This window comes from Panthera leo, chromosome C2 (assembly GCF_018350215.1).
Source record: "Panthera leo isolate Ple1 chromosome C2, P.leo_Ple1_pat1.1, whole genome shotgun sequence".
Classification (NCBI taxonomy): Eukaryota; Metazoa; Chordata; class Mammalia; order Carnivora; family Felidae; genus Panthera; species Panthera leo.
In genome coordinates, this window is record NC_056687.1 from 72,276,423 (window position 1) to 72,853,138 (window position 576,716).

Genomic DNA, 576,716 nt, shown 5'->3' on the forward strand with positions numbered 1-576,716 from the left:
GAGCTACACAATATTTTCTGCGTGTAAGCTTTTCAAAGGCAGATTCTGTGCTTGTTCTTCTTTGTGTTCATCACAGGGCCTTGAGCATGGGGAATGATTTCTATTGTGTTAGGATATTATTCATTGCTGTTCAAGTATCTTGTGCTGCTGAGGGGGAAGGACTGAGAAGAGCCACGGAATTTGGGGAGTAGGAGGTCCACAGACAGCTTTGTCCGAGCAGTTTCAGTGGCAGGGCAAGGGCCAAGGTTTGGCCAGGAGGCTGAGCAGCATGAGGGCAGGGTGTCCTGTCTACTGTCATTCCCAATGGCCAACATCCTGTCTAAAATACTGTAGGCATTCAACAAATCATTAGTATTTATTATAAATGGACGGAAAAATGGACAGTGTCCTTTTCAAGATATTTGACTAAGAAAGGAAGAGGAGTGAGGTTGTTTCAAGGGGATTAGGAGTCCATGGAAAGTTTTTATAGGTTAGGAGAGATTTGATTATATAGTCAGAACACAAGTAGCCCATGCAGGAAGGAGACTAAACACACAGGAAAAGAGGGCTAATTGAAGAAGACGTAAGGAATAAGAACAGGAGGACAAACAGAGAGGGAAAGGGACAGTGTTTCTTCCTTGGAGATGGGAAAGAAGAGGGGTGGGAAAAACTCTGCATCAAACCTCCATTCAAATGTAAGCCCAGCATCCCCGAGCTTGGTTTATTATTTTAGTTATCAAGCCACGAAATGTTTTTCCCCTGAAAACTTTCTTTGCAACCCAGAATTTAAAATGTAGAGAGGGGGGTGCCTGGATGGCTCAGTCAGTTAAGCATCACTCTTGATCTCAGCTTAGGGCTTGATCTTAGGGTTGTGAGTTCAAGCCCTGTGTTGGGCTCTTCCCTGGGAGTGGAGCCAACTAAAAATTAAATAGATAGATGATAGATAGATAGATAGATAGAAAAATAAAATTGTAGAAGAGGATTAAAAGACTGAGATTGGGGCACTTGGCTGGCTCAACCAATTAAGCGTCTGACTCTTGGTTTCAGCTCAGGTCATGACCTCACAGTTCATGAGTTCAAGCCCTGCATCAGGCTCTGTGGTGGCAGTGCAGAGCCCGCTTGGGATTCTCTCTCTCTCTCTGCCCCTCCCCCACTCACACCGTATCTTCCTCTCTCAGACAAATAAATAAACTTAAAAAAAAATAAAGCTCTGAGATTAACTGTGCAGATAGAGTTTTAAAGCTATTAATAAATCTCCATCTACACCAAAAACCATAAAATACCTAGGAATACACCTAAATAAAGAGGTGAAAATCTATACACTAAAAACTATAGAAAGCTTATGAAAGAAATTGAAGAAGACACAAAAAAATGGAAAAAATATTCCATGGTCCTGGATTGGAAGAACAAATGTTGTTAAAATGTTGATACTACCCAAAGCAATCTACATAATCAATGCAATCCCTATCAAAATAACACCAGTATTCTTCACAGAGCTAGAACAAACAATCCTAAAATTTGTGTGGAACCAGAAAAGACTCCAAATAGCTAAAGCAATCCTGAAAAAAACAAAGCTGGAGGCATCACAATCCGGACTTCAAGATGCATTACAAAGCTGTAATCATCAAGACAGTATGGTTCTGGAACAAAAACAGACACTTAGATCAATGGAACAGAATACAGAACCCAGAAATCGACCCACAAACGTATGGCCAACTAATCTTTGACAAAGCAGGAAAGAATGTCCAATGGAATAAAAACAGTCTCTTCAGCAAGTGGTGCTGGGAAAACTGGACAGCGACATGCTAAACAATGAACCTGGACCGCTTTCTTACACCATACACAAAAACAAACTCAAAATGGATGAAAGACTAAAACATATGACAGGAAGCCATCAAAATCTTAGAGGATAAAGCAGGCAAAAACCTCTTTGTGGCCACAGAAACTTCTTACTCGACATGTCTCTGGAGGCAAGGGAAACAAAAGCAAAAATGAACTATTGGTACCTCAAGATAAAAACTTCTGCGCGTTGAAGGAAGCAGTCAGTAAACTAAAAGGCAACCAACAGAATTGGAGAAGATATTTGCAAGTGACATATCAGATAAAGGGTTAGTATCCAAAATCTATAAAGAACTTAGACTCAACACCCAAAACACAAAAACTCCAGTGAATAAATGGGCAAAAGACATGAATAGACACTTCTCCAAAGAAAACATCCAGATGGCCAACCAACACATGAAAAGATGCTCAACATCACTCATCATCAGGGAAATACAAATCAAAACCACAGTGAGATATCACCTCACACCAGTCAGAATGACTAACATTAACAACTCAGGCAACAACAGATGTTGGCGAGGATGCAGAGAAAGAGGATCTCTTTTGTGCTGCTGGTGGGAATGCAAACCGGTGCAGCCACTCTGGAAAACAGTATGGAGGTTCCTCAAAAAGGTAAAAATAGAACTACCCTATGACCTAGCAATTGTACTACTAGGTATCTATCCAAGGGATACAGATGTGCTGTTTTGAAGGGGCACATGCACCCCCATGTTTATAGCAGCGCTATCAACAATAGCCAAATTATAGAAAGAGCCCAAATGTCCATCTACAGGTAAATGGATAAAGAAGATGTGGTACACACACACACACACACACACACACCATGGAATATTACTTGGGAATCAAAAAGAATGAAACCTTGCCATTTGCAACAACGCGGATGGAACTGGAGGGTATTTATGCTAAGTGAAATTAGTCACAGAAAGACAAATATCATATGACTTCACTCATATGTGGAATTTAAGATATAAAACAGATGAACATAAGGGAAGGGAAGTAAAAATAATATAAAAACAAGGAGGGGGACAAAACATAAGAGACTCTTAAATACAGAGAACAAACTGAGGGTTGCTGGAGGGGTTGTGGGTGTGGGAGTGGGCTAAATGGGTAAGGGGCATTGAGGAAGACACTTGTTGGGATGAGCACCGGGTGTTATACATAGGCAATGAATCACTGGAATCTACTCCTGAAATCATTATTGCACTATATGCTAACTAACTTGGGTGAAAAATTAAAAATAAATTTTAAAAAATAAATCTCCATCTGTTTCATTTAATATAAGATTTAATGAGTGGAGGTATGCCTGGGTGGCTTAGTCACTTAAGCGTCCAACTTGGGCTCAGGTCATGATCTCACAGTTCCTGAGTTCGAGCCCTGCATCAGGCTCTCTGTTGTCAGCATGGAGCCTGCTTGGGATCCCCCCCACCCTTCTCTGCCCTTCCCCTGCTTTCTCTCTCTCTCTCTCTCTCTCAAAAATAAATAAACATTAAAAAAAAATTTAATGAATGGAAACCAGTATAAAAGGAGGTAAAGAGTAAAGAAGTAAAATCAAGGCTGCCTGGGTGGCTCAGTTGATCAAACATCTGACTTTGGCTCAGGTCATGATCTCGCGGTTTGTGAGTTGAAGCCCCACTGACAGCTCAGAACCTGGAGCCTGCTTCAGTTTCTGTGTCTCCCTCTCTCTCTGCCCCTCCCCTGTTCACTCTTTCAAAAAATAAACATTAAAAAATTTTTTTAAAAAAGAAGCAAAATCAAGAGTACTATATTTGGCTCTGTCACTAAGACTTTCAGAGAAAGTATTCCTACCTCAGCTACTTCCAAGCAGGGTTTCAGATGATGAGTAGGGAAGGGGTTAGCAATAGGCAGGGGTAGATAAGGGACCCTGCGGAGGCTGGTTACAGCCATGATGGCTCCCCCTGGGTCAGCCTCTGCCTTGGCTTCAAGGCTCACCAAAGTGGCTCTCAGACCCTCCTGGCCCTCCTAATCCTTGAGGTGTCCACCGTGCCCCTAGCCCCAGCTGCATATGTGGGTGGGAGGCTATAGCTGCGGGACAGGTTTTGGAAAAAAAAAAAAAAAAAAGGATAAATGCATCCCAGACCTGTGCATGCTACATGCCACAAATAGAGTTATCCAGTTCCTGATTAGGTCCCAATAAAAAGTCAGAGATAAAAATTCTTGGTGGCAACCCAGTCAGGACCCCTCTCACTCTCTCTTTATTTTTTTTTAATTATTATTTTTTTTAGTTTTAATTTTTATTTTTGAGACAGAGAGAGACAGAGCATGAACGGGGGAGGGGCAGAGAGAGAGGGAGACACAGAATCGGAAGCAGGCTCCAGGCTCTGAGCCATTAGCCCAGAGCCTGACGCGGGGCTCGAACTCACGGACCTGAGATCGTGACCTGAGCTGAAGTCGGCCACTTAACCGACTGAGCCACCCAGGCACCCCCCTCTCTCTCTTTTTAAATTCAAGTTAGTTAACATAGAGTGTAGTCTTGGCCTTAGGAGTAGAACCCAGTGATTCATCTCTTACATATGATACCCAGTGCTCATTCCAAGTGCCCTCCTTAATGTCCGTCACCCATTTAGCCCATCTCCCCACCCATCTCCCATCCAGCAGCCCTCAGTTTGTTCTCTGTATTTAAGAGTCTTTTACAGTTTGCCTCCCTCTCTGTTTTTATCTTATTTTCCCTTCCCTTCCCCTATGTTATCTGTTGTGTTTCTCAAATTCCACATTGATATCTTTCTCTGACTGACTTATTTTGCTTAGCCTAATACACTCTAGTTCCATCCATGTTGTTGTTGCAAATGGCAAGATTTCATTCTCTTTCATTGCCGAGTAGTACTCCATTGTATATATATAAACCACATCTTCTTTATCCACTCACCAGTCGATGGGCATTTGGGCTCTTTCCATAGTTTGGCTATTGCCGATAGTATTGCTATAAACATTGGGGTGCATGTGCCCCTTCGAATCAGCATTTTTGTATCCTTTGGATAAATACCTAGTAGTGTAATTGCTGGGTCATAGGGTAGCTCTGGTTTCAACTTTTTGAGGAACCTCCATATGTTTTCCAGAGTGGCTGTGCCCGTTTGCATTCCCACCAGCAGTGCAAAAGAGTTCGCCTTTCTCCACAACCTCGCCAACATCTGTTGTTGCCTGAGTTGTTAACGTTAGCCATTCTGACAGGTGGTATCTCATTGTGGTTTTGATTTGTATTTCTCTGATGTTGAGTGTTTTCCAAAGAAGACATCCACGTGGCTGACAGACGCATGAAAAGGGACCCCTCTCACTCTTGAGAGCTTTGTACTTTCTTGCTCAATAAACTCTATCGCTTTGCTCACTCTCTGCTGCCTGTGAGATTCATTCTCTGACTCTGTGAGACAAGGACCAGCGTCTCTCCCACCCACCTGTGACGTGACTTATAATGAAAACATATGCGCAAGGAAAATAAAATTGATACAAAGAGAAAAATCACAAAGCATGTTCAGGAAGGAAGATGATTATACCACGGGCCAGAAAGGAAAGGACTATAATTAAATGAAAATTTTGGCTGATTTAGAGACTTGTAGTCAGACTGTTTTATCCACTCCTGTCCACTCCTCCATCCCAACTCAACCACTGTGCAGATGAAGCGGCTGCTAACACTTACACAGTGCTCTTTTCAGGTCATGATCATGAAAAGTCAAGCCATTGAAGGCAGTCATGCTGTATGAGGCTTGCAGGCTCCGGAGAGGTGGCAGAGCTGTGCCCTCTGATCAGCTGCCATGGGTATTTTACTGGGACAGAGGTACACAAGGAGAAGGCCTCCTAATCTGAGACAAACCATGTACCTAAAGAGGTGAAAACAGCACAGGTTGAACATGCTGTTAGGTGGACTCAAAATATATACTGTAGGAATTCAGGCTTCATGGGCTAGAACAACTGGGGAGTCTTCTGCAGGAGGAGGGATTTAGGGTGGGCCTTGAAGAAAGGTAGGGCTTTGATAAGGGCACTTGGGTGGGGAGGGCACAACAGTTAGCAAGGCAGCAATTTGCATGACCAACAGTGGCAGGACAAGACCTGCCCAGGTATGGCTTGGGAGGTAGGGGGCAGTAGATGACTGATCGACCACATACTATATTCCAGAACCGTACTATACGGGAAAGTTAGTTTGGATTTAGGACCCATGAAGGTCACTGAGGAGGGGAGAAACACAATCCAAGCTGCATTTTAGGAAAAGTCATCGGGTGATGGCTGGATCAGCAAGGGGAGAAATTAGAGGAGGCTAGAAGATGAATTAAGAGGCCACTGAAGTAACCCAGGCCTGGGGATGAGGGTGGGTTAAGGATTAGAGTGATGACAGTAGAAGTAATAGCAAGAAAAATATGACATTAAGGAAGAATCAGTAGTAGGTGGTGACCAAATATTTGGGGGAAGAGAAATGTCAAGGAGCATTAAGGTTAAAACGTGGGCGATGTAGAGAATATTCCATTAAGTACATTACTAGCCATCAGGAGAAAAGTTGTTAAAAGGTTCGTAGAGCTTTTTCTTAGTAAGAGTGAGGAATGTCAGATAAACTAGATCCAGACCGAACACTGAACTTTCATAGAGAAAGGGATCTATTATCAAGACATAGTTTTTCTCGTCTTAAATACCACTAGGGAAGTGGATATTTTTGATCAAATGACTGTCACAAGATTTAGAAAACCTTTTTGTAGAGATTCATAGTGTGAAACATATGGGACTTTCGTCTTGTCTTTAGCCCTCCCATCTGTGAGGTGAATGAACCTAATTTTAGACATCCTAAAGAAAGATTACATCACTTGTTCTAATCTTTTCTTCCATCAGAAAATTTGCTATATCTTATTTTACATGCTAATTGTTTTGAGCACTGGCTTCTATATAGTTAAAAAAAAAAAATCATTCTAGGGGCATCTGGGTGGTTCAATCTGTTGAGCATCTGACTCTTGATTTCGGCTCAGGTCATGATCCCAGGGTCATTGCATTGAGCCCTGTGTTGGGCTCCACATGGAGCATGGAGCCTGCTTAAGATTCTTTCTCTCTCTCAGGTTGCCTGGGTGGCTCAGTTGGTTGAGCGTCCGGCTTCAGCTCAGGTCATGATCTCACAGTTTGTGAGTTCAAGCCCCACATCGGACTCTATGCTGACAGCTCAGAGCCTGGAGATTGCTTCGGATTCTGTGTCTCTGGCTCTCTCTGCCCCTCCCCCACTTGTCCTCTTTCTCGAAAATAAATAAACATGAAAAAAAAAGATTTTCTCTCTCTCTCTGAAAAAAAAAATCATTCTACTATTTATTCAGTAGTTAAAATCATTCAGTGGTTAAAAACGGTCCAAATGACATTGGTCATTAACAGTTGACTAGCAGGAATAGGGATGAATATATACTCAATTTGAATAGTTTCTTCCTATTTTGGGTAACACCAGATGGTTCCTAAGGTTTAGTTTAGTGCCAATTTAGAAGAAGGACCTACTGTTGTTGTTGTTGTTGTTCGAAAACACACAAGAGAAATCAAGTCGTATCAGATATGAATGGAAAAGACTGACAAGGCCATTCATACTATCTGCATGCAATCAATGGAGGGGAAGGCAGCTCAGGGTCAAGGATTCCTGAGGTATGCTGCACTAGAATTGCCCTACCTAGTAATGAACAATTTCTGTTAATCACACAATATTAGTAATTTTTAAGATACAGAGAAGTTACCACCTAAAGGAAATTGGTAGTTATTAATTTAAAAAAACAAACTACAATCCTTTGGTGTTCAACAAACTAGATTTTCTTGAAAGAGGAGGACTGTCTCCATGGGCTGTTTTCTAAATTGTAAGGCTATTAGTCTCATGTTTAACACATGGCTATTTTCATTTGTTGCTCTATTTTCTTCTCAGACTATTTTCTTTCATTTACTACTGTCCTAAACAGACTACACTTATCTCCCTTAGGACACCAGCAATGAGAATCTGGCACTGGTCATTGGCACATCCCGTGTTTGGACCATCTGAGTGTTATTCTTGGGAGTTTGAAATTCTAAAAATTCAAAATTGCTTCTACTTGTAGTCTCCTACTCTAGGTATCATTTTATTCTGTAAACAGACTCTTGGGACATATCATTCTGCATTTAAAGTTTGTTTTATGATAAGCTCCTGTGCAACGGGCAAAATGTGTGGATGCTCACAGGAGAGAGGGAGGTGGGTGGGCGAGGGCCTGTCATGGCTGTCAGATCAGAAACCCATTCCTGGTTTGCTTCTTGATCCTGCAGACCCGAAGTTGCAAAGAAGCACAAAAATACGGTGGCAAAAACTGAAAACAATCCAAAAGTCCTTCAGTGAAGGGATACACGAATTATACCTCTGTAAAATGAACTACTACTTAGCAATAACAAACTATTGATTCCTACAGCAACACGGATAAACCTGATGCATTTTGCGAAGTCAAAGAAGCCACACCCAAAATGCTACATGGGATATAGTCCCATTTATATGACATTCTGGGAAAGGCAAAACTATAGGCACTGAGAAATCCCAGTGGTTGCAAGTTGGGGGTAGAAGTTTTGGGGGTAATGGGGTGGTCACATGGTATGCATGGGTCAAAACTCACAGAATTGAACACCATAGAGAATTTTACTGTACATAAATGAAAAAAAAATATTTGTTAGGGTAGTGGCTTCCTTTGGAGTAGGAGCAGTGACTGGGAGGGAGATTGAGGGGGGTACCTGGAGTGGTCACGTTCTGTTTTTTGAGCTTCATGCAGATTGTTACGTGGGTAATGTTGGTTTGTAAACATTCAGTGAGGTTATGTGCTTATGATATTCATACATTCTACATATGTATACTTCAATAACAAGTAAACAAAAAAAGACACTGGGAGAGAATTCCAGCCTTCACTGCCTTCTAGTCTCCTTCCCCTCATCTTCCCCCACCAGTGTACTACTCTTGTATGTTGATAGAAACTGCTAGAAAAATTGTAGTGTTAAACTCTCCCTGGTCAGGTGTGCTACCTATTCCTAAAAGTTTCAAACTTCGGTTTACCTGACCACCAATTCTGTTCACAACGCTGTTTGGCAGACTAGAACTTTCTTTTTCTTTCTTTCTTTTTTTTTTTTTTTGCCATCTCTCAGGTAATCATATTTGGAGGAGAATGAAGAAAGAGCTGGTAGTGGAAAGTCACTGAGAAAGTAATCACTGAGTAAGCAGTGACTATTCTAAGTCAAATTAAATAAGAGAAAAATGTATCTTACCCATGTGATTTAAATAATTGTTTTTCAGGCCTGTTTCTAGACTCTCAATAATGAATGTTCTGTAAAACTGCTAGGGACTGTTGTGTCTAGTACCATGCAGGTGTGAGAATGGCTTAGAAGATCTTGATGCCTTCCATGTTTAAGGTTGAGGTAGGGCAGGCCAATCTCTGACCTCTCTGGAGTAGGGACGCTTAGAAGAGATGAGTAAGCAGGATCATAGGGTACTGAAAAGTAAATAATCTCCTAACTGAAAGTCCATCGAAGAAAATTTCTCTATAGTTGATGAGGAATGGTGGACCATGTTATTCTCTCAGTTTTCTGCTACCAATCATAAACACACTCCAGAGCAAGGGAAGAATAGGTAGTGAGAGTCAAGCATCAGATGTTGTGATCAGTTTTTGTACATACTGCTTTACTTAACCTTTATAACAATCCTGCAAGGTAGTCATTCAAATCCCATTTAAAATACGGCAAAATGAAGGCTCAAGGTGATCTGTACAAGGTGAGTTGCAACAATTCCAGGCTTCTGATTCTAGAGGAAAAGGGAATTAACTTTTAGAATGTACTATGTGCTAGCCTCCCTTATTTATAATCTTATTCTCAAAATGTTTCCACTTTACAGAGAAGTAAACAGAAAGAGGGATGGCATGATTTGCCCATGGTTAGTTACATAACCAGTGAGTGGCCAAGCTGGTATTCAAATCAAGCTCTGATTCCACAGCCTACATTCTTCACATTGTAGTATTCCACAGCCAAAGCCAACGAGAGCTGTACTGTGCAATTCTGGAGGCAGATAAATGGAGTCTTTAACATTGGACTAAAACACCAGATAATCTAAACTGAGGTCAGAAAAGTGACATTCATGTTTTTCCCTGATGGCTTTCAAATTCAAACCTCTCAATAAAATCTCTTAAGTTTATTGATATTTACTTTCTTTTAATCAGTAATTCAAACCTTGAGGGACTGAATAACCCACTGAATTCAGCTTAGAGCACAGAAGACAAGGAACTGGATGGTAGAAAAACCAACTGTTCAAGGAACCAGGAATCAAACGTTCTAATGTTCCTGAACTGTAGTGTAACTTTGGTTAAAACATGAGGATCTCTGGGCTTGTCTTACCATATGTAAATTAAGAGTATTCAAGATAGAATTTTGGAAGGTAAGTTGTTGACTCTGATACTTTAGAAAACAAATTTTTCTTATGAGTAAAGTCCCCAAATTGCCATCTTTGGAATTTAAATAGTAAATAGTGGGTTATCAGGTATTTGTAAGAATCTGTTCTGCAAGCTTGCTTCCATCATTTTTTGAAGACCCTTGGGAAGATGTGGAACAAAAAAGCAACAGAAATGTGTAGTCACATTTAAGAGGCACTTTTATTTTTGCCAACTTAAAAATATTAAGAAGCATATTAAAAAATATGAATATCTCATAAAACATTTGAAATACTATTATTCCCTGTGTATTGTGGACTTTTTTTTTTCTTCTAATGAATACCGTTCCATTTTTAGTTCTAAAGAAGTTTTTTGTAGGTCACTGTGACAGTGCTAGGCTGACTTCTTTCCCAGAAACAGTCATTTCAGCTGTGATAGGAATGACTTGTTCCATGGGTCTGTCCTTACTTATTGTGTGACTCTGGGCAAGGGCCTTCATCTAAGTCTGTCTCTGTAAAGGGGCACTAAAATAACACAATTTGAGTCACAGTGCCTTACACAGTAGGGGCTGAAAAACAAGGTAGATTAGAAAGAACTTGGGGCAGAAAGACTTGGATACAACCACCAAGCACTGCTGCTTACTAGCTTGTCACTTGGGCAAGTGATTTCACAGAGGGGCTAGTACTCTTAAATTCTTATCTTTTAAAATTAAATGATAATATACTAAAGTGGCTATTACACAGTAGTACTAAGCAATTAGTACTTTTATTAATAATTCTATACAATCTAGAAAGTTGCACAAAAGTTAGTATTTTCTTACAAAAACATCACTTAACAAGGACATCCGAAAGCAATGTAATACACATTTTAAGAGTTAAATGGCACTGTTTTCATAATCTCTTGGTATTTTATAACATGTAACCAATAAATACTTCAAAATGGCTTATGCTGGCTGGGGTCTTGCTGCAGAGTGATTCTGGGGCTCTTGGGCTCATTTTACAATAATTTTCTTCTAGTTGTTTTATGTTTGGTAACAACTTACTATAATTAGCATTATAGCCATAGTATATATTTCAATGTGTTAACATACTCAATTCCAAAACCTATAGAAGAAATTTGATTAGGTTTCCTAATGGCCCATGAAGTCTGTTTGTAAATTACATGATGCTCCAAGTTCGAAGAAAATGTCAGCTTGTAAAAATATTATTTTCTTTCAGAATTCAAGACACATTTAACATACGGATTTTACAATAAAGTTTATTAGCTGTTCTCCTCTTTCTCATAAATGGAATGGATAATGTTGATAATCCTTTACAAACCAGTACTCATTTGTTTAAGAAACTGTAATGAGGAGGTTGTCAAAAACACATATTTAATAAACTCCAAAAAGCAAAAGGAAGGCAAACAATATTATTAATATAAAAGACCAGAGAAGTTGATTTCTGAAATCCTATCTACCTTTCACTAAAATTTCTTAAAATTGCCCACCATGAAGATCTGTGCAACTCTAATGCAGAGCAGCTACAAGAGGTGAAAGGTGTGCAGTCTGAAGGGAAAACACACACACAAGGCTTTTCCTTCTTTGTCTACCAGTGAAAGGAGAAGTGGAAGGAGAGGCAGAGGGCCAAATCCAAACCCAATGACAAGAACAACAGTAACAAAGAAACCCAAAACAAAACCAGGAACCATCTGAAAACTTCTGTAGAAAAGAGGAGAACATGCCTATACTTTTGTATGTAATCTAATTTCCCTAAAGGTTCTTTCCACAACCACCATATCCCTGTTTTCAGTTCACGTGATTAAGGAAGATAAAGTCTAATCAATTAATATTTAATTTAAAAACCAAACAAAAAGTTAAGAGTAGGTGGCAAAAGAAAAAATATATTTTAAATATATATATGTTTGTGTGTGTGTGTGCAACTATGTAAAGAAAATAATTCCCATAGTTACAGAGTTTAGTTAAAGAAAGTTTTATATATATTTATATATATATATATATATTTTATTATAACAAAATAGGCAGTTACTGTGGGTAAAATATTCATTAAAATCTGATCCCTAAGAATACATTTAAAGTTTTAGACTAGGAATTGGACTCCTTTTCCATTGCCATGGGTACTACATCATCACTAGAATGTCTGTTCTGCCTGTATTTACGTCTATGAAATTTTCTCAACCTTCTGTGTAAAAGGTGAGCTCCCCTAGCACCTAAACACGGCCTCAATTCAGAAACTGTGATGATCATTATGTTTGAACAACTTTTGTAAGACACTATAAATAGTGTTGCACAAGTAGATTAAAAACATTTAAACACTGCTATTCCTAGCAAATGTACTAAGAACCCTCAAACAATAAAAGACTTGAAGAACTCTTATGAAAAATGAATATCCCTTGTGAAATAATGCAAGTTAACGTAGACATTAATTTTGAAATTAAAAACCATATATTTTCCTTATTTGTCTATAATGAAATATTGGCTTTGATAACACAAGTCAACTGAGAAAAGGACTTGAGAGTTAATATATTGGCCAAACCATGCTATTAAAGTTAAGCGTGCACTGTTGCTCAAAGTTTACTAAATCACTGTTTAACACCACTTTTCTTTCATTTATACTGAAATTTGAAAAGAATGTATATAAAGCTTTTCTGAAAATCTCTTAAAGTTACTTTCCCTTAAACATTAAGGAATTTTACCACAATTTCCCAGTCTCCCCAAATCCTTAATAGCTGGTCAGGCCATTCCACCTTTAGTTCTGAAAAATGGCCACAAACCAATAGCGACATAAAGTAATACAGATGCTACAACTTGAAGGAGACACCAGATGTCAAAACTAAGCACAACCATAGACCATGATGAGTGGGATATGATTTAACATGGAAGGAGTATTGCAGACAGACTCCAAAAGGAAAGGGCAAAGAAATGTCAAAGAAAATGAAATCGTGGAAAAGAGAAACCGAGAAACATCAGTCTTCATAACTTTTCTTTTGCTGGAACCCATATGTAAGGACCAGACTGTTCTTCTATGATCTGCTTCACTTGGTTGTAAATGTCTTCCAGCGTATCTCCCTGTACAATAGCTGTAACAGAAACAAAATCAGAAACCTCCATTAACTGTCTATCTTTACCATCACAATCATTGGTGAAATAGAAGCTAGGTCTTAGAACTAGTTATTCATCCAGCAAGAGACCATTTATGTATTGTTTGCTTAGTAGTAAGTGCTCATTTCATTAATTTTCATATTTGAAAAATGTAAGAATTTTTATTTTAAATGCTGATTGAAAATGAGACTTGGCAATTTTTGCTTAGTTTTGTGTATTTGGAAAATACACACTGAAGTATCTAGAGGCAAAGGGGCATCTGCTTGCAAGTTACTCTTAAATGTTTCAGAAAAAAATTAAATGTGGTAAAATGTTAACATTTAGAAAATATAGGTGAGAAGTGTATGAGAATTGCTGATACTATTCTTGTGATTGTTCTAGAAGTCTGAAATTATTTTAAAAAAAGAAGGAAAAAAGCACTTGAGTTACAACACCAAGGCATGTGATGTACTTATGAACACCTGAGGAATACTTTAAAGGACAAAATGAATGGGAGATTTGGGAATTGCTACCCACTCATTTCTTTTTAATAGTATCTTAAAATGGATCAAAATTTATGAAGTGTAAGGGAAAAGTCAGTTTCACAGAAGAAATCAAGTCTGAATCTATTTTTCTCCAGTCTAGTATGTCCTAATCAGCAACTTAAGAAACACTAAATTTCAAGATTCCTCATCAGCACTGCCTAAGTTAGATGAATTATTCTGAAAACCACAGTATTAATTACATAGTATTAACACCTAGTATTAGCCACAGTAAATAATTACTGATAGATGTGGGCATAGTTCAAAATCCGTTTCAATAGGTCAGTTCATATGGCTCCAAATCAAAATTCTATTAGGGCACTGACACATGATGCCAACCTGTGAAATGTTCAGTAAATTCTTGTTCCAGTTTCATGGCTCTCTCAAATGTCTTTCTGGCTTGTTCTTCTGTTAGACGCTTATTCATTTCCCTATGCAAATAAATTTAGGAATTGCTAATTAATACATTATAATACTTTTTGAAAAAAGATGACGAATTAGAAGAGACACATAAAACATAAAATCATGAAAAGTTGAGGTTTGTTGAGAATATATATATGTCATTAAAAATTAGATTTAGGGGCGCCTGGGTGGCTCAGTCAGTTGAGTGTCCAATTCTAGATTTCAGCTCAGGTCATTATCTCAGGGTCACAGAATCGAGGCCTGCATCAGACTTTGTGCTGAGCGTGGAGCCTGCTTAGGATACTCTCTCCCTCTGCCCCTACCCCACTCTCTCTCTAAAAAAAAAAAATTGGATTCAGTCACTAAGTATATAGCTTTATGCTTGGAATGACACAGGGTTTCAACACACTTTTGCATTGGCTCAAGGCAGCCAAAAAAACTAAGCCTTAATGTCATAGTTTTCACTCTGATCAAAATTTCATATTAAGATCTACCTACCAATTTACAGGTAACAAAGGAGACACATGAACATATCGAAGAACACCATGAGAAGGCAATCAGCAAAATATAGTCTAGGGAGAACTTTGCAGAAGAAATGATTTAACGAATAAATTGAAAAAAAAAAAGAGAGATGGAGGGAGAGTCTATAGATTAAAATACTTAACAACCAACTGTCACAAGTAGATCTCACCTGGAACTTGATTCAAACCAATTGAAAAAACATAAGCAAAACTTATGAAACAATCAGGAAAATTTGAAATATGTGATGATATAAAAAGTTGTTTTAGGTGTGACATCATAGAGATGTTTTCTTTTTAAGCTTTTAATTTTCTTTAATGTTTATTTTTGAGAGAGAGGGACAGAGAAAGGGGGAGGGGTAGAGAGATAAGGAGACACAAAATGAAGCAGGATCCAGGCTCCCAGCTGTCAGCACACAGCCCGACGTGGGGTTTGAACTCACAAACCATGAGATCCTGACCTGAGCTGAAGTTGGATGCCTAACCGACTGAGCCACCCAGGTGCCCCTATTTTTATTTTTTAAATATTTATTTATTTTGGGAGAGAGAGAGAGAAAGCACAGGCCGGGGGAAGGGCAGAGAACGAGGGACAGAGACAATCCCAAGTCCAACACAGGGCTTGGAGATCATGACCTGAACTGAAATCAAGAGTCAGAAGCTGAACCATCACCATAGAGAGGTTTTCCAATAACAGAATTCTTATCTTTCAAACATATAAAGAAATATATAGATAAAACCATATAATGTCTGGGATTTGTTTCAAAATAATCTGGTGCGGAGGGGTAGGGAGGTGGGGGGATAGATGAAACAAGATTGGTCATAGCTGGTAATTATTGCTGCAGCTGGATGATGGGTATATGAGAATTTGTTCCCAACTTAAAGGGAAAGCATTCAATATTTCATCATTAAATATGATGTTTGCATATATGTATATGTATATGTATGTATATTAGAAACAGTGTGAGCAGGGAAGAATGGCAAAGGGAGAGAGAAAGACTTTTTTTAATGTTTATTTTTGAGAGAGAGAGAGAGAAAGAAAATGAGCAGGGGAGGGGGGGCGGAGACAGAGGATCCAAAGTGGGTGTTGTGTTGACAGCAGACAGCCTGATGTGGGGCTCGAACTCACGAACTATGAGATCATGACCTGAGCCAAAGTTGGACACTTGACTGATTGAGCCACCTACATGCCCCTAGAGAGAATTTTTAAAGCAATTTTTTAGCTTTTTCAAGTTATGTGTGGAGCCCAATGTGGGGCTCGATCCAACAACCCTGGGATCATGACCTGAGCCGAAATCAAGAGTTGGATGCTCAAGTGACTGAACCACCCAGATGCACCAATGCTTGCTTTGATATTTTGTAAATGACCTTCGTCAGATTAAGGAAATTACCTTCTGTTCACAGTTTGCAGAATGTTTGTCATGAATGGATGTTAATTTTATTAAATGCTTTTTCCGCATTTGTTAAAATGCTCATATGTTTTGGATCCTAAAATCTGTTAATGTGGCACATTTACATGGATTTTAGAAAATTAATTAAAATTGTGAAAAAATATACATAACATAGAAGTTATTATTTTAAACATTTTTAAACATACAGTTCACTGGCATTTGTATCTTCACATTGTTGTGCAACCATTACCACCATCTACTCCTGCAATTGTTTTCATCTTGTGAAATCAAAACTATATTAAAAATAACTACCCATTCTCATCTCCTCAGCCACTGGCAACCACTATTATACTTTCTGTCTCTGTAATTTTGACCACTCTGAGTACCTCATGTAAATGGAATCATACAGAATTTGTCTTTTTGTGACTGGTTTATTTCACTTAGTATAATGCCTGCAAGGATCATCCATGTTGTAATATACTGGAGAATTTCCTTCCTTTATATTAAATTTATTTTGTGTTTATTATTTTTTTTGAGAGAGAGAGAGAGAGAGAGAGAGAGAGAGGCAGGCAGGCAGAGAGAGAGGAAGACACAGAATCCAAAGCAGCTCCAGGCTCTGAGCAGTCAGCACAGAGCCCGATGTGGGGGCTCAAACTCACGAACCGTGAGATGGTAACCTGAGTTGAAGTTGGACGCTTAGCCAACTGGGCCACCCAGTTGCCCCTCCTTTATATTTATAGACCATATTTTGCTTATCCATTCATCCACTGATGGGTGCTTAGGTTTCTTCCACATTTTAGTTATTGTGAATAGTGCTACTATAAACATGAGTGTACAAGTACTTCATCAAGGAAGCGGTATATACCCAAAAGTGAAATTGCTGGATCATACGGTAACTCTATTTTTAATGTTGGAGAAATCACCATACTATTTTCCACAGCAGCTGTGCCCTTTTACATTAATTCCCACCAACAGTTTGAGAGTTCCAATTTTTCCATGTCCATGTCAGCAACTTGTTTTTTTGACAATAGCCATCCTAATGCATGTGAGATAGGATCTCATTGTAGTTTTCATCTGCATTTCCTTAATGATTAGTGATGGTAGCATCTTTTCATGTGCTTATCAGCTGTATCTTATTTGGAGAAATGTCTATTCAAGTCCTTTGCTCATTTTTGAATTGAGTTGTCTTCTTTGTTGTTTTAGTTCTCTCTATATAATGGATATTAATCCTTTATTAGATAATATGATTTGCAAATACTTTCTCCCATTCTGTGGATTGCCTTTGTACTCTGTAGATAGTGTCTTTTGATATACAAAACTGTATTATTATATTTTTTAATGTTTATTTTTGAGAGAGAGAGACAGAGTGCAAGCAGGGGAGGGCAGAGAGAGAGGGAGACACAGAATCTGAAGCAAGCTCCAGGCTCCGAGCTGCCAGCCAAGAGCCTAACACGGAGCTCGAGCCCACAAACTAGGAGACCACGACCTGAGCTGAAGTCGGATGCTTAACTGACTGAGCCACCCAGGCACCCCTTATTATTATTTTAGAGAGAGCATGAGTCTGTGAGTTGGGGGAGAGCAGAGGGAGAGAGATCTTAAGGACTCATGCCTAGCGTGGAGCCTGACATGGGATGGGGCTCTATCCCACAACCCTGGGATCACAACCTGAGCCAAAATCAAGAGTCAGATGCTCAACTGACTGAGCCACCCAGATGCCCCCAAAATAAAATCTTTTAAAAATAATAAGAGGCGCCTGGGTGGCTCAGTCAGTTGAGCGTCTGACTCTTGATCTTGGCTCAGGTCATGATCTCACAGTTCGTAAGTTTGAGCCAGGTGTCAGGCTCTGTGCTGGCAACACGGAGGCTGCCTCGGATTCTGCCTCTCCCTCTCTCTGCCCCTCCCTTTCTTGTTTTCTCTCTCTCAAAATAAATAAGCTTAGACAAAAAATATTTTATTTTTAAGTAATCTCTACACCAAACATGGGGTTCAAACTCACAACCCTGAGTCACACGTTCCATAGACTGAGCCAGCCAGGTGCCCCGATATACAAAACTTTAAAATATTCATGGAATCGAATCTGCTTTTGTTGTTACCTGTGCCTTTGGTATCAGATCCAATAAATCAATGCCAAATCCAATGTTGTTTTCTTCTAAGAGTTTTACTCTGTTACATTGTTACATTTTACTTTTGTTACATTGGTCATTGATCCATTCTGAGTTAGTTTTTGTATATGGCGTTAGGTAAGGGTCCAACTTCATTCTTTTACATATAGATATCCAGTTTTCCCAGCACCATTTGTTGCAAAGACTGCCCTTTCCCCCACTCAGTGGTTTTGCATCCTTGTCAAAAGTCATATATAGGGCAGTTTACTTCTGACCTCTTTATTCTACTCCATTGGTCTTTCTAATTTCATTTTTTTCCCATCATGATAAGTATACTCTTTAATCCCCATCCCCTATTTTCTCCATCCCTCTACTCACCTTCCCTCTGGTAACCATTAGTTTGTCCTCTATAGGACAGTTTGTTTCTTGTCTCTTTTTTCCTTTACTCATTTGTTTTGTTTCTTAAATTCCACATATGAGTGAGATCATATGGTATTTCTCTTTCTCTGACTTACTTACTTTCTCTGACATTATACTTTCCAGCTCTATTCATGTTGTTGCAAATGACAAGATTTTCTTTTTTTTATGGCTGAATAACATTCCACTTTATATACATACCACCTTTTTTTAATCCATTCATCTATTGATGGACACTAGGGCTGCTTATATAGTTTGGCTACTGTAAATAATGCTGCAATAAACATAGGGGTGCGCTGGTGCACATATCCCTTTGAATTAGTGTTTTCGTATATTTTGGATAAATACCCAGTAGTGTGATTCTTGGATAATAGGGCAGTTCTGCTTTTAATGTTTTGAGAAACCTCCATACTGTTTCCCACAATGGTTGTACCAATTTGCATTCCCACCAACAGGGCATGAGGGTTCCTTTTTCCTGCACATGATTATCAACACTTGTTTCTTGTTTTTGATTTTAGCCATTCTGACAGGTGTGAGATGATATCTCACTGTAGTTTTGTATTCCATTGGTCTTACATATGTGTTTATACCAACAGCACAAGTTTTGGTTACTGTAGCTTTGCAGAGAATTGTGAAATCAGGAAGTCTGAATCTTCAAGTTTGTTGTTGTTCTTTTAAGACTGTTTTGGCTATCTGGGGTGGGGGGGGGAGGGTCTCTTGAGATTTCATATGTATTTTAGTATGGGTTTTTCAATTTCTATTTTTAAAAAATTTTTAATGTTTATTTATTTTTGAGATTGAGAGAGACAGCACAAGTAGGGGAGGGACAGAGACAGAGGGAGACACAGAATCTAAAGCGGGCTCCAGGCTCTGAGCTGTCAGCACAGAGCCCGACGCGGGGCTTGAACCCACGAACTATGAGATTGTGACCTGAGCTAAAGTGGGACACTTAACTGACTGAGCCACCCAGGCACCCTGGGTTTTTCTATTTCTGCCAAAAATGTCATTAAGATTTTGACAGACATTGCACTGAATCTGTAGATCACTTTGGGTAGCACTGACATTTTAACGACATTAAATCTTCTAATCCATGAACATGAGAAGTGTCTCCATTTATTTATATCTTCTTTATTTTCTTTCAGCTATGTTTTGTAGTTTTCACTGTACGTGTTTTTCTTTCATTTCCTTGGTTAATTCTTAAGTATTTTGTTCTTTTTGATGTTATTGTAAATGGAATTGTTTTTGTAATTTCCTTTTCAGATTGTTCATTGTCCACATATAGAAATGTAACTGGTTTTTGTGTTGATTCTGTATGCTGCTACTTTGCTGAATTTATTTATTAGTTCTAATAGTTTTTATGTGCAGTCCTTAGGGTTTTCTACAGATAAGATCGTATCATCTGCAAACGGATAATAATTTTATTTCTTCCCTTTCAATTTGGATGCCTTTTATTTTTCTTGCTTAATTCCTCTGGCTAGTATTTCCAGTACCTATGTTGAACAGAAGTGGTAAAAGTAGGCATCCTTGCTTTGTTCCTGCTCTTAGAGAAACAGCTTCCAGTCTTTCACTGTTCAGTATGATGTTTGCTGTGGGTTTTTCACACATGGCTTTTATTATGTAGAGGTAGTTTCCTTCTATTATTTTGTTAAGTGTTCTTAATCATGAAAGGGTATTAAATGCTGCCAAATGTCTTTTTTCCCTTTTTTAAGGTAATCTCTACACCCAAGGTGGGGCTTGAACTCACGACCCTGAGATCAAGAGTCACATGCTGTACCAAATAAGCCAGCCAGATGTCCCTGTCAGATGCCTTTTCTGCACCAACTGAAATGATCATGTGTTTTTTCCTTCATTTTTGTTTCCTTCATTGTGTTGTTATATTATGTTGATTAATTTTCATGTCAAACCACCCTTGTATTCCAGGAATAAAACCACTTGGAAATGGTGTATAATCTTCTTAATATTTTGGTGAGTTCTATTTGCTAGTATTTTGGTGAAGATTTTTGCATCAGTGTTCATAAGAGATACTGGTCTGTAGTTTTCTTGTACTATGTTTCCTTCTCTTGTATTATGTATCTCTTTCTCTTCATTTTTTTGAAACGTTTGAGGAGGATTATTGGCATTAGTTCTCTAAACGTTTGTAAAATTTACCAGGGAAACCACTAGCTCCAGGGGGCTTTTCTTTGTTGGGAGGTTTGATCACTGATTCAATCTCTTTAGCAGTTATAGGTCTATTCACATTTTGTATTTCTTTTTGATTTAGTCTTGGCAGGTTTGTGTTTCTAGGAATTTGTTCATCTAATTTATATAATTTTTTGGTGTACAATTGTTTATAGTACTCTTATAATCCTTTTTATTTCTGTAGAATCCTGTCTTTTTAGATTTTAGGAATTTAAATATTTTTTTCTCCCTTTAGTCCACCTAGCTAACAGGTTGTCCTTTTGTTCTAATAATCAACTTTTGGTTTCACTGATTTTCGCTACTGTTTTTTATTCTTTTGTTAATCTCTGCTCTAATCTTTATTATTTCCTTCCTTTTGTTAGTTTTGAGTATAGATTGTTCTTTTTCTAGGGGTAGGGGCTTGCAACAATGGCTATCTGCCTCCATGTCTGCACTTCCACAACCAGAAGAAGCAATCAGCTATTTGAGCACAATTCTCTAAAATTGGGAGAACCGAATCCTTATTGCCCACCACCTTGGCCCCCACAAACTGCTCAAGAAAGGCATGTGTGGCCCTGCTATGGGGTGAAGGTGGGGATATGGGTAGCTGCTACCAGGTTAAAAGCTGAGATTAACAAAAATGAACCATTCAAAACTTCCCCTAGAAGCTGCAAGCCTTCAAGACTGCTGCATTTCAGAGTAGTTACTTCTGACAGATTCTGTTAAGTCCAATTGCTCTCTAGGTGGGGAAGTGTATTCCTGGTGGTTCCTACTCCACCTTCTCTCTAGCTCCACCACTGGTTAATTTTTAAATGTTTACCTAACCTTGCATTCTTGAATAAATCCAACTTGGTGGTTATATTTTATCTTATTAAAAAAAATTAACTGTTGAACTCAATTTGTTTATATTTTGGTAAGGATTTTTCCATCTATATTCATGTTAAGATTGGCTTATCAGAATTCATTTCCTTATCATATTCATTTATTTTACATAAAATTAATTGAAGAATCTGGGTAAGATCTGTATTACTAAGCTTTTGGCAGAATTTAGTAAGTCCTGTTGGCCTAGTGTTTTATTTCTGGGAAGGTTTTTCATAAAAAAGTTAAGTTCTTTAGTAAGTTTAGGACTAGCTTTTCTATTTTTTTTTCCTTTTCTATTTCTTAAGACTTTTTTGAAGTTTTTTTAAAGTATAACCTTCAAACATAGAAGACAATCGTAAATATATAGCTTGATGAATTTTTACCAACTTACACTTACCTGTGTATCATCTAGTACCTAGATCAAGATACAGAATATTATACCAGCAATCCAAAATTTGGATGTGCTCTTTCCAGTCACCTACCTACCCTCAGAGTAACCTCCATTTGACTTATAAAGCAATGATTAAGTTTGGAATCATAGAATATGTATAAATACACACATATATGTGTATACACACACACACACACATATACACACATATGTATACACACACATACATATATATATATATACACACATATGTATATATATGTGTGTGTGTGTGTGTGTGTGTGTGTGTGTGTGTGTATGTCTGGATTTTTTTACTCAAAATATGTTTATGAGATTCTTCTATACTTTTGTGTGCAGTTGGGAGATTGCTCATTCTCATTACTGTAGAATATTTCATTGTGTGAATTTATGTATTCACTGAGACATTTGGATAATGTTTTTGGTTATTTTCAACAGTTCTTCTGTCAGCAATATAGTACATGTCTTTGGTGAACACATGTAAACATTTCTGTTGAGTATATACAGTTTTAGGAGATACTGTAAACAGTTTACCAATGTGGATATGCCAATTGATAACTCCTTATCAGTGCAATGAGTTTCATTTGTTCCATATCCTTGCTAATGATTGATGTTTTCTGTCTTTTTTTTTTTTTTTAAGCTATTTTGGTGTGGGGGCTAGTATATGACATTATGGTTTTTTTTTTTTTTAAGTAGGCTCCATGCCCAATGTGGGGCTTGAACTCAGGACCCTGAGAACAAGACCGCATGCTCTACCAATGGAGCCAGCCAGGTACCCCAAGGTTATTTATTTATTTATTTATTTATTTATTTATTTATTTATTTAGTTCTATTTATTTATTTTGAGAGAGAGCAAGAGAAAACAGAGTGCATGTGTGCGTGCATAAACCAGAGGGGGTTGCAAAGAGGAGAGACAGGATCCCAACCCAAGCAGGCTCTGCACCATCAGCGCAGAGCCTGATGTGGGGCTCAAATTCAGGAACCATGAAATCATGATTCCTGAGCCAAGGTCAAGTTGGACACTTAATCAACTGTGCTGCCCAGGCACCCCACAACATTATGGTTTTAATTTGCATTTCCATGTTTAATTGAGCACCATTTCTTATGTTTATTTATTATTTGGATATACCCTTTTGTGAAGTGTCCAAGTTCTTTGATCATTTTATTTGATGCGTAGTAATATTTCCATTTTCATTCCTGGTATTATTTATGCCTTCTTTATTTTCTTTTTTTAACCTCTGTTATTAATGGCTTATAATATTTTTAAAGAAAACATTTTTCATTTTGGTGACCCTGTTTACCATGTTTGTTTTCTATTTCATTACATTTCTACCTTCTTTGGGTTTCACTTTTTTTTTTCTAATTTCTCAAAACTTTAGATTTTTAATATCTATTTGATTTCCTATATTCTTTCCTAATATTTAAGGCTGTGGATTTTCCATTATTAAGGCTATTGCATTTTCCAAGTTCATTCACTTGACAATTTCATTACCATTTAGTTCAAAATATTTATTAACTTATGCTGTGATTTCTTCTTTGGCCCATCCAGAAGTACAATGCTTAATTTCCAAATACATGGGAATTTTCTAGTGATATTTTAATTATTGATTTCTATTTTAATTTCACCATGGTCAGACAATGTTTGTTTCCAATCACTGAAATTTGTGGCTTAGCATATGATTAGGCTTGGTAACTGTTCTATGTGTACTGGAAATTAATGTGTAAATTCTTCAGATACTGAATGCAATGTTTTTTACATATGTCAGTTAGGTAAGGTTTTTACTTTGTGCTGTTCTATATCCATACTGATTTTTGGTTTTATTATTCTATTACTTCCTGACTGACATGTTAAGTTCTCCCACTATGATTCTGTATTTTTTTCTTTTATAGTTATCAATTTATGCTTTACATATTTTGAGACTATATTATTAAGTACAAATGTATGTATGAATATACCTTCCTGATTGGGTCAACCTTTCATTTTTACAAAATGTCCATCTTTATCTCTAGTAATGATTTCTTGCCTTTAGGTATATGCTGATAGCAATATAAACCAGCTTACTTTTGGTTAATGTTTGCATGGTATATCTTTTTTCTAGTCTCTCACTTTCAGCTTTTCCATAGCCTAATATCTAAGGTGTGTCTTATGAAAGCAACATGTAGTTGATGGGTATCAATAATACACGATTTTAAAATATGGCACCTTGGCCTGCTGAATATTTTAAGCTTAAAGGAATTTGAAAGATGGCAGGTATATGAAGGACTCTGATCTTCCCCAAGGCGGGTCAAAATCCTCATGTGAGAGGTGGTATTCTTACACTTGGAGGAAATAGGCACCCTTATCTCCAAAGATGGAGGGATACTGAGAGGAATTTGAACAAAAAGGCCTTGATAAATTTCCCTAGTTTGCTATTCTTAGCTCATATTCTTTGGTACTGTGACATTTTCCCATGACTGTCCATTTGTCATCAAACCTAGTATAAAAATGCTCAGGTTTAACTGTTTCTTTGGGTCTTCCTTTACTTATGAATGCTCCCATGTCACATAAAAGTTGAATTTAATAAATTTTGTATGTTACTCTTTCGTTACAGAGGTCCAAGTGAAAACCTAGTAGAGGGAAAAGAAATTTTTTCCTCTCCTACAAATCAGCATATAGTTATTTATTTTTACTTCCACCATTCTGACAATCTTTGTATTTAAAAAATTTTAAAAAAATGTTTATTTATTTTTGATGGGGAGAGAGACAGAGTGTGAGAGGGGTAAGGGCAGAAGAGAGGGAGACACAGAATCTGAAGCAGGATCCAGGCTCTGAGCTGTCAGCATGGAACCGGATACAGGGTTTGAACTCACAAGCTGTGAGATCATGACCTAAGCTGAAGTAAGAAGCTTAACCGACTGAGCCACCCAGGTGCCCCACAATCTTTGTATTTTAATCAGACCACTTAGTCTAGCATTAAGTTAATGAAAAATGTACTTGGGTTCATTTAAAGCATCTTACTGTCTGGGGTGCGTGGGCAGTTCAGTTGGTTAAGTGTCTGACTCTTAATTTTGGCTCAGGTCATAATCTTGAGGTTGTGGGACTGAGCCCTGCATTGGGCTCTGCACTGACCATGGAGCCTGCTTGGGAATTCTCTCTCTCTCCCTCTCTCTCTCTGCCCCTCCCCCTGCTTGTGCTTGCTCACTTTCTCTCTCAAAATAAATAAATAAACTTAAAAAAAAAATAAAGGTGGTGCCTGAGTGGCTCAGTTGGTTAAGCGTCCGACTTTGGCTCAGGTCATGATCTCCTGGTTCGTGAGTTCAAGCCCTGCATTGGGCTCTGGGCTGACCGCTTGGAGTCTGGAGCCTGCTTTGGATTCTGTGTCTCCCTTTCTCTCTGCCCCTCCCCCGCTCGCTCTCTCTATCTCAAAAATAAACAAACATTAAAAAAAAAAAAGGCATCTCAGTGTCTGTATCCTTGTCCCATCTGTTCTGTTTCTATTTGCTCTTTCCTATCTTCTTTTAGTTTTATTTACATTTGATTTCTGCCCTCTATTATAAATAGGTATACATTATTTTATCTTTTTAGTGGTTACCCAGAACTACACTGCCCCATTCAGTACTTATTAGCCACATGTGACCATTCAGACTTAAAATTCTAATACATATTACCTTATACTTTAGTATATTAATGTTGATGATGATGATAGGTATGTTACAGAACGCTTATTTAATCCTCACAATAACCATATGAGGAGGGTATATACTACTATTTCCATCTTACAGATAAGGGAACGGAGACACAGGGAAGATAAGTAAATTACCCAATATAATAAGTAACAGACTGGATTTGTACTTAGAGACTCGTGCCTGAGGCATTTACACTTACATGATATTTTCCATGGATTTGGGTTTAATAAAAATGGAGATTGGGTAAAGTTGTGCAATCTGTAATCTCTTTATGGCATTTCCAGAGACATCGAGGATACAATGTTTGCCCTAAAATAGAGGAAATAAAGAAGAAAAACAAGTGAACTAAGTATTTTCAATCATTTCAAAGGTACATTTCCTACAGGTACAAAAAATGGATTATGGTATGTTTGGATCCTGTTCACTTTAAGCAAACTTGTCATTTCTGTTAGCAAATTTCAGAGGGGAAATGAAGACAATGAATGATGACTATGAATAATTAATTTTCCATTTTCAAACATTACATTTAAAAAGGAATGAAAATACAGTTCCCTTACTCCTAGCTTTCATAGATTGGTCTCCAAATGGCAACCAATATGGGGTTCCTAACTTACTTTACCAAGAAAAATAAAACACCCTAAACACCTAATAAACCACCTTACTACAACCACCATTTCATAAAACAATACATAATCAACAAGAGGGAAAATACCTAAAATGAAGAAGAATCTTTAAAACTGAATAAATTGAAATTTATAAAACCTTATATACCACTAATTTATTTCTCATTTTATTGGGGACTTTAACACAAACTGGCAATTGGGGACCCCACTTCTGGATTTAAGACACTTTTCTGAAAATGCTTAAATTCACTTACAAAGGCCATTTGGATTTTTAATAAAGATGAGTGTGTTCATGTTAAATAGGGTAGTAATCATAACTTATCAAATAGATTTTATTGTATTTTAAATTACATCCTGCCTTATCATGCATTTTATAATCTAAGGGCTTAAGTGTACTTCAATAAACAATTTCAATTTAGTAGGAATATTTAAAATAAAAATTTTAATACTGTATAAGACTTCAAACATATAGAAAATAATAGACACAGGGAACCTGGGTGGCTTAGTTGATTAAGCGTCTGACTTTTGACTTCAGCTCAAGTTATGATTTCACGGTTTGTGAGTTTGAGCCGCACGTTGGACTGTGCTGATAGTGTGGAGCCTGCTTGGGATTCTGTCTCTCTCCCCTTCTCTCTGCCCCTCTACTGCCTGCATGCGTGCTCTCTCTTAAAAAATACTCAAAAAAAAAAAAAATTAAAAAAAAAAGAAAATAATACACACATATGTACCCACTATCTATTTTTATTAGACATTAATATTTTATGTGATTGCTCAGGAATTAAAAAAATGCTATGCTGAAACATTAACATTCTATCATGTTTGCTTTATTTTATTCCTCTCTATATACATACAAAACAATTTGAGAGTAAATTGCAGACATAATACTTCACCCCCTATTTCCTAAAAACAATGACATCTCTTATATAATCACAGTACAATTTCAGTTGGCCATCTAATGTCCTTTAGTACAAAAGAAAAAAAAGTTCCTGGTTCAGGATCCAATCCAAGATCATACATTGCATTTGGTTGTAATGTCTCTTTAGTCTGTCAATCTGGCATAGTTCTTCAGTCTTTGTCTTCCACGATCTTGATATTTTTGAAGAGTACAGATTATTTTCTTTTTTCAAAGAATATGCCTCAACCCTGGTGTACCTGATATTTCCCATGCTACACATTTTGGCAGGAATACCACAGAAGTGATGCTGTATCCTTCTCAATTCATCATATCAAGAGGCATATAATATCTATTTGTCCCATTACTATGCTAGTGATGTTAATTTTGATCACTTGTTTAAGGTTTTATCTGCCACGTTCGTTATAAAATTACAATTTTTTTCCTTTGTAACTGTTAAGTATTTTGGGGGAGGATTTGTTGAGATGTAAATACCCTGTTTCTCATAAGATATTAATTCACTCACTAATTTTAGCAAACACTGATAGTTCTTGTTTGAACTATTATTATGAACAATTATTACCATGGTGGTTGTCCAGGGAGATCTCCCAATATCATCATTCTTCCTATCTTAATTAGATATTCTAATGTTAAGGCAAAGCTTTCCCTTCTATCAGTTTATTTATTTATTCATGTACTTATTGGTACCATTATGGATTCTTGGATCCTTATTCTTTTTTATTTTAACTTGTTTTATTTTTTATTTTTTTAAATTTACATCCAAATTAGCATATAGTGCAACAATGATTTCAGGAGTAGATTCCTTAGTGCCCGTTACCCATTTAGCCCACGCCCCCCCCCACAACCCCTCCCATAACCCTCAGTTTGTTCTCCATATTTATTAGTCTCCTCCGTCTTGTTCCCCTCCCTGTTTTTATATTATTTTTGTTTCCCTTCCCTTATGTTCATCTGTTTTGTCTCTTAAAGTCCTCATATGAGTGAAGTCATATGATTTTTGTCTCTGACTAATTTGACTTAGCATAATACCCTCCAGTTCCATCCACGTAGCTGCAAATGGCAAGATTTCATTCTTTTTGATTGCCAAGTAATACTCCATTGCGTGCACGCGCGCGCGCGTGCACACACACACACACACACATATAGTACATCTTCTTTATCCATTCATTCATTGATGGACATTTGGGCTCTTTCCATACTTTGGCTATTGTTGATAGTGCTGCTATAAACATGGGGGTGCATGTGTCCCTTCGAAACAGCACATCTGTATCTCTTGGATAAATGCCTAGTAGTGCAATTGCTGGGTCGCAGGGTAGCTCTCTTTTTAGTTTTTTGAGGAACCTCCATACTGTTTTCCAGAGTGGTTGCACCAGCTTGGATTCCCACTTATTTTATTCTTTATGTTATAATTAGTTATAACCATTTAAACATTTTGGCCACTTGGGGGCTCCACAGGCTGGCTTCTGTGTCTTTTTGACATATCCATATTATTCTTTGTGTGATATCCTTGAGCAGGAGCCATGCTAATCTTCTCTGTATACTTCTAATTTTAGTATATGTGCAGCCGAAGTGAGCACCACATCTTAATTTTATATACGGATAACCTTACTCTAGTTTTTTTTAAGTGACTTTCATTTTATAATTGTCTTTAATTTTATAATACTTTATAATTTATTTTACAAAATAAATTTTATGATAGATTTTGTATGGTTTCCCAGGTATACTACTATCTGAAAATCTAGCTAGTTTTACTTTCCCCCCAGTTCTATGCCTCTAATTGATTTCTCTGGTCTAACAGCATTGACTAATGCCTCAAGTACAATGAATACCTTGGGTACAACGTTGAATAGTAGTGGAGATAATAGACATCCTTGCTTTGTTCTTCAACATAATGGAATTTCCTCGTATTTTGCCTTGTATTTTTCCCATTAAATATTTAAAAGTAAGAATATGTATCCATCCATTCATCCATCTAAATCTCTCTTTTTTTACAGCTTTTAAAAATTTATTTATCTCTACACCCCACGTGGAAGTTGAACTCATGACCTGGAAATCAAGAGTCACATGCTCTTTTGACTGAGTCAGCCAAGTGTCCCATCTCCTTTTCCTTTTTAAAAGTAACACCAATCTCTGTATTTTTAAGTTTTTCTTCCCCCTGGTAAGGTACTGAATTCTACCAAAAGATTTTTAGGCATCTGGAAATTTTTGATTTTTCTCTTTAGATCTGTGGTAGATTATATTGATGAATTTCCTAACTTTGAGCTGACCTTAAATTTCTTTAATCCCATTTGGTTATGGTGTATTAGTTTTGCAACGTGCTATGGGATTCTGTTTCCTAAAATATTTAATGTTTTTGCATTAGTATTTGTGATATTGGTCTATGATTTTTTTCTGTCTCTAGCTGGCTTAGATATCAATATTATACTTGCTTCATAAAAAGAATGCTCTTGAACAGTTTGTAGAGCTCTAGAACAGTCTAACCTTTGGGATTAGATAGAATTCTCCTGTGAAGCCATCTGTGCCTGGTGCTCTTTGTGGGTGGGGTAGTTCCTTGATAATGTGCTCTATTTCTTCTAAAGAAAGCTTTCCATTTCTGACAGGTCAATTTTGGTATACCATAGTTTTCTAAAAAAATTTCCATTGCAACCAAGTTTTTTCCCCCTCATGTTTCTTTATTTTGACAGAGAGAGAAATAGAGACTGATCAGGGGAGGGGCAGAGAAAGAGGGAGACAGACTCTCAAGCAGGTTCTTCACTGTCAGCACAGAGCCTGATGCGGGGCTTGAACTCACGAACTATGAGATCATGACCTGAGCTGAAATCAAGAGTCGGACGCTTAACCAACTGAGCCACCGAGGCGCCCTGCAACCAAGTTTGAAATTTATTTATATACAGACACCTGCATGGCTCAGTTGGTCCAACTCTTGGTTTTGGCTCAGGTCATTATCTCATGGTTTCATGAGTTTGATCCCCACATCAGGCTCTGTGCTGGCAGTGCAGAACCTACTGGGGATTTTCTCTCTCTCCCTCTCTGTCTCTGCCCCTCCACCACTTGTGCTTTCTCTGTCTCTCAAAATAAACAAACTTAAAAAATATTATTTATATACAGATATAGAAAGTAGTCTTGTGATTTCCTCTTATTTCAATGGTATATTCCCTTGTCATTTCCTGTTTCTATTACTTGTTATTTTTCTTCTTAAAAAATTCAGGTCAACTCATGGTTTGTCTATTGTGTTAACTTTTTCTAGATTTTCTACTTTTCTATTTTCTACCTTAAATTCTTAAAAAAATTTTTCATTAATTACTTTTATTGTAAAAAAGAATATATGTGAGTTGACAATTCAGAAAGGATATAGTAGGGGTGCATGGGTGAGCATGGGCTCAGTCAGTTAAGTGTCCCATTCTTTTTTTAAATTTTTTTTTTCAACGTTTTTTATTTATTTTTGGGACAGAGAGAGACAGAGCATGAACGGGGGAGGGGCAGAGAGAGAGGGAGACACAGAATCGGAAACAGGCTCCAGGCTCCGAGCCGTCAGCCCAGAGCCTGACGCGGGGCTCGAACTCACGGACCGCGAGATCGTGACCTGGCTGAAGTCGGACGCCTAACCGACTGCGCCACCCAGGCGCCCCAAGTGTCCCATTCTTGATCTCAGCTCAGGTCATGATCTCAATTCGTGAGAACCACTGGTCTGCTGTTATTAGAGATTATCGTTGTATGGACGTATGTTCTCTTTTCTCCAGAAGTGGATCATACGGTAGGTGTATGTTTAAACTCTTTTTCAAAGTGGTTGTATCATTTTATTTTCTCACCCAGCAAAGTCTATGAGAGTTCCGATTGCTCTATAGCTCTGTCAAAGCTTGGTAATTCTGATGGGTGTGTAGTGGCACCTAATTATGGTTTCAATTTGCATTTCCCTAATGACTGATTATGATGGATGTCTTTTCATGTTTTTATTGGCCATTTGTATATCTTCTTTAGAGAAATGTCTTTTTAAATACTTTGCCCATTAGAAAATTTTTTTATATACTAGATTGAACAAAGAGTAGTAATTATGAAAAAGTAACTAAAATGTATGAGGAGACTAAAGGAAGATAGGGGTTACTTTGGTTAAATTTGTTTGTAAAAATTCAACTTGGCCTTGACTCCCTGTCTGTGGTGATGAGGATGTTCTTTTCCTCCAGATGCAGGGGAGGGTCTGTTACATATGGGAGTTTTATCTCCTGTTTTCAGGAGGAAAAGGGGAAATCATTGTGCCTTTCTTACACCTGTTGTTTTTCAAGTGCCTTTAGCTCAAAATAGTCAATATATCAAACTGGCGTATTTTGGGGTGGAATATTCTGAGCCCACTCTAAGCCCTGTGTTACCCTCGGTCTCACTCTGGGGAACTCAGGTGGGCTTCAGAATTGGTGTACAAGGTGATGGTAACAGCCTGTGGTGGGGTGTGTGGGGTGTGGTGGGGTCAAAATGTGCACAAGAGTAAAACCAACTCAAAACTCTACCTTTGTATCAATGGTTACCAGAGGGGAGGTGGGTATGTGGGTGGGTGAAATAGGTGAGGGGATTAAAGAGCACACTTACCACGATGAGCATGGAGTAATGTATGGAATTGTTGAATTACCATATTGTACCCCTGAAGCTAATATAACACTGTATGTTATCAATACTGGAATTAAAATAAAAAACTTAATAAAAATAAATAAATAACATAAAAAAAACTTTTTTAAAATTCGAGGGGGGGAAGGGGAAAGAGGGAACAGGGGAAAGGGGGAGAGGGGGGGAGAGGGAGAGGGTGGGGAGACAGAAAGGGGGAGAGAGAGAGAGAGAGAGAGAGAGAGAGAGAGAGAGAGAGACAGACAGACAACAGTGAAGGGGCAGGGAGAAGAAGAGACAGAATCCCAAGGAGGCTCGGGCCTTATCAGCACAGAGCCTGACATGAAGCTTGACCCTACCAACTGTGAGATCATGACCTGAGCTGAAACTGAGAATCTGATTCTCAACTGACTGAGCCACCAAGGTGCCCCAATAGTTTGCCCATTTTTAAATTGGGTTGTCTTTATTATTGTAAGAGTTCTTTACATGTTCTGGATAAAAGTCTTTCATGAGATGAAAATATATGTATGATTTGAAAGTATTTTCTCCTACTATATGACTTGTCTTTTTATTCCTTTAACAGTGTTTTTTAGGAGCAGAAGTTTTAATTTCGATGAAATCCAATTTGTCATTATTTTCTTTTATGGATTGTGTTTTTGCTATACTATCTTAGAAACCTTTGCCAAAACCAGTCATTAAGATTCTTCTCCAATGTTTTCTTCAACAAGGTTTATATTTTTAGGGTTTACATTTATAATCTATTTTTAGTTAATTTTTGTATATGATATGAGGCATGGCTAGTCAATTGCTCCAGCACCATTTGTTGAAAAGACAATCCCTTTCTCCACTGATCTGCTGTTGTACTTTTGTCCACAGTTGCCCATATATATATGGGTCCATTTAAGAATTCTCTACTATGTCCTGATCTACTTGTATGTCTTCATGCCACTACCACAGTATCTTGATTACTGTATTTTTATAAGTCTCAAAACACGCAGTGTGAGTCCTTCATCTCGGATTTTTTTCGAAGTTGTTTTGGCTATTCTAGATTTTTGCATTTCCTATAAGCTTTACAATTAGCATGTTATTTTCTACAAAAAGGTCTGCTTAGAATTTTTTTATTAAAATGTTTTTAATGTTTATTTATTTTTGACAGAGAGAGAGAGAGAGAGAGAGAGAGAGAGAGAGAGAGAGAGAATGAATATGAATATGAATCTGAAGCAGGCTCCAGGCTCTTAGCTGTCAGCACAGAGCCTGATGTGGGGCCTTGAACCAACCACCCACAAATCATGATCGGAGCTGAAGTCGGAGGCTTAACCAACTGAGCCATCCAGATGCCCCTACTCAGATTTTGATTGGAGTTGTACTGAGTCTACAAGCTCAATTTAGAGGTAACTGACATCTACATAATATGAAGTCTTAGAAACCATGAACATAGTGTATTTCTCCACTTATTTAGGTCTTTAATTCTCTCAGCAATGCTTTGTGGTTCTTAGTGTACTGATCTATAAATCTTGTGTCAGATTTATTTCTAAGTATTTAATATTTTTCGAGACTACTATAAGTAATGTTTTTCACAATTTCAACTTACGTGTGGTTTAAGTACATAGGATTTGTATAATGAATGATACTGTACCCTTCATTCTTGCTCAACTTATTTTTTAAAAATGTTTATTTTTGAGAGAGAGAGTGTGCATGCATGTGTGAGCAGGGGAGGGGCAGAGAGAGAGAGAGAGAGAGAGAGAGAGAGAGAGAGAATCTTAAGCAGGCTCCTAGCAGTCAGGGTAGCACATGACGTGGGGCTTGAACCCACAAACTGTGAGATCATGACCTGAGCTTAAATCAAGGGTTGCACACTTAACTGACTGAGCCACCCAGGCATCCCTGTTGCTAAATTTACTAATTCTAGTAGTTTTTTGGGGGTAAATTCTATCAGACTTTTTACATAGACAATCATGTCATCTGCAAATGAACACAATTTTACTTCTTCCTCTCCAAACTGAACAACTTTTATTTCTTCTTTTGACTTATTGCACAGGCTAGGACTTCTAGCATAATGCTGAAAACAAGTGGTAAAAATAGATATCCTTGACATGTTTCTGATGGGTGTTGGATTTTGTCAAATGCTTTTCTTTAACTCTGGAGATAATTTTATGATTTTCCTTTTTTAGGAAAAAAAGGAACCATAAGTTCCTTTTTAATATGGTGAGTTACACTAACTGATTTTCTAGTATTTACCTTCTATTCACTGCATAAATCCTACTTGGCAGTGGCATATTATCCTTTTTATATATTAAGATTCAACTTGCTAAAATTTTGCTTAGCATTTCTGTAGATATGTTCCTAAGAAATATTGGTCTGTAGTTTTTTTGTAATGTGTTTTCAGATTTAGAAATTTAGGTAATGATGGACTCACAGAACGAATTGGACAGTACTCCCTCTTTTTAAATTTTATGGTAAAAATGGGTATGAATTCTTCCTTAAATGTTTGGTAGAATTTATTAGTGAAGCCACATGGAACTGGAGATTTTTGTGTGTGTGACTTTCAAATGTAAATCAATCTCTTTAGAGCATATATGACTATTCAAATGATATATTTCTTAAGTAAGCTTAAGTAGTTTATTTCTTTCAAGGAATTTATCCATTTCTTTTTTTTTTTTTTTTAATTTTTTAATGTTTATTTATTTCTGAGACAGAGAGAGACACAGCATCAGTGGGGGAGGGGCAGAGAGAGAGGGAGACACAGAATCAGAAGCAGCCTCCAGGCTCTGAGTTGTCAGCACACAGCCTGATACGGGGCTCCAACTCACAAACTGTGAGATCATGACCTGAGCTGAAGTTCGTCGCTCAACCGACTGAGCCACCCAGGCATCCCTGAATTTATCCATTTCAACTAAATTGTTGAACTGAGTGGTATAAAGTTGTTCCTAATATTCTTTGATTTTCCTTTTAATATTTATAAATTGTCATCTCTCCCATTTCTGTTTTTTTCTTTTATACACCAGTGTTTATTATTATTATTCTTTAAGCAAGATAGTATAATATAGTGTTTTTAGTTTAGTTTTAATTTTGTGAGATGGTTTTATTTTTAAAATTTTTTTAATATATGAAATTTATTGTCAAACTGGTTTCCATACAACACCCAGTGCTCATCCCAAAAGATGCCCTCTTCAATACCCATCACCTACCCTCCCCTCCCTCCCACGCCGCATCAACCCTCAGTTTGTTCTCAGTCTTTAAGAGTCTCTTATGCTTTGGCTCTCTCTCACTTTAACCTCTCTCTTTTTTTGTTTCCTTCCCCTCCCCCATGGGTTTCTGTTAAGTTTCTCAGGATCCACATAAGAGTGAAACCATATGGCATCTGTCTTTCTCTGTATGGCTTATTTCACTTAGCATCACACTCTCCGGTTCCATCCACATTGCTACAAAGGGCCATATTTCATTCTTTCTCATTGCCATGTAGTACTCCATTGTGTATATAAACCACAATTTCTTTATCCATTCATCAGTTGATGGACATTTAGGCTCTTTCCATATCTTGGCTATTGCTGAGAGTGCTGCTATAAACATTGGGGTACAAGTGCCCCTATGCATCAGTACTCCTGTATCCCTTGATCTCTCACATTTCTGATATTGATAATTTGTCTTTTCTCTTTTTCTGATCAGATTAAACATTTATTAATGACTCTGATCTTCTCAAAGAACCAATTTTGGGTTTCATCGATTGGGTTTCATCGATTATTGCTTTTTGTTTTCTTTTTCTGTTTTCCTCTATGATTTTTATTATTTCCTTCCTTCTGCCTATCATATAATTTTTGTTTTTATTTTTACTATGCCCTCCCTTTCTCTCTTTCTAGTCTTTTACTTATTCTTATTTATTTACTTATTCTTATTTATTTTTGTTTGGAAAAGTTTTTAAGGCTGTGAATTTTCTTGTGATCACTTTTAAATGTATCCCATGGATTCTGATATGTACTGTTTTCGTTATTAAGAAAACTTATAATTTCATTTTGTATTTTCTCTTTCATGTAATAGTTAACAGGTAGTTTTAAAATTTCTAGTTGGGTGGGCCTTACTGTTTTTGATTTTCTCATCATTTATAGCTTTACTGCATTGTGATCAGAGCATAACTTGTAATAGTCTTACTTTACGGAACTTTCTAATATTTTCTTCTCTACATGGCTTGCACAAGAAATAGCTTGCTGTGACTTGGTGCTTACTTTTCCATTTGTCAGTAATTTGAAGTTTGGACATTATCTTTCAGTTAGGGTGAGGATGTGGTTTTTTACATTTTTAAAGAATTTAGAAGAAATATAACATCATGAATAAAGCTAAAGCTATAATTTTCTTCCCTTTCCTCCCAAAGGAAAACCAGTGAATAGTGGCTTATGTATATTCCTGAAATACGTGTGTATGATTCCCATCCATGTTTTTATGTTTACTAAGTATGTATCCAAAAACCATACAGGCTGTTTCATGTTATTTTAAAATTTATGTAGATAGTATCATACTGTATGTCTTCTTTGCAACTTCACAGTCATCATTATATTTTGAGATTTATTAATGTAGTTACACCTCACTAGTGAATATTCTAGTTTATTCACTCTAGCTGTTGTATCCCACTGCATAAATAAGTTAACTATCCATTTTCCTTTTTTTTTAATTATTAAAAAATTTTTTTATGCTTATTTATTTTTGAGAGAGAGAGCGAGAGCAAGCAGGGAGGGGCAGAGAGAGGGGGAGACACAGAATCTGAAGTAGGCTTCAGGCTCTGAGCTGTCAGCACAAAGCCCAACACGGAGCTTAAACTCACAGACTGTGAGATCATGACCTGAGTCAAAGTCAGACGCTTAACCTAGTGAGCCACCCAGGCACCTCACCATTTCCCTTTGTTGATTCCAATTTTTCACTATTATAAAGAGCTATGAACATTCTTATACATAATCATCATAAGTAAATTTCTACTTAGATACCAAGAAGTATATTTTTGAGTCACAGGGTACAAGCATTTATTTAGGTATTGCCAAACTCTTCTCAAAAGAAGTTCTATTAATTTATAACCCACTAAAAATATCTAAGATTTCTATTTTCCCAAATTCTTGGCATCACTGGACATTTCCATTTAAAAAATTTTAAAAACTAATCAGAGTTAACCAAGCCTCTTATAAAAAAAGAGTAGTATTTACAGATGGAAAACTGAGATGCTGAATTACTGCTTTATGTTTTACAGGTATTCCATTACCAAGTCTTAAACCACTAATTTTAAAGGTATAAAATAATTTATTGATGTTTACTTTCTAGGTCCAAATAGTAATTTGAGCATAGCAGTTTGTCTGGAATACACTGTTTTGGCTTTACCATAAAACTGCTTTAACTCAATGTTAATATATCATCAGACTACATCATCATCTGAAGGATGCTTTCAGAAAATCTGTTGCTGTTACAGAGCTGCTGAGCATTTTTTACACTGTTGTTAATTAAATATGACTATTCGGGAGAAATTTTTATTTTGTCTTAGTACAAGAACAACTATACTTAAACATCTGGTTCATTGTTATTAATGAACATTGCTAGTCTTAGTTCTTTAATTATGCTAGACATTTGGAAAGCTATTGCCAAATACAAGGTCTATGTATAGCAAATGTATAGGACCTTATAAGAACAACCTCCCTTCTTAGATTCATGTTACCATTTCTGTCCTCATTTTCTTTGTTGATCTTCCTTACCTACTTTATGTATTTTTCTAAGTCATCTAAAATTAAGTATTTAGTTGAATTCATAATATTAAAATGATCAATGCTACAATATTTAGCCTATACTTTTTCAAAAATATGAATTAGAAGTTTCTATCCCATCATTCTTTTATACTGTCAAAGGCACATCTGATTAGAAACTATATTCTCGAATTGCTCTGGTACGTTTTTTTTTTAAGTTTTTATTTTTAAGTAATCTCTACATCTAACATAGGGCTTGAACTTATAACCCTGAGATCAAGAGTCACCTGCTTTACCGACTGAGCCAGCCAGGTGCCCATGGTGCTTACCTTTTCTGCTACTTCCCGCACAGACTGGACACTTGTTCCATACAGATGGTTATTATACTGGCCAGCTTCAATAAATTTATGCTCCTGGATATCTTTTTCCATCTGCTCTCTTGAAGTCACAAAATGATAATCTCTTCCATCTACCTCATAGTCTCGTTTTGGTCTAGTTGTATCTTTAAAAGAAAATAACTTGAAGTGTTTAGTATTAACAAACATAACAAATCCATTTTCTCTTAAATAATGTTTTGTTAAGTTTAACACAACAGCGATTAATTGAAACTTAAAAAGGGACAATATGGAGGAATAACTGATAACTTAGTATAAACCATTAAAAACGGTAATGTTTGCTTTTACGACACATGGTGACAAAATGTTAAGAACAATAATTAAGAATATTTATGTGGCTTACTTACGAGGAACACATGATCCAAATTTGTCAGGAAATTCAGAGATCAAGTCATCATTTATCCTGTCTTTCATAGGTCCCAATATGATCACTGGTCGAGTATAATTAACTGTAAAGATAAACTGCATGTTAAAAGGAATAAACACTCAACAAACATCAATGTATTTCACCAGAGAATAAAAATATCTTTAAATGTTATAAAGAATATTTTTTTCTTTCTCCATCAATGATGCTTAACTTGCTAGTTTATACACTTTTCAGATCTTAAACTTAAGTTAATCTCCCATTAGAAGTCATAAACTTGGCAATTCAACCAAGTTAAATTCAGAATTTAGCAGATAGTGTTTCTCTACAATGCTAGTATCATCTCATTACAAATGAGAAAACACCAGTTTAGTGTTTACTGATCCTTTCTGAAGTAGGAATTGTTAGGAAGCAGATCAAAGAAGGGCAAAAAAGAAACTCGGTGTAAGAAGTGATATAATTACAGGAGTGATCTAGAAAGATGATTTAATAGAAGTGGATTATACCTTACACTGGATTGTAAAGGATTATGCTAAAAGCAGGGAGATTGATAGGATCAGAATTATGGTAGGAGGGATGAAAAGAAGGTTATAAATAAGGAAGATAATGAGAGAAGGATAAATAGGACCTAGAAACTGACTGGACAAGGGAGATGAAAACAGAGAAAGATCAAAGATGTTTACAAAATTTTGAACAAGGGTCACTGAAGGACAGTGACCCTATCATAAACACTGGAAAGAAGCTGCTTAGAAAATAAAATAGCGGGGCGCCTGGGTGGCTCAGTCGGTTAAGCATCCGACTTCAACTTAGGTCACGATCTCACGGTCCGTGAGTTCGAGCCCCACATCGGGCTCTGGGCTGATGGCCCAGAGCCTGGAGCCTGCTTCCGATTCTGTGTCTCCCTCTCTCTCTGCTCCTCCCCCGTTCATGCTCTGTCTCTCTCTGTCTCAAAAATAAATAAACGTTAAAAAAAAAAAATTAAAAAAAAAAAAAAATAAATAAATAAATAAAAAGAAAATAAAATAGCAATATAAAACAGCTAATACAAAATGACTAAATTCTAACACTGTAAACTAAACCACACTTCACAAGATACATATAGCAAATTTCTATATTTATAGAAAAAATATAGCAAAATTCTAATAAACATTATTTTGAGGTGTAAGTTAGCCTATTTTCCAAAGTAAGAAGTATATTTTTCTATTAGATTATAAATCAACAGACTTCACAAACCTTCTTGTTGATTCACTGGCTCATAAGATAAAACATATTCTTCTTGACCACCTATTAGAAAGTTGAAATACAGATGAGAAAATCTATTAAGATAACTAATGCTAATTTAATTCGTCATACATAACATATAAATTACTGGCACTTTCCTGAGAAAACAGCAAAGATGTACTTTGTGAATTATTTCCGGCAAGATTTAGTAAAAAAAAAAAAAAAAAAAAAAAAAAAAAAAAAAAAAAGTGGCAAATTATAAAGTCATAAGTTTGATAAATGTAAAAACAAAATATAAATGTGCTATTTAACAACTACTTTTCTGTTATTCTGTGTTTTAAACTATCATTAGATCTATTTAAAATCTTATTTGTGATGTCAAGCATGTGATATTAATTTTTATTCAGAAGCTGAGAACTATTAAGTCTCTTAAAGATTAACTTTTTAAAGAACAGTTCTACATATATGCATATTTATGCAATTTACTGCTATTAAGAATATGTTGTTCTTTTGGTCCCACCAGATACAATATTTAACAGGATATATTTATTTTTTTATAATTATGATTATAATAAAAAATTTAATATAAAGGTAAAACTATAGTCAGTATTTTACTGGTAAAAAAAATTCACTAATTGTTCTAATAATTCATTTATTCAATTAAAAATATAACATTTATGGGGCACCTGGGTGGCTCAGTCAGTTAAGCATCTGACTTGGGCTCAGGTCATAATCTTGCGGTTTTTGGGTTCGAGCCCTGCGTCAGGCTCTGTGCTGAAAGCTCGAAGCCTGGAGCCTGCTTCTGATTCTGTGCCTCCTTCTTTCTGCCCCTCCCCCACTCATGCTTGTCTCTCTCTCTCTCTCTCTCTCTCTCTCTCTCAGAAATAAACATTAAAAAAGTGAAAAAATAATATATATATAACATTTAAAGTGAGTTTAGCGGTGCCTGTGTGGCTCAGCTGGTTGAGTGTCCCAACTCTTGATTTTGGATCAGGTCATAATCCTGGGGTGTGGGATCAAGCTCCATGTCTGGCTCCACGCTCTGTGTGGAGATGCTTAAGATGCCCTCCCTTTGTCTCCCTGCCCCTCTCCCATGCTATAATTAAAAAAAAAAAAAAAAAGGAAAAACAATATTAAAACAAAAAAATGAGTTTAAAAAAGCTTTAGATAAGGGTACTCCCTTCTACTACTAGATGGGATGCTGCTCAATTCATGAATTGCTTAATAAAGCCAATTAAAAAAAAAAAGCTTTAACTAAAACTAAATCCTTCCCTTCTAACTATGAATCACATAGACAGAAAATATATTTTGCTTTGATTTGAATTCAGAAGTTAAATCCTTTAAGATTAAAGGCTTAGAGCTTAAGAATATCCTCAATAAAAAAAAGTCTACAAATTATATCTTCACTCAGCAAAATGAACTAAAGAGAGAGTTAAAAATTCCTGGGATTCTTAACATACACACACACACACACACACACACGTATAGAAAACAAACTAGGAAGGACTGTTACTTCAAGCAGTTCAATAAAAACAATCAATGTTGTATAATATATTTGAGGATATTCCCCTTGATTATCAAGATTCTATAGCAACCTTTTCATTAAATTTGTCACTGGTTTATATTACATGTATGCAGCTGTAGAGCTTTTAAATTCATATACTGGCTTTAAAAGTATATTTCACTGCTTTAAAAGTGTATTTCACTGTTTTATTTATTATCATAATGTATAAAATACATACTTACAAGCTGCTTTTTAAAGTACTGTAAAACATGGTTTATATATTAGCAAAAACATGCAATTTGAATATTCCACACCTAACAATTCATGCAAATGGTGAGACAGACAGTATATACTTTCATTACCTCTTTTTAGACTAGAAAGCTACTCAACTGCTCTATGGTGAGTTCTGATTACACATTAATAAAACACTAATAAGAAATCACATTCCCATACCAAAAAAAAAGAAAATTGTTATGTAACTATTATGCAAAAAATAACAACCAATGAAATGAATGAGGGTTAAAAGTATATATTGTCAACATGAAAAAATATCAGAGACTGATATTAACAGGATGGACCTTTTGAGCAGCCATACTCATCTGTAATCAAGATTACTTTCACATTAGACAGCAGTAAAAAAAAAGAAGTTAGAAAAGCAATTTTAATTTTTACGGTACCACAACTGATAAATTCATGCACTCCCCCTGTTACTCCCATGCCCAAATCTGTTAAAAAAAACTTCACATGCTTGCATAGTTCACTTAGCAATATGATACCAAGAATGTAACACAGTACACCAGAAAGAAATCAGTATTATTGTCTGAGCAACTGTTGAAAAATTTTCCTTCATCGTGTATGTTCACCAGATGCTGGTAATAAATAATAACTTAACCCAGAACAGTTAACCCAGAACTGGTGACAAAGAATAAAAAAGGACATAAAGCTAACAAAAATTTAGCATTACTTAAAAACATTTTAATGCTCATATTAAAAACAAAATTACTAAAGAAAATGGCAAAATACAAGTTTATCCCTCATTTAACCAGATTTTTTTCTTGTAAAAGATACATACATAGAAGTGTACTGTGCATACAAATAGTACTGTTTGTAAAAAGGATTTTAGAATTTTATAAATTTTTGGAAATTATCTGTTGTACATATAGGACTTTATTTCTGAAGTACAGACTTCTACTTGGCTCTCCCTGATTTTAAAGTATTACGCATCTGATTTTGTTTTTAGAACACATCACTAAGGCAAAAACTCCCAAAGGGTATGTATTACTTGTGATTACAAAAGAACAAGTAACTTAAAACACTTACGGTAACTACTTTCACTATCGCTGGCATTAGAAGTTATATGCTCTGAAATTGCAGGACAATGGAAAAAATAAAGAAAAGTGTCATGAGTTTAAAAAAAGCAAATTATCAAGATAAACACAAGATGACATTACAAAATATTGCGATATAAATCACATACTCCATTTTTAAAAGTCATTTTTGATTTTCCTTGAAAATTTTGTTTTTTTCAAATAAGTATGAATTAGGAAGGAAAAAAAACCCTGTAATTAAGGAAAATGCTCCATTTTTGTACAACACAGATTACAAACAAAATCTATGACAAATATCAAGTAGAATATGACAAAGAGGGCAAAGTGATCCTAGTCCAAATGTAGACACAGAACCCAAAAAGAGAAAAGTTGTATTTGACCAAACAGATGGCCATTTTAATGAAGGAATGTCTTAAAAAAGAAATGATCTTGCTTTTAGTTCAGCTTCTTTCTTGTTCCTGTAGAGAAATGAAAATCCATGTTTTTGAGATCATATAAAGCATTTTAGATGTCATAGATTCAGATGCCTCAAAAAAAAGTCAAATGGAAGGGAATTCTAGAAAGTAGGCTTGTATTTTAAAATAGACTAGTGTTTCTGAGAAATGCGGTTTTGATAAAACTGACAATGGCTGCTTTGCAATCAAAAGATAAAGCAAATACACCTACTCGCAAATTGCCTGGCCTCTCCTTGAGAGTGACCTCATTTCATAACTTGATTGTTCAGTAAACACCAGGCACTCTTCCCATGCAAATGTAATTTTGAATGTTCTCTCAGTAAGTATCTCCCATGAATTAAAAAAAAGTAATTTTATTTATAAAATTAAAAAACAAAATTTTCCACAGGAGAGAGGGAAATCTAAATTTCTTATGTGAAGCACGGGAAAACATTTTTAAAGGATAAGAAAAGAGCTGGAAGAGAAATATCTGCTGTATCATACCACGTAAAATCAAGAGGCACTACTGAAAAGTTCAGAGAATGGTAGAATTTAAGACTTAAAATAAGATAACAGTTCTTGAACTACTGTCACATTGAAAATTACGTCTGTTATTCTAACCTGCAAAGACAAGGTATAATTTTCTTTCTTCCTTTTATAATTGCAGTACAGTTGACATACAATGTTGTGTTAGTTTCAGGTACAAGGACATAACTTCCTTCTTATTATATATATTTTAAATACAGCAGGACATTAAAAATTATAAGTAAAATCAAATAATATATGACAAGCATATGTAAAATGTTTTTTAAAAGTTTATATTTAAAAATTCCTTCTCTTGTAATACAAGTCAAAACCACACTGAGATACCACCTCACACCAGTCAGAGTGGCTAAAATTAACAACTCAGGAAACGATAGATGCTGGCAAGTATGTGGAGAAATGGGAACCCTCTTGCACTGTTGGTGGGAACGCAAACTGGTGCAGCTGCTCTGGAAAGCAGTGTGGAGGTTCCTCAAAAAATTAAACATAGAACTACCCTATGACCCAGCAAGAGCACTACTAGAAATTTATTCAAAGGATACAGGACTGCTGATTCACAGGGGCACATGTACCCCAATGTCTACAGCAGCGCTTTCAACAATAACCAAATTATGGAAAGACCCTAAATGACCATCAACTGATGAATGGATAAAGATGATGTGGTTTATATATACAGTGGACTACTACTTGGCAATGAGAAAGAATGAAATCATGCCATCTGCAGCAAAGTGGATCAAACTGGAAGGTGTTATGCTGAGTGAAATGAGTCAGCCAGAGAAAGAGATATCATATGTTTTCACTCATATGTGGATCTTGAGAAACTTAACAGAAGACCATGGGAGAAAGGAAGGGGAAAAAATAGTTACAAACAGTGAGGGAGGGAGGCAAACTGTAAGAGACTCTTAAATACAGAGAACAAACTGAGGGTTGACCAGAGAGTGGGGGGAGGGGAGAGGGGAAAATGGGTGATGGGCACTGAGTAGGGCACTTGTTGGAATGAGCATTGGGTGTCGTATGTAAGCGATGAACCATGGGAATCTACCCCCAAAACCAAGAGCACACTTTACACGCTGTATGTTAGCCAATTTGACAATAAATTATATTAAAAAAATTTTCTTTTCTTGTTACCACATGTACTTCAAAACAATCATTTTAAATTGTATAACATTCTATTGAACTGATAAATCCTAATTTACCTTACTACTTATTACTTAGACATTTTAGTTTGCTTTAAGCTGTTTTCCATCAACATCAATAATTATTTTTACCTCTTGTCCTATTTCCTTAAATTCATTCCCAGAGTAGGAATGACACATTAAAAAAATCTTAAATTTATATTAGAATTGGTATTACACTCTACAATCTCTAATACGTAAAAGAAAGAAACATTAGTTACTGCAATGGAGTGAGTGAAAGATAGTAAGTAGGAGTAAAGAAGAAACAAAATTAAACATGAGTCTGACAATTATAGAAGTTGGGTAAATGAATACTTACAGGGTTAATTTTACTATTCTTCTATTATTGAATATATTTGACATGTTATATAGCAAAAAGTTAAAGTTACTACGTATCTATTTTCTGTCTTTTCTGGGGAATTCTCCTACTCATCTCAAATTCTCTAAGATTACCAATAGTCGTTAGGCAATGAAATTCTTCAAGTTCTTTCAAGTATCCTTTTATGTAACTCTACAATAAAATCTTGCTGTTCAAAGCATGGCTCGTGGAATAGCACCATCATCACTGCTTGAGAATTTATTAGAAAGGTAAAATGCTTTCTTCCTGATAACTAAAACTAGCATATATATATATATATATATATATATATATATATATATATATATATTTTTTTTTTTTTTTTTAGTCTTTATTTATTTTTGAGAGAGAGAGAGACAGAGAGACAGAGAGAGACAGAGTGCAAGTAGGGGAGGAACAGAAAGAGAGGTAGACAAAGAATCTGAAGCAGGCTCTGGGCTCTGAGTTGTCAGCACAGAGCCCGACGCACAAGCCGCAAGTTTATGACCTGAGCTGAATCAGATGCTTAACTGACTGAGCCACCCAGGTGCCCCTAAAAATTGTATTTTTAAAGGAACTTCATCACAAAAAGGTACTCAAATATCCAATAAACATATGAAAAGGTGTCCAAGTTTATTACTTATCAAGGAAATGCAAAATAAGCCACAATGGATATCCCTACCATACATCAGAATGGCTAAAATGAAAAAAAAAAGATATGCCAAACACACAGAAGATATGTAGCAACTAGAACTCATACACTACTGGGGGTGGCAAAATTGGTACAGCCACTATGGAAAACTACTTGCAGTACCTACCAAAGCTGAACAGATGTATGTATCTATGACCTACCAATTCCTTTCCCAGGTATTTCCCCATCAGAAAGATATATATGTGTTGACCAACAGACATCTACAATATTGTTCAAAGCAACACTATTCCAAATAGCCCTAAATATATGTTTATTTACAAATTTGAGACAATAGGGGTGCCCCAGTGGCTCAGTTGGTTAAGTGTATGACTTCAGTTCAGGTTATGATCTCATGGTTAGTGAGTCTGAGCCCTGCATTGGGATCTCTGCTGTCAGCACGAAGCTTACTTTGGATCCTCTGTCCGCCCCGCCCCCCCCATCCCTTCCTTGCTTGCGATCTCTTTCTCTCAAAAATACATAAACATTAAAAAAAACCTGAGATGATATATGTAGTTTCACATTTTACTTTTTTCATTCACATTATGAACATTTCCCCATGTCATATGTTTTAATATGATTTTCAATGGCTATACAATATTACAAAGTATAGACAATCATACTTCATTAACCACTTCCCAAATGTAAGACATTTTAGGATGGTTTCAAAAATTTTTTGACTGTAGTTTCTGAATAAAATTAAAATAAAGATCCTGATGTATAAACCTTTATTACCATCTCTGATTACATCTTTAGGATAAATTCCTTGAAGAGGAATTAGTAGGTCAAAAGATATGCTTTTTCAAATACACATAATTATAACATATTGAATGTACTCATTCCCCGGAACTCTACCACTGGGTTTTTCTTTAAAAGAAATGTCTGTCAAGAAGATGGGTAAAAACTGTCATTTTGGATGCTTATTTCACTTGTTATTGTTTTAGCATTCTTCTCACATCCCTTGTTTAGTTACCTAATGAAGAGAGAATCTATTTCTTAGTGATCTGTCAGAAATGTGTAGTGCAAAGATATCCCTTTGCCATACATGGTATAAATATATTCTTCTTCAAGTTTTAATTTTGATTTTGATGTTTGATGACCACAGCCATTTCAAATCTCTCTAAATCCAGTCTCACCTTTCTAATCAGACATCTCTTCCCGAGAATGTATCATATATGTCTTTTCTCTTTGCTCTAACTACTACACATCATCCATCTCAAGCAATACTCCCATTCTTACACTTATTCTTTACACAAATAAAAGTAATTCTGGTTTTGGCATCTAAGAGCTCTGCACAACTTTGCTGAAATGAGTCTTTGAGATGAGAAGAAAGGCTTCCCATTACGTATCTCTTTCCTATGTGCCTGAGTTTTTGAGGCGTTCTACAAAATGGAAAGCTATAAAAATTGACCTTCATTTAAAAGGTACAAACCTTGTCTGAAACTGCATCATGATTTCACTTCTGAGCACCTTATACAGCCCCTGCTGAACTTATTTCCTTTTAGTATCTGTTAAAGGAATCTTACTTTTTTCTTTCTGACCTTTTCCAAAGTTGCCTTCTTAAAGCATACAAGCTGCACACATTTCTATTTCTAGCTTTTCACAAGCTATGATGATTTACTTGCATTCTCTCAGACTTCCATCATATTCTACTTAGTTCTGTTAGTCAAAATTAGGATTAGAAAGGTAAATTCTCTCAATGTTTCCTGTACTCTCAACAGGGCAAATCAATAATTTGATTGTCTTCTTTGTAAAATCATTTGAAGTTCATGTCTATGAAAAGTATTCTAGGTTATCACTTTTTTCTTTTTCTTCTTCAATTAAATACATTATTTTTCACAGGTTATGTAAAATTACATGTAGATGTACATCTTTCTTGATATTCAGTGTTATTCCACATTTCTTCAATGGGTTTGTTTCTCTGAAATAATTTATGCTTTTTGTTCTCAGTCCCTTCATGAGTCCTATTCCAACAAGTCCTGAATACCTATAGAGGTCACATTTATTTCTTCATACTAAAACCTCACAGGATTTTGCTTAAGTTTATTTCCTGTATTTGGAACTTTAGAATACAGATTACTGAGGCTACAAATAACGTCCCTAACCACGCTTTTCCCAGAATTTTCTGTTGTGTAATAATGGGGACCTTGTTAACTGCTAGTCATCTATTTCATGTGGTAACTGCCATCATATTGAGGTTTAGAATTTTACTCGTATTTTCCTGTCTCCCTCAGTTTTTTCCAAATAAAATCTTCTAGATTTGCTCATCAAGTTACCAGATGAATAAATTATTTTAGTTTCTGTGAAATGAAGCACAAAACCTATTATTCAAGGGAATCTTAAGTTGCCATCCGGAAAATTAAACCCTTTTAGAAATGACATTGTCTCATAATCAGTTACTGTTTTTCATTTATTTCTCTTCTCAAGTCCCAAACATCAAAATGAGAGATGGAAATAAGATGTGGTGAAGGTGTAATTATCATCCATCATAACAGTTTCAATATGGGAAACAAATTCTTCATTTAGTTCCTTTTCAAGGAGTTTTCCATAGGTCTCTGATGATTCAACAGATATTAAAAAATCTGTGGATCCTTATGCTGATTCATACCATCTCTAAAATATATCATTCTCAAATTCTATAGCATTAACAATCTATGGAAATACTTTCCAGTTTTAAAGATTTTTACTGATTATATTCTCCAAAGGTAAAAGATTTAAAAAGGGTGCCACTAGCGATAGTAAATTTGTGGCTCTTGACAAATCCTACAAAGGCACATGCAAAAATAACATACTGTGTCTGTATAGAAATAATTACACATAAAGCATACTGCCTTCAATCTAATACAAACCTTTAATCGTTAAGGTTGAAATAAAAGTTGAGTACTTTCACTTCAGATTAAGATTGCAGTATAAAGTTAGCATAAATCAGGGAAAAAACCTTCTACGAAATATAATGTTTATTAATGTAGATCTTAGAAAGTTAAAAGATGTTGGTTATATCCTTAATGAACAATGAGTTACAAAGAAATAAGTCTTCAAAATGCTTAATAATCCAAATTGAAAGAACTATCTAGGAAACTTTAGCTCAAAATATTACCTCTATGAGTCACTGTCACCTAAAATAACTTAGTAATATTTGGTAAACGTTCATATTTAATCAATTTGAGAACACCTAAATTTAAAATTTTGTTTGCTAAAAAATGCCTTGTTTCATCCATTGGCTCCGATATTTACTGAATGACTCCTATATATCAGACTCTCTACTAAGTTTTATATGAAAATTAAATACTAGTTAGAAAATTAAATAAGAACAACACAACAAAAACCAAAAACACCGACGTCTTGGTTAAAGGAAAAATAAAGGATAATATTTCTTGTAATTCTTTTCATAATTTACAATCTCCTTTAAAAACAGATGTGGGGCACCTGGGTGGCTCAGTCAGTTAAGCATCTGACTTCAGCTTGGGTCATGATCTCACGGTTCGTGAGTTCGAGCCCCACATCAGGCTCTGTGCTGACAGCTCAGAGCCTGGAGCCTGCTTCAGATTCTGTGTCTCCCTCTCTCCCTCTGCTCCTCCCCTGCTCATGCTCTATCTCTCTCTCTCTCTCAAAAGTAAATAAACATTAAAAAAAAAAAACCAAAAACACAGTTGTAAGCTCCTGCCCCCCCCCCCCCCATAGACTGCTACTTCAACTTGAGGTCCACATTCTTCTCTATAAAGATCCATTGTATTTTATAGTCTCACATTATAGCAATGCTCTTCTAACACAGAAACAAAGTGATTTTAACTTGTTTTATCAGAAAAACCAGGGGGATATAAAACTGCAAGGAAGATTATTTTCTACATTCTAATGAGGGCAGGTAGTATTCTTTTCAAAAGCTTAAAAGTCTTTTATTAAAAAAAAAGAACCTAGCAGAAGTAATCACTGTGAAAATTACAAAAGGAAAATGTAGTTATGAGCAGTTTTTCAAATGACATATGAAAAATGGAGCATTAGAAAAACAAAAAGTATGTATTATAGAAGTAAAAATCCCAAGCACATTAACATGAAAAGTCTAAAAGCAATCTAAATCATATACCTCCTCATACCAGAAAGGCACTACCATGAATCTCAAAATGTATCTGAAAAAGGTAGATCTGTAGATGGAGGTTAAAAATTAACTTGGGAGTATTTTGATCACTTACTCAGGCCTTTTGATCCCATGTCGTCAGGGATCTCCTGTAGAGAGTAGTTCCCAGAGAGCAAGCAATAAAAAGATAATCAAAGAAAATAGTTGTCAGTAATGCATAAAATTGGTGCTACAATAAGAGACAGTTCCAAGACCATTACAGGTGCACATATTTTAGAGCATTTTTGTAGATTTCTGAAAGTTTGAAATAAGCTAGCAGCTGAATGTAACCTACTAAAGGAATGGAAGTTGTAGCTTAGAGGCTGATTAGGGTAGAGAAGCAAAATTTGAAATCATTTCTTGATATTTTAAAAGTAAAATTCAGATTGTCTACATATAATGAAGATGTAGGATAAAATGGAACGATTCCAGAAGATCTATTACCAAAGACTGTCAATGTTATACCTAGAAATCAGTAAGTAGATTCTCGGGTATCCATAGTTTTTCTCTAAAATATTCTTTAAAGTATACTGTTTCTTCCAAGAACCCTTACATCAAATGATTCTATTGTAAACATGTAACTTAAAAAAAATATTTACTTTAAATTATGAATTCCTAAGGTACCAGAAAAAGTTAAGATTGGTATAGAAGTTAATTTATGTCTGTTAAGATTGCCCCTGGTTAAGACAATTAGTAACCTGTTGCAGCTCTTGAAACTGTCTCCATGGTAACAACCAACTGCAGGGCAGTAGGTCCCTCTACATTTATTTTCAGTTGACCACTGGATCCACATACTTACGGTCAGCATCACTTGTTTCCTGCTCACTCTGGTCCTTGTTCTTGTAGAAGGGGAATTTTCGGGAAAAGAGGTTCTTTTTACGCTTGTCATTGAATGACTGCTGAAGAAGAGAAGGAGGGGCAAAACAAAGGGATGTCTACTATCTGTGTGTACAAAGGCCCAGCCTAGCAGCTCTGTGGAAGCTGACTCTTGTGACCACAGTGTGCAGTTTGTATATGAATTTTACTTTAATCACAAATAAAGTGAATTTTTAATTTTGTATTAACTCCTCTAATTCTAATGTTTCACAACTGAAAATACTGAAAAATTTACAGTGTAATTCAATACCTAAAAATACTGAATAAGTGCTACTTGATAAAAAAAGGAAGAGTAATTCAGATTAGTTACTACTACAGTATGACCCAAATTAACATATGTTCTTATCAATCCATATTTTTCTAGATTTCCAGGCATGAGGTGCTCTATAGCAAAAGTAATTTTAGATTGTTACTCTAGCTATTCAAATATTTTTTATGCAGTAGTAATCTTCCTTTCCCTTTGGTTTGAGCATATTTTCCCCCTCCCCCTTTTTGTGGCTCCAATGAACTAACAAAAAGTCACTATTAAAAAAAGAACCAAAACTAGTGATAAGGTTGCTAGTGCTGAATACTTAAAAACAATTAATCTTTTTTTTTGGAAGAGAAAAGGAGATAACTGAGTGTTTATGGTATGATTCAGAAATGAGAAGAAAACTAAGAGGGGTCCGTCAACCACACAGAATGCAGCAAAAGATTTACTGATGCTATCTAACCAAAAAAGAAGAGTCAGAACTCTCCTGGTCAACTTGAATGCCATCATAACTGATTTATTTGTCTTTAAGCTCTACTATATTTATCTATTTTTAAAAGTATATATAAATAAACTAGAACCATATTTAATTAATTGGCACCATATCCTGAATAGAGGATAAAAAGCTTGGTGCCTATATAAAAGCCAAAAAGGCAATTAAGATTCTAATAGTTTTGGGGAACCTGGGTGGCTCAATTCATTAAGCATCCAATTTTGGCTCAGGTCATGATCTCACAGTTAGAGCCCCGCATCAGGTTCTCTGCTTTCAGTGCAGAGCCTGCTTTAGATCCTCTGTGCCGCCGCCCCCCCACCAACCGTCTGTCTGTCCCTCCCCAACTCATGCTCCCTCTTTCTTTCAAAAATAAACATTAAAAAAAGAAGATTCTAATAGTTAAAAAAAAAAGATTCTAATAGTTTATACAGAACTACAATGGAAGAGTTGCACAGTTGATTTGATGTCCCTTATTGCACAGATGTTGGAAATAGGTTTTTTTCCCTTCTTCAGTGTCCCCATTTGTGCCTTCAGATTTAAAGCCATGTAGCATAAAGATGATGCTATTAAAGAGGAATAATTCTTTTGTAATTTCTGTCACAGACATCCACGTCTTGAAGGACATGGCCTCACCTACCAATGACACTAGGAACCATTGCTACTTTTTTGAAGCAGGAATGATATAAAGGATGGAAATCTTGTTCTGACTTTTCTTGATTCAATCCATGTCTTAAAAATGCTATCATTATTTTGAAGTATATCCACACCAGGCAGTATGTTTTAGCATGCCTGTATTTTTTAAGCATGTGATGCTAGGTGATTAAGATGCTGAGGTAGATTAAAGTAATTATTGCGCAAATTCTGTTGCTTGAAAGAATTTATTTTGTTAGAAATCTTAATGGAAATATTAAACTTTCATTTTTACCTTTTCATATCAATAATTCAAGATTAATAAACTCATAGTTCATTAGTTCAACAGACTGTCTTAATTTCAATCCTAAAAATCGAAGGCTCTGATAACTCTAAGCAGAATTTAAAAATTAAGTTGATGAGAGCAATTCTGTCAAGAAATAAGGACTTTTATTTTATAAACTGTCAAGTAGCATTATTTAAATAAAAATATTTTCTTGAATCCAAATTTTAAGAAAAGAAAAATAGAAGAAAAATTATGTTTCAATAGAGAAAAATTCATGGTAATCTAATTTAGGGAAGGACTAAATCTTTTTGTTCATGACAATCATTGAATCTAGTAATAATTTTTATGGTATCTCATAAAACTGATATGTTTTTAATAAAAGGTATTCATTTGTCCCTCTTCCTGCATATATAGTGGTCAGAGTCAGTTTCACAGCAAACAACCAAAAGAAACATGAAGTTTAAAATGTTTTGATTTTTGGTATCTTTGCAGTTAGCCAAAATGAGATATCATAAAGATATCATAATAGAGAACAGAAAGAAATGCTGTTAGTTAAGAAAAGAATTAATTGTATTACACTTAACATCCTCCAGGTGAAGAATTTATTAAAAGTGAAAATAGCACAAAGCAAAGAAGACAAATATGTGTAGGGAAAACATAAAACTGAAGAAACATACTACCTCCAGTTTGTCTACATTTTCAATACAAAATACTGTTTAATTACTTATTGTTATTTATGCTACACTGCAGGAAAGACAGAGTGTAATAAATATAAGAACTGATAAAATATCACAAATTCATGATATATATATTAAATACATAATTTCTATATGTGGTATTGCCAAAATAGCTAAATGAATGTTAAAAATGTTAATGAGAAACTGAAATGTTATAAGTCTGTAGTGGAAATAAGTCCATAAACCACCATTTAAGGAAAGGAAAAGAACTTAGAATGGGAAATGGTATTACGGAAAGGAATGCAGTTCTGTATCAATGGCAAGCGTATTTTTACCCCACTCAGTATCATGCATACTTTTGGTGCTGTGTTAGAACACAGTGACTGTGTATAAAGTTGGTTACAGTCAACAAACAAGACTAAGATTTAAATATGTCGTTAATTCAGTTAACTTCTTACAGTATGAAAGAAAAGTTACAACATGCAACCTCTTTTTCAATACATTGACAGTGTATTTTACTAAGTTATTTTTAAAGACACATATAAAATAAGCACAAAAAGCAAATCCTGAGCATTTACTTGGGATTTTTTTCTTCTCCCAAATTTCTATTTTACATATTGCTTCAGATCACACTATGTAATTTTTTATTTTCTGAAAGCTACAATTTTAAACTAATTTATCATTTCTAAAATAACTGAATAAATTATATAATTTACTTAGATTTAACTTCTTTGATCAAGGATATTTATCTTAAAGGCTTTAAGTTTATGTGCTTAGTTTTATCAGAGAAGCACAAATGACAGGGTTAATTAAAATTTGTTGAGTTAACTTCCCACATTCATTTGAGATATGATCAAAAGATGATAAAACTTGTGTTAGATCAAAAAAGAAAAAAACCCAAACATAAAACATTCCTATGAATAGTATTTCAAGACAACATATATGTTCAGCTTATTTCTTTAGGCTTATTGCTACAATATTCTGTTGTAGTAATTACATACATAGTACAGGACAAAGCCTATAATAGCTCCTTCATCTATGGGCATCCATTATATTTAAGCAGAATTTAACAATGAAAACAAAAACACATTTAAAATTATATATGAAAGAGTTTACAAGTATTTCTTGACCATCTATAATTCCCTCTCTTGACTGTCTCTTTATTTCCTCAAAATAAAAATTCATATTGATTCAAATATTTAAAGCATGGGTTTTCCTTAATAAATTATATTAGGCACAAAGAAGGGCAATAAAAAATTTCCACAAATTAACTTACAAAAACCTGTAAACTTACATTATGACCTAGTTAATATTTTGGGCCATATTATCTCAGAACATGTATTATTAAATTAGCTGCATGATTAATACTGATGATACAAGTTTCTAACTGGACATCTGAATGAAGGCTGAATTTATTTCACTTGTATAAATAACCTCACCAAAGTATATTAAGAATATATGAAATGAGGGGTCCCTGGATGACTTAGTCCCACTCTTAATTTTGGCTCAGGTCATGATCTCACAGTTCGTGAGTTTGAGGCCCGCACTGGCCTCTGTGCTGATGGTGCAGAGCCTGCCTGGGATTCTTTCTCTCTCTCTGTCCCTCTCTGCCCCTCCCCCTTCTCACGCGTGCTCTCTCTCTCTCAAAATAAATAACTTAATTGAAAAACGTCTGTAAAATGACTGCTTTAATTTAATAAATTAAATTACTTCAGTAATACTTAAATTACTTCAGTATCTACTATGCGAAAGCACCATAACAACACCTGTTGATGGCTAACTCTTACAGCAAAATCCTTCTAATTTTAATCATGTATTTCCAGCAAGAATTAAGAAAAAACCTACTATCCTCAATTACTAATATCTAGAAATATGAAATTTCATATACTCACCCCTTTATCTCCTCTTGTTTTAGAATTAAATTTCACTGTTTTTAACCGGGCTCGTTCTTTCTTCTCAACTCTGTCAAAGTATAGAATGCTATTTTTAAAGTATACTGAAATATCTAAGGGCCTAACTAGAAATCATTAAAACTGATACTTTAATATAGGGCACTTTTATATTCTAAAGTCTTCAGAAGTCATCTAGGTTTGCATCCCAAAATTAATTATAATTTCTAAAATGAAATATAGGGCTCATTTTATTATGAAACAAAACCACTTGTGAAGTGTCAAAATACAGTACATGTGTACTTATAAATGTACTCAATTCCATAATTATATTAAAATTATTATGAGGAACCACTTCTGAATTAAGCAATTTGCCAGATTTTGGTTTTTTTTTGTTATTGTTTAAATATTAGCTTAGCATGGGGCATACACATATGCCAAAAATTAAGCATAAGAGAGTGAACAAATAAGGCAAAATGTTAACAACTGGTAAAAGTAGGTGAAGGATATGTGGATTTCTTGTACTATTGTTTCTTGTACTATTCTTCCTCTTGTTACTTACTTTTCTGTAGCTCTGACATTTTTATAAAAAAATGGGAAATACAAAAATTAAATTTAGCTCCAGTGATATACTTGTGTAAATACAGAAAGAAACCAATTACAGTATACAAAAACTTTAAAGTATCTTTGGAAGGAGATACAAAGACTTGGTAATCTTAGTTATCCTTAGTTATCCCTCTACAGGTGAAATTGGTGCCAAGGGAACAAGCTTAAGATAAGGAAGCCTGTACAGCTTTTCTATCTTATGAATTTTGAAACTTGTTAAAGTGCCAAGTATTCAAAATAAGCAAGCCAACAAAACTACATCAAAACAAATGTTTCATGTAGATTGTAATACCAATATGAACCTCGCAAAATTTCCTGTAAATTAAGCTTTTATAAATCCTCAATTTCAACATAGATATTACGTTAGTATATAGCAGAAAAACTTACCACAACAGGTTGAGAATAACTGTATTTCCTTCATTATCTAGCTATATAGTTTTATCGTGGATACAGAAGAACCTTAGTAGTCAAGGATTTGAAACTTGTTTTTATTGTGCTAGAACAGTCCGTGACATGATTAGAGAGTCCATGAGATGATTAACTAATTTATAATTCTGCCTAGGTACTTACTGAGGGCACTGCAAAACTAACATTTGGTGAGTAAACGTTTACAACTCAAAATGGCTTTGTTTTCGCATCATTATCTTGTTCACTAAATAGTTGATTGATTTAAATTGTACTTAACTGTAAATACTATTCCTGAAAGAAAACTAAGAACTGTAGTAACTACAATTCCTTGTGCTATTATTAGAAGTAGAGGTCTAAGAAAGGGATAGTTCTGTTTTAAGAAAACAGAAGTTTTGAATACATTCAAGAACAAAACGGCATAATTAGTTGTGGTTTCATACTATAGCTTATGGAAGAAAAATTATATAAATAAATGAATAAACATAAAAAAACAAAAAAATCCCACAAAATTCAACTTCATAGAATTTTTGTACAAAATAAAAAGAATCTCTTTCCATCAAAGCCAGTGTTTTCTTATTAGTTGCAGGCACACATAAAGCCTATGAGAGATATGAGGTACCAAAGGATAAGACAATTTTTAGGAACTCTGACTTTGATATTTAAGATGTGAGATTTTTACTGACTCAACAAGGCACAGAGGAAGCATTTCTGAATTTAAAGCAGACTATGTTCTATTCTAGGAGAAAAGTTATGCTGAGGGCTGCATTGCTAAAAGAGGAGTTGCCTCTTTATAAGATCTAGCCAAATAGCTGGAGCTTGCTAAATATATGGATCTAGCATAGAACAGTCATAAATCCCCAAACCACAAATACAAATCTAGGTAATATTTTAATATTCCTACTCTTCAACTTCTACAAGCAGTTATACAAATATATACAGGTAGAGGTTTATAAATAGGTACATGATTTGGCATACTTATCAATTACAGAGGCTCTTAACAAAATAAGTATAAATCCAACTCATTAGAACAGAACAAGTGTATTCCATCATAAGCTTGACCTGAAGTGAATTAACTAGCTACACTAAACACTAATGTCTCTTTACCAATTTTGGCTGGCTATCTTAAAACTTAAAGAGGCTTTTAGGCAATGATTTGTACAAATCAGATCTCACAAAAAAGCTATTTCGGGGGAATTACGAACTGACATTTTAATACCATTTCTCACAAAAGTAGGGGCATTCAGCAGCATTTCGTAGACCTTAGAGAGGATTCTCTATACTGGGATCATCCTATCTATGTCTATACTTGACTACTTTTCCAGTAGACAGTAAGTATCAATCACGATAATAAGTGGTTAAAAGCAAAGAGGAAAGACCAGTGAATGTACCAATACTTCTAAATTAATCAAGAAAAAAGACGTGAAGCAAGTAACAAGATAGTTCTAAACATTTCACATTTATTTACACTTCCATTTTTTAAGTCTAAAGGAGGCAATTCATATAATCAAAAATGTAAAGTTTAAGATTCCATCACCACCTACATGAGAAAACTACAAAGGCTTTTAAATCTCTCTCCCTCCAATGGTATAGATACATGGCAAAGTTATTTAAAAACCTTTGGGGGCATCATATTCTTTAATTACGTCACTGGTTACAACATAAGGTGAACAAAATCAAATGATTGTGAAACACAATATGGAAAACCAAGCATCACCATCTTGGTAAAAGGATTTTAAAAATCAACAATTATTTATGTTGCCCTACTTTCAAGTGGTAAGACTGTACCAGACTTATATTTACCTGCGTTTACTGGGAATTACTCCAACTTCATCACTCTCTCCATCTGGTGTAACCTGCCTGGCTTGCCACCACTCATCATCAGAAGCATTAATAACATGGAGGATATCTCCAAATTTGAAGTTCAAGCCCTGACTGGGAAGGCCACTGTCTTTAGTCTTGTCATAATCAAAAAGCGCTCTAGATTAAGAAGGAAAAAAAGTCTATGATTATTTGTCATGATGCTCATTCCAATATTAAATGAACACAGGATTCTGAAAGTGTATATAATCCAGGTAAATAATTAAACAAGATACCATGGTGGGCAAAATAATGCCAAGCTCAAATTTGCACTACATACGGAAGGACAGACAAAAAAAGAAACAGTAAAAGTGACTTATGCTAACAGTTTTCTAAAATTAGGCACCACCTTATTTCTTTCAATATTGGATGAGAAATTAAAAAAAAAAATGCTTTTAGTGTAATCCACTGGCAACCCATATTGAATTCTAAAATGAAGACAAACCTAGAGAGTTGCTCTAAATTAATAAGCAAAAAGTAAATATTAAGAGATAACTCTTCTCTTTATTTTGGCTACACATACTTGGGAAAACAAACTCCCTGAAAGATTTGATTCATTAGTTGCAGAGTGTAAGACTAGATTAACAGAGTGACTATTGTGTCAGTTAATTATTCCTTCTATTTGTTCACAGAACTAGAGTAACAGGATTTTCTGAGTCAATAACAATGATGAAAACTAACTATACAGGACTTTAACAGCTGCTAAATATTTTGGAAAAAATACTGTATTAATATAGTAATTGCAAAATGTTAAGAATCTTTTAAAATTTGATAAAAATACTGTGTTCTATTAATATACAATACTTAAATTCTCATCCAAAGTAGTTCTCTCAAAAGTAAAGGAAAGAATCCCAGCAATTACATTTATAATACAATTTATTTATTCTTTAGTTCTAATTTGGCAACTGGAAATTAGGATACAAATCATATTCCTTTCTGTGTTACCCAATTTTTTAAACCTATCTCTCTTTTTTAAAAAAAATTTTATTTAAATTCCAGTTAGTTAATAAACAATGTAATATTAATTTTGGGTGTATAATATACTCATTCAATACTTCCACACATCACCTGGTGCTCATCACAAGTGCACTCTTTAATCCTCATCACCTATTTAACCCATCTTCTCACACCCTTCCCTTCTGGTAACCATTAGTTTGTTCTATATAGTTAAGAGTTTGTTTCTTTGTTTGTCTCTCTCCCTCTTTTCTCCCCACTATGTTCATTTGTTTTATTTTGTGAATTCCACATATGAGTGAAATCATATGGCATTTGTCTTTTTCTGACTTATTTCACTTAGAATAATACTTTCTAGCTCCATCCATGCTGTTGCAAAAGGCAAGATTTCATTCATTTTTTATGGCTGAGTAATAGTCCATTGTGTGTGTGTGTGTGTGTGTGTGTGTGTGTGTGTGTGTGTACACCACAACTTCATTATCTATTCTTCAGTCAATGGACACTTGGGCTGTTTCCCTAATTTGGCTATTGCAGATAAGGCTGCTATAAAGATGGGTGGGGGGACATTTATCCCTCTGAATTAATATTTTTGTATTCTTGAGGCAAATACCTAGTAGTGCTACTGCTGGATCTTAGGTAGACCTATTCATTATTGCAGATTGGAGGAAGCTTAAATGGGGTGTCTGAACAGAGGGCTACTGAAATAAGGTTTACTCCACCAGATCCTAGAAATGCTCAGGAAGTAGAAGTGTACAGAATTCAGGTAGGCAGAGGTAAGTTACAGCAGTGAAAACAAAAGAACTGGTGAAAACACTTCATATAGCACTTAGAACCTCTAGATCCCTTCTCTTGTTCCCAGACCCAGAAGACAAGAGGTTTAGTTTCTAAAGAAATTGAATTTGGTAAGTTCTGTACTCTGGAACTTGATGGGGAACGTGGTGCTGGGCTAAAGACAGATAAAAAGTAATCTGCACACTGAAAATGGGAATTCTAGCAGCCTTGTTTATACTGCAGGCAAGAGATTAAGGATTCTTTTCTAGAGATATTTAATGACCCCAACAATGACCTCGGGTGGGAAAGGGCAATGAACAAAGCCAAGTATTTTATAGTTAAATCCAGCTAGCTTCATTCTCCATTCATAAGAATAGAAAATAAGGATCACTAAATATTTAAAGATCATCTCACATATGAAAAGCAAGAAAAGAGGCAAACTAGAAAAAAAGAAATACAGAGAATGCACAGAATTCAAGAAGAACATTAGAGAAAATGAGAAGATATTAGGTCTATGAAATAAAAAGACGACAAAAAAAGGACCAAATAAGAAGAGGCTTTTAGAAAATAAAATAGGATATCATACCTTCCTCCATACCCCAAATACTCTATGAAGGAGAAGGCAAAGTAAAGTCATTTTCAGACATGCTAACACTCAAAAAATGTCCCCCATATACTCTTTTTTCAAGAATTTATTGGAGAATGTGCTTTATTAAAGGAAAGTAAATTGAGAAAGAAAATGTGGCACTGAAAAAAACAGACTCTGACATAGCAGAGTGCTAAAAGGCATAGGACAGGGGCACCTGGTGGCTCAGCTGGTTAAGCATCTGACTCCTGATCTGGCTCAGGCCATGATCTCATGGTTTCCTGAGATCAAGCCCTGTACTGGGCTCTGTGCTGTCAGCAGAGAGCCTACTTGAGATTCATATTCATATTCTCTCTCTCTCTCCCCCCCCCCCGCCCCTTCCTCCCTCCCTCCTCCACTCATGCTTTCTCTCTTTCAAAATAAATAAATAAACTTAAAAAAATAAAAGGAATAGGACAGTGGCAAAGGCAAGTCTCATATGAGATCTACACAGCAAGTCTATAAAGTAACTAGTCCAGACTGGAACAGAAAGATAGAAAAAATCTGAAGTGTAAGATCATATGTACAACCACATGTTTCTTTAAGTGAAAAACTCTAGAGTCTATTGTAAGATAAAGAAAGATACTTAGTAATAAGTACATGAACAATTAAGCAAATAAAAATGAGATGATTATTATGCCTAGGAAAAATGAAGGGCTGCAGAAGAAAGGAAGGATGGTGTTATAATATACTACTTGAGTAATGACAGATACTATAATAGTCACATGATTAAATGCTATTAATTTTATTAACAGTGATGACACTATGTTTGAGTGATAAAGGATGAAGAATAGTTTGGTATGAAAGAGAAAGTTATCTACAATGGTAAACTGGAAAACAGCAGTATATGCACATTATTTAGAAATTTGGGGGTAAAGACAAGGGACTTTGCTAAGAAAATGGAGGATGACTGTTTTCAGAGAATGAAATTAGGGATTTTTCGGAGGTGACAGATATTTTTTATTATTATTTTTTACAACGTTTATTTATTTTTCACAGGAGAGAGACAGAGCACGAGTCGGGTAGGGGCAGAGAGAGAACGCAAGACACAGAATCTGAACCAGGCTCCAGGCTCTGAGCTGTCAGTACAGAGCCCAACCTGGGGCTCAAACGTGTGAGCTGCGAGATCATGACCTGAGCCAAAGGTGGACATTTAACTGATGGAGCCACCTGGAAGCCCCCATTACATCTTTTGATAGTATATAACTTGCAAAAATAAGGTACTTCTTTAAAAAATAACAAAAAGTAAAGATGACTCATTAAAGGTGCCTGAAACAAATGTAATGTCTTGATTTTTATGCCTTTGTAAGTTTTTAATAAATCACTATTAAAGGCAACACCTTATTATATTAAAATTAGAAAATATGGGCAAGAAGAAGAAAATGAAAAAAGGAGAGTATAAACAAATCTGTTTTTCCTTTTTCTGTAGATATCAGTATCACATAAAACACTTTGGGACAGAATAATTTAATAAATAAAATTTAATAAATAATGTATAGAAATAATAAATTAAATAATAAATCTAAATAAAATTTAATAAATATTACAATAATTAGTGGAAGAAGAGAAAAATCTGAAAAAGAACAAGTGAAGAAAGTGAGAACAGTTTCCTTTTCTTACGTATCACAGAATAACATTTGAGACAGTAAGTCATATCATATGTAAACAAGTATAGAATACATGCTTGTTTGCATAGATTTTTTTATACATATGCACAAACACATATGGGATACATGTCTATTTTATGTAAGATACATCATCTCTCATCAGAAGAATAAATAAAACATACTAGGAAATGTTCCTCAGTAAGATCAGAAGAAATGAACAAAATTAATGAAGAATGGTACAGATTACCCGTAGTCATCAACTAAAGTTAAACTAATAGTTCAATAAAATGCTGAGTAAAGGCTCTGCTAAAAAGAGTATACAGAATACAAATAGGTCATCTGTGTAAGTCTTATTAGCCAATGAAATAAAAAAGAACAGTTTAAATTCAAAAAATACATGTAGAAATTTCCTGAATCTGTGTTCTCTACTGAGGCTACTCACATTTTAAGCTATTATTTACATATGCTCCCTTTGCTATTATGGACATTACTGTAGTAATTAAATGTTAGAGAACAGTTTATTATAAAGAATATAAGTAAGTGTTGGATGATATGACATACCAAGCTACAATACAGTCACTCAGGAAAATAACTTAAAAATTTTTTTCTCCCACATTTATTTTGTCTTTATCATGCCATTATTATTCAAGGGGTTGTACAACTTTAATACAATTATAGTAACATTCCAATTCTTGAAAGACAGACTGTCAAGAAATCAATCCTAAAATAACATTTCTTTGGTTTACAATAGATTTTTTCTTTTTTTTTATATTTTATTTTTAAGTAATTTCTATACCCAGCATGGGGATTGAACTCACAATCTTGAGATCAGGAGTCATATGCTCCACCAACTGAGCCAGACAGATGGCAATATATTCTTTGCAATATATTCTTCTACAGTAAAACTAAGTCATAGTAAAAAATGTGAAGGACTCTGCATGCATGCATAAATAAGGACTGCCATAATTAGAAGTAAAAAAATTTACCTGACATAGAGGGATCGCTTCTGGCTAGTTCGAAGAGAACCTGATCCTGAACTAATGCTACTATTCATCATCTGCTCCCGTAAGTCATGTATTTTGGCTTCAAAACGACTGTATTCTGATGGGGAAAAAAATAAATTTATACTTTACACTCTAAAAAAATAAGTTACTTGAATATAAAGTATTAAATACATTAGCTGGCTTATAATAATTATATGAGGTTAGAACCTTGAAAGAGTAATCTGTGTAAGATTTTTGGACAAAATGCAAATTTCAAAAAACCAACAATTTTCCAAATGTACCATAAATTAGAACTGGCTGAATTAGAATTTTCTCATATGCTATTTTAAAGTTCATATTACATTTAATCAATTAAAAGACAACTTTCATGCATCAAATAGTGGTATCAACCTCACATTACTGTCTAACTGTAAATTTTAAAGATTAAAATTCAGAATTTATTCTGATTTTTGTACTTAAAAAAAGAATCCTATAATGATTTATACTAGACACTTTGTTTACTGATTTTTCCCCTTGAGGAAATCAGTTACTTTTATGTGCTGAAACACAGAACTTGTGTACAGTCAATAATATGGCAAAAGTCAATAATACAGGAAAAATATGCCTTAACAACTGTACATTAAATTTACTTCAACTCATTTTATGATTTGTAAATTCTCAAAATACCAAAATAAGATACAAAACAATTTGAATAAACATTTTAAGATCATTTTTATATAAAGCAAGTGTGATTTTGACGATGAATTATTTTAAACTATATCATATAGTAAAAACTACTAAATCTATTAATAAAACCATAAGCACTTTTCAAATATACTGCATTACACATTTACACACCTTTATACCTTTTTCTCTATAACAAACTATTTTATAGAAATTAGGGTAGATCTCCTCAGATTTTCTAACAAATACAAATGGTCTTAAAGCAAGAGCAAATATCTTGCTTGGGAGTTTGTATAGTTTAAGAAGACAGAGGAAGAGCAAACATGATTATTGTGGAGTTATTCTTCTTTTTACCATAGACACCATGTTTGTTTTATGGATACTAAGATTAATTGAAGCAACAGTTCATCAAAAAACTCAAAAACATTTAATAGTTCAAACTAGTAATAAAGTGTTCTTTTTTTAAATATTTATTTTTGAGAGAGAGAGAAAGAGAGAGCACAAGTGGGGGAGGGGCAGAGAGCTAGGAGGACAGAGGATATGAAGTGGGCTCCACACTGACAGCACAGAGCCCAATGTGGGGCTTGAACTCACGAACCGTGAGACCATGACCTGAGCCGAGGTCGGATGCTCAACCGACTGAGCCACCCAGGCGCCCCTTTCACTATCCTTTAAAAATATAACAGAGGGGGGCCTGGGTGGCTCAGTCGGTTAAGCGGCCGGCTTCGGCTCAGGTCATGATCTCCCAGTCCGTGGGTTCGAGCCCCACGTCGGGCTCTGTGCTGACAGCTCAGAGCCTGGAGCCTGTTTCAGATTCTGTGTCTCCCTCTCTCTGACCCTCCCCCGTTCATGCTCTGTCTCTCTCTGTCTCAAAAATAAATAAACGTTAAAAAAAAAATTAAAAAAAAAATAAAAATATAACAGAAAATTTAAAATACAAATGTTAGTAGACAGTAATAATGTGTCCAGTACAATTCAACAATTAACAGTTCATGGCATTGAGGTGCCTGGGTGACTCAGTTGGTTAAGTGTCCAACTCTTAATTTTGGCTCAGGTCATGACCCCAGAGCCCTGTGGGACTGAGTCCTGTGTGGGATCCATGCTGGGCATGGAGCCTGCTTAAGATTCTCTCTCTCTCTCCCTGTCCCTCTCCCTTTCTCACTCTAAAGAAAAGAAAAACAAAAACAAAAACAACTCATGGCAAACTTTTATTTGCAAAGGCACAGTGAAAACAGAGATAGACTGATGGATGGAGGTACAAATACTGGTTCCTCTTATTGTTAAAAGTTTTATTTATTTAAGTAATTTATACATTCAATGTGAGGCTCAAACTCATGATGCCAAGATCAAGAATCACATGCTCCTTTGAGCCCATCAGGCAGCCCTATACTGGTTCTTCTAATTAAAAATTAAAACCATTAAGTTTGTAATTAATGCCTTCTATCTTCTATCTGTATGTGCTTTCTTGCATAAGACGAATCCTAGTTCTCGCGACACTGCGAATAACAGAATTAGAGTATTACACGGGGACTTTTTAATTTTTTCCAGTATTACATTTACAACAGCCTTGAAATAATGACACCAACAACTAAGACCACGACATCGTTTTTGAAAACAGTTAACTACTTTCCCTACTTCCTTTTAACCTTAAAGCATGGTCCCTCATATATATATATGTTATATATGTTCATATATATATGTTCATATATATATATAATTAAACTATATATATATGAACATATATATATGAAAATATATATATATATATACACACACATATATAGTTTAATTGCTGTTTTAAAATTACTTGGAGTAGTTCCTCCTTAGGTGTTAATGTTGCCAACTATCCAGTTGGCTCATTTCTTATACACTTAAGTTCATTTGTTCTTTTTTATTGTCAATCTTGACATTTAGGGGTGGCTTTTAAGAGTTTCATTTTTTTAAATAGGTAGGTAAAATAGTTTCAAGGTCATATTTGTAAAACAAGGATATTAAAAAAGAAGTCTAGGTTGTCCTCTCTCCTACCCTAAATTATATTAAACATTTATATATATGGTCATTATATATAAATGACCGATATAAATATAATAAACATTTATATATAAACATTATATATAAACATTATATATAAACATTTACAGAAAGGCTTATTCCTCCATTTTTAATAAATAGAAGCAGATACACATATATATGTAAATACGTTTACATATACTTATTCTAGAGTATTTTAATATATATAATACATAATTATGTACACATTATGTATATATATTCACACACATATATGTATTGCCCACTTTTATAAATTAATTTTATTTATTTATTTTTGAGAGAGAGAGAGAGAAAAGCAGGGCTCGAGCTCACCTGAGCTGAAGTCAGACACTTAATGACTGATCACCCAGGCGCCCAATTTATTTTATTTATCTTTTAAAAAGATACAGCAACAACACTGTATAGTAGCATGGACAGATGTCCCTCATTCTTTTTTAATAGCTATATAGTTCTTTTGCTTTTAACCTTCATCTCTTTGTTACAACAAAATACTGGAAAGAGTTACATTCTGCCTTATCAGCAAATCTGAAAATTGTTTTCTTTGAACTAAGGTAATGTTTGATATGACTGAATTTGTTTGATCTCCGTTCTATTCATACTATACCTTATTTATATGTAGGCAAGCCTTCTGTGCGAATAGTTGTGTCAGGGTATATTTTCCAAGGATACATGCCTGTATCCCACATGTTCTTGTACTGTGACCTTGCCATTCCCCCATTAAGTGGGCAGACTCTAATCACTCTCTCCTTGAATTTGGGCTGGTCTTATTACTCACAAGCAAGCAAATATGGTAGAAATGATTCTATGTGACTTTCAAAGTTAAATTAGAAGAGGCCACAAAACTTTTCCCTGTTTCTTTAGGGATGCTTGTCTGGGGGAAGTCAGATACCATGTAAGAAGTCTGACAACCCTCAAAGAACCATGCTGCAGAGGTCACGTGATGGTGTTCTGAGCCCTAACTTCCAGCCACTATCACCAAGGCACAAGACAAGGGGAGTAAAGCTATTGTGGACCTTCACCGACCAGCTGAATCCCATTAAGTGACCTTAGGCTATGCTACAAAGACCATCCAGACAAAATCCTGCCTGAATTCCTAATCTACAGAATCCATAAAATGGTTATTGTTTCAATCCACTAAGCTTTGGAGTAGTTATGAAGCAACAGTAACAGGAACACACTTCTTCTGTGCAGTCTATTTTATTTGGTCATACACACCCACACACCAAGGACAAGCCTTCCTAAATTTAAAAATACATATGAAATTCCTAAAACAAAGAATAAGTTTTATATACTTTCAAAAATAAATATATAAATATAAAATTAGTACGGTTTATTCTTTTGTTCTAATGATAACCTTTTGTTTAGCTTTTGCCCCCTCCACCATGAGCAATCACTTCAGAGCCAAAGTGAAATATTACCCTTTTATGTCCAGTTAAAAACTTTAAAGTGATCACAAAGCTTATTCTATTTTCATAGCATCTTCAAACTCCCCATTTTCTAATAATTATACTTTATCCAAATTGTCAGAGCATACAGTCTTTTCATATTATACACTCTCCCCTTACAACTATCTTAACTAATTGCAATTAATTGCTACCATCAGTCTTTATGTCAGTATCTCTCCCATCATTTTGGGTGTCTGAACTTTGTTCTCTCTTCTCAGAGTGTTTATATGAACAGTATCATCAGAATACCAATCTGTTGTTGATACATTTGACTGCAGCCTTTATATGTGAAAGTCTATTTGATTCAGTTTCTTTCATTGATTCTTTGAAAATGTTGACTCCACTGTCTCCTTTAAACCATTGCTAATGAAGTTCTAATGACTACCTCATTTTCTTTCATTTAAAGAGCAATGTTTTTCCTTTGGCCTGGAATTCAAGTGAATTTTTCTTTTTCTTTTCTAATTTTTTTTAATCAAAAAAAGTTTTTTTAATCTTTATTTATTTTTGAGAGAGAGAGGAAGAGAGTACAAGTAGGGGAGGAACACAGACAGAAGGAGACACAGAATCCAAAGCAGGCTCCAGGCTCTGAGCTGTCAGCACAGAGCCCGATGCGGGGCTTGAATTCATGAACCTTGAGATCATGACCTGAGCCAAAGTCGGATGCTTAACTGACTGAGCCACCCAGGCACCCCTAAGTTAATTTATTTTGAGAGAGAAAGAGGGAGTGTGTGTGCAGGAGCAGGGAAGGGGCAGAGAGGGAGAGAATCCCATGCAGGTTTCTCTGTCAGCAGGGAGTCCAAAGCAGGGTTCAAATCCACAAACCATGGGATCATGACCTGAGCCAAAATCAAGAGTCAGGCATTTAACTGACTGAGCCACCCAGGTGCCCCTTTTTCTTTTATTTTTTGAGGTTTTTGTTATCATTTATTTATGAAGTTAAAAATGAGTGATAGAGGGGCACCTGGGTGGCTCAGTTGGTTAAGCATCCAACTTCAGCTCAGGTCATGATCTCACAACTCACTCACAAACTCACTCAATCCCCATAACGGGCTTACTTTTATCAGTGCAGAGGTGGCTTTGGATCCTCTGTCCCCCTGTCATGCTCTCTCAAAAATAAACAAACATTAAAAAAAAATGAGTGATAGTTAAAACTGCCATACAACTTTTTGGTTTGTTCTCAATTTGTTTTCAGTTTCAATGTCTTTCTGAATAGATGGAACAGGTCAGACCAGTCCTAGGAGTGGGGGGTGGGAGGGGTCACAGGGGAACGGAGCCAGGCAAGGGAGAGCAGAGAGGCTGAGGGGCTTGCTGGGGGTGGGGAGGGTGTGTCTGTGTGTATTTTTCTTTTGATCTTAATAATTTTAAGTCCAGTAATTTTGTGAGAATATTTCTCAGTGCTAGTTATAATCTTAGGTAAACAGAATGTCTTTTTGATATATATTTTGAGTTTTTTAATTTTAGAAAAGTTTTGTTTATGTATTTTTAATATGTTCTATACGCATTGTTTTGTTTTTTTCCTATGAGACTCCCACATGTATGCTGAATATTCTTTGTCTACTTTATCTGTCATTCTCAAATCCTTTTTTATTCTTTGTTTCTTTTTTTATTAACATATTTTCCAAAGATTGAAGCAATCCCCAACTGTTTTTCCTGAACCATTTGAGAGTAACTTGCTACCTTGATGTCGCACCACCGTTGAATATTTTCTATAAATAAATAGTAAGTAAATAAACTACAAATATATAAATACACATATACACACACACACATATATATATTTATTCTAGAGAAAGTGTGAGGGAGGAGAGGGGCAGAGAGAGAGCAGAATCTTAAGCAGGCTCCATGCTCAACGTGGGGCATTGTGTGTCCTATGTGGGGCTCAATCCCATGACCCTGGGATCATGACCTGAGTTGAAATCAAGAGTCAGACACTTAACTGACTGAGCCACCCAGGTACCCCTAAATATATTTTCCTATACAACAACAAAACCATCAAAATCAAAGTAAAATTAATACATTACTACCATCGAATGCTCACACCCTACTTGAGTTTCCCCAGTAATGCCCTTTATAGCAAAGGGATCAAAGATCTAGACTGAAATCATGAGTTGTCATATCTTTTTAGTATCCTTCAGTCACAACAGTCTCTCAGTTTTCTTCCCTCGACTTTGTAGTCTTGATACTATTGAACATTACAGGTCAATTATTTTATAGAACGTCTCTCAATTTAGGTTTGTCTGATGTTTCCACATGATTAGGTTCCAGTTATGTAAATCTGGCAGGAATATCACGGGAAAGATGTTATGTTCTTTTTTTTTTTTTTTTTTAATATTTATTGTGAGAGAAAGAGCGTGCATGACAGAGTGCCCGGTGGGGGGAGGGGCAGAGAGAGATTCCCAAGTAGGTTTTTCATGCTTTCAGTGCAGAGCCTGACTCGTGATTTCCTAATTTATTCAGCGCAGTATAAGCTGGTATTATCATCATCAATTTGATGCTCAAATTGTTCTCAATTTAGCCAGTGGGAACCCTTTCAAACTGGATTTTCTGTCCTTTTGACACGTTTCCTTCATCTAGCACAGAATATTACAGAAAAATCTAGTACTTTCCCTTCCCCACACCTGGAAACAGCCATTAATCCAAACAGCCTTGGTAATTGTGGTGGGGAAGAGTATTTAGAGGCCAAGATCTAAGTGTTAGGTGTGCTCACTGCTATTGGGCCCAGGCTCTCTCAGGGGATACAGCTAGAGAATTGTATATAAATTTAATATCCATATGTAAAACAGATACATATTTATAACTATGTTTATATAAATTAAAAACCTTATGTTTAGACCAATTTCTCCAATTCTAACCTAATCTTATAGGGTTTACATTTTAGTTTTCTCCCTTTCCATATTTATTACATTCTACTCTAAAAATGAAAATTATAGGTAACATTAACCTTAGCATGTATGTATCCATTTGGTCAATCTCTCTGTATGTAAGGAGTCCTCTGTCTCTACTACCACCTACTTCCTTGACTCACCAGTACCGTGTGTTACCCTCCTTAATCTGCTCAGACTCTGATTCCTCACACCAGGACACTCCCTTATGTGGAAGCCCCCTCTTCATAATTAAGTCGTAATGGGTCACCATAACTGTCTCCAACCTCCCTAGCCCTGCAATACAGATAACCACCTTAGAACTAAGTTGATCAGGATATGGAAGGTAAAGAGCTCTTATTTTTGGTTTTTGAAAAAGTCCTCTTTTTTACATACTTGCTTTAAGGAAATACCGTGCTCCTTTGTTAAACTTAACTTTTGAAAAAATTTTTTTCTTTATTTATAATTTTCTAAGTTCTATCAATTCATTTATGTTATTTCTTATATTCCATATTTTTTCTTTAACTTGTTTTGAAATATGAAGGTACACTTTTCATTTATTTCATAGGCATGTTTTTCTGGCATACTTTCATTGTGGAGATGTTATTCTTATCCTTATTTTCATTTTCCAAATAGATTTCTATTGGATTCCACAGTGATCCTTTTCTGTTGTTCATTAAAAAATTTTTTAATGCTTATGTTTTGAGAGAGATAGAGAGAGAAAATGAGCGGGAGAGGGGCAGACAGAGAGGGAGACAAAGAATCTGAAGCAGGCTCCAGGCTCCAAGCTGTCAGCACAGAGCCTGACACAGGGCTTGAATTCACAGACTGTGAGATCATGACCTGAACCAAAGATGGATGCTTAACTGACTGAGCCACCCAGGTGCCCCTGTTCACTTTTATGTGAAATTAGTTTCCCTGAACTTCAGATAAGACTATTGGGTCAGGATAGCTTTTCTATCTTCACAGCTCTGGAGCTCCCTCTTTTGTTGTTTCTGTCAAGTGTTCAAAGACATGATCTCCTACACTGTGAGATCTCCTGGTGGTTTACTTTCCCCCTACTTGTCTGGACCTTCTATTTCCTTTGGCCCTATTATCCTATCCTACTCAATTTGGATTTTATTCTCAGTAGTTTTCCTTTGCTCTGTGGCTTTGAACTGAAATGGAGGTAACACTGGTTAGTTGTGTCAGAGGGCACAGACTGTTCCATCTCCTTCATACCTTACTCTAGATCCCCTGCGCTTAACATGCAGATTGTGCAAAAACCCCTTACAGTTGCAGGTGCTGTTCTTATATTGGCCACTGCATTTTCTAGTTAGTATTCATTAGCTCTTGGGCTTCTTGTGCGGCTTCCCCTTGTACAGATGTTGGTATTACAGGGTCTCATAGTTCTTGAGAAGTTGTTTATACTTGCTTGTATTTTGGGGTTCATGGGATACCTTTTCATCTAGTTTTGTTAAAGGTCTAGTTTTGTTAGATTTTGGTTTTGCTATCATAATTTTTTTTTTCTGGTAAGGGGGGATTGTTCTGGGCAATTTCACTTTAAATCTGCTATCTTATTTTTAATTTTCTATTTGTCCCACTACTCTATCAATATATTATTTTAGCGGTTGTCCTAGAAAATTATTAGGAAGTTTTGAGTTTTTGATATTTATTACTCTTGTTTTTAATATTTTAATCTTTTAAATATATCTTATCTGTACATTTATTCTTTTATTTATTTTAAACATTTTATTTTTTAAAATCTCTACACCTAACATGGGGCTCAAACTTACAGCCCTGAGATCAAGAGTCCCATGTTCCACTGACTGAGCCAGCCAGGAGTCCCATAATTTTATGTTTAATAATGGCTGTGCTTAACAACTACTTTGCAAAATTCCTGAAAATTCAACAATTGGCTCTTGTAGGTCATTACATCACAGCTCTTATACAAAAGTAATGTCTGTGCTTCTTCAGCTGAGTTCCTAGTTTTCATTCACTTTTTGATAATTCTTTACTGCCTTAACAGCTCTATGATGTCTCTAATAAAATATTCATTATATTTCATGTAGCATTATTAGTTGTCTTCAGTGATTTTGCCAGCCAAATCAATGGAAGTCCTAGTGATTTAAAACGTTATACATTTAGAAATTTAAAAAAATTCGGTAAAAAGAACACATTATTTTTTATAGTAAAGAAGAATACTCTTTCCCAAGAGGTAACTAAGTTACTATAAAGCAGTTAAAGTCTCAGATAGTCAACATTTAAGATACTGGAGAACTAAGTCAATTATTGTTAGTTTCTTAAATTTGTGCCTCATTTACTATGTTTACTCTATTCAGATTTTCATATTTATGGTCTTTACTTACTATTAACAAACAATTCCTCCTAACCATCTGTCAGTTCAGAACATACTTCAATACTTTGTTTACTTTTCCTTTAAACCTCCCATTTCTTTACCTAGCTAAGATTCCTCTTTTTCCTGTCTGTTCCAATCAACTCATATTTTTAGATCTATCAATTTTCACTATATACCCATCCTATATATATTTTCTTAGACTTTATTTTGAGGGGAGAGTTTAATTTCTTTTTCAGTTAAGTCATTTACATCCCTCTCCTAGAAATCACATCACAACTCATTCCAGGAAAGGTACCACTGGGAGAGAGCTGAAATGTTATACAGAAAGTTTTCTCCATTCAGCATTTCAGAAATTCCAAACTTGTCATGAAATATATTTAGGGAGTCTCTGAACTGCTGGTCATAAGTTAAATAATATGTGTGTTCTTGTAAGAGGAGAGAACATGTTTAATAGCTGATTTTCTGCATTTTATTCCCTTTTTCAACTTCTAATCCTTGTTTTGGCCTCACTAGAATTGAAAAGATGGAAGGAGGGAGGGGAAGAGACTGGGGATAAACTGTACCTCCCCCAATCTCTCTGAAACCTACAATCCTAACTATAAAGAATAAAATTCATTTATACTCTAATGAAATATGTTAATTAAATGTAGAACTTAACATCTGAGAGCAATAAATCTTAGAGAACAGATATGACTGGTTTAGAGAAGAAAAAGGAAAATGTTCTGAGTAAGAAGGCAGGTTGGTTAAGTAGTAAGAAAGGGGAGAAAGATGTAGGAAGGAAAGAGACTAAAACAAATCTTAATTAGTAACCTACTACAGAAAGTCACTATGAGAGATGACAAATGCTTGTCTGCAAAGAAATGCCACTAGTCCAATACAATCTCTCCATTTAGTCTCTACCTCTCTTCTCCTTGGTTGTTACAAGAAATAAAAGAAATAAAATGAGGAGACTGGGGTTAAACTCCACCTCTGCAACTGGGATTTAAATTAAAGCTCTGGAACTCAGACAAGTTCGGTGGCTCTGACCAAATGTTTCAACTTTTCTAGATTTCAGTTTAGTCACTTAAAACTTCGGAATAAGAGGGGCGCCTGGGTGGCTCAGTCGTTGAGCGTCCGGCTTCAGCTCAGGTTGTGATCTCCTGGTCTGTGAGTTCGAGCCTCACATTGGGCTCTGTGCTGACAGCTCAGAGCCTGGAGCCTGCTTTGGATTCTGTGTCTCCCTCTCTCTCTCTGCTCCTCCCTAGCTTGCACTCTGTCTCTCCCTCTCTCAAAAATAAGTAATAAACATTAAAAAAAAAAAACAAACTTCGGAATAAGAATACAAACTTCAAGGAATTTTTTTTCTTGTGTAAAGAAAAAAATCACAAATTTAAGACAAACAATGGGAAAGAGAAAGTAAGTTTAATCTAGGTTTAATTCTTTTTCTTTTATCTCCATTCCTTTATAGTACAGCAGTTTGCAATATAATCAATATTTTTTGAACCAAAAATATAAATTTAAGGTCTGAAAGTTGATAAAGTGTGCTTGAGGAACAATGAGATAAAATTATTGAGATCAGGGCTTTTCAGGATGTGGAGACCCACTTGGAACCTCAGATTATTTTAAACTGAAGACACTGCAGATTCAACATTCAACAAATGCGGGGGCGGGGGGGGGGTGGTGGGAACCTTCTCAGAGCTTCCCTTATCTGACCAAAAGCAGCAACTTTCAGGAAATAAGGCTTTCATAAATCCCCTCTCCTGGGGAGTATTATGGCTTTGAGATGGAAAGACTATTCATATGTATATAGCAAACATGATCACAAACTTTTTCCTAAAAGCCCATTGGCCTTTCCTGAAGAACCCTATTTATTTTTTCCATAGAAAGTTTTTCTCTCCACCCTTTTTCCCATAGGAAGTTAGGTATATAAGTTATTAATGAGTCCTACTTCTTTTGTTGGCTCCTCATATGCATATAATATAAACCCTTTTCTCGTGTGAGTCTATCTTTTACTAGTTTAAGTTACAGGCCCCAGCCACTGAAAGGTTAGCAAGTTTTTCCTCTTCTAAAAAGAGAGCTAGAAGAAATCTTAACCACTTAATAGCTGTATAATTGGCAAACTACTGAAATTTTTTGTGCCTTTCTTTACTCACCTGTAATGTCAAATGGAGATAACAGTGCCTACTTTATAGGGTTTTATGGGAATAAAAGAAGTTAATGTAACATGGTTAGTACCATAACCAGCACACAATTTTTTCTATTATATTCTATTACCCAACCTATAGGAAGTTCTTGAACTATATGGATAAGGAACTATTAAAATTTTGTAATTTCTGAATACAAAGTCAAAAACTAGCATCCAGTGCCCAAGTTTGATTAGAGCTATAGATCCTGAAAGATAAAAACTTACTCCTACCAAAAGCTTACCTCTTTGCTCTTTGTCTGTTTGTATGTATATATGTACGTCTGATTATCAATGAAGCAGAGAACCCCGTAAGATTCATCATTAATAAAGGAAGATACTAACTGCAGAAAGATGACTGATTATCAGTGTCAGGTGATTCCTTCTATACTTCTTAAAATGGCCAGTTCATTGAGAAACAAAATCTGAGCTTTCAACTTATGTCCTTGGCCCTCAAAGCAGTTACACACTGATGATGTGGAATATGTTTTTTTTTTTTTTTTAAAGTGCTGTATAACAAAAATACATTTGTTAAAAAAATAATTAAAGCAAAACATATTGCCTTATAAACAAGGTAAGTAGCAATACAACAAGGAGGTCAGGTGTTTTCAAAATACCCAAAACATGATTTTAAATTTTAACTCTCCTATTTTTGGTCTTCTGGTTTGTTTGTTTTTTTTTTTTTTTTTCCCTCTTCTTTCTTTCTTTCCTTCTTTTTTTTAACCTACCAAGTCATTTCTTCTCTCTGCCCATCTACATCCTATCCATTCTTTCGGTTGCCAGTTAAGCCCCAATCCTACTCAATGGTATCTTTTCTCATGCCAGGCAACGTACTTCCTTTTGAATTCCTGAGGCAAAGTCTGTCTTCTGTGTTTTTTGGTACTTACCTTGTTTTTATTAGGCAACGGTAACATAGCCATGGTAAAAGACATCAACATTGCCAGACTGGGCACTCATTAAAATATTCCCAGTGAAAAGTATCTAGATTTTGAAGGTAATAGGATCTGGGACTGAATTCTAGCTATTAGTAGCTTTGTTATCTGAGCCTATTTCATCATCTGTATGTAGGAATATAGCTACATATTTCATAAGGCTCTAGAGGAAGGTTTAAATAAATAATAAACACACAGGCACCTAAATAAACATATAAACTGTGTTCAGTGTTATAAAGAAAAAAAACTATCACAGTGCTAGGAGATATGCAATCATGAGAAAGAGCTAGCCACACAAAGAGTAAAGAAAAAGAATAAGCAAGAACAGAATGAGCAGAGAATTAGGATAGTATATGATGCAACAAAGGGTCTGAAAGAAGGCTGGTATGGTTAGAGTCTAAGGAGCAAAGGAGGGAGTAGAGGGCATACGGTGATCACATATGTTGTGCTGTGCTCAATCACACAGGGCCTTCCTTACAGGTCCTATCAAAGGGTTTAGATTTTATTCAGAGTTTAATGAAAAATGTTTTAAATGGGAAAGGACACAATGCAATCTTTGTATTTAAAAAGATAATTTTGCTTGATGAACAGAGAACAGATTGGAGAAAATCAAGCAAGAAGTATTCTTGTTAGAGGCTATTAGAATAGTTTAGGTAAGAGATGATGGTGGCTTTGGTTAGGGAAGTGACTGTGATACAGAGATTGAGAAAGGGGAGGGTGGTCAAGAATGACTCAGGCTTCTGGCTTAAGAATCAATGGAGGTGTCATTTACTTCAACAGTAAAATAATTGTTTCAGACATGCTCAGATGCAAACACTATGGAGAAATACAGCTTGTGATATCAAATAGGATCTATAATATGTTTGGTGCTCAGGAACATTTGGAAAAAAAATACATATATAAGAGTAATCTGGAAACAGAGAAGATAGCTACTAAATAATAGCTATTTGAACAATCAAAGTAGAATGCAAATTCTCCTTGATAAAAAAAATGGTTCCATCAAGAGAACAGTTTAAAATTTGAATACAACTAAAGAAAAAGTATTAATCAGAAAGGTTCATATAGAAGTACAGAAATCACAAAAAAGAACAAGAAAGAAGAGAAACACAGTATAAGCCCAGAAAAGATAATCTCAAAGGGCAATTTGAGACCCATTCAATAACTATTCTAGGAAAATGGCAGCCCACCTTTCCCACCTTGCCATCAGTGGCAAGTGTATCTAGTGCACAGAGATGTACATTACACAGAGATGTACATTACACTTGTTAAAAGCAGCTAAATACAAAAATGGTAGAGTTAACTATCTTTGTTCTGGTCTATGCTTACCAAGTATCACAGCAGTTCTTCCTTCTATCAATTTTTAACTCCTCATTAAATATAACTCAATATTTTTACCTGGGTCTCAGAAGATTCTTTCTTGATAAACATTAACTAGAATATGTCTGAATTTTTAAGCATTCAATTTTCTATCTTGTTGTATCCTTTTAATAGAAATATTCACTTCTTTTTAATTCAGTAAAGTTTTCTTGAATGTATAATTTCAAACATTTATTCTCTTCTTTAAAAAACTTTTTTTTTAATTAAAAAAATTTTTTAATGTTTTATTATTTGTTTTTGAGAGAGAGAGAAAGACAGAGTGTGAGCAGGGTAGGGGCAAAGAGAGAGGGAGACACAGAATCCAAAGCAGCTCCCAGGCTCTGAGCTGTCAGCACAGACCCTGACACGGGGCCCGAACTCACAAGCTGCGAGATCATGACCTGAGCTGAAGTCGGACACCCAACCGACTGAGCCACCCAGGTGCCCCTAAAAAAATTTTTAAAGAAAGTCTAATTTGTATATGTTAGGTATATATACTTGCCTGTCTTCCATTGCTAATATTTTCTCTCTAATCTCTTAAAATTCTGTTTCATTTTATTTTTCCTATTATATTTTCTATGTCTTCTATTGAATTTTCTGCACTGTCTGTGTCTTTGGGTTCAATTTAAAAACTGTTTGCTTTCTTCTTCTTTCCTGGGTTCTGCTATCTCAAAATCAATCTCTTTGGGTTGTGAAGCCATTTTCCCTTACAGTTCTTACACCTGTATTTAGTGGTCTTTCAAAGAAATGGATGCATGGATTGTTAAAAACATTAATATCAAGTTTTCAGCTGATTTATGCCAATATTGTGTGTGTGTGTGTGTGAGAGAGAGAGAGAGAGAGAGAGAGAGAGAGAGAGAGTAACTTTTATCTGTTGCTAAGTTTGCTGTTTGTTTCCATCTCTTCTTATCAATATCTTTGTATGAATGCCAGGCCATACTTTTTTCCTACTTATTACAGAATGAATTGGAATTTGCTGGACAAGCTATTTGGCTGAACCAGAAAGCTTGGGAGTGCAGGGGGGATGGAAGCACAGGTTATCTTCATGGCCTTTAAAACCAAAAGACTGTCACATTATCTGAGGCTATCAAGACAGATTCCTTTATCCAAATACTAATTCCCTAAACTAAACCACATCAAGGATGACTTCTATTTTTTAGCATGTTCCCTGAATTCCCATGAGGCTTGTCAAAAATAAAAGATGATGTTTTTATACCACAAAAAGAAGCCCTCACCAACTTTCGGTCATATTCTAAGTTCTGCCACCACTGAGAATTCTCAACATTCCATGTTTTTACTCTTCTCCTCTTCTGTGCAGATCTGAAGCTGAGTAAGCAAGGCTTTGACTATGTTATGTTGTCTAGGTCTTGTATCAGTCATCTTAGTTTTGCTTAATGTGAGTTGGAGTTGTGTGGGTGTAAGTGTGTGTATGTTTTATTTTCCTTGTTGGCTTTTGTGCGTTTTCTTGGGAGGTCAGATATTGACTTATCTTTAATCATACCTAAATAGTCTATATTCCTTAGGAACATATAAGTGAGAGACTTTCTATAATACTAAGAAACCAGTACCTTAGTAAATACTGATAACTTGGCCTACATAGGTATATATAGTATACCTACAGGGCAAGAATGTGCTGGTCAGAAGATAAAAGCATGCGTAATCCCACTGGTGGTTTTGTTTCTCACTGAATTAATAAATTGGCATTCGGGGCACCTGAGTGGCTAAGTTAGTTGAGCATCAGACTGTTGATATCAGCTCAGGTCATGATCTCACAGTTTGTGAAATCAGGCCCTGAATTGGGCTCTGCACTGACAGTGTGGAGGCTGCTTAGGATTCCCTCTCTCCTTCTCTTGTGATCCTTCCCCCATTTGCAAGCATTCTCTCTCTCTCAATAAATAAATAAACATTAAAACACTGGCATTCTGACTTCATATATTAGTCTGTTTGGTTAATGTGAATTTATTTGGAGTTTATCCCTTATGTAAATGAATTTACCTCTGTTCATTTACTGGACCTAAAATGCCAAGATTTACAACTGGACGTACTATGAAATAGCAAGGAAAGCTCTACATGCTACTTTGACCAAGTAAAAAAATAAAATAAAATAAATAAATTAGGTTTTGTTACAAAAATAAATTCCATCATTGTTTCCTTCTTTACCTTGTTGTTTATGAACATTAACCAGTATGCTATATATCCTTCAGGGTATTTAAGCTTTTTAAATTCCACTGAGGTTTTACTGGAGAAGTGGTTATGCTGATGTACACTAGAGTCTTACACGTTTAAATATGGCATGACCTCAAATTTTCCATTACCACCTTCTTCCCCTAGGAACTCAGTCAGGTCACGTCCATGATACTTCACTATCTAGAAACACATTACATTTCAAACTTGTATTTTTTCCATTTATTTTAAACACCAATAAAGACTATTAAAAATGTATCTTAAATCTTGATATTAACAAATATAATTTCAAAAGTCAGAAAAAATTGGGATGACCAATTTTTTTTGGCAATGCTACTATCATTGCATATAGTTTTTACGATCCTTTGGGATCCCTGAGTTAGTAAAGGTATGTATTTGGTTTGAGGACAGATTAAAAAAAATAATAAACACATGGCAATTAATCCAAATAATGATGAAATACTCAAAGGAATTGGAAGATAAAACTACTATATCCTATTGAAAACACTTTGACCTGGATAGTAAATTTGGTTCAGACTAAACAAACAATAGATTAATAAAAGAGACCAAAACATAAAAAAGTTAAGCTTGGAAAGTTAAACAGTAAGAGGAAGAATTCTAAAAACTGAAATAAACAATAAACACAGCAAGAATTTTACTACCTTCAGGCCGATATTGTGCAACAATCGTGACAGCTTGGCCAGCATTTTTCAAAGCGGCTGCTGCCTGCTCATGGCTGGCAGTTCTGAGGTCAACACTGTTTACCTGTAAATCAAATTGAATTTTAAATTTGAAAGAAATTATGCATACTGATTAGAAACCACAATAGCCTGTTCTTTGAGTAGGCACAGTTAAAAAAAATAATTTGCAATTACTTTATCATTAAAGTATTTTCTTGTTCCGAGTTACTAAAATACATCATATATTTCAACAGAATGTTACTATCAATGAAAACAATTTTACTCACTAAAAATACTCTGCTTAACGTCAAGTGAGCAAAACCAAAATTTTCCCCAAGTTTTCTGGGAAGTTGTTCACCAATCCTTTGGGAAACATACCTTAATTTGATAACCTGAAATATCAACAAGTGTCATTATTTTGTATAGTTCATTTCACTAGTAACTCAAGCGATGAGAGGGACGTTCATTTCAACTCCTGCCATATTTTTACTCCTATTACTCATTTCAGTTTCAATTTTCTTCCCTCCTTCCCCAAACTAAGCCTCTGTTCTTTTGGAGTAACAGAAAGGCAATTGTTTAAAAGTGTTAAAATTGCTCAGATTTCAAGGGCTGACGTTTAAAGAGAGAAAACGTTATCAAATGAACAAGGCATTTGTTTGAACAATGTTTTGTACGCAGGGCCCTTCCCTGGCCAAAATAATTACTGAGGTGATCAATTCCACTCCAGAATAAGCAACTTAATTCTTATTTCTGAAAGGCTGCTGATACCTAGTATATGCTGCAAGCACACTATCTTAAGAGCCTATACCTTTCCCACTATAAGCAAAAATTAAATGGACATTCAGGGAAGCATTATATTTAAATGACAATAGCTTTAAATACTTAAGTTGTCTCCCCACCCCACCAAGAACCAGCAATAAATAGACTATAGTAATGCTTGAAACCTTGATCAAATATTTCTGGAAAGGAAGAAGAACTGTCATGCAATTTTTATATGAAAGCCTGTTTTGTTGACATCAAATCTCAAACCTGTTAAAGCTCACATACCAATTTTGGAAAAAATGACTATAAGCCCAGAAATTCTTAGGATTATAAAATTTATATAAAAAAACATTTTAACCATGTAAAGACCTGATATTTGATATTATGTATAAAGGATGTCATTATGCAGCTAAGTTAAAACAAACACATATATTTTTATTTTTTATTTTGAGAGAGAGAGAGGGAGTGAGTGAGCATTTGAGTGGGGGAGAGGGGCAGAGGGAGAATTTTAATCAGGTTCCCTGCTCAGTGCAGAGCCTGACACAGGGTTCGATCCCACGACCCAGGGATCATGACCCAAGCTGAAATCAAGAGTTGGACAGACAACCAACTGAGCTACCCACTTTTTTTTTTAAGTTGTAATTTAAATTCCACTTAGCATACAGTGTAATATTAGTTTTAGTTGTACAATTTAGTGATTCAACACTTACATACAACACCTGGTGCTCATTACAAGGGCACTCCTTAATCCCCATCACCTATTTAACCCATTCCCCCAGCCACCTCCCCTCTTGGTAACCAGAGAGTTCTCCATAGTTACTGTTTCATGGTTTGCCTCTCTCTTTCCCTTAGCTCATTTGTTTTGTTTCTTAACTTCCACAAATGAGACAAATGATATTTTTCTTTCTCAGACTTATTTCATTTAGCATAATACTCTCCAGCTCCATATAGAGCTATGTTGTTGCAATGGCAAGATTTCATTCTTTTTTTATGGCTGAGTAATATTCTCGTGTGTGTGTGTGTGTGTGTGTGTGTGTGTGTGTGTGTGTATACACACACTACATCTTCTTTATCCATTCATCAGTTGATGGACATTTGGACTGTTTCCATATTTGGCTACTGTAGATAATGCTGCTATAAACACTGGGATGCATATATTCCTTTGAATTAGTATTTTTGTATTCTTTGGGAAAATACCTAGTAGTTCTTGAATGAAAATGAAGATCCAAAAAAATCTGAATCTAAAAAAATGTAACATAATGTAGTTTTATTAGAGATTATCTCTAGCTAAAGACTATTAAAAAGTCTACAATATATAAGTAGTTCTGCTTTTTTTTAAAAAAATGTTTTTTGAGAGAGAGAGAGCACGAACAGGGGAGTGGCAGAGAGAGAGGGACCAAGCAGTCTCCACACTGTCAGCCCAGAGCCTGATGTGGGGCTTGATCTCATGAACAGTGAGATCAAGACATGAGCCGAAATCAAGAGTCTGGCACTTAATAAACTGAGCCAATCAGGCACCCCTAAATAGACCTAGTCTGAGCATAAAGTATAACTAACTCCTAATTCCCTAAAAAATAAACTAGGGAAGAAATTTAAAGGAAGAGAAATTTTCATAGATAGTTGTAGAAAAGGTAATTCTTAATGAATTATTCCTGAGCAGCAAATCTTTCTGTTACAGAAGAGATCTGAAGACAACTTATACAGATTCAAAAGAGAATAATTTGTTAACAAGACTACAAATTAAAAACTTTCCAAAATCTACTGAACATTTTAACAGAAAATACAGTATCAAGGATATTTTAAAAGAAATCCTTGCACTGAGAGACATATTTATGTAAATAGCCTTAAGTCACTTTTTTATACATATAATTTACATAAAATTCACTTTCAACATGTACAATTGAGTGGTTCTCAGAACATTCAAAAGGATGTGCAATTATCACCATGATCTAATTCCACACATTGTCATTACCTCAAAAAGAAACCCACTACCCATTATAAGCCATTCTCCTCTTCCCTCAGCTCCTGGCAACTACTAACCTACTTTCTGACTCCATGGATATGTCTGTTTTCTACATTTTAAATAAATGGGATACTGATACTATGATATGTAGCCATTGTGTCAGCTTCTTTCACTTAGCATGTTTTCATGGTTCATCCTTGTAGCATGTATCAGTGCTCCATTACTTATTATGGCTGAACAATACTCTATTGTATTATTCTACATTCTACATTTTATCTACATTGTTAATTTTATTCCTCAGTATTTTACTCTTTTAAATATTGTCATGTGTGAAATTGTTTTCTTAGTTCCACTTTCAGGTTGTTTAATGCTGGTATACAGAAACATTGCTGTCTCTTGTACGGTGATTTGCTCTCCTGCAAAATTGCTGAACTTGTTTATTAGTTCTAGTAGCTTTTTTGTTGTGGCTGGATTTTCTGAGACTGTCTATATATAAGAGATCATGGCATCTGCAAATAGAGATAGTTTTCCTTTAAATCTGGATGCCTCTTTTTTTTTTTTTTTTCCTTGTAACTGCCCTGTCTAGAAACTCCAGTACAGCACTGAAAATGAGCAGAAGCGGACACACTTGTCTTGTGATCTTAGAGGGAAAGCTTTCATTTTTTAGCATTTAGTATGATGTAAGCTATTGGTTCTTCATAGAGACCCTTTAGCAGGTTGAGAAAGTTCTATTCCTAATTTGTTTAGTGTTTTTATGATGTAAAGGTGTTGGTTTTTGAAAAGTGTTTTCTGTGACTATTGAGATGACTGTATCATTTATGTCCTTTATTAATATAGTGTCTTAGTTTGATTGGTTTTCTTATGTTGAACCAACTATTCATTCCTTAATCCCATAAATTACACTTGATTATGGTGTAAAGTTCCCTTTTTATGCTGGTGTATAATCTTGTTTTATCCTGCTGGATCCAGTTTGCAATTCTGTTAAGGATTTTTTCATCTATATACATAAGGAATATTGGTTTCTTGTTTTTTCTTCCTATGATGTCTTTGTTGGTTTGATAAAAGAACAATCCATGGCTTCATAGAATGAGTTGGGAAGTGCTCTTCATGCCTATTCCTTTTTTGGGAAGTTTGTGAATGACTGGTGTTAATTCTTCTTTAAATGTTTGGTAGACCATACCAGTGAAAACCATCTGGTCCTGGGCTTTTACCTTTGTGAAACATTTTGATTATCAATTCAGTCTTCTTAATTGTTACAGGTCTATACAGATTTTCTATTTCTTTTTGAGTCAGTTTCAATAGTTTATGTCTTTCTAGAAATTTATCAACACTTACATACATTATAAAATAAACTTTGTCTTCACTAACAATTTTTATCTTTTCTTTGTCTGATATTAGTATAGCCACTCTTCAGTGTTTCTTGGTTACTGCTTGCATAGTGTATCTTTTCCAACTTTTTAGTTTTAATGTTTGTTAAAAATAAACCACTGTCTTTGAATCTAAAGTGTGTCTGTTACAGACAGCATATAGTTGGATCCCGTTGTTTAATCTACCCTGTCAATATCTTTTAACTGGAGTGTTTAATTCATTTACATTTAATGTAGTTGAAAAAGATTTGTCGTCTATTTTGCTGTATTCTTCATGCCTGATATATTTTTTGTTCCTCTATTCCTCCATTTCCACCTTCTTTTGTTAAACAGATACTTTCTATTGTACCATTTTAATTCCCTTGTTTATTATATATATTTTCAGTTATTAGCCTAGTGGTTTCTCTGGATTATAATTAACCTAATGATCTACTTTAGATTAAATACCAACTTAATTTCAATGGCATATAAAAGCTCTGCTCCTATACAGCTCTGTGGTCTCTACCTGCCTTGTGATAAATTACATCTTTATAAAGTGTGCACCCATCAACACAGATTAAAGTTATTGCTTTATTCAGCTGTCTTTTAAATCAGATAGTAAAAAAAAGAGAGTTACAAATAAAAAAATACACTTATATGTTTCTGTTTTGTATTTACCTATGTAGTTCCGTTTAATAACACTCTTTATTTCTTCATATGGATTTAGGTTACTCTCCAGTGTCCTTTCATTTTAGTCTGAAGGATTCCCTTTAGTATTTCTTATAGAACAGATCTACTAGAGATGAACTTCCTCAGCTTTTGCTTACTTGGAAATGTCTTGATTTGTTCTTTGCTTCTGAAGGACAATTTTGCTCCTGGATATAGAATCCTTGGTTAATACCATTTTCCTTTCAGAACTTTGAATAGGTCATCCTATTGCTTTCTGGCTTACACTGTGTTTGATAACATATTAGATGCTAATCTTATTGAAGATCTCCTGTATGTAATGAATCATTTTTCTCTAATTTCAAGGTTCAATCTTTGTCTTTTGATAGTTTATGATATGTGCATGGTTTGGATCTCTTCAAGTTTATTCTACTTGTAGTTCATTAAGCTTCTCAGATGTGTACAATATTTCTCACCACATTTTAAGGTTTTCAGTCATTATTTACTCAATATTCTTTCTGCCCCTTCCTATCTTTCTTGTCATTCTGTGACTACATATAAATATACATTATGTATATGTTGTACATTTGATGATATCCCACAGAGGCTCTGTTAATTTTTCTTCATTCTTTTTTCTTTCTGTTCTTCAGTGTGGATAATATCACTAGACATATCTTCAAGTTTGCTATTTTTTTCTTCTGCTAGCTCATATCTGTTGAGTTTGTCTAGAGTATTTTTGAATTTTAGTTACTGTATTTTTTACCTGCAGAATTTCTATTTGGTTCTTTTTTCTTTTATCTATTTATTAAAGTTTTTTTGATGTTTATTTTTGAGAGAGACAGAGCATGAGTGGGGGAGGGGCAGAGAGACAGAGACACAGAATCCAAAGCAGACTCCAGGCTTTGAGTTTGTCAGCATAGAGCCTGATGTGGTGCTCCAACTCACGCAACTGTGAGATCATGACTTGAGCCAAAGTCGGAGGCTTAACCAGTTGAGCCACCCAGGCGACTCGGTTCTTTTTTCTAATAGAAATCTCTTTATTGAATTCTCTTCTTGTTGAGATATTGTTCGTTTATTTTTCCCTTTCATTCTTTAGTTCTTTGAACATATTTAAAATATCTGATTTGAAGTCTTGGTTTAGTAAGTCCAATGTTGGGCTCCCTTAGGGGCAGTTTCTATTGACTGCTTTTTTCCTGTGTACAGGCCTTATTTTCTTGTTTTTCTGCATGTCTCATGGTTTTTTGTGGAAAACTAGACATTTAAAATAATACAATGTGCAACTGTGGAAATCAGATATGTCTTTCTGCCCAGGGCTTGTTATTGTTGCTGATTATAGTCATTTTTGGTGACTTCTGAATTCTATGAAGTTTGTATTTTGTGATGTGTGTGCCAATGAAGTCTCTGCCTTGTTAGCTTAGTGGTCAGTTAATGACTGGAAAGAGATTTCGTTAAATGCCTGGCCTCTTTGCTGAAGGGCTCTGTGTGTATGCTGTGTGATGTTTTCAACATGCAGCTAGGCAACTGATAACTCTGACTTAACTATCACTTCCTGTCTGCCTAGAGCATCACAGTCGGCCAGAGGTGTGAGTTTAGACCTTTCCTGAGTATGTACACAGTCCAGGACCTACATGTGTCTTCCTAGGTTCCAAGGAATATGTCATAGTTTTTCAAAGGCCCTAATGGAGAGCTCATTCCCCACTTTTTCCTTTTAAACTTTTGATTAACTTACTGATTGCCTCAACTATTATCCAATGTCTCAGGCAGCCATAATGTGCCTATAATTGTTTTGACAATTAGCCCAGAGAAAAAGGCTTTTGAATCAGGTTAATACAGAGAGCCTTGCAAATGGGGTTTTAAAGAACCACCAAACAGGTCAAATTATGACAATTCTCTGGGAAAGAGGCTCTGAAAGTTCTACCTCCATTCTGCTCTCTAGTGGCTGTGACGCACTGGTTTTCACTGTAAATGTGGACTATTTTTCAAGGTTACTGTGATGCTGGAGAACAGGGGATGGGACTTAGGTAAGTTAAAACCCCCTAAGCTCACTCTTATGAAGGTTCAGTCCTCTGCTTCTTTTATTTTGAATAAACACTTCCTGAATTGCTGCAAGCCTTTGGTTAATTTCCAGAGTTCTGAACAACTTTATTCTGACAATTGTGTCCACTTTTCTCACTGCCTTTATAGAAGAGGGAATTTTTGTTGGAGTCTTTTGGGTCACTTGTGATTCTAAGATTCTAGGAGTCTAGATTTTCAGCAAATATAAATTATATTCTTCACCATACTTGTCATCATTGGAAATAACAGTAATACCTCATTTATACCATATTGAAAAATGGTAAAAACTCACACTTCTATATATGTAATGAATTTTTAAAATATTTTTTAATGTTTATTTATTTTTGAGAGAGAGAGAGAGACAGAGAGAGAGAGACGGAGCATGAGCAAGGGAGGGCAGAGACGGAGACACAGAATCTGAAGCAGGCTCCAGGCTCCAGGCTCCAGCTGTCAGCACAGAGCTTTGACACGGGGCTTGAACCCACGAACCATGAGATCATAACTTGAGTCGAAGTTGGTGCTTAACCGATTGAGCCACCCAGGTGTTCCTATATGTAATGAATCTTGATTTCAAAGCTTCTTTCTTCAACAAAATTAAATATATCAAAAAGAATATTTTATAAAACCTATGATTTATTTCCATGCCTTCCCAACTAATTTATTTATATTTTTCTCAATGATGTGGGTTATCATTAAGAACATCAAGGGGTGCCTGGGTGGCTCAGTTGGTTAAGTATCCAACTTTAGCTCAGGCCATGATCTCATGGTTTGTGAGTTTGAGCCCTGCGTTGGGATCTGTGCTGATAGTTCAGAGCCTGGAGTCTGCTTCAGATTCTGTCTCTCCCTCTCTCTTCCCCACCCATGCTTGCACTGTCTGTCTCTCTCGAAAATAAATTAAGCAAAACAAAAAAAAAAAAAAGAAAAAGAAAAGGAACATCAAGAGATGCCTGGGTGGCTCAGTAGGTTGAGCATCTGACTTCAGCACAGGTCATGATCTCACACTACTTGTGGGTTTGAGCCCCGCGTTAGGCTCTGTACTGACAGCTCGGAGCCTGGAGCCAGCTTCAGAATTCTGCCTTTGTCTCTCTGCCCCTCCCCTGCTCATGCTCTGTCTCTCTTTCTCTCTTTGAAATATAAAATAAAAAACAAAAAAACAAAACAACATCAGTAAGAGGGATGGTCTTTAGAACAGTAATTCACAAAGTTTGGTCCCAGGAGCAGCAACATCAGTATCTCATGGAAACTTGTTAGGAATACAAAATTTTAGAATCTACCCAAGTCAGGGGCACCTGGGTGGCTCAGTCGGTTGGGCATCTGACTTCGGCTCAAGTCATGATCTCACAGTTTGTGAGTTTGAAGCCTGTATCGGGCTCTGTGCTGATAGCTCAGAGCCTGGAACCTGTTTCAGATTCTGTGTTTCCCTCTCTCTTTAACCCTCTCCAGCTCTCACTCTCTCAAAAATAAATAAATAATAAACATTAAAAAAAAAAAAAAGATAAAAAAAGATTTTAAAAATCTGTTAAAAAAAAAAAAAAAGAAGCTACCCAAGTCATACTGAGTTGGAAGCTTTGGGGATGGGGTCTAAGAGTGTTTTGTTTTTGTTTTTTAATATGTTTTTTTAAATGTTTATTTTTGAGAGACAGAGTGAGAGAGAGCACATGCCCCTAAAAATGTTTTTTAACAAGGCTTTAAGGTGATTGTGATTCAAGGTGAAAATTGAAAACAGCTAAACTTTGTCTAATGAGGTATTTAGTTTGTTCCTAACAGGGTTTTTAGTTTTTTTCTCTTGCTCCTGAGGTTTTTCTTATTGCTCTCAGGGTATTTGCCTAGAGAAGCTTAGTAAGCATTAAAATTTTAAGGCTACTGATGCATACAGCCTCAAAAGGCTGTATGTAACTTACACTCACATTAGGGTAACCAAGTGGCCTGCCTAGACTGTCCGGGATTTTCAGTTTTAAAATTGAGACTAAAGGGATTTCCAGACATGGGGCTTTAAGTGCTAGAACTGGAAAAGTTCTAGGTCAACCAGGTTATGTTGGTCAGTCTAACATACTCCAACATAGTCTAGTCTAACATACTCTAGCAGTGTGTCAGTGACCCATATAAAGTTGTTCCATATGGACAATTCAAAAACATCTATTTTTGCTTTGAATTTTTTACACCTAACTCTAAGCCAACTGAAAATTTATTTTGACACAAGGTGTGAAGTGAGGCTCTAAGCTAATTTTACTCCCCTAAACAACTAGCTAATTTGTCCAATATTTATTTTTAACAAATTCGTTCTTTACCACCAATTTGTCCTTATCATACTATAACTTATTTTAAAAAATTTAAGTTCCAGTATAAAAGTAAAAGCAATTGGGGCGCCTGGGTGGCTCAGTTGGTTAAGCATCCGACTTCGGCTCAGGTCACGATCTCACGGTCCGTGAGTTCGAGCCCCGCGTCAGGCTCTAGGCTGATGGCTCAGAGCCTGGAGCCTGCTTCCAATTCTGTGTCTCCCTCTCTCTCTGCCCCTCCCCCGTTCATGCTCTGTCTCTCTCTGTCCCAAAAATAAATAAACGTTAAAAAAAAAAAAAATTAAAAAAAAAAAAGTAAAAGCAATAAAATATACAAATTAGAACACTTCAGTTGGAAGAATTTTCAACAACTGTATACACCCATGAAACAATTCCAAACAAGATATATACCCTCCCTTTCCATCATTCAACTCAGAAATTTCCATTGTGCCACTTTAAAATCAGTACAATCACAACTACTTTCTGACTTCTATCAGTAGAAATTATTGTTTGCTCATGATTATCATTTAACTGGATTCATACTGTCTGTGTTTTTGTGGTATGTTTTATTTTACTCAATGTGATGTTTTTTAGTGTTATGTATGTTGTTGTGGGTGTCAGTTTGTTACTTTGTTTAAATGCACTCCAATTTATTTAGCTATTTTGCTATTGATGGACACTTGAGTCATTTCCAGATCTGAATGATTATCAATAAGGCCGTTATGAACATTTCTGTTTAAGTGTTTCTGTAGACATGATTTCTTGGGTAAAATCTGGGTGATCTTGTAGTGGTTGTATAATATGCCCACCAGTAATGAGAGCTATCGGTCCTCCATATCCTCACCAATGTTTGTCCTTTTTTTTTTTTTTTTCATCTTTAGCCATTCAACTGGGTGGGATATGGGATATGTTACAACTCCCACTCCTAAAGTTAAAAATCCCACATAACTCTTGACTCTCCAAAATCTTAATAGCCTATTGTTGACTAGAAGCCTTACCATTTGTATGCTATACGTATTATATACTGTATTTTTATAATAAACTATAGAAAATGTTATTAAGAAAATCACAAGGAAAATACATTTACCATACTATACTGTATTTATCAAAAAAAATCTATATATAAGTGGACATGTGCAGTTTAACCCCCATGTTGTTCAAGGATAACCCCTATCTCATTTTAGTTAGGCATAATTTATATTCAATAATCTTTTTAGTTTACAGTTAAAAGAGTTTTGACAACTGCCTATGTTGAGTAGATACTGTCACAATCAGATACAGAAAATTGACATCACTCCCACCCAGATTCTTCCAAATGCCTTTATTCATTGTGGGTTTTGGGGTTTTTTTGTTGTTGCACTGGCCTGATGCCTAACGTTAAGTACCTTTTCATGTGTTTATAGGCCATTCACATATCTTGTGAAATATATGTTTAACTCTTTTGCTCATTTTTAAAACTGGGTTACTCATCTTTCTATTGTTAATTTGTGAGAGATGTTTATGTATTCTGGATACAAGTCCTTTATCAGATATATGTACTAAGAATGGTTTTTCCTTCTCTGTGGCTTGCCAATTTGGCTCTTAATGCACATTTTTTATGGTTAGTATTTTATGTACCGTTGCAAAGATATCCTCCTATAAGTTTTCTCTAGGAGGATTATGGTTTGGGCTGTACATTTAGATTTATAATCCATGTAGAATTAATTTTTAGGGCACCTGGAGGGCTCAGTTGGTTAAGTGTTCAACTCTTGATTCTGGCTCAGGTCAAGATCCCACAGCCATAAGATCGAGCCCCATGTTGGGTTCCCTGTTGTTTTGGCTGGGGCGCCTGGGTGGCTTAGTTGGTTAAGTGTCCAACTTCAGCTCAGGTCATGATCTCATGGCTTGTGGGTTTGAGCCCCGCGTTGGGCTCTGTGCTGACAGCTCAAAGCCTGGAGCCTACTTCAGATTGTGTGTCTCCATCTCTCTGCCTCTCCTCCACTCACGCTCTGTCTCTCTCTTTGTATCTCACTCTCTCTCAAAAATAAATAAACATTAAAAAATTAGTTTTGGCTTAAAGAGCAGATTAGACATAGATGAAGAAAATTTATGAACTAGAAAACAGATCTGACTGAAATTAAGTACAAGAAGACAGAGTTAATAAATATGACACTGGGATTAAAAGACATGCAGGACAGGATGATATCCTCCTCTTACAGGAACTGAAGAAGGAGAGAATCTATATGATGTAGGAAAGGCAAAATTTGAAAAAATACTGGCTAAGATTCCAGAATTGATTAAAGACGGAACTTCTCTGATCCAGGAAGCTCAACAAATCTTAAACAGAAAAAATAATAAGCTAGACATAATCATATTTTAATTAAACTGTAGTACACCAAAAAGTAAGAGACTTTAAAAAAAAACAATAAGTGAGGGGCACCTGGGCGGCTCAGTCGGTTAAGTGTCCGACTTTGGCTTAGGTCATGATTTCATGGCTTGTGGGTTTGAGCCCTGCATCGGGCTCTGTGCTGACAGCTCAGAGCCTGGAGCCTGCTTCAGATTCTGTGTTTCCTCCTTTCTCTGCCCCTCTCATGCTCATGCTCTCTCTCTGTCTCTCAATAATAAATACATGTTAAAAAAAAATTTTTTTTTAAATAAGTGAAAAAAGAAAAACCAAATCACTTACAAATAAATAAGACATAGTGCAGATCTTTTTTGTTAAATACAAAAAAAGAAGCTTGATAGCATACAACAGTATCTTCAAAGTATTGAGAGACAACAGCTGTCACTCTAGTACATTAGACTGAATTATATACACAAGTGAGGATGAAGTAAAGATATTTTCAGACAAACTCTATGATTATTTATCATTAAGAAATTATTGCTGAATGAACAATCTAAAGACTCCCAATAAGGTACATTTGGGTATTTGAAAAATATTTTAGCTTTTAAAAATGACCAGGAGAGCGCCTGGGTGGCTCAGTCAGTTAAGCGTCCGACTTCAGCTCAGGTCATGATCTCATAGTCCGTGAGTTTGAGCCCCGTGTCAGACTCTGTGCTGACAGCTCAGAGCCTGGAGCCTGCTTCAGATTCTGTGTCTCCCTCTCTCTCTGCCTCTCCACTGCTCATGCTCTGTCTCTCTCTGTCTCAAAAATAAATAAAAACATTAAAAAAAATTTTTTTTAAATGACCAGGAAATTTTATTAGCATGTAAAGGATGGGGGCTAGAAAAGCTAAATTTTCTGCAATGAACCAAACAGTCCTACACAACAAATTCAATCCCAATGCTGTTAGAGGTCCACTGAAAAATACAGAAGAAGCAAGATAAACACAAGAGATGATGAACAACAGCAACAAAAATTATAGAACATATGGATTGTTAAAACACAAAAATCAAAATGACTAAGTTTGGGGTATATAAAAATAAAACAGGGGCACCTGGGTGGCTTAGTTGGCTAAGCATCTGATTTCAGCTCAGGTCATAATCTCACGGTTCGTGAGTTTGAGCCATGCGTTGGGCTCTGTGTTGACAGCTCAGAGCCTGGATCCTGCTCTTCCCCCGCTCATGTTCTGTCTCTCTCTCTCAAAAATAAATATTAAGAAAAAATAAATAAATAAATAAATAAAACAGAAGTCAAATACTAGAAACAGCACAAAGGTTTAAGGTTCCCAAAGTCAGTATGTCATTAGGGAGAAGAGTTGAATTTGATCAGTTTTAGCCTAAAATTCTATAGGTAATAACCACATACACACAAAAACTGAAAGTAAAAAGTGGAGAAAAGAGGAGGCAAATATCAAGCAAAAAAGAGCCACATTAATATCAGACAATGTAGCTTCTAGGTTAAACACTATTATCTTTTTAAAAAAAAAATTTTTTAGTCTCTATTTTTGAGAGAGAGAGAGAGAGCAAGCGAGCACGCGCGCACAGGGGAGGGGCAGAGAGAGGAAGGCACAGAATCCGAAGCAGGCTCCAGGCTCTGAGCTGTCAGCACAGAGCCCAATACAGGGCTTGAACCCACGAACCGCGAGATCATGACCTGAGCTGAAGTCAGAGGCTTAATCGATTGAGCCACCCAGGCGTCCCAAATCTTTTAATGTTTATTTTGGAGAGAGAGAGCATGCACACACACGCTAGTTGCAGAGAGGCAGAGAGAGACACAGAATCTGAAGCAGGCTACAGGCTCTGAGCTATCAGCACAGAGCTTGATGTGGGGCTTGAACTCATGAACTGTGAGATCGTGACCTGAGCGAAGTTGAATGAATGTTTGACTGAGCCACCCAGGCACCCCAGGTAAAAACTATTATTATAAATAAAGAGGATTATTACATAATAAAAAAAAAATTATTATGAATTGAATAATAACCACCAGGAAGGAATAATGATTCTAAATTTAGATGCATCTAATAACATGGTTTCGGAGATATAAAAATAAAAATCACTGCAAGGACAAACTAACTTAATTGCTGAACCCACCATCGCATTCAGACAGCTTAAAACATTTCTTTTAATAATAGATCAAGTAGACAACAGATTAAAGTATAAAGATCTGCACAACATAAGCAACAAAGTTAATAAACATACAGATAACATTGTCAGATGTTATAACATTGTCAGATGTATAATAAACTGTACAGATAACAGTCAATAAATAGAGAATACATACTTTCTTCAAGCATATTTATACAGACTGATCCCTTATAGGTAAGTCAAATAACGAAAGAAAATCTATTGTACACAACATGTTCTCTGACATCCCTGCAATCTTACAATTAAGTTGTAAAATGTAAGAAAATAACTGAAATATCTCCCACAACTTTAGGATATGAAAAACAAAACTTTTAATAATTAATAGGTCATAGTTAAAATAATAAAAATATTATTTTGATTAACATCTCCTACCGATATAATACGATCTCCTTTTCTGAGCTCTCCACTAAGATCAGCAGGTCCTCCAGCCAAGATAAAGGAAATAAATATGCCTTCTCCATCTTCACCTCCTACAATGTTGAAACCAAGGCCTGTTGAGCCACGATGAAGAACAACTTTTCTAGGTTCCCTAAAAATTAGAAAAATATTGAACACCTTAGAAATTTTATATAGAACTTGACATTCTATCAGTGAGATTTCCCTATTGATAAATCTTATATTATCAAACTATAAAGAAAGCTAGATGAAAGTTAAAAGTGTTTTCAAAACAATGGGGTAGAGATTCTAAGACTAGAAATTAAGGTTAGAAAGTGAAAGGAAAAATCCAAATTGTTTTTTTTTTAATTTTTTTTTTACATTTATTTATTTTTGAGAGACAGAGACAGAGTATGAACAGGGGAGGGGCAGAGAGAGAGGGAGACACAGAATCTGAAGCAGGCTCCAGGCTCTGAGCTGTCAGCACAGAGCCCGACATAGGGCTCAAACCCACAAGCTGCGAGATCATGACCTGAGCCAAAGTCAGACGCTTAACCACTGAGCCACCCAGGTGCCCCGGAAAAATCCAAATTGTATATAAAAGCTGAAAACCCATGTTAAAAACCCATAATTTTTGTTAAAAAACAAACATGAAACTAAAACAAAAAGAGAAAACAATGTGGTAATATAAATGACTTAAAGAGCCCTACTCAAGAAATAAACACTTTAGAAATATACTCAAGAAATATACACTTTAGAAAAGTTGACGTTGCACACATTTTATTGCCTATGAACCAGTCACTGCCCCTACTTCCTAGATGTTATAAAAGGCAGATAAGCCTTCGTCTTAGAAAAGGCAGGCCCTTTTCACAGTCTTAAAAGAATAAATCCTGACTAACTTAAGCCAGTCATAGCAATCCCATTCCTCTTTGTTAAGTTGAGGCTATGACCCTATTCTGGCCTCTGAGAAATAAATAAAGCTAAATTTTATTGACATTTCCCAAAGAAAGACAGACCCTAACAAAAACAAAGCACATTTTGTCCCCTTAGAAAGCACATTTGTTTCCTTCCCTACCAAAATAACACCCATACAAAAAATGAACAATAAAATCACATTACTGGTTTGGATATATTATAGTCATGAAGGTAAGACCAGAAGAACCCTAGAGATACTATGCACCTAAGGATTGCTACACAAATGCTAGAACTGTCGATCTCCAAACTTTTTATATAAAATAATTAAATACCTTTACTTCTTAAGTCATATCCCTCTACCTTTCTCTGCTATTCATTCATTCTAAGATGAGCCTTTTCCTCCACCTTCATTTAAAATCTTTGAAATCAGAATACATCTTACCACTACTAATGTTTCACATTTGCTGCCAGTTATATACATAGTTGTGTGAATACCATTTATACCTTCTGGTAAGACCATGAAAATTCTAGGAGATTATTTTAGACATGATGAAATGCAGAATATCATTTGGAATTAGAATGTATCATTTGGTAAGTATTTTAAAAATGTAAGCAGATTTTTCTAGAACATTGCAAAAAAGCTACTGGTAACAAAAGGCTTAACAGAAGTAAGTATTCTTTAAGAATGAATTTTAGGGATCCTTCCATATAATGTGGAATTAATCTTAAGTATTCATTAAAAACTTGAAACAGGCATTTTCTAGTCATTCATTTCATCATTAATCAGCTCTGCCAGTTCACTTGAGTTAACAAAATTATTATTGTAAAACCAAACAATATATTGTTTAGGAAATATTAAACAGATATATACATATGTGAAAGAAAAAATGGAATAATAAAACCAAATCCAGGAAAAGAATTTAAGTTGGTAAGGCAGTGTAAGAAAAGCAAGGGAGAATTAGGGCACAAAATAGGTTTCACTAGATTGGTGATGTTTTATTTCGTTGTTAGGTGACAGACTCATAGTTTAAGGTTTCTGCTATGCTTTAAATCATATATATGGGGTGGGGGGTGGAGGGATGGGGTTAAATGACTGATGGGTATTAAAGAGGGCACTTGTGATGAGCACTGGGTGTTGTTATGTAAGTGATGAATCACTAAATTCTACACCTGAAACTAATATTACACTGTGTGTTAACTGGAATTTAAATTAAAACTTGAATATATATATATATATATATATATATATATATATATATATATATATATATATATGAAGCAAAAAATAACAAACCATATATGAATTATAGTTTTACGTTAGCAAACAATACATTAAAAATACCCTGCTAAAATCCAACAGTATTTCAGAGGAAAATAAATTCAGATTTTTCAAATATTGTAAGATGTTCAGCATCATTAGTTATTAGAGAAATGCATGAAAATCACGAGATATGTCCCACTTACTACAATGGCTATGAAATAGAACAGAAAAAACAAGTATTGGTGAGGATGTAGAGAAACTGGAACCCTCATAAATTGATGGTGGGAATGTAAAATGGTGTGGCTGCTACAGAAAACAAATGGTTCCTCATAAACAGAAACAAACATACATTTACCATATTACTTAGCAATTCCACTCCTCAGTATATATCTAAAGGAAGTGAAAGTAAGGATGCGAGCAGATACTTGCATGCCAATGTTTGTCACAGCATTATTCTTAATACCCAAAAGGTGGGAACCACCCAAGTGTCCATCAAGAGATGAATGGATAAATAAATGTGGTATATACAAATAATGGGATATTATTCGGCCATAAGGAATTAAGTTCTGATATATGCTACAACATGGATGAATCTTAAAAACATTAGCTAAATGAAAGAAGTCAGACACAAAAGAATTGTAAGATTACACTTATACAAACAATCTAGAATAAGCAAATTTCATGGCACACAGAAAGGAGACTAGACAATAGGTTACCATGGACTGGGAGGACAAGGAAATGGAATTACTGCTTAATGGTTAGAGTTTATCTGAGGTGATAAAAAGGTTCTGGAAATAGTGACAATGACTGCATAACTCTGTGAATGCAATTAATGCTACTGAATCACACATAAAAAAATTAATAATGTAATATACTAAACATTGCTGAGTTGTACATTTTTTTTTTAATTTTTTTTTTTCAACGTTTTTTATTTATTTTTGGGACAGAGAGAGACAGAGCATGAACGGGGGAGGGGCAGAGAGAGAGGGAGACACAGAATCGGAAACAGGCTCCAGGCTCCGAGCCATCAGCCCAGAGCCTGACGCGGGGCTCGAACTCACTGACCGTGAGATCGTGACCTGGCTGAAGTCGGACGCTTAACCGACTACGCCACCCAGGCGCCCCTGAGTTGTACATTTTAAATGGGTGACATGTATGATATGTGGATCATATCTCAATGAACCTGTTAAAAAAAGAACTTTAGAATCATCAATTTTCTGTATGTTGGGATTTTTCTTTTCCTTTTTTAAATTGGTAATGTGAGATAACCTCTGAAAGATTACTTAGGGTCAAATTGGGGAGAACTTCTAATGTGAGTGCAAAGATTGTTGTACCTCATTATCTGGACAAAATAGTGTAATTATCAAGAGTGATAAAACACACATTTTAGTTACTGCAGTCATCAACCACCAGATTTTCAAAGAAAAGTAAAGAAAACAGGTAGACCTGTTGTGTAATACTACAAAGTCCAATACAATATTCTAGACAAAAGATATATAATGAAAAACGATGGGGAACAGCAATCAAGATGCTAATATATTTTTTAGTTTGAAAAATATGCAGAAAAAAAGACAAATATGCAGAGATTAAAGATTAGACAAGCCATTAACTATTTTCCTCTTTACTTTTTATTAAACCCTATATATTTTGTTTACTAAAATAAAACAAATCCAAATAATTTTCATTTATAATCTTTCAAGATACTTATCCTCCTCAATATTAAGATTCTCGAGAGTCTGTTGCTTTGTTATAGATAATGTAAATGCAAGTATGCATAGGAAGAGTCTTTTAACCTCCATACCTAACCCTCATGAATTCAGTTCTGATTTTGTGGTTTGGAATTTTTTTTTTTTTTTAATTTCATCCAAATTAGTTAGCATATAGTGCCACAATGATTTCAGGAGTAGATTCCTTAGTGCCCCTTGCCCATTTAGCCCATCACCCCTCCCACAACCCCTCCAGTAACCCTCAGTTTGTTCTCCATATTTATGAGTCTCTTCTGTTTTGTCCCCCTCCCTGTGTTTATATTATTTTGTTTGCCTTCCCTTATGTTCATCTGTTTTGTCTCTTAAGGTCCTTAAATGAGTGAAGTCATATGATTTTTGTCTTTCTCTAATTTCACTTAGCATAATACCCTCCAGTTCCATCCACATTGGTTGTAAATGGCCAGATTTCATTCTTTTTGATTGCTGAGTAATACTCCATTGTATGTATGTATGTATATGTATGTGTGTGTGTATATATACATATACACACACACACACACACACACCACATCTTCTTTATCCATTCATCCATCAATGGACATTTGGGCTCTTTCCACACTTTGGCTATCGTTGATAGTGCTGCTGTAAACATGGAGGTGCATGTGTCCCTTCGAAACAGCACACCTGTATCCCGTGGATAAATGCCTAGTAGTGCAATTGCTGGCTCATAGAGTTGTTCTATTTTTAGTTTTTTGAGGAACCTCCATACTGTTTTCCAGAATGGCTGCACCAGCTTGCATTCCCTCCAACAATGCAAAAGAGATCCTCTTTCTCTGCATCCTTACCAACATCTGTTGTTGCCTGAGTTGTTAATGTTAGCCATTCTGACAGGTGTAAGGTGGTATCTCATCGTGGTTTTGATTTGTATTTCCCTGATGATGAGTGATGCTGAGCATTTTTTCATGTGTCGGTTGGCCATCTGGATGTCTTCTTTGGAGAAGTGTCTATTCATGTCTTTTGCCCATTTCTTCACTGGATTATTTGTTTTTTGGGTGTTGTGTTTGATAAGTTCTTTATAGATTTTGGATACTAACCCTTTCCTCTTTACTTCTATAAAAAGGCACTATTAGAAAACAACTACAAAGCCACGACAGATCAATATAGGAGCACAGCCTAAAGACTTACAGCCTTGAAAATTCTTATCACAAAGAAATAACCACAGGGGTGCCTGGGTGACTCAGTCAGTTAACCTTTGGACTTCAACTCAGGTCATGGTCTTGCGATTCTTAGTTCAAGCCCCATCGTGGAGCCTGCTTTGTATTCTGTGTCTCCTTCTCTCTCTGCCCCTCCCATCTCACGCTCTCTCTCTCAAAAATAAAGAAACATTCAAAAAATAATTTAAAAAAAATTAAAAAAACAAAAAACAAAGAAATAACCACAAACACTGTTCTTTTTGCTAATTTTCACTCCAAACACAATTACTGTGTACTTATTATTAATTAACTTTTCAGTACTGCTAACTATTGAAAAAGAGGACACAGATGAAAATTCCTTCCTATGGGACCCTAAAGAGATCACTGCCTAGAGCCAGGAGTCTGACAGGAATAATTACAAGTATGAAAGCTCAAAAATACTAATGCCAACAACAATGCAATTAATAAAAACATAAAAAGACATCAATTTACAGATATTTAATCTTAAGTGAAATACTTGTGCAAATTATAAAGCAATATGTCTGACATGATGTCTTAATACTATATTGCACAATATGAACAAGATCTAAAATACTTTTTGCTTATTATTTCTCACCTAGTTAAGAGTTCTTTGGGAATAAAAAGCAGTTAAAATTAGATCAAAGTAAATTTTAAGAGTAAGGATATCAAGGATATATACCAAGCAAAGAAAATATCACTTGAATTCTAAACATGATTCACATAACTGCCATAATGAAATTTTATGATGTACACTAGATAGGAATATGTGAAAAGTTAGTTTTAAATATAAATATATTCCTAACTTAGTTTTACCTATGCTAATTTCTAAGCACAACTTACCATTCCTGAAAAAAAGTATTTATTTTAAAAGGGCAGTAACTTATTTGGAATATAAAATATTTTTATATTTCAGCCTCTTCATGAGCCCTCCAATGACAAAAATTAAGGTTTAAGTTCATTATCTATTGACAAAATTTTTTAGTCCTGAAAATTGTGGCTGTCTTATTTGGTTGATTGTAATTCCATCTAACAGTCAACTTTATTTAAGAAAGATGAATGTTCACTTCCTTACCTTGTAATTTCATCATCTCCAAGCACTGCTTTTGAAACAGGTGAGTATCTGGCTGGTGATGCTGGTGTGTGGCCCAAGTAGGAAGATGGGCTAACATGGTTATCAACAGGTTGAGAAGAAGCTTAAAAATGAAGACAGTAAAAAACACTTCAAGTGAAACAAACCATTCAGCACTTATTTGTGAATTACCAATTTCAAGCTTAGTTAATATGTAATTCATATCCACTTATTTATGTAAGTTGGTAGAAAAGACTTATTTATCAGGTAAAAAAATTAGACAAGCTCAAGTTTCCAGATAAAAACTAGTTTGGATATTCAGATCAGTAAGCAAACTTATTCCATCTGGTTTTCTCTTGAGAAAATAGAACTAAAAAGGAGTTTTACATTAACGGATTTGCACAGTGAAATCCAGGAAAGGTCATTCAAAAGACTATCATTTATGAACAGCATATATAGTATGAACATGGACTGGAAGTATATAATAAAATTCATAATTGCAATCACCTACTGAATGAGGGGAATGGAAATAGAGTCTTAGCAAAGAGCTGAACTAGCAAGAGCAAACTTCAGCTTTTTCACAATGTTCTATTAGTTCAATAGATGTAAAAAATAGATTCTACCTCTATCTACAGGAAAATCAAGCAATCATTATTTAGTCATTACTCTTTAGGACTAGGTCTCCCAGTTTTTGGTCACATTAGCATACATAAAAAGGGATAATTCAGTTTAAAGTAACATTTTTTTTTCCAGTGTAATGTATTTGTAAGAAGCAGCCTGACTATTCGTATATTTGGCTGTAATCAGAACACCAATTCTCAGTTTGTAGAGCAACTGTTACAAATGTGCATTGCTATCTTGAACAGATAAGGCAGCATAATAAATAAATAAGACTGATACTTACATTGGTGCATAAAATACCTTATTAGTGAATTTGCATCTCTAATTACAAATAAAAATACATAAAGCCTTTATATAAAGTTTGTGTGTGATAGGAACTGTAAGAATTTTTAATAAGTAACAAAGTTCTGTTCTGACACAAATGAAGTATTGAAAAAAACAACAACAACAACAACAACAGACATCATTCCTGTCCATGAAAGAGACTGAATACTATTTTAAAAAGTTCAGTTATATTTGGGGATCCTGGATGGCTCAGTTGGTTAAGCGTCTGACTTTGGCTCAGGTCATGATCTCACGGTTCGTGAGTTCTAGCCCCATTTTGGGCTCTGTGCTGACAGCTCAGAGCCTGGAGCCTGCTTCGGATTCTGTGTCTTCCTTTCTCTCTACCCCTCCCCTACTTGCCCTCTGCCTCTGTCTCTCAAAAATAAACATTGAAAAAAATTTTTTCAAGAAATTCAGTTATACCTGAGTAATTAATAAATCAATGGGCAGATAATGAAGATGTATCATTGGAAGACAGTACATTCATTTCAAAGTATAATTTACATTAAATTTATAATGATTAGTGACAGTAATGGCCTTTGAGAGTTCTAAAACTGAAGACATTGCCACTTATAAAACCACAAATATCTCTAAAATTCTACAATTTAAATGAGGAAAATTTGGAAAAGCAGACTGCAGAGAGTACATTTAAGATCTTTACTACATGAGTGCTTTGGATATCAACTAATGCACCAAAGAAATAAAACTGTCATTTTTCAAGAAACACAAACACATTATTTAAGTCTTACCTTAGCTTTTACATTAAAAAAACTGAAAATCAAACAGGAAACTTAAAATTTTATTAGTACTATCATAACAATTCATTTCTAGGCAACATAACTGTACTATATACAAATATAGTTAGGTAATATATGAGGAACTTGTACAAAAAGAGTATCTGTGCTCATATAATTGAGAATATAGAAAAGCCCAAGTTTTAAAATTTATTTATTTTGAGAGATAAAGAGAGAGAGACAGTACAAGCAGGGAGGGGCAAAGAGAGAGGGAGAGAGAGAATCCTAAGCAATCTCCTCGATGTCAATGCACAGCCTGTCACAGGGCTTGATCTCATAAACCATGAGCTCACGACCTGAGCCAAAATCAAGAGTCAGACACTTAACTGACTGAGCGACCCAGGTGCCCTGAATAGCCCAAGTTTAGAAATATTTAAAATTAATATTTCTCAAAGTGTAGTCCATGAGTTAGTCCACCAGAAGCATCAGAATTACCCTGGTTGTTAAAAGAACTGCTTGTTAAAGTATGTTTCTCTGCTATATCCCACAACTATTAGAAAAAAAGAATGTGCAATACCTTTGTTGACTATTATTTACATATAACTTTGAAAAAGGCTGCCTCCCTTCTTACTATCAAGATTCTGATTTAAAAATGATTTTTTAAAATGTTTATTTTTATTTTGAGAGAGAGAGAATGCATCCATAAGCGAGGGAAGGGCAGAGAGAGAGAGAGAGAGAGAGGGAGGGAGAGAGAGAATTTCAAGTGGGCTCTATGCTCAGAGTGCAGAGCCCAACACTAGGCTTAATCTCATGAACTGTCAGATCACGACCTGAGTGGAAATCAAGCGTCAGATGCTTAAGCAACTGAGCCACCCAGGCACCCCTAAAATTGATTTTTTACAGACTGTTAGGTTAAATGCTTAATATAGTTCCTTTAAAATATTTAAACATAGGGAAATAAGATAGATTTAAGCAGACTTACAGTTGGTGATATCAGGTGGTGCATAGCCATCATTCATATACATACTTGTGGGTTTTGCCACTTTCAAATAGACAAAATCAGATGTGTTCTTTAAGGCGGTTACTGCTTCTTCATGAGTAACTTCTTCTAAACACACGCTATTCACCTAAAAGAAAATCCCAAAAGATATTTGTTTTAGGACATTTTCACTTGCTTTCTGCATTTTGGTTATAAACAATTATACCAAAATACAAAGCAAGAGTGATTTAAGGAATATAAAGGTCTGTGAAAAGAAAACCTATATATTTTTGTCTATCATATCAGGAAATTGTTTACGTATGTTAATGGAATAGCCAATCTTAATTCCAGCCCCTATTCTTCCCAATCCCCGAACCTAATCTACTTTTTACTGTTAGGTATTTGTGAACATATGGGGGTACATTTTAGATTTTTTTTTTTTTTTAAAGAAAATGAGACTATATTAAAGTTTTTATTCTGCAACTGGATTTTTAATATAAGGTATCTTAGAGATCTTTCCATGTTAGGACACACAGAATTGCCTCATTCAAAAAAAATGCTGCACATTATACCATGGTTGGTTGTATCATAATTTATTAAGCCATCCCAGTATTAACAGATATTTTAAACTGTTCTAAATAAATGGATTTAGTAAATTTATACCACTACCACAGAATATGAAAATGTCATGCCCATCTACTCAGGCCTTTGCCAACATTAAACAGTATCAATTCATAAAAAAGCATGTTTTGGCATGCCTGGGTGGCTCAGCTGGTTGAGTGTCCAACTTCAGCCCAGGTCATGATCTCACGGTTCGTGCGTTTGAGTCCCATGTCAGGCTCTGTACTGACAGCTCGGAGCCTGGAGCCTGCTTTGGATTCTGTCTCTCTCTCTCTCTCTCTCAAAACTAAATAAAAACATCAATTTTTACATCATTATTTAAATTTTCACTTCCACTGTTTAATAGTCAAGTTGATTTTTTTATTTATTAAGCATTCATCTATCTTCTGTTATAGAAACAGAACTGATTTAATTTTTTTTAATGTTTGTTTACTTTTGAGAGAGAGACAGCGTGCAAGTGGAGGAAGGGCAGAGACAGACAGACAGACAGACAGACAGAATCTGCAGCTGGGTCCAGGCTCTGAGCTGTCAGCACAGAGCCCAACAGGGGCTTGAACCCATAAACTGAGAGATCATGACTTGAGCCAAAGTCAGACGCTTAACGAACTGAGCCACCCAGGCATTCCAAAACAACTGATTTTTAGGAAACAGAATTGATTTTTAAGTAGTGAGGTATATCCTGCAACCTTGCTAAACTTATTAGTTCTATCAGTAGGTTCCTTACAATTTTTTTTAATGTTTATTTATTTTTGAGAGACACAGAGTACGCATGAGTGGTGGAGGGGCAGAGAGCCCATGTGGCGCTCAAACTCACAAATCGTGAGATCATGACCCGAGCCTAAGTTGGACCCTTAACCAACTGAGCCATGCAGGTGCCCCAGGATTTTCTACATAGGTAATCTACAAATATAGTTTTACTTTCTCCTTCCCAATATGAATGTCTTTTTATTTCCCTGGTTAGACTCTTCAGTACAGTCTGACTAAAAGTGGTAATTGTGTCTTTCTATACATTTGTCCATTTCATCTAAGGTATTTAATATGTTGGCATACAAATGTTTATAAATAAAAGTATTTCCTCAAGTCCCCTCTTTTATTCCTACTCTTGGAAATTTGAGTCTTCTTTTTTTTCTTGATCAGTCTAAGGTTTGTCAATTTTGTTCACCTTTCCAAACAACTGAGTTTTGGTTTTGTTTATCTTCTCTCTGGTTTTCCTATTCCCTATTTCATTAACTCCGGCTCTGATCTTTGTTTTTTCCTTCCTTCTGCTAGCTTTAGGTTTAGACTGCTCTTCTTTTTGGTAATTTTGTGTTTTTTTTGTTTTTGTTTTTGTTTTTTTTTTTTTGCAAAGAAAAACACTGTTTCCAATGTTTTAAAATTATAATGTACTAAACACTCATTTTCATATATTTTTCATTTCCCTAATTTGTACCTATATAATTGATAGGACAGTTCTTAATGTTTTAAGAAAAATTTTTAAAGATCACATATCATTAACTTTTGCCACAGGTTATTAATATGGCTTTGCAGGGTTTCAGCCACATGGTCATTTTTATAGTCCCACACTACCACGTACAGTGAAGAAAGATTGCCTGCATTTTGAAATATACAGCTATGGTATACTGTTCTTTTGGTGGCCTGCAATGAGCCACATATCTTGGTATTCACAGCCTTGTAAAATCCCTTCCTACAGTGAACCTTGCTTGGCCATGTAACTAGCTTTAGTCAATGAGACATTAATAGTTGAGATGCCAAGAGAGGATTGATGAATGCCATAGAACGGAGTTTGTCTTTTTGGTACATCCGTCTTGGAACCTGATCCCTATCCTGTGAGAAGCCCAATTTAGCCATGTGGAGAGGCCACTGGCTAATAGTCCCAGATGAGCTCCCAGATGACAGCCAACACCAACTTGTCTGCCATATGTGAGTGAACTTGGAAGTGCATTCCTGGCCCTAGTTGACAGGAGACATTATGTGGAACAGAGACAGACTGTCCTGGCTAAACCCTTCTCAAATTATAGAAGTGTAGGCAAATAAATAATTATTGTTGTTATTTTAACCACTAATTTTTGTGTTTCCTAAGCAACATTAGATAACTGATAAAAGAGCTGACAAGATTTGCTAAGGGATTCAAGATGGAGTATGAAAGGAGAATGATCCTGAAGTTTTAGACCTGGGCAAATAGAAGGATAAAGTTCCTATTTCAAGAGATGTGAAGAATGTGCAAGAACAGGATTTAGGGGTGGAGGGTGGTGTATAGGATGAAACTCAGAAGTTCATTCTTAGATACATTAAATTTGAGATGACTCTTGAGACATACAAAGAGACTAGATGACATCTCTTAGAGCTTTTGAACTGTTTAGCCAAGAACCACTGGTAAAAAAATTTTTTTTATTTCAGCCAAGCACAAAATTTAAGTGCATGTGTGTAAAAAGAAAACTGAAGCTCAGAAAACAATACTTATCCCTACCATGTGCAATGAGACTCAGTAAGTTATTTGACCACCTATCAATAGGAAGAAAAAATGTACAAGGACACTTCGATGTTTAGGGAGAAGATGCACCAAAAGGGAGAATGAGAAGGAATGACCAGTGAGATAAGAGGAATACTATGAAAGAGGGTAACTGTTAAGCACAATGGAAAAAGTGTCTGAAGAAGGAGGAAGGTGTGTCTAATGTCAATTAAAATGAGAACTAAGAATTTGATAATTTAGTGGAATTATGACAACCAAAACCTGACTAAATGCTAAGTCCACATAAATTGCTGCCTTCTCAATCACCAAAACTGATTCTGGAAAAACCATAAAGGAAAACACTATACTTAAGAAATTAAAAAGCATAAATGAGAAACTCAGTGGAGAAAGCAGGCTGTTTTGAACTGGTGTGTGTGTGTGCAGAAGAGTAGTTCAAAGTGAGCTCTTTCCTCTTCCCCATTATAAACTTCAAAAACAACAACAAAAAAAACAACAACAAAAAAAAACAACAAAAAATAAACTTGAAAACAATCAGTCTATCTCTTTGCTGCAGCAATAAGCAGTACAGAACAGCATATACAGCAAAAGAATCATTTATATATTGCTTAGGAATGTTAAATTTTTTCAAAAAGATTCATTTATTTAAGTAATCTCTATACCCAACATGGGGCTTGAACTCACAACGCCACGATCAAGAGGTGCATACTCTACCAACTGAGCCAGCTAGGTGTCCCAGAAGTGTATATTTTTATAACCACTTTGGAAAACAATATGTTTTTGCTATAGTGTTACTAAGATGATATCCCATGACCATTAAATTCCATGCTTAGGTAAACAGTTAAGTGAAAACTCTTATATGTACATGTTCACCAGAACACACAGCAGCTTTCCCTAGGAGAATTATCCATAATACAAAAAAAAAAAAAAAAAAAAAAAAAAGGAAATAACCTAACTCACCACTATACCAGACCTAGTTTATGTGTCTTTTTCAGATTCGCCTGAGCCTACCTGCCCACTAGGCCTTGGCCATGTGCTTACGAGAGTCTTGGTTACTGCTATTCTCACCTCATCTCCTGCCATTACCAGCTCTTTCAATCTCTTTTAGAGTAAGGGCTGCACTTGGACTTGGGTATGGGCATGGCTGATGTGTTCATAGAGAGCTGTAACATGTCAAAAGCCTGTGTGTGATCTGTCTAGATCACTGAGGCTCTGGTTTTTTCCACCCCTTCTGGGTTCAGAGGAAGTACTACGCTATGGAGAGTATGGGAGCTGGCTTCCCAAGCACTTGCCCACAGAAGGTGAGTAACAGTCCAGAAATTTGGGATAGTTACCACCCATGGGGTAGACTGTACCTAACAAGAGACAGGAGATAAATCCTTTCTTTTCCCTGGATGGCTGGATCTAAGGTTTAATAGTCCCACAACACCTGCCTGAAAGACTGTCCTGCATGATAAGCAATTAGCTACATTTTCTTATGAATTTATGGACAGCTCAGAAACATAGTGTCTTGTATTGACTTTCCCTCATTCCCTGCCTCACCTTTCATTTTGATTCACTCTAGCTTTGATTACGCCTCTCCCAAAAACCTAAGCATGCAGCTTTTCTTCAGGTTTTGTTTTTCTAGGGAACATGGGACATTTATTGAAGAAGATCAGAGAAATAAACTGTAGCATAGTCCCAGAAAAGAGTATTATATAGAGGTGAAATTAACAAATTTTATCTCCAGGCAATAATATGGATAAGTCTCAGTAAACCAATAGTGAGTAAAAAAAGTATTAAAAGACTACATACAGCACAATAGCCTTAAAATTTTTTTTCAGAACAAATTAGTATTAAAATATTTAGGCATATGTATATGATTAAACAATTTTTAAAAAGCAAAGGAATGAGACACACAAATTGTTGGTATTGTAGTTTTGGGCTGGGTAATGACTTTAGCAGTTTTCATTATACTATAAATAAAATAAGTTAAAATAAAAGGGAAAAAGGAAAGTCACACATGAGGGATGACACTGTGTTTAAGAAATTCTGTGCATTCAAGTCCCTAACCCTTTAACAAAAAAAAGAGACAGAAATGAGAAAAAAAAATAATAAAAGAAAAAGAGAAGGAAGCTGGTAGAGAAAAATGAAATGGTAAATAAGGATAATACCAAGAATCATTTTTCAGGTTTTGATTAAAGCAAGATCAGTATTCACTCATTTAAATATGAGTGAAAAAATGAGAGCAAAAATTTGTTTAAACATTTTGGCAAGTAGAAATTCTGATCTTCCCCCACCCCCTCCCAAAAAAAGACATCAAAATGATTATTATTTTTAAAAATTTAAATCCAAGCTAGTTAACATATAATGTAATAATGATTTCAGACACAGAGTTTAGTGATTCATCACTTAACATATGATACCCAGTGCTCATCCCAGCAAGTGTCCTCCTTAATTAATGCCCATCACACATTTAGCCCATCCCTCCCACCCAATACCCCACAAGCAACCCTCAGTTTGTTCTCTGTATTTAAGAGTCTCTTATGGGGCGTCTCCCTCTGTTTTTATCTTATTGACATCAAAATTATTTTTAAAATAACAGATTTCTTATACTCACTGCTAAAAGTTTATCTCCAATCTGAAGTTTACCATCTTTATGTGCTGCACCTCCTTCAATGATTTTGGTTACATAGATGCTATTATCCCCAGGAATATGTTGATTTCCGACACCTCCAGCAATGCTGAACCCAAGACCTGTTTGAAAAAAATACTAGTTTTGAAATTTCATCATTTAATGTGAATTTAAGTCCAGAAAGAAATGGCTGAAAACTAGATGAGGATAATCTCATCACACTAATTTTTCTTTCTTTTTTTTTTTTTTTAAACACAAAAGAATCTATTTGTGTACTTTTAAAATCCTACGTATTTGCTTTGTAGTCAGGGGACAATTATATATATAGGTGTTCCTATAGTTATAAATAAGTTTTTTAGTCCACCCACTCCTGTTACTTCTTAAAATCTTTTTGTAAATGCATTTGTTTGTTAGTTCAAAAAGGCACTACAAAATTATTTCCTTTTGTTCCCATGATGATTGTGCTTCTAACATTTTTAATACCTTCACGAGATTAAAACAATTGAGAAAAATAATAAAATTGTGGTGGGCAGAACGAATAAGCTTCAGAAATGTGGATAATTTTGTTCTTTTTCCAATATTCTATGAATTAATTTTAGATAAAGGATTTCTGTAATTCATAAATCCCATCCATAGCTTTAATACCAGACAAATTTGTAGCTTTCTATTCCTTTTTTCATTTTTTGGAATACCACTTCTCCCACAAAGCTACAAATTAGAATCTATTTCATTTTTCCTCAATCCCATCAATGTTTTCAAAACTCAGAAATCACATATAACCGTCCTCATTGCAGATAAAACTGCTAATGATATATAGTTTCTTCTTTTAATTTAGCCTGTGTATCTGCATTTAATATACTTTGTAGATTGAAGATTACAAGTTAATACCAACACTATACAGGACTTCCAAGTGTTTAAGTAGAATTCTACTTAAGACAAAAATCAGCAGAAATAATACAGAAATTCTACAAATTCACACACATTCTGTAGATTACCAGTTCTGTTAATCTTAGAATGGGTGTCACAAATAACTTCTTAGTTACATTTATCTCAGAGATTTCTTAATAATCTACGTTTGGTTATTTCATACCTTTAGGACCTTTAATGAGCTTTATTTCCATTATTTTTTCTGATACTGGTTTCCGTCGTTTCACGTACAAGCGTACAATAGACCCTGCTTCTTTCAATGCTTCAACTGCTTTGCTATGTGTCACGTCACGAACATCTACTTCATTCACTCGCAATATACAGTCATTGACCCTGAGAAGAAACCCAAAATATTAAAGATAAATAATATTAAAATATCAAATTTTAACTTCAATAATTTTTGTTATTTTAATTTTTAAGGTAAAGAGAATTATTTACTAGAGAAAAAAATATACGAATAAACTGCATGTTAGATTCCACTGTATCAAACACTCACATAAATACTTTCCAAGGGCCAACAAAAGAAACAGTGCAAATAAGAGATTATCACACAAAAATATTATAATGACAGCTGCAATCTGTGTGGTTCTTGTATGCTTATTAAGTGTAAAAATTAAGATACTTTAGAAAAACAGCAAATATTTATTTAGAACTAAGCCGGTGCCAGGTACTTGTAGTGTTTTAACCCTTACTACAACCTGTAAGGTAGATACATATTTGTATCTCCACTTCACAGACGGAGAAACTGAGGCACAAAGAGTTTAAATAATTTTTCCAAGGTCACCTAGAAAATGACTGAGACAGCTGTGACTCAAAAGAAAACTGAGGTTCAGACTGAATACTTTAAGATCAAAAAGACAGTGGTGGCAAAACTGAGATCTATTCACTGATTTATCAAAAAATAATTTTTGATTGCTTTGTCAACCTAGACACTGCATTTAAAAAAAGTTATTTCTTGAAATTTATTGTGAAGCTAAAGACTATACCATTTAATTAAAAGGCTTCTCATATAAATAATTTATTTTAATTTGACACAGTAATATATTTCTTTAAAGTTTGATTTGTTCCTAATTCTAACTTTTCCCCCCAGCTCTGGTCTCAGTTTAAATTGTATAGCATTCCATTAGGGGAAAAGAATCATCTGAAATTGGGCAGAGAAGGAGAACAAAATACAACTGAAATACTAAAATTGATCCTGATAATCTTCTATGTAATTAGCTTTCTTCAGAGTAAAGAAATTTTGTATGCAAAGACAGCGACAGGTTAGAGTTAGTATTAAAGGGATGTTCTTTAGTGAAACAAATGGGACATAGTAACTTTCATAAAAACACAAACAAAAGGCCAATAACAGAATTGGGAAATAAATGTTTATGTTTACATGAATGGTCAAATTATTAATTTTATATCTAACTAATTTCATTAATACATCACCTGTTGTATCCAGTGAGAAGTTAAGAAACAAGAGGTGCATAAGGTGCCAACAGCCTTAAATGAATTTTTTTGTTTGTTTTTTGTTTTTTTTCTTGAGAGAAAGAAAGAGACAGAAAGAGTGCGTATGTGCACATACACACACAGGAACGAATTTTAAGCAAGCTCCATGTATCGAGCCTGGGGCTCCATCTCACAACCCTGGGATTATGACTTGAGCCTAAATCAAAAGTCACACACTCAACTGAGTCACCAAAGCACCCCCAAAAACAGATGTTTTTAACAGATCATATAAAATCCTTAGTCCTAAAACTTCAGACTGTCACCATATAAATAAAAACCAACAAACAAGGGAATACGAAAAGTGCCATAATCTATGGCCTAAGGAAATAACAAAATATGCTAAAGATATCTTCTACAATGGAACACTAAATTTAAACAAATTCAAACAAGCACCCTATATTACCCAATATTACTTTCATTCATTCAATTAAGAAAACATATTAAGATACTTAAAACTTGCATAATTTTTACTTTTTGTGGTATGGGATACAAACTCAGGTATATATCATCACTTGTATCCTAACTAAGTTTATATACATATTTCCCACCAGAAAATAATGGAAAACAGTTTGTGAATGTATTTAAAAATACGAAGGGAATGGGGTGCCTCGATGGCTCAGTTGGTTAAGTGTCTAACTTCAGCTGAGGTCATGATCTCACAGTGTGTGGGTTCGAGCCCTGCGTTGGGCAATGTGCTGACAGCTCGGAGGCTGGAGCCTGCTTCAGATTCTGTCTCCCTCTTTCTCTGCCCTCCCCCACTTACACTCTGTCTCCCTCCCTCTCAAAAATAAACAAACATTAAAAAAGTAATAAAAAATAAAAATACGATTTCTATGAATTTGTTCACATTTAAAACCATCAAATTTATTATTCAAAGTGTTATAATATCAGAGAAACTAAATTCCTGAATGAAAAGAGGGAAACAATGGTTAGAGCACAATTATCTCATTCATTTGTAATTTGAGCATCTACCTTATATTGGTTATTATGATAGTGTTTATTTGTATTGATGCCTTGTTCAATTTGCCTTAAGAAAAATATACAAAGTATGTTCAGCATCACAACATAAAATGCAAAACATACCGTAATCTTCCATCTTGGGCAGCTGCTCCCCCTGCAATAATTTTGGTAATGAAAATACTTGAGTCATCTCCAATGTGTGGGTTGTCCGTACCTCCTGCAATGCTGAAACCAAGCCCTGAATTTCCCTGGGGATAAAGGAAAAAAAAAATTTGAGCCTGAATAAGAATTACCTTTATTGGTAGGTTCCTGTCATTATAGGACCTAGAAACTGTACCGACACAAGGAACACACATAAAAGTATATAGGCAGGGAATATGAAGATTCTAAATTAAGAAATATAAGTAAAACTCCTTTGTCTCTACGAAGAATTCAAAGGTAGGGGCACCTACGTGGCTCAGTCGGTTAAACATCCAACTTCAGCTCAGGTCATGATCTCACGGTTCGTGGGTTTGAGCCCCGTGTCGGGCTCTGTGCTGACAGCTCAGAGCCTGGAGCCTGCTTCGGATTCTGTCTCTCCCTCTCTCTGCCCCTCCCCTGCTCATGCTCTGTTTCTGTCTCTCAAAAAATAAACATGAAAAAAAAAAAAAAGAATTCAAAGGTATTACTTCTAAGTAGGTACTGAGTACTTTTGGAGTCTAGTCTATGGTTCTTTCTTTAAAAGTGCAGGCAATTTGTACTAGGACAAGTCACCCTTCTGCAGAGGTATTGCTATTAGGCCTCTTTCTTTTAGAATGTATCCACTCATGCTTGGTAAGGCAAATTTCTCTAAGAGTAAAAAACTGATGTGATCTTGCTGCTGCAATTATTTCTGGATAGGTAAAACTAACATTATTTCAGCTTTAAAAAAATGGGGCAGGGAATGGTGTTTTTCTTCTGCTAACCTTGCCATCAGCTTATTTTAAAATGACCAAACTGCATCTGCTAAGTCATCATCCTTGACATGTCCCACTCCCCCATCCCTGACATGTTTAGCCAAGACACACAAATAGCAAAAGATATTTTTTAATACTGAAAGCCCAACATGAGAAATCAAATGGTGAGCTTTCCTGACAACAAAGTCAATTTTGCCAAAGCAGGGCTTTTTACTTGTTTTACATACTATATTTCTGAATAATTTCTTTGAAGAAAAGTTTCTACTGCTACCAAAAAGTCTTAAAGGACAATTGTTCTAAGCAGTGGTATTTAAAAAATGTTTTTTTGTTTTTGCTTTTTAATGTTCTAACTCTGGCTTTCAGGCAACTCAAACACGCAGATATATCTGAACTGATTACTTAACCGTTAATATTGAACAGCTTAAACATACCTTCTATTATGTGCCCTACAATTCTGTTTTAATATTTTTTTCAGTGTAAACTCTTTAAGAGTTGCTAGAATATCAATAATAGTATCAATAGGTTGTATGAGGTTACCAAGTCACCAAGGTAATCAAGTTCTTTTTTTTAATTTGCTTTTTCAAAAACAGGTATAATTTACACATAACATTGTGTAAATTTAAGGTGTAAAATGTGTTGATCTGACATATTTATATACCGCAATATGATTATAACCATTGCTTTAACTAACATCTCTGTCATGCCACTTAACGGTCATTTCTTTCTGTAATAAGAACATTTACGGTCTAGTCTCTTAGCAATTTTTAAGTATGCAATACAGTCTTATTGACTATAATCACTATGCTGTGCATGAGATCTCCAGAACTTAATTCATCTTCTAGTTGCAAGTTTGTATCTTTTAATAACACCTCTCCAATTCCTGGTACTCAAGTGTTTTAGTGAGTGAAAAAACAAAGTACAGTCCTAACTAAATTTAAAAGGCACGGGAAAGGATGGAAAATGAGTGAGATAAAAAAGTTAGAATTATATGTCAATTATATCTCAAGTAAGGTGGAAAAACACCAAATAAATACCATATTAAAATATGTATAATACATTAATACTATGCTTACTTGAGAGTTACTCATCCATCTTACTTGAACAGGTAATCCAAATTCAGGTAGTGGTACCTGTAATCTAGTACACATGTAAAAAGACCCTTTTAGGTCTATTTGCACTTAGAGTGTTTTCACTCTGGCTTGAAATAAGCAAATCTAATTATCTAGGATTTTAGTTTGAAATATACAGACACTCAGCTACTTAGGAAATTTACTTTTGTAAAACAATTTCCCCAAAATGCTGGTCAGACAAGGTGGTATTACTAAAATATAGCCATCAATTGACTGAAGATCTTCTTTTTTTTAATGTTTATCTTTGTGAGAGAGAGTGAGAGAGAGAGAGAGAGAGAGAGAGAGAGAAGAGAGAAGAGAGAAGAGAGGAAGTGTGCGCGTGAGAGAGACAATGCAAAACAGGGAAGGGGCAGAGAGAGAGGGAGACACAGAATCCGAAGCAGGTTCCAGGATCTGAGCTGTCAGCACAGAACCCGATGCAAGGCTCAAACTTACAAACTGCAAGATCACCTCGCATCCACTAAGTTGGACGCTTAACCGACTGAGCCACCCAGGCACCCCTTGACTGCAGATACTGTTAAGGAGTAAATGATTCAAGAAAATTTACACATCTAACTCATAACCTTAAGTTATATGACTGGGAGAGTTCATAAACTTTCGATAGGATCTTGTCCATTAGAACTATGGCTATTTTTTCTTTTTGCTAAAAAAGAAAACTGATAACAATAACCACATTACTAGGATGCTAAATACTTAGAATCAACAATGTTTTATATGAAAAATAAATAAATGTAAAATTTAGAAACAGAAACATCTGAGAAACTGTTAGACTAGATGAGCCTAAAGGAGACATGATAACTAAATGTAATGTGGTATTCTGGAAGGGATGCTGAATGAGAAAAACATAAAAACTAAGGAAATCCAAATACAGACTTTAGTTAATAATAATGTATCAATATGACTCATTACTTGAAGCAAATGTATTTTAGTAATGTAAGACATTAACAATAGGCAAAACTGAGGCCTGGATAAATGGAAACTCTTGGTATAACTTTTCTGTAAATCTAAAACTATTTTAAATAAAAAGCTTATTTTTTTAAAAAAAGGTTATTAAAAAAAGGCAACATGTTCTAAAAACACCATGGCTAATTTAATAATACGTGAATTTATAAAAGAAACTAATATTACACAGTTCTGTTTTTAAAAGATCTTTTCCTTTTAATTCTATATGAAAGAGCAGTATATTTAAAGAATTCCTTAAAGCAACAGATTTATGCATAAGAAACTTAAGATAATTAAGTTTTTACCCTTTCAAGTGTGATTTCTTCATATTCATAATCTGCATCAGTGCCATTAACCTAATGAGGAAAAAAGAAGTAGCATAGAAATTTAGAGTATAAAATTGGAAATGTCGAGACATAATTTTTGCATGATTTATTAATGCAAACCTGTTAAGTATGATAGTAATCAAATAATTTGGCTTTACTGTAATGATTTTAGGTAAAAATTTCAAAGACTGGAAGAGTACAAATGTGATTAATGAGTTGACATTTATGATATTATAACTTCAAATACTGAAAGGGTATATACAGCTTTTAGTATTATGGAACTCCAACTCTTTTCACTGCCTTGATCCACACATCTAACCAGCTACTAATTCTTACTCATTCACTTTAATTTTTCTGAAAACTATCACCTCTTCATTGTCATCTCTACTACCTTGGTACAAGCCTTTGTTAATTTCTTCTGGATTACTGCCAGTGTAATCTACCCAATCTCTTGGATTAGTATTCTCCACTCCCCAAATCATTCTAATGTGTTTTACACAGATGGATCTTTTCGGAGCCCACGTCTACTAACATACTCCCTCTAAAACTTTCAGAAACTCAAATATAAGGCTCTGTATGAAGTGACCCCAATCTATCATTTAACTTCATTCCTAATATACATAACTCACCTCTTCATGAGCATTACATACCATCAAATTTGAAAAACTTATTACTCTTTCCTTTATATATCTTGCAAGTTCCCACCTCTGCATCTGTTACTTTAGTGTTGTCACAAATTTCACTTATGTATTTCATGTCTAAATTTGATGTCCCATTCAAGTCCTTGTTTATATCTTTTTTAAATATTATTATTATTATTATTTTTGAGAGAGAGAGAGAGAGAGAGAGGGAGAGAGGAGGAGGAGGAGGAGGAGGAGGAGGAGGAGGAGGAGGAGAAGGAGAAGAAAGAACAAACAAGCATGGGAGGGGCAGAGAGAGACAGAGGTAGACACAGAATCTGAAGCACGCTCCAGGCTCTGAGCCGTCAGCACAGAGCCTGACACAGGGCTCGAACCCATGAAATGTGAGATCATGACCTGAGCCGAAGTTGGATGCTCAACTGACTGAGCCACCCAAGCATTCTTGTTTACATCTTATAGACCAAGCACTATCTTATTCCTTCCAATTTATTCCCTACTCCCTCCAGGAAGAATTTCCACAGAGAGAGGGTCACTGGTGAAGGGTGAATGGTCCTTATAATCAGATTAATTTTGGTTCAAGTCTTGCTCTAACATTTCTGATGGGATGAGGCTGCGCAAAATACCCGAGCGAGTCAAATAGGGATTGTGATAAACTGCATTTCTCTAGATGCCTCCCATCCTCCATCCTCCATGCTCTTTTGCAACATGACTAAACCATCCTACCATCAAGAGATGTCATCTAGTTCTCCTTCCATTCAACCTAGGCAGTTCCTAGATGAGCTTTGTTATAAAGAATATGGCACAAATGATGCTGTGTAATATTTACCTTTGTCTTAGAATGCACTTGCTTAGAACTCAGGAGCTATTATGTGAGGAAGCTCAAATAGCATATGAAAAGATTCAAATGAAGGAGAATTGAGGCCCTTGGCCAAAAGCCCCAGCTGCACTCCTAACTAGTAACAAGCATCAACTGCCAGTCATGTGAATGAGACTATTTTGGATCTTCCAGCCTTTTCCAGTACCCCAACGAATATAAAGTGGAAGAACTTTCCAGTTAACCCAGAAATTCATAAGAAATAATGAATTATTTTTTAGCCACTAAGTTTCAGGGTGGTTTGTTAAACAGCAATAGAATAATGGTTTCATTATTATTATTATTAACAGAATAATGAAGTCTTTTGTAAACTACTTTGTTTTCTTCACCATACTGTAAGAAAGTAACACTTAATTCAGGTCCAGTTTAGGTCCTAGGAGTTTTTTTCTTGAGGGCTTTTAAAACTCATCTCTTCTACATTTTTGGGTTCTCATGGCTATAATGGATTCAAGCCCAATTGCTACTGTTTCCTCTTTTTCTCACCTAAAGAGTTTTTCTTCTTGTTTTTGAGATTATGTTTATGAGATTATGTTATATGTTACACATATAATTTTTTTTTTAATCTCAGATTTTGTCGGAGTGCTGACAATACTGCCTCCACCTTTGGCCCACCATCTTGTTCATGTTCACTTGATGACCTCTCAGTGTCATGAGTTCTGGACCCTTTGGAAATTAAGATACATACCTCAGGAATGCCTGCCAAGGCCAGGATGAGGCTTGCTTTGGCCTCCCACGAATCTATTGAGATAATATAGTCTTTCCCCTCCCTGATGCACAGGTGGCACCACAAAATCTAATTAAAGTTCGTAGTCAATTAAGTGCATGTGAACCCTCCTCTGATCTCATTACAATGCCCTTCTTTCTTTAAGCCATTTTTTGAAAAGTTTATTGATTTAAATAATCTCTATACCCAATGTGAGGCTTGAACTCACAACCTCGAGATCAAGAGTTGTATCCTCTTCCAACTGAGCCAGCCAGGTGCCCCACTACAATGCCCTTCTGCAAGTCCCATTGCTCTATAAAATCTGTGAACTAAGGTCCAGACGTTGCAGAGGATAGCCATGCAGCTGCCATAGACTGTTGACCACCCGACAGCCATGCAAATAAAAAACTGTGTCAAGTCTAAGGAGTGGTCTGCTTCATTTTTTGGTCTCAAAGTGCCTTCTCAGTTTAGGGGATAGTTTACTGGCCTCCCACCCCCACCTCCTAACAGATTTCTAGGCATCTAGAATGCAAGAGGTTTATACATATACGTATACATATACATATACATATACATATACATATACATATACATATACATATACATATCCTACCAACTTGACTAGAAGTTCATTCTATCTATCTATCTTAGAGAGAGAGAAAGCATGAGGGAGGGGGCAGAGAGAGAGGGAGACAGAAAATCTTAAGCAGGCACCATGCTCAGTGTGCAGCCTAATGCTCAACCAACAGAGCCACCCAGGTGCTCCGGAAGTCCTTTTTTATGAGTAAAAAACAAACAAACAAACAAACAAAACTCGTATTTGCAGCTACACCATTTTTCTTACTCTAAAGGTTATCTGTATAGTCTTTATTTTCTTGCTAAAAGTCTCAGTCTTTATCAAAGAGGCTTTAATATTACTGATTAATCTATCACATTCTATGCTATTACTTTTTTTTTTTTTATCAATTCTTTATTCTTTCTTTAAAGCTTCTTGAGCTGAACGCCTATTTCATTTATGCTGATTACTCTTCTATTTTTAATATTTATTTTAGAGAGAGAGAGAGTGCAAGCAGGGGAGGAACAGAGAGAGGGAGACACAGAATCCAAAGCAGGCACCAGGCTCTGAGCTGTCAGCACAGAGCCCGACACGGGGCTCAAAACCACCAACCATGAGATCATGACCTGAGCCGAAGTCAGCTGCTCAACTGACTGAGCCATCCAGGTGCCCCAACTCATCCATTAAAGGTAATACATTTTCCTCAGCATATGGCTTTGGCCAAATCCCAGCACTGCTACACTGAACTCTATTTTTGTTCATTTATTTCTAAATACTCTGAAATTTTATTCTGGAAAACATTTCAACATAAGTGCTTATATGGCCCTTTTGATGTCAGTAAGTAAAATTCCTATATTGTGACCTTATGATTTCTGCTTTAAGAAATTTGATATTTTTACCATTAAGCCTTCTCAAAAGGTAAACATATGGTAAATGTACTTCGTGCTTAATTTAATGCTAAGTCATTGATATCTAGTGAGGATTCTAGCTAGATAAGAGTGATCATAAAAAGGTGAAAAGTGATTAGACAATATGGACCCCAAATGACTTTATTTCTAAAGCCTCAATAACTTAAAACTGCTATTTCATATATAGAGACAATTCGATACAACATTACACATACCCAAACTGGGCTTCAAAATGCCGAGTACATTACCAAAGCCAAAAATTACTTTGTAAGTATCACCTCATTGACAATAAAAGTAAAAAAAGCAATGGTGGTCTAATATTTTCAACAGCAATATGTTTTCCAGCAAAACTACAAAATGGTTTGCTTAGCCTTCTTTTTTGTAATTTTATAAAAGGTAAAATTTCCTCTTTTCCAATAGGAAAGAAATGCTTGCCTAATATTTATATTATCATATAAGGTTTATTACTCTCAATTAACAGGATAGGGTGAGAGGTAACATGGGAACAAAATGAGAGAGATCAATCTTCAGGCAAAGTAAATATATTATTAACAAAATAGTTTTTTTTTCTTCTTTAAAAATATAAGAGTAGACTTAGAATAGTTCCTGAGAACTGTCATTGCTAATATTTTCTAGGTTTTGAATTTATTCTTATCAACAAAATGGGCTTCTGTAGGTGGTCAAAGCTGGAGCAGAAACTAGAAGTCGACTGGGGTCTGACTGTGAAAGGTCTTGAATGCTGTACTAAGCAATGAGAAATATTCTTTCAAGTTTCTGAGCATCAAGTAGGTTTAACAGATTTTCCAGAAAAGGAAATATGGTAGTATAAAATAAAAATGGAGAGCAAATGGAGAAAAGTAAACTGGTGAACAAATTATGGCAGCAGTCTGGTTGGAAGGCACAAATAGCAAAGACATTTAAGAACAGCTGGTAAATTCCTAAATATTAAAAAAAAAAAAAATTCTAACATATATGGGAAAAAAAACCAACCCTACAGAGCTGTAATCAAGAGCAACTAATCTAAAAAAAACCTGGCCACAAAAGAAAAATAAGATTATACAACATATATCAAAGGCAAATTGTATTCCATTGATCTATCTGGTTTTGGACCAGAACAACGCTGCTTTAATTAATGGTGTCTTATAATATGTTTTATTATTTGGTAGGGAAATCTCTCAGTTACTTTTATTTTAAATTTTACTTGGCTATTTTTGAGTTTTTACTTTTCTATACATCAGCACTGTCCAGTTTCTGTGACAAAATATTTTATAATCTGCCTTGTCCAATACAGTAGTTACTACCCACATATAGTTACTAAGAACTTAAAATGTGGTTAGTGCAACAGAGAAACTAAATTTTAAAGTTCTTCCTTTCTTTTTCTCTCACCCCTTCTCCCTTCCTTTCCCACCTCCTTCCCTGCACCTGAACACACTCTCATTTTGGGAACTATTACTGGTATTATATCAAATTTACAGATTCATCTGGGGAAAATGAGGATCTCTGTGTTATCTTCCTGCTCAGCAATAAGAGCTATTCTCTGTTTACCTAGGTATTCTTTTATGCCATCCGCAAAGTTTTATAGTTTTCTTACTACAAGCTCTATAATTTCCTGTTAAGCTGATTGTTAGGTATTTCATATTTTATTGACAGAGTTAATGGACTCATTTCCAACTAGTTACTGCTAGTATATTGGAATAGCACTTATTAATTATTAAGTTGTAAACTTTTTTTCTTTTTAATATAATTTGCTTTAATTATGGGTACATATATGCCATAAAGAGGCAGAGGAAAAATTGTAACATAGATATCCTCAGTCCCTTACAGACCCAAAGATTTTAATTTTCTCATCAGCCTACACCGATATATCCAAACAGGACAGACAAATCCTGTTACACAGTCAGTATAAGAGTTCTCCAAAGGAAGATTTAAAAGGAGGCTTAATTTACTAATTCCTTGTTGTGTAGGTTCAACTCAGTAATTCCTTTCTAACTATAAGATACTGAAAGTCAAGATTTTATCTATCAGTATTCATGTGACTCATAGTTCCTATTAATATGTAATTTCAATTAAAAACTTCAAAGTCTAAACTATTACAAGGTAAGAATCTAAAAATAAGAATGTATTGGGAAGAAGAAAATGTTCTTCCTAATGAAGAATTAACATAACTAAATACAAAGTATTAACCCCAAAAGAATTTACATTAAGATTTTACTGAATAATGAAGAGCAGCATTTAGGCTGATTTAAAAATATTACAGTTATCAATTACACGATATAGATCGAAAAAGTGAAGCTTTTAGTATGTAAGAAAACTACCAAAGTCCAATCAAATGAATTTTTGTAACCTTCACTATTTGTGGTATGTCTTAAGGAAAAAAAAGACAAACAGATGAAATTATTTCAACAAATTACTTCATTTCCATCTTATTACTGAAATCAGTAAGAACTGAGAATTTTTGTCCTTAACTTTGCCTTCCCCTAACATTTTTTTACTATTTAAAAAAGAATAGGAATGCACAGAGACAGAATCAACCCCAATGCCAATAAAATTATATCAATTAATACTGAAAATCGAGTATAATACAGCATACTTAATGGTAAAAGACTGAAAGCTTTCTCCCAAGGATCAGGAATAAGACAAGGATATTTGCTCTTGCCACTTCTATTAAACACTGAAATAATGGAGGTTCTAGCCAGGGCAATTAGGCTAAATAAATAAATAAATACGTACATACATTCTGATTGTAAAGGATGAAGTAAAACTATCTCAATTTGCAGATGACATGATCTTATATAAAAAATCCAAATGAATCTACACACTAAAAAACTAATGAATGAGTTCAATAAGGTTGCAGGATATAAGATCAAAATCTATTATGTTTCTAAATGAATTCCTAAAATTCCATTATAGTCTAATACAGTAGCAATGAGAAATCCATAAATGAAATTAAGAAAAACAATTCCATTTATAATAGCATTAAAAGAGAAAAATACTCAGGAATAAATATTAAACAAAAGAAGTGTAGGACTCGTACAGTGAAAATTAAAACATTTCGAGAACAATTAAAGTTGTAAACAAATGGAAAGCCATTCTGTGTTCACAGATTAGAAGATATAATATTGATAAGATGGCAATACTGCCCCCATTTACCTACAGTCAAATCAATCCCTACCAAAATCCTAGTTGCCCTTTTGTTGCGTGCAGAAATTGACAAGCTGGTCCTAAAATTTATACAGAAATGGAAAGAACCCAGAGTAGCCAAAACAAGCTTAAAAAGTTGAAGGACTTATACCTTCTGATTTCCAATCTTATTACAAAGCTACAGTAATCAGGACTATGTGGTATTGGCATAAGGATACACATAAAGATCAATAGTAGAGAATTAAGAATCCAGAATAAACCCATATATTAATAACTGATTTCCTACAAGGGTGCCAAGACCATTCAATGTAGAAAGAATAGGCTTTTCAACAAATGGTGATGGTACAATTGGACACCCACATGTAAAAGAATGAGGCTGTACTCTTACCTCCACAATATATAAAAGTAATTCAAAATGGATCAAAGATCTAGATGCAAGAGCTAAAACTATGAAACTCTTAGAGGAAAACCTAAGTGTCCTCATGATTTTGGATTAGGCAGTGTTTTAAAATACAGACTGCAATCAACTATAGTCCAAAAACAGGGAAAAAAGGACTTACAGTCTATAAAATTATGTACCATTTGATTAAAAAAAAAAAGCACAGGAACTACTTCTACTTAAACATCTCTGAAGACATTTTCCTTTGGAGTAAAAAAATGTTAGATTAGATTCTGCTGTTCTGGTTATTTATCTTTAAGGGCTTTTTAACAAAGTAAGTTTACAGAGAAGCACTAATCAATTTAATACAAAGATAACTATTTTAACATGTGAACATATACATATATGCCTGGGTACTAAAAATCAAGTCATTCAAATAGATTTCTAAAATGACTCTGAATATATGGCATTGTTTAAGTGACTACTAGTCAGAGATAGCCTCTAGTGAAAATTAATCATTAAAAAAATAAACCCTAAATTTCTATTTCAACATTTCTGCTTTGCATAAGTATGGGGAAAAAACCAAAGAAGGACAGTATTGCTTCACTGACTTTAACAACTACAGCTTAGTGACAGAACATCACAAGTCCAATGTATTAAAGAAAATGAAGATGTTACCTTTGTATATGTATCAAAAACTGAACAGGTAAAGCAGAATTATTTAAATGTGTGGAGGAAATTGAACTTACATAACTCGATGTTTCCAAGCTATCTGTGTTGACCAGTACTGGAGGAGGGTTTGCCTTAAAGAAAGAATTGTAAACGTGTTAGCTTAACAGGAAAATTGACACATTAATTATTAATGTCCATAAATGTTAGAAGCATATGAAAGATTTGCTATTTCTTAAATTTTAATTTTATATGAGCTTTTCATATGTTAATCAATGAGCCAGTTTCCAGCACCAGAAGATGAAAAGAATTAAGTATAAACAGTTAAATTTGATTTGCTTTTGAGAAATAAATTATTTCTGCTAAAACAGACATAATTTTCTTAAGATCTGTGAGAAAGTTAACCAGCCTTCTAAAAAAATTCACAAACATTCTTTGTATAAGAACTCTTCCTTGGTAATGCAAGCTGGTGTAGCCACTCTGGAAAACAGTATGGAGGTTCCTCAAAAAACTAAAAATAGAACTACCCTACAACCCAGCAATTGCACTACTAGGCATTTATCCATGGGATACAGGTGTGCTGTTTCGAAGGGACACATGCACCCCCATGTTTATAGCAGCACTATCAACAATAGCCAAAGTATGGAAAGAGCCCAAATGTCTACTGATGGATGAATGGATAAAGAAGATGTGGTATGTATATATATATATATATATATATATATATATATATATATATATATATATATACACACACACACACACACACATATATATACACACACACACATATATATATCATATATATATATATCATATATATATAATAATCTTATACCTAATACACACACACACACACACACACACACACACACACACACACACACACACTGGAGTATTACTTGGCAATCAAAAAGAATGAAATCTTGCCATTTGCAACTACTTGGATGGAACTGGAGGGTATTATGCTAAGTGAAATAAGTCAGAGAGAGACAAAAATCTTATGACTTCACTCATATGAGGACCTTAAGAGACAAAACAGATGAACATAAGAGAAGGGAAACAAAAATAATATAAAAACAGGAAGGGGGATAAAACAGAAGAGACTCATAAATACGGAGAACAAACAGAGGGATACAGGAGGAGATGTGGGAGGGGGGGATGGGCTAAATGGGTAAGGGGCACTAAGGAATCTACTGAAATCACTGTTGCACTATAGGCTAATTTGGATGTAAATTTAAAAATAAATAAATAAATTAATTAATTAAATAAAATTTAAAAATAAAATATCCACCATATGCTAACTTGGATATAAATTAAAAATTTTTTTAATTAAAAAATATTTTAAAAATGTAATAAGCATTTAGTTACATTTTACTTGTTCTTTACACTTAAATTTAAGGGTTCTACTATTATATCACAGTTCCCAGAAAATATGACATATAACATTGCTGCTTTAATGAAGTTAATAATTTCTTAGGCCTAAAACTTTGCTATTTGAAATAATCTTCTCTGTCATTTGAAAAGTGTACACCCTCTCTTTATTTCTCAAAAATGCTGCCAGTTTGTCCCTTCCTATTGAAACTTTCTAATAAACTTTCTAATAAAATTATTTTAATAAAGTTATTTATTGCCATAGAAAGAGAAAAAAAAAAAAGAACTCTTCCTGAGTTGTCAGAAATCATAGTTTTTCTATTCCCAAGAAGAAGTTTTTCTATTACCACGAAGATTCCAATCTTTTATCACCCAGAAAAAAAAAATCTCTATTTTCAGTTGTAATTATCGCTTTCCACCCGTTATTCTAGACAACTCACCAAATAACAATGGTCAAAAATTCAAGAGCAAAACAAACAAAAAAACAAGTAGAATAACATATCTCTAATTATGTATGGATTGAAAAAGGCATGGTTTTCTGGGTAAGCTGGAAAGTAATTATTATGTAGATGAAATAAAATTTAAAGAATAAAATGCAATAAACACCAAATGAAAAACATATCCAGACATACATACCAGAAACGTATGTGATCCCCCCTCAAAATTATCTTTCTTCTATATGAGTATAAATGTACCGTATCAAATGACATTTACATACATTCAAAAAGACAACTATCCTTTAAACAAATTTTAGGATATGTTTATAAACATTAATAGTTCTGCTATCCCAATTAACTAAAGAATTATACATGAAACCTACATGAAAGAAACATTATACACAAAATAACCATCTTCTTCCAAGTATACGGGCATTTCTAAGAGGTAAGTGTTCAGAGTTCAAATGTTTTAGGCCATTTTCAGCAAAGTACTACATCTGGATGATAATGCGATAAAATGCTTAAAGACAACACAGTTGCATGGTTAAACAACCATATAATATGCAACTGGGCTACATGAAGCAGATTAAAAATGAGAATATTTTATTATATATAAAATTATATATTATAAAAATATTATATATAAAAATTAAATATACTTTCCATGCAGTTCTACCTTTGAATGTAATAATCTATTTTCAGATGATTTAGTGAAAACCAAATCTATGAAGTACAAATACTAGTTATATAAGATTATTAGGTAAAACTAGTCAACTTACAGACATTTGAGATTTTATGAGTATCTGAAATTATTCATCTCCCAGTGACCCATTGAGATTCCTCAAATTCATAATATTTCACTTCATTAAAAAAATTAAGGGCACAACTTTACCTTATTTTGCTCAAGCAATTACAGAGGATAGCAAGAAAGAAAAGGGTACACAAAAAAAAGTCACAAAAGAAGTTACATTCTTCAAAAATTAAGGCAACAAAGCCTTTTGGTTCCCTCTGCCCATTTATTAACAAACATACAATGAAAAAAGTCTGTTATCATCATCATTGCACAGAAGTTATCTTTTGATTCTAGTCATATAAAAAGTCTATCTGATATTGAATGATACAGTGCATTAAATATACTTCAAATAAAATAATGACAATGAGAGGTCAGGAATGAGAGGGATTATGGATCATATGAGTGCACGTGAGTTGATGATTGCTGGAGTTTAGTGATGAGTATACATGGGAATTCACCTTATTACTACTGCCTCTACATGTAAGGACTTTTGAAATTTCTTTACATTTCATTACATTTCTTTACATTTCATTTACATTTTCTACATGCTGAAATTTTTCATAGTAAAAAGTAAAGCAAAAAAATTATATTGAGACAACTATTCAGTTTGTGGGATGTGAATAACTAAGACAGTTGTGAAATACTATAGGTTAGAGTTGCTATTAAGATATTAGCATTCACATCATAAAGCTGATTTCAACTTTAAAGTTCAGTTCAAAATAAAAAATATAGATGAGTGGAATAATCTGTAATTTTGACTTAAAGAACACAGTAATATATAATAAAGTTATGTTTATATGTATCTTATAATTAACGTGGGAATGATCATATTTGAAGGGAAATGATGCTAATAACATGAAATTGGACAAAAACCAGGAATGTTCACATTGAGAATTAGGCAAGAATTTCAACCAAAAGTACTATCAGGATAAGAAAACCTAGCCATTTAAAAAGATCATAAAAGATGGTCTCAAATAGAGCCTATAATAAATGAAGCACAAGAGGCATGATCTGACTGCCTCAAGTTTAACTGCCTAAAATAAAGAAAAAATATTTAAGACTGTGTTAGAAGGTAGAGAATTAAAACATTTAATTTGGAATACACTATACTCTTACTTAATCACTTGAGATTTTCTAAATTCTTGTATCACAAAATACAGAAATAGTATCTGACAAAGTAATCCTCCAAAGCTCTCAAGGAGGTAGGAATGAAAATTAAACGGGTAGCACAATCTTAATGTGTTTGAAGGGTATGATAAACAATGCAGAAAGACACAATACCCTAGCAACAAAAAGCTAAAGAACAGGTTACTTCTGAAGGGAGAGATGCAGAAAAACTTGGCCACAGAAAGTACATACTTTCAAACAGCTGAGGTAGGAAGAACACTAAAATCAGAAATGGTAGCAAATCTGGTTAGCTTAAGACCTTGGGATCTGTAAATGGGATAGTGGGTAGCAGAACAGGTGACATGAAATTATCAGCTCTGCTTAGGAGTCAAACAAAAAAACTTAAGAAGAATCTATTTGAAAATTATTTCAAATGAAGAAAAACTCTTCCCTGCACCTCACTTCAAATGACATCAAAAGACTTGGTTCTAATGATGTTTCTATCTCACTCTACTATTCAGTAACTCTGACTGTATAGGTAAGTCATAAGTGTTCTTGAAACTCATTTTCTCCATCTATAAAGGGACAGCAACACATGCCTTTACCCAAGAGGACTGTGTGAGGATTCAGCAAATAGTAAAGGAAAATTTGTTGTCAACCATAGAAACCAACATATACCGTTGTATATAGTATATATAACAACATATACCATTGTGTATGTTTCAACTAGGACAATAATAAAGTCCTACAATTCACTTAGAGATTTACTAAAGGGAGAAGGGATATTCCAAAAAGAGGAACTAACAAACCCCTGAGAATTTGACCCAAGTATCAATAACAAGACTCAAACATAATTTTGCTCATCCAAATTTTTACTATTCCATCTCATTAATAACGGGCCTCATAGGGATTGCTGCTGTAACACAATGCAGCATTCTTACACAATTTCAGAAAGCAGTATTACATTAAAAAAAACAAACTGTTAAAATAATTCTAAAATCTCGTTATTTAAAACAGGCCAAAATTAGGAGTTTAGAAAATGTGTTTATGCTGTGCATTGTATTTCTCCTTCTTACTATTTATCAAAGTTTCATTATGTTATTTGCTTAATGACAGTCTCCTTCTCTCCTACTAAATTATAAAAAAAGTGTTTTTTCATATGAAGAACTTACAAATCCCAGAACACATCTTGGATTCTAATTTGAGACATTGCATTAAAAAAGTTAAATGCTATCACTTAGGTGATCAATTTAAGTTAGAGTGAATGTAAAAATAAATAGGATGGATTCTGAGAAGATGGCAAAATAGGAAGCAACACAAATTTGTCATCTAGACAACAACTGCACTGGCAGAATCTATCTGATATATCTATTTTGAAATTCTACTGAATCCCAGAATAGGCTATAGGAGGCTTGCAACTTCAGGGGAAGTACTGGATGGTAAATTGTAGTTAATTCAATCATCTCAGCTCTTAGCACAGTAGCAGCTGTCCAACTCCCACCCCTCTGCCCTGTAACAGTTAGCTGTGCAAGTGTTCTTGGAGTTGCTGGCACAAAACTTGCACAAACTAGGAGGGACAAAAAACCTACTCTCCAAATATAGGGGATCTGTGCTCTGATTGCTAACTGCTGCTTCTGATCACAGAGGTGCAGACAAAGAAGCAGTGGCCATTACTGTCATCTTCCCATTGATACAAGTCCCTCCCCCTCTGGTTCAAGTGACATCCAGAGGATTTAAAGGGCAAACATCTCCTCCCACCATTTCATTTTTCTATTTTTCCCCTTTTGAGAGTCAGACACAGACACCTAGGATATTCAAAAGTAGTCACATATATAAGGGAAATTAGAAAGCCACTGTACCCGTCCAGGGAAGGTTTAGGCAAAGAAAAGACCTAAGGAAGACCTTAAGTTTGTACTGCAGACTGATTTCTTGGCACAGAGCTAGCCTACAACAATTAAAACAGTAACAACAATAACAAAAATAAAAACAAAAAACAGCAAACCTTAGGAAACAGGAGAACTTGATTTCCAGAGTTAAAGCATCATAGGAGTCAAATGTCCAGTTTTCAGCAAAGAAACGAAAGGCATGCCAAGAAACAGTAAAGAGTGGCCCATTCAAAGGAGAAAAAGAAAGAACGAAAGAAAGAAAAGATAAACTGCCTTTAAAAAAACCTGGTGGCAGACCTACTAGACAAAGACTTTGAAACAACCATATTAAATATGTTTAAGGAACTAAAAGGGAAAGTAGACAAAATGAAATATGGGGAAATTTATAATAGGTAAAATGGAAAAATCTATAAAAAATAAAAAAGTTAAAAGGCAATTCTGGGGTTGAAAAGTTCAATAATAGAAATGAAAAATTCAATAGAGTAATTCAAAGGCAGATGCAAGCAGGCAGAAGAATTAACAAACTTGAAGATAGGACAGTGGAAATTAAGTCTGAGAACAGAAAAAAAACAAAAACAAAAACAAAAACAAAACTAAAGAAAAATGACCAGATTCTAAGGGACCTAGGGCCACCATGAAGAGGACCAACACACACCTCATGGACGTCTGTCTCAGAAGAGGAGAGATCAAGGAACAGAAAAAATATCTGAAGAAATAATGGCCAAAACATTCGCAAATATGATAAAAACAACACTATCACCACAAGAGTACAAACATCCAAGAAGCTCCACAAACTCATGGTAGGATGATTCACATCGAGACATATTATAATCAAATTGTTGAAAGACGGGGGTGCCTGGGTGGTTCATTTGGTTAAGCATCCAACTCTTGGTTTCAGCTCATGATCTCTCAGCTTTGTGGATTCGAGCCCTGCGTTGGGCTCTGTGCTGGCATGGTAGAACCTGCTTGGGATTCTCTCTCTTCCTCTCTCTCTGCCCTTCCCCCAACTTGTGCCATCTCTGTCTCTCTCAAAATAAACTTTAAAAAAAAATTGTTGAAAGACAAAAAGAATTTTGAGAGCAGCAAGAAAAAAGTGACTTATTACATACAAGGGATCTTCAATAAGATTATCAACAAATTTCTCATCAGAAACTCGAGGTGAGAAGGCAGTGGGCTGATATATATATTTAAAGTACTAAAAGAAACCCCTTGTCAACCAAGAACCCTATCTCTGGTAAAACTGTCCTTCAAATGTGAGGGAGGAATTAAAATATTCCCAGATAAACAAAAGCTGAAGGAGATCATTACCAGTAGAGCTGTCCTGAAAAAAATAGAAAACCAAAAACAAATGCTAATGAGAGTCTTGCAGGTGGAAATGATAGGACACCAGAGTGTAACTCAAGGTGTTTGAAGCAATAAAGATCTCAGTAAAGATAACTATAAGGGCAATTATAAAAGCAAATATTATTGTCACAGTGCTTTTTATTTTCTACATATTCTTAGAGGAAATACTTTCAGTCTTTCACCACTGAGTACAATGTCTGCAGTGGGTTTTTCACAAGGGAAAGATGAAAAGAGTTCTGTAGATGAATGACAGTGATGGTTGCACAAAAATGAATGTACTTACTACCAATGATATATAAACTTAAAAATGGTTTTAAGATGGTAAATTTTTACATTATGTGTATCTTACCACAACTAAAAATTTGGAAAAATATATGACCTCAAACTAATTATGAAAATGTATCAAACACAAATTGAAATATATTCTACAAAATAACTAGCTAGTTTTCTTCTAAAATGCCACATTCATGGAAGACATACAGTGGGGGCTACTCCAGGTTAAAGGAGACTACAGTGTCATGAAGGCAATGTGTAATCTTAGACTGGCCAAAGATCTATTTTTGTTTCTCCTATAAAGAATATTATTGGGGCAACTGGCAAAATATAATTAAGGTCTACAGATTAATCTGATACTAGTTTTATGTTAATGTTCATTTTCTAATATAGCTCACTGTACTATGGTAATACTTTTGTTCTTATGAAAAAATATTTAGTGTTATAAAATATTTGTATTTAGAGGCAAAAGGGGCATGAGAGAAACTTCCTTTGAAATGATTCATAAAAAATATTTTAATTATATAGGAAGAGAAATGATAAAGCAAATATGGTAGGTAAAAATATTAAGAATTAGGGGAGCTAGGTAAAGGTATGTGGGATTTCACTGCACTATTTAAAAAAAATTTTTTTTTTAACATTTATTCATTTTTGAGAGAGAGACAGAGACAGAGCATGAGCAGGGAAGGGGCAGAGAGAGGGAGACAGAATCTGAAGCAGGCTCCAGGCTCTGAGCTGTCAGCACAGAACCCGACACGGGGCTTGAACTCACAAACTGCGAGATCATGACCTGAGCCAAAGTCGGATGCTCAACCGACTGAGCCAACCAGGTGCCCTGGAAAAAAAAAATGTTTTTTAATGTTTATTTCTGACAGAGAGGAACAGAGTGTGAGCAGGGGAGGGCAGAGAGAGGGAGACACAGAATCTGAAGCAGGCTCCAGGCTCTGATCTGTCAGCACAGAGCCTGACGTGAGGATGAACTCACAAACCATGAGACAGATGATGACCTCAGCCAAACTTTACTGACTTAACTAACTGAGCCACCTAGGTGCCCCTCATTGCACTATGAATGCAATTTTCTTAAGTCTGAAGTGATATGAAAATAATATAAAACAAATTTAATAAAAAACCCAAAATATAAGCAGAATAAGGGCACTGCAGTCAGTTATTAGTGTGTAGTTAAAAAGGCTCATCAAGGTAACTTGAAGCATGCTTTCCTATTTAGGATTACCAATAAAATGAAAATGTATTAGGTCATACTTTAGATTATACTAAAGATCAAATTAGCTACGACTCAATACTCAAATGTCTTGTGAAAGCTGTATGGTCCAAAAGTGATAAAAAATGGTCTGCACTGGATATATCTGTAATGTAACTACTCTCATGTCATGTTAGAGTTGTAAACTTGTCCCCTGCACAGACAGTAGGCTCCTAGAGAACAAGGCCAATGTTCTATTTATATCTTAGTAGCTACAGGACTGGAACAATAAACAAAAAAATTGAATGAACATCAATCCCTCCAAAACACATATTTGAGTGTGTACAAAAAATTTTACACACACAAATTAGCCATAAAGCATTTTCAACTATACCTTAGTTACACGACAGATCCCCACAACAGGTTCAAATAAAGGTCTAAAGCATCTGGTTTTATTTTATTTATTTTTTTTAACGTTTATTTACTTTTGAGACATAGAGAGACAGAGCATGAACAGGGGAGGGGCAGAGAGAGAGGGAGACACAGAATCTGAAACGGGCTCCAGGCTCTGAGCTGTCAGCACAGAGCCCGACGCGGGGCTCGAACTCACGGACCGTGAGATCATGACCTGAGCCAAAGTTGGATGCTTAACCGACTGAACCACCCAGGCGCCCCATAAAGCATCTGGTTTTAAATCAGAGTATTTCCTCTGGGGTAGAAAAAGACATTTAATAGGTCAGTATCTATGTGGAGTACTGGAGCTACAAGAAACTGAGTAGTTTCCCCACTATCACACAGCCAGAAAGGGGTGACGCCAGGAAGTGGTAGTCAAGTCTCACTATGAAGTCCATGCTCTTCATGCATCTTCAGCAGCAATTCATTATGCCTTTCTCCATACCACTATGTGGAGGGCTTTCATAAAATGTAAATGATGTGATCAATATAAAGATAATCTGAAAAGTATAAAAATTCTACAAATGATTAGACTATATCTATCTATCTATCTATCTATCTATCTACCGATAGATAGATACAGAGTCTGTAATAAGGCTATCTATATATATATCTATATATAGCTATCTAACTTGCTTAATCCTCAAATTCATTAAAAAAATTTTTTTAAAAATTTTTTTTGAGAGACAGAGAGAGTGAGCAGGGGAGGGGTAGAGAGAGAGGGAGAGGTAAAGAGAATCCCAAGCAGGCTCCACACTGTCAGCCTTGAGACCAATGCGGGGCTTGAACTCATGAACCATGAGATCATGACCTGAGCTGAAATCAAGAGTCAGATGCTTATTAACCAACTGAGCCACCCAGGTGCCCCTCCTCAAACTCATTTTAAATTACTCAGGGAGGCATTATTCCCCATTTTAACAGATGAAGGGAGTATAAAATGTAGAGGTTAAGTAACTTGTTTGAATTGCACAGGTAGGACTAGACTCCAAATCTTGCGTCTTCTTCTATTTCTATGACATCCTGATGCATCTAAAATGTAAAGCAGTAGATCTTTAGAAGAAAAACGATTTCCATTTAAAATGGTAAAATAAGGGGGGTGCCTGGGTGGGTCAACCAGTTAATAAGCATCTGACTTCAGCTCAGGTCATGATCTCATGGTTCTTGAGTTTGTGAATTTGAGCTTCTGTGTTGAGCTCTCTGCTGTTGGCACAGAGCCTGCTTTGGATCCTCTGATAGCCCCTCTCTCTGTCCCTCCTCTGCTCACTTTCTCTCAAAAATAAATAAACATTAAAAAATGTTAAAATTAGGTTATCTATTAAGTAAGGCTTTCAAATTTATTTGAGGACATTTTAACCAGTTATACTAATTTTAAAATGTACATGTTATACTTGATTAATCAGGAAAAGGCTTACTGATTGTGGAAAGTGAGGCACACCCTATAGGCTTCTCACATTATACAACATAAATTATTAATCTACTCCACATGCACTTTCGTAGTGTATTTAAAACCTAAAATGAGGCTAAGGAGAACAAATAAGCCTTTCTCTTGTGCACATACCCTCATTTGTTTTTCTAACTTGTTCCCTGGTTTACTGTCTCAAAGAAATATGAAATAACACTAATAATATGAATAGCCAAGATCATGTGCTAGTTGCACATACATTACTATTCTTCCAATCACTGTAAAACATCTCAAGTTAGTATTACAATCATCTTCAGTGTTACAGATGAGTAAACAGTGTGGTTAAGCAAACTGCTCAGAGTTATACAGCTGGTAAAGTGGTAGGACTGGAATTCCAAACTAGATCAATCTGACTGTAAGACCTCTCATTTATAACCACAAGGCTATGCAACATCTCCACAATTTCCAAATGTAGTGTGATGCTGTCAGGGACACTTGGAGTAAATAAATCAGAGGTCTCTGAGCAGGAAAGGACAAGTTCCTCATGGAATGTAAGAACAAAAACTACTATAAAATTTCAAAGGATTCTAGGAAACTCAACATCAAAAGATGAAGTGACAAGAGTAAAATAAACTTTCAAATCCCCTACTTAAAAAAATATATTATACTACTAAATCTTAGATGCTTGAAGAGATGTTACACTATTACAATAACACATAGGCTGCTTACTTAGAATTGTATTTTACTTATAAATTCAATTCCTCTCGTCAACAGAGAGGAAAAAATCCATTTGGACTTATCTGTTAAATTCTTGGTGGATTTACAATGATTTAATTTTTAATGATTTTCATAAAGGCTGAAAGATTAGGTAGAAGAAGTAACATAATACAAACATAATACAAAGACTACAGTCTTAGTGTAGTATCTGTAATTTCCCCTAGAATCCCATTTTGTTCCTTTTTCATTTTTTAGGAGGGGAAGGGCACTGAAATAAGTAATCACAATTGAGATCCCATTTTTACTCCCAACGGGGAATTTACTTCAAAACTGTTTACACAATAGGGGAACCTCAGCCGTCTGACTTCGGCTCAGGTCATGATCTCGTGGTTCCTGAGTTCGAGCCCCAAATTGGGCTCACAGCTGTCAGCCTGTCAGCGCAGACTGCTTCAGGTCCTGTGTCCCCCTCTCTCTGCCCTTCCCCCACCTGCACTCTCCCCCTCCAAAATCCTAAAAAATGGTGTTTACACAATAAACATACTATTTTTATCTCGATTTTATGCTACAGATCAGTAATAGTAAAAATAGCTAAAGATGCATTTATTTGTACTTTGTATGAGATTGAGATTGGTCACAACAGAATAATACTATCATTATTTTGACTTTGAATGATGTTGTTAATGTTCTAAAACTACTAAAGCTCCTAAGCTAAAAAAGTTCAGATTCTCTGACATTTGGCTATTATTTCATTTTATTTTTTGACTGTCATATGTTACCTTTTTAAAAAGAAAATTTTATTTTAGAATAATTTTAAATTCACAGAAAAGTTGCAAAGATAGAAGAGTTCCCACATACTTTACATATATGAGTTCTTATTTTTAACTAATAAATGTGAATGTTACCTAACCAAATGATAGGAAAATATTTCCAAAGAAGATAAATATATATCGGGAAAAAAAAGCTATATAAAATGACACATCCACTATAATATGAGGATGACGACTTTTATTATCTATAGAAACTAAAATTCCTAAAGCAAATAAAAACCGGTTTAAACAATTTACAAGTACAAAAGGCATGATAACGAATCTAAGGAAGTTTAATATTATGAAGTTCAGAATGTGTCCTATTTCATAGTTAACCTAAAAATATGGCAAGTATTGAACCCATTTTATATTAAATCCCAAATATTTAATTCTCTAAAAACACCAACTGAACCCCAAAGTGAATTACTAAGTCTAACAAAGAAACAGTTAAAACAATTTGAAAAGAATATAAATGAAACATTAAAAGCAAATGAAATTTTTATAAAGAAAAAAGAAACTAATAAAAACCTGTGGTATGGTGGGTAGGATGACAGTATTCTCAGCAGGGACTGGCAGGACAGGGATCACAGGGACAGTGGGAGAAGAGGGAGGTACAGCTTCTGTTGGCTAAAAATCATCAACGACAAAAAATCAGGAAAATACCAAAATAAAAGAAAAACACATAACAAAGTTTGTCATAAAGTATAGTTTTCAGAAATAACTGAGAAATAAGTAAAATATTAATATGTAACTTTAATTGAGAAAATGCTCTCCAGAAATTACTTTAGAAATCATTATATGACTACTAAAAATTTTAGTAACTATAATTAAAATGGGTGACTACTTTCTAGATGTTTAAATGAAAATAATAAAAGATAGTGACCTAGACTATATTCCTCTTCTAGGAGACAAAACACTCACTTTATAGACTACAAAACATTTTTCCAGCATTCAGAAGCTATCTGACTGCTTTCCTCCTTGTATTCAAGGTGTGAAATGTAATTTTATTAGCCCATCAGACAGGCAGGCAGTTGGGGCTTAGAAATTCACAAAACAGTCAAAGGACTTAAAAACTGAATCTGTATCATTTTTTTATATCTATGCTATTGACCTCTACAAGAGAACTGTAATAACCTGCCTTAAAATTGCCTTTAAAGTCATTAATTCAACTACCATTCACTGAGTAACTATTATATGCCAGACATTTTCTGGAAAAAATTTAAAAAGTAAGAACTTTAGTGACATAATTTAAACGGAATTTTTCTTTACACTCAATTACTTTATCTGGATTGATTCAATTAATTTTACAAAGATATAAATGGAACACAGAAGAGGTGTTTTGTATCAAGTCCTAATCCCTATAAACTGAATTCATAAACATTTGCTATACCAATAACATATACAGATATGTTATTTTCTTACATATATAAGAAAAACATTAAAACCAAATTGATAACAGGACACTGTGCATTAAAAGAAACTTAAAACAAGAAGAACAAATTTGCTGAAGAACTATGCTTTTTCTAACAAAGAAATACAAAATAAAATTACAATGCTGACTTTCTCGTTTCTCAAATCAATCAGTTAAAATTTATCAAAAATGTATGAATTCTCCAACATTAGTGCTGGGACAACTGGATATCCACATGCAAAAAAATTGAAATCAAAGCACTCTTGCACCATATACAAAAACTAATGAGAAATTAATCAATGACCAAAATAGAAACACTAAAACCATACTCATAAAATCAGAAAACATAGGGGTAAAATCTTCATGACCTCGGATTTCACAGTGGATTCTTAAGTATCATATCAAAAGCGTAAGTGACAAGAATAAATGAATTAGACTTCATCAGAATTATAACCTTTTGTGCATTAAAGGACATTATCAAGAAAGTGAAAAGACAACTTACAAAATAGGAGAAAATGTTTCTAAGTCATACATTTGATGCAGGTTATAAAAATCCAACAACAAAAAGATAAAAACACAATTAAAAAATGGGCAAGGACTTGAACAGACATTTCTCCAAAGGAGATAAACAATTGGCCAATAAGCACATGAAAAGATACTCAACAAATTATTAATTAGAGAAATGCACATCAAAATTAGAATATATCACTTCACACTTACTAGGAGGCTGTAATAAAAAAAGGAAAACAAAAATAGAAAGAAACAAGTGTTGGTGAGGATGTGCCGAAACTGAAATCCTCAGAAACTGCTGGTAGGAATGGAAAATGGTATAAGCTCCTGTGGAAAACAGTTTGGTGGTTCCTCAAAAAAAGCTAACCATACATAGTATTACCACATGACCCAGCAATTCTACTCCTAGGTGTATATACTCAAAAGAACTAAAAACAGGGACTTGGATACTTTTTTTTTTTTTGAAGTTTATTTATTTATTGAGAAAGAGAGGGAAAGAATACCAAGCAGGCTCCATGCCCAGAGTGGAGCCTGATGATATGACCGTGAGATCATGACCTGAGCCGAAACAGAGTTGGACGCTCAACTGACTGAGCCAACTAGGCGCCCCTTGGATACTTTACATCATTGTTCACGGTAGAAATAACCCAAGTATCCATCAACAGATGAATGGATAAACAAAATGTGGTATATACATATAATGAATATTATTCAGTCATAAAGAGGAATGAAATTCTGACCCATGCTACAACATGGATGTATTTTGAAAACATTGTGTTTTCAGGTGAAATTAACCAGACACAAAAGACAATATTGTAGGATTCCACTTACATGAAATGTTTAGAGTAGGTATATTCATAGAGATAGAAAGAAGTTACCAGAGGTTAGGAGAGAGAAGCATGGAAGTTATTGCTTAAATGGTACAGAGTCTGTGAGAGGTGATAAAAAGGTTTTGGAGATAGATAATGGTGATGGATACAACAACGTGAATGCAATTAATGCCAAAGAATTATACAGTTAAAAAGGTTAAAATGAAAAATTTTGTTATATATCTTTTACCACAATAAAAAAACCTCAAAATAAATTAAAAATTTTTTAATGTTTATTTATTTTTGAGAGAGAGAGAGAAAGAGTGCGAGTGGGGAAGGACAGAGAGAGAGGGAGACACAGAATCCGAAGTAGGCTCCAGGCTCTGAGCCATCCATATAGAGCCTGACATGGGCTCGAATACATGAACCATGAGATCATGACCTGAGCGGAAGTCAGATGCTTAACCGACTGAGCGACCCAGGCACCCCTCGAAATAAAATTTTTAATGCATGGAAACAGGTCCCTTCTCACTGCTGTTGGAAATATAAATTCATACAAACTTTAAGGAAAGCAATTTAGCAGCAATTATCTATAGCCTTAAAAACATCTAAACTCTTAGACTTAATTCTGGCAATCTATCCTAAATGAATAATTTAAAAAAACAAATGTTCTAATAGTCTTATTACATTCTACTGACCATTGTTTATACTTGGGGAAATATGGAATACCCTAAATATCCAAAGGTGCTGGAATGGAATGGTTACATTTACAAATAATGATAATTATGTAAGATTAAATATTATACAACAATTAAAAATCATCTGTAAGAACAGTCTGTATGTCAATAAAGCCCCTGTAGGTCTGGCTTGGGACTCCAGTCACCAATTATATATTGTTTCCATACAAAAAAAATCTTCAAATTCTATATTATAAGTTTAAAATGAATAACTTAAATGCTAATCAATTTTCAGTGGAATACTTATACGACTTTTTAAAAATGTTTGAAAACCCAGAGGTTCTGACTCCAAATTTATAACGAAGTATAAGAAAAAGATACTTTTAAAAGAGCTGCCACTTGATCACCTAGGTATAAACACAGAAAATGAAATGAATCCCATCTCTACTTAAACAATACTTAGAATTAATTGCAGATTGTTTGCTGACATAATTGGGAAGTATGAAAATTAGATTTCTAGAAGATAATAATGATAGAATATCATCATGCAAAGCCAACCAAAGTGTTGGTGTAGGCAAAGACTTCTTTAACAGGAAGGTACAGATTGTTGAAACCAAGCAGGTGAAGACAGCATCTGAATGCAGGGAGTAGAGGGGTGGCAGCAGTCTAGCACAGGGTGCTTGGAGCTTGAGCAGGATATGGGCAGAGTGGTGCCAGGAGCCTGATGTTTTTCTGGAAACCAAATGTGACAAAGACATTATCTATGTGGCAGTAGCAGTAGTCTGGTATGAAGTGTAGGAGCCTCAATGGAGTAAAAAGGGGGTTTGTTGGAGCTTGAGCAGAGTAAGGAGGTTGTCAATGGGTGATTGCTTACATACAGGAGATTTTGATCCAATAAATAAGATAATGGGAGCAAGATTCCTCATGTCAGAGAAGGGAGTTAAAATATGGAAAGGGAAAAAATTAGCATGATACCTATGGTTTTAGAATAGAACTGAAGTTAGAATAGAACTGGAGGTTAGCATGAATGCATGGTTTTCAATATATATAGACGAACACAGGAATACAGACATAAATGTGTGTGTTTATATGTACATATATTCCCTTGTTCTGTCCACAGAGAATATCTAGGGGCAGTAATATTCCAATAGCCTGAACACACCTATCACTCAGATTATGGTTTCTAAATATATATTCTGAAATAAAAAAAAAAAAAAACAATATAGGAGTCTTTGGAGAAATGGCTGAGTCCAGTGCTAAAACTTAGCCAAGTATAATATGAATCTAAAACATCCTGTTGTGCCAGAAAATATAGAACTGCTCAAGGAATAATGAAGGCATGACAAAAGACACAGAAGTTAGCTTGAAGGGTTTTCATCAGTCAGACCAGGAACAATTTGAGAATCAAAATAAAGATAACAATAGCATACAATCCACTATATAAAACAGGATTCCAAGAGTCCATACTGATTTAATAATTACAAGAACACATGAACAGAAGAGAGAGCATTTCCTTAGAGTAGAATGCCAACTAAAAAATGTATAAGGAATTATGGAATTACAAAATCATTTGGCAACCATCACAGTAATAATATATTACTATGTATTACACAGTAATAATACATACATCAATAGATGCAAAAATTCCACTGCTGCTGAAGGAACCTTCTATTTCATTCCAGCAGATGAAAATTTAAAAAGGACACATGGATGCACACAAGTTATCTCTCTTAAAAGCTTTTATTAATTACAGTAAAGAAATCTACTAGGTACTACCTTTTTTTTTTTAAAGTTTATTTCTTTATTTTGAGAGAGGCAGACACAGCACAAGTGGGCGAGAGGCAGAGACAGAGAATTCCAAGCAATCCCGATGCGGGGCTTGAATCCACGAAGCCTTGAAATCATGACCTGAGCCGAAACCAAGAGTTGGACCCTTAACCGACTGAGCCACCCAGGTGCTTCTCTAACAGATACTATCTTAATCAGAGTTAACATCACCAGGGATGGCACAAATCAAAATCATGCTGATAGGCTATAATAAGAGCATATCACTTCTGAGAAATTCCAATCGAAGATGCATAACCTGAATCTAATCACTGAACATCTGATACATTACAAAATAACTGGCTTTAGTCATCCAAAGTATCAAAGAAAAAAAGTCTAAAGTTTATCATTATTTTTTTGTAATTTCAGTTTTATTTTTTTTAACAGCTTTGTTGAGGTATAATTGATATACAAAAAACTGCACATATTTAATGTATACAACTTGTAGAGTGTGAACATATGCATTATCTGTGAAACCATCACCACAATTAAGGTAGCAGACATATCTATCACCTCTCAAAGTTTCCTTATGCCTCTTTAATAGGGTCAGATATTAGCTGATTAATGATCTATTTTAATATTAAAATAAGGCAAAGCTAAATGCTTATGTCAACTTTCAAGGTCAAGCATGAAAATTTCCTCCACTGGGCAGTAGACCTCTAAAACCCTTTATGATAAACTATAAATCCTTTAATATTACATTCAAACTGGCTCTAAGTGTCTTTAAAAAATCTATCTCCTTTAAATAAGGATCTAAATACCATTTTTTAAAAAATCTTAAGACAACTTATACTATCTGAATCCACCCTCCCCCCCCTTCTGTGTAGGGCAAGTACTTTGAAAAGAACATATGCCTCTGCCAGTTTCTTAAGAGAAGCAAACCCTTCTGAGAAAAGCCTTCAAAAACAAATGACATATCAATATATAAAATTTCCTAGCCTTAGCTCATAACAACTTCAGGTAACAAAGAATTACAGAACAACAAAATAATTCATTTAGTTCATCTGAAACAAAAATACAGCCCTAAACAAATAATAGATAATCAAATGAAGGTTCAGTAATGAGGAAGAGCATAGATGTTATATCCAGTAACACTGTGAAATGAAGAGGTAAGAGGATATTTTAAGGGCACAAATGAGAACAGGGTAGAATTCTGGGGAGTTGTAGAAGATTCTAAATTGGAAATGTCATGCTTAAGATTCTCATATAAATAATGAGACAGCAAAATACACTAACCATTATATTTGGGTTATTAGAGAAAAGGAGGAATTCAACATAAGCATTTTAAACTTGAAAGCTCTTATATACATGTTTCATTAGACAATGGTGACTATTATATACTATCATCCTTTTCCTGCTCCATTTGTATCACTCAATAAGATCAGCTCCAAAGAGTTTTGTTTTGTTTGTTTGTTTTAATCATGACCATGTGACTAACAACAGTCTCAGTTGTTTCTATCCATAGCAACACCATAGAATCATTAGTCTCTGAGGCTGCCTTCACAGACTTGTTTCCATGACAACAGAGGCTATAATATTAACAGTATCTCAAAGAACACTGCAGAAAATTATAAATTCCTGTAAAATAATTGGATTGCACATATTTTAAAAGTGCTTTTTCTATGCCAGTATCAAACTGACAGCTTATGGAAAAGTGTTTCACAATCATTTTTAGAGAAATTTCTTCATAGTTTTACATTTTAATGTAAGATCTTAAAATGATGAAAACAGCTTTTGAAATGTAACTGATTTTCATAAAAGTAGTCTGAAGCCTAATTTAGGTATAGCCACGTGCATAAAGTATACTGCACATCAACAGTTATGACCATGCACTGCCCTCTTTCACTGCCATTCATTAACAAATGTCCCTGCCTCTTCTTTAAGGTAAATCTTGCTGAGAAAGTCTTCAAAAACAAATGACATATCAATACACAATTTCCTAGCCACAGCTGATAACCAATAGAGTTGTAATAACCAATTCAGTATACATTCAGGAATCAATTCAGGAATGAATGAGTGAGCCTACCTTTACTAAATTGCATTATGCTTAAAATAGTTAAAACAGTTCTTATATGTGCATATGAATCCTGACTGATACAAGAAGAGACAGAAAGGATAATTAGGAGGCTGCTGTGATAATCCACCTGAGAGGTCATCAGTGGCTTAAACCAAATGGTAGTGATAGTGAAAATGGGGATGAGTAGTCAAATCAAGATAGATTTTGAATGTACAACTGGTATTATCTGGTAACTAATGGGAAGTAAGGAGTGAGGAAGGACTATTAAGAATAACACCCACAATGGCCACTAAAAATGATCTTTTCCATTATAGTTAGACCCAAGTGTAAAAGACTTGCAAGGCTCTCTGAATACATTTTCAAATGTTTTCTCACTAGATTATTTATTAAAATGACTTTCATAGCATAAGATGAAACTCTGAAGAAAGTTAACTGAAGCCACACTACAGGATAATTTACAATTGTTTATATCTTACACTAACATGTTACATGAATGAGGTAAACTGAGCTTAGAATACTAAGATTTACACCACACTTAGGGAAAATGAAATACATGAATTAGCAAATCTTTTGTTATCGATATCTTACACAACAAGGAAAAGTAATTACTCTTGTGCCAGTTGTGTTAGTAAGTACCTTATATTTTGTTTTTATATGGCATAGATAATATTCTTAATCCAAATTCCTTTGTTTAGAGATCCACTATGCCACAATGAGATATGTTTCTCTGATGTAATGTCAAAGAAGCTATCTTAGAAGGGGGGGCAGAAAACAAAACAAAACACAAAAAACCTGGCAAGTTTTTTTTGCATGTTAATGTAAAGATAAAATACAGTACGGTATATTTATCAAAACTCTGCTTGGGAATCACTGTACTCAACAGGAGTCCAGTATCTTCAGAATAAAGGTGTTTTTCATTATTTAAATCTGATTTTTTGATTCAAATGACTTTTTTGCCACAGTTACTGTGGATACCTTCAATATAAATTGGTGCAGTGGAAAAAAAATGTTATTTGAACAAGCTGTATGGGACATCCATGTCATAATTATCTCAGAAGCAAATGTCAATAAACTAGATACATTTTAAAACAAATCACTAAGGTGTTAAATTACAAAGTTTTGATTTTAAAATAGCAAAGGGGAGATAGGAAAATAGACCTAATGATTAATAATCCTATTACAGAAACATGGGTAAAAATCTGTTACTTTACACAGACAGATCACCTGATTCATGAATCTATTTCTGCTTACAAGATTCAGGATACTGAGTTAAAGTTTATCATCCTTTTATTATGAGAAAATGGCATTCTATCAGCATTCAGCTGGTCACTCTGTACTGGTAGAAGGATGAGTTAACAACCACTAAAAATTTAAAGTAAACAGAGACTTTAAAGTTGGATTTAAAGATATGATTACTTAATTTAATACGTAGGTATGAAACTACCAACTGCAATATACTTTTTTTAACCCGATTTTTTATCAGAATATGGTTAGAGAAACCCGCACAACCATGGACTTTCATGATTGAAACAAAAAATGGGCTCTCAATCCTTAATAATAATCATGCATTTACCCTATTCTATTCATTCTTCTATAAGTCCCTAACGATTCCAGCCCCTGCTGCCTTTCTTCCATTCTCCTACCACTTAGTGTTTCAGCCATACTGACCTCCCTCCTGTTCCCCAAATATCCTAAACATGTTCTGGTCTCAAGACTTTCATTTACTATTCCACTGCCTACAATGCTCTTGCCCCAGATATTCACATGGCTCAATTCTATTACTTCTTTCATGACTTAATTCAAATATCAAATATATATAGCAGTTACTGCTAAAAGACTTTTGTGTGCTTGGGTAGCCACTACAATCAGAAGGTGTTCAACAAGATGTTCTATCATTGATGAACTTAGAAGTTTCAAGATATAAAAAAGTCAAAATATTGCCAATTTAATGTTGTCCTTTATCTAGCAATAGCTAATTGCCTAATAATGTCCTATTTGAAAATAAACATGTCTTGCTCAAGTACATTTGTTCAGTAGATTTGCATCTCTCTCTCTCTTTTTCTAATATTTTATTTTTAAGTAATCTCTACACCCAATGTAGGGTTGGAACTCACAACTATAACATCAAGAGTTACATGCTCTTCTGACTGAGCCAGCCAGGAGTCCTTCATCTCTTTCTTTCTTTTTAAAACTGTATTAGGAAGTATTTCTCATTGACAGCTCACATTTAAAACCTGTGGTGCTCATCTTCCAAACTTCTAGGTTCTAGTAATATCAACTTGCCCCTAGGCCCCTACCACATGTGGTAGTTGCTTCCTGTGGTTACTATCTCTGTTTTACTTTGGTGTTTTCATTTTTCCTTTTCAGTTCTCCAATTCTTTTTTAACTACCCCCCTATATTACATTCTGTTAAAATACTTGCTATAGGGGCGCCTGGGTGGCGCAGTCGGTTAAGCATCCGACTTCAGCCAGGTCACGATCTCGCGGTCTGTGAGTTCGAGCCCCGCGTCAGGCTCTGGGCTGATGGCTCGGAGCCTGGAGCCTGTTTCCGATTCTGTGTCTCCCTCTCTCTCTGCCCCTCCCCCGTTCATGCTCTGTCTCTCTCTGTCCCAAAAATAAATTAAAAAAAAAAAGAAAAACTTGCTATAGTTCCTGTTTTCCTGGCTGGACCCTTGTCAAGGTTACTAATACTCTGGCTAAAACATACATAATTCTTTATCACTCTATATTAGGTTGTTTCTCCTATCTCTAGATTCCTCACTTAAAAAAACAGAATATTTTGTGGAACTAATGATAATGGTGGTGATAAAGATGGTAATGATGATGAGATCAGGTATTATAAGGGTTTTGCTTATACTGTCTCATTTAATTCTCACTAAATCTTGATGCAGGAAACATTTTCATCCCTATTTTCTACAGGTGGAGGAAACAGACTCTGAGAATTCAGGTGTATTTGTTCAAGGTGCCATGGGTAGTAAATGGCAGAACAGAGATTTAAAACTCAGGCTACCATCTTCTAGAGACAGTTTGCTCAACCAGTATACTACACTGTGTCTTTAAAATACTTCAGAAGGAGTTATGTTACTATCATATTTTACTGCAAAGACAATATATAATATCATAGAAAAGAAACAAAATACTTCATCAATCCTTAGCTCAAGGACTGGCAAACATTTTCTAAAAAGGGCCAGGTAATACATATTTTAGACCTTATGGACCATGCAATTTCTGTTACAACTACTCAACTGTGCTGTAGTAGCTTGAAAGTAGCCATTGGCAATACACAAATAGGCACAGCGGTGTTCCAATGAAACTTTATTTACAATAACAGGTGGCAGGCGGGATTTGTGCTGACTCCCATTTTCGTGATTTAAAAACAGAAAAAAAGGCTGATTAGATTGATGGAAAAAAAAACAGAAAAAGACTTCAAGATACCTAGGCAAGTTTTTACTAACTACAGTTGTTTTAATTCTGCTGCAATGTTTACTCTATGATAAATAAGCAACTCCTCCCCTAAAAATATGGAAGTAGAAAATTAAAAAAAATAATACATATGGAAATTTCAAATTTCATCTATAGTTCTTTAAAATATACTTTTTTAAAAGGCCTATATAATAAAGCAGTGTTCTTAGCATTGAAAGAATTATCAAAAAAGAATCTTTACTGTATGCAGCCTTTCAGTTTAGGAAGAGTGATTAAATGACATTTTTGGTCTGCTTCCCACTCCCACACTCCTCCAAAATCTTGCTATGGTATTTAGTATAGCTGAAGCAATTAACTCCTAAGATTGGTATGCATTTTGGATTTTTTTCCTTCTCGCTTTCCAAATACTTTCAAATGGATTTCTTATTCAAATTTATAATGCTTTGAGGCATTAGATGGTTCCACCAAGATTAGTCAGAGTTAAATAAAGAAAAACCAGGCTGGGATCTGTTTTGATCCAAATCTCAGAGAGTATCTCTTAATATTCCTTCAGGACCAATAAAAAATCTGTAAGACAACCAATTTGTCTCATTCTGTCGTAACAATAACTGCTTCCCATTCCAGAGCTGGCTCAGTCAATAGCCACTGTTTAGATTTCACAAATACTAAAAATATTGTTCAGAAATGGGACTAAGTTGGGGTTTACTGAAGGATAAAGAACTAATAGACAGGGCTCCTTTTAAGACATAAGGGAAAAAAATCTTCTAAATACATATATCTAGAGGAAGAAGAAATTGTGTTTAGGCTTTCCTAAAATTCCACTGCTTCCAGATGTCGTTGCCAGTTGGTTTATACTTGCACAAAAAAGGTCCAGTCTTTTTTGATTGACTTGCATATGCCTGTAAAATTATTACATCAGTTGGCTTATTTAAAGTTTGTTAAATAAGGTGATAATTGTAGGCTACTGTTCCCACATGGTCTGAACAACTATTTTTACCTTTATAAAAATTCTAAATTTTGATATAAAATGGAGGACTGAAATGTTATCTAAATAATAGGGCCAGGAAGTACAAAGAATAACATGGAAAAAAATCTTTAAAGAAAATGAATCTAAGTCAAATTTTAACAGTAAGAATTTAAATTCTTCATATGTATAAGAATATATATGTCTCAAATTTTTTACAGACAGCTTTGAATTACTTTTGAAATACACATGATGTTTACAAAATCTTGTAGACTTTTTTAAATTAAAAAAAATTGAAAAAAATTTAAGTCATAGTTCTACATAAAAATGGCTTGAGAAATTTACAGTGGTCAAACCATATTTAGAAGGTCCAAATTTCCTTGTAGCCAGCATCAGATTAAGTGAAAATAAACAAGTATATAACATTTGTTTATTCATTCAACAAACATTTATCAAGTGCATTCATTGTGCTAACTTTGGGGATACAAGAAAACATACATCTTGTATTACCAGCTCTTGTGAAGCTTCTGGTTCAGCAGCTAATATTTAATTTAATTTTATTTTTTGAGAGAGAGAGAGAGAGCACAAGGAGAGGAGGGGCAGAAGGAGAGAGAGAGGGAGAGAATCTTAAGCATGCTCCATGGTCATTGTGTGGGGCTCGATCTTACAACCATGAGATCATGACCTGAGCTAAAATCAAGAGTCGGGCACAACTGATCGAGCTACCCAGGCGCCCCTAGATGAGTCAGATATTTTAGGGCACAAAAATCAGATAAACACAAGATTCTACCGTACTATAAGAAAGGAAAAAAGTTTACAATGTAAGGAGAGAATAATTTTAATTATGGAATCAAGAAACATTTATAGAGATGCTTTATCTTAAAAGAATAGAAAGGAGGAGAAAAGGCCTCACTGGTGAAAAGAAACAGTGTGAAGATGGCAGAAATATCTCCTAATCTAAGGCCAAAAAACAAAATAAAACATCAAATGAAGCAGCCTCTTTCTACACCCTTTAACTTCGCATTAAAATAAATATCCCAATCCCTGTATCTATTTGTACCTGCAGCCCATTAACCAATTCTTTTTCCTCTCTCTCTCCTATGATTCTATCTTTTGTTTCAAAATATTCTTTTTTTTAAAAAAATAATTTACTGTCAAATTAGCTAACGTAGTGTATACAGTGTGCTCTTGGCTTCAGGAGTAGATTCCCATGATTCATCACTTACAGACAACACCCAGTGCTCATCCCAACAAATGCCCTCTTCAATCCTCATCACCCATTTTCCCCCCTCTCACCCCCCCACCAAAACCTCAGTTTGTTTTCTGTATTTAAGAGTTTCTTATGGTTTGCCTTCCTCTCTGTTTGAAACTATTTTTTTAAAATATGGAAGCTTCACGAACTTGCGTGTCATCCTTGTACAGGGGCCGTGGTACTCTGCATCGTTCCAATTTTAGTATGTGTGCTGCCAAAAGCAAGCACTCAGCAGCTAATATTAAATGAATCATTACCCAACTGATTACTGAAATAAACAGTTGTGATAAGTTGTGATAAGAGGTATGAAGTACAAATCTCATGAAAACAAACACTGCTTGAAAATAGGGCAAAAATGTTAGAAAGGCTGACTCTCTTATCCTGAGCATGTGCGTAATTTTTTAGCACTGTTAGTAAAACATAATTTTAAAGGTTAACTTTAAAAATTGTCTGAATATATTAAAAACATGTAAGTTGCAGCTTGTGAAATTTCTCTACCTATTTGTCCTTGACAAAAGGGCTATCTAATAATCAATCGTGACACTATACAGAAGCTACAAAGATGAATGCAACACACCTATTTATAAAAAGCTTATATAAACAAGTTTCATTTATTTAGTTCTTTAAGCTATAGCCAATCTAATATTCATTAAGATATTAATTTTTAATAGGCTTTATTTTTTATTAAGGTTTTTTTTTTTTTTTTATGCTTAGTTTTGAGAGAGACAAAGACAGAGTGTGAGCAGGGGAAAGGCAGAGAGAGGGGGGTAGACACAGACTCTGCAGCAGGCTCCAGGCTCAGAGTTCAGCCGGGCTTGAACAAGATCCTGACCTGAGCCGAAGTCAGATGCTTAACCAATTGAGCCACCCAGGAGCCCCAACAGGCTTTAATTTTTAAAGCAGTTTCTAGGTTCAAAGTAAAATCGAGCATAAAGTACAGAATTCCCATATAACCTATGCCCACACACATGCATAATTCCCCATTATCAACATTTTCCACCAGAGTGGTACATTTGTACAAATGATGAACCTACATTGATACATCACAATTACCCTAAGTTCACAGTTCACTCTTAGTGGACACTTCTTAGTGGACATTCTATGGGTTTTAGCAAATTCATGACATCTATCTACCAATATACAGAACAGTATCACTGTTCCAAAAATTCTCTTTGTTCTACCTTTTCATCCTTACCTCTTCCCTAACCCTAGGCAACCACCAATCTTTGTACTGTCTCCATAGTTTTGCCTTTTCCAGAAAGTCAAATAGTTGAAGGACAGGGTATATAGCCTTTTCAGATTGGCTTCATTCACTTGGTAAAATGCATTTAAGGTCCCTCCATGTCTTTTCATTTCTTTTTAGTGCTAAATAAATTCCTCTATCTGGATGTACCACAGTTTATTTATCCATTCACCCACTGAAGGACATTTTGGTTGCTTCCAAATTCTAGCAATTATAAATAAAGGTGCTATAAACATGTGTATGCAGGTTTTCACGTGGACATAAGTCTTCAACTCATTTAGATAAATACCAAGGAGTGCAAATGCTGGACTGTTTAGTCAAATTTGGTATCTTTTAAAGGCTTCTATAACCATTGTAAACTATTTTTTGTTTAATCTTCATCTCTATACTTTTCTCAAGTTTTCTATTGTACAAATGACTGGGTATTAAACATCACTTGAACAAATTTTTAGTGGGTACATATAGGTTCCCTGTAAGAAATTCCGTAACGTTCTTCAGTTGAAAAGGGGAACAATTAACTTCTAAATCTGAGTCATGGTATCAATCTTACCATTTGGACTTAATGACCTTTTGGTTTTTTTTTTTTTCCTTAATGACCTTTTGAATGGGCAATTAAACTTTGCCAAGAGGCAGCATCTCACAACCAGTATAATAGTTTTTATTTTAACCTATTAAAATTTTTTTCTTAATGTTTATTATTTTTGAGAAAGAGACAGAGCGTGGGCAGGGGAGGGGCAGAGAGAGAGGGAGACACAGAATCTGAAGCAGGCTCCAGGCTCTCAGCTGTCAGCACAGGGCCTAACACGGAGCTCAAACCCATGAACTGTGAGATCATGACCTGAGCTGAAGTCCAACGCTTAACAGACTGAGCCATCCAGGTACCCCTATCCTAACCCATTCTTAACTATTCTCCTAGAAACTATCCTATCAGAGTTCGCATTTCCAAAGTATTTTAAGAGGACTGTCTACTCTCTACATGTTCTAGTTTAATATAAAGGCAGTATATTACTGAATGTAACCAAGTTTATTCCTTAGAGATGAAGAAAAATATATAAATTTGATCACCTCAAAATACAACTATCATTAGGCACGAGTCTAAATGTGTGAAACATGTATTTCGAAAGATTAGGCCAATCCAGAATGGTCCAAGGTGGAGATGTCTTGGTGTGACTATTTAAACTTGCTGCCTGGTGCGAAAAACCAGCAGATAAATGGCTATAAATGATGTACCATATGCCTCTGTTTGCCTGGTAAGTCTGTTTTTATGCCTGTTGTCCCACTTTAATTATTAACAGTTCTTTCTTTCCATCAAAAGTACTCCCGTTTGATCGATGAGTTACACAGTCTTCCTAATTATAAGGAAATTGAATGGTTTCCCTCTTCTCTCCCTGCCTCACCTCCTCTTGTGTATTTCTTCCCAAACGGGTAACTAAGAAGAGAATCATCAGCTAGAGGATCAGGATAACACTAGATAAAGTGTAATATGTTTCCTAGAAGGTCTAAGGGAGAATTCAGACAAATGAAAAATTTACAGTAAAAAAGAAACAGGTAGTATTAAACGCTACAAAGAAAAAAAAATTTTAAAGGTAAGAAGAGAGAATAATGTCTGGAGTGAATGAGTACCTGCAACCTTGGATAAGAATCTTGGAAGGCCCTGTGAGAAGGCAATAGATAAGCAGATATCTGAAGGTTGTGAGGGAATAAACCATGAGAATATCTAGGAGAAAGAACGTTACAGGCAGAGAGAAGAGAACATCAAGATAAAGGCTCTGAGATGGCCTCATTTGATATATTTGAGGAACAGGAACAAGGCCAGTATACCCAGTAGAATAAGTGAGGGAGCAGTATGAAGTAGGATTGGAGGTACTGTCATGGACTTTTGGTCCATGGTAAATAAGGATTTAGGCTTTTATTATAAATTGGATTGAAAGCCATGGAAGGGTTAAAAACAAGGTATTGACACTCTGAAACGAGGATGCTGGTTGATGAGTGAACAGACTGTTGCTCTTAACAGTTTATTCTCCAAAGAATGAAGATGGGGAACCAGTTAGAGGACTACTGCTGTAGTTCAGGAAAAAAATAATTTGAATTTAGTAGTTTTAGAAATGGCAAAAAGGGGTCAGATCATAAATATAACCTGGACATAGAGCCAATAGGATTTGTTGTTAGACCGAACATGGACCAAAGGAAAAAAATAATAGAAAATGATTAGAGTTTCTGTCTCCAGCATCTCAGTGGGTGATGATGAAAGAAGATGGGGAGAACAATAAAACTAGAGATTGTTTTTGACTTGTTAGCCTTCAGAAACTTAATTCAAGTAGAGATACTGAGTAAGAAGATGTACAAGTCTAATGTACAAGGATTCGCTGTGGGCTAAAACAAATACTGATGTTATTTAAAGGCACAAGACTGGATGAGATCACCTGAAATGTGAATATAAAAAGAGAGAAGTTCAAGGACTGAGTCCCCAGGCACTTGGTTAGCAGTAGGAAGAGGAGGAAGATACTGCCAAAGAAAATGAGGTTGGGAGAGTATCAGAAGGGTGGTGTTCAAAAGTCAAATGAGAAAAGAATTTAAAGGAGGGAATAGTCAATTGTGTAAAAGCTGTTATGGTTTCAAGTAAAACAAAAACTGTGAACTGATCACTGGATTTGAAAACCTTCTCCAAAAGAGAGTTTCTGGTTGGTTGTTTTCAAAAAAAAATTTTTTTTTAACGTTTGTTTATTTTTGAGAAACAGAGAGAGAGCACGAGCAGGAGAGGGGCAGAGACAGAGGGAGACACAGAATCTGAAGCAAGCTCCAGGCTCCAAGCTGTCAGCACAGAGCCTGACGCGGGGCTCAAACCCACAAACCATGAGATCGTGACCTGAGCTGAAGTCGGATGCATACCCAACTGAGCCACCTGGGCGCCCCTGGTTGGTTGTTTTAATGAGAGGTATTATAAGAGGCACATATGCTGATGAGAAAATTCAGTATAGGGGGAAAGACAGATAATGTAGTGAAGAACAGAGAATTTCAGAAGTCCCTAAATAATAGTTAAAGGGACTAAGATACAGAGCAGAAGTAAAGGATGAGCTTTAAGAACACAGATAGATCATTTATTTTAACAGGCCCAGCATACAGAGTAAGACCATCAACTAAAAATGAGGGCCAGGAAATGGGTATTGGAAATTTAATGTGCAGCTTTGGAGCCAGTGTGAAGGAGGCAGAGTTGCAATGAACAAAGGTTGAATCTTATCAATGAAGTGACAGAGGGGCAAGAAAGTTGAGATAATGAAAGGCAGTATTTATAGTCATGGACCAAGGAAAATGAACAAGACAAGGAGAGAAGTTAGAGCATGAAAGGAGTGATAGATAATAAAAAGTTGAGCCGAAGGTCTTCAGAAGATAAAAAAAGAAAATCATTGTAGTAGGGGAAGTGAGCTAAAAAGAAAGTGCTAGTCAGATAGTCTGAAATGCTTGCAACTGAGATTTTGTAAGTGCTACAGTCGATGGTACTGAGGTCCTAAATATAACTATTTCAGTGTGTCACTCAAGTGAAAGAAAAAACAAGATTCTTGGAGGTAAGGAGATCAAAGAATTGAGAAGTCAAGATTTTGGATAAATTACACAAGGATACTGAAACTCACTTAGAAAAATTACAGGATTAGTGGGCAAGAAAAGACAGTAAACCAGTTGTTCAAATCATTAATGAGTGGGAGTGACTGAGAGAAATGTAGATGACTAGAAAAGGAGGGGAAGCAGAAAATACTGTCTGATGGCACCTACATTTTTTTTTCAAAGAGAGAGGAGGTACAACCATCCATAAATATCAATGGAAGCACATTGGAAGCACAATGGAAGCAAGGAAGACATCAACTCCACTTGCTGGTCCCATGGTGCATGAGATGTGACAGATAAAAGCTCCACTTTTCCAGAGAACTATAGAAAAAAAACAACCCAGTATCCTCAGAGGAATGCCAGGCGTCTATGAGTGAAAAAAGGGTGAGATGAACCAACAGAGAAGAGCTGTAGGGTAAAGGAAATTTTGCTGATGACAAATTGGGAGTTCTAAAGGGCAGACTAAAAGGGCTTGGGAGGGTAGAGAGAAATGGGGAGTTTAAAACAGATTAGAGATATACCTGAATCACTCAGAGATAAGAAAATGAATGAGAATGATCAGGAATATTTGTATTTTTTGTGGTGAGTAAGTTCAAAAGGGATATAGGGTAGAAAATTAGTTCTGAAGGTATGCTTAGGAAAGCTTGGGAAAGGTGAATGAATAATCAATTAAATTTAGTTGTTTATTTGTGACTGGTTTGGCAATCTAAGGGAATGCTGGGAAAGGCAAAGTAAAGGAGTTGGTGGTCTCACCCAAGAGCTGAGGTGCTCTTTGGGGCCCCTTCCTTACATCCTACAGTTAAAGATGTTGAGGTCTGGGGTTCTTAAAAAAGTGCATGGCTTGTACTTACAGCTAACTTATTCCATCAACACTATTTACTGAATGAATAAAAAATGCACTACTCTAGGTGCTGTAACTCCTAATTACCTACATGTGAATTTGTCCATGGATTATCAAAGTTAAGCAATATAATAATATAATAAAATAATAGCTACTAGGCACTAAGTATGATACATATATTAAATCACTTAATAACAATTAACTTAATGAGGCTGATAATATTATCTTCATTTTTTGGACAATATATCCAATGCACAACTCTACAAATTAAGCCTTTTATAATCTAGAATGCATCTGCTTAGGACAAATAATACTCTTTTAATACAAATTAGTCTATATATTTTCCCACATGGGTATCTGAAAAGTGTTTTCCTGTATGTTAATGTAGGACAGGATTTTTCCTCTTAAAAAGTAGACTATTCAACTCTTATTAAAATTTTATTGTTCTTCTTCAGTTATGACAAGTCATCATGTCTGTTCCATTCACTCCCAAGAAAAGAACTGTGTTGTTTTCTGCTTCATTAGGCATGTCATTTGTCTGGGGGAGGGTGGAATCCTGTTTGATTATTTACACTGATCCATGTTAGGGATTTTCAAGTAGTCCAAAATATAGGAACAGTTGCTAAACACACATTCAAAGTGACCTACGACTTCACAGCTGTTCAAAGTTTATATAACTATTATACTCATTAATAAGCACTAGTATCACCCAGTAGGCAAAACTTTTTACCTAGGAGCTAATCAAGTATAGCAAAGACTAGAAATACTGTGCTGGAGTTCTTTAAAACCCTCATAAATATATAAATTGGTCCTAGACTGGAAGTGAGCTGAGTGCACTATATAAGTCGGGGAAGGTTGGCATTAAGTGATCCTAACAGGAAGAATAGAGGGAATTCTGAGGTAAGGAAATGAACGCTCGAAGCACTGTTTTTCTGTATTATTCAAAATTAAGAACTTAAGTAGAATGAAGCACAAAATAGAAAAAACTTAAACCAGAGTAAAATAATTAGAAACTCATCTTAATTTAACATTAAAACAAAACAAATCCAATGTAAACTTCCGGGATATAATCAAATGACAAAAATGAGAAATAGTTTGTAAGCTGTATAGTTATCATCATTGGGTAGAGATTCAAAGGGGTGAGGAAATCAGGCACATGGGGGATTTGTGTGGCTTCAAGGAAATACTAAGAATGGAAGGGAAGAAAAGGGAAGTACAGAAAGAAATAGGCTACTGTGAAGAACTAAAGGCACTTGTGAGGGAAGGAAAATAAAAATAGGTACCCAGGAGGTTTTGGATTAGGTGCTGTATTCTGGAAGGCCACAAACTAAAAAGGTTCTCGGTAACTGAAATGGAAAATAATTCCATAAACATTCATGGAGCACCAAATATATGCCATGCCCTATCCTAGAAGCTGGGGGTCTTGCCAAAGTTTATAACCACTTAGCTTCCTTATCATTTAAAAAGACATTAATGACTTCATACTAAGTTCCAGATATTACAGTAGAACCTGGCATATAATCTGAGTTATTAACGTGAGTATTTCCATCACACAAGCAATTTAAATGAATTTTTAAAGTAAATAAATTTTCTTTTTATTTATAGAGGATATTTGGGGGGATATTAAATCAGAGTAATGACTTTCAAATTAATAAAACTTCATTTAATAGCAACTCTCCAAACTGCTAAAAGTATCATGCTGCATAGTTATAAGGAATTAGATTCAAAGTTAATCTTGCTATCAAATCTTAGAAAAAATATTTCTAACAACAGTGAAACAGGAGACCTGGTAATCAGTGCTATTATTTATCAGTTGCAGAACAAAACACTATCATGTACTATCTTCAAAGATGTAGCATATGCTCAATATATTATGAAATTTCATTAATCTACTTTGCTTATAACAATATGTAAATCCTTCTGGTGCTACAAAATAAAACTGCAAGCCATGGGTCAGTAGATGAAACAGAAAAATGTATTCTAGCATCAACCAAGACCAAAATATGTCTAACGTTCTATCTCAGTCCTATTGTATTTTATCCAGTAAAATGAATTCCAGTGAGTTATAAGAAAAGACTTGGATACACAAAACACCTAACTCATCAGTTAGAAAAACCCATAGAATGAAAAATGATATGATGGCATGCTAGAGCAGGAGAAATAAAAGCTAAAACCTCTGACCTCATGTCTACATTTCTAGAGATGAAATACAAAGATAACGAAAAAGTAACAAAAAGAGATGTGAAAGACATAAAAACTAAGTCATGTATCAGTATACACAAATGACCTGAAACAAATGGGAGAAAAATAAAATTTTAAATGGCTTTGTAGGATTAATTGCAAATAGTGTTTTTATTGAAAACTATTGTACTTATTTCTATTTTAGTGCAATAGCAACTTTTTCTCCAACTCCTAAGTAACTGTAATATAATTCTGTGGTTTCAATAGTTTTATATGTGAACTATTTTGCTTGTCTTTTCATTTGTATGCCCCTAATAAGATGAATTATGTATCCGTAGTAGCATGTATGTGTATGTATACATATACAGTACTGTTTATTTATATAAACTACATGTAAGTTTTAAGTCTATCTTTTTTTACTGACAATGGAAAAAATATTCATTTAAGATTAATCTATAATGAATAACAACACCAAGCCTTAGTCTTTGCATCTCTTTTTGGTATGTGCAACTGTAGTAAAAATCAAGTTAGTTAAATTCTTTGGGCAGTAGTCAACCTAAGAGTTAAATCATATTGTTGCCTCTGAAGAAGTTTTGATTATAACTAATATCAGTACCTACATAAAAACAATTATGACTCCCTAATCCAGTAATTCCATTTCTTTCACACATGTAAGCAAAATAAGTACAATTTATCATGTAAGAATATGAAATTATTTTAAAATTAAAACTACTGAAAGACAATTCAAGTAATCAAAAGCAACAAAGAAGCTGTTGACAGTTTATATTTATTGTGCTGCTTCTAATAAAAAAAGAGATGGCTTTAAAGAAATGTATTTTAAAAAAGCACTGGGATATGTGTATGAATTTTATTAAGTATTACTGATGTCAAATGACAAAAGCATTCTCCTTATTTTTATATGACTATTTCTTATCTTTTCATTTTTACTAAAGTTGAATGAGTATCTATTAAAATATTTTAAAATATGAATAGCTCTCAACCTCCTTTAATGCCAAATAAATATTTCACCTAAATTATTATTAATTTTCTATTTTCCCACTATTTTCAAAACTCATTTCCTCAAAAAGATTTGGTTTTATGTGTTGTTTTTTTTTTTTTTTTAATTTGGAAGATTTTTAGTGCTTGGTCATCTCTTTAAAAATTGTCAATTGACTATTTGAAAAAATATTCCTACAATTGTGTAATTTCACAAGTTTAATGCTTTTAAATTAACCCTAGATAATGTATATTTATATAATGTATATTATAGAATGTATATTTATACAAATACATATTTAATTCATTAAGTTATTTGAATAAACCATAATTTAATATAACTTTTTAAGATATAAGTATATATAGCAATAGCCAACTACTCCATTTATTCTCAAAACACTAGAAAATAAAAATATTTCAAATTATCTTCTGTTTCTGTACCATAACAATCTCCCCAGCTTATCTTATGACATACAAAAGCTAAACAAACGGGTATTTTCTTTGGTTAGACATCATAGTTTACAGGATTTAAGTCTAAAAATAAGGAGACAAGCATTATTAATTTACATTTTAATTTATGTATCAATGGTTTGTATTTTTAGAGAAGTCCCTCAACAGAATCAGAGACTGTTTTGTTTGGTATTACATAAGAGCAAAAGAGAACATATTTTTTGTTTCCTCTTTCATGCTAAAGACCTACATAGATGGACTGAAAACATACATTTCTGCGTATCCAAGGTTTCAGTGCAGAAGACTATATTTTTAATAACAAGAAATTTATACTAACACATTTGCAAAGTAAACGTAAATCGAAATATACTGAAAATAATTTCAACAAGTGGTATGTTACCTGGGTGGAGCTGGTGGCTACCGAGATGCAGTCAATAAAGCTGTGTCTTCGAGTGAAAAATGCAACTATCTGCTGCCAGCGTGAAGGTTCTGGCTCTGCTTGCAGTTCATCTGATGAACCCTTTTTTGCCCAGTGTTTCTGCTTTGGGCCTACTGAGCCATGGCTAGAGCTAGTATTGCCTCCTCGACTGGCGCGAGAGTATAGAAGTGTGTTGTTCCCGAAAATGTAATTCATCTCTGCAGCCCTGCAGGTGGTTGCCAAGCAGTCTTACTTCTCTACCAGCTGCTGAGTGGTGAATGATCGGTAAAAACTGCAGCTAGAATTACAGCAGCATCACTTGGAGATCAGGGAAAATAAAAACCTTGAGAAATGATGCTCATTTTCTCTGTAATTTCTTCCCATGAAAGAGCTTGTATCTTTCCTCTGTACCTGTTAGTTGTATGATGGCTGAGTTTATATTTGCAGACAAAAAAGACGGCATAAGGTTGATGTCTTTCTCATGATTATTTTTTCACCAGCGTCTGCAGGAACCAAAAGCTGTTCTTTTGTTAGCTGATAACTAGACGGAATGAAATCCAGGAAGTGAGGTCAATTAGCAGGTAAAGAAGGATGTTATAAACACTGGACTACCAAGACCCTTTGGGGCTGCCTGATTTAATGCACAGGGTGGAGAAACCCTGGATTAGCAAGTTTCAATCTCAGTCTGTAGTAAAATCCAATGGCATCTTCACTGCTCAAATTGTAAGTATGAACTGAATTTAAAATACAAAAGGATTCTCTTGCCAACAGTTCTGATTGTTTAAATAATTTTACTAAAGGAGACTCTGTCATTCACATAAATTTCCACATCAGGAAGGAGCTCACCTTAATTAGATTCTAAGTTTTTTAAAGGTACTGTCTACATTCAACTCTAAGCATCTAATAATGATAGAGAAAACTCCATTTGTAATGTGGCATGATTATTTTATGTAATGTATTGGCTCTTAATGCTTTGATAATTGAGTCTGGAGATAGAACCAAATTAATTAGCAAAATAAATATGTGGCTTCTGGAATTTTTGTGTTAAAAAATAAACTGTTAAATGATTAGCCTAACCTCGCTTATGTATCATAAACACTGATTAAAAAGTTATGAATTTTTAAAAATGCAAAAAAACTAAAAGTAAATTTTTTGTTTTATAACCAGTGAAGCATGTTTTATCCAACACTACATAAATAATACTCTGGTTCACTAAATAACATTGTCTGATTCCTAAGTAGTCATTTTCCTTTTTTCTAAAAAATTTTTAGGGTGGAATGGGGGGGGGGGGAAGAGACAGACAGACAGACAGACAGGGAGGGAGGAAGGGAGAATATCTTAAGCAGGCTCCATGCTAAGCATGGAGACTAACGCTAAGGTTAGATCCCACGAGCCTGGGATCACAGCCTGAACTGAAAATCAAGAGTGGCTTAACTGACTGAGCTACCCAGGTGCCCCTAAATAGTCATTTTCTAACATCTAATACTAGGTCTCTTTCTTTCTTTTTTTAATTTCTTTTAATGCTTATTTATCTTTGACAGAGACAGACAGAGCATGAGCAGGGGAGGGGCAGAGAGAGAGGGAGACACAGAATCTGAAGCAGGCTCTGAGCTGTCAGCACGGAGCCCGACGCGGGGCTTGAACTCACACACAGTGAGATCATGACCTGAGCCAAAGTCGGACACTCAACAGACTGAGCCACCCAGGCGCCGCCCCACCAGGTCTCTTTCTCAACAGAGTAGTCCACCTCAGAATCAACTAGGATGCTGGTTAAAAATGCCGACTGGTATCCCCTCCCCACCAGAATTTTTTGGGGTAAGAGGGATATGGAAATTTTCATTTTAAAAAAGCCCCCTAAGTGACTTTTTTTTTTAAATCAATCCTGTGTCTTTTTTTTTTTTTTAAACGTTTATTTATTTTTGAGACAGAGAGAGACAGAGCATGAACAGGGGAGGGGCAGAGAGAGAGGGAGACACAGAATCTGAAACAGGCTCCAGGCTCTGAGCGGTCAGCACAGAGCCCGACGCGGGGCTCAAACTCACAGACCGTGAGATCATGACCTGAGCCGAAGTCGGATGCTTAACCGACCGAGCCACCCAGGCGCCCCCCTGTGTCTTTATTAATGGGAGTTAGAAAGAGACTATACTCAGCAACCAAGGGGTGAAGTAATGGGCAGAAAGGTGGGGTGGGCTCAGGCTCTGGAGATTCAAGGGCAAAGTGATGGCCTAGGAGGGGCCAAGGAGACCAACCAGTTCTTGGCAGCAGCTGAAGAGATACCCAAGGGTGAGCTTTCAGGCACTGGGGCAATCAGCTGGTTCTGCAGGGGGTGCAGGGTAAATTGGCATGGCCTGGAATTTCCCTGAGGCCACCCTGCCTGGTCTACCTAGATCATCCACTGGTCCTGATCCTGTTCATTGCCTTCTATGTCCACCTCACTGACCTCTCCATCATCATGGTGACTCATCTCATCCATGTCCTGCATGTCCTCATCAACCTCTGAGTCCTCTTCACTACCCTCCTCATCTTCATCCTCCTCTTCCTCGTCGTCATAGTGCTCTGAGGCCGGCTTGCTGATAGGTACCAGATTGTCTTTCTCTGCAATGCTCTGGAGCCAGGCCTGATGCTGTTGTTCTTGCTGCTGCAGCTCTGTCTCCTCCAGGCAGGGTCAACCCAGATTAAACCACAGTGTCTCAGTCACACAGGGGAAGAGTGAGGGAGTGAGGAAAACAAGGTGGATATAGCTCCTAGACTGAGGTAAAGGGCCAGGTGAATCCAGCTTTCAGATGTATTTGGTTTTAGTTATTCGGTTAGTTTGATTAGGTGATGGGATGGAGTAGAAGGTAGCAGGGAAATAGCTCTTCCTTGTGGGAATCAGACAGACCTGGGTTTGAATCTTGGCTCCACCACTTACTAGCTGTTTGACCTCGGCCAAGTGACTTAACCTCTCTGAGCTTCAGTTTCCTCATGTCTAGTTTTAATTTTGCCCTAATTCATTTGACCAATCCTGGGCCAGCCGCTGTACTTCTGTGAACCTCAGCTTCCCGGCCTGTGTCACTGACACAACACCCATTCTTACAACCAGTAAATATGAGGCAAGAGACCGAGGCTCCAAAAGCCCCCTAAGTGACTTTTAAGCAACCTGAAGTTTGAGAACCACAGGTTCCTAAGTCTGTCCTTCTAACACTGCTATATTAGTATGTAATATGTGGTCATTTAAAAACAATAGATGAATAAAAGTACTGCTTGATAATATACTAATGATAGAGTAATTTAATTTTTAGGTTGCTATAAACTCATCACAAGTCCTAACCTCAGCCATACACTTTTTCAGATGTGGACTGACAAAATCTTGCTTACTGTGTGCTTACCAGCACCAACTAAATGAAGCCTAATGGAAAGTAGTATTGGCAAACTATAACCTCCAGATCCATTGCAAACCCTAATTCAGCAAGCAAAGATACTAATACTCTACAATTCCATCTCCAAAAATACAGATACATGCCCAATAAGGGTTGAGACTCATGTGGGACTTTTGAGACTTAAGATGCTTTGTGATAGAGATTATAGCACAAAGTCTGGTCTTCTTCCCAAGGACTCTGCAGATAGTAGCTGGCAATTTTGTGGCCCTAGACAGAATGGTTCTAACCATTTGGGGGTAGGGGAAGAGAGGAAAACACTAAGAGTAAACAGAGAACTAAGTGTAGGAAAAAAGTAAAACTTCCTTAAGAAAAAAACCAGAAAAATAACAAAAAAATAGTAGTAATATTGACCAGGTACTTAATAAACAACTAGTTAGTATGATTTCAACGAATGCTCCAGTAATTGGTTTGGCCCTAAATTATGTGCCATGATGATCCAGGTCTGATAAAAACCTGAGATGGGGAGGGAAGCACTAGAATTGATGTAGATTCTGTTATTCTGGATTGGCATGGATAAGGATTTTAAGTTTATTTATTTATTTTGAGAGAGAGAGAAAACACGTGCACTCACGCAAGAACAGGGGAGAGGTGGTAAGAGAGGGAGAGAGAGAGAGAGAGAGGGAGAGAGAGAGAGAGAGAGAGAGAGAGAGAGAGAGAGAGAGAATCCCAAGCAGGCTCTGCACTGTCAGCACAAAGCCCGATGAGTGGCTTGAACTCATGAAACATGAAATCATGACCTGAGGCGAAATCAAGAGTTGGACGCTTAACTGACTGAGCCACCCAGGCACCGCTGGATAGGATTTTGTACACAAATGCTTAATGCAAATTTCCTACTTACAGTGCAAACAATTATAATACAAACAATGAACAGTAAGCCATTTATGTACATAGAATTCCTATCCTAGGGAGCCAAACAGCTCAAAAATAATCTAAAGGTGATAGGTCACACATTCCATCTCATATATCCTTTAAGTACTGGGAAAAGTACTTTTCAATGCATGGATTTTCAAATCCATTGATATTAACAAAGCAACTATGAGATTTGGAAGGGCTTCTTTATGAAACTGACCTGTTATCTAAGCTACAAAAATCTAGGATCATCTCATCCATTGCCCAGTAGTCAATACATGCATACAAAACCTATGTGTACCTAAATCACAACTGATTTCATAGGATTTGATTGGGAGATCAAAGGTGACCAATTCCTCACTGATTTCTGCTTTAGAATAGCCCTACTCATATAGCAGAGTTGAAAATAAACTCTATTCCATTAAAACAAAATTTAAGCAATCATTAGGGAACCTGGAAAGTCTATTTAAAATAATGAATTAAAAAAATACACAATGTCAAAATCACTGAATAACTATTAACATTTAAATATGATTTTAACATTCTTTTTTCTGTAGTTTACTTTTAGTCAAAAAATGATGATAATATTAACTATAATAGAACTCTAAACAATAAATCTTAAGTAAACTGAATATATCCACTTAGCGGATTATTACATAACCTAAAATATGATTTTGAAAAACTTATGACTGTGAGAAATTTATTTCATAACATGAAATGAAAGTAAGGACCATTCAGAAATATATACTGAATAAGTAGGCCCTCAATTTGCTCACCATTCCAAGTTCAAAAAATAAACTCACAAGTCTTCAGGTATAGTAACAAAAGCAAGGATTAAATAATCTCAGTAAAAAATGTAAGAGGTTGAGAGGAAAAACAATATTAAAACTCTAAAATACTAAATAAATAAATAAATTACTAAGTAACTGCAAAGCTAATATACTGTAAATGCTACGTAATAGGTATTTTCCTTACACTTTTATCTTTATGATCTGGCCTATTAAATTTCAAAATGTACAACTGTACTAAGAGAAGACTTTAAATAATTTTTTAAACAGAACAAAAAACACACAGTTCACCTACTTCTCCCATTTCCCTGTGTCTTATAACCACCAATCTTTTGTCCATATTATAACAGAGATCACTGGTTTTTGTCTTTCTCTGACTTATTAGCATAGTGCCCTCAAAGTCAAACCATGTTGTCACAAAAGGCAAAATTTCATTCTCTTTGACCACATGTACCATGTTTTCTTCAACCACTCTTCCACTGATGGATACTTAGGTTGTTTCCATATCTTGGCTACTATAAATAATGCTGCAATGAACATGGGGGTGCATGTATCTTTTTGAATTAGTGTTTTCATTTTCTTCAAATAAATACACAGAAGCAGATCTGCTGAATCATATGGTAGTTTTATTTTTAATTTTCTGATGAACTTCCATACTATTTTCTATAATGGTTTTACCAATTTGCATTCCCACCAACAGTACATGAGGGTTTCTTGCCAACACTTATTATTTCTTGTCCTTTTGTTAACAGTCATTCTAAAAGGTGTGAGGTAATATCTCACTCTGGTTTTGACTTGCATTTCCCTGATGATTAATGATGTTGGGTATCTATGTTTTCATGTACCTGTGGGTTATCCAAGGTCTTCTTCGGAAAAAATGAATATTCAGATCTTCTGGCATTTTTTAATCAGTTTTTTTTTTTGTTTTTTTTTTTTTTTTTTTGCTATTGAGTTGTAGGAGTTCCTTACGTATTTTGGATATGGCTCCTTATCCATTAATTATCCATGATTTGCCATTATTTTCTCCCATTCAGTAGTATGCCTTTTCATCTTGGTGGCATGGCTTCCTTTGCTGAGCAGAAAGCTTTTTAGCTTGATATAATCCCATTTAGTTTATTTTTGCTTTTGTTTCTTTTGCTTATGGTGTCATTTTCAAAAAATCATCACTGAGACCTATGTCAAGGAGATTACTGCCTATGTTTTCTTCTAGGACAAGACTAAGCTGAGAAGACTGATGACACAGATGGATTATTTGCTTAGAAAAACTCTGATCATATACCAATACCTTCTGTCTGAGCACCATCTTGTGGTCAAACTGTATGCAAACCATAAGCTTACCTTAATACATCAGGGCCATCCAAAAAAGAGAAGATAAAATTCAACAACATTTTAATATATTCCAGAGATGTGAAAACAAAACTCATTTCAAAAGGTATGCATAATATACTCAAAATGGGAAAGATTCTATTCCTGTACTAGTTTAATAGGCATATATTTGCTTATGACTATCTTTTCTGTTACCCTCACTTCTCACATTGGAAAAACTACCAACTACTGCTAGTGATTTCATTTGATACTGTTCTCAGTACTACTGGATGAAATGTATCCAGGCTAGGAGATATACTTATTTAAAATAATTACCTGCTAACACACTGTTCTATCTTCAATTTCAAGTCCTGCTTAACTATGTTTACTTTTGCACATATTGATTTGAACATAAGTTTCCTCGTCATTGACAACAAAGCCAAATATAATTCCCTCAGTGATCAGTGCAACATCCCATACCAAGCTGCCTCCATGTACCTACTGCCCTCCTTGTCACTTCATCCTGACTTAAATATATTTTGAAACAGGCTGGACTTTTATTTATTCAATTTACTGTTTACCATTTTTCCTAATTCTCAGCTCATTTTCTGTTTTAGGAATCTTGACACTGTTCTTATTATGATATACTATTATATTTATAACTGTTTAAAATGTAAGCTTTTTAAAAAGATTCTTATACACCACAAAAATTTATCCACTATGTCTTTTTCTTCCATTTTCACCATTATACTGACAATTTCTTCCTTCAAACTGCCCAGGACTGGCAAGAAAGTTTCCCTTTCAGAGTCTTAAATCATAATTACCTTCAGGTTAAATAAGGCCTGAATAAAGTAACTTTCAATCACTATCTTATTTCATTCATTATTTCAGTAATAAGAATCAGCACCAGCACTGCAAGAACCTAATAGATTATTTCATAGCACATGTTATGGTGGCAAACCCCTCATAAGGCCACTCATCAGCTCTGGATTGAGGCCCTTCACACCTTACACTCATTTCCGAATAAGTTCCCTAAGCTACAGTATCATGAACCTTCCTGTATTTTTACCCTGATTATCACCCTGCTACTGTACTTATTTTCCCCAGTAACTGCCTTCTCCTCTGAATTGGCATCTTGTGCACACCCTTCAACACTTTATCCAAAGTCAACTTTCTTTTTTCAGACACCTCCAAACATTTAATTTTTCTCTTTATTTTCTCATGTTATATATTGTTATATCTCTCCATAAAAAATACTAATCACTGAAATCTAACAGTTACTAACATAGATGTTTAATAAATGTTAAATGTGTATTATTTAATAATCAAAACTAATATTCTAGCAGGTGATATTTTTCCAAAATCATATAATCAACTTTATTTAAAAGTTTTCAAAAATTTACACAACAATGAGAAAGTTCACTTCTGCTAGTCCTCTACTAGCTATAGGTGCACTCAATCTTACATTTAGTTTAGCAATGCCCAGGGTCAACTGTGAGGGCTTTCCACGTATTCTTTAATGTTCATCAGTTTGTTTATATTTAACTTTTAAAAAGGGGGTGGGACGCTCACTGCCCATGCCTCTATCAGAATCTGCATATATACAGAAGTAACTACCAAAACACTTACCAAGACTGAGGAGTTGAGTGTGTGCAAACTGGCTTTGCATAGTTTATAACAATCAGAATGACCAGATATTCAAAATATCAGAAACAAAGAATTATACCTACCTGGGAGAATTTTTTGACTAAAGTAATAGGTTATATTAATTCAGGCAACAGAAACTAGGCATAGACTGACAAGAACAGCATATAAAGCAGGACACAGTGCTTCCAATTCAAGTGTTCTAAAGTTATGTTATTCAGAATGAGGATAGAAGAGATTTCTTGACTTGAGATTTTTGTAAGTTAAAAATGTGTATTAAGGGGCGCCTGGGTGGCTCAGTCGGTTGGGCGTCCGACTTTGGCTCAGGTCACGATCTCGCGGTATGTGAGTTCGAGCCCCGCGTCCGGCTCTGTGCTGACTGCTCAGAGCCTGGAGCCTGTTTCAGATTCTGTGTCTCTCTCTCTCTCTGACCCTCCCCCGTTCATGCTCTGTCTCTCCCTGTCTCAAAAATAAATAAACGTTAAAAAAAAAAATTTTTAAAAAATGTGTATTAAAATTTCTAGGATAACCATTAAAGGAAGAGAAACAGATGGAAATTGGACATGAGAAAATATAACCTAATGTAAGATATGAAAGGAATAAATGTCTCCTATTGAGATAGAGAAGCTGAAGGAACTACATTTTAGAAAGGTTCCATTTCTGCTGTTTTTCTACTGGAGCCCCCATTTACTCGTGTTCGATATTTTGCACCTGAGTAAAAACCAGAGACACTAAGTTCCCACTCCAAGGAGGAAACAAGAAAGTTCACCATTCTCTGGGTTTTGTCCTAGGCCCCCCCAAACACCTGATAACACCTAAGAAGAGTCAGATCCCAAACACGTTCCGGGATGTTAGCTTTTAAAAAGCCTTGGCTGACACTAGCTAGCATAAATACCCTCTACCTTTCATGATTTATAAAACAAAACCTATTACTCACCTGACATTTGCCTCTGATTAGACCCTCCGCTGGATTCCTGAAGGAACACATATCCTGGACCCCTTTACAATATAAACCCCAGGCCCCAAGCAACAAAGACACTCATTCTCCTTTCCTTTCGGAGTCTCACAGACATTCCATCTACTATTCTTTACCTGTCACTTATGCTACTCAGTAAACTCTGCTTTCACTTTCTCCAGCTCCTGTTTGATTTTTATCCTGCACAAAGCCAAGTACCCTTTTGGCTGGTCCTGCAGGAACCCCCTTCTGGATTTTTGGACCACCCTGACTGTATCAGTATGTTTAAAAATTAAGCAACATACCTCTAAATAATTCATGGGGCAAAAATAAGTAAGTAAATAAATAAATAAATAAAGGAAATGTTAGAATAATAAAAAAAATTTACATGTTAAAACTTGTGGGATACAGCTAAAGTGATATTTAAGGGAAATTTTACAAACTCAAATACTGATACTATTAACAATAAGCAACCAACTTAAGAAACTAGGGAGAAAAAAACCCAAAGAAAGTAGAAGAGAAAAAAATAATCATGGTAAGAGGAGAAAGGGGAAAAGATAAAAGGAGAATTGTCTATGTCACTAATAGCCAACCGATTTTTTCTTCTTTGTATCTCTCATTTAGTCTCCCAAGGGAAGATCAGACTGCTCCTTACCAAACAAAATCTGTAATTTATATGCAGGCTATCCACACATTTATATTTATAGATGTACATGAACGTGTGTATTATGTAGGTATATGTGTGTATGAAAACAAGGAGGGTGGGGATAGCAGCACATGGGGGAAGAATACAAGATTTAAAAAGATTTTTTTTAATGTTTATTTTTTTTTTAAGAGGTGGGGGAGGGGCAGAGAGAGAGAGAGAAGGAGACACAGAATCTGAAGCAGCTCTCAGCACAGGAGCCCAATGTGGGGCTAGAATGCACAAACTGTGAGACCATGACCTGAGCTGAAGTCAGAGGCTTAACCGACTGAGCCACCCAGGTGCCCCAAGAACACAAGAGTTTTTAAAAAGAGACGAATCTTTGACAAGACCATCTTTTGGCAAGAATGATCAAGGGGGAAAAAAACAAAACAAGGCACAAGTAATTACTAGGAATGAAAAAGGAGCCACACTTAAATATGCTATAGACAAAAAAAAACAAAACAAACAAAAAAAAAAAACCTCACAGGATATTAATAATATTTTGAAATAAATATGAAATGGACAAATTCCTAGAAAAAAAATAACCTAGCAAAACTATCAATAGAAAATCTAAATGATACTACAACGATTAAAATTTTTAACCAGTAATACAAAATCATCCCTCAAAGAAAATTATAAAACAGAAGATTTTTACTAGAAAAAAAATTATCCTTATTCACAATACATAAAATCAACATATGATTAGTATCCAGAATATATAAAGAACTTATACAAATCATTAGAAAGGACAACCCAAGACCATATAAATAGGCAAAAATCTTGAGAGTTTATGTATCACAGAAGAGAAAACCTAAATGACCGATATTTTCAACCTTATTATCAAACAGAGAAATGAACATTAAAGTCACAATGAGATACTATTCCAAGCCCAAAATATGGCAAAAATAATAACACCACGCATTGATGAGAATATGGATCATTTAAAACTCAAATATTGCTGCTGAAAAGGTAAAATATACAACCACTTAGAAAATAATCTGGTGTTACCCACGAAGATATTTATACATAACCTATGTTTTTTATAGCATGTTAATAAAAGAAAACTCTAGAGCAGTAAAAATAATCTTAGGAATATAATATTGAGCAAAAGAAGTCAAGTTGAGATTATATACAGTATACGCTACTTATATAAAATTTAAGATTGGCAAAATAAACAATATATTGATTAGAAATCTAAATATGTGGTAGAGCTTTATAAGAAACTAGGATTGTGGTTATTTCTGAGGGGAGTTAATGCCAGTATTAATGCTCTTTGTCTATAACATTTAAAATATATACTAACATTTAAAACAAATTTTTAAAATATTCCAATGAGTAATATTTGAAACATAAGTTATTTCCTTTGTGGGAATTTTTAGGCTTAGAATCACTGAATAAATTCTTTTAATAAAATATATCTTTAAAAGTGTTTTTAGAATGCTAATAAATATTATAAAATTCTTATAACTAAGAAACCAGAAATAAGAGGTAAAAATTCTACATAAAAGAATAGTTCTTTCTGAGCATTAGCTATACAAGTAACAAAAGTAATATATAATTCATAGCAACAAAATAAAGTCATCATCTTACCTTTATTGGTGAAATATGAGAATGGGAAACAAATCCATGGACATTCTCAATTTCTGACAGGTTCTTCTCTGAGACATGAACTAATTCCGGACCTATCACCTCATTAGTGATTTGTGGGGATATGTGCTCTTGAGGAGGTGTATCTTCATCCTGATACCGGTATTTCTGTAAAAAAAATTATTAAATATGAAAAAGCCCTGAAAGGCAAAGTGAGTTCAATTTGAATCATGGTTTCATAACTAACCAAATACTCAATAATATTTAACTGTATGAAAAGTGTACTGTATGGTTTAATGCAGAAAGTCTGAGAGAAATAGGCCTCCATTTTAAAGTCATTCCAAATTTTAATAAAATTATTTGATTAAAAATAATTCAGATTCTGGGGCGCCTGGGTGGCTCAGTTGGTTAAGTGTCCGACTTCAGCTCAGGTCACGATCTCACAGACCGTGAGTTCGAGCCCCGCGTCGGGCTCTGGGCTGATGGCTCAGAGTCTGGAGCCTGCTTCCGATTCTGTGTCTCCCTCTCTGTCTGCCCCTCCCCCGTTCATGCTCTGTCTCTCTCTCTCTCTGTCTCAAAAATAAACGTAAAAAAAAAAAAAAAAAAAAAAAAAAATTCAGATTCTGGGAAGATGGGTGAATAGGAAGCACAAAGAATTTGTCTTTCCACTTAGACAACAATTACACATGCAGAAACTGTCTGATGTAACTATTCTGGAACTCTGGAATCTGTTGAAGTCTTGCAACTACCAGGGGAAAACATGGGATGGTAAACTGTGATTAATTTAGGTTAAATCTACCACCTCAATTCATCACAGTACTGGAAGTTGCACCCAGAGCAATTAGGCAAGAAAAAAAAATAAAAGGCACCCAAATTGGAAAGAAGAAGTAAAATGATCTCTGTCTGCAGATGATATAATGTTATATGTAGAAAACCCTAAAGACTCAGCAAAAAAGCTGTTAGAGCTAATGAATTCAGCAAAGTAGCTGGATACAAAGTCAACACAAAATTCAGTTGCGTTTCTATATATAATCTAAAAAGAAAATTACAAAAACAGTTCCATTTACAATAGCATCAAAAAGAATAAAATACTTGGGAATAAACTTTACTTGTACAATGAAAACTATAAAATACTGCTGAAAGAAATTAAAGATGACAGAAAAAAAATGGAAACACATCCTGTGTTTATAGATTGGAAGACTTAGTATTATTAAGATGTCAATATTACCCAAAGCAATTTACAATCTCTGTCAAAATCCCAATGACATTTTTTTGCAGAAAGAGAAAAACCCATTCTAAAATTCATGTGGAATCTCAAGGAACCTGAACTGCCAAAATAATCATGAAAAAGAATAAAGCTGGAGGACTCACACTTCCTCATTTCAAAACTTACTATGAAGCTACAGTATTCAAAACAGTTTGGTACTGGCATAAATACAAATGTACAGACCAATGGAACAGAATAAAAGTCCAGAAGTAAACCTTCACATAAATGATCAAATTATTTTCAACAAGGGTGCCAAGACTATTCAATAGGGAAAAGATCATCTTTTCAACAAGCGGTACAAGCGGTAATTCCACTTCTAGAAACTAATCTTAGATATAACATCAGTGAATCACAAACATGTGCATTGTAAAATATATAAAAAATCCTTTTAACTATGAATTTGACTGCTGAAAGTTATTGCACAACCTCCAACATCACCACTTTAAATAACATCCTTCTATGAAATGGTAATTACATGGAAAACAATCAGATTCACATCAATATTTGCCAGTTCATTTAGCATGATAGAAGAAATGTTTTTACATGTAAACCTCAAATTATTTTCAAAACCAGTGAAAAGAACTCTCTAACTTTATCCTGAGTAAGGCTGAAGTTATAAATATACTTTAACAAAGTTTAACATATTTTAACAGTGTTTAAATTTTTTTAACATTTATTTATTTATGACAGACAGAGAGAGAATGGGGGGGGGGGGGTAGGGCAGAGAGAAAAGGAGACATAGAATCTGAAGCAGGTCCAGGCTCTCAGCTGTCAGTCAGCACAGAGCCCAATGCAGGGCTCAAACTCACAGCCTGCAAGATCATGACCTGAGCCGAAGTCAGACGCTTAACTGACTGAGCCACCCAGGCACCCCAACACAGTTTAAATGCTCAATTGGGCAGAAATAAAATCTAAGTACTTCTATATCTTAATAGGAGATACAATTATACGGAAGGAAACTTGATTATCATCTTCTCTTTTTTTTCCTTCTCCCCAGGCTCTCCCTCATAATCATCTTTTCATACTTAACGGGTACTCCAAAACTTAATATGTACTTGGGAGAGAGTACATGCAGAAAGATGTTCACTACAGTATAGTTTGGAATGAAGAAAAATTGGAAACAAGCTTCTTATCAATAAAACAACAAAAGGTAAATAAATATTGGTACAGTCATTCTACAAAAATTATGTAGATATTAAAATGGGTAAAAATCTACTTATTTTAATAGGAAAAGCTGAAGACATGGATTAATGAATGAGAAAAGCATGTTTTGAAGCTAACAAACACAGTTTGAACATTTTAAAGCAAAGCAATTCTACACTTATGTATGTGTATGTATGTATAATCATATGTATATGCATATGCAATGTGTATATGTGTGTGTATATATATATATACATATATATATATCTTCATGTGTATATGTCTCTGTGTGTATGTCTGTGAATGTGTGTATATATTGAGATGATACCATGCACATTTTCAGATCACAATGCTATGAAACTTGAAATCAACCACAGGAAAAAGTTTGGGAGACCTCCAAATACATGGAGGTTAAAGAACATCTTACTAAAGAATGAATGAGTCAACAGGCAATTAAAGAAGAAATTGAATAAAAATAATAAAAAAAAAACAAACACCAAAAAACCCCATAGAGATCAATGAAACAAAGAGCTGGTTTTTCAAAAAAAATAAACAAAATTGATAACCCCCTAGCCAGACTTCTCAAAAAGAAAAGAGAGAGGACCCAAATAGATAAAATCATGAATGAAAATGGAATTATTACAACCAGTCCCTCAGAAATACAAGCAATTATCAGAGAATACTATGAAAAATTACATGCCAACAAACTGGACAACCTGGAAGAAATGGACACTTTCCTAGACACGTACACACTATCAAAACTCAAAAGGGAAGAAACAGAAAATTTAACAGACCTATCACTAGTGAAGAAATTGAATCAGTTACCAAAAATCTCCCAACAAACAAGAGTCCTGGACTGGATGGCTTCCCAGGGGAATTCTACCAGACATTTAAAGCAGAGTTAATACCTACCCTTCTCAAGCTGTTCCAAAAAATAGAAACGGAAGGAAAACTTCCTGACTTATTCTATGAAGCCAGCATTACCTTGATTCCCAAACCACACAGAGACCCCACAAAAAAAGGAGAATTACAGGTCAATATCCCTGATGAACATGGATGCAAAAATTCTCAACAAGATACTAGCAAATTGAATTCAACAACATATTAAAATAATTATTCACCATGATCAAGTGGGATTCATTCCTGGGCTGTAGGGCTGGGTCGATATTTGCAAACCAATCAATGTGATACATCAATGTGAGGCTGAAGTTATAAATATACTTTAACAAAGTTAAAAGATCATATGATCATATGATCAAAAGATCATATGACGGGATCATATGATCCCGTCAATAGATGTAGAAAAAGCATTTGACAAAATACAGCATCCCTTCTTAATAAAAACCCTCAAGAAAGTTGGGATAGAAGGAGCATACCTAAACATCATAAAAGTCATATATGAAGAGCCCATAGCTAATATCATCCTCAATGGGGAAAAACTGAGAAGTTTCCCCCTGAGATCAGGAACACAACAGGGATTTCCACTCTCACCGCTGTTGTTTAACATAATGTTGGAAGTCCTAGCATCAGCAATCAGACAACAAAATGAAATAAAGGCATCAAAATTGGCCAAGAAGAAGTTAAACTTTCACTTTTTGCAGAAGACGTGATACTCTACACAGAAAACCCGAAAGATTCCACCAAAAGTCTGCTAGAACTGATACAAGAATTCAGCAAAGTCGCAGAGTACAAAATCAAGGTACAGAAATCGGTTGCATTTCTATACATCAATAATGAAGCAAAAGAAAGAGAAATCAAGAAATTGATCCCATTTATAATTGCACCAAGAACCATAAAATACCTAGGAATAAGCCTAACCAAAGATATAAAAGATCTGTATGCTGAAAACTATAGAAAACTTAGGAAGGAAATTGAAGAAGACACAAAGAAACAGAAAAACATTCCATGCTCACGGATTGGAAGAATAAATATTGTTAAAATGTCAATACTACCCAAAGCAATCTACACATTCAATGCAATCCCAATCAAAATTGCACCAGCATTCTTCTCCAAGCTAGAACAAACAATCCTAAAATTTGTATGGAACCACAAAAGACCCCAAATAGCCAAAGTAATATTGAAAAAGAAAACCACAGCGGGAGGCATCACAATCCTAGACTTCAGCTTCTACTACAAAGCTGTAATAATCAAGAAAGCATGGTATTGGCACAAAAACAGACACATAGACCAATGGAATAGAGAACTCAGAATTGGACCCACAAATGTATGGCCAACTAATCTCTGACAAAGCAGGAAAGAGTATCCAATGGAAAAAAGACCATCTCTTTAGCAAATGATGCTGGGAGAACTGGACAGCAACATGCAGAAGAATGAAACTAGACCACTTTCTTATATCACACACAAAAATAAAATGGATGAAAGACCTAAACATGAGACAGGAAACCATCAAAACCCTAGAGGAGAAATCAGGCAACAACCTCTTTGACCCCAGCCACAGCAATTTCTTGCTCGACACATCTCCAAAGGCAAGGGAATTAAAAGCAAAAATGAACTACTGGGACCTCATCCAAATAAAAAGCTTCTGCACTGCAAAGGAAACAATCAACAAAACTAAAAGGCAACCGACAGAATGGGAGATATTTGCAAATGACATATTGGATAAAGGGTTAGTATCCAAAAATCTATAAAGAACTTACCAAACTCAACACCCAAAAAATAAATAATCCAGTGAAGAAATGGGCAGAGACATGAATAGACACTTTTCCAAAGAAGACATCCAGATGGCCAACAGACATGTGAAAAGATGCTCAACATCACTCACTATCAGGGAAGTACAAACCAAAACCACACTGAGATACCACCTCACACCAGTCAGAGTGGCTAAAGTTAACAACTTAGGAAACAACAGATGCTGGCGAGGATGTGGAGAAACAGGAACCCTCTTGCACTGTTGGTGGGAATGCAAGCTGGTTACAGCTGCTCTGGAAAACATTGTGGAGGTTCCTCAAAAAATTAAAAATAGAACTACCCTATGACCCAGCAACAGCACTACTAGGAATTTATCCAAGCATACAGGAGTGCTGATTCATAGGGCATATGTACACCAATGTTTATAGCAGCGCTTTCAATAATAGCCAAATTATGGAAAGAGTCTAAATGTCCATCAACTGACGAACGGATAAAGAAGATGTGGTTGATATATACAATGGAATACTACTTGGCAATGAGAAAGAATGACATCATGTCATTTGCAGCAATGTGTATAGAACTGGAAGGTATTATGCTAAGTAAAATAAGTCAGTCAGAGAAAGACAGGTATCATATGTTTTCACTCATATGTGATCTTGAGAAACTTAACAGAAGACCATGGGGGAAGGGAAGGGTTTGAAAAAAACACAGTTACAAACAGAGAAGGAGGGAGGCAAACCATAGGAGACTCTTAAATACAGAGAACAAACTGAGGGTGGATGGGGAGGTGGGGGAGAGAGGAAAACAGGTAATGGGCATTGAGGAGGGCACTTGTTGGGATGAGCACTAGGGGTTGTATATAAGCGATGAACCACAAGAATCTACCCGCAAAAGCAAGAGCACACTTTACACACTGTATGTTAGCCAATTTGACAAATTATATTAAAAATAAAAAATACATTAAAAAATAATAAACTGGGGTTTCCCAGTAAAAATCACTCTATACTCATGGAACCATTCAATGTGGTCCTCTGGCTTCTGTATTTCCTGCAAAGTGGCAGCTAAATGCAATAACCTGATCAGTCTCATGTTTAATCCTTTTGGCAAGACTACAGTTGGTACTGTGTCCTCTTATTAAGAAGCACATAATGTCTGGTTATGTCTTTTTGTGATGTTAGCAGGCCTTGATATTCAATGCCTAAATCAATTCATTCACTGGGGGCTGCAAAATGGTAACAATCTAATTCTACTATTTCATTTTCATGTATTAAATGGTATACATATATAAAAAATATTTCCCTTCACCTACTACTTAGTTACCTATTGGTATGGTTCACACATGAACTTACCAGTTTTAAAGACAGATTAAAAAAAATAAAACTGCTTCCCTATCACCCTCTTAAAGCAATGAAGAGGTTTTTAGATATTATTGAATGCACTACTGGTCAAAATCGCATTTGGCTTTTTTTCAGCAAATGACAGGCTGATCCTAATATTCAGATGGGGTTGCATAAGACCCAGAATAGTTAAAACAATCTTTACACAGAGATAGAGTATGTACACATACTTTATACAAAGTAGAGGACCCACGCATCCCCATTTCAAGACAATCTACAAAGCTATATTAGTCAAGATGGTGATAATGGTGTAAGGATAGACATGTATCAAGGGAGCAGAATTAAAAGTGGAGAAACATACCACTATGTTTATAGTCAACATGGGTGCCAAGAGAATTTAATGGGGGAAAGAACAGTCGTTTCAACAAATGATGCTGAAACAACTGGAAGGAAAGTAATTAAATAAGACCTCTAACACTATGTACAAAAACTAATTCAAAATGGATCAAGACCTAAATATAAGAGCTAAAACATAAAACTCCTAGAAGAAAACATAAGTATACATCTTTATAACCTTGGATTCGGCAATGTTTCCTACTTACAATATCTAAATCACAAGAAACCAAAGGAAAAAAAACAGGTAAATTTGATTCAATATAAATGAAAAACTTTTGTTCACCAAAGAGCACTATCAAAAAAGTGAAAACCCACAGTATGGGTGAAAATATTTGCACATCATTTTTTGGTAACACTATCTAGAATACATAGTGTATCTGATAAGTCTCCTGAATACATAATGAATCCTTACAGCTCAACAATAAAAAGACAACTCAATTTTAAAATGGGCAAAGGATTTAAACAGACACTTCTCCAAAGATATATAAATAGCCAGTAAGTACACACAAAAAAAGCTCAACCATCATTTGTTATTACAAAAATGCAAACCAAAACCACAATGAGTTATCACTTCATATCTACTAGGATGGTCATAATAAAAAAGACTGAAAATATAATACATTTTGGTGAGGATATGGAGAAATGAGAATCCTCAGTGCTGGGCAGGGAGAGGGAGGAGGAATAAAACAGTATAGCCATTCCAGAAAACAGTTTGGCAGTTCCTCAAAAGGTAAAAAGAGTTACCATGTGACTGAGTAATTTCACTCTTACTATACTATCCAAGAGAACTGCAAAGGTGCACCCACACAAAAACTTGTACACCAATATTCATAGTATTATTATTCATAACAGCCCCAAAGTGGAAACAACCCAAATGTCTATCAATTTATAAATGGATAAACAAAATGTGGTATATTCATACAATGGAATATTATTCATATTTACATATCCTACAACATGAAACTTTGAAAGTACACTAAGTGAAAAAAGCTGGAAACAAAAACCATAGGCTGTATAACTCCGTTTATATGAGACGTTCAGAATAGGCAAGTTCATAGAACTTGATAAGTGATTTTCAAAGACTGGGAGAGGATGAAATAGGAACAAACTGCTGGTAGGTACAGAGTTTTTTTTTCGGCGATGAAAATGTTCTGAAGTTAGTAATGATGGCTATACAACCTTGTGCACAAAACTATACACTTTAAAGGGGTGAATGTTATGGTATGTGAATAGATTAATTTTAAAACTATTATTAAAATGTCATCAGGGGCACCTGGGTGGCTCAGTCATTTAAGCATCTGACGTCGGCTCTGGTCAGGATCTTGTGGTTTGTGATTTTGAGCCCCACAATCAGGCTCCACGCTGACAGTGCGGAGCCTGCTTGGAATTCTTTCTCCTTCTCTCTCCACCCCTCTATCACTTGCTCTCTGTCTCTCAAAATATATAAACTTTAAAATAAAATGTTATTATAAATGGATGGATTACACCTACTTGACTGGCTTTAATCCACTGCAAATATCTTTTCTTACCTCTAGCCAGTAAAAATCTCTTCTTCATCTCAGAGTTGCCTTTTAAAGAAGCTTAATACAACAAAATATAGCTACCAAAAGGAGAATTCTATTTTTTACTAATGATTGAAAACAGGGACCCTAGAGTTACAATTATTACTTGAGAAAGTATTTCCAAGTAGCTTTCCAGCCCACCATTACATTGTGTAATATTCGTCTGTATTTCTTATTATCTAAAGATTGATCTCAACCAATTACCGAAAAATGTTTAACATTAAAATTTCATATAAAACCAGTTTGCTAATACAGAAGAATGCATAAAACTGAGCCAAGTGGTCCAAGTCTAACTTACTTAACACTTGTACTAGAAAAGAATTACAAAATGGGGATGAGAAGAGCATAAAGGAGGAAGAAGATTTAAAAATGACTGTAGTAAGAACATTTCTAAGTACCCATTTAGAAATTTCCTCATTTGTTTTTATGTTTTTAAAGCTGGTATCTTTAGTATCAAACCTTCCATTGCTCTTAATCTTGATTAACAATACTGGCAACATTATTTTAATTACTGACAACTGTCACTTAAAAGCTATTTTAATTTGCAATGTAACTATGTTACTACTTCACTGCAGTTATGTATTTTCCAGAACTGTTTCTTAATAAAGTTTTCTGATAATGGAAACCATGCAGATATTCAAATCTATTAGAAAATTGACAATCGTTGAAATGAAGAAATGAAGTAAATAGTGAATAGTGAAGTAAAACACTATTTTACTAGTATAAAGTTCTTAAATTAATGTTGACCAGAATTAAACATAATTGTCAGTTTGTAAATATCTCCTTACCTACCTCTCAACCTATAAATACTTGGTCTTCCAGTAATAAACTAAAAAGAAATATTTTACACCACATACATTTTACTAGCATTGTTCCACGTACTCCCAACATACTTGTTGTAAGAAAGCAATAAATAAAACATCAACTTAAGAGCAGTGGTACAGTTTAATGTGAATTTCTAAAACAGGTGAATATTGTATGTTGAGGAATGCACAGACAGAATCACCGACAGTTTGGAACCTAATTTCCAAATTTCAATAAAAACAGAGGTGCTGGGTATGGTACTGTGGGTGTCTATAAATATGGGGATAAATAAAACTTAGACGTTGATATATATATTTTAAATGTTTCTTAAAATTCAATGGTAAAGACTTGTATAGAAAGAGAACTCAAAAAACCATTAGGAAAGAGAAGAAATTTAAAAAAGAAAGAAAAAGTTTTTTAACTAATAGAAATTAGGAAATGGCAGGAAAGAGTTAAAATACATGCAGGAAAACTATGATAAATACAAAATAAGATGAAAGAAATTAAAAATGAATGATCACAATAAATGTAAACATATTATAAGTACATTGAAATTCTATCAAGAAAATAGCTCATTCTTGCATTCCTGAGGACGATGAAAAGCTTCCAAATTCATTAGACAATCAGATTATAGAACCTTAAAAAACAAGAAACTAATCTTACTTCAAATATGAAGACAAAAATGTTCTGGAAGGAAAAACATGGTTCATGTATTCATGGCTTTTTTAACCATATGAACAGATCAAAGAAAAACCAAGTTCATGAGATCATCTCAGTGGATGCTTAAAGAACATCTAAGTATCTGCCACAATGTTAAACTCATTCCTAATAGAGTGGGGGCGATAGCTCTTATTAATATAGACATAAAAAAATCAAGAGTCAGATGCCTAGCCAACTGAGCCACCCAGGTGCCCAGCAATCATCATATTTAGTGATGCAACATTAAAAGCATTTCTATAAAGTGAAAATCAAGGCAGTATCATTTCTTCACATTTTTCTTCCTAGCATTTCTAAATAATAAGCTAAAAGCAAAAAACAAAAAAAAAACAAAAAACAAAAAACAGATATAACTGCCTAAAACCACCCCTTAAAATTGTAAAAACAATTTCAAAGGAGTGTGAGCATTTTTTTCAGAGGAGATGTTCAGAGTTTTAATTAGTTTCTCAAAGAATTTGGGATAATTAGTTTAAGTAAGTTTGGGAGGGGCAGGGGAGTAAGGGCCAAGAACTGCTGTACTGGTTTCAAAATGACCTAGAATAATCACTTTTAGATATGTTATAGAAATGACAGAAGACTTTAAGGTGGGATAGAGAAAGTATGTGTATGTAATACTGTGTATAAGAAATTCAGTAATTCTTATGTAATGATACAAGGTATTACAAATGGCAAAAAGGTAAAATCCAATAGTCATAGTTCTAGTCCTAACTTCCACTTTGCTCTATTAAATTAGGACTATAAAGAACAGAAACCTGAATTTTTAAATGATTGGTTCTATAACAAAATAATAGAAAAAAGGCATATTTTTCTTATTTAAATTTTTTGTTTAAAATATTTTGATGTTTACTTATTTTTAAGAGAGAGAAAGAGACAGAGTGTGAAACAGAGGTGGGGCAGAGAGAGAGGAAGACACAGAATCTGAAACAGGCTCCAGGCTCTGAGCTGTCAGTACAGAGCCTGACACAGGGCTTGAACTCGTGAATCATGAGATCATGACCTGACCTGAAGTCAGATGCTCAACTGACTGAGCCACCCAGATGCTCCTAAAATTTTTTGTTTTAAAGGAAACTATTTTGTAGTTTCACAGCTTATTATTCATAACAAGATCTAAACCTCCATTTCAAAAAATATTTAGAAGACTTTGCCAAAATCTGTATTATGAACTTTTGGAAACCACAGTTCTAAACTCCATAGAGATGATAGTATGACCTTTCAAAAACAGGGTTTCCAGAAAATCAAAACCAGGATATTTTAACTTCTAAAACTGATCTACAAGCTAATACCATATTTTATCCAATCCAATGCATCATCAATCATAAGGCACCCCACTTATTTGTACCCCTTTAAAAGAAAAAACCCAACAAAATTGTGAAGTGCATCAACTACAAATGCTCCGAAATTCAAAAAGGTTAAAATTAGAAAAAAGTGTATCTTATAATCAATAAAATACATTAATTTAAAACTGCAGAAATGTTTTATACTTCTTCTCAAAAAGAATTATTTTCACTTTTTGGATCTTTAACAGCTAAAAATAATTATTTTCAAGAGTTAAAAGAAACTTTTAAGTTTCAAGGTCAAAATAAATGGCCTCAGAGACAAAGAAATAGGCATTTAATTTTGTCACTCAGCCTACAACCACAGCACAAAGGACTGAAAATACTGGCAACACTATACAGTTGACCCTTGAACAACACAGGTTTGAAATGCATGGGTCCACTTATATACAGTTTTGTTTTATTCTGTTTTTACAAATACAGGACAATACTGTATTTTCTCTTAAGATTTCTTTAACAGTTTTCTCTAGCTTACTTGATTATAAGAATACAACATATAATACATATACAAAACGTGTTAATAAACTGTTTATGTTATCATTAAGGTCAAAAGTAAGCTATTAGTAGTTAAGTATTGGGGGGGGGGGGTCAAAAGTTACACAATTTTCAACTGTGCAGAGTAATAGCACTTCTAACCACCCCCAAGTTGTTCAAGGGTCAACTGCAATTAAAATAGGGTCAGTGGGTGTCAGACCAGTATAGGTCAAAGCCCCAAATACAGCTGGGCTACTTTTAAGATGGGCATAAAAGGCAGTGGAATGTATCACCTGTAAATAATCATGCTGGGTTGGGAGTAAATCGCTAGGTTAAAAGGCCCAGCTGCAGGTTATTTGTCTTTAATTTTCTTAAATACAGTTCAAAGAACTCCTTGCTTTCAGGGTAGCAAAAGAGCCAAGGGCTTTCTTTTCTACTCTCCAGATAAAATTATAATCCTATACCTATGGCACAGGATTTCCTAGTTTAGGAAAAATTAAGTATGGACCAAAGTGATTTCCAGATTACATTAACATCATTCTCCTATTTATCAATCTTCAATGAGATAAAAGCAATACAAAACTGCATCCAAAACACTTACTGGTTTTTTTCTTAACAATGGTTTAATATGAAACTGCAGAAATAGAAACAGAAGAATCATCTAAATATAAACATATTAGACTGGCTTAGAGCTTATTTTTCTTGCCCATGACAAAAGCTGTTTTGAGACCATCTTACTGCCAGCTCCAGACAAACTGTTTTAAAGTGGGGCTATGTTGTTAGTAAAAAAACTGCTGGTTTGGGATAGCATCTACAATATGGTTTTTCCTATTTCATCGGTTCATTAATAAAATTAACTATTACATGCATTAACTGAGAACTGGGATGAAAAAGTTAGATACAATTAAACTATTGCCTATCGTTAAACAATTCTTAGCTTTCAACCCATATGAATAGAAACCAATCTATATAACCAAGGGAAACAATTTAGCCAAAAATTGATTACTTGTAGCAGAATTGATAAATATCTCTAAGTAAACAATTCTTCCAACTATTCACCTAGTTAAAACAAATAAATTTAAAATCCCCCGGGGCGCCTGGGTGGCTCAGTCGGTTGAGCGTCCGACTTCGGCTCAGGTCACGATCTTGCAGTCCGTGGGTTCGAGCCCCGCGTCAGGCTCTGGGCCCAGAGCCTGGAGCCTGCTTCTGATTCTGTGTCTCCCTCTCTCTCTGCCCCTCCCCCGTTCATGCTCTGTCTCTCTCTGTCTCAAGAATAAATAAGTGTAAAAAAATAAATAAATAAAATAAAAATAAATAAAATAAATAAATAAAATCCCTGAAACCACTGACAGCAACTGCTGAAAGGCTAAGGCCCAAGAATAGAATTACTAACTCAAAGCATTTTAAGAAAAGAATTGTGACAAGCCAAGATAAAAGATTTTCCCACACTCATCCATTTTTTATAAAAACACTTAACAAAGCAGGCATAGAAGGAACATACCTCAACATCATGAAGACCCATATATGAAAGACCCACAGCTAATATCATCCTCAATGGGGAAAAAGTGCAAGCCTTTCCCCTACAGTAAGGAATAAGGCAAAGATGTCCACTCTCACCATTACTATTTAACATAGTACCGGAAGTCTTAGCCTCAGCAGACAACAAAAAGAAATAAAAGGCATCCACATCAGCAAGGAAGAAGTCAAACTTTCACTATTTGCAGACAACATGACACCCTATGTAGAAAACCCAAAAGATTCCACCAAAAAACTCCTAGAACTAATACATTAATTCAGCAAAGTTGTAGGATATAAAATCAATGTGCAGAAATCTGTTGCATTTCTATATACCAAAAACAAAGGAGCAGAAAAAGAAATCAAGGAATCGATCCCATTTGCAAGTGCACCAAAAACAACAAGATACCTAGGAATAAACCTAACAAAGAGGTCAAAGATCTGTACTCTGAAAACTATGCCACACTTATGAAAGAAACTGGAGAGGAGATCAAAAAATGGAAAAGCATTCAATGCTCATGAATTGGAAGGACAAACATTAAAATGTCTATACTACCCAAGCAATCTACACATTTAATGCAATCCCTATCAAAATACCACCAGCATTTTTCACACCGCTAGAATAAACAACCCTAAGATTTGTAAGAAACCACAAAAGACTCCAAATAGCCAAAGTCATCCCGAAAAAGAAAAACAAAACTAGAGGCATCACAATTCTGGATTTCAAGCTACATTACAAAGCTAAAATCATCAAGACAGTATGGCACTGGAACAAAAACAGACACACAGATCAATGGAAGAGAACAGAGAACCCAGAAATGGACCTACAATGTATGGTCAACTAATCTTCGATAAAGCAAAAAAGAGTATCCATGCTGTTGGGAAAATTGGACAGCGACATGCAGAAGAATGAAACTGGAACACTTTCTTACACCACACCAAAAATAAACTCAAAATGGATGAAAGACTTAAATGTGAGACAGGAAACCATCAAAATCCTAGAGAAAAACACAGGCAGCAAACTCTCTGACCTCAGCCCAAGCCACTTCCTTTAGACACATCATCAAAGGCAATGGAAACAAAAGCAAACAAACATGAACTACTGGGAATTCATCAAGATAAAAAGCTTCTGCACAGCAAAGGAAACAATCAACAAAACTAAAAGGCAGCCAACAAAATGGGAGAAGATATTTGCAAGAGACATATCTGATAAAGGGTTAGTATCCAAAAATCTGTGACTCTAAACCCAAAAACAAATAACCTAGTTAAGAAATGGGCTGAAGACAAGAACAGACACTTTTCCAAAGAAGATAGCCAGATGGCTAACAGACACATGAAAAGATGCTCAACACCGCTCATCAGGGAAATACAAGTCAAATCTCAATGAGATACCACCTTACACTTGTCAGAATGGCTAAAATTAACAACACAAGGAACAACAGGTGTTGGCGAGGATAAGGAGAAAGGGGAACCCTCTTGCACTACTAGTGGGAATGCTCGGAGAGTGGGAAGGCTGCAGGACAACGGGAGGGAGAGTTGTTGAGCCCTGGACAACAGAGCACAGCTTGGCGGGGAACAAAGGCGCTCGCCAGTGCCATCTCCCTCGCCCATCCCCTAGCCAAAATCCCAAAGGGAACCAGTTCCTATCAGGAAGTTGCTTGCACCGCACAAACACCCAACACTGCTTCTGTGGATCCATCCCTCCGGTGGGTCTGACTCCCTCCCGGTACTGCAGCCCCTCCCGAAGCAGAGCTTCGGTTTAGCGAGCTAAACCTGCCCCTCCCGCCCCTGTACACCTTGCCGATCCACTCCAGCTAATACGCCAGATCCCCAGCACCACAAGCCTGGCAGTGTGCAAGTAGCCCAGATGGGCCACACCACTCCACAGTGAATCCCACCCCTAGGAGAGGGGAAGAGAAGGTACACACCAGTCTGACTGTGGCCCCAGCGGTAGGCCGGGGGCAGACATCAGGTCTGACTGTGGCCCCACCCACCAACACACGTTATTCAAGACAGCATAGGGGAAGTGCCCGGCAGTTCCGCACCACTCCAGGGACTACCCAAAATGACAAAATGGAAGAATTCCCCTCAAAAAAAATGTCCAGGAAATAACAACAGCTAACGAACTGATCAAAAACGATTTAAACAATATAACAGAAAGTGAATTTAGAATAATAGTCATAAAATTAATCGCTGGGCTTGAAAACAGTATAAAGGATAGCAGAGAATCTATTGCTACAGAGATCAAGGGACTCAGGAACAGCCAGGAAGAGCTAAAAGTGCTATTAATGAGCTGCAAAATAAAATGGAGATGACCACAGCTCGGACTGAAGAAGCAGAGGAGAGAACAGATGAACTAGAAGATAAAATTATGGAAAAAGAAGAAGCTGAGAAAATGATAAAAAAATCCAGGAGTATGAGGGGAAAATTAGAGAACGAAGTAATGCGCTAAAGAGAAATAATCTACGCATAATTGGTATTCCAGAGGAGGAAGAGAGAGGGAAAGGTGCTGAAGGTGTACTTGAAGAAATAATAGCTGAGAACTTCCCTGATCTGGGGAAGGAAAAAGGCACTGAAATCCAAGAGGCACAAAGAACTCCCTTCAGACGTAACTTGAATCGATCTTCTGCACGACATATCATAGTGAAACTGGCAAAATACAAGGATAAAGAGAAAATTCTGAAAGCAGCCAGGGATAAACGTGCTCTAACATATAAAGGGAGACCGATAAGACTAGTGATGGATCTCTCTACTGAAACTTGGCAGGCCAGAAAGGAATGGCAGGAAATCTTCAATGTGATGAACAGAAAAAAAAATATGCAGCCGAGAATCCTCTATCCAGCAAATCTGTCATTTAGAATAGAAGAAGAGATAAAGGTCTTCCCAAACAAACAAAAACTGAAGGAATTCATCACCACTAAACCAGCCCTACAAGAGATCCTAAGGGGGATCCTGTGAGACAAAGTACCAGAGATATTTCTACAAGCATGAAACCTACAGACATCACAATGACTCTAAACCCATATCTTTCTATAATAACGCTGAATGTAAATGGACTAAATGCGCCAACCAAAAGACATAGGGTATCAGAATGGATAAAAAAACAAGACCCATCTACTTGCTGTCTGCAAGAGACTCATTTTAGACCTGAGGCACCTTCAGATTGAAAGTGAGGGGATGGAGAACTATCTATCATGCTACTGGAAGTCAAAAGAAAGCTGGAGTAGCCATACTTATATCAGACAAACTAGACTTTAAATTAAAGGCTGTAATAAGAGATGAAGAAGGGCATTATATAATAATTACAGGGTCTACCCATCAAGAAGAACTAGCAATTATAAATGTCTATGCGCTGAATACAGGAGCCTCCAAATATGTAAAATAATTACTCACAAACATAAGCAACCTTATTGACAAGAATGTAGTAACTGCAGGGGACTTTAACACCCCACTTACAACAACGGACAGATCATCTAGACACATGGTCAATAAAGAAACAAGGGCCCTGAACGATACATTGGATCAGATGGACTTGACAGGTATATTTAGAACTCTGCATCCCAAAGCAACAGAATATACTTTCTTCTCGAGTGCACATGGAACATTCTCCAAGATAGATCACATACTGGGTCACAAAACAGCCCTTCATAAGTATACAAGAATTGAGATCACACCATGTATACTTTTGGGCCACAATGCTATGAAGCTTGAAATCAACCACAGGAAAAAGTCTGGAAAACCTCCAAAAGCATGGAGGTTAAAGAACACCCTACTAAAGAATGAATGAGTCAACCAGGCAACTAGAGAAGAAATTAAAAAATATATGGAGACAAACGAAAATGAAAATACAACAATCCAAATGCTTTGGGATGCAGCAAAGGCAGTCCTGAGAGGAAAATACATTGCAATCCAGGCCTATCTCAAGAAACAAGAAAAATCCCAAATACAAAATCTAAAGGAAATAGAAGCAGAGCAGCAAAGATACCCCAAACCCAGCAGAAGAGAAATAATAAAGATCAGAGCAGAAATAAACAATATAGAATCTAAAAAAACTGTAGAGCAGATCAATGAAACCAAGAGTTGGTTTTTTGAAAAAATAAACGAAACTGATAAACCTCTAGCCAGGCTTCTCAAAAAGAAAAGGGAGATAACCCAAATAGATAAAATCATGAATGAAAATGGAATTATTACAACCAATCCCTCAGAAATACAAGCAATTATCAGGGAATACTATAAAAAATTATATGCCAACAAACTGGACAACCTGGAAGAAATGGATAAATTCCTAAACACCCACACACTTCCAAAACTCAAACAGGAGGAAATAGAAAGCTTGAAAAGACCCATAACCAGCAAAGAAATTGAATCAGTTATCAAAAATCTCCCAATAAATAAGAGTCCAGGACCAGATGGCTTCCCTGGGGAATTCTACCAGACATTTAAAGCAGAGATAATACCTATCCTTCTCAAGCTATTCCAAAAAATAGAAAGGGAATGAAAACTTCCAGACTCATTCTATGAAGCCAGCATTACTTTGATTCCTAAACCAGAGACCCAGTAAAAAAAGAGAACTACAGGCCAATATCCCTGATGAATATGGATGCAAAAATTCTCAATAAGATACTAACAAATCAAATTCAACAGCTTATAAAAAGAATTATTCACCATGATCAAGTGGGATTCATTCCTGGGATGCAGGGCTGGTTCAACATTCTCAAATCAATCAACATGATACATCATATTAATAAAAGAAAATATAAGAACCATATGATCCTGTCAATCGATGCAGAAAAAGCATTTGACAAAATTCAGCATCCTTTCTTAATAAAAACCCTGGAGAAAGTCGGGATAGAAGGAACATACTTAAACATCATAAAAGCCATTTATGAAAAGCCCACAGCTAATATCATCCTCAATGGGGAAAAACTGAGAACTTTCCCCCTGAGATCAGGAACAGGACAGGGATGTCCACTCTCATGGCTGTTGTTTAACATAGTGTTGGAAGTGCTAGCATCAGCAATCAGACAACAAAAGGAAATCAAAGGCATCAAAATTGGCAAAGATGAAGTCAAGTTTTCACTTTTTGCAGATGACATGATATTATACATGGAAAATCTGATAGACTCCACCAAAAGTCTGCTAGAACTGATACATGAATTCAGCAAAGTCGCAGGATACAAAAACCAATGTACAGAAATCAGTTGCATTCTTATACACTAATAATGAAGCAAGAGAAAGACAAAGAAACTGATCCCATTCACAATTGCATGAAGAAGCATAAAATACCTAGGAATAAATCTAACCAAAGATGTAAAAGATCTGTATGCTGAAAACTATAGAAAGCTTATGAAGGAAATTGAAGAAGATATAAAGAAATGGAAATACATTCTGTGCTCATGGATTGGAAGAATAAATATTGTCAAAATGTCAATACTGCCCAAAGCTATCTACACATTCAATGCAATCCCAATCAAATTGCACCAGCATTCTTCTCGAAACTAGAACTAGCAATCCTAAAATTCATATGGAACCACAAAAGGCCCCGAATAGCCAAAGTAATTTTGAAGAAGAAGACCAAAGCAGGAGGCATCACAATCCCAGACTTTAGCCTCTACTACAAAGCTGTAATCATCAAGACAGCATGGTACTGGCACAAAAACAGACACATAGACCAACGGAATAGAATAGAAACCCCAGAACTAGACCCACAAACGTATGGCCAACTAATCTTTGACAAAGCAGGAAAGAACATCCAATGGAAAAGAGACAGTCTCTTTAACAAATGGTGCTGGGAGAACTGGACAGCAACATGCAGAAGATTGAAACTAGACCACTTTCTCACACCATTCACAAAAATAAACTCAAAATGGATAAAGGACCTGAATGTGAGACAGGAAACCATCAAAACCCTAGAGGAGAAAGCAGGAGAAAACCTCTCTGACCTCAGCTGCAACAATTTCTTACTTGACACATCCCCAAAGGCAAGGGAATTAAAAGCAAAAATGAACTACTGGGACCTTATGAAGATAAAAAGCTTCTGCACAGCAAAGGAAACAACCAACAAAACTAAAAGGCAACCAACGGAACGGGAAAAGATATTTGCAAATGACATATCAGACAAAGGGCTAGTATCCAAAATCTATAAAGAGCTCACCAAACTCCACACCTGAAAAACAAATAACCCAGTGAAGAAATGGGCAGAGAACATGAATAGACACTTTTCTAAAGAAGACATCCGGATGGCCAACAGGCACATGAAAAGATGCTCAACATCACTCCTCATCAGGGAAATACAAATCAAAACCACACTCAGATATCACCTCGCGCCAGTCAGAGTGGCCAAAATGAACAAATCAGGAGACTATAGATGCTGGAGAGGATGTGGAGAAACAGGAACCCTCTTGCACTGTTGGTGGGAATGCAAATTGGTGTAGCCACTCTGGAAAACAGTGTGGAGGTTCCTCAAAAAATTAAAAATAGACCTACCCTATGACCCAGCAGTAGCACTGCTAGGAATTTAGCCAGGGATACAGGATTACTGATGCATAGGGGCACTTGTACCCCAATGTTTATAGCAGCACTCTCAACAATAGCCAAATTGTGGAAAGAGCCTAAATGTCCATCAACTGATGAATGGATAAAGAAATTGTGGTTTATATACACAATGGAGTACTACGTGGCAATGAGAGAGAATGAAATATGGCCCTTTGTAGCAACATGGATGGAACTGGAGAGTGTGATGCTAAGTGAAATAAGCCATTCAGAGAAAGACAGATACCATATGTTTTCACTCTTATGTGGATCCTGAGAAACTTAACAGAAACCCATGGGGGAGGGGAAGGGAAAAAAAAAAAAAAAAGAGGTTAGACTGGGAGAGAGCCAAAGCATAAGGAGACTCTTAAAAACTGAGAACAAACTGAGGGTTGATGGGGGGTGGGAGGTAGGGGAGGGTAGGTAATGGGTACTGAAGAGGGCATCTTTTGGGATGAGCACTGGGTGTTGTATGGAAACCAATTTGACAATAAATTTCATATATCACATAAATAAATAAATAAATAAAAATATTAAATAGCTGTAAGGTTAAGGATATATATTATAATCTTTACAGTAACTAATAAAAAAATGCAAAGAGGCATATAGCTAAGAAGCCAATAGTTAAAAGGAAATATTTAAAAATATTCAAATAATCCAAAAGAAGGCAAGGAAGGGACAAGAAAGGAACTCAAGAGGGAACAAAGAAAAACCAAATAAATTCCTTTTAAAAAAAGAGACACTATAATTAAAAGGTAGAGATTTTCAGAAATGAATTAAAAAGCAAGAGATGAACTAAAGTTGTACAAAAGAGATAAAGTATATAATGAAAAAAAAAAGATATATCCTGTAGCTTGTAAGTGCAAGAGAGCTGGAGTGGCTATATTAATATCTAACAAAACAGACATCAAAGAGTATTACCTAAAGAAAAAAAAATTTCAAAATAATAAAAATCTAATTCACCACGAAGATATAACCACAAATGTGTACACCTAAGTGACAGAGGCTTAAAATACACAAAAGTACAAATAATTAAATGGAGAAATATACAATTCCATAATCTTAGAAAGAGATTTAAACTCCTTGGTTGAGAGAACTGTACAACTATCAGTAAAAACAGACAATCTTGCCAAACTGTCAACCACTGTAACTTAACTGACATTGTACACTGCACTCAACAAATGAAAATACATTGTTTGGTGCACATTATACATTTGCCAAGATAAACCATATGCTAGGCCATAAAGCAAGTCACAAATTTAAAGGGACTGAAATCATACGGTGTATTCTCTCTCTCTCTCTCTCTCTCTCTCTCTCTCTCTCTCTCAAAATAAATAAATAAATAAATAAACTTTAAAAAAGGGCAGTATTTTTTCACAAATTCTTTCAGAAAATAAAGGACCTTTCCCAGCTATGAGACCAGCATAACTTTAGTATTAAACCCTAAGACATTACAAAAGTAAGAAAATCATAAACCAATATTATTCATGAACACATGCAAGAATGCTTTTTAAAAATTAGCAAATTGAGGGGCACCTGGGAGGCTCAGTTGGTTAAGCATCTGACTTCGGCTCAGGTCATGATCTTGAGGTTCGTGCGTTCCAGCCTTATGTCAGTCTCTGTGCTGCCAGCTCAGAGCCTGGAGCCTGCTTTGGATTCTGTGTCTTCCCCTCTCTCTGACCCTCCCCTACTCATGTCTCTCTCTCTCTCTCTTTCTCTCAAAAATAAACATTAAAAAAAATTTAAAAATTAACAAATTGAATGTGAACAGAACGACACATCATGACTAAGTAAGGTTTACTGTAGAAAGGCAGGGTTAGTTAACATCTGGGTGAAAATCAGCACAATTCTCCATATTAAAAGAATACAGAAAAATAACCATATGATCCGTTTGAGAGGCATATATAAAACATGTGATCCTGTTTAACACGGATTCATGATAAAATTCTCAGCAAACTAAAAATCCAGAACAATCTCAATCTGATAAAGGGCATCCACAAAACCCTACAGATAACACACCAAATGGTGAAATGTTGAACATTCTCCCCATTAAGATACGGGAATAAAGCAAAGATGCTTATTCTTCTCATTTCTTTCTTTTTAAAAAATGTTTATTTTGAGAGAGAGTGCACGCGTGAACAGGCGAGGGGCAGAGAGAGAGAGAGAGGGAGAAAGAGAATTCCAAGCAGGCTCTACTCTGTCAGCACAGAGGCCAATGTGGGGCTTGATCTCACAAAACATGAGATCATGATCTAAGCCAAAATCAAGAGTCAAACACTCAACTGACTGAGCAACCCAGGTGTCCCTCATCCTTCTCATTTCCCTCCATGACTACAAGTAAAAGAAATAAAAAGCATAAAAATCAGTAAAAAAGTAAAATTATCTCTACTAACAAATGACACAATTGTTTACACTGAAAGTTCCAAGGAATTTATACAACTACCCAAACTAATAATAAGTAACTTGACTTCAGTAAGGTGACAGGACACAAGGTTAGTCAAATTATATTTTCTAATACCAATAGCAAATAACTAAAAACAAAAACTTTCCAAAAATTCCATTTACACAAATTCCAAAACATAAAAACTTTAGGGATAAATTTTTACAAAAGATGTTCATGATGTTTTCACTGAAAATTACAGAATACTACTAAAAGAAATAAGATCTAAAGAAAGACATAATGTGATTGTGGATTGGAAGACTCAATATTCTTAAGATGTCCATTTTCTTCAAGTGGTTTATAAATTTGATGCAATCCTAACAATAATTTGACCTAGAACAGCCAAACCAAATATTAAAAAGAACAAAGTTGGAAGACTTATATTACCTGATGTCAAGACAGTGTGATACTGGCCCAAAAGATGGACTACATCAATGGGAAAGAATAAAGCATTCAGAAAAAAATTCACACACATACTGCCAAATGATTTTTGATGAAGTGCAATAGTAATTCAATGATGTCCAAAGGAAAAGGCTTTTCAACCAATGGTGCTGGAACCACTGAACATTCATAAGGAAAAACATTAATGTTGACCCTTACCTCACATATACAGAATTAATCTGAAACAGACTACAGACCTAAGTTTAACATCCAAAGCTATAAGCTTCTAGAAGAAAATCTAAGAAAAAAAGATTGTGGTAGGAAAAGATGATATAGAACGCAAAAAGCACAATGATGAAAAATTTTGCCAAAGTAGGCTTTGTTAAAACTTCTGCTCTTTAAAATTACCACTAAGGAAAGTAAAAGGCAAAGTACAAAATGAGAGAAAATATTTGCAATAAGTAAATCTGACAAAGAACTCATATCTGAATATATAAAGATCATTTTTTTTTAATTTTTTTTTCTTGAGAGAGAGAAACACAGACTGGGAGTGGGGGAGGGGCAGAAAGAGAGGGAGACAAGGAATCTGGAGCAGGCTCCAGGCTCTAGGCTCTGAGCTGTCAGCACAAAGCCCCATGCAGTGCTGGAACTCACAAATGCGGGAGATTGTGACCTGAGCTGAAGTCGGATGCTTAAGGGACTGAGCCACCCAGGTGCCCCTATAAAGATCTTTTTTTAACTTAGTAACAGGAAGACAAACAATCCACTTTTTTAAAAAATTGGGAATAAATTTATATTTCACATATCAATTTGCTAAAGCTATTGTAACTAAGTACGACAAATTGGGTGGCTTAAACAACATAAATTTAATATCTCACAGTTATGGAGGCTAGAAGTCTGAGATCAAGATTATCAGCAGAGTAGAATCCTTCTGAGGGCTGTGAGGAAGAATCTATCCCATGTCTTTGTCCTGCTTCTGGTGGCTTGTTGGCACTCTCTTGGCATTCCTTGGCTGGTCTCTGCCTTCATCTTTATGTCTCTGCCTTCATCTTCACACGGTGTTCTTGCTGTGCGGTGTGTGTGTGCTCTTTGTCCAAATTTCCCTTATTATAAGCACATCAGTCATGTGGATTAGCACCCACCCTAATGACTTCATTTCAGCTTGATTACCTTTGCAGAGACCCTATCTCTAAATAAGGTCACAGTCTAAAGTACTAGGGGTTAGGACTCCAACATATTTTTATTTGGGGGAAGGGGTGGAGGGGGGGGAACACAGGTAAACCCATAATACTTCTCAAAGGAAGAGATACTAATGTTAAACATGTAAAGATAATCAATATCACAAGCCATCAAGGAAATGCAAAATAAAAACCACAATAAAAGGGGGCACCTGGGTGGCTCAGTCGGTTAAGCATCCACATCCAACTTCAGCTTAGGTCATGATCTCACAGTTTGTGAGTTAGAGACCCCCATCGGGCTCTGTGCTGACAGCTCAGAGCCTAGAGCCTGGAGCCTGCTTTGGACACAGAGACAGAGTGTCTCCCTCTCTCTCTGGCCCTTTCCCTCTCGAGCTCTGTCTCTCTCTCTCTCTCTCAAAAATAAATAAACATTAAAAAAAATAACCCACAATAAAATACTACTGCATGCCTACTAAGATAACTGTTTTTGTTTTTAAGATAAGTTTTGGTGACAATGTGGAGCTGGGACTGGGACTCACACACTGCTGGGATATTAAAACAACCATTCTTACATCTATGGTATGAAAACCACTGGATACTTATCTAAAAGAAATTAAAACATACATCCACACACAAATGTGTACATTTAAATTCATAGCATCTTTAGTCACAACAGCCAAAAACTGTCAACAATCCAAATGTCTATCAACATGTATGAATAAACAAAAGGTAATATACCCATATAGTGGAATATAACTCTGCAGTTTAAAAAAAAAGCAAACTGCTGACATAACAACTTCAGTGACTTTCAAAAGCATTATGCTAAGTTAAAGAAGACACACACAAAAGAGTATTTACTGTATTAATCCATTTATATAAAATTTCTGAAAATGTAAAAACAATTTATAATGACAAAAACCGATTAGTGGTAGGTATCTGGTAGGGAGTGAAAGGTTGACTGGAACTCAAAGGAGCACAAAGAACCCTTTTGAGGGAGGCAAATATTATGTAACTTGATTGTAGCAGTGGTTTCACAAGGGTTTAGAGCTGTCAAAACTAATTAAATTGCACATTTTACATGGATGCAGTTTATTGAACAAAAATTATACCTCAGTGAAAATGAATAAAAGTAGTAAATTTCTGTGTGTCTGTCGGAAAAGACCATATTCCCAGTAGCAACAATGAACAGAAAACTTGAGTTAAAGGACTCAATCTCTAATGAAGAAAACTTCACAATTTTCTGAAGGCGATAAAGGAATACTGAATAAATGAAGAACACAGTTGTTCTTGGATAAGCATCCAATATTTTAATAGCTTGAATTTTCTAAGAAAGTAATCTATAAACTCAATGTGTTTGCAGATAAAATATTAATATATTAATATTAATATTTTTATATAATTTATTTATATATATTTATATATATAAAAATTTTATATATTTTATATATTATTATATAAATATTAAATATATATTAAATATATTTTAAAAATTTTAAATATTTTAATATTTTTAATTTTTAAATATTTAATTTAAATTAAATATTAATATTAATTTAATTTAAATATTTTTAATTTTAAAAATATTAAATATATAAAATTTTATATATAAATATATATATATAATATTTATAATATTTTATATATAATTTTATATATTAATATATAATATTAATATATTAAATTAATATATTTTAACTGGGTGGGCCAGAGGGCTTGACAGGATACTAGTAATCATCATTTAAAAAAGCAGCATGTAGGGGCACCTGGGTGGCTCAGCCAGTTGAGCTTCTGACTCTTGCTTTCGGCTCATGATCTCCCAGTTCTTGGGTTTAAGCCCCACATCAGGCTGTGTGCTGACAGCACAGGGCCTGCTTGGGATTTCTCTCTAGCTCTCTCTCTCTCCCCCTCCCTGGCTTGTTCTCTCTCTCTTAAAAAATAAATAAATAAATAGCCATAAAAATAATTTAAAAAAACACCCAGCATGTAAAAGGCCAAGAAAATTCTGAATTAAAACTCATGAGAACAACTGATTCTATCAAGTATAAAGAGTGTTTAAAAGCTTGATAGCAGCACAAACATAAATAAATCTATTGAACAGGACAGAATCCAACAACAGAACCAAATACATATGGGAATTTAATAATATAAAATAGTATTTTAAATTAGTGGGACAATGATGGATTACTGAATCAATAGTGTTTGGTAACAGACATCTGGAAAAACAATTCATGAGTCCTAGAGCATAATTTAAACTAAAAAAAAAAAAAAAAAAAGATCACAGATCTAAATATGAAGAATTGAGCCAAACACTTACAAAACATGGGTCACTTTATTCATATTCTTGGAATGGTGAAATCTAAGAAAGAAAGAATATCTACAAAATAAAAGGGACTAATAAATTTGAATAAAACTTAAAACTTCTACTCACGAACTTGAAAACTCTAGCCAGTTGGTGGAAGGGGTGAGAACATTACTATATTATAAAAGGGCCAATATCTAATGTTGATGAGGGTATGGAAAAACAGAAACTCTAACATCCAAGTGGGAATGTAAATGAGAATAGCTTTTTCTTGTCAGCAATTTAACACTACTTTCATCAAAATGTAAAACACACATAACCCATTTCTTTTCTTATGATAGCAGCAAAACCGTCATCATTCACAAAGGATATTACTGTTTGTATAGAAGATCTAAAATGATATAAATCAACAGTTACAACTGGTATTACTTTAAAGCTGTAGTGGCTAAAATGTGTATCGGCATAGGGTTAAGCAAACTGATGTGTGGAACAAAAGAAAGAATCTAAAAACAGACTCATGTATGAGAATTTACGACACAGTACAGATCACGGGGTAAATGGAAAGGATTCGTCAATAAATGGCACTGGGACAATTGGGTAACCATGAGAAAAAAATGAACCAGGACTCCTACATACAAAAACAAAAATTAAGTTCTAGCAGTTGTGAAAATTCAAACTATAAAACTTGAAGAACACTATATAGGAAATCCCTTTATGACTTCTGGCTCTGAAAGAATATTCAAAACAATACACAAAATGCATAAGCCTTAACAAAAAAGACTGGTAGTCTGACATTAAAATTATGTGTTTCTAATCATCAAAAGATATCAAAAACAGCTGAACCATTGAATGGGAGAAGGTATTTCTAACCCTTGTAACCAACAAAATATTTATACCAAGAATATATTTTAAGAACCTCCAAAAAACAGAAAAAGAGAAATGAAAAAACAGAAAGGCAAGAAAAAGAAATTAACAGGCATATCATCACCCACTGGTTCAAAAGTGTACAAAACCATACAATTTATCATTTAGAAATTATAAAGAAAAGACTTACTAATATAGAATTCAAAATTATGATTACTGAATAGAAAAAGAAAAGATGGAATCTGAGGGGAGTAAATAGGGGACTTCTGAAGGACAAGATACAAGTATACCTTGGAGATAGATAGATATACACACATATACATATATATATATATATATATAGATATATATATATATATCTATATATATATACACACACACACACACACACACACACACACACACACATATATACACACTGTGGGTTCAGTTCCAGACCACCACAATTAAGTATCTCAATAAAGCGAGTCAAATGAATTTTTTGGTTTCTCAGTGCATATAAAAGTTATGTTTATACCATATTGTAGTCCATTAAGTGTGCAACATTATGTCTTAAAAACAATGTACATACCTTAATTTAAAAATACTTTATTGCTAAAAAATGCTAACCATGATCTGAGCTTTCAGAGTCATAATCACTGATCACAGATCATTGTAACAAATGTAAGAAAAAAGTTTGAAGTATTGTGAGAATTACCAAAATGTGATGCAGTGACACAAAGTGAGCAAATGTTGTTGGAAAAAATGGTGCCAAGACTTGCTAGATGCAGGGTTGCCACAAAGCTTCAATTTGTTTAAAAAAGAAAAAATGCAACAAAGCAAAGCACAATAAAACAAAGGATGCCTGCAATATCCTTTGGTTATTTTTAATGTTATGTAGAGATTCTTTACATCTAAAATATGCTTCTTACATATTATTTTGTATTTACTCAATATTTAATAAATGCAAATTTTATATAGCACACAAATGGCTAAGAAAATACACTTTACTAAACCATTGGTAGACAATCAGAGTTCAATGACAACACAGTCTAGGTTTGTGTGTGTGTGGATTAAGCAATTCTTTTTTTTTTTTTTTTTTTAATTTTTTTTTTTCAACGTTTTTTATTTATTTTTGGGACAGAGAGAGACAGAGCATGAACGGGGGACGGGCAGAGAGAGAGGGAGACACAGAATCGGAAATAGGCTCCAGGCTCCGAGCCATCGGCCCAGAGCCTGACGCGGGGCTCGAACTCACGGACCGCGAGATCGGGACCTGGCTGAAGTCGGAGGCTTAACCGACTGCGCCACCCAGGCGCCCCTGGATTAAGCAATTCTATTGGTAAGGATTGGCTTTTTATAATTTTTGTTTTTAAGATCTTCCATATAACAAAGAAGAAATTTACTTTTTTATATATAGAATAAAATTCATTCTATCTTGAAATAAGTCACTATGATGGATTGCATCATCCTTCAGATATCATCTTTTCTAAGGTATCATTGTTTATAATATAGTTGGGAATTCATAATTTTTAACTTTCTGCCTGTATATGTTGAAAGAGATCCAAAATCACCCCCCAGGTCCAATGAATGATTTTTAAGGAGGATTCATGATATCGATTATACATTATATGCACAGCTATGATTACAGGGAAATGATACAAGGTAAAAATCAGTAAGGGGAAACTGCCCATGAGGCAAAGTTGAGGGAAACCAGGAGGAAACTTCTAGAATCCTGTCCCAGTGGAATAACACAGGATGCCCTTAATTTTCCTAGCTATTCGCTGTGATAACACATGCTGCCAACCAGGAAAAACTGTGAGAGACTCGGAGCCCAGGGTATTCATCGAGGGCTGGCCACATGGGTAAGGCCTCTGTCTAGTGTGAGCCCAAATTCCAGACTCCCAGAAGGAAGCGTTCAGCATAAACCATTTTGTTTGCACAAACAGTAGGCACAGTGAACCACTCTTATTGGTTAGGGGTCAGCATCTCTTGAAATCTAAGTTCAAAGGAAAAAAAAAAAAAAGAAATGGAAGTTCCTAGATATCAGCCAAGGGCCAACTTTGCAAGGAGACCTTTTCACGAAGAGCAATTTAGGTTATGTTAACTCTTTTCTGCACACCATGAATACTTAAAAGAAAACTGACAGATACATTTTACAATCCCTAGCCGATCAGAAGATGAATGTAACACAGTAGATTAATCATCATAGTGAATTTGGTTGTATAAATGAAACCTGAGACTGTACGTCTTCAGAAAACAATATTCTAAATGTATTTTCTCAAATTCAAGAAGAGATGAGGGAAAACCTGAGGATGATAAGAAAATATGGCATTTTCATCCACTTAGTCAAGGACTTTAACATGCAACATTTTGTGACAAGAACTTGGACCATCCCAACAGTCTAAAAGGAAGTGTGATAGTACTCTCACATTTTTTAGATTTATATACTATGATTTGCTTCATGCAGTTTGTAAGAAGACAACCGTTGAAAGTAGCTATATATATATATATATGTATATATGTATATACATACATATACACACACACACAAAGGGGAATAGAAGGAAACAGATGATGCAAAAATAAAATAATTCATTCTAGACTGATCATTCTAATTGGTACTTATAATTCTAAAAATGAAATGCTTTGCAATTATGGACCAAAGACACATGAATGTCCTCTTTATTACAAAATTATGAGCCATCAAAGTCTACAAAAGTATGCTGTTTTAATATCAGGTGAAAAACCAGACCTATTTGATATCTGGAATCCATATGCACCAAATGGATATATATTACATGTTCATGTATGTTAGTTGATAAGTGGTTAGTTATAGTAAACATTTTGAATAGAAGTATGTTCAAAACCAAATGTTTTATATACACATAATGGAATACTACTCAGCAACTACAATCAATGAGCTACTGATACAGGCTATAATATTTCAGATGAATCTCAAAATAATTAATTTGAAAGAATCCAAAAAATAAATCTATAAAATAGAACACACTTTTAATTTTATTTATATAAAACTCAAGAAAATCCCAACTAATCTACTGTATAATATGAGAAATCAAACCACTAGTTGCCTGGGAGAAGAGCAGGTGGAGGACAACGAGAAGGAAGCATTAAAAAGAAGTTTGAAGAAACATATGGGAATGATGATTATATTCACTATCTTGATTGCAGTGATGGTTTCACAAATGTATACATACATCAAAACTTGTAAAACTGTACCTTCTTAATATGTATAGTTTATTATACGACAATTTTATCTCCATAAAGCTGATTTTAAAACTTGAGTTTACTATGCTTAAAATCTAATTAAAATTTCTAATGAAGGTTTTTTCATTATTCCTTTATTACTCTGCAAATTATTTATAAAAATGACTTTGATGAAAAAAATATAACGGAATTTATGACCATCATAATTTAACATTTCAAATTTGTAAAATCTGTCAAACTTGCATTACTATTTTTTTCTAAAACCAACCAAGCATCCCCTTTAAAAATTCTGCTAGGAGCTCCTAGTGGTCTGTGTATTGTACCTCTTAATGGTTATGAAATACAAAGGAAGACTTATTTTACTCCAGCAAATGCCAAGGATAGTTTAAAATAGATCTTAAAAACATACAAAATACACAGCTGTACTGTCAAACAAACCAGCTCCTGGACCTAAAGTCCAGAAAAACACAGCCAATTTGCTTCGCTCCTCAAGACATACTATGAAACAAAAGTTTGATATTTTCTACTTCTGCAAGATTAATAAGTAATCAGGAACTACAACTTCTGTTGCAGCCTAATATTTTTTATAGAGTGAGTTCCCAATTGATGAATAGGTTGTATTCCCCAGATCAGTACTTTTTTTTTTTTTTTTTAAACGTTTATTTATTTTTGAGACAGAGACAGAGCATGAACGGGGGAGGGTCAGAGAGAGAGAGGGAGACACAGAATCGGAAACAGGCTCCAGGCTCTGAGCTGTCAGCACAGAGCCCGATGCGGGGCTTGGAACTCACGAACTGCGAGATCATGACCTGAGCCGAAGTCAGACGCTTAACCGACTGAGCCACCCAGGCGCCCCAGATCAGTACTTTTTGATTGTTTGAAACAACTTGAAATAACAAAATAAATTATGATTAGATTCCCAAAGCCAAGCCATAAAAAGTTCACTTAACACAATGTACCAGAGGCATATATTAATTCAAACATAGGTGACCACCAAACACATATATACACATACATACACATGTTCAGATAATACAGTTTTGAAAGTAAGATTCAAATAACCAAAATATTCTGTCTTCTTCCCTACCTTCTATCCTCAAATACATGCTCAAGATATTTGTTCTTCTTTGGTAGCAGCAAATAAGCACAGGGTGGCCAAATTAAGCAGCAGAGGCTACACTGACTTTCTTAATCTGAAAATTCAAGTAATTTGTAAATCGTATATTCTTAAATCAGAGCAACCTTATTTATTCATTTGTCAATTCCCACTGATAGAATATGTTCAAATCAAGTTTATGATTGCTCAGTAAACTTTATAATAAAATGTTTCCTAAGAATGTGATATGTCATAAAAATTTTACATTCTAAACTTCCCTCACATACTTGTGGAACTTTGAAGTCCTAAATTCTTCCTTAATAAAAACATTGTTTTTGGCAGAACTGTCTCCCCAAATTTGTATGTGGAAGCCCTAAGTCTCAGTACGTCAGAATGTGACTGCATTAGGAAACAGGGCCTTTAGAGATGTGATTAAGTTAAAATGAGTCCATTAAGGGTATGATAATCCAATTTGACTGGTGTCCTTATAAGAGGAAATATGACTGAGAGATAGAGGGAGCACCTGTTCACAGAGAAAGCAGCAGAAAAAGTGGCAAGAGGATGCCATCTGCAAGCTAAGAGAGACTGGGGAGAAATCAACTCTGCCAGCTCCTTGATTATGGACTTCCAGCCTCTCAGAATAAAGAGAAAAATAAATTTTTGTTGTTTAAACCACTCAAGTCTGTGGCATTTTGTTATGGCAGGCCTAGCAAACTAATACAGAGCTTAAAAAGCAATCCGTAGGATACACCTGGGTGACTCAGTTGGTTGACTGTCTGACTTTGGCTCAGGTCATGATCTCACAGTTCATGGGTTTGGGCACCACGGGGGCTCTGCCCTAACAGGGTGGATGGAGTCTGCTTCAGATTCCCTGTCTCCCTCTCTCTGCCCCTCCCTGGCTTGTGCTCTCTCTCGCTCAAAAGCAAACATTAAAAAAATTTTTTAAAAAGCAATCACTAGTTATGCACATGGTAGAGTTTTTCCTGAGCTTTAAAAAATTTATTTATTGTGACTGTGTAAGAGAGAAAGAGCAGGGGAGGGGCAGAAAGAGAGGGAAAGAGAGAATCCCAAGCAGGTTCCGATCTCAGGAGCTGTGAGATCATGACCTGATTGGAAATCAAAAGTCGATGCTTAACCAACCAAGCCACCCAGGTGCCCCAAGTTTTTCCTGAGTTTTTATTCCAACATTCTCACTGACAGAATCTCTAAATTACGAGTTAGGAAGAAGAAAAGTTACGACAGGAAATATGGTTAGTATATAAACTCCACGAGGATTTCTTTTGTTCACTGGTATATCCCCAGCACACAGATGCTCAATAATTACTGAATGTGTGATGAGAGACTGCCTGAATGAGTTAATCAATTAATGACTATGATTTTCTTTGTAACAATAAGGAATACGTATACCTTGTTTTAATTTCCTGAAATGATTTCCTGTTTCAATGTTATATATTCAAATGAGTGGTATTTGTTTGAAAGTGAAATATTCTTTTCAAAACTTATTGTCAAGTTTTCCATTTGTAACTCAGTTGTGAAAAACAAAATTTCATAAACACATTCTTAAAGGAACATGAGAAAAACTACATTCCAAAGCAACAGATTTTTAAATAAAGAAACTAAAAAATTAATCATTAATATCTCACAGTATATAGTCCTAAATGGATACCAGAGAGCAACAAACAAGTAACTATTTCTGGTTGCAGACATTATGGGCCCATTACTACCAGCAAAGTACTACTAGAAACTATTTACCAATACATGGAAGAATGATTTGATCCATTCACTTTAAGGAAGAAGCTTAACACAGCATCCCAAAAGACTGAGGAGTTAGTTGGAGCCCCAGAGTCACTGAAGAGTAATTTTTCTCCTTTGAAGAAACCGTGGAATCAATGAAAAAGTTTTCCAAAATAGAACAGTACACTAAAGATATCAGTTTGATGTCAAAGTTTGGCAACACAGCCAAGAGAAAGTACATTTAATCTTAGAACAAGGAGGAAGATATTAAAGGAAACATGTGCTTTAGCATAAGAAGACATTTAACTTTAATTACTGTTAAAATTATTCTAATCCAATTAGAATGAGCAGCGTGCTACCAGTCATTATTCATTATAGAATAATTTGAAAACTATTTTGAAAAACATTCTTGTTTAAGCATATAGTTAAGTCACCCATTAATGCTTAGTAAAACTGGTTTGAAGGAAGCCTTAAAGATACTACATACCATAACCTAAGGCTAATGGGACATGCTCCTCACACTTCAGTGTGTGTGGAACTAATCCAATGGTAGCTTTTTGCAGTGTTTAGTTTTGCTTCTGAAGGTTGGAGCAAAGTGAAATTGGAAAGAGAGCCTCAATTCAACTTTACTGCTTTACTTCAGCTAAACAGATATACCACTTGATCAGCACTATCAATTTGCATCTCTGAAATTAATCAGATTTCAGTAAAAAAATACTGCACTTATGCACTACTGTAGGTTGCTTCACCTGACACTAAACCTAACACTACAATCTGTTTTCCTTGTTTTTCTCTATTAAAGAAGCTAAAAAAGCTAAATACTAGGTTTCCTACTCTCTCGTACTATCGTGGGAGTCCATGTGACACAGTTCTAATCAGTGAAACCAAAGCAGATGCCTTCTAGTTTTATAAGCCACACCCCTCTCCCCTTCACCACCTCCTCCTCTTTTAGGGCTAGAGCTCCAATGAGGCAAAAGCCAAGAGAAAGGCAGAGATGTCAGCAGCTGTAGCAGCTGCATACTTCCAAGCTGATTATAATTAGGAAAAAATAAAGGCCCACTTGTTCAAAGCCATTGTTAATTTAGTATTTAATTATTTGCAAATACAATCTTAAGCATGAGTGAACTAAGTATATGCACTGCCGAAGCAAGGACGAGTGAACTAACTGAAGTAAATGGGCCATACTGTTCAAATCTATGCTGTAAGACTTTTTGCCCCAAGGGAGGAGTGAGAAGGGGAGAGCAATTATATAACTATAAAACAGTGCTTCTCAAACTTTTCCACCAAATGTCTTCTGACAGCAAAAAAACAAATCATTACTTTAATGATATGAGGAGACAGCAAGGAGACATAGCTACATGCACAATATTTCTTGATAACAGAAGCTTTTCTATGAATCCCACATATATAATTACACTTATATAAACTGTCCCTACAAATCACATATTACCCTATTCAAATGATATACCACAAGTTTCACAGGAAAATAAGATTTTAAAGATTCTTTTTATTTAAAAATACATTCAAGAAAAATCTGTTATAGGATAACTTTTTGGTATCCACTGATATGCCATATTTGTACCTAAAACCTAGTTGTATCCCAGGCTAAGAATTGGGGCTGTATGGGAATTGTACCTCTTCTAACAAAATACAATCACCAAGGTTTATAGCACCTTACATTGTCACCCTGTGAGGAGAAGACACAAAAATATCCCTGACTTTTTACTAGGTGTGTTGCCTTCTCTTTGGGATTCTCTCACTTTCATAATTGCTGCCACCAAATACATTTTAATGCTCTATTACAAAGAGCTTTATGATGGCTTCCCTCAGGGACAGTTAAAGTAAGAGCTTATACTCTTAAAAGTATATTACAGAAGAACAAAATAAACATAACTTCTTTTATAAAATACAGGTTTCTGATCCTAACACCGCTAATTTCCTCCCAAAGAATCTCAGGCTATGGTCTCATTGCACCTACTATTTTGAAATCATTAATTCTAACCTAAAGAGTTGGCATACCGTAGAAGCACTTCAAATTTGCTCATTTCTATTAATACCTACCCCTCAAAGAACTGCATCCTAGACAGCTTTGTAATTGCTAGATTAGGAATGTGAGTACCCTCGGCATTCTTCCTACATTTCCAAGGGTCTTTTCTCTCAGTTCTAATAGTACAGCTGAGAGATAAGTCTCTTTCTTAAGACTGACCCTAGAAATTCATTCATTCTTTAGTGACACTGCTCTACCTACCTATCTACCTCTACACACACACACACACGCACGCACGCAGAGGCTTTAAGATTACAGTTGGCCCTTGAACAGCACAAATTTAAGCTACGTGAGCCACTTACGAGTTTTCTTCATTAAATACAAGACAGTATTCTAAGTATGTCTTCCTCACAATTTCCTTAACATTTTCTTTTCTCTAGCTTACTTTATTCTAAGAATATAGTATATAACACATGTAGTGTACAAATATGTGTTTACTGACCGTTTATGTTATCTGTAAAGTTACCGGTCAACCGGAGGTTATAAGTAGTTAGGTTCTGGAGGAGTCAAAAGTTATTATGTGGATTTTCATCTGTGTGGGGAGAGGGGTTGGTGCCCCTAAGTCCCATGCTATTCAAAGGTTGACTGTATAAACAGATGATTGCTTCCTCATGACATCCTATTAATGTAACTGTCTTGGATGAATGTCTAGTAAGCAATAGTACAGTTAAAGGTAAGCTCCACTCACAGAGAAATCTGAGTTTTCAAAAAGATACTTCATGTACAACAAAAAAAAGGTGGTGCTTTTATTACTTCTCAAAAGTTCACAGACATATATGAAAACACTAAATTTATTTTAAAATATGATTTGGACTTTACATAGGTAGATTACTTGCAGTTTACCTATAAATTAAGGAAACAAACAATCCGTAATTGGTACCAAAAGTACCAGTGGTATTAGAAAATAAATCTCTTGCAGGGCACCTGGGTGGCTCAGTTCGTTAAGGGTCCAACTCTTGATTTCAGCTCAGGTCATGATCTCACAGTTTGTGAGGTCGAGCCCTGTGTCAGCCTCTGTGCTGACAGCTTGGAGCCTGTTTGGGAGTCTCTGCCCCTCTCCCATTTGGGAGTCTCCGCCCCTCTCCCGCGCACACACACACACACACATACACAAGCTTACTCTCTCTCAAAATAAACAAACATAAAAAAAAAAAAAAAAAACCTCCGGCATATACAGTACTGGTATTATGTTTATGCACTAGGAAAAAAACATTTGTTTACCCTTAATATTTCAAGCTATTTCTAAAATGGTATCAACCAAAAGTTGCAATTTCCCCTTTTTGTTAATAACTGCCCTTGCCCCCCCAAAATGTCCTGCTTTGACTGCATATTAATATTTTTTAAGTTTATTTATTTTGAGAGAGAGCATGTGCACGAGCAGGGGAAAGCAGACAGAGAAGAAAGAGAGAATCACAAGCAGGCTCCATGCTCTCAGTGTTGAAGCCTGATGTGGGATTTGATCCCACGAACCAATCCCACAAACCATGAGATCATGACCTGAACTGAAACCAAGAGTCAGATGCTTAACCAACTGAGCCACCCAGGTGCCCCTGCATATTAACATTTTTAACTTAAATTTGGTTTAATTTAAATACAAAGTTTTAATGATGAATTCTGATTATACAAAAATACATTAATGAAAACTATAACTAGGACACCTGTAGTCCTATTCTGCAAATAGTCTTTTGTCAATGCTACTTCCTGTAAAATTTAAACATTCTGGAAAAAGTCTTTAAAAATTCTATCCACAAAAGCTGAAGCAAAGAAAAAACATTCTTTTTACTACCCAAATTATCTAATGAATTCCTAAGGAGATAAGTAGATGACCTTTTAAATACCTTTGATTGCTTGCCAGGGAGGGCCACAGCTTTCAATAAAATATTTTCTCAATTTTCCCACCAGGGGGCAACCAAGAACCTTAAACAGTACTTTGTGATGAATACAAACTCTAAAGTGGTTTAAGGGGTGGGGGTGGAAAAGATTCTAAGTTCATAAAAATTATTACATTAATTACATGCAATGGTAATGTATTTTCTTAAAACTGATTTTATGATAAAGACAGCATTCTTAACATCTTATAATACTTCGCAAGGTGTTTAATGTTCCTAAATACGAAAAGAGGGAAAATTTTAGTGTGGTTAACTTTTTAAAAATATTATTTAAAAAAATTTACACCCTTTTCCAAAAACATCCTGTTGTACGTATCACATGAAAAATAAGCTTAATGTTCAGGGGGAAGCAAAAATGTAGCTTGAGTTAATTTCAATTGTACATGAGAATTTTATACCATCTGACAGTTAAATGACCAATACAAATGTTGAAACAAATTAGTAAAAATCTACTTCTATAAGCAGCATATTTTTCTTGTGCAACCATTTCCAGGTACAGAAATTTTCTGAAATACCACTAGGAAAATAAGAATTTGCTGACACTGCAAAGAGTTCATAGCGGGGTAGGAGGGGAGGGAACTTAGGTTACCAGAAAGAAATATATTCCTTTTTTTAATGTTTATTTATTGTAAGAGAGAGAGAGAAGCACAAGCAGGGGAGGAGAAAGAGAAAAGGTGAGAGAGAATCCCAAGCAGGCTCCTCACTGTCAGCACAGAACCCGACTTGGGGCTTGAACTCATGAACCATAATACATGACCTGAGCCAAAATCAAGAGCTGGATGCTTAACCAACTGAGCCAACCAGGAACCCCGGAAAAGGAAGATATTCTTTAATAAAGGAGTAAAACATTGTTTCAGTATAATTTATTTAATTAACTAGCAATTTGGAGACCTCTTCATATATATTACCAATTGCAAAGTTTCAGTCCTACAAAAATTAAGAAAACAACACTTTAGGATAAGTAATTATTCTCCAAATACTAAACTCATTAGAAAGTTCTTCCTGCTTAGAACTTGGTTTTAAATCATATGGTTTTTGTTTTTGTTTTTTTGCAGAAATCAGGTAAAAAAAATACATCACTTCTTTATGACATTAATAATTTAAAGAAACCATTTATCTGTAAGGCAAACTTTACATTTATTTCCTTCACTTAGGTCACATCACTAATTAACAACCACTGTTTCACTTATAGAGGATGGGTAGGTCATATTTCTCTTATTTTGTTTGTTTTGTTTAAAAGCTTTTTCCCCCCCGCAGGGCTCCCGGGTGAGTCAGGTGGTTAAGCATCCGACTCTTGGTTTCAGCTCAGGTCATGATCCCACAATCCATGAGTTCGAGCCCCACATCGGGCTCTATACTGATGGTGAGAAGTGCGGAGCCTGCTTGGGACTCTCTATCCCTCCTGCTCTCTCTCTATTTAAATAAATAAACTTACACACATACACACACACACACGCGCGCGCGCTTTTTTTCCCTCTAGTTTCCAAACACCAACTCTTGAGTTAGTACCAATTCACAAAGCCAATGGCCTAGTTTATAAACATAAAACCTGCCACCAACATTTTTTTCCATCAAAGTGGTATTTGAAGGCATTTCCAGTCCTGCCTATCAATGTTGTTTCCTGTATATTTAATCTCCACAGTAGCAAACAAAAACCAAGTCAGTAATTAATCTTCATTAATGGAGAATGATGACATTTTACATGCAGACTTCATAAAAACCAGGCCTTTTTCCATTACTTTCACTGTACAAAAACCAATTCTTTACTTGTGTCAGACACACAAATGACAGGGAATTATATGCCATGAAAGAAAGTCAATCAAGCCACCTAATTTGAATCATAATTATTTCTCTGCTGAAATACTACTGGATTTTAAAACTAAGCCTTTTTAGAAGTATTATTTAAACCCACCTTACATCCAAACATTAAGGATATTGTGCTGTTGGCACATGCTACTTTACGGTGGCATGACGTCAGAGAAAAACAAGCCAAGTTTTTGATGCTGGAGACATTTTCTTCAGACCATGAACACTTCAATCAATCCAAGATAGAAATTTCAGAAAATATGCCTTGGTAAGTGTTGCTTGCTGACTGTCTTGAACGTTTAATCTAGATCCAAAGCACTCTTTTAAAGGGATTTATATTAAATGTTGCATTCTTGGGGCGCCAGGTTGGCTCAGTCGGTTAAGCATCCGACTTTGGCTCAGGTCATGATCTCGCGGTCTGTGGGTTCGAGCCCCGCGTCGGGCTCTGTGCTGACAGCTCAGAGCCTGGAGCCTGTTTTGGATTCTGTGTCTCCCTCTTTCTCTGACCCTCCCCTGTTCATGTTCTCTCTCTGTCTCAAAAATAAATAAATGTTAAAAAAATTTTTAAAACATAAATAAATAAATAAATAAATAAATAAATGTTGCATTCTTTAGCTGTTTCCACCCCCACAGCAGAGATCCAGTCGGCATATTATGAATGGAATTAAGATGCTGTTTCTTTTTCTTATATAATTATGCTCTTTCAATAAAATTATAATCAAATTCCCAAAATGAAAGTACTCATTCAGCACCACTTTGTAAGGGCCCAAAGCCTCGCTAATATCCTTAAAATTTAATCCAGGATTGGATTCGGCATGGGAGCTCCACCTGCTACAGTGTAAGCATTGCCATCTCCTCCATGCGAATAAGACACAACATGAGCAGAACCACTATGCTCAAATACATGCTAGCTGCTTTGGAGGAGGGGCAAGATGTTGCAGCAAGGGACTCACTACTACATAGTTCCGTAAGGGAGGAGCCCAGAGCTTATTGTACATGATCCTTTCTTACTTAAACACTAAACACTGTAGGCTAATTTAAAATATAATTTAATGGTAAAAAGAGCATCTGACCACTTGTATTTTGTAGTTTGATTCCTCTCTCTAAACCATTCCAGCAACAACCAAAAAAATCAATTACCTGGCAAAATTAAACAGAATTCAACTCACAGCGTAAGAATGTTTAGTGAGATAAAAATATTGTTTAACATATCAAAATAACAATATTTGGGGAAATGTGACTGAACCAATTTGATGTACAGTCACAACATGTAGAAAGGTTAAGGGCAATGGGGTGCCTGGGCAGTTCAGTCAATTAAGCATCCAACTTTGGATCAGGTCATGATCTTGCAGTTTGTGAGTTCAGGACCAGCATCGGGCTCTGTGCTGACAGCTCGGAGCCTGCAGCCTGCTTCAAATTCTGTGTCTCCCTCTCTCTCGGCCTCTCCCCTGCTCATACTCTGTCTCTCTCTGTCTCAAAAATAAATAAATGTTAAAAAAAAATTAAAACAAAAAAGAAAGGTTAAAGGCAAAAGATCACGAAATTTAATTCACTTATACATCATGGATTTATTTGGTCTTCCAAAGACTATTTTCTTATTTTGGCTTTTTAATCAACCCATTAGCAGAAAAGAATAATTACCAATTTACACCCAAAGCAACAAATAAAACACTGTGAAAATGTCATTCTTACAGTATTTCATATTTAAAACCTTACACGGAGGGGCCCCAGGGTGGCTCAGTCAGTTGAGCGTCTGACTTCAGCTCAGGTCATGATCTCATGGTTCGTGGGTTCCAGCCCCATGTCGGGCTCTGTGCTGACAGCTCAGAGCCTGGAGCTTGCTTCGGATTGTGTCTCCCTCTCTCTCTGCCCCTCCCCTGCTCATGCCATGTCTCTCTCTGCCTCTCAAAAATGAATAAACATTTAAAAAATAATAATAATAAAAATAAAATAAACTCTTACACGTGTTACATTTTATGCCAGAGCTTTAAAATTATAACGGGCAATTTGTATTTAAATGTAGAAGTTGTATTAATGAATGACAGCAAAAAGCTGGATTAACAGTGAAGGGAATACTACTGCTTCATCTATGTTATAATTATTTTTTTCCATTATATTTAGGGCTTTCTAAGCACTATATGTATACTGCAGTTAGGAAGTGACCAGGGTAACTGCTAATGAAGACTGTTGAATTTTATAAAACTAAATTTATCAATTCATATATTTGACCTCAAAGACCTTACTTCTCTAAGTTAATAAAATATGCTTTTTGTGGAAAGGTAAATTTTGCTATGTCCCAGAGATAGTAGGCCAAATACAAAACAAACTCCCTTATCACTGATAACCTAGCAAAGATATTTTTAATTCTAACTTTGTAAAGAAGTCCCTATTCTGTCCCATTCCTACTTAAACCATTTTATAAGGACATGAAAAAGAGGGAGATTAAACTAGGTTAAATTTCTAAAACAATATAGAAAATGGATAGTTCTCCTTTCTAAGGACCCCAATAGGTAAACAGTTGCAAATTACGTGAATTTTGTGAAATTTAAATGAAATGTCAAGCTTCAAATATAACTAGGGCAAGAAAAAGTAAACTGTGCTCTTTAGAAGACTACAGTTGACTCCTGAACAACACAGGTTTCAACTGTCCAAGTCTACTTACACAAGGGTTTTCTTTACAGTATGCTACTGTAAACATATTTCCTCAAGAACATTTTTTTCTCTAGCTTACTTTATTGAAATAATACAGTATATATTTCATATAGCATACAAAATATGTGTTAACTGATTGCTCACACAATCGATAAGGCTTCCAGTCAAAGTAGCTATTAAGTCTTTGGGAAATCAAAAGTTATATGCAGATTTTTGGGGCACTGGGTGGCTCAATCAGTTAAGTGTCCGACTTCGGCTCAGATCATGATCTCATGGTTCGTGAGTTTGATACCCATGTCAGGCACTGTGCTGACAGCTCAGAGCCTGAAGCCTGCTTTGGATTCTGTGTCTCCCTCTCTCTGGCCCTCCCCTGCTCACACTTGGTCTCTCTTTCTCTCTCTTTCTCTTTCAAAAATAAATAAACATTAAAAAAAAAGTTATATGCAGACTTTTGACTACGTGGCAGTGCCTACAACCCCCCCTAAACCCCACAATGTTCAAGAGTCAACTGTCAATATTTAAAGACACATTTATTAACCAGAACTATAATTGTCAAGTTGTAATTCTCAGGATATTTTACTACAGTGTTTCAGGGGCCCCTCACTGATATTCTTTCATTTTATAATTTTCATTCTGTTTAAAAAAAAAAAACCTACAAGCACAAATGTACAAGTTTTAGTATTGGTATTTATCCGTAACAATTTTTTCCTTATACTACCAACCTAAACTTGGTAGATGTCAAAATACAACTTCTTTAATTTTGTGCACATGTGAGAATTGGCTCATTGGATCATGTATTTATAGTTCTGCACTGGGCATCCATAAAAATTCAGTCCTGTGCACATTTGGTCACCTAAAATTATATAAGCAGTACATTGTTTTAGCATGTCTCATTACATAAAATGCCTGGCTAAGTTTAAACACATCTATCTATTTATGCTCTTTTTTTTTTTTTTTAAACGTTTATTTATTCTTGAGACAGAGACAGAGCGTGAACAGGGGAGGGGCAGAGAGAGAGGGAGACACAGAATCTGAAACAGGCTCCAGGCTCTGAGCTGTCAGCACAGAGCCTGACACGAACCCACGAACTGTGAGATCATGACCTGAGCCCAAGTCCAACGCTTAACCGACTGAGCCACCCAGGCACCCCCATCTATGCTCTTAATATGGTTTGGCTTAAAGAGTTGGCTGCACATAAATGTGAACATGTAATATACTTAGCCATAATAATGTTATAACTGTTTCAATAATTACTAAGAATTTATGAGTGGTTCTTACTTGATTTTCAAATAAAATGAATGAGTTCAATTTACATATTCTAGGTCAAATTTTACCATACTTAAAACTGCAAAGAGAACGTGAGATGTGAATTTGGGTCTTAACATGCAAAATATGATTTTGACCATTTTGAAACACTGTGTAAACCTGACAGATAACGGTCCAAGGAAATTGCTATTATTAGTAATAATAAATAGTGTCATCCTTGTTATTAATAGCAGTTATCATTTAATAATTAACTACTACTTGTCAAAAATTGTGTAAAGTGCTTTACATGTGTAAGAAAATTTATCAAAAACATGTAAAAGAGGGAAAAGATATGTGTATATTCTTTCAGTGTTACATGGGAGCAAAGACCACTTAAAATTATCCAGGACAATGATTCTCAATCCGAGACAGTTTTGCGGCCCACGGGCATCTGACAATTCTGGAGACATATTTTGTTGCCACAACTGAAGGAAGGTGGATCTACTGGTATCTAGTGGGTAGAAGCCAGGTTACTGAAAGTTCTACAATGCATAGGATAGCACCCCACAGCAAAGAATTACATAGCTCAAAGTTTCAATGGTGCTGAAGTTAACAAATCCTGACTTAGGGGAATGTACTTCAATTCACTATTTGCTATTGATTAAAAATCTAAGATTTAGTGAAGTTATATGTTTACTTGTAGATTTTTATCCAGCAGAGAAGTAAATAATTTTTGCCCAGTAAAAGGTAACCACGAAGATTGAAGTCCATGGTCTTATTGGACTTTAACCAGTGACTTAATCTAACTTAGCAATTTTATGTCAACATTGTCTATAAATACCTAGATTCACAAATGCACTCAGGGCTGGTTTAACATCTTACTGGTTTCCTCATTAATAAATGAGTGAAATATAATTTGTGACATGTTTATTTTATATTTGCCTAAGAGCAATGACTTTGTTTTTGAAAATGAGACTTTTAACACATGCATTTAACTTATTTACTCCAAATACCTTATGAAGTAAAAACTATCATAATGTGCATTAGGAAAATAAGGAGTCCAAAGCTTAAAGAGGTTAAATAATTTATCCAAGGTATCAGAGCTAGCAGAAAAGAAAATCATGTCTGACTCCAAACCCCATTTTCAACAATTACTACATGAAAGTAATGGTTATTTAGTAAGTCAACTTTAAAAGTCAAAATCCTTACTACTCTTTCTAGCTGCTAACATGACAATGTAAGTCTATAAGGCAAGTTCTAAAACAGCTATCAATTACTTATCAGTTTAAGATGGGGTTTTCTCAAAAAAAAATAAATAAATAAGACGGGGTTTTCTCAATACTGTGTAACAAAATTAGAAAAACAATAGATGCTGAGTCTAATAATACTGAAATGTATGCATTATTCAGAACTGCCATGCTGTTTACATTTAATAATAAATGCTATAAATCTGAACTTACATGGTAATAAAATGCTACTTAAACATATTACGGTTCCATGCTTAAGATTTCATTTTCATTTAAAATCTTATAAAAAGGGGTGTGGCGGGGGGTGGGGGGGGTGGCTCCTGGGTGGCTCAGTTGGTTAAGCGTCCGACTTCGGCTCAGGTCATGATTTCATGGTTCATAGGTTCGAAGCCCCGCATCAGGCTCTGTGCTGACAGCTCAGATCCTGGAGCCTGCTATGGATTCTGTGTCTCCCTCTCTCTCTCTCTCCCTCCCCTGCTTGTGCTCGCTCGCTTTCTCTCTCTCTCAAAGGTAAATAAAGATTAAAAAAAAAGGGGGGGGTGAGGGGTTAAAAAACTCAAGAATATTTTTAGTTTTTTTTTTTTCTTTTTAAGTAATCTCTATACCCAACGTGGGGCTTCAACTTACGTTGAAGAGTTGCGTGCTCTTCTGACTGAGCCAGCCAGGCACCCCCAAACAAACTCTTTTACCTAGCATATTAACAAAATATCAGAGTTCAGTATTGTGAAAAATGAGATTATTTATTTAGTCACCAAAATCTCCAATTATATATAAACTCCAGTTATTAAAAAATATTGAGTTATTAAGTTAATATCATACAGTTGGGTTGGGCTAAATATTTTTTCTTATTAAGTCCATAAAGAAGCTAAATTTGTAGACCAGCAATCCTTAAATGATCAGAGATGTGCATTTTTTTCAGACCCCCAGATGGTTTTGACATGTCACAGTCCCCCATTCCTCTTACTTTGAAAGCATTAAGACAGATCAATCTACCGCTAAGGACAGTACTAGCCTCTTTTTTGTTGTTGTTGTTAATGAACAATTACAATTCCTACAAAGAGATGCTACATCTGAAATCTAAAACTTTAAATCTTAGGGCGCCTGGGTGGCTCAGTCGGTTAAGCGTCCGACTTCAACTCAGGTCACGATCTCGCGGTCCGTGAATTCGAGCCCCGCATCGGGCTCTGGGCTGACGGCTCAGAGCCTGGAGCCTGCTTCAGATTCTGTGTCTCCCTCTCTCTCTGCCCCTCCTCCGTTCATGCTCTGTCTCTCTCTGTCTCAAAAATAAATAAATGTTAAAAAAAATTAAAAAAAAAAAAACTTTAAATCTTAAAGAGTACTTGAGTTTAATTTTCATGCTTGCCAAAAAACGACAATAAAACAACAGCAATATCTGCTAAGATATGGCACTATTTGCCAGGACTCTTTCAACTGCTTTACATGTATTAATTTGTTGCATCATCTTAATCCTATGTAAATAGTTATAGATTATAACTAGTTGATGTAACATCTGAGTTTCCATGGTAATGACTCATACGTGAAGAATCACTGAACATTCACTGATAATTTCAACATTAGAAACTCCTATTTTGTACATTAAAGAGAAGCTCCTATTTTGTACATTAAAGAAAATGCAGTTAGATCACAATGCTATAAGTGGGTTATATGGGATTCAAATGGTTACTGGAGTCAGAGAAACATTATTTTTCTTAAATCACATAAAGAATTAATGCTGGGGTTTTGCTTATTTGCTTTCTTATTTATTTATTTATTTATTTATTTATTTATTTATTTATAATATATGAAATTTATTGTCAAATTGGTTTCCTGCTTTCTTTTTTAAATAGTAGGAAAGCAAGAACATCATAACCTATGAATTTGCCATCAATTTTTTCTGGCAAACAGTAGCCCAAGATAATGCGGACATTTCTAAGTTAACTTAGCAAAAGTACTATAAACCTGACTAAATACATTTTGCTGTTATTAAGGATACTAAAACGCAACTCTGTCAAAATGTTGAATAATGAAAAAACTAATGTCAAATCAAATACTGTATTTGCTCTTGAGCAAATTGTACTACTCTGATTTCAACTAACCATAGAATTTCAACTGCTTTCACAGTGGAGGACAGCCAATTAGCAGAAATGAACAAATTAAACTGTGACTACATACAATTTCAAGTAATGGGGCAAATCTGTACGCTGCAAATTGTACCGTGAAACCTCAGTGTCCATGGCCAAAACAGAGACTAACATAGTGGAATTGTAGGAGCACCTCCAAACTAGTGCAAACAATTTGCTTTGTGCATATGGCTATTACTTATAATGGAGTTCTAAAAGGAAACCTAGCACCATCTCAAATACCCCAGTCTGAATTCAAGAAGAGTATGTGTAGGAGCTCTGCTAAGGATACTGCTCAAGGCAACAACAACAAAAAAAAAACAGCTATTATTTTAGAAAAAGTTAAACTGGGCTCTTTCTTAGTTAGCTTTATAGCTATATACTTAAATTAAAAAAAAAAAAAAAATTAGAATCATGGAGGGGCACCTGGGTGGCTCGGTTAAGCATCTGACTCTTGGTGTCAGCTCAAGTCATGATCTTATGGTTTGCAGGTTCCAGCCCTGCGTCAACCTCAGCGTGCTGGTGCAGAGCCTGCTTGGGATTCTATCTCTCTGCCCCAATCCTGCTCTCTCTCTAATATAAATAAACTTAAAAAAATTACAATCATGGAAAGAACAAAACTTCATTTTCATGAGCCTGAAACGAACCTGGTAAATCTAAATCTTTACTGTTCACAGAATCTTAGTGCACTTATTAGAAACATATTGCAGGTACTTCATAAATATCTGCTGAATGAACGACAGCAAATCAACTTCTCTGGTTCTCATTTAAGGCTACAGAATTTACAATGCTCAGTTAATCCTAAAAATCACTACCCCTATGTTAAAAAACAAAACACGAAAACATTCTTTGTGCCAAATGAAATATCTACTTAAAAACTTCCAGGTATGCCAACAGACATAAAAAAAAAAAGCAGGTGACAAAATCCAACATCCATTCATGATAAAAATTCTCAAAAAACTTGGAAAATAAAGAAAATTCCTCAACTGACAAAAGGCACTTACAAAAGACCTATAATATAGGTCACCAGACTCCATGGTGAAAGATTGAGTGCTTTCTCCTTAAGATCAAAAACAAGGAAAGAACATACAATTTAGGCACTCGTGTTCAAAACTGTACTGTAGTTCCAGCCAGTGCAATCAGACAAGAAAAATTAAAGGCATCCATATTTGAAAGGAAGAAATAAAACTGCCTTTATTTGCAAATGGTATGATCCTACATGTAGAAAATTCTAAGGCATCCACAAACAGCAAAAACCTCTTAGAACTCATAAACAAGTTTAGTAAGGATACAGGATTCGAGAGCAACCTACAAAAATAAATTGTAACTCTATGTACAAACAATGAACAATTTGAAATTAAGAATAGTAATTTCATTCATATTACCATCAAAAAGCATAAAATACTTAGGAAAAAACATAGTAAAACTGCAAGACTCATACACTGAAAATTATAAAACATTAATGTAAACTAAAAATTTAAATAAATACACTCTATGTCCATGGATTGAAAGAACTACTATGTAAAGGTAGCAACTATCATTCTTCAATTTCTTCTATTCAAAGATTTTTAAAAATCAGATTTAAAAACTTATTAAAAATTTGTTGAGTATACTCATAAAACAAAAACTATACCTTAGAGTATATCATTTGAGAAACATCAAATTCACATAAACCATTTTAAAAGTTTTATATAAGCTTTAACAATCCATAACTCCTATCTTAAGCAGTGCAGAGGCTTCTCTGTATTTAAAGAGATAAGTCTATCACATATCAGAAACACCACTCTGATAAGCTATATCTGCGGCAAGCATATTTGCTTTTTAGCATAAAACTTCTTTGAAACTGTAGCTTAGGTGGATGTCCCAAAAAAACAAAACAGATAAAAGCAGTGAGACTCTGGCTCAGGGCCGATGAGTCCCAGCATATGTCCTCTGTATGTGCTCCTGAACCAATCAACACAGGTCTTTAAGAATCCTAGAATGCCAGAGATCAGGTTTTGAACAGTGATTCCCAAATGATGAGCTATTTGAATAAAATTTCCAGGTATTCAGTCTAATTCAAAGCCAACAATCTTTACTTTTAACAAGCTCCCTATGTGATTCGATAGGCTTACAAACCTAGATTATCCAACTAAGAAAAGAAATGCACACTTCTCAAACCAAAATGAGTCCAAAATGTCTACACAGAATACTTTTCTCAGGAGGGAGGGAATAGATGAAACAAGGACAAAATATCACAAGTAATAGATGAAGACAAGATGACTTTAGTATAAGATGAAATTTAGGAGTACAGTCTTTAGTGACTAAAGTTCTTACTTTTAGAAACAATAGATGTTTAATCATAATCAGTCCCACACTACCTGAATAAATGACTGCACATTCCTGTGATGAAATCCTTAATTGCCATTATAATACACACAAACAGACACAAGAGACAAATATACTTTTTTTAAAAATGTAAAAAATGGAAAGCACTTCTAACCTTAACTTTCTAAAAGGAAAAATAATTACAAATTGGAGGAACAAAGAGGATCATATGTTTGCATGTGCCCAGCCCTGGATTATGTGTATAAGAGGTTAAATATGCACATAAAAAAAGACTAGAATATACCAAAATATTAAAAGTGGTAAGATACAGAATATTATTTTTTCTTAAAGGAAACTATAAAAATAGTAGTTCATATTCCAGAGCAATCCATCTTAAATCTATTGTGACAAGAAATAGCTCCTGAAAAAGAAAAGATGTGTCAGGCCACAAAGGAGTAACTGGTACAGAAAGAACTTGCCCTCCTGCCTTAAACAACTATAAAACTAGGAAGAAAAAAAAATACGTGCGATGACAGTTTCTAGACATTGGGACAAGCAGAGTGCAGGATTGTGATATCTGAGAGGAAAAAAAAAAAAAAAAAATGAGGTTGAGCTCTATTTTCTTTCTGGCTTTCTGCCAGGAGGCAAATCTGGGAAACTGGCACACAATGAGGAAACCCAAACATACATAGCCATCTCACTGAATAAAAGAGATTAAGACTGGTTTTCAGGTATTGTGAAGCAGTTGGAACTTTCAAGACAGAATATTAAAAAAAGGCTACTGGAGACCCAACTTTAAAAAGCCTTAAAAAAAATGGGTCTCCTGGGTAGCTCAGTTGGTTAAGTGTCTGCCTTCAGCTCAGGTCATAATTTCATGGTTTGAGGATTTGACTCCTGCATCAGGCCCTGCGCTGACAGCATGAAGCCAGCTTCAGATCCTCTGTCTCCCTCTCTCTCTGCCCCTCCCCCAACACACTCTATTAAAAAAAAAAAAAAAAAAAAAAAAAAAAAGCCTAAAAAGAACTATTAAAAAAAATCAACCTTATCTGCAAGAGATTTAACTGCCTGACAAAAAAAACCTGGTACTTTACAGAAAACAACATTCAGCAACAGTCAACAACATTCACAATGTCTGGCACCCAATGAAAGATAAAAAGACTCTACACATGCAAAGCAACATAAAACTGTGACCCATCACAGGAAGAAAATCAGTCCATAGGAACATATCTAGAAATGCCAAATGATGGAATTAGCAGACAAAAACTTGAAACACTTTTATAAAATTATATACATGTTAAAGGATTTTTAAAAAAATCAACACAATGGGGGCGCCTGGGGTGGCTCAATTGGTTGAGAGTCTGACTCTTGATTTCAGCTGGCTCAGGTAATGATCCTGGGGTCATGAAATCAAGCATGGAGCCTGCTTGGAATTCTCTCTCTCCCTCCCTCTGCTCCTCTCCCTGGCTTATGCTCACGCTCTCTCTCTCTCAGCTCTATCTCCCAAATTAAAAAAAAAAAAAAAAAAAAAATCAACATGACACAAACACAAGCAATAAAAAAATGTAGCAAATGGAAATTCTAGTGATGAAAAACACAATGTAAGAAATGAAAAATCCAGGGGCGTCTGGGAAGCTCAATCAGTTCAGCATCGGACTTCAGCTCAGGTCATGATCACCCCAGTCTCCTTTAATTTGTGAAATTTTCTGTCTTTCCTAGTCTTCTATGACTTTGACAGTCTTTAAAAGCATTGGCCAACGGGTGCCTGAGTGGCTCAGTCGGTTAAGTGTTTGACTTCAGCTCAGGTCATGATCTCATGGTCTGTGGGCTTGAGCCCTGTGTTGTGCTGACAACTCAGAGCCTGGAGCCTGCTTTGGATTCTGTGTCTCTGTCTCTCTCTGCCCCTCCTCCACTCACACTCTGTCTCTCTTTCTCTCTCAAAAATAAATAAACAACAAAAAAAAATCCATCAGATGAGATTAACAACAAATGCCAAGAATGAGTGAACGTGAAGTCACAACAATAGAAATGACCTATGCTGGAGGACAGAGAGAAAAATTAAAACAAATAAAAATAAATATGGCCACAGTGAACTGTAAAACATATCAAGAAATTTAACAAACATGTAATTGAAATCCCAGGAGAGAAAGGAGATGAAAGCAGGGGGAAAAAAGTTGTTTTTTAAAATAGGCAAAAATTTTCCAAATTTTATAAAACTATAAAACGCACTGCTCCAAAGGGTTTAGCAAATCCCAAATAGAGAGCACACGCACAAACAAAACCCTACATACCCATACCAAGACACATGATAATCAAATTACTAAAAACCTGTCAAAAAGAGTTAAAGCAACCAGATCAGAACCACAGCAGAATTCTTATCAGAAACACTGCAAGTAAAGTCTTTAAGGTATTTGGGGGGAAAAAATTGTCAACCTAGAATTTTATATTCATCAAAAATATCAATTTTTTAAAATGTTTATTTTATTTTTGAGAGAGAGAGAGCGCGTGAGCGAGCAGGAGTGGGGGAGGGGCAGAGAGAGAGGGAGACAGAGGATCTGAAGCAGGCTCTGAGCTGTCAGCACAGAGCCCAATGTGGGGCTCGAACTCATGGACCATGAGATCATAACCTGAGCCGAAGTCAGCACTTAACTGACTGAGCCACCCAGGCACCCCAAAAATATCATACAAAAATAAACGCAAAGTACTTTTCCAGGTAAACAAAAGCTAAGAGAATTCATCAATAAAGAAGTGCATTGCAAGAAACGTTAAAGTTCTTCATGATGAAAAAGAACCAGATGATCTACAGAATACAATAAAGATCATAAAAAATGGTAAATATATGAGTGAATATTAAACACTTTATTCTTCATTTTTAAATTTCTTTAGAAGGTAATATTGTAAAACTCAACTTCTAGAAAAAACATAAGAGAAAATCTATGCGTCCTTGCCTCTACAATGACTCTTCAGATATACCAAAAGCATGATTTATGAAAGAAAAAATTGCTAAGTTGGACTTCAGTAATATTAAAAACTTCTGCTCTTGCAAAAAACACTGTTCATATAATGAAAAGACAAGACACAGACTGGGAGAAAATATGTGCAAAACACTTACTGATAAAGGACTAATAACCAAAATACACAAATTCTTAAAATTCAATAGAATGAAACAAAAACAATGAAAAATAGGTAAAAGATCTGAATAAACACTTACCAAAGAATACATACAGATGGCAAAATGGCATATGAAAAGATTCTCAACAACATACATCATTAGGGAATTGTAAAATACAAGATAACTACAGCACACTAAATGAACTAAAAACCAGAACATCAAATGCTGACGAGGAATGTGGAGTAACAGGAACTCTCGTTCATTGCTGGTGGGAATGGAAAAATGGTACAACCAGTTTCAAAGACAGTTTGGCAGTTTCTTACAAAGTTAAACATACTCAGCATACAATCCAGCAATCACACACCTTAGTATGTACCCAAACAATTTAAAAACTTATATACACACAAAAGCTACATATGGATGTAGCAGCTTTATTCTTTACTGTCAAAACTTAGAAGCAACCAAGATGTCTTTGCAGGGATGAATTGATAAATAAACTATGATACATCCATACAATGGAATCTTATTCACCAATAAAAAGAAATGTGCCATCATCGAGACATGAAAAGACATAGAGAAAGCTTAAATCCATATTACTAAGTGAAAGAAAACAAATTGAAAATGCTGTATTTTGTATAATTCCAACTGTAAGATATTTGGAAAAGAAAAAAGTATGAAGGCAGAAAAAAAGATCAATAGTTGCCAGACGTGCAGGGGACAGGGAGAGATCAATAGACAGAGCACTGGTGATTTTTTGGGTAACAAAACTATTCTGTGTGGTAATATAACGGTAGACACATGTCATTATACATTTTCAAAACCCACAGAATACACAGCATAAAGAGTGAACCCCAATATAAACTATGGGCTTTAATACTCAATACTGGCTCATTAACTATAACTCTCTTAACTTCTCAATTTTTCTGTAAAGCCAAAACTACTCTATAATATTGTGTCTATTAATTTAAAAAGAAAAAGATAATGTTATGCTTAAAGAAAAAAATAATAAACAATGGTTTACAGGGCTTATAATGTATGCAGAAGTAAAATGTATAATAGCACAAAGGAAGGGAGAGGGAACTGGAAGTGTACTGTTGTAAGATCTTAACAAGTGGTATAATATTTGAAAGTAAACTGTGATAACTTAAAGATGAATTTTGTGAATCTTAGACTCTAGGGCCTGTAACAACTAAAACAATAAAGCAAAAAAGTACAGCTAATAAGCCAATAGTTGGAGATAAAATGGAATCACAAAAAATACTCAGTTACTGCAAAAGAAGTCAGTAAAAGCAAAAAGAACAAACAGGTGGGGCAAATGTTAAATAGCAAGATGTTAGATTTAAACCAACAATATTGATAACTATATTAAATAAAAGTTGTCTAAATGTGCCATTCAATTGGGACATTCAAACCATGTCTGATCCCAACTATATTTTTAAAATATCAGACTGCCAAAAATTATAATTATTAGGTTTTTATTTACACATTACAAAATTTCTAATTTAGTAAATAATTTCATTTTCCACATGGATTTGTAAACTAAAGACAGCAAACAATTACAGTGTGATAATACGCACTTTTTAAAAAGGAAACAGTGTGTGGTCAAAAAGAACAGTGGTTTTACTTGGAGAAGTCTTCTTTCAAAAAGGTCTCCCTTAGGCTGAAACCTACAGGATTAGAAGGTTGATATGTAAAACTCAAGAAGAGGAGCTTTCAGGCAGTTAAGTGTATCTGATCCAAAAGTACTAGAATTTCAGGATCTAAAAGAAGGCTAGTGTAACTAGAACAATATTAATCAGGAGCAGAGAAGCTTAAGAAAGGTGGCCAGGGGATGCCTGGGTGGCTCAGTTGGTTAAGTGGTGGACTTCGGCTAGGGTTCTGATCTCATGGTTTGTGATTTTGAGCCCTGCGTCAGGCTCTGTGTTGGCAGCTCAGAGCCTGGAGCCTGCTTTGGATTCTGTGTCTGTCTGTCTCTGCCTCACTCCCACTCACACTCTCTCTCTCTCTCTCAAAAACAAATAAAAAAAAAAATTTAAAAAGAAAAGTGGCCAGGGTCTAGCTCATGTAGGATATAGTGTTCCAGAATAATTATATTCTAACTGGATTTTATTAGAACTAAAATTGGTACAATACTATCCAACTGCTGAAATAAAAGAACTGTCAACCCAGAATCTTATATCTAGCAAAAATCCTTCAGGAATGACAGGAAAACCTAAACATTCTCAGATGAAAAACAAAACAAACAAACAAAAAAGCTAGAGAATTTGCCAACAGATCTACAGGCTAAACAGGCTAACAAAAGTTCTCTAAATAGAAAGCAAACACGAAAAGAGGGAATCTTGGAATATTAGAAATAAACAGCAAGTTACACAAATACATGGGTAAATACAATCAACCTTCTGTTGAGCTTTCTGAATCATGTTTGGCAGCTCAATAAAAAATTGTAACACTGTCTGATGTGGTTTGGCAGGCGTGTAGAAAGAAATGCTTAAAACAGTTATATTACATGTGGGGTAGGATAAAGGGATGTAAAGAGAGTTAGGTTTCAATATTTCACCTGAACTGGTAAAATGGTAACCCAGTAGCATGATAATATATATGTCTATGTGTCTATACAGATAGACACACACACACACACACACACACACACACACGGACATACCTACAGTATTATCATACCTACAGTAACTATTAAATAAGCTATACAATGAGATACACTCAACACCACTAGAGAGAGAGACGGTTCAAGACAGCTGTGTAGGGAGATCCTTAACTCCTCCGATGGACAAACCTAATATACAACTACATATGGAACAATTCCTTCTGAAAAAGACCTAAAACTAGCTAAACAGTTCCTCCACAAAAAAAGGATAAAAAGGCCACATCGAGATGGGTAGGAGAGGCAGAGATGCAAACTTGCCCCAAACCCCACCCCTGGTGCAGTGACTAACAACTGGGAGGGATCTCACAAATACAGTGTCTCTTCAAGCAATGAGTTCATGATCCACATCAAACACTACAACCCTTGTACCTGCATAGAAATGATGAGCCCCCAAAACATTGCGCTTTGAAAACGCACAGGGCTGGGGCGCCTGGGTGGCTCAGTCGGTTGAGCATCCAACTTCGGCTCAGGTCATGATCTCACGGTCTGTGGGTTCAAGCCCCGCGTCGGGCTCTGGGCTGATGGCTCAGAGCCTGGAGCCTGCTTCCGATTCTGTGTCTCCCTCTCTCTGCCCCTCCCCCGTTCATGCTCTGTCTCTCTCTGTCTCAAAAATAAATAAACGTTAAAAAAAAAAAATTAAAAAAAAATTAAAAAATAAAAATAAAAAAATAAAGAAAAAAAACGCACAGGGCTGAAAGAAATAGAGATTCCACTCTTAAAGGGCCCACACACAGACTCATTCACCTCAGGACCCGATGCAAAAGCAGAAGTTTGAAAAGCACCTAGATCATATATATGAAGGAGACTCATTTGCTAATCTTAAAATGTCTGCCAGAGGGGCAAGAAGCTTGTTGAAGCTCTCCAGGTAAAAAGGTACTGCTGGGTGCATTTTCACAATATCCCTCTATGGTAGTTACCCCTTATCCACAGGGGATACGTTCCAAAACTCCCAGTAGATGTGCAAAACTGCAGACAGCAATGGGGCACCTGGGTGGCTCAGTTGGTTAAGCGACCTACTTTGGCTCAGGTCATGATCTCACAGTTTGTGAGTTCAAGCCCTGTGTTGGGCTCTGTGCTGACAGCTCAGAGCCTGGAGCCTACTTCAGATTCTATGTCTCCCCCTGTCTCTACCCCTCCCCTGCTCACGCTCTGTGTCTCTCTGTATCTCAATAATAAACATTAAAAAAAAAAACAAAACTGCAGACAGCAAACACTATACACAAACACACACACACACACACACACACACACACACACACACACACACACACAATGTTTTTCCCTGTAATACATACCATTGATAAAGGTTAATTTTATAAACTAGGCATAGTAAGTGACTAACAATTGCTAATAATAAAGCAGAACAATTACAGCAATATGTTGTAATAAAGGTATGTATGTGAATGTGGTCTCTCTCAAAATATCTTCTACTGTCTCATCCTTCCTCTTATGATGGTGTGAAATGACAAAATGCCTATGAGCTGAAGTGAGATGAATACATAGGCATTTGTGATGCAGTGTCAGACTACTGACATTCTGACAACACATCAGAAGGAACATCTGCTTTCAACCACAGCTGACCATGTGTACTGAAACCATGAAAAGCAACCATGGATGAGGAAGAACTACTATACCTTGCTAACACCAGTGGGCGTGCCTTGCCCCACACTCACCAGTGGCCCCCAAAAGCAGTAGGTGCACCTCATCCCCAAGTTCACCCTCAGCCCTGCTAAAGTCAGCAGGCACAGGGAGTCCACAGAGGGGATACCGCATGAGCACATGGCTCTGGTGGCTGCGGGTGCTTGTGTTTCTGGACCCCATGGGTCTGAAACAACTGAAAACAGTTCTTGGGAGGCTATCACACCCAAGAACAAAGCTCTACACAGGCAGCAGAATGAAACATCCCACCAGTCTTCCTATGAAAAAGGCCTATTTACTTGTCCTACAGCTTCAGCCTGAGAGGCAGTCATCAAGTGTATCACACATCCAGAAGCTACTGAAATGCTCTCAGGCAATGTGGGTTAGAGACACCATCCTTGCACTCTCCTTTGGCCTTGCTCTAAGCTCACCAGTACCTCTTGGAAAGGTGCTCATAACTTTTCTGGAGCCCTAATTTTTTTCCAGCTGTAAGGGGACACCTCTAGGTTACCTGGTCTGGAAGCCAGTAGGGTTTACTATTGTTGTGCCACCAAATGTATATACTTGCATACTTTAAAAGCTGCTGACTGAGGGTCTGGCTTCCAATCAACCTGAAACTAGCTGCTGACTGAGATGCCTCCCTCTGGAACACTGATAGGTATTGGCATACTCTCAACATCTGGGACCTAACAAGAATAAATCAGGATGATCAGACAATCATAAATATTCGAGAGAACCAAGAGCTAGGGCAAAATTAAATGCTAAGATTCAGTGATAAGGTTCATCTCCTATATGAGGCCATTCCTTCAAGACTAGGAGAGACAGCTGTTTGGCCTATTACATAGACACAGAGAGTCAAGCAAAAGGAAGAAACTGAGAAATGTGTTCAAGATAAAAAAGAAGCTAAAATCTGAGGAAAAAACTTAGTGAAATGAAGATAATTTACCTGATAAAGAGTTCAAAATAATGGTTATAAAAGTGCTCACTGAACTTAGAAGAATGTAGGAACACAGTGAGAACTTCAACAGTGATAGAAAATATAAAAAAGTAGCAAACAGAAGTCACAGAGCTGAAGAATATAGTAAAAAAAATGAAAAATATACTAGAGGGGCTCAACAGCAGACTAGAGATGAAGCAGAAGAAAGGATCAATGATCTAGAAGACAGAGTAGAACTCACTCAGAGGAGCTAAAAGAAAAAAGAATGAAAAAGTAAAGACGACAGCTAAAGGACCCATGGAACAACATCAAGCAGAATAACATTCACATTGCAAGAGTCCCAGAAGAAGAAAGGGGCAGAAATTTATTTGGAGAAATAATGGCCAAAAACTTCTCTAACTTGAGGAAGGAAACAGACATGGAGATCCAGGAAGTCCAGAGAGTTCTGAAACAGAAGAACCCAAAAAGATCCACAACAAGGCACATTATAATTAAAGTGTGAAAAGTAAAAGATAAAACAAGAATCTTAAGAGCAGCAAGAGAAAAACAACTTGTTACATACAAGAGAATCCCCAGAAGATTATTAGTACATTCTTTGGCGGGCACTTTGCAGGCCAGAAGGGAGTACCATGATATATTCAAAGTGTTAAAAGGATAAAACTTCTAACCAAGAATACTCCACCTGGCAAGATTATCATTCAGAACTGAAGGATGGATGAAGAGAGTTTTCCAGACAAGCAAAAGCTAAAGGAATTCACCACTAATCCAGCTTTACAAGGCCTTCTTTAAACTGAAAAGAAAGGGCACTAATTAGCAACAAGAAAACATATAAAAGTAAAAATCTCACTGGTAAAGATAAATATATAGTAAAGACAGTGGATTAATCACTTATAAAGCTAAACTGAAGGTTAAAAGACAAAACTAGTAAAAATAACTACAATAGTTAAGGAGAACACAAAATGAAGAGATGTAACAAAATCATAAATGGGGTTGAGTAAAAGCAAAGAGATAGAATGCATTCAAACTTAACTTGCTATCAACTTAAAATAGATTGTTATATACATAGACCGTTAAATGTGAGCTTCATGGTAACCAGAAAGCAAAAAACCTATAGTAGATACACAAAAGATAATGAGAAAGAATCTAAGCATAACACTAAAGAAAGTCATCAAATCACAAGGGAAGAAAGCAGAAGAAAGGAACAGAGAGGAAGTACAAAATAGTCAGAAAACAATGAACAAAATGGCACTAAGTACATACCTATTGATAATTACCTTAAATGTAAATGAATGAAATTCTTAAATCAAAAGACATTCAGTGGCTGAATGGATAAAAATACAAAACCCATCTCTATGTAGCCTACAAGAGACTTCAGATTTAAGTTCACACAGAGACAAAGTAAAAAGATGCTTCAGGCAAATGGAAACCAACAGAAAGCTGGGGTAGCTATACTTACATCAGACAAATATACTTTAAAACAAACACTGTAACAACAACAACAACAACAACAACAAACAAAGACAGGCATTACAGAATAATGGGGTCAATCCAACAAGAAAACATAAGATTTGTAAATATTTATGCACATAATATAGGAACACCTACATATATAAGGCAAATATTGACAGACATAATGGGAGAATTTGAAAGCAATACAATAACAGTAGGGGAATTTAATACTATACTTACACTGATGGCTAGACCAGAAAGAAAATCAATATGGAAACATTGCCCTTAAATGAAATATTAAACCAGATGGGCTTACTAGATATATAGACATTCCATCCCAAAGCAGCAGAATACACATTCTTCTCAAGTGCACATGGAACATTCTCTAGGATAAATCATGTTAGGCCACAAAACAAGTCTCAATAAATTTAAAAGAATGAAATCATATCAAGTATCTTTTCTGACCATAAATGGTATGAAACCAGAAATCAATTACAAGAAGAAAACTGGGAGAATTACAAATATGTGGAGATTAAACAACATACTACTGAATAACCAATAGATCAACAAAGAAATCAAAGGAGAAATTAAAAAAAATACCTTGAAAACAGATAAAAATGAAAATACAACATATCAAAATCTATGTGGAAAAAAATAATCCACCTTGCTTAGAATGGAAGGCAAGGAGCTCTCATGTCCAATCACTCAATGTCAACTGCAGACCCATAAGGAAGAGACAGACGTTGTATGAGTATTATTTTACTATTCCAGCATAAGGAATAAAGTTTTTCCACCTTCCTCAGCAACACAGCCCAGCCAATGAGAGGCTGTCACAACTCAGCCAATGAAAAGCCACTACATTTTACACCCACAATTTACTCTAATGAATTTTTTGTTCACAAGAGCCTTCCCAACTTTCCCCCTTCGTTTATAAAAGAGCATCCCTCTCCCTTGTTCTGCAGATTTGTCCGTGGTTTTTGCGATAGCTTGCCTGTCCTGAATCGCAATTCTCACTATTCCTGAATAAACCCATTTCTTGCTAAAATAATTGGCAATTTTATTTTTAAGTTTAACATAATAGATTCAGCAAAAGCAGTTCTAAGAGGGAAGTTTATAGCAATACAGGCCTAACTTAAGAAACAAAAAAACTCAAATAACTAATCTAACTTTACACCTAAAGGAACTAGAAAAAGAGGAACAAAGCCCAAACTAGTAGAAGAAAGGAAATAAAGATTTGAAATAAATGAAGGAGACTAAAAAGGCAATAAAAAAAAAAAAGAGTAATAAAACTGAGAGCTGATTCTTGGAAAAGATTAACAGAATCGACAAACCTTTTAGCTAGACTAAGAAAAAAAGAGAGGGCACAAATGAATAAAATCAGAAATGAAAGAGACATTACAAATGACACCAAATAAATGCAAAGGACCTTAAAAGGCTACTATGAACAATTATACACCAACAAACTGGACAACCTAGAAGAAATGGGTAAGTTGCTAGAAACATACAATCTTCCAAGACTGAATTAGGAAGAAATAGAAAATGTGAATAGACCAATTACTATTAACGGTATTAAATCAGTAATCAAAAACCTCCCAACAAACAAAAGTCCAAGACCTGATGGTTTAAGTGGTAAATTCCACCAAACATTCAAAGAAGATTTAATACTACCCTTCTTAACCTCTTCCACTCTTCCAAAAATCTGAATAGGAATGACTGCTTCCAAATTCATTTTATGAAGGCAGTATTACCCTAATACCTAAATCATACAAGGAAGGAAGGAAGGAAGGAAGGAAGGGAATTAAAGGCAAATATCTGAGGTGAACACAGATGCAAAGATATCCAGCAAAATATTAGCAAACAGAATTTAAGAATACATTAAAAGAATAAAAAAAAAGAATACATTAAAAGAACCATACACCATGATCAAGAGTAGTTTATTCAGGAATGCAAGGATGGTTCAGTATCCACAAATCAACATGATACACCACATTAACAAAAAGAAGTCTAAAATTCCAATGATCATCTCAATAGATGCAGAAAAATCATTTCACAAAATTCAACATCCATTTATAAAAACTTTCAATAAAGTAGGTACAAAGGGAATGTACTTCAACATAATAAAGACCATATACGACAAGCCCACAGATAACATACTTGGTGGTGAAAATCTGAATGCTTTTCCCCTAAGATTGGTAATAAGACCACCCTCACCACTGTTATTCAACATAGTAATGAAAATCCTTGCCAGGGGTTCCTGGGTGGCCCAGTTGTTAAGCTTCTGATTTCAGCTCATGCTCTCACAGTCTGTGAGTTTGAGCCCTGTGTCAGGCTCTGTGCTGACAGCTCGGAGCCTGGAGCCTGCTTCAGATTCTGTGTCTCCCTCTCTCTCTGCCCTCCTCCACTCTCACTCTGTCTCTCTTGCTCTCAAAAATAAACAAACATTAAAAAAACAATAATAAAATCCTTGCCAGGAAAATTAAGAAGGAAATAAATAAATAAATAAAAGGCATCTAAACTGGAAAGGAAGTAAAACTCTATTTGCAGATAACATGCTTTAATAAATAGAAAATCTTAAACACGCCACCAAAAAAACTTAGAATAGACAAATTCCATAAAGTTGCAGTGTATATGTTTTATTTTTGTACACTTACAATGAACTATCAGAAAGAGAATTTAAGAAAACAAACACATTTAGGGGTGCCTGAGTGGTTCAGTCAGTTAAGCATCCCAACTCTTGGTTTCAGCTCAGGTCATGATCTCACAGTTCGTGAGTTCGAGCCCCACATGCAATTCTCTGTCTCCCTCGTCGTCTGCCCCTCCCCCGTACTTTCTCTTAAAAATAAAAATTAAAAAGAAAGAAAAAACACATCTACAATTGCATCAAAATGAATACCTAAGAGTAAATTTAACCCAGGTGAAAGACCTGTACACTAAAACTATACGACATTGATGAAAGAAACTGAAGAAGACACAGATAAATGGGAAAATATTCAGTGCTCATGGATTAGAAGAATTAATACTGTCAAAATGTCCATATTACCCAAAGCAATCTACAAATACAGTAAAATCTCCATCAAAATTCCAAAGGCATTCTCACAGAAACAGAACAAGCAATCCTACAATTTGTACGGAACCACAAAAGATCCTGAATAGCCAAAGCAATCTTGAGAAAGAACAAGGCTGAAGGGATCATGCACCTTGGTTTCAAACTCTATTACAAAACTATAGTCATCATAACAACACAGTATTGGCATAAAAACAGACACAAAGATCAGAGATGAACATTACATGAATGATAAAAAGGTCATTACACCAAGACAACATAGCAATCCTAAATCTAAATGTGTGTGTACCCAACAACAAAGATGCAATGTGTGTGAAACAAAAACTGACAAATGTAGGGAGATGCTGACAAATCCAAACTATACTTGGAGACTTCAACAAACCTCTTTCTATAAATGATAAAAACTACAAAGAAAATCAGGAAAGATAAAGCCTCAACAACACCATCAGCAATCAGGATCTAATAGACATTTACAGAACTCCAGCAGAATACACATCCTTTCAAGGACCCACAGAACATATACAAAGATAGACTATATCTTGGTCATAAGACAAATCTCAACAAATTTAAAAGAAATGTAATCATATATAGTGTGTTCTCTGACCACAATGGAATTAAACTAGAAATTAATAATAAGATAACAGGAAAAATCTCCAAACACCTGGAAACTAAACAACACAATTCTAAATAATCCAAGAGTGAAAGCAGCAATTGTGAAAAAATCCACCCTAATTAATGAAAATAAAAATACAACCTATCAAAATATGTTAGAAACAGTTAAAATAATGCTGACAGGGAAATTTATAGCACTAATGCATATCTAAGAAGAGGGGAAAAAAATCTCAAATTAATAATCTAAGCTCCTACCTCAAGAATACAGGGGAAAAAAGAACAAAATAAGACAAACCAAGCAGAAGGAAAGAAAACATAAAGATAAAAGCAGAAAGCAATGACACTGAAACCAGAAAAACAGAAAAAAAAATCAATGAAACAAAGAGCTAGTTCTGTGAAAAACTCGGTAAAACTGACAAACATCTAGTAACACTAACAAAAAAAGAGAACTTCCAATTAATTTTATGAAGCTAGTGTTACCCTCATAACAAAACCAGTTTATATGGATAATAAAAACAAGACAGTACCAAAAATCCCCTACAGACCAATAACCCTCATGAATACAGATGCAGAGATCTTTAAGAAAATATTAGCAAACAAAATTCAGCAACATACAAGTATTATGCACCATGACTAAGTGACAATATTTCAGGAATTCAAGCCTGATTCAACATTTAAAAATCAATTAGGGGCGCCTGGGTGGCTCAGTCGGTTGGGCGGCCGACTTTGGCTCAGGTCATGATCTCGCGGTCCGTGGGTTTGAGCCCAGCATCGGGCTCTGTGCTGACAGCTCCGAGCCTGGAGCCTGTTTCAGATTCTGTGTCTCCTTCTTTCTCTGACCCTCCCCTGTTCATGCTCTTTCTCTGTCTCAAAAATAAATAAATGTTAAAAAAAAAATTAAAAATCAATTAGAGTAATTCTCCATATTAATGGGTTGAAGGAGAAAAACATGATCATACCAATCAATGCAGAAAAAACATCTGACAAAGCCAACACCCATTCATGATAAAAATTCAGAAAAAAGGGAATAGAGGCAAACGTGCTCAACTTGAAAAAGAGCACCTACAAAAAAAACCCTACAGTAAGTATTACACTTAATTATTAAAGATTGAATGTTTTCTCCTAACATTGGGAACAAGGGAAGGAGGTCTGCTTTTACTACTCATACTTAACATAGTGCTAGAAGTTCTAGCCAGTGCAGTAAGGCAATAAAAGGAAATAAAGGCATAGACAATAGAAAGAAATAAAATTTTCCCAATTTTCAGTGTTGTCTCAAATCATCTACAAAGAAACTCTCAGAACTAGTGAGTTCAGTGAGATCACAGGATACAAGATAAAAAATACAACAGTCAACTGCAATTTTATATACTAGCAATGAATATGTTAATACTGAAATTAAAAATACAGTATAATTTACAATCATCAAAACAAAAATAACACACTACTTTGCAAATCTAATAAAAGTGTACCAGACTTGTACACTGAAAGCTACAAAACACTGATGAAAGAAATCAACAATAAGTTAAATAGCCATATCATGTCCACAGATTGGAAGACTCCATCAACATAGTGAAGATGTCAATATTCACCAAATTGATATACAGATTTAACACTATTAAAATCCTATCAAAATCTCAAGATATTTTGTAAACTATTATAAAGCTTATTTGGAAGGCAAAGAAACTAGAACAGCCAAAACAATTTTGGAAAAAATAAAATGAGTGTTTTGAAACGTATATGTAGCTACGATAATCAAGAGTGTGTGGTATTTGTGGTGAGATAAACACATAAATCAATGGAACTGAACAGATCTATATACATATGCCCAACCAATTTATGACAAATCTGTGAAAACAACTCAATGCAGGAAAGAGTGCCTTCCCAATAAACAGTGGTAGAACAAGTGGGCATATATAGGGAAAAAAGAAGAAAAAGAAAGAAAAGAAAAGAAAAGAAAAAAGAAAAAGGAAAAGAAAGAACCTCAACCTACGTTCCACATCTTATACAAAAACTAACTCAAAATAAATCATGGACTTATTTTAAAAAAGAAAATCCTCAGGGGCGCCTGGGTGGCTCAGTCGGTTGAGAGTCCGACTTCGGCTCAGGTCACGATCTCGCGGTCCGTGAGTTCGAGCCCCGCGTCAGGCTCTGGGCTGATGGCTCAGAGCCTGGAGCCTGCTTTGGATTCCGTGTCTCCCTCTCTCTCTCTGCCCCTCCCCCGTTCATGCTCTGTCTCTCTCTGTCTCAAAAATAAATAAATGTTAAAAAAAAATTTAAAAAAAAAAAAAAAGAAAAAAAAGAAAAAAGAAAAAAGAAAATCTTCAGAACCTGGGGCCAGGCAAAGATTTCTTAGATTTGCTACCAAAAGTATGACCCATGAAGAAAAAAGCATCAGTTAACAAACTGGACTTCATCAAAATTAAAGACTTTTGCTCCATAAAAAACCCTGATTAGACCCTGATTAGAAGACGAAAAGTGGAAAAAGACAAGCAAAGACTGGGAGAAAATGTTTGCAAAAGACATACTGACAAATGTCTAGCATACTAGATATGTAAAGAACTCTCAAATGCAAGAGAAAAAAAAATCCAATTAGAATATGGGCAAAAGACATGAAAAGAGTTTTCACCAAGAAAAATATACGAAGCAAATAAGCACATGAAAAAAATGTTCAATATCATTAGCCATTAGGAAAATGTGAATCAAAAATGCAATAACATATCACTATGAAAATGGCTATTTTCATCATGCTATTTTAGGCATTTTCACACCTATGAAAATGGCTAAAATAAAAAAATAGTGACAACACAAAATGCTGACAAGGATGCAGAGAAACTGGATCATTCACACATTGTTGATGGGAATGTAAAATGGTACAGCTACCCTGGAGAACAGTTTAGTAGTTTATTAAAAAAAATAAATATACAAACTGCAAAATGACTAAGCAATTTGCACTCCTGGGTATCTATCCCAGAGAAATGCATACTTATGTTCACACAAAAACCTATGCATGAATGTTTAACAGAAGGTTTATATGTAATAGCCAAAAACTGGAAAAACTTGAATATCCTTCAACAGGTGAATGGTTAAACAGTGCTTCATCCCTATCATGGAGTAGCACTCAGCAACAAAAAGGAACAAACTATTGATATATGCAACAACCATTTTCTGGATGAATCTCCAAAAAATTATGCTGAGTCTTAAAAAAGCCAATTCCAAAAGGTTCTATACCTATAATTCCACTTACATAAAATTCTTGCAATGACAAAATTTTTAAATGGAGTACAGATAAGTAGTTGCTGTGAATTAAGAAGGGGATGCGGGCAGGAGGGTAGTGGGTACAGCTAGAAAAAAAAGCAACTGAGGGATCACTGTGGTGATGGAAATGTTCTGTATTTTGACTGTATTAATATGTAATACCCTGGTTAGTGATACTATACTATGGTTACCATTGTAGGAAATTGGATAAAGGGCACATGAGATCTCTGTATTATTTCTTACAACCACATGAATCAATAATCATCACAAAATAAAAAGTTTAAGAAAAAATGGAAATAATAATGGGGAGTCTCGCTAGAAAAGCAGTGAAATATCTCTATAGTCTCAAAGGTTTTATATCCTAAAGTCCTGCTGGTGGCAAGGACCTATTAAAGACACAGAACTGTTCTCACTCTTACAGAAGTGAGCTAAAAGTAACTAATGTAGCAACCTAGCCCTAAATAAACTCAACTCCTAATTGATTAGTTTCATTCTAGCTTCTTGAAAGGTAAAGAACAAGGGTTTAGTCTTAATCTTAATGCTTTTTTTTTTACACACTATGTAAAGCACACAATGAAAACTTCAAGATATGAGAAGAATCAGAAAATTTTTATTGTTCATAAAGAAAAGAACAATGAAAAGCAGACCCACAGTAGAGCCAAAGATAAGACAGACATTAAACTAGCATAAGAGGACAAAAACGGCAATTTTAAATATATAAAATAACAACACAGAGGAAAGGATATACAAAGGGGAGCAATAATGAATTTAAAAAGAAAAATGAAATCTCCAAAAAAGCAAACAGACATTCTAAAAGTGAAAAGTATATTAAATGAAATTAAGGAAGTCATGACATAATCAAAACAACAAAGTAATTTTTTTTAAACAAAAAGTAATTTTAAATCCTGTAGAACTGTATTCAATGACATAAAAGAATTTTCAAAATATATTAAATACAAATGATTTCATTGTTCTATCAAATCCTCCACCCTTCTCCAATCCCTCATCCATGACAAAGACTACTAAATTGATGTCAGTACTCTTTCCTTCAACCTGTTATCAGAATTCTCAGCAAAGACCTTTAAACACCCAGTATCAACCAAAGTCGACATCATAAATAAATCCTGTTTGATTTAGACAAAAGATATGTTATCTTAGTCACAGGGTTTATGAAGAAATGTCATGTTACCACTTTGTAATGGAGCACAGGACTAGTCAAACTTATAATGCAGGTGTAAATGTCTTTGATTCCTCCCCCTCTACCTCCTAGGTATATATATACACACCCAAAAGAATTAAGTGCATATATCCACAAAAAGACTTGTACAAAAGTGTTCAAAGCAGTTTTATTCATAGCAGCTCCTAAATGGAAACAACCCAAATTCTCATAATAAAAGATACACAAATTGTAGTATATTCACACAACGGAATACTATACAGCAATAAAAAGGAACAAATTACTGACAAGCACAGTGACATAGATGCTAAGGAAAATAAGCCATAAACAATATACAATGCATGATTACATTTATAATATGTGCAAAACTAATCTACAGTGATACAGGCCAGAAAAAGGATTACCTCCAGGGAGGGTGTACTGTTTTGTAGAGAGCAAAAGGGAGTCTTCTGGGATACTGGAAATGTCTTATATCTTTATGTGGGAAGTAATCACAGTTCTAAAAGGGCATGGAGATGCATACTTAGATTTGTGTATTTTACAAAAAAAGTCATAATGATGATGGTGATAGTGATGGCGATGATGATAACAAGGCTATGAAACAGGATACCTAATAATGGCTGATAAACGAGAATCTCTAGGAATTACTAGAAGGTATTAATACACTACTGAACTGGGGGAATGGTGCTAATGATGAAAGCATTTATTTTTTATTGCATGCTAACTTTATTTAAACTACCCCTGACACTTTTTCTACGTGTCCTTTATAAACACCAACTCAAAATCATCTTTTTAGATATTTATCTTCCCCATTAGAACAGAAGCTCCTGTGGGGCAGGAGTCAGCAAATATTTTCTGTAAAGGGCCAGACAGTAAATATTTTCAGCTTTGCAAGTCATATGGTCTCAGTTGCAACTGCTCAACTCTGCTGCTATAGCACAAAAGCAACCGTGACAATAATTAAATAAATGTGCATGATTTGGCCCACTGGCTGGCCCTCGACCTAAAGCAAGAGCAATACTAATCATCTTTGTTTTTCCATGTCTATGTCTATTTTATATATAGTACAGTACTACATATATAGTAACTATTCAGCAAAACAAAGCTAAATGGAACCTTAAAGATCATCTCTTCTCACTCATCATCAGGGAAATACAAATCAAAACCACAGTGAGATACCACCTCACACCTGTCAGAATGGCTAACATTAACAACTCAGGCAACAACAGATATTGGCGAGGATGCAGAGAAAGAGGATCTCTTTTGCACTGTTGGTGGGAATGCAAGCTGGTGCAGCCACTCTGGAAAACAGTATGGAGGTTCCTCCAAAAACTAAAAATAGAACTACCCTACGACCCAGCAATTGCACTACTAGGCATTTACCCACGGGATACAGGTGTGCTGTTTCGAAGGGACACATGCACCCCCATGTTTATAGCAGCACTATCAACAACAGCCAAAGTATGGAAAGAACCCAAATGTCCATCAATGGATGAATGGATAAAGAAGATGTGCTATATATACACAATGGAGGTATATATATATATATACTCGGCAATCCAAAAGAATGAAATCTTGCCATTTGCAACTATGCGGATGGAACTGGAGGGTATTATGCTAAGTGAAATTAGTCAGAGAAAGACACAAATCATATGACTTCACTCATATGACGACTTTAAGAGACAAAACAGATGAACATGAGGGAAGGGAAACAAAAATAATACAAAAACAGGGAGGGGGACAAAACAGAAGAGACTCATAAATATGGAGAACTGAGGGTTACTAGGGATTGGAGGGGGGGGGATGGGCTAAATGGGTAAGGGGCATTAAGGAATCTACTCCTGAAATCATTGTTGCACTATGTGCTAACTAATTTGGATGTAAATTTAAAAAAATAAAAAATAAAACAAGTTAAAAAAACCATCTCTTCTAATCCCTTCAATTTTATAGTAAAAAAAAAACCAAACCCATGAAATCCAAGTTAAAATTTGTATCACCATTGTTTAAGCAGTGCCTTTTAGTAAACACACACAGATCTTACATCCCTATTCAATACTGATTAAAATTTCAAATACGGGGCACCTGGGTGGCTCAGTTGGTTGAGCATCCAAACTTCGGCTCAGGTCATGATCTTGTAGTTCTTAAGTTCAAACCCCACATTGGATTTGCTGCTGTCAGCACAGAGTCTGCTTTGGATCCTCTGTCCCCCTCTATCTACCCCTTCCCTGCTTGTGCTCTCAAAAATAAATAAAACATTAAAAAAAAAACTCTTTAAAAAAACAAAATTTCAAGCACGTTAAATAACATAAGATAAATTAAAACAATGATTATTTTAGAAAAATTATCTTTACCTATAGAATTTTTTTATGTTTATTTATTTTTGAGGGAGGGAGAGTGCACACACACACAAGTGGGCAAGGGGCGGGGGGGGGGGGGGGGGAGAGAGGGAGGGAGGGAGGGAAAGAGAGAGGGGGGGAAGACAAAGAATCTGAAGCAGGTTCCAGGCTCCAAGTTGTCAGCACAGAGCCTATGAAATGTGAGATCAACACCTGAGCCAAAGTCGGACGCTCAACCGACTGAGCCATCCAGGCACCCCTTTACCTACAGAATTTATTTTTAGTTTGCTTATAAGCTATCAACACAAACTTTGAATCACACAACCATAAAGAATCAATCTAGCAACTTCTTAAAGCTCACCACAAAAAGTGAGAAGCTAAGACTAAGCTAAACTTTGTTCCAGGATCCAAGTTTTTCTAAAGGCCAAATGACAACGAACATATTTAATGTTACTGAACATTTTTACCTGGCAGTAAAACAATTAGCAAACAGCAGAGGGCAGTATTTCTATTCACTATTAAAATTTAGCTTTAAAAATCTAAAAAATCTGAAATTATGTACGAGGACTTTCTTTTAAAAGGTCTCACAACACCCCTTTCAAAGCTGCTGGCTAACATACAATTTTAATACAACCTAGCACAACTAAAAGTGCCCTGACATAGAAATATGAGCATTTAAATAAAAGACTGTTGTTTCACCCAAAGAAGCTAAATTTTCTATTCGTAATTCCTAAACAAAGATAAGCCAACAATTCAACATTTCTCTGGTGATTTATCTCCTACCACTCTATCAGTTATCTAGTTAAAACAAATAGTTGCTGAATAGACATTGGAATCACAAATAAGTATCTATTTCCACATATGAACAATTCCTTTTCCTCTATCCATATATAAGATGGCTGGCTACATACTAATCACCAAAAGAAGTACCAGTTATTACAATCATGAACTTTTGGCAACCCCAAAATTTAGCAAGCTGTCTCCAAAGACCAAGCATTAACATAACTCTAATATTCAAGCAGCAAAAGAAGAGGGAGATAAAGGAGAAACACGCATGAGTAGAAATGTCTTCAAATCTCACCCTTTTTCATTTTCCTTTTACTCCTATTTCCAGAATGCTGTAATGATAGAGCTGTATCTAACCATCTACTACGTAATAAGAAGAACCAGAACACTACCCATAAAAAGGCAAGGAACAGAAATTATAAAAGAGGGAAAACCAACAGTATCAAAGACAAAGAGAATGATTCAGAAAAGACCATTCTGTCCAACCAGGTTATATATTTTATTACTATTTAATAAAACTTATTAAAAAGGTCTAACAAAAAATAAATAAATAAATAAATAAATAAATAAATAAATAAATAAATAAAAAAGGTCTAACAACTAGTAAAGTCTTACTATGTGGTAGTTGTCATTTCACACATTTGACAAGTATTAGCTCAACTAATCTTTAACAGTCCTATAAAGTAGGTACCATCATTTTCCCCATTTTAGAGATGAGGATATTGAAACACAGAAGGATTAAGTAACTTGTCCAGGAAACAAGTGTTAGGCCTAGAACCTCAAAGGTCTCCAGAGCCTTAGCTCTTAAATATCATCCTTTACTCTCTGCTCAGAGAGTAAGTGACACAATTTCAGTTGAGTGACTGGTACAGAATGCAGACTCCAAGAAATTCTGAGTGACAAAATAAGAAAAACATAAGTCTTAGTTATCCTCATTCATTTGAAAGTCCAATTGTAAAAGGGTACTACTTGAAAGCAATTTCTATTATTCCAATTCAGAAGGTCTCAAATAAGGTGAATCCCAGGTGAACACTGACTGGATACTAAAAATTAAAGAAAAGGTGAAATAGTTCAAAGAAATTCAATAATTTGATTGAATTTAATCAATATGATCAATATGAATATGAATATGATCAATCATAAGATTGGGAGCTGTAATGAGGCTTTCTAGATGTTAAATGGGGAAACAATTAGTGAAAATACATTTAATGTAAAATAGGGCATTTTAACTGGGAAAAGTATGAAGGTAATAAAGTAGAAATTGTGGCAATATTTATGAAAACACTGAAAATGCCCACCTTTTAAACTAGAAATTCCTCACATAAGAATCATGGTTATGCTCAGAGATTAAGCATCAAGTACACCATTTTAAGTGGAAAAAAATAGAAATAATTCAAATGTTTACTGATTAAATAACTTATAAAACATCCAAATAATGGAGTTATTTTAAATGCTATCAGGTGATCATTCAATAATGTGTAAGGATTTTCAAAATATTTTAAATACAAATGATACTCTTATTCTGCCACGTGCCTCATACTTCTCCAATTCCTCAGCCATAGAAAAGACAGCACTCTTTCCTTTAGCCTGTTAGAATTCTCAATACAGACAGATTTCTGGGCATCCAACACCAACCAGAGTTGGCACTAGAAATAAATCTATTTCATTCAGTCAGAAGGCAGGTAACTTTAGTCAACTGGTAAAGTCATGGAGCAAAGGGCTAAGAAAATTTATGAAACAAGTAAAATGTGCATTTGATTAAACAAAATTAGAATTCTAAGAGATGAATTTGAAATTCTACTCCCCAGGCTCAGTAATCAAGACTACTGCCTAGTCTCTTACTAGGAATTTATAAATAGTTGGGAAAGTATGTCAGAGATAAACTTGACCAGCTTTCCTGCCTCCCTCTTCTGGTCTGGAAACATTTCTTAAGGTGCAATACTTATTTAGAGGGTAAACACCTTTTCTTAGCAAGGTAAGTTGATTCTAAGATTTATGCAGAAAAACAAACAGGAAAGAATCCTCCTTACCTCCTTTTTAAGATAAGCTACAAAAACAGAGATCAATGAGAGGAATATATTAGATGTTAAGGTAAACTAAAAAGCTTCAATAAGTAAAACATTGTCAAGTTGGTTCATGAATGGACAGACCAATGAAACAGAACTGTCCCACAAATAGACAAATTTATTTGCCAAAAAATGGCATCTCAATTCAGTGGGGGTAAATATGGATTTTTTTTAATAAGCAACACTGGAACAAATGGGTAAGCAATGGAAAAATGGTACATCAGGATAATCTTCAAATGGTGCAAAACTTTTTAAGTGAAATTCTACAGAAGGCGGGGGGTGGGGGGGGTAAGGAGGAGGGAGGGAAAGGAAAGGGAGGGGAGACAACCCTGCAACTCATATCACAGACCGCCCACAGATTAAGACTAATCTCCTTATTATGTAAAGAGCTCCTAAAAATTAAGAGAAAGACCAACAGCCCAACAGAAAAACTATAAAATATAATAAATCTTGCTTGAATATATGAGAAATGCAAATTAAAACCACACTTATATACCATCTCTCACCCAACAAATGGGCAAAAATGCAAAAATTTGAAAATACATTCCATCAACAAAGTTGCAAGGATACAATCACTCTGATTCATTGCTGGTGGGAATGCAAAATGGCACAATTTCAATGGAGCAACGTCTGGCAATAGTTACTAAAATTACAAATGCATTTACTCTCTAAAGCAGCAATCCTGTGTCATACAGATGCACCTGCACAAACATGACATACATACAAAGGTGTTTACTGAAGCACAGTTTATAACAGTAAAATAAAGAACTTCGGTGCCCAGCAAAAATACATTTATATCTTGTGAATATTTGGAATCTCTCATGATATACAGTATTAGGTGTGGATCCATCTTTTATCTTTCTCCAATCAGAACCAGTTGTTATACGACATTTAATTAAAAGTTCACATTCGGTTAAAGAAACCATGATATATCCGCACAATAAAATAACGTAGTTCTGTAAAAATGAATGAGGATAAGTTTTGTGTACTAAAATGGAGAACTTCAGGGTATTATAAGTAAAACCAGCAAGGGGTATAAGATTGTAAAAACATGAAAATCATACAACCTGTTGCATAAGGGAGAAATAAAAACATTCAAGATAAATAGAAACAAATAAAAAGTTTCTTATGGGGACTAGGGGAGAAAGGACAGAAGTGAGACATAGCTAAATAAACTCTTTAGTGATAGTTTTGATTCCTGAGTTTATTTTGAGTAATATGTGAGTTTATTACCCACTCAATAAAATTGTTTAAAAAATTCAGGGGGAGTAAATAAGTGAAGGGTTGGCCATTATATGAGAAAAGTTGTTACAGATCAATAATCTAAGTCTGTTTAAATCATTTAAAATTAAAATTAAGTTCCTCTGTCAAATTGGCCACATTTCATGTGCTAGTGGATTGGACAATATACAACATTTCTATCATTGCATAAAGTTCTATTGGACAGTGCTAAAGTTGTTAGTTAACATTTTCAGCCTAAAGACAGAAGTCAAGTCCTATAAAATGGAAAAGGATCTGTCTCTCCCAAATTAGGTATAAAGCACAAAGAAAATGCACTTTACATATAAAATCAGTCAAATATTTATAAGTGACTAGTAGTCAAGTAAGTATCAAGACATAATGATACATTATATCCCCATGATAAACTAAGAAAAAGAAGGTGGAAAACACTGGGAAGATAGGCCACTTTCTAGATGCTTTTGAATCCATTATAAATATAGAAAGATAAATTTTAGTAACAATTTTCCAGGTTGTCAACATATAACCATATTCAAAATAGGACTTAAAATCTATTATAAAGTAAAAAAATATATATGTACTTTTTAAATCCACAAGTTTGGAACATCTGTGCCAAAGCTTCATTCATTCAACAATTATTTACTGAGTATCCACTGTCAGCAGATATTCAGACAATTGGTTGGGCATCCAAGATACCCTGCAGGAAAAAAATCTTAACTTGTAAAGATTATCATCCAGTGAGAGAAACATACATTAATAATCACACAAATATATGATACTGCATGTGTTACAAAGACTTACAGAAGTAGAGGAAACTTATTTAATCTTGGGCATTAAGGAAGGCTTTCTTGAGGAAGTCGTGTGTTAAGGTGGAATCTGAAGGGACGGTAAGATTTGGTGGTAAGAACTTGCAAACAGAGGACATTATTATGCATTAAGATCTCAAAGAAGGAGGAAATGCCTCAAAAGAATTGAAAAAAAAATCTGTTAACAAAAATAATGAAAACGTGATTTGTAGTTCCTAAAACATATGTATTGGCAATCCTTAATTGAAGAAATCTCTAAAACTGCACAAATTGACTCAAATATCGCCTTAATAGCAATTAATATGGACATCAAGTTTTGCATAAGTGAAATAATAAAATAACAACTGGTACTGAGTATAAGAGAATCTCCTGAAATATGAAAGTTCCTTGTCTCCTTTCTAAGGCTAATCAAGAACATACAGGATATTTTTTTTTTCTTTTCAGGCCTTTCTCCTGCCACCTAAACTTCTGCTAAATGGTCCTAAAGGAATAGAGATAGAGAAAATCCCTTTATATTTCATAAAGAAGCAGTATAACAAAAGATGGAAAAGACATGACTCCACTGCAAGAAATTCTGGTACTAAAGTTATGCAACTCCCTTCTCTCCAAAGTGAATAGACAGCTGGGAAACCTCTAAACTAAAGAATATGAATGCCTTTAGCTGTAGTTTATACATAGTGCTTTACTGCTAACAAAAGAAAACATACCATATATGACAATACTAACAAATCACTCTTTGTTGGACCTTGTATGTTCCAAATTAATTTTCCTTTAGGTGATAAGAAGTCTGATAAAACCACACTAGTCTGTTGGCTCCCTGACAATATTAACTCCACCCCAAATGACATAGATTTACAAAGCTAGAACACAACAATTTACAAACACAAAAATAGTATCTCTTACAAAGACATTACATACATAGATTTTTATGTAATTTAGTCAGCTTGGATATAATATTTTGTGCTTTTCACATGTAACAATAATCATAAATACTGCTATGATGGAAATGCTCACTAGAATCTTGTCCCCTGCAAAATATCTAAATTCAGAACAATATTTTTAAAAATTCAAAGACGAAGTACATTTTTTTCACTTAGAGGCAAAACAAACATTTGTGTTTAAAATGTATTAATCAGAAAAAGAATGTAGAGCTATTTATGATCATCTTAAATTAGTAAACGACATTAATACTACTGTATACAGAGGCCAAGATTTGGCAGTTCAGTAGCAGTGATGATTTAGTCATCACATCTCACAACCTAGTCATTTGCAAACGTTTTAAAATAAGAGTTTTCATTGTGAAGAACATATAGTTACGGGGGGGAAAAAACCCAGAAAGCTAATCATCATTGCTTTAGCACAACCCACATGCCTGCTCTTAAGGGTATCCATGGTAGCAATGATGCAACAAGCCTACCTAGCTCACCGTGCCTACACAAGTGGGAGAGAGGAGAGGCGGATGATGAAAAAAAATCTCACTTGGAAAGGTGTTTTAGTATTAACATGATAGAATTACATCAACGATATGTCAGACTTTATAACCACATATAAAACCGTATAAAGATCAGAAAAAAGATCCAAGAGAGAAAACACTGTAGCAATTTAGTTGAAAAGAAAATTAAGAATTTTCCTCTTCCTGCTATAGTCACTAGTTCAAAGGGTTTTATTTCTAATAACAGAAGAAATTATTTTAATTTAGCTCTTTCAAAAGTAACTACAAATAATATTTTAGGCTTCCTAATTTCCAACCTACATCTTTTTCTATTTTTGCTTTAACAGTTACATAATGAAAAATTATAAAAACTTTATGATATTAATTCTACACAACTTTTTTTTGACAATAGCAGCTCTCTTTTGCTTAAAAAGGGTCAAATGCAAAAACTTTTTAAGAAGGATAGGACTGAAAGAAGAGAGAGATCATTTCAAATAACCTGGCTAAAATAACAGAAATAAAAACCAAATGAATGAGGTGATAAAGGTAAATCACAAGGAGAACGAACCACAGACAACCATGAAAAGAACTCATGGAGGGAAAAAAACCCAAAGCCTGTTTTTCAGGCTTACTGCTCTCTACATATTCTTCAAGAATATTTAATAAGACATTTTACTTAGGGGTACACAGAAGACATCCCCTTATGAAGAGGACAGGACCAGATAATGGACATGTTTGTATCTGATTAAAGCTCCTACTGTTCAAACTTTAACTCTGTGAGCAACAAGCAAACAAAACTAATTTTCATAAATTTCTCACTTATCCTTTTGTGAGAAATAGTTCACTATACAGGAATAGCATACTTTAAGAATCTACAAATTCACTTACTCTTATTACTGAACATAATTTTAAAATTGAATAATTTTGTCTAACAATCACTGTCAAGTGCACAGAAATAACAAAGTAAATTATTCCATAAAAACCAATGTATAAATTGAAAATGTAAGCATCCTGAATCTTACACAATCACACAATGTCCACAAATTGGTGCTCAGAAATAAACCAAACTTAGAGATTAAATAGAGTATGCTGTACTTTGAGGACAATGAGCAAAACAGACTTTAAAACACATACTTCCTTAAGGAGGACTTGTACAAGTTTAATCACTTTAAATCCAAATCAACATCTTCCCAAAGGCAACACAATTAAAACTGGACTATTTTCTAATTCTTGGAAAAAATATTTGCAATTGATGGAAGAGTCCAGAAAATGTTCTCAAAATGAGTTATACTTTAAACCAGTATGACATGTTAGGGCAGAAAATAAAGTAGAGGGGGAGAACTTTCAGAATATATTTACAAGATTTAAATATAATCAAGGCCTTTTAAATCTGTGCTGCTAGGGAAAAAAGCTTCCTAGAGATCTCAGAGAAAAAAAATATCCATTCAATATACCATTTTTAGGTACCTAAAACACATTTCAGAATATTACTTTTCTAAAAGGATATAACTTAAGCATCACATGGTTTCAAATATCTATTTTCAAATATAGAACAATGTTACACTTTGTTTTCAAAATACATTATGAACAAAAAGGTCTCTCACATTCTGTCACTAACAACGAAATGGAGAAAGCATACTATATCTTACCTTTGTGGTTACAATGCACAGGCAATCCATTACTTTACCATTACAATATTTTATACATAAAGCAGTTTATTGCAAACTATTTTAAATTCCTCTATGAATAAAAAAATTAAAAATAAAATTAAAAATAAAGTTGTGAGATAAAACCATAGATAAAAAGTTATAACTGTAACAAGATCTCTCCAGGATCCATTCTTAGAGGTATCAATTTTTCTATATCTGAAATACAAGAAACCAGAATGTGTCACGTGTCCTACAATCTTCTTTATGTAATCTGAATCTGAAGAACTTGAAATTATCCCACAAAACACCGTGGAAGATGTCAGAGTTTATTCCACAAGAGTTCACTGCTGCTTCAGATGCTATTTCATTAATCCCTCTTTCCAAGATATGAGGTTGACAAGGAGTCATCTGATGAAATGTTCCACAAAGAGGTTTCCCTGATATAAATTTAAATCTGCTTCTTGCTTGCTACAGTTTGGATATTCAAAAAAACAACTACCAAAAAAAAAAAAAAAAAAAAAATCACTAAAAAAAAATGCAAGCAAACATTTCTTCCACTAAACCATTTCAGCAACTGCAGCTTGCAAAGTAATGACTTTCTCAGGCAGTAATGAATGGAATATTCCATGTGGTTTATTTGAGAAGGGGAGAAGGAAGAACAAAATGGTCTATCTAAAATATTATTTCTAAAACTTACCTCTTCGCGCTTTACTAAAAAAAAAAAAAAAAATTACCAATGAAGCCAGATTTTAACTTTAGTGCCCTACTAATAAATTCACTTCACTAATCCCTTACAAAAATAAAAATTAAAAAATTACCACCACAAAAAGATAATTATAACTATGTAGCATTTCAAACTCCTCAAGAAGACTTAGTTTTAAATTTAGAAGTAGCCTAACTTTGTGAATTCATGTCTTGTCCTCAAGATCACTGAAAACAGAGCTTGACAGGCTGACAGGGGACAAGACAGTGGGATGCAACCTGCTTTCAGTCTCATAAGCTTGCTGCCTCCCTTTAAAAATGTACAGTAAAGGGGCGCCTGGGTGGCTCAGTTGGTTGAGCGTCTGACTTCAGCTCAGGTCATGATCTCACGGTCCGTGAGTTCGAGCCCCGTGTCAGACTCTGTGCTGACAGCTCAGAGCCTGGAGCCTGTTTCAGATTCTGTGTCTCCCTCTCTCTCTCTCTGCCCCTTCCCTGTTCATGCTCTGTCTCTCTGTCTCAAAAATAAATTAAAAAAAAAAAATTAAAATTTTTAAAATAAATAAAGAAATAAATAAATAAAATAAAATAAAAATGTACAGCAAAGAAGAGAACGACCTGGAATTTCTGTCCACAAGGTTTCCTCATGGTCTACAGGTATTATAAATAACCTCAAATTCAAATTACTAAACTGTTCCCATTTGCCTCTTATACCCCAACTCCTATTCCTAATGTTTCAAGTATTGCGGGCTGCATCAAGCAGCTTTCACTATGAGGGTTATGAGAAAGAGTTAATACATGTATATCACTTACATCTATCACCTAATAAGCATCATTATTATTACTGATTGGCTATCAGGTGATAGCCTTTTGTTTCGAGTCTAACAGGATATACCTGAGACAGATCTAGTGAAAGTTGACCTTAAGCAGTCGAACAGGACTATTGCAAGGATTAAATTAAATAATACGTGCACAGCACTAAAAAATACTGCCAACTTTGTTAAGTGCTCAATAAATGTCACTTATAGCTATAAATCTATATGCATATATACATGTAGCTGTAAGGCCTGGGGTGGGTAGAAGTAAATTTCATTATGGGCCACCATATCCTCTCCCCTGTGCAGAATAAATAGTCTAGAAATTACATGTTTGGTTGGAAACTGAGAGTAGTCCCTTCTTCCAATCCTACTACCCCAACAATCTTTGCTCTCAATATGAAAGAGTAAAACCCACTCAAGGCTAACGACTCCTCAAATAAAGTTTATCATTTTTAGGAAAAATACTGTAAACAATGTAGATAATATCTAAGTACTGACTAGGAACTGCATTCTATGAAAGAAAATAAAGAGGTGTATAAAACTCTTGAGCTGGTTTCTCTCTGTGTTCTGAAATTTATTTGAAATTTTTATTATATCTAATAGCCCAGAGAGAACACACTCCTAAGTTTGGCAGACGTCATTCATAACCGTGGACGTTGAAATCACTATACTAAGAGTCATAAACAGGATATGTAAGTTTAAATAGTCATTTTCTTTTTTTTTTTTTTTTTTTTTTATTTATTTTTGGGACAGAGAGAGACAGAGCATGAACGGGGGAGGGTCAGAGAGAGGGAGACACAGAATCGGAAACAGGCTCCAGGCTCCGAGCCATCAGCCCAGAGCCTGACGCGGGGCTCGAACTCACGGACCGCGAGATCGTGACCTGGCTGAAGTCGGACGCTTAACCGACTGCGCCACCCAGGCGCCCCAAATAGTCATTTTCTTTTTGAAGGGAGTGGGGGGGGGGGGTCTCAATTTCCCCTTTTATAAAACAAAAAATTTCAGTGGTTTCTAAATCCTTCTACTTATAAAATTCCTATGCTTCAATTTCTGAATTCATTGGATTCTAAGCTCCACTGAGGCACGACTCAAGAATTTCTCATGTATTTACCACTTTATCCCTAGCACCTGGTGACCAGAATGTAAAAGGGGCTCAATACATATTTGCTGAATTAATGAACAGCCTTTCTGATATCTAAATTATAGATTACAAAATTAAAGAGTTCTGAAATGACCCTGAAAATACCCCATTTTCCCAGTAAAAACTATTTAAAACAGTTTTGCCGGATCGAATATAAGCTTATAAGAATATAAATTTTTTTTAATGTTTATTTATTTTTGATACAGAGAGAGACAGAGCATGAATGGGGAGGGCCAGAGAGAGAGGGAGACACAGAATCCGAAGCAGGCTTCAGGCTCTGAGCTGTCAGCACAGAGCCCAACACAGGGCTCGAACTCACAGACCATAATTATCATGACCTGAGCCGAAGTCAGACACTTAACTGACTGAGCCACCCGGGCGCCCCAAGAATATAAATTTTTTTAACATTTTATTTATTATTATGAGACAGAGAGAGACAGAGCACGAGCAGGGGAGGAGCAGAGAGAGAGAGGGAGGAGGACACAGAATCTGAAGCAGGCTCCACACTCTGAGCTATGAGCACAGAACCTAATATGGGGCTTAAACTCACGAACCGTGAGATCATGACCTAAGCCAAAGTTGGGCACTTAACTGACTAAGCCACCCAGGTGCCCCTAAGCTTATAAGAATATAAATAACCAAATACCCATTTTAAATTGACTCAATTAATACATACATTTAACAACACATATTATTAAAATAATATGTTGAAAATATTTTATTCCACTCACACACTAAGAAAACAATTACAGTCAAAGTCTTCATATTCACCTTAAATGTTAGGGTCATCATTATAATATTTGTTGAATCACCTAATTATTCTGACCTCAAATATCAATTTCACTTCTAAGTTGTTTAGATGCTGCACTTTTTTGGTTGGTTGTTTTATTTTAGAGAGAGAGAGAGAGAAGAGGGGAGAGGGGCAGAGGGAGAGAGAGAGTCTTAAGCAGGCTCCACGCTTAGTGTGGAGCCCAATGCAGGGCTCAATCCCCTGACCCTGGAATCCCCTGACCAGAGCTGAAATCAAGACTCAGCTTGGGGTGCCTGGGTGGCTCAGCAGGTTAAGCCTACCCAGTTTTGGCTCAGGTCATGATCTCACAGTTAGTGAGTTCAAGCCCCACACTGGTTTCTGTGCTGACGGTGTGGAGCCTGCTTGGGATTCTCTCTCTCTCTCTCTCTCTCTCTCTCTCTCTCTCTCTCTCTCTCCTTCTCTCTGCCCCTCCTGCGTGCTCTCTCGCTCTCAAAATAAATAAATAAACAAACTTAAAAAAAAAAAAAGAGATGCTCAATTGACTGAGCTACCCAGGTGCCCCTAGATGCTGCATTTTTTCAGTTCGTGTATTAAATGTCACCTGATATTTTATCTCAAATCACTATTAGTACTAATTCACATAATAGACAATTTCTTCCATTTGTTCTGTAAGTACCCATTATAATCTTTATTATATAACCACTTACTAATACTCATCAGTGTACCTTTTATTTTTTTATGTCATTCTTTAGAAAGAGAGCATGAGCAGGGGAGAGGCACAGGGAGAGAGAAAAAGAGGGAGAGGGAGAGGGAGAGGGAGAGGGAGAGGGAGAGGGAGAGGGAGAGGGAGAGGGAGAGGGAGAGGGAGAGGGAGAGGGAGAGGGAGAGGGAGAGGGAGAGGGAGAGAATGAATCTCAAGCAGTCTCCACACTCAGCATGAAATCTGATATGGGGCTTGATCCCACGATCCTGGGGTCATGACCTGAGCCGAAATCAAGAGTTGGATGCCTAACCAACTGAGCCACCCAGGTGTCCCAAGTATACTTTTTAATCTTTCAAAAAGAACTGGTATATAATATCCAACACTTGACAATTTTTAAGGTCATATTCAACCATGATTATTTAATCTGTGTTTAATTCTACACTCGCTGCATCTTCTATAAACACCCAAACTTGCACTAAAGGCATTTCAAGCCAATGTGTTCTTAAACAGTCATTTGTGTGAAAAATAATTTAGAAATTACCCTGTAATAGGAGTAACTTTAGAAGGTCTCAAATATGAGCCTTTTGGGATGGACACACCTCAATATTCAGGCACACAAGATAATTAATAATATTTTAGAATACCAACAGCTTTCTATATATATGCAATGGTTTCCAACCAGGACAGAACTCTCCTGCCTTAAAACTAGAGAACTAGACAAACAAGAAAAAAATGATTTTTAGATATTGAACAAAGACTGAGCAAAAACAGTGATCCTTGTGAGAAGAAAAACAAATGAAGTGAGTCCCATAAATGACCCAGCTACTGCCTGGAAAAGGTTTCCAGGCTGCAGCAGAGGGAGTTGGATAAATAAAGAAAGCCCAACAATCTAAGGTAAGGAGAAAGATGAGAACTCAGGAAATCCAGGGTGTCTAAAATTCACAGGTAAGAGTACCAGGGAGAAGAGAGCTCCATAGAGAGAGCTTCACAGATCTGGATAATCCTCCTCTTCAGATTATTTCTGATCAGTCATACATACAAGGAAACGTGGGGAAAGAACCCTGGAAAGAAGCAAGTAGAACAATTCCCAGAACTCTCACAGGGCCAAGAACAATGGAAAAACTCCTAATATATAGGGCTGGGTCAAGTAGTCAGAAAAGTATTGGCACACCTCATTTTATTGCACTTTGTTTTATTGTGCTCCACAGAGACTGTGTGTGTGTTTTGTTTTTCCAAACTGAAGGTTTGTAGCAACTCTGCATCAAGTAAGTCTATTGGTGCCATTTTCCCACTAGCATTTGCTCACTTCATATCTCTGTGTCACATTTTGGTAATTCTAGCAATATTTTAAACTTTATTATTATATTTGTTACGGTGAACTGTGATCAGTGATCTTTGGTGCTACTTTGGTACTACTGTAATTGTTTAGGGGCACCACAAACTGTACCCATATAAGACAGCAAAGTGAATCAATGTTGTGTGTGTTCTGACTGTTCCACTGACCAGCTGTTCCCCTCCTCCACCTTTCTCCCTCCTCTTGGGCCTCCCTATTCCCTGAGACACAACAATACTGAAATTAAGCTCATTGATAACCCAATAATGACCTCTAAGTGTTCAAGTGAAAGGAAGAATCATACATCTCTCCTTTAAATCAAAGCTAGAAATGACTAAGCTTAGTGAGGAAGGCATACTGAAAGCGAGACAGGCTGAAAGCTAGACCTCCTGTGCCAAACAGCCAAGTTGTGAATGCAAAGGAAAAGTTCTTGAAGGAAATGAAAAGTGCTACTCTAATGAATGCATGAATGAGAAGAGAGCAAAACAGCCTTATTGCTGATATGGAGAAAGTTTTAGTGGTCTGGACAGAAAAGCAAATTAGATACAACATTCCCTTAATCCAAAACCTAATCCAGATTAAAGCCCTAACTCTCTTCAATTCTGTGAAGGCTGAGAGAGGTGAGTAAGCTGCAGAAGAGAAGTTTAAAGCTAGCAGAGGTTGGTTCATGAGGTTTAAGGAAAAAAACTGTCTGCATAATATAAGTGCAAGGTGAAGCAGCAAGTATGGATATGCAGCAAGTATGCTGCAGAAGCTGCAGCAAGTTATCCAGATCTAGGTAACATAATTCATGAAGGTGGCTATACAAAACAACAGATGTTCAATGTAAATGACACAGCCTTCTACTGCAAGAAGATGCCATCTAAGACTTTTCATAGCTAGAGAGGAGAAGTCAATGCCTGGATTCAAAGCTTCAAAGGACAGGGTGATTCTCTTGTTCAGGGCTAACGCATCTGATAACTTGAAGTTGAAGCTAATGTTCATTTGCCATAATTCTGAAAGGCCCTGAAAATCTAGGACCTTTCAGAATTATGCTAAATCTACTCTGTGCTCTGTAAGTGAAATAATAAAACCTGGATGACAGCATATCTTTTAACATCATGGTTTACTGCATATTTTAAGACCACTGTTGAGACCTACTGCTCAGAAAAAAAGACTCCTTACTGCTCACTGACAAAGCACCTGGTCACCCAACAGCTCTCTCTGATGGAAATGCACAATGATACTAATGGCGTTTTCATACCTGCTAACACAACATCCATTCTGTAGTCTATGAATCAAATAGTAATTTCGGTTTTCATGTCTTATTAAGAAATGTATTTTGTAAGGCTATGGCTGCCATTGATAGTGCTCCTCTGATGGATCTGAGCAAAGTAAACTGAAAACTTTCTGGAAAGGATTCACCATTTTAGATGCCATTAAGAACATTTGTGGCACGAGAAAAACATTCTTCATGGGAAGAGTTCAAAATATGAACATTAAGAGGAGTTTAGAGGAAGTTTATTCCAACCTTCATGGATGATTTTGAGGGTTCAAGACTTCAATAGAGAAAGTAATGTGATAGAAACAGCAAGAGAACTAGAATTACAACTGAAGCCTGAAGATAGGACTGAATTGTTACAATTCAGTAACAAAATTCATGACAAAATTTTAATGGATGAAAAGTTGCGGTCCAAAATGTAACACACACAGATAGGACTTGAAAAAAAAAAAAAAAAAAAAGGTTCTTTATCCTTTGCTACATTGATAAATTACTAATGAGCATGTAACATTTTAATATAAAAATTCTTTATTTTTAAAACCTACCATTTACTAAACACTTAACATGTGTATCAGACTCTGATCTAAGTTTTATGTACATTATCCCATTTCATACTTACAAGTACCATATGAGGTTAAGTAATTTGCTCTCCATTATACAATGCAGTGTAACAGATCTCAACATACAGAATCAGAAAGTGAAATTACAGAATATATATATATATTTCTCATTTTCAATATATATGTATGAGCTAAGTAATAGATTAACATATAGGATTAGCTGAACAAATATATATCAAATGGTTAAAAGAGATTATCTCAGAGAAAGAATGTTAAAAAAAAAAAGACTGAATTTAAATAACGTGCATTTTTCTGTATATGTATGTTTTAAGATATGCCTGAATTATTTTGGTAATCAGAGATTTTTCTTTAAGGTAAATAACTGAAAATGAAAGAGAGCAGTTACTGTGGAAAAAGGAGTGTCAGAAGTCAGGTTACAGTGGATTAAGAATGAGAAGTGAAGGGGGCACCTGGGTGGCTCAGTCAGTTAAGCGTCTAACTTAGCCCGTGTCAAGCTCTGTGATGACAGCTCAGAGCCTGAAGCCTACATCGGATTCTGTGTCTCCCTCTCTCTGCCCCTCCCCCACTTTCTCTCCCTGTCTCTCCCTCTCTCTCTCTCTCTCTCTCACACACACACACACACACACACACACACACAAATAAACATTTTTAAAAAAGAATGAGAAGTGAAGAAAGAAAAAAGGTAAACTACTTTTTCAAGAAGCTTAGCTATGAAGAGAAGGTATACTATCAGATCCTACGAAGAATCACTTTTTTCTGCTTTTCTTTTAGTGGAATCTTTGAATATATTTATAGGATAAAGAAAGGTACCAAGGTTCAAGGAAGAGAAAGAGGTTATAGATATCAAATGAGGAGAAAGAGAATGAGATTCCAAAGAAAAAAGATCAAGAGCACAACAGAAGCAGTCATTAAAGGATCAAGGGCATAATAGAAACTGTTAGTATTAATTCTCTGAGGTGACTTTCACATAATTGAAAACATACTTTTATAAAGTTAGGAATTTTTACAAGCATGTATCACTCTGACAATCCAAAGGGCGTGGGGGGGGCTAAGAGCACATGAAGGGATATCATTGTTCTAATACTGAAGATAGTAATGGATGCCAACACAGATACAGAACAATCAAAATTACCTAAATTAGCTACTGAAAACATTATATAATCAAAACTCGTAAATCTAAGACATACTGGGAGGCCTTCCTGCAGCATATAAATCTATAACCACTGTGGCATACCTAAGCTTTAATAAGTTTTCTTCTAGATTAACATCTTGGCATAATATGACAGCTGTTTCACTTCTTACATGGTTTCTTTACATTTCACTTCCATTACAAAGTTACTGATTTGGGAGTACGTCCTTCAGTTTTAGTACTAACAACTATCGTTTAAATGCTGGAATAGGACTGCCCTAAGCTATAAACATAAAAATATAAAAGATTATGTAATAGTGAATGTAAAATAACAGCAGAGCGGTCATCAAAATCACCTGCAGACATCTCATGTATAATTCACTCAGTATACCTATGAATTTTGGACTTGATGACATTTTTTAATTACAGGAGTTTTGCATAGGGGTTGTGCATTATTTCAAAAGTTGTATATTTGTTATTTTTATAACATACCCCTTAAAAATTGGAATGAGACAACACTGTAAATTTGGTGATGGGAAGAGTGAATTAGAGTTCAGAGTAGCAACTCTGTGATGTATTGTCTCTGAGATAGAGCTGTCTGCTAGAAAAATAGAGCATCAAGAAGGATAAGAACCTTGAGTTCAATGATAAAGGAAACAGGAAAAGACACTGACCATCAATACATCTGATTATTACTTCACAGGCAGGGATTCAAAATTTTAATAGTTCATAAAGTTATAAAATTTTGTCAGCTGTCTTCCAAAGTCCATAGTATGAATTGAAGCAGAGGTCTGCTTCAGGGATACAGAATTATAGGCTAGGTGGCACCAAAGATCAAAAATGTACTGAGTTTGGGGGTGCCTGGGTGGCTCAGTCGGTTAATCCGGCTGACTTCGGCTCAGGTCATGACCTCAGGGTTTGTGTTCAGCGCAGGGCCTACTTTAGATCTACTGTCCCTATCAAAAAAGACATATCTATACAGGAATACCAGGCAGCAATCAATAAGACCGCGGCAAATATGGCTAATACGGAAAGATAGCGAAAACATTAAGACATGCTGAAACACAAAGCTGTAAAAACACAAGCTAAAAACAGTATATTAGTATAATATGACTATTTTACAAATCAGTACCAGAAATATGCAAAGAAAAACATGGTAGATTATACCAAACCATTTTCAGAAGCTCCTGTGCAGGGAGGGATTTCATTTTCTTATGTCAAATAGTTCTGCAAATTTTTTGTAACAAACTTCCTTGTTATGTTTCTATCTCTAATTAGTTCCTTCTTTCCTTATTTTATTTCCTTCACTGTGATACTTTCACTTATCTAGGCAACAAGTCCAAGTACCAAGAAAGTTATTAAATACAGAAACATGTGCCTTGAAGCTGAACTACTGAGTTCTAATCTGGTTTTCTACATGGTAATAATGTAAGTTTGGGCAGTCAAAACATCCCTGAACTATATATAGTTTGCTGAATTCTCAAGTGAGTATTAGCTCCAAATACAAAAGACCAAACCCTAGCTTATCTCATATACATCAGGAGACTATAACAAGAATCCATGCTCTTATGGCATCTCAAAACATTATCTATCATGTATGTGAGTGTGTCCTTTAAAACTGTGCAGTTTGAAAATAATGTTGTAAGTATTATCCATTCTTATGGAGTATGTGTGAGTTTTTTAAGACAGGAAGAAAGAATACATCATATAGTTTTAAAATATTAATACCATAATGTGTCGTTAAACCAGTGATGTTTCTCAAATTTTATTTTACCAGTTCTGGGACAAAAGGCTAAAGTTGGTAGACTGTCACCTGCCTCTATATTCTCTTACCTCTCAAAGATAATGCCTCAAAGAAAAGGCAATCACATGGAACAGAGAAAGAGAAGCCATTATTGCTGGCTGATTCTAGTTCTAAGGCAGTGAAAGTTCAAAATGAACTTGGAAAAACTGTGCTAGAGAACAAGGACGTGCTCAAAAACCAATGCAGCATGTCAAAAGGACACAGAGGGATCCAGATCTCTTCAAGGGATCATCATCCCAATCCCTGGCACAATGTGAGTATCCAAAGAATAACTGAAATGGCCTGTAAACACTGCATAAGTAAACTCTCAGTCACTAAATTAGTGATAATTTTTTTTAAAAAAATAGAGTAACAAAAAAGGGAAAAACTTACTACCCAATTTTGAAAGGAAATACTGCACAAACTTTAACTACTAGCATTAAAACAAAATACAAGCTTTACCCTGCCCATCTTTTTCTTTCCTCTTTAAATGACATTAACTTTTTGAAGCGATCATGCCAGTTGCCTTACAGAATACCACATATTCTATACTTGTTTAATTTGTTTCCTGATGTTGCTTAAGTCCTCCCATGAAGTCCTGTATTTCTGTAACAGGAAGTTAGATGTAAACATTGATTATACTCATTTTTGATAAACAGACTTCATAATGATATATTGAAATTCATACTGCATCGCACCAGGAAGCACATAGTATCATATCAGGTTGTTGCACTTGTGATGATAACTTAAAGGTGGCAACCTCCAGATCTTCCAGATCAACCTCCAGATCTTAAGTATCTGTAGGTGGGTACTTCAGCAACTTGAGTGAATTTTTACCTGACTGACCCATTAATGATCCTTCCCTGAATCACTCATTTCATCAGAGGTTTCAAAATATTGATTCACCACACCCCCATTTTATCATTCCATTTGTATTTATTAGCTGGTATTCTTCTGTAAAAGATACTTTTCCCTTTCAACTAGAAATGAAACTTTGTTCCTCTTACAAAGGCAGGGCAGAGCTAATATATTTGGAGACGGCTGTAAAAGTGAATTCGAGAGAAAATAAAATTATTATTATTAATTTTGTTAGGTGTGATAACAGTACTAGGGTTGTTTACACAGGAGGATGTTTGGCTATTCTTGGTCATAGGAGATGTGTGCCAAAGTTTTCATAGTTTAAGAGCTGGATGTCTGCAACTGATTTTCAGATAATTTCCCAAAAATATACATACATAGAAAAAGCAAATATGACAAAATGTTAGTAATTGTTGACCCTATGGATATTTGGATATTTGCTGTATTATAATGGGTGTTGTACTATTCCCTTGATTTTACTAGACATGGAAGATTTCTATGATAAACAGTCAGAAAAATATATAATCACCTTTAGCCTACTACTTAATTACAATATGGAAAGAACCACAATTCTCACTTCATTTGAAAAATATTTACTGAACAGCTACCACATGCAAGTACTACATTTAGTAAATAAGACAGTACCTAACCTCAAGGACTCCAAATAACACAAAATAATATATATTTCAGCATTTAATTATAACAGTGATGAGTATAATCAAGCAGAGGCAGAAAGTGTTATAATAGAGGCTTGATAAATTGAGAGGTAAAGAAAGCCTTCTATTCAGGAAGTGACCTCTTAGTCATCCTTAATTCTTTTATTGTGATCTCCATCTTACTCTCCCAACCCATTTCCAATCTGTCCCAAATCCCTGTGCTCTACATTTTAAAATATCCGTAATTCATCCACTTAGCACCTCCATTATCACCACTTTGGTTAACGCCTACATGCATCCTTAACTGGATCACCAAAACAGACTCTTAACAGGTCTCCTGCTTCTACTCTTACCAAAGACTATTTTCAACAAAACAGCAGAAGTGATACTTTTAAAGGTTACGTTAAATAACATCACTCCTTCGCTCCAGACCCAGCAAAAGCTTTACATGATCTGCCTTTGCCTTATCTTTGACCTCATCTCTCACCACTCTTTCCTGCACTCTGCTCCAGCCATACTGGTCCTCTTGCTATTTCTCGTAAATTCCAGCCTTATGCCTTGGAGTCTTTGCACTCTACTTAGAGGAACTGGTTGTTCCTCTAAATAGCTGCATCAACTTCCAACTTGTACAAATATCACATTTTCAATAAAATACCCTACTAAAAATAAAAAGTGCAAAGTACCCTGCAATGTACTTTGTGAAACTGCAAAGGAATCGGACATTCCTGACACCCTCACTCTATTCTCTTTTTTTCTTCTCATATCACTTATCACCTTCTAACATACTAGATAATTGATTAATTTATTGCTTATTACCTGCATTGCCACTAGAATGTAAGTAAGCTCCATGAGGACAGGGAACTTTGCTTCTATTCAAGCTCCTTGTTCAAGGCATGATATATAATAGGTGATCAATATTTGCTAAAAAACTGACATTTAAGATAAAAGGCTAAAAGTGAGCTGGAGATGGCAAGAGACAACTTCCTACGCAGAGGAATTATTATATGGGGGCCCTGAGCTACAAGGAACCAGTAGCCAAAGAATGAAAGACTTCTAAAAAATGAGTGGAAAACAGGCAGTGGTCAAGTAATTTACAACTTCTGAGTCTCATTAGGGATCTCCCACTTTATTATGAAAGAAATGAAAAGCCAATGAAGGATAATGACATGATATGCATTTTATAAAAATAATCTTCAAAAGGGACAAGTTTGAATGCAGATAGGTTGATTAAGGGGACCATTAGAATAATCTAGGCAAAAAATGAGGGTGGTTTAGACTGGAGTGCCAAGCATGGAGACACAGTAAAATGCTGATTCATGTGAAATTTTGCAAACTGCAGTATGGATTACACATGTAAATGTGAAAAGCAAAATTAAAAGTTTTTAACAAATAATAAAGTAGGACGACTTTATGACTTTGGAGCTGAAAACCATTTTAATAGGCACAAAGAGCATTAACCATAAGATATACTGAAAAGATATCATTTGGAAAAGCATGCCCCAGAGTGGGAAAAAATGTATGTTATTCATATATCCAACAAAGGAACCATATCTAGATAGAGAGACCTCCTAAAATCAGTAAGATGAAAGACAATCCAAAAAAAAAAAAAAAAAAAAAAGGACAAGAAACTTAAGTAGACCATTCACAAAAGATAGCAAAATGAACAATAAACATATGAAAAGGTGTTTGTTAATCTTAATGATAGGGAAAATGCAAATACCCATATGAAGTATGACTACACACCTACCAAAATGGTTAAAATTATTAATAAAAAGACTGACAATAACAAGTGTTGGCAAATAATGTGAAGCGACTGAAACTTGCACATACTGGCGGTAATTACAAAACACAGGCATAATCACTTTGCAAAAGTGTTGTCATCATGTCCAAAACTAAACATATGCACATCATTTTCACGACTGGGTATATAAACAACAGAAATGCATACACAGGTACACCAAAAAATATACACACAGTTCTGCTATAACATTTTGAAAATGCAAATTTGTTCCAATGCAATGATGTGTTAGGGAACAATATTAGCATAACACAAATTTCATGTTTGTTTGTGCTCAATCTTGTCCATGAGAAACACTAGGTGAGAACAGAAAATTGCACCCAGATCAAATGAACCACACAGAAATACACAAAATACACACATTTCAGCCTTCAGCTTTTCCTAAATGTTATGATTCATACCCATCCATACCTGTTGTGTTAACAACTGTTCATCCAATTTCAGGTAAATCCCTGGGTCAGCACTGCACAATAACTCACAGGTTGCAACCCTGACACACACTCCCACAGCAAATAAGATTTATTTTCAAGATAAAAGGCCATCTTTATTATAGTACTACTTATGTACTCCTTAACCATGTGTGAAACTGTGCTACCATTTTTATTAGGATCTTGTCTTTTTTTTTTTTATATATGTCACCCACCAAATTTTAAGCTTGGAGTCCCCAACTCCATTTTCTACATAAGCCTTGTGGTTTTTATTGCACAACTTTGCACAGTGTAGTGATTGTTAAGAATGTATATGTTGTGCTATAACAGAACTGACTGTAAAAGAATGTTCAAAGCAGCACTGACCCAAAACTGGAAACAATACAAATACCCATCAATAGAATGGATAAATATACTGTAGTGTATCATACAATGGAATATTACACAGCACAGAGAATGAAAAAACTTCCAATTATGGATGAAATTATCAAATATAAGAAAAAAGAAGCTAGACACAAGAAAATATATACCATACACAATCTGTTAATAAATAGTTTTAGAAATGCAAAACTCATCTATGGTGATAGAAATCAGGATGGTCCTTTGAAGAAGAGGATATAGGTAGGGACTAGGAAAGGTACAAGGGAGATTTCTGGGGTACAGGTATATTTTTAACAAGAGATGTAATGTACATACCAGAAAATTCACCAAATTTTAAAATGTACAATTTACTGGTTTTTAGTATATTCAGAGTTGTACAACCATCATCGCTATGTAATTCTGGAACCCCATTAGCAGTCATTCCATTTTCTTTTTCTTGACCTAGTGTACTGACAATGCAGTAATTCATCAAGCTACACATTTGTGATTTGTGCACTTTTATGTACAAATACTACCCACTACTTCAGTAATTTAAGTCAATGCTTAGAGGACTTCAGATTAAACCTAGCAGACTGATTTTATAACTCTACAATCTCCTAAAATTCTACTTAAAGCAGATGGATTATTTTAAAGCATTAAATCAAAAGATCAAAGAGAAGGTAAAAAAAAGTTATCTTCCCTACTCCACTCAGTTAATTTCTTTCTGAAATGAACTCAGAAGGGCTGAAACAGGGCTTGGAGATAGCAGGGATAACTGAAAACAAATACATTACTGAAAACAGACTAAGTGTGTATTCTTCCAGATATACCTAACTTCTACGTTTTTTCTTTTTACAGTCATACTATACCTCCTGATATGCATACTATATACCTGATATGCAATCATTTAATAACATATAGATATATAAGCTATATTTTCATGCCTGCTATTTTATATTGCAGTAAGTGGCTGTAACATTACATGTTTATTCAATTTTCTTTTTTTAAATTACTTTTTAAAGTAATCTCTACACCCAATGTGGGGCTCAAATCACGACCCTGAGATTAAGAGTTGGATGCTCTACTGACTGAGCCAGCCAGGCACCCCTATCCAGTTTCTTACTGATAATCATTTAGATTGTTTCCCTGTTGATTTTTATTAATATTACAAATAGTACTGCAATGAACATATATATTATATATTGTTATTATATATATATTAATAATTTATTATATATTAATGAATATATATTAATATATATATTAATAATTTGTGTGAGTACATCTATAACATATGCTAAACCAAAGAATATGAATACTGTTGTCTTTCAGAAAGGTTGCACAACTGTACCTCCTACCCACAGTATAAGAGTTTCTGTTTCCTCACATTTAATTAATCTTTGACAATCAAACTAGTTAAAAAACACTTTATTAATTTGATATGCATGTTTTCAAAGTGAGGTTGAGCATCTCTTTATAGGCTTATTGGGGCACTTGTATTTCTTTTTCTCTATCTAAACAATCCATTCACATCCTTTGGTCACTTTTCTATTGAATGTTGACGTTTTTCTTACTGATCTTTAAGAGGTTTTTTGAGTTGAGAAGGTTGGAAATTAGTCCTTTTTCATAAGTGTGGCAAGTTTTCCCCCAGCATATCCTTTCAGCATCTCAATTGTTTAATGCATCTTTCAAGATATAGAAGTTCTAGAACCAAAGTTCAAACAATCAAACTTTGTGAGGTCCACAAAGAAATTCTACAAAGTCAGCATTCTTAACTTTTTCTTTTTTCTGGATTTTGTTTGTTGCCATGCTTAGGAAAGTTCTTCATAACCAAAAATCATTAAAATGTTATGGTTTCATTCTTTTTTTAAACCTTTGAATCTTTGATCTGCTTCCAATGTATTGTCAAAAACAGAACTACCATAGACTGAATGTTTGTGTCCCAACCACCCCCACCCCCACACACACAAAATTCATACACTGAAATCCTCAACTCCAATGTGACGGTATTAGGAGGTGGAGCCTTTGGGATGTGATTAGGCCATGAGCAAGGAACCTTTATGAATGGAATTAGTGTCCTTATAAAAGAGATTCCAGTGAGCTCCCTCACCCCTTCCTCAATGTGAGGACACAGTGAGAAGATGGTAAACTATGAACCAGGAAGTAAGCTTTCACTAGACACTGAATCTACTGGTGACTTGATCTTGAACTTCCCAGCTTCCATAACTGTGAGAAATAAATTTGTGTTGTTTATAAGCCACCCAATCTGTGGTATTCTGTTACAGCAACTCAAAAGGACTAAAACAGGATACTGCATCCTTTTCTGTTGGAACTTCTCATTAAATCAGGCAATTGCTCCTACTCTTGCATCCTGCTTCCTTTCAAATATTCTTCCTTACCATCTCTAAAATTCACTCTTATTTTAAAACAGATTTGTTTTCATAAAAATGACACATGCTCACTATTTTTAAAAAGTAATGGAGAAAAGTACTAAAAATAAAAAAATCCCCATCACCCAGAAACTATCATTAATATTAAGCAAACATTATTCCAAACAACTCACTAGGTATACGTTCAAAGTAGGGGACATACATACCAAATAGAAAAAAGTTCTAAGACAATAGGATACTATCATGTCACTTTAAAAATAAACAGTATTATCATTTTACTACATCAGAAGAAACAAAGTTACAAGGGCACAAATTAACTGACAAATGAGGATTTGTCAAGTTAGAGCAGTTACCAACTGTAACAACAACAAAAAGGACAAGAAAGAAAAATGAAAGAAAATGTCTTTACAAGACAAAGATTTTCACCTTAAGAGAGTAAGAGAAGCATGCCCTGGAAACTGCTCAATCTCAAATACTTTTTGCAAAAAAGCAAAAAACAAACAAACCCTCTTTATGATAATCCTACAAAAGCGAACATAAAGTAAAAGAGACAAGATTGTGTTGCATGCAATTTTGTCACAAAAGCACAATCTTACTTTTTAATCCAAGAATTAGTGAACAAGTGCAATAATAACCAAAATTTTGTACAAGACAAAGTATTTTCATAATTTTCATATTATGTTTCAAGTTATAGTCAAATAAAAACTTTCTCTACATTTGTTTTAATTTGGATCAGTGGATTCTCTTCAACTACAAAACAAGTAAGGTGAATTAAATGATCTAAGTCTCTTTTCAGTCCTAAACATGCCTCAAAAAGTCTCAAGAGATCATGTCAAAGGTCACTTAGCCAAGTTTTCTGTCCAAATTAAGCATAAATAGATGCGGAACAGGGGAATATACTTTCCTTCTCTTATAGCACTCTCAAAAAAAGTAGAAATTAAATTTGTAAATATCCCAGGCATTTAAAAAAAAAAAATCCTTATGACTGCCATCCATCAGTGTGTTTCAAAACTATTTACATTTTCAGACTAACATCCATCAGGGTATTCTGTCTTCTGCAAAAAGAGTACTTCCCTTTAACCAAACTTAGCTCACTCAAATTTGACACAGATTTTCCCCTTTTTAAAACAATCTAGGAGTGATGAACACACCTCCATATTCCCGTTAGTAAGTCTATTCATGAATGGATATAAATTTCAAGCACAGTAGAGCATTTTCCATGTGCCAAGCCCTAAGCAACATTTTTAATCATATTCACTTCTCATCCATCTTCCTAATCAATAAGATCTGTCATATATAGTCAGAAAGTTCTTATTCTTCTCTTCTATTCTCCTGTTAACATGTCCATAATATACTTGTCAAGAGATGCAGAAACACCAGCACCGCACACAGCATTTCTAGGTAGCAGTGCCTCATTTCATAAAAGTTGAAATTTTCCAGTACTATTTTTTTTTTTTTTTTTTTAAGATTTTTAAGTAATCTCGGGGCGCCTGGATGGCTCAGTCGGTTAAGTGTCTGACTTCGGCTCAAGTCATGATCTCATAGTTCTTGAGATCAACCCCAGAGTCTGGCTCTGTGCTGACAGCTCAGAGCCTGGAGCCTCCTTCAGATTCTCTGTCTCCCTCTCTATCTGCCCCTCCCCCTCTCGTGCTTGGTTTCTCTCTCTGTCTCCGTCTCTCTCTCAAAAAATAAACGAACCTTAAAAAAATATTCAAAAAATCTATTTGGGATGGATCATAAGTACAAATGACACATCAACAAAAAGGAATGGAAACTGAAATGATCTGAGAGAAAGTGACAAAAAAAAAAAAAAAGTATGCACAGATAACACTAGAATCTCTCCCTAATCAGAGAGAAACACATTAAGTTCAGGCCAGGATTAGTAAAAAGAACTCTGAATTGGATGTTAAGAGGTCTGAAATCCAAGGGTAGACTTGCCCAAACTAGCTGAATAGGCTGGGTCAAGTCATTCATTTTCTTCTGGATCTCAGTTTCCTAATCTTTAAAATAAAAAAGAGGGATCAGATGTGCTCCCTCTTCTAAAATTTTACAATTCTATGTGACTTAATATAAAAAGGAAAACTTGGAAACTGTCTACTTCATTACCAAAGGGCTGTCTTGTTGCTGCCCACCACTACTTTTCCCTGATATATTACTAACCAAAGAGAGGCTGATTCAATTTTCCAGATACTTCTCTAATACAAACTAGAAGGGACTAGAATCAAATTCAGTCAGACAACCACTTTCAAATGACCGTTTCTCAGATAGAAGGCTCATTACAAAATGCTTCATATCTCTGTTCTAACTCCACCAGCAATAGTGTATCATAACAAAAAAAAGAATATTACTAAACTAGTTTTTAAAACTTTAATAGACAGTTTTAACTACAGAAAAATGCAGAAACCAATGCTGACCTTAAGATTTACTGATTAGTCTTTTTTTTTTTTTAACATTTATTTTTGAGAGAGAGGAGAGAGCACACACAAGCAGGACAGGGCTAGAAAGAGGGAGACAGATCTGAAGCAGGTTCCCACTCAGTTAACACAGAGCCTGACAGTGGCTTGAACTCATGAACCATAAGATCGTGACCTGAGCCAAAATCAAGAGTTGGCTGCTCAACTGACTGAGCCACCCAGGTGTCCCTACTGATTAGTCTTTAATCTTTACTTAGTCTTTAGTAAGTTTTAATAATCTTTAAGCCAAATAAAACAGAATATTTGGAGTAAATGTAGCAACTAAACTCCCCAGGACTACAAAACTATATTCTATGTCTCAAAAAGAAAAAAAAAAAAAAAATATCAGAGCAAAACCATCTTTCCAAAGTATGATTTTACTGAGGTCTCTCATACAAAGTATTCTTTTAATAGTCTAAAGCAAGTATTTCAGACCTCAAACCATTCACAGCATTTTAAGAAAAGGCACCAGAGATTCTGAGCTTTTCTCTTCAAAAATATTTGTAATCCTATGATACTTCCACATAATATCCATTTTAATTAAATGAAAAAACAAAATAAATAAAGTGAAAAACTTAGCAGCCCCAATAAATTGATTACTGAAAAACAGCTTCAAGAAATTTTTCTTTATCTTACCTCTACACTAGGGCTAAGGCTGCTTGGCAGTGTTTCTGAAGTCACAGTAGTGCTTGGAAGGCTGGAAATTTCCCAAGTATTCACAGGCTGTATTGGTTCAGACTGCTTTGAACGATCTATACATTTTGGATTATCCAGTAAGGTCACTTCATAAAATTCTTGAATATCTAGGGGTAAAGAAAGGAAAAAAAAATTCAGAAGTATTTTGATTGTCTAATTAAACTATGCATTGCTAAAACAATATAACTCAAAACCAAAACTTTTACTCCAGATAAGTAAAATAAGTCCAATCTTCCAATGCACTTAAACAGGGAGCAGCGCCTGGATGGCTCAGTCAGTTAAGCAGTTAAGCATCTGACTTCAGCTCACATCATTATCTCTTGGCTTTTGAGACCAAGCCCTGCATCAGGCTCTCTTCTGTCAGCACAGAGCCTACTTTGGATCCTCTGTCCCCCTCTCTCTCTCTGCCCTTCTCTGCTTGCACTGTCTCTCTCAAAATAGATAAACTTACAACAAAAAAAGTGCATATTTTCTCATTTTATTATGTCACGGTCACATCAGAACTTGCAGGACATAGTGTAAAAGTTGCAGGCTCTTTACAATTCAAAGTCAATGCTGAGTTCAAATCTCTATTCCACCACAAATCAGCTACCTGTTTAGGCAAGTTACTTAACCTCTGATAACTTAATTATGAATTGTTATAAGGACTGAGTGTCATATATAGCGCACAATGGCACATAATAGGCTCCTAACCAACAGTAGCTAATATCATTACTGTGAATTTTGTCTTTTTTTTCTTAAAAGTTTATTTGAGAGGAAGAAAGAGTCCATACACACGAGCGTGTGCACACGAGTAGGGAAGGGACAGAAAGAATACTAAGCAGGCTCCACACTCCAACCTGAGCTCGATGTGGGGCTCAATCTCACAACTGTGAGCTCACAACCTGAGCCGAAATCAAGAGTTGGATGCTTAACCAACTGAGCCATTCAGGTTCCCCTGTTACGGTAAATTTTGGAAGACATGAGTCATTACTGATATTTTATCTTTGTACCATCAATATCTCCTCAATATAAACCCCTCACATGGTTTTTCACACCAAAGTAAACAAAAAAAAGTAAATAGTAAATTAAATACTGTACATTTTAGAATCAATCAGACATATGACAAACTCTTTAATTTCTTTTAATGTTTATTTATTTTTGAGAGACAGGGTGTGAGTAGGGGAGGAGCAGAGAGAGACACAGAATCTGAAGCAGGCTCCAGTCTCTGAAATGTCAGCACAGAGCCCAACATGGGGCTTTAACTCAGGAACTGCAAGATCATGACCTGAGCTGAATGAAGTTGGACACCCAACAAACTGAGCCACCCAGGTGCCCCAGACATATGACAAAACTCTTTAAAAAACCCATACATTTACTTAAAGTAGCACAGGATAATTTAAAAGATCAAGCTACTTTGCTATCAGCTGGAATTACTATAAACTTAGTATATTAACAGTGATTGATTATTCATGCCATTCAGAAGCTCTGAGTGTTAGTCATATGTTTAAGTTCACCACTATTATATTCTTTATTCACCTAATGGCATACTTTGAGTTGATTCTTTTTTTTAATGTTTATTTTTGAGAGAGAGAGAGAGAGAGAGAGAGAGAGCGAGCACGGGAGGGGCAGAGAGAAAGGGAGACATAGAAACCGAAGCAGGTTCCAGGCTCTGAGACATCAGCACAGAGCCCTATGTGGGGCTTGAACTCACAAACAGTGAGATCATGACCTGAGCCGAAGTCAGATACTTAACCAACTGAGCTACTCAGGCAGCCCTGAGTTGATTTCTTAATGGGGAGAAAGTATCATTTAACAGCAAAGGTGGGGCATTATCCTGTACAGAATCATGTACAATTACTATAAATAACATTTAGACAGAATAACTTTTACTTATTTCTATGATGAAAAGATTAGTATCTCTTTTTAAAAACCAATTTCTGGGGGCGCCTGGGTGGCTTGGTTGGTTAAGCGTCCAACTTCGGCTCAGGTCATGATCTCACGGTCCGTGAGTTCGAGCCCCGCGTTGGGCTCTGTGCTGACAGCTCAGAGCCTGGAGCCTGTTTCAGATTCTGTGTCTCCCTCTCTCTCTGCCCCTCCCCTGTTCATGCTCTGTCTCTCTCTGTCTCAAAAATAAATAAATGTTAAAAAAAAAAGTTAAAAAAAAAAAAAACAATTTCTGAAGACAGTAGAGACAAAGTAATTCCCTTTTAATAAGGAGTAGCACTGTAGAACTTTCTAAGTAAAGAGCTAATAAAAACTAAGCTCAGCACAGTGAGGTAGTATCAACCTACTTCACAGGGTGTTAAGAATATTACTAGAGAAAATTCTATGTAAAAGCATTTTACAAACGAGTTACTATATAAAATTGCTCATATAGCCATCATGAAAAAAATGAACTCAAATTCAGAACATCAGCTACAAAGTGTTCTTACCAAAAATTGTTTAACCTGAACCTAAATCAAGCCTTCAGAACCAACTTTAGTTCACAGGACATACAGTGGCTGGTGAAACAAGTTAAATGATACCAGAAAAGCAACGGGAAAAAAACAGATCCAGAAGGGGACATTCCATAAGACAACTGGCAGTTTCTTTAGGAAGTCAATGTCATGAAAAGGAAACTGTTTGAAAGCGAGAATTTTTTTTTTTTTTGGTAGAAAGGAAACAAAAAAGACGCAGCTATCAACTGCAATGTCTGAGGCTTGACTGGGGGGGGGGGGGGGGGAGGAGGGAGGAGGGTATAAAAGACATTGTGACAATTAGGGAAATTTAAATAGGACTATTTTTCAGAAAATATTACAGATTTTTTTTTGTAGAAGACATATATATGAGTATTATACATTTATGTATATATTTCTATATATGTAAGAAATACATATTTTATAAGTAGGAGATATATATCTACAGACCTATAAGGAGAGAGGGAGAGGTATCTCCTATTAAAAAAAAATATGCCAGAGCTCCTAATACAATTATGCCCAACAGCACTAAATGAGTGTTGAGTAAATGGATGATTACCAATCTCAAGAAAAGTAGCCCCCCCCCAAAAAAAAGAAAAGTAGCCCATTATCACTATGTAAAATTATTATATTTTCCATTATTGTAAGTCAAGTTTGAAATCTTAACTTTCTGTGACCTTTTATTCTACACTTAACAGAAATACTGTTGTGTTACCCTTCAATAATATCTCTAACAAATATCTAGATCAGTGCTGTCCAAAAGAACTTTCAAAACATTCTACAGCTGCCACTATATGGTAGCCACTAGCTACATATGACTATTGAGCACTTAAAATGTGACTTGTGTAAATGAGGGACTGAATTTATAATTTCATTTATGTTTAATTAAATAACTACATGCAGCTAGTGATTATCATACAGGACAAAAGAGATCTAGACTACTATAACTTTGAGTAGCATTTTACTATCTAGAAAGATCATAGAATAAAATGTTCCCTATGTGGATTTTCCAAAAGTTCACTCACATCCTGTCAATTAAAATGCCTCATCTACTAAAAAGTCCTTTCTAATTTGCTGTATCTGAGCTCTTACGGACTGGAAATCAAATATTCATATTATTTTAACTACATCAGGCTTAAGACAAAATAAGCTGAGTAAATACCCATTAGAATGGCTATTATCAATAAAACAGAAAATAGCAAGTATTGATGAAGATGTAGAGAAATTAAACCCTTGTCCATTATTGGTAGAAATATAAAATGATGTAGCCATTGTGGAAAACCATACAGTGGTATCTCAAAATATTCAAACATAGAATCACCATTTGATCCAGCATTAGATCTTGGGCACATATGCAAAACAATTGAAACAGGTATTCGTACATCACTGATTCGTCATCAGTGATGACAGCAGCATTATTCATAGCATCCAAAAGGTGAAAACAATCCATATGTTCATCAAGAGATAAATGATTACAAAACAGAACGTGGTATATACAAACAATGTAATATTATTCAATTTTTAAAAGGAATACAATTCTGATACATCCTACAACATGAATGGATGGATTTTGAAGACATTATGTTAAGTGAAATAAGCCAGACACAAGAAGACAAATATTGTATGACTCCACTTATATGAGGTAGCTAGAACAGTCAAATTCATAGAGACAGAAACAACAGTTGTTACTAGGGACTGGGGTAAGGAAGGAATGGGGAGTTATTGTTTTAATGGGTACAGGGTTTCAGTTTGGGATGATGAAAAGGTTCAGGAGATAGAGGGGTGATGGTCACAAAACAATGTGAATGTACTTAATGCTTTCAATTGTACACTTAAAAAATGGTAAATTTTGTTTTGTATATTTTATATTTTATCACAAAAAATTAAGCTGAGAGAGATTCTAGGAGAGCTTAAATGAGTCAAGTGCATGGAATTTCATATGTAAGTTTTACACTATTTAAATATCTTTGTTTCATACTGAGGTCAGGGAAACTGATACTGCCAGACTGTTACCAGATTATTATCTATCCCCAGCTTAAAAAGAGATTCGTTACCACACTTGGCAAACCAAAACCATATGCAAAAGTACTGAAATATTTCTGTTAACACATGTATAGTGTGGTGACATTTTTGGTATGACAGTTTGTCAGTTATTATCACTTTCCTTTAAAATATATAAATATATATACACACACATCTTTAATTTTGACCCATATCCCATCTTGACTAACATTCCACACATTTTATTTCATTTGTCCACCACACACTTCCTCATCTTGAAGGTATCTCAAGACTATAAAGATCAGCAACAAAGTAACACTTCTTCAGAAAATGTTTATCTATTACAATTTGTTCAGTTGTATCAATAAAGATTTCTCAAAGGTATGCCTGATCAAAAAGGGCACTCTGGAAAAACTGGACACAGGCTGAGCTTTTCTTATTAAGTCCAAAGTACTTATTATTTCCCATGCTATCAGCAGTCCCTGTTCTTTATAAGCTACATTTTATGTCAGAAAATAATTATAACACTTATCATAACTATAAAGATTTAGCAAAGAAAAAGATTATGACTGTGACAAGAAAAATATTTTTACAATAACATTCTAAGACTCAAAACATTACTTTCTACTTTTTCTTTAGATGTTTCTAACCTGGGGAGTATAACACTGAGTTCCACAAGATATCTAGACTAAAGTAAAGCAGAAGTTACTACTATAAGTAGAAGTCAAATATAACAAAAACTAATTCTAGTATAATCCCAATCTTTCCTACTTCTTGAAAATGTTTAACATGCTAAAATCTGACATTCCAAGTTATTCTCAAAAAACCAACTTCATGAAAATAAATAAAGGCATTCAATCAATGAATACTAATGGAGTGAATATGTTTTAGGAGAGAAAAGAATTGAAAGATGAGGTATAATAATAATGTCTTTGAGAGATGGAGAAAACTGAGGAAAAATATGTAACACTTAAAAATCATATAACACCACCTTAAAACAGGTAGATTTAAGAAAGTAAATCTCTACGGTCGCCTGGGTGGCTCAGTTGGTTAAGCAGCCGACTTTGGCTCAGGTCATGATCTCACGGATCGTGAGTTTGAGCCCCACATCAGGCTCTGTGCTGGGAGCTCAGAGCCTGGAGCCTGCTTCCGATTCTGTGTGTGTGTCTCTCTCTCTGCCCCTCCCCCACTTGTTCTCTGTCTCTCAAAAGAAATGAATAAACATTAAAAATTTTTTTAAATAGGTAGATTTCTATAAAAATGTGATGGCTACATTTTAAGGTGCTACAAAATCTTACACACACATTTATTTTAAATTTCTATTACTACACATGTATTAACATTTTTGAAAATTAAATTAACCAGCTTTTTGACAATGAAAAATTCTTTTTCAATTCTGGTTTGTATAAATCATTTATATGTTCCCATGCCAATAATATTCAATGCCAATAATCAGGGCTATGCATAATTATATCAAAATATACAGACTATGAAAACATGTAATCACAGCAAAATAATGCTTCAGTAGTCCCATCTCAATACTATTTAATGAGAAATTGCCAAATTTACTATCACATGTAAAATGACAGAGTCCTTCAATAAACCTATGCAAACAATTCACTTGAGTCAACTCTAATCTTCAATCTTTCGTATGAAAGTATATAGAAAATGGGAGAATATAGTAGTCAAAATGATTGTCATTTAACAAATAAGAGTAATTCCATACTCATCTGAAAATCCATATAGCTCACCCAGATGTACACCAGACACATAATTAAAATGACTAATTACATTTTTATTTACTACCCTGAAAAAACTTATTTCCTTTTAAAAATAATGATGCACTAAAGCAAGCAAGAACACACAAAAAAAATGCAGGAATACTAAAACATACATTAGAGAAAACTACCCTTGAGTCATTTCACAATTAGAAACATTAATTTTGTTGAGCCTACGGGATCAGTCATAACACAGTCTATTTCTATTTGCCATTTATAGTCTATCAAGTGCCTTCTGTTTTGAACTAAACTGGGTCCCCACAAGTGCAGTTCCTGAACAAAGATCTAAATTACAAGGTAACAAAGCTAAAAACTTACCATACATAAATTAGAAATATAGAAACAACTGAACAATCGAAAATTTCAAGAGAATTAAAAATTCTAAATTAAACTTGGGCACATACAACTGGTCCAACAGAACAGAGAAGAATCATTTCTATCACCAAAAAATATATATTTTCAGGAAGTCTCTAAGATCACATATTTCAGAACTCTCTAAATTTAAGTGAAACATTTTCATTTGTCTTTGTTACTTTCTTGCAGAATTCAAAGTTTGCAAAACAGGAATAAGGAAAAGTACAAAATTCCAGAAACACCCACAAAGGAGTGTGAGGAAAATGTTCTCTAGCTTTTAGTTACCACTTTTATCATCCCAAACAGAAATACGTACAAACTCTCAAACTAAAGAAACAAAGATCAGAGTAGGAAGTCTAAGTAGTCAAGAACCTGTAATAATTTAACATAGCATTGGCAACATCTCTAATCTATGAAAATACCTTATTTCATGGAAAAAATATTTTTAAAAAGACCTTAACAGATACCTCTGCAAAGCAAATATACAGATGGCAAATAAGCATATGAAAAGATGGTCCACATATGTCATCAGGGAAATGAACATTAAAATACCAATGAGATACCACCATACACCCATTAGAATGGCCAAAATAGAGAACACTGACAATACCAAATGCTAACAAGGATATGGGACAATAAGAACTCTCAGTCATTGCTGGTGGGAATGCAAAATGATACAGCCACTTTGGAAAACAGTTTGGTGGTTTCCTACAAAACTAAACATAATCCTACTATAAAATCCAGCAATCATGGTCCTTGGTATTTACCCAAATGAGCTGAAAATTTATGTCCATACAAAAACCTGCACACAGATGTTTATAACAGCTTTATTCACAATTGCCAAAACTTAGAAGCAACCAAGATATCATTCAATAGGTGAAAACATAAACTGAATGCATCCAATGGAATATTATTCAGCACTTAAAAAAAAAAAGTTATCAACCCATAAAAAGATGTAGAAGACCTTAAATATATGCTGTGTGATTCCAACCATACAACATTCTTGAAAAGGCAGAACTAATGGAGACAGTAAAAAGATCAGTGATTGCCAGGGTTGCAAGTGGGAAAGAGATGAATAAGCAGAGTACACAGAATTGTTAGGGCAGTAAACTATACTGTTCGATATTATAATGGTGAATACATCTCATTATACATTTGTCCCAACTACAGAATGTACAATACCAAGAATGAACACTAAGGTAAACTATGGACATTGGGGGATAATGATGTGCCCATGTTAAGTCTGTTAATTGTAATAAATGTGCCATTCTGGTAGGGTATGTTGATGATGAGGAAAGCTATATATCTGTGGACACAGGAGGTATACAAGTAATCTCTGTACGTTCCTCTCAATTTTGTTGTGAACTCTAATAAAACTGGTCTAAAAAACAGTCTTTAAAAAATAAAAGAAAATATGAGCTACCATGCCATGAAAAGACATTGAGAAAACTTAAATGCATATTGCTAAGGGAAAGAAGCCAAACTGAAAAGGCTACATACTTATGATTCCACCTATATGACATTCTGGAAAAGGCAAAAAACTATGGAGATAGTAAAAAGAGCAGCAGTTGCCAGGGACTTAAAGGGAGGAAGAAGGGATGAACATGTATAGCACAAGAGATTTTCAGGGTAGTGAAACTATTCTGTATGATACTGTAATAGTGGATGCATGTGTCAGAACAACAAATATGTATGTCAACTTTACCAACGTATAACACAAAGAGTGAACCCCAATGTAAACTATGGACTATAGTAACACTGGCTTACCAACTATAACACTAATGCAAGGTGTTAATGAAAGGAAATGGAAGGAAGAGTGGTAATGAGGATATAGGAACTGTACTTTTCACTCAATTTTCCTGTAAAACCTAAAACTGCTAAAAAAAAAAAAAAAGTCTAATAATTTTTAAAAATGTACAAAGGAGTATAAAAATAACATTTATATTTTAAAAAACAATCTCACTTTATTTCAAAATAATTTCCAAATGTATTAAAGATTTAAATGTGATGCTACGGGAACGTGTGGGTGGTTCAGTCAGTTAAGCATGTGACTTCAGCTCAGGTCATTACCTCACAGTTGGTAAGCTTGAGCCCCACATCAGGCTGTGTGCTGACAGCTCAGAGCCTGGAGCGTGCTTAGGATTCTGTGTCTCCCTCTCTCTTTCTGCCCCTCCCCAGCTGTGTTCTCTCTCTCAATAATAAATAAACTTTAAAAAGTTATTTAAAAAAATTTGTTTACAATTTTTTTAATGTTTATTTATTTTTGAAGGAGAGAAATACAGACCATGAGTGGGGGAGGGGCAGAGAGACAGGGAGACACAGAATCCAAAGCAGGCTCCAGGCTCTGAGCTGTCAGCACAGAGCCTGATGTGGGGCTCTAACTTATGAGCCATGAGATCATTACCTAAGCCGAAGTCAGACACTTAACTGACTGAGCCACCCAGGTGCCCCAAACTAATTCTGTTTAAAAAATAGAGATGGTATTAAAGATTCTGAATACAGGAAACATTTTTATAATCTTGGGAATAGGGAAGCTTTTCTAAGCATGATACCAAGGGCAGAAAGCACAAAGAATATTGATAAATCTAAATACAGGTTTTCTTAAAAATCAAAGTTTAAAAACAAATGACAAACAAGGAAAGCTATTTGAAACTTACATGGCAGACAAAGTTGATACTCCTAATGTGGATGTTACACCTAACAATTTTATACTTCTAAGAGAAAAGGGGGGGGAAAGGTGGTAGGAGAGGCAGATGACATGAACAAATAATTCACCAAAGAAATTAAAATGAATGATGTAAGAAAATTCTTACATTGGGGGTACCTGGTGGCTCAGTCGTTTGAGCATTCAACTTCAGCTCACGCCATGATCTCACGGTTCATGAATTCTAGCCCCACGTCAGGCTCCTGCTGTCAGTGCAGAGCCTGCTTCAGATCCTCTGTCCCCCTCTCTCTCTACCCCTCCCCTGCTTGGTCTCGCATGCTCTCTCTCAAAAATAGACATTAAAAAAAAATTCATACATCACTGAAAATTCTTATATCGTTGGTTATTTCTTTAACCAAACAAATCTATAATAAAATATCAAAATGACTAAAAGTATATTCCACCTATCAGAGTAGAAAATATTAAAAAGATGGATAACACCTGTATTGTTTAAGATATAGTGAATTAGTTGTTATTCCACATACTACCTAAAAAATTAAATTGAATATAACCGTTTTAAAACATCAAAAGCCTTTTTAAAATGCAAATCCCTTTTTTTTTTTTTTAATTTTTTTTTTAACGTTTATTTATTTGTGAGACAGAGAGAGAGCACGAACAGGGGAGGGGCAGAGAGAGAGGGAGACACAGAATCTGAAACAGGCTCCAGGCTCTGAGCTGTCAGCATAGAGCCCGACGCGGGGCTCGAACTCACGGACCGCGAGATCATGACCCGAACCAAAGTCGGACGCTTAACCGACTGAGCCACCCAGGTGCCCCAAAATGCAAATCCCTTTTACCAAGCAATTCATTTCTAGGAATTTACCCAAAGTATATAATAAATGATGTAGAACAAAGAGACATATACAAATACAATGTTGTTTATAATACAGAAAAGTTATATACTTAAGTGCTTCTAGGAAATCATTAATAAAACTATAGTAAATCTATACAATGTAAACAAAGTAATTAAAGACAATACAAACCTACTGATATGGAAAGATATCCAATGAGAAATTTTGAGATGAAAACAGTTAATATGTATATACACACTACATACACTTAAGCAAATCTAACTTCAGCACCTCCCTTCACCAAAAAGGACAATTCTACCTATTAGTCCACCCAATAAGTCGTTGCACATAAAAAGTGAGAAGGGAGAAGACTGTTCCCTCAGGTAGTCTCCGTTTTCATATGCCTCTAATAATGTAAACATCTCTATATCTCATTGCACTCAGTCTGATTCTAGAATTATGTGCTTTTGTACAAGAGATCACTCAAACACAAGCCAACTACTATGCCTGTTGCCTGACTGAAGAAACAATGATTTCTTTCCACTAGAGAAAAAAACAACTATATTGCAGTTAATGAGAGACAGTGTTAAATTCCGGAAGGATTTTCACGGGTATTTTAATCTGATGCAATTTTTCACTTTACACAGAGATTATAAATCTCCATTCGCATCATAGGAAACAACTGTTTTAGTTGTGTAGAGAGTTTGTTTTGCAAAATCAAATTATGTATAAATACATAAAGAATAACATTCTAGAAGGATATTCACCCTATGGAAAGAGGTTACCTTTGGTGTGAGATTTTTCTTGACAACATTTTATATAAAGTACAATTAGGTGATCTTAAATGCTTTACATGGAATATGCATTATTTTTTACAATAAATTCCATTTTGGAGAGTTAGGCAACTAGAAAGCTGAAAACATTGCAATATAACCCAGCCATTTCAGAGGGAAAAAATTCTATCAGTTAATTGACTAAAAGCAAGTACAACGTTTTCACAAACTAAAATATGCAATAGTCAAGTCTACTCGAGAATACTCTGCTTCTTCTAAACCTATGTACATTAAAACCATTTTGATCCCCAAAAAGAATATCTTATAAAACTTTAAACTATGTATTACAATTTGTGTTTTGCACATTAGAAACAGGAAAATATCAAGCCAATGTCCAAAAATAAGTTATTTCAATATTTTAAGTACAATTTGACTAACAGTCATAGGGTATTTTCACACACATATTCCTTAAAATGAGGTAAGTATCAAAAGGAACCAGAACTTCTCAGAGAAATGGCTGATTCCAAGGCTGGGCAAGATACCTACAAGATGAATCTGGAATACCTTGTTAGGCCAAAAAAATGAGAAAGTACTCAAAATAATAGGGGCATGTGATAAGGACATAAAAGCAAGCTTGAGAGAGTTCTCACCAAATGAATCAGAAACAATCTGAACACCAAAATCATTAAGGATGATAATAAATATCAACGATTAAAAGAAAAATGATACAGGGGCACCTGGATGGCTCAGTCAGTTAAGCATCCGACTTTGGCTCAGGTCATGATCTCACGGTTCAGGAGTTTGAGCCCCACATTGGGCTCTGTGCTGACAAGCCCAGAACCTGGAGCCTGCTTTGGATTCTGTGTCTCCCTCTCTCTCTGCCCCTCCCCCACTCACACTGTCTCTCAAAAATAAATAAACACTAAAAAAATTTTTTTAAATGATACATATATAGATAGATAAATGGGAGAGGAGGGTTCTTACAGTAAAATGCCAAGCGTTAATTGGAAAACGTAGAAGAGTGCCACTGTTATAAAACTTCCATTTTTCAACTGTCATTTTCAACATAGTAAAAGGTTCAGGCAAGCATCATCAATGGATACTAAGTCTAGGTGGAAATTTTGCTAAAAAACAAGACATACACATGGTGTTGAAGTGTCACCCCCACATACTGCTTATAAACAAGGAAAAAACGTTAACTATGGAGTAGAGAAATCAAACACCTTAATTGGGTAATCAAAATTAACAACACCGATGAAGGAAAGATATCTTGTACCTCTGAATGTACAGAACCCTAGGGAATACATAACCTGAATCTAATCACAAGCAAACACCAGAGAAACCCAAAATTAGAAAACTTATATAAAAAAATAAAAGAAACGGGGAACTGTATCCTTCAAAAATGCCAATGTCATAAAAGACCAAGCTATGGAAATGTGCCCAGACCAAAGAGATATGACAAATGAAATACCTGGTCCTAGACTTGATAGTATACTGGAAAAATAATTTAGAAAAGAAAAAATTTAGTGGGAAAAACTTGACCCTACATAGATGAAACTGCTTAGACCAGAAGAAATATTTACAGATGCTTTTACAGCCCTGTGATTACAAGGTTCTGAAGAGAATTCAACCAGATTCAACATAATCAAAGCACTGCTTCAGAGCAGTAGTAGGCAAAACTATTAGCATATAAATAATAATCCAATTCAATCAAAACCATCAACTGAAAAATTAATAAAAATTTCCTCCAATTCTATAAAGTTTTAGCCAATAAAATGATCCACAGCCTGTAATAAATGTTTTCCTTTCTCAAACCTAGCTTGCAAAGTCACACAAATGAAGTTAGTAACAAACTAAAATACAGTATCCCTGGGACCAGTAAGAAACAAAAAATCTAAGAAATTTTGACATTTTACCATCATAGCTAGAAGTTCACAAACCTTGATTACTAAATACACTTTCCAAAATGTGTAAACTCCGTAACTATAAACATCATTCCATCATAAATATTCTCCTTCAAAGTAAAAAACTTAAAAATAAAACCACTGAACCTACAGACCATCATCTATGTTTACCACGCTTGTTGTTAGTGTTCTTTCTCACATTAAAATATTCAACTCAAGATAACATCCTAATAACTGAAAGTGAGGAGCAGCTCTGGATTCAGATGGAGTTCAGATTCTGGCTCCACAATTTAGTATCTGAAGGTCCTTGAACAAGATCTGTAATCTCTCAGTGCCTACTTTTCTAATCTATAAAATGATATAAAATGACACAATCACCTCATAGATGAATATACGCTTCATAGGATTATAACAAATGAGACACTTGCATCTCACACAGAAAGTACTCGATGAAATGTCAGCTATTGTTACTTTTTACATATACTTAAAAAAGAGTCATAATCTCATACCCATTAGGATGGCTACTATCAAAAAAACTGAAAATAACAAGTGTTGGCAAGAATATGGAGAAACCGGGACCCTTGTGCACTGTCGGTGGGACTGCAAAATAATGCAACTGCTATGGAAGGCAGTATGATATCCTCAAAAAATTAAAAATATAAATGCCATATGATCCTATAATCCAACTTCTGGATATCCCAAAAATTGAAAGCAGTTTTTCAAAGAGATATTTGCACACCCATGTTCAAAGCAGCACTATTCACAATAGCCAAGAGATGAAAACACCCTAAATGCCCATCAATGGATAAACAAAATATGGTATATACATACAGTAAAAAAATTCAGCCTTAGGTAGAAAGGATATTCTGTCACATGCTATAACATGGAGGAACTCTGAGAACATTAAGCGAAATAAGTTAGACACAAAAAGACAAGTACTATATATATAAGTTATTTACAGTAGTCAAAATCAGAGACAGAAACTCCAATGGTAGTTACCAGAGACTGAGGGCAGAAGGAAAAGGAGAGTGTTGTAGAGTTCTGGTTTTGAAAGAGGAATAAGTTCTGAACTGTTTTTGCACCAATGTACTTAATAATACTGAACTATACATTTAAAAGTGTTTAAGAGGTGCCTGGGTGGCTCAGTCAGTTAAGCATCTGACTTTGGCTCAGGTCATGATCTCACGGTTCATGGGTTCGAGCCCTGCATCAGGCTCTGTGCTGACACCTCAGTCCTGGAGCCTGCTTCGGATTCTGTGTCTCCCTCTCTGCCCCTCCCCTGCTCATGCTGTCTCTGTCTCAAAAATAAATATACACTAAAAAAATTGTTTAAAAAAAAAAAGTGGTTAAGATGATGCACTTTTTTTTTCATTTAAAAAAAAAGGAGTCACACTTTTTGAAAGCCAGTACCTACAAATTCAAATGTTCTTTACCATGTTTACAAGGCCTACTGAAACTCAGTTAAAAGAACAGCAACAAATAAAGTAGAAGTCAAAAAATCTCAGAAATGGACAATATTATTTATTACATGATCCATCTTCATTTTGACAAATCTCATAACTAAAATAAAACACTGCATTAAAATAAGCTTGCTATTTATTGCAGACAAACTATACAAATCCCATGACTCAACTTACTCAAGTCTCTAAAGTCAGCCTGATCTTGAGCTCAGGTTCTCTTCCTGTGCTCAAGAAAAGCAGAATTCTTTGATCCGATAAGTAACGCCCGGCGGGGGGGGGGCTAGACTAATATGAAATCTTTGAGGATTACAAAGATCATCTCAGACCCTAGATAAACCTAAGAATCATAAATAACCTCAAATCATGCTGGATCTGAACACCTGGGCTCTGACCTGGAATCAAACAACACCCAGTCTACTTATTTATAAATTTTTCAAATGTAAGTGCAGAAAATGAGAATACAAAATCAAATATATTACATTTTCAAATTGTACTCACCTAAATTAAGGATTAAAATTAGGCAGACTTTGTCTCCCATTTACACAAAGATAATCACCAGGTATTTGGAGAATAAATTTTAAAGAAATGTATAGCTCATAAACTTTTTTTTTTTTTAGATATAACTTTAAATATTCAGCTTTAAAGAAGCAACTTATCACCTGAAACTCAAAAGTTAATAAAAACTTTGCTGTGTTCAGTAGTTTTTAAACCTTCAAAGATACTAGCAAACATCAGAGCTAGGACAGTGATTGCCATATTTCATTGAAATGAGGACATCAGTTCTAAGATGTACCATTCTATCATGTGCCACTAAGAATGTAAAATCATTTCCAACATACATCAGTCATAAAATGTATCCCAAATTCAAAGATATTAAAATATTTAAAAATTGTTATCTCAGAACAGATGTAATGCAATATACACATACTTGTTCCTCTGAATAACCTCAGGGTACCAGAAACCTAATCTATATAAGGTATCAACTACAGAAGGAAGAAGAAAATAAATCAACATTTCTATAGCATCAAAACCTCAGCACCCCACACAACCTTCTTTAAAATGCATGAGAACAGTCAATGCAAACTACCAGTTCAAAGAATCAATAAATAAATAATTATGCAGACAACAAGTACAAAGAAGTAACTACATAATTCACTATGACCTAAGGAGATGATTTCCAAACTCAGGCAGTCAAGAATCTTTGAAACAACTCAGATTGTCAAGACCCATGTCTCCTTTAATCCAACGGTCCACAGATACTACCTCAGAAAAAAGAGCGCCGCCTACTAAAGGAAAAAAGTTGATCCAATATTTTTCAGCACCTACTATGAACACAATACTCTAGTGTAGCTCAGGGCGACTTACAGGTTTAAAGTACGCTAATGTGCTGTTTCAAGAACAATGGTACCGGTGCAAAGCAAAAGGAAAGTCTTACTAACCTAAACATTTTCAGACTGAAAAAAGTAACAGAGGTTAATAAATTAACCCAATTTCAGCAAACACAAAAGAATACATTTATTTAGGCAGTGTCAACAATTAATTCAATTACAGTATGCAAACACATAAAGATCTCTACTAAATTCACTCGTTTCAAAATTCCTAAAATCGATTACTTTTCTTACACCAAAATTCGGTATCATATCCTATTAAACATTAAAATACAAGCAAATCTAAATATAAGGTAAATTCACAACCAATGAAATTATACAGAACAAAGAAGATCACCAAATACAAACTTGTCCGAAAGCTAATTCTATTAGAATTCAATCACGTGTAAGAACAGATAAACACTCAAAACAGGCAAGGCAGAATACATTTTAAAAATCCCTCCAAACACAGCAAATCTACCTCCAATCTACAGAGAAATCTAAGAAGCATAGACTCTATTTACTTCACTGACCATTTAATTTTCTTAAAGTTGCAGACTCCACAAAGAGAGGGACTATACCTATCTGTCTATAGGTAAATGAGGACATAGAAGTCATACTATTTTTTTTCTAAACATTGACTCTACTAAATAAAACATTCCTAAGTTTAAGGTTGATTTAGAAAACCAAATGACTAAAAATGTTTCCCTTCCTTTTTTGTTGTTTTTTCAGAGGAATCTAATTTGATCATCCATTTGGACCTTAAATGTCAGAGCTTAGAAACTGAAATGTAAAAATGTCGAGGAGTTTAAACAAAAAAGACAGAATGTTGGTAATTTTTGAAAATAGGTTCATTATATTGTTAATTATGTAATAGTTAATTATACTGTTCTATTCTTGTGTATGGTTTTTAAAGTCTATGATAATGGCGCGCCTCGGTGGCTTGGTCGGTTAAGTGTCCGACTTCAATTCAGGTCATGATCTCACAGCTGGTGGATTCGAGCCCCACGTAGGGCTCTGTGCTGACAGCTCAGAACCTGGAGCCTGCTTGGGATTCTGTGTCTCTGTGTCTCTCTCTGCTCCCCCCCTCCCACACTCTGTCTCACTCTCTCAAAAATAAACATTAAAAAATTTAAATAAATAGATACTATGATAACGTTAGATATTTTAAAACTATTCAGGTGTACTGAGTGGTCTTCCTGAAAATCTTTAATTTTACAACAAACTTAATACAGAGTATCAATTTAGCAGTAAGGTTTTTTGACAGGGTACACTAACTTAAAGGTAATCCACAAACACATCAAAAGTTACTCTATCAATAGATGTTAGGTCATACCAACTTGGAAGTTACTAAGGAAACAAACGTAATGCAATGAAGTACATATCTAATTTATATAGTCAATGATTAATTTAAAAACATTTCATTCTTAGAATTGGAAGGAACAAATTTTCTAGTTCAGTGGTTAACACTTTCCAGGTACCTCGAGGCCATAGACAAATCATCTTGTTTCATAAATTGGGAATTGTGTACAAAATATAAGACTTTGTTTTAAAAAAGAATCTAGCTACTTTAAAAATCAGGAGGGAGGGAGTGCTAAAAACCACTGTTCTAATGAACTCACATTCTACAGCTAATATAGCGACCTAGAAAAGGTTAAATAACTTGTATAATACCATTCAATTAATGGCAGTGTAAAGAAGAGAATTTAGGACTCTTGACTATTTGTCCAGTTCTTTATTAGACCAATGCACAACCTTAAATTTAAGTTAGTTATGAATAATATTGTTTTAATGTTCTTGTCGATAAAATATTAGACAAAATAGCAAAATCACCTCTAAGATAATTTTCCAGATCTAAAATTCTGACTCCATGAATGCCAAGTTTTAACAGAGGTCCATATTAAGGAGATGTCCTCAAACATTTTGAGGGACTCCAGAGAAACAGAAGTCAAATATAGAAACAAGCTAACAATTAAGTTATTCACTCTTGTCTTTTTGGGTCCTGAAACATTCTTGCAACTTCTCCATCTTTTATTAGTTAATGCTAGGATATTACACACTGTCGCCAAAGATCACTGAAATAATCATAATGAAAGTTTTTTCAGTTATCAGGTATTTTTTGAAAGGATATTGGCCTATCAGACATACAACTCACTGGATGTTCAAGTTACTGAATTCCTTACAGAGAACCGAGTAAATCACTCTGTTAAGTTTAAAATAAATGAATTCAGAGGAGCATTAAGTCTAGTTGACACATAATGGTCACAAATAAAGTTTTAATTCCCACCTATTAAAGCCTGAAAGAGGTTGCTCTGAAATATGTTAATAACCCGTTCTATGGAACTTCTGAGCTGTCGGTCTTCAGTTTGGCTTAGTTTTGAACGATATTCTTCCAAAAGGTGCAATGCTCTCTGGGTGTCTGAGAAGAAAAGCAGAGTCTGATTAAAATTACACATATACAAGCATTACACACTATTTATGCAAATAATCTGTGAGACATCTAAACACTTCCCCAAATCCTCTAGGTCAATCAATGCTACTATGTTCACACACACATACATTCCCTGAAATAATCAAAACATTTTAAACATATGTCACAGAGAAAGGAGGAAGGTGAGCAGTTTGTAATAAATGTGGGCTAGCAGTCTACCACAATAATCTACCACAATAAAAGACTGATCAAATATTGGTTAACATGGCTTCAAGTGATCTGATATGCAAAAGCAATTATCGATCTATAATTTGTCATGATAATCCAAATCTTAAATGTTTCAAAACACTAGTTCTTAACCAGGATCCCACGTTTATTCACAAATCAGTGTTTATTAAGAATGATAAAGTAAAATACTAAAACACCAATGCAGAGTTTTTGGAAAGACATTTCAGAGGAAACAAAATTAACTGCCTCTCTAGTCACTAAAGAGATGTCAAAAAAGAAAGTTTGAAAAATATTTAGGTGGTTCTCCCTTCTAAGGATATGAGGCTTAGATTCCCTAAGTACTGAGGCTAGGACGATGCTGTCTCACCGGAGCTGAACATTTTTAAAGCACAGCAATCACAAAACATACACACAGAAAAGCAAGTGACACTCGCAGGAGAGTTCTGAAATAAATTCTCACCTTGCTTCCGGACCGGCATTTTTCTCCAGTATCAGGAAGAGGGCACACACCTTTGAAAACATAAAACAGAACGGAGACAACTAAAGCAAAGAACAGAGTCGTAGTTAAACTAGCATTTCCCCCGAATCTCAAGTCGAAAAACTCCCAGCCCTGTATGAAAAGGCCACCTGGCGAAGTTTTCCCAAGTGAAAGAAAAAGCCTCAAAACCCAGCAGTGTCAGTGAATCTAGAAAGCTTTTACCTAAGGGTGGGTACCCCGGCAAATTAAGAGCAGACAGAGAAGCCTGCTTCCAAATTCTCCTCGAAAGCTGCTCCCTCTCCAAAGGGTACTAAACGCCTAAACGTGAGGCCACCCCTCCCCCGGCTTAAGTATGCATATTCCCCACCTGCTCCTGGAGGGTGCAGAGGCGCTCCGACCCTTGGCCCCTAAGCCTGCAGCGACAGTAAGAGCGCTCCGACACGGGACCAGCTGGGCTGATCACCCCACTCTGCTCTGGCCCCCTCCTCTCGCTTGCCTTTCTCCTGGCTCGCTTCCTCCGGGCTACTCCAGCGGGGGCCGGACAGGGCTGCGGCCGCTCTCCGCGACGCCCTCACGCCCCACATGCACACCTCGGCGGGCCCCCACACCTGCGGCGCCACCACAAAGTTCCTGCAAGCCGCGAGCGCTGGGAGCTGGGGTGCGCTCCGGCCTGAGTCGGGGCGGCTCCCCCGCCCTTCCCCGCTCCACGTCCCCCCGCCCCGCCCGGGGCTCGAGGAGCTGAGCTGAGGGGGGTGAGGGAACGGGGGAGGAGCTCCCCTCGGCGGCCGCACCCCCACCGCCCCTTCTTCCTCTTCCTCCGCCGCCGCCGCGGCCGCCTCGGTCGCCGCGGCCCGCTCGCCCGCTCGCCCTCTCCCTTCCTAGCCGCCCCACCCCCGGAACCTCGCCTCCTTCCGCGCCCCCAACCGCTCTCCCCCCAAACTTTCCGCCAAGATGGCGGCCCCGGAGCTGGACTGCCGCGCCCCCACGTGACCGCTTTCCCGGCGCTCTCAGCCAATGGGAAGTGAGGAGGCGGCTGGCGCCGAGCCCCGGGCTCTCAGCGCTGCTACCTTTGGGTTGGTAGGGGGAGGAGGGCCAGGAGGGGGCTGGGGAACGGGAAAGGGGACCCGGGAAACATCGCAAGTGAACCTCCTCGCTTAAAGGAGCGGCCACTGAAGTGGCTCTGAAGACAAAGGAGTTGACACACAGATTCTACAGGTGGTCCTTGGTGGCCCTGGAGGAGCCCGCCTTTACCTCGCCCTAGCCCACCGGTGTGTCCCGCGGTTCAGAGCGAGGAGCGCGCCAGGCCCGGAAGGGTCGGGGTGTCAGAAGAGAGACGTGACCTCACCTACACCAGATCCAAGAGACACATTCCGAGACACCCTTTAACCTCACTAAACACGTGCCGGTTTCAACTCCAAGGCAGGAGAGAGTGCCTGGCGCCCCCGGGGGTGGATCCCCAACAGGGAAAAGCGGTCTCGGGGAGGAGTCCACTGCACCACCCACATTAGGGGCGGGGGCGGGCGGAGCCTGGAAGGGGGAAGGGGAGGGGTTTGTGTGGGGTTGGGGATGCGATCTCTGCACTGTCTTCCACTTTGTACTGGGGCTTTTTTATTATTTGCCCTTAAGTAAAAGTTTTTTGGGGCGTGAGGGGTTGAATTAAAGAAGGGCACATAAAACAGGGAGATAGATTAAGAGTTTGATGATTTTACTAGAGGGTTTTTAAGTCTAAGTGATTAATTCTAAGCGTGAATGTATTTAAGGGTGGAAAGAAAACATTTGTTCCGTCTTTCACTTGCTCATTCATTCACTCCTCCTTGCCTGTGCTCCCCAGCCCAGTCATCAGTCTCAGGTTATTACTCCAGCTCTGGAGGCCCCTTTAAGAACTCACCTGTAGCTACCTCCTCCGAAACCGAGCCGCCCTCAGCGCCCTTAGCGCCCTTAGCGCGCAAAGCTGGGTTAAGTTTTGACTGCAACTCTGAGCGAGACCTCGGGCCGGCCAGGACCCGGCTCTGGGTCTGAGCTACCCAGGTTGTAGAAGGAGAACTGCGAAATGTCACCGTCCGGGTCTTTGAGCCTCTTCTAGATAACGGGGAGCTCCCTCCTCCGAGGTCCAGAGAGAATTTGCCCAAAGTCACCCAGAGTTAGTAACAAAACGGGAAACACGAAGATCGAAGATCGTCTTTCAGGGAAGATTGCTCTTCCCAGCAAACCTGACAGACTTTCACGGACACCAAATCCTTGGGCTAATTAATAAAAGGGAAGTCCTGGAAACTTTGTACTGTAACCATAAAAGTTACTCAGAGGTATGCTAACCACTGGGTTTCACTTTGGGATTGCACCTTGGAATTCTAACTTCAGAAAACCCAACGACTTTAGAGCTCATCTTGACCCACTCTCTCAGTTTAGGATTAAGAAACTGAGGTTCAGAGAAGGGAAGCAACTTGCCTAAGGACGTATAGGCTTATCGGTGACAACAGCCCTGGAATTAGTTCTCCTAGCTCCTGTACAGGGCTCTTTCCACTGTGATTTTGGACAACTTGACAGTGGTATGTTGGTATATTGGCTGCAGACCTCTACACTCTCCTGGATCAAGCATCTTGGGAACTTGAGCAACAGTTTAGAGCAACATTTCATAGAAGAAATAGGATGAGAAAGTGAAAAGAAGCTCCTAAAAGCAAGAGCTTAGAGAGATTTTTAAAATAGTGAAATGGGAAGGTTTTTAATAGTGAAAATGGCTGATGGCATGCATGCTATTATTAAGACTTCTTTGATCAACTGTGAATGGAATCATTCCACTTAAGGAAGCATTCAAAGAATGGAATCTCTTCAGAATTCAGGAGGAAGGAGGGATTTCACCCTCACCCTTAATATCATTCATTATTCATATATGTTCACTTGCTAGGCAATGAGGATAGAAATAGTTAAGATCCAAGCCCTGCTCTCAAGGAACCACAGCCTAATAACAAATGGATGAAGGCCAGTGAAGCTTTTCCCAAGGGCCACTGTAAAACCAAAAGCAAAATTTGGGTAAGTTTTCAATGTCATCCTAGTCTTCTGCTAAAAAGAAAGAGGAGGGGGAAGAAGAAGCAGGTGACAAGAGGGCATGAAGCTTTCCTTCTTACCATCCTCTAGCTCTGTTGGTTGTCAGCAGTGTCTAAAAGCAGAAATGAAGCTAGCATCTATTCCATCCTTAGATAGACAAGTCCACGCCTAGAATGAGAGGCTTTTATTCTTTCTTCCTCATTCCTCCTTTCTATTCATCTGTATTGGTTATCTATAGCTGCATAACAAATCCCTCAAAGCTTAGTAGGTTAGTAGCTTAAAACATAGTAGTTTAGTAACTTAAACAGCAATAAACATTATCTCACAGTTTCTGCAGGTAAGGAATTCAGGATGGTTCTGGCTTAGGGTCTCAAGAGATCACAGTCAGGATGTCTACCAGAGCCAGTCATCTAAAGGTTTAGCTGGGAGTAAGGGAGGCTCTTCCAACATGGCTCATTCAGATGAGTCAATGCTGACTATTGGTAGAAGGCCTCCTTTTTTCACCATGAAGATCTTTCTGTAGGGCTGCTTGAGTGTCTTTGTGACATGGTGGCAGACTTCCTCCAGAGCAGGTGATCCAAGAGGGCAAGGCATCAGCCACAACATCTTTCATGACCTAATTTCAGAAGTAACACTCCATCATTTCAACAGTATCCTATTGTTTACTTAGGTCAGCCTCAAGAGTATGAATACCAGGATCTAAGAATCAGTAGGCACCATCTTGGAATCTGGCTACCACATCATCACAACATACAAAACAATAACATCTGGATTTCTGCAAACAACTTTTATTTCCTTGAAGTCTTCCTTTATGCAGGTAGCAGCCACCATTGAATAGGATTCAATATCGCATCTGATTGCTTTCCAACTTCCTCATTAAAAAAAATTTTTTTAATATATAAACTTTCCAGCTCCATGTTAACTTTCCTTTCAAATAACTTAAAAGACCTAAGAGTCAAAGGATCGCAGGGAAAAGCTCAAAGCTTGAATTCTTCTATTGAGTTTTCAGAGAGTTGATCTCAAAGAACATTGTCTCTCAGTTCTAAACTTTCCCTCCCCTACTATCCTTCTACCCAAGCCACCCTTATAGCTTCACATCTCGGTCTTTGTTCTTTCCCCTGTTTAGGTCTGAAGCCTAATCTCTGTGAAGGTGCTCAGGTCCTGCCAGACCCTACTGCATCATTTTCTCCACTCTGGCAGAGTGGCAGTATACTGTCTGTGCCAAGGCAATCACTAAAAGGAAAGAATTTGATGCTGTCAAAAATGCTTATGCCAGCTTAGGCTGCAAAAAGAATAGTGCCAAGAATGATGAGAGTAGCCATGCTAGCCAGATCTCCACAAATTGCTCAGGGGGCATTTCCTGGCAGCCAACTTTAGGAAGGGTCTACTTAAACTAGCATCTGGAAAGAAGAGAGTAACCAGAATAATCAGGGATATGAAGCCTTAACCCCGGGGGAACAATTGTAGAATCTAGGGTCATTTCTTCAAGAAAAGAGATATCTGGGGAGCTTGACTTCAATCTTCAAACAGGCTTATTCTGGGTATCTGGGGGACAGAAGTGAAGTTACAGGGACACAGGAAGTTCTTTTTTTTTTTTTTTAACCATGATTTGTCAGAATTGTCCAAAATTCCAAAGAGCTGCCCAAGGTGGTGAGAGTTATCCATTAATCACAGGCTGATGAAACCAGCAAGTCTTCCTTGTCAGAGAGATGTAGATACCCAACACAGAAAGTTGGGCTAAGGGACCTCTGAGATCACAATTCTAAGCATTTGAAGCTTTAGTCTCTGCTGTGGTATTACTGCCATTTTATCTATATCAAGAATTGATTCTATCCAGTTTAAGTGGCACAGAGACTGATCTCCTTTTGCATAGATAATTCTTATCGGAATAAAAGGTACAGGTTGAAACCAATTCCTTTAAAATGTGGACAGTCACCCATCTCCATGACAGTCACTGAACTCATGCTTCTAAATGTATAATCCACCTCAAATTGCTATGTTACAGTGTAATGGGTTCCTAAGTGGGTGTAGGACAAATAACTGCCTCCCATTTAAAACTGGTATACTTTTATACTGGTGTAACCCTTTGTATCAGGTTCAAAGACAGATGTAACACATTGCAGTCTCACAGCAACCTATGAGATAAACTTAATGGCTATGATTTCCCAATTTGCAGAGGAAGACACTCAAGAAGAAAGAAAGAATCCAGTTTAGACCACTACAGCTAGCTGGTAATGGAGCTGGGACTGAACATTAGCTCATTGTTTTTCTCATTAGACTATGTTTCCTTTTCTCTACTTGACTCCTTTCTTAAAAAAACAAACAAACTACCCCCCCACACACTGTGTGTGTGTGTGTGTGTGTGTGTGTGTGTGTGTGTGTGAGAGAGAGAGAGAGAGAGTGAGAGAGAGACAGAAAGGCAGAAAGACAGTAAGAGAAAGAAGAGAGACAGTGAGAAAATTTCTGGTAAAATAAAGCACACATAATAGGCTAGTCTTTTATCTATTTATCATATATTTGAATGCCTTTAACAGCCGAGACAATTTTGATGGAAATAGGAATGTTGCCTCTGACCACAAGGAAATAAATATCCACACCCTAGTTATATGTTATGACTAAATGAGTTGGTTGTTTTTCTCTTTTTACATGCAAAGGTATTTATTTAAACCACTTTAACTTCCTCCTCTCCTTCCTTTACCCTGACAAGTACCCTTGAGTATGAATGAGAGGTTTTGCAACTGCAGGGGACATCCAACCTGGAAGGGCCCTCAGACACTATCTAGTGCCGTCCCCTCATTTGACAGACGTGCGAAGTAAGCTCCAGAAGAGCTCCCAGACAGTATCAACACACAATTATCAGAGGACTTTTTAGTGACAGCAGCACACTACCAGTGTTTCAGGAATAATCAGTCTTCCTCTTGGCAGGGAAAGGGAATGGGAATTAGTAATCTTTTCTCAAGATACATTTCTAAGTTTAACCAAATTTGCCACTATGCTTTTGAAGAACTTGGGGTATTGACAGAACAGTGGGGTCCCATATTGAAATCCTTAGGATTAATACCCAAATCTCCTTACATGAGACAGCCTCCTCACCCCACTCCCTGCCAAGAGGATTACCAGTGTCTATTCAAGGAAGGCTCTGGGTAGGGCCCCTTGGCCAGATTATCCTTTCATAGGCAGAGAACACAAATTTGGAAACTTAATTGGAATTTGAAGAAACACTATTAGAATTTTAGGAAGTCATTTTTATTCCATTTTTGAGATGTGGCTTGGCTAATAGAATTCTGATAAACAAAAGAAGCCAAAAGATTCTTTATATTTGGACATGAATTAAGTCCAGTGACCAATCTCCTGTAGCACAGAAAACTCCCACAGTTTTCCAAAAGTTTTCTGTGCCAGTTTTTCATTTTTGGGAAATGACACTCGCTAGAGCTGTAATTTTCCTGTTCCTCATGTTGTGTAACCCTGAATTCTTTATTATTCCCTTATTTTAAGCTCACCAGAAGAGTAAAGACAAAGAATCATTTAAATCTTACTTTCTATTTAAATTTTCTTTAAATTCCAAAAGATAATTTTATCAACTGAGACTAATTATTTGTAATCAAATTATTCTCTACCTTTTACAGATAAATTGGGCTACAGTTGAGGAAACTTCCAAATATGCTTTTTAAAGGTCCTGCAAAGTGGCGCCAGGGTGGCTCAGTAGGTTGAGTGTCCTACTCTTTATTTCAGCTCACATCATGATCCCAGGTCATGGGATCGAGCCCGTGTTGTGCTCTGCACTGAGCATGAAACCTGCTTAAGATTCTCTCTCTCTTCCTCTGCCCCTTTCCCCCCAACTCTCCTCTCTGTAAAATTTTAAAAAATTATTTAAAAAATCCTGCAATGGGGCACCTGGCTCAGTCAGCTAAGTGTCCGATTTCGGCTCAGGTCATGATCTCGCAGTTTGTGGGTTCGAGCCCTGCGTCGGGCTCTGTGCTGACAGCTCAGAGCCTGGAGCCTGCTTCAGATTCTGTGTGTGTCTCTCTCTCTGCCCCTTCCCCACTCACTCTCTCTCTCTCTCTCTCTCCTTCAAAAATAGATAAACATTTAAAAAAAATCCTGCAAAAATCCCCCCAGTTGGATATCATTTCAAATTATAAATTACCATATGAATAAATAAAGTAAAACCCAAGACCGGGGGGAGACAACAAAATAATAACTACTAGAACAAAAATAAAAAGGGGAGGCACTACCAATTGCTAATGAAGATGAATAAAGTAATTTAAGAATAAGGGAGGAACAGGGGCGCCTGGGTGGCGCAGTCGGTTAAGCGTCCGACTTCAGCCAGGTCACGATCTCACGGTCCGTGAGTTCGAGCCCCGCGTCAGGCTCTGGGCTGATGGCTCGGAGCCTGGAGCCTGCTTCCGATTCTGTGTCTCCCTCTCTCTCTGCCCCTCCCCAGTTCATGCTCTGTCTCTCTCTGTCCCAAAAATAAATAAAAAACGTTGAAAAAAATTTTTTTAAAGAATAAGGGAGGAACAAATATTTAATAAGAAATTGTGCCATAATAATTTAGAGAAGCTTTGATGCAAAGGAGCAGAATAAAGCTATGTCTCCCTTCTTTCTTCCCCTCAGGAAATCACTCCCAAAATATTAGAATAAGAAACTTGTTCCTCCATCTTCAATGAAAATAAGAGTGCTTAGTAACCCCAACAAGACTGAAAGTAGTTGGATAATTGGTCAAATTCAAGTGCCTGAGTTGGGAGTTTAAATAACCCCCCCCACACACACACAAAAGGTACAAAAAAAAAAACAACCCATAACAGCCAAGTAGGGAGAAAAAAATGTGGTGTGTGTGTGTGTGTATGTGTGTGTGTATAATGTTAACATGTTCATGATGAATGTAAGATTGTCTCTTCTATTTATCCTCTGTACTTCATGAATATTTGAAATATTTCTTAATTAAAAATTTAAATCTAAAAAATAAAAAAATCATGTACATTTGTCTTGGTGAACCCCAAAGGAGTTAAAGAAATATAAGCTCCAGATGCCACTGATGATGAGGTACCTCTAGAAATGGCAGGGCAGGAGCTGAAAACAAGAGAATAGTTAAATACCCATATAAAGAGAAGTTAGATGCTAGGTTCCCACACATTCAGGTAGGCAACCACCTTTCTCTTCTTTTTCAAAAGACAAGAGCTTTATTTACTGGAGAAAATGAGAGGCTTTAGGTCTGGGGACACCAGACATAGAGAAAGATGGTGGTTATAGCACTAAAACAAAAGACTAAGGGAAATCTGCATATTGAACACAGTTTTCCTCATAAGCCCCATTCCCAGGAGCTATAGCTGGGCAGATATCCTCCAGACAGAAAAACTGAATTGCCAACATAAAGAAGATAATACATGCTTATAGTTGGAAGGGTCACAACAAAAGTTAGGGTGAGCCATCAGGAAAATGCAAATCAAAAGCGTGCACACACACACACACACGCACACAATGAGCCCTAACTTCACACTCACTAGGATAGCTATAATCAAAAAGACATATCTGTTAACACATACCTATTGTTATAACAAGGATGTGGAGTAATTAGAACTCTCATACATTGCTGGTGGGAATGTAAAATGGTGTAGCCATTTTGGAAAAGTCTGGCAGTTTCTCAAATGGTTAAACATAGTTACCATATGACATAACAATTCCACTCCTAGGTATGTATCAAAGAAAATTAAAAACATATGTCCACACAAGACTTGTATACAAATGTTCATAGCAGCAGTATCCAGAAAAGCCAAAAAGTGAAAACAACCTAAAAGCCCACAAACTGCTGAATGGATTAATGAAATGTGATATATCCATACAATGAATTATTATTCAGCAATAAAAAGAAATGATGTATTGATATATGCTACAAAATGAATAATATTTGAAAATATTATGTTGAGTGAAAGAAGCCAGTTAAAACAAGGACCACATGTTATATGTTTCTATTTATATGAAATGTCCAGAATAGGCAAATCTATAGATTAGTGGTTGTCTAGGGTTGAGGGACAATAAGAGGGGAGTGGTTGGTAGTGGAAGGCTAAGGCATGAGAAGTGTTTAATTTTTTTTATTTTTTATTTTTTGAGGTTAATGGAAATGTCTTAAAATTGATTGTGGTGATGGATGCACAACTCTGTCAATATACCAAAAAGCCACTGAATTGTATACTGTATATGGGTGAATTGTATGGTATGCGAATTATATTTCAGTAAAGCTGTTTTCCAAATAGTCCGGTTGGCTACCTTATTGCCTTCAAGAATGCTGACCAGTCAACAAAACCCTTCCATGTACACAGAACTTCCATCATCTCAGCTTTCAACTGCAGGAGTCAACAGTTGGGGAATGCCTCCATCATCAGAGATGGAGACCAAAGAATAAACAAACCAGGAGGGAAAAAAACTAAAGGAAACAAGAATTCAGAGTCAATGCAAGGAAGAGAGAAAAAAACAAGAAATTATAATTAATATCTTCAGAAAAGACCTTAAATGCATGAAGTAAAGATTATAAAAAGAAAGAAAAGAATTCTTTGAAATTAAATTTTGAAAACAAAACAAAAATTCAATAAAAGGTTAGAGGACAAAGTCACAGACATTTCCAGAAAGAAAGAGAATACAGGAAAATGAGAGGTTTGATAAACAAGGGACATCAAATAATAGGTATTCCAGAAGAGAGAGCAGGGGAGGAAATTAAGTAAATAATACAAGAAGTTAACAAAATGAGGGGAGGAAGTTAAGCAAATCATACAAAAAAAAATTTATCAGAACTGAAAGACAAGTGTCTACAAATCAAAAAAGGTCTCCTGAACACCAGCAATAATGAACATAAAGATACCCACACCAAAACGCATCATTGTGATATTTTGGAACACTCAGAATGCAATGTAGATCCTAAATGCTTCCAGAGAGAGAGAAAACAGTCCATGTACAAAGAATCAGAAATAAGAATGGCATCAGAATTCTCAAAAACGTCGGAAGTTAGACGACAGTAAAACAATGAATTTAAAATTCTAACGAAAAATTACTTTTCCTGAGGATAGTATGTCTAACCAGATTACCAATCTGAGTAAAATTTGAAAAAAAATGTTTCTTCAATGTCTCAAAAAAATGACCTTCCATGCATCATACATGCTGTTTTAGGAGGCTTCTAGATGAATGTACTTTAGTAAAACGAAGGCATAAAGCAAAAAAGAAGAAGACATGGGATCCAAGAAACAGAATCCAACATGGAATAGGTGAAGGGGAATACCCAGGATGTTGGTTTAAGGCGATTTCAGGACTATAGTTTCTTCACGGAACTTTGAGGAAGTGTACAGGTTGGAAGGTTGGAGGACCTTAGGATCAACGCATTCAAGATAGAAATTGAATTGGTAAACTAGGTGATAGTTTTGATCATATGGAAAATGTATCAAGAAGATTTTTTCAGAGGTGTTGGAGGGTGTGGGAAAAGTTGAGATATTGAAAGAAAATTAAACAAATGGAAACATCTTTTCACTCCGGAAAATAATTGTATAAGAGAGAAAATATAATCACCACACACTGTTTGGCTCAAAAGTGCACTATTTTTATAGCTCTACTAATGAAAACAATATAGTAAAATGATTCGACAACAACAAAATGAAAATTGTGATAGGCTGAGAATCAGTAAAGTGATAGTTTCACATAGATAATAGAACATTTCAATTGATGAACAGAAGTTTCAGTCTCCTATATGATTTAGTAATATAGAAGTAAATTCCGGAAGAAACAGCTAAAAGAGCTAAAGGTTTTTCTCCAGAGTGAGATGGGAGCAGTGGGGAGGGGAGGAGAAGGCAAGGAGCTATTTTTGTATTATTACTGTAAGGCTTTAGCACTCTTTGACCTTTAAAAAACTATTTGCATGCAGTAATGGGATTAATGATCAAGATTATTTAAACTGTATATAAAGAGAAGTCAAATGATGCACATTGGACTTCTGCGCCACATTGACTTCTTAAGCAGAATTCCGTTGCTAAATGTAAACGTGAAGAATCTAGAAACTCCAATTGCAGCTGCCATCTGCTGTTGTCACTGCTGTGGCAGCCATCCTTCCTGAAGAATGAGACTGCTAGAGGAAGTGGCCATCACAGGGCCTGAATGACAAGAGCGCAGAATCTCCCTTTCTAGGGCTAATGTTCTCTCTAGGAGGGTTTAAACATGGCTTTGCTTATTGACAATTGTAAAATCACTTCTTACAACGTTTCCAACTTCATATGTGTGTAAATCTCTAAATTTCCTAGAAACAAACAGAAGATCCTTAGAGAGTGAAGATGTCATTTCTTCCCGCCTAAATTATAAAAAGCTCCAAGTAAAATCACTTATTAGCATCCAGTATTAAAACATTAGTATGCCTTAGTTCATATTCTGATGCTTTCTTTAAGATTATATATTTTAAATAAATATACGATTTTTGTATTATGTAACTAATATCTGTTTATGGCTAAAAAATAAAACATCAGTTTTATTTCAGTTGAGAAGCATGTATACTTGATGTAAAATTTGTCCTTCATTCCTATTTTTGTCCCGCCTCTCTAACTTCAGCTCTCTAGGAATGGATTTCAATAGCTTGAGTAATCACTTTGCATGCCACTGCATTTTGAGATTTCAAGAAGAACGGAGATGAGAAAGCAGTTCAAGAAATTGAGTGCTATAGGGGCACCTGGGTAGCTCAGTCGGTTAGGCGTCTGACTTCAGCTCAGGTCATGATCTCATTGTGAGTTTGAGCTCCACATCCAGCTCTGTGCTGACAGCTCAGAGCCTGGAGCCTGCTTCGGATTCTGTGTGTGTGTGTGTCTCTCTCTCTGCTCCTCCCCCACTCAAGCTCTATCTGTCTTTCTCTCTCTCGAAAATAAACATTGAAAAAATTTTTTTAAAAAAGAAAGAAATTGAGTGCTATATATGATGAAAGTGAATATACACACAGATACTGGCTAGACTATATATTATGACCATACATCTCTGACCCACAACCTCTGCAGCAACCAGTCTGGGAAGCCAAATGACAGTCTCTGCAGCAATTGGTCTAGAATGATCAGGACTTGGTCAATGACTGCCTGCTTTCCTCTTTTTGCCCTTGCTTCTAACTCAAAGACAACCAAATATGATCCCTAAGTCAGTATAAAATGTCCTACTTTGGGGTATCCTGTTTTCAGTTTTCTCTTGTCCACAGCCTCCAATTAAAGTATAGCTGAAGATTTCCTTTTATTTGCTAGGAAGTTTTTCCACTCCTCTGCCTACCTTTGAGTCCTTACCAAACACAGGTGATGGTAGCTGACTCCCAAGCTATACAGCAAGCTCTGAATAAATAGCCACTGTTCTCATTTAGGTGGTCATCATTTGTTTCTGCAGTGACATGAAAAAGTTCCCAAAGGAGGAAAAATGACATCAGAATATAGATCTCAGAATAGAAGCTTCATTCATCAGGTTCAACTAATATGTATTATGCTAGTATGAACAAGGCACTAAAGTGAATTGTAGTTCACTGGAACAGATTTGTTTGAAAAGGACCTTACATAGCTGAAGCCTTGAGAGTTGGAAATTCAAATCTTGAGTCATTGTTTATGGTCTGAAGCAGGCAAACTTTTTACTTCAAACTTCCCAAAGTGCCTTCATTAAACATGAATGAAGAGAAGCCCTCAGCAATTAATATAATGGGGGAAAACGAATTACTAACAATAATGTTTTTCAGGCTAGTATTATTTTTAAAAAATCTCTTAGTACTCCTGAAGGCTTGTAACACTATTGTTAGAGTTGCTTTTTTAATTATATAAATAATTACTTGTCTAAGGATGATTGTTCCCCCCCGCCCTACTGAAGAATTATGTTCAGTTTACTAACACAGACCACAAAGTTTTTCATTAATAAAGTTGGCAAACAAAAGCATCTGAAAACAACCAGGGAATGATATTATAGTAAGTTTTACGGAAGATGACATTTTCATTAGTGCTGCTAATGAACTATGCTTAATCCTTTTGAGAGCTGTGATTTATTAAAAGAATTAGAAGTTTGAAAAAACGCCAAAAGAATTCCACTCATTCATTTTGAATATGCCTACAGTATTTGCAATAGAAAAATTAGTGACTATTCCCTAAAGTCGTCATAGCTTTTAAACACAGCATCATTCTGGGTACTGCCATCAGGAAAGCATCGCACCATTGCTCATTAGAAAGATAATGTCATCGTAATAGCTTTACTCTGAGGCATAAGCCAAGTTAAATGAGGCACCAGGAAAAGAAAGGCAAAAGTTTGTTTGGTGAATCATTCTTGTTCTACAGTTTAGTGACTACATTGAGTCAGAAAGAAAAGCAACTTGTGGCTTAATCTGAAGGATCTTCCAAGGAAATGCTGCAAGAGTACACAATTCTTATAATTGGTCTCTAGGCTTCATTATCTCTGTTCAAGTTGTCTGTTCACACTTAACTTTGCAAGTTAAGTTAACTTTGCAAGTTAAGTGTGAACAAACCAAGAGAGAATAAAAACTCAAGCATAGCATAGCATTTAGGAAGATCTCCTTAGACCAGTTCTTTGGATTCCCTTTTTCACATTGTGACATTATACTGGAAACTTGGGTGTGACTGGTGCTGTTCTGGTCCAAAAGTGCCAGGAAGTTCAGATGGGGTTGAGGTCAAGTTCAGGCTAGGTTGACTCAGGTTAGCCTATTCACATGTCCTTTTTCAGGCTGGGATCACTTGAGGAACACAGGTTACTGGGGATCAGTAGAGCTGTTCTCCAAAGCCTCATCAGTTGGCTGGTCAGCAAAATTATACTGTATGTTGGATTTGGGCTCTAAGCACAGAATCTCACTGAGTGTCTTATAAATTCAGTTATGGTGAAAAGTCTGTGCAGAAGTGAGCAAGGGAGACTCCTACTCAGAGAGAGGTCTTACCCCAGAATCCTCCATACTCCAGGAGGAAATTGCCTTAAAAGTCTTAACTCTAGGGGTGCCTGGGTGGCGCAGTCGGTTAAGCATCCGACTTCAGCCAGGTCACGATCTCGCGGTCCGTGAGTTCGAGCCCCGCGTCAGGCTCTGGGCTGATGGCCCAGAGCCTGGAGCCTGTTTCCGATTCTGTGTCTCCCTCTCTCTCTGCCCCTCCCCCGTTCATGCTCTGTCCCTCTCTGTCCCAAAAATAAATAAAAAACGTTGAAAAAAAAAAAAGGTCTTAACTCTGATCTTCTTAAAGGTAAAATATTGCTTTCCAGAGAAATGGTTAGGCCAAGGATTTATACTAAAGGATAACAGACTTTAGACAGTCTAGACCTACTACTAGCAACAGGATAATTGCCAGAGGCCTTCTGCTCCAAGGAAACCCTTCTGTCCAAAGGGCTCAGTACATGATGCTCTTGGGATGGTGTCAATGAATAGTGCCCTTGGTGGCTCTAGAAGGAGGCTGGGCCTCTGGAGGCTCTGGAAGTTGGTTAATGTATCAAGCTCAGTTGTCAGTGAAAATGTCACTCACCTTCAAGTAGAAAATGTGAAAGCAATAGGAACAAGAAAGCTGTAATTCTTTAATCAGGTCAATTCGGTTCAGGCAATATTTAATACCACCTACTGTATTTTGAGCAATGTGACCACAGAGGTGAATATAACCCAGTTCTTGCCCTCAAGGAGCTTATGGTTAAGTGGAGAAAGTCAATACAGATAACTTGAGTATAATGTGATATAGGATAAGAAAGCAAATCCTGGGCTGAGCCTTGAAGGATAACTTAGCCAAAGGAAGCAAGGTGGAACAAGTTTCCAGTCTGGGAAGAGGAGGAAGAAAGGCAGCAATGAGGCCTTGGGAAATCAGAGGCAAGCTAGGCACAGTGAGGGTCCTTCCTATTGTTACAGATCTAGCGTTCTATACTTCTCTGTTTTCTGGAAAGACCTATCTGAGTCTCTCCAGTAACATATGATAGCATGATGACCTTCACAATCAGAAGCTGTGTTCGGCCTCTCACTAAAGTCCCCATTGAAGTGTGTACCATGTCCTCATGTGCAGAGAACTGGGATTTATTTAGATTTCACCCTTCCCTCCTTCCTTCCTTCCTTCCCCCCTTCCCCATAACCTTTGCATGTCTTTTGACATTTCTCTGTCAATCATATTTCCCTCCCTTTCCTTTGCTTCCTCTTTGAGCTTCTCCAAAATGACCTCATTTTTTTTTTTTAACGTTTATTTATTTTTGAGACAGAGAGAGACAGAGCATGAACGGGGGAGGGGCAGAGAGAGAGGGAGACACAGAATGGGAAGTAGGCTCCAGGCTCTGAGCCATCAGCCCAGAGCCCGATGCGGGGCTCAAATTCACGGACCGTGAGATCGTGACCTGAGCCGAAGTCGGATGCTTAACCAACTGAGCCACCCAGGCGCCCCCAAAATGACTTCATTTTTTAAGGCAAGGAAGTCTGAGCTGAATTTAGTCTCTAACATGGCCTCATTTGTAAGAGACCTTGGAGTTCCCAGCATACTTTGCTTCCGGGGTACTTAAGTCCCTTGATATCAGGCTATCTGAGGAGTGACCCCATTAGGCAAGGTGTTAGTTCTAGAAAGACCACCTAATTGAACAGGAGCCTGAAAAGGACGGAAGGCACAGGGAGGGAGAGGGGGAGAGAGAGAAGATGGGGGCACTGAGGGCTGGGATTTTCTGGATTAGTAGCTGCTCCCTGACACTCCAACTTCTACAGATCCAAGCTGACCTGCTGGGGGATTAGTTTTTAGACTCCAAAGAATAGATTGACACAGTTGCCAAAGTATTCTTGAAAAATTTGACATCTGATAGAATGAATCCTAGCACTACTTTTTCTTTACTAACACTTCTTATAGTTTACATTCTCCGTGAAGAAACAGAAAAAAAAGCACTGGGAAAAAGACAAAAATCAAACAAAATCACACAACCCAAAGATAACTACCAACATTTACAGTAGATATTTCTAGTATTTGTCATGCACATATATTTGTATCATACATATTATTTTGTAGCCTACTTTTTCTTAAAAAATTGAACTTACAGTTTTTTCAGGCTCAAAGGGGTTAATGAGTGACCATAACAGGAAATTAAGGATCTGTATGAATGACATTTATTCCTTGGGAAATGGGCACTAAAATTTAATTAATTGGTTAAACATTAAACATTGCAGTATTGGTGTTTCATATAGATGTTTACCCATTTAAGATGATTATTGAACATAAATCATATATCTACACAAATACACACCCTGGTAACCTGGGAATCGGGAGATCTGAATGATCCTGTCAATATCTTGCCCTTGACTCTAAAAGCAACCTTCAGCAAATCAATTCAATATTGCTTTTCTAGATGAAGTCCAAATTCTTTTTTTTTTTTAATTTATTTTTGAGACAGAGAGAGACAGAGCATGAACGGGGGAGGGTCAGAGATAGAGGGAGACACAGAATCGGAAGCAGGTTCCAGGCTCTGAGCCATCAGCCCAGAGCCCAACGCGGGGCTCGAACTCACGGACCGTGGGATCGTGACCTGAGCTGAAGTCGGACGCTTAACCGACTGAGCCACCCAGGTGCCCCAAGTCCAAACTCTTAAAAATGGTGTATGAGGTCTTAAATTGTCTGGTCTAACCAGCCATATTAAAAATCCCATGCAGTTCCCAGGATTACCATGGTCTCCTGTGCTTGCATGCTATTTAAACATGATTTTTCCCCCTGAAACACTCCTTCCCAAATGCCTTATTAACTCCTCTTTGCCTTAAAAGTTTTTTCATTGTAGTCAAATACATACAACACAAAATGTACCATCTTCACCATTTTTAAGTATATGGTTAATTAGTGTTAAGTACATTCACATTGTTGCACAACCAGTCTCAAGAATCCTTTTCATCTTGCAGAACTGCAACTCTTTACCCATCGAACAACACTCCATTCCCTTTTCCCCCCAGCCCCTGGCAACCACCATTCTACTTCCTGTCTCTATGAATTTCACTCCTCTGGATGCCTCTTTTAAGTTGAATCATACAGCATTTGCCTTTTGTGACTGGCTTTTTTCTGTTAATATAATGTTGCTGAGAGTCATTCATATTGTAGCATGTGTCGGGATTTCTTTCCTCTTGAAGGCCAAACAATATTCCATCATATGTATATACCACATTTTATTTATTTATTCATCTGCTGATGAACACTTGGGATGGTTCCACCTTTGGGCTATTGTGAATGCTGCTGCTGTCAACATGGGTATAAAAATATCTCTTGAAGGATGTGGAGAAATGGGAACCCTCTTGCACTGTTGGTGGGAATGCAAATTGGTGCAGCCGCTCTGGAAAGCAGTGTGGAGGTTCCTCAGAAAATTAAAAATAGACATACCCTATGACCCAGCAATAGCACTGCTAGGAATTTACCCAAGGGATACAGGAGTACTGATGCATAGGGGCACTTGTACCCCAATGTTTATAGCAGCACTCTCAGCAATAGCCAAGATATGGAAAGAGCCTAAATGTCCATCAACTGATGAATGGATAAAGAAATTGTGGTTTATATACACAATGGAATACTACGTGGCAATGAGAAAGAATGAAATATGGCCTTTTGTAGCAACGTGGATGGAACTGGAGAGTATTATGCTAAGTGAAATAAGCCATACAGAGAAAGACAGATACCATATGTTTTCACTCTTATGTGGATCCTGAGAAACTTAACAGAAACCCATGGGGGAGGGGAAGAAAAAAAAAAAAAAAAAAAGGTTAGAGTGGGAGAGAACCAAAGCATAAGAGACTGTTAAAAACTGAGAACAAACTGAGGGTTGATGGGGGGTGGGAGGGAGGGGAGGGTGGGTGATGGGTATTGAGGAGGGCACCTTTTGGGATGAGCACTGGGTGTTGTATGGAAACCAATTTGACAATAAATTTCATATATTAAAAAAAAAATATCTCTTGAATACCATGTTTTCATTTTGGGGGGGTATACAACCAGATGTAGAAGTGTTGGATTATATGATAATTCTAGTTTTGTAGCCTCCTTTTATTTTTTTTATTTTTATTTAAAAAAATGTAATGTTTATTTTGGAAAGAGCGAGACAGAACATGAGCAGGGGAGGGGCAGAGAGAGAAGGAGACACAGAATCCGAAGCAGGCTCCAGGCTCTGAGCTGTCCTCACAGAGCCCAACGTGGAGCTCAAACTCACGAGCCACAAGATCATGACCTGAGCCAAAGTCTGACGCTTAACCGACTGAGCCACCCAGGTGCCCCTGTAGCCTCCTTTTAATACTTTGTTTTCTTATATTTCTTTCCCCTAGATTAATAATTTCCCAGATTCATAATAAACCACTCTTTCACAGAATGACTTTTATTATTCATATTTTATGAAATAACTATACTTAAATGGTTGCTTCCAATTTTCCATTATTAAAAACAATGCTAGGGGGCGCCTGGGCAGCTCAGTCAGTTAATCCTCTGACTCTTGGTTTGGGCTCAGGTCATGATCTCATGGTTCTTGAGTTCCAGCACCCTGTCTGACTCTGTGCATAGTGAGCCTGCTTGGGATTCTCTCTCTCTCCCTCTCTTTCTGTCCCTTCCCTCTCTCTCTCTCAAATACATAAACTTAAAACAATTTAAAAAAAAAAGAAAATATTATTATATCAAAATTCTTTTCAGAAGTGAAAGGTGTTATATAAGTCATCAGTCATAAGACAAAATGAATAAACATAATGAATGGGGGCATCTTTGTCATAAACAAAATGAATGGGGGCATCTGGGTGACTTAGTCAGTTGAGCATCAGACTTCTGTTCAGGTCATGATCTTGCCATTCATGAGTTTGAGCCCCGTGTCAGGCTCTATGCTGACAATGCAGAGACTGCTTGGGATCCTCTGTCTTCCTCTCTCTCTGCTCCTTCCCCGCTTTCTCTCTCTCTCAAAAATAAACATTAAAAAAATGAATGACCAGATCTGGCTGCTTACATTTTCAATTAAGTGATATCAATTCCATTTTTAAATGGTCCTTTTTAAGTAAACATGAAAAGTCCCCTCAAGTGTGTATATTACTTTTCACTTACAAGCCACATCCACTAATGTTTCCTTATGGTTAGTTACAATTAGTTATTGTTTTTCCCTGGTTAACACATGAAGAAAGTAAGGCCCAGAGAAGTGACTTGCCTGAGGTCACAAAGCTGATAACCAGTATCTTCTGGTTCCAAGTTCATTGCTTTTCAAATTACAGATGATTCATTTACCAGCCCTTGAGATCTAATCATAATGAGTAAGGATAGTATAGATTTTTTCTAAGACTTTTTTTTCAAGCTGGAAAGAGGCGGTAATGGTTTAGAGACAGTGACTGAAAGCTGTGATTTAATAGGAAGCCATTTTGTGACCGATACATAGTACAGAAATACAAACAATTTCCCTTTCCCCCTTGAATTGTATGATGCCCTTTGCTGGGCTGGCATAGTGTGGTGTCAAGCATGATGGGCTCTGCGGTTAGCCTGCTTAGATTTGAACCTTGGCTTTACAGTACAAGTTATGTGATCTGAACAAGTGAACCTCTCTGTTCTTCCGTTTCTTTACCTATACAATGAGCAATAACAGCTCCCTGGATTATTGGGAAGATTAGATGAGATAATGTGAGTGCCTAGCACATGCTAACTGCCTGCTGCTACATAATGACTCTTACTATTGGTGTTGAGGACCTAGATAGTATGTTCCTCTGTCGTATCATGGAAGGGGCTGGTGCAGAACAAGTTAAGAGGGAAAATAGCCTTCTCTGCTGCCAGCTGATTAAAAAAAGATAATTAAAAGTCTTCTCTAGTAGACTATCACTGGTTTTCAGAAATTTGATTACGAAATGGCCTAGTATAGTTTACGTTGCGTTTATTCTATCTTGTGGTTTGTTGGGCTTCTTGTATCTGTGGGTTTATAGTTTTCATCAAATTTGAAATACGCTAGGCCGTTCTTCTTCCGTGATTTTCTGTCTTCCCTTTCAGGACTCTAATTGCAAATATGTTAAACAGCTTGATCTCGTCTGACAGATCACTAAGACTTGGTATGATTTTCTCTCTATGTCTTTTATCCTCTACGTGCTTCAGTTTGGAAAGTTTGTATTGCTGTTTTTAAGTTCACTGACCTTTTATTTTGCCATGTCAAATCTGCTATCAATCACATGGAATTATAACCATTTCATTTCAGATTCTGTATTATTCAACTCCACAAAGTACCATTTGATTCTTTATTATATCTTCCATTTCTCTCCTCATGACATTAATTTTCTATCAGATCTTTGGGCCTGTGTATATTAGCTATTTTAAGCTCCTTATCTGCTAATTCTGTCCTCTGCCATTTTCGGACCTGTCTCTATTCACTGGTTTTTCTCCTTGTTACAGGGTGTATCCTCTGGCGGATGTTGTGTGTCAGGTGGATGCCTGCTCAGCAAGGTGGGGGGGCGCCCCTGGGATCTGACGCAAAGAGAGAAAGAAGGAGGAGGACAAGTGAGGAGGGGCAACACAGGCTTCTGTCTGAGAAAGGTGGAGAACAAAAAGATTCTGCCAGAGCAGAAGCAACCGCAATAGCATCTTTCATTGGTATGGCACTTCGAGGTTCACAAAGCACTTTCGCCTTCATTAACCTCTGTAACTTACATGACAATCCTTTCCTGGTAATTGGAACGGATACTATTATCACCAGGTTACAAAGGAGAAAACTGAGCTCAGATGTGTTTAAGTGACTTGGCCAGACTCGCACACGCTCACAAGCCTAAGAGCCATTGTTAACATTCTCATTGATCTATGGCCTCCTCCATTCAGGTATTTAGAAAAAAAGCTTAGAATCTTTGCCTCAGGAGATTCTGATGCACGCACAAACTTGACAGATCAGAGTTCTTGAACCTGCCTCCATTCCTTTGTTAAATTATTTATGGGAGATTAAGGACATTTGTTACCACTACCGATATCTTTGCTTCTCTCAGAGCATGAAAAACATTGTGTAGTAGATTAGGAGAAGTCTAATGCTTTTTCTCATAAACATGTTGGCATTTATGAGCAGGGAGTCCACTGATGTCTTACGAGGATGCTGGGACATCTACCTCACCTTCAGTCATTCATTAGCCTTGAATCACTACTACATTGCAGCCCTTGTTTTCAACTTTGGAGAATCTTGTCTAAAAATGCCTGAGTGATTTATACCCAGTATAGTATAGATTCCACTAGGATTCATTCCTTTACTCTCTCTTTCCAAGGAATTATACCATTTATTGCTATATATTACAATATCTAGGTCAGTAGTTTGAAAACGTTTTATTTTTAGCAGAAGAATACCTTTTTAAAAAATAAAATCATGGGGTGCCTGGGTGACTCGGTCAGTTAAACATCCAAGTCTCAGTTGTGGCTTAGGTCATGATCTCACGGTTCTGAGTCTGAGCCCCATGTCGGGCTCCATGCTGACAGCACAGAGCCTGCTTGGGATTCTCTCTCTCCCTCTCTCTCTCTGCCCCTCCCCTACTCATGTGCATGCCCATGCGTGCACGCTCTCTCTCTTTCAAAATAAATGAATAAACTTTTAAAAAAATAATAAAATCTTATTTTATTAAGATAAAAGTGGAGCTCTGCTTGAACAGGGTGGGGATGGGAGAGGTAGAGCTGCTGGGGTTCCACCTGCCTGGCAAGCCCCTTAGCTCTCACATGGTAAACCTGAGGCCCCTCTGTTGAACCCCAGAACTCCAGAGAACTGGGGTAAACACTAGCCTCTATAATAAAATTAAAACGTCCATTTATCCTTCCTTTTATCCAAACAATATTTACTGAGTCCCCACTCTGTGTGAGATACTGTGCTAGATCTTGGGGCGGGCGGGGGTAAGGGATGGTGGGGGGAATACAAAGATGGGACACGCTTCAAATAGTTCACAATTTAGGAGGAACACATCCACAAAGGACTATAGAACAGGGTAGAAAGGCTAAATGCCACAACACAGTTTCAGATCAAGGGCCTTGGAAGCCTTTTCCTGATTTGAGGGCACTAGGTACACTTCATAGAACACGACAATAAGGCCAATGGGGTCTTGGTCCTGGTGAAACATACAAGAAAAATTTCAGTGCATGGTAGTTATCTCTGAGAGGAAATATCATGGCCAGTTTCTATTGTACATCATGCTTTTTAAAAAATACTTTTCGGGGCGCCTGGGTGGCTCAGTCGGTTAAGCGTCCGACTTCAGTTCAGGTCACGATCCCACGGTCCGTGAGATCGAGCCCCGCGTCAGGCTCTGGGCTGATGGCTCAGAGTCTGGAGCCTGCTTCCGATTCTGTGTCTCCCTCTCTCTCTGACCCTCCCCCATTCATGCTCTGTCTCTCTCTGTCTCAAAAATAAATCAACGTTAAAAAAAATTAAAAAAAATACTTTTCAACTTTCTATACATGTATTACTTTAGCATTCAGAGAAAACCTGAAGAAAAATAAAAGACCATCATTACAAATTGAATGACATGATTTATCTTTTTTTTAAATGATGTTATTTTGAATGTTAAGGAAAAATAGCAAGTGAATTGCTATTTTAAACTTTCCATATACTCTTTCAGTTTGGGTAAGCTTGAAAGGACTAGCAGGCAGGAAAAGTGACTAAAGTGGAACTCCATCTCCAGCATCAGCTGTCACTTGACTTCCCAGCCACAGTAACACCCCCCACTCCATTGCCCCCCACCCCTGGTTCCTCCTGTAAACTCGACACTCCAGGCACACAGGCCGATGTTCCCTGAGCAGTCTCTGTACGTTCTCATTCCACACCTTCATTCATTGTTCCCTCTGCCGGACCGCCCCTTCCCTTCTCTCCACTTGTTAAAATCTTATCCACTTTTCCAAGTCCAGTTTACCTGCCGTCTCCTCTGGGAAACCTGCAATATCTCTGTACCGCTTATGACCTTCCCTTTCAACCCAGTAGACTGATGCTGTCTCCCCTATTGTCATAGGTGTCGTTTATTTCTCTGTTGCTGAATTTCTCACAGTCTGCTTTGCAATATGTTTGTGGACATCCCTGTTGCTAGTATTGATCTAAGAACTCTCTGAAGGCATGGATGCTGCCCTTTTCATCACTTTCCCCATATTCTTCAGCAGAGCTTCTGGCACCTGGTAGGTGCTTGATAAATATTGTAGAAAATGAGGAGAAAAAAGCCTGAGGAGCTGAGGCTGAATATAAGAAGAATAATTCTGAGACTAAAACAAAAAGGGGGATCAAGAAAGCAGGTGGGGGAGGCAGGACAAAACCCTTGCTCAGGTATCTCCTCTTCAAGAAAGAAGTCTTGTTGAGCTCACCTGGGGCCAAGATCTGCTGCCACCTCGTTCTTTGGGTTTCCACAATGCTACTTCTCTTTACCTCAAAAGTGGGGTCAGAATTAGTTAGGGTTATTTTGCTTCAAAGTAACAGAAGCTTAAGCTCCCAATAAAAATATAAAATAAACACTGTGGGGAGAAATTTTATTGGAGGGATACTTGGGAAATTCTTAAAACTTAATAATAAGAAAACAAACACCCCAATTTATAAAGGGCAAATATTGGGGTGCCTGGGTGGCTCAGTCAGTTAAGCGTCCAACTTCGGTTCAGATCACGATCTCACGGTCTGTGAGTTCAAGCCCTGCGTCGGGCTCTGTGCTGACAGCTCAGAGCCTGGAGCCTGCTTCGGATTCTGTGTCTCCCTCTCTCTCTACCTCTCCCCTGCTTGTGCTCTGTCTCTCTCTGTCTCTCAAGGGTGAATAAACGTTAAAAAAAAAAAAAATTAAAAAATTTTTTAAAAATAAAAAGGGCAAATATTTGATTAGACATTTCACTAAAGAAGCTGTGTAGATGGCAAATAAGCACATGAAGAGATGCTCAACACCAACAAGCATTAGGAAACTGTAAATTAAAACCGCAGTGAAATACCACACCTACTAGGATGTTTACAGTTAAAAAGACTGACTAAATCAAGTGCTGGTAAAGATGTAGAATAAGCAGAACTCTCATACACTTCTAGGGGAAAGTAGAAATGATACAACAATTGTGGGAAATGGTTTGGCAGTTTCTTACAAAATTAAATACGGGTCTGCCACATAGCCCACCCATTAGATCTTTAGGCATTTACCCTAAAGAAATGAAAGAGTGTCCACACACAGACTTTGCACATAAGTGCTCATAACAGCCTTGCTTGTAATAGCCCAAAACTACAAACCACCCAGATGGTCATCAGCAGAAGAATGGATAAATAAATTGAAGTATATCCATAGGGTGGATTACTACTTGGCAACAAGAAGGAATTGATTATTGCGACAGGCCACAACATGGATGGATATCGAAATCATTTATGGTAAATGAAAGAAGCCAGACCACCCCCATCCCCTCAAAAAACACGATCTCTTTTATAGAAAATTCTAAAAAATGCAAACTAATGATGACAGAAAGCAGATCAGTGGTTGCCTTGGGATGGGTTGGCAGGGGAAGGAGGCAAGTAGGGACAGGAGGACAGGATTGTGAAGAGCCATGAGGGAGATTTTGGGACGGGGGTAAAGTCTATTCTCTTTATCATCTTTATTGTGGTGATGACTTTGGGTATATACTTTGGTCAAAACAAAATTGTACCCTTTCAATCTTGCAGTTTATTATATGTCAATGATACCTTGATAATGCTGTTTTTAAAAAGCTAACAAACAGTGTCTTTTAAAACTAAGCATGCACTTACCATACCCAGAAATTGCACTCGTGGGCATTTATCCCAGAAAAATAAAAACTGATGTTTATACAAAAACCTCTACATGAGCCTTCACAGCAGCTTTATTCGTACTGGCAAAAAACTGCAAACAACACGAACGTTTTGAAAGGGTGAGTAGGTAAACAAACTCTGGCACATTCATACTATGGCAAACTACTCGGCAATAAACAAGAATGAATTACTGATATACACAACAGCTTGGAAGGATCTTAAGGGTGTTATGTTTCATGACAAAAGGCAATCCGAAAAGGTTAGGTACTGTATGAGTGCATTAATAATCATCCTCAAATGACAAAACTACAAAGATGGAGAGCAGGTTAGTGGTTGCTGGGGGCCAGGAGGGGGTTTGGGAAGTGTGACCCTTGGTCACACTTGGGAGTTCCTTGGTGGTGATGGCACGGTTTTGTACCCTGACTGTTGCGGTGGTTACACGATCTGCATGTGGGGTCAAACTGCATAGAACTCCACATACATACATATACATGGATGAGTGCATGAGATCTGTTGTCTACTTAACAGTATTGTACCCACCTCAATTTCCTGGGTTTGATATTGTACTGGAGTCCTATAGGATGTCATTACTGGGAGAAGCTGGGTTCCAGGGACCCTAAGAGCTATTTTTGTAATTTTCTGTGATCTATAATGATTTCAAAACAAAAAGCTTACAAATATACATAATGGAGTTTTTTTTTTTAAACTCTTCTGGAGACTTCAGATTGGGCTGGTAAAGTTAAAGCTTCCTAAGACACATGTCCCCCAAAGTTCTTCCTGAACACCTTTATTAGCCAGCATGAGACAAAGAACAAACGCATATTCCCACCCATATTAAACAAAGGCAAAACCCCACAAATGCCGAACAAGTCTATAAACATGTAGTCTCAATTGGTCTTATTTCTTCAAGGCAGAAGACACCAGAATGTGAGTTTACAGAGGTCAGGGACACGGTCTTTACAATTCTAGCACCTAGCACAAAGCCTGGTTCATAGGAGGAGTCTATTAGAGCCCTTAGGAAGGAAAGCAGATGGGGAGGCAGGGAAACAGAAGGGTAAAGCAAGGGAAGAAACCTCTGATTGACTTCGAACCTGTCTTCTCTTTTGTGTCCGTGTAGAAAGGTCAGGTTTAGTTAATGGCAGATCAGGGTACAGGACCAATTCCATGTAATGGATGGAGCGAGGGCAAGGAAGGAGAAGGTCCACTGTGTGAATTAGAAAATTCTCATTAGAAAATGAGAATTCCAACTCCTGCTAGATTCCCCTCTTGCTGCCCATGCCCAGCTGAGGCTGCATCTATACAGATGACAGTCAGACTGGAAATGGGAAGGCCTGAGAGAGTCACTGAAGCCATCTGTGGGGGAAGACTGTGAGGTTTTGACAAAGAACCCAGATTCGGCCAAAGATGAAGAGATTCCAAATCCGGTTCAGAAGTCCAGTGTGGAACCCAAGGGGAACCTAGAATCAGAAGTCAGAAGGGGACAAGGACTGGCATGATAAAAGACAAACATGGAACATTTAAATAGTTGGAGAGGCACTCCTTGTCCTCGTCTGTCCATGTGCCCACCTACCTGATGTCTGACTTACAGACACAGCCAGAGCTACTTTCTATTTCATAAGAGTTACAAGAATATGAAACTTTCTACACTATCTAAGTCTTCTCAAAATGTTAGTAAAATAGTTAATATTTATTCAGATTCTTAGGGCTTCTTTCCTCACCACTATTTTGAAGATTATGTAATTCAGCTTTGGTAGGTTGACGGGGTTTAACGTGAGTAACATAATTAAATTGCCATCTTGTTCTAGTTCATACCTCCTTCTTCCCTAGGATTCTAAGGCTTTGTATTTTAAACAGTGTCAGCCTGTTTGGGGCCTGTTTCCACTTCATTATTTAATGACATGACCTTCCCCTATGCTTGGGTGACTTAAAGTTCCACATTTTTAAAAAAAATTCTTTACACCTTGGCACAGCTACTCAAGTTTACAGGGTTCAAGAATTTAGATTTAGCAGAAATATGGATATCTGGTTTTTGTAAGAAATACATTGAACATAAAACTATGAGGCTACATTTTCCTTCATAAAAGCCCTTGACTTACATTTCTCATCCATCTTCTTAACCTTTCACATCATTTCCTAAAGCCATTTCATCTTCCTTCTAAAATGCCAACCTAAAAATAAGTAATCACACTGAAAAGGATCCAGATGGAAACAGAAAAACATGGACACACTCATTCGGTACGCGAAACATTTTCTATATTTGTCAGTAGACTTAAGTTTGCTTCTCATCTTCATTGCTGCCTCATCACAGAGGAGTATTAGACATAAACAGAAATGTTTTGACCCATTGGAACAAAATCATTCTACATGGCTTTTGACTTCAGGTGGTAATAGTTGATTTTGGCATTTAAGCTTAAGAAACTTATCTGGAAATGGACAGGACTAATAATTTATACTTTTTATTCAATCAAACTAAGTCTTCAGATTACTCTGTGCATTCTTAAGCATACCTTTGTTTGTTTCAATCAGTTGGGGAAACAAGGCTGTGTCAAACTCAGAACTTGGCAAATCACCTATTTTTTCTTGGTGAAAGAGTATGGGAGACTTTCTAAGGCAATCAGGACTTTGGAGTCGTGAAAAACAGATGAATGCTGTTTAGTATATGTAAAGTCAGAAATGCAAAATACCAGACTAATCAGAATCCCTAATAAGCTATTATTTTTAAAAGTCTCATTCTTATTATCTTTTTAGAAGAAAGAAGAACATTACACACACACACACACACACACACACTCTCTCTCTCTCTCTCTCTCTCTGTCTCTTTCTCTCTTACATCAGGTGGGACTTAGTGAATAGCTTTTCTCAAAGGAATCATCTGGTTTCAGTACACATTTATCTAAAATGCCTACATCTTCCTTATTTACAGTCTTGTTCAATGGCAATTGACATCAGAATGAGAAATGTGAGACACCACAAGATATTGAATCACCAAAGAAAAAAATAATATACTTATTGTCAAAGCAAGAAATCTTTCCACACCGTATTAGAACAAATATCAGAATAAAACATTAAAACCAAAAGTGTTTACAGGATAACCATCTCTCAGGAAACGTCTGACTGGACGTTTGGCAGTGTGACAAATCTTTGTGAGATTGTATTAAAGTGTTGTAAATTTTAGGGCCAAGTTAATGATTTAAGCCATGGAGATATGCAAATCATTCCCCCACAATCTGAAAAAAACGTTAGCCCCTAAATTGTGTGGCTTTAGAAATGCCCAAGTGGGAGACTCAGACCTGTTATCAGTAGGTTTAATTCTACATGAATTATTGGCCACAATTTGATTATCTCCTAGGCTCCAAAAACGTTCCTAAATTTCAAAATTCAGGTGCTGCAAAGGCAACCAAAGAGTTGGCATGGACATCCTCTTGAAAAAGATGTTGAGCCTCAACACCAAGAGAGCACGCCTTTGAATATCTTGAAGGTGACAAAACTACAGCCACTCAGTCCTGTGTGTACAGTCACATGTCTAACTCCCACCATGTACCCCTACCCAGATGCAGCCGTGACCCAAAGCTGGACGTGGCCTCTTCCACTTTCAAACTCTCAGAGCCGTGGAAGTGCCGGCACGTGACTCCAGGAGAGCGGTTCATTCCCCGGTTAGGGACTGGCTCTTCTCCTTATGACATGTGCCACGTTCAATTCTGTAATGCAGAAATTTATCTATAGACTTCCTCTGCCCCACTAGATTGTAAACTTTTTGAGTGCGAGGGCCATGTCTGTTTTATCATCTTTGATATAACGCATGTGAAAGCCCAGTGTGAGTTATAAAATGCCCTCGCGGGCCTAAGTTTCTATTCTTGTAAAATTATTTGCATCTATTAGTGCCTTACACATTGTAGGTGCCCCGTAAAAGATCTGTTGACTGACAGCATAAATGAACACCTTACATTATTTCCTCTTATTACCAGAATTCCATGTGGTATCTAGTAGAGAGAGGCCCAGCAAACAAAAGGTCAGCTCTCTAAAGGGCAAGAGTTGGAATGAAGCCTGGCAGGCTGACCTGCCATCTTCGGTTCACTGCCCATCAAACATCAGTGCCGCCACCGATTCTTCCATTTCACACTATAGGATTTGGTTGCACCCCGTGGCGTCCTGGCAAGCCAACCAGGAAAGTGTCCTTAGGGAAATGCGGATGTCTGACCCCATGCTCAAAAGGCATTTCAGGACTGGTGAGTACAGAGGTTGCCAAAAACTATCCCCACCATTTGGATGTGCAAATAGCAAGCATTAACACAACTCTCCTCCTCCCCCAGGAAGCAAAGGGAACTAAAAACAACTGAACCCAAGTGAGCATCTAATTAAAAGAAACCAAACTGGGCATTTTGCTTTGTTGCTCTCTCTATGCCAAACGCACAGGACTAAATACATAGAGAAAGTGTCCTGCTTTCAAAATGCTTCAAAATTTTGCAAGGCTTTCTGAACTGTTTTATCATTTGTAATCTGTCCCAGAACAGAGGTGTTACCTTTAGGGGGAAAAGCACAATGTGTTTTAGCAGCATATGTGGAAAAACTCTAAATAAATCACTTTCTCTTTATGACATAGTTCTCCTGTTTTAAAAATTCAGAAAGGAAAAAATTAAGAAGGAAAAACAATGAGATTTCAAAATGGTCATTTTCTGTATTGAATTAATAGTACAGAGGTCCACTGGTCACCTCTTCACAGCCAATCCTTCATTCTTAGCTCATCACAGGTGAAGTCAGAAGCACCCAGACTCTCCGACACATTGGCAATGCTTCACTTAGACCGTTTACCCACTGCTGTATTTTTTTCCACAGAGTCTCACTATTTCACTATAAATACTAAAAGAACAGGCCCCTTGTTCTCAGGCAAGAAAACACAGAAGCTTCATTTGTTTATTATTTTTAGTCACTATGCATTTTGTGTGCTTTATAGCTTCTTGAGTGATTGTTTAATTGTGAGTATATTGGCATGTGATTTGAGGTCAGCTGTTTGTTCCCTGGATGGTACAGTCAATCCATGATGCTGACAAGGAGAAATCTCATTAAAGTTCAAGCTTCAAATTCTAGGCTATCAATATATAACCTCCCTCTCTTCAAATCCTCTATGCCTCTCCCAAAAAAATTTCTCAAATTCTTTAATTATCCTTGAATATAGTTTTTAAAACACCTTCCTTCTTCATTGCTTTAAAAAAATGCAGATTGGCAAACAGGAAAAAAAATCACCTCCAATGCTCCAGTCCAAAGATAATCACAGCTAATATTTTGGTGCATGGTCTTCTTGGCTGGTTGAAAAGATTTTTTGAACAACCAGTGAAACAAACTCAAAGTGAGCTTCACTAAGGCTTTGTGTGTCACCATGTTCTTCAAAATCTCTCTCTCTTTTTTTTAAAGACAAAATAAAACCACATAAAGGATGATTTTCTTTCATTTAATGTTTTCAGTTTGCCATTAGTACTATAGCTCAAGTGGGCCATCAGTCTCTGGGAAAATGGGCATTTTTAAATTTTTTAGAAATGTTTTATCATTTTTGAGACAGAGAGAGACAGAGCATGAATGGGGGAGGGTCAGAGAGAGAGGGAAACACAGAATCCGAAACAGGCTCCAGGCTCTGAGCTGTCAGCACAGAGCCCGACGCGGGGCTCGAACTCACACACAGTGAGGTCATGACCTGAGCCGAAGTCGGATGCTCAGCCGCCTGAGCCACCCAGGTGCCCTGAAAATGGGCATTTTTAAAGAAAAACGTGGATTTCTGCTGTTCCGTATCTCATTACAAGAATGCCTTAACTGATTACATCTCACCCATTTCCTGCTCCTCCTCCTCCTTCCACCCCACTCGGGCACTTCTTAAACACCTACTCTGGGATCCCTTCATCTGGTTATTTTGCTTCCAATTTTGCCTCTGATGGGTGAGAGTGGGATGAACGGGAGAAGATTGGAAGTAAATGCAACACAATATTAATGGTGGTCAACTCAGGGCAACTGGGACACAGGTGTCGGTTGTATTGTTTTTTGTAGCCTTACAGATATTTTCAAAGTTTTAAATATTAACAAAACTAAACAACAAAAAAGACATGGTCCTTGTGTTCAAGGAACTCAGGATCTGTGGCAATGTGCAAACTGTCACAGGACATTCGAGACTTGCAAACAGAGCGCTGCCCAGAGAGCTTTCTAACAAAGGTTGGTACAAGTGCTAGACTCCAGCAGCTAGGAGAACACAGAGGGGGGCTCAACACTCCCCTCCCTTAGCCATGTCTTCCTAGAGAATGTAGGAAGGCTCCTGCAAAGAGGCAAAGATTGACTTGAGTCTGGGAGGATGAGTAGTTTTCTGTAGTTTCAAGTGTAAGTAAGAGTGCATTTCAGAAAAAGCTATGGCCTCTGTGAAGCCAGACTCTGAGACCATGTGCATGTTTGGGGAAAAGGGTGTGCCCTCAGTATGGCTGGGGTTGTTGTTCTGTGTCAGCAGATGAGCTTGGAGAAGTGGGAATTTACCAGGTGGTGAAGAATCCAATAAATATGACAAGCTACCCAATGGTTGACGTGGAACCAGTAAAGCAACAAAGGGCATAATGCAACTTTGGTGTTGGCAATGTCCTTCGGGGGATGGTATGGAGGATAGACAAGTGGGAGGAGAAAGGGAGGCAGAGAGATCAATTAGGAGGCTACTGCAGTGATCTAGGCAAGCGATTATGATGGCTTATAGTAGGGCAATGGCAAAGAGGGAGTAGGGCCCAGTGGGGAATCTTCAGAAGATAGAATCTATCATCCATGGAGACAAATTGGATGTGGAGGGAGGGAGAGGGCAAACTCGAGAGTGACTGCTAGGTTTCTGACTTGGCAGTGGGTTGGATGGTGGTATCAGTTCACTGGGATAGTAGGAGCAGGAATAGAGAAGAAGAGGTGAGTAAAATTTGCAACATGTTGATTTTGGGAAACCTATGATACATCTTAGAGTCGCGCGAGAGACCATGAGGCATGGAGATTTGGAGCAGCAAATGTGCTCTCCAGGCTGGAAGCAGACTCGTCAGTGTAACACCACCACACCTGAGGCCACCGCCGTATTGAAGGTGTGCTGGGAAGAGGGAGGGATAGAGAACAGAAGCTGGTGCTCTGAGGGAGACTGAGGGGTGGTCCAGGGGGAAGGAGGAAGACCAGGAGAGAGTGATGTCAGTCCACATTGCATCTGCTAAAGGAGGAGATCATTTCAGGAAGGAACAGCTGCTGGGTAAGAGCAGGCAGACAAGTCATGTAAGACACGGTGTTGCCAGATACAATACAGAGTGCCCAGTTAAATTTGAATTTCAGATAGAAGTGAATTTTTTTTAGTCTAAGTATGTCCCCTATTTTTATTTGCTAAATATGGCAACCCTAGCAAGATAAAGACTAAAAGTGCATGTGAATGTGGTAGTTAAAGCAGGGAGCAGAAGTGGGAGGGGACTGAGAGACAATACATATGAACCAATCTTTCTAGAAATCAGTCTGTGAAGCAACGGAGTAGGGGGCAGAGTTAAGACAGGATTTTCTTTTTTTTTAAGTTTATTTTTATTTATTTTGAGAGAGACAGAGACAGCACAAGGTGGGGAGGAGCAGAGAGAGAAGGAGAGAGAGAATCCCAGGCAGGCTCTGCGCTGGCAGCACAGAGCTCAACACGGGGCTTGAACTCACAAACGGTGAGATCATGACCTGAGCTGAAACAAGGAGTAGGAAGCTTAACCGACTGAGCCACCCCGGGGCCCCAAGACAGGATTTTCTTAAAGTGAGCAGGCTGTATACGTCTCACTCCACCCACCTCCACTAAAACCAGAAACCACGTGAGATTCAAGACCAGGTCTTACTTGTCTTTGTAATAGAAGTGCTGACCTGCCCAGACCCTTTCTCTTGTGCATCAGAAAATCAATAAATGGCTGCTAAGTTAAATCCTTAGACTAGGTTTCTCCGGGCCTGTCATAAAGAACTGAGATAATCAAGACATGCATCACTTTGGTCTCTGTCTGAAAATTATGACCCAAAATACTTTGGGCAAGTATAGTTCATATTTATTAGAATGATCCAGGAAATTGTCTCAGTTCTGCATTTCTATGTACTCGTAAAGGCACATCAAAGAGGCCAACTGTCCTTTCTGCCCAGCTGCTAATCCACAGTAGCAGCACCAGCTAGGAATCTCTTAAATCCCTTGTGCCTGTCAGACTATGCAACTTTCCAGGTGGGGGAAACAGATTGTGAATATCTGGCTGAGTGGAAAACAAAATAAAACAATGTTTGCACCAAACCTGCAGAGTAAGTTGCTCAAGAGGGCTTCTGAGGTCGGTGGGAAACTTCAGCGTCCTTCAGCCTGCCCTGACGTTTGCTGCTCCAAGCACTTGGCCCCCGAAATGCCTTTCTTCCTTTACACAGCTAAGTGAAATCCTCTTACCCTGCCAGAGGAATAAACCAGCCACAAAACTAACCGATTGAAAGGCCACTCAAGCCTGCCTTAAGTGATCCAAAGCAGGCAAGCAAATGCACAGGTGCTTTCAAAGACAGGTCTTCTGCAAGCTGGAGATACCGTGGACTCTGCTCAGCCAGGAAGGAGGAGGGACGCTGGTAGCTCCTGCACCTGCTATGACACGGACTGGAGGCCCCAGGATACACCTGGAGGGGACAGGGCCTTGAGGATGCTTTCTGCTGGTGAAAAAAGAGAGGGAAAAATGGTTTCATGAGAAAGCTTGGATTTTGAGGTTGGATTAGACCTGGGCTCAAATCCCAGATCTACCCTACTCAAGTTTTGTAGCGTTGGGCTCCATAGTATGGAGCTTTAGGATTGGACACATTTGGATTTAATTCCTAGAGCTATGAGTGGAATACAGATAATATTCTTCAAAATGCCTTCCTTATATATTCTCTTTGCAGCCATTCTGCCATTATGGCTCTAAGAAAGAAAAAAAAAAAGATGTATGACGCCACAGGAAGGAGAACACACAGGGATGGTCGCAAACAGTGGGAGGGACAAGAAATCCTTTCACCACGGGGAGGAGGAGTGGGAAGTGAGGAGTGATGGGAAGGAGAGGGGCAAGTGGTTAGAGGGGAGGATCAGAAGCAGGGGAGATTCCAGAGCAGTAGTCTGTACCCCCTTCCTGCTGAAGAGACTCTGGGAGGAAACTGCCCTTAGAGGACCCTGCACTGACCTTGAGAGGCTCATGGGACAGAGAGAGGGCCTGAGGTGGGGCCTACCCCCTCAGCTTGTTGCTCCCCAGCCTGACTCAAAGCTCCTGAGGGCCCCCAATGGGGAATGTAGAAGGTCACTGAGAGCTGAGGTCAGCAGACTTGCCAAGGGCCTCTGTGGCAAGGGGGAAGTGACCCAAAGCAGGATGAGGAGGACTGCCCATGACACAGGGGACAGGCTGAGACCTGCCGAGCCAGCAGCCAGAAGGAGAGGGGAAGGGAACATCACATCACACCCAACCAGGCCAGGAGAACAGACCACAGGCTTCTGCAACATGGACTTTAGCTGCACACGTGAACACAGTAGGGACTTTTCCACTTAGGGCAGTGAGAACCTAGAGAAGAGAGCAGATATCTGCCTTCCTGGGAGGCAGAGGAGAGGGGCAGAACTTAGGGAGAAATAGCCTGGTAGGAAAACTTTGAACCTGGAATTACTTGAATGTTTATTCAAAAGAAACTGAGAAAACTGAAAACAAAACAAAACAAAACAAAACAAAACAAAAAAACCCACCAGTTCTCTTATTCCCATCCTGCCTCAAAAACAAAAAACCAAAAATGTCTGACAGCTGTGACTTAACTAGTTATTGTGTGTGTGTGTGTGTGTGTGTGTGTGTGTGTGTGTGTGTTTTCCCCCAATCCTCAGTGGGATACGGGTCTGTAGGGGACAAAATTATCAGTTATGGGGGAAAAAAAGGATCGCACCAATTTCACCTATTTGAGGTACAGTGTATACGTTTACAACCACCTGCTAGATGAACTTTGTAATCTTGGGTTGTCTACTTAACTTCTTTCAGCCTCAATTTCCTCATCTGCAAAATGGGGATAACACTACTTCATAACATCCATGTTGTGTGTATTAAATGAAATGATGTGTGCAAAAGCACTGGGGAAAGAACACAACACATAGTTGTGCCCATTAATGGCCACATAATATTATTACTTAGCTTCCATAAGCTTCATTTTCTACCTCTGTAAACTGGGGATCGCAATATCCACCCGACAGCATAGGTATACAAATAGTGTTAATTTTTGTTTCCCCTCTGTTCCCTTCTTAAAAATGTTTATTTATTTATTTTGAGAGAGAGAGAGAGAAAGAGAGCAAGCATGAGCAAGTAGGCAAGAGGGGCAGAGGGAGAGAGAGGATCTCAAGCAGGCTCCATGCTGAGAGTGGAGCCCGACTCGGGGCTTGATCCCATGACCCTGGGATCATGACCTGAGCCAAAATCAAGAGTCAACGCTTAACCAACTGAGCCATCCACATGCCCCTGTTTCCTTTTCTGAAGACCTATAGTTTATCTTGTCTTCTACCTCAAATAAACACATCTTTATTCATTCAGTTAATTGAAAACGTTTTCTTGAGTTTTTGTTCTGTGTAGGTCAATCTCCTGAGGGTTCCCAAGATGATACGTGTACAGTGTATATCTCCACAGTCTGCTGGTGGTGAGGGAGAGGACAATATTCTTACTTCTATCTAGTAGAAGGGAAAAATGAGGAGTGAGACACAACAAGCACTGTGTTAACTCATAAGAGGCAATGTTGATATGCAGTTAGAAGTCAGGCAATGCTTCCTGTGTAACATGGCATTTGAACCAGACCTTGAAGAGTGAGAAATATTTAGGCATGCGGAGACTGGGGAGGGTGGTCTGGACAGAGAATTATGAAAACAAGCGTACAATATAACGTAGGATGTGTCTTGAGGATAGAGAGGTGGTTCTGTGTGACCAGAGAGTCAGAGGCTAACAATAGGATGGAAAGCTGGATATAGGCTTGATATGACCCATTATGCTACCTAGCTAATAATCATCACCTCTTCGCTTTCTCATAATATTTTGTGAAAGGAAGGAGAAGAAGGAACTAAAATGTACTGAGCTCCAGATAGATTTGAGCTACTGCATAGAGACCATTATTTGATGAATAGTATTTCTAAACCTACAGCCATGCTGGAAGGTAGATACATACAGAGGAGGAAACTGAAATTCAGAGAAGTAAAGTAACTTACACGAGGCCACACAGCTAGAAAGTAATCCACTGAGAGTCAAATTTGGGTTGGCCTGATCCAAAACTAGTGTGATAAGACAAGACCTTTAGGCCTTAACTGTTCTACTCATTTCCTTGTGAAAGCACAACTTCTTTCTAGCTCCTGTGTTGAAGGTGGTTCTGTTAACAATAAATTAGCAGGAAGGGTAGGCTGGAAGCAGTCTGGAAATTGAGACCCAATGGGGACATGTTTTGGTTCCAGGATTCAGGGTCTTGGAAAAGCACCAGAAGAAGATGTACCTTCTCCTCCTTCAAAAGGCCCCATGGATGTTCTAGAAATCCTGAATCCCCCAAGGAGAATAATGTCAGGGATTGAGATTCATCTTAAGAAGCTAATAGGAGCCTAAATGTAGGAAAACCCAAGATACTTCCATCTTCTGTACATTTATGTACCATTTAAGTCCTAGGGGATTACATTTTGAGGTTGATCTTAAGTCATGATATATGATAGACCCACTTTATTTGTGATAGAATGTCCAGGAGAGAAGACTCAGAAAAGCCTATCTTTTTAGCTGGAAACAACACAGTGAGACCCAAGACATTTTTTGTTTTGTACCACAAAACTGGAGAATGAGTAAACCACATCCAACCTTGTGAGCCTTGGAAGTGAGTGAAGCTCAGAGAGGCATTTTGACTTACTCATGGTCATACAGAGGCAGAGTCAAGATAAGAGCCCAGGCTTATTTATCATGCTGCTCAAAGAAGAATAAACTCACTTAACCGGAGGACTAAAAATAGTTTACACTCTGTGATTGGGTTTACACGAATCATAGAAGTTTTTCAACTAGAAGAGATGGTAAATATCATCTAGTCCAATTAACTTATTTTACAAATGACAATGCTGAAACTCAGAATAGGAAATTGGCTTACCTAAAGTCACAACAATTTTGGCAGTGGAACCTGGTCTAAGTCACACATTCACTGCCTGTGGTTAGTACTCTTTCCACGAATATTTAATACTATGTTTCACTGATTATCACTCCTCCCACTCCAGTACCCCCACCCCCCCCCCACCACCCCACCCCACATACCACATGTAGAGAGTCAAGAGCTAATCAGTTACTTGCTTACATTTATTTTTTTTAAGTTTATTAATTTATTTTAAGAGGGGGGCAGAGAGAAGGAGAGAGAAAGAATCCCAAGCAGGTTCCACACTGTCAACGCAGAACCCTACAACGGGCTTGATTTCACGAACCATGAGATCATGACCTGAGCAGAAATCAAGAGTCAGGAGCTTAACTGAGCCACCCAGGCGCCCCAGTTACTTCCTTACATTTAGACAGGCATACCTTTCCAATTTTATGAAGGAGATGAAAATATGTCCTACTTTCAAATTAACCAGTGAGAGCAATTCCTCAGACATCTGGCACTTTGCTGGCTTAAGAGTCCCTACATTTTCTGCACAAGTCTCGGAAAGTCAAAGCAGACAGTTGGCTTCCAAACTCCATCTTGTTTTTCATGAAGCTTCCCAAATGCTAAGCAGATTTCCCGCACCCTCAGTGATGAGAATCTCCTCTCTGGCCAAAATCCTGCCCCAATTTTCCCACCCAGGGCAATATGCATGGATGGCCCCGCAGTCATCTCCTGCCTGAATAGCCAACAAGCCACCCAGACTGTTTCGCTCTCTGGAACAAAAGGCCTGGAGCCCACCTTTCTCTCAGCCTCCTTTTTCTAGGAGGAGGCCATGATGTGCTCCCATTAACCCAGGCTGAGACTGTTTCCCCTCACTTCCTGCAATGAGGGATTTCATGGAGCCCGAGAGAAAGAAATCTGGACTCTGTTCCCCCTCAGATTAGTGCTGTTCTCCCTTCTGTTCTCAAAGAATCCCCTTTTCCTAGGTCTGACATGACTTTCTTCCTCATACCGGCACAGCAAGAATCCATTTGTGTTCCTGCCCTGCATTCCAGCAGAGTCCCTTGAGCACTGTGGCTGGAAATGATTTGTATAGGGCATTTGGCCAGCCTCACTTTTAATCACTCACTTACTCACAGACAAAGGGAGTCCCGCCCTGCTCACTTGGGGAATGGAAGGGACCTCCCTCGCTTTGACAGGGTCTCACTAAGTGGTGGCATAAATAGGGATTCTAGTCTCCAGGAAAGATGTTGCAAAGAGCCTCCTTTTCCGGGGGTTAATTATGAAATCAATATCTCCTGGAGCCCCTCCCCCTTCCCTGGACTGTCTGCAAAGCAGACTCTGTTCAGACAATATTCAAGTATCCATTCACCCACCGTGCTTCCTCTGCTTGGGGAGACCGCTGGCATGGAGTTGAGTCTGGGGAAATGGGTAGGATTTGCTCAGGACGTTCAGGCTGGGAGGTGACATACGTCAAAGCCCGAGTGAATGAGTGATCTGTGGGTGGGGTAAGGAAGGGAGAGTCAGGGGCAGCTGGCAGGAACAGAGGCGCGCTTGCTGGGGAGGAGGGAGTGATGACTAGTCAGGGTCCCCACAGAAAACAGAGGGCACACCCAGAATGGGGTAATTTGAGGAGGGTTTATTTGCAAAGGAAAGGGGACAGGGGAACCTCAAAGAACAGTGTAGTAAGGAGCCAAGGTTTTATAACCTCTGGGTGCAGAGACAGTGACCAGAACAGAAAGAGAGTCATGCAGAGCAACTTAGAAGGAACCAAGGTCTTCAGTCAAGGACACATCCAGCTTGAGGCAGCCTTGAAGGGAAGATCCAGAGGCAGATTTACACTGAAGCAGGTGACATTTCAGCTACAGGAACCCCACATTTGCACAGGCCCCTTCTCGGGCCTGAGGAAGAGCCCTAGCAATATATTCGTATGTCACATGCTTTTGTAAATTGGCGGGGGAGGGGGCGTTAAATTTTTCAAAAAGCAGGATATTTTCTATCCCAGTTTCCCTCCACCACACACTTGGTATGTTGGGTGGCTTTGGAGTTGTCATGGGAATTTTTAGGATCTGGTTGGGGGGAGATGAGTTTGGGCTTGGTGGAATATATCGTGGTCGCTCACAGTCACTTCTGTAGATATTTAATGCATTGCTAGCTATCCTCATGTAGGAATGGCTTCCAGGAATTCTCTTACCTCCAACTCATCTGAGGTCAGGATGTGAAGACAGTAAGATGTCACACTGTAATCTGAATGTGTGTCTTTGGTGCCTAATATGGGTAGCAAAGAGAACGGTGGTTTGTAATGTGAGGAACCAGATGCTGATCTGCGGCCCATCATTAGCCTTATAAAATTTTAACTGAAGAATTCACTTCTCATTGTCAGAAATATAATGAGGCACATGCAACTATAAACACACCTTACTATTCTCTTTTCTTTTAATGTTTATTTGTTTATTTTGAGGGGGAGGCAGAGGGGGAGAGAGAGAGAGAGAGAGAGAGAGAGAGAGAGAGAGAGAATCCCAAGCAGGCTCCATGCTCAGCACAAAGCCTGACTGGGGGCTCAATCTCAGGACCATGAGACCACGACCTGAGCTGAAATCAAGAGTCAGAAGTGTAACGGACTAAGCCACTCAGGTACCCGCTACTATTCTCTTTTTGAATGGAATTTTACACAATAGTTTTTAGATTCCTGTATTTGTAGCTTATAAGCATAAAAAAAATTCAGATCATACCAAAATTAGCCATTTATTAAAAGGAAGAAAGAAATGCAAAAAGAAGTAAAAGACCTTGGATTATTTGATAATCTTCTCTTATTATTTTTTAAGTAATCTCTACAACCAACATGGGGCTCGAGCTGACCATCCCAAGATCAAGAGTCGCATGTTCTTATGACTGATCTAGCCAGGTGCCCCTCTGATAATCTTATGATTATGATGAAGAGGAGTAAAGCATACGAACTCATTGGGAAAAGATTTCTATTTCTTGCTGCTCTGATACAAATCCCGACATCTATGAAGACGTCTTAGATTGGGTTCCCTGGAAACTGCCTACGAAATGGAAAGTTGCATGTAGAAGGCTTTACTGCAGAAAACTCTCAGGAGATAACAATCGTGAAGAAATGAAGATGGCAGTATTGGGAGAAGCCAACCAGCATATGGTCTCGGTGGATTTGATATTCCCAACAGCTGAGGGTTGGCTGTGTTGGCCCCAAGAGGGGGTCTGGGCAAAGCCCCACAGCATTCTCGATAGAAAATCACATAAAACTCATAAAATGCCATGATCATGGGGACATCCAAGACAAGCTGGTTTATAAGTGTTAGCAATTCAGAGTATTTAAGATTAGTTCCTGCACAAGAAAATTTGAAATGCCCTAAACCTTAGTTATATATGGAAGAAAATGATAGAGGCCTTCCCAAATTGGGCAGCAATCTCAAATTTTACATGATATTGCAAACAACAAGTGGTGAAACTGAAATAAATCTACATTACCAATGATTTAAAAAAAACAAAATTCCAATCAAACCTACTAGAGGGAAGAGTGGATTATATTTCTATACTGTGTCTAGAAAATTATGTTACAAAATTGTCATACGAAGAGGCAAAGGGTATGGCCAAAAAATATAGGGAAAAATATTATAGAGACTTTCCAAGCAATTAATTAAGAAAAATATTGTCAGGGCACCTGGGTGGCTCAGTCGGTTAAGCGTCCAACTTTGGCTCAGGTCATGATCTCGTGGTTCGTGGGTTCGAGTCCCGCATCAGGTTCTGTGCTGACAGCTCAGAGCCTGGAGCCTGCTTCGGATTCTGTGTCTCCCTCTCTCTCTGCCCCATCTCCTGCTTGCACTCTGTCTCTCTCTGTCTCTCAAAAAGAATAAACTTAAAAGAAATTTAAAAAAAGAAAAATATTGCCATTTTTCTGCATTTAGTGATATCTTTGGTATTTTTTAGCTGTTTAGAATTTGTTGTGAATTCTTTTCTCATTCTCAATAGATATTCACTTTTGTAGCTAACATTTTATTCATTATTTTGGACCAATACAATTGCAATTGCAATTGCAAGCTTTAGTCTCATAAAGCCAGAATCACACTGAGACCCAAAGGGAATAGTACCCTGACTTCACACTCTTCCCTCCTTTAGGTACCCTTCGGGAGCTTCCTAATAGCTGAACCCAGCAGAATACTGAGGCCTCTGTAGGACAGCCTCTGCAGCAGGGAGTGGGATGGAGGAGGGTGGCCCAAACTGAAGACAGCAGCCACAGCTAAGTAGTATGGAACCAAATTATGGAAGCCTTGAATGCCAAACTCAGCTTGCATTTTATACATAGAGAAATAAAATGTGAATGACATAAAGACAAAAGTATATATTGAAGGAACCTTTAAGCTGGGGTTGTAAAATGCATCTGTCATTCACCACTTACCAGCAGCCCACCAGAGGCAAGGTCCTGCACCCACGTACAGCCAGGAAGAGCTGTCTGCACCTTTTCTTCTCTTCTGGGTCCTGGGATGGTCTGTGCCCCCAAGCAAGCCATAGGGGAGGCCAGTGAAGAGCAGTAGGAAGGCCAGGGGCAGAGCGCCACCACCAGGGACGTGATCCTTAACCAGAGGCTGCGGTTACGCCTTTCCTTCTTTCAGCAGCCCTTCCATCCTGAGTCCTGTCCTGTTTATGCCCACCCTTCCTCTGCAATGTGGCTGAGGCCTTCTGGTATCTGCCTCATCCGGTCAGCCCCACACACATAATCAGCTGGGTGTCTCGCCTCGGAGAGTATGAGCCCGAGTTTGAGGTGGAGATGTCAGAACCAAATTCCTCTGTTAGCTCCTCCGTGACCTTCCTGGGTAATTGAAATCTTGGCATCATTTCCTGGATCTTTTCTGCTCTGCTGAGATCCCAAGAGATTCCAGAATGACTCTCCCTTTTCTTGTCTCATTCCAAGTGCTCTCCTGTACCAATCTCTCCAACATTTTGTCCTCCAGCCAGAAATGAGGACTCCAAAATCTGCTATCCCCAGCCAGCTGGCCTTCCTGAGATCTTCTTGTCCAACTTACTCTTTTATCCGACACACTTCTGCTTGAATATCCCCAAATACTTCCCAGGCAATGCATTTAAAAGCATTAAATCCTGGCAATTCTTCCTTCATACTATTGCTCAGGTCTGTTCTTTCCTCTTCTTTCTCCCTGTCACTCCCTTAGTAGGCTCTGATCGCCTCTGGTCCAGACCATTGTAACCACCTGTTGTAATCCACCCGCACACAGGGCCATAGTGAGATCCCTATAACTGATCACGTCACTCCTGTCCTCAAAAATCTTCTGTGGCTCCCCACCCTTCGTAAATTGAACCCAAATCTCTTGGCCTGGTTATCTTTATTTTATAATCGAGCATGTATGTGACATTACAGTTATTTTTAAATACATAATCATGTAGGGGCGCCTGGGTGGCTCAGTTGGTTGAGCATCCGACTTCGGCTCAGGTCATGATCTCGCAGTTTGGGAGTTCGAGCCCCGCGTTGGGCTCTGTGCTGACAGCTCAGAGACTGGAGCCTGCTTTAGATTCTGTGTCTCCCTCTCTCGCTGCCCCTCCCCTGCTCACACTCTGTCCCCCTCTCTGTCTCAGAAATAAACATTAAAAAAAATTTAAATACATAATTATGTCTGTATTTCTTGCTCCAGACAACCTCTTTCCCTCCCCCAATTAGACAGTGAAATTCATCGGCATTCAGAAAGCGCTAGCTAAACCTAGCTAAACTTGCTAAGGTTTCCCTTTCTCACTTTATCACCCACTACTTGCCCCTACTCCCCCACTACCCTTAGGCTACTCAACTCAAGTGCTCGCTGTTCTCCTGCCTCTCCTGACCAAGTATGACCTCACCTGTACTTGTACATATAGGTCCCCCATTAGGGGTCTTTTCTAGCCCAGTGGCTACTCCTTCCCAGCCTCTGTCAAGTGTATTTGGGCTCTTGTGTATGTGTGTGTGCACGCCCACACACACACACACACACACACACACACACTGCTTTCACCATGAGACCTTCTTTCTCCTCCCCTCTTCCCTCCCCAGGAACTAATCTCCTCTCAGAACTCCTTCAGCACTGGTTTGAATGCCTCCTATGGCTTGGATCATATTTTGCTGACATATTTCACATACTGGTTTATAAGCCTTATCGCCTCTACCAGACAGAAAATGCCTGTGGGACTTAGCTGTATATGATTCATTTTTTTCTCCCCAACAGCAACTGGCCTACAGTAGGCATTTATGAACGGATTAAGGGACACATCTGCCCTTCAAACCATGAAGGTACTTCTTCGTGTTATGAGTAAACTTATTTTTTAATTGCACATATACAATTCACGAGTACTCTTTTATTGTAAAAACTCAAACAATACAGATGAAACTAAAATTCCCTTTGCTTGTCTCTAACCCCAATCCCCTTCCCATTTACATACTTATACAATAAAGGTAAAATACAGTTTTGTAGGATTTTTCTGCAACAGTGACATACTATATAAATGATTCTGCAGCTTGCTTCTCTCACTCTACAATATGTCAAAAATATCTTTTCATCTCTCTTTACATTAGGTATATGGTAACTCATTCTTTTTAATGGCTGCAAGATGCCATAGTTTGGGTGTGTGACAGCTTATTCAACCATTCCCCTATTAATGGGTATTTACATTATTGCCAATGTTTTCTGTGGGCATGCCTCCTTGCACACATGCGCTTTCTTCTAGAATAAGGATGAAGAAAAGAATGTCTGAGTCAAAAGAAATGCACTTTTACAATTGTATTAGATTCAAGCCAAAAATACTGTATTAGATATTGTCAATTTGACTTCTAATTTATACTCCCCCAAACCTCTCTCCCTCTCCTCTTTGGCCAATCTGGTGAGAGAAAAATGCATTGTGTTATAATAAGGTATTTTGCCCCCATTTACTCTAAGTGGTAGCATCATTTTATGGGTGTATTGACCATTTGGCTTTCCCCTTCTGTGAAATGTACATATCTTTTGCCCATTGTTGCACTGGGCAGCTTTCTTTTTCTTGCTGTTTTATAGGATACCTTTACAAATTCTGGATATTAGTTCTTTGTTTATTATGAAAAAAACATATGTTGTAAATGTTTCCTCTGGATCTGTTGTTTGCCTTTTAATTTTCTTGAGGGCACCTCATTTGCTACAGATATTTCTTTATCCAACTTTGATTTTTTCTGAATACATATGAGCTCCAACACTATGAAATATTTATCCATTCTCTAATGATGTGAAGTACCTCTTCTACCAGATAGTAAATTTTCCTATCTGTATGGATCTGTGCCTAGACTTAAAATTTTTCTTTGTCACTTTAAGGTGTATTTTTTCTAAATGACATTAAGATAGATTTGAGGGTTGTTTTTTTTTTTTCTAGCACAATCTACAGATTCTGGGTTTTTAAAAAAAATTTTTTTAATGTTTATTTATTTTTGAGACAGAGGGAGACAGAGCACAAGTGGGGGAGGGGCAGAGAGAGAGAGGGATACACAGAAAATGAAACAGGCTGCAAGCTCCGAGCTGTCAGCACAGAGCCCGATGCGGGGCTCGAATCCACGAACCGTGAGATCATGACCTGAACCGAAGTCGGATGCTCAACCATCTGAGCCACCCAGGCTCCCCTATAGATTCTGTTTTTTATTTTTAGTTATTTATTTTTTAAGATTTAATTTTGTTAAGTTTATTTATTTTGAGGGTGAAGAAATGGATTCTGGGAGCAGCTGAATGTGTCTCCTTTCCCTCCATACAACTCCTGCTCCCACCCATCACCTTTTCTGGGCCAAGCAGCTGGAGGAAACAAGATGGGTCGTTGAAGCAGGGTTGTTCTCTCCCTAAGAGAGCCTGGGAGGAGATTCTGAAGGAAGCCTGACTCTGGCCACATGTACTCAGTCAAGTCCACACACCCTCTAGCCTCCCCCTGCCCCCAAGAAGCAAAGGAGGAACCCAACCGGTGAGCTGAGGATGTGACATCTTTGGTACCTTGAGACCCAGAAGCAGAGAGTTCCTTCTGTTGCCTCAACAGGGGACTTTCCACCTGTCTGTCTGCTTTTACAGGAGCCTCCTCCACAACCACCGGCTTTCCAGCCACTGAGCCACGGGATCAGGCAAAGAAAGGAAACAACATACCCAAGCGACCTATAGCCACAAGGAGAGGAACGTACCAAATATCCAGGACAGCTTTCTAAAGAACCACCAGAGGAGACAGATGATAACTTTCACAACAAAAATAACATAAAAAGCCCAACGAAGACATCCTGAAACTGAAAAGCATGCTTTTTTCTAGGCCAAAAAAGAAAAAAAAAAAGAGATGAATAACTTAAGGGGAAAAAAAAGGTAGAGATGAGATTGAATTAATGGCCTAGAAGATAAAGAGGGAGAAATATCACTGATCTCAGAGAAAAATACAAAGAAATTGGAATCACGATGGAAAGTATGAGATTTTAAGGGCAGATCTAGGAGACGTATCACGGGACTGAGTCCTGCAGAACAAGAGAAGAAGGTGGAATGACATCTACAGATTCTTGGGGTCAAGAACAGCAGCCCAACAGCCCTATACCTAGCCAAGTTGTCATTCACCCACAAGAGCAGAATATATGTATATATTTTTCAATGTATATGTATATATATTTCAATACGTATTTACATATATACGTATGGCTGGTTGCCAAGATAAAGAGAGAACAACATAGACAGAAGTCATATAGACTACATTTTAGCAATTGGCGGTTTCCATAAAGTAAATCTTATAGAGAATTTTCTACTTACTTAGTCTTCTAGAAAGAAGGCAGTATGTATGTATGTATATTGAAATATACATACATACATATTTACAAATATGCAGCGATTAAAAAATTATAAGACTCTCTGAAGAAAATAATTTTTTTTTATTAAAAAAAAATTTTTTTTCAACGTTTTTTATTTATTTTTGGGACAGAGAGAGACAGAGCATGAACGGGGGAGGGGCAGAGAGAGAGGGAGACACAGAATCGGAAACAGGCTCCAGGCTCCGAGCCATCTGCCCAGAGCCTGACGCGGGGCTCGAACTCACGGACCGCGAGATCGTGACCTGGGTGAAGTCGGACGCTTAACCAACTGCGCCACCCAGGCGCCCGAAGAAAATCATTTTTAAAGTACTCCAATCAAAATCAAATGAATTATAATAGAGAATAAAGGAAACAGGATGATCAGTAAACCATGTTTATATATACAAATACACACATGTATATACATGCTTACCTATGTATATACCCATATATATGTATATGTGTGCATAGATACATACAGATATATATATACATATATATATATCTGATATATACATATCTCAAATATAAATAGACAATAATAGACTGTCTGAAAATGTGAATGCTGAATAAGGATTCTTAAAATAGAGGTGCAAAGGAAATGCTAATAAGATCTAGAAAGAAAAGTACTGTGCAATCTCAGCAAAACCTAGGAGTTGGGGCAGGGCATGCAGAGTAATAGCGTCCTAAAGTCTCTTGGGGTAAGGAGAAGAAAACTGGGAAAGGAAGAGTATTCTAAATATCTCATTGGTGGCGGAAAGAAGCATCTAAGTGGGAGAGATAATAAGGGAATAGAGTATCTAAGTGGGAGAAAAAATACCTCATTTTCCAATAATAGTATTTCTATACTAGTAAGGCAGAAGAGCACCGGAAAGGGAAGGGGGATATAACCATTAATGAGATGGAAAGAGTACAGAGAACTCCCACATTAGCAAGGGTGGAATGTAATAGCAATTTGAGCAAACTAGCAAAATTAAAGGAAAAGAAAAAGAAAAGGAACTATCACAAGCATAAGGAATCAAATCAGGTACAATAGTTGTTAGGCTAAGTGCAAGTGAACTGAATTCTGTGTTTAAAAAAACAGAATCTATTGGGGTCCCTGTGTGGCTCAGTCGGTTGAGTGTCCGAATCCTGCTTTTGGCTCAGGTCGTGATTGTGCACTTCATGAGTTTGGGCCCCACATTGGGCTCTAGGCTGACAGTGCAGAGCCTGCTTGGGATTCTCTCTCTCTTTCTCTCGGCCCCTTCCCTGCTTACTCTCTCACTCTCTCAGGAGTTGTATGGAGGGAAAGGAGACACATTCAGCTGCTCCCAGAATCCATTTCTTCACTAGCATCATATTCCAATCTGTTCCCTGGCAAGGCCATCTTTCCCATGTCCTGCTGCTTCTCTTTGTCACATTTACCAGGGCTCTTCCTTTGCATATCCTCTTCCTGATGAATATTAGAATCAGCCTGTTGTTCCTCAGAAAAGCTCCTTTTTGGCTTTTTGGAAAGATGGAACTAAATAAAGAAAAGATGGACACGACTCCAAGATTACATCTTCCCATCCAGGAACAAGGCAACCATTACTTCAAGACCTCTTTTATATCCTTTAGTAAAGCTTTATCATATTTTTAATGTAGACTTTGCACATTTCTTAAGTTTATTACTAGATTTTAAAATAAGTTCTCTGTTGCTATTGAATATGAAACATGTTTAGCCTTTTGTTATAGAAAATTCCAAGCACGGGGGCGCTTGGGTGGCTCAGTCAGTTAAGCATCTGACTTTGGCTCAGCTCATGATCTCACCTTTTGTGGGTTCGAGCCCCACATTGGGCTCTGTGCTGACAGCTCAGAGCCTGGAGCCTGCTTCGGATTCTGTGTCTCCCTCTCTCTCTGCCCCTCCCCCACTTTCACTCTGTGTCTCAAAAATAAATAAACATTGAAAAAAAAAAGCAACAGACCACAAAAATGACAGTACATATGAATGGGAAGTGTAGCAGTTTGCTAGGGTTGCAGAGCCTGACATGGGGCTGGAACCCATGAAAGGTGAGATCATGACCTGAGCCAAAGTCAGATGCTTAACTGACTGAGCCACCGAGGCAGCCCTGTGCTTGGAATTTTCTGTAACTATATAACTTGACAATTTTTAATTGTGGTAAAATGTACAACATAAAGTTTATCCTCTTAACAATTTTTTTTTAATGTTTATTTATTTTTGAGAGAGAGAGAGAGAATAGGGGAAGGGCAGAGAGAGAGGGAGAGACGGAACCTGAAGCAGACTCCAAGCTCTGAGCGGTCAGCCCAGAGCCTGACGCGGGGCTCGAACCCACAAACTGCAAGGTCATGACCCGAGTCAAAGTTAGCAGCTTAACTGACTGAGCCACCCAGGTGTCCCCACCCTCTTAACAATTTTAAGTGCACAGTTCAGTTGTACATTCACAGTGTTCTACAGCCAATCTCAAGAGCTCTTTCAATCTTGCAAAAGTGAAACTCTTGACCCACGAGACAACTCCCCATCTCCCTTTCCCCCCAGCTCCTGGGAGCCACCACCCTACCTTCTGTCTCTGTGAATGTGACTACTATAGGTGCCTCTTGTAAGTAAAATCAGGTGGTATTTGTCTTTTCGTGTCTGGCTTATTTCACTTAGCGTAATGTCCTCAAACTTCATCCACGCTGTAGCATGTGCCAGGATCTCCTTCTCTTCCAAGGACGGATATGATTCCATTGTGAATATCCCACATTTCATTATTCCATTCACTTGTCAGTAGACACGTGGGTTGCTTCCTCCTTTTGACTTTTGGGAATGATGTTTTCAACCAGCGTTAACAATTATCCACTCAGAGACAGTCCTGTTTCATCTATAATCCCACCACGTTCTCCTTCTGTATTATTTTGAAGCAAATCTGAATGGAGTATTTTACAAACTATATTTTCGATTTGGTTGAAGATTCTTCCCAGGGAAAATCAGAGCCTGGAAACTGGTACTATTTCACCCCAAATAGCTTAAATCTGTTTGGCATAAAGATGAAGTATAGACGATGTGGGAAAGCTGCCACAGAAAGGGTGGATGAGGAAGAAGTAGGTCAGAGTGGCTAAGGCTTATCACATGGACACAAACTGCTGCTCTTCCTTACCCTCTTCTTTAAACCTTCAAGTCCCCAGGCCCCTGAAGCAGGGAGGATTCCAGAGCTCACAGACCACTGCAACCTTCCTGGTTTGGGGGGCCTCAGAGAAGGCTCTGCAAATCTCCATCCACTTGCCTATGGCCGGGGTGTTTTGCTTTGGCAGTGCTAGGGCTGCAGTCAAGCTATGCCTTGAACTCTCTGAAACTGCCTTGGGAGCCAAGGTCTATTCCTGGAGAAGAGATTAGTAGAAATTCCTCAGGAAGAAATTGGCTGCCTGTGAATGCCAGGAGGCGTCACAACTAGATAACCTACCCAGAAAGAAGGGTTCTGATGGTCATATCACTTTAAAATTGTACTGAATGCTGGGGTATGGCAATTTAAGTAAACTAGACTTGGACTCTGTTGAGTCTTCCTCCAGGGCAGACCCTCTCTGCTGGGACTTACCTTAGGGGTGTGGTATCCCTTTGTCCTTGTTACCTTCAGAAGTGGGACCTTGTGCTAAGGGAACATGGCAGTAACCATTCAATAAGGGCTTGCGTTTATCTTCCCAATAGCCTTGGAGAAAACAAACACAATAATTCTTGCCGTCCCTTAAAGGCCCTTTACTTACGAGGAATCATAAGTTTTCTCTTCTAAACCCCATCAACATCATAAATATCCCTTTATTCTCCCATGGACAGTTCAAACTTGGGCTAGTTTACATCCAAAGGAAATAATTGTTGCTACAGAAAATCATTGGGTCTCTTCCCAGCCAGGCCAGTTGCCCTGACTTCTTTCCCACTCCACTGGACTGAGATTTCTCTCTGCCCTCGTGTGGAGCATCAGTAAGTGAGGGTTAGTCCAGGGTTTGATCTTGAACATTGCCTAACAGAAGCCAAAGCCTATTTGCCCCCCAAACGATTAGCAAGTATGTGTCTTGAGCTGGTGACATGAAGTTGCTCTTGGGTGTCAGCGTCACAGCATCCTGCCCTATAGACTTGGGTTCTGTCTCATTCTTCCACCAACTTTCTGATAAATGTGGTCCTATTGCTTCTCCTCCTTTGACCTCAGTTTTCCAGTAAAATCAGGGGACTGAACTGGATGGTAACAAAGGCCCCTTCTGGCTCCAAGTCTGTGAAAAAAGTCACAAAACCTGGGAATGAGAAGTACCCATGTGGCTCCAGGCCCTAACTCGGAGACTCTTAAAGACCACCAGGGCTAAAGATAGAGCTGAGAGGGAAGTGGAAGCTCCTGGCGGGACTTCCTAAGATGCCACCACTCTGGAAGGTGTTTGGACACGTATGAACAGGAGACTGGAATGCCTGGAATAGCAAATGAGCTGATCCAGCCCGGGGTGGTGCTGGGCTGGGCTACCTCGGTCAGACAGATTTGTCCCTGACATTGCATTGATGGAGTCAGGACATCACCAAGTTTAGGTGGCTGCAGACTCGAGGCCCGAGGTGGACTTGGGCCATAACAGCAAAGTATCCTTTTACGTCGCGCAAAAAGACAGGTGCGGATGTCAACGAGCACCCAGGATCAAGAGAGGACTGCAGGATTCAGAACCCGAGGAAGAGCCTGACAGCAGCTGCAAGAAGGAATGTCCAGAAGCAAACAATGAAGGCTCTCCACATATTCTAAAGCAGTGGTTCCTCAAGCTTTAACACATAGCAGGAATTCCTTTAGGGCTTGTCCAAACTCAAGAGTGCCGGTCATCCCGCTAGAGTTTGTGATTCAGTTGGTCCTGGGTGGGGATTGATAATTTGCACTTCTAACAATTTTCCAGGGTGCTGATGCTGCGGGTCTAGGGGGCACCCTTTGAGAATGACTTCAGTGAAGAGATTGGGAGGAGATGTCATGGGGAGCTGGGGATGGTGAAGAGCTCAGCTAGCAGTTCTGTCCTTTACCAGATGTGTGCAAGCCACATTGCCTGTCCAAGCCTGTTTCTTCGTCTGTAAAATGGGACTGATGATACATGAGGAGGAAAGGGTTGATCCATGCAAATCACGTGGCATAGTTTCTGGCACAAAGTAAACACTCCATAAATGTTAGCTGTTTGTGCCTCTCAGTGTGGTTGCTGATGAGTGTAAAGCCTCTTGGCACATGAAACGTGCTCCACAGTGCTAGTTTATGTGTAGGGAGCTTATGCTCAGATACAAGTAAGAGAAACCAACTAGAGTGGTTTGAGCAATGGAGGGATCTTTTCCCTACTGTAACAAGAAGCCCAGAGCTGACTAGTCCAGGGCCTCTTGGGACCCAGGGTTTCTACTCCCTGGGTGCCTGACTTGCCTGGGGGATGAGGCTTTGTCCTCCTGGTTACAGGACGCCTGCTGTACCTCCAGTCTTCGTGCCATCTCACGTGACCATCCCTAGCTGCCACAAAGGCTGGGAGGTTAGGCAAAATTTTAGATTTCTAGACTCTATTCTGCAGATGGCGAGAAAAAGGAGGTTGGGGCACCTGGTGGCTCAGTCCGTTGGGCAACCGACTGGCTCAGGTCATAATCTTGCAGTTCATGGGTTCCAGCCCTGCGTCAGGCTCTGTGCTGATAGCTCGAAGCCTGGAGCCTGATTTGGATTCTGTCTCTGTCTCTTTCTGCCCCTCCCCTGCTCGTGCTCTGTTCCTCTTTCTCAAAAGTAAACATTAAACAAAATTTAAGAAACAAAAGAAAAAGAAGTTGAGGCATCCAACCAAGGTAGCTGCCATTTGATGGTTAAAAGCTTGAAAAGAATGGCGCGTTCAGTGAGCCATGGGAGTTTGAAGCCCACAATTCATCCTACATGCCCTTAATTGACTGGTGTGTGTGTGTGCGTGTGTGTGTGTGTGTGTGTGCGTGTGTGCGTGTGTGCGTGTGTGTGAGATTGGGAGAGAGACGGAGAGAGAGAGAGACAAGGGGAGGGGACTTAGCTATTATCTCATTCTTGTTTCATAGGATAATTGGTGAGCAGGACTTTTGCTCCTCACCTCTTCTCCATCTCATGTCCACCCTCACAGCCTAGGAGCTTCCCCAGGTTCATGATTTTCTAGACTGGTCGCTAGACCAGACACTGTCTCCGCATTGGAGAAATACTGTGCACAAGGCATATTTGTAGCCCAGCCCCCATACAGCTTACAGTCTAGCAAGAAAGACATTAAAAATCGAAATTAAAAGGCATTAAAATCATGTTTTAAAGACCCTGAATAAGAACTTGTCCCTAAAATTGAACCAAATATGGTTTATACGATCAAAAAAGTGAGTCAACTTACCATCAGACTTCCTCCCAGAATCCCTTTTAGGAACCCTTAGTTCTGAATGCTCAGCACCTAGTGGGCCCTCAAAAAACGCTTGTTGACTGTCCAGTGGCACTCCCTCTTCGAGCACCTATCTGCCCTCTTTTCCCAGAGTTATTATTAAGCTCCTTTGGGTCAGAGGGCTTGGCTGGCTTCTATCTGCATCCTCAGTGTCTAGGGCTGCACTGGCACACAGTAGGATGTCAGGAGACATTTGCGGAATGGAACGGAATCAACTTTATGCCATCGATAAAGACTGCCACATTGGTAACTGGACCCGGATCCACGTTGGGTATAATACTCTCGGGGTCACTGCTGTCTGATTAGAGACATAAGTTCTTTCAAAGCCCATAAACTTTTTTTGTGTGAAACCACAGCCTCATCCTGGTACACTTTTGTCCCCATGAGGTCACTGAGGGGAGAGATTAACTCCAAGGGCCTGGGGGGGCCTAAATATCCCTGAGGGTGTATGGCATCTTATGCCAGCTGGCTTCCTCTCAAGCTGCCCACTCGGCCTTCTCGTTTGCAGAGGCAATCACAGTGAATGGAGGTTGCCTCCCCACCGGAAGAAGTAATGGGGAGTCTACAGATAGATGGATCAAATGTGGTTTTTTTTTTAATCTTCTGTGTCTGAAGTTCTCTCTGACCAGAGAACTCTAAGGCGCACACAGGCCACTGAATCGCTGCTGACGAGGAGGAGCTACATTTGGGAGGAAGTCTCCAGGCTTCTACCTTCTACCTTCTCTTAGACTCCGAGGTCAAGTCTAGTAGAAAAATTGTTCTGCCACAATAATGAGAATAATATCAGTTTTATCCCGATTCAAAGGAAAGAAAAAATAATAGAATTTTATCGATTGGAATTTTTCTTCCATGCACTTTTTCTTAAGCTTTTAGTGTCTGGTTTTTAGTTTTTGTTTTCTACCACTGGTAAGATGAAGGCACAGCAAGTGGGAATATTTTTCAGAGCTCCACAGACATCGCTGTGGGCCTTTGCTACCTGGACTAATTGGAAACAGCATTGCTCCTGGACATGCTCAGAAGCCACCTGCTGCCTGGAAGGAAGGGAAGGGAGGTCAGCTTGACCTGATGCTTAATTGTGTCCAAATGTTTCTCTGTTCTGATCCACCCACAGAAAGGACACTCAGATATGAAAAAAAACATCTCCGCTTGACTAAAAATTTTCTTTGGAGTCTGACAGTTCTAATCTTAATGGTTCTACCCACTTGTTATAACTTTGGGCAAGTTTCTTAATCTCTCTGAGCCTCAGTTTCTTCTATAAAGTGGAGAGATGATTACTTACCTAGAATCTTTGGTAGGATTGACTAAGATATTGTATGAAGAGTGCCTGATAGTACCCCTAATCCAAGGCAAATGGGCATTATTACGACTATGATTTATATACTGGTTGCTGGGTGACTATTTGACGTGTGTGTGTGTGTGTGTGTGTGTGTGTGTAACTTAGCCACAGGTGTGCATAGTTAGAAGCCCTGGCTCCAGCTATCTTTTCTTTTTAAAAAAAATTTTTTTTTTTAATATTTATCTTTGAGAGACAGACAGAGCGTGAGCAGGGGAGGGGCAGAGAGAGAGTGAGACACAGACTCCGAACCAGGCTCCAGGCTCCCAGCTGTCAACACAGAGCCCGACGTGGGGCTCAAACCCACAAACCACAAGATCATGACCTGATCCGAAGTTGGATGCTTAACTGACTGAGCCACCCCGGGCGCCCTGCCAGCTGTCTTTTCAAAAGCTTTCAGGTTATGGGGCCCTGCATTGTTTTACCTCTTTAAGGTCTCATTAATTCTTTCTCCATTTTTCAGCCCCAGCTTTGCTCCCTCCCACTCAGAGGAAGCAGAACCCTGTGGTTTTCCCGCTGGCGTTTTGTTCGGACACTGGTCTCTAGGTCTTTCCTGCCACTTGGAAGGACCAAAGAACACAAGGAAGGAGCACGAGGAGTCTTTGGAGGGAGACATGGGGCTTCACGGGCCGAGCGGACACAGCAGCAGGCCTCCTTGCTCCTCCCTGCGGGGACAGCACGTGTGCCGCCGCTCTGCAGGCCCCACGCCCGCTGCCCCACGCCGCGCCACACGGCCTTCTCGCCCTGATGCTGGCTTCATGTGGCCAGCGGCACATTTTAGCAACACTGTTGCACCGGTGTGACACGGACCTAGCCCAGTATCCCCCCCTTGCCCTGTCCCGGGGGGCCCCTGCGAGGGCTTCGGTCCTTCCTGTTGGCCATTTTGTCGGAACACCTTAACTCCAGAATGAGAGACAGAAACGGTGAAGGCTGGTCGGAGGGAGGCTGAGAGAGAGACAGAGACAGAGACGGAGAGTCGAGGAGACACAGTCTAAAACAGACACACAGAGAGACAGAGGGACAAAGAGGTATGAGAGGCAGGGAGAGAGAGCGAGCAAGCAGAGACTGAGACACTCAGACAGACAATGAGAGGTAGAGAGAGACACAGAGACAGAGAGGCACACAGTGAGACAGAGATACAGAGACAGAGGGAGAGGGAATGACAGAAATGTGGGGGAAGCCACAGAGAGGCCACCGGGAGATGGAAAGACAGAACTGTAGCAAGAAGAAAGAGCTATAGACAGACAGGAGAGGGAGAGAAAACAGCGTAGAGGGAAATGAGGCTAGAGAAAGAAGCCAGACTCAGGGGAGGCAGGGAGGCAGGAAGGCAGGACAGGACGAGCAGCTGCTTTGCTGGAAATGTGAGCGGCTGGCACCCAGCAGCCTTCACACCGAAGTGGTTTCTCAGCTCTGAGCAGCCCGCTGAGAGTCATGTGCAGATGACATGCTTCAGACGGCGGGCTGGGCTGACCAGCGGGGACAGCTGGGCTTCGGCTGTGGTTTGCAGCGGCCAACACTTCAGCCGATGGGCTGAGGCTGCGGGCGAGGCCTGGGAGCTCAGTGCGCTCTCCCCACAGCTCCCCATGGGACCTCGACCAGGACCCTGGGCCCCGCGTGCCAGGGATGGTGCGGCTGACAGACAGGAGCATGTCTGCATGCATCTGCTAGCCAGGAGCCTGCAAGAGACGTGCGGCCTGCACCCGCAGCTTCTGGGCTGGCCCTGGCTGTGGGTGCAGGCCCTCGTTGTCATTTCGGGAATGCAGGGAGCCGCCAACCCATTTCCTATGCAAACTCCTTCCCGCCAGGCAAGAACAGGTCCACATAAGCATACTCTTTCCAGTCTGCTGGGGGAATGGCTCCTGTTACACAGAGAGGATTTAATAATTCAAGTCAGCCATTGCATAGTGGGGCAAAATCAGGGAAAATGCTTCACCTAGGAAATCTGGTTGGTTTCAGCATGGAACCTCCCAGAGGCCCCCAGAGACAGGGACTCTGGGCGGGGGAATCACCCCCAAGCACCTGAGATACTAAGAGATTATTGGGAGGCCCCGTTCCCAGAGCCTCTGGCTCGCTTCTGCCTCATCCTCACTCCCTGACCTGTCCTGTGTTCCCCTCTCTCCTACTCCCCTTCATGCTCCCGAGGACTACCGAGGCTTCGCTTCTCTTCCTCCACGCTTGCTCTCCTTCCCTCCCAGTGTTTGCCCACCGCTACCACCTCAGACTTCAGGGGCCCGTCTTCGTCCCTGGGACCCTATTGCAGGTGGCCAGCTCTGATGCTGGGCAGACCCATACCCGACAAGGGCATCAGGGATTGCCTCAAGGTTCCGGGGGATGTGCGACCATCTCTCTGTTGGAAAGGAAGGTGATACCTAAAAAACATGCTGCCCCTAGGTCCCTAGGAACTCAAAGCCGAAGATGGAATTTAAACAAACCCATCAGAGACATCAAAGCCCACCTATGGATTAGAAAACTGAGCTCTGTAAACCTGCAAGATCATTGCGTTCCTGTGCCTGCCCTCACAAACCACATGACTCAACAGGGATTTGAAGCAGCTCAGTATGGTCAGTTCACCAAAGCCTGAGGCCTGTGTGGGGCCTCGGTATAGTGTTACACAGGGTCAAATGCACCCTGGGGACAGTCAGGGAGCTGGCACAGCATGTGACTTTGTCAGTAGGCTGGCTGTGAGCCCTCATCAATACCAGCGGTCTTACTTTCTATTTCCATTGTTCTTTAGTTTCCAAAGCACTTTCCTGCTCATTATCATATTGCGTTCTCCCCACAATCCTTGCAAGGAAGGGAGTCTTCCTCTTTGGTATAGAAAGTGGAGACTGGAAAGGTGTATAATTTCCTCAAGTGAATAGTGCCAGAGCCTTAGCCCGCCTTAGATCTTCTGGGTTCAAATTTCACAGGGCATTTCCACTCTGTTTGGCTGCTTTTATGGTAAGACACTGTCCAGCCCCTGCCAGCATCCTATTCTTCTGTCTTTTATTTCCTCCTGAAAAAGAAAAGCCAAACTGGCAGAGGAGGTCTTGCCTGTTATTCCTCAGGGCATTAGACGGTCCTAGAATCCCAAAGAAAACTTCCAGCCTGGGGGCTGGTTTCCTTTGCAAGACCTCCCAGTCTTTCCCCCTGGTACACACAGGCCACCCAGCCCTGCACCTGGGCCAGAAAAAGGCACAAATGCTGGGCACCAGGGTGGCACAAGGATGCACCTGGGGGACAAGGAGAACTTGTTGGGTCTTGTAACTGGTTATTGCTGACCTACAAGAAAGCTACTTCTTTGAGGTATGTGTCTTAGGTCTAGCCCTTTGTCGATATCTGATTAATACTGATACAGAAAGCGCATTGGCCCTTTAGAGTCTCTAAAGCATAGAGAGGTTAGGCAACGCACATGTTCCTCTCTTCTTGCTGTTCCATAGCTCCTCGGTCACCCTACCAGTCAAATCTTACTCACTTATTCATTTATTCATTTATCCATCCATTCAAGTAACACTTCTTGAATGTTGAAGCTAGGGCCTCGTGTTGGAATTTACTATTCATGACCCAGAGATAGGTAAGAGGCGTACTCTGCCCTCTGAGACTTCACAGTCCATTTGACAAAAGTAGGTGTGTAGTTGGAGGACCAAGAGGCCCCAGAAAAGGAGACCTCATTTTGAGGTCTGTGTCTTGACCCCTCAAAAGGGATCCAGTGAACTCAGCAGGGACGCTGAACGCCACAGCAGGAACTTCAGGGAATAAAAATAGGGTCTAGAGGCTGATGCACAGCAGAGCAATGCACAACCTGTGCAACTGTTCACGAGAACCCTGGTGCTGATCCAAGCAAGGTATTTATCATGAGCTGCTTGGAGGAGCAGAAACAGGGGGGTGGGAGGCTTTGAGGAAGTAAGTCAGGGACCAATGTTTAAGGAGGTCACGTCCAGAAAAAAAAAAAAAAAGGAGGTGAGGTCCAAATGAGTCTTGCCAGCCTATAATCAAGAAACCAGCCCAAGAGTCAGGAGCTGAGAATAGGAACAGGGCAAAGAATGGCACGTTACATGGGCAATGGGCAAAGGTTTGGCTGGGAGGATTGAGGGCTTCTTCTTATCGGGTTTGACTTCCTGGTACAGGGACAGATGCATGAGGAGTAAAAGGAAATTGTTTGGGGGACAGTGTCTTCCTTTTTCTTTTCCTCTTACCCAGAAATCTGTATAGCCACAGGGGTGAGAGCCAGAGCTAACACTGGAAGTTACCGGGGTCAAACTGCAGCTAAACAAAAGGCGGAGATGCTAACACAACACTGCCAGGGCTCACTTGTAATAAAAGGGGCTGTCTGGGCTCAGGGGAGCTCAAAGTCATCTAAAATACCCAGAGAGAGGCTGAGTGGCTCCAGTCAGGGATGGTGTCGGGGGGAGGCAGTGATGAGGGTGACTTCTGTTGACTGGGGGCTCTGAGGCGCTTCCCACTCGTAAGTGTATTGAACTGTTGAGCACTGTGTTTGCCACAGTGCACCAGGACGGTCAGAGGTCTGTTTAACAGCTCAAGGACAGGGCCTGACCCAATAGGTGCTTGGAGCATGTGTGTGCATTCTTCTTGTTCTTTGATCTATTTGAGTAAAGATTTTCTTCTGCCTTTTCTCCGATCTCCAGCCTAAGGAAGCATACAATGAGCTCGGGGTCCAGTGTGGAGAGCTGGGTGGCTGAGAGTCATCTCCATGCTGGCACCCGGCCCAGAGCATCAGGCTGGAAATATTTCCCATGTTCCACGGTGGGAGATGGAGGGGAGGGTAAGGCAGAAAAGCATTATCTAGAGAAGCTATTTGGCCACATCCCCATCAGAGCCACAAGCCCATGTAGCGCATTTGTGTGGATTAGAAACAGGCGCCCCCTGCTCAGGTGGACACGGTGCCCACAGTCTTTTGATTTGAAGCAAGGAGGAGGTCTGGATTTTAGCTCCCACTTTCTTCCTCTTGTGCAGTGGATAATATGCACCACTGTACTCAGTGGCCCTGGTGTTTATTGCCTGCCCCCTCCAAGCTGTGTCTCCTGTGTGCTATGAGCTCAGGACAGGACATAGAAGAAAACTGGATCAATTAATGAGAATGAGTGGGAGGCTCCAGAGATAGTTCTGTATCAGAAGTCAGCCATCTGGAAGACAAAGCCACACTAAGCCAGGGTCTCATACTAAGACTGATGGCTTGGCCCCTCTGGGCCTCTCTCAGAGCCACAGAGCACAGGGAAGTCTGAGGACAGTGAGAGACCTTCCAGGAACAAATCCCCAGATGGCTTCTTCCCTCACTCGCCCATTAAATGCACTTATTCCTTTACTTGCACTTAAATACTTATGTGTTAAGTAGTTTTTGATTTATGCATATGTTTAATATGTGCCTTTAATATCTGTCTATAGTTTCATTCTTTGTCTTAAATTCTAAGGTCCTAGAAAATGCAGACTCTGCATTACAGGATTAATATTGCTCAGTAAAATGCCTGGCACATTGCCACCTGGTGCTTTTAGATAATAATAACGATGATGAAGTTTGAATTCCTCGCCCCGGGCTTTCCAGATCTTCCATCTTCTGACCTTCCCAACCTCCTCCCCTCCCCACCTGCCATTATTCAGCTTCAGCATTCTGTCCAAGAGCCAAGATGGCCTACGTTCCTTGGGCACCTGATCTGAAGCTGTTTCTTTCATCTGCATACCCTCTCCTCCTCCTGTCCCTGAGTGTCCAGATCTAACCCATCTCTGGAACTTCAACGCTAATACTCTTCCCCATGATACCTGTTCTGATTCCTTGAGCAGGAATGATCTTTGCTTGCCCATGCAAATTCATTTCAATTTTTTATGCATCTGATTACATGCTAACTATATCATTACTGTATTAGCAAATGACTACTTCCCCTGCTAATCTGGGACTCCTTGAGGGCAGAGGCTGTGTCTTGTCCAAGTTCCTCTCCACAGTGTTCACTCCAGGGCTGAGCACCTGGGATTTCACTCTGCAACGTGGACAAGTCATCCCCACTCTGAGGCTCAGTTTTGCTCATCACTATGTGAGGGGTTGGACGAGGTGATGTTTGGGAGCACGGCGGCTCTGAGGACCACGGTCTATAGCCTGCTAAAGGCTCACTGACTGGCTAGAAGATCAGGAAGAGGACATTCCCCCACCAGAAGAGAGAGTGCTTTGGGGACTTCTTGTTTATCAAAACCTAAACATTCTCCGATTGCCAAGAAATTGGAAACGTGAACCGTTTACTCTCACACATCAGATCTCTGCCTTCCCATGAATGGGAATGGCAACAGGTGACTCAGAGAACAGTTGGCATAGAGATGCTATCTCTGTTCTTCGAAGGTGGTGCTAAGGGCTTCCCCTGCAGTTCGCCTACCTCCCCTCAAGAAGCAAAGGCCAGGTCGACGATACTCCCGCTGAAGGCCAGGGGCACCCTACTCCCTGAAACCCAGGGCACCCCCCCCCCCCGCCCCCGTGGCAAGGGCTGGGCTGCACACGTGGTATCCAGGCCCCTCACCAGAGGACCTGCCTGCTACAGCACTGGAGACCCTGGGCCAATACCTATTTTTGGCGCTAATTATCAAGCATCTTGTAAGAGCCTGGGTACACAAGCAAATCTTTTAAAAATAGGCCCAAGTTGCCTCCCCAGATTCCTGGTGGTGACTCAGCGTACCGTACAGTAGCTGTGATTCACAGTGTGGGCGCCAAAGGCCCGTGGGTGAGTCTTGGCAGCTGCTCTGCTCGCCCTCCTAGAACCCAAAGAGTCACAGCCAAGGAGAGGAGGTACGTACAGCCCACTCTTCCGGAAGGCCACTCTTGCCACCAAACTCAGGCTTCTCTGCCTTATAGACGTGGCCAACCATCGAGGCCAAGGGCTTTGGGCAGGATAGCTCCAGAGCTGGGATGGGGTGGGAAGGGGGCACACTGGGACTCTGACAGCCCCATGTGGGGGCAGATGCCCACCTAAGGTCTGGGGGAATGAGGAGAAGGGGTCCACGGGAGAGAGGGTAAGAGTGGGGGACGCGGAATGTCTCGGCTGATAGAGGCCCAGCCAAGAGTCTTGGGCTTTGAGCCCAGCTGAGCTGCTGACTCACGGTGGACCCTTAATCTCCCGTGGAGTGCAGGCTCAGCTCCTAGAAGCCTAGAGGGCTTAGTGGTGTTTGTGCAGCTATAGACACAGGGCCTGTGGGCTGGCAGGAAACCCTGCCTAGCCATGAACGGGAAGGCGGGAGAGCCAGGCAGAGTGGGAGAGAACAGTGAGAGGCAGGATGAGCCCTTTTAGAGAGAAAGGGGTGAGCCTAGACCAGCCTGTGACAGGAGGGTTTGCAGAAGGGCCTGACAGAGAGACAGAGTGTGGGGGTGGGGGTGGGGGTGGGGGAAGAGTCACGCAAGCCTACACCCATGAAGTCAGTCGAGACGGCTCACCCAGGTTTAGGAAGAGATGGCTTATGCATTTGTCAGTTTTCATAGCTGAGACAAAGACTTCAACTTTCTTAAAATATACCACATCTGCTCAGAGGCTTAAGGAGGCTAATAAGTACATTAACAGAAACTCAAGACCCACTTCAGAGCTCCTGTTTGTGTCCTTTTGGCCTGACAACTCTACCCCCTGCCCTCGGGGCCCCAGTATTCATGTGATTCTCTCCTCTGTCTCTTTGTACAAATAGGAAGTGGGAATAAAAATGTGCCCCTTCTACCTGCCTCTCCAATGCTGGGAGAAGGAGCCGAGACCTGGGAAGAGGCTTTCCAAGGCTCTGTATAAAGTGTTGAATCTTGGCACAAAACGTATAAAGTAGTGATAATGTTGTCTGAAATATTTTCCGAAGTGTTTCTATACCCTATAAATCTTGTTGCTCTGGGCTTCCTGCTGGTTATAGCAGGGAATGTCAATGCTTCAGAGGGTGGGGCAGCACACATCTCTGCCATTTCTCAGGTTTCACTTGTCACATCAGATTTTTGTGAGTCCCCAAAATGACAGTAGGCTTGAGAGTCAGATGCTAAGTAGAGAAGACTTTTTTTTCAGATTTTTCAAGGCCTGGATGATCCAATTATGGAACTTTATCAATGAACGGTCCTCACAAGGCAGGAAAAGGAGGAGGAGAAGCCCATCCCTTTATTTCCGACAGATCATGAGAAAAGGGGAGACAGAGAAGGCGATCAGGCAGTCAGACAGGCATGGGTCTCCGTCTCCCCACCCTAGCTTTCAGTCTGGGGGATACGTGTTTGGAAAGTTGAGGAAAACACTTTGTTAAAGTCCTCTTTCTGGGATCTGCAAGGATCACCTCACACATTCCCTGAGCCACCACGGGGTTGGCCACATCATAGGAAGTGTGGCGTAGCATGGGAATCTCTGTGGTTTCCAGAGGCTGGTGAGGAACTTGGCCAAAAGTCTGGCTGGGGAGTTGGGAGTGGGGGTGCTTGGTACTGTAGCCAAGATCGGACTGCCTGGGTAAGTCTGCCTGGAAGTCCAGCCAGACCTCAGGTCTTGCGGGCCCAGAGAAAATCCTGGAGGGGCCAAGTCAGCACAGAGGTAACTGAGCCCTGGCCAAATTGCAGCAGACATCGGCAGAGCACGCATCCAGTACCTGTGGCCTAAGGTGAGCCCTCAGACCAGCAACTCTCAACCATGCTTGCACAAGAGAGTCACCTGGGATGTGTGAACTCAGGCTCTACACCCAAAGGTTCTAATTTCATTGGACTGGGTGAAACTGTGGCACTGGTATCTTTAAAAAAAGGATTCTGGGCTTGGCAACCAGGGAAGTGAACAACTTCCTTCAGGGTTAGTAATATCCTTCACACCAATGCCGGATGAAGGTGAGGCAAGTGAGCCCCGCAGGATGCAAAACCTAGGCAGATGCTTACTGTCAAGGTCATGCAAGTGCAGGGTGGGGTGGCGTGTCCCTTCTTCCATGTGGCCCCAGGTGCTGAATACTCATGCCTCACCCTAGCTCTGCTCCACCTCCTTCCCAGGTAGGTTCTTTCCCTGGTCTGATTTGAAGAGGCATCTCAGGCCATGAGCCCCTTTCTTCTGGAAGGTACCAGAAGGTTGCAGATACAAGTGTCCTGGGGCCGAGGGACCTGTTGGGGAATGGGCTTGAGAAGAGAGTGGGCAAAAAACCAAAGAATGAACAGACCAAATCATTACCTTAAGTGCTTTGTTGGTTTCCGGGACAAGAATGACATGACATGACTTTTGGCTGCAAAATACAGCTTAGTCATTTCTGCCAGCCCCCCTGAAGCCAGGACAGTGTGGTTAACTCACTGTGGGGGAGGGTGGACTGGATCCAGAGTTCTTCAGAGAGGGATTCAAGTTACACAAAACCCAATGTGTGTTCATGTTCTGTTACAGTCACAAAGACAGAGTGTATGCCTGCCTCCAAATAGTGTGTGGGCGAAACTCAGGGGGCCCCTGCACAGCCCTTGGTTGCTCATCCTTTGCCTCACCCAGAAATCAGTCTCAGTGGCAGTGAATCAGAGATCGGCACCACGGAAGGCAGATTTTTTAGGAGCATTTGGAACCAATTAGTTTGTTAGTGTGAGCTCAGGGCTCCAGTGAATGGCCCAGTACTGTGCAAAAACTCAGGGCTTCACACGCTAGGACAAATGCGTTCTTTGTAAATAATAAGTGACCTTTGTTTCCCTCTGCCCGGCCTCCTCCCCCACCCTGCTTCATCTTGGCCTCAGCACGGATCCGGGGTCCTCCAGAAGGAAACCTGACCTGGCCTCAACCAATGGAATCAAGAACTCTGAGCCACGACACAACTGGGACCGGGTGTCATTCTGTGTTTTAACCCAAAGTCCTTTTTACAGGGGTAGGGACAAGGGTCCTGGCCTTTAGGAGTACAGCTGTGTTCTCAACCATGTTGGAGGACCTTTTAAAGTCTAGTCTGTTTCCGGCATCTCTTCCTTCTCAGCTTTTTTTGTTTTTAATGTTTATTTATTTTTGAGCGAGTGGAGGAGGGGCAGAGAGAGAGAGGGAGACACAGAATCCGAAGCAGGCTCCAGGATCTAAGATGTCAGCACAGAGCCCGACACAGGGCTCGAACTCACAAACTGCAAGATCATGACCTGAGCTGAAGTCAGACACTTAACCGGTTGAGCCACCCAAGCACCCCTCTTCCTTCTCAGCTTTGACCGCAGTGGGGAACCTTGTCAGAGTCAGTAGTGAAAGTAGGGAGGCAGGAGACGTGGCTCCTGATCACATTGCTGACCCGCTCGGGGCCCTGTTGCAGCCTCTGATCCCAGACACAAACCTCCAATTGTCCTGAACCAATTTCCTTCAGAATAAGAATCTGAGGTCTGACTTCCTTCCAATCTGATGGTTTGGCCAGATCTGGGGGCAGAGGGGCTCTGCCTGCTGTCAGGGGCTCTAGAGATGGTGAACACGTGAGCAGCTACTGACGTCTCTAATGAACTAGGCCACTTCAGCTCAAGTTCTGTCTCTCTCACTCTTGATTTCTGCTGAGAGAAGCAGCCTCAATGACCCATAAAACTCGAGAGTTTTTTCCCCTACCCATTTGCAGGGATCTATTAATCTCTTCCGATAGCCAGCAGCTAACCCATCTGCAAGACACCTGGTCTTGATTTAATTAATGTGCAAAGCAAAAGAACATCAGGCAGGTAAAAATCTGTAATTAGCAATAGCCTCTCAAGATTTTCTTTGTTGGTTCGCCCCTCCTCCCCTTTCCAGGCAGTGGGAGGGAATGGGAAGGAGCCAAATGCAAATATGGTTTAATTCCATCTTGAGTAATTACTCCGGAAAGCCCTCTAAAAAAAATTGCTGGCTGTTTAACTCAGCAATTTGAACTTGCATTTGGGAACGTCATCAAACTGTAAATGCTTTGATCTTTTTTATGCTTCTGTACATAAGGAAAACCAAGTACACCTAATTCCTATGCCGTGTTGTCATAAGCATTAGAAACTCTTGGCACATGGCCATGGGTAGGAGGCTTGAGAGGGGCTGGCTTTGTCGGAGGAGGAGACAGCTGGATGCCTTGGACTGAACGTTGGAAGAGGCTGGCGCTCTGCTCCCCACTGCACAGTGGCTCACAAGACGACACTGGGCAGGCCTGACCTCCATTTTCCAGTCTTAAAATAAGGGGGTAGGGCCAGATGATTTCTAAATTTCAAAGACTTCCTCCTCAACACCCCAAGCTCTGCCATTCTAGGAAACACATTCCTTTCTCACACCACAAACCCAGAGGTGAGGCAGATTAGGCAGGGGCAAAGGTAACCAAGTACAGAGACTTGCTCTGCAGGCTTGATTGTTAAAATGTTTAAGGAAAAGATGATTATTGTGGAATATGAGGTTCCTTTGAACAGGGGTATGCCTTGAAAGCAGTGTAGAACCTGTAGCCACAGAGGAGAAAAAAATTAACTGGCCTCTGGGGGTTTTGTGGGGCACCTGTGACCTCAGACTTAATCAGCATCACATGCTCTCCTAGAACACCAGAAAACCACATGGGTTTTAGGCAATCACCCAGATTAAACCAATGCCATTGATTTCATGCTCTTGCACGCTTTGTGGGAGAACAAAAGCAAGGAAGAGCAGGAAGGAGAGCACAATTGGGGCAACAGGGCCAGACATCTATTCATTCATTTCTTCACCCAGCATTCATTCAGCAGACGCTAACACCCAAAACGCGTGGGCCCTAGGGAGGAAGTAGGAACAGGATGAAGCACAGCCCGGAGTCTGCCAAAGACTCCTCAGGCTTCTATGTTCACTTCTTTGGCACTTTTGGGTTCTGTAGTAGATCTGTAACAAGAGGAAGTCATTCACAAGTCGGCTTATCTTCTAGCTTTTAATGAGCCTGGTGCCCAGAGGTCCTTAACTAAGGATACCCACCTCTGTCAGGTTCCTATTCTTCCTTCAAGGCTCCTCAATTCCATCCCATCCCCACCCCCCATCCCGGACATCCCTTGGCAGATGGGATCTTTTTTGTCTTCTGGTCATCCATGGCATTTGGTTGGCTCTGCTCAGTTGGGTATCTTATACCCAAACTTGCACTATTTTTGATTATGTATACGTCTTATTCTCCTTTACACTGGTACCTCCTTAAGGGCAGGTAGGTAGGACAGACTTTATTGGAATGGCCAATAATCTGGTTGTGAGATTATATTACAGTCTTGCCAGTCTTTGAGGGAAACTGGGTAAAGGGTACATAGGATCTCCCTGTATTATATCTTATAACTGCATATACACCTATAATTACCTCCAAATAAAAAAAGCTTAATTAAAAAGCAAAACACATGGAACCATAAGGCCTCAGAGGTGGAAAAAACTCAAGAGATCAGCTAGTGCTGTCTTTACCCAATGTGTGAATTTCTGCCAAGCATCCCACATGGAGATTTACCTAGCTTTTTTCAAACCCCAGCAATGGAGAACTCATTCTCTCATCAGAAAGAGCATTCCATTTCTAGACAATTCTAATTCTATTCTGAAACAAAACTGGCCGGGCTGTAACTTTCCCCTTGGAGCCCACACAGAACAAGTTGCTCCCTTATCCCACAACCTTTCAGGTAAGTGAAGATGGTCATGTGTCCATCTGGGCCTTCACCAGGCTGCAGGGGTCCAGTTCTCTCACTTCCATAGTGTTGAATTCTCCTGCCATTCTAGAGCCTTTTTTTCTGAATGTACCTCGTGTGTTACTCTGATCTGAAACAGGATTAACAACCCCCTTTGTCCTGGACACTCCACTGTTTCCAACGCAGTTAAAGACCACATTAGCATTTTTACGCTAACTCCCAACCATTGGCTCATATTAATGGCAGAATCCATGAAAACCCTTGGATCTTTTTGGTACACCAGCTGCAGCCAAGCTCCCCATCCCCTACCTTGCCAATTACTCTGTTTTGTCTTGATTTTCACTCGAAGGTGAGACTTTACATTTCTCTCTACCTGCTGTGGTCCTAACCTCTGGCCGGTTGAAACCCTGAAGGAGGGCTGAGTCTGTAGTGAGGTGCAGAAGACTGAGGGAGAGGGTGTGTGCTTGTGCGTGCTGCCGTGGTTGGCCCGCATCCTGTAGCACTGTGCCCAGAGACGTACGAGTACTTCTAGCGCTGGCAACCCTAGGGTATTGCTCATTGTTGTTGAATAGCAAGATAGGTTTATTTTTATAACAAGTATTTACTGCAGAACAGCCTTGCAGAACCTCCTGGGTTTCACAACTCTTCTGGCTCTATTACGTACGCAGAATGATGCCAGCCTGGCTCCTGTTCTCATTCCCTATCCCCATAGAGACGCATCAGGTTAAGGCTCAGTGTCAAGCCTCTGTACCCAGGACTCAGGGAGACAGGGAGGATGCCTCCGTGGGACATTAGAGGGCAGAGCCGTCTCGCCTACTAGATGAGAAGGCAAGCCTTTCAGGTTCTTTAGAGCAGAGTGGGACAGAGTATCTGCTCATGTAAAATCAGTGAGGTCCAGCTCTTCTTGGGGAGGGTTAAATTCAGTCTAGAGCCCAAGTCTCTGTAGCAGAGAGTGCTTGGTGTCCTCCAATACCTATTCTTCCCTTCTTAGAAATTTTAGCAGACGGATGCCTGGGTAGTTCAGTCGGCTAAGCGTCCAACTTCGGCTCAGGTCATGATCTCACAGTTCGTGAGTTTGAGCCCCATGTAGGGCTCTTTGCTGACAGCTCAGAGCCTGGAGCCTGCTTCAGATTCTGTGTCTCCCTCTCTCTCTGCTCCTCCTCAGCTCATGCTCTGTCTCTATCTCTCTCAAAAAGATGAATAAACATTAAAAATTAAAAAAAAAATTTAGCAGAGCACTTTCTCATGCACAATAAAGGTGACAATCCCCATTCTTCCTTTGTGACTAGGCATTGCCATGTGACCAGATTCTGGCTATTGGGATGTGAGTGGAAATGGCAAGAGCAATTTCTTTGCCTTTATAGGGAAGGGGGCTGCCTGGCCATGGTTCCTTTCCCCCTATCTATTGGTTGAAGTGTGGATGGTGAGCCATATTGAACCATGTGTGGTGGTGGTGAGCCATATCGAACCATGCAAATGAGGACAACAACCCAGAGATGATGGAGCAGAAAAGAAGCCTGTGCCTCTGTTGATTCACCGAGCAGAACCATTTTATCAGCTCAGAGTTTACTTGATAAATACACTTCTATTTTGTTAAAACAGACCACAGTTACTCTGGGTCTCTGTCCCATGTAGCTAAATCTGCACCCTAACTAATATAGTGTTCCACCCCACTTAATTCTTGGCTTCCTGTTCTGCTTCTGCCCTTTCCCTGCCTTCCTTTTAGCCCACAGCTTCATTTTCAAGCTTCTTGGCATGTCCCTCCCCACTTGGCCTGACCTGATCTCTCAAGGTAGCCTTGGATCCTTTCTCTGGCACTGCCCTGACAGGCAAGCATTAGGGAAAGGACGGTGGTGGTGGCCAAGCTGGCATTTCCAGATCGTTTGCTCTCTGGTTCCAGCCTATACCACTTGTGTTTCAGATACAAGTGCTTGGTGCCTTCTTGTCCATTTATCTTGAGTTGGGTCCTTGCCTTATTTCCTTGCAACCAGACTGTAAGCTCCCCAAGGGCAGTCACTGTATCTGTCCCCTCTTGAAAAGCCTACAGTCACTTGTCCATAGTAGGTTCCTAATGAATGTGTGTAGATTCACATCTTGGGATTCCCAGGGCACCACAATGAGCCCTGGACATTGCAGAGTTCGGGGGGCCTGTTACTACCTTTTACCAATGTTGAAATCTTTCCAGCTGGAAAAGGCAACTGGATCAGTAAATTAATTCACCAGATGATTCTTCATTGGGGTTTGTCCAAGAAGTTTTCCTCCCTGGACAAAAAAAGGGGAGGAGGTTATGGCATTCAGTGCTACTTAATCCCCTAGCACTTCAGCCTCCTGAGACAAGCTATGCCCACCCACTGATGACCTTTAAGTGTTAAGCAACAAACCCAGAGCAAGCTAAATCTTAGTCACGGAGCTCAGAAGAAAGATTTGGTCTGCACTGTACTTTCTGTAACACCTAAAAATAACTTCTCCCCATGGACTTGAGTGGGGAAATTGGGAAATATAGAAGACTTTAATTAAAAAGCTGATAAGAGGACAGGTACACTGCTATACCAGACTTTGCAGGGCCGAGGGAACTAGAAGACTTGTGTGTGTGTGTGTGTGTGTGTGTGTACCTGAGGGCATGGTTCCCCTGCAGTAGATCAAACCTGGGGCAGTAAAGGCACATCATGGTCAGGTTTTGCCACTCTCTCTTCCAGTGACTAGTGTGGAGAAGATTCAGTGAGACATTGGAACCCACTGAAGGCAGAGATGGAGCTCCAGCTTAGAAATGGGTCCCAACTACCAGCTGTGACACTTCCTGCTCACCTGGGTGGGTAGCCTTAGACAAGTCTGTGAAGCTTTCTGGACTCATTTTTCTTATCCTCTGATGGGTAGAGTAGACAAGATGCTCTCCAAGTCCCTTCCAGCCATGGCATTCTTGGGAGATTGTTTTTTTCTCATGGTCATCTGCTTCACGGCTTCCTTTGCCTCCTCTGCCTCTACCCCGTCTGGCCACCCACATGCACTGATGCCTTTCCTCACTCCTCCCCGTCGTCTGCTTCTCTCACCACTGGACTAGAGGAACAGGCATACTCAGAGTTTCCCATAAACACAGACTCTTATGAACACCAAACAGAGAGAGACTAGGAGGGGAGGCAGCACACGAGCCAGGCTGCCGTGGGCTCAGCTCCTCGGGTGCCTCAGGTGTGTCCTTATTGACTGCCTGCTCTGTCTGCTGCAATTTACCAGCAGCATCCAGGAAGCCGGACAGGGCAACTGGGACCCCTCTAAATAGGTGAGTGATTTCTTTAGGGCTCTGACTTATTTTGATTTTATCTTACTTTTCTGGTCAGTTCCAAAGTCTTACCACATGTCCTCCCCATCCCATTCACTCATGAGCATGTATCTTCTCTCATTCCCTCTTGTTTTCCTACCCAGATGAAAAACCACAAGTCACAACTGGCTCCCAAAGGAAAGAGTAAGTATCAAAATAGCCGATATTTGGATGTTGGTTGCTGTCTCCCAGAACACTTCCTCAAAAACTATGATCTCCTGCAAAAGCTCAGCCTTATTGAATTATATTCCTGCTCACCCCTGTGGCAGAGGACAAAAATGGCCACAAGAGTTTGTAGCTCCTCTCATTTCTAGGATAGCTCATTTCCTTGTTCCCTTTTTTTATTGTGGTAACATATACATAACATAAAATTTGCTATTTTAACTATTTTTAAATGCACAGCACTGTGGCATTAAGCACCTTCACATTGTTAGATAGCCATCACCACCATCCATCTCCAGAACTCTTCATCTTCCCCAGCTGAAATACTAGACTCATGAAACACTGACTCCTTCTCTCCTCCCTTCGCCCCTGACAACCACCATTCTTCTTTCTATCGCCCTGCATTTGACTCCTCTAGGTACCACACGTAAGTGGAATCATACAGTATTTTCATGCTGTGCCTGGCTTATTTCGCTCAGTGTAGCATCTTCAAGGTTCAACCAAGTTGTAGCATGTATCAGAATTCCCTTTCTTTGTGGGGCACCTGGGTGGCTCAGTTGGTTGAGGGTCTGACTTCGGCTCAGGTCATGATCTCACGGCTCATGGGTTCGAGCCCCGCGTCAGGCTCTGTGCTGACAGCTCAGAGCCTGGGGACTGCTTCAGATTCTGTGTCTCCCTCTCTCTCTCTGCCCCTCCTCCGCTCACACTCTGTCTCCTTCTCTTTCAAAAATAAACATTAAAAATTAAAAAAAAAATTCCTTTTTAAGGCTGAATAATATTCAAGTGTATGCACAGACCACATTTTGTTTATTCATTCATACCTGGGTTCTCCATTAGACTCTTGGGTTACTTTGACCTGTTGGCTATGGTGAATAATGCTGCTGTGAACATACATAGGTGTACAAATATCTGTTTGAACCCCTGCTTTCAATTCTTGGGGGCATATACCCAGAACTGGAATTGCTGGATCCATAGCGTAATTTTATGGGCTACCCCATTTGACATTCCCAGCAGCAATGCACCAGAGTTGCATTTTTCCCACATCTTCTGCAACACTTCTGATTCTCTGGTTTTGGGATAATAGCTATCCTAATGAGTATGAAGTGGTATCTTGTTGTGGCTTGATTTACATTTCTCTAATGATTAGTGAGGTTGCAAATCTTTTTGTGTGTTCACCAGCCATTTGTATATCTCCTTTGGAGAAATGTCTAGTCAAGTTCCCCATTCTTTGAATCTGGGCTGACCATTAGGGCGACTGTCTGTCCCAGTTTATCCAGAACTTTCCAAGTTGTTGTACTGAAAGTCCCGTGTCCTGGGAAATCCCTCAGTCCCAGGCTTACTGGGACAGGCAGTCACTCTAGCCGGCCTTGTGTCTTGCTTTGATCAATAGAATGCTTTAGAAATGACAATGTACAGGTTTCAAGCCTAGGCCTCAAGGGGCATTGCAGCTTCTTCTCTTGCTGCTCTTGGAAATCTGCTGCCACATAAACAAACCCATGTTAGTCTGCTGGCTGATGAGAGGCATGTGGCCCAGTTACTCCATAATTCTTACTAACAGCCTGTTAGCCTCCAGACATGTGAGTGAAGCCATCCTGAATCATTCAACTGCCAGCCGACTCACCAGCTGACCACAGATGCACAAGAGCCTAGCAGAGCTCAGCCAAGCTGGCCCGGCCCAGAACTGCCCAGCCAGCCCTCAGAACTATGACCTAAATAAATGGTCGTTGTTTTAAGCCACTTTTGGAGATGATTTGTTACTTTGTTGATCGTTGTTTTAAGCTACTTTTGGAGATGATTTGTTACTTTGTGAAAACTAATTCATACAGCTCCATGTCGTAAAATATGCTCTGTTCATTGTTCCCATAAGATCTTTGCTGCCGGCAGGACATTCCTGGGCTCAAGTGCCCCTCTTCTCAGTGAGAAGAGCTTTACCTACTCTTTTATTGCAGCCCAGCCTCCGAAGTAGCCAAGAGGCCATTCATCCTCTCTGTCAAGTGCAGACAAAAGCTTTCCCTTTTTCCATCCCTTTGTCCACCCCTCATCATCCACTTTTCATTGCAAAAGGACAGATATGCTCATTAGATTTATACGAAGTGGACATATGGGCCTTCCCTGCACACCACAGCCAGCCACATTTTCTTAGTTTCTACCTTTCTCTCACCAATCTTTTTCTTCTTGATCACAGTGTACCTAGAAGAGTTCTGACTTGTTTCAAATGCCCTTTCTCCAGTTGGCTGAAGCTTCTGTGACTCCACTCCTGTTTAGCTTGCTTGGTTCTCTGGACAGGCACAATGAGAGGAATAGTTTGATACCAAACTCTGATCATTGCCATCCCAATGAGCTGTTTCAGAGCTGGTCAGAGTGTCTCGATCTGGGAACTCGAGGTCAAAGGGACTCTTCTGGTCTTCTTTTACAGGAGACCTACTTCTTTCTGGAAACTTCAGGCCCTTAACCCTTTTAAGAAACATTGAACTGTTATTCATTGTTATTAATTGACAAAGGCCCAAAACATGCACTTTTTTTTTTCTTTTAATCTCCTTGATGAGCCTTTGCGCCTACAGAGAGAGGTACCCTGGCCTCCAGGGTTTCTAGGCAGTGGCCTTGGATGGCAGAATTGATTCCCTGCCTCAGAGTGACGTGAATCCCATTTCAGGACTCTTCCTAGTTCTGAGTCAATAAAGATAGAACCATAGACATGTCAGAAATTCAAGGACTTGGGGCACCTGGGTGGCTCAGTTGGTTGAGCGACCGACTTCTGCTCAGGTCATGATCTCGCACTTTGTGAGTTCGGGCCCTGTGTCAGGCTCTGTGCAGACAGCTCAGAGCCTGGAGCCTACTTCAGATTCTGTCTCCCCCTCTCGCTGCCCCTCCCCTGCTCACGCTCCGTGTCTCTCTGTCTCTCAATAATAAATAAACGTTAAACAAAAAATTAAAAAAAAAAAGAAATTCAAGGACTTTAGGAATTACCTGGTCCATGGGGCACCTGGACAGCTCAGTTGGTTAAGCATTCGACTCTTGATTTCGACTCAGGTCATGATCTCACAGTTGTGAGATCGAGCCATCGTCGGACTCTGCGCTCTTCATGGAGTGCAACCTGTTTAAGATTATTTCTCTCTCTCCCTCTGCCCCTCTCCCCTGCAGAAAGAAAGAAAGAAAGAAAGAAAGAAAGAAAGAAAGAAAGAAAAAGGAAGGAGGAAAGGAGGGAGGAAGTATGGACGGAAGGAAGGAAGGAAGGAAGGAAAGAAAGAAACAAAGAAAAAACCTGATCCAACATTTCCATTTCACAGGTGAGAAACCATGACCCTGACTTGCACAAGTCTAGAATGACTTGCCCATGACTACCCAGCAAGGTGGTGGCAAAGCTGGAACTAGAACCATGGCCCTCGGGCCCCCCAGTCTGGTGCCATCTCAATTACCCACTGCTGCAAACATTCTCCAGGTGTTTTCCAGTAGGCTCTTGGCTCGGGTTAACTTTTAAAAAATGAGTTAGGAGAAGGAAAAGGAAGCCGAGGAGTTTCTGCAGACCAGACTGTTGGGTGGCAGGAGCAGAGTGTGGAGTGCAGTGCCACTGAGGTGAGAGATCTTAGAAAGGCTCCTGTCCTCTCCTTGAGCTACTGAGGTGAGAGATCTTAGAAAGGCTCCTGTCCTCTCCTTGAGCTGAGCACATCCAGGAAGAAACAAAACTTTAAAAGGAGTCAAGCCCCTCACCCAAGCCAGCATGGGAACACCTACCAGAAAGTGGTCTTGTCCTTTCCATTTTATTTAGGCGATCCTTTTCTTATGAACTTACACAACTTTTCTGGAGGAAAACACCCATCACATGTTATTGAGGGCTTCTGTTTCTGTTCATTCCCTTCTGATGCTTGTCAAGTTTTCACGTTGTACAATAAAAGTGAGTATACACTTCTCGGTGTGTTTTTTCTCTAATATTATTTCATATTCAGATTTTTTTTGTGTCAAAGGTCCTCGTGTTTGTCACTTTTAATTGTAATACTGTGTCCATTATGCAGGCGCATCGTAATTTGCCTCAGGGTGAACGTTTGTATCATTTCTAGTTCATTAGTATTAATAACATCAACATGGTTATTTTCATACCAATAGTTCTTTCATCCTTTCGTGTTTATTTGTTCCAGATGTGCTTCCTTACATGGAATGAACGGTCCATGGCTAGGACTCAGCTCTCGCTATTGCCAGATGACTCTCCAGAAAGACGCAACTGATTTATAGGGTCTCCAACGCCATTAAATATGCCATTTTCCCCAGCACAGAACTGTGCTATCACTGAGTTTTGTCATTTGTAGTCACTGTTGCCATGTCAAATTGGGGAAGCCAAAACAGTTAGGAATATAAGATAGGAGTCAAGGGAGAGGATTTGCAAGATAAAACCAAGAAGCAGAATTGCGCAGAAGCTAAGACAAATGCTCCCCATGAGAGAAAGTGAATGATATTCATTTTGTGTGGCCACTTGTCCTGGGGGTATGTGATGGACTGACCTGAGTTGAAACTTTAGAGTCAGGGTGGGTCCCGCTTTGGCAAATTGTGTGGTGGAGCCTGAGGCTTGTTTCTGTCTTCGTATTTCTTCTCCTTTTTAGCAAGCCTATGCATCTTTCTGTGGATAGTTTACTATCTGCAATCCTTCTGTGCACTATCTTTGATTCCTTGTCCTGAGGTCTCTTCCCCCTGCTTTCTCAAGCAAAAATCAAAGCCCCTGGATCATAAAGGAGCTTTCTTCCCCAGCTTCTCTTCACCTACAGCACCCATAGCCCACAGGAAAGCATAGCAGAGTGGCTTCCAACTGCCATTCCTGGAAAAACAGCTCTTCCTGGTTGCATCTGGTCTGGCCAAGTTGACAAGAAATGAACTGAGCTTCTCAGAAGCTGCAGGGAGAGAGTGGTGGCCCAAGGAGCAGAAACAGTGGGCCGGAGGGAGAGCCCTGATACACCCTTACTTGGACCCACCTCTGCCTTTGCCCACCTGTTCTCACCCACATGCAACTTTTTTCAGAGTGGTTTAGTACAGCCTAACTTTCATAGATCCCCTCAGGGACTGCTAGGCCAAATTTAGAGCCCATACCAAGAAGTCTGTTAGCCACATGGTTGGCTACGTGAAGCCTGCAACATATGAAAAGTTATATTTAATATCCCTGGGAGAAGACCAAATATGGGAAAGCCGATTTGTGGGATGCAATTGCTCTTTTTGTAAGAAGCATCTCTGCCTAAGTGTTTGATGAACTCATAGCCCTCTAGAGTTGGGCTGCAGATTCTCTGGCTTTAATTAGATATGTGGACAAGCAGAGGCTTTAGAGGTAGAGGAACACTTCAGGATCCTCAAAGCCCTAAACAAGGTCATTGTCCTCCTGCCACATCTGATCAGCCTCTGACTGGCACCAGAGCAGACTGTGTGAACAAGTCTCATTCCGCCCAGCATCCCGTCCAGTGGCCTGACCGAGGGCTGGACTACAGCCCTCCTTTCCTCCTGAAAGGCTGGGATAGAGAGTGCAGAAGGAGAATGGTGATCTAATTTTCCACAGAGTTAGTCAACATCTTGGTCCCCACCATCGAGATACCTCTTTTTGTGAATATTTTGCTCATCTATGTGTTAGGTCCCAGGGCTTTTGAGTGAATTCTTCCTAGACAATCCCACTAAGTGTCTTAAAACACAGCCTAGCCTGCTTCCTTCACTCACCGATTCTGAGAAACGAAGCCATACCCAATCCCTTTCCTACCCTCTATGACTCCAGGCAGGCCAACATCAGATAAAGCCCTCCTATAGCCCTCAGAGTAAGGACCCCAAAAGTCCTCTGAAAGTCCTTCAGCTGAGTCTGAATTTGTTTAAGACACTGTGCTAGTCTCTGACACAGGCTGAAGAGGTTCTGAACACTGACCATTGCATTGAAAGAAGACTCAAAGGAAAGAGAAGGATAGTTAATGGACTCTCTTGAGCTTTCAACATGTACCCAGAGCAAAAGAAATAGGGGTAAATGAAGAGGAGAGATTAAGGCCTTCCCCCCCTTTTCTCCAGATACAGAGAGGCAAAGCAATAAGGCCACTGAATTCTGACCTTCTGGGGTTCAGCAGAACTCCACGGGTCAAATGAGAGCCCTGCCCAGGTCAATCCCCAGTCAGGATGTGACCCTTCTCCAGAGGGAGCAGATGATGTAGGCCTCCCCTTCCCACAAGGGAAGGGACACGAGCATCATACAGCAGTGGAGGATGAAGGGTGAAAAAAACATCACGAGGCCAAAGGGAGACACAAACACCCAGAACAGGTTTTGCAGAATTGGGTCAATGCTAAGTCAGCTGTTCAGACTGAACCAAACAGAGCTGATTCTCCTGGCCTTCCAGTCCTTGGTGAGGAGGAAATGGAAGTTAACAGCGTAACCTATGCCCAGGTGAAGCTTCAGCACCACCAACGAGCAGATTTCTACATTTGGAAAGCCTTGGCCCTCTCCTTGAACTTGGTTTTCAAGGTTGTGACGATGAGTCACCTCATTCTCCCGCATCAGCTTCTGTCTTTAACTATAGCCTGACGTGTCTGAACCCGAAAGCACCTCCAGAGCTGGAGCAGCCGTCATCTTCACACCACAGATGACTAACCATGGCCTGCTCACAGCCTCCTAATTATCACAAAACAAAAATGCTACATGCCTGAAAGCTGAGGTTTTGAGAACAGCGCGTTTGAAGAGCTGCAGAAGCAGCAGAGAGACAAGGTGGCAATGAGCTAACCTTTTGACAGGCCCTTGCAATCCTCGGAGGCACAGGCCAAGCAAGCAAGGACACAGATAGGGTTTTCTCCTTGGCAGGACTGCACTGTTAATATCGTGCATTACTAATGCCTCTGATTAGGTTCCCAGGCTCATTAAGACCTGTGTGCCTTTGACTGTTTCTCTTGGATCAGATTGGATTCCACTTTGCAGAGAATTGTCAGGACTTTCTCGTGTCCAGTGCTGGCCAGATATCATCTCTTGGCTTGACTTCTTCCTGAAGTTTCTCCCCTGTGCCTCTTGTCTGATGATGCAGGTTACGTTCCAGCATGCTGCCTGGCAGGCCCACTGCTCCCAGCTCAACCAAAACACTTGAACTCAACTTATACCCAAACTATGGTGGCACAGGACAGAGAAAGACATGGGAGCACAGCTAAGTCAACTTCTAAAAAGGAGAGAAGAGGAGCTCTTACCTTTTCTGATAATCAGACATATTATGAAGCCAACATGATAAAAAAACAGTAGTTGAAAAAACATACAAATAGGCCAACAGAAGAGAGAGCTCAGATACACTCATGTGTATGTCGGGAATTAATATCGAATGAAGGTGGTACCACAAATGGCGGGGGAAGGGAAGAGCATTTAGTAAATGGCATTTGGGAAATGGGCTCGCTACATGGAGAAAAAGAAAATTGGATCCCTCCTTAATGCCACACACAGAGAGGGTTCTGGGCAGTTTAAAGACCGCAGTATAAAAGGTTAAAGAAAAATAGTAGAAATAAAGTTCATGAATTAAGTGAAGGGAAATATCTTTGTAATCTGGGAAAGCTCTTTTACAACCAAATTTCAAAAACATAAACCATAACACAAAATTTTATTAACTTGATCACATCGAAATTAAGGATTTCTAATCAACAAAAGAGCTCTAATCAACAAAAGATAACATTAACAGACTGATGCCAAAATAGGAATAGAAGCTGATAGGAAGAATATGCAAGGATCTTAAACATTTATGACAGCAGTAGAAAAGCAGGGGCAGGGGGGTGCCTGGGTGGCTCAGTTGGTTAAGCGTCCAACTTTAGCTCAGGTCATGATCTCGTGGTTTGTGGGTTTGAGCCCTGCGTCAGGCTCTGTGCTGACGGCTCAGAGACTGGAACCTGCTTTGGATTCTGTGTCTCCCTCTCTCTCTGCCCCTCCCCCGCTCACACTCTGTCTCTCTCAAAAATAAATAAGCATTAAAAAATTTTTTTAAAAAAGCAGGGGAAGGATATAAACACGCATCATACAGAACACAGAACTCCACAAACAAGTCAATTTTCCTGGGAAACAGATCCTGAGATGAAGAGCTGTGAACACCAGGCTTACTGCACTACATTTGAAAAATGCAAATTAAAACGACAAAGAGATATCACTGTTTGCCTTTTATATTAGCAACATATAGAAAGAAGGGTCACACCCAGTGGTGGCAGAGACATGGGACATGACGGTGCTTGCACACCGCCCATGGGAAGACAGCAGAAAGGGGCACTGGTGAACATTCTGGGGGAACGATCTGGTGTTATGAGTCAGTGTATTTTTTCACTGAAAATTTTACACTATTTTCAGTGTAGCATACTAGCAATTCCTCTGCTAGGTATATATCCCAAGAAATCCTCATACAGCTCTGTGTTAGGAGACGTGCAAATCCTTCGTGTACACTCACTTGTAGTGGAAGTTGGGGGCTACCTGAGTTTCTGGTGCTGAGATCGAGAAATAAAATGTAATGAACACACACCATGGAGTACTATGCCGCAGGACTGAAGCAAATGATCAGTTGTACACATAGCAACGTGGATGCTTAAGGCAGTGAAATGAACAGGGGGACGGGTGCCTGGGTGGCTTAGCCTGTTAAGTGTCTGGCTCTTGACTTCTGCTCAGGTCATGATCTCATGGTTCTTGGGATTGAGCCCTGCATCGGGCTCTGTGCTGACAGCATGGAACCTGCTTGGGATCATCTATCTCCCTCTCTCTCTGTACCTCTCCGCCCCCCCCTCAAAATAAATAACTAAACTAAAAAAAAAAAAAAAAAAAAAGAACAGGGGGAAAAACAGTGAAAAAAGATAAGAAACAATGAGATAGAATATTTACATAAATTAAAAATACTGCAAAGAAATAGTATTTGTATAAAAGCATGCAAGCAGAAGGATGAAGAGACAAACACAAAAATCATTATGTGTGAGAGAGGGGGGTGGAATTTCAAGATGAGGAGTAAAAGGAATAAGGAAGTAAATAAATCCAAGAGAGGGGTCTCACAAGGATCAGTGATGCAAATATCTGGGACCCAAGTAGTCAGATTAACTCAACTCCTGATACCCGCCTCCTAAAACAAGCCCCAGTGACAAACCCCACTTGAGCCTTGGGAAGGCAAACCTGTATTCTTCACCCTCTCTTTCTCTGAGATCTCTCCCGAAAGGTCACAGGCTGAGTCAGTGGAAAATTGCAGGGCCCTACCACACACAACTCCCTGCTTTTACCTGTGAATGAAATGACATCCACCTCCAATCTTCCGTGGGATGAAAAGGCTGGCACCTGGATCAAGGTTTATGCCTCTCTCAGGCAGAACGAATTTGTTCACAGGATGCCTTTTCATTTTCCATCCCATGAACTCTCCCACCTCTGATTGCAATCAAAGTCATCACCTTAACTGAGATGCCACAGACATAACTGCCGATGCCCCTCTTTGATCAGAACTGGTATGAAAGACAGAGGAAACACAGCTAAGTCAGAGCGATGTCTTAGATCTCGCCCACTTGGGAGAGTGCCCAGAATGGGGAGGTGACATTCATCCCACTGGGAAATGGGCTCACTTTGATTCACTGGTCTGGCAAGTCCTCTCTGCTAATGGGGAATGGGGAAAGTATGAAATCTATCCTGCATGACCCATCCATCCCTGAAAAACTGGAGATCCTGAGAAGAATAATGAGGCTTATCAGTCGGTCTTGAGTTCCATTCCCCATGGTGGCTATTCCAAACCTTGACTGCTGTCCCTGAAGTCCCCAACTCTATCCCATAAGCAACTGAGGACCAAGGTCAGGTTACCCATTCAAAGTGAGGAACACAGAGATTAAGATCCAGGGATGCAGAGAAGAGCTGATCTGGGCAGACTGAGAGAACTGCGTTGTAAGGCGGAACCAGAATCTCAAGATGGCCAAAAATACTGCTCTCAATCTTCTGATTGGCAGGAGGCCCTGACTCCCAGGTTAACCCTTAGTTGCCCAGACTACACCTTCTTCAGTTATCACTACATGAAAGGTCTCTTTGAGGCACCAGCATATGTTCCACAAACAAGTGTCTGCAGCAAATAGGATCCCCAGGAAAATAAGATGCCCATGATACACGGTAAAGGAGTTTGCATGGCTACCATTTTTATTGTGTTTCCTTCTGGGTCTAGAAAGTAAACTTCTGTGCCTGCTTTAAGACTTTTAACTCTGGAAATCTCATGGTAATGCTGGATCTTGCTGTTTTAAAGTCTTTCTAAGGACAGAAGTTGGCTGGCAAATGTATAAAATGCCTTCACAGTAGGCCCTCTGCAAATGTTATCGCCCTTCCCCACCACCGTTTTCCTTCTTCCTTGTAGGTAATAGTTGAGGAGTCACACTGGAACCCAGAAGATCTGGTTGTTGTTCTTGGCTCTGACATCTTTTCACAGAATGATCTCGGGCAAGCAGCTCTCCCTTCCCCTAGCCTTCTGCTTTCCTGACTCTGGCTTTTCATGTTTAGAATTGGAGCTAGTAAAATCTATCTTGGTTGTGGCCAGGTTAGTCCCCATCCCCTTTTCTCCAGCCTCGAGAGAATCAAAATATTAGATTTTAATTTTTTTAACAGAAAACTGTAAAGAAGTATAAGGTTAGCCTAATCCTACATTCTAGGTCAAATCTGTTGGTGTTAAAAAGATAAGATGTTAGAAAACAGAAGCGACATAAAAACATACAGAGTGACAACTGAAAGTCACTTTCTCCCATTCCCACTGTCCACAGCAGATAACTACTTTCCCAAAGTAATTTCATCCAGAAAAATTATGCATAATACTTACATATATTCTTTTATTGATTGATTGATTGATTGATTATTTTTAAATGTTTACTTATATTTGAGAGAGAGAGACAGAGCATGAGCAAGGGACGGACAGAGACAGAGACAGAATCTGAAGCAGGCTCCAGGCCGCAGTCAGACGTCCAACTGACTGAGTCACCCAGGCACCCCTCTTTTTTTTAAATATGTGGAAGTGATCAAACTATCTATGGTATTCCCTAATTTGCTCTTTTGCAACCTATATCTTTCATGTATATACAAACCTACTTTATTTTTTATAACAGCTCAATAATATTTTACCAAATGGACTCCTAATTCATTCCAGGGGGATCGTGAATTTCTCTTCTGAGAACACCAGTTCCTCCTCTTGCTCTTTGATTTCCTCCCAAGAGTCAGAGTAGGTCAGGAGCTGAGATTCAGGGTCCAAAGGAGATGGAGAAGTCCCCACACACCCAAATGTTTAGGGCAAAGGTGCTGTGAAACTGTCATGAGTGACAGCGTTTGCTTCCCCTTCTGGAGAAAATGGCCAATTTGCCACATATGTTGATGGCTGAACATTTTGATTTTTTTAAAGTTTATTTTATTTTTGAGACAGAGAGAGACAGAGCATGAACGGGGGAGGGTCAGAGAGAGAGGGAGACACAGAATCTGAAACAGTCTCCAGGCTCTGAGCTGTCAGCACAGAGCCCGACGCGGGGCTCGAACTCACGGACCGCGAGATCATGACCTGACCCGAAGTCGGACCCTTAAACGACTGAGCCACCCAGGCGCCCCTGAACATTTTGGACAAATGTCAGTGTTTTCAAATGATGAAATTTCAGATTTGGAAAGGACTGAAGGTCCTTTGGCTTAACTTCCTCGAACCCACTGCAGGAATCACTTCTACAAGCTTCTGTATTATCACTTATTTACTATCACCATACCATACCAAAAACAGCTTTTACTAGCAGAAAATTCTATTTTTTTAAACCGGCTCCCATGCAATGCATCTGCCAGACTCTAGGACAAGACAAACGAGACACAGTTCCTGACCTCAACGAACTCCCCGGCTAGCTGGTGATGTGTGTGTCTGACGGTGTGCTATGGGGGGCTGGAGGGTCAGGAAGGCTTCCTGAAAGAGGAGATGCCTGAACTGAGCTCTGGGTGAAACTGAGATGGAGGAGCGCCACTCAAGGCAGAGCAACAACATGGGCGGAAGCGCAGAGGTGTGAGAACACAGCAGTTTGGGAGATCAGTGTCTGCAAGTGGGAGGGAGAGAGAGATGTAGGCAGGGCCAGAACAGGAAAGGCCTCAAATGGCCCTGTTGAGGTATTTAGATTTTACTTTGAGGGCATGAGGGAGCCATTGAAAGAATTCTAAAATCCCACGCTGATTAGATTTGCCTTGTAGACAATTCTTCTTACAGTGGTGCAGAAAGTGGCTTGGAGGAATAAGAATGCTGTAAGACAGATCAGCTAGGAGACTATTTGGAACATACTTGAAAAGCAAATATAGAGAAGACTAGCCATAAAAGACATTAAAAAGGAGCTGCCAGAACTCAGTGACCAGATGGCTACACTGAGACTTGGGTGACTGGGTGGGTGGGGCATCCTCATCTGAGAGAGAGAACAGGATAAGGAGCGGGATTGGGGGTGAAGACAATGAGTTCCATCTGGGGCACGGGGAGGGTGACTATCCAGGCTGATCTTCAAGGAAGATGAATATGTGGGTCAGGAGTTCAAGGAAGGGAACTGGCCATGATGCAGACTCTGTCCTCTTGTCCCAAAGCAATATGACAAGTCAAGAGAAGAGCAATTAGAGAAAAAAAGCAGTGCAGAGAGAGGACCCGGATTTTTAGGTGTCCCTTTGTGGGCAGTGACATCAAAGGAGTCTGAAGGGCACCCCATGAAAGAAAAGAGGAAGGCTTCCAGAGGAGGTCTGCTTGACATAGCTTTTTGTTTCTTTGAGACAGCTCTCAGGACACGGCCTGTACCCCGACCCCGCCCTTGGGTCCCACGTGAAGCCACAGGCTTCCCGGGGGTGTCCACTTGAGCCTGCCACAACCCTTCCTCCCTGGCTGCTCCAGTCTTCTGCACACTGGAGGCCCCATTAAATCTTTGCGAGTTACAGGCATGAGGCGCACCAAGGCCTGATCAAGCCAAATGCATGTGTAAAGCTGTCTCCTGGCTGTGAGGAATAAAAATCAATATTTTAAAATCTGAATTATTCAGATGCTGTATCCCCAGAGGTGATTCATAACCCGAGGAGCGCCTCAGTTGGAGAACAGCAACTGAGGATTTGTGTGAACATGGCTTAGCCTACAATTCCTCCTGCAATCAGTCAAGGGCCAACAAAAGATAACAGAATTGTTCCTACACGTTGTCCTGAGGAGAGCCCGGAGGAGAAGTCTAGACTGTCATAATAAGAAGCAACTTGCCCTAATGAGGGAGCAGAGGGTTCCCTGGGCTAAGTGCTGGTGTCGAGAATTTGTGGGTCCTTTGCACAAGGGAGGGCAGGTTAAGCTGGGGAGGGGGGATTATTCCAAGCATTCCCTTTTAGAGTAAAATGTAAGAGCTTCCCTGAGAAAAGTGACGTAGTCTGACATCCCTGACCCGAAAACACCACATCATGTAGGTTCTTAAACCTGCTGATGGGGCTGGTCAGGGCGTGTGCTATCAAGACCATGAGCCAATGACTAGACTGGCACAGGGGAGAAGGTGAAGGTGAAGTGTGGATGGTTTGGTGGCAACTCATGTCATGAACGGAGAATGCACTAAAATCCGTTCTAGAGAGAGGGAGGCAGCCTGGCACAGTGCGTATTCCTGGAACTTGGGTGAAAAACTGAGTTGGGGGTCCTTGGCTCCACCACTGTGTGACCTTGGAGAAGACAATTATTTTCTCAGCTTCAGTTTCTGTAACACTAAAGTGCTGATCATAATCTCCAACTTCTGGGGTTCTTGGGAAGATCGGACGAAATTAAGATATAAAAAAGCCCTTCGCTATTCCCTCAAACCATGGGTAGGTTAGGATATTTGGTTACTATAGCAGAGACCCAAGTGACAATGGCTTAAACAACATAGAGGTTTATTTCTGTCTCATATAAAACCCCAAGCTGGCATGGCAGCTCTGGTCTGAGAGGTCGCCAGAGGCCCTACCCTCCTTCGTATGTTCTAAGAAGGCTCCCCACCACTGCCACATTGCAGCCAGTAGAAGGGACAAAGGGGCAATGGGAGGGTAAGCCCCTTCCCCGTGATTCAGAATTTGATACCCTACTTCCTCTCGTCTCCCATTGGCCAGAATGCGGTCACACAGTCACATCCAGCCGTAGAACAGGCTGGGAAATGTAGTCACTTTCTGAGAAGCCACATACTCAACTGAAAATTCTGTGATTATGCAATAAGAGGGGAAGGCTATAATTATACAGTCCCTGCCAACCCTCCTTTGTTCATCTAATGACTTTTTAATACCCAGATCTGAGATTTAGGTCACTTCCTCGGGAGGCCTTCCGGGCCCTCCAGGCCCCTTCATTTTCTCCCGTCTCCTCCATGATACTTGTTGCACCTGTGGTTTTGGTTTGCTGTTGTCCTGACTAGAATGTAAATTCCACAAGTGTGGGGCTATGTCTGGCTTCCCGTCTGCAGCCTCCCTATTACCAACCCAGAGTTAGACACAGAGTGGATGGGCCGTATGTCCATGCTGACCAACTAACTTGGTGCTCTCCCCTGAGGGCCTGAGAGTTCCTCAGGGTGGAACTCCATAGCTCTGAGGCCACCAACCAGTGGTCTCCAACCCAGGATTTGCTTGGGAAAGAACGGATACCTCCTGCTACTTCCCAGGCAATGGGGGGTGGCTGCCCACTGAGAGGACATCACATGGGAACTTCATTTTACCCCTTAGTCTTCTCTTTGTGTTTGTATTCCATCAGAGTCCCTGAGCAAGCAACTGTACCTTTCCTAATAAACCCTTGCTCTGCAGTGCTGTTACTCAGGATCTGGGAATGAACAGAGAAGGTTGGGAAAAGAGCTCTCCACAGCACTGTGGCCAGAACTGATGACACAAGGAGAGACTGGGTTTTCTACTCTCAGCCTCTGGAATGCAACTGCCAAGCCTGATCCTGCCTTCGGGCAAGAGGGAAGGAACTGCCGTGGAGGGGGTCCCTGGGCAGTTGGCCTGCATCTGCTGTGGGGACAAATGTCTGCCGTGAGTGTGGGCCTGTATGAACACACTGTCTGGTCCCTGTGGAGCTGCTTGGGGCTCCACTTTAGTTACCTCCAGCTCACCCTGGTTTTGTCACACACCTCACCATTTTCTCAGAAATTTTCCACCGAGCTCATTTTCTTTGTCACGAGGGTGCCTTTGAGGGAATCCCATCAAATATGACTCTGGTTCCTGTGTGGAGTGGAGGGCTGTGCCCTAGGATTGACCACCAGGCCATCAGACACATTCTAGTCACCCTCCACAGTTTCCTTGGATTGGAGCTAGAAGACACTAAGCTTGGGCTCTGAGAGGCCAGTCCTTTCTGGCAGTCTCCAGAGCTGCTGAAGGGGCAAGTCACCTGAGACCAGGCCCCAGGGGTTGCTGGGTGCTCAAATTACATGGATCTACAAAATGAGCCTATTCAAGAGCCAAGTTCAAATTTGCCTGCTTGTATTTTTCCAGAGAGTCGGGGAGGGAGCAGCCGTATCCTGCCAGCAGCCCCTGCAAACGCTGCTCCCCCCCCCCAACCGCCCCCCCCCCTCCCGCCGTGCCTGGTATCAAGGAAATCTTTTCCCTCCCAGCTGTGGCCACCAGACTGACCTGGGAACAAACACGACTGAAACTTCATTCCACAGCAGGTTTCTCCCCATAAAATGGCTGTGTCCCTTTAAGTCCCTGCAGCTCTCCCCTCTTGGACTAGCTGTAGGTTAAATGAATCAAGTGATCAGACTTTTCTCACTGGGGGTGCTGGGCTGGAAATTCCTCGTACTTGCTTCAGCGTGTGTACAGGAACAAAGAGCAGTTAAGAAGGGATTAACTTTTCCCTCTGTTGGTTTCTCTCTTCTTTCTCAGAATAATTCCACTTCTAACTCAGGGACTTAGGTTCATCTCAGGGCCCTGCTTCTTCCTTGACTATCCATTACAGTTCCAAAAAGTTTCCTGGCTGCCTCGGTCTTCCCTGGGCCCAACATGGGGAACAAGCATCTCCGTGGGTGGCTTTCTCAGCATGGCTTTTTGTATCCCTGACTCCTGGCTTCATCCATTTATTTCCAGCACGAACCCTGGACTGGTCTTCTGTATATACCAAATAACACTCTATTAATAATGTTAGGTCCCCAAGTAGCCTTCTCTTCTGGGAAATAAATATGCTGATCAACTCATACGTGATGAGTTTTGACAGCAAAAGGTGATAGAAAGAACACTGATTTGGGAGTTAGGATTTCTGGATTCTCATCCTATCTCTTGGCACTAACTAGTGTGTGACCTTGAGAAAGTCACTTCTCTTGGCTGAGCCTTACACTCCCCTCTGTGATGTAAGAGGTTCCTTCTAGTGCTAACATTCTAGTGTCCATATTAACTAGTCATGCAATCCCCGTGACACTTGATCATCATGAACATGCACAAATGAAGACTGGACCTGGGGACCAAGGTGATCACAATAATGAACAGGGTACCAAAGCACCTGTCCTCAGTAGCCAGTTACCCCAGACTAGATCTTGCTCTATCTGTGCTCTCCATAGAAAAGAATCTAATGAATGGGAGCCAAATGGCAATTGGGACCAGACTCAGAATGGACACAGAATCAGACCAGAGGCCTAATATCCCAGGATCTATGCCATTCCACTTTTATTCCCAAAGGGTCACAAGGTGTTTTTTTAGTCCCATGCTACATAGAGCTCTGAACTAGAATCAACTGATGCCTGAGACAAAACTGGGGTGGGGGCAAGACTCAAGACAAAGCACTATATACCTTGCTCAGTTCTCTTTGAGGTCACTGCAGACAGAAGAATACCACTCCCACAGGCCCTGGGACTGTTCCACATTAGGCTTACACCTCCCAGGCACTGGCATGGCTGAAAAGGCAGGTTTGGCTGTGCTAGGAACAAGTGATGTTTGCACTCAGCAACAATATCACCCAGCAGCCATGTGTCGGTGACTTCAGCTTTCCAAAAACCTGGAAAAAAAAATCTGCTCTCCAAACAAATGTGAAATATTTGCAAGTTTTCAAAAGGAGCTGGGTCTGTTTTCTATAGGATTGAGAGAGAGAGAGAGAGAGAGAGAGAGAGAGAGAAAGGAGCTGTAAATGTGGTAATTAGAAGCACATGTTTCTTCCATTCTTTTAAAGCAATGAAGATGTTGTAAGGCTTGCCGATTGGACTTCTCTGTGAGAAGGACCATTTGAGGACACGTGGATTTGGCAAAGAAACTCAGGAAGGCAGGCTCTGCCTCGGCAGGGAAGCGGCAGACCTGCAGCAGCCAGGATGTCTCTTCTGGAAGCGTGGTGGTGCCCGGTAAACAGTCGCCTTCAGGATTGGCCCAGGACGTGTGTTTGGTGGGAAGATGCGGTGGTTAGGAAAACGTCCTTGAGAGGGGTGCTTTAGATTGTTATCCAATTCTCAAGAAGACGCCATGGCCATCTTGTGGTCCCAGCATCAGCGTGAGGAAGTTGTGTCCTGAGCCTAATCTCAGTAGTCCTCAGCCCCCGGTACTGCAGACAGACCACCGGCGTTTGTCCAGTCTCCCTCAATGGAGAGAATAAAGAGTGAATCATGACTACCTCCCACATTCATACAGCCCTGGCTGTACTAGAAACATGCCAAATAGGAAACTGGTTGCTAAAACTTATTTGGCCAAACTTGTTTGTGTTATTGTGTTATGACCTCCAAAGATCTGGCTAATCCAGGTAGCACTGGAACAAAGCAGCTCGACCTTTCACTACATGGATATGCCTTCCTGTTGGCTTTATTTGACTTAAAACATAACTATGTTAGGTTTATTACAAATATTAAGCTAACAGTTTGTTATGCAAACAAAACCTATAATCATTAATTTTGGTCATGTTTAAACCAATGATTCACATCCATGGCTCAACGTTGGTATAACCAGGGAAGCTTTATAAAAATTCCCATGCCTTAGGCCCACCCCCAGAAAATCTATTTTAATTGATTTGGAGTGGGGCCTGGGCATTGATTTTTTTTTTAAAGCTCCCCAGATGATTCTAATTGCAGCCAGGATTGGGAACCATTGTTCTGAATGATGCCTGAGAAATGTGCTAATTTAGTGTGTGTGTGTGTGTGGGGAGGGTGGGGGTGGGGGGGAGACAGTCAAATGAGATCTTAGTTTGAATTTGGCTGGCTTGTTTTATCTGTGTTCAGCCCAGTATCTGGATAGGAACAAAGCCAAGATTATAGTGCAGTTACGTAAGGTTTGGAGGGTTAGCCATTTCTCCCAAAACTGACTCATTACTGTATGTATATTTCACCTAAAGCAGTAGTTTGGAAATATTCGAGTGGGAACCTCATGTTTTGTGAATATAGTTAGCATCCATTAATAGTCAATAATAATCCATCTATGATCTAAGTGGATGGGACACACAAAAAAAAAGAATTCTCACATTTAAAACAATCTGCACTGGAAATGTTTCTGGTAATACCCCTCATAATAAGCTGAAAGGCACAGATTTAGATTATATATGTATATATTATATTATATTATATTATATTATATTATATTATATTATATTTATTATATATTATATTTATATTTATATTTATGCCTTGAATTTCAAGACATTACTCTAGTGATTTACAATGACTCGAGACTCAAATCATCAGGTCTTGCCCCTGAGATAAACTTCTGGTTCCGTGTGTCTGGAGGTGGAGTGGGGAAGGCAATTCAGGTAGCAGAGGAGAAGTGAACAAAGGACAATGACTGAGTAGGCAGATTTAAGCTCGTTAGGGACCTGAGACAGATCACCTCTCCGTAGGATCTTTGAGAGCTGCAAAGGGTTGGAGACTTTGTTTTCCCTTCCCCGGCAGAGTCAGGTCCATTAGCTCTCTGGCTGCCTCTTGGTGCTTAATTTGTTTTTTCTAACACAAGGGAGGGGACGGTGCATTCCAAAAGATAGAGGACAGCTAAGGGAGATCGGTCCTCTTTATAGGATGTCATTAAGCATATGGTGCCTCGCGGGGGGATGGGGAAGGCCATTAACAAAGAGCCAAGAGAGAGATTAGCTCATAGAATAAAAGGCAGTTGAGAGCAGTGAGCCAGATACTGGAACAGCTGCCAGGTAGAGACCCAAGCTTGGGACTCAAAGCCCCAGTCTAATTGTGTGTTTAAAGAGTTGTCATCTTTTGCATGTATAAGGGTAAATAAAGTGTTAGGAACTGCTCTCAGGAAGTAGAAGCATTCAAGTCACAGAGGACCAAAATCCAGAAACCTTCAGTACCTAGGGTCATTTCTCTGGGGCTGATTCCAGGACAGCCCCCCACGGGGCCCGGGCCTAGGTGTTAAGAGTACAGGCTGAAGTACTCAGGGGCTACCTGATTCCACTTGTGCAGAGGCTAGAAGCTGACATTTAGGGCTTGAATAGTGCTCCTTTTACAAGTAAATGACAACCTGGAGAAAGGACTAACTATGCTGGGTGCCTGACATTTTCAAACTGACTCTATTCAAAGAGATCCAGAAGATTAACTTTCACTCCCATCAAGCTCTGACCCAGCCTCAGTAGAAAGGGAATCCCCTAGACCCACTGTGGTTCCTGAATGATATTTAGTCATGGCCTTGGCTTAGCCTGGTCTTCCTCCCCAAGGTCTGTGTCTTTGGTGGGATTCTCAGAAAGGCTTTGGCTGAGGCTTTTAGAATGTGAATAAGCCAAGAGGATCTAATCAGCAGTGTAAACTGAATACCAGAAAGATAAGGTGAGAAAGGGGCTGCGTAATTGCAGACTGAGGCAGAACTTTATGAGACTGAAGCCCGGGGAGGTCCTGTTTCACATGGCCTTTGCCTGACGGCCGTGGATTAAACACAAACCCCTACCCACACTGGAGGCTGAACTCAACTCCTTTACCGAAGAAGCAAGATGTCAGTTGCTATTATATACAAGTAGATCCCTATCTGCCAATCTGAGGTCGATCTCCTTCTGCAATCTCTGACCTGCTCCAGACAGTGCAAACCACCTCTTCCCTGTGCTCCCTAAGCAGGGCCTTCCCGGGATGTCAGTGAGCTTGTTGCCTTGGACTGTGGTTGGCAGGAAAAGCAAACGTCCCAGGCTACAATAGACCAGTGTCTCCCTTCCCCTTCATCCTCAGCAGCGTGAGGCTCTTGGCAAACTATTAAATGAACCTGTGTGTCCGTGTATTCCATCTATCATCTCTAGTAAACACTGAAAGCCAAAGGATAGGAATGGAGTAATCGAGAGACAGAGAAAGAGGTATTAGGTGATAAGTGGGGTAAAAGCATAGTCTTGAAACGTACTAAACTATTCACAGCAAGTTAAATTCTCTCACTCCCCACATCCGCAAAGGAGGAAGTGCAGCCTTGGCTGAGCCCAGGGGACTGAGATCAAGAATCACAAGAGCTGTCTTCTGTCTAACCGACCATGTGGCCTGGGGCAAGTCCCTCTCCTCTTCCGGGCCTCAGTTTCCCCTTCCCATGAAAGAATAAGATTACACTAAATGACCTTTCAAGGTCCTTATATCCCTGTCACCTTGTAATTTTATACATCTATTGCCACAATACCAAGGTACTGGAGAAAGGGAACCACCTGCAGCTGGAGGGCCCAGAATGCACCAGGCCTGCATTTACCCACCAGCCCTTGGCCCTGGAGGCCCCAAGTGAGATTCAGCTTAAAAACAGTGTTGCAAATGCCAGACCACAGCTGCACAAAATAGGAAAAATCTTGTTAGGAAATGACCACAGCCCCCTGGAGCTGTGGAAAACATTGCCTCAGACAGAAAGGACTTTTCCAGTGGAAAGAAAAAATCATGAGTATTGTGTCTGCTAAGGCTGTCTGCCCAGGCACTTCTCACTGAACCCTGCCTACTCAAGTCCTCGGCTCTGGGGCAGTGCTTTTCCACCCGATGCTGGTCCTAATGACAACTGCAGGCTCTCTCCTCTTCTGGCCCCAGGATTCACACTTGGAAGTCATTTTCAAATTCATCTTTGGGCTGAGGTCTAAATGCTTCCTCCAGAGGCAAAATCACAAAATGCTTTCATTAGAATGGGTCTTAGAAATCATCTTGTGATCCTAACTGAATCCCCCATCTGTGGAGAAACAGACATGCCCCAGGAAGAAAGGTCTTGCTGAAGGTCACATGGGGAGTTCAGGGGAAAGGGGTCCTGATGCCCACTTTAGGGTTCTATTTCTGCAGTGCCTCTAGCCTAGGGCCAATTCTCTGCTACCTTCTCATGGCACGTGTTTCCAAACCAGTCAGACTTCCAACCAGCTAACCCACCTGCAAGTGCTTTCCATGAACTTAGGACAATGCACTCTGCTGCAAACAATAATTATTATGTTTTTTACCGTCCCATACAACAGCAAACACCTTTTTGGCACAGAGCAGAGTTCGCCTGCATCTTTTGAGTTTTCCATCTATCTCTGGAACTGAAACTTAGTGCTCCACTTACTCCTTGAAAAGCATCTAGAGTTAGAGTTGCCCGTTTTCGAGTGGGTCAGATCACAGTTTGGGGCAGGGGGGCTTCGGTCTGGGTGGTGCTCAGCCCATGGTCAAGCAGAGAAAAGGCTATCAGCCAGCTCGGGTGTCTGCCCCAGCATAGGCCTGTCTGCTGCAGCCATGCCTCCTCTCCATGAGGTTCCAAGCCTGGTCCAAGCGGACCAATATAAAACAGATGGTTAATAACTTTAAAAATACTCATATGCCTGAAATTATATTTGGGATCTATTTGGATGAAATAAAATTTATTATTAAAATGAATTTCACCTGTTTCTCTGTTCATATAGCTACTAAAAACCTTAAAAACATACATGTGACTCATTATGTTTCTGTTGGATAGCCCTGATAGAGAGAAACCAGTTTCTCAATATTTTGCTGTATTTCTTCCATTTTGTGTGCTCCTGTCTTTGAGGAGCCCGGCTCCTGGTTAAAAACCTCTGTGTGATTTTTACAGCCTGACCCTAGGCAGTTAGGAAGGCTTTCCCCGGCAGGCAGGCCTCACCCAGGCCTCACCAGGAAGGCAGCCCTGCCCACACCAGCCTTGGCATGCTGCCCATGCACCACTGTCTCTGGAGGGAGGTGCGGTCTAGGGCTCCGGCCCCCTGGCCAGTCATGGCCTTCCCATATTTATATTCCTAGGTCTCTTTGTCTGAGGCCTTGAGCAAAGAACTTTTTCATGGACCTCTGCAGAGACTTCCTTACAGAGGGAGGAGGGAGAGCCTTGAGGACACTTCCCCCACTGTGACTTAGTACTCAGCACTTTTCCACTCCTAGCCCTCCTTTCACTCCAGGGTCCATAAAACTGACTGAGCCTTTTATTTGGGGCTCCCTCAGCCATGAGAGGACACCCATCTGCGCTGATCCACCTGAACCCTCCACCTGTGTGCTCCTCCACAGGGAGAAGGGAACACGAGGGAGCCAGCGTCTTCTCTGGTTTTTGCCTCTTGCTTCTACTATCACAGTGACTAAAGACTTCACTGTTACTTTCATTTTGGCTCATTGTTGCTTTAACCAGCTATGCCCACACCTGACAGCTCACCTCTCTCTCTCAGCTCAGCTGAGCTCCTGACAGTATTTTTGAAAACAAAATCGGGATCTTACAATTTCTAGCTGTATCAGTCGGGGTCCCAACAGGAGACAAACAGCACTGTCAACTTAGGAAAAATCAAGGAGGTTTTATTTATAAAGGGGCTAACTAATAGCAAATGAAAGGTTGGAGTGTGGGAGAACGACAAAGGAAATTCACAAACCCAGGGGTAGCAGCAGCAGGCCATTACTGTCCCTGGGAACAGGGGAGGGATAGGTTCCCAGAACCAGGAAAGACAGCGTGCAGAGCTGGGATGCATGGAAATGAAGGGAACAGACAGACAGAGGCCATGTCACAGGGATGAAGCCGAGAGAAAAAATACCCGACATCTCCCTCCTCCCTCCCTCCAAAGGCTGAGGCTTCTCATTGGCTGAAACCGATTGGAAGCCAGAGGAGGGCAGACCCCTCTGACTGAGTCTCTCTCAGTGCAGATAGTAGAGTGAAGGGGGAGAGTGAATCCAGAGCGGCAAATAGCTATCGGGTACTTTTCTCACGTAACTTCATCCTAAGTCAGCCTGGTAACCTTATTCCTAATGTAACTAGTGTCCAGTAATGGCCCCCTACAGTGACTGAGTGGGGTACAATAATTACAGGGCACCCAACACCAATACCTCAATCCCATTTGGGTTTCTAGCCTGGGGTAAATTCAGAGGGTTTGTTGCTATGTGTTTGTACGAGTGCGTGTGCACAAACGTGCATGTGTTACACTCTCAGTCCCTCCCAGAACACACTTCCTTCAGTATTAGCCCTGAATAGGAGCTCCCTGCACCTCATGCCTCTAGCCTTGCAGAGGTGACCCACGGTGCAGCTGGTGGCCTGGTTCCTTTGAATCCTGTCCTGGTTCCCACCTGCCCTAGCCTCTTCTTTTTTTACCTCGTTCCATACCTCCTGCCCACCCCACCCCACTCCAGTACTGTTTCTTTGCTGGCCAACTTCTAGTGCCTGGTGCCCTTTTAGCTACCAGCAGAATACTGAGAGGAGGTTCTTGGCAGGGCAGGGGGCTCTTCCTAGGCTGAGATGTTCAGACCTAAGTGACTCCCCCTGGTACAGCATGTGGAGCTCCCCACTCTTTGATCCAATCTTCAATTGTCTAGTCTAAGTTTGCTGGACATTAGGTGAAGAAACTGCCCAGGCTAAAGGATCCTGGAGCTGAGGGCTTGGGAATGTGGCAGGGAGAGGACTGCATGCAAGGAGACAGAGGCGACCATCCTCTTTTATCATCTGTAAACAGAGAAGGGGGCTGACCTGAGCCTGGCAAGGAGTTCCAGGGTCAGCTGGGGGAGCTGTGCTCAGGCTCAGGGACAAGGAGGCTTATTTGAGGAGGAAGGAGGAGCCCAAGAAAGGACTGCAAAAGACACTGCGAGAAGGTAATACCACGGCAGGGAGGTGGCAAGCAGAAGCGAGTCGTTTTTTAGAACAGGAAACAATCTGTTGCAGGGATTATTATACCCCCAGGGGAGGAAAAGACAATTTAATTTGCAGGAGAGGACAATTTGAATGGAAACTGATGAGTATGCCATCTGAAGGAGCATTCATTCCATGTTCATCAAGGCCCTGGGGATGCAGGGGGACCCGTACCCCAGCAGGGGCAAGCCCCAGAGGCAAGGAAGCTTTTCTGGCTGGGAGCAAGGTGATCGAGCTGCAGCAATGTCCTTTTAGCACCGTGCCTGGCAGGAAGTGGGCACTGGGCCCACTTATGCCAAACTGGCTGTTGGTGTCTGCCACGGTCACGTGACATCCAGAGCAGCACATCATTCACTCGTCCAGCAAATGCTTAACGGAGCCCCTCGCTCTGTGCTGCGTGTAGTGCTAGGTACTGAGAGAGATGAAAGAGAAACAAGTCAGGGTATTCACCACCGGGGACCAAAAAACGTGATGGAGGACAAGCCAATGAGCACATTTCCAAGTCCCCTGGTGCCACAGGGGACCATGAGAGGAAAGAGCAAGTTCTGATGGTATAAGGATGTGAGGGGAGTTGAGGAAGTCTTCACTTGGAAGCGGATGGCTCAAGACAAGGATCAGGGACTGGGAGAAGGAGGGGGAGAATGAGGAAGAGTTTATTAGGCAGGTGCTCAGCATTTTATTTTTTACCCAATTGCAACCAAAATGGAAGGCATAAATCATAAAGATGTACTAATCTGTGTTGTGAATCCTGTCACAGATTGAGTTTTACTCTTGCATTTACCTAGAAAGGTGGGATTGGCATGGTTGATTCTCCATGAATAAGGATGGGATCCCCTTGGCACGTGTAAGACCTCAGCATTTATTTGCTGGATGAACATGTAAATATGTGAATACTTAGACTCATTGGTCTCCAACTGCCTGAGGTTTTTGACTACTTGACTAGATATTTTGAGATCATAAAGACCCAGGCATTGAATATATAAATACGTATGTAAGTATCTAGCAATCACAAATTTCCTTGTCACTTTCCCTATAGGAAACTATGCTCTACTGGTCAGAGGCAAGAAAAACGTCTCTGGTGCTTGCTGATAATCATAAAGTGAATATGTGGGGAAGGGAGGTGTATAGCTAAAGACAGGGAAGAAAACAAAATTTTTTAAAAATTTTTTTTTTAACGTTTATTCATTTTTGAGAGAGAGAGAGAGAGACAGAGCATGAACGGGGGAGGGTCAGAGAGAGGGAGACACAGAATCCGAAACAGGCTCCAGGCTCTGAGCTGTCAGCACAGAGCCCGACGCGGGGCTCAAACTCACGGACCGCGAGATCATGACCTGAGCCGAAGTCGGCCACCTAACCGACTGAGCCACCCAGGCGCCCCGAAAACAAAACTATTTTAAAAATGGAAAATCTCAAGTTTTAATTTTTCTTCTTTATGAGGACTCCCCTAATTGGGTCCCTTAAAGGGAACCCCATCCTTTCCCTTGTGGTTCACATCACCCATCAATCATCTTTAGGGTCTGCTCTGAGTTTGCAGGGATACACCTGTTCTCGAGAGGTTGGTGTCTACTTGCCCAGCTCTGGCCCTCCCATACAGATGTCAGGGCCTTGTGCAGAAATGATGAGAGTGCTTAATTCCCTGGCTCTCACACCACAAGAGTGTCCTAACTGTCCCCCAGAAGCTTGCTGTCCCATTTCAGGGATGATGACATGTCAGGTAATTCTGTAATGAGGGCTATACCCACTGCAGAAAAGGTGGAACCCCCATCCGAGCCCCATGGCTCAGCATTGGCCAATGGAGTAGTGCTGGTGAAGGAGGTAGGCACCAGAGCCAAATAACAAAGGTGTCTATTTAGAAGGGGGAGAGACTGTTCCATGTGACTCTGGTGGGCTCCAAATGGGTCTGCATAGCAACTTAGGTGGGGTGGATGCCAGGCAAATCTGCCAGCTTCACAGAGATGGGACTTTTGCCTCCCAGCTGATGCCCAGGCAGAGGAAGCCAGGGCTGCCACAAGAAAATGGGACTTTCCAGTCCCATTGGGATTGCAGCTACCGGTATGGCTGGTGGGGGTGAGGGGCTGGTAGTCATGCAGCCTGTGACAGGAGGGCTCAGTGAGCAAGCCGGAAGGCCGTGACTGATGGGCTTAGAACCAGCCACATTTGAAAAGTCTCTTCCTCTGTATGACTTATTTCACTTAGCAAACAGTCTCCAGTTCCACCCACGTTGCTACAAAAGGCCATATTTCATTCTTTCTCATTGCCACATAGTATTCCATTGTGTGTATAAACCACAATTTCTTTATCCATTCGTCAGTTGATGGACATTTAGGCTCTTTCCATAGTTTGGCTACCATATGTTTTCACTCTTATGTGGATCCTGAGAAACTTAACAGAAGACCATGGGGGAGGGGAAGGAGAAAAAAAAAAAAAAGTTAGAGAGGGAGGGAGCCAAACCATAAGAGACTCTTAAAAACTGAGAATAAATTGAGGGTTTATGGGGGGTGGGAGGGAAGGGTGGGTGGGTGATGGGTATTGAGGAGGAACCTGTTGGGATGAGCACCGGGTGTTGTATGGAAACCAATTTGACAATAAATTTCATATTAAAAAAGAAAAGAAAAGTCTCTTCCTTCTTCCAAATCACAGACTTTCCCTAAACACTGACAAGAAGCTGTTTATATCTCATCTTTTGCTGGCCAGATTTCGAGATGAACATCAGATTATAAACCTTCTTCCTCTTCATGTGGTATTGGGGTGGGAGGCAATTCATAGAAACATACACAGACAGATGCAGCCATGATGAATTAGTCTTTTATGAGGTATTTGACCACACACATTACATTAACTGGAAGTCAGCAGTCAGCCCTATTATCTGTTTATATCCAAGTGGAGAAAGTCAGACTGTTAAGTTTCTGTTTTCCTGACATTTTTAATAACATGAAGTAAAACTCCAACAATGAGAGATAGCAACTGCTTTGTTTCTTTTGTCTGGGGGGGTGGAGGGAGTGGGGAATAAAATTATATCTCATATCCCTGTCATTAATAGATTTTAGTGGAATTGCCAGGCCAGAGAGTATCCTGTTACATGGAAAGTAACAGACTGGGTTTCCAGTTTATTACTAACTCAGGAATCAACTTCATGGTTTGGATTGATGTTTTCTTTTCCTTTTATTTTTTTTCTTTCTCCTCTAATGAAAATGAAAGTCCTTTGTGAACAATCTCTCTGAACTTTTAGAATAATCTAATTGTTCTTAAGTCACATGATTCCCGTGGGGACACGGGAAGGGCACTTAAAGCCATAATCCTAGGCTGTAAAAAGGGTCTAAGGCGACTGATCAAAGGTGAACTGCCCATTTACAAGCCCTTTTTCAAGGTCCCTTCCCATCTCCCTGACAGTTTTATAGAAGTCTTTCTCTTTTGCTTCCACCCAGATCAAAGATTTGGATGCAAGGGGTCTCCCTACCCCCCACCTGGCTCGGAAGGAAGGGATTACCCCAGGAATTAAAAACCTCAGTGAAGTGGGTTTACCCACCCCCCTGGGGGGTGAGGGCGAGGCTTGGAGCCTTTTCTGGATGACAAGAGCAGAGCCAAACAGGAGCCAGGATAATTTAAGGTGCTCTCTCTCTGTTCTTGCAGCAGAGGAGATAAACTTTCTCTGCCTTCCAGCCTTCAAAGAGAAATTTTCTGATCTTTTGTGCCGTTTAAGTTAATAGCTACAAGTTGCTGGAGTCATGTTTATTTATTGGTCAATGACCTTCACTTCACTCCCACCCATGATAAACCCAAGCAACAGTCCCCACCAAGGGCACTGGAAGCTCCCCCTCACCTCTGAGTCTGGGACATCAGGGAGCAGAGAGGGTTTTGGGGAGACACTGGAGGATGTGTTCCACCAGTTTAGGCCACTGCCTCATCCATTTGGTAATGTGTTCTCAATGCCACCCTCTACCCTTTCCTGGGCACACCTGGATCTGCTTTAGGTCTTAGCGGTCAAGGTAAATTTCCTGGGAATGTTGCTTTGAGAGCTGGAACAGCCTCAGTCCCTGGGGACTCAACATCTAATCCTGTAGAGACACCAAGGAGTGGGGAGCAGGAGCACCATGAAGCTCCTCTTGTTCTGGGAACTACTGAACCCACTTCCCACACTCCTATTCAGCCCTGACCCGGCACACCAGGGTTGGGGAGGGAGACCCTCCGTGACAAGGGTATTGACAGGGGTGGATCAAACAGGCTCGCAATGTCATGGATTGTTGAAAGACACTTGAAAGGTCATCTAAGACCCCCAGCGGTATAGAGAAATCCACAGAGAAGCAGGCCACACCTAGAGTCACTTACCCAAGCCAGATCCTGAAGCCATGTCTCCTGACTCAGGCCTCTGCTACCCCGCCATGCTGCCTTAGAGCTCAACATGGCATGTCCAGCAGACGAAATTAAACTCCTGGAGCATTTGGTCCCTCAGGGACTGCTAGTTTTACTCCTTATCAGATCAGGATTTAATGACAATAGGTATGGAGAATTGTTTTAGGAGATCTGTGTCCCAGGCATATTCCCCAAAATTGCCACTTCTAGGGAGACCTTGCACCTGCCTGAGGACCCTCTGCATTCTGGCCCTGCCAGTCTCTCCACTCTGTTTCCTACCCCCCAGTAAGAGCCTTGGCATCAGCCAAATCCATCTACCCCGTTCTGCTGCTTCTTGTCTTTACACATTCCCCCTTTGCCCAGCCTGGGATGCATTCTGTCCTTTTAGTCATTCCTACCCCTGATTTAAAGCCCATTTCAAGTCCCACTCTCTCTTCCTCCTATGGTGCTCATTATCTACTCTAGACCCTTGCTACTCAAAGTGTGGTGGCAGACAGCAATGCCAGCCCCACCCCAGAGCTGCTTCATCGGAGTCTCCATTTTAACAAATACCCTGGTGACGTGTATGTACAAGCAAGTGTGAGTCACACTGCTCTTCACTCGTGGTGCTCAAAGTACGGTCCCGGGCCTCGAAGCATCACCATCATGGAGTACAGCAGCATGGAGTTCAGCCAGCCTTAAGTGAGTACAAGGTGGGTTACACCCAAGACTGAGTGTGGGGGTGATGACAGATCTAAGAAGCTACATTCTGATCTTTGAACCAGACTTACTCTAGGCACAGAAGAAGGCAATGGTATTTTGAAAAACACAAATGACCAAGGAACTCTATCGTATCCTTTCTTACACATGTTACGTCTCCATATTAGCCAATTACACTGCAAATTATGACACAGAAGGAAAGGGAAAAACAGGCCGGCTCATAAATCCTTTTCTTTGTGGTCCTTTCTTTCTCCTCAATAAGCCAAAGGTAGAGTATCAAAAGCACATGTCAAAAGGTTAAATAAAAATAGTTCAGTTAAAATTTTATTTCTTCTCTACTTAGAACAACATAAAATAAGGAGCACCTGGGTGGCTCAGTCAGTTGAGCATCTGACTCTGATTTCAGCTCAGGTCATGAGCCTAGGGTCATGGGATCCCTATTTTGGGCTCCACAATGGGTGTGGAGCCTGCTTAAGAGGCAGGCTCTCTCTCTTTCTCTCTCTCTCTCTCCCTCTCCCTCTCTCTCTCTCTCTCTCTCTCTCTCTCTCTCCACAATGGGTGTGGAGCCTGCTTAAGAGTCTCTCTCTCTTTCTCCTTCTACCCCTCTCCCTTGCTTGCACTCTTTCTCTCTCTCTACAAAAAAGAACATAAAATAAAAAACACCATGACAAGTCAAGAAAGACTGCAGAAGAAAGGAAAAAGCTTTATGTTCTAGTACCTTTGACGGCATTTTTCCCCCTACTTTTTGAACAAAGGTCTCCGCATTTTAACTTTTCACTGGGTCCAGCAAATTATGTAGCTGTCTCTATCCTATCTTGTCCAGAGTTCCTAATGGGACTCCTGAGAATGACATGGAACCCTATTAACAATTACACCTGGGCCACAGGTATAAATTGGGTTTAACCTAAGCAGCCTAGACATACAGTCTTCCTAAATTTGCAAGTCCCTGGTAGTCAAGAAGAAAAAATAAGTGAAGACATTGTGTTTCCTTTCTGTCAATTGTAAGAAATTTTTTTGTGAAGGTTTTCCTTCTTAACTCTAGTTGTTTAACAGACTACCTGATGAGTTTGGAAACGGGTTGTTCTCTCCCGCACATGGTCAGAAGAATCTCCCTGGCTGTTGATCTTTAGTTTCTCCCAATCCTCAAAACCTCGACCTCCCCTGTGTTTTTGCTTTCCTCTGACAATCCGAAAAATTTGTGACATTCTTCAATACACATCCTTAATTTTCTGCCCCTCCTTCCCCTCTCTCTGTGTGTCCTCTTCAAATCGGAGCTCATCAGTAGAAACGCTGTTTTCTTTACATATCTTTTCTTTTTCTTCCTCATTAGGATCATTCACAATTTTGGGTTCTGAATTTTATTTTTAGAGCCATCCTTTTTTAGCTTTACTCCCTTTCCAAGGTTCTCACCATGAGATCATCTCTGTTGAAAGTCTGAAGATACACATTGGACTTGTCGTGCTTTAGTGGAATGGACACTGTCTCCCAAACTCTCATGAGTGTCTCATCAATAGTAGTCCTGTGCTGGCAGAATCAAGTCTGGAGTATCAGTTCTCCTTGCTGTAAACTGTTCCATTCAATTGATGACAGTTTCAATCAGGCCACAGAAGAATTTACTAAATGCTCTGCTTATTTATTTATTTATTTATTTTTAAAGTTTATTTATTTTGAAAGAGAGAGCACAAGCAGGAGAGAGAGAGAGAGAGAGAGAGAGAGAGAGAGAGAGAATCCTAAGCAGGCTCTGCACTGTCAGTGTGGAGCCCGATTCAGGGCTCAAACTCACGAACTGTGAGATCATGACCTGAGCCAAAACCAAGAGTTGGACACTTAACCAACTGAGCCAACCAGATGTCCCAATGCTCTGCTTTAAAAAAAAAAAAAAAGAAAAAGTATGAGACTTACAGGCTTCCACAGATTTTTTTAAAAATCAACATTTGTCATTGTATTTTGTTTCTGTGCTAGCTTTCCAAAAATGACTGCAACAATATCTCCCACCCAAATTTATTCTTATTGTGTGACTTTTGACATTTCTCCCCTCAAGAGTGGGACCTGTGTTCCCACCTCTTGAACCGGGCAGACTTGTTCTATAAAAGCAAGGATGCTGTATGACTCCTAAGAACAGATCATAAGATGTGATACAGCTTCTACCTGGTTCTCTCTGAGGATGTTCATTCTTGGTACCCAGCAGCTGCACTGTGAGAAAACCAACTAGGTCATATGGAAAAATCACTTGGAAAAGTCACATGCAGGTGCTTTGGATGACAGCCTGGGTGAGGTCTCAGCCAATAACCAGCAACAAAAGCAGACACGCCTCACAAATCAGATGATTAGAGCCCTCAGTCACACCCAAATTTCATGTCTTCCCAACTAATGTCCTAGACTTGCAGAGCCAAGATAAGCCATCTCTGCTTTGTCCTGTCTGAATTCCTGACCCACAGAAACCATGAAAGAGAATAAAATGATGTTTTTTTTAAGCCACTGAGTCTTGGGGGATGATCTGTAATGCAGCAATGGAGAACTCATGCAATAATTAAAAACATATTAACTAAGAGACAAAAATTAAGACTAATTAAGAATGCATTATCTATACCCTTCATTTACACCCTATACTTATCAGTCCTTGGTTTATTGTCATTCTAAAAAGCTACCCCTATAATTTACATCCAATTCCATCAGGTGGAAGTGAGGTTATGATTGTATTAAGCCCTAGTCATTGGGCAGAGATTACATTCCTTTTTCTAAACTACACCTTTGTATGATATTTAATCTTGGATATTAAAGCAATTATATCATCCATGCTTAGTATACTGCGTGAATTTAAGAAAGAGCAAAATTAAAACATCTCTCACATGCTTGTCTAGCTGATTAACATAACACAGTTTTATCTAATCTCAGACCCCCTGCTGGAAAATGTTCCCTCCTATTCCATTTTATTGAGTCAGAGATCATTTGTTTGCAATGAACAGAACCCATTCAAGCTGGTTTAAGCAAAAAAGAAAATTGACTAGAAATGGATCTGGTGGAACCAGAGACAGGAAGTGTGGCCAGGCCTCATAAGGACTGATGACAGAAACTGCCAAACTGATGAGAGTTAGGCTGGCTTGTCTCTCCAAATCTCTCTCTCTAGAGCTATATTGTCTCTTATATCTGACTCATTCCTCTCTCTCTCCTTCTCTCCTATTCCCTCCATTCCTCCAGACAGCATTTCAGCATATGGTTAAGGACAATCTCTGGAGTCAAAATGCCTAGATTATGAAAATTAACTCCACCATTTAGTTGCTCATAACCTTGGGCAAGTTCCTTAAGCTTCTTCAGTTTCCTCACTTATAAAGTGTGGTTGAAGGTAATTATAGCACTTACCTCATAAGACTGTGGTGAGATTAAATGAATGAATGTAAAGTTCTTTGAACAGTGTCTGGCACTTTGCAAGTGTTTGCTTTTGTAATTATCTTTCTCTGCTCACTGAACCACATCCAAACATGGGTGCCCTAATCCCAGCTTCATATCCTAGGCAGTTCAAGTGCCAGGCAGAAAAAAAGCCTACAAAGTTCCTGAGCCCCATTTCCACATTCCCAGAAGAGAGCATCTGATTGGTCCTGCTGGAGTCACATATCCATTCATGGTCAAATTATCTGTGGCAGAAGGTACGGGAGTGGGTGATGAGAAGTCTTAGCAGGGAGTAGAGTCTCCGAGAAGCGGATATGGGTTGGTTCTCAGGAGAGGCTGGCATGCCAGTACCCCCATATACAGGCATACCTTGTTTTATTGCACTTAGCTTTACTGCACTTCACAGCTACTGCGGGGATTTTTGTTTATTTGTTTTTTGTTTTTTTACAAATTGGAGGTTTGTGACAACCTTGCATGGGACAAACCTGTTGGCACCATTTTTCCAGCAGCATTTGCCCACTTTGTGTCTCTACGTCACATTTTGGTAATTCTTGCAGTATTTCAAACTTTTTCATTATTATTATTTTTATTATGGTGATCTGTGATCAGTGACTGTGACTCGCTAAAAGCTCAGATGACGGCTAGCATTTTTTAGCAATAAAGTATTTTTTTCAATATATGAAATTTATTGTCAAATTGGTTTCCATACAACACCCAGTGCTCATCCCAAAAGGTGCCCTCCTCAATACCCATCACCCACTCTCCCCTCCCTCCCACCCCCCATCAACCCTCAGTTTGTTCTCAGTTTTTAAGAGTCTCTTATGCTTTGGCTCTCTCCCACTCTGACCTCTCTCTCTTTTTTTTTTTCCTTCCCCTCCACCATGGGTTTCTGTTAAGTTTCTCAGGATCCACATAAGAGTGAAAACATATGGTATCTGTCTTTCTCTGTATGGCTTATTTCACTTAGCATCACACTCTCCAGTTCCATCTACGTTGCTACAAAGGGCCATATTTCATTCTTTCTCATTGCCACGTAGTACTCCATTGTGTATATAAACCACAATTTCTTTATCCATGCATCAGTTGATGGACATTTAGGCTCTTTCCATAATTTGGCTATTGTTGAGAGTGCTGCTATAAACATTGGGGTACAAGTGCCCCTATGCATCAGTACTCCTGTATCCCTTGGGTAAATTCCTAGCAGTGCTATTGCTGGGTCATAGGGTAGGTCTATTTTTAATTTTTTGAGGAACCTCCACACTGTTTTCCAGAGTGGCTACACCAATTTGCATTCCCACCAACAGTGCAAGAAGGTTCCCGTTTCTCCACATCCTCTCCAGCACCTATAGTCTCCTGATTTGTTCATTTTGGCCACTCTGACTGGCGCGAGGTGATATCTGAGAGTGGTTTTGATTTGTATTTCCCTAATGAGGAGTGACGTTGAGCATCTTTTCATGTGCCTGTTGGCCATCCGGATGTCTTCTTTAGAGAAATGTCTATTCATGTTTTCTGCCCATTTCTTCACTGGGTTATTTGTTTTTTGGGTGTGGAGTTTGGTGAGCTCTTTATAGATTTTGGATATTAGCCCTTTGTCCGATATGTCATTTGCAAATATCTTTTCCCATTCCGTTGGTTGCCTTTTAGTTTTGTTGGTTGTTTCCTTTGCTGTGCAGAAGCTTTTTATCTTCATAAGGTCCCAGTAGTTCATTTTTGCTTTTAATTCCCTTGCCTTTGGGGATGTGTCAAGTAAGAAACTGCTACGGCTGAGGTCAGAGAGGTCTTTTCCTGCTTTCTCCTCTAGGGTTTTGATGGTTTCCTGTCTCACATTCAGGTCCTTTATCCATTTTGAGTTTGTTTTTGTGAATGGTGTGAGAAAGTGGTCTAGTTTCAACCTTCTGCATGTTGCTGTCCAGTTCTCCCAGCACCATTTGTTAAAGAGACTGTCTTTTATCCATTGGATGTTCTTTCCTGCTTTGTCAAAGATTAGTTGGCCATACATTTGTGGGTCTAGTTCTGGGGTTTCTATTCTATTCCATTGGTCTATGTGTCTGTTTTTGTGCCAATACCATGCTGTCTTGCTGATTACAGCTTTGTAGTAGAGGCTAAAGTCTGGGATTGTGATGCCTCCTGCTTTGGTCTTCTTCTTCAAAATTACTTTGGCTATTTGGGGCCTTTTGTGGTTCCATATGAATTTTAGGATTGCTTGTTCTAGTTTTGAGAAGAATGCTGGTGCAATTTTGATTGGGATTGAATTGAATGTGTAGATAGCTTTGGGTAGTATTGACATTTTGACAATATTTATTCTTCCAATCCATGAGCATGGAATGTTTTTCCATTTCTTTATATCTTCTTCAATTTCCTTCATAAGCTTTCTATAGTTTTCAGCATACAGATCTTTTACATCTTTGGTTAGATTTATCCCTAGGTATTTTATGCTTCTTGGTGCAATTGTGAATGGGATCAGTTTCTTTATTTGTAGCAATAAAGTATTTTTAATTAAGGTACTTACTTTGGCTTTTTAGACATAATGTTATTGCACACTTAATAGACATAACTTTTACACGCACTGGGAAACCAAAAAAATCCATTTGACTCGCTTTATTGTGATATTTGCTTCATTGCTGTGGTCTGGAATGGAACCTGCCATATCTCCAAGGTATGCCTGTGTGTAACCACCACCATTTCCAATATGTCAGCTCCGGCACTTTGAGCCTCAGCTCTAGCTCCCTGCTCAGCAGGGGTGGTTTCTATTAGTGACTGACCCGAATGGCATGAAGAAGGTAGCTTCCTTCATCCAACATGGCACTCCTCTCTTTCCCCCATAACTAGCTCTCCTCCTTCTGCTTGGCATTGAGGGCTCCAGTCCTCTGAGAAACCAAAATACGAATGTCTCTTCATACTGGAAGATGGATTTTATAAATACTGACCTAGATTTCCCACTCTGAAATCATAGCAAATTTTCCTTCTCACAGAACAAAAAGTAAGAGTCAGATCCCTTCCATCTGGTATTGTGAGTTTAAGCTATTAAGCATGTGGTGGCTATTTGCTTATTGAGGCTCCCACTGGTAATGGAAACTTTGAGAAATAATACTTAAAATTATCGATCTCACTATAGAGGAAAAGAAAATTAAACAGAATGTTGAACAGAAAGCTAAGTGGTTTATCAAAAGGATAATGAGATTTAAGGAATACTGCTCAAGTCTCTTCTCATTTCTATATATCATTCTAATCTCCATTAGATTTGGTCATTTGGGGTAAAATGCTCTGAATATTTGAAAGCCCAATCTTCAAAAATACTTGAATGTCACAGACAAATCGATAGCACTTTAAATCATGGAGCAAAGCGAATTAGCCGCCCTCCCTGGGAGAGGAGATGGCCGAGTCTACCCAACCAGTGCCAGGCCAGACTCCAAACTGACACGAGCTGACCTTTTCCCTGCACTCGCTTGTTCTCTTTCTGTAAATCTTAGAAACCTTAGGTTGCAACAGCTGATGTTGTTTTCGGGGGTGTTACCGTTAGACTTTCTTGGTGTCTGAGCTTTGTGCTTTCTTAAGAGGATCCTTTCAGAGAAAACAAGAGGTGATTTTAGGTGGAAATGACCCATGGCTGATTATTAGCTCCGTTAAATGACCACTTTGAAAGGAGGTGTAATGTTCCCATCAACTATAAATGAGAAGATTGCTCACAACTTATGGTCCATATTCCCTATATCCAACACCTCCATTTCCTCTCCTCTGATCATTCTTCAATGAATTGATTGCTTCCCCCATTTTTTTTTCTTCATGGCAGCTGCTCTCTGTGCGAGGTTATCAGACTTAATTGCAGTTTGAGCCAAAGAAGCAACCTCTTTAACTCCATGTGCTTCAACAAGTAGACAGAACTATCTTAATTCAATCTAACAGAAGCTCAGAAGAAAACAAGGTAAGTTTGGCCTGTTATTAAATTAGTGCTAAATAGTTAATAAACTGTAGATGTCAAGAATAATACATATAACTGCTCTGGGGCATGTGGAGACGAATAACATAATTTACTCCAGTAATAATTATAGGGTCATTTATGCCCAATTCAGAAGTCCACGAGAAGTATTGTATTTTTTGCTAAACTTCCCTGACCAGCTTTAGCCCATCACTCTATTTTTTTGTGTAGCACTTACCACTCTCTGATATTATCAGCAAGTATCTGTTGGATTAATGCACCCCCACCTGCGGGGGCCTCCCAGCCTCACCACCGGCACCCAAAGAGTGTTGCAGCCACCTCCCTAGATCCTCTTTGGCGGGGAACCCTGCTGGCTCTTCATCATCCACGCCTTGGGTGCTATAGCTGTGCTTGTAGAGGTAGCTCTTGCTGCTGCTCGCAGAGATGAGGGTGGCCAGGTGACAGGTTTGCTGGGGCAAGGAGTGATTCCATAGGCTACCTCCACCTTTAAAAGCCATTTTTTCCCTTCTGGGGGAACTCTGAAAGAGTCAAATTTTGCTCTGGACTTTCCTTAGCTCATTAGGAACCAGTCAGGCACATACGGTGTGAATCCGCGCAGCTCCCGTGAGGTGTGCCGAAGTCCACGAACTACCTGGAACCAGGCCCAGTGTGTGGTGAGCAATCAGAACGGCAATTCCAGCGGCAGAGGATACCGGAGGGAACCAGATCCTCCTCAAAAACCTCTGTATTTCCTGAAGCCAGTCTTGAAATCCTAGTCACGTGTGGTTTCAACACTCTTTCCACCAACATCTCATCTAAAACACACCGAGTCAGGGGCGCCTGGGTGGGTCAGTCACTTGAGCGTCAGACTTCAGCTCAGGTCATGATCTCACAGTTCATGAGTTCGAGCCCCGCGTCGGGCTCTGTGCTGAACAGCTCAGAGCCTGGAGCCTGCTTCACATTCTGTGTCTCCCTCTCTCGCTGCCCTTTCCCCGCTCACACTCTTGTCTCTCTCTCTCTCACTCTCAAAAATAAATAAACATTAAAAAAACACTTTAAAACACACCAAGTCCTCTGCAAAACCCCCTTGCTTTAGCCATTGCACCGTGTCTCTCATGCACTTAGAACTTCCTGTTGCAGGTTAGTTGCTTATTTACCTTAATCACCATTCACAGAACATGAGTTCCACGTGGCCAGAGACCATGTCCGGTTATTTGTCTCCTCCTCCCTCAGCACAGTGACTTTCATGCAGTAGAAATTAAACATATATATATTATCTGCCTAAGCAATAATGCTAATCTAGAGAAGGACCAGAGATCACACATATACACAAAATGGAACAGAAATATTTTGGGGATGGTAAAGCACTGCGTTTTTGTCTTTAGTTCCTGGTTGTCTGGCAGCTCCCACATCAAAAGTCAAGCCTGGGGGCCTTAGCTCATGATTCCTTCCATAACGTAGAGCACAGCACAATTTTGTGCATGCCGGTCTGGCTGTGAGGGCCACCGCCCTGTAGAAGATGGAGGCTATAATACAAGAAAAAGGGGTGGAGATCCTTTCCTTCCCACTCCAGTGGGCACTGGGAGAAGAAAAAGAGATTAAAGTTGAGGAAGGAAAGAATCAGGTTGGAAGTTTAGAGTTGATCTCACACCCAAGTTTGAAATCCAGGAGGGTGGGAATCCTTGTGGGCTTGCTTTGACTGAGGAAATGTCAAGAGGCCTGTCAGTCTGCCATAGAGGAGATTTGTTGGCCTGAGAAACAGATTTGGGGAAGCTATAGAGGATCTGGGGGTAGCCTGAGACTCTGGCATGTCAGTGAGGGCTCCTGCATAGCCCAGATTACTCCTGATGAAGAGGAGCATCATGAATCTGGAGTAGTTCTAGGGGCACCTGGGTGGCTCAGTCAGTTGAGCATCTGGCTTTGGCTCAGGTCATGCTCTCACGGTTCATGGGTTCGAGCCCTGCATCAGGTTCTGTACTGACAGCTCAGAGCCTGGAGTCTGCTTCGGATTCTGTGTCTCCCTCTCTCTCTGCCCCTTCCCTGCTCACTCTGTGTGTGTGTGTGTGTGTGTGTGTGTGTGTGTGTTGTGTGTCTCAAAAATAAACATTAAAAAAAAAAAAGAATCTGGGGTAATTCTAGGGCAAGGTAAGTGCCTTCAAACACACTCAGCTTCCACTTACCTGACAAGAACCTCTGGGGGAATGTGGGGCTTCAGGGAGGGTTGAGAAAGGAGGGACAGACCCCACATGCCTGGACAATCATTTCAATGAGGGAGACTAGAAAGGGATGGGAATTCCTTGAGGAAAGTATGTGAAAATGAGCAGGAGAAAGAGGTGAGAAATGGAAAGCCCTCAGAAAGGGCTGGGGGCTAGAGAGGCAGGAGGACATGATGGACAGTTGGGATCACAGGGTTATGGTCATAGTCATTTTAGGCTGGGAATTACAGCTGATGTAAGGAAAGAAAAAGTGCTACATTTTGGAAAGCCAAGGAATATTGAACTTTGCAAAATCCTAGACATCAAGAGCCAGAAGGCCTCAACTCTCCAACACTCCCCTTTATTTTAACAAGAAATCTAAGCCCTTGAAAAGTCAAGCCAGTGGATCAGGGCCACACAAGCCAATAACCCAGGGATATAGAGGCATGGCCTGGGTCAAGGTTTCCTGTGTGGCACTTCTTGAGTCCTAGGCAGCACCTCTGGACCCCTGAGAAGAGACAGTTTGAGGGAGGAAGTAGCCAGAGTAAAGAAGGACAAGAAGGATAAAAAAAAAGTCAGGAAATCCATGAAAATTTGCTGAATAAGAATAGATACCATTCAGTGAACAGTATTTAATCCTGATAAAGCTTTGGGAGGAACTGGCATACCACTGAGCCCTTCTTATTAGAAGGGAATTACTGATGAAGAATTTAATTGAGGCCAATGCCCTTCCCCATAAGAGCCCAGAGCAGCCATGAAAATCAAATATAGCTCTTCTGCAATGCCAGCAACACTACCTGTGCTTACTCAAACCTCCCCTCCCCCCAGAAGAAACCAAAATCTCCTCAAGATGACCCCAAAGGCACAGTAAATGTGTTGCTAGTAAAGGATACATCTATTACGTTTCTGAGTGGGAAAAACTGGTTACCTTTGGGAGATGGGCTTCCTTGAAATGGTCAACCAACAGAAGGAAGCACAAGGTCTGCTATGAACCTACAGAAGAGCTTCTGTTGTCAAGGACCACAGGTCTAGAGCCTCCACCCTCCCTTATGAGACAAGGTGCACAAACATCAGTGCTCAATTCTCTGCCCAGAGTCTTCACGATTCAAGAAGGATGCGGGGAGACAGCACTCTCTGTGAGTTGTTGGACTCTAAGATTAGAGATTGTGCTGACCAGTCTGAAAGCAGGTGAGTCAGGTTAGGAGACAGAGGAGGCTCATTGTGGCATTGCTATCTGTGGTAGGGAAGTTGAAGGTCACCCAAAGACCACTGTGGGGAAAGCAGAGGAAGAAACCCAGCTAGAAGCGTGCATAGCAACACAGATGGACCTTACAGGCTTAGGGCCAAGGGGAAGAAGGGAGAAAAAGAATGCACTATATGACATAAAACCATTTACATAAACACACATCACAGGAAATTAACATAAAAGATGCAGCGTAAATCCATGATTGCCTATAGGGAAAGGAGAATGGCAGGGGGCTGGGGGGAGTGGGCAAGGGAATGAATAGCTAACACAAGAGCGGGGCCTTGCACAGACCAAAGAGGACAGTGTGCTTCTGCACATGAGGTCCAAAGTCATAGGAATGGGTGGGGCACCTGGGTGGCTCAGTTGGTTAAATGCCCGACTCTCGGCTTAAGCTCAGGTCATGATCTCACGGTTCATGGGTTCGAGCCCCTCATTGGGCTCTACACTAACTGCATGGAGCCTGTTTGGGATTCTCTCTCTCCCTCTCTCTCTGCCCCTCCACCGCTTGTGTTCTTTCTCTCTCTCGAAATAAATAAATAAACTTAAACAAACACAACTATAAAGTCATAGGAGTGGGATGGCATCCAAGTGGGCCCTCCATAGGAAGATCCAAGTCTTCCCTTGTGGATTCAAGAAAAAGTTCAAAAACACTAGTGCTCTAGGTTCTGTTCCAACTCTCTGAAATCACCCTAAACCTTCAGGAAAGAAATCTGCATGTGCCTGGCATGTGGTCTTACGAAGGCTGATGGGCCAATGGGTCAGGAAGAGGGGTCTCTTCTACTTGGTTTCCATGTCCTACCTAGGGAACTTTGGCTAAGAATTCCGGGAGTCTGGGTGTACAGGAGGGTGACCCACAATGAGAGAGCAGCAGTAGAAAGAAGTACTACTATCCACAAGAAAGGAGACATGCCCAAGACACTGATGGAATGTTCTGATTATCTCTGAAACAAGTGTTGTGCTCTGAGAAGGAAGTCGTCCCCAGTAAATTCTTAGGGTAAATATAATTGTCAATTTGCAGAAGAGTAATCTGAGCCTAAGAAAGGTTAGGCAGTTTGCCCAAGATCACACAGCTAATAAGTAGCAGAGGCAGGATTTGAATCTAGGTGTGCATGATGCCAAAACCTGAGATCTTAACCTCCATGTTACAGTGCCTTCAGCGTAAGTCTTTGTGCAACACACACACACACACACACACACACACACACACAAATAGGCATGTTACCAAAGTTACATGTGAAACAAATTCATACTCTGGTTGCTTCTAACCTGGGTTGTCAAGGGCACCGGAGAAAGGTATTTCTCAGGGGCAGACAAGGGCAGATGGGATGATCACAGAGTTCCTTCGGCAAAACCAACAAGAATGGCAAGTAGTAGACAGGGGTGGGAGGTGCAGCAGAGGGGAGAAAATCAGGAGGGTTTCCCAGTGTGTAACATGGCTTCAGAAGTAACCAGTGAAGACAGATTAGGGAAATGCTTTGCACAAGACATGTCCTTGTGTGAAATTCCATCTGAGGCCAAGAGAAGAGATTAAAACAAAAAACAAAACAAAACAGAACAAAATCTACATGTCCGGCCCCCCCCCGCCCCCCCACACAATGTCATCCAAGTAGTCCTCCTGCATGAACTCTTAACTGAAGCACCTCTCATGGCAGAATAAGTTGGAGAACTTCAGGGTCTGAAGGGATATTTGTTTATTTATTTTTAACATTTTTAAGTTTATTTTTGAGAGACAGAGAGACAGAGTGTGAGCGGGAGAGGGGCAGAGAGAGAGGGAGACACAGAAACAGAAGCAGGCTCCAGGCTCCGAGCTGTCAGCACAGAGCCCAACTCACGAACCGTAAGATCATGACCTGAGCCGAAGTCAACCCACTGAGCCACCCGGGCATCCTTGAAGGGATATTGAGAAGTCATCTCAGCTAACTCCTTGGTGGGTGGTGGAGAGGACAGTGACTTGACCCAGGCCACACCAGAACAAGAACCCAGGCCTCTGACTTCCAGGCCAGTGCTTGCCACCTGTGCCGCATCACTGGCCTCAAGTCAGCTTGGAAGGACACCTCCCTCTGGCCCACCCATAGACCCTGCTCCTTTCTCTCTGCGACTTCTCCTGCCAGCATTTTCCTTCTTTCCGGGAGACAACTGCTTCTCAGGAGATGACTAAGAGGCCGTGAGGCCAAGACACGCCTCTCGGGATTGGCAGGCAAGAGCTCAGGGGTGAAATTCTGGACAGATGAGCTGTTTGGCCAGGCTGACTTGCCTCCATGCACCTTCTTTTCCAGCCTCTTCTTTATGCGGCCCTCCCCACTCCCCCGGAGCCTATCCACTCTTTCTTTATAAAACCTGGGGTAGGGGAGCATGACCTTAATTCTTCAAATCCTGTTCTGTTTATTTTTCAGAGTCAGACCCAGGCCCTGATGCAACCACAGCAGGGCCTCCCTCAGCGGGGGAATCAGAGCCTGTCACAACAGATTTTCTTTCTTTCCACCAAAGCAAAAGACACTCCCAGAACACAAAGGACACTGAGGATCCTGTCTCCTTGGGGGATTTAATTATTGCCATTAGTTGCTTTTCTCTTCAGTAGCGGCATATTTGCCTCACTGCTTCTGGAGAAGAGGGACACAGAATTTCAATTCTTATCCAGGCTGGGTGGGGACATTCCCCCATAGGCACACAGCGGGAGGTATGGTAAGTGGCCACCTACACAGTGTCCCCAGGCTCTGGGTCCCCCAAACACAACACCATTCACTAGCTGACCTCTGAAGTCCACCATCAGAGTTTTATTTCTTTAGCTTTGGGTTTATCAGTCAAAATTCAAATATTCCTGGAAGGCGGACAATAGCTATGATCAGCTATTTGCCACTTAGTATAATCTTTTTCAGATCACATTCCAAAAGCATTTTTTAGAGTGAGAGAGAAAACCAGATGGCCTAGGAAGGGAAGACAATGAAGGTAGAGAAGGGTTCACAAATTAGAGGGAAGGGAAGGGCCCAGCAGGAGCCTGGGGCACAGAAGGCAGACAGCCTGCCTCACCAGGTGGCACAGAGCAAAGAATCTCAGTGTGGGCCCAGCACCAGCAGCCCAGGGGGCACTTGGATCCTGTTAGATGTGTCGATTCTACATGTCCGGGGCCCCCCGTCCCAGACGTATGCATCAGAAACTCTGGCGGTGGGGCCCAGAGTCTCTATTTTAACAAGCACACAGGTGACTCTCATCAAGTTTGAGAACCACTGGCTTGCATGTCTGTCCTATGTGGCAAGACTGCCCTGTATCCCGCTGCTTGTCAGGCTCCCTTCTCTGGTTTGCCATCTCCTCTGCCCTGCAGTGGGCCATGAGGAACCACCACTGTGTGTGACTAGGAGAATACCCAGCACACTGTAAAGCTTGGTAGCCATAGGAGGTGGGATGGTGACAGACAGCAGGGCTGCCTTCGGCTAGAAGGACAAAGAGCTTGGGTAGACCTGGGTGAAGGTGGGTCATCAGCTGAAGGAGGTTCCCCAAGGCAGCCGTCTGGGCATCCAAGAAACACAAGCAGGGACTGCGTTGAGTGAGGAGGTAGAAATATGGTCAGAAACCCGCGAAAGAGGGCTCAAGCCCAGAATGTGGCCCCAGAGTGTGTGGGTTCTGGGCCATGAAGCACCTCTGGGTTGGCAAGCTACCTTCTCCCTTCCTTCAGCATCTCCTCTCTTTGGGTCAATATGCTCAAGCTGCATCTCTGAGGCTAGCTGGTCTCTTGGTCACCTCCCACCCCATCCCCAACTCCCACCCTCAACCCCACTCCCCACCCTAGCGACCCTTGTGGCAGAAGCAAGGAGAAGGATCCCCAAGGAACCAGATGGAGAAGTCCAAAGCAATCCTTTGCAAGCTGGACATGTGTATGAAGTCCCCTTCTTTGCCCTATTTTTCTCTATAGCACATGTCAGCATCTGAAATACTATGTTTTTTGCCTGTTTACTTCACTAAAATGAGAGCCCCATGACCAAAAAAAAAAAAAAAAATTTTTTTTTTTTTTTTTTTTTTTACTGAATTATTTACTGCTCAATCCCTAGGGCCTAGGACAATGCCTGGCACACAGTCATCATTCAATAAATATTTGTTGGAAAAGGGGCAGCTGGGTGGCTCAGTTAAGCATCCCACTTCGGCTCAGGTCATGATCTCACAGTCTGTGGGTTCCAGCCATGCATCAGGCTCTGTGCTGACAGCTCAGAGCCTGAAGCCTGCTTCAGATTCTGTGTCTCTTTCTCTCTCTAACCCTCCCCTGCTTGTGCTCCATCTCTCTCTCTCTCTCTCTCTCTCTCTCTCTCTCAATAATAAATAATAAACATTAAAAAAATACTTGTCGGAAAAAAATGAATGAATCTTAGATTTGTTCAAATCTCAGGGATGCCTGGGTGGTTCAGATGCCTGGCTAGGCATCTGACTCTTGATTTCAGCTCAGGTCATGATCCCGGGATCGTGGGATCAAGCCCCATCTTGGGCTCTGGGCTGAGTGTGGAGCCTACTTAGGATTCTCTCTTTCTCTCCCTCTGTCCCTCTTCCCTGCTCATGCTCTCTCTCTCTAAAATAAATAAATAAATAAAATAAAATATTGTTCAAATCTTAAAGTGTATTCTGTGATCTATCATTATTTATTTTTTAAGTGTTTTTTTTTAAATTTTGAGATACAGAGAGAGAGAAAAAGAGAGTGCATGCACATGAGCGGGAGAGAGGTAGAGAAAGGAGAGAGAGAATCCCAAGTAGACTCCACCCTGTCAGCACAGAGCCCGATGTGGCGCTCGATCTCACAAACTGAGATCTGACCTGAGCAGAAATCAAGAGTCAGATGCTTAACCAACTGAGCCACCCAGGTGCCCCACGATATTTATTTTTAATATAAAAATGATTACTCAAATACTTGAGTAAAAATCAGTGCCTTATGTCTTCTACAAAGCGGAGGCTTCAGATGCCTGTATGCGCTGCGGCTCTAGGTTCCACCACAGAGGGAAGCTTCATATATGATCAGACAGCAAGAATGAGAGAGGATGAGGCTGTGAGGGTCAGGCCGTCGATGTGAAGGGAGAAATTGTTTACAAAGACTTATTATGTCTCCATGACTCAGCCAGATTAGTGGTTCTGAGAGGTACAAGTACAGGAAATTATAACCGAGTGAGAAGACAAAATACACTAACTCTGTCCAGTGCCTGGCACACAGTGGGCACCCAAAAAGGTTAGCAAAATCTCTATTTGCATCTGAACTCCAGAGAAATCTTGATGAACAAGACATTCAAGGAACAGTCCTTGTAAGACTCAAGAACAGGGACTCAGTCCCTTTGTTTCCCTAGTACTTGGCACAGTGTGTGTCTAAAAGGCCCTGAATGAATGCTTGATGACTGAAAAATATTCTTTCCATTGATGTTTCTGGACATTACATTGTATTTCAGGCCTAGTGGCTGAAAATCATTCTGACATGTATTCAGCAACACTTCCACATTAGCAAGTGGAGTACTGAACTTTCTTGCATCTTCCTGTGAGGATACAGAATCTTACAAGTAGTCATCCCCAAGTACCCTGACTATCCTTGACCATGTGTCCTTGTGGGAAACTGTGGGGAGGGATGCAAAAGGGGCATGAGATTGAATTTTTTAACCCCCAAAAACCATGGGGCATTGAAAGAATTCCCTGCTATCTTTTCCCCTGAATCTCTGGGTTAGAGCTTACAAGGGGCTAAGATCATCTAGCGCCAATGGAGAAACGAAGGCCCAGAGAAGGGAACTGGCTCCCTGAGGGCACACAGCATGCAAAGAGCATTGTCAGAAATAGAACCTTGTTCTTTTGACCCGAGTTCAACATTCTTTCCATTTTGTAGCTTTGTCTCTATCTCTTGAAAGTAGAAAGGAGAGAAAAATGCTGTTTAATTCATGTTTAAATTCTGTATTAAGAGAGAGGTATCAACTTGTCTATAAGGATGTTTACTGAGATTTAACTTTACACTCAGCACTGTCTTAACTACTGTAGGGTATAAAGCAAACACAGAATTGTCCCTATCTATTGCATGGTGTTGATGATGACAACAGTAAGTTTTGATTTTTAAATACGTGTTACATACAAGCATTGGCTGCTTTACGTGTATTGCCACAAATAATTCTCACAACAGCTTTATAGAACAGATTTCTATGTCAGGCCTCTTTGGGCAGCTTATGACAGAAACCCAACTCAAACAAGCTTAAGAAAAAAAGGAAATTATTTGCACACCAAAATGAAAATACCAGGAGTTGTCTAGCTCTGGTTAGACTGTAGCTCAAACAATGTTACCAGGATCTCTCCCTCCTTCCATCTTCTCTGTGTTAGCTTTACTTTCTAGCATGTTCTTCTTTTGTGATGAAAAAGATGACCCCCCACTAGCCCTGGCTCCCATGAGCCTTACAGTTTATAATTTCAGAGAGAGCCCCCTGAGTCAACTTCCACATCAGCCATCTGCAAGACCTTGACTAATCCTCTTTTAATCACATGAGCACATCTGCACCAATCATTACATCTAGGAAAAAGAGATATTTTGATTGGCCACCCCACATCTCCATACGGTGCGGGAGGAGAGTTTCTTTTATCAGTGGAATGAAGGAGAGGCAATTCATAATCCCATTCTACATAGGATGAAACTGAGACTCAGAGAAATCAAGTAATTGTCCAGGGCCACAGAGCCTGTTAGAGGCAGAACTGGTTACAAACTCAATATATTGCCTCCAAAACCTATGTTTTTTTTATTTCTCCTGAGGTTTTGTGGGGCTTTTTTGGAGGCGGGGGGAGGGTATAATTCACATACCTCAGAATTCACCATTTTAGAAGTGTACAATTTAGTAAAAATCCTGCTTTAATTGTCAGGCCAGGTGTTCTCCACTTTGGTGTGATCAGTGCTCAGTTGTGAAGTATGTGGTAAGCAATTTGTTGCTATTAATGGTTGAGTTACCAGAGGTATCGAATGATTTACTTTTAAAAATAGAAATCGGAATTAATTAAAGATTATCCCTCTAGGGGTGCCTGGCTGGCTCATTCGATAGAGCATGTGACTCCTGATCTTGGATTGGTGAGTTCAAGCCCCACATTGGGCATAGAGCTTAAAAAAAAGAAAGACTATCCCTCTAATAACGTCATCCTCATTTTCTTTTCTTGATATACTCTTTCAGATGTAGTCAGCAAAACTCCTGCTTAAGAGAGTGTTGTCACTCATGTTGAGTGTTTCCTAGGAGAAAAATGCCACAGCTTGGAGCACTGCTACAGCTTGCCATAAACAAAGCTTTCCCCATTGCAAGACAGAATGAGTAGGACTCTAAGAAAGATACAGAGCATTCTAGGAACATTAATAGAAATGACAAATCTGTTCAGCAACATTGCAGATTATAAGATTAAAATTCAATCAATATCATTTCTAGATTCCAGTAATGAAGACTGGAAAAGAAAATACAATAAAAAAAAAGTCATCTCATTCCCTAAAGAATCCAAAACATTAAGTATTTTGAAATTAACCTAAGAGGACATGCAAAATCTATTCAAAGAAAATTACAAGTCTGTACCAGCAAAAAAAAAAAAGGTATTTAAATAAATGGAGCTTTTGGCTGGGAAGATTCTACATGGTAAATGGTACAAAAGCTCAAGCAATCTTGGGCCACATTAATACTCTGCTTTAGAAAGAGGACGATGACAATCCCGTACTCCTCTGAGCTACTCAGATCACACCCTGAGGGAAATCCAGACAAACTAGAACATGTTGGGGTGGCGAGGGGGGGGTTGTTGTATGTGGCTAGGCTGGTAACAGGTATGGAAACCATGCCATACAAAGAACTGAACAGGTTAATCTGGATGTTAGAGAACTGGGGCATTTCCGCTGGGTAAGCGAGGATTTAGGAGTAGGGGTGGAAGGCTAGCTCTGTGAGACAACAGTGAGTGAAAATTATAGGAAGAGAGATAAAGGTAGCAGCTTTCTGAAAGTCAGAATCGTCACTGATCTAAATTGTGAAGCAGGCAGAGTCGGTGATATTATCATCCCTAACAAAGAGAGGAGAAAAAGGTCCGGGAAGCAAAAAGGATTTGTCTGTAATCACTCAGGAGGGACACAGAGACTATGGACTCCCCAGTGCTGTGTCCACTGCCCCAGCACTGAGCTTAAAGAGATACAGCGAAACAGGTGAGAACAGCCAGCAGTAAGGAAGTCACTGGAAAGCTACCAATGTCAAAGCATGACAAACAACTCTGAATATCCTGTGGAGAGAAGGATCAGGCAACGAGCAATGGTTTCCTATGGGAAAGTAATGACTTCTGACAAGAAACAGGGATCAGGAGAGCAGAAACTTCTGACAGGAGACCAGGGATTTTTGACAGGAGAGCAATGGTTTATGACAGGAAAACAGGGATTTTCTGGCAGAAAATGTTGATTTCTGACAGGATGTTAGTGGACTTTTGACAAGAGAACAAGGATTTCTGAAGAGAGTGGTGATTTTTCTTCAGACAGTGATTTTTTAAAGGAGAGTGGACATTTCTGACAGAAAAAACAGTGATTGCTAATAGCAGAGCATGATTTCTGACAGAACCTTAGTGCCCATTACATGGGAGAGTAGTGATTTCTGACAGGAGGTTTTTGACAGCAATGAAGGTGTTAGTTAGGAAGGACAAAAAGCAGCAGCACAGAACAAAGTGGAAAACAACAGGCAAGCATCGCATTCCCTCAGCAAAGAGCTGTTCGTCCTGTGTCTGGAGGGAGGTTTCAGCAGTAAAAAGAACAAGCTGGGTCAGGGAAGGCTCAAGGTGGGCGAGACCTTAGGTTCAATATCTCATTTAACAGAGGGAGATTGGGTTGAAGGGAAATGATCTGGGAGATTCAGATCATACAGGGAGTATAAATGACTAGGAAGTGCATTCCCACCCAGACACTTGGAGGAAGTAGAAGAGAAGGGGATCTGGTCCTCCTTCAGTCCCCCAAACCCAGAAATAACAAAGCCTTGGTTTTGATTCAGGAGATGCTAATGGAAACTTTTGCCCTCTTAATTAGCTACATGTTCTTGGCAGGGTGGGGGTAGGGGGTGTAGGAGGGTTGGGCAGGATAGGAGAGAAGTGGTCTCTGTAAAGCTGTAGCCCTAAAGTTATCCAAGAACCAGATCCCATCATGCTTAGAGAGAAGCCAGCCTTGTGGTAGAGAGGAAAATGAATTAAAAGAGAAGGAAGTACCGACACAGAGCCTCTGCTAGAAACAATAGGCTCACAAAATCCTGCTCAGAAGGAAAAGTGATTTCCTTTGTCCCACACTCACCACCCATGCCCCTGAGAGCTCCCAGGCTAGACCCAGACACCCAGCAGAGGTCACGTGCAAGCTCCTCTCCCTGCAAGGGGTTAGGTTTAATGTGAGCAAAAGCCCAGCAGTGCACAACCAAAGCAGGATATGTCTCAGAGGGAAGGAACGCTTTTTCTCTCAGACTGAGCTCTCATTGACCCCAGCTCCAGGCACCACGTCTACCACGTGACTGGATTCCTGTGGGCACTGAGCGCTAGGAGAATTCTAATTGTGCAGATCCCCAGAACAGCTGCAGCATCCCGAGCCAGGAGCTCCAGACTCGTACTTCCGACCGGATGCAGGGCTCAGCACAGCTCTTCACACTCAGCCCTGCAGGCCTGAGGCCTCCTGCAGAGAACACCTCCCTTCCCCCCCCCCTTCCCCCCCACCATGGACTACCTTTAGCTCTCTCTGGGGAGTCCCTGCAGCTTTCTTCCTACAGACCCAGGGGGCATGGTCTTTTCTTTCCAGCTGCCACCACCTCTCCTCCAGGGTTCCTTTCAACCACACACTGGATTCAAATGTTCATTTCTGAGAAAGAGAGACAGAGAGTGAGTTGGGGAGGGGCAGAGAGAGAAGGGGACAGAATCCGAAGCAGGCTCCAGGCTCTCAGCTGTCAGCACAGAGCTCAAGTGGGGGCTCGAACTCGTGAACTTCGAGATCATGACCTGAGTCGAAGTCAGATGCCCAACCAACTGAGTCACTCAGGCGGCCCAGGTGACTGGATTCAGATGAAGACCCAGAATTCTCCAGCCCCCAACTCTTCATGCCTCTGACTGGGCCTCAAGTCACTTTATTGCTGCGAATATCATAATAAAATTACAGATGAGAAGCAAATTGGGGATTTCTTTAATCTCGGGAAAATTTGTATTTCTGAAGAGAGTGCTGATTTTTCTCAGGAGATGCTATGTGACTGCTCCTGTCTCACTTTGAGAACTGCCGTAATTAACCTTCCCAGGCAAAGCCCTTGCCTGTATTTCTGCCTCAGGAGGCACGTGAAATCTCTCATGTCCTCAGCACTGTGAACCACTCGGCCACCCAGAGCCTCCAGATCAGTCCTTTTCCGTGAAGACTCACAAAGTCTTCCCACCTGGATGACTTTGGGCAAGTTACTTAACCTCCCCAAGTCTCAGTTACCTTATTTGTAAAATGGGGACAAAAATGCCTCCTTCACATAATTGTTGAGTGATTACCTGAGATTACATATATATGTATATATCTATATCCGTATATATCCATATTTCTACATATATATGAAGTATCTGGCACCCCATAGGCTTAGTATATTTGGTGCCCTGACTTCTCCCTGGGGGAGAGCAGTGACCCTGAGAGCAGGGCTGCAGCAGGAAAGGCTGCTCAGCCGGGTGGAGGCTGAAATACCAGAGGTGCTTCGCTCACAGTTCAGGTGCCCTGGGTGGAGCTCTTCTGCAAAAAGGCACCATAAGGGCACCATAACGGCAAGCCACAGCTGCTGGGTGCCTGTGCCAGCACCCAGCCCACCCTGCTGGGGAAAGAGAGAATGACACTTCTAAGGCAAGCATTTATAATAACCGGCAAGGCCAGGTTCTCCCCCTCTCCTGCTTGTCATTGGGGGCCTTGGCAAGGTAGAGAGCAGCTGCCCTTGGATATGTTCCTCTTTTCTCATCAGAGGGGTCTCCTGGAGTGTGGGCTACCCTGCCTACGCCTAGGCCTTGGCAACCACTCCTCCTCCCACCAAGCCTCTCATTGGGGTGATTTGCAGGGTCTCGAACTCTACCTTTATATCCCAGGGCCACGAAAGAAGCTCTTTTTTAATAGTATCATTAAAGGGCCAAGCAGGGATTTTTTTCGTCTTTTCCCTAGTCCTAAAGGACTAAAGGATGGAGTTCAAGGCCCCAGCCACCCTGAAACACCACAGCCTCAGCACACAGCTCTCAAGGGAAGAGGCTTTCTGTGCAGGGCTGCCTTGATCATTACCCCTTTCTGTCTTCATTTTTGTCTCACATAGTTTGTAAGACACGAGACAAGATAAAAAGGTTTTAATTCATAGTCTTGTCTCCCCGAGTTAACCTGTGTGTTTCCCTTTCACTCTTCTCTTCTCACTGGTACTCACTGGCATCCCCAGTCCACACGAACCAGAAATACACACTCGCAGAAACCGCAGAGCCAGGGCTCAGACACAAAGGCTGAGAGTGTGCTTGCAGAACCAGATTTTCCTCTCCCAAACACCAGACAAAACTGGGTTGGGGAAGCAGGAAGAGACAGCTGGGCCCAGACAAGAGGAGTGAGGACACCTGAGTCCTTGAAGTGGGGAAGAGGGTGGAGGAAGAAGGGAGCAGATGGGAGGGCACACAATGTGGGGCTCAGCATGGATCGCCCTCCCCAACCATCAGTGCTGGGGTTGGAACAGCCCAGGAACTGGGCTGGCCTGGAACAGCAAATGGTGACCTTAGGGGCCAGGAACTGGGCTGGCCTGGAACTGCAAATGGTGACCTTAGGGGCCAGCAGTAGGGAGGAGGCCAACATGGAAAACTTTGCCCCTGAACAGAACCAGGTGGAAATTTGTAAGTAGGAGCAGTGATGCACTGTATACTGCTAAGGGGTTTGACTATGGTGGGAATGCTCTCCTCAAATGAAGGAATTTTTGATGGAAGAACTGTTTAGAAAAAGTTGGAGCCATTTGAGCAAAAATCCTCAATTTACCAGCACAGAACTAACTGAATTTTTCCAGTAACTGGAATAACTTTTTGGACTATTTTTAGCAGGAAGAGGTATATAATAAAGAATTGAAAATAAATCAAGGATTTCTCTCTTCCTTCCTTCCTTCCTTCCTTTCTTTCTTTCTTTCTTTCTTTCTTTCTTTCATGTTTATTTATTTTTGAAAGACAGAGAGAGACAGAGTATGAGTGGGGGCGGAACAGAGAGAGACGGGGAGACACACAATCCGAAGCAGGCTCCAGGCTCTGAGCTGTCAGCACAGAGCCCAACGCAGGACCCAAACTCACAGACGGTGAGATCATGACCTGAGCCGAAGTTGGATGCTTAACTGAGCCACCCGGGCGCCCCAAGGATTTATTTTTTAAAACAACAGACCAGCTTCTAGGGACTCCCCTGGCCAGCACAATCAATCCCTATTTACACTTTTACAGTAGGAACAACTGATGTTCAGAAGGATGACCCTTGAATCGCCAAGTCATCAAAAGAAAGTTTCAGTTCACTCAACTGCCAGAATCCCTATTTCCTTTACATTATAGGGAAGTAGAGCATGACTATATTTCTAAATTAACCACAAGCTCCTTGAAATCGATTTTTCAAGAATTCTAACATCCTTTGGATAAAGGCAACACTGTATATAAATTGAATGTATTGCACATTCAGGAATGATTCCTCTTTGAAGAAGAACCTCATGTGGTTGCATCTCGTAGACCTTTCATTTGAATGGTATGCACTAGGGGTCCTCAGTTTGGGGGTTAGGGGAGCGCCCCCTAGGAGTATTTGGCAATATCTGGAGACAACTTTGGTTGTTCCAGTTGAGGGATGGGAGAGGGGGTGGGATGCCACTGGCATCTAGTAGGTGGTTACCAGGAATGTTGGTCAACATCCTACAATGCACAGAACAGCCCTCCACAACAAAGAATTATTGGACCCCAAACGTCAGTCGTGCTGAGGTTGAGGAATCATGGCTCGTGACAATGCAGAAAGATGTGAGAGCCAGCAGGGTAACTTTCCCGAGACTACTCACAGGCTTCCGGGCCAGGCTCAGAGGCTATCAGCCATTGCTTGGGGCTGGTCTCACCTCACCCAAGCTCTTAAGATGGTTATATGATCTAAAGCTAGGACATTCATCTGCAATAAAATCTAACAACTGGTATGTCTGGCTGCTCTCTGCTGGCACTAAGGATACTCAGCTGAGCTTGGAGTGAAACAGAAGTCGTTCCACCAGGACTTGAGACTGAGGCTCTAGGTCAGTACATATTTTCCCTGGGCAGGACTGGAAGGGTGCTTTAAAGAGCTCTGGTAGCACCCTTCCAGCGGGTGTGGCTACTGCTTCCACTGGCAACCATGTCTTCTTGTGACCAACACCTTGTTTCTCTGGATGTGTTAACGTCATCAGTAAAGTCTGACTTCAACCTGAGGCCAGAGTCTACTTAAGATGATGCATTACTTGGCTCTGATCCATTCGTTATGTTTACATTGTGCAGTTTAATGTGGGAATTCCCTGATCTGAGAGCAGAGGTAATTATTTTGAGGAGCCAGCTAATCCCTGAGTGCCTAGAGGTTCAATAACTAACGTAGTTTGCTCTACCCTCGTACAAGTATTTGGCAAAACTATTACTATGATGTAGCAACAAATAAAATATAAATGATTTGGGGCACCTGGTTAAGCGTCCGTCTTCGGCTCGGGTCATGATCTCGCGGTCCGTGGGTTCGAGCCCCGCATCGGGCTCTGTGCTGACAGCTCAGAGCCTGGAACCTGTTTCGGATTCTGTGTCTCCCTCTTTCTCTGACCCTCCCCTGTTCATGCTCTCTGTCTCAAAAATAAATAAATGTTAAAAAATTTTTTTTTAATTAAAAAAAATATATATAAATGATTTGAACAAATAAAACGTGGTCACAATTCATAATAGCTTTTTGCCAATATGTATTTTTCAACCAACAAATAATAAAAATATAATCGTGTAGGACTGGGTATGGGAAATATACTGGTGATAAAAAGGATGGCCTATACTAGACAAAGTTGTGAACCACTGGTTTGACTTTCAGAAAGTTAATTTCCCAAAATTTTTAGTTCTCGAGCAGGGAGGCACAGCATCCCAAGGTTGCCTTATACCCCTTATGGAATCTGCTTAGTCTCTTCCTAGGGACACACTGTGGGAATCAGTCCTAACCTCTTGCATTTGCATGCTTTGCAATTTCTAAAACATTTTCACATCCATTATCTTATTGGCTCTTCCAATAACCAGTGAGAAAGGTAGAACAGGGGCTATCACTTCTACTTTATGAATGAGGGCAGGGCTTGTATATACAGCCTGCAGAGCTGGGTTCTGGTCCCCATCTTCTAATTCAGGATCCAGAGCTTTCTCTACTCCTCCTGCATTAATAATAGAACCTCTAGAGGGATCTGACCCACCAAATACAAAACTCCGATCCACAGTAATTGGTGGACGAAGAAATACAAGAAGTATTTAAAAACATTTTTTTTATGTTGGGGCGCCTGGGTGGCTCACTTGGTTGAGCGACCAACTTCGGCTCAGGTCATGATCTCGTGGCTTGTGGGTTCGAGCCCCGTGTCAGGCTCTGTGCTGACAGCTCAGAGCCTGGAGCCTGCTTCAGATTCTGTCTCTGTCTCTGTCTCTCTCTCTCTGCCCCTCCCCTACTCATGCTCTGTCTCTCTCTGTCTCAGAAATAAACATTAAAAAAAATTTTTTTTTAAATTTTTTTTAATGTTTATTTATTTTTGAGAGAGAGACAGAGACAGAGTGTGAGCAGAGGAGGGGCAGAGAGAGAAGGAGACACAGAATCCAAAGCAGGCTCCAGGCTCTGAGCTGTCAGCACAGAGCCTGACACGAGGCCCGAACCCACAAACTCTGAGATCATGACCTGAGCCGAAGTCAGACACTTAGCCTACTGAGCCACCCAGGCACCCAAGAAGTATTTAAGAGCTTTGATGAACCAATCATTTCATATACATCTGATCCCAGTTAGTTTATGAGAATTGCACAAGTGTAAAAAACAAAAACAAACAGAAACAAAACACACACACACACACACACACACACACACACACACACACAAAACCCACAGAAAGTAATAGAAAAGCCCATGTTAAGCTGCCATGGAAACTCACATTTACCTTAAGATTCATATTTGGTACAATTTTCTGAAATTCCCCCTTTAGGCTCCAGGTGATCTTGGAATTCTCTGAACCTCACTTTCTAAATCTGAAAATTAAAAAAAACAAAATAAATAAAGCTAAACCAAATCATATATTTCTGCATTATTTCATCTTTGATATTCTATTAGCCTAAATCTATGAATTCTGTCAGCATCATCAAAGGAAGAACTCTCCAGAATAAATGAAAGACATTCATCTATTTATTCAGCCACTCAGTCATTCAACAAACACTGATCAAATGTAAGGCACTGCACTAGGCTCTGTGTAGAGTACAAGATTTCAAAACCAGAAAAGTCCACTGAACACTCATGCAGCTAACCTCTGTAAGGAAACCAAGAACAACTACAAGAAAGTCATTATGATTGGCTTACAATTGATGCTTTAAACCACTCTTGATTAAAAGTAAGGGCTCTTTTATTGGAATGTAAAGTATGCAGACTAAGAAAATTTCCTGCAAATGACTCAGAAATTCTCTGAATTCTAAACAAGCTCTCAAATGGCTATAGTGTTTAGAGAAAACTAGTAATGGAACACTTTACCTTAAATTCTTTACAATGAGAATCTAACATCTTCAACATAAAAACTTGAAAACGGCTTCCAATGCAACAATCTCAAGGGCAAGGAAAAAATATTTATTAGATTTAATCTAGAGTCTGGTATTGACTGCTGTCCACTAAGGGACTTTCTTCCTGTGTTGAAAAAAATATGTACAGTACAATCCCATTATTCACACGATATCTTTTCATTTTATCAAAGAGTAGATACATTTTACTTATTAGGGGGGGGATGAGATTGATTTGGCAAATGGAAACCAAGGCAGTATTTCTAGAAGGATATTTTCACTTCCAGCATTACATGGAAGATGACAAAATTAGGCAGGAAATCACAAAAGCCTCTGATACAATGGAGGAAATTACTTGTGTGGTTTACCCATAAAGAGGATACACCGAGGAGGTGCCCAGACAGATAAAATGGGGGGCCCAGTGGTTACTTTGTTTCATTTCTGAACATCACTATGGGATACCAGTACCAGGTGCCCTGAGACCGGGGTTTTAAGAGGGGGTAGATGCTGTCCCTACTTCTAAGATGTTTACTGTCCTTTCAGGGGAGGCTTGGCCAAATAACTGGAGAGTTCCAGCCCAGTGTGATCAGAACCTCATGGGGCCAGGATCAGGATTGTGCGAGCACAAGCACGTAGGAGGGCTCTCACACCCAGGCTGGGGGTCTGTGGGTGTGGCCCGGACAAGAGCCTCTCTAAAGGACCCTCTACGACTGACATTTTACATGCGGCTAAGAAAAGGAAAAATAAGTACAGATAACAAAGTATAATAAGAAATCCTTCGGAGGGAAAAACAGTACATGAAAATAGTGTCGAATCCTCTACTAATCTTTATTCAATTGCACTTGGAGAGAGGAGACAGGCAATCATGGAGGCTCTGGGGTCCGCAACACCTTCCTGGCAGGTTTGCTTAGGGTCTCAGGGAATCTCCAGGGACATCCACTCTTCGCATTAGCAGTGCATTGGGCCACAGGACACCCCACAGCCGCACTAATACATGCTATATTAGATTACAAAGCCGAGTAATTGCCAGTTAAGCTTCAAGTAATGGTGAGGTCATTCATCTGTGTTTCGTTCATTTGTACAGCAATTAATTTGTACCTAAATTAACAATAAAAGTGGTTATGTGATCCAATAGAGGAGAAAGGATGGCAAGAAAAAACTAACTTCATCCGTTTTATTCTACTAGCAAGGCCAAATCACTCTTTTCCTCTTTTCACTGTTGTTTATCTCTCTGGAGAAGGTGATTTTCAGGCCAGCAAAGTGGGAACCAGTCGTGCATGCTGGCCCCGGTCAGGGGTCCGGCCTCAAAGGCTGTGGCCAGGAAAATGAGATCTGTGTGATGCAATGTATTGTTGACTTGAAATGGCACCAGCAGGTCACTTCTGCAGCATGCTCCCAAGGAAGGCCAGGAAACAGGCCCTCTGGAATTGTTTAAGGCAAAGATAGACACAAACTAACTCAGAAGATGTTAGCACAGAATTAGCAAGCTGGAGCTCTTGGGCAGCATATGGCTAGCAGACACATTTTGTTTGGCATGAAAAGGTTTTTAAGTCTTTGGATTTGTTTCCAATGTTTAAAAATTAGGGTATCTCACATGAATATTCAGATCTCCAGTTCTCTTGAAAGGTTGGAATACTGTTTGCACTACATCTACGTTCCTGCCTGGCAACATTTGCCTGGAACAGCGTGGTCACTGTCCTGTACAGTCAGGCAGTGCTTGCCAATTGAGTATAGTCCCCATCACTCCCTATTGCCCTATACTGTGCCTGCCTCTCCCTGTTAACTTGTCTGGCTCGTGGAGGATTTGAGTGCAACCACTGTTTTTAGCATTTGCTTCGTCACTCACGGAAGCAATCTGCTCTGGTCACTCTTTATATCAGCTTCACTTCTTAACTGCCTAGAGCAGTTTTTTCAATCTGAATGTCTTGGACACAGAGGCGGTACCCTGACCAAAAGTCTTATACCTGCTGCTGTGTTCTTCGGTTTTGGCATTGAACCTGTTGTCACAGAACCGCAGACCTATCCAAAGGAGTAGAAGCAGCTTATCCACCTGTCTTATTTAGGAACTAAGGCTCAGAGAGGCCAAGTGACTTCTTTAAGGTCACACAGCAACTTGAGACAGAGCTAAGACTAGAACCAGCTCCAATGCTTTTCCTCTGATACTTCAGCCCCTTCGGGGGTGCTCATTCATGAGTCTGCATGTCCCAACGCAAGACTATAATTTCCCAAGTCATTGTGTCATCTTAAGTCTGAATATTGCAGGTCTGTTGGGCACTGGTATCTGTTAAGGTGGCCCCTGATGATAAGATATGGTGTTCAAACTTACTTTCTGATTTCAGTCTGTTGACTTCAGAGAGCTTTGAACTGGGAGTGAAGCCAACTGGGTTCAAGTTTCAACTCTCCCTCTTAGCAGCTGTGTGATCTTGGGCAAGTTTCCTTGCCTCTCTGAGTCAGAATTCCCCAATTGTAAGATAAGAATGCCTGCCTCACAGAATGTTGTGATAATCACAGGACATAACAAACATGAAAGTTCTCAGAAAAATGTATTAAGTAAGATAAATGCAAATTACTATTACAGGGCATTGAGCTTAGCTATCAGAGAATCTCAGATTCCCACCTTTTACAAGTGAGGCTCAGGAAACACATCCAGCTGGCTACCAGCAGAGTTCAAATTAGCAAGCATGTCTCATGTCTCCCCCACCACGACCACAGATGGACTCAAGGATCTAAGTTACAGCCATGTGGGCCCAAGCACGTGGGCACAGAGGAGCATCAGCTGGCCCTGAGGGTGAAATGGGAAATGCCCTAACCTCCCCTCACTAAGGTCTGTGAAAACAGAGCCCCAGTCTCAGAAACAGAATCACTAACTGGCTCTCCTGCTATGAGCGGAGCCCGACGCTTGCTGGTGACCAATCCCCAGTCCGTGAGCATGGGCTTGCGAAGCATTATACTGCACAAATGAACACCGCTTTTGCAAATTTGTGGGACCTGCCAGCCCTCTCTGTTTAACTAGATCTCCGCAGTGACATCCAGACATGTTCTGCATTAAATTAGAGCTGGTAATTTCAGAGGGAAACAGCTCTGAAATGGCATGAAAGACAAAAATCTGTTCCTTGAAAAATGGCACCATATGTGCCTGCCTTGCTGCAGTTAGGGTAAAAGGCTTTCCCTCCCTTTGTTACTCATCGAGCCGCCGATGTTAATGTCAGATTTGCAACAGAACCATATACTAATGGAACCTAAATTAGCTCTAAAATTAGCTCTTAACAAGAAACTGGAGGCTAGCTCAAGGCAAGCAGATTTCTCTGACTGTGAGAGACAGAAAGCATTTTAGCAAAGCAGCCGCATATTGATATTCTCGAGCCTCAAAAAAGATCACTCTTCACTGTGAGTGAATTGCCTGGGAAGAATTGTGCACAGCCTGCTGTTTGTCTGTGTCAGGAACTAGCAGCTCAACCTGCAGTTTTAAGAAAGCCTTCCGCCAAAAAAAGAAGCTGTTGAGAGTCTGGAGCGCGGATGAGGAGAGGGAGGGACTTGGGATGTCAGACCTGGGTTGGGGGCCAGGTCCTGGGAGTGGCAGCTTTCTGGATTTTAGAGCATGTTCCATTATCACTATCCAATTAACACCTTTAGAGAACCTAGAGACTATAGAAAAAACAGTGACAGGAAAGATTTACATGGATAAAGAATATTTAGGAGCTGACATGAGTAACTGTTATATTCCACCATCCTGAAAAATTGGGGACCGAAAATTTTCTAAAGCACATCCTATCGATAGTTATTATCGATACTTATCCCACTTCTGAGATATCAACAGAATGGTAAACTTCACTAACAGGCCCAGCCCAGCCAAGTTTTTCCTGTCCCTCGCTCCTCAATGACCCCAGGTTGGAATTTGACAGTTAATGGGTTGGCATTTTGAAGGCCACTCCAGGTTTGCAGACCAGGCCTGGGGGAGAGGGAGGCTGAAGGATGCAGGATGGGTGGTCAGAACCTCTGAAACCTACCCAAGGAAAAATCAGAACTAAGAAACCATTGCAGCTGGGGAGTAGCAGGAAACCGGCTTAGGTGCAGGGTGGTTTGAATTAGGCACCCTCCCACTGGGAAAAATGTATCCAATTCTCATGGGTGAGGAGTCTACATTCCCATTCACTCTGAGAAGCAATGGACTCCTGTTTGGCCAAGGAGTGCCTCTAAACCTGACATTTAGGGCATGTAAATTCCCTTCTGCTTCACACCCGGAACAGTCAATGAGCACTGTCGGCCGAGCACTTGGTTTATCCATGGCAATTAAACAAGACGGTGTATATGAATGTGCTTTGTAAAAGATAAAATACTACACAAATCCTAGTTATTAGCAATGATACATGTACTGCCTCACAGTATTATAAGACTTCTTTGAAAGTGCTGTTCAAAAGAAAGTTATTATTATAAAAAATTCTGGAATCTTCTGGCCCCAGAAAAAACTACAGATGTAATAAAGGTTTATCAAATTATCAACAATTGAAGGAAAAACTGAATCCCAGAACACACTGTATTAGGTTAACTAGAATTACAACTGGCAGAAACATATTTCTTGTTAAATAAATTTTAAAAAAAAGCGTTTTAAGTGAAACAAATATCGAGTTCTCTAATGATGCTTATAAATCAATTTTTAAGATGAAGAACTTGCTCTCATAATTGTTCATTCTTCCTGGCAGGACAAATCTCATAAACTCACAACCTTTTGTGCCAGTACAAAGAGATCCATCTTCTCTGATTATCTCTATAGCCTAGGGTCTGCAGCACGACTGGACCAACACTGGCAAGCACAGGCTTGCATTCTGTCCTCTGAATCTGCTAAGAGCTTCATGAGGTGGTTTCTAATACACCTTTCTCATCAATAAAACAAGCTCCCTTTAAACATATCCCTCAAACTCAAGGAAAAGAGAGATTGCCTATTAAAAACAACGGACCAGGGACGCCTGGGTGGCTCAGTTAGTTCAGCGACTGATTTCGGCTCAGGTCACGATCTCATGGTTCGTGGGTTCGAGCCCCGCGTCTGGCTCTGTGCTGACAGCCCTGAGCCTGGAGCCTGCTTTGGATTCTGTGTCTCCCTCTCTCTCTGCCCCTCCCCCACTCATTCTCTATCTCTGAAAATTAAATGAACGTTGAAAAAAAAATTGAAGACAACAGACCGCAAAAATAACTGTGCGCATGAATGGCAAGTGTAGCAGCTTGCTAGGGCTACCCTAACCAAGAACCATGGACTGGGTGGCTTAAAAAACAGAAATTAATCTTCTCTCAGTCCTGGAGGCTACAAGTCTACAATTGAGGTGTCGGCACGGCTGGTTACTACTGAGTCCTATTTCCTTCGCTTGTGGATAAGCCACCTTCTCCCTGTGTCTTTCCTCTGTACCCGTTGTGTCTAAATTTCCTCTTCTTATGCAGACACCAGTCATATGGGATTAGGGCGCATTCATATGACCTCATTTTCCCTTAATGACCTCTTTAAAGGTCTTATTTCCAAATACAGTGACATTCTGAGGTACTGGAGTTAGGACTTCAACATATGAATGTGAGGGGGGGCGGGGGGACAGGACATGGTTCAGCCTCATGTAACCTCTGCCAAAATAAAAAAGCCCATAGATAACCTCCACAACACCAGCGCAAGACCAAGATACTCACAACCTCCTCCTGCACAAATTGCACACGTCTGTGATATGTGTTTTGCCCACTCACAGGGCTGTGTGTGGCCCGTGCAAGGGCACAGATAGCGTAATGAAGGCAGTCCCATAGAAAGGGGTTGAGGGAGAGGAGGTGGGGCTTCTCTGTCAGCGTCAAGGTCAGTCGTGCTGGCATCTGAACAGCAGCTGCTGGAGCAGAGGGGAGGAATGGCAGAAGGAGGGAGGGTTTCTGTGAACCATGTTGGGTTTTTTCCCCCTGACTTTTTTTTTTTTTTTTTTTTTTTTTTGCCCTTAAGGAATTGCTCCTGGCCACTTAGTAAATCTGGGAGCAGATCCTGAGTCCCTGGAGATCTGATCCCCTTCCCCCACCCCAACCTAACAGACCACATCTGATGGAGTAGACAGAGATGGAAAACACTGTCTCATTAGCAACAGGCTCTGCCCTTTCAGATTTCCAAAGAAACCTGCAGAGAAAAACAAGTGTGTTCAAACACCACCCCACCCCACCCTGCAGATGGGGGGCCTGGGCCCTACCGTCTGGAAGCTTCCTGATTTTCCTGTGGGAACAGTGCGTGTGATGTGAGGCGTGCTCCAGAATGCCTGTAATTTTCCACCTGCGGACCTCCCTAAGAGATACAAGCCTAAACAGGAGTGACAAAGGGAACCAGGGAAGCACAGCTTCCAGTCTAATGAAACAGGATCACCTGGAAATGCTCAGAACTAAACCAGGCATAACAATGACCAGAATTATTGAATGTCTCCCCCGTGGTGGGAATATGTGGGAATGTTACTATACAATGTAACCCTCTCGCTCTGAGGTAGAGATCACTAGCTGTATTTTACAGATGAGGAAGCCCAAGCGAGGTTAAATGACTCACCTCCCCAAGACCAACAACTACGACAGGGCTGCGGTTTGAACCAAAGCTGGGACAACAGTCCACCGTACTGCCTTTCCCTGTGCCCAGGCCTCTGGTAGCGAATGCCTGCTTCCCTCGCAGCCCTACCATACCTCAGGGGCCACGGTCACTGGAGTCAGCACCAAATGGTTCTCTTTTCTGCCTCTGCCAAGTGCAGCCCTCATGTGGCCACTCGGTGCCCTGCTCAGGATAGCACATTGCAGGCCCTTACCAGGGGAATTGAACTCAAGTATCATGAGGTCATGACACAAGCCACACTAGGTCACGGGGGTGAATGCCAGCATCCTGATTCTGGATGAAGGCATGGGGAGGCCCAGGAGAGCCCTCACCGGGTTAGTGGAGAACCGGCCTGTCTGCCAGAGAGCAGCAGAAAGGCACACGGGAGGCGAACAAAGTTTCAGACCACGAAGAAATGCATTGCACCCCCTGCCCCATGATCTTTCCCACACTTTATGAGGTGCTTAATCAAGGGTCTTTACCATAACTTCTAGTCTGAAACAGCAACCAATGGAGAAGACAGAAAGTGGAGAACAGGCATGCCTAATGCCGTCACTTTTCTCTTGCACAAACCGTTCCCTCATCACATGCTTTGCTTCTCTAGCTGCCAAACTGCGCTAATAATGCTGACCACCTATTTCCCTTGGAGCTCCTAGGGAAAAGTATTAGATAAACACCATACCGTTCAAATGGAATCTGGGCTTGTTTTCACTTTCACTGCCAAACGGAAAGCACACAGCATTTCAAATGTGTCCTCCAGAGTTTTAAAAGCCTTTTTCATTTCCTGCGTGCTTTGGGAAAGAAGGTCCTAATGTATTTTAGAAACTATGTATTTTCTCTTTTGGAATTGGAATCTCTGAATAGGTAAAGGAAAATCAGATTAAGAAATCAATCTAGTCATTAATTGCTACTCACACACACAGACCCTCCTTCCTGGCAGGTGTCAGTCAAAAGTTTATAGAAACGTTGTCAATCTGGGGGAAATCCTGACGCACCCTGTCATCCTCATGGAAAGCAGGTATTCGCTTTGCCTTTTTCTTCATCAGAACTAGTTTCTTCCCCCAAAGCCTTTCTAAACAGCTATTGATTTCCCTCCCTAGAATAGGCCATTAATAATGTCTGGTCCTCAGGAGTCTCTTTAATGTTTCGTCTTTGTTTCAGAAGTTGTATTTGTTTGCAGAGGCCCTCTGGGGGCCTCCCAGTCATAGGCCAGCAGCCCAAACTGGGTTCTCAGGGTAATTCGCATCCCAGCCACACCCCAACCTGGGTCAGAGCTTGCCTGCTGCCCATCCTGCCCCCAGCACCTCCCCCCAGCAGCCAGGTCCAGTCTGTGTCTGGCTCCTGCTCTCAGCAGTCTGCCCCAGCCAGCAGGCATCTGCTAAAAAGGTAACTGGAAACCTAGGTGGGAGCTGCTCAATAATAAGGTGCAGGACTGTCCCTGAACCAGATACTTCTTAGGCATCCCCAGAAATGCTTCAGCCTTTCCGAAGGCCATGCGTTTCAGCCCCAGTCTTCACTGCAGTGACCAGTTCTGTGTGGGCCCCAACAACGTTCACCTGGGCCTGACCCCGCAGTGCCTCCGCTCAAGGCCATTCCATTTGCCACTACTCACGGGGCTTGCCTGTTGATCCTGACACATACGATGCCTGATGTTCATGCATGTACAATAGGGAGGAGAGGAGTGGAGGAATACATGCCCCGTGGGCCAAATGTCTCCATTAGGAGAAAGTTTTTCCTCCAGACTGAGAAGGAATGTTGTATGTGGTTGTCATGTGACCTCTCAGAAGATGGTCTCACAAAATGAGCAGTTGTAATATGCAACAAGTTGGGGCCACTTGGAACATGCCTTTATATTGGCTCTCCCTCATCCTCACACCCCTTTTCCTTACTTTGCTCTTTGGGATGCACCCCCTAACAAAGCCGATATACTTATGCAATTACCCCAGGCTGTGCATTCTGAGGAAGCTAAGGTACACAGTCCTTTCTAAGGATGTGAGCATTTTAAAAGGGACATCTCAAAGGAGGAGGTGTCAAGACTCAAAGAAAGGCATTCTAATGATAGAATCTTGCATAGTGGGGCTGAAGGAGGGTAATGTCAATCCGTATTTTCAGAAGCTGGGGATGAGAAGGGAATTACTCTCTTTTGCTGCCTTGTCACCTCACACCAATTGGCGTCCTCCTCCCTCTGCCCTTGTCTTGACCCAGGCTTCTCTCTGCCTGGCTGTGCTGTGACATGCTTTTTTTCCCCTCTTGTACATTCTGCTTCCCAAGGTGTTTTATCCCAGAGAAACACCTGCTCCCTCTGAAGGAGGTTGCCGAAGTTATAAATGAGCCTCCAACAGAAAAAGATGTGTTCAAGAGAGGGGAAAGAGAAACAGGTAAACAAGTGGGTCAGAATGTTTCTCTGAGCATCCCAGGATGATGCAAACTTCGCATTCCCTTGAGTCCCTGGTTTGAATCCTGAGACCAACCTCAGAATGGTCTGAAATCATCCTGACCATCACTTTCTTCGTGTGCTCTGGGCTTCTCCCCTTCTGTACTTTGCCTCACCCTCTTTCCTCCGTCCAGGCGTGCCCTTTTTCTCCCCTATTTTTACATGCTAAATCCCATGTGTACTTCAGGACTCGGAACAAAATGCTAGTTCCTCCAGGGAGCCTTCCTGGATTCCTCACTGGGGCATGATTTCTCAGTCCTCAATTTTTTTCCCTTCTTAAGTTTCTTACCTCTGATTGTAAGCATCCTACTTGTGGGACTCTGGCTAATTCTCCTGTGAGTCAGCTAAGGGACCTCCGTGTGGTGGTTGGTCAAGAAATGATGAGGAAAAGCAGGAAGAAAGGGAAGGAAGGAGATTCTGGGCCCAGACAAGTGTCCTCTGAATCTGGGATATGGCAAGGTCAATGGCCAGTTTTCTTTGTTTTTTCCTTTGTGTGCACTTCTAGTGTTGCTAATGACAAGCCACAGCTGAGAATCTCAAATTTGCTGTTCTCAGGTGAGACATTTGCCTGACGTAATGCTCTCTCTCTCTCCTTCCCCTCACCTCACAGAAGAGCTTGTGTCCAAAGCCCATTACCGACTCCAGTGCGTGGACCTTGCAAGGATAAGTTGCCTAAGGATATGACAAACATGGGCCCCAAGTGTCCAGTCAGTGGGGAAAGTGGCTGTCCTGGGGGATGGCGAGGGGCTCCCACCTTGCCTTCTCCTTGGTCCTCCTTCCCAGCTAACAGCCTCCTAACCTTTTACTTGGTTTCTCTGTTGAGCCTGGTCTCCCATTCTCCCTTTAACATCTCTGAGGTTTGAGTTCCTGGTGACTAGATCTACAAGCCTTGCATATTTAGACAATGTCCTTTTGCACACAGGGAGCCCTCAAACAGATGGATTGAGTTAGTAAAGACAGACCATTTCCTTAATCCAAATTGCTTAAGGGTAAGGAGCCCTGACCCTGAAGGCAGGCTCTCTCCTGGAGGCATGAGTGAGGCATGTTCGTGATCCAAGTGGCTTCCTAGGCCTGCTGAATCCTCTGTTTGATGCCCAGGCATCCTGTAGACTTGCCCAATAAAAGATAGAACACCTAGTAAAATTTCAATTTCAGATAAGCAATGAAAAATATTTTAGTGTTTAAGTATATCCCATGCAATATTTGGAACATACTTATACCAGAAATTATTTGCTGTTCATCTGAAATTCAAATTTAACTGGACGCCGCATATTTTTATTTGCTCCATCTGGCAACCCTCCCTTAGAAGATCCAGGAACCCTCTCTTGCAGCCATTCTCTGGCCCCCTCTGTGGGTCCCTGGGGCCAGGGAAAGGTCATATCAGCTGCAAGAAACCTTAGGGGTTTCGGGACTGCTAATTTCTGCCCCCCTAAACTACTTTGCAACAGGAGAAGGAGGATTTATTTTCTTCTAGGATTACTTCTAAGATGGGGTAAAAATATACGCATTGTCCCACTATTTATGCTCTATATCCGAGAAACCATTAAACTTGGAAAGGAGCTTACAGTTTTACAGAGTCTGGCCGTGCTTTCCCTCTTCACTCTCAGGATGAGTCCTGGATGCACAGGACACAAGGTGGACCAGAGTTATCTGTTTCAGAGTTGGGGGCCCGCAGGCCCGGGGAGTTCAGTGACTCACTGACAGCCCCAGGAAGAATCCTGGGGGAGCCAGGACGAGCCCTGGGTCTTAGGCTCCTGGCGCAGTGCTCCTCCCTCCTGTGCAGCCTGCCTCCTTCTCAGGCCACTGGGCTCCAAGTTAATTAGGCAGCAGAGAAGTCTTTGGAGGAAGCTGAAAGAGAGAGCAAGTGCCCTGGAGGGATTGGTGTGGGGGTGCAAACCAGAATGGCGTGTTTTAATTGATCTTTGATTGTGCCAACAACTGCCGGCTCCCAGGGCAAGCAGCTGCTATTTCTGAGTCAGCACCCTTCCGTGAGGCTTGGCCTGCCCAGAGTGCAGGCATTTTGGGCTTTTCTCCCCACCAACCACCCCCCCCCCCGCCCCCACAAGCTCTTTGTGCAGGAAGTGGGTCTGTGCAAAGAAAAGGGTTTCTTCTGCTTTCTTAATTAGCCAAGCAGCTTGGAGCCTGGAGTCCCGGGAATTCTGTCCAGAGTCACCTGCAGCTTCTCCCCACCCCTCCATCCAGTTTATCCTAGAAGTCCCAAGAGACCTAACTCTGCTGATGAAGCTAGACACAGCTCTGAAGATGTTGCAGGAAGCTTTTGAAGTACAATATACTTTGTGAAGTAGTTTGAAAACTTCTGTGCTACTTAGCAAGTTTCCTAGCAGACGTGGTTATTCAGAGCCTCCAGGGTACGTATGCCCAGCTGTAACGCTGGAGAAAGAAAATGCTTCCAATAGGAAGAAACCCTCTCCAGTGTCTCTAGAGACCTTGGGATTTGGAACGATCTCTTTTCACCAGATGAGGAGAAAGACCGTAGATTGGGGGTCCTTTTGCCACTGAACACACATGACTGAATCTCCACAAAGATGTTTATTTAACAAGCATCTCAAAGTCGACAGAACCCTGGATTCGCTCCCTCTCACGTCCGACGCGTGCCTTCCCTAATCTTCTCCATTTCAATAAATGACCTCACCATCCACCCAAAAATAAATGTTTTGGCTTAAACCAAAAACCTAGGTTCATCCTTGATTCCTCTCTCTCTCACAACTCCATAGCCAATCCACCAGCACGATCCTTTGGTTCTACCATCACAAGATATGTTGAATCTGCTCATTTTGCTTATCTCCATCACCACCATTCTTTTCCAAGCCACCCATCCATTCAAACACCCCAGTTAAGTCTGTCTACAGCCACCCCAGCTCCATGTCAATCACTTTTCCCATCCCAAGTCCCTATATGATCTGGGTCCAACCACCTCCCCCTCCATGGGCTTCCCTTCTTTCAAGAAAGAACTGAAATATCTCATGGGGTGCCTGGGTGGCTCAGTCGGTTGAGCGTCCGACTTCGGCTCAGGTCATGATCTCACGGTTCGTGAGTTCAAGCCCCGAGTCAGGCTCTGTGCTGACGGCTCGGAGCCTGGAGCCTGCTTCAAATTCTGTGTCTCCCTCTCTCTTCCCTGCTCATGCTCTGTCTCTCAAAAATGAATAAACGTTAAAAAAAATTTTTTTAAAAGAAAGAACTGAAATAGCTCGTGACCCTGTTTAATCCCTTCAGTACCTAAACCTGCCATTTTCATATTTATTCATCCATGTTTATGGTCATGCCTCCCTTCATTAGAATGTAAGTTCTATGAGAGCAGGCTATCTGTCTTATTCTCCGCCAGATCCCCAGTATGCCAATGCATCAGTTTCTTAGGGCTGCCATAACAAAGTACCACAAAGTAAGTGGCTTAAAACAACAGAAATTTGGGGGCACCTGGGTGGCTCAATCGGTTAAGCGACCAATTCTTGATTTAAGCTCAGGTCATGATCCCAGGGTTGTGAGATTGAGCCCTGTGTCAGGTTCTCTGCTGGGCGTGGAGCCTGCTTAAGATTCTCTCCCCCCCACTTTCCCCGTCAGCTTCTCCCCACCCCACTTCTCTCTCAAAAGAAGAAGAAGAAGAAGAAGAAGAAGAAGAAGAAGAAGAAGCAGGAGGAGGAAGAGGAAGAGGAAGAGAAGAAGGGAGAAAAAACAAACAAACAAAACCCCAGAAATGTATTCTCCCAGTTCTGGAGGCTGGACATCCAAAATCCAGTATCAAGGTCTTACAGGGTCATGCCCATCCAAAGCCTCTAGGAGATGATCCCTCCTTGCCTCTGCCAGCTTCCAGTGGCCCTGGGCCTTCCTTGGCTATGGCACCAGCACTCCAAGTTCCACCTCCACTGTCACACAGCAAGTACCCTTCTCTCTGTGTCTGGGTCTGAATCTCTTCTTTTCTTCTTATAAGGACACCAGTCATATTGGAGTAGGGCTTGCCTGACTCCAGTATGACCTCATCTTAACTTGACTATGTTTGCAAAGACTCAATTTTCAAATAAGTTCACACTCCCAGATAACAGGGGCTAAGACGTCAGCACAGGGGGAACAATTCAACCCGTAACAGCTTGGCGCAGTAGATGCTCAAAAACCGTTTTTGCAAACGAATGAATATTTTCAGCTGGACTCAGGAGAGTACAGTGATATGCTTTCCAGAGCAGCAAATGCAAGAGCCAGGGCCTACACCTGCAAGTGAGAGGGAGTCTGTGCCTATATAATGCCAAATGACTCACTAGAAAAACGTTCACATAAACCAGTTATTTGGTATTACACCATTTTTGAAAATCTTAGAAACTGAGTTTAAATTTTTTCTCACTGATTTCAACAAGCTAGCCACCAAGGCAGCCTGCAGTTTATAATGCCTCTACATATAACTTGTCTTCAGCTCCTCACAGAGGAGGGGCATGCGTAATAGCTGAAGGGGCAGAAGCTCTGAGGGAGGACACGGCATGCCCGGAAAAGGCAGGGCCACGGCCAGTCAGACTCCTTGGCCAGTCTCCCTGAAGGCAGCCAGTGTGTTCAGGCCCTGATCAAGGTTGGTCAGATAGTGTTTGTTCATGTGAAGCTGTGTGATAAGGGCTCGAGAATGAGGAAGAAGCCAAGATGTGAGGAACCTTGTTTAGCTTTAACAGAATCTAACTAGCCAGGACTTGGGTATTCAGAAATAAGACTGATTCTGCCCATCAATTCTATTAAAAAAAAAAAAAAAGTTTCTATTTTGGAGTAGTATCTTTTGAGATCACAGCTTCGTGGTATTTTAGAGCTGGAAGACACTGTTAGGTTGTGGAAAGAGGCCCTCGTCCTCAAGAAGGATGATACCTCAGAAGTGGGATTAAGTCCCAAATGGCTCTAAGACAAAGCAGAACATCCTAAGATTGTCACCAAAGGTTCTAGAGGGAGTCAGAAGGAAGACTGAATCTCTCTTGCTGTGATCCTTGAGGAAACTTCATAGGGGAGGGGAGGTCCCTTTGACCTTTGTCTGGAGGTGAAAAAATGCAAGTTAAACAGTGGAAATGCATTCTGAAAAGAAGGTACAGCTGGAGGAAAAGGAGACTAGAAAGGACTGGATATGTTAGTAATATGGGGAACACTGGGGGACATGATCAAAAAGTGAGTTGAGATGATCAGCTCATTCCTCATGGGGAACCTTCAGTGGGAATACCACTGGCTTGGGGTTCCAGCCCTAGCCAGCACTGATTCCCCGAGGGGCCTCTCCCTGGGCCTGCTTTCTCATCTATATAAATTAAAAGGGTTTCCAAAGATATTAAGTGAGGCCTCAAGCTCTATAAAGATGTTGTGTTGATAGGCTTCCACATTGAGCTGCAAGGTAAGATTTTAAGAATGGGTTTTGTGCTTTAAAACTGTTTCAAAGCCACTGGTCTCAATAATCAGTTCCCTCCAACTGTAGAATTCTATTTCTTTCGGCTGTTTGTTAATCAAATGAAGCATGACTCATTTAGGATTTACCAGGTCCCTCTGAATTGTCTATGGCTGTATTAAGTCATTTGACCTGTTTCCAGTGGAAAATCCATTTTTATTTATATCCTTAGGAGAAAGAGCCTGGTGCAGCTGAAAGAGTCCTGAGAAGCAAGTCAGCAGATCTGGCCCCATGCTGTAATAACAAATATCATTCATAAACAAGTATAAATAAAACAATGAATATTTGTTGAATAAATGCTCACTAGTGACACCATCCTGAGCAAGTGTCCTTGCTTCTCTGACCTTTGCTTTCACCATCTCTAAAATCAAGATAATAACCTGCCTGGTCTGCCTCAGGCACTTTTGTGAGTCTCAAATGAGAGAACACACTTAAAAGCTCTTTATAAACTGTACAGTACTCCGTGCATGTAGCATATAACGTATGGGGTGGGGACAGAGTTCAGGACTTGAGAGAGCAGTTCTCCTGGGTGACTGTGGAGGGGTAGTTTGTCTCTAAGACCTCAGGAAGTGAGTGATTTTCTCTGACAAGCATTTCTCAGCTTGGTCATATAAAAAAGAAGAAGAAGAAGAAGGAGGAGGAGGAGGAGGAGGGGGCAGAGAAGGAGGAGGAGGAGGAGAAGGGGGAGAAGGGGGAGAAGGAGAAGAAGGAGAAGAAGAAGGAGAAGAAGAAGAAGAGGAGGAGGAGGAGGAGGAAGAGGAGGAGGAGGAGGAGGAAGAAGAAGAAGAAGAAGAAGAAGAAGAAGAAGAAGAAGAAGAAGAAGAAGAAAATAAAAAGGATCAGAAGAAATGCATGTGCTGCCCAGTTTAGATGCTTCACCTCACTCCAGGTCCCTTGGCCACGAGGTAACGGAAACTAAGACTTGTCCTAAAATCTGGTGGAGGCCTACCACAAGGAGGCATGGCCAAGACAAGCCCGCAGGGAAGACAGAAGCAAAAGATCTTTTCTGGCTTCGGAGATACTTATTAGTTCTCTGCATTACTTGTGAGCTCAAGATGGGGCTTTTAAAATTATTGTTGAGGGGCACCTGGGTGGCTCAGTTGGTTAAGCGTCCGAGTTCAGCTCAGGTCATGATCTTGTGTTTCATGAGTTCGAGCCCTGCAAGGGGCTCTGTGCTGACAGCTCAGAGCCTGGAGCCTGCTTCAGATTCTGTCACTGTCTCTGTCTTCTCTCTCTGTGCCCCTCCCCCGCTCATGCACGCGTGCGCTCTCTCTCAAAAATAAGCATTAAAAAATTTAAAAAAATAAAATTATTGTTGAGTTAATTAAAGCCATATTACTAGGCCAACGAATGAATGGGCACAATTTCTCCTGCAGTTTAAGGAAGCACTGATTCTTCCATTGAACCTATTCATTGACAATTCATCTATTTACCAAAACTTAACCAAAATGCCATCTATCTTTCTTTAGCCAAAACCACCATCCCCAAGTTTCTTTGACCCTGCGTTGTTGGAGCTATTTCTCAGATATTTCTCAGATATGCTGGCCTTCTCGATCAAGGGATGGAGACATCGGGAGATCACAATCCTAGCTGGGCTGTCAAACTAGAATGCCACAAAGAAAGCCATTGCCTAAGTGCATTCGATGGCTCCCCATCTTGTGGAACCCACATTCCTTAGCCTGGCTGAAGATCTCTCCAGTCTGGTGGACATTCTGGCGGATGTCAGTTCTACTAGCAGAAGCCCATGCTGGGGAGAGGAGACAGACCTCAATTCTTATCTGCCTCTGCTCCTCATAGCAAATGAGTGTGTCCCTTTTGCTCTCTGTGCCTCAGTTTCCCTACTCATCTGTTAAGGAGGTTGAACTAGTCCAGCTGTGAAGCTCCACTCATTTTCTGGGGACTAACCCTGGGATAAGAGGAAAGCTGAGAGGACACAGCAGCTCTGCTTTGAGCAGGTTGGTACATTCTTGGTAACATTTCTTTTGGTGAAGGATTCTACTGCTTAAAAAAATGCTTGGAAAACACTGGCCTCCATGTGATCTCGAAGCTGCCCAACAACTTTCCTGCCCACCTGCCCTCCCGGCTTCAGTGATTTTACCCAAGACCCCCATCCCAACGTGCAATGCTTGGGCTCACTGGACAGTGCAGAAGGTGACACCACTAACATGGTCCTGAGGTTGAGGGTGGCTTAGAAGAGAGTCACTCCCAACTCTGGGCCCTCTCCACCCCCAAAGTGGGGGCAGTGCAAAGACAGAGACGAGGTAGATTCCAGGGCAGGCAGAAAGTGGAGCAAGACTGAGACCACACAGACAATCCAGACTGGCTCAGCTCCCTCCCTTGGTATCTTCCCACTCCTTACGCCCACTCCCCTTCCCCAGCCTTAGGTGAGGCTGCTGCTGCCCTATTAACAGAATCTGCCGCTGTACTACATTTCCTCAGGGACTTGCTCCGTTGCTCCGGCTCCCTCTCTTCCTCTCCATTCTGAGCCTACCTCTTCCTCCTCTGAAGAGACCAACCCTGCCTCTAATTTGTCTCTGCCCCTGAGAGTGGGTGAGCTTGAGCAAGGTCCCTTCTGCTCTTGGGACCTCAGAAACTGAGATCCTGCCTCATTAGATTTTTCCAGAATTCTGGAATTCCAGAATATCTTTGCATAGATGCCTTGCTAGGCTCATCCTGCCTGTGTCCTGGGGGCGCCCCGGGCACCTCACTCTTGGCTCTCAGGCTCCAGCCCCGAGTCCTGCACTGCCACAGACATTAGCCTAAGTTGATGCCCCAGGCATAGTCCTAGCAAGGGAGTTGGCAGGAAGCAGGCTTGGTCTTCTGATGTTGTTCACATCACACACCGGGGGACTCTGCCTGGGCCCTGCTGTGGAAGAGTGGATGCCGTGGGGTCTGGTATCAGAGACACTATGTGGGCAATTGAGAGCCAGCCTGACCTGCTGAGGGCACCAATTTGAGTGGGCAGTGCTGAGAGGGGGACGAGCGGCTCTCCCAGTGGCTAGCATGCCTCAAGGGAGACGCCTATAGGGAGGCTGAGCTCTGCCCCTTCTACCTGTGTGACCTCGAACAAGTCCTCTTTCCTTCCTCCCTTCTTCCCTCCCTTTCTCGTTTTCACAAACATTTACTGAGCATTCTCTAACGACCAAGCCCTCTGCTAGGCTTTGAGGTTTCAAAAACATAGTCTTGACCCTAGAGAACCTCATAATCTGTGGAAACAGAAATGTAAACCAATTAACTAATATTTTACTCCTGGGGGCTCAGTATCCTTATCTGTAAATGAAGGAGTTCTGGCCCCAATACCCAGTGATCCTCTCAGTTCAAACACTGCTCTGTGAGGCTCTCATCACATGAGAACATCTGCTCCTACCAGTTTGGTGAAGTTGCAGGCCAGTCAGCAGGTAATCCACAGGGAAGAGTTAGTGATAACTGATAACTTGAATTGCACTGAGAGCAGAATCTACACTGTGGCTCGTTGTGGCCGACAGTCTGCTGTGGCCTGGTTCTTGCTCTCCCAACTTCTGTTCTCTCAGCTACTTCAGCCAGCAAAACCACCCGGAAACTGTCAGAGATTATTTCCAGCGTGTCCAGGGGATCCAAGAGGGAGCAGATGAAAGACAGACTAGACTGCTGGTGTCTGAGCCACAGTACCAAACTCAAGCTCTTTCTGATTGTTGGTCCAGATCACCTGCAGGCCCACCAGGTCCATCCACCTCCTTCCCTTCCTTGGCTCAGAATACAAAATACATGTGTGGGTAAGAAGCTGTGAGATGGAAATTGTCCCACAGATGTGTAGGACCCCGCATTAGGTGGCCTAGGGTAGTGCCTCACTAATGTTTTTCCAGTGGGTGGCAAATCTCAGATGTTAGTTGGAGAGATCCTTCCTTTCACATCCACATCTTTCTCTCTCACACACATGCCCTATGCACCAACCATCCTTCCTCTTCTCTGTTTCTCAAGCTGAAACCCAGCAAAGAGAAAAGAAGATACCCAGGTTATTGGACACACCCCAGATGTCCTCCCAATCCAGTAGTGGGCCTTCAGCTTGGGGTAAGAATCAGTGCAATAACCATCTCCTCTGGGAAACCAGCATCTTCTTGCCAATTCTGTATTTATGCATCAGTCTTGGTCACTTGTCTTTTCTCTTTTTCCTACACTTGTCTCTTCTTGATACCTTCTAGAATTTTGGTTTCAAGGTCCTTGCCTTATATTTGCAACATCTGCAGAGAAAGTGCCAGATATTGCACTAGCCAGTCCCAGCTCCCATGAGCCAATTCCCCGGCCAAGGAGGGCACACCTTTCAGGTGCACAGAAACACAGGGGCTGACAGAGCACTTTTCCTTACACTGTTCAACTGGAGTGTCAGGCCAGAGACAGAGACGTGACCAGGCGAACTTAAGAGGTTGTTGTGGAGCCACTGAAAGTCTCGTGATGAAAAATGGATCTAGAGACTTCCATCTCTAAATATGCGGTGTGGCTGCTGCCCGTTCTGTCCAAGGGGGAGCCATTCTAGCTTCTTCCCTGGGAGCCTCCAGAGATGAGAGGGCACATGGAAGCCCGTGGGAAAGACTTGTGTACCCTGCACACCAGCTGGATATCAGCCCTGGACACAAGGAGTCAAGGAAGCCTCCACCTGGCACTTCCAGGGTGTCACTATGGCCTCTGGCAGGCTGATGTCAAAGCATCCAGCTTGAACAACAGAATATCTCAGGATTGTATTTGTCTGGCTTTACTTTTAGCTTTGGAAGTAACTCTCGTCCTCAACCACACTATGGTTTTGCAGGACAGCTTCCGATTAGGCGTAGGATCGTATCTTACAGTTTCATCCTGAAACTACTGGATGAACACCGAGGCTGATAACGAAGGTTGTGCTGACACACACTGAGAAGCTGCGTGGGTCACCACTGCTGTGAGTATGACTCACAGAGGAGGCCCAAGCCTGCCCAGGAGGCAGGAAGGGTAGCATTTAGGGACTGATGGGCCCTGGGCCCTGGCAGACAGAAGCAGATGGACTGAGGTCCACAGGGACATTGTGCCATTCTGTGTGTGGGGGGGGGGGGGAGGGGGGGGAACCTGGACAGTGCCAAAGGCAGACAAAACTGACTTTGGAGTGAGTTTCCTGAGGAGTGCTGTTTCCTCACCTGGTGGGCTTGCGAATTCTTTGCTTCTGCCATTTTCTTAAAGAACCCTCTTCTGAATTGTCTGCGGTTTTAGTGAGGCTCTAGCCAAGCTTTCTTTTAAAAATAGGACGCATTACATACTTATTGAATTACCAGGCTTTTGTCAACATCAACATCATCATTGTCAAAATCTGAGCCAGGTGTTTGGCTGAGCAAATCCTCGCACAATGTGATTTCCATGAATAAACACGCTTCCTTCTCATCTTTGGGAATTTAGCTAAGAAGCCAAAAAAAAAAACCCACCAAAACTGGTGTGGATGAAAATGTAAAAAGACACGCAGACGTACACCATGTGCACAAGATCTGAGAACAGAACATCGTGAAGGAATAAAAGGTGAGGCTGCCCGACCCTCAGTCATACCAGAATCTACCTGACAACATGTCGACGGCTGTCAGTTTGGGCTGGTGGACAGAGAAGAGTAGAGATGAAGGGTCATTTCAAACTTCTGAGTCAAAATGGCTCGGAGCCCCTGAGGACAGAGTTCACATCTTGTTTATGGATGAGTCCTCACTATCCAACATGGGGCCCAGCACTTTGGCTGTACTTTGATTATAAGAGCTATTATTTTATTGTGGTTATCATGTCTGTTATGAATGTCCTTGCATCACCTACTAACTATCCCACCAGATGCAGCTGTCATAATAAGGGTTGATGCTCACAGACATCTTCAATGTGTTTAATTTTGTGGGAAGTAGGCCATAGCACTGTTCTGGAAGCTCTTTTCTCCAGAATTCCATAAGGTGGATCCACTATTTATGAACCCACTTATTAAGAGATAACAATTGCCAGTGCAATTAAATAGATGCCATGGGAAAATAAAATTTAGTGTTCTGGTCAAGTAATTAAATATGTGTGCAGGGCAGAATGGGTTTTATGTCCCTCTAACCCTTAGTCCATTCAAGCTGCTATAACAAAATACCACAGAGCGGACGGCTTATAAGCTGTAGAAATTTATTACTCACATTCCAGAGGCTCAAAATCCAAGAGCAGGGTGCTAGCATGGTCTGGTAATCCATACATGGTAGAAGGGGTGAGGGATCTCTCCTATAAGAGTGCTACTCCCATTCATGAAGGCTCCACCCTCAGGATCTAATCAGGTGCCAAAGCTCCACCTACCAATGCATACCCTTTGGGGGTTAGGATTTCAACATGTGAATTTAAAAAGAAAAAGAAAAAAGGGGTGCCTGGGTGACTCAGTCAGTTAAATGTCCAACTTTGGCTCAGGTCATGATCTCACGGTTCCTGGGTTCGAGCTCCACAACGGGCTCTGTGCTGACAGCTCAGAGCCTGGAACCTGCTTCAGATTCTGTGTCTCCCTCTCCCTCTGCCCCTCCTCCACTCTCTCTCTCTCTCTCTCTCTCTCACTCTCTCTCTCAAAAATAAATATTAAAAAAAAATTTTTTAAAAGGATTTCAACATCTGAATTTGGGGTGGGGGGGACACAAACATTCAGACCATGACAAAACCTCACCCGCCCTCTTGCCTTGTCCTGGGGCCTGACAAAGCAAAGCTAGGCCAACTACAGAGGGAGAAAGAGCAGAGATTCCAGAAGCACATCACTACACAGAGGATACACCAATACGGCCAGCTTGGCCAAGAGCAAGCTTAGCTCACCTTACAGAACCCATCGCCTGTTTCTGCTGCCAGCCTCCGCCCTGGTCCCAGCCCAAGCAGAGCAGAACCCAAGGCGGCCGAATGCCTGCCCCGTGTTAGATGCTGAGGATGCAGGCAGCACCTGGGACAGCAGTGGGGTAAGAAAGAAGGAGCAGGATTTGAGGAAGGGTGCTGAAAGGAGAGGGGGCCAGATAGAAGGGACTCCCCAGCCTACCCCAGCCTCGCTCAAAGCACCAAGGGCTGAGGGGGCCCACGGATTACCCCACCGGAATGAAAGAGCTACTTCTGACCTTCAACCTCACTGTCTTTGACTAGTTTAGAATATACAACTCACACTTAAAGGGCTGTTTTGTACATTCTTTGGACTCTATGATATAGATAGCCTAAGAATAAAACTATAAAAGTGAAAACTGCTCTTCCCTTCCACTCTTCAGGGAAAAGCTCTGGATTTGTTTTATATGCATTTTTCCCCCAACTGTCACAAAATAAAAGGAATCATACTGTCATCAGTTTTCTAAAGCTAGTACCCAACTTCCACTACTTTTCCTGTGTCTGAAGGGGACCAGCCAGTCACAGGGACCTCACCGTACAAGCAGGGTGGAACTTTCTAAATGGACATTTATGAAGCCCTGGGTATTGGTCGGGCAGGGCAGGTCAGAGAAATGCAAAGCATCCCAGGCATCAGCCCAGAAGTTACTCCTACCCTCTCCTCTGTCCACAGAACAGCACCCATGGGACTCAGCCTTCTCTACACGGAGCTAACGGCACCCTGAGACCTCTCATGGAGATTTACCCTGTTGGCCCATGTGGAAAGAGGGGAAGAGGCCCAGGTCTGAGGGAATGCCTAATGAGTCATCATGCAGAAGGAAAAGGCAGAATTCAAACACCTGCCTCTGCTGGAAAGGTCCAAAGAAAAGGTGTTTCCAGACCTGTGAGTTAGGTGGCCAAGCAAGCAAGAGGAGGGCCCATGTCAACGAAGAGAAAATTCCTGGAAGTTCTGCTTCCAGAACCCTGGGGCCAGACCTGCCACCCTCAGAGGAGGCAAGATAAGAAGAAGGGATAAGAATGGAGGCACAAGATGAAAATAGGTTTGGTCGGGGGTGGGGAGCTGTTCTAGCCTAAGAAAAGGAAACACAGGTGAAAAGACACATATACCCTGGAGGACAGCCCAACAAATTCCAAGAGGAGGGATGGGGGTGGGGCAAGCTTAGGACAACAGGCCTTCTACAAATGTGAAAAGGAGCGGGGATAGGGCCTCTAGGTGACATCTACTTAGCTAGTGAATTGCACTCTACAAAGTGTGGTCACAACCAACATGTCCCAGAAGGACGACAGGCTGGCAAGCAGTATCAGCGTCACATCCCACCTGTTCCGTGTATCAGAAAACCAAGCTAGGCGCCAGCGGTTGCATACAGCACTGCTCCTCCACACAAGGCCAGAAGACCACTGGCCGCACACGAGGTGACTGAGGGCCACGGGGGGAGCATACTTACCTCAAAGGGCACACATTTGCTGTAATGTGCCTTTAAAAATAAAACTGAAACCACCAAACCTGTGGTTTCAAGGATACTGTTGCTTAGGAGGATGCTATGTTTCAAAAGTGAGGTTATTTAAAGTTCATTTAAATGAAGTAGCAAATAAATAATATTACATAGGGTACTCGGTTTTGATTTTTTTTTAAAAAAGCGAAGGTGGGAAACCAAGCCCTGATGATGAGGATGATGGTGACAAGGACAGCCACCCATTTTATAACACTCACTGTGTGCCAAAAGCCTATAGATACAGTAAGTCACTTATTCTCATGAAGGCTCCATGGGGGTGGCAGTTATGGTTTTCTTTTTAAGTTTATTTATTTATTTTGAGAGAGAGAGAGAGAGAGAGAGAGCATGGGCGCATGTGCACGCAAAAGGGGATGGGGGGGTGGGGACAGAGGATCTGAAGCAGGCTCTGTGCTGACAGCAGAGAACCCGACGTGGGGCTCAAACTGAGGAACCATGAGATCGTGACCTGAGCCAAAGTCAGTCGCTTAACCAACTGAGCCGCTCAGGTGCCCCCAGTTTTCACGGTTTTACACAGGGGCCTGGGAGAGACCCTAAAAGGCACAGGGTATAGGACTGCCTCCAGGTGCTCAGACCACAGGGGCGCTGGTCAGCACAAAGCGCCTGGCTGGGGCCCGGGACAAGGGGTTTGGGACAGCTTGCTGGGGTGGGGAGGGCCTCCATGTGTCCTCCCAGCTTCTGATGCAGAACTATATGAGATTGAATTTCACAGCAGCCTTACATCCTGATGCAAATGAGGACAAGCCAGTGACAATCCACAGTGAGGTGATTTCATTGCCAGCTCCAGAGCTGCCTGTTTTTTGCATCGGGCAGTGATTATGTTGCACAGTTGATGTGAGGGCCTCAGGCAAAATCCCTGCTAACTCAATTGCAGGTTGGCCTTCCTGCCTGCCTGTTAAACTCTTCCAGATGATTCTGGTTGGATTTGCAAGGCTTTACCAGACAGGTTGTCTCTGCGTTAGAGGAGGGGAGGGACATCTGCAAAACGCCTGGAGAGAGGAAAAGACAGCTCTGAGTTCAAAGGTTTGCAGAAGCAGCGGGGATGGGGAGAGAAAAGCAGCCGCTAATGGGTCCTAGGAATCCCTCAGCTGAGAGCACAACAGTTGTGCTTTTCACACGGTGGTTAAAAGTCTTCCAGTACATCCTCTAGTCAGCAGTTTAAGAGCAAGAGCTTTGAAATCTCAGATTCATCTCTCATTAGCCAGATGGCCTCGACTCTGGCCATTTAACCTTGATGGACCTCAGTTTCTCCATCTGCAGGGTGGGAATAAAAAAAAAGTGCTTCTCCCAGAGGGTACCGTGAAGATTAAATGAGATCTTCTTAGCACACTATAGGACATGTGTTAAATGCTCAGTCATAGTAGTTGTTACTATCATTCTCCAGGATGGGGTGAAGGCTTACCGCCTCTCTGAGCAGACTTAGCTCAGATTTTAAGTCCAGGCTGATCTACCACAGCAAAGGAAAATTTTAGAAACTCTTGTTTTCATATAGTTAATGTCCCAAGATGATGATGATGGTGATGATGATGATGATAAAAGAGGCACACGGGTAAGCGCACAGATTTAGTGGAACATGTCAGCCAAAGTTAAGAAACCAAAATGGCTAGGAAAGGGACTCAAAGTTGAATTTATGATCTCTCCCTCAAAACCTACTCCTCCTGCGGTATTCCCTACCTCAGTAAATACACCTCTAATTGTTGGGGCTTTGGGGTAGAGTGACTCCATTTCCCGGTCAGAACCATGGTTTGGGGCTGGTTGAACTGGTTATGCCACCCTAAACTGAACATGCTTCCCAGCCTTCAGGCTTCTACCACCAGGGCAGAGCCCGCCCCACTAAGCTCACTGCATGGCTTGGAGAACAAACTGGATTATACCTGTCTGTGGCAAGCAGAGGGGACTAGAAAACCCAGAAGGTGCTGAGTCATACTAGCCCAGCGACTGGGATAGAGCCCAGGAGTGTTACTCTAATAAGCATCCCTCCTTTTGGAAACGTGAGGAGTGGGGAACAAGTGTTCCCCCGACACCATCTACCTGGTTGCATTAGTCACGAACCTTGGAGTCATCTTAGGCATATGATCTCCCTCTCACACACACCCCTAATCCATATCCTGCTTATCACCAAGGACTGTCAATTCACTTCCTAAGTATGTCCTGAATCTGTTCTCTGCTCCATTCTACAGCCACCACTCGGTAGACCAAGACACGATTATTTCCCACCGGAATCCTCACAGGCCCCCTCATCCACTTTTATTGTCTCCAATCTGTTCTCCACTCTGTAGGCCCCAACTCCTCCTTACATTTTTTAAAAACTGTTCCTTGTTGCCCTTTGGTAAAAACTAAAATCCATAACATGGGTCCAATGTTTTCTTGGTCTGGTCCATGCCTACCTCCCCAGCCTCAGGCAGCATGACTCTCCCTCTTGCACCAGGCGCTCCAACCACCCTGCTTCCTTTGACTTCTGGGAGGAGATAACACTTCATTCTGCCTCAGCATCCTTGCCCATACTGTTCCCTCAACCTAGAATGCCCTTCCTTCCTCCTTTCCTCCCTTCCTTCCTTTCCCTTCCCCTGGCTAACTCTTGTTCATCCTTTACAATTTAACTCAAATGTCACCTTTCCAGGGAAGCATCCCAGACCAGATCAGCTCTCCCTACTAACACATTCAAGGTTTTGGTGAGCTTTCCCTCCCTAGTATTTACCACAGTCGGTAACAAGATATTGTATGATTCTTTGACTGTATGTATGTATACATACAGTATATATGTATATATGTATATGTAGTGTCCTGTCCTATAAGCTCCATGCAAAGAGATGATCCTATCCTTCAGCACCCAGCACAGTTGCTGACAATAGTAGTTACCTAGTCAACACTAATGATGGACTGGATGAAGGAGAAAAGTGATTGGAGAAAAAGGTATGATCCTAGTAGATGGTTTTGGAGATCTAATGCCCTTCTTCCGGGAAAGTGGGGCAGACCAAAGAGACATGGCATAGGGTGTTCATGCATGAGTGTTTGGGTCGAGAGACAAGGGTTGATCTGGAATCAGAGGTCAGAAGCTAGCAGCTCCACTGGTTGAGCATAAAAAACATGATTATAGCACTGTGAAGAATAAATAGGGTAGAGCAAAGGAGACGATCCCTTCTCAGAAGGGATGCACATAGGATTTGAAACTTGGCCAGAAGAAGAGGAAATGCAATTACTGGTAGCAGCCACAGGAGACATCACCAACATTTCTCTGGGTGCACAATCTTTCAGGGTGCTACATCTACGCATGAGTAGAGAATTTGTCATTTTGTGGGTACACAGTATCTAAAACCCCTCTTTAGTTTTGGAGAATTCCCCATGGGATAAGTCTTTATGGGAGGTAGCCAGCTTTGTTTCTACCTGTTTTTCAAGTCTGGCTCTCTAGCCTTCCTGGCGAGTCTCGTGCTTCCCACTATCCCTGAATAAACTCCCTTTCAGCTTAAGTCAGTCGGAATTAGTTTCTGTTGTTTTCAGCCAATAACCACAACTGGTACAGTCGGGGGCCAGCAGGGCAGTGACATCTGGCTTCTCCATGTAACCACGCGTGTGGATGCCAAGCACGCAGACAAGTGGACAGGACTGCTTTGGCAGCCTGGAAGTTATGGGCTCCTCAGAATTGGGGAGGGAAGGTGGCCATTTTGAGCCAGCAGGGCCTTTGGATGGAATCAGAATTCCTACAGATCTGTGGGTGAAGGCCACATCACAGAAATCATCCTATTGTTGGGATATGCCCACGGGGTTGGTCACCTAATACACCCCAGACTGGCGGCCTGGGAAACTCTGACAGGTGGAGGCCCAGAGAACCCACAGTTGGCTCATGGCCCCATGGGAAAGTCCTGGCCCTCCTGGGCCTTCTCGTATTCGTTGTACTTTTCCTGAAGAGTTTGTACTCTGGTAATCTGTTCAAGATATTTTCCACTTCTCGGATCCTGAATCCACTATAAAGAATAAAATATGGGAGGAAATAAACGGAGAGTCAGAGTGCACTTAGCACACTTCCTGATGCCTCAAATAATAGGATGTCAGAGCAGGAAAGGCCCTTGGGACCATCCAGTCTTGTGGTCTCAGACGTCAGTGGGCTTCACAATTACCCAGGGAACGAGTTAGCAGTGTGGGTTCTTGCAGATTTCTCCATTCTCATAGCTGGTACACTAGGTCTAGGGTGAAACCCCAAGATTTGGGTTTTGTACAAACTTTCCCAGGTAATCCTCATATAAGTTTGAGAATAGTGATTCTAGTCCTTCATCCCATCTTACAGGGGAAAAAACGGACTGAAAAAGAAAACTCCCCCAAAGGGTCAGCTGTTGAATGGACACCAAGCCCAAGCCTCCTAACTCCCACTACCCTGGGCTGGTGTGGACTAGGACAGGGCATGGAAAGTGCTTCTTTCCAAAGTCAGTTATGTGATTTTTGTCCCCTAACAAGGCTCCTCCTTTTCTGATTGTAAAAGGTGCAGCGTGTCATGGGAAATGCCAGAAATAAAGATGGATCTGTTCTAGCCTCTGCCAGAGAGGCTGTTGTGGTCTTAACCGAGTAGGAAGCCCTGGAGGCAAAGCCAGGAATTGCCACCACAAGGCCCTCAGCTTGACACAGCAGCAGCCCAAGTTCTAGTTCTGGGTCCTCCAATGTCATGCATGAGCTTAGACAAGTCCCTCCCTGAGTCTCTGTTTTATCCAGTTCATAAAATGGGGATAAATGTGCTATCTGCTGTCTACCCTGCCTGCCTCCCTGGCCTCTGGTGTGAATGTGCTTTGTAAACTCCCACGTGCTGCTCAAGCAGGAGGGATTACAGACACTGGAGATGTGACTAGAATCCTGATTCCTACTCAGGGTCCCTTGAGGACGTGCCGGGCTCGTCTTAGAAATAGCAGAGGAAGCTAAGAACCTGCCAGCGATGCTCAAGGGAGATTCTCAGAGCCTGTGGGCTGGCTGGCAAAGAGATCCCTTCCTCTCACACAGTGCCCCCATGTCAGGCAACCTGCATGGACGAGAACCTCGCTCACTGCCAGGTGCATGTGTGTGGGGGGGACAAATGGGTGGTGAAATCACTGCTTCGGGGTCTTCCCTGCCTCTGGTCTGGCTCTGCTGGGAACCTCTGTCCGTCTTTCAAAGTGCCCTGGCTCAGGACCCCTAGGAAGTGTTCAGAGAACCCCAGGGGACCAAGAGAAGTCACACCCCACCCTTCCATGCCATGGCCTGTTACAGCAGGTTCAAGGGGGTGGATTTGCTCAGACGGTATCTTTCCATATTGCCACATCACACCTCTCAGAACCATTTCCCCAGCTGGCAGGAGTCCTGGCTTACCTGAAGTTATCAGGATGCCAGGATTCTTCCACCATTCTGCCAAAAATTTGCTTTGTCACCTTGCTCAATCCCCTCATCTCTATGGCCATTTTCTCATCTGTAAAATGGGGGAAACAATTCCTGTCCCTCCCCCCATAACAGGTTTGCTGTGTCAAGTGACAGCAGGGTGTGGGAGAGCTTTGTCGTCATTACCTGGTAGGACAAGACAGAGGCCTGGAAAGGGAAGGAGGAGAGGCAGGCACAGAGATGAACTGCAAATCCAGGAGGCAGGTGAGCTCTGCACAAGGACTGAATTCTTGCCTCTACTTGGGGCCGCCCTGGGACAGCAAGTCCTTTGCTGTAAGATTCTCCCCATCCCTTTCTCTCATGTCAGTATTTATAGTGCATTTACCCAAAATACCACAATTACTTGACCCTCAGAGTGCATTTTCACATTGGTAATACTTTACATCCCAAGAAGCCCCCATCCAACAGCCCCAGCTCATGAAAACTGGCACAGCTCCATTTTACAAGTGAGTCCAACTTAGTATACACACACACACACACACACACACACACACACACACACACACATGGCTGGCCAGCCAGCAGTTCACTAGGCTTTTTTGTCCCTCATTCCCCAGTAAGAAATTTCTATTGCATGACTATCAAATGTAAGGCATTCACTAGCACATGCCAGACTCAGGGGCCTCGCTGTGATCAAGCCTAAGAAAAGCCTTCAGTCAGAAACCAAAGCAGACAACTGCTTGATGCAGGTGTAAGGTCATCTAGTCCGGGAGTTTTCAAACTTTTTTTTCTTATTTATTTATTTATTTATTTATTTATTTATAATTTACATCCAAGTTAGTTAGCATATAGTGCAATAATGATTTCAGAAGTAGATTCCAGTGACTCATCCCCTATGTATAAAACCCAGTGCTCACCCCTACAAGTATCTTCCTCAATGCCCCTTACCCATTTAGCCCATTCCCACACCCACAACCCCTCCAGCAACCCTCAGTTTGTTCTCTGTATCTAAGAGTCTCCTATGTTTTGTCCCCCTCCGTTTTCATATTATTTTTGCTTCCCTTCCCTTATGTTCATCTGTTTTTTTAAAGCAGTACACTTTCTTCATAAGATCTTAAAGCAAACCCCTTATCAGCTAATTCTGAGGAATCGCTGAAACTCGAAGCACCACTGATTTATGGCGCAGATGTGGAAAATGAAGCTCAAAGAGGGTGAGGAATGTGACCAATGCCACACAACAAACTAGTGGGGAAACCAAATAAAGAAACTGTTCTTGAGCCCACAACGACAGGTACAAGGCGGGACCCAAAAACCAAAGGCACAAGCAAGGGTTTGTAGAGCTTACAGCTCAACTTAAGGGCAGGCACAACACCAAAGCACTTGAGTTAGGCTAGCCTCCGGAAACCGAGGGAAAGCCTACCTTCATACAGAAAGTTCCCGCTCAGGTTCTCACTCGGGTCCAATATGAAAAGGGGGGGGGGGGAGCCTCGTCCTGATTGGTTGGAGGAACCTTATTCTGATTGGCTCAAAGGACCGCATCCTGATTGGTTGGAAGGTCTAGTCCCTATTGGTCAATATTGGCAGACAACTCAGGCAGCTCATTGGTGCCTTTTGGAGCTGGGGTCCTCTGGTTCTGTTCTGTAAGCCTCGCGGTTTAATAAGAACAGCCAACAGAAAGTGCTCTAGATGCACAATGTTTTTCACTTGGCGTTTGGTCCCATGGTCCCTAACTGTCTCAAAACCACCTTTCAGTGCAGGTCTCTAACTCTCAGCACAGATGTCTCCAGCTCAGTGTGACATCAGAGAGAAACGAATTTTCCTTCATTCCTAGGCCATTTACACAGCCTAAAAGAAAGGAGGCTCATAAAGGGGGTGACTAGTGAATGGAGGAGGGGGATGTGCTGACATAGTTATAATAAACAAATCTGGCTGGGAAGTAAGGGACTCACCATCTCCTTTGAAAACAAGAATGTTTGGCAGGACGTTTCTGAGGCACTGAGCCCCTTGCTGAAATAAAGCAGAAGCAGGCCTGGCAAGAACAGACAAATGGAAATTCCTTCCAGCTGCCTTAGCTCTGCCTTCTCCATGGTTCCCTGGATCACTGGCAGCCAGGCTTTGCCAGTGGCCAGCATGAGACAGACCCACCTGCAGAAGGGCCCCTGGTGTCTCCCACCAATGGTCCAGAGGGCATTTGCATGAGCCATGGGCCAGAGAGTGACTTTTGTGGACCTTTGGGGTTGGCTTCCTGCCAAGGGGAGCTGACAGCCTGGGGGCGGGGAGTGGGCAGAGTCAGACATGCAAACAACCCCACCGTGTGAATATGGCATAGGGACTCGATGGAGCTACATTCCACACAGGGGAGGCGAGGACCGACAGGGACTGAAGGCCAAGACCACGGCTCTGTCGCTGAGATTGGTGAGCCTTGACCCAAGTCCCACCGTCTCTGTACAGAGCTGGGCCCGGGGCGGCCTGTGATTTGTCAGACTCCCAGCCGCCCAGCTGCTCAGCTCTGAGGCGGGGAGGCTCGCGATTGCGAAGCGTCAGAATGGGACGCGTGGAGCCGGCCGGGGCGGCGGGACCCGCGGGCCATTTGGCCTCGGGCGCGCAGCCATGTCCCAAGTGCTGCTCGGCTCGTGGCGCTGAGGACGTGGCGGGGGGAGCGGCGCCCCAGGTGGCAGGAATGCACTCTGGGGCGGGCGTGATCCCGGGAGGTGGTGGGGACAGCAGCGCCTGCCCAGGAGAGCGATTGCTGCTGCTGCGGGTCTGCCCAAAAGACTTGGCCGCCTCCGTTCCGCTGCTCCAGGGAGTAGGTGCTGCCAGTAGTTTGAAGCAGAGTTGCGTTCTGAAAGGAACTGAGGTCGAACAAGAAGCCCCGGGGCCCCAGCTCTCCTTATGTGAATATTCTGCTCACCTAGAAAATAGGCCACTTTGGAGAGTTCATCAAGCAAGGGGACTCCCAGACAAGTTCTGATCAAGCCTTTAATCCCAGTCTCAACTGGCAGATGGCAGGGCACCACGTCCTCTGTTCCAGGCTTTCCAAATCCCAGAGAATCCCTGGCCATGCCAGACTCTTCAGGATACTCCAACTGGAGGGCCCTTAGAGTTTTGTGGCTTCCACACTGTTCTAGAGCTCAGGGGAGGCCAAGCCTTCAGGGTTCAGACCCCCGCCCCCGTTCTACCCAAGACCCCACTTTCTTCTTTACTGCATTGAGACTGCATGCGATGTCATTGAAACAAGAGACTGTTAATAAATACACGCCTGAGTTCCTCTTTTAAGAGGTAGTTCACATTTTTACTTTGTTGTGTATGCCCCTGGGCAACTTAAAAACCTCCCAGGTTCTTCACCTGTAAAATGAGAATAGTAATAGGACCTCCTTCATGGGGTTGTCATAAGGAGTAAGTGAATTAATGCATATAAATGCACTTAGAGCATGTTGTGCCTGAGTCACAGTAAAAAAAAAAAAAAAGTGGTAAGGATTGTTGTTTTTCTGATCATTACTAATATTTTAAGATGAGGAGAGTGAGGCCCAGAGAGGAAAGGGACTTGCCCAGGTGACAAGGGAACTTGGTATTAGAGTTGGGAGTAGTATCAGTAATATCCCTGTCTAGATGAGTCCTTTATGGTTTTTGAGGTTGATACTCCATGGAAATCTTTGCAGATAAACAAAAGCCCATTTGGGAGAGGCCATTCTGTATGAGGGGCCTCTGGCATGAACTCCATGAACCTCAGGAAATAGAGGAGGGGGGCAGTTTGGGGAGAAGGAGGAAGAAGAGAGGAGGAGGAAGAAGGAAAGGAAGGCAAGGAGAGGAGGAAAAGGGGGAAGAAGAGAGGTCTTGATCCCTCTTAGTCACTCAATAAGAAACGGTGTCTTAATCATCTTAGGCTGTTATAACAAGATACCACAGACTGGGTGGCTGATAAACAACAGAAATGTATTTCTCACAGTTGTAGAGCCTGGAAGTCCAAGATCAAGGCACCAGCATGGTCCAATGAGGGCTCTCTTCCTGGCACTTTTCCCTATGTCCTCACATGCTGGAAGAGGGTTAGGGATCTCTCTGGAGCTTCTTTTATAAGATATATATCTCATTCCTGAGGCTTCCACCCTCATGACTTAAGCACCTCCCAAAGGCCCCACCTCCCAATACCATTATGTTTGGGGGTTGGGATTTCAACATATGAATTTGGCGTGGGGGACTCATTCAGACCATAGCAGATGATCTCACTGGGGTTGCTCTTGAGGGGACACCTTCATTAGGCAGAGAAACTAGACCTCAAAAATATTTCAAATCTAAGAATTTTGTTTGAGAGTAAGGACTGTGCTTTGGGCTGCCCAGGGTCTCAGCCTGATTTATGGTCAATTTCAGCGCAGCCACAACTTCATGAATCTCTCCTCTTAATCTAAGTTGAGCCACAGGCCCCAGTGGCCCAGGTGAGGTCAGGGAGGCCAAAGTCAACTTGGCAGGGACCCTCATTATTACCAGAGGAACAGTCAACGCTTGCGCCCAGCAGTTAAAGAGAGTCTGGTTCTGAATCCTGTCACTTTCTGACTGACTGGGCAAGGTATTTAAACCTAAGCTTCAGTTTAATCATCTATAAAATTGGGATTATAAGTCTTACCTCATAGTATCACTGGGAGGATCAAATGGGATAATGCTTAACCCCAGGCCTGGCAAGTAGGAAGTGCTCAATAAATGCCCATAACTATTACTATCAAATGTGGCTTCCTGCCCCCATGTGTGTGCAATACCTTCCCTATCTTCTGTCCATCAAGGGCCTACATTAGTTAAGATCTGATTTGCCTGCAAAGTGGTAATGCAGAAAAGATAGAAGTTTATTTCATCCCACATAAAATCTAAATGGGTGGTTGAGGAAGGAAAGTAGTTTGCCAGTGTCTGGGATCACCACACTATCTTGTAATGCCATAGATGGCCTTGACCTCATGATTCAAGATGGCAGCATCCAAGTTCCAGCCAGGCAGCAGAATGAAGGGGTGAAGGAGCCAAAGGATGCTTATAGTCTATCTCTTAAGGAAGGTTCCTGAAAGCTATTGAACTACCATTGGCCAGAACATAGTCATATGACCACCTCTGGCTGCAAGGGAAGCTGGGAAATGAGGTCTTTATTATGGGTAGCCATGTGCCCAGCTAAACATTGGTGGATATATTCCTATAGAAGGACAGAATGGATATCAGAGACCTAGCAGTCTCTGCTCCGAGGGTCTTGGTTTGTCTTGGCCAGCTAGGCGGCTGGAAGCCAGGTACCTAAGCACTAAAACACAGGGTTGGGAGCATGCTGCTTTCTCAGCCACTCTCAGTGGCTCAATCTACAGCTGAGAACCTGGAACTGGAACCGGAACTCATGCCTCCAGCCAGAGGTCAAAGAAAGTTGTATTCTATTTAATCACCTCCCAGGCCGTCCCGGGCTTCAACTCTAAAGGCAGGAAGGCTCCGGGAAAGGCAGCTGACTGCTCCCTCCTGGCTAAACAGAGGACACTGAGCAAAGCAGAGGTTCTGAGGGGGCAGAGAGGCACAGCAAGCAGGTGGGCCTGTCCCATGTTGCTCCCTTCAGTGGAAATGCTCTGCCAAGCGCCCTGCCTCCCGGTGTTACCTGTCAAAATCCTCTTCCCTTGTCAAGGCTCTGCAGAAACACAACCTCTTTTAGGAAGCATCTGTAACCGGCTCAGTCAGAATCCCCCTCTCCCTTTCCTGGGTTCCCACACGTGGTTGTATCTCCGGTGTAGCACAGGCTGTCCTGGGTGATGATAGCTCCCCTAGGCTGGTGCACAGCTCACCTGCCCCACAAAACTGGAGCGCCTCAAGGCTAGGAATGCAATCTTACCACCAACCCCCTGCAGCCTGATTCTGGATGGCACTTCACCCTCAGAACTTGAATGCCGAAAAAGACAAGACAGAGAGGAAGACAGGCCTGGCTAAGACATAATGGAGAGGCAACAGGAAGAGCCCAAACACAGACAGCTGTGGGCAGGAAGAACTGGTCCGTCCTCCCCTGAGCTGAACTATTTAGGTGACACCCCCTGGACAGCTGCAAGGGTTTGTGCCTCAGAAAACACCTCCTTTTCTGCCGGGGATGCACTTGTGGCCTGTACTTCCAGACTGAAGCCTCTGTGGCCCCTAATTCCTTTATCCACCAACATCCCCTTCAGGGATTTCTGGCAAGGAGGTGATGCAGGGCTGCAGAGTTCATTCTGTTTAGCCATAGGAGAGGGGGATTGGGAGGAGGAAATTACCTCCTCTGCCCCAGGCCCCCAGAAGGAGCAGGTGAGCAGGAAGGAGGGCTCAGGCTGCTGTGGCTCAGCCTTGAGTGTTTCCCAACTTCTGTCTCTGGCACTGACACACCCTAGGACTAAAGCCTGTGTGCCTTTCTCAGAAAGGCCACGGTGAGGTGGGTAGGGATGGGAGAGGGTGTTTTAGGCCCTGGCTATGCTGGCTGGCATGCCTCTGGAGTCTCTCCCCCTGTGCCGGGCACTGTGCTGGGGAGCTTACACAGTCACCTAATCTATGTAGCCCTGCAAGATACCCACTGTTATCCCCATTTTAGACATAAAGAGACTGAGGCTGGGAGAGGCTAGATTACTTGACTGCATTATACAAATGGAAGGTGACCGAACAGGATTCAATGTCAGGTCTAGCTGGTCCTAAAACTTGTGTTCTTTCTACCCAACCTTGCCCAGAATGAAATTTCTGGAAAGGCCTTTTCTTTCCCATCCTCTAACTGCACGGTCTCTGAGGTCCTTCCATCTGCAACAGGACATCACCAGTAGGCTCCCTTCCCCAGGGGTTGCCACTCAGGGACCCCCAGATTTGCTCCTTATTTCTCTGCTTCCCCAAGAGCATCTCTTTAGTGTTCTATCGTATTCTCTTGTACACTTAAACCTCTCAGAAAATAAACACCCAATGCTGAAAACTCCAATTTGTCACATTCCTCCAGGTGGTATCCACCTCTCTGTATCTGTGCTCAGCCTGAGCATCTGGTCTGGTTCTACCTTCAGCCTCCAGATCATGTGCGCAGACTGTGTGTCAGAGCCCCCTGCCTGGTCATTCTTCACATGGTTCCGGCACTGTTGGCTCGGCTACCTTATGTTTTTGGTGTCTGGACAAGGCCCAGCAGTGCTTTTTCAGGGACATTCACTTTTATGCTTCCTTTGAGAAAGTTGAGGAACTCCCCAAGCGGAGAAGGACCCCTGGCCCTTCATGCCCCACCCTCATCTGCTATTGCCTGGGGCCCTGAGGCTCTGCTAGGAAGAAGCCAAATTAGGTTGCGTGGGGATTAAAAATGGCCATACTTTTATTCATCTCTGGTGGAATAAAGCATTTCACTTCCTCCTCCAAATCATGGCACCTGTCACCCTGGGTTAAGGTTTCTGGCTCCCTGGGCTAGCCTGTGAGCTCCGGGAGGGCCGTGGGCTGCCTGCCTTCGGACACTGTGTGCCTAGTACAGGGCTTGGCACAAAGAAGACACTCAAATGATACAGGAGCCAGAGGGAGAGGGAGCAGACGCTACTGAGCATGGGGCCGATCCTCTGAATATGGGAACACAAGGGGCATTTGCAGTGGCTCCTCCATTCCCACGAAAGCCCCGTGAAATCACAGCGTGCCTTCCACCAGTTTCTTCTGTTATAGAACCAGGCCAGAATGCTGGCAGAAAAACCAAGCGGCACTCAGAGATCTTGGTGGATCAGAGATTTATTTAACACCGGCGGGCTCAGAGGAGACCATTTCTCCAAAGATCTGAGCCCTGAGCACAAGCATGGGAGGCAATTTATAGTCTGTTACTTCCACATTCCGCATTAGTAGTAATTTGGCGCACGCCGCAAGCAGGGCAGGAAGAAGAACCCGGAAGAGGGGTCTCTGAGCTAGAAACTCGAGTTTGTTGCAGTTCCTTTGGCCATCTTATGGTGCAGAACTTTACTTATTTTCCCAACACTTCCACTGGAACCAGTCTGTTGATCCTGCCAGCCTGCAGGGAAGTTTATGATGCCCTTCATTACATCACTAGCCCCCCGTGGCCTGCCACTCTTTACCCTGTTTCCTTGAAGGTGCCCCCAGAGTCTCACAGAGCGCATGCTTTCTCATCCAGAGCAGTGCTCTTTCTTCGCTTCTCACAGTGAGGCCTGCACTACTTTGTAGACCTTCGGTGAGACATGATGAATCAAAACCTTTGGCCAGAACACAGTGTTAAGTAGGGGAGAGAGAGAGGCCCCCGCCGAGTAAACAGCCCAGTAATGGAACACGTGGCTGGATGGCCCACAGAGAAGGGTGCCCAGAACAGTCTGCCAAGCCCACTCTCGTTGTCGGAGAGCAGAGTTTAGCAACACTGAGACCCTGACCCTGAGAACAACGGGCAGCTCCTCCAGAAACCGAGGTGGCTGTGGCTGAAGCTGAGGAGAGCAGCCAGCCCCACTGATATTTCTGAAGGAACCCTGTGTGGTTACTCAATGCGCTGTAATTAAGCTCATCTATAATTTGATAAGTGGGAGCAGCTTCCAATTTTACAGAGTAATTAAGTCTCACTGAGAGCAGCACAAGGTGTTTCTGGGCCCCAACATCCCCTGAGGTTGGTCCCCATTCACTCTCTCTCTCTCCTCTAACATGTGCCCGTCGATGCTGAGCCAGAATGGTCCTCAGGCACGGCCCTGGCCTGCTCTCTCCAACCCTCAGGCCCTCACCTGTGCCCAGGCCACTGGCGGATCCCACAGGCCACACCCACAGTGAGACACAAGCCTTAGCCTCCCTTCCACACTGCTCTCTGCAAAACTGTGGGCTAGGAGAGAGCTGAATTCAGTGCTCCCCCCATCACTCCCTCACGGGCTACATGGCCAGCCTCTGACTGAGTGGGGTCCAGCCTAACTCAAGGGCCCTGATGGGGAGACTGAGGCAACCTGGGAGTAAAGGAAGGGGCCCCAAGGATGGAATCCAAGCCTGGTTTGTCTTGGCTCTCCCACTTCCTGGCCCTGTGATCTCGGGCAAATCACGTCACCTCCCTGAGGCTCAGTTTCCTTATCTGTAAAATGGCAATAGTGGTCCCGCCTAAGTCATAAGCGGTTGGTGAGGATCGGATAAAAGATAACTCACAAGCGGACACACGAGTGTAAGAAGTTGTCAGCATCTCACCAAAGGTACTGAAACCTGTCTCCAAGTTCTAGCTGCTTGAGGAGACGCAGGTGGCCGGCCACTCAGCGTGAGGAGTATGGAAACCTTGACAAACGAGGGACCTGGGCTCTTGAACGTGACCCGGCCATTTCCAAATACCCGGTGTCCTGTGCAGTTCTGGGTCATAGCCACTTGCCAAAGGAGTTATGTTAGGGGTGGTGGGTTTTGGCTCAGCCTTTGGATAAATTCTCCCCAACCAAGGAAACGTTGTCTCAGGAAGTAATGAGCCTCTTGTCACTGGAGGACTTCAACGCTTGGCCAGCTCTCTGGAGGCTGAGAGTCAGGCATGATGGTGGTTGAATTCCCTTTTCCCCTCTGAGGTTCTGGGGGCTCCTAGCAGCCTGTCCCAGCCCTAGTCCAAGGCCCTGGTCCCTGGGGCAGCAAGTCTCACCCTACACTTCTGAAGCTGCTACTCACAAACCACCTTCTGTAGTGCCTGCACACATCAGGAAGGCCTTGTCTGGTCTCCAGCAGAGCACCAGGGCCCCATAGCTCTCCTTGTTCTACATCCTTATCTGTGGATTCTCAAGCCCTGTGCTCATATAACCCTCGAGCACACTGGGAGCAGCTACAGAATCTGTCTCTGCCCAAGGTTGGGTTTCGGCATTCCTAGAGCATGCCCTCAGAAATGCCACTGACGGGGGCAGTGTTGGCCCAGTCAGGGCACATTTCCTACTGGAGGGACACTAATGGGCTCCTCTGGCATATGCTCTCCTAGGGAGTGGCACCCGGAGCCCAAAGGGGGAAGGGAAGGAGGGGATGGCTCATGTGGCAGTGCTCTGTGGCTGTTACTGTGTATATGCTTACAGATTTTTCTCACTGTTACGTAATTGAGGTATTTTTTTCCCCTCCTTATTTTAGATCCTGGTGCCATCTGCCCTGCTTTTCATGCATCACTAGCTCTGGGCTGGAGGTTAGATCTGGCTTGGCCACCTAGTTCTATCCCTCACTTGGCAAAAGACTTGGGGTAATCTGCTTCCTTATGTGTAAAATGAGATAGTAACCCCACCCTGCCACCTCCCAGGGCCACTGTGAGACTCAGGGGAGCGGCAGTGAACTGGCTGTGGAAAGCACCCAGCACTGCACAGCTCTGCCCGGTGGTCATCTGGCAGCCTGAGCCTGGTGCCACCCAAGCAAGGGAGCCTCTGCTTGCTCATGTCTGCACCTGCACCAGACGGGCTTCACATAGCTTTGCAGAGCCAGGCAAATGCAGGAAGTGAACAGGCCTCACAGGTGGGGAGTCTGGCAGACTGCCCCCCCCCCCCCCGACCAAGGACAACAGGGACACCATCCCAGCAGCTGGCAGCAGGCAGGGCCAGGCTGGCCCATCACCTGCTCATAAGCTTCTTGGTCCCAAGTAGAATGTTAAGTGCACCTTGTCAGAAGCATCTTGCAAAAAGCTCTCACCCAGTCTCTGGCCATCAGGGAGAGTACCCTAGAGAGTGGATGCCATTTGTACCCAGCAGAACTGGAGCCTCCTCCCTCCCGTCACCACTCCCAAGAAGGGGCAGCTCTCTGCTGACAGACAAGCAGTGAGGGTCTAGGTGCCAGGGGACCCTGACCTGCTTAGTTCCCAGGGCTGTTGGGGCGAGGTGATGGTGAACAGCACCACTCAGGAGACTTTCAGATCCACTGTGACACTGGGTGAGTCACTTTCCCTCTTGGGTCTGAGTTATATCATCTGTAAAATGGGAACAACCACCTCTGTTCTGCCCACTCAGCTGTCTCTTGTAAGGATGAGGACGAGACGTGCACCCAAGGAGGCTTAAGGCTGCCAGGGTGAAAGGTAATTGTGAGGTTTTCATTACCATTGAGATTATCTGGAAAGAAGGTGTCTGCGCTTTTCAATCACTGGGGTAAAAGTAAAAACTCCGGGAAGCCTGGAGGCCAGTCTAGCAGTCCTGTATTACTCCTGGAGACCCCAGCCAATGAAGATATGGCTTGTCCAGTGCTCAGGTGACTGCTGATCCTGACTGCTTCCCCTTCCCTCTGGTTCCTGGGTGTCCACGTACACATGTAACTCCAAGTGTCGTGTCCATCTCTTTCATAAATTTGAGCATGAAAACAAAATCTTCCAAGATGTAGAAATGCGATCCTGAAAGGTAAACTCTGTGATTTAAAAGGATGTGATTGTTATGTGAACACGATGGCCATCAAAAGTCCACCTCTGGTCTCTAAAAGGCTTCAGCCCTGCCTGCCCACCCCATCATCCCCACAGGCCCTTTCAGGCCTCACCCTGCTGACAGGTGGCTGGGTAGGGCATCTCTGATTAAAGACAGAGGGGACCAAGGCCCAAAAGGCAGGCTGAATTTCCTCCTTGTCCAACCCCCTATTTCTTGGCACTGCCTGAGCCCCGCCAGAGGCCAGGCCCAGCTGCACAGCTGTTCTTCTGCCTTCTCCTGGTGCCAGTCTCCGCCTTTAAGCCAGACAGCTATTGAGCAGGAGTGCTGTTTCTAAAAGGGTCTTGCGTTTTTGTGCCCAGATTGTCTGGGAGGTGGGGATCTGGAACCCTCTGAGACCTCAGGCATGGGTGGAAGCACCCAAGTCCAGAGAAGAGGCCACAGGGGCCGCAGAAGAGGCAGAACGCCCTCTAGCGGCCGTCCTAGCCATTCCAGGGAGAGGCGGAAGTGCCGGTTTGATTTGAAGGGCTGGCGCTCAGGACTCTACCATGGGGGGGGGGGGGGGGCAGCCACCTGGAGGAGAGAGTGGGGCCTGGTTTTGATCCAAACATCCAGGCTCTGGACAATTGCAGGGATAGCGACTTGCAAACCCAAACCCAAGAAGTGATAATACAGACTCTGCCTATCAGTGACCTGGCTTTTGATTAAAAATAAGGCCATAGCGGGAAAGCAAGCCATCAGTAAAGGCCACCCTGAGTTTGTGTGTGTCTGTGTGTGTGAAGGCTACTCTGTGTGTATGTGCGTATACACGTACTACATGAGACAGGCAGGGAGCCTGGACCTACCCCTGGTGCAAGCTTATGTACCACACACGGTTCCTGCCAAGGATGCCCCATCACCATGGTCGCACCCCAGGCAAAACTAAGCAGACTCAAACCAGAAACAAACCAACCTCTTAGCCAACAAGTACCTCTACACAAGTCGTAAGAGAGGTTGGAGAAATCACAAATGGATATTTCCAGAATGTCCCCACCCCTTCGAATTGCTGGCTCTGGGTCACACACAGAGGCACCATGGACATGCAAAGGGGTGCTCAGGTGAGGATACAGAGCTCATCACAGGATTCTCAGGTAGCTGGATTCAGAGCAGCCCTGGAACACAAAACATGAGGCAATTCTACAGCAGTGGCAGGAGCACACAACCCGGATCATTTACAGGCAATAAATGGGTTGCTCGTGTGTCCTCTTTGGGCCACAAATTCAGGTACCAAAGGAAAGAGTATCTGTCCTTTCTATCCATCAGGCTGGTTTAAGAATCAAATGAGATACATTTTTGAACTGATGTTTTGGCTTTAAAATGTGAAGAATTGATAATAAATCTGTTTTTAATATAAACATGTCTTCCCAAACGCTTTGTATGAAATCAGCTCCAGAGAGTTGGATGTACCGTGTTTGCCCTGAAGTTTTGGGGCCCTGCACACCACTCCATACCATGACTGCGAAGGCCCAGACCACTCGTTGTGTGCACAAGTAGGGCTGGGCTGTCCCCTCTGGCTAATGCTAAAATGGGTAGTAGGTCCTCCTGAGACTGTGTGTGGATAATGCACAAGTAGGTAGTCAAGAGCCTCCCTCCCTCCCCCCCCTCCCTCCTTCCCTCCCACCAGGGGTCCCCAACAGAGGCCAGTGGGAAACTCTTCAGTGTATGTAGATCCTGTCGGAGACCGCTCCGGGCAAGTGGGTCATGATCTGCATTCGAAGCCACCAGTAGTAGTCCATGGGGTGGTAGCGAGTGTAGGGCGTGGCAGAGGTCAGAGCATGGGTGACGGCCTTGATGACAGGGGATGTGTCTGTGGAGCCACTGTTACAGTAGGTCTCCATCTTGGCGATCTTCTCATCAAAGTACTTCCTGCCATAGTCCTTGCGCACCACCTCAGGCAGTTCTTCCCACATCTTATTGGCAATGGCCTGGATCCGCTCAGGGCTATAGAGGCTGGTGGCAGCAATGAAGTTGCCAGGCTCCACCACACTGACCTTCACGCCCAGCGGGTACATCTCGTAGCGCAGGCAGTCAGAGAAAGCCTCCACCCCGAACTTGGTGATGCAATATGGGGAGCGGGCTGGGTTGGCCATGCGGCCCAGCATGCTGCTGATGTTGACAATGCGACCTACAGAGGGAGACGGCAAACACCTGCTCAGGAGGCACTGCCTGGTGGGGCAGAGGGCCGGGGGCCCGGCATGTTTCCAGAGGCCTGGCTGCAACTGGCTTCCTGGCCCTGACACCTGTTTTGCTGCCTGTCAGGCTGGGGCCTGGACTTCTGAACCACCCAGGGTCAAGGGGTCTTCTCATTTATAGTCAGCTCAGGCCCACATGTCAGGATGAACCTCCCTGATATTTCCCAGGCAGCTGACTGTGCCAGGCAGGACACGGGAAGAGCAAAGAGCAGGCTGCATACGACGAAGGCACACAGAATGGGCAAATTTCTATCACCTGCCAGGGCTCCAGCTGCAAGCAGGCAGGGCCAGGGTTCTGCAACTGATTTCAGGGCTAAGCCATGTGGACAGGGTCTCCAGCACTGGAAGAGAGTGGCGACCTCAAGAGGCTTTCCCACAGACCCAGCCTTGGGTAGTGGGATACAGGTGGAGCTGATCCAAGTAAGCCCAAGCAGACCTGGGACCTGCTTGCCCTGGGTGTGCACTCAGCAAGTTAAGGCACAGCCTCATCCTGGACACTGTGGGGAGGGCAACTTTCAGAAACTTCCAAGCTGGAAGTCACTGGAGGGTTGGGGTTTTCTTCTAAAATCCTACAGCTACTTTCTGGGTTCATCCTATCACTGCCGAAACTTTGGGATAGACCGTATGGATTGTGCCCTTTTTTCCATTATTGTTTGTTATCTAGGGAGAAAATCTGAATCAGTCACTTCCTAACCAACTGACACGGTTTGAGTGTTTTGTCTGGTTCCAGATGTCTAATCCTGACTGTTACTATCACTGTATTTTACTTACAACCACAATCATCTTATTTTTTAACTGTGGCACAGTAACTCATAGAACGGATATACCAAAATTTACTTAACCACACCTCTGTTGATAGTTGATGTGCACACACAGCTCTGTGCACAAGGGTGGTTATTTCTCTAGATTAGGTCCCGAGGGTAGGATTATTGCTGTTAATTTTTCAGCCTTCGAGACTGCTGACCTCTCAGTGGCCCTTCTTCCTGAGAATCACACATCCCTTTCCATCTGCCTGGCCATGGCACCTCCACTTACCACCATCCACAAGACCTGCACAGCCCCTGAGAGTCAGGTGCTCAGCCTCACCGGGGAACGGATGCTGGATCTGCTGAGACCAAGTTCCATACTAAGCAAAGAAGAAAAGGTGGGGCAAGAGGAAGATCCCTTTCCAACTCACCTTTGGCCCTTCGGATGAGGGGCAGAAAGGATTTTGTCATCCGCACCGTGCCCCAGAGGTTCACTTCTGCCACCTCCTTGTAGGTCTCCATGCTGGTGAACTCCACCTCTCCGAAAGTCGAGATGCCCGCGTTGTTGACCAGGCCCCACATGCCTGGACAGGATGGGACAGAACTGCAGTCACCACCTAGCCTTGGCCTCAGACCTCACCCATCAGCCTACAGCCCATCCCCCTCCCTGCTCTTGTCCCTTTCCCCCCAAACTTGCCACTTCCTATCCAAGGCTCTTGGGACACTTTCTAGACTCACCAAGAATAACAGGAGACCAAGGGGACGAAAGTGCTGGCTGTGACGCTCCCTTAAGTCTAAAAAGTCCAATCATCATCTTGCTTCTACCTGCATTGACTCTCTGGGCCCCACCATGACCCAGCCCTGCCAGGTGCCCTCAGTCCTGAGTCCCACATCAGCTAACTCGTTTCCACTATGGTCCATGCAGTCACGTCCTCGCACCCTGCACCCCGCACCGAGTATTCATCCCTGCCTCTGCAACTTCACCTGAATTCACCCTCCTGCCGGAAGCCAGGAGAACCACAGGAGTCTTCCAGATCAAGCCTTCTCTGGAGGTCAAGGGAGGGACCCAGCCTCCAAGGTCACATAGCAGTGAGAGGCTCAGCTAAGGCTTGACCTCAGGCCAAGCCCCAGTCCTACTCCACCCTGAGACCCTTCTGATCATTACTGCATTCTCTGATCTCCCTGCTGTGAACCACGCACTATTTGCTGGTTACCACTGGTAAGCCCCAGTGTATACATACACCTGATCTTTGCAGGTAGAGAACCCCCCTCAGCCTTGTGTGGTCCCAGGTGGAGTACGGAATCGGAGCAAACGTACACTCTGAGTATACTTGGGTTGACTGTTTCCGGCAAGACCAGCTAGGGGAGAGCTGGTTTCTGTAGACTCAGTGAACACTGGTGCTGGAAGGATACTTGGAGCTCTGACGACTACTTTTACAGCCAGGGAAGCAGAGGCCCTGAGGAGAAGGGACTGGCTTCAGGGTGCCCCAGAAGTCAGAGGCAGAGCTGAACTGGGGAAAGTGGCACCGAGGAGGCGGCCTTGACTTGCAGGGCCCTCTGAGTTCTGTTTTCGGGGGGCCAGAGCTGGATGGGCTGGAGCCTCAGGGCAGAGCTGTCCTCCAGGGCCTGTCCTCCTGTTGCCTGTGGGAACCCTGGCCCTGATTCACTTTCCAAGTTAATCATGGAAATGAGTTTGTGTAAATGACAGAGTGATTGGTCTCTCGCTGCTTTTCTTCCGTGTTACCCAAATTAAAGCTTCAGCTGACCTCTGGTGCCTTCTCCTTCAATTACAGAGAATTAAGGACATTTATTAAGAGAGGAAATTGCTGGTTAACAAAGTGCTCATGAAGCTGTCACTCCCACTCCCCACAGCGGCTGAGCGGACGCCTCAGGCTCTCAGGTCTCACCAGTGACCTCGCAGTGACGCAGCCACTACAACCCCCACCCTGCAGACCTCCCCGGGAAGTCTTCACCCCTCTCTTCTTCCCAGGAAGGGCAGGAGGCCTCCCGCCACCTGACAAGGCTGACACTTCACCCTCCACCTTCCAAACCATAAGCCATCACTCCTTGTCCCTTTTTTATGCAACCTCAACCCTTCCCTTGCCCCTGACCCCCTCCCTTCAGCCTTATACCCATTAGATGCTCAATAAATGTTTGTCAGATGAATGCATGTCTACAAATACCATGTCTCAACACTCTAAAGAACCTTCTCTTAACCACGCTACCTCCTCACACCGCTGTCTGCTCTCCTTCCCTCCACGGCCCATTTCTCTGCTCCCCTGGGCTCCAGCCCTGCTGCTGCTCCATGGTGTCTGTGGTGCTACCTGCTGAGGATGTCGCCGACCCCCTCATCCCTCCCTCCCATCTTCACTCCCCTCAACCTCCCACAGTATGAGCATGACTCATGGTGCCTGACATTCACTCCTCCCTTGGCATTAATGATACCCAAGCATCTCCTCCATCCTCCCTGACACCCTTCTTCTACCTGCCCCCTAAATACAGGTGTCCACCAATGTCCTGTCCTACACCACCTTCTCTCAAATTACACTTGGTGCTCAGGCAGCCTCGTCTTCTTTACGTTCATGGACATTTCCAGCTGCTTTGTGTTTGATTCACACAGGACAGTATCACACTTAAAATGCATACAGGTTTTTTTTTTTTTTCCAACTAAAAACTAATTACATCTGACACTGATATCCAAAAAAGTGTAATTGAACTTGGCCTGTGGAAGCACATTGCTCCTGGATTACAGCTCTGCTGACTTGATAAGCAATAACAGTTTGCGGACCTAGGAGCTCTCTGGAGTCCTCAGCCAACATTCCAAACCCACTCACAGTGAACATTCCTGCTGTTTTCCTGTGACAGCCCCGTCACATCACCGCCTCTGCATCAAAGGTTCCCATGTACCCCTTGCACTCATGGCTCTCTCCTAACCCCGGTCTCCTCCTCCTGATGGGCACTTTCACCTCAATGCCCCCCAGGGCCCCAGCACCCCCGACCCACAGCAACACGTCACTCTCCAGCTGCTCCAGCCCGCACCTCCTCTTTGCTAACAGCCTCACTTTCATCTGGTTCCTCGCTTCTCCCCCCATCTATGAGTACTGATCAAGAGTATCAGTTGATATTACTGATCAGTTGATACTATTGATCAAGATCAAAAGGACAGCTGCCAGCCCCTGAATAAGCACTTTGCATGCATTCATTCAGATACTAAGTTGTCCCAGGTCTGGATGAGGCAACTGAGGCTCAGGGAGGTTAAGCACCCTGCTCAATGTCATCCAGCTAACAGGTGGACAGGATAGAAAACACAGGCCTCATGCTCAACTCTGTGCTGCTGTTGGCTTCCTCTGCTGTCACAGAATCGGTGTCTTCTTTCCTCTTTCCACAGCGTTACTCTGGGTCCTGGTGGCCTCCCTCCAGTATCATTGGAGAAGACTCTCCCAGGTCTCCTTGTCACAGCCTCTGTCCTCCACCTCCATCCTGATAGGCCGGTCAGCCACACTGTCCTCTATCAGTCACTTCCCCCTCTGATAATTCCCTTCCACAGGGGGTATGTGAGGCTTCCTTTGCCAGGCTTCTTGTTTTGCCCTCTGGAAGCCTGAGCCACCTACGCTCCTGCCTCATGCTCCACCCCGCCCTGCTGCTCCCTGGCTCTGCTCAGTGCCCCGTCCCTCAGCCGGAGATGAGAGCAGCTTTTGCTGACTTTCTGCCCATGGTGCTGCGGCAGTCAGATCTAGGTGTGAGCACCGGATCACTCACAGGCACTTCTCCCACTTCACAGATGGGCAAGCTGAGGCCCACACAGAGGAACATACAAGCCTAAGGTCACACTTCTAGTAAGAGATGAAGCCCACAATAACTCCAGTCTTCTCACTCCCAGACTGAGGGAGTCCCAGATGGAGGACAGGGTCTTCCCTATCTGCGGCATAATGTCCCCGGTGCTGTAACTGTTCCAAATAGGTCCTGCCATGAAGCCACCAACTTACGCTTGGCTGGTGTCGCACCACAAACTCCTCCTGCCAGGTCAAACCCTTACTGGTGCTCAGCACACTACCAAGCATACAGCAGGTACTCAATAAGTATCTATGTACTGTGAGGTTAAGTGATGGTTGCAAGATCGGGCCTGCCGGTTGGCTCACTGACTTAGCCTTTCCCTGGGGTGCAGGTGGGCAGTGCTGGTTACAGGCTCCAGGTGTCCATCCAGTCACTCAATAGTTCTGCTGGTGAGCACAGATGGCTCACCTGCCCTGATCACACAATCCCCTTCATCTCACCCCCCTGAGCCTGGCTCCCGTGGCTTTGACAGATACTGTTCCACGGAGCCAACGTGAAGGGCACCAAACTCCTCATCAAAACGTACGCTCCACTTGTCCCGGTTAGGATCCTGTCTGGGTGGTGAGTTGGAAGCAGCCACCCACTTAGGAACCGCAGGCTGATCTGAAAGCCCCAGAGGGCGCCACCTGGAGCTCAAGGACAGCATTGCCGGAGAAGGAGAGAACTGCAGCGGCTTTACCAGGAAAAAAAACGGCCCTTGGGGTGGGGGTGGGGGCCACAGGGAAGGAAGAGAGGTGGAGGGAGAAGTAGGGAGAGAGAGAGAGACCTGGACAACCACATGTCTGACAGATTTATTACCTTTTTCAGACCGAAAAATCTTCAAATCTTTTTCCAGAAAAGGCAGTATTGGTTAAGTAAGGTCATGGTGTGGTTTATCAGCCCTCACTGAAATGCGTCATGAGGGAAAATGCAGTAGGGAAAAGTTTACTCATCGAGGCGGTACTAGGCTTTGAGCTCAATGTGGCTCTGGGTCTACCCTGCCTTGCCTGTTAAGCTAAACGGCCAGACTAATACAGGGAACCGAAACAGTCCTGCCCTGGTGGCAGGGGACAAAGATCAGGATCCTGGGCAGCCCCCAGCTCTGGTGCAGCCCCACTCTGTGCTCAGGTCTACAGTGATGATTTCTTTCTGTGGGCATTTTAAATCACCACAAACCCTCAGCCTGCAATGAAGTGGCTTTATGGTGCTGAATGCAGCTGTTTTCCTGCCTAATCGCTTATGAAGGCAACATCCTGGCAGTCGGGGAAGGTGGGCATGAGGAGGATTTACCACTGGGGAGGGGTGAGGCAGGCTGTTCCTCTCAAGCTGATAATCATGCCAGTGGGACCCATATCCTGCCTTTTCTCAATGGGACAGGAGCCCTGGCTTTGCCTGCTAATTATTAAACAGATGTTCAGTGAGTTAGGGAATTCACAGGCCTCTCCTCAGAAAGCAGAGAGACCTGGCCATGGTCAGCCTTGGGATGGGGGCAGCACTGAGCTGACAAGGTGACACATCAGCGACAGGCTGGCAGGCCAAGCAACAGCTTCTCCGATAGCCACACAGCACAGGAGTCTCTGAGGCAGCTGCTGGCCGGTGACAGCATCTCTGCCTGCCTGATAAATGCTCAACAGGGCCCAGCACAGGCCCTGGTGCCCTCCCCTCCTCCCTACTAGTGCTTGAAGTCACCATTCAGGAGAGCTGCCCCCACCCCATTCTGTGGAAAAGCAGAGAACTGAATGAGGTTCTCTTTCTGCATGGTCTATCAGGAAACTCAAAGGTAAATGTCTTAGGGGCACCTGGGTGGCTCAGTCGGCTGAGCGTCCGGCTTCGGCTCAGGTCATGATCTCATAGTTCGTGAGTTCGACCCCGCATCAGGCTCTGTGTTGACAGCTCAGAGCCTGGAGCCTGCTTCCGATTCTGTGCCTCCCTCTCTCTCTGCTCCTCCCCCACTCATGCTCTGTCTCTCTCTCTCTCTCAAAAATAAATAAACATAAAAAAAAAACAAAACGGTAAATGTCTTAGATGAAGCAAGTAGCCCAGAATGCAGCACCATCACGGCTGTGTACTTCATGAATGGTGTCTCCTCCCACTTAGGTCCTCCATGAGCCGAACTGGGAGGAGAGCTAAGTCCTTATGTTACAGGAACTTTCTGTACCATGTGACCTTGTTAGCTACTGGCCCTCAAACTTTTTGTTCCTTCAGCTTCCCGTGCCCAGTACCCACCTTCTCTGCCAGCTGCCTCTCCCCCTCTCGTCCCCTGACTGCTTATGTTTCCAGGAGTCCCTCTGTATCCGCACCCCCCCCGACCCGCACCCCAGCCTCACCTCCCGGCCTGGACATCTGGTCTCCACGCGGACATTCCCCCAGGGTGTCCCATGGGCACTCCCCATCCCTCAACTTGCTCCTCCAGTGGGGGGCACCAGGTGACAGGAGAGGCCTCATGCCCCTCCCTCATCCCCACATGCATCCGTCACCAAGTCCAGCCAGGTGTGCCTTCCCGAATCTGATCCCTCCTCATCCGTAACACCCACTGCCCTCGTTCAGCACTCCTGCACTCCCTTTAAATCCACCCTCCACACTGCCGTCACAGTCCCCAGACTGACCAGGTCATTCCCCTCAGAAAATCCCCTTCAGTGGCTCCCACAGGCCTCAAGAGAGTGACCATGCTCCCTTGCCTGGACCCCAGGCCCTGGACGACCTCCCTCCTCAGCCCCATTTCCTGCTCCCGCCTCCACCAGACTTGTCCCCTGGCTCGTCCCCTGGCACATGCCGTGTGCTTCTCACCATCGTTCACGCTCTCCCCTCCTCCTGGAATGCCCTCCTGCGCTCTGCCACAATTTGCTTTCAACAACCAGCTCCCCACCCCTCTGAAGACTGGGCTGTGTCCTTCTGTTGTGTGTTGCTCCCTGAGAGGGGATTTGGAAATCATTGGGGCTAGCCCCCCAATAAACTGTGAGGTCCTTGGGGACAGGAACTGTGCCTTGGTCATCTCTGTGTCCCCAGCACTTGGTCTGGCACCAGGCCCAGAGTGGGCATCCAATGAGCACTGTCTGAACGGACCTGAACCAGCACTCATCCATTCATCTCTTCTAGAGGTTTAAAAAAAAAAAATTTTTTTTAACATCTATTTATCTTTGAGGAAGAGAGAGAGAGAGAGAGACAGAACGCAAGCAGGGGAGGAGCAGAGATAGAGGGAGACATAGGATCTGAAGCAGGCTCCAGGCTCCGAGCTGCCAGCACAGAGCCCGACACAGGGCTCGAACCCACGAACCACTAGATCATGACCTGAGGCGAAGTCGGACACTTAACCAACTGAGCCACCCAGGAGCCCCATTTCTAGAGATCTTTAAACCACCTCTGGCTTTATTTCGCATTGCCTTATTGCATGTGTGTGTTTAATTTAACCCACTGCCTCCCACTGGGCAAGAGGAAGAGCTTAAACAACAGGGAAAGTAGGCTTTTGGCAGGACACAAGTAAATGGGGCGTAGTTTTTAGGAAAGGTGCCCTTGGGACGGCTAGTGCACTACCCCTGCTGCCCCAAGGTGCCCCTTACCTTTCTCAGGGTCCTCCAGGCTCGAGCGGACAATCTCCACCACTTTGTCCACTTCCTCACTTTTGCAGACATTGAGCTGAACAGTTCTTAGTCGATCGCTCTTCAAGCTGTCCAGCTCCTTGACCCCATCATTTCCTTTGTCCTGAGGAGGAGAGAGGAGCTGCTTCAACAACTTCCTTCCTACCCTGCCTCCAGGATGAGGACCAGGGCCAAGGCCCTGCCAAAGCCTGGGCTTACTAACAACTGCAGGAAACGGTCTCTGGAGACCCACTGGGGCTGTTCAACCAGCAGGCGGTTCTATTCAACCCTAGTACTGATGACAAATCAGGCCAAACCAAATGCCCTAGCTCAAGCCCCCAGGAGAAAGACTCACTGGCAGGAGTCTTTCTCTAAGCAAAGGTTGCAGACTCAGTACCTGCCCCGGCCAGGCATGTGGGTATCAGATAATGGGGAGGGTGGGGACTTGGGAATGAAGAATGTGCCTTCCTCTCAACCCCTGCCAGCTGCTGCCCATGTGGGTATGTATGTGACATAGAGTTGCCAGATGCTCAGATTAGGATTTCCTAATTTTTTAAGTTTATTTTGAGAGAGAGAGTGTGCAAGAGAGGGCATGTGTGCACATGAGGGAGGGGCAGAGAGAGAGGGATGAGAGAATCCCAAGCAGGCTCCTCACTGTCAGTGCACAGCCTGACACAGGGCTCAATCCCACGAACCCATGAACCATGAGATCATGACCTAAGCTGACACCAAGAGTCAGATGCTTAACTGACTGAGCCACCCAGGTGCCCAGGATTTCCTAATTTTTTAAGTGTCGGCAACTTACATTAAAAAAAAAAACAAAACGACATAGGCCAAAGCACATCCACAGGCCATATGTGACCAGTGGGCTGCCAGTTTGTCACCTCTGTTCTAAGACAAGGGCCTGTCACCACCAAGATGGTCAGAGGCCAAAGCAGGCTCTAATTCCAGCTCAGTCACTACTCAGGCTCAGGTACTCTGGTGCATCCTTTAACAGGTGCCCAGTTTTTCCAGCTTAGAAATAAGGACACTGCCACCTGTCCTGATTTGCTCAGGTTAACGGAATGAGGAAATCATCTTTATTTAAAGCCTGCTAAACTATAAAGCGCTATGCAAATCCAGGTATTCTTAAACATGAGAAAGCAAACATTTCTTGGGCCTCCATCATGTTCTTAGCCCTGTGCTAAGAACTGGAGACACAAAAATAAATAACTCAGCCCCTGTTGTCAAAGAGGCACCTTGTAAGGAAGGGAGCAGATGCGTCAGCAAACAACACAGGCAGTATTTGCTGCATTGAAACCTTGCAAGAGGTGAGAGACTGCACAGAAGGTGGGACAGACAGGGAAGGCCTTTCAAGAACAGTGACAGCTGAGGCCATGAACCAGAGGGGCCCTGGGGATGGGACATCTCAGGCATAGGAAAGTCCTTTTCAGGCAGAGCAGATAAGGAAATGGTTGCACATGCGGCTGGGGAGGTGGGCGGCGGTCTTCTTGGGGGCAGTGGTGAGCTGCTGGAGGGTGTGGATAAAAGCAGGCATCATTTACTGAGTGTTTACCGTGCTTCCCACTGTGCTAAGCACTTGCCGTGCATTTCTCATTAGCCCTCACATCATGAGGCCGGTTGTATTACCATATTTCATCTATTCTATAATCCACATTTTTTCCACCATAGGGATCAGCTACAATGGATGTGAAAGTCAAACACTGTCCATTACAGTTTGATTGACAGTGACTTTCTTAGTGGTGCATGAAACGGTAACGCATCTTATAAGAGGACTACATAGCTGCCAGATGCTGACGTGAGGGAGCTATCCTTACTCCCAGCCAAGGGCTTGCCTGAGCTACAAGCAGTACTGAAGCAAACATCCTCAGCAAGGGCAAGAGTAGGAAGCACAAGGATGTCAGCATATGTCAGCGGTGAAAACTTCTCTACAAATTAGGCTGAGCCTCATTAAGTGGTCTGAACCACGAGGACCCTAACCCCAAGGCTGGACACTCTGCACATGCATGTCAGAGGGACAAAGGAGAGAATGGCGAAGGGACTATGTCAAATGGGGCCAAAGGTGCTGGAGATAATCACTCTGGAGAGAGACTTGGGGAGAACAGGACAGTGAGGGAGCAGACTTGTCCCACGCAGCCCACAAAACAGAAGCAGGGCCAGGAAGAAACTCAGCCCAAAACAAGAAGTGACTTTCACAGTCCACGGATGGTGTAGACTGCCCAGGAGCTCAGACAGTGAGGGTGGAGGTCATGGGGCGGAACGTGGTGCAGAGAAAACCCAGGCAGGAGACAGAAGGCCAGGCTGATCCCCCCCCACCCCCCACTAAGATCTCCTACACCCCGAAACAGTCAACCTCTACAGGGAGCCTCCCCTGAAAGAAGCAACATGCGTAGCCCTTCCTAGACAACACGACAGGTGTTCCATCTACAGGTAGAGCTTCTGCTGCCGTTCCCACAGACGGCTCCACCAGCAAAGAACTCCCTGGGACGACACCATCTTCAGGCCTGGAGGTGGGAGGGGCTGGTGCCCACAGACACCTCTCTCTTCCCCAGACAGCACGCAGGCACCACAAAAACACGTATCTTGTGTTCATGCAGTCTTCATGTCATGCTTCCTCGAATGCCCCTCAGAGCAGAGCCCAAGTGGTCTGAGTGCCCAAGGGGTGCTGACGCCTACTTCCACCGGGAGAGGCACCCATGGGTCCTGTCTTCTTCCTGGGCTTTGTTAACCCTGCTACCACCTTTCAGCAACTCTCAGACCCCACACCAGACCTCTCCTTGAGCCTCTAGCCAGCATTGAGCCAATGTCCCTGAAATCCCCAGGGGAGACTCCTCATCCATGTCAGGGGGCCCACATGAACTTAGTTTGGTAACAGAGCAGCTAACAGCCTTCCCCCAGAGAAACTGGGGGTTAACCTCACTGCTCACAGCTTTGGGCTCAGCATTCAGGACCCCAGGAGAGAAACCCACCTCCTACCTTCACCTGACAGATGTCCCCAAGAGTTCTCATTACTCTGAGCAGCCTTCACATCCTGCTCCTGACAGCCACGTCAGCAGGGACACCACGACCGTCAGTTTACCTCCAGCTGTTTGGAGCTGTTTCAGCCCAAGGGCTGCAGACCAGGGCAGCTGGTCCCCTTCCAGATCCACCTGTCCTTAGTCCAAGGCCACACTCCCTGGCTCCAGGGTTTTTGTGTCTTCGTCTTCATCTGTCCTGCTGCTCAGGGACAAGCTTTCAGTCCTGCTGTGCTGGTGCCTATGTAACTGGTTTACTAATAAACCCACTTCTTTCACTATCCCTTTATTATTTTTTTAACGTGTATTTATTTTTGAGAGACCGAGAGAGACAGAGCACGAGCAGGGCAGGAGCAGAGACAGAGACACACAGAATCTGAAGCAGGCTCCCGGCTCTGAACTGTCAGCATAGAGCCCAACGCAGGGCTTGAACTCACCAACCATGGGATCATGACCTGAGCCACAGTCGGACACTTAACCGACTGAGCCACCCAGGTGCCCCTTTCACTATCCCTTTAAATTTCATCTGTCAGCTCTCTTTCTACCCCTGGATGAAATCTCAGGCAATTCTTGTAGCGATTCCACACACTCTCAGATAATAGAGCCTCTTTGTTTGACTTAGGGTGCCCAGCCTGGTTTGAAGACCCAAACCCTCAAACTTGTATCCAATTTAAAGCCTGCCCTGACCCAGGCCTGAGGGAGTGCAGAAAACCCACGGGATGCAGGTAGGGGTGAAGATTGTCTTTCTCCCAGTTTTCTAGCTCCTCCTCACCTGTACCTTAATCTCTGACCCTTTCTGAGGTGGGATCCAGGGGCTGGCAAATTAGGGGGCAAGACTGTAGTCTTCAGAGGCTGGTACTCCTGCTGTCTTGCTGTCCATGCCCTGGGACAGCAGGTGCACAAGAGCTGGCCTTCCCTTCTTGGGCTGCTTTTGTGGGTTCTGCAGGGATCCCTCCCCTGGACATCTCCTGTGCCTCTTCTCCCTCAGCCTCGGCTTCAGTGAGGCAGCCCTTTGGCTGGAGCCACACGGGTGCTCCTAGGAGTCTCACTGGATGGGCACCCTTATGATGACTCGGGGGAGCCCTCCCCCTTGTCCACATCAGGTCCAGGCAAGCGTGTCCTTCTGGGCAGAAGGACGGCCCTTTCCTGGTACAGCGTTCTTTGCTCTGCCTCCAGATGAGCTACTCTGGCCTCATTATTGGGGCTCTAGACTTCGGTTGGTAAATAATAAGGTACCATTCTGTGGCCTCAGACTCCAGAGCATAAATGGTAAGCTCTCCAGGTAGCTTTTAAGTTTGTTTTTGTTTTTGTTTTTTTAATGTTTATTTTTGAGAGACCGTGAGCGGGGAGGAGCAGAGAGAGGGGGGACAGAGGATCCAAAGCGGGCTCTGGGCCCAGTGTGGGTCTTGAACTCACAAACTATAAGATCATGACCTGAGCCAAAGTTGGACACTCAACTGACTGAGCCACCCAGGCTCCCCACTTTTTTTAGTTTTAATTCCAATTAGTTAACATACAATGTTCTACTAGTTTCAGGTGTATATTACAGTGATTCAACACTTCCATACATCACCTGCTGGTCATCACAAGGGCACTCCTGAATCCCCATCACTTGTCCCCCCACCCCCAGCCCCGCCCCACCCCCTACCCCCCACCCTGGTAACCATCAGTTTGTTCTCCATGGTTAAGAGTCTGTTTTTCCTAGTACTTTTCTTGAAGTCCACCTCATTTTACTGGAGACCAGAAGGAAAATATCACAGCACATTAACAACTCTGTCCAACCTCTCCACCTCTTCCACCTCCACTTATTACCATCTTGAGGCAGGTGATGGACTAATCGTGGCAGGAAGGTTTTACAGACTCTCAGCATGTCCCGGTAGGTGCTCTAGCACCTCAAGGCAGGAGTGAGGACACTCAGCATGTTAAATGGGAGCAGTTAGCGCACATATTAGAAACACTGAAGAGGAGCAAGCCTGGGGCATTGTAATAATCACAGGATGGGTAGCAAGAGTAGCTCGCAAGGGAAATGGAAGAAAAACCAAGAGAGCAGGTGTCCAAAAGGCAAGAAACAATGTGTAACAAACAAGAGTGGTTTGTTAGGTCAAAGCTGCTGACGGGTTGAGTATGATACGATCCGAGAAGTGGCCAATGGATCCAGCAAAATGAGGGCTGCCGGCATCCTCGATAAAAGCTGTTCAGAGGCATCCAGGGGCCTTCCTGGTTCCCTGCCTTCTTTTCCCAGCTGGTCTCCTCTCCCTCCAGGAGGGTTCTGGGCTTCACCTACCTCAAACTACTGACAGTGTCTAAGTATGCAAACTCCATCACAGGAACTCCTGTTTGTCCTTCCAGATGGCAATGAGATGCCACCTTGGCCTATCAAGCCTTCTCCCACTCCCAGAGAGAGGCAATCTGTCCCTTCTCTGATACAAGATCCACCCCCAATTCCATTTTCACCTCACACCACTCCCCATCCCTCCCTCACTGCAGCCACAGAGGCCTCCTGCTGTTGCCTAATACACACAGGCACACACCCTGCTTGGGCTTTGGCTTGGCCATCCCTTCTTCCCCCTCAAACCTGCAAGCCTTGCTCCCTTACCCCTTACCTCCTTCCAATGTCACTTTCTCGGTAAGGACTTTCTTCCCTCTTTAAACTCAACACCCGCTCTACCAAATTCACCATCCATCCTCTTTCCTGTTTTATTTTTCTCCACAGCTTCAATATCCCATAGAAAAGCAATTTACATTTTTGTCTTCTCTATCTCCCTGTGCATCTCCCCTCCTCCACATAAGCTCCACAAGGGAGCTTACCCTCCCTGAATTGGTATATGCTGTATCTCAAAAGGAGAACATTGTTAGCTCATAGTAGGTACTCAATAAATATTTGTTGGGTGAAAGAACAAATAAACAGAGTGGTGGGGCCCAAAGTCTAATCTAGATGGGTTGGAAATAAAATGGGAAGTAAACAGGCGAAAATATCTATTACAAACAACCCTCTGGGGATGAAGAGAAATAAGGTAGTAGCAGACACAGGATATGGGGTTGTGTCAGAGAGAGAGAGTGGGTGTGTGTGTGTATGTGTGTGCGTGCACATGCAACCAAATGATTCAGTAGAGAGCGAGGAGTTAATGATGTAGGAGAGGAGAAACATCTCTGGAGCCAAGTCCTTGAGTTGGCCCAGGGACTGAGATAAGAGCATGTGGAGTGTTTGGGCACAGATGTAGTCAGAATCCACCATGTGGCTTAACATCGCAGAAGCAGGCTGGAAGACCGACCTCCTGTTTTCAATTCCTATAGCACTTCATCCCTGGTCTCTGGTGGCCCTGACTGCTTTCTGCTGTGCATAATTAATTCAAACCTCTAGTGACTTCTGTCTCCTCTAGCTTTTGACCAGAAAAGACAGACCATGACATCAAAATAGTCAAGAAGTAGCTCCAACAGACATAATCTGGCAATGACCTTGTCCGGTATTTTGAAGAAAATACCAGTCACTATATCAGAATCACTGCCGTGGGGGTGGACGGAATAAGAGCACCCAGTCCAACCCCCTTATTACAAGTAAGGGGCTCGGGGAGGGGAAGTGCCTAGTCCCGGGCTAGTGGCTGATACGGCACTAGAATCCAAGGTCATGACTCTCTCTCAAAAGCTCCTCTTCAGCACTCAGCAGCTTCTGTCCTGCAATGTGGAGTCAGGGTGCAGCCCCTGGGTCACTGGGTAAGCCACCATAATGGCACAGGTGTTTAAGACATGGAGAAGGAACTTCAAAGGCACAAAACATTCTGTGGCATCACAGCTCCTGCCAGGACCTGTTGAAGCAGGTCCACGTTATGCAGAGAACCCAGTTCCAAATATGCCCCACCCATCATCCCCAAATCCATTCTGAAACAGGTTTTTGCATGCACTATCACAGGGAGTAGGCATTGGTATGGCTTTTGGAGGCAGCAGTTTGGCAGATTTGAATGAAACCTAAAATCTGTACACCTTTTTCTACCCAATATTTTCATATCTAGAAATTTTTCCTAAGAATGACTAATGAAAAGCATGCAAAGATATGTGTAAGACGATTCACTGTGGCTTTGATTTTAATAGCAAAAGTCACAAATAATGTGCACACATACGTTTTAGTTATTCTGGGGCAAGAGACTGCAGTAAAAACACTTGCCTTTTTTATATCATCCACTTCTGTCTGGTTTGAATCTATTATAAATATGTATTACTTTCATAATTCAAAAGAAGGAAAAATTAAAAAGACAAATAAACCCTCTCTGATTTGTGCCATAGTCAAGACACCATACTGTCTTTGACAATTACAGCTTTGTAATACAGCTTTAAGTCCGGAAACCCTCTCTGATTTCGAAATATGTTCAAACCATGGCCATGCAAATTACTGTATTATTTGTGTTTGTTTATCTTATTGAACATTTACATTGGACAGGTATTGTTTTCACAGATATTAAACCTACTATAAAAAAAATGCCTTCTCTGGATTCTTACTGCCTTCAAAATAAAGAAAAATATCTCATCTACTGAGAAGAGGCAGCAAATTATTCTAAATACCCATTCTTCCCTTCTTCTATAGCAGTAGAACCCCTAACTTTAAGCAGGGTACATACTATCTCAGAATATGGACTACATTTCCCAGCCTCCCTAGCAGCTAGGTAAGGTCATGTGACTAAGTTCTGGTCAACAGTGAGCGTGAAGGTTGCTAAATGGCAACTTCTGGGTCACTCATGCCTTTAAATACCAGGGCAGAACTCACAACAGAAGAAATGCAAATTAAAACTGTACTGGGATATATTTCTCACCTATCAGATTGGCAAAAATCAACAGCTTAAAGTACATGGGGTGCCTGGGTGGCTCAGTTGGTTGAGAGTCCAATTCTTGATTTCGGCTGGGGTCATGATCTGATTTGAGCCCCGTGTCGGGCTCTGCACCGACAGTGAGGAGCCTGTTCGGGATCCCTCTCTCTCTGCCCCTCCCTTGCTTGCACTCTCTCTCTCTCTCTCTCTCAAAATAAATAAAAGAAACTTCAAGTACACTGTTGGTGAAATTGTGTGGAAACAGACCCTCTCATACATTACTGGTGGGAATGTAAAGTTACACGGCCCCTATGATGACAAATGTGGAGATATCTTTAAAAAATGATGACATATTTTATTAACTCTTGACATACGGGTAATCTCATTCCTAAGAATTTACCCTAAGATAAACCCCCAACAAATACAAAAATACACATGCACGAAGTTATTCATTGTGGCATTATTTACAATTGCAAGATATTGAAAAATATTCTAAATGTTCATATATAGGAGATTGGTGGGGTAAACTATGGTCCAACCACAAAATGGAGTACTACAATGTTGTTAAAAAAAAAAAAAGTTAGGAAGATCTCTGTGAACTCACATGGAGTGATTTCTGGTATATTATAAAGTTTTTTTTTCTAAAAAAAAAACTCAAAAAGGTCCATGCAGGATACAAACATTTGTGTGGGAAGGGGAAAATGAAAGAATGGGGTGGGAAAGATAGGAGGTAGAAGACTAACACTACTTTGAATGTATTTTTAATATAATTTGATGTTAGAACCTTAATGTTTTACATATTCCAACATTAAATTAACAAGAATGAAAGGAACAAAATACAAACAAATGAATCAAACTGCATTTAAAATAAAATAATGACAAAGAAAATAAAAAATTAATCCAAGTAACATTCATTCATTTATTTTTTTTTAATGTTTATTCCTTCTTTGAGAGAGAGAGAGAGAGAATGACCAGGGGAGGGGCAGAGAGAGGGAGAAACAGAATCCGAAGCAGGTTCCAGGCTCTGAGCTGTCAGCACAGAGCCTGGCATGGGGCTTGAACCCATGAACCACGAGATCATGACCTGAGCCCAAGTCGGATGCTTAACCGGCTGAGCCACCCAGGAGCCCCTCATTCACTCATTTATAATGAAGATCCTAATAGTTCCCATTAGGGCTCTACTGTCATTTAGTTTCCGATTTCTCTGTTGTTGGTCATTTAGGTTATTCCCAAGTTTTTATTATTACAAATAGTACTTCGATTATGGTCTTCATAGATAAATCTTTGGCTATATTTCTTATCATTTCTTTATGACTGTTTTCTTGGATGCTGTCCAAGTAACTTTTTTTTTTTCCTGGTCCACGTAACTTCTAAACACAGTTAATACATAAAAACACTTCAAAGAAATCTTAAGCTCTACTGCAGTAGACCTCCCTTCAAGACAATCTGCTGCAGGAGCAGTTGACTGAAGGTCTCTGGCTGCCTCATCTTCAGATCCACTGTAGCATGAATGCCATGGCCATGGCCATGCTGGCCTGAGCTGCTCTCAGCCAGTGGCCCAGCATGGCAGGAATACTGGGCCATTCCTGGTATACTTTACTTGGAGACGCCTAATCGTCCCAAATGAGACTCTCGGACTGGACCGCAGTCAGAAATTCTGCCTACCTAACCCTCCTTCCTTCCCACTGTTTTTCACAGAATGGCACCACAATCTAAAGGATTTTCCTGCCTTTTCCTGCCCTATTCCCCTTTAGCCATTACAGGCACTTCCCAAATCAATCTCTTGCACATCTTATCCTATGGTGGCATCTGCTTCTTGGAGGAACTGAGCTGACACAACTTAGTAGGTTTTTGTTTGTAATGGTATGAATGTAGTATTCTGAAGCAATTGTGTGTGTATTATAGTATTAACCAAATGAGCAAATATATTGATATAGTTGGGGATCAAGGTTCAAACTGCAGGAAAAGGAAGACAGAAATATGGGGGGCACCTGGGTGGCTCAGTCAGTTAAGCATCCGACTTTGCTTCAGGTCATGATCTCACGGTTCATGGGTTTGAGCCCTGAGCTGGGCTCTGTGCTGACAGCCCAGAGCCTGGAGCCTGCTTCAGATTCTGTGTCTCCCTCTCTCTCTGCCCCTTCCCTGCTCGTGCTCTCTCTCTCTCAAAAATAAACATTTTTAAAAATTAAAAAAAAAGAAATATGGAATGAGGGAAGCAAAGAAGAATGCTGTAGTGTTGAACTGGAATAGAAGGTCAGTATAACCTCATGAATTATACGTGCATGAATGTGTGTGTGTGCGTGTGTGCGTGCGTGTGTGTGTGTGTGATATTTATAGGAAATGTAGATAGGGGATAGTTATAAATATACACAGTGTGTGCATATGTATGTATATGTGTGTGTGATTATTTATACATCTTCTAGTTCTGTCCACTGAGAGAGACAAAGAGCACAGCTGTTGGTTTCTAAATTCTGTTAAAAGGAATCTGGTAAAAACATTTCTACACAGAGAGATGTATATGAATGTTTATAGCTGCATAATTCATAATGGCCAAAAAATCCAAACATACCACCCAAATATCCATCAACTAGTGAATTAATTTTTTTAAATGTGGTACATCCATACAATAGAATACTATCCAGCAATAAGAAGAAGTAAACTGCTGATACATTCTACAACAAGGAGAACCTCAAAAACATTATGCTGAGTGAAAGAAGCCTGGCATAAAAGCCCATGCACTGTATGATTCCATACATGAGCAGTCCAGAAGGGCAAATCTAAAGAGACAGAAATCAGTGCTGTCTAGGACTAGAGAAAGGTGTGGGAATTAAGTGAAAATGGACAGGAGGGAAATGTCTAAGTGATGGAAATGTTGTAAAAGTGGATTGTGATGAGGTTGTACAACTTTACAAATCAGGAGAACTGTCCCTGATTACTTTTGCAGCCTCATGTCCCAATGCTTCCCTTCATATGCCCCCAAATTCCACTTGAGGAATTTCAAAGGATCCTCAGTTTCTATCCAGAACTCCCATTCTCCACCTGGGACAGCATTATTCATTCTCCATAGCCCAGAACAAATGTCACCTCTGCCGTGATGCCAGAATCAATCCCTTCCTTCCATGCAATCTCATGAAACACTCTTTGCACAACCCTGAGAGCCCTCTTTGCTCTAACTCTTCCAGCTGTGTCTGTGCATGGCTGTCCCCTTACCACTGGACAGTGAGCTCCTCAGATGCAGGGACCAGGTCTTATTCCTCTAGAGAACCTATCAAGGCGTCAGGCACATCATTGGCATTTGGCAAATGAATGAATAAATGAATGAATGAACAAAGCCATGAAGAACAAGTGAGAATGAAGTGAATAGAAAAGGTATGGTCTGTTTTAAGCAACAGATGAACCAGTTGTTAGGAAAGCAATTAAAAAACAACTACAAATCTTGGCCCATAGTACTGGTATGAAATACTCAGCTTGAAGGAGGATTCTGGGAAGATGGTAGAGTAGGAAGCACCAGGAATCTCTCCCCGCCCCCCTGCCCCAGACAAGTGTACTGGCAGAATCTGTCTGAAGTAACTATTTTGGAACTCTGGAGTCTGTCAAAGAAATGAAAGGCATCCAAGTTGGAAAGGAAGAAGTAAAATTGTTTTCAGATAACATGGTCTTATACATAGAAAACCCTATAGATTCCCTGAAGAACTTACTGGAACTAAAAAACGAATTTTTTTTTTTAACGTTTATTTATTTTTGAGACAGAGAGAGACAGAGCATGAACGGGGGAGGGTCAGAGAGAGGGAGACACAGAATCTGAAACAGGCTCCAGGCTCTGAGCTGTCAGCCCAGAGCCCGACGCAGGGCTCAAACTCACGGGCTGTGAGATCGTGACCTGAGCCGAAGTCGGCCGCTTAACTGACTGAGCCACCCAGGCGCCCCTAAAAAACGAATTTAGCAAAGTAGCAGGATACAAAGTCAACACACAAAAATCAGTTGCATTTCTGTACACAATGAACGATCTGAAAAGGAAATCACAAAAACAATTCCATTTACAACAGCATCAAAAAGAATAACATATTTAGGAATTAACTTAACCAAGGAGGTGAGAGATTTGGACAACGAAAACTGTGAAACATTTCTGAAAGAAACTAAAGAAGGTATAAATAAATGGAAACACATCCCACATTCATGGATCAGAAGACTTAATATTGTTAAACTGTAGATACTACCGAAAGCAATCTCCAGATTTAATCCAATACCTGTAAAAATCTTAGTGATGTTTTTTGCAGAAAAACACAACTTAAAATTCACATGAAGTCTCAAGGGACCCCAAGAAGCTAAAACAATCTTGAAAAAGAAGAACAAAACTGGATGATACAGACTTACTGATGTCAAAACTTACTACAAAGCTACATTAGTCAAAACAGTCTAGTACTGGCATAAAGACAGACATATGAAACAACAGAATAGAAGAAAGAGCCCAGAAAGAAATCTTCACGTGTACGGTCAAATGACTTTTGCAAGGGTGCCAAGACCATTCAATGAAAAAAAAGATGGTATTTTCAACAAATGGTGCTGGAAAACTGGAAATGCACATGCAAAAGAAATAAGTTGGATCCTTATCTAATACCATATACAAAAATTAATTCAAAATAGACCAAAGATCTAAATGTAACACCCCCCCACCAAAGTAAAAGGCTTAGAGAAAAACAAGACAAAAGCACCCTAACTTTGGGTTTGGCTATGATTTCTTGGATATGACATCAAAGGCACAGGTAACAGAAGAAAAAATTGGCATAAAAATTTTTTAATCATGTATATTAAGAGACACTACCCATGGAGTAAAAAAACAACTCACAGAATAGGAGACAATATTTGTAAATCATTTATATGATAAGGATTCAATATCTAGAATATGTAAGTCCTAAAATTCAACAGTAACAAAAAATAAATGACCCAGTTTAAAACCGGGTGAAGGACTGGAATAGACATTTCTCCACAGAAGATAATGAATGGCCAATAAACACATGAAAAGAGGCTCATCAGGGAAATGCAAATCGAAACTACAATGAGATATCACCTCACAGGCATTAAGGTGGCCACTATAAAACGTCAGCAACAGAAAACAAATATCGGTGAGGCTGTGGAAAAATTGGAACTGTTGTACACCATTGGTGAGAACGTAAAATAGTGTAGCCACTGTGGAAAGCAGTTCATTTAAAATGGAACTACCTCACTTAACAATAGAACTACCATATGGGCCGCCCGGGTAGCTCCGTCAGTTAAGCATCCAGCTGGGGCTCAGGTCATGATCTCACGGTTCCTGAGGTTGAGCCCCACACCAGGCTGCTTTCAGCACAGAGCCTAGTTCGGATCCTCTGTCTCCCTCTCTCTCTGCCCCTCCCCTGCTCTCTCTCTTTTTCTCTCCCTCATACATAAATAAACACTTAAAAATAAATAGAACTACCATATGGTCTAGCAATTCTACTTCTGGTATACACGGACAAGAATTGAAAGCAGGGTCTCAAAGAGACATGTGTACACCCATGTTCACAATAGCTAAAACTTGGAAGCAACACAAGTAAGTGTTCAACAGCAGACGAATGGATAAGCGAAATGTGACACATACATACAATGGCATATTATTCAGCCTTAAAAAGGAAAGATATTCTGTAACATGCTACAATACGGACAAACTTTGAGGGCATTATGCCAGGTGAAATAAGCCAGTCGCCAAAAGACAAATACTGTAAAAGTCCACTTATATGAGGTACTTACAGTAGCCAAATTCATAAAGACAGAAATTGTAATGATGATTGCCAGGGGGTGGAGTGGGGAAACGGGGATGGACAGTTATTGTTATTGGGTATAGAGTTTCAGTTTTACAAGATGAAAAGTGTTATGGGGATGGATGGGGGTAATTTCTGTACAACAATGTGAATATATTTAATACCACTGAAGAAGAGTACACTTAAAAGTGGTTAAGACAGTAAATTTTATGCATATTTTACTACAATTTTAAAAACACTACAAAACAATAAGTATGTGTAAAGGACAATGGTGACAAAGATGACCCATCTCTTACCTTCATCAAGCAGCCAGCAAACACAAGGAAGCCTCTTGAATGCAGATGTTTGGCCAACGAGAACCCAAATCCCGAGTCACAGCCTGTGACCAGGACAGCTTTGCTGCCAACCTGTTTTAGAAGGTCATACCCCACATTAGGAACCCAAGATCCTATGAGCATAGTGATCAAGCCTCCTCTGGGCAGTAACGATTAGTGCTTCCTGAGTGAGCCAGTCCTGGCCCTGCCCACCCGCCTCTAGCTTTCTAGAGAAGCACCATAGTATAGTGGGAAATGCTTAGACTCAGAATCAGACCAGGTTCTAACCTTTCTGGCATCAGTTCCCTAATCTATAATCCCCAACACCACCATCCCCATCATTATGGTATATTGATCGTTTCTTACCATACACAAGGCACTGTGCATGCATTTTTCTTATTTAATCCCCATAGTAACTCCATACTGTATGATTATTATACTACGTTGCAAGTGAGGAAATAGATATTTTCTAAATACCCAAGGTAGTTAGTTAGTGGTAGAGCTGGAACTGAAACCAGGAATGAGAGATTCCAGAGTCTAAACTCAACCCCTAACTTCATTTGATGGGGGTAAAGGGGGCAGTTAAGAGAGTGGAAAGTGGTTCCAGATGTCTCAGAAGCACTGAGGCCCTGCTCTGAGGGTGGCCCAGGGCCGGGGGTCGGAAGGGAAGGGCTCTGACCACCTGGCTGGTTTTCAGCTGGGCTGCCACTCACCGGGGTCACCTCATCAGAGTAAGTGCGCAGGCTGACAGGGACAGGGAAGGCGGAGTAAAGCAGCTGCATGCGTCTGCAAGAGAGAAGGAAACCATGAGTAAAGTCTGTGGTCACACCTGGCCCTGTTCCTGGGTACCAGTGAGCACCCCACTGCTCCCCACCCCAAGCCCCTGAGGACAATCTGCTGGTACTAGTGAGGAAGAGGACCTTTTTCTTCTGGGGTTGCTAGGCTGGGACAAAGTAAGCCAGCAGTTTGCAGTGGCCATTTTTGCCACTGTGTAAGAAATGGAATCGTCCTCCAGTAATACAGCTTTGTTAACAAAGCCTTTTGCAAATTCAATGTCTTAACCCTTAGGTTTTACGCTGCTTCCTGACAGCTATTTTTCAATTAAACTTTTGTTTTTGAAATAATCGTAGATTCATATGTAGTTAAAAAATAACACAGAGAGATGTCCTGTAACCCTTTACCCAATTTCCCCCAATGGCAACATTTTGCAAAACTATATAGCACAATATCACAATCAGGATATTGACATACAGTGAAAATACAGAAGATTTCCATCACTGCAAGGATCCCTCATGTTACCCTTTTATAGCCATACCCACTTCTCTCCCACCTCATAGCCTCTTTAACCACTAATCTGCTCTCCATCCCTACAATTTTGTCATTTCAAGAATGTTATATAAATGGAGTCACACAGTATATATAACCTTTTAGGATTGCTTTTTTCACTGAACATAATTCTCTGGAGATTCATCCAGATTGTTGCATGTATCAATATTCTTTTTTTATTGCTACATTGTATTTCATGGCATGGGTATACCACAGTTTAACCATTCAACTATTTTTGTTTGTTTTTAAGTAGGCTCCACCTCCAACATGGGGCTGGAAATCACCACCCTGAGATCAAGAGTTGCATGCTCTACTGACTGACCCAGCCAAGTGCCCCTGACCATTCAACTATTAAAGGGCATCCAGAATGTTTCCAGTTTGGAGTTATTACAAATAAAGCTGCTATGAACATTCCTGTACAAGTTTTTGTGCAAATCTATTTTTCTCTTGGGTAAATGCCCAGGAGAGCAATTGCTGGGTCATATGGTAGTTGCATGTTTAGTTTTTAAGAAACCTTCACACTGTTTTGCAAAGTGGCTGAAGCCTCCTACGTTACAGCAGCAACGGATGAGTGATCCAGTTTCTCCATATCCTTGTCAGCATTTGGTGGTCTCACCACTTTTATTTTAGCCATACTGATGACTAAAAAAGATAATCTCACCGTTTCTAATTTGCATTTCTCAAATGGCTAATGATGTTGAACATCTTTTCATGTACTTATTTGCCATCTGTATATGTTCTTTGGTAAGATGCCTCTTCATGTCTTTTGTCTATATTCTTTTTTTTAAGATTTTATTTTATTTATTTTTTTATTAAAAAAATTTTAACGTTTATTTTTGAGAGACAGAGAGAGAATACAAGCTGGGGTTGGGGGAGCAGAGAGAGAGAGGGAGACACAGAATCTGAAGCAGGCTCCAGGCTCTGGGCTGTCAGCACAGAGCCCGATGCAGGGCTTGAACTCACCAACCGTGAGATCATGACCTGAGCTGAAGTCAGTGCTTGACTGACTGAGCCACCCAGGCACCCCAAGATTTTATTTTTAAGTTACCTCCACACCCAACATGGGGCTTGAACTCACAACCCCGAGATCAAGAGTCGCACGCTCCTCTGATTCAGCCAGCCAACTGCCCCTCACTATTGAGTTTTGAGAGTTTGTTACATGTTTTAGATGCTAGTTCTGTCACATATATAGTATGCGAATATTTTCTCCTATCCTGGAAGTTGTCTCTTCATCCTCTTCACAGGCTCTTTCGCAGAGGGAACGTGTTTCATTTTGATGAAGTCTGACATCAATTTTTCCTTTTATGGGTAATGCTTTTGGTGTCAAGTTTTGGAACTCTGTCTACCCCAGAACCCAAAGATTTTCTCCTGTTTTTTTTCTAAGAGTGTGATAGTTTTGTGTTTTACATTTTAAGTCCATGATCCATTTTGAGTTAACTTTTGTATACAATGTGAGACTTAGGTCAAAGTGCATTTTTTTTTTTTTTTTTTTTTGGCCTAAGCATGTCCAATTGCTCCAGAACCATTTTTTGAAAATGTTGTCTTTTCTGAATTTCATTGCTTTTGCACCTTTGTCAAATATCAGTTTGGCATATTTGGGTGGGTCCATTTCTGGATTCTCTCTTCTGTTTCATTGAGCTATGTGCTCCCATCTTTTCTTTTTCAAAACTGTTTTTGCTATCCTATTTTCCTTGCCTGTTCGTACAACTTCTAGAACAATCTTATCCTTATCTACAAAAATCTGGCTGGGATTTTTATACAAATTGTGCTAAGCTTGTATATCAATTTGAGGGAAATTGACATTTTTACTTTTTTTGAGTTCTTTGATCCCTGAACATAGTATGGGATTTATTTAGATCGTTGATTTCTTTCATCAGCACTGTATAGTTTCCTGCATACAAAATCCTGTACATGGTTACTGTATTTATGCTTCAGTAGCTCATTTTTTTGAGTTTTTTAAATGGTATTGTTTTAAATTTTGATATCCACAGTTCATTGCTAGGATATAAAAATACACTTTATTTATATTCTTTTATTTTGTGTGCTATCATGATTCCTGAAAGAAACCTATTTTTTCATGGTTTATATTTTTGTGTATTACTGAATTCTATTTGCTAATATTTTAAGAATTTTTGCATCTGTATGCATGAGGGATATTGGTCTGTGGTTCTTTTTTTTTTTTTTTTTTTTAATGTTTATTTATTTTGAGAGACACAGGGACGGGGGAGGGGCAGAGAGAGCGGAGAGAGAATCCCAAGCAGGCTCCGCACTGTCAGTGTGGAGCCCGACGCAGGGCTCGATCTCACACACTCTGAGATCATGACCTCGGCCAAAATCAAGAGTCAGATGCTCAACCAACTGAGCTACCCAGGCACCCCCTCTTTTTCTGTACAGTATTTGTAGAGTTTGGAACCAGGGTAATACTACCTTCATAAAGTGCAAAGTGTTCGCCCTGGGTAGGGATTGAGTTCCGGCTCCCTATGAGGTCTCCACTCATACTCCCTGCCTGGGAGGGGTCGGGATGTCTCACTACTGCTCCCCACATGCACGGGAGTGTGGTCTCACTACTGCTGAGAGGTTGGCAAAGTCCTGATTCTCCCTGACTCCCACCCACACAGGCAGGGTGCCTGATTACTGCTGGGTGAGAACAAAAGTCCTGGCCCCTCGTTGGCTTTCTCTGACACTACCCCTGATGGAGGGAGTGCAGTACCTCACTACAGCCTGGTGAAGGTGGAGGTGCAGGCTCAACACCTCACCATCTGGGGGAGGCCACAGCTTTTTTCTGTGGTGGCTGCCTAGAGCGCAGTGATTATTGTCCACAGTTTTCTGTCTTGCTAGGCTGGTCTTTTGGCTAAAGAGAGCGAGCTTTTGCTGGGGCTTTTTGTGCCTAGGCTCACTGGCATTTTTGGGTTCAGCTCCAACTGTGGGATAGATGAAGGGGAAAGAAAACCTAGAGAGCTCATCACTGTGTTGTTTCTTAGTCCCCGAGGTCCCTAGCTGATCTGCCTTCTTCTCTCCATCTTCTAGAATCTTGCTATGCTTGCTTTACATAATACCCAGGGGGTTTAGTCGTACCTTTTGGAAGCCAATAGAGAAAAGTACATCTACTCCATCTTTCCAGAAGGAGAAGTGCAGTTAGTTTTTAAACAAATATTAAACCAGAAATGATAAATGGAGGTGGTGGAGGCAAGTGAGCAGCTGGTAACAGGGGAGAGAAGGTAGGAGATAGACTTGTACTGTTTTCTACCATTTGAATTTTGTACTCTGCTAATATATTATCTACTCAAAACAAAGTTTTTTTAGATATTCATAAAAATGTGTTATCCAACATTCTTCAAGAACAAGGGGTTCACTAGCCAGAAACGAGGGTCCAGTAGAAAATCTGCCAGAGTAAACTCCTGTCCGTTTGAACTGTCATAGAAGAGTCTCTTTGGACTTTAAATCCTAGTACATGCTGGTCTCATGAGCAGAATGGTACAGTTAGAATGTTCAAAGGTAGTTAAATGATTTTATCCAAAGAAAATCGCTGTTTTTCCAAGACCCCAGAGGTTAATCTGCAAAAAAAGAACAAGGTGTCCGTCTGGACCAGATTATATGTGTTCCTCCCCCTGCAAGTTCCTTTGTACTACTTGATACTTTGAGAAGTAACAGAAAGGTCACAGCAGGAGAAAGAACTTATTTCAAACGGACTTGCCGCCAGATTTTTTCTCATCTACTTCCCCATTCTCAAATATATTCGGACCCAGACTTGACTCTCTCTGGGTGTACTGTAGCAGGCTGTACTGCCCAGACCCAGCTGTCAGTGGTGTATTTTTTCTTCTCTACCCAGCACAAGGCTCCATCCCTCCACACTCACCTCCCAAGAGGCACAACCTTGACAAGGTAGGGGAGTGGGGCCAAGATTAGCATGCGGAAGCTCCAGCAACATGAGGGTACCCTCCTGGGGACTGCGTGGCTTCTCACCTTTCCCCCTTGGCCATTGCTGGGATCGCCTCGTCCTGCTCCTATTCTCTCACTGGGAGGCTCCTGTAGCTGCTGTGGGTCCCTAGCTTGGGGCTACTGCTCAATTTGAGGGTTCTTGGGCCTGGAAAGGCCTTAACACCTCAATTCTCTAACTTTAGTTGACAAGCACCTGGGGAGCTTGTTACAATGCAGGCTCCCAGGCCCCTCCCATTGACCTTCTGATTCAGCAGGAAGGGGCGGCAGCAAACTGAGGGTCACCCAAACCCCTTACTCCATCAGCTATGCCAGTCTCACAGGCGGTTCTAGTTCAACTCGGGACAGTCAGTAAACTTTCTGAGGGGTAGAATCCCAAAGAGGTAGCAGCCAGATTCAGAGAAGAAGAGCTGGCTGGCTGCTGTCCTAACCTACCAGCGCCATTAGATGGGGCAGGAACTTCCCTGAGGGCCTGTGGGAGAAGCCCCTGGTCCCCAGAGTACTGTCATCTGGGAACTTGCCAGGCCACATTTGAGATGCCACCCCATGCTGGCCAGGGCATTAATCCTGGCTTCTTTTCCATCTTACCAGTCTGTGTCTCTATCCCTTCTGTTCCTCCATCATGAATCAGCCACAATGACCGGTAACCCAGCTTTCTGCTGAGAGGAGTCATGACTAAGTGATTTGACAGGCTGATCATAACAAGATGGAGTCTAGGAGAGACAAATGTCAGGGACACAATGCAGCTTGGGAGAAATATGGCCTCACACAGCAGCATATGTGAAAACATAGTAGTCCGCTCAACCATGAATCACAAGTGATGTGACTGCCAAAAGAATCTAACGTGAGCCAAGGCTGGAAAGGATAAAGAAGCCCTTCTCCACTCTGCCTGGGTCAGGCTATCCTGGAGTATTACACGTCATGCCCAGGCAGGCAGTGCTGAGCACTGGAGTTAAGCCAACCGGTATGTATAACCAGGATCCAGGAGGTGGTGTCCAGGAGGTGGGGAACGCACCAGTAAGTCACCACTCCTGGGGGAGGGCAGGTCATCAGGTCATTGTCCTTCAAAAGAGCCAGGCTCCATTCTCTCTTCAATGGGATGCTGCCTTTGTGGGAAGGGCCATTTTATACTCCTCCTCCTCCTTCTCCTCCCCCCCATCCTCCCCCCCTCTTCTTCCTCTTCCTCCTCCTCCTCCTCCTCCTTCTCCTCCTCCTCCTCCTCCTTTCAGAGACAGCACGTGCGCATGAGCAGGGGAAGGGGCAGAGGGAGCAAGAGAGACACGGCATGAAGTGCAATGTGGGGCTCAATCCTACGACCCTGGGATCATGACCTGGGCCGAAATCAAGAGGCAGATGCTCAGCCAACTGTGCCACCCAGATGCCCCTATACTCTTCTTATATGAGGTCTTCTGCTAGTTGAAGCCCATCTCCAACCAAGCTTCTGTAGCCCAAGGAAATGCCTTTAAGAAAATGGTGCTAAAAGCCTAAATGCATGTTCTTCTAGACAGACATATTAATCAGTATAGAAAATATCCATCAATTTTCTAGCTGCTGAGACTTTGAATTTAACCTGACACCTAATTTCTCTCCTTTCAAATATAAAGGAACAGAACGTATTATTTTTTCCTTGCCTCTGTGCTGCAAAAGACAAAAATGAGGTAACAGAGCACTCTGAACCCCCTTGGAAAAGGCAATTCCAGAAGTTCTCAAAGAAGAGCTGCTTGTTTAATTTGTACTTAATGCTTTCTCTAAATCACACAAACAGTTCAGTGAAGCCTCAGGACATTTTAGTTAACTGGTTCCATGTGTAAGTTTTAAAAACAGCAATTATCCAGGAGATCAAAGTATTGGGACACATCAACGTTCTATGTCTCCATAGACATAGAACATTCTATGTTCCAAGAGGGGCATCACCTCACTCAGGTAGGACTCTTCCAGACATACAGATCTGAGTGTAAATATGACAAAACATCACACAAACGCAAACTGACAGGCATTCTTCCAAAGTGTCAAGGTCATGAACAACAAAAACTGAGGAACTATCCCCAGTAGGAAGAGACTGAGGAGACATGACAACTAAATGCACTGTGGGACCCTGGTTTGTACCTGGAACCAGGAAAAGGGTCCGTTTGTAGGCTATTTGGTAAAATTTGAATCAGGTCTCTAGATCAGTCCATCATATCACATCAGTGGTAATTTCCTGGTTTTGCTGATTGCACAATGCAAGGGAAGTTAGGTGAAAGACACAGGAACCCTTTGTACTAATTTTGCAACCTTTGTATAAGGGTAGTTATTTCAAAATAAAAAGTTGAAGAGAATAAAGCAGTGTTGAAAGATATTCTTCTGTGCCCTGTGAAAGTCTTTGTCTGTTGCAGGCACGTTTGGGTTTCCTTTGCTGGTAGAGAGCAGGGGCTGGCAGACATCTTTGAGGGTCAGGCCTTAACACCTCCTGCATCATCCGTGTGTGAAGAGCTCTGTTTCGCCTAGAAGGTGTGACCCTCGAGGGCACCTCCATCTTTTAGTTTCTTACCTTGTTCCCTTTTCTCTATCACACAAACTCAGGGTTTTCCCTGGGAGCTGTGACAGGGGTCTGAAGAGGCGGGCAGTCAGCATTATGGCCACAAGAGGTAGAATGGTCAGCCTCCTCCCGGGGGGGGGTTCTGAAACGCAAAATGTATACTCAGCATTGCCTTGTTGCCTTCCCGCGTTTACCTTTCAGGGGCTTAGACGGGAGTGGCCATTTTCACTCCAGGTTGTGAGAGTCCCAACTGGACCTGTCTGTCTGGCCCAGGTCTGCTCATGGCACCAGACAGTGTCCTCCTGCACCGCCTACATCAAGCTGCAGCTTCATAGGATAGAAAGAGTCAGGAGGCTGGGTTCTGGTTCTGGTTCCGGCTGTGCCACCAACTCCTTGGGCAACCCTGGGCAAGCCATCACCCATTTGTAACATGAGAAAGATGGACCAGGCCAGTGATCCTAAAACCAAGCTAAGTAGCAACCGCAGGAAGGACCTGGGGACCTACCCCCTTGGGGATTCCAACTCCATGAGTCCCATTCTCATGTCTGTGTTCCCCACAACCTGCAGATCACCAATCTGTGGTGACTCAGGACACCAGCCTGCACTCTGTTTGGTACCGTGCTTCCACAGGCAGCTCTTCCAGCCCATGGCACGTATCACCGGACTCAACTCTCCACCTCTCTCCCCCACCCCACCAAAAACAGGGTCTGGCTCTGAGCCTCAATTCGTCAGTAGCTCTCAGCGCATGGAGACTGGAGCTAGAAAATGAGACACACTTCCATCGAACTAAATTAAAACACATGCACACCCAGTCTCTCCCACCACCTTCTTCTGAAGTCAAATCAACCTTATTGCAACAAGGCCATGTACCACGTGGTGTCACCTTAAGACTACTCGTCGACAAAACATCATACGCACGTCATGCACATCATGACCAGTTGTGCATTATTAACGGTTGACTGGTGTGTGCATTAGTTGCCCTCCCGTTCTGGCTAACAGTGAGCCCTCCTGGCCCAAAGGAAGGAAGGGAGGCTAGGAGGGAGCTGAGCAAGGCAACGACAGCTGGAGGAGCTGTGGGTCTTTTCCTGGTGAACCTCTCTAGCCCCTCCTTTGCACACCTGCCTGGGGTTAGACCATTCTTATCAGGAATGAGGTTCTGCCTAGGAGGCAGCTCCTCCCTGCCCTTTTGCTGCCACCCAAACCTGAGTACCAGCCACCTGGGTCACTAGGTCTGTAATAAATTCACTACCTGGCCAGCCACTGCGCTGTTCACTGCCACAGCAGGTAGAGGTATCTAATCTGCTTAACCCTCAAGAATAGAAAACACGTAGGGATCCCTTGGCTTGTGTGATCTTTCCCGGACACTGCAGCAGACTCTTGCTCCCACTCTGGCCCCTGCTCACCGCACTCTATTCTCAGCACTGCAGCCAGAAAGATCTTTGTAACACAGTCAAGTTATGTGACTCCTTTGCCTAAAAGCTTCTCCATGCCTGTTGGAGTAGGCCTCTGCCTCCCTTCCCAACCTTGTCTGGTACCACCCTCCCCTCTGCTCACTGCTCTGTAGCCACACTGGCCTTCTGAAAGTTTCTCATGTGTGCCAAGCTCCTTCCTGCCTCAGGACCCTGGCCTTTGCTCCTCCCTCACTCTAGATGGCTGAGTCCTTCTGACCCTTGGGACATCAGAGAGGCTGTTTGTGATCCCCTATGCAGTACACAGAGGTTGCTCTCTGTAAGATCACTCTTTAATCCAAAATCACCTTGTTTCTTTACTTTATCCTCTTCAGTGGGACCAGGGGCCTTGTCCGTTTTGTTCACCACTGACCCCCTCATGCCTCAAAGAAGCCTGGCACAAAGGAGGCACTCGGTGAGTCTCTGCTGAGTGGAGATGAGCTGTGTGTAGAAGGTCAGCCTGTAGCCCAAACGCAGATTCCATGGCAAGTACTTGGCAGGCAACAGCAAAATGGAGCCCAAACTAGCCCTTCATAGAAGACACAAGCCCATGTGGCTCATATTCTTTACCTGGGTGCCTCCCTCCCCCACCCAAGTGGCTGAGCTGGCTGAGTACACACATCTCCACCTCTCCCGTCAGGACTAGAGTCTGAGGTCACCACCACTGGGTGACTCCAAATCCAGTTGTCTATAATTAAAACACTTCCATGCCTTCTGCTCAGTGCCTGTGGTAGAGACTACTTCAATATTATCTCCAAACAGAGGGCTGCTTTCAATTTTATTTTCCCTCGAGTCAGCAATATGGAAAAGGATTGGAGTCAAAAATAGCTTAAAGAACGTGAAAACTCAGCCCCTTGAATAAGGCACTAGTCACAATGTAGTCTCTTACACACAGAATGGTAGAATTTTAGATCTCTTCTTTTTTAAGTTTTTTTTTTTTTAATCTTTATTTTCAAAAGAAGAGAGATGAAGTGTGAGCGGGGGAGGGGTTGAGGGAGAGGGAGACACAGAATCCGAAGCAGGCTCCAGGCTCCGAGCTGTCAGCACAGAGCCCAAGACAGGGCTCGAACTCACGAGCTGTGAGATCGTAACCTGAGCCGAAGTCGGACACTTCACCGACTAAGTCATCCAGGTGCCCCTCTTTTTTAAGTTTCTTAAACAAGTTGCTTTTTTCACCCAAACACAGTGCTATAGGCAGTGGCATTCCCACGTAGTCTTTGGGGACGTTTGCCATCTTAATGCTTTGTGCTGGTCTTTCCTCTCTGTAAATATGGAGTTCTCAACCTTGAAGAGCCCTCACTTGTCTTTTGGCTTGGAGGCAGAGGTGGCTGTGACAGGCGGGTGCTACAAGAAGGCAGAGTACCAGTGGCGGTGGGGACAGTCTCCTGAACCTTGAGCTCAGTCAGCTGCCCCAGGGCAACTTGGCACAGGCAGCTTGACCGCCAGTGACCAAATTTCTAAGATACTGTCACAAAATCAAGATGCTCACGTGTCAATCTGTAATCTGGGAGAATCTTTCCTCATGCTGAAAACACCTGAGTCTACTCTCAAGGACACCTCCTTTCCATTTTCAATGTATAACCCGCGGAATGTACCTCCTCTCCAAAAAAAAACAGTGTGTGCATCCTTGCCCCGATGCTGGGCTCCCTTGTCACATTCTGACAGGACTATCTTGCAGAGGACACAGCTGGTTGCATTCCTGTGGGTCAGGATCAAGGTCTCCCTTGTAAGGGACAGACATTCCCTATACTGACATCCTTGAAAAAGGTGAGGAATCAGCAGGAAACAGGAACACAGGAGGCAGGGCTTAGGCAGGAAAAAGAACATATGTGATTCGAGATATGAAGTCTGGATGGGCCGTGGCAATACCAAGTGGGAAAGGAAGGCCCTGTCCTACTGAGGAGGGCAAGCTGGGTTTAGGCAGGAATCTTCCTAGGAGGGGACCCCACACTGAGCAGCTTTAAGACCAGTGAGCTTCTGTGTGAGATTCCAGTTCTGACAATTGGCAGGTTGCCTCCAATGTGTCCTACCTGGCTGTTTTGTTTGGCCAGCCTTGTGTTTTAAAAAGCAATGCAACTAGGGCAATGCAACTAGGCCGCTAAGTTATGCTTGAACTCAATACAAAGTTTACACTTACTGTCTATCTTAAGCCTACCTACAATCACCTTTGTTAACTTCCTGGACTCCATGGGCGTTGGAGTTTGAAATCCCTACGCAGATAGAGACGTATTATCCTTTGGCTATTTCCCTTCTGATTACTTAGTATATATGGCTTTGCCTAAAAGTTCCAGCCCAGCTCAGCTACACATGCTAACTACATAGTTAACAGGGACTTCCTTAAGGCCATACAACCGGGAAACCTGACAAGGTTTAAAGCCCTAACTTGAAAAAGATGCCTGTTATTCCTTAGAGATAGGACTATTCTGGAACCAAAGTCTAAAAGCATTATATGGAACATTAAATGATATAGTAGACGATGGTCTCACCATTTTATCATAAATGCAAGGGTGACTCATATGGCTATGTGTGACAGAGCCCTTCGGTACAAGCCAAGGATTTAACTTCATAGCCCAGTACAGCGAAGGCAAACCTAATACAGGCACTTTAGTTAGTCTGAGAGACATTCCAGGCACCTGATTAAACTGAGGTGATGCCAACTCTCCTCTGATAATAAAGCACCACCACTCTCTGAAGTCGTCATCTTTTGGGGTATCTGTCCTGCTCACCTGATCCCTGTCCTCTCAGACCCACACAGGATTTGGCCTCTGCAGCTGCAGCCCAACAGTGAGACCTCACCTCTGGCCGCAGAGGACTGGGTCCGGGAGAAAACCCATCCTTCTGTTCCCGGGCACTGGGAAAGAATGCAAATCAGCCTCTGTGGGGCAGGGACAAGTGAGCTAGCTGCAGCAGTGGGGAGGGGGACAGCCAAGCTACACGGGGCCTGAAGCCAGAGAGGCACAGGGAGAAAGCCAGTCTGCCGAGAGAAGAGCCAGGCCCACATGCAGGAAGGAGGAGAAATGGACGTGGAGAAAAAAGAGAAACACAACAACAGAACCACCTCAGGACAGGCCTATTTCTGAGACTCATTTGCCCTCCAGTCCTCCAGCTCTGTAAGGCATACAAGATGCTTATTCTCCATGTTATTTAAATATGGTTATAGTCCCTGTTCCTTGGAGCCGAAACAATACTAGCTAAAATACACTGAAAGCAGGTTCTTTCTGCACAGCGTTATTACTAATTCTTTAAAAAAATTTTTTTTAACATATATTCATTTTTGAGAGACAGAGCAAGATGGAGCATGAGCCGGGAAGGGGCAAAGAGACAGGGGTGACACAGAATCTGATGCAGCCTCCAGGTTGTGACCTGTCAGCACAGAGCCCGATGCGGGGCTTGAACCCATGGACCATGAGATCAAGACCTGAGCCAAAGTCAGACATCCAACAAACTGAACCACCCAGACGCCCCTGAGCATTATTAATTCTTAAGCCTGCCCCATATTCTGAGACTGCCACCCTGTAGATCTTGCAATGACAACAGCAACACGTGCCTCCTCCTCTCTAGTTCTCATCTGTCCTTCCCTGAGAGAAAGTGTTACCAGGGCTGTCAAAATTGCCATAATCACAAATGCCAGATTAAGCAGGTGTTCCATCCCTAGGAGAATAGGACTTGCCTATCAAGTTCAAGTCAGACCGCTAAACGACAGGAGGCTCAGGGCTCCATTTGTGGGCTCTTTGCACCACCATGATGAGCTCTCATAGCTTTAAATTTGATTTACAGGGGTGCCTGGGTGACTCAGTCGATTAAGCATCCAACTCTAGACTGCGGCTCAGGTCATGACCTCACGATTTGGGAGATCAAGCCCCACATCAGGCTCTGCACTGTCAGCGCAGAACCTGCTAGGGGTTCTCTCTCTCCCTCTCTCTCTGCCCCTCCCCCGTTCTCTCTCTCACTTAATTAATTTAAAATAAATAAATAAGAAATACATGCTATCAACTCCTAAATGTTTATCTCCACCCAGCCTTCTCCTCCAAACTCCAGACTTATGTATCTACCTGCCCAACCGACATCCCCACTGGAATGTTTAACATGTATCTAATTTATTATTATAAATTTTAATAGGCATATACTATACTCGAACTTAATTTATATTAGTATATATTATATATTATGAACTTAATTTATTATTATAAATTATAATAGGTATATTTTATACTTGAGCCTGTCCAAAACTGAGCTTGTGCTATGGCATTGAATATCTGCCTCTCTACATCTTCCTCATTCTTGATCCCTCTCTTTTTTGCACATTCCACGGCTAAGCTGTCAGCACATCCTGACTCCACCTTCACAATATATCTAGGACCCTCGGATAACATCTTTGTCTAAGCCTTCATCACTTTTTGCCTGGATTATTGCAACCGCTTCCCAACCAGGCTTCCTGCTTTCACCCTTTCCCCTCTTCAGACACGGCTCAACACAGGTCTACATGACCTTGTGAAATACAAACTTGATCATGTCACTCCTGCACCAAACTCTTGCTCGAACTAAAAGCCAAAATCACTACGAATTGCCCCCACGACTGTCCATGATCTGGGTTCTCATGACCTCTCTGGCCTCATCCCTCTCGTTCACTGCCCTTAGTCACAGTGGCTTTCTGGCTATACTTAGAACATGACAAGCAAGCTCCTGCTTTGGAAACTCTGCCCTTCCTTTTCCCTCTACCTAGAACATTCTTCCCCCTCACCGTCCACAAGCTCATTCTCTCACTTCAGTCTTTTACTCAAATGTTTACTCAGTAAAACATTCCCTGGCCACCCCACCAATCCCACCCCATCCTGACATTTTCTATCCCTTTTGCTGCTTCTATTTTTTCCCCCTCCTTGACTTACCACATTAGAACGTTATACACATTGCACTTATTTATCTTGTTGGCTCTCAGTCCCATTAGAATGTAAACTCTGAGGGCAGGAGTTTTGGTCTGCTTTTGTCACTGTCATATCTCTAACACCTAACAGTGCCCTGTATACAGTAGGCACATAATATGCAAATTACTTAAAAGGGTTTTCAGCAGAGGAATACTATGATCAGACTTAATACAATAATACAGTAAGTCTCACTGGGTTAACAATAAACTGAGGATGAACCAAAGCAGAAGCAGGGAGACCATGTAGATGCTATGGCAGTAATCAAGGGGCACAATTTATAGCCACAAAGGTCCTGCACTGCACAGCTCCAGTGAAATGTGGAAAGGTATTCTCTGGGGATACATAAAAGGGAAACCACGAAGGTGATTAGAAGTGGTCAGAGTCTGGCTACATCTTGAAGAGCCCAATATGATTTAACAGACAAATTTAATGGAGGATGTGCAAGAATGAAAAATAAAAATATTCCCAAGGTTTTGGTGCAGATATTAAAAAAATAATAGTACCACAACTGACAGATTAAAGAGCCATTCTATTCATAAGCGCTTAAGACATTTCAAATCAGGGTATACAATCTGGGCCTCACCTGGCCGCTCCAAATCATGTTTCTAGTCATCCTTTTCCATCTACTCATTACCATTTGCGATACCATCATTGGCAAGCCCTGAACTCTCCAATTTCTGCATCTTGCTCATCCTATACCACGTGTGCCTTCTTCATATGACCAAGTCCTGATTCAAATAACACTCCACCAGGATGCCTTTCTGGTGTCCTAACTAAAAAATCAATCTCTCGCCTACATTCGCATTTCGTCGCTTCCTTCTGTGCCTCTGTAATAGCACTTAGAATAGCACTTACCTAAACGAGTAGGAATAGAGGTATTGAAGCATTCAAGCCCCTGTCTTAACTACTAATTCCCACCTGGACTGTGAGCGCCCCTCAGATAGGATCCACGTGTTCTATCATTCACTTCTGCGTTCAAAATACCTAAGCTGGTGTCCGGTAGGAAACAGACACTATACAAATGTGTATGGAGAGAGTATGAGAGTTGCACAAACTCCAAAGGTCAGCTTCCTCGCCGGCCTGGGGGTGTATATAAACCCGTGCAGGGCCAGGCTCCCAACGCTCAGGGAGAAAATAGGACAAATGCTGCATCATAAAGGATCCCGGCAGCAGGAGGCCTGCAGGCGGCCCTCCGTAATTATATACGTGCCCCTGCAACTAACTCCTCGCAAGGTTAGCCGATGACTCTGCATCAGCTGACTCTAAGCCAATTTTGGCCGACTGGCTGGAAAAAAACGCGCGGAGCTCAACGACGCGGGCAGCACCGAACCCTCCCCGAAATGGCCTAGGGCGAACAGCCAGCCTCACGCCTTCTCCCGCTCGCTCCAGCACTTAAGCAGAGCGCGGGACGCCTGAGACGCGCAGGCGCAGCCTCCCCTCGCTCGACACACCGCGGAGTCAGCGCAGCCAATGGCAGCGCCACACTTCTTATCCGCCGGCCGGAGGCTGCAGCCACGGGGGCTCGGCTCGAGCCACGCTCCCATTGGCTAAGACGGCACCGCCCAGACAGAGCCCGGCGGTCCACGCCAGCGGCTCAGCGTGCTCCGGGGCCCGCCATCACTTCAACATCCCCAAACTGCCCCCCATGGCGCCTCCACCGTGCTCCCTTCTCCTCCTCCAGTCCTGCTGCCTGTCAGGTCCTCCAGCAACCACAGTCTCAGCTCGTGCTCAAGGCAGCAGGACCGGCAGCCTAACCACTGTCCACCATCCTTCCCGAGGGCGAAGCGGGGGGAGAGGGGGAGGAGTACTCCCCAAGTCCTGAGAACAGGGCCTCATGGAGGACGCGATGCGGGGCAAGATGAGGGAGATGCGGTGAAGAAGGGGACACGGCCGAGCCTAGAAGACCGAACTACTACTGGCTTTTGGTCCTAGCTCGACCTCTGACTACGATATGACCTTGGGCCGCTTCCTTCCCTTTTGGGAGCCAAGGTGGTCTTCTGTAAAATTCAGCGGCGGGGAAGGATGAGCGCCAAGGGTTTCCCCTGGGAGCCTCGGGGTGGCATGTTCAACCCGGGCCTCTTCCTGCTGAGCACATTATTCCAAATAATAAATGCCAGGCAGGCTCCCAGAGCGCGGACAGAAAGCCCGGTAGGGCGACTGGGATTGAGACGGGTCTGGGCACGGCAAGTCCACCTTCCCACCTAGACTCTGACCGCAGCTGCAGGGCCAGACCTACAGGAACCTGTGGCGCCTTCCGCACCCGCATCCTGGCGACTCGGCTACTTGGCCGCGCAAGGCCAAACCAAAGTGAGCAAGGGCGCAGGCGCATCCCGCCAGAGCTGCAGAGTTGCGGACCCCTCCTCTTACCCGAAACCAAATGGGCGGAGGGGCTCTGGCTGCGAAGGGCCAAGCTGGCGCGTTCCCCAGAGACCTGCGCTTCACGGGTACCCGCGCTCCTGGCTTGAACCGCCGAGTGGGGGCGCTGTCGCCGTCTCCTTCTCGAAGCCCCTCTACCTACTCCTGCTACCGCGGCTTCCTACTAGGGCTACCGGATGCAGACAAGTCTAGACACTGGGTGCGCGCGTTAGGGCTGCGCGGGGCGGGGCGGATGGCGGGCGTAGCCGGGGCGGGGAGTGCTCCTGCGTTTCCTCCTTCGTCCTCCTTCGTCCTTCTTCATCCTCTCTAGTCTTCCCTTGTCCCGCCTGGCCGTCCTCCTGCGTTGCGTACCCCCTACCGAGCTCCCAGCCAGAGATTAACCCTCTGCCGGGCGCTGATCTCCACCGCGAGCCCCCTTCTGGAGCGGCTGTGGGGGCTGGAGGGGGCGGGGCTTGGGCTGAGAGGAGAAGGTGCCGCACCTGGAACTGAGGAACTCTGGTGAGGAATGAGGCTCTTTCCAGGTTCTGTGTATGTTTTCTGTCTTTAGAACTCATCCGGGTTGGTTGGATGATTTGTCAGTTTGCCTTTCGATCAGATGACATGCATTTAAAGAATTACTCCTACGGATCTTTAAAAGTAATTTAAGAATAGCACAGCCCCCCGAGTTTCAACAATCGAACATGAGGGGCCAATTGGCCACAGATCAGGATGCCCTCGCCAAGTTTCCAGGATGAAAAACCGGCTGAGGAGAGAAGGAAGCCATCAGAACAAATCCGTGGCAGAACTATGTTTAGGTCAAATTACAGAGAAGCACGGATGGAAATGGATGAGGCAGATGAAAACTGGGGGAAGTACTGGCCTGGTGGGGCTTAAAAAAAACAAAAACAAAAAAACTTGTCAGCTCAGTTCCATGAGCTTCTTGAGAGTTGCTGTTTCTTCCCTCTTTATCCCCAGCTCCTGACACATAGAGTTTTGAAGATCCTACCTTTGGATCACAAAGGTAGGATGCACTTGATTCTCTGCACCCAATTTTCGGACAAACTCAAGCAAGCATACTTTCTTCAGTATTGTGTTTCAGAATAGTCAGTCTGTACATCTTGCCACAGCCAAAACATAAATCATTATATTGGGTCACTGGTTACACTTTGGGAGTTATGCCTTGCTAGATAAGCAGTTACCTAAAGGATGAATTAATATTTCCACCTAGGCCCTGATTTTGGACTCAGAATTAAATGGAAATGTAGTTCTATTTATGGAAAACAGGGAAAGGATATTTGACCAGAAGTTATATCGGACTGCACCTGTGACTGACCTCACATCTTCCCAGGCTGTCTTTTTAATCCAGCTTTGCTATGGCAAACAGCTGCACCTGGTGTTTTCCTGCCTCAGATCTCTATCACAGCAGCTAGGGACCCCTGCAGAAACCACTGCCCACTCTGACATATGCGTATACCTGCAAGTGCAAAAGAACTAACACCTCGTGGGACAACCTTTGAGGCAGAAATGAGCTGGTAAGAGAAATACTCCACTCTTCCGTCCTCCGGGTGGGCAGTTCTGAGGTGCATTCTTGGTAACTCCTAAAATGATAGGGCTCTGGTGGCCCATGGTGGTGCCCAACTTGCAGTTCAGTACTGCACTCTTGGATTGCTTTTCTCTGTTCTTTCTTGATTGCCTGATTTTCCAGTCCTCCATTCCTGTTCCTTGGGATTTGTTCCCAAAAAAGCTACCTGTACCAAAATTCTTGCTCAGAGTCTATTTTGCAGGAGAACCCAGACTAAGCCAATCGTGAACCCAAAAGAGGCATCTCTGCCCACCTTTCACGGCCATTCTCAACAGACCTTTCCCAAGTCTGCTAACAAGGAATCAATTTGTTCGGCCTGAGCTTTTGCTCCTTTTATTTCCCAGTTGCTCTGTCCTCTAAGGCATCACTAGTAAGCTCTCAGAGACAGGCAGGAAGTAAGAGGTAGGGCCAGTTGAAGGGCTGAGGCTAAGTGAGAGTCTGACAAGGCCATTCTCAGACCACTTAAACCTTTCCCCTGTTTCCAAGGTCCTTGCTGTGGACTTTGAAACTGTTGAAACTCTCAGTTGAACATGGAGGCAGAGACCATGTGAGACCCAGTTCACTCTCCACACAGCGTGTGCTGAGATTCTGTCTCTTTTCTGCCCTCCTCTTCCCCTTACTCCCTTGTGAAAGCAGTTCCTCTACCCAGATACAAGGTCTCAGGCCAGGGTGTTTGGCACCTAGTACATATCATCTCATTTCAACACCAACGGTGCTGTTGCAAATTGCGAAGCTAGCCTTGGGAGGGAAACAGCCCTTCGTCTCTGCCTTCAAGGAGGGAAATGAGACATGTACCTAAGCTAAATGAATCATTGGAAGTCCTGGAGATCTTCTAAAAGAGGGACATGGAAGTATAGTGGGAGTACTGGTAGGGCTTCAGGGTGGGCTTTGTAGAAGAGCATCCTGAAAGACTCTCGGGTTGGAACGAAGTCCCCTAAGAGATCCCACTGCCCAGAAAGCCACAGTGTTTGCTCCTGTCCATATCAGTTCCTAATTGCCTCCTAGGTCACACCCTTCCTGAATCATGCTAATCATTCCCTCATTTTCCTAGACCCAAGCCCTCCCTTTGTAGATCTGGCTCCATCCCATCTCTGAATGCCCTTGGTCTTCTCTGCCCTCAGTGGTAAGTGTTGAATGCCAAATGGTGCAGGTTTAATCCTGCCCTTGGCCAGCCACCTTGAACTCCTCCGGAAGCCCACATGTGCAGCCCTCTATGCTGAATTCCGCTGGGGAAGAGAGAAGAATAACATCGTTTACTATTCCAAACCCTGAAGGTCTTCTATTTGTTTTGATACAATTGAATTTTCTTAAATAAAAAAAAATATTGGCGGGGGGGGGGGGGGGGCTGGGCGGTGGTGGTGCTAGATATGCCCTTAATTCCGAATTTTAAAAGTATCAAGCAGCTTTTTTCTATAATTGATAGTGAAACCAAGAAAAAGCCCAATGGGTTATTCTAAAAGCTGTGGTGCTCAGAATCTAATGGGTTGCAAAGAGCCCTTGATCCTGACGTGACTATAATACTGATTTCTGCCCATGAATGAGAACTGGAGGTCCAGCCTTTTTCCCTGCCATGAATGAGCAAGTAAAACAAGAGCTTGGACCTTTCTGGAAAAAGAAGGGTGGTATCAGGCACCCATATCTGCACCTTCTTTCTGTCTCTTGACTCCTATGTATTTAATTAAATCTTTGGTTTTTTAAACACAGTTTGGTGTGGGGAGTAGTTTGGTTGTTGTTCTTGTTGTTTTTAAATTTTTTTTTTAATTTTTTTATTTTATTTTTGAGAGAGAGAGACAGAACACAAGTGGGGGAGGGGCAGAAAGAGAGGGAGACACAGAATCGGAAGCAGGCTCCGGGCTCTGCGCTGATAGCTCATATATCTGCGCTGATAGATGTGGGGCTGGAACCCACGAACCGTGAGATCATGACCTGAGCCGAAGTCAGTTGCTTAACTGACTGAGCCACCCAGGCACCCTGTAGTGGTTGTTTTTAATGTAGGCTCCACACGCAACATGGGGCCTGAACTCAGGACCCTGAGATCAAGGTCACATGCTGTGCCAACTGATCCAGCCAGGTTCTCCAGTAGTTTGGAAATTTAAGCAAAGTTTCTTTCAGGTAATTGGGATCTTAAAAGAGGGAAAGTATGAGAAGATAAAAACCCTGTCCCTACCTTTGCCCATTCACCTCACGCTATAAAACTCCTTCCTTCCTTCTTTCAGTTTACATCTAGCCCTTGTATCTCAGGCATTGTGCTTTGTTCTGGGAATGCAACGATAACCAAATGCTGGGTCCCTGCCTTCAGCAACACAATTTAGCAGCTAATCACTATGTACCAGATACTATGTCAAGTGCTTTGTGTGTTATTTCACTTAATCTCTGCAACAATCTTAAAAGTGACCTAAGATTATTCCCATTTCTCATCTAAGGAAGTTGAGGCCTAGAGAGGTCAAATAATTGGTCCCAGCAGCACAACTAGCAAGAGGCAGAGTCAGGTTCCACACAAGTCTGCCCTGTTCCAAAGACTTTCTTTAAGCATACCACCAATTGTTCTAATATTCTTGCTTCATAAAAGAAAGAAGAAAGAAAGAAAGAAAGAGGAAAAAGGAAAAAAAGGATGAGGGGTGCCCTGGTGGTTCAGTCGGCTAAGTGTCCAACTCTTGATTTCCACTTAGGTCATGATTTCACAGTTTGTGGGATCAAGACCCTCATCGGGCTTGGTTTGTGGGATCGAGACCCTCGTCAGGCTCCATGCTGATAGTGCAGAGCCTGCTTGGGATTCTCTCTCTCCCTCTCTGTCAAAATAAATAAACTTAAAAAAAAAAGAATGAAAATCCCAGTTTATAAGGCTATGTGGAGTACAGAATTTTTTGTAACCTGTTGGGCATTGCTTCTGTGATCTAATAGAAGCTCAAATTGCCTTATTACATGGAAATTTCTGTCAACAAATACAATACAGATGCCAAGATCTGATGCCCTCAACTAGGAAAAGTAATTATAGGTTCTTTTTTTTAAAAAAAAATTAATGTTTATTTATTATTTTTGAGAGAGAGACAGAGTGTGAGCAGGGAGGGGCAGAGAGAGAGAGGGAGACACAGAATCTGAAGCAGGCTCCAGGTTCTGAGCTGTCAGCACAAAGCCCAATGCAGGGCTCGAACTCACCAACTGTGAGATCATGACCTGAGCCGAAGTGGGACACTTAACCAACTGAGTCACCCAGGTGCCCCTGAAAAGTAATTATAGGTTCTAATTGACTATATGAACTTTGAAATACAAGAGTATGGGACAAGATTCTAAACCCTTAAATCTGATTTTCTGACCTTCAAATTCTATTTTTTTTAAAGAATATTTGTTACAGTAAACTCTTAAAAATCAGGATACAAAACCATATGCTTCTTTTTATTGATATCTTTTCAACTTTTTTCCAATGAATGTGTGTGTGTATATATATATATATATATATATATATATATATATATATATATATATATATTTTCCGCTTCTTGCTACCAAAGACAGAGCCTACTATTTCAAAAGGAAAATCAAATTGCCAAGTTGCTGCCTCTCTGTTTTGGGTTGCCAGCACCTCTTTCCCAAGGCGTATCAGCTCCTCTGCAACTTGCTCCCCTCAACCAGTCTCTTCCCAAGACCTGAAGTTTTTACCCCCCTAGATAGTTCTCACATTCAGTGTTCACTCACCTTAGCCGGTGGTGGGGTAACAATGCCCCCTCAGCACTGTCCACATGCAGGGTACTCTCCAGGTAAGTTACAAGGCAGATACACCTGGAATCCTCTTCATGCTCAGTTAATAGGGTATAACACACACCCCTGGAAACGTCTCCCAAAATGTATGTGTATTATTTCAATGCCTGCCTTTAGCTGGGAAGGGAAATTCTCACACCCGTATGATAAAGCCAGCTAATGACAAAATACAGTATTTAGAGTTCTGGATGTTTGTGTGTTTGTCATTAAATAGGCAAAGTTCAGCTTTGTAAATGTTTGTTTTAGGCTTAAAATGTCTGTGAGTTTGGCCCTCTGACAAGCAGAGGATCAGGAGTAAATGCCATTGCTTAGGGACACGTAAGAAAAAAAATGAGGCAAAAGGGCAACTCCAACTGCCTCCATCTTGAGCTCTCGCTGCCAGGTATATGTGGACGTAAATGAACACAGGAACTGGCTTGAACAGAAAGAAAGATGCGGAGAATGTCCTGAACATGACCCCAAATCAGGACTTGAGAAAGATTTCAAGATGAACAAGTAGCTTTGGGCAGATTAGCTACAAGAAGATGGGGCTAAAACATACCCCTTGAACATCACAATGGGGGTAAGGAAGAGTATGTCTGCAATATAGGAGATCCCTTAAGGGTGTTTCTTAGTACTACCATACCCTGTGATTAAAGTCAGTGGGAAATTACAACAATCAAATTCAGGCAGGACTGCTAATGACCTTGATCCTTCATGAGTGAAGGTTTGGGGCACCCTACCGGGTAAAGAAGAACAACCAGCCAAGGACAAAGGGAATATGGAATGGGCAGTGGGAAAAGGTAATTACAAATACCAGCTACAACTGTGTGACCAGTTTCAGAAAACAAGGACTGTGATTGTCATGAGTATTTCTTCCTTATTTTGTTATGTGTGTGTGTTTCATATTTTTGTTTTCTTTCCTCTGTTACTCCCTTTAAGTAATATAAGATGCTTTGACTTTATATCATATATATCATACATAGTATTAAGTTTATTATTTTTTTAAGTTTTATTTTTATTTATTTTCAGAGAGACAAAGAGAGCGCCAGCAGGGGAGGGGCAGAGGGAAAGGGAGACAGAGAATTCCCAAGCAGGTTTTGCACACGGCTCAGCGTGCAGAGCCCAAGGCAGGGCTCGAACCCACAAAACCGTGAGATCATAACCTGAGTCAGAATCAAGAGTTGGTCGCTTAACCAACTGAAGCCACCCAGCCACCCCAGTATTGTTAACTTTACATCATAGTATTTAAGTTATGGGGTATCAAGGAGAAGAGTAAATATCACCCAAGGACTTTGCATTTTCAGTTGTATACAGGATAGTCATATCATGTTAGGTAGAATTATGACCTTATTATTGTCTTTATTTGCAGATTAAGTATGGTTTAAGCAGATGTATACAGGTGCCAAGTTGACAAGGAATGGGTGTTGATGTTTAATTTTATATGTCAACCTGGCTAGGCCATAGTGCCCACGTATTTGGTCAAACATTATTCTGAATGTTTTTGTGAAGGTGATTTGGATGAAATTACTATTTAAATCGGGGCGCCTGGGTGGCTCAGTCGGTTGAGCGGCCGACTTCAGCTCAGGTCATGATCTCGCGGTCCGTGAGGACTGTGAGTTCGAGCCCCGCGTCGGGCTCTGTGCTGACAGCTCAGAGCCTGGAGCCTGTTTCAGATTCTGTGTCTCCCTCTCTCTGACCCTCCCCTGTTCATGCTCTGTCTCTCTGTGTCTCAAAAATAAATAAATGTTAAAAAAAAAAAAAAAAGAAATTACTATTTAAATCAGTGGACTTTGAGTAAAGCACACTACCCTTCATAATGCAGATGGGACTCGTCCAACTAACTGAAGGCCTTACTAGAAAAAGACTGACCTCCTCAGGAGAGAAAATTCTGCCAGTAGACCACCTTTGGACCCTTCTCTGCAGCTCTTCCCTGGGAAGAGCCTATGCTGCTGGACTATGCTGCTGATTTTGAACTTGCCAAGCCTCTATAAACATATGAGCCAATTCCTTAAAATCTCTCTCTCTCATTCTCTCCCCTTCTCTCTCTCCCCACCCCCCACCCTTGCTCTTCCCACCCCTCCTTTCACATACATCCTGTTCCTTCTGTTCCTCAGGAGAACCCTAACAGCCTAATACACCCACTCAGAGTGGTCTCTTCCCTAATTGGACCCTGATACAACATTGAAATAGATCCCTCTACTCTGGAATTGGTCTGTGTCTGGGAGGGCAGGACCCCAAAGGAGCAGGAAGGGCCATTACTTAGGGGGGTGCTCGCAGGACAAGCTGGGACGTGGCAAGCCTTGCTTTTCACCCTCTCCATCCCCTGAGGCCCCTTCAGCCCCTGCCCTCCAGGTGCTCACACCCCAAGAAGGACACAGGCATAACTGCAGCTTACCCATTCCAGGGCAGCTTGGGCTCCATGATATAACAGGCAAAACCCTGGGCTCTGGGACCATGGTAGAGAGAGCTGTTCCTAAAGATCGGGGCCGAGAAGCAGGCTTCCTAAAGGAGGTGACCGCCTTGGATCGCAGATTCAAAGGCAGGAGATTTTTCCTCCAAATTTTTATCTTGAAAAAGTTTAAAATTACAGAAAAGATGAAGAGTATAACGAACACCCATACGGCCATAATCTAGAGTCACAATTGGTAACAGCTGGTCACATTTGCTCTCCCTATGTACACATGCAGTTACATTTATAACTTTGCTGAGTCATTGGAGAGTATGTTGCAGACATCATCACAGACCACTCCCAAATATTTCAGAATCTTTTACAAAAGAAGAAGGAAATAAGGCAATTCTTCTACATAATCATGGCACTATTGTCACATTCAAGAAATTTAACATCTGGGGTGCCTGGGTGGCTCCGTCGGTTAAGCGGCTGACTTCAACTCTGGCCGTGATCTCATGGTTTGTGAGTTCAAGTCCCACGTCAGGCTCTCTGCTGTCAGCACAGAGCCCACTTCGGATCCTCTGTCTCCCTCTCTCTCTGCCCCTCCCCTGCTTACACTGTCTCTTTCAAAATAAATAAACTTAAAAAAAAAAATTTAACATCAATGATAATAGTATGATCCTGTTAACCCAGACTCAGATTATTTCAGTTGTCCCAGTTATGTCCTTCTGTAGTTTTAGGTTTTTTTTTTTTTTTTCTCTCAGTTAAGATTCCAGCTGAGGAAAATGATTTCTATTTAGTTATCATGTCTCTTTAGTTTCTCTTAATCTAGAACAGGACCCTGCCTTTTCTTCTGAGGGGACAGGGTCTTTCATGATATTGACAGTTTGATGAGTCCAGACTAGTTGTTTTGTAAAATGTCCCCAAATCTAAATTTGTCTGATCATTTCCTCGTGATTGGATCCAGGCTAAACACTTTCAGTAGGAATACTAAATAGGTGATGTTTAGGTAGAATTTGGACAAGTTGCATTCGGGAGGGGTACACCAGACATAGGGAAAAGCAAGACTTATGTCCCTTAGGTGTGGGAAAGCCCAGCATGTCTGGGAATACCCTTGGTCCCAAGGAGTCGCACTGGGATGGCCTGGGGCATGTGGGCAGAGGACAGGAGAAGGGTAAGTGATGGGAGACAAAGATGGCCAGGGAAGTTTGGTCTTTGTTCACTGGCATTTGTTCAGAGGGCAGTGGGGAATCATAGCCTCTAGAGGCATATTAGCTTTTCATAAAAGAGCCTCAAGAACCAAAAAGCCCTCAAGACCCAAAGAAATGAGTCTCAAAGGGTGGAGTCCCAGCCCCTAGAAGAGATATTTTGAATAATGGGACCTTACCAACCATTCACCAGTACACAACATATTATTAATTGGAAAAAAGAGCAAATCTCAAATGGAAGGGAGCATAATTACCTTTAGTGTCATTCCTCTTTCTTTCACAATTATCTCCCAGCTCTGTCGTATGCCATTTTCCTCAGAGATGTTTCCTTCAGCCCCATCCTTTCCCTTCCCTTCTCTCTCCTTCCTAGTCACCCAAGCTGAAAACCTGGGATTCCCCCAGTGCCTTCCCCTTGTCCCTCACTTCCAGCCTGCTTGGCCCAAGTCTCTGTGCCTGGTTCTGCAGGGGAGGATGAGGGAAGGTAGGTGAGGACCAGGTCACCTGGTACTGGCTGTCAGGACTGCCCTCTAGGGCAGCTCCACTTGAGGGCCTTGAGCTATGCCCAAAGGCCCTGACTTAGGAGGGAGAGGCCAACCATAAATGGGAAGCTATGGGCCAAGCCAGTGGCCAAACTGGAAGGAAGAGCTTGTAGAAATGAAGAGAGTCTAAAGAGATGGGGTAATGTGGAGAGCTAGGAAGCCTGGATTTCCTGATGTTTGCAGTGTCCCTCCGACTCCTGGCAGATTCACTAGGTGATGATAGGTGTGGTCTTTTTTAATTTTTTAATTTTATTTGAGAGAGAGAGAGAGAGAGAGAGCATGAATAGGGGAGGGGGCAAAGGGAGAGAGAAACTTAAGCAGGCTCCATGCTCAGCACAGAGCCTGACAACGGGGCTCAGTTCCACGGCCCTGGGAACATGACCTGAGCCAAAATCATGGGTTGGATGCTCAACCCACTGAGCCACCCAAGCACCCCTGATAATGGGTGTGTTTTTTAAGGTTATACAACTACCCCGACAACATGTCTTTTTTTTAGGGGATCATGGTCACATGGGGTATCTCTTGGTTACCCTAGCACAATGTTTCCTCATAGCTGGAGACTACTTCAGGCAGACCAAGAGTTATGGAACCTCTCCTTGCTTCTCCATCCCTCCCATTTGCCCAGGCTCTGCAGCCAGCCTCCAGTGCATCTGTGCCAGCATTCTCTGTCCGATGCCCGGCTCAGGTCCGCGGTAGCAGAGGATGGACACATAAATGGGTGTCCTCGTGGGTCAATGAGAGTTGAGTAAAGAGAGCATAGACATGAGGAGATGCCCAAAGGGGAAGAGGGAAAGCTGGAAACAAAGGATACCAGACTGACCAACCCAGTCTTCCAGTACTGAGCGAGCTAGAAGCAAAGGCAGAGCCGGCAGCATGAAGGGAAGTGAGCTGTGATGGGGCCCAGACGTTTGCTGGCATTCAGGGTGTAGCAGGTCGTCTTTAGAGGTGTTTCCTCAAATGGCTGCTCATTTTCTTGTACAATGTGAGGCTGCAGCAGCCACAGATGAGGAGGGTGAGAGCCATGCTTGCAGGGAGGGTGTGTTCTGATAAGTAGAGGCTGGTTCAGGGTATGCTCCCCCCACCACACACACATACAAAATAGTAATAGAGTTTCACCCATGGTTGAAGGACTTGCAGTAGGAAGGCAGAGTCCCAGTGTCATGGCCCGAAGGAGTGCCAAAGAGAGACACCGTGCCCAGACTCCCAATGGCAAGGCCAAAAGGCAAAAAAAGGAAATGGAGTATAAGTAAAAGGAATCAAAGCTACCATTACTACAAGCACTATAATTATTAATCTAGACTATTTTGGATAGTTAACATAAAAGCTATTAGAATAATAATGGAGTTCAGTAAATTGGTTGAATATAAGACAAATAGAGAAAATTAAAAGCTTTCCCACTTAGAAAATGTAACGGTAAAAACTCATGATAATCACATTGCAATAAAAAGTAAAGTACCTGGAGATAACAAGAAATTGCAAAGTCTTTGTTAAAAAGAAAAAGAAAAAAGCTGTGTGTCTGTATTAAAAGATATGAAAGATGAGCTGAAAATTGAGGGGCCATATCATGTTTCCAGATAGGAAGGTGACATTATAAAAGATGGGGTTTCCCCACATTTATCTAGAATTCATTGCAGTTTAGGGGGAGAGAGGGACTTGATTCTAAATTGATTCTAAATGGGTAAATATGTAAAATTAAGCAGGATCATTTTGAAAAATGCTGCATGAGATGAACACATACTACAAAGCTAAGCTAATTACAAAGTATGATGCTGGTGCATGAGTAGAAAAGGCAGATCAATGGAACAGATGGGCAGTCCAGAAACAAAACCACAAGTTAATGAAAATTTAATATACCATAAGAGTGGCATTTCCAATCAAAACAGATGAATTATCTAATGACATGGGGACAATTACCTATGTATATACCATACACAAAAATAAATTCTAAGTAGATTAAAGATCCAAATATGAAAACTAAAACTATAAAAATATTAGAAGAAAATATGAGACCAATTCAATAATCATGAGGTTGGAAAAGGATTTCCTAACCCTATCGCAACGCCCAGGAGACAAAAAGGAAAAAAAACTGAAAGCTTAGACTACTTAAAAACTTAAACGTTTCTACAAGGAGAGCCACCATTCATGTGACTGGCTGAGAGAAAACATTTACAACATATATAACAGATAAGGGCTAAAAATCTGCAGCATGTAAAGAGCTCCTACATATGAACAAGAAAAAGATAAACAATCTAATCGAAAAAATGGACAAAGGTAGATAAATCACAAAAAAGAAAACTGAATGGCCATTATACATAAAAAGTTGTGCTCAATTATGATGATGTATCAACATTTAAATGCAAGTCAGAAATATATTTTTGTCAATCACATTGGTGAAAATTAAAATATGGGAGAGAAATGAGGAAGCAGCACCCTCATACACTACTGACAGGAGTGAAAATTGCAATCTTTTAAAAAATAATGTGGCAGCATGCATGATACCCATTGACTCAGCAATTCCATTCTAGGACTCCAGCCTACAAAAATACTTGCACACTTCACAAAGATGTGTGTATGTGGATATTTGATGCGACATTATTTGTAACAGAAAAAAATAAAAGATAATCTAATAATGGAATGTTTAAATAAATCATGGTCCACCTATACCAAAAACATTGTCTGCCCAGATTGGCTACTTTTCTGAATCCCTCTTCCTCGTGACCTGCCCTCTCTATTCCCTGAAACACAATTCTTGTTAGAACAAGTCAGCCTTGGGGCACCTGGGTGGCTCAGTCAGTTAAGCCTACACTTCAGCTCATGTCAGGATCTCATGGTCCGTGGGTTCAAGCCCCGTTTTGGGCTCTGTGCTGCAGTTCGTGACCTGCAGCCTGTTTCAGATTCTGGGTCTCCCCAACTCTCCGCCACTCCCCTACTCTGCCTTCCTCTCTCTTTCTCTCAAAAATAAATAAACATTAAAAAAAATTTTAAAACAAATCAACCTTCCTGGCCACAGCTGATTGATTTATGGCGTTCACTCGATCCACAGGCCAATCAGACACATTCCCTGAAATTTTGGAACTGAAAGTAAGAAAGAGAGACAGTCTAAAGATGTAAAATATTAACTTCAGGGGGTAGCTGGGGAGTTTTCTCAAGCCACATTTCTGACACCTCGAACCTGACAAATACAGCTGGCCTGGGCATGGGGAGTGTGAACACAGTAGTGAAGCTGAGATGCAGAGAAGACCTGGACGTTGAGAAGCTGAGAGAGGCCTGCCCTGGCTGCTGGTGTCCCTCTTTCTCATGAGTTCCACGAGACATCCTTCTCGCTGAAGCTAGTTCGCACCTGCATTCAGTCATATGTACATACAACCAAAGTAGTACTAACTACCGTGATTTCCCACCACGGAACACTGTGTGGCCAATAAAATGATTGGAGTCCAACATATGTTAAGATAAGGAAAGATATCCAGGACATATAATGTGAAAAAAAAATCAAGGTACAAAACAACATGATACCATGATTCCATTGAAAGTGTTTTTATATTTGCAACTACATGGATGGAACTAGAGGGTATTATGCTAAGCGAGATTAGTCAGAGAAAGACAAATATCATATGACTTCACTCATATGAGGACTTTAAGACACAGAACAGATGAACACAAGGGAAGGGAAGCAAAAATAATATAAAAACTGGGAGGGGGACAAAACATAAGAGACCCTTCAATATGGAGAACAGAGGATTACTGGAGGGGTTGTGGGATGGGGGATGGGCTTAAAGGGTAAGGGGCATTAAGGAATCTACTCCTGAAATCATTGTTGCACTATATTCTAACTTGGATGTAAATTTTAAAAAATAAATTGAATTAAAAATAAAATAAATAGATAGATAGAAAGTGTTTTTACGATATATCCTTTTTTAAAAATTCCAGTTAGTTAACATATATTGTTATATTAGTTCCAGGCGTAAAATCCAGTGATTCAACAATCCCATACATCACCCAGTGCTCATCACAACAAGTGCATTCCTTAATCCCCATCACATATCTCACCCATCCCCTCTGCCCACCTCCTCTCTGGTAACCATCAATTTGTTCTCTATAGGTTTTTGTTTTGTTTGTTTGTTTGTTTTAATTTTAAGAGAACTCTTTGTGCAATATACAAAATTACAAACTTTTAGGCATGGAGAAAGATGTGGAATATTAGATACCGAACGCCCAATAGTTATTATTTCTAAAGGATTAGGATGGCAGAGGGATGAGGACCTTTTATTTTTGCTTCACTTCCAAATTGCTTGAATTTTTTCTAGTGAGAATATATTGCTTCTTTTGTGTTTTAATAAGCTTTTATTTTGAATAATTTTAGAGGTACAGAAAAGTTTCAAAGATAGCATAGAGAGTTCCCATGTACTCTTCACCCAACTTCCCCTAATTTGAATATTTTACATGACCATAGTATATTTGTCAAAACCAAGAAACTAACATTGGCACATCACAATTAACTAAACTCCAGGCTTTCTTTATTTGGATTTCACCCGTCTTTTTCATTAATGTCCTTTTTCTGTCCCAGGATCTAATCTAAAATACCACATCACATTTACATGTCATGTCTCCTAGCTTCCTCTAATTTTTGATAGCTTCTCAGTCTTGCTTTGACTTTCTGGACCTTGATCATTTTAAATAGTACCAGTCATGGGATGCCTGGGTGGCTCTGTTACTTAAGCGTCTGACTTCGGCTCAGGTCATAAACTCGTGGTTTATGGCTTCAAGCCTTGCGTTGGGCTCTGTGCTGACAGCTCAGAGCCTGGACCCTGCTTTGAAGTCTGTGTCTCCCTCTCTCTCTGCCCCTTCCCTCCTCATTCTCTCTCTCTTTCTCTCTCTCTCAAAAATACATAAATGTTAAAAAATATTTTTAATATAATAAAAAAATAAGGAGTACCAGTCAGGTGTTCTGTGGGTTACTCCTCAATGTTTAATGTTTTCCTCATGGTTAGACTGGGATTTGGTTTTGGGGGGAGAATTCCAGAGGTGAAGTGCCTTCCTCATCATGTCATATCAAGGATACATATTATCAACATAACTTAACACTGATGACATTAACCTTGATTACCTGGTTAAGGAAATGTCTGCCAGATTTCTTCTACCCTGTAAAGTTTCTGCCTTTTCTTTTCCAGATTCATTCATTGGAGGCAAGTCACTATGTTAGCTTATGCTCAAGGGGGGGAAATTAATCTCCTAGTCCTGGTGTACTACTTTTGAAATTAAAGAGACTTCTGAGAATAGAGGTTCTGCCCTATACATTTTTTTTAAATTGCTCCAATATTAACTTATTTATTGTGTAAATATGCATTGAGCCCCTGCTATGTGGGTTGCTAGCCCCTGATGCAGACATTGGATACAGCAAGTTCTCACTCTTATGGAACATACGTTGTAGACTAATACTGAATGTACAGTAGATTGAAAAACAACAGAGGGCTGCCTGACTGGCTCAGTCAGAAAAGCATGCGTCTCTTGATTTCAGGGTTGTGAGTTTGAGCCACATGTTGGATGTAGAGATTACTTAAATAAATATTTTAAAAAACAGACAAAGCTTACAGGATCCAAGGAACTAAGATATGGAACCAAAAGTGGAGGTGGGCAAGACACAGTCCCAAAAGCAGATAAGTGGAGGTAGGGGAAAGGGACAGAGAAGAGCAACCCTAGAGATGTGGCCAATGCACATGGCGGCACACTGCAGTATGCGGTGCCTATCACGTACTAGGTTTAGTTGAAGGGCTAAGCCAACTGGAGGGAATAGGAGGGGATATTATATGCAGTTCTGGACACATAATAGGTACTTCATAGAAATTTGTTACATAAATAAGTGAAGGAATAACTACATTGAGTAGGCCTGTTTACCCTTACTTGCTTCCACACTAAAAATTCCAATAAGACGTTCCAAGGTAATCAGAGAAGGGAGAATCTCAACATTCTGGAGGGCAGCTGCTCCTCACAGCCCCGTCTCCTGCCTCCAAGCTTCCTTTCTTGGGTATCCTCAAAGCTACTCCCCTTTACCCTACCACCTGGGCATGAGCACAGGCTTTTCCCTTAATTCCAATGGGGGCCAAGAGGGCAGAGTTGTTCTGAAACCAGGTTGAAATGTTTGCTCAGTCTTAGCCAGAGGCAGAGAGTAAACTGAAGGGAACTTCCCCCATGAGATGTCAGGCAGCCTGATTCCTGAGGTGATAGAAGTGGAATCACCCAAGTGACGCTATGATGACAGCTAATATGGAGAGGTCCCTGGGGACAGCCACTCACATCTGTGTCCATATTTACTTCATCTTCTGAGTTCTCTCTAGTGTTTCTCCTTCCTGAGTTTTGGTGGAACAAAAAGCAGGGTTTTCTGCTTTTATTTGCCATTTTACCTTTGTCCTGAGAGCAGAGAGCCAAAGGAGAGCCCTGAAAAACAGACGCCCACTTTTGTTCTGGTTTTCTCCATTTTTAAAGTGCTCTTAGAGATAGGATTTTCAAAGGCAGCCTGTGTCAAAATGACAAAGCTGGGAAGAACCCTTCCTCTACAGTCTAATTAGAAATTAGCAATTCAGCAAGTCACTTCTCAATGGTCAAAAAACCAGCATCCAGTTTCTTCTACTATTTTGTCATGTACCTTAAAACCTCTCCCACCTAGGAACAAGACAAGGATGTCCATTCTCACCACTTTTATTTAATGTAGTCCTGGAAGTCCTAGCCACAGCAATCAAATATGAAAAAGGAATAAAACACATCCAAATTGGTAAGAAAGAAGTAAAACTTTCACTATTTGCAGATGAAATGGTACTAAATATAGAAAATCCTAAAGACTCCACACATACACAAACAAAAAGCCTACTAAAACTAATAAATGAATTCAGTAAGATTGTAGGATATAAAATCAACGTACAGAAATCCATTGCATTTCTATATACTAATAATGAAGCAAAAGAAAGAAATAATAGAGCGAACCCATTTACAATTGCACCAAAAATAATAAAATACCTAGGAATAAACTTAATCAAGGAGGTAAAACAGCTGAACTCCGAAAACTATAAAACATTGATGAAAGAAATTAAAGATGGCACAAACAAGTGGAAAGACATTCCATTATCATGGATTAGAAGAACAAATATTGTTAAGATGTCTATACTATCTAAAGCAATCTACAGATTTAATGCAATGCCTATCAAAATACCACCAGCATTTTTCACAGAACTAGATCAAATAATTCGAAGATTTGTATGGGACCACAAAAGACCCCAAATAGCCAAAGCAATCTTGAAAAAGAAAAACAAACTTGGTAGTATCACAATTCCAGATTTCAAGTTATATTACAAAGCTGTCATAATCAAAACAGTGTGGTACTGGCACAAAAATAGACAGATCAATGAAACGGGAGAGGAAGCACAGAAACACACCCACAATTATATGGTTGATTAATCTTTGACAAAAGAGGCAAGAAGATGCAGTGGGAAAGAGACAGTCTCTTCAACAAATGCTGTTGGGAAAATTGGACAACTACATGCAAAGGAATGAAATTGGACCACTTCCTTACACCATACACAAAAATAAACTCAAAATGGATTAAAGACCTAATGTGAGACCTGAAACCGTAAAAATCCTAGAAAAGAGCACAGGCAGTAATCTCTCTGACATTCTTCATAGCAACATTTTTCTAGATGAGTCTCCTGAGGCAAGGGAACTAAAAGTAAAAGTAAACTATTGGGACTACATGAACATAAAAAGCTTCTGCACAGCAAAGGAAACAATCAGCAAAACTAAAAGACAACCCATGGAATGTGCAAAGATATCTGCAAATGACATATCCAATGAAAGGTTAGAATCCGAAATATAAAAAGAACTAATATAACTCAATACCCAAAAACCAAATAATTCAATTTAAAAATAGGCAGAAGACATGAACAGACATTTGTCCAAAGAAGACATACAGATGGCCAACAGACACATGAAAAGATTCCCAATATCACTCAGCATCAGGGAAATGTGAATCAAAACTACAATGAGATTTTACCTTATACCTGTCAGAATGGCTAAAATAAAAAACACAAGAAATAACAAGTGTTGGCAAGGGTGTGGAGAGAAAGGAACATTCATGTACTATTGGTAGGAATGCAAACTGGTAGAGTCACTGTGGAGGCTCCTCAAAAAGTTAAAAAGAGACCTACCCTATGATCCAGTAATTGCACTAATGGGTATCTATCCAAAAAATACAAAAACTTTAATTCAGAAGGATGCCTGTACCCCTATATTTATATTTATTGTAGCATTATTTACCATAGCCAAATTATGGAAACAGCCCAAGTGTCCATCGATAGATGAATAAAGAAGATGTGAGATACGTATATACGTGTGTGTGTGTGTGTGTGTGTGTGTATAACAGAGAAATAAGTCAGTCAGAGGAAGACAAATACCATTTGATTTCACTCATGTGGAATTTAAGGAACAAAACAAATGAACAAAGGAAAAAAGAGTGGAAAGAGAGAAACCAAGGAACAGACTCTTAACTATAGAGAACAAAGTAATGGTTACCAGAGGGGGAGGGGAGGATGGGTAAAATGGTGGTGGGGCTTAAAGAGTACACTTATCATGATGATCACTGAATAATGTATAGAATTGTTGAATCATGGGGCGCCTGGATGGCTCAGTCGGTTGGGCATCTGGCTTCAGCTCGGGTCATGATTTCATGGTTCGTGGATTCAGGCGCCATGTTGGTCTCTGGGCTGACAGCTTGGAGCCTGGAACCTGGTTTGGATTCTGTGTCTCCCCCTTCTCTCTGTGCCCCCCCCACACCCTGTCTCTTTCTGTCTCTCAAACATGAATAAATGTTAAAAAAGAAAAAAACCTCTCCTGCCTGAACTTTCATTTTTGCATACGTAGAATGACAAGGCAGGATTGGGTAATGCTGAAGATTGCTAAGAGTCCTGGTGTTCCATTATTTTTATCCAGTGTGATGCTTTCCTGACTCCTCCATGAACTTCGCTGCTCTTTCAAGTTCAGAGCTGTGATCCAGGGCACACAAGCAGGAGACAGGGTGGAGAGCCAGATAAGAGCCCAACATCTCTTCCCTACATTGGTACCATCACTTGTGAAAAACTGCAGTGAATCAAACCACCTAGAGGTGGAGCTCTCCATTTAGTGGAGAAAGAATTAAACTGTGTGTTGAGTTAAAGGTCTAATTAAATATTATCATCCAACAGTGTATCACTGAACATTTTAGGTAAATAATACTCAAATATCAATCAATAGCCTCTGCCAGTGATGAGTGATTTACCATGTCTACGATCCTAGTTGCCTTCTTCTCTTCTAGGAGTAATTAACCTGAGTGCGACAACTTAGTTTAGGCCAGAACACTAAGACATTCAATCTAATGGACTTAAATTAATTAAAATAAGATTTCGACTCATCATCAGAGAAATACAAATCAAAACCACAATGAGATATCACCTTACACCTGTCAGAATGGCTAACATTAACAACTCAGGCAACAATAGATGTGGGCAAGGATGCAGAGAAAGAGGATCTCTTTTGCATTGTTGGTGGGAATGCAAGCTGGTGCAGCCACTCTGGAAAACAGTATGGAGGTTCCTCAAAAAACTAAAAATAGAACCACCCTATGACCCAGCAATTGCACTACTAGGCATTTATCCAAGGGATCTAGGTGTGCTGTTTCGAAGGGACCCATGCACCCCCATATTTATAGCAGCACTATCAACAATAGCCAAAGTATGGAAAGAGCCCAAATGTCCATCGATGGATGAATGGATGAAGAAGATGTGCTATATATATACAATGGAGTATTACTCGGCAATCAAAAAGAATGAAATCTTGCCATTTGCAACAACGTGGATGGGACTGGAGGGTATTAGCTAAGTGAAATTAGTCAGAGAAAGACAAAAATATGACTTCACTCATATGAGGACTTTAAGAGACAAAACAGATGACCATAAGGGAAGGGAAACAAAAATAATATGAAAACAGGGAGGGGGACAAAACAGAAGAGACTCATAAACATGGAGAACAAACTGAGGGTTGCTGGAGGGGTTGTGGGAAGGGGGGATGGGCTAAATGGGTAAGGGGCATTAAGGATTATCTACTCCTGAAATCATTGTTGCACTATATGCTAACTAACTTGGATGTAAATTAAAAAAAATAAAAAGTAAAACAAGTTAAGAAAAAATAAATTAATTAATTAAAATAAAAGATTTTGGAAGATCCCTCTCAAATCTAGTGCTGAACATTTTGTGTACCATGAAGTTGCACATATTTATTCTCTTAATAAAACTACTACATAAAAAATGCATCCTTTTGTTCCCAAATGCTCAATGGCATTTAAAGCAGTAGCAACCTCAGTCCTTATAGCAAGGAAACTTGCCTTCCTGCCTATTGCTCTGTCTCTCAAGTCCTTTGGATGCTCCAAGCTGGATACAGGTCTTTGAGACCCAGGCCAAATGACTGCCCTGGAAAGGCAGTGACTGTCAAAGATCCAGGTCAGCTGATGATAGGTTCCTGGTGGCAGGGACAGCTAGCAAGAGATTTAGGTCTTAGCAGCTCCTTCTGCAAGAAGCACCTGTGCTTCTAGCTGCCACCAAGCCACTTGGCCCCTGAACCACACAGCTCATACCACTTCCTGCTGAGCCTGGAGAACTCTTGCATGTTCGTGGCATTTGTTCAGAACCAGGAATCTTGGCCCATCTCCAAGTGCACCCTGACCTGTCCTAGACTTCCCTACTGTGCCTTTTTTCCCCCTTGTCTTTGGATTAATCTGCCTCCCTTATAAATCTAATGCAGACACTCTCTTATCTTTGTTTTCATTCTACCCTCGTTCTTTTTAGGTGTTCAGTGGTCCTAGCATGTGTCATGGAGCATTACTTGGGAACAGGGGCTTCCTATCATGGAAGAAGCAGAGGGACTTCAGGGACACTGCTCAGAAGTGGGGCATCCTTCCACAGGGAGGTGCCTTAGACAATAGAGAAGGAATAGGTCCTCAATCCTGCTCCTGCTTCTGGGCATTTGCCCCTTATGGAACATCCCTATGCTACTGGTCTACACTTCCAGACCAAACACCAGCCTAGGAGTGTTGTCAGGGGGACTTGGGCGTCCAGCCCTTGGTGATCACAAAGCTACCTGTCTTTTCCATTCCTCCTACTTCTGCCCTCCTCCCAAGGTCCTGCTGCCTTTCTTTCGGAGTCTAGAAATGCAAACTATCTTATTCCACCCTTTCACTTCAAAAGTAAAACTTCAGGGGTGCCTGGGTGGCTCAGTCAGTTAAGCGTCCGACTTCAGCTCAGGTCATAATCTCACGGTTCATGGGTTTGAGCCTGCATCAGGCTCTGGGCTGACAGCTGGGAGCCTGGAGCCTGGTTCGAATTGTGTCTCCCTCTCTCTCTGCCCCTCCCCCACTTGTGCTCATTCGCGCGCGCGCTCTCTCTCTCTCTCTCTCCCACTCTCTCTCTCTCAAAAATAAATAGACATTAAAAATTTTTTTTAAAAAGTAGAACTTTATTCTATTTTCAAGGAAAATTTATTGATCACTCACTATTTGCTTTAGGTACTGGGGATATATCTAAAAACAAAACACATAAAAATCCTGCTCTCACTAAAATCTAGTGAGGGACACAAGAAAGAAGACAAACATTAGTATTACCAATGATGATAAGTGCGAAGTAGGAAAAGGATATACACAAAGTAGGAAAAGAGGATGCGAAATTGCCAGAGATGAAGGGATGGTGGTACAATTTAAAATAGTTTTGCATGGAAAATGATTTTTTTAAGAGTTTGTGTTTTTTGGGGCGCCTGGGTGGCTCAGTCGGTTAAGCGTCCGACTTCAGCTCAGGTCATGATCTCATGGTCCGTGAGTTCGAGCCCCGCGCCGGGCTCTGTGCTGGCAGCTCGGAGCCTGGAGCCCGTTTCAGATTCTGTGTCTCCCTCTCTCTCTGCCCCTCCCCTGTTCATGCTCTGTCTCTCTCTGTCTCAAAAATAAATAAACGTGGGGCGCCTGGGTGGCGCAGTCAGTTAAGCGTCCGACTTCAGCTCAGGTCACGATCTCACGGTTCGTGAGTTCGAGCGCCGCGTCAGGCTCTGGGCTGATGGCTCGGAGCCTGGAGCCTGTTTCCGATTCTGTGTCTCCCTCTCTCTCTGCCCCTCCCCCGTTCATGCTCTGTCTCTCTCTGTCCCAAAAATAAATAAAAAACGTTGAAAAAAAAATTTTAAAAATAAAAATAAAAAATAAAAAATAAATAAACGTTAAAAAAATTTAAAAAAAAAGTTTGCGTTTTTTAAGTAAGCTCTGGGCCCACCGTGGGGCTTGAACTCACAACCCCAAGAGCAAGAGTCTCATGCTCCCCTGACTCAGCCAGCCAGTTGCCCCTGAAGGTGATATTTGAACAAGGATATGAAGGATGTGAAGCAGCACACCATGCAGATATCTGGGGGACAGAAGTTGATCTAAGATTTGTGGGACCTGATTGTTATATAATTTGGAGATCTTCCTTAAGAAAGAGAATATAGGGGCTACTGGGCGGCTCAGTCCATTGAGCGTCCAGCTCTTAATTGAGACTGGGGGTCCTGATTTCATGGTCATAGGATAGAGCCCTACCTTGTGCTCTGTGGTGAGTATGGAGCCTTCTTAGAATTCTCTCTCCCTCTCTCCCCCGCTCTCTTCCCCACCCTGCCCCTCTCCCTTGCTAGTGCTCTCTTTCCCTAAAAAGAAAAGAAAGAAAAAGAATATAAAATCACCAATATAAAATTAGGTGCAGAACCTTAGATAGGCCCATGCAAGCAAAGGGCCTGAAGCCTAAGCTTCCTAGCACTGGAGTAATTCTGTCTAGCTCTGGGACTAGCATCCATGCAGGGGGAATGGCAGGTGCAAAGGGAGGCGCGAGCATGCGCAGTTAGGCATGGACAGAGAGGCTGGGGGTAGCTGGAGCAGAGCCAATGAGAGGAAGAGCAGGAGGGGGTGTTGTCTGAGTGAGCTGGAAGCAAATTAGAGGGATTTTGGCTTTATTGGTTGGGATGGGAGCCGCTGGAGGGTTTTGAGAAAAGGAGTAACATGACTGGGCTTCGATTTTGAAAGAATTTCTCTGATAGCTATTTTGAGAATAGACAATATTTTGAAGCAGGTCAAAGATGGAAACAGAGACCAGTTAGGAGTCAGTTGGAATAATTCAGGAGAGAGATTGTGGTGGCTCAGACTGGGTCTCTAGCGGAGATGTGAGATATGGTTGATTCTGAACGTACTTTGAAGAGCAAATCCACAGGATTTGCTACAAGATCAGAGGTCAGAGAGAGAGAGAGAGCGAGAGAGAGAGAGAGAGATTGCAAAGATGATTCCGGGATTTGGTGAGCAAGTTTTATGTGGAAGGTTAGAGTTCAGTTTCAAACGTGTTAATTTTGGGATGCCTCTACACTCAAAGGGAGAGGTGGGAGTCTGGAATCCAGCCTGGAAGAGATCTGGGCTGGACATAATAACTTCTTGAACCTGGATTAGACACAAAGGGAGGGACTATGGATAGAGAAAAGAAGTGGTCCTAGATTTGAGTCCCGAGGCCCTCTGATATTTAAAAGTCAGGGAAGAAAGGAGGAGGTAGCAAAGGAGACAGAGAAGGAGCAGGCAGGGGGTAGAAGAGGCTAGGAAGAGTGATCCCCCGTTAGCCAGGGAAACAAAAGGTGTCAAAGAGGTTGACGTGATCAAGCACCTCAAAGGCTGCTGATAGGTCAAACCTGAGGACTGAGAACTGACCACTGACTCGAAATCACTGGTGATCTTGACAAGAGCAGGGGGCATATCTGTGCAGATACAGACCTCATCAGAGTGAAAATTAAACCACAGGGAAACCTTCGGTCTGGCATATCTGGCTGTGCTGCCTTTACCCATGGTCCGTACCAGCTGGTCTGGTCCCTGGGACCTTCCTCCTTCACCCCAACACCTGGACCAACGCTTTCCCTACTGGAAGCGCTGGGATTCTGTGATCCCCGTGTGCCTCGACCAACGACAGCGACTGAGAACCTATCAAGTGCAGGCAGTGTGCTGGGCACTGGGTGACACAACCATGAGTCCCAGAATCTCCTTTTCAGTCCAGTGGAATTTTGTACAGCCATTTGCTGCCATTTATTTCTCCTCTATTTCCAAAGTGACAGGAAACCCAGGAGAAAATAGGTCACACACTGAAGTGTTTTCTTCCTGGATTTCTGTAAAGGGCGGCCGGCGTGGACAGTGGGTCAGTGGCCCATCTGACTGCTGGTTCGCACACAGCTGGCTCCCTGCAGGCTCCGGGAGGAGCTCTGACCTTGACCTGGTAGACTAGTCTCAACAATGTGGGCAGTAGATCAAAGGATGTTTCCTTTACTAGAAAAACAACTCAAAGGTGACCCTTCCCAGCAGTGAGTAAATATCAACATCCCCAATTCTAAGAGAGGCCCAAATTGATGATCTCTACTCAGTCATGAAGTCCTCCGTGGCTGGTTTTTGATTATTGGCCTGGGACCTCCTGGACCTCAGGGACCAGATTGTGTTGATCTCTATATTATCCCTGATGCCTGGCACAGTATCTGACACACAGGTGATGCCACACAAATGGTTGCTGACTTGGCATCAGAGCCTGTCCCCTCCCCCTGCCATGTCACACCTCTGCAAAGAGTTGACTACTCCTGGATTTCATTCCTTTGGGTTTGGAACACTCACCTCCCTGAAGTTGGTCCATCCTCTTGCAGAATCTGCAGTATGCATCCACGAAGACTCACCCAATGAGAACTCTTGCTGACTTACTTGCTTTGCTACTGACAGCTTATCCTAGAAAATTTAGAAATTAAAGATTACTTAGTCAAAAAGGATACAAATTATATTTCTCTCTACCCTCTTGCTCCAACGGAACCGGCCGTGGAAAGTACTCTCCTGGTGGATCTTCTGGCCTCATATGACATATTGATTCCAGCGTGCCCCCTTTCCTGAGGCTTTTTATCCCTTCACATTCATCTGCCAAGGCAAACCAGGCATTTCCACTTGAGCACTCAGCACTGGATGTCTCTCCAGGCTTCTAGGAGCTGCCTGGAGTTTGCGTCATCCCCTGGGCTCCTTGCCAGGGTGTTAAATCCATCATTCTGAGAAGGTGCCCCCAAGTCAGCTCTTACTTAACCAGTCTTATATCCCAGCCCCAGGATCAAGTACCCGTTGCCCGAGCAACCAGCAGCGTTGAAGATGCTATGGCCAGTTTGGTAATGAGCTGCCTAGTATTCACTTTATCTCCTCACTTGCATTTTCCCCTCACTCTGACTCATCCTCTCCCCACAGTAAGGATTTAGCATGCAAGCTTTGCCTCAGGCTTCATTTTCAGGGGAAACTGGGCTAAGGCAGGGACCTTGATTTAACCTGCTCTGAGAAGGAAAGACACATTCTTCCTGGCCTTTGGACTGGGGAGTGCCCAGAGTAAGTCCTTCCAGGCTAGGGATGGAAATAGAAAACGCAGCTTTTCCTTATGGAAAGAGGTAAAAGGTTAGGAAGGGTAACAGAAAAGCCAAATAGACATTTAACAGCTTCAAAATATAGTTCCTCCCTGAAACGACACAGCACTTTTTTCTTTCAAAACAGCTTGGTGATATTGCTATGTGAGGCATCCTCAGGCAGCAGAGGGGAGTAAAGGAGAAGGGCGAGAACATCCTGCACACTTTTTTGGTTTACAACCTGTGGTGTATTTCTGCTGTTTTCATGGTCCGTGATGCTCTAGATCCTGCCAAGAGTATGGTGAATTGGGGGGTGAGGAGGGAGTAGGGGAACCTTTTCAAAATTTTTAAAAGGTTTTAGTGCTTGGAAGAGCTGCATGGCAAGGAGGGGAGTGCTCATTAGGCAAAAGCTGGTGACCAGCACACCCAAGTTCCTTGAGACTTGAAAATCACGGGTTTGTTTGTACATACAAGTTCCACCCAAGACCCCTTCCAAGAATGGCTTTGTAGTCAGTAGGAGAGGAGGGGCCTTTTTTTTTTAATGTTTATTTATTTTTGATAGAGAGAGAGAGAAACATGAGTGGGGGGCTGGAAGAGAGAGGGGGAGACAGAGGATCTGAAGCAGGCTCTGCACTGCCAGCAGGGAGCCTGCTTCAAGGGTTGAACTCACGAACTGCAAGATCGTGACCTGAGCTGAAGCCGGACACTCAACCAACTGAGCCACGCAGGCACCCCAAAGTGGAACCTTTTATTTTTTTTTTCTTTTTTTTTTGGAGCCTTTTAAAGAAGACGAGAACTCAGCATGCCCAGCAGGAGAGACAAAGATCTTGTGGTCTTAAGTAGACAAACATTAAAATGACTGTTTGAAAGGGGCCCTGGTGACATACATCTGAAAGGGGTCACTGTATTTGTCAGTAAAACATTGAGTCTATCCTATTGTTGAGACTCTTCTTTGACTACTGCCATGAAGCAACCCTCTCATGGAGAGGCTCATTTGTTCATCACACTCAACCAGAAGTGACCAGGAAGCTTCAAATCCAAATGATAGGTCTTTGTATCTCATTATTGAATAATAAAGCCAATTAGTTCTTCTGGGACTCCAACTCAATGTTTGATAAAGATACAAAGGTCCAACAGGTCCAACAGGAAGTAGGGGATCATGAGCAAAAGAAGTTCTGATTAAATTTTCACTTAGTGTAAGATGCCCCCGATTCTACATCATGGTCCCCAAAGGCTAGAAGGACAAAAAAAATACAAGCCAAGACAAATGAGAAGGGGCCATGCCCTGATGCATGGTTTTCCTGAAAGAAGGTAGGAAAACAGTTGCTGGAGGAAGTGAATGCTGGAAAGATGGTTCTTAATCCTGGCTGCATATTAGAAACACCCAGGGAGCTTTTAAAAAAATGCTGATGCCTAGGGGCACCTAGGTTGCTCAGTCAGTTAAGCATCCAGCTTTGGCTCAGGTCATGATCTCACAGTTCATGAGTTCAAGCCCCATATAGGGCTTTCTGCTGTCAGCACAGAGCCCTCTTCAGCTCCTCTGTCCCCCACTCTCTCTGCTCCTCCCCGCTCATGTGCACCTGCGTGCTCTCTTTTTGTCTCTATCAAAAATAAATAAAACATTGGGGCGCCTGGGTGGCTCAGTCGGTCAAAGCGTCTGACTTCGGCTCAGGTCATGATCTCGCGGTTCGTGAGTTCAAGCCCCTCTGTGCTGCCAGCTCAGAGACTGGAGCCTATTTCAGATTCTGTGCCTCCTTCTCTCTCTCTGACCCTCCCCCATTCATGCTCTGTCTCTCTCTGTCTCAAAAATAAATAAATGGTTTTTTTTTTTTTTTTTTTTATTTTTTAATATATGAAATTTACTGTCAAATTGGTTTCCATACAATACCCAGTGCTCATCCCAAAAGGTGCCCTCCTCAATACCCATCACCCACCCTGCCCTCCCTCCCACCCCCCATCAACCCTCAGTTTGTTCTCAGTTTTTAACAGTCTCTAATGCTTTGGCTCTCTCCCACTCTAACCTCTTTTTTTTTTTTTTTTTCCTTCCCCTCCCCCATGGGTTTCTGTTATGTTTCTCAGGATCCACATAAGAGTGAAACCATATGGTATCTGTCTTTCTCTGTATGGCTTATTTCACTTAGCATCACACTCTCCAGTTCCATCCATGTTGCTACAAAAGGCCATATTTCATTTTTTCTCATTGCCACGTAGTATTCCATTGTGTATATAAACCACAATTTCTTTATCCATTCATCAGTTGATGGACATTTAGGCTCTTTCCATAATTTGGCTATTGTTGAGAGTGCCGCTATAAACATTGGGGTACAGGTGCCCCTATGCATCAGTACTCCTGTATCCCTTGGATAAATTCCTAGCAGTGCTACTGCTGGGTCATAGGGTAGGTCTATTTTTAATTTTCTGAGGAACCTCCACACTGCTTTCCAGAGCGGCTCCACCAATTTGCATTCCCACCAACAGTGCAAGAGGGTTCCCGTTTCTCCACATCCTCTCCAGCATCTATAGTCTCCTGATTTCTTCATTTTGGCCACTCTGACTGGCGTGAGGTGGTATCTGAGTGTGGTTTTGATTTGTATTTCCCTGATAAGGAGCGACGTTGAACATCTTTTCATGTGCCTGTTGGCCATCCGGATGTCTTCTTTAGAGAAGTGTCTATTCATGTTTTCTGCCCATTTCTTCACTGGGTTATTTGTTTTTCGGGTGTGGAGTTTGATGAGCTCTTTATAGATTTTGGATACTAGCCCTTTGTCCGATGTGTCATTTGCAAATATCTTTTCCCATTCCGTTGGTTGCCTTTTAGTTTTGTTGGTTGTTTCCTTTGCTGTGCAGAAGCTTTTTATCTTCATAAGGTCCCAGTAATTCACTTTTGCTTTTAATTCCCTTGCCTTTGGGGATGTGCCGAGTAAGAGATTGCTACGGCTGAGGTCAGAGAGGTCTTTTCCTGCTTTCTCCTCTAAGGTTTTGATGGTTTCCTGTCTCACATTCAGGTCCTTTATCATTTTGAGTTTATTTTTGTGAATGGTGTGAGAAAGTGGTCTAGTTTCAACCTTCTGCATGTTGCTGTCCAGTTCTCCCAGCACCATTTGTTAAAGAGACTGTCTTTTTTCCATTGGATGTTCTTTCCTGCTTTGTCAAAGATGAGTTGGCCATACGTTTGTGGGTCTAGTTCTGGGGTTTCTATTCTATTCCATTGGTCTATGTGTCTGTTTTTATGCCAATACCATGCTGTCTTGATGATGACAGCTTTGTAGTAGAGGCTAAAGTCTGGGATTGTGATGCCTCCTGCTTTGGTCTTCTTCTTCAAAATTACTTTGGCTATTCGGGGCCTTTTGTGGTTCCATATGAATTTTAGGATTGCTTGTTCTAGTTTCGAGAAGAATGCTGGTGCAATTTTGATTGGGATTGCATTGAATGTGTAGATAGCTTTGGGTAGTATTGACATTTTGACAATATTTATTCTTCCAATCCATGAGCAGGGAATGTCTTTCCATTTCTTTATATCTTCTTCAATTACCTGCATAAGCTTTCTATAGTTTTCAGCATACAGATCTTTTACATCTTTGGTTAGATTTATTCCTAGGTATTTTATGCTTCTTGGTGCAATTGTGAATGGGATCAGTTTCTTCATTTGTCTTTCTGTTGCTTCATTGTTAGTGTATAAGAATGCAACTGATTTCTGCACATTGATTTTGTATCCTGCAACTTTGCTGAATTCATGTATCAGTTCTAGCAGACTTTTGGTGGAGTCTATTGGATTTTCCATGTATAATATCATGTCATCTGCAAAAAGCGAAAGCTTGACTTCATCTTTGCCAATTTTGATGCCTTTGATTTCCTTTTGTTGTCTGATTGCTGATGCTAGAACTTCCAGCACTATATTAAACAGCAGCGGTGACAGTGGGCATCCCTGTCATGTTCCTGATCTCAGGGAAAAAGCTCTCAGTTTTTCCCCGTTGAGGATGATGTTAGCTGTGGGCTTTTCATAAATGGCCTTTATGATCTTTAAGTATGTTCCTTCTATCCCGACTTTCTCCAGGGTTTTTATTAAGAAAGGGTGCTGGATTTTGTCAAAGGCCTTTTCTGCATCGATTGACAGGATCATATGGTTCTTCTCTTTTTTTTTGTTAATGTGATGTATCACGTTGATCGATTTGCGAATGTTGAACCAGCCCTGCATCCCAGGAATGAATCCCACTTGATCATGGTGAATAATTCTTTTTATATGCTGTTGAATTCGATTTGCTAGTATCTTATTAAGAATTTTTGCATCCATATTCATCAGGGATATTGGCCTGTAGTTCTCTTTTTTTACTGGGTCTCTGTCTGGTTTAGGAATCAAAGTAATACTGGCTTCATAGAATGAGTCTGGAAGTTTTCCTTCCCTTTCTATTTCTTGGAATAGCTTGAGAAGGATAGGTATTATCTCTGCTTTAAATGTCTGGTAGAACTCCCCTGGGAAGCCATCTGGTCCTGGACTCTTATTTGTTGGGAGATTTTTGATAACCGATTCAATTTCTTCGCTGGTTATGGGTCTGTTCAAGCTTTCTATTTCCTCCTGATTGAGTTTTGGAAGCGTGTGGGTGTTTAGAAATTTGTCCATTTCTTCCAGGTTGTCCAATTTGCTGGCATATAATTTTTCATAGTATTCCCTGATAATTGTTTGTATCTCTGAGGGATTGGTTGTAATCATTCCATTTTCATTCATGATTTTATCTATTTGGGTCATCTCCCTTTTCTTTTTGAGAAGCCTGGCTAGAGGTTTGTCAATTTTGTTTATTTTTTCAAAAAACCAACTCTTGGTTTCGTTGATCTGCTCTACAGTTTTTTTAGATTCTATATTGTTTATTTCTGCTCTGATCTTTATGATTTCTCTTCTTCTGCTGGGTTTAGGCTGCCTTTGCTGTTCTGCTTCTATTTCCTTTAGGTGTGCTGTTAGGTTTTGTATTTGGGATTTTTCTTGTTTCTTGAGATAGGCCTGGATTGCAATGTATTTTCCTCTCAGGACTGCCTTCGCTGCATCCCAAAGCGTTTGGATTGTTGTATTTTCATTTTCGTTTGTTTCCATATATATTTTAATTTCTTCTCTAATTGCCTGGTTGACCCACTCATTCGTTAGTAGGGTGTTCTTTAACCTCCATGCTTTTGGAGGTTTTCCAGACTTTTTCCTGTGGTTGATTTCAAGCTTCATAGCATTGTGGTCTGAAAGTATGCATGGTATAATTTCAATTCTTGTAAACTTATGAAGGGCTGTTTTGTGACCCAGTATATGATCTATCTTGGAGAATGTTCCATGTGCACTCGAGAAGAAAGTATATTCTGTTGCTTTGGGATGCAGAGTTCTAAATATATCTGTCAAGTCCATCTGATCCAATGTATCATTCAGGGCCCTTGTTTCTTTATTGACTGTGTGTCTAGATGATCTATCCATTTCTGTAAGTGGGGTGTTAAAGTCCCCTGCAATGACCACATTCTTATCAATAAGGTTGCTTATGTTTATGAGTAATTGTTTTATATATCTGGGGGCTCGGGTATTTGGCGCATAGACATTTATAATAGTTAGCTCTTCCTGGTGGATAGACCCTGTGATTATTATATAATGCCCTTCTTCATCTCTTGTTACAGCCTTTAATTTAAAGTCTAGTTTGTCTGATATAAGTATGGCTACTCCAGCTTTCTTTTGGCTTCCAGTAGCATGATAAATAGTTCTCCATCCCCTCACTCTCAATCTAAAGGTGTCCTCAGATCTAAAATGAGTCTCTTGTAGACAGCAAATAGATGGGTCTTGTTTTTTTATCCATTCTGATACCCTATGTCTTTTGGTTGGCGCATTTAATCCATTTACATTCAGTGTTATTATAGAAAGATACGGGTTTAGAGTCATTGTGATGTCTGTATGTTTTATGCTTGTAGTGATGTCTCTGGTACTTTGTCTCACAGGATCCCCCTTAGGATCTCTTGTAGGGCTGGTTTCGTGGTGACAAATTCCTTCAGTTTTTGTTTGTTTGGGAAGACCTTTATCTCTCCTTCTATTCTAAATGACAGACTTGCTGGATAAAGGATTCTCGGCTGCATATTTTTTCTGTTTAGCACACTGTAGATATCGTGCCAAGACTTTCTGGCCTGCCAAGTTTCAAAGGAGAGATCAGTCACGAGTCTTATAGGTCTCCCTTTATATGTGAGGGCACGTTTATCCCTTGCTGCTTTCAGAATTTTCTCTTTATCCTTGTATTTTGCCAGTTTCACTATGATATGTCGTGCAGAAGATCAATTCAAGTTACGTCTGAAGGGAGTTCTCTGTGCCTCTTGGATTTCAATGCCTTTTTCCTTCCCCAGTTCAGGGAAGTTCTCAGCTATAATTTGTTCAAGTACCCCTTCAGCACCCTTCCCTCTCTCTTCCTCCTCTGGGATACCAATTATGCGTATATTATTTTTTTTTAGTGTATCACTTAGTTCTCTAATTTTCCCCTCATACTCCTGGATTTTTTTATCTCTCTTTCTTTCAGCTTCCTCTTTCTCCATAACTTTATCTTCTAGTTCACCTATTCTCTCCTCTGCCTCTTCAAGCCGAGCCATCGTGGATTCCATTTTGTTTTGCAATTCGTTTAAAGCGTTTTTCAACTCCTCGTGACTGTTCCTTAGTCCCTCGATCTTTGTGGCAAGAGATTCTCTGCTGTCCTGTATACTGTTTTCAAGCCCAGCGATTAATTTTATGACTATTATTCTAAATTCACTTTCTGTTATATTATTTAAATCCTTTTTGATCAGTTCATTAGCTGTTTTTATTTCCTGGAGATTCTTCTGAGGGGAATTCTTCCGTTTGGTCATTTTGGAGAGTCCCTGGCGTGGTGAGGACCTGCAGTGCACTTCCCCTGTGCTGTGGTGTATAACTGGAGTTAGTGGGCGGGGCCGCAGTCCGACCCGATGTCTGCCCCCAGCCCACTGCTGGGGCCACAGTCAGACTGGTGTGTGCCTTCTCTTCCCCTCTCCTAGGGGCGGGATTCACTGTGGGGTGGCGTGTCCCGTCTGGGCTACTTGCACACTGCCAGGCTTGTGTTGCTGGGGATCTGGCGTATTAGCTGGGGTGGGTAGGCAAGGTGCACGGGGGCTGGAGGGGCAGGCTTAGCTCGCTTCTCCTTAGGTGATCCACTCCAGGAGGAGCCCTGTGGCAGCGGGAGGGAGTCAGATCCGCTGCCGGAGGTTTGGCTCCGCAGAAGCACAGAGTTGGGTGTTTGCGCGGAGCAAGTTCTCTGGCAGGAACTGGTTCCCTTTGGGATTTTGGCTGGGGGATGGGCGGGGGAGATGGCGCTGGCGCCTTTGTTCCCCGCCAAGCTGAGCTCTGCCGTCCGGGGGCTCAGCAGCTCTCCCTCCCTTTGTCCTCCAGCCTTCCCGCTTTCCGAGCAGAGCTGTTAACTTATGACCTCCCAGACGCTAAGTCGCGCTTGCTGTCGGAACACAGTCTGTCCGGCCCCTCCGCTTTTGCCAGCCAGACTCGGGGGCTCTGCTTGGCCGGCGAGCTGCCCCTCCGCCCCGGCTCCCTCCCGCCAGTCCGTGGAGCGCCCACCGCCTCGCCGCCCTTCCTACCCTCTTCCGTGGGCCTCTGGTCTGCGCTTGACTCCGGAGACTCCCTTCTGCTAATCCTCTGGCGGTTTTCTGGGTTCTTTAGGCAGGTGTAGGTGGAATCTAAGTGATCGGCAGGACGCGCTGTGAGCCCCGCGTCCTCCTACGCCGCCATCTTCCGGATGACTCCCTAAATAAATGTTAAAAAAACGTTAAAAAAATAAATAAATAAAACATTAAAAAATTGTTAATGTTTTATTTATTTTTGAGAGGTGGGGGGGAAGGGGCAGAGAGAGAGGGAGACACAGAATCCGAAGCTGGCTCCAGGCTCTGAGCTGTCAGCACAGAGCCGGATGTGGGGCTCCAACCCATGAACTGTGAGATCATGACCTGAGCCGAAGTTGGTCGCTTAACCGACTGAGCCACCCAGGCGCCCCTGCAAAAAAACTTTTTTTTTTTTTTTTTTATGCTGATGCCTGGGTACCACTCCCAGAGATTCTGACTTAATTGGTCTAAGGGAAGTCCTGGTTGTTAGTCATTTTAAAAGCTCTGCAGGTGATTCAAATGGGTAACTGAAGGCTGAGAACCGTGTTCTAGAGGAAAGATACTTCTATTCTTGATTCTTTTTGCCTCCAGCTGTTAGTTTTCTCCTCGTTTTTAAATCTTTTCCTCCTCACTGTTGGCCAAGACAGCTTGCTCCAGAGCTCAGATGGGTTATGCTGACTGGTCGAGTTGGGGAGTCAGGTCAGCTCTCAGGGCATGCTTTCCTGCTCACCTATATAAGAATTCAGCCCTGGCCTCCCAAGCTTCAGCTTCCCCTCTGCTGCACAGAGTAGAATAAATTCCCACTCTCCTGGCAGCACGTTGCCTACAAAATAAATCTTGTGGAAGAATGCCTTGAGTGGTTCAGGAAGCTCCACTGAGAAGAAAGACCGAAAAGGGCAATTAATTGAGGTCCATACAGCCAGAATTCTCATTTCCTTTTTAGTTTACATCTGGTCAAGAAAAATCCGCAGCAGGGAGGGTTGAGGGTTCTTTCCCTATTGATAAGCCTGCACCCACACCACCGGTCTATCGCGATGGCAGGGTGAGCAGGTGACACTGTTAGGCTCATTATGCTTCGAAAAGTGAATCAATACTCTTTCAGGCTCAGATCAACGATTTCTACCGAAACCCGTTTGGAAATGTGAAAGCTCTTTGTAGAAGGGAATAGCAGTTTCTACAGAATTCTATGCTCTGGACTGCTCTGGCTTTTACTTCCTGGAGACCTGATTGCCTCAAAAAAATAAATGGGATCATTTTTAGTTTCTTTCACCTGGAAATGAGCCATAGACATAAGAGGCTGAAGAGAAAAATGTCTTTTCTTTAAGACAAACCTAATTTGCACCATCAGACTGCAGTGCTCTTGAATCTCGTAAACCGTCACACCGAGGCCATGCTACTTCTGCATTTTTTGAAGCACGTCCAGCGTGATGGCCGCACCTAAAAAGGCAATAGTTACTGGGAGTTTGGAAAGGACAGCCCGCCTAGGGGGTAGAGTGAGCATCAAGGGAAAGACTGCTACGGGTTTGCTTCTCTTCCCTCTCTGAAGCAGCACAGGCCTTAAGAATGGCCGAGAGCGGCGGTTCTCAAACCGTACCAGCCTGATTCAGCAGGTCTGGGTGAGGCCTGAGAACCTGCACATCCAACACGTTTCTGGGTGATGCTGATGCTGCTGGTCCGAGACCACACTTGAGACTCACTGGCCTGGAGAAGGGGAAGCTGAAAAGAACGCTGTGCTATAGTGCCCACTGCCGGAACTAGCCACCCCCCCCCCCCCCCAATGGCTGTGTCCTCGGAGACCAGAATGAGAACAGTCTTTTCTTAACTTGCAGAAAAACAGATGCCGTGTTCTTTTTAGGCAGAAGTAATTCAGAGAAACACCACGAGGAACTTTTTATTCTGCTAAAAGAAAATTAGGTTAATAGCATCTTTTTATGGTGACGGCTTGAAACACCATTTCTAGCCTCTGCATTTGGGCCACTACACCCACTGTGGTCCAAGGCCTCTGAGCTCCTCTCTGAATCGGCTTCCCGCCCAGCCCCCCACTGGTGGCCTGTTGGTAGCTCAGTACTGTCTTGGTGAGCAGCGATATAAGGTTTTATTAGCATTTAGAGTGAAACAGGAGTCTTAGCCCCAGTTTTGCCACTAACTAATCACTTCCTCCTGCTCTGGGCCTTCCCATCAATAAAAGGGGAATTTTGGACAAGTTAATAAGAACGAAAGTTTTGATTTTTATAGTCTAGTTGGTACTTGCATACATATTATCTCAGTTAAGCCCTGTGAAAGAATTTTTAGTTCCTCCCCGAGAGGACTCTTTCTCATGCAGGAAGAGACTTAGAAAACCACAGTCATTCTGAGGACCAATATAAACAATAGCCACACAGAAACTTCTGCAAAAACTACCACTGAAGACACGGTCCCTTATGTTATTCCGTGGCCCTTATATAATAATTTATGCTTAAAATTCCTCCTAAAATGTAGGGCCTGATAAGCGTGTCCGTTCAGAAGACATAATATGCATCATTTTACAAGACAGAATCAACTTCCCAGCCCTTCATTCATGTTTTTCTTTCACTCCAGCTGCTGAGAAGCTTAGAGCAAATTATGCCAAGATTGTAATAACCAATTTACATCTCGAATTCCAGGGAACCTTATCTCTCACATCCTCTCAATCCTAATGCCTTAATGTTTTCTTACAGAGATTACCTGTGATTAGGGTGACCGTGTCATTTACCATCTAAATGGGACCCTCTTCAGAGTGGAAGGGAATAACATTAATAACTACGCCAGGGAGACAGATGTAAACCAGGGCAGTCCCAGGCAGACTGGGATGGGTGGTCACCTTATGATTAGAAATAGAATTGGCGAAAATTATACACAAAGAACACTCAATTTTACCTTGTAGGTGCAGGTGTTTTGGGTCTCATTAAATTCAGTAAAGTCACATCGTGTTGGAGATCGATTATAATTCATAGGAAACAACAGCAGCAAAAAAAAAAAAAAAAAAAAAAAAAAAGTCTCTGAATGTATTTCCAAGACTGAGAAGGGAGTAGGGGTAGTGTGGACGGTGCCTTCCCCCTTCGACCTTGGTTGTACCACTTCTTTTCCAGAAGCCTCTGCCTCCTAAGCGCATGGAAATCAGGGCCTGTGGCGGGCGGCCCCTCTCAAATTCCTTACAGGGTGGGGCTTAGGCAAGGCAGTCTGTTTAGAAGGGAAGGGGGGTTTTAATCCGAATTGTGTAGCTCTTTACATGGGAAAAAAATGCGGACTGTCCATCTCAAAGAATGGGGTAGTGTTGATGAAGAGAGTGGGACCTGGAAAAGTCACAGTCACCAGGCAGTCCTGCTGCGTCACGGGGTTTGCCACCCGACATTGGTCTGCTCACACATGGATAAGCTCCCCACCCCCCCCCCCCGCCGCCCCCAACCCGTGCTGAAGATAGGACTGACCGACCAGCCACTGCAGGTCGACAGAGGCACAGGTGGAGACCACCTGAGGGTCGGTGCTTTCAAGAGACAACCAGGTGCCCTCGTTCGTACCCAGACGCACTGCTTGATGCCTTTCCCACCTTCCCCTTCTCAGTCACGGGCAGGTGAGCCTGTTGCATCGGGTGAATTACAGGTGAGGGGTGAGCTGCTCCAACACCTGAATCTCTGGTGTTACGAGACAGGAGAATCAGAGATAGATGTGCTCGTGCCCAAGAGCAGGCCTGACAAGCCATTTGTGAAAGGTCAAGCTTCCTTGGAATTCAAGAGTCTGCGCTGTCGGTCCTCCCCAACTCTCTCAGCCGCGCCGAGGTAAACTCTACCCCTCTCACTCCTAGGCAGGATTGATCTCAGCGGGCCTCCCCCAGGCGGGAGGAAGCCGTCGCTTCTCTTCCAAGAACTACACTAGAGGTCGCTCTTCTCCAACATCAGACAAAGCGCAGGGGAAGGAAGCGCTCCAGCTCCCGCTTAAATTGCACTGGAAGGCGGACCAACCAGCCCCTAGCAGAGGTGCAGCCTCAGGCCGGCCCTCCTCCCAGGGGGCACGGCTCAGCTTGGAGGCAGAAACTAAACAATTCTGAGGCTGGCCCAAGGAGGTGAGGCAGCACTGTGCTGGAGGCAGGGGTGAGATGTGGATGGATGAGGGAAACGGCCCATCTTCACAGTCTTTCCCCCGGTTCAGCCCGTTCCCTTGTGGAGAGATTGCTGTGCTCTTTGGGGCTGTGAGGAGCTATCTGGTGGCAGGGCTGGGAAACACCACATCCAGGTGGAAGGACTTTCTGCAAGAGAGGAAACTTCCAGGAGCAGTCTGCCGAGCACACTAGCTAATGTGTGTGAATTGTAAAGTGCTAGGCATTCCGAGGTATCCACACCCATTTAAAAAAAATTTTTTTAACGTTTATTTTATTTATTTATTTTTTTTGAGACAGAGACAGAGCATGAACGGGGGAGGGTCAGAGAGAGGGAGACACAGAATCTGAAACAGGCTCCAGGCTCTGAGCTGTCAGCACAGAGCCCGATGCGGGGCTCGAACTCACGGAGCGTGAGATCATGACCTGAGCCGAAGTCGGACGCTTAACCTACTGAGCCACCCAGGCGCCCCCCACACCCATTTTTAAAGGGCCTGTTATTCTCTGCAGATACCAACTCTGTGAAAGGGAAGCTCAGGCATCCCATAAGAGCCACCTTGGGCCAGGGCTCACTGGCTTGTCTGTGGTTCCCTCTCCTTGTGCTCTTCTTTTCCAAGGTTTTTTCACGGAGGGCTGGCTTTCTGTGTAAGAGGGGTGGCTTCCAAAAGGCAATTCTACAATGGTTAGTTTTCTGATCATAACCCAGTGCCGGCTGGAAGCCAGAGGGGTTATTCTGCACACACATAGGGACACTGAGGCTTGAGAAGGTTAAAAACCTTGCTGAAGTTGATAAAGAGATGGAGCTGGAACCTAGGCTGGCTCATTCCCAAGGCAGTGCTCCCACATGCAGGGCACTGCCTCCCCTCACATGAGAGCTACTTACCTTCCTCAGCAAGAGACACAATGCTGATGACAAAACTGCCTGGGATGAAAAGTTTCAAACCAGGCAAGGGCCTCAAAACGAAAAACAAACAGAAGCGAACATTACCTCTAAGCCCTATAAGCAGTCACTGAGGCAATGCCAAGCTAGCATCCATGAGCCCTCCGACCTGGGCCTTCTGATGGTAAACAGGTCATCTGCTTGCCTCTGTCAGCCCAAGCTTTTCCTTCCTCCCTCCCTCCCTTCCTTCTTACCTTCTTTCCTCCTTTCCTTCCTCCCTTCCTCCCTTCCTTCCTTCTTTCCTCCCTTCTTTCCTTCCTCCCTTCCTTCTTTCCTCCCTCCCTTCCTTCTTACCTTCTTTCCTCCTTCCTCCCTTCGTTCCTTCCTTCTTTCCTTCCTTCTTTCCTCCCTTCTTTCCTCCCTTCTTTCCTTCCTTCCTCCTTTCCTTCCTCCCTTCCTTCCTCCCTTCCTTCCTCCCTTCCTCCCTTCTTTCCTCCCTTCTTTCCTTCCTTCCTCCCTTCCTTCCTTCTTTCCTCCCTTCCTTCCTTCCTTCTCACCTTCCTTCCTCCCTCCCTCCCTTCCTTCCTTCTCACCTTCTTTCCTCCCTTCCTTCCTTCCTCCCTTCCTTCCTTCCTTCTTTCCTCCCTTCTTTCCTTCCTTCCTCCCTTCCTTCCTTCCTTCTTTCCTCCCTTCTCTCCTTTAAAACACATGGATTGTTTTATTTTCAGGATTTGTTTTTAACTCCACAAAGCCCTTTGACTTGATTTTATAGCTGTTCCATGGTCGAAATATACATCCTGAAGGAATAATTAACTTTTCTTAAAATAAAGACTGCAGTATACTAGCTGATTCTTATATTTTTAAAAGCATATTGACAATTTATTCCCAAAGCCAAGATGCATATTACCTTGAAAAAAATATGTATCCATCACAGATATTACTTATTAATGCATAATATCAAACAATAGTAATAGTAAACATTGTCCATAATGGAATGTCTATTTTTTAATTTAAAAAGTAACCAAAATTTAGTTTAATTAATTGCACATGTAACACCCAGATATGAGCCTGGGTTATTTGAATAAAAGCTTTTTCAAATATTTACATCTGTATGTAACCATAGGTTCAGAGAACAGGATTCACTTATACCTTCTCTTTTCTAATAAAGTTTTATTTTTTATTTAAGTTTTTTTTTTTTTTTTTTTTTTTACTTTATGACCTCCTTCATCCATTTTCCTACCCCTCTAATCTCCTATCTTTGCCAACCACCAAAAATGTTCTCTGTATCTGTGAGCTTGATTTTTCTGTTTTAGATTCCACATATAAGACAGATCGTACAGTATTTATCTCTCTGTCTGACTTATTTCACTTAGCATAATGCCCTTGAGGTCCATCCATATTGTCACAAATGACAAGATTTCATTCTTTTTTATGGCTGAATAACAGTCATAGTGTTTTTGTTTTCTTCGGATAAATGAGCAGAGGTGGAATTGCTGTATTGTATGGTAGTTCTACTTGTAATTTTTTCGGGAAACTTCATACCATTTTCCACAGTGGCTGCACCAATTTGCATTCCCAACAGCAGTGCATAAGGGTTCCCTTTTCTCCACATCCTTACCAGCACTTATTATCTCTTGTCTTTTTGATAGCAGTTATTCTAACAGGGGTGAACTAATACCTCATTGTGGTTTTGATGTGCCTTTTCCTGATGATGTTGAGCATCTTTTCATTTGCCTGTTGGCCATCTGTATGTCTTCTTTCAAAAATGCTCTTTAGATCCTCTGCCCAGTCTTTAATTAGTTGCCTTTTTTTTTTTTTTTTTTTTTTGCTATTGAGTTATAGGAGTTCTTTATATATTTTGAACATGAACCCTTTAACAGATATATGACTTGCAAATATTTTCTTCCACTCGGTACATTGCCTTTTCATTTTGTTTATGGTTACTTTCGCTGTGCAGAAGCTCTTTAGTTTGATGTAGTCCCGTTGTTTATTTTTGTTTCTGTTGCTTTTGCTATTGGTGTCAGAGTTTTAAAAAATCATCACCAAGTCCTAAGTCAAGGAGCTTACTGCCTATGTTTTCGACCAGGAGTTTTATGGCGTTGGGTCTCATGTTCAAGTCTTTCATTCACTTTGAGTTAATTTCTGGGCATGGTGGTCCAATTTCATTCTTTTGCCAGTTTCTTTTGCCATTCATTGCCATTCTTTTGCCATTCATTCTTTTGTCCAGTTTTCCCAACATCATTTATTGAAGAGACTGTCCTTTCCAATTGTGTATTCTTAGCTCCTTGGTCGTAAATTAATTGACCGTATATATACATGTGTTTATTTGTGGGCTCTCTATTCTGTTACAGTGTTCTATGTATCAGTTTTTATGCCAATACCATACTATATTATAATAACTTTGTAAAAGCTTGAAATCAGGGAGTGTGATGTCTCCACCTTTGTTCTTCTTTCTTAAGATTGCTTTGGCTACTCAGGGTCTTTGTGGTTCTAGAAATATTTTAGGATTGTTTGTTCTATGTCTGTGAAAAAATGCTATTGGAATTTGATAGGGATTGTACTAAATCTGTAGATTGCTTTGGGTAGTATGGACATTATATCAATATTAATTCTTTCAATCCATGAGCATGGAATATCTTCCCATTTCTTTGTGTCTTCTTCAATTTCTTCCTTAATGTCTTGTGGTTTTCAGTGTGCAAGTCTTTCACCTCTTTGGTTAAGTTTATTCCTAGGCACTTCATTCTTTTTGATGCAGTTGTAAGTGGGATTTTCTCAAGTTTTCCTTCGATATTTCATCGTTAATATATAGAAGTGCAACAGATTTTTGAGTATTGCTTTTGATCCGGCAATACTACCAAATTTGTTTATTCCAACAGTTTTTTGATGGAGTCTTTTGGGTTTTCTACATATAATACCATGTCATCTGCAAGTAATGAGCGTTTTACTTCTTCCTTTCCAATTTGGATAACTTCTATTTATTTTTCTTGCCTAGTTGCCCTAGCTAGGACTTCCAGTACTATGTAAAATAAAAGTGGCAAGAGCAGGCATCCTTGTCTTGTTCCTGATCTTAGAGGAAAAGCTTTTAGCTTTTCACTGTTGAGTATGATGTTAGTTGTGGGCTTGATATATATATGGCCTTTATTATGTTGAGATACACTCCCTCTATACCCACTTTGTTGAGAGTTTTTATCATGAATAGATGTTGAATTTTGTCAAGTGCTTTTTCTGCATCTATTGAGATGATCATATGATTTTTATCCTTCATTTTATTAATGTGGTATATCACATTGATTAATTTGATTTGAACCTGCCTTACATTCCTGGAATAAATCCCACTTGATCCTTTTGATATATTGTTGAATTTGGTTTGCTAATATTTTGAGGATTTTTGCCTAAATGTTCATCAGGGATATTGGTGTCCTTATCTGGTTTTATTTTATTATTTTATTTTTTTTATTAGAGTAATTTTTATTTTATTTTTTTTATTATTTATTTTTATTTATTTATTATTTATTTATTTATTTTTATTTATTATTTTATTATTTATTTATTTTATTAGAGTAGTGTTGGCCTCATGAAACAAGTTTGGAAGAGTTCCCTCCTCTTATGTTTTCTACACGAATTCAAGAAGGATTAGTATTAATTCTTTGAATGTTTGGAGAATTCACTAGTAAAGCTGTCTGGTTCTGGGCCTTTGTTTGTTGGAAGATTTTTTTAAATTACTGATTCAATTTCATTGCTAGTAATCAGTCAGTTCAGAAAAATACATGTAAACCAGTTCATGTAGGAGAGGAGTCTTGTGGCTTAAACCTGCCCGGGCTCTTGGTTGTCTCTCAAACTTGTGTGCTTGTCCGAGCACCCTATTATGTTTTTAATAGCTCCCAGTAGTTAAGTATCTGCCAAGACCTGTCCCTGTCCCAAAGGGGAGGATCTTAGCACCTAGCCTCAGGCCTATTGAAACTAGACCTTCAGGCAGCAGCTGGTTAAAAATATGCAAATATATAGAGCCCTGTGGGACCCCAAGCATAAGCCCTGCTGCCACCAGAGCCAGGCAATCTGGAAGTGTCCCTAGAATGGCAGTCACAAAGACTGGGGCTCCAGACAAGTGTTTAAGCTCTTCTCTTGGAGATCCTGGTGAGCTGGAATGAGGCAGAGAGAGAGTGCCAAGATGGCGTCTACAGTCTGTATTCCTTGAGAGCAGCTCTGTAGGCCACTAGATATGCATCAAACCTGAATCCTGTCTCTCATGCCAAAGCTCCAGGACAGGCAAAGAGGCTCTTTCACAGAAAGACTGGGAGTGTCCTGAGCATGGTAGCCTGCCAACTGTCTCTGATTGCCACAGTCCTGTGGGACCCAGGGATGTAAGTCCCCTGGCCACTAGAGCCAGGAAATCAAGGGATAGCCCCTGGACAGCATCCATTAAAATGGGGGAAACAAGTCTAAAAGCCAAGGAAATATGAAAACCACCTTTTAAAAGTATGCAAATAATATAGAGTCCTGTAGGACCCATACGTGTAAACCCCACTGGCCACCAGACCAGGTGATGTAGAAGTGTCTCCTGCCAGCAGCCACAAAAATCAGGGCACAAGACAAGGGTATAAGCTCCCTTTTGGATGACTCTGATGGTTACAGTTCTCATTAGACCAGGGACACAAGCTCCTTTGAGCTCCAGGGTGAGGCAATCAAGAGGGATCCCGTGGGGAGCCCCTACAAAAATCAGGACACCAGACACATGTGAAAAAAGATCCCTTCTGGGAGATGCTGGTGCCTTGGAGTGTGGCAGAGGGAGAGCACAAAGATGGTACCCACCCACCTCTGACCCTGGAATGTCCCAGCAGGCTCTGAGATGTGTGTTACATTCAGTGCCTGCCCCTCAAGCTGATTCTTTAACATCAGCAGGTAAGCATCTTCCCCACAAGTCTGGGCGCCATGGATCTACTGCCTTTGAACTGGGCCTGGGGCCGGTGGGTCCAAGCATGCAAGCCCTTCAAGAGTGATTTCTCAGATCGATACAGTCTTGTGGCTGTCAGGACCTGCACCCTGTTACTTTTTAAAATTAGACCCGTCTCTCAGGCGCAGGTCTTAAAATTTAGGATGCCTGATGTGGGGTTCAAACCCTTCGCTCCTCATGGAGAAGCTCTGGATTTTGAGTTCCCTCCCAATTTTGAGTCACACGCCAGGGTTGGGGTTTATGACAAAGTTGTGCCTCAGCCTTCCTACCTGCTTCAGTGTTCAGGGCCCTGGGTATGGTAACCCGCCAAGCCTCATTTGCTGATGTATAGTGACCACTCAGCCAGCCTTTAGGTTTGATTTTTTGTTTTTAGGAAATTGTTCCGTATGTAGCTGTAAATTCACTGTTTCTATGGGGGAAGGTGAGTTCAAGATTTTCCTACATCACCATCTTGAACTGTTCAACCCCCTCCCCATCCCACCCCCTCCAGCCCCGCAAGCTTTTCTTCATCCAGACCAAATGCCTGATCTCATCAGGGCTGGTTACACACCACTAGTGCTCCATCTGTCCCAAGTGAAGGGCAGCCATTTGTGTCTTCGGTTGGAGAACAGGTAGGAGATGGTTCCACATAAAGCCCAAGGTAGCCTGGCAGGCCCCTAAATATAGTACATTGCCAGCCCTCCTCTTCCCATTGGAAAGAATAGTGCCATTCATTGTCCAACAGTGAAATGACTGTTCAAGCCAGGCTCAATGTCATGTCCCTCACAGACTTCTCCAGCTACCATTCATGCTCCTGCCAGCAAAGCCTTGTGGGAAGCCCCTCGCCACTGCCCCTTCAGCCTATGTCCTCCCAGTACTCCCAAAGTGGCAAGACTGTAAAGGTGCCAACGTGTTCTGGGTTCCCTCCCATCTGCCACTACATCAGAGGAGTGGGGAGAATGCTCCCCTTCAAAAGGTTCAGATGGCATGGGGCGCCTGGGTGACTCAGTTGGTTGGGTGGCCGACTCTTGATTTGGGTTCAGCTCATGATCTCGTGGCTTGTGGGATCAAGCCCTGAGGACAAGCTCCACACTGACAGCTCAGAGGCTGCTTGGGATTCTCTCTTTCCCTCTCCCCGCCCCCGCCCCCAACTCGTTGATGCACGTGTGTGCCTTCTCTCTTTCTCTCTCTCAAAAATAGACAAACAGAAGGTTCAGACTCTGAACCCAGGCCAGGCTGGGCCTGACCACACTGCCTTTTGTCTTTTCCTGTATCTCTCTCCTCCACCCACCCACCCCCACCTCAACACACAAAAAAGCTGCTTCCTCTGGACACTTTCAGCACCATTCATTCATCTGCTCAGCACACCCACCCGGCAGTTCCTGAAAAGTAGTCAGCAGACATCACTGCTCTAAGTCAGTTCTACAGCAAAATATACATAACCTCCAAATGGCCCCTTTCCCTTGAGAAAAAGTGCTAAAAAGTTTCCCTTTGTGACCCCAACCCGTAAGAATGGGCAAGAGCAAAAGGACACTGAAGGAAATTGCTGTATGTACTTTAATTACTGATGTTATTTCTACTTTTACATTGCTAAATTTAAACATTAATCAATATGACACCTCCCAGTAGAGAATGTTAATCAGTGCTAAGTAAGCAAAAGCAGAATGTAAAAATATATCTATATGTTAGAAGCTTAACTGAGTAAGATTATATTTGGGAAAGCCAGAAAAGGAGTTGAATTTGGAAGAGACAGAATCCAAGGTGAATTGTTTCTTCCTGTCTTTTGCTTTCCATTAAAGTTGATTGAATTTTTCTTTTTTTCTTTCCCCAAAGTCTGTTAAGATGAGAAAAATATTGATGGTTAAATGATTAACTCAAGTAAATGATGCCATACATCACATCAACATGATAACCAAGCTTTATTTCCTTGCAGCTTTCTTCCCTGAGAACAGGGTTCTTTTCTCAGGCCACCTTCAGTGTCCTTGAACCATTTGATGTAGATTTACAAGCTGCTTGGTGCTACTTTTCAAAGCTCTCATTCTGGCCACAGTTATTATTTTTAAAACACATTTATCAAGTTAAAGGTTATGTGGCAATTAAGCCTGTAAAGAATACTTAGACTTGTGTGGTTGCTGGGAAAAAAATGTACATCTCTCTCCTGATTCTACCCTTTTCCTGCTCAAAATAGGACTTGAGTTTCTCTGTGGGTGGCTTGTGGCAAGGACTAACCTGATCATTTTTTTCCCCTCCTCAGAAATCTTTATCTGTTGCCACGTATCTTTCAAAGAGAAGGTTGTCACTGGCAATGAGTTTCTCTTCCCCACCAGTGGGAAGGACCTGAGTGTCATCCCACCTGCCGGTAGCTGAGTCCCTGTTTCACAGGCAAGGGGCTCCCCTGCGAGTCTCTCTGTACTTCCTTAGTCCTCAGACTCCTCAGGCCACTATACGGAGGGAATGGATAGAGGCTTCGGAGAGGGTGACAGATGTGCCACTGGACTAGAGGGGGTGCCCCCCCCCAACCTTTCCTTACACCATCAAAGGGAACAATCTGGACCAGCCGTTTCTGAGAATAATGTAATAATCCTACCCTGCCCAGATCTAGTCCCATGCCCTGATAATCCAATTATTAATCTATTAATCACTTGCTACTCGCCAGGTGCTGTGCTAAATGTTGTACATTTATTATTTCATTTAATCTTCATAGCAGCCCCATGAGATGGACACTCCGATCTGATTGGCAACCCCAGTACCCCCATCCCCCAGCAATTCAGGAAGTTTCCAATAACCCACAGCCCCCACCACACTTGGCATTATTCAGCTTTGTAATATCTGGGAATCTAATAGGTGTAAAGTGATACCTCTTTGTTATTTTAATTTGCACTGCTCTGATGACTGGTTTAAGTAAGTTTGCCTTTTATCTATGTGACTCTCGGTTGATTTTTTTTTTTTTCCCTCTCTTGTATCCTAGATTGAAAATGTTTCCCAGGCCCTTTGTAGAGCTTCCCACAAGTATCATTTGGTCTTTCTGCCTTGTTTATTGTCATCACTGATGACAATCAGATGTAATCAGAGGCTGTATCCTCCAGTTATTGGCTTACACGTTGAGTGGTATTATGAACATGCAGGTGCCTGAATTTCAGACTGAAGCTTCCATCAGCAAGACTTTTGCTACCATAGTGTTTTAAGTTTAATTGCAATAAGTAACTAAATAGCAAGACTTTTTAATCACCATATTTGGGGCTCTGTGCTCAAGAAGGGAAACCATTCCTTTCTCATGGTGTTGGCTGCTTACTAATAACCTTTGAAAGTCGTGATTTTGTCTTTCCACTGCCTGGGAAAGATGGATGTGGCTGCGTGAATTATCTGTTTTAGAGTCCCAGGCTGAGTCTTGAACATGTGAACGATTCTGGGAGGAGGGTCAGGCCCACGCTGTGGAAGAAGTTGGCTTAAAAGAAAACAAATGATGCTCTGCCCAAATACTCTTACAGTAACAAACCAAATACAAAATGATATCGACGTCTTGTAATAAAGTTTTCTAAACAACATGGGGCACCTGGGTGGCTCAGTTCGTCAGGCATCCGACTTCGGCTCAGGTCATGATCTCACCGTTTGTGAGTTGGAGTCCAGTGTGGGGCTCTGTGCTGACAACTCTGAGCCTGGAACCTGCTTCAGATTCTGTGTCTCCCTCTCTCTCTACCCCTCCCCTGCTTGTACTCTGTCTCTGCCTTTCTCAAAAATAAATAAACATTAAAAAAATTTAAAAAAAAGATTTCTAAACAACACATTAGGTTTCATACTAGGATGCCAGTGCTCACTGCACTACGGGCTGACTGCACAAGTTAGGCAGAATCAGGATCAAGCAACATGAACCCTCTAGGGGTGGATTCTTCTAAGGTCAGATGTGTAGTCAAATTTCCCTTTGCAAGTCCCTGGACTCCTGTGACACAATGGCGGAAACTCTTTTGCAAGTGTGGGTCATCAGTTCCTCTGAGTCACTGCTTTTCCATCCTGGGTGTTTTCTGAGTTCTAGCTGGATTTTCACAATATAGTCTCCTTCTCCTTCTAGTCTAGCCTGATCTTCTGCTCAGGTGGCCAGATGTGGTAGGAGATGACCTACATTAGGCAAGGGACATTCTGATGCTTTAAGAAGCAAAAACTGTTCCTCTCCATATGTCACCCCCCACTGATGCTCACCCCCTCAGCTCTGGATATGTTAGAGAAGAATAGAGCTGTCGTGGTTTTAGTAGAACAACTCATTAGCAGCCATCCCACTATTTAGTACCAGAAAGGCAGGTTGTGCTTTGGGCCACAGTATACAGTTGTGCAGTTTGTACACTGCACATGAAGGCCCAGTAGACTGGTGAATGGGGACTGAAATCCAAGTTGTGTGTCCTTAGAGATGGGACTTCCCAGAAGGGGCAGGACAAAAGTGCCCTGTAAGCTACCAGAGGCCCCACGGGGCCCACATTAGATCCAACAGGGCCAGACCCAAGGCTTAGGGAAGGATGAGAACAGGCTGAGGTTGTCCTGAACCCAGACGCTGTTTTCTTTGTTGCACGCTATAGAAATTATATGCTTAGCAGGCTGCCTGAAAAACTGCAGATGAGTACCTTCAGGTCCCAGGAGAATAGGGCTGTGTTGGCACTTCTCAGTGGAAGAAGTGGAGGTTTTACCCCCAAGGGACATCTGGCAATGTCTAGAGACTTTTTGATTGTCATGATTGGGGGCTGCTACTGGTGGTTAGAGGCCAGAGATGATGCTCAACACCCTACAATACCCAGGGCATTTTCCCGCAATAGAATTATCTGATCCAAAATGTCAATAGTGCCTCTAGTGAGAGCCCCTGGGTTACATGACAGTGAGAGGGATGAGTTTCCTCCACTGGATGTGTGGAAATAATGTGGTTATTTTAATCTAATATTTAGGAAGAGCCATCTCTATACTTTAGAGTTTCCCTTGAAGTAAAGGTTCCTCCTCTACCCCAACCCTACCCCACCCCACCCTCATTTCCTTCGCATCTGCCCCCCCCCCTTGTCAGGGGAAGACAAGATGCTCAAAAGAAACTGCTGTATAAGATTGTGCGAGTGTCCATGTGCATGTGTCTATGCATGTAGGAGAAACAGACTGAGAAACAGAAAAAAAAAGCACCCAGAGATGGCGAGAGAGATGTGCAGAGAAAATTAGCTAGTAAGGGAGTCAGGGAAAAGGGTAGATGGAAAGAGAGAGAAAAAAAACACAGAGGAGTGACACCTAACTAAATTTTTTTTTCAACAAACACCATGGAAATTCAGTGATAACAAGTGAAGGTCCCTGTGTTCTCCAAGCCCACAATCTCCAAGAGACAGAGGCCAGCAGCTGTAATACCTGTGGAAAGTGGAAAGCTCACCATAAAATCATAAAGCTGGAGGGAACACGGAGAAGAGGCTGACATTCTGCAGGGTGGGGAGGTGCAGGGCAGAGGGAGGTGTGCAGAGTGGGGGGCGGTGACCATTCAGGTGAATGGGGAGGAGGAGCATTTTGTCAGGTGAACAGAAGAAGTGAGGATTCTTGGGAGGTGGGTTTGGGGAACAGTAGAGGATTGGGAGGGGAGGACGGAGGTGGACTCAGACGGTGGGGGGTAGAAGTGGGAACTGAGGTTGAAAAGAGCAGCTGTGACTCCCCCATAGTCCCCCAGAGTAGGGTTAGACCTTGATTCCATGCTTGAAGTGGTACACATGGAGGATGCCCAGAGTTTCTTGTGTAATATTTCCTCACCTCTTTCAACTTTTACTCAAGTATTACTTTATCAGTGAGGCCTACCCTGGACAATTTCAACCCACCTGCCTGGTATTCCCAGCCCCCTTATCTGTCTTTTTCTATAGAACTCATTATTTCATAACATACTTTATAATTAATAATTTCGTGTTTGTATTCCTTGACTAGAATATAAGCTTTGTGAGAGCAGGGATTTTCTTTTGTTTACTCAAAAGAAATAGTGGCACTCTAGAATAGTGCCACATGAGTAGAAAGTGCTCAATAAATATTTGTTGAGTGAAAGAATGAATGAATGAACAAACAAACATGGCGTTTGGAGGCCTTCCCCCATCGGCCGGCCCCTTCCCAGAACTTTACGTTTCTGACAGCTGCTCCTCAGATGTAGTCATTCTCTAACGTTGCATAACAAATTACCACAAACTTGGGGGTTCAAAACAACACACATGTCTTATCTCACAGTTTCTATGGGTCAGGCGTCCAGGCACAGCTTACTGGGTGTTCTGTTTAGGATCTCACAAGGCTGCCAGCTAAGTGGCTCAAAGTGGCTTTCCGGGGAGGTGTTGGGGGGGGGGGGGGAGCTGTTTACAAGCTCCCTCAGATTGCTAGCAGAGTTCAGGTCCTGTGGCTGTGTGACCAAGGGCTTCGGTTTCTTGGTGGTTGTTGGCTGGAGGCTGCCCTCAGTGCCTGGAGCCCACCCCCCATTCCTTGCCATATGTGATTCCCCAACATGGCCACTCGCTGCCTCAAAGCCAGCAGAAGAGATAGACACTCTAACAAGGTGGGCACTACAATTTTATGTAACGCAGTCATGTAATCACATACATGTAATCACCCATATCCTCTCTCCTTTGCCATTGATGAGCGGCAAGTCACGGGTCCCACCCATGCTCAGGAGGGGATCACACAAGGATGTGAACACCAGGGGTTGGGCTCATGACCATAGGGACCATTTTAAGAGAGAGTCCACCACCGGAGGTGACAGCTGGAGGTGAGGCTTCTCCTTTGAACACAGTCCCTTGGTTTGATACACAACTCAACCTCTGTACCATGTTAGAGTTCTTTATGTATGTGTCTGCCTCACCCACAAGTTTGGGGGCAGGGACAGCTCTTGCTCTTGTCTTTAGAGTCCGTTTCTAACACAGAGCCTGGCACATAAGTCATCAGTTTGGGATGAATGGGTAGAAGGATGGGTGGATGGATGGTGAATGGATTTATGATTGGAAAAATGGAAGGAAGGCAGAAAAGAAGGAAAATGTGGTAACAAAACAAGGGTAAAGGCAAAGCACCTGGCTGGAAAGAACGTGGCCCTCACCTGACAGAGGACCACTCGCTGTGAAGTAAGACATGAGCACTAAGTTATGGATCTGCTCCCAGTCCCAGCCTTGTTCCTGGAGCTGCCCCTTGGAGTCTTTCTGTCAGGTGTGCCAAAAGACCAGAGGCAGGCGGTTCCTCTCTCCCAGATCTTCTGTTTTCTCCTCAGGAAATAAGAGTGCAGAAAATCATGAGGGATGTCCAAATGTTCCATGTATGAAGGCACCAATGAAATCCTGCAGTTCTTCGTGACTTTGGCAGATCTGGAGGTAATTTCCTAAGAAATAAGCGGAGGGAAGAAAGCATTCCTTTGTAATCCTCTCCAAGGCTCTTGGCAAAGGCTTTTGATAACAAAGTTCTTTGTGCAATAAACACTGAGTTTTGAGCGAAACTGTTTTGAGTTCTTGCTACAGTGTGGGACAGTGAATCCAGGCTGTCCCAGGCCTTGGCCTCTGAGGCCCAGATGGAAGCCAGGACACAGGCAGTCCGAGTGCTGGAGGTGGGATCTCAGGCTGCCCTTTCTATGTGGGAACCATGGGAAGGCAACAGTTGGGCAGACTTCACTCATGAGGCTTAATGTGTTTTCCACCCAGTAAGGCCTCATGGGCAGAAAGATTCTGACATTTTTTTTCTGGCTGCGTGTTTTAGACTGGGTGACCTTGGGTTAAACCTTTACATGTGCATCATTTTCCCCCCATTTTGCTTGAGTTTTTATGATTTATTTTTCTCACTTGTTCCATGACAGGTAATTTACTTTATGTCAGATGAAGGCCATTAATAGTCAAGGTGGATGAATTGTGACAAGGTCACACTGGAGACCATGATATTTCTGTCTTTGTTAATTAGGGCCAGACTATAAGCCAGAGGAACTAGTGTTTTTAAAGGTGACAACTAGGCATTTGTATGGGTTCATGTTTATAAAAACCTTTGTTGTTTTGTGAATCTGTAAAATGTTTGGTGCTTAGTCTCCTGGGGAGTAGACGAGGTGTAGAATCTCTGGATATTCTGACCATGAAGAGAACATCAGATTCCAGGGTAAGTTACTAACTTTCAAATAAAAATTTTGCTTTGGATTTCTCTTCCTGTATTTTCTTTATAACATACCAGCATGCCAGCACCAAGCTAAAGCAGTTTAAAACAAACCTGGAGAAACCAATGAATAACAATGGGATTTTATTTACTGAAATTTCCCTGAGAGCAAAACAGTCAAGAAGAACTTGGAATTTCCAAAACACAGCCTTCATCCTTGTTTTGAAAGCAATAGCTTCGTTTGATAAGAAGCTTTAATCTGCTCCTCACCACCTTGGCTCATCTCCTCACTTTTAGTTGGAGTTCTTCATCTAATCTGTAGAATTCCAAACTATGTTCCTCTGGATCCAAAACCAGTAGCTAGACCTGGAACCACCCTGAGAAACATTAGAAGACCCACCAGTTCCCCACTGGGGCCCCTGTATCCTGAGTCCACACTTCAGGCCCCAACCTTTAAAAGCTGACTTTGCAGGACGCCTGGGTGGGTCAGTTGGTTAAGCATCCGACTCCTGATTTCGGCTAAGACATGATATCACAGTTCTTGGGTTTGAGCCCTGCATCAGGCTCCGTGCTGACATCGCAGAGCCTTCTTGGGATTCTCTCTCTCTCTCTCTCTCTCTCCCCCCTCCCTCCCCCACCTGTGCACAGGCTCACTCTCTCTCAAATAAATAAATAAACATAAAAAAATAAGTATCGGTTCTCTTGCTTGGCACGCAGCACTTTGCATGGCACTAAAAAGGAACACAAAAGGAATATAGTCATAGTACTTACACTCTGGTGACAGACATGAATTATTCTAGGGTCACCAGAAACCCTTGGCCAGGGAACTGACCTTGACTGGGAGCAGTTCCAACTCAGGTAGCACCTGTGCTCATAACCTCTCTGAGTGCTTCATCTTGGATTCCCAGGCAACATCAGAGAAAATGCAGAGCCATCACCTGGCTCATTTACCCAGCATGGGCTCGTCTAGCAGGTTTTCTGTGTAGGGAATACATACCAGTTGTTTGTCCTGAGCACAACCTGCATGTTCTCAGGGTCCATCTTTATCCCAACCCTTCACCTGACTCCTATCTTGAGTAAGGATTTTTTTTTTTTTAATTTTCTTGACGTGTATTTATTTTTGAGAGAGAGAGAGACAGAGCAGGAGCAGGGGAGGAGCAGAGAGAGAGGGAGACACAGAATCCGAAGCAGGCTCCAGGCTCTGAGCTGTCAGCACAGAGCCCGATGTGGGGCTTGAACTCACGGAGCGTGAGATCATGACCTGAGCTGAAGTCGGACGCTTAACCGACTGAGCCACCCAGGTGCCCCTTGAGTAAGGTTTTTGATGGCACAGCTTGGGCTCACTCTCAATAAGTCATTCTTAATGGTGTCTGTTAGAATGAAAGACTTGCTTTCCATGGATTTCCCCCTTTCAACATCAGGACAAAAGGAAAGAAAAAGATAAACTCAACATCTCCCAATCTCCCTCTGCATCTTTATGATCATCTCTTTCCTCTTGAACATGGGTCTCTCTGACTGTCAACTTTCCATCTCTACTCCTATTTCCTCTTAAGAAATGTAACCTCTATGGAGTAGTTTCCAAATGCATGAAAACTTCTAACAAAAACTGCTTTCTTAACGTGTCAATATCCTTTTGACTTTCTAATATTTGAAGATGCATTTTGATACAAGACCTTTTCTGTCTATCTTATCCGGAATAGGTCCTACCCTCCTATCCACCCTGGCCCATTTTTCTCTATGTACACAACCCATTCATTCCCTCCCCGCCCCCCCCCCCCCAGTTTCATTTGTTTACTTGATTTTTTCTTCTGTTCCCCGACCCCCCGCCCCGACCCTGCCCTGTTGGGCTGTAAAGCTTCATATGAGCAGAGACCATGTCTGTTCTGCTCTCCACTGTAACACTAGCACCTAGCAGAGCACCTGCCATTTAGGAGAATCTCGTTAAAATATTTGTTGGGGGTGCCTGGGTGGCTCAGTTGGTTGAATGCTGACTTCGGCTGTGCTGACAGCTCAGAGCCTGGAGCCTGCTTCGGAGTCTTCCTCTCTTTCTGCCCCTCCCCCACTCGCACACGTGCACGCTCTCTCTCTCAAAAATAAATAAAAACAAAAAATAAATAAAATATTTGTTGGATGTTGGAAGGAAAGAAGGAAGGAAGGAAGAGGAAAGTTCATAGTAAGTGATACATCATGGTTTCCTTGGCTAATTAAAAGTGAATGGCAGGGTACAGCAGAGTTGAGGGTCAACAAGACCAGATGTTTCAGAACGGGATCTTGAGAGAACAGAGCAGAGTGCAAAGGAGCTGGTAGGGCTGGCGAGTCAAATAAATGTGCTTGTCATCCTGGAGGTAAATGTCCATCGCTGGCCCAGGAAACAGAGAAGCCGAGGGAGGATCCAGGGACGGTGGGCACTCGCATGCCTGATCATGGCTTCATGACAACGAGGCAGGCCACTAAATGACAAGGTGTGTGAACTACAAAATGGCTGCTGCTTCACGTTTAGCCTCCAAATCTCACGTGAGAATCCCTCTTGTGCACTAGCCTAACCAAAAACATGCAGGAAAGGAAAATGTGGTTCAGCCTACCCAAGTGGACACAATGCTGTCACTACAGTCAGCACGTACTATTTATTGCGTGCATGAATGAATGCAACAAATTTAGCATTTATTGCATGCATGAATGAATGGACAAACTCTCATGGCAGCAAGAGGCATTTGGCCACCTGCTCTCACCAGAATGAGAGCCCCATCATGGATGGGATTTTTGTGTTTCATTCACTGTTGTATTCCCAACACCTAGAGTGGCACCTTGCCTGTGTACATGCTTAATAAAATTTGTGGAACGAATACTGAATGGATCTGGCCCAAAGTCAAAGGAACCTGTGTGGAGTCATTAGAAAACATAACCAAATGAAAACTTTTCTATGCTGCAACATGTGGGAAATCATGAGGAGCCATTTTATACATTTAGCATAAAGGAGCATAAAATGGAACAAAGGAAAAAGCGTATTTCCTTCTCTCACAATGTATCCAAGGGGAGCAAAATATAGAAGCATTTCAGTGACAGCAGGGCAAATATCGTAAACAATGAGTTAATTACAGAGAAGCCTGGCTACTGAAAGCCAAGCATCCTTGGGGGAAAAGAAGGGAGAGGAAGTTAGAAGCATTTTCTTCACAACCTTCCTCACAGTCCATGTGGGGTGTGACACAGCAGAGTAAATCCTCCAGGGGCCTTGCCAGGCTGTGAAACACTGACAGGCACAGATACCCCCAGGAACAGTCCCATGCATTTAAAGCCAGGCTACACCCTGCGGTAGGTAGTTTGAAAGGCCAACCTCCCACGACTTGGTCCCGGGAGGGCTCAAGGTTTAGCTAACTCAAATGTTCTCTATCAGAAGAATAGAGCTTCTCTATCAGAAGGCCTTGCATGAACTGATGTAACTGAGGCGTGTCTCTCACCTTTTGGTCTCCATCCCCCTCCACAAGATCTCGGTTTTGTGTTAAGACATGTCTGGCTCTCTACCTCTGCAACTCTCTCTGTATGTCAGAAATAGTATTAACTGTGGTTCTCTCTGACCACTGGGATTACTGCTTCTATATGCCTTTCTTCTTTGTGCTCTCCTGTGTTTTCCACATTTTTTGCATTAAATATGAATTACTTCTATAATCACACATACGAAAAACAGTTACAAAAGTACTTTAAAGTATTACAACTAAGGGTGTAGGAAAATTTGTATCTTTTTTAAAAATTTTTTTCAACATTTATTTATTTTTGAGAGACAGAGCGTGAGTGGGGGAGGGGCAGAGAGAGGGGAGACGCAGAACCCAAAGCAGGCTCCAGGCTCTGAGCTGTCAGCACAGAGCGTGACGCGGGGCTTGAACCCACAAACCGTGAGATCATGACCTGAGCTGAAGTCAGACACTCAACCGACTAGCCACCCAGGCGCCCCACTATTTTTTGTATTTAAAAAAAAATTTTTTTTTCTTAAGTTTACTTATCTTTGAAGGGGGTGGGTTCAGAGAGAGAATCCCAAGCAGATTCCACACGGTCAGTGAAGAGCCTGATGCGGGGCTTGAGCTCACGAACATGAGATCATGACCTGAGCTGAAATCAAAGAGTCGGACATTTAGCCAACTGAGCCACCCAGGCACTCCATTTTTTGTAAGTTTTTAAGATAAATATTGGCAGCATCTTTCATCTCGACAAGAGCAACTTAAATAGATGCTACTTCCAAGCTACAATATCACGGGTGAGATACCTGTGGTATATCAACAACATGGTACTTGTACATGGAGGCATAGCACCCTGGGGAAGTTTATCATCAAGTGTTGTTGGTTTTCAACTTGAATTGGACTTCCTTTGATTTTTATACCTTATATAAACTGAAAGACGATGTACTCTATTTGTCTGCAAAAATGCAATAAAAATTTAAAACAAAAGGAGTTACCTTTCCATTTATTACGTGTAGTATCTGCAGAATTGTTTGGCTAAGAATTAAAGAAAAGATGTCAAGACTGAGCCACCCAGGCACCCCGTCACTAAAATTCTAATGCTGGTTTTGATCTGACCAGTAGAGGTTTACCATTACAAAGGTGCCTTTCTCCTGGAGTCCAAGGGCCCAAGCTCTCAGCCACAACGCTTAAGCATGTATCTGTGATAAACTCTTCCTCTCAAATAATCAGTCCTGCAATTCGGAAGAAGAATCAACTAGACGATTTGGATCCTGCAAATAAACTCACCTATGGAATCATGCAATGTTCCCATTCTCGATGAGTTATTTTGTTCTGGAGAGACGACCTTTATATTCACCGAATGTCCATTAGACTGGGTGCTAAACAAGCTCATGGGAGTAAGACCATGGGAATGACACAGAGACGAAATTCTTCTGGTCTCAAAACACTCTGTAAGAACAAGATGCACTTGGAGTCTGACTCCATCTCTCCTGTCTGGGGGTAGGTTACTACAGTTCATCAGGAAAACTGGAATTTGCAAAATCTCCAAATCCTTCCTTGGGGAATCTTTGCCTCTTGGCTTCCTTACAGAGCTCCTTTGTGCCCATAAGACAGGTTTAATAATCACACTCTGGATTGCACAACTATTATCACTCCCATCAGAATAACACAGGGCAGAAAAATAGAATCAGTGTTTTGCATTTCCTTTTCAGATAAACAGTTTCATCTGAAGAGAAGAGCAGATGCCATTTGCCCAGGACTATAGTCCTATCTTGGTGCTGGGGCTGAAGGGTCTGCAGCAAACAATTTTACAATAGAAGCATCTTCCTCTGCTGTTCCCTCCAAATGCCTTCCGTCCTCACACCTGTCTCTCTGGCTTTCCTCCTCCATGGTGACTGCATATAGAAGAGGAATAGGGTCCCAGTGATTCTTGGTGCTTGCAAGGGGGCCAACAAGTTCTGGTGAGAGCTGATGGTTTAGAGGATAGAAAGCAGCCAGGGGACTTCAAACATTTAAAAGATGCAAGCAGGTTAAGTAGGGATCCAGGGATTTTTAATGGTTCCCAAACTAATCTGATGCTCTGCTAACTTCACTTTCTGATTCCCCTAAACTGCCTGGGGTCCTGTCTTCTCCCTATGACCAAACCACAGTCATAGAATGTTAAAGCATCAAGAAAGAAAATGAAACGTTGATCTAGGCAGAAAAAGTGCCTTGCCAAGGTCAGCTGCAAGTTCATGACAAAGCTGGGTTTAGAACCCTCCTGACTTGATTCACAGACCTGTGCTCTTTCCAGAAGCCTAAGAAGAAGATTCTTTACACAAGAAACAGTGGGTGTTGGTGAGGATGTAGAGAAAAAGGAAGCTCTTACACTGTTGGTGGGAATGCAAAGTGGTGCAGCTACTGTGGAAAACAGTATGGGGGTTCCTCAAAAAGTTAAATATAGAACTATCCTACAATCCAGTAATCGCACTACTGGGGATTTACCCAAAGAATACAAAAACACTAATTCAAAGGGATACATACACTTGTTTGTTTATAGCAGCATTATTAGCCAAAATGGAAGCAGCCCAAGTATCCATCAATTCATGAATGGATAAAGAAGATGTGGTATATATACCAAGTGGAATATTATTCAGCCATAAAAAGAATGAAATATCACCATTTGCAATGACCTGGATGGAGTTAGAGAGTATGAAATAAGTCAGAGAAAGACAACTAGCATATGATTTCACTCATATGTGTAATTTAAGAAGCAAAAGAAGCAAAGGGAAAAAAAAGAGAGAGAGAGGCAAACCAAGAAACAGACTCTTAATTATAGAGGACAAACTGATAGTTACCAGAGGGGAAGGGGTGGAGGGATAGGACAGATAGGGATGGAGAAAAAGGAGCACTTGTCATGATGTAGGGTGATGTAGGGAATTGTTGAATCATGATATGATACACCTGAAACTAACATGACACTGTAGTTAATGAACTAGAATTAAAATTAAACTAAAAAAGGGGCACCTGGGTGGGTCAGGCACAATCTCACAGTTTGTGAGTTCGAGCCCCACGTCGGGCTCTGTGCTGACAGCACAGAGCCTGGAGCCTGCTTCGGATTCTGTGTCTCTCTCTCTCTCTGTCCCTCCCCTGGTCGCACTCTGTCTTGCTCTTTCTCAAAAATAAATAAAAACATTAAAAAAATTAAACTAGGGGCACCTGGGTGGCTCAGTCGGTTAAGCGTCCAACTTCAGCTCAGGTCACGATCTCGCAGTCCATGAGTTCGAGCCCCGCGTCGGGCTCTGAGCTGATGGCTCAGAGCCTGGAGCCTGCTTCCGATTCTGTGTCTCCCTCTCTCTCTGCCCCTGCCCCGTTCATGCTCTGTCTCTCTCTGTCTCAAAAATAAATTTAAAAAACGTTAAAAAAAATTTAAAAAAAAATTAAACTGAAAAAAAAGGATTCTACAACTGAGCTATTATGGATATTCTCACGGATTGAGTCCCTGGGTACAAATAATAATGGCCTGTCAAGATATCAACACTGAAATAAGACAAACTAGAATAAACCTTAGTTGTGTATAGCATCATTGAAAGGAGAGTCCAAACTCTCTCAAGCCCAAGAGTCTCAGGGGATCTGAGTAGGATCTAGTAACACAGTGGATATGTTCAGTCACATGCATTCTCCCTTCCCTCTTCTGTCCATCCAGTGACCATCTGCAGTATGATTCATCCCTAACACCATTTAGCTCCAGGTGTCTGGGAGAAAGGAAGGGGCCTTGAAAAGCACACAAATTAACCAGCTCTCTAGGTGCACATAAGACCACATACGTGAGAAGCAGCTGCAGGCCCAAAGACAGCCTCCTGATACTCAAACCCATGCCTATGCCCATAGATCCTGCTGAGGTCTAAGATTTGGCAGCTATCTGGTTATCTGGCTCACCAGAATGGGTAGCAGTTAAGCTTCATATTTCAAGTTGGAATGTTCACTATGCCACTTGAATTATTCTATTTGGCAGTCTACACTGCAGGACTCCTAATGTAGAACCGGAAAGTCCTCTCCACTTATCTGATTTTCAAGTCTAAAGTCTTGTGTGTGTCCCTCTGTTCCACAGGATGTCCTAATGTAGCCATTTATCTCCTGGACCAGAGATGTGCTTCCTCCCATCCCAACAAGGATGCTGTGGGAGGCCTGGTACAGTGACCTAGGCCGGACTGACCTCGCCACCCCATCTGCTCACAGGGACAGTGCTTCCTTTGTACCATTGTTTGTGAGGTTTTTTTTGTTTTTTTTTTTTTGGTTTTTTTTTTTTTTTTTTTTGTTTTTTACTTTTCCTGCTCCTCAGTTTCAAACCCAGTCCCTCAGGGCCTCAGTTGAAGCCAGCCCTGCCCAAGTACATCCTCACTCCAGAACTTGTAATTATTCCCTAAGCAGGCCATGACATCTTTTCAAATGTTCCTCCTGAAGTGGGAGGGTCCTGAGAAGTCCAGTCACTTCCTCTCAAATGGAGACACTAGCCTCTGGAAAATTCCACAGCCCTGGGCCCTGGTTGGTGGGGAAAAGGGGGCAAGGGGTGAGTTAGGTTGGTGCCTGAGTCTTTAGGCCATCAGTCAGGTTCTTTTGAGGGAGTTAGGGTGAGTCTCCAGGAAGTGAAATTCTCAACGGGGAGTAGTTCCTATGACAACAGGAAGATTGTCTCAGGCTAAACTGTAGAGAAAAAGGCAAAGTATATGTGTTTATCACTTAGGGTTGTGGGGTGGGAACCTCCTTCTTTCTGTAGATGAGCCCCTTAAGTCTCAGAATCACTGGCTCAACAGAGAAAGTCCTTTTAACCAAGACCCAGGGCCAATGCAGCTCTCACTAAGGTTTTGACACAAAGTGTGAGCCTATTGGTACTTGAACTTTCTCATGTCAAATCAGATGGTGGCCTGAGCTAAGGCATTGCCACTGGAGAGAGAAGGGATGAGACTGAAATTTAGGAGGATGGATGGAGAGAATGTGGGGACTAAAAATACGTAGGTGTTGAAGAAAAGTGACTCAAAGGTGAAAATATCAAGATATCTACTTCACAGGCTTGCTGCAAGGAGTGGAGTTAACACAGAGTCCCTGCAACAGTATCTGAATGCCCTCGGGTCAGTACCTGAGAAAAGCTGCTTTCCTCCTCCTCCTCGTCCCTCTCCATGTCCATTAAAGGCAGAACTTTCCCACCTGGAAACCTCAGAGTATCCACCCAAGGAGGCTTTGCCACTGGTTCGTGAATCTGAACCTCGTGACTGAAGGCCACGGACGTGCCCCTGCCTCTCCTGGTCCGCACCAAACAGATAGAAATAAAAGTGTCTTCTCTCTAGAGCTGCATCAGGAAAACCCTGAAAGCCATTCTCTCACAACCAGAATGTTCCCTTTGTTCCTCTGAGACAGAACCAACATCTCTGTGAGGGACAAAGAGGCAGCCTGACTCCTGAGCCGAACAGACGGATGGGCCGAGTGATGGCTGTTGAGTGGTAGCTGGGGCCGAAGCCCTGAGATTGCAATACTTATTGTGGTACACATACGACAACGTGCAGGACACCTTATTAAAAACTGAACACAATCATTTCCAAATTTCAGGTTCATATTCAGCCTCAGACTTCCCCAAACATGCTCATACTGAGCTCTCCTGGGACATCTTCCGGACCCTTGGGGAACCAGACCCGAGGCTGACAACATTGCTGATTCTTTCCCCCACAAATATTTTCACCCCCTCATGTACTCAACAAATATTTACCTATCTTGCGCCGGGCACTGTGCGGGAAGCTGGGGCTTCAAAGAAATGAAGCCACGTCTCTTCCACATACAGCCTTGTAGGGAAGACAGGTGAAGCCCAGACTGGAATGCCGTGTGATGCGTGACAGCGAGCTGGTGCAAGCAGGCCTGGGAGCACAGAGGAGGGCCACAGAGCCCCACCAGGGTTTCAGAGAAGACTTCCTGGAGGGCAAGCAAGAGCTGGCCCAGGGAAGAGGGCAAGCGAGGCTTTCTAGGTAAGGGAGCACCACGCAGGATGGCCCAAGGCAAGCAAGACCATGGCTCCATGGTTCTTACCCTTCTGTCCACTGAAATCACTAGCAGAGCTTTTAACAATTACCAACGCCCAGACCCTTACACAGATGTATAAGTCAGAATCTTTGGAGGTGAGGCCCAGGACTCAGTCTTGTCAAAAGCACCCCAGGTATATATAACCGGAGTTAAGGACCACTGCGTTAAGGAAGAGTCACTAACGCAAGACGTTTGGAAAAGAAAAGCACAGAGTCCACTGTGATATAATAACTCACTCTGCCAGTACTTCTAAAACATTGGCTCCTAGACCCTATGCAAAGCACGCAAGGCCAAGGGACGCACTGATACGTTCCTGAGTCTATAACAGATCTGCTACACAGCCCCCTCCAGGAGATACAACCCACGAGAAACCATTGCCATTCTTACAGAAGTGTGCTGTGTTCTCAAATCCAATACTACTCATCTCATAGCTCTGGTGAGGACCTACCTGTACATACTAGTTTCAGAAAGCTCAAAAGGCTTTCGATCAAACACAAAACTCCAGACACAGTACAACACCACTTTTGACAAAGTAAATCAAAATCAATAAATCAAGCTTGGCCATCTTCTTAGAGGCTTGGATGAAGACACAGGAGTCCGGTTCTTCAAATTGGGGGCATGCCCCAGTCTGAGAGGGAGAAGCACTACCTCGAGCCAAGAGGCTGGCCAATAGCTCCCGATCACAGGAAGGTGAACGTGGCAATGGTGTGAATCCCAGTTCAGCCACTTGCTGCACCGTACTTGCCAAGATGTTTAACTTCCGTGAGCCTGTTCTTTTCTCCGTGAAATGACTATAATTGTATCTCCCTTATGTGGTTGCTCTCGGCTTAAAGGAGATAATGTATGTAGAGTGCCCAGCATGATAAGTGTCCAATATCCGATAACATGTTATTATCAGACACTGTGTTATAGGAGTGGAAAGAACACAGGAGGCAGAAGGCCAGGCCAGGTCATGGTTCTTCTGCCATTCTTTCCCCTCTCCTTTCTCTCTTTAGGCAGTGCATGGCTCCCAAGGCATCTGTGTGTGGGCTGCTCCTGCCTCTCAGGGGTGGCCCCCAAAAGCACATCCCAGTGTATGGACGGCGCAGTCCCTCTACTCAGATGACGACAGCATGTGAAAGCCAAGAGCCTGGCTGTCTCCCTCCGCTGACCCGGGCCGCTGCCCAGCCATGATACTCCACCACCAGCTTTAGGAAACTGCACTTTACTCCTCCAAACTCAGTTGGACTTTGTTAAAAGAAATTAGGTTTCCAGAAGGTATGTTGCTGGAACTTAATTTCAAATCAAACAGGAACCCCAGAGATCCTCTGACAGCTTCCTACCCTTTTTGTGCCAGGGACCCCTTTGGCAGTTTGACGAAAACGTCCACGAATGCATAAAATGAAAGCCACAGAACCACAAAAGAATTCAATTATACTGAAATACAACTGAATCAATTTCCCATGGAGTTCCACCAATTCTATGTTAGAACCCCTTGATAGCCAAACCCCTCACTGAAAGCTTGAGAAACTCTCCAAGGTCACCCAGCTCTGAAGTGAGACAGCCAGGACAATGGCCCCATCTCCCTACTCCTGGACCTGGGCTCTTTCCACCAACTTACTTACTATTTTAGAAAATTAAGAAAAACAAAATGGAAATGCTACTCTCTGCATGGAAAACTTCTGAATTGTATGCAAATTGGAAGGTATGGATGAGTTCCTGTTGCCCAATACGTATTCATAAGAACTGACCTTATTTTATAAGGGGTTGCAAAACTGGACAAAGATTGTTTCCCAGCAAACATCTGGAAAAACCTAAGGCCACAGTAATTTGAGGATTCATCCAAGGCACTGGTAACTGGTAGCAGATGTCCCAGCTGCACGGATGATAGTGTTGGATTGTGAACTGAATGGATGTGTTCAATCCCTCTGCCTTCAGGTGGCCTTTGGCAAAGAGTCTGGAACATTAGTCTCTGTGCTATAGAAAACTCACCTCTCCTGCTTCTGTCAACACTTTTCAGGAATAAGCAATTATTGTCATCTTTTTCTGTGGAGAAGGCTGGAAGGTATTTATCCTGGTGGTGTGAACCCCCAACCCTCCTAGCTGAGCCCTTTCACTCCTTTCTATGTGGGGGCAGTAGAACATAATGGTTAAAAGTATGGGTTTAGGGATGCTGGGGTGGCTCAGTTGGTTAGGCACCAGACTCTTGATTTTGGCTCAGGTCATGATCTCATGGTTTGTCGAGCTCCAAGCTGACAATGTGGAGCCTGCTTGGGATTCTCTCTCTCCCTCTCTCTCTCTCTCTCTCTCTGCCCCTCCCCAACTTGCTTGCTGGTGCTTTCTTTCTCTCTGCCCCTCCCCTGCTCACTCTCTCTCTTAAAAAAAAAATACATATATATATATATATATATTTAGAGAGAGAGAGAGAGAGAGAGAAATATATATATAAATATTTATATATATATGTATATATATACATATACATATATATATATATATATATAAGAGAGAGAGAGAGTTTAGAGTCATACTTAAGGGTTTAAATTCTCAGTACATCATTTTAGAAAAGTTGCTTAACCACCTCTTCCCACCTTGTTTTTTTAATCTCTCTAATGGGATTATTACCAGAGCCTGCCTTGTAGGGTGGGTGTGGTGACAATTAGAGTTAATTTATGGAAAGCCCTGATATTGGACCTGATGTATAATGTTCAATAGTTAGGAGCTATTAGTATAATTAGTTCCAGGCTGAACCTTGCACCTTCCCTCCTAGGCCACTTACTGAATAAAGCAGATGTTTAGGTAGGTGTAATTAGCAGTCACTGTGTTCAAAGAAGCCTATTCACCATGGTCTGAACAGACCTGTTTACTTTCTCCAACACATCCTGTCAAGATAAGTGACTCAACCGTAGTCACACAAAGTGAAAATCCTGCATCTTCTTTTTTTTTTTTAAGTTTATTTATTTTGAGAGAGACAGAGAGAGAGAGAGAGAGAGCGCACCCATAAGAGGGGAAGGGGCAGAGAGAAGGAGAGACAGAATCCCAAGCAGGTTCCGCACTCTCGGCACAGAGCCCACCAACTGTGAGATCGTGACCTGAGCCCAGATCAAGAATCAGACGCTCAATCTCTGAGCCACCCAGGCACCCCGGAAATCCTGCATCTTTTTAACACCAAATCCACATACCTCCCTGTGCCTGGTTGCCTCCCCTCTGCTTTCCTTGTTTTTATAAACCCAGAACCCAAGCTCCTCTCAAAACCCAGCCTACCCACCTGTGCTCCGGGGCCCGCTCCCTCTCTCCTAGTCAGGGTTGCTCTTGGAGTCTTCAAACCCCCTCCCCCACATAATCAATACTTCTCCTCTATTGGATCATCCCCATGTGCATGCTCTTAGCATCTCCCTTAACCACTAAGTCTCCTTTCAGCTACTAATTTCTCTACTTTCCTTCAACCTCACAAGAAAATTACTATCTCCATGCTCCCTCCTCAACGCACTCAAATTAGGCTTCCATCCCCACTATCCACAGAGACCACTATTGTCAAGGTCACCAACAACCTCCATGTTGCTAAATCCAGAGGCCACTTCTTTGTTCTTATTGACCTTTCAGCAAAAGTTGATCATTTCCTCCTTCTTGAAATATTTTCTCTCTCGGCTCTGCGATACCCTGCTGTCCTCCTTTCTTTCTGTCTCCTTTATTGGCTCCTTCTCCTCCCCTCTTCTCTACTACTACCTTTGGTAACCCCACCCAGTCCCATGGCTTTAGAGACTATCTATGTGCTTATGATCCCTGAATCTCTACATCCAGCCCTGACTTTTCCCCAAAGCTTAAATTAGATATCCAACTGCCTCCTTAACATTTCCACTCAGATGTCTAATACGCAACTCAGACATAATTTATCCATGAAGAACTCAAGTTTTCCTCCTGAACTTGCTCCTAACTCAGTCTTCCTAGTTTTTTGTCATTAGCACTAGCATCCACCCAGTTGTTCAGCCTCTAAGTTTGGGATTCAGTCTTGATTCCTCTCTTTCCTCATCTTCCATATTCAATCTGTTAGCAAGTCTTGTTCACTTTATCTACAAAGCATGTTCTAAATACGTCCACCTCTCTCCATTTTCCTTACAATCACTCTAGCCCAACTCCACACTACCTGAATGACTGAAGTGCCCTCAGAGGATCTCTCTGTAACCATCCTCCAGTCTAGTCTTGGAAGGGCAGCCCGAATGTTCTTCTCACACTCTTGCTTAAAACCCTCCAACAGGGGTGCCTGGGTGGCTCAGTTGGCTAAGCTGACTTCGGCTCAGGTCATGATTTCATGGTTCATGGGTTTGAGCCCCACGTCAGGCTCTCTGCTGACAGCTCAGAGCCTGAAGCCTAATTCAGATTCTGTGTCTCCCTCCTTCTCTACCACTCCTCCACTCGTGCTCTCTCTCTCTCTCAAATGTAAATATTAAAAAAAAATTAAAAAACAAAAACAGAAAACCCTCCACCAACTTCCCATTGTCCTTTAAATAAAATCCAAATTCCTCAAAGTGGGATATGGCTTCTGTCTACCTCTTCAAACTCATTTTTAATCACATTCCCCCTCACTCTTTCTATTCCAACCACACAGGTCTCTCTGTCCCTGGAAAACACAAAGCCTGTTTCCTCCTTAGGACCTTTGCCCTGGCTCTTCTCCCTGGAACACCCATCCCCATGGTCCTTGAATGACTGGTCCCTTTTCATCATTCACCTCTCAGCTGAAATGTCAGTTCTCAGAGAGGCCCTTCCTGACCACAAAACTGAAGTGGCCACCCAGACTCTCCCTATCACATCACCTTTTACTGCCTGTGCATTGGACTCTCCTCTGGAAGACAAGAGTTGGGACCTCGTGTTTCTTCTTTACTACTACATCTGCAGCACTTAGAAGAGGTTGCCATATATTATTGAAAAAGTGAATGAACAGGTAAATGAATTCGTACCAGAGCTAGAACCAGAAGCCTGGGCTCCTGCGTCACAGTTCAGTGTTCTTCCCGCCCCCCCTCACCCCCCCCGCCCCCCCTCACCCCCCCCCCCCCCCCCGCCCCCGGCCATGGCAAGTTGCAGCTTCACTGGTTTTTATTTACTTTTTTTTTGTTTTTGTTTTTGTTTTTTTTAACTAAGCTCTAGGCCTAATGTGGGGCTTGAACTTATGACCCCGAGATCAAGAGTCGCATGCTGTACTGATGAGCCAGCCAGGCGCCCCTCAGCCTCACCAGTTTGACTGCTTTCTTGCTGTTCACCAGATGTCTGGCACCAGCCAGCGGCCCACTGGTTTCAGCTCCTAGTGATAAAAAAAATGGCTATAAGGGAACAGGAAGGAGAGGAAAGAGGGCATCTGAATAAATCATGAGGTACACAATCGTCCCCACAGATAATGAGGATGAAACATTCTGTTATTCATTCAACCATCCAGTAACATTTAGTAAACACTTAGTATGTACCCGGCAGTCTGCCGTTTACCGGGGATAGAAACACAAACCTGTGCTGAAGGATCTGACGGTCTGAGAAGGAGACGGTAGGCCTGTGGTGACACCTGCCATGGTGTGAGGCACCCCAGAACAAATACCACACGTGCTGGAAATACAGGCAGAGAGTGAGGACAGCTGCGCCGATTCGGGAAGACTGATCCCAGAGACTGGAACCTGGGAGCTAAGCGTCCAAGAGTGAATACACGTTATTGGAAACTCTTCATCTGGGTTTTCACATGAAAAGTACAGTTGTGTTTCCCCTTGATTTTAACTGACAGAAGAAAAACCACTTTGGAAGGGCAGGCAGGATGACCCTGGTAGTTGAGAGAACCACTTATAAATGAAGGCATTTTCACCAGGGGACCACTTAAAAAAAAAAAAAAAAAAAAAAAAGATAGGATAGTTTTCTTTTTCTATTTCTTGCCACAAAAAGTCCACCAAAACAAATTCATCTTCCCCGAGGGTCTTGCAGTAAGACCCCTGAGGCAATCACCTAGATGATGAAAGATCACCCAACCAAAGAACTACTTCCCTGTAAAACCACAGGCCGTGTCCTTGAAGAAACGTGCTGTCAGGTAAAAGCCAGGTTTGGCAGCAGGGGAAAGAATGAAGGAGATCTGTGTGTATTGATAGAGAAAGAGCTATGTTATTACATGAAAACAGGCAAGTTTCAGGCCCCTGGATATTATTGTTGGGATCTGTGTAGGAATTTCTGGAAGAATAAATGCAAACACAATGGTTATCTCTGAGGTGTGGGATTATGAGGCACTTACAGTTTGAGGCCTGAGTTTTGGTATTATTTTAATTGCTTACAACAGATGTGTGTGCTATTCTGGAATTTAACAATGAAGATTCATTTAGAGCACAGGTCTGGTTTGTTTTACGATGCTTCTTAAAAACTTGTGCTTGGCTCTACATTCCAGAAACATGCAAAGAGAGGATTGCCCGAAATGATATCATTTGCCGACATTTACGGGAAAAAATAAACTGAGACTCAGAAAGATAACTGTGCTGTTTCTCGCGCTACGACTCCTTGACCAGTACGGTCAGCTCCACAGTTCTTGGTTCAAGCTGCGGAATAAATGATAAAAATATGTTGATCTCCAACTTAACACATTTTGGAAACTTTAGCACCATTGCTTTGTGGAAAAGTGTGTGTGACTCTTTAGGGTAAAGGCAAATAACTCTTTTTATGAGGTTATCAGAGACTAATTGTGTATTTCTTCAATGACAGGCACTTCCTGGTGACAGATGTGATATAAGTAAAGAAGACACAGAAATTTACAGGCTACTAGTATCCCAGAAAAAACAATTCAAATAAAAGTCTCTTGACTATTACCTCTAGTTCTGTTTGCAGATCTTAGAATACTCAGTAAAGTCTTTGCATAGATAGATCCCTTCCATTCAATGTATTGATTGATTACTTATGACGTGTTCTAGCACTGGGGGTACAGCAGTGAGTCGACGAGACAAATTCTCTGCACTTGTGGAGCTTATCTGCTAGCGGGGAAAACACAACAAGCAAAACATACATAAAATGAAGGGTATCATTTCAGGTAAAAGTATAATAAAGCCGGTAAAGTGGTAGTGACACAAGTACTATTTTTGAAAGGTCAGGAAGATCTTTAAAGGAAGTGATATTTGAGCGAGGGCACGGAGGAGGGAGAGAGGGAGAGAGACTGCAGAGATCTTAGGAAAAGCCTTAGAGGATCCCAGCAAGTCAGGGTCTGAACGGAAATCCTAATTTCTCCTTTTTCTGAAAAGGTAAAGAACATCCCAAAGAACAAGCTTTGGTATGTGAAAGATTCACTTTTGTTACTGTTGTTGTTTTTTTTAATCTTTATTTATTTTTGAGAGAGAGAAAGGGCTAGCAGGGGAGGAGCAGAGAGAGGGGGGACAGAGGATCAGAAGCAGGCTCTATGCTGACCGCAGAGAGCCCTATATGGGACTCGAACTCATGAACCGTGAGATCATGACCTGAGCCGAAGTTGGATGCTCAACAGACTGAGCCACCCAGGTGCCCCATGGTTATTGTTTTAATGTTTATAAGGCCTAGTGCTATAAATTTCTCTCTATTGCTTAGAAACTGGAGAATGCATTTTATTCAGGAATCTGTCTACTACAAAGGTACTCTCTTCTCTACAGGCCCCTAAAAGCCTCCTGCCTTATCACAAAGGCACAGAATCCAAGTCCTAAGATTCAAAACTGCTCATTCCACAGAGAGAAATGGGGCCCAGCCCAAAGTGTCTCTGTGGAATGAGCAACATTAAATCCACTCTCATCCCAGGCAGGGAGAGGCCGCCTAGATGGTGAAGCTGGGAGGCTCCCGAATCACGAATCACGAAAGGTCTGGCATTCTCAGCTTTTAGCTCCAGCCCCTTCAGAACCGGTATCTCCCCTATACACCCAATTTTGGTGGAGACAGAAATGAGAGCCTCTGCGTCACCATGGGGAGACTGAGCCTCAGAGAAGTGGATGGCTTGTCCAGGATCACACAAAAAGCCATCTCTAATTCTTACCCTTCACTCTCTAGCCTGAGTCACATTCCAGGCCAGGGACCACATGGGGTGCCCCATTTCAGGAAATGAGGTTGTTGATTTTTCATTTACACAAAAATGAAAAATAAATACCAGATGCTTGAAAACATGTTGCAGCTCATCTTACTGGAACTCTAAAGTGCATTCTGACTGAGAAAATTAAATTAGAAAATCCACACAGCAAAAAAGATGTTTTGAATGAAATGCACTTTGTCTTTCCCTCTCTCACATACACACAGTATCTCATTGTTTCTTTTTCAGGGAGCAGCTGTGAAGGAAATTGGGGGAGGGAGATGGACAAAACATCCCATCTTTGTGTTTCATACAGAACTAAGCTTTTAGGCCAGCCTTCCCCACCCGGAGTGGGTGTGGCATGCGTTAAAATTAAACGTCAGTGACCAAATGAAGCTTATAAAATAGCTTGGGAGAAGCCGGTCAACAAGACCACACATCTTAAATTGGATGAGTTTGCATGTGGAAACTGCCTTCATCTTGACAGAAAAGGTATGTACTGTGGTTTTCATTTTCGCTTTTGTTAAAAAGTGCTTAGAGACAGGCTTGGCTTTTACTTTCCCCCTTTCAGCCAAAAATAATAACAGCCACGATTGAGGGCTTGTGCCAGTCGCTCTGCAAAATTGGTCTCATTTTTCCTCAGTCCACCTTACAAGATAGAACCTCATTAGTGCCATTTTTCAGATGAGGAAACTGAGGTTCAGATACCCTAAGCAATAGGCCAACAAATGGCAGAACTGGGGTGCCAACCCAACGTTGACCTACCTCAATGTCTTGTGCTTGCACTATGCATTCTCTTCTGTGCAAGCAGACAACGAGAACATTTTCCATAACCAATACTGTACTAGATGAATTCTCAAGGAGTTGTCGTCCAACTGTGCATTACAATAAAATTTACCAAAAAGTGAACTGTAATTCATTCTGTGAATTGGAAAACACATTTGACAATATGGCACAAAAATAGTTTCTTAAGAAGACATATTTTCTTGTTAGAGTCAATAGCTAAATGGGTTATTTAGACCGCTTGGCTTGTGGAAATGCATTTTGTTTTATCATGTGAAATCTAAAAATCTAGTCGTCAACGTTCTGCAGCTTTTTCAGAGCAGGTACCTTGCCCGCACTAACACGCAGGTGTTGGGAGAGCAGGCTCCTAAGAGACCTGGTGTAATTTCTGGCTTCACACCTTATCAGGAAGTAACCCCTGGGAAATTAACATCATTGAGTACACAGAGAATGTCATAGCAGTAGCCTTCTAGATAGGATGTTATGGAGATCCAGTGTGTGGCACATGTGAAAAACTGAGACCCGGGCTTCTCCATGGGGAAGTTCAATGAGTATGAGTACCAGCTCATAGAGTCTGTGCTGGCCCAGGGCAGATGCACAATAACCTTGGTAGAATTATTATTAAATAATTTAATATTCAGTTAAAATAATATTTAAATTCTGTTTATTTTTAAAATATTTAAATTTCCCTCATTAAGACAATCTTCCCATTAGTGTTAGAAGACAGAGCAAAAATATAGGTCACGCCTACCCAAGTTCACAGGTATAAGATAATAATGCGACTTACCTTTGATGCTGGATGGGGTTGAGGCCCTAGAGGGAGGGCCTCAGGCTCATCGCCAATAGGATTCTTGGCTTTGCACAAGAAAGAATTTCAGAGCAAGCCATTTAGAGAAAGGGACAAAGATTTATTAAATATAGAAGAAAGGAGCTTTCTTACAAAGTAGTGGTCTCTCCTCCCAGTTGAGGAAGAGGACATCCCTTTGCCTCTAATAAATGGTTTTATAATTTTTTTTTAATTTGCTAGCGTGTAGGGAAGGGGCTTACTCTTTAATTTTGGGTTTATCATTTTTATTGGGTGGTGAGTTTTTCCATTGTCTGGCGATTATGAAATTACCCACAGGGAGCAATTTTAAGAATGTCTGACCTTTGTGGCTTTTAGTGCTGGAGGGAATGGAATCTTGTGGTCTTCAGTGAGTTGGATCTTGTAACTCTTTTTATGACCTGCTGACTGTTAGGTTAAGGGTCAGGCTAAAACCAAAATGGCTTTTCTTTGGTCAACTTGTCTCCCGAGTCTCCCTTCTCTCCTGCCTCACTCACCGTCAGAAGGTACTCAGTAAGTGCTGAGTGAACTAGAACGGACGGGACGTGGAAAAGAAATTATGGATGCCATCAACACTTTCTATCACAAGAAGTTTTAACCATAGGAATAAAACTACTGCAATAAAGAGACATCTTTGGAAGAGATATGTAAGCAAGGCTAAGAATTAGCCTTGCTCTGAAATCCTCCTACACAGCTAAAGCACATGTTTCAGCCCATAATAGAACATTTTGTAATAAGATATTTGTCAGAGTAAGACATGGAACTGACTTTTGGTGTTAACTGTCCCATGGTGAAATGATACTCATCAGGTTACAGAGGTAGGTGTTTACTGAAAGCCACCAAAGGTGGTGCTCAGAAGGAAGCATGGCTCAGGGTCACTGCAGGACGGACAGCCACAGACAGTAACTGAGTCCAGGCCCTCTGCCCCTTCTGGCACTCAGCGTGACATCTGTACTCCCAGGGGCTGAGGGGTGGGGTGGAGAAAGGACCTCTTAAGTCCCTCCAGTTTGGGGGACCCTGTAGAATGTGCGTAATGTGTGACCATCCTTTGAGGTAAGATCTTCTGGGCAAGGCACTGAGCTTGAACCCTACTGAGGCCCAAGGGTAGAGCTGTGCGGTTCTAAGAATTTCTTGGAAATGGATACAAATTTTTGTAAGTTTAGACAAATCCATCCATCGTTGGTGTTGTTTACGTGGTGGTAGGAGCTAATGGAAAATGGATTCTCAGAGAAGGTGGGGTCCTACCACAGACTTGGCTTGCTCAAAGGAGGCTCAGCGACCACCCCGCCCCCACCATCCCCAGCTGGCAGTTTTACTTGTTATGTAACTGTTCCTTTGAAAATGGGGCGATAAAACCTCCAGAAGAAAAGCTATTGATTATTAAAGGTTATTTGGAGGTTTAACCATAATAAAGTGGTTATAATTATTCCTGTTATGACACATCCTTTTAAATGCTCAGATCTGAGAACATTTTGCTTGCGTTGATTCAGTCTTCTTTATTGCGGGAGAAAGGCAAAGAGCTAGAAATAGCTCTTGTGCAGCTACAGGCAAGGAGTCACAAGGAGGAGAATAGACTGAAGGCAAGTCAGTGAAAGAAGCAGGGTAGAGTGCCCGGGCTGAAATGCGTGTTGCCAGCTATTAGTCCTTCTCTAGTTAAATGCATATCTACGTCCCTGTCAATGCACCTTTAAAAGAAGAAAAAAAAAAAAAAAAAAAAGAAATGAACATCTCTGAGAAGTATCCCCAACAGAATGCCAAAGAGAAATTCAGGAAGCAGTTATTTGTTTCTGCTTTTCACGATAATAATAACTAGCATTTATTAAGCATTTTCTCTGTGTCAGACTTCACCCTAAATACTCTCTCTATAGTATCTCATTTAATTCTCACCAAACTTGGTGAGGTTGGTATGATTATTACCCCCACTTAATAGACCAGGAAACTAAAGCATAAAATGTACAGTTATACTTAGCGTGTGGCAAGGTCTGCATTCAAACACAGTCAGGGTGACCCTGGGGTCCCCAGCATGCCACAGCCTGTTAAGGTTCCAGGCTTACTCCTGGGTTGGTAAGCAGCCCAGCAAGATGGGGCAGGATTGGGGGTTGTAGATCAGGGAGGCACTTCTCTTATGAATCTCATAAGATACTAAACGTGCATAGTTTGTGCTCATTTTTTTCTCTTGCATGGTTCACTTGACCGCTTCGACCTCCCCCTCGGCCTATCCCCACCCCACATTGTTTCTGTTCATCAACAAGTATGGACTGTGCCTGACACTGCCAGGTTCTGTGGGCTCCCATCCTTGAAAAATGCATAATGGAGGGGGAGCAGTTGCAAAATAAATCCAACGAGCTCTAACACCAGGCAGAGCATGCTCTAATGGAGGTACAAAGGTCGGGAGATGCTCCCAGGGGTGGAGGCCTCACAGCAGGGTTGATGATGACGATTCAGGTGGCTCTGCAGGGTGACTGTTCAAAAGGGCTCAGGGGAAGGTCCCCAGAGAGGTCCCCAGAGAGGTCCCCAGAAATGTTCCCCTGGTGACTGCGTGTCCTCAGGGGGCTCAGAACAACTCTAGCTGCTTTGTTTCTCCTGACCCCAGGTTCCATCCAGAGCCCCAAGATGATGACGGCGCTGCTGCTCTTTTCTGCTCTGGCCAGCCTCTTCAGTGCCGCAGACGGACAAGCCTTTCACCTTGGGAAATGCCCGACTCCTCCGGTGCAGGAGAATTTTGATGTGCACAAGGTGTGGCAAAAGTCTCAACTCCCGTTTGTTTTGCCTCCCATTTGAATAAGCATTCTCTAGGATTCAGTGTTAGTTTTCTGCTTTGATTGCCACAGCAAGCCTTGGGGTAGGTACTTATCTTACTGGGGCATCCCCCAAAGCAGGCTCTGAGACCAAGAACTGGGGAGCAGAGGGTTTTGGGAAGCTGATCCCAGGAAGCACTGTGGGCATGTGGGGAAACTGAGAGAAGGCAGAACGGCAATAAAAGATGGCATTCCTGAACAGTAACACTGTTAACAGAAGGGTTCAGTCCTGCTGGGAATCCTCTGAGGAAATGTGTAGAATGTTCCTCAGATCGTCCCACGGAAACGATTTTCCAAAAGCGCTGCATGCACTATTGTACGTTCCCATCAGCCGTGTATATAATACCAATTTCTCCTTATCTTTGTCGACACTTGCTATTGTCATCTTTTTGGTTGTAATCATTTTTACAGGGTATGAGGGGTATCTCATCATGGTTTTGATTTGCATTTCCCTAATAGTTAATGACGTTGAACACCTTTTCGTGTGTTTATTGTCCATTTTTATATCTTCTTTGGAGAAATGTCCATTTGAGTCCTTTCCCCATTTTTAAGTTGGGTTACTTATCTTTTTAATTATTGAGCTCTGAGAGTTCTTTATATGTTCTAGATACAAGTCTCTTATCAGATACATGATTTGAAAATATTTCCCCCCATTCTGTGGATTGCTTTTTCACTTTATTAATGTGTCTTTTGAAGCGCAAAAGTTTCCAGTATTAACGGAGTCCAATTTATCTATTTTTCTCCTTTCTTGCTTATACGTTTGGTATCTAAAACACCATTGCCTAATGCAAGGTTATGATTTTTATTACTATATTTTCTTATAAGAGATTTATAGTTTTAATCCTTACATTTAATTTCGTGCTCCATTTTGAGTTAAGCTTTTTATATAGTGTGATATAGAAGTCCAACTTTATTATTTTGCCAGTGGATATTCAGTTGCCCAGAACTATTTGCTGAGAAGACTATTCTTTCCCCATCGAACAGTCTTGGCATCCTTGTCGAAAATCAATTGGACATTTATGTAACAGCTTATTTTTAGACTCTCAATTCTATTTTATTGTTTTATGTGTCTATCTTTATGCCAGTGCTATACAGTATTGATTACTATAGCTTTGTAGTAAGTTTTGAAATTAGAATATATGACGCCTCCAACTTTATTCTTCTGGCTATTCTAAGTCCTTTGCATTTCCATATGAATTTTAGGATCTGTTTGTCAATTTAGTGAAGAAGCAGAGTTTTGTTTTGTGTTGTTGTTGTTGTTGTTGTTGTTGTTGTTGTTGTTGTTTTCATAGAGAATGCATTGAATCTAGATCTATCTGGAGAATATTGTCATCTTAACAATTTTAAGCCTTCCAATCCCTGAACATAGGTTATCTTTCCATTTAATTTCTTATTTATTTAGGTCTTATTAAATTTCTTTCAACAATATTTTGTAGTTTTCAGAGTATAAGTTTTGTGTTTCTTTGGTTAAATACTTATTCCTAAGTATTTTATTCTTTTGATGCTATTGTAAATGGAATTTTCATAATTTACAGAGTGTTCATTTTAAGTGTAGAAAGCCATTTGGTTTCTGTATATTGATCTTGTATCCCTTAACCTTGCTAGCTTCATTTATTAGTTCTAATAGTTTGTGTGTGTGTGTGGATTCCTTAGGATTTTTTATACACAAAATCATGTTATCTGGAAATAAAGATAGTTTTACCTCTTCCTTTACAGGATTCATTTTTTTAAATTTTATTTTTTATTTTTTAAAATTTATGGGGTGCCTGGGTGGCTCAGTCAGTTAAGCGTCCAACTTCAGCTCAGGTCATGACCTCGCAGTCTGTGAGTTCGAGCCCCTTGTTGGGCTCTGTGCTGACAGCTCAGAGCCTGGAGCCTGCTTCGGATTCTGTGTCTCCCTCTCTCTCTCTGCCCCTCCTGTGCTCATGCTCTGTCTCTCTCTGTCTCAAAAATAAGTAAAAACATTTTTAAAAATTTACATCGAAATTAGTTAGCATATAGTGCAACAATGATTTCAGGAGTAGATTCCTTAATGCCCCTTACCCATTTAGCCCATCCCACCCTCCCACAACACCTCGAGTAACCCTCAGTTTGTTCTCCATATTTATGAGTCTCTTATGCTTTGTCCCCCTCCCTGTTTTTATATTATTTTTGTTTCCCTTCCCTTATGGTCATCTGTTTTGTCTCTTAAAGTCCTCATATGAGTGAAGTCATAGGATTTTGGTCTTTCTCTGACTAATTTCACTTAGCATAATACCCTCCAGTTCCATCCACGTAGTTGCAAATGGCAAGATTTCATTCTTTTTGATTGCCGAATAATACTCCATTGTATATATATAGCACATCTTCTTTATCCATTCATCCATCGATGGACATTTGGGCTCTTTCCATACTTTGGCTATTGTTGATAGTGCTGCTATAAACATGGGGGTGCATGTGTCCCTTCGAAACAGCACACCTGTATCCCTTGGATAAATGCCTAGTAGTGCAATTGCTGGGTCGTAGAGTAGTTCCATTTTTAGTTTTTTGAGGAACCTCCATACAGTTTTCCAGAGTGGCTGCACCAGCTTGCATTCCCATCCAGGATTCATTTTAAACATTGCATTCTTCTTATATGGATAGAGAAACTGGGACCCACAAACGTGAAAAGGTTTTCACAAAAATATTGTGAAATTATAAGGGAGCGTGACATAAAAAGCAATCTTCCACCTTTCAGTTTCCCCTTTTCTAGAAAATCATGCTTCCTCGGTTTTAATTATGGAGGACTGAAGTCACCTTAACAATAATAGAACCATTTTAAATGCTCTGTATAAAATGGAGTGTGTTTTTGAGAATGCCTATGAAACCAACTGACCTTTAACCGTATTTTTTGGTGCTTTCAATGAATGTTAATTTCAGTGGTTTTAATTGAAAGATGTGCCTTTAATAAATGAGTGGAAATTTTAGGTCACAAACATGGGTATATATTTGAGCAAAGAGCCATGTGACCGAAGCCATACTGCCACCTGTTTGCAGTACTCTCATTTCCAATTCTCACTTTTTGAAGGTGAGTGCGTCTCTGATTTTCTTTTGTTGAGTAATACATTTTTAAATTTAAAAATACTTTCAATTAATATTTTGACTAAGTAAATATGGTCACATGGATCAAATCCTAAAGGGGCCAGAGAACATACAATGAAGCTCTTCTCCTACCCCTTTTCCCCTCCTACCTCAGTTTCCTTCCCCAGTAGCAACCAGTAAATCATTTTATTGTGTATCTTTTGGGAGCGAATGTATATGTTCACGAATACATACATAACTGCAGTAGGCGGAACGATGACCTCACCCTAATGCCTGCAACCTGTGACTGTGCCACCGTACATGGAAAGGGGGGTTTGCTGATGTGATTAAAGTTATAGACTTGGAGATGGCAGGCATGGCCTGGGTTATCCAGAAAGGACCAATCTAATCATTGAAAGCAGAGAACCTTCCCCAACTGTAGTCAGAGAGGTGTGACAATGGAACAAGAATCAGAGAGATGCAATGTGAAAAGGCTTTCACCTGCATTTGCTGGCTCTGAAGATGGAGGAAGGAGTTCACAACCCAAAAAATGGCGGGTGGCCTCAACAACTCGGACAAGGCAAGAAGACAGAGTCCTCTAGAGCCTGTAGGAAGGAACACAGCCCTGCCAACACCTTGATTTTAACCAAACTCACTCGATGTACAGACCTGTGAGACCATAAATTTGGGTTGTTTTAGGCTTCTGGTAAATTGTTACAACAGCAATAGAAAATGAATATAATAATCTTTCCCCCCGTTTTTACATATACACTATTTTTCACCTAGCTCTTTTTCCATTGTATGTATCTTGGAGATAATTGCATAGGACTCCTTAAAATTTTTTTTAATGTTTATTTATTTTTGAGAGACTGAGAGAGAAGAGAGAGAGAGAGAGACCAAGCATGAGCTGGGAAGGGGCAGAGAGAGAGGGAGACACAAAATCCGAAGTAGGCTCCAGGCTCCAGGCTGACAGCACAGAGCCCACAAACAGTGAGATCATGACCTGAGGCGAAGTCGGACACTCAACCGACGGAGCCACCCAGGCGCCCCGCATATGACTCCTTTAAAAGAGGGTGTGTAACAATCCATTATATGGATGTGCCATAATTTATTTACCTAGTCCCCTACGAATGCTCAGGCTCTAGTTTCCCGTATTTTGTTCTTACAATAGTACCACAACAAATAACCTCATATATGCATCATTTCTTTTTCTTTTTATCAGGAGGTTACATTTCCAGAAGTGAAATTGCTTTGCTAGATATTGCCAACTTGCCCTCCACGAAGGTTGTAAATTGGAGCATGTAATGGAACTGTGAACATGCCTTTCTCCCCCTCCCCCACAACAATGCACACTTCTTTAGAGTTGACTCTGTACACGAAGTTATGAACTGAGACCATACCCCCCGTGGTATCAGTCTTCTAAGTCCTGATCACCTGCCAAAAGCTTTTGTGTCCACCTCCCTGTGCGAGGTCTTATGAGGAGAATGCAACCAACTCTGGAGTCCCAGTTCCCCACAGTGAATATATCTGACTTGCACACAACTCAAAGATGCCTCGTAGAATCACAAAATGTTTGAGATGGCACCTTCCATCATCTGGACTGCTCGCTCTCTTTCATAGAGTTTAGAATTTCACATAGATTTTGGCTGGAGGGGCCACTGACAGCATATCTAAATAAAGAGCACTTTAGGAATAAAATGTGGCATTCAACCAAGGCCTGCACATCCGATTCACTTACTCTCATTTGAATCAATATCTTGCTCAGTTGCTGTCAGAACAATGCAGCCCATTTTGCTTGGTTTCCCCAGGAAAGGGCTCTGCTCTAAAAGGCAACAATAGGGAAGAGTTTGCAGGTCCCCAGAGAGCCATGGGGTTTTCTCTGCTTCTTGTTACCTCTGCAGTATCTTGGACGATGGTATGAAATTGAGAAGATCCCAGTGAGCTTTGAGAAGGGAAGTTGCATCCAAGCCAACTACTCGCTAATGGAAAACGGAAACATCAAAGTGATAAACCAGGAGTTGAGGTGAGTGGCTGTGGTTTCAAAAGCAACACAGTCCTGGAGCCAGCCTGCAGAGAGTTGTCCTGGGGTGACCGGGTGTCCTTGCAATCTCGTTGAGGGGGGTGATGCAGATGTTGCTGGGTCTGTCCTGCCTGCTCACAGCAGGTCCTAAGATCAAAGTTTTTGGCAAGCAGAATGGTGGGGACGAGAAGCCACTCATTTATTTCCATGACCACTTGCTGAGTATCTTTTTGTATTGTGGACTCCCTTGAGTGTTGTGTACTTATTATATGTGTACTGCCTATGAGAGGCACTAGGAACTCAATGGGAATCCAAACTGCAGGGTTCCTGCTCTCATAGCAAAATAGATACTCTGGTAGCAAAGGACGAGGGGGAGGGGGCACAAGGGGGCTGGGGAGGGGGACCATCTCATCTGATCTCCAAACTAAGAACGAAGCCCTTTCTATATTATCCACTAACAGAAGACATCCAGCTCTACCTGACTCCTTCCGGGAACTGGGAGCTCATTGCCTTCCATGACAATTTATTTCATCTCCAGACAGCTTTAACTATTAGAAAACTCCTTTTCTTGTTAAGCAAGAATCAAATACATGGTCACATTCTAGGTTATGGGAACAGGATCGCCTATAGAAGTATACTTTTCTGATACTGAAATACAGATTTCTATTTGATATGAGAATTCATACTTTAGAAAGCAAACAGAAACTTTAAAAAGCCCCAGAAAGAGCTCCTACCAACCTTCTATCAACAAAGATAAGAGCAACAATAAACAATAGTAACAAATACTAAGTATTTCCTAAATGCAAGGCACTATTCTGTATGTGTATGTATATATACATGTGTGTACATATATGTATATATGTAAATGAATATATATATTTATTTAATTCCCATAACAACCCTGAGGTAGGTACTATTATTAACCCCACACTTATAGATGAGGAAACTGAGGTACAGAGAGGGAAAGTAATTTGCCCAAGGGCCACACAGCTTGTAAGCAACAAAGCTAAGATTCAAACCCAGGGAGAAGTGAAATGGGGAAGAGAACAGAAGACAAATGGAAGAAAGGCTGGGGTGAAGGGCTGTCCTTCTTGTTCCCTACAGGAACTGAGAACTGTGCTCAACTCCAAGAAAACAATTATAACACAGCATGAAAGTTACTCAGGCTCCGAGAGGCTTTGTGTGGCCATCTTGTTATCCACTAAGCTTTCTGTGAGCCAGAACATAAGTGGGTTGACTCCCTGCCTTCATAAACCATAGAAATAAAGTTAAGAATCTCAAGGGCCTCTAAAGATAAAAACAGATTATTTTAGAGTCCAGAGAAGGGTTGAGATGCAGACCTCCATCTAAAGTTGCAATGACTTCATTTCAAATATTTTGTCCCATTCTATGACCAAGAGTCAGACAGTGACGTTGATCTCAAAACCCACAAGATTTTTCCACCTCTCCTTCGGAGCCGGCCAGGAGTCCTCTTTAACTGTATCTTGAGTATTAGGTTGCTCTGCCTGTAGGGTCACGTTTGTTTAAGATACAAGGGCACATGGAGAAAGGTTTGCTGGTTCAGGAGCATGATATGGCTTCTCCTTTCAGGAATACTACAGGATGGGCAGAGGCACAGCACGGAGTCTGAGCAAAGTACTCTTAGCCAGTGTCAGAGAATTTGAGGGCAAAAGCAGCTGGCACGGGGCTGGGAGCCGAAGGGCTCAGGCTTTGGAGTTAGGCTGCCCCATTTCAAATCCTGGTTCTGCCAGTTACTAATGATGTGATCTTAGGTTAGTTATGGTAATACTCTAGGTCTCAGTTTCCTCTCAGTAAAGTGACATTAATCATAGAACCTCCCTGCATAGGGCTTTGTGAGCATCAGATGAGGTAACACATGTAAATTGCTTAGAACAGGGTTTGGTGTGTAGTAATTATTTAATTAATACTATGTATTACTATTAATCTGCTTAGACCCTTGAAAATACAAATGTATTTTTCCCATGAACAAATTGTGCATTTATGATCAGAGACTGGTGTTTTGAAAACTGTTCTGGCCAAAACATAAATGATGATGAAAAGCAGGAAAGTCTGCTCGAGAAGAGGCTGGTTTGTTGCTAAGCAACTGCATGCAGATAGAAATGGACCATCTTCCTGTTCTCCCAGCTGAGTTTCAGGTGACAGAGGAAGGGATGGTTCCCAGCCCTACTTGATGATAAACAGACTATGCATCCAGGAGCATCTGAATACATTTCTCATCCTTCCTTACCTGTTGCTTATTATCTGGTTTCTGAGACATCCGTCAACACTAACCATAGCCTACTGACTTTCTAACACACACTGTTGCTCTAACTTTTGTTCTGTGCCCCCTTGAGGACTGATGAACAGGCTCCTCCTCTGTCAGCTTCCTAGGAAGAGCACTGTGATATGTGAGCACCCTCCCCTCAGTGCCTCTGTCCCCAGGCATTTCCCCTCTCCCCCAGGTCCACAGAGTCATTGGGAGTTGCCAAAAACTGGAGCCACTCTTTCAAAAGGGTGAAAGTATTTCATCCAATCGAAGACCATCACTTTTAAGATTCACCACCATTTTATATACCACTAAGAAAGAAATGACACTGCGAATTGTAAGGTGGCATTTGTTGCAAGATGTGCATTTCTGCACATTTAATGTCTCTGAGAATCACTGAGATGAGGTTAATATTTCCTCACTGCCTGCTTTTACCTGGCCTATGTTGAAATCTCCCATACTCAGTCAGAAGCTTGCAGGCCTGGATAGGGGTCTCAGAGCTCAGGTGTATGGATGGCTTTATGGGTCATATGATGTCATATGATGTCACTGAGGCCCCAAGAGCAAGGAAAGCGTGCAGATCTCCAGACTTTGAGTAATCATGTCAGTCCTTGTTTTTCCCTTTGGCCCATTCTCATTTTTTTTTTATAGTTTTTTTTTTTTAATTTTTTTTTTAACGTTTATTTATTTTTGAGACAGAGAGAGACAGAGCATGAACAGGGGAGGAGCAGAGAGAGAGGGAGACACAGAATCTGAAACAGGCTCCAGGCTCTGAGCTGTCAGCACAGAGCCCGATGCGGGGCTAGAACTCACGGACTGTGAGATCATGACCTGAGCCGAAGTCAGACGCTTAACCAACCAAGCCACCCAGGCGCCCCGTGGCCCATTCTCATTTTTAAAGAAGTAAATCTTCTTGGTGTATAGGGTTGTTTTGTTTGTGTTCCCTTCTCTTTTACTCCCTCCCTCTGCAGCCTGAGAGCAGGAAATGCCCTTGTAGGACTCAAAACACAGCACAGAAGTGTTAGGGCCTAACATATCATCCAGTCCTGGAGCATTTCAGTTATTGCTTCTTATCACCCAGGGCCATCTTCCTCTGCTTGGTCTCAGAGACAGTGACAAAGGAAAGAGCCTCCCTAACCAGAAATCACAATCTTGGCCACCCTGATGCTTAGTGGCCTTTCATTGATTTTTGGCTTCCATTGAATTAAGGCGTTTTGTTTTGTTCTGTTTTGTTTTGTTTTGTTTTAACTCGTTGCAGACCGGATGGAACTGTGAATCAAATTGAAGGTGAAGCCACCCAGGCCAACCTCACAGAGCCTGCCAAGCTGGGAGTTAAGTTTTTCTGGTGTAAGTATTCACTTCTCTCAGGAGGTTTCAGGGATAGGAGATATGCAAACCAAAGGCTAGAGCCCTGGGTTGAAACACTCCTGTCATATCTGAGTGTCACCTATAGTGTTACCTATAGTGACTCAATGCATAATACTTTGTTGAGCACCTACTATGTGCCATGCTTGGGTCTAGGCACCAAAGATGTGATGATGAGCAAGACAGAGCTGGCCCTTGGCCCTGAGAGGCTTATATCCCATGTGGATACTGACAAGTATGCAGGCAAGTTACTGTAAAACTACCGTGTTTCAATAAAGGCAGCACAAATTGTAGCACCCGGGGAGAGCAGTAGGGCACCAGCCTAGACTAGTTTCCCAGAGGGAATGGAGGCCTGAAATATTAGTAGCCAGTAGTAGTTAGTTGTTAGTAGTGGTATTATCAGCAGAACAACTCACATGTGCAAAGGCTTGGACACAAGAGATGACGAGAGTGAAGGTAAGTTTGAGCCCTGGCTCTATCTGCCACTTTCTCACCACACTTTAGGGTTCCCTGAGAGATATTTGATCACGAGCATTTGTCCTCTGAGCTCTGGCTTAACCGGGGAAAGGACACAGACAACAGAGAAGGCACCAAATTTTTAGTTTACTGTTGATATAGATACACTGCAGAAGCCAGCTCAGAAATGTGAGACTTTCTTTTACCGAGAGTGCTTCAGGGCCCCTCTCCCCACCCAAGGGGCAGACACCGCTGTCACAGCTGTAAGAAGAATCACTGTCCTCCAGCCCGCTCCCCCTTCAAGTCCCTAGAGTAGGGCAGTGAGGAAGTTCTTATTTTATAGACCAAGATAGGAATGCTGGGAGATGAAAATAATTCTTCCCGCACATGTGACCATGGGCAACTAACTTCACTTCTGCGCCCAGTATTCTAAGGGTAAATGAGATAGCACATGCTCTGTAAACTGTAAGGGACTTTGTGCATCTCAGCCTTTCTTGTTACTTTTACAAAGAAGAACGTCAAAGTGCAGAAAAGCTAGGTGATATAGGCAAGTTCGCTAGACCATTTAGAGGCAGAGTTGGGACCAAAACGAAGGTCTCCCAAACTCTCCACTAAGGAAGGGGGGATGGGAGTGAAGGCCAAATACTATGTGCACAACCTTCACAAGGAGGCCTGCAACAGGAGCTAAAGGAGGCAGGAGCTGCTGGCAGGGGAAACAGAGGAGGAAGAGATTCACTCTGGTTGAAGGGATCAGATGTTTGCATTGGGTCTTCCAGGGTGTGGAGGAGACTATGGGAAAGGCTTTCCTAGGAGGAGGAATGGCTTGAGGAAAGGTCTGGAGAGAGAAGCCTAGAGGATGGGCGGGTACATGGAGCACGAGACAAGACTGGGAAGAGCCTCAAAAACCATGTAATGAGTTGACGTGCCTTCCATAAGCAGTAGAAGATGGTCAGAGTTTTCTAATAAAGAGATGTGGAAGTTTTCTTTGCTATGAGGAAATGTCTGGGTAAATGTATGCTTGAGAGCTAGACCCTGTGGGAGGAAGACAGCGTGTGAATGTATGGCTCTGTGCAGGCGGGGCGCGTCGCCTTGGCAGGAAGAGGTTGGAAGACATATTTCCCCCAAACCACTCAGGGTTGTAGAGTTCCCAGTCCAGCTGGGAACACACAAAGCAGTGGAAATTCAAAGGTCGCAGATCTGTGATGAATACAAGCTCTCAATAGTGAGCCTGGCAGGCAGGCACCAATGGTGCTAGAAAGGTAAGTCAGGGCCCACTCAGTGTGGGCCCTGTAGCCTTGTGCAGGCTTCTGTCCAGATGTCCTCCAACTGTCCTTCTGTTTTCATATTTATAAACAGGTAGAAAGTCAGAGGTAGGAGGGACCTCAGTGGGTGGTCATCTGGACTAGCCCTCTTGTGTTGTCCTGATAACCAGCTGGGTCCCTGACACCCAGCCAAGTTCTAATCTCTTACACCCTGCCTCTTTTGTCCAGCTTCTCATGGTCATTCACGAGTGCTGAGATCTGGTTTGACTTAGCAAAGAGAGGGATTATTTTTGAGTGGAGGAGGTGGGTTGCTTGAAACCCAAGAAAGCAGATTGTGCCCAAATCTTTTGTTCTTATGGGGTCAGTTCACAGCTTTCTCCCATTTGGGTCCATTTTCCACTTAACTTTAACAAGTTGGGCTATGACATTTCCTTGGCTTGGACCTTGGCTGTGGAGGTCAAGTTCACAGAGGAAGTCTCTGGATTCAAACGGAGAAGGTAAATCCTCCCTCTCTTGTTGTAAGGACCCTTTAATGCTAAGCTTTCAACACTGTGCAGACCTCTGTCAATGAATCTTCATAGGCCCCTTGTGAGGAGGAGTTTATAACCTGTTACCACCTGATTTACCATATTCTTGAGAGCAAAAGAACTTTCGAAGGTCACACAGAAAGAAAATAAACACACCAACATTAGCCCTTACTTCCTTTCTCAGACAGGTTCTGGAGGAAATAGGGAAGTACAGACTTGGAAAGCCTGGGGGTCCCTGACCTTGCCATCTTAACTCCACTTAGCTAAGTGGTGCCTCCATACTTACTGGTGCTAAGTGCAGCCTGTTAGTCTAAGAGGTCTGGCAAAACACCCCATTACTGTGGCTTTCTGCAGACTGATGTGTTATCAGGGAGGAAGGATCCAGAAGGATGGCTCTAAGCTTTGGCTGCACATTAGAATCATGGGGGAGCCTTCAAGAGTACCAACCACCTCCACATCAGTCTGGAGAAACATGGCCTAGTATTTGTCAAAGTTCCCATAAGATTCCCACATAAAGCCAGAATTAAGAACCACTACTCTTGGGGTGCCTGGGTGGCCCAGTTGGTTAAGTGTCCGACTTCAGCTCAGGTCATGATCTCACGGCTCATGGGTTGGAGTCCCATATCGGGCTCTGTACTGACAGCTCAGAGCGTGGAACTTGCTTCAGATTCTGTCTCCCTCTCTCTGCCCCTCTCTTGCTTACTCTCTTTGTCTCTCTCTCTCTCTCTCAAAAATAAATAAACATTTAAAAAAAAAATTGGGGGGACCCCCGGGTGGCTTAGTCGGTTGAGCGTCCGACTTCGGCCCAGGTCGTGATCTCACAGTTTGTGAGTTCGAGCCCCATGTCAGGCTCTGTGCTGACAGCCCAGAGCCTGGAGCCTGCTTCAGATTCTATGTCTCCCTCTCTGTCTGCCCCACCCCCACTCATGCTCTGTCTCTCTCTGTCTTCAAAATAAATAAAACATTAAAAAAATTTTTTTTTTAATTTTTTTTAAGTTCTACTACAGTAGAAGAACTAGGATCCTGGCTTCCAGGGTCCTGGAGATGAAGGTTCCTCTTGTCCTGGTCCCTCTTAATACTGCTCTCCTCTGGTTCTCAGTGATGCCATCTGCTCCATACTGGGTCCTGGCCACCGACTATGAGAACTACGCCCTCGTGTACTCCTGTACCACAATCGTCTGGCTTTTTCACATGGATCATGTTTGGATCTTGGGAAGAAACCCTTATCTCCCTCCAGAAACAGTGACCTATCTAAAAGATATCTTGACTTCTAATGAAATTGACATAGAAAAAATGACTATCACAGATCAGGTGAACTGCCCTGAGCCACTGTAAGAGGCTCTAAAGGGAACCTGCCTTCACTCAATGTTACTTCTTTTGCTTTGCTTCCCCCCACCCCACCCTTCATAAAGACAAACCAACCACGGCAACATTGCAAACACCAGAGGGGAAATTTGAAAGCAGAAGCCTGTGGAGAGAAAGTCAAGGAACGCTGACCCAAACACTTAGCCATGTACCATGTTACCTTGCCAGTCTAATAATAAACTTGTTGCTGACCTGCTGTGCTCACAGTAGATTCTGAATTGATTATTGTGGGTTTTCAATTATACGCTTATGTTTGGAGATCCATGAACTGTTCTGTTGAAAGAAACAAAGCACTGTACAGTTTAAGTTTAAAGAGAACAATCCTGTTTCTGGAAAGGGAAAGCAGACCGAAAAGGCCTATTATGGGTGACCTGAGTCCAGGTGCCACATCCTACAGTAGACACTCTTTTTTTTTTTTTTTTTAACATTTATTCATTCCTGAGAGAGAGAGAGAAAGAGAGACAGAGCATGAGCGGGGGAGCGGCAGAGAGAGAGGGAGACACAGAATCTGAAGCAGGCTCCAGGCTCTGAGCTGTCAGCACAGAGCCTGATGCGGGGCTTGTACTCATGGACCATGGACCACGAGATCATGACCTGAGCTGAAGTCGGACACCTAACCGACTGAGCCACCCAGGTGCCCCCAGTAGGCACTCCTTTAGGGGGAATCATTTGGGTTTTCTGAGTCTCTGACAGGCAGTTTCTCTGAAGTATTTACTTTCTCATCAGGAGGTCTTCAGAGTCAGGCTAAAGAATGGGACCATCTTGGTGTCTGTGCAGGAGAGAATCTATAAGGGAGAAGACTATGGGGATTTTTTTGTTTTTTAGAAAATCAACTTTTTTTGGGTCTCTCATTCAACGGATATTTACCGAGGCCCAACTGCATTCTGGGCATTGAAAAATCTAGAACCCTGTCATCCTGTGGAAGTTTACAGTCTAGCAAGGGAGACTGACAAGTAAAGATGCAAGTATAATCCAAGCTGAGGAGTGCAGCCCCACCTCTGGGTGTTCCAACTTCGGACAATCAGGAACCACCTTGAGTTGTTGTTTTGTTGTTGTTGTTGCTATTTTTGTTTTTTTGGGTTTTTTTTTTGCATTATGACTTTTAAAATCGGAAAGACCTCAGAATTATCACCCTGCAATTTCACTTAGTTCACATGGCATTTGCAATCTACGAAGGCTTTGGGTAATGACTCCGAAATTAAGCTGTTTGATTAGATTTTGGCTTTTTCAGCATGATCATAAACTATGAGTTTCCTTGAGCACGTGAGACTCTTTAATGTGTTAACGGTTACAAAAATCCCAAGGATCTCAATATGTACAATTTTCCTTTTGTTACATAAATGCGACCTCAAATTGTAGCTTCCAGTTCTGAAAACTACCTGGCAGAAAGGCAGGAAGGGGGCGGTAGGTACCAAAGCAGATCCTGTCTCCCAGCTCTGCCTGCTCTTGAGCCCTGTGCTATATCACGCTCCTCTTGTTGGCTCCTCTTCTCAAATACGGTTACTCCCAAGAGTGTTAAGCTGCCCGTCTTTCAGCTCATGGTACAAAATACGTTATGACTGCATTCCTCTTAACAGCAGAGGAACATCAAAGACCATGAAGGTGACTACAGTCTGTCCCTTTTACAGTGTCTTGCCCAACACAGACTCAAAGTGTGTATGTGAATGAAGTACTGACTGAATGTGTAGATGGATGGGCTTGAGTTTTCCAGTAAAGGAAAAGGAAACCATGAAGCAGGTATCAGGGGTGACTAAACCTGACAAAAACTTTTGGGAATCCAGAGGGAAGCATGTGGGCACCAAGTAACTTGAGGAAACCTGGGGGAAAGAGCAAAAAATTCAGAAGGTAGAGGAAGAGAAGAGGAGTCAGATAATCAGCAAAATAGAGACAATAGTAGAGAGTAAATCCCCACATACCCACTGTCAGCTCTAACAGTCATCAACATGTCACCAGTCTCGCTTCGGCTATTACCCGGTGCCCCCCAGTATTTTTCCTAGGGTGATCGAAGCAAATCCCAGATACCACATCCTCTTAATTTGCCCATAACTACCTATGTATAAGTCTCTAGTAAATACAGGTACTTTTCTTTTTTTTTTTTTTTTTTTTTTTTTTTTTTTCATTTTTTTTCAGGTGCTTTTTGAACAAAAAAACATAAGGTTATGTTTTATATCCTGAAGGTGCCCAGAAAATGTAATTTCTAGGTAATTGAAAGATTTTTTGATACAATCCAGATGAAAGGGAAGAAGCATGCACAATAATGTTCGTCATCGTTTTACTTGTAGCAGTCCCCAAACCGAAAGGAGCTCAATTAAGGCTAATACTAACAGCAGAGGAAATGGGATCGTAAATGGCAGAACAGCCACCTGAATTAATGTTGTATGTTCATTAAAGTTGGTAGTTATGAAGGCTAGGCAGCCACACGAGAGCTGCTACCTGTCCACCCACACGCACTGCTTGAGGGTGGGGGCCCCTGCCTACGGCCTTGCTGCCTGGAGGGCTAGTATCTGGAGGTCGTGCCTCTGAGCCACCCCCGATTGAACCAAGGTGCGTCCGCCTGAGCTAGTGACAGCCAGTCCACAGGTTGGGCAGAAACCTCTGTCTCTGTGGCCTCACAGGACAGAAAAGATAAATTAGGTCCATGAAATCAGGATTTGACTTCCAGAGATCTGGAGAAAGAATGATTAAAAACTCTGGAACTGTAAAGCCATGTTGTTTGGGGCGGCTATTGTTGGTGATGCATGACTCAAGTTAGGAGAGTGTGGACCAGAAGTGCAGAGGTGGGCAGAGACCCCACCCCAAGCGCCTAACAGAGCCGCTCCAGTAGCTGATGGCTTGCCATCCCAAGTCCTCCTCCCAAGTCTTGGGGCGCTTAGCTGACTTAGGTTCCTGTCCTTGGATTTCTGTGACATTAGCCACACACACACTTTTTTTTTTTTGAGGTAATTTAACTTGACTGAGTGAATGTTCCTTGCAACCAAAATAGCACTAAGACAAAAGTGTTCACGGTATAATGTGGAGTGAAAAAAGAATGTAGCATTGTAATGATGTTGTATTTATAGTTACATGAAATGAAGGCATAAAATGAAGGGCTAAAAGTGAACAGGGAAAATGAAAGCAATTACCGTGTGAGAGTGCTGGAATTCAAAGTGGTTTCCTCCTTTTTTATTTTTGTTGTGGGTGTTTGTAGTAAGGGCCCTAAAACTTTGGACCCTAAAACTTCCTTCTAGTTCAGCCTGACCCTCTGGCAGGTCTAGCACCAATGGCAAGAAATAGGCTTCTTCTTCCAGTAACTACTTCAGACTTTGAGGCCTTTCTGGACTGTTCTCCCATCCCACCATAATCCCATACATTTGAGATGATGGCTTGTTGTGTGAATATAGGGTATGTTATTAAAGCAATCTTTATTTACTATTAACAAGGTCTTCTGTTTATTTCTAGGAGACATGGAGGAGGGTATCAAGTAATTTAGAAAGTTTGTATTTGCACAGTTGTCTAAACATTTTGTAATTTTATAAGATTTCCCCAAAAATGCAATCACTGTCACCATGATAATTATAAGAAACTATTAAAATTTTAAAATATTTTGTTAAATATGGTCAACTTTTATGCTAAAATCAGTTTTTTGACTGAATACCAAATATTAAATTAAAATAGACTCATCAAGAGTTATCAAACATTTTCCAGCAAAATGAGGTGATCTGAATGGGCTGACATGCTAAGAGGTCCCATGGCGGGAAATGCACTGGGATGGGATCTAGCACTGACCCCAGCCCCAGGTGTGTTAGCGGCTTACTCTAGCAGACCTTCTCCCCGTCGGGCTTGTCTCCTCACCTGCCTGTCACTGAAAGAGCTGACCTAGGTGAGGTATCTCCAAGGACTCTTCCAGGTCAAATGTTTATTATTCTATAGTTTTGGACATGATTAATAAAGAGCAATTTTTTGCTAAGAAGGAGAAAGTGCCGGGACGCCTGGGTGGCTGAGTCAGTTAAGCGTCATTAAGCGTAGGACTTTAGCTCAGGTCATGATCTCATGGCCCCCGTGA

General features: G+C 40.4%; 3 protein-coding genes, 2 long non-coding RNA genes, 1 other non-coding gene and 2 pseudogenes across 18 annotated transcripts; 2 read left to right on the forward strand and 6 right to left on the reverse strand.

Annotated features, from left to right (window-relative positions):
- Positions 1-11,439: 11,439 nt before the first annotated feature.
- DLG1 (discs large MAGUK scaffold protein 1) lies at positions 11,440-284,411 on the reverse strand. 10 transcript variants are annotated; one of them, XM_042955806.1, is made up of 26 exons: positions 284,326-284,411; positions 282,963-283,012; positions 282,131-282,262; positions 264,214-264,380; positions 167,981-168,145; positions 134,658-134,756; positions 122,420-122,473; positions 114,448-114,498; positions 111,259-111,383; positions 108,848-109,017; positions 107,743-107,879; positions 102,059-102,203; positions 99,401-99,521; positions 93,230-93,386; positions 79,265-79,367; positions 62,593-62,707; positions 57,593-57,769; positions 54,782-54,851; positions 50,477-50,576; positions 42,382-42,423; positions 39,570-39,620; positions 38,320-38,421; positions 37,907-38,079; positions 25,940-26,049; positions 14,160-14,251; positions 11,440-13,277 (listed from the first exon to the last, which is right to left on the reverse strand). In XM_042955806.1, exons 2-26 carry the CDS (start codon positions 282,979-282,981, stop codon positions 13,171-13,173), a joined length of 2,784 nt encoding a protein of 927 aa, XP_042811740.1. In that variant the 5' UTR covers positions 282,982-283,012; positions 284,326-284,411; the 3' UTR covers positions 11,440-13,170. The 10 variants fall into 10 exon arrangements, with proteins under 10 accessions (XP_042811740.1, XP_042811739.1, XP_042811742.1 ...); XM_042955805.1 differs by lacking the exon at positions 284,326-284,411 and adding an exon at positions 283,477-283,661; XM_042955808.1 differs by lacking the exons at positions 50,477-50,576; positions 284,326-284,411 and adding exons at positions 49,754-49,787; positions 283,348-283,661.
- Positions 28,750-28,850, reverse strand: LOC122198987 (annotated as a pseudogene).
- Positions 147,142-147,244, reverse strand: LOC122198992. Its single transcript, XR_006193275.1, has one exon. It is a non-coding gene; the product is annotated as a U6 spliceosomal RNA (small nuclear RNA).
- On the reverse strand, positions 158,813-159,524 carry LOC122230358 (annotated as a pseudogene).
- Positions 284,412-368,608: 84,197 nt separating the features above from the next.
- On the forward strand, positions 368,609-369,820 carry LOC122230137. Its single transcript, XR_006207298.1, has 2 exons — positions 368,609-368,696; positions 369,393-369,820. It is a non-coding gene; the product is annotated as an uncharacterized LOC122230137 (long non-coding RNA).
- Positions 369,821-401,532: 31,712 nt separating this feature from the next.
- LOC122230246 lies at positions 401,533-437,322 on the reverse strand. Its single transcript, XR_006207353.1, has 3 exons — positions 437,268-437,322; positions 407,132-407,219; positions 401,533-401,829 (listed from the first exon to the last, which is right to left on the reverse strand). It is a non-coding gene; the product is annotated as an uncharacterized LOC122230246 (long non-coding RNA).
- Positions 437,323-448,788: 11,466 nt separating this feature from the next.
- BDH1 (3-hydroxybutyrate dehydrogenase 1) lies at positions 448,789-488,302 on the reverse strand. Of its 4 annotated transcripts, XM_042955267.1 has the most exons (8): positions 486,473-486,878; positions 480,941-481,026; positions 479,197-479,326; positions 472,118-472,190; positions 471,387-471,497; positions 457,486-457,627; positions 450,547-450,699; positions 448,789-449,302 (listed from the first exon to the last, which is right to left on the reverse strand). In XM_042955267.1, the coding sequence occupies exons 2-8, from the start codon at positions 481,011-481,013 to the stop codon at positions 448,833-448,835; spliced, it is 1,152 nt and encodes a 383-aa protein (XP_042811201.1). In that variant the 5' UTR covers positions 481,014-481,026; positions 486,473-486,878; the 3' UTR covers positions 448,789-448,832. The 4 variants fall into 4 exon arrangements, with proteins under 4 accessions (XP_042811201.1, XP_042811203.1, XP_042811202.1 ...); XM_042955269.1 differs by lacking the exons at positions 480,941-481,026; positions 486,473-486,878 and adding an exon at positions 487,922-488,302; XM_042955268.1 differs by lacking the exon at positions 480,941-481,026.
- Positions 488,303-556,295: 67,993 nt separating this feature from the next.
- On the forward strand, positions 556,296-572,870 carry APOD (apolipoprotein D). The gene is made up of 5 exons (XM_042955478.1): positions 556,296-556,462; positions 560,170-560,312; positions 565,315-565,436; positions 568,958-569,046; positions 572,409-572,870. Exons 2-5 carry the CDS (start codon positions 560,190-560,192, stop codon positions 572,642-572,644), a joined length of 570 nt encoding a protein of 189 aa, XP_042811412.1. The 5' UTR covers positions 556,296-556,462; positions 560,170-560,189; the 3' UTR covers positions 572,645-572,870.
- Positions 572,871-576,716: the final 3,846 nt, after the last annotated feature.

Coding starts and splice junctions, on each gene's coding strand:
- DLG1 (XM_042955806.1), bottom strand. Junction 93,387..99,400: donor GGAGATGATGAAATTACAAG/GTAAGGAAGTGA, acceptor TCTAATTTTTAG/GGAACCTAGAAAAGTTGTTC. Junction 50,577..54,781: donor AAACAAGAGGAGATAAAGGG/GTGAGTATATGA, acceptor TCTCTTCTTCAG/CAGTCATTCAATGACAAGCG.
- BDH1 (XM_042955267.1), bottom strand. CDS start 481,013: ATGAGGGGGTCAGTGGTGAACAAAACGGACAAGGCCCCTGGTCCCACT. Junction 450,700..457,485: donor CCTGGAGGACCCTGAGAAAG/GTAAGGGGCACC, acceptor CATCCTGTCCAG/GCATGTGGGGCCTGGTCAAC. Junction 449,303..450,546: donor CCTCATCCGAAGGGCCAAAG/GTGAGTTGGAAA, acceptor CTCCCTCTGTAG/GTCGCATTGTCAACATCAGC.
- APOD (XM_042955478.1), top strand. CDS start 560,190: ATGATGACGGCGCTGCTGCTCTTTTCTGCTCTGGCCAGCCTCTTCAGT. Junction 560,313..565,314: donor AGAATTTTGATGTGCACAAG/GTGTGGCAAAAG, acceptor TTACCTCTGCAG/TATCTTGGACGATGGTATGA. Junction 565,437..568,957: donor GTGATAAACCAGGAGTTGAG/GTGAGTGGCTGT, acceptor AACTCGTTGCAG/ACCGGATGGAACTGTGAATC.